Here is a 576,716-nt window from a genome sequence, read left to right as displayed (position 1 = left end):
CTCCTCGACGCGGGCGCCGTAAGCCCTTGGATCTGCTCCCTAATTCCACTGATCGCTGAGAAATCGCCCATTTTGGCAGCTCTGGCTCACCTCTGCCTCCTGCTCTGCTTGGGTTCTGGGCTGTTGGCTGCCGCATCTCTGGGGTGATGGGGTTTGGGGGTGATGAGGCTGGATCAGGCCGCCCTAGGACCCATCTGGGAGGAGCCGCCGTTAGATTGGACGCTCCTTGAGGGCGGGAAAAGCCCATCTTGCCCTTGGTGCCCCCTGTCAGATTGATTGATATTATTATTAATAATAATAATAATAATAATAATAGCATTTATTAAGTGCTTACTATGTGCAAAGAACTGTTCTAAGTGCTGGGGAGGTTAAAAGGTATTCAGGTTGTCCCACGGGGGGCTCACAGTCTTAATCCCCATTTTACAGATGAGGTAACTGAGGCCCAGAGAAGTGAAGTGACTGGCCCAAAGTCACACAGCTGACAATTGGTGGAGCCAGGATTTGAACCCATGACCTCTGACTGCAAAGCACATGCTCTTTCCAATGAGACATGCTGCTTCTTTAATTGATTGATGGGTGCCTGGCAGGGGAGGGACTGACACTATCAATCAATCAATCAATCAATCAATCGTATTTATTGAGCCCTTACTATGTGCAGAGCACTGTACTAAGCGCTTGGGAAGTACAAATTGGCAACACATAGAGACAGTCCCTACCCAACAGTGGGCTCACAGTCTAAAAGGGGGAGACAGAGAACAGAACCAAACATACCAACAAAATTTAAAAAATAGGATAGAAATGTACAAGTAAAATAAATAAATAAATAAATAAATAGAGTAATAAATATGTACAACCATATATGCATATATACAGGTGCTGTGGGGAAGGGAAGGAGGTAAGATGGGGGGATGGAGAGGGGGGCAAGGGGGAGAGGAAGGAAGGGACACTAATAATAATGGCATTTATTAAGCACTTACTATGTGCAAAGCACTGTTCTAAGCACTGAGGAGGTTACGAGGTGATCAGATTGTCCCAAAAGGGGCTCACAGTCTTAATCCCCATTTTAAAGATGAGGTCACTGAGGCACAGAGAAGTGAAGTGACTTGCCCAAAGTCACCCAGCTGACAGTTGGTGGAGCTGGGATTTGAACCCTATCCCTATCCCGACTGGATTACTGCATCAGCCTCCTCTCCAATCTCCCATCCTCCTGTCTGTCCCCACTTCAATGTATACTTCACACCGCTGCCGGGATCGTCTTTATGCAGAAACGCTCTGGGCATGTTACTCCCCTCCTCAAAAATCTCCAGTGGCTACCAATCAACCTACGCATCAGGCAAAAACTCTTCACGGAAGAAAGAGCGAGCCTGGCCCATCTCATCATCAATCGTATTTATTGAGCGCTTACTATGTGCAGAGCACTGTACTAAGCACTTGGGAAGTACAAATTGGCAACATATAGAGACAGTCCCTACCCAACAGTGGGCTCACAGTCTAAAAGGGGGAGACAGAGAACAAAACCAAACATACTAACAAAATAAATAGGATAGATATGTACAAGTAAAATAAATAAATAGAGTAATAAATATGTACAACCATATATACATATATACAGGTGCTGTGGGGAAGGGAAGGAGGTAAGATGGGGGGGATGGAGAGGGGGACGAGGTGGGGGGGGGGAGCTTCAGGTTGTGGTCCCCAGTGGGCTCCCCTCAGCTGTCTGTCTTCTACTCCCCATCTAGCCTTATTTGGTCTCTTCAATCTTCCCAAGCAAATCCCCAAAATACCTCACAATGGACTCACCCACTCCAACCCTCTGCTCCTATCTCTTTCCCTACACTAGTCACCAAACCCCATCTTCCTCCTCCTCCTCCTCTATTTCTTCCCTCCCTGACACTCTACTCATCTCGCCCCCACAACACTGGTCACCAAACCTCATATTCCTCCTCCTCCTTGATTTCATTCATCCCTTCAGTCATTCAATGGTATTTATTGAGCACTTACTGTGTGCAGAGCACTGTACTAAGCGCTTGGGAAGTCCAAGTTGGCAGCATATAGAGACGGCCCCTACCCGACAACGGGCTCACAGTCTAGAAGGGGGAGACAGACAACAAAACCAAACATGTAGACAGGTGTCAAAGGCGTCAGAACAAATCGAATTAAAGCTATATGCACATCATTAACAACATTAATAGAATAGTAAATATGTACAAGTAAAATAAATAGTGTTATAAATCTGTACAAATATATATACAAGTGCTGTGGGGAGGGGAAGGAGATAGGGCAGGGGGATGCGGAGGAGGAGAGGAAAAAGGGGGCTCAGTCTGGGATTTCCTCCTTCTCCTCCTCTACCATTTCCTTGTTTTTTATGGCATTTGTTAAGCACTAGCTGTGGTGCCAGGCTGATACAGTGTAATCAGGTTGGACACAGTCCATGTCCCACATGGGGCTCACAGTTGTAATCCCCATTTTACAGATGAGATAACTGAGGCACAGAGAAGTGGAGTGACTTGCCCACGCTCACACAGACAAGTGACGGAGCTGGGACTAGAACCCAGGTCCTTCTGACTCAATTCAACTGTGTTTATTGAGTGCTTACTATGTGCAAAGCACTGTCCTAAGCGCTTGGTACAGGCGCTCTATTCACTAAGCCATGCTGCTGCTTTTCATTTTTCACTTCTGCCTTGACTTTGACAACCACCTTACACGATGCTTGGCATCCAGAAATTGCTCAGCAAACATCATCATCATCATCATCATCAATCGTATTTATTGAGCGCTTACTATGTGCAGAGCACTGTACTAAGCGCTTGGGAAGTACAAATTGGCAAAGTATAGAGACAGTCCCTACCCAACAGTGGGCTCACAGTCTAAAAGGGGGAGACAGAGAACAAAACCAAACATACTAACAAAATAAAATAAACATTGTTAACTACTGACCAGCTGGGAGATTTGCTGTCCCAGTGGAGACTCCTTTTCAGCCCAAAGGCCCAGCACATGGGGGTAGAATGGGGCTGTAGCCGCTAACCAGAGAGGGTGTGTGAACTTTCAAAGGTGCAGTGAAACTCAGCCGTTGACCTTCGGCAATGTGGCCAGAGCAGCGTGGCCTATTGGAGAGAGCCCAGCCCTGGGAATCAGAAGACCGGGGTTCTAATCCTGACACTGACACTCACCAGCTGTGTGACCTTGAGTAAGCCAACTAATTTCTCTGGGCCTCGGTTTCCTCATCTGTAAGCCCCGTGTGGGACAGGGACTGTGTCCAACCTGATGATAGTATATCTGCTCTAGTACTTCAATCAATCAGTTGTATTTTTGAGTGCTTTCTATGTGCAGAAATATGTTATATGTTGCCAACTTGTACTTCCCAAGCACTTAGTACAGTGCTCTGCACACAGTAAGCGCTCAATAAATATGATTGATGATGATGATGATGCAGAACACTGTTCTCAGTACTTGGAAGGGAACAGTACAACAGAATTAGTAGACACACTCCCTGCCCATAATGAGCTTACAGCCTAGAGGGGGAGACAGACATTAATATGAATAAATAATACGTTTTAACATTATTTTTTTATTACTATTATTATTAGCAGAAAGTCCATTACAGTGCCCTTGACACAGGGAGGCCCAATACATCACTCTGCACACGGTAGGTGTGCAGTCCCACTCTCTGCCCACCATATGCACCCAGCACAGTGCCCTATACTTCTAAATTCCATTGATTAACTGACCAATTGATTGATTGATCGTCCCTTGTTCACGACTCCCCCTCCTCTAAGCCTTTCCCCGACTTTAGATTCCTTCTGCCTCGATGTCACAAAACCACAAAACTTTACAAACCACAAAACCCCACTTCAAAGCCCTCCTAAAACATCCTTTCCTCCCAGAGGCTTTCTCCGACATCTCAGTCTTGCTACTCTTCCCTCTGTCTCTATGTTGTTCATTCTGTTTTGTTTTGTTTTGTCTCTGACTCTTGGCTACGAACCCTAATCTGTTTGCCTGTTGTCTCTCTCGTAAGGCTGTGTGCTCCTTGGAATCAGGGGATCTTCAGTTTGCCCCCACAGTGCTCAGCCAGACTAATCACTCCTCCAGCCCGCATCCTCCACTCCTCTGCTGCTCACCGGACCTCGTTCTCGCCTGTCCCACCGTCGACCCCCGACTCCTGGCCTGGAATGCTCTCCTTCCACATATCCACCAAACTAGCTCTCTTCCTCCCTTCAAAGCCCTACTGAGAACTCACCTCCTCCAGGAGGCCTCCCCAGACTGAGCCCCCCTTTTCCTCTCCTCCTCCTCCCCTCCCCATCTGCCCTACCCCTTTCCCCTCCCCACAGCACTTGGGTATATTTGTACACATTTATTACTCTATTAATGATGTGTACATAGCTATAATTCTATTTATTCTGATGGTATTGACACCTGTCTACTTGTTTTGTTGTCTGTCTCCCCCTTCTAGGCTGTGAGCCCGTTGCTGGGGAGGGACCGTCTCTATATCTTGCTGATTTGTGCTTCCCAAGAGCTTAGTACAGTGCTCTGCAAACAGTAAGTGCTCAATAAAAATGATTGAATGAATGAAATGAGCCCTAGACTGTAAGGTCCTTGTGGGCAGGCAACAATATAACCTGCTCTGTGATACTGTGCTCTCCCAAGTGCTTAGTACAGTGCTCCACATATAACAAGTGCTGAATAAATGTGATTGACTGATTGAGGAATAAAGCATGAAAGTGCTAATTATGAAGATGAGATCAGGGTGGGTGCTGGAAAGAAACTGGGGAAATGTTCCTGAAGGAGGTGGACTTTGAACTGTGGACACAGGGAGACCAGCTTTGCTGCTTTATGACACACCTATGCCACGAGGCCCCAGAAGTTTCCCCAAGACTCTGAGGAGCCTTGATTCCTCCCCAAGTGCCAGAGAAGGTCATGGCTCCTCCCCAAGTGTCTGACGTGCCCCCAAGCAGCAACCTCAGAGCAAGAGATGCCAGCACTCTTGTCTTTATCCTGTGTGTGTTGGAGAAGAGACAGACCGGCAGTGGCGAAGCCTCAAAAACCATCTTCTGCTGCTCATAATCTTCCTTTTCTTTCTTTCTTTCAATCATATTTATTGAGTGCTTACTGTGTGCAGAACATCCCAGTGATAGGGTTGTTACAACGTTTACTCTGTGCTGAGCACTCTGCTAAGCAGTGGGGCGGACTTCGGGTCATCAGGTCAGTCACAGTCCTTGTCCCACACAATTTGTCCCTGTTCCTTGCACTACTGGGGGAGAATGGGTATCGCATCCCCATTTGATAGATGGGGAAAGTGAAGCCCAGAGAGGTAAAGCCACTTGCCCAAGGGCACACAGCAGGCCTGTGGCAGAGCAGAGCCTGGAACTAGGGTCTCCTGACTCCCAGTCCTGTGGTCCCAGGTCCAGTCACAGTTCCTTTATTATTATTTGGAGATTTAATTCCTTCATTCGGTTATATTTATTGAGCACTTACTGTGTGCAAAGCACTGTACTAAGAGCTTGGGAGAGTACTGTGAAGTGTTTACTAAGTGTCAAGCACTGTTCTCAGCACTGGAGTAGATACAAGTTAATTAGGTTGGACATAGTCCCTGTCCCACGTGGGGCTCACAGTCTGAGAGAGAGAACAGAATTGGAATCCCTATTTTATAGTTGAGGAAACTGAAGCACAGAGAAGTTTTGACTTGCTGAGGGTTACACAGCAGGTATGTAGTGGAACCAGCATTAGAACTCAGGTCTTCTGAGTCCCATGCCTGTTCTCTTTCCATTAGGCCACACTGCTTTCTGTGATCAGGAATCATGCCGCATGCTTCCCTAGTCCTTTCCCGGCATTCAGTACACTATGCACCGCACATTGCACAGAGCTCTGGGGTAGATACAAGTTAATTGGGTTGGAAACAATCCCTGACCCACTGGGGCTCACAGTTTTAATCCCCATTTTGCAAATGAAGTAACTGAGGGACAGAGAAGTGAAGCGACTTGCCCAAGGTCACATAGCAGACAAATGGCGGAGCTGGGATTAGAACCCAGGTCTTTCTTACTTCCAGGCCCGTGCTCTATCCATTAGGCCACCATGCTTCTCTCCTCCCTTTTCTCCTCCCATCCCTCACCCAGGCTGGCTGGGCAGTGATCTTCAGGGCACCGTTGTAGGGGCCAAGGCCTCCCCATCTCCCAGGCCTGAACCCCAGACGGAGTTTCCCGAGGCCGTTCCAAGCTCGACCCTCAGGGCGACCTCTTTCAGTGTCCCCAGAGGGGTCGGCTGGACCCCTTCTTGGACGGACAGATGGATGGATAGCCACGGGCATGCTCCCCGGAGGCTCCTGCAGACAGATTCCCAGACGCGCCGTCTGACGAGCCGGGCAGCGGAATGACTGGTAAGGAAATTACTGCGAACGACGCTGAAGCTCGGCTTCTCCTCCCTCGGTTCCACACCCCCTGAAAATGATCAAGGCTGCCTCCATTTTACAAGGCCGCACCGCTGCTGCCCAGAACCCTACTGTGATCCGTCACTTTAAATCTAAAGAACGTTTGACACATTTATTTCCTGCGCAGGAAGCGTCTGCCAGATACATCGTCGGAAAGCTCTGAAACCGGGCTAACTTGAGGGGATCAAAGCAAGGAAGCCTCTCTGTACCCCACCCTTCGGGCCTGCCCCAAGATGCCCCCGACCTGTGCACTTCATTCATTCATTCATTCAATCGTATTTATTGAGCGCTTACCTTGTGCAGAGCACTGTACTAAGCTCTTGGCACTGTACTAAGCGCTGAGACCTCACCCCCTAAGCACTTAGATACCACCCCTTCTGTCCAGATCCTTAAACTCTGTTGCTTCTCCTACCGCCAATTAGTTTAGTGTTGGTCTCCCCTCTAACCGTCAGGTCCTTGAGGGAAGGGATCATGTCCACTATCTCTACTGTACTCTCCCAAGCACTAAGCACAGTGTTCTGCACAGAGTAAGCACTCAATAAATACCTTTGACTGATTGTTTGGCTCCACCTCATGGTCTCTGTCCCAAACCCCAAAGAGAAGCAGCATAGCCTAATGGCTAGAGCCCGGGACTGAGAGTCAGAAGGACCTTGGTTTTAATTCCATCTCAGTCACTTGTATGCTACGTGACCTTGGGCAAGTCATTTCACTTCTCTGGACCTCAGTTCCCTTATCTGTAAAATGAGGATTAAGCCTGTGAGCCTCATGCGGGACAGGGACTGTATTTAACTGGATTACCTTGTATCTACCCTAGCTCTTAGAACAGTTCCTGGCACATAATAAGTAATTAATAAATACCATATATTATTATTATTATTACTTCACTTCTCTGTGCCTCAATTACCTCATCTGTAAAATAGGGATTAAGACTGTGAGCCCCATGTGGGATATGACTGTGTTCAACCTGATTATCTTGTATCTACCCCAGCCGTTAGTACTGTGCTGGGAATCATAGTAAGAGCTTAACAAATATCATTAGAGCAAAACAAAATAAACGACCCATCTCACACCGCTACCCCAAGACCTTTCCCCATGGGCCTGCCCAAAGCCTTCATGTGGTTCTTAATGACTGTCCAGGGCATTGCAGACCAAACAGCCCAGTTTCTCCCAAATAAAGTGGACAAAGCCTTGAGAAGCAGCATGGCTTAGTGGAAAGAACACGGGTTTTGGAGTCAGAGATCGTGGGTTCTAATCCCTACTCCACCACACGTCGCTGTGTGACCTTGGACAAGGTCACTTAACTTCTCTGGGCCTCAGTTACCTCATCTGTAAATTGGGGATGAAGGTTGTGAGCCCCACGTGGGACAACCTTGATCACCTTGTATCCCCCCAGTGCCTAGAACAGTGGTTTGCACATAGTAAGTGCTTAACAAATGCCATTAAAAAAAGTGTTGGCTCTGTGATCCCAGAATTGCTGCCTCCCAAATCCTACACTAACAGGGCAAGAGGCAGGAAATCTGGTGGTCTGGTGAAGGTAAGGGAGCTCTGTGCCAGTCGTGTTGGATGGTCCATGCTGGGTCAGCAGGGAGAGTCAGGGATGGAGAGTGGAGAGTCAGGGTTGTGGGATGGTCCATGCTGGGTCGCTGGGAGAGTCAGGGATGGAGAAAGGAGAGTCAGGATGTTGTATGGTCCGTGATTGGTCCTTGGGGGAGAGTCAGGGATGGAGAGGGGAGAGTTAGGGGTGTGGGATGGACCGTGCTGGGTCACTGAGGGGTGGGGGGTGGGGGGAGTCAGAGGTGTGGGATGATCCAGGCTGGGTCACTGGGGAAAAGTCAGAAATGGAGAAGGAAGAGTCAAGAGTATGGGCTTGTCCAACCCTAACTGAGGGGCAGTGTCCAGCCTGGAAACCATCATCTGGTTCCTCCCAGGGTCTGGTGCTCTGTTGGAGACAGAACCCTGGGCTTGGTGAGCTATGGTCTGGTCTGGGATGGCCTTGCCCAGCAGCCTGTCCATTCACCACATTCAGGGAGCCCCCGTTTGGCTCTGAGTGCCGCAGCAGCTGCATTTTTATTGGCCATCTGCAACTTCAAAGGTTTTCCTGTTTCCTCGTCCAGGCAGGTTCCAGCGGGCTCTGAGGCCTGACCATTGGAGCCTTCTGGATTTCCAATGAGACTTTGCTCTCCAGCTGCTGTCTCTATGTCCCCCAAGAATGGAATGGGCTCACTAAGGCAACTCTCACCCCTGCCCTGCCCTGCAGGGCTTGGGACATGAGGGGAATTTGTCTGTTGTTGTATTTTACTCTCTCAAGCGCACCCAGTAATCTCTCAATAAATACGATTGAATGAACGAATGAATGAATGAATGAATGAGGGCTATGGGTTGGGGGCTGTGGTGGGGGGAGCACCCATCCTCAAATCGTGTTGTATCCTGGAGTTTCTCACCTGGTTTTCTTCTCGGCAGAAATTCCAATCAATCAATCTATCCACCAATCATTTAGGATTATGTACTGAGGGCCTACTGGGTGCAGAACACTGTACTAAGCACTTAGGAATGGATAGTTAGGAGACATGGTCCCTGCCTTCAAGGAACCTGCAGGCTAGCAGAGAAGACAGAAAGACAGGCATTTGTAATGCACTTACTATGTGCCAGGCACTGTACTAACTCCTGGGGTAGCTAAAAGCTACTCAGGTTGGACACAGTCCTTGTCCCATGTGGGGTTCACAGTCTTAATCCCCACTTTACAAATGAGAGAACTGAGGCACAGAGAAGGTAAATGACTTGCCCAAGATCATACAGTAGACAAATGGCAGAGCTGGTGGAGCCAGGTTTATTAGTCATTATTATCTAGTATTATTATAATTATATAATAATTATTTTATGATTATTTCATAATAACTGTGGTACCGCTAAGTGCTTACTATGTGCCAAACACTGTACTAAGCCCTGGAATAGAAATAATAACAATAATAATAATAATAATAATGGCATTTGTTAAGGGCTTACTATGTGCAAAGCACGGTTCTAAGCGCTGGGGAGGTTACAAGATGATCAGGTTGTCCCACGGGGGGCTCACAGTCTTAATCCCCATTTTACAGAAGAGGGAACTGAGGCACAGAGAAGTTAAGTGACTTGCCTAAAGTCACACAGCTGACAGTTGGCGGAGCCGGGATTTGAACCCACGACCTCTGACTCCAAATAATAATAATAACAACAATAATGGTATTTGTTAAGCACTTACTGTGTGCCAAGAACTGTTCTAAGAACTGGGGGTAGATACAAGGTAATCAGGTTATTCATTCATTCAATCATATTTATTGAGCGCTTACTGTGTGCAGAGGTGGGGCTCACAGTCTTAATCCCCATTTTACAGATGAGGTAACTGAGGCACAGAGAAGTCAAGTGACTTGCCCAAAGTCACACAGCTTGGATTAGAACCCACAACATCCGACTCCCAAGCCTGTGCTCTTATAAGATAATTAGGTCGCAATCGGGTCCCACAGTCTAAGTAGGAGGGAGAACAGATATGGAATTCCCATTTTGCAGGTGAAAGAACTGAGACACAAAGAAGATAGGTGACTTGCCCAAGGTCACATAGCAGGTAAGTGACAGAGCAGGAATTAGAACCCAGGTCCTCCGACTCCCAGTCCCCTGCTCTTTCCACTAATAATAATAATATTTTATTATTATACTTGAATCATGGATGGGGAAGGAAGGAATGAGACAGTATAAGCAAATCTGATTTTATCAGGCTTCGCATGTTTAATAAGCCAGAACCAATCAATCAGTGCTATTTACTGAGTGCCTACTGTGTGCAGAGCATTGTATTAACATAATGGTAGTTATTATTATTATTATTATTCTACTAGGCCGCGCTGCTTCTCCCCCATTAGATGCAAGGTCCTCAAGGGCAGAAGTTGTGTCATTTCTTCTATTGTATGTTTTCAAGTGCTCAGTACAGCATTCAGCGCATAGTAAGTGCCCATTCCAGGGCTCAGCACACAATAGGTGCCTAGTCTAGCAATCTGCTTGCAGTAAGCGCCCAGTCCAGTTCTCAGCACAGAATAGATGCCCGGTCCAGTTTCCTACACATAGTAGATGTTCAGCCCACTTCTCTGCACATAGTAAATGCCTGATACAGTGCTCTACACATAATAGTAATAATGATAATAATAATAATAAAGGGACTTGTTAAGATTTACTATGTGCCAAACACTATTCTAAGTGCTGGGGTAGTTATGAGTTAATCAGGTTGGACACAGTCCCTGTCCCACAGGGGGCTCACACTCTTAATCCCCATTTTACAGATGAGGAAACCAAGGTACAGAAAAGTTAAGTGACTTGCCCAAGGTCACATAATAATAATAATAATAATAATAATAGTGGTATTTGTTAAGCACTTACTATGTGCCAAGCACTGGGATAGATACAAGGTTATCAGGTTGTCCCACTTGGGGCTCACAGTCTTAATCCCCATTTACAGATGAGGTCACTGAGGCCCAGAGAAGTGAAGTGACTTGCCCAAAGTCACACAGCTGACAAGTGGCAAAGCCGGCATTAGAACCCACGACCTCTGACTCTCAAGCCCGGGCTGTATCCACTAAGCCACGCTGCTTCTCTGCAGACAAGTGGCAGGGAGAATTGCGGTCTGTCAGATATGAGGGGGAAAAGCAGACCGAAGGGAGGATGTGGGCAAGGGGTCAGAAAAAAATATTTGCCAGGCGCTGTACTAAGCACTGGGGGAAATACGAGCAAATCAGCTTGGACACAGTCCCTGTCCCACATGGGGCTCACAGTCTCAATCCCCATTTTACAGATGAGGGAACTGAGGCACAGAGAAGTGAAGTAAATTGCCCAAGATCACACAGCAGCCAAGTGGCGAAGCCAGGATGAGAACCCGTGACCTTCTGACTTTCAAGCCCGTGCTCTATCCACTAAGACATGTTGCCTCTCAGTCTCCGAGAGACTGTAAGCTGTGATCCTGTCTTTCAATTCTATTCTACTGTACTTTCCCAATCACTTAGACCCATGCTCTGCAAGCAGTAACTGTTCTAATATTGTTTGATACTGAAACGCAGAAGCTTCTGCTTATTTTTTGGGTGAAAGACATAAGCAGTAAATAGTACTGAACATTTATTAGTATATTATCCATCCACTCACTGACCTACCTCCCCCCTGCCCTACCTCCTTCCCCTCCCCACAGCACCTGTGTATATGTCTGTACATATTTATTACTCTCTATTTATTTTATTTTGTTAATATGTTAATATGTTTTGTTTTGTTGTCTGTCTCCCCCCTTCTAGACTGTGAGCCCGCTGTTGGGTAGGGACCATCTATATGTTGCCAACTTGTTCTTCCCAAGCGCTTAGTACAGTGCTCTGCACACAGTAAGCGCTCAATAAATACGATTGAATGGATGAATGAATGAATGAATATGTTGCCAACTTGTTCTTCCCAAGCGCTTACTACAGTGCTCTGCACATAGTAAGCGCTCAATAAATACGATTGAATGAATGAATGAAATGAATGAATGAAAGAGCTGGTTTAGAAACCAGGTCCTTCTGAGTCCCAGGTCTGTGCTCTATCCACTAGGCTATCCACAGCGTGGCTCAGTGGCAAGAGCCCGGGCTTGGGAGTCAGAGGTCACGGGTTCAAATCCCGGCTCCGCCGCTTGTCAGCCATGTGACTTTGGGCAAGTCACTTCACTTCTCTGTGCCTCAGTTACCACATCTGTAAAATAGGGATGAAGACTGTGAGCCCCCCCTGTGGGACAACCTGATCACCTGGCATCCTCCCCAGCGCTTAGAACAGTGCTTTGCCCATAGTAAGCGCTTAACAAATGCCATCATCATCATCATCATCATCCACACACTAAGTGCCTGGCCCAGCATTCAGCACATAGCAGGGGTGAAACGGCTGATAGAATCAGAGAGGAATCCGTGGGTCAACAAGTCAGAGAGGCTCCAGGGTAGCCTACCTAGCGAGCGGGGAAGGCCTTTGAAATCGCAGCCAGCCAATAAAACTGCAGCTGGCCCCCAAGCTGGAAACAGCTCTGGGGTTGAGTCTTTTCCCTGCTGACACCTGGGACAAACCGAACAGATCCTGGAACACTTCCTGGACTTCAGCTTCCCAGCGGAACTTCACCGACCATCTCCCGGCCTGCCGCCCCCTCCCCATCCTGTCCCTTCCTCCTACCATTGCTCCTTCCCACCCCAGTGGGAGAGGGGCGGGTTGAGCAGATGGCTTAATTAATCAATCAATCAATCGTATTTATTGAGCGTTTACTGTGTGCAGAGCACTGTACTAAGCGCTTGGGAAGTACAAGTTGGCAACATATAGAGACAGTCCCTACCCAACAGTGGGCTCACAGTCTAAAAGGGGGAGACAGAGAACAAAACCAAACCTACTAACAAAATAAAATAAATAGAATAGATATGTACAAGTAAAATAAATAAATAAATAGAGTAATAAATATGTACAATTATATACATATATACAGGTGCTGTGGAGAAGGGATTAAAGAGTAATCTCCCACCTCCTCCAGGAAGCCTTCCCCCCATCAATACCCCAAACCCCAAAAGTGTCGACCCAAGTGGCATCAACCTAACGGCATCAACCCAAGAACATCAACCTCACTGCGTCAACCCAATGGTGTCAACCCAGCAATAACAACCCACTAACATCAACCCACACCCACAGTGCCAACCCAGCACAACCAAACAGTCTCCCTCAGGACTTGGTTATAATAATAATAATAATAACGGCATTTATTAAGTGCTTACTATGTGCAAAGCACTGTTCTCAACACTGGCGGGGGGGGGGAGGTTACAAGGTGATCAGGTTGTCCCATGGGGGGCTCACAGTCTTAATCCCCATTTTACAGGTGAGGTAACATGGGCACAGAGAAGTGAAGTGACTTGCCCAAAGTCACACAGCTGACAATTGGTGGAGCTGGGATATGAACCCATGACCTCTGACTCCAAAGTCTGGGCTCTTTCCACTGAGCCCCGCTGCTTACCTACATTCAATCCCCAGCATTTAGGAATATTGGGCTATTCAGTTATTTATGCTGTTAGGTCATTGTAACATACTAGAACAAATCCTGGTACGTATTTGTTCTACCTCTTGTTCCTGTTATTTGCAAGTCACTTATATCAGTCCGTCTCCCCTACTAGACTGGAAGCTCCTTGAGGGAGGGGTCATGCCTTTTACTCTCCCTAACACTGCACTCATCACCACTGTCGCCATCACTATATCATCAATGGAGAAGCAGCAAGGCGTAGTGAATAGACCACAGGCCTGGGAGTCAGAAGGTCATAATAATAATAATAATAATAATCATGGCATTTATTAAGCGCTTACTATGTGCAAAGCACTGTTCTAAGCGCTGGGGAGGTTACAAGGTGATCAGGTTGTCCCCCCCGGGGGCTCACAGTCTTAATCCTCATTTTACAGATGAGGTAACTGAGGCACAGAGAAATTAAGGGACTCTCCCAGTCATGCGTTCTAATCCCGGCCTCGCCACTTGTCTGCTGCGTGACCCTGGGAGAGTCACTTCGCTTCTCTGGGCCTCAGTTACCTCATCTGTAAAAAATGAGGATTAAGAGTGTGAGCTCAATGTGGGACAGGGACTGTGTCCAACCTGATTAATTTGTATCTACCCCAGCCCTTAGAACAGTACATAGTAAGTGCTTAACAAGTACCATAATTATTATTACTACTATTATCAATGGTATTTATTGAACTCTTATTGTGTTCAGAGCACTGTACTAAGTGCTTGGGGGGGGAGACTACGATACAAAAATGTTGGTAAACATGTTCCCTGCCCACAATACTGCTACTTCTACTATGTTAATGAATGATGGTATTTGTTAAGAATTTACTATTCGCCAGGCGCTGTACTAAACGCTGGGGTGGATACAAGCAAATCGAGTTACTCTGTTGTTTTCTCCCTGCTCCCACTAAGCACTCGAGACAGTACGGGATAAAGGTGACACATTCTGTGTTCTCTAGAACCTTCCAATCAAACAACTGTGACAGACATAGCATACCCAGTTGGCTATTTTCCAGCCTGTGATGCTCACAACTCTTCAGTCTGAAGTACGGCCACGCAGCGTTCATTGGATTAAGCGTGTAGAAAAACAAACGAATCCTAAACACATCATAATTTTAAGCATCCGCGAGTGTTTAAAAAGTGTTTGGAGGGCTGAGCACACACATCCACTCGCTAGTTAAACATCGTAATCTGCCTCTTTTCTCCACACGCGGGCCGGGGGACAGAGCCCGCTCAGAACGTGGAACCCACTGACATGTTTACAATGTGTGGCAAGAAGGTGTTTAGCTCCTTAGGCTACTAAGTTAAACACTTGCAAGGGAGAGGGTTTAGCAGCCGATGTTTGCTCAGGGTGAGCACGGCCAAGGGACCCGTGTGTCTCCCACACGGCTGCTAAGATTCTGGGGCTCGGGACTGGGAGAGGGCGAGGTGAAATACATCTTCTTGAAAGAGAACCAGAAAAGGAATCAGCCGGGGATTTATGGATCGTTAAATTCAACGCCTTATCATGGCAGGGAGTTTGTGTACGCTGATAAAGATCAGAGCTATGCCACTGAGAGATATTCTCTCATCAAGGTTACCCATAATGGAAAGGTCTAAAGCTGAAGTGTCAGACAAAGTTGATTCACCCAAGCTGGGCAGCAGTGGCACGGAAAGAGTCTAAGGCGAATGCTCAAGTGATCAAAATGTTGATCAAAGACAATGGCAGAAACTCAAATTTTTTACTGTGCAGAAGGAGGTCAGGCTAAGCCACTTCTGTATTTTCTATCAAGTAAACTCTATTGCTATACATACCAGAATGACTATGGCACACGAGAGGACATTCTGGAGAGGATCTGTCCGTGGAGTCTCTACGAGTTGGAAGCGACTCAACGGCATTTGAAGAAGAAAGTCAGTTCACGTGGAGGATCAGCTCCATTTTGACCATGGCGGGTGGGTCTCTCGGGAGATCGGAGGCTTGTTCAACGTTTGGGCCCTGATGGTGGAGACCCTGGCCTCAGCCCCCTCCCCTCCCCACCGAGGAGTGGAGGATGCCTGGACCGGTAATCTCAAATCCTGAAAAGGATGGGTACTTAGAAAGTTAAGTTCCCCCCTGCATCGTCACCCCAGCTCTGGATTATTATTTACTAATTATTATTATTTATTATTTACTGATATATTATTACCAGGCAAAAACTCCTCACCCTCGGCTTCAAGGCTCTCCATCACCTCGCCCCCTCCTACCTCACCTCCCTTCTCTCCTTCTCCAGCCCAGCCCACACCCTCTGCTCCTCTGCCGCTAACCTCCTCACTGGGCCTCGTTCTCACCTGTCCCGCCGTCGACCTCTGGCCCACGTCATCCCCCGGCCCAGAATGCCCTCCCTCTGCACATTCGCCAAGCTAGCTCTCTTCCTCCCTTCAAAGCCCTACTGAGAGCTCACCTCCTCCAGGAGGCCTTCCCAGACTGAGACCCCTCCTTCTTCTCCCCCTCCTCCCCCTTCCCACCCCCCTCCTTACCTCCTTCCCCTCCCCACAGCACCTGTATATATGTATATATGTTTGTACGTATTTATTACTCTTTATTTATTTTATTTGTACATATTTACTCTATTTTATTTTGTTAATATGTTTTGTTTTGTCGTCTGTCTCCCCCTTCTAGACTGTGAGCCCGCTGTTGGGTAGGGACTGTCTCTATTTGTTGCCAACTTGTACTTCCCAAGCACTTAGTACAGTGCTATGAACTAATACTGCTCCTGCATGCTCCTGAAGAGCAAGGACCAGATCTTCTTCCTCTGTTGTATTCTCCCAAGTGTCTAGTGCTCTGCCCACAGAAGGCACCCAATAAATAGCGTTAATTGATTGACTCCCATCCCTTCGAACCATAGAGACACATCCCAGGACCAGTTTTTTCCACTTCACACCCTCGCAGCATGCCTTACTCTCCATTCATTCATTCATTCAGTCGTATTTATTGAGCACTTATTGCGTGCAGAGCACTGGGAATTACAGCTGGAAATTAACCATGGTTCCTGGACCTAAGAGGGCAAGGGGATTGGTGACAGGCACACAGGGAGTGATGAAACAATAAAATACTAACACAACATAAAAGACATGGATAACTGCACAAAATAAAACCAAAACTCAGGAGGGGACAGTCTCTTAGGTGCAGAGCACTGAACTTGATGCTTGGGAGAATGCAGTGGATGTAGGAGATGCATTGCCTGCCCATAGGGAGAGTACAGTCTTGCAGGCTGGTGGGGTCTGGTGACGGCTTGCTTTGGTGCCTATTGGTCTGTCTTCCACAGAACCCCCAGCTTCTTTAATAGTTTTTAAGTATCCAGGGCTGTTCTCTGCACCCAGTTTTTATGGAAGAGGAAACGACTTGCTCAAGGACTCACCACTCCTCAAATAACTTTCAGTGGTTGCCCATTCCTCTCTGAATAATAATAATAATAATAATAATAAATAATAATAATAATAATAATAATAATAGCATTTGCTAAGCACCTACTATGTGCCAAGCACTGTTCTAAGCGCTGGGGAGGATACAAGGTGATCAGGTTGTCCCACGTGGGGCTCACAATCTTAATCCCCATTTTACAGACAAGGTAACTGAGGCCCAGAGAAGTGAAGTGACTTGCCCAAAGTCACCCAGCTGACAATTGGCGGAGCCGGGATATGAACCCATGACCTCTGACTTCCAAGCCCGGGCTCTTTCCATTGAGCCCTGCTGCTTCTGAATCAGGCAGAGTCTCCTAACCATTGGATTCGAAACACTCAAATCAGTTTTCTGTCTTCTACTTAGCCACTGTCTTTTCCCACTACACTCCAGCTCACACACTTTGTTCCATTCAAGCCAACCTACTCACTGTGCCTTGTCTCTTCCCAACTCCTCTTCTCTGCCAACTTGTACTTCCCAAGCGCTTAGTACAGTGCTCTGAACACAGTAAGTGCTCAATAAATATGATTGATTGATTGATTGTCTCTGTCTCTCCCATCACATCCCCCCTTTCTTGGAACTCCCTCCCACTCCCATTCCTCTCTCTCCTCTTTCACACCCGACAAACCACTGTTGACCCCTTCTTCAAAACCCTTCTGAAATCACATCTTCGCCAGGAAGCTCTTCCTGAGATTTATCTCTCTCTTCCTCTGGCTATAACCCACCCACCTACCACTTCAGTACTTCTGTGTCTCCTAAGCCCTTGTGTACTTTTTTAAAATCATATTTATTGAGCGTTTACTGTGTGCAGAGCACTGTACTAAGTGCTTGGGAAATACAAGTTTGCAACGTATAGAGACAGTCCCTACCCAACAGCGGGCTCACAGTCTAGAATACTTCTAGACTATACTGTCTAGAACTGTCTAGTACTGACAGCCATCCATAATACTTCTGTACATATCTATTTACAGACCCTACTGTTTAAACACTAACCCATAGACTGTGAACTGTAAGCTCACTGAGGGCAGAGAACGTTTTGTTGTTGTTGTTGTTAAATGCTTACTATGTATCAAACACTGTTCTTAGCACTGGGGTATGTATAAGTCAATTAAGTCAGAAACACTCCCTGTCCCACATGGGGCTCACAATATAACGTGGAAGGAGGACAGGTACTGAATCCCCATTTTACAGTTGAAGAAACTGTGGCACAGAGAAGTTAAGTGATTTGCTCAATCAATCAATCAATCATATTTATTGAGCGCTTACTATGTGCAGAGCACTGTACTAAGCGCTTAGCAAGACCACACAGCTAGCAATTGGCAGAGCCGGAATTAGAACCCAGGTCCTCTGATTCCCAGGCTCGTGCTCTTTCCACTAGGCCAGGCTGCTACCAACTCTGTTAAATTGTACTATCGCAAGCACTTAGTGCAATGCTCTACAACAGAGCTCAATAAATATGATTGATTGATTAATTGATTGATTGTGTGTTTATATACTTTTCTTCTTTCTGTAAGTTCTATGGTGGCTAACAGCCATTCCATATTCCATACTTCATATTCCTCTAGACTCCTTGTAAGGAGGGAATGTGTCTACCAACTCTATTATACTCTCCCAAGCACTTAGTACAGTGCTCTGTACCTAGTAAGAGCTCAACAAATACCATTGATTGATTGAGTCTATTGACTAATTGGTGCTATCTGTCTGGCTGCCAGAGATCCATTTTTGAAAAATCCAATAGAAATGGGAATTGAAAAGAGAGAGAACCTCACCGGAAATTTTACAAGGGATAAAGATTGAAGTGCAAAGCCTTTCACCAAAAAGGAGATGGGGAAATAAGCTTGATGATAGTCTTTGTTAAGCGCTTGCTATATGTCATTCATTCATTCAATCGTATTTATTGAGCGCTTACTGTGTGCAGAGCACTGTACTAAGCGCTTGGGAAGTAAAAGTTGGGAACATATAGAGACGGTCCCTACCCAGCAGTGGGCTCACAGCCTAGAAGTCTATGTCAAGCACTGCTCTAAGCACTGGGTTAGATACAAGGTGATTGGGTTGGATACAGTTCCTGTGGGGCTCACAGATGAGGTAACTGAGGTATAGAGAAGTGAAGCACCTTGACCGAGGTCACCCAGCAGACGAGTGGCAGAGCCGGGATTAGAACCCAGGTCCTTCTGATTCCCGGGACCGTGATTTTTCTACTAGGCCATGCTGCTCCTCTGCTTCCAAGCTTCTCGGGTGGCCTTTGGCTGGTCTCCCCGACATGGCGAAACCTGGCCTCCTGTGCCACCCGGGCCCGAGGCAGCTGGGAACGGCTAGAAACATGCCTGTGTCGGGCTGTGGCAGCCGCTCCCTGTCCTGCCGCGTGGAGGAAAATCCCACACTGGCACGTGCGGTAGTAACGGTGCCCTGGGGTGTCATGATGCCCGAGCCTGGTGCCCCCTGGGAAAGGAATCAAGCTTGTGGTGGCCGATTAGTGGGGCGGGATAACGAGGGAAGGCTGGGAGCTTGGCTCACTGAAGCGCAGATGTCCCCAGCCCCCCACCTCCCCACAGCCCGGTTTGCGGGGTAATGAGGTCTGGACGGCCCTAATGGGAAACACACTTGGGCCCCCCTGGAAAAAGCCATGGAGGCCAGCGCCCAGCCACTGACTGAGGCTGGTTGGCCATAATCTCTCCAAAATGCCTTCCAGGTGAGGCCGAGGGAGAAGAGAGGAAACTGTTTCCTGCCCACGTTTGTCCCCCCGCCCCCTGTCTCAGAGGAGAACACCCATCCCTTCCTTCTCCACCCCTGAGTCCCCTTCCGTGACCCAGCACGGACCATCCAACACCCATAACTCTCCCCTCTCCATCCCTGACTCTTCCCCGGTGATTCAGCAAGGACCATCCAACACCCCTGACTCTCCCTCCTCCATCCCTGACCCTCCCCTAATGACCCAGCATGGAGCAGCTGCCAACTGTGTTATTGGATGTTGAGGGCGACATGTAAGAGGAAGCAGGGAGTGAGGTGCTGGCAAGATCAAGGGAAAGGAGGAGGTAGGGGTTGAGTGAAATTGTTACTTGACAGGATGGTTCAGTTTGCGGTCACTTCTCCATCTGTGGGCATGGAGGTAACATGACCCAGTCTCAAGACTGAACAGATATCCTGGTATCCAGTCCATCAGCATGACCCTTGACCTTCTCCGGGGGGGATGAAGGTCACCAGGTTCCTCTGACCCATTTGGCCCAGCCCCAGTCTCTACCTCTGTACAGCACAAAGCTTTCCTACCACTCTCGGACTGAGTCCTGCCTCGTCTCAGGCCCTTGGGGCAGTGCCAGGCGGAAGACCAACTGGCAGGATGTGGGCCTGTGGGAGAGGCTGGGAGCAAAGGCCAGAAGCAAAGATTGCTGAGAAAGACCAGAAGCAGTGACGGCTGGGGAAGGCCGGGAATGAAGGCTACTGGGAGAGGCTGGGAGGAAAGGCTGCTTGGAGAAGCTGGGAGCGAAGGCTCCCTGGAGAAGCTGGGAGCGGAGGCTCCTGGGAGAGGCCCGAGCCAAGGTCTCTGGAGGAAAGCATTCCAGGGAGCTGTCCAGCTCCCCACAAGGAGGCTCCGAGCAGAGCCTGGATAAAGCCAACCACCATGGGCCGGTGTTGCTTAGCCTGGTGTGACAGAGCCTCTCTCTCCCCTCCATCGCCACTGGGGATGTTGGAGCATCCAGTGTGTGCACAGCAGTGTCCTGAGTGCTAGAGAAGCAGCGTGGCTCAGTGGAAAGAGCCCGGGCTTTGGAGTCAGAGGTTGTGGGTTCAAATCCCGGCTCCGCCACTTGTCAGCTGGGTGACTTTGGGCATCACTTCTCTGGGCCTCAGTTCCCTCATCTGGAAAATGGGGATTAAGATTAAGATTGTGAGCCCCACATGGGACAACCTGATCACCTTGTATCCTCCCCGGCGCTTAGAACGGTGCTTTGCACATAGTAAGCGCTTAACAAATGTCATTATTATTAGAGAAGCAGCGTGGCTCAGTGGAAAGAGCCCGGGCTTTGGAGTCAGAGGTCATGGGTTCGAATCCCGGCTCCACCACAAGTCTGCTGTGTAACCTTGGGCAAGTCAGTTAACTTCTCTGAGCCTCAGTTACCTCATCCGTAAAAATGGGGATTAAGACTGTGAGCCCCACATGGGACAACTTGATCACACTGTATCCCCCCCAGCGCTTAGAACAGTGCTTTGCACATAGTAAGCGCTTAACAAATGCCACCATTATTATTATTATTAGAAGGAGCAGGGTGGCCCGGAGGAAAGAGCACAGGCCTGGGAGTACTGAGAAGCAGCGTGGTTCAGTGGGAAGAGCCCGGGCTTTGGAGTCAGAGGTCATGGGTTCCAACCCCGGCTCCGCCAATTGTCAGCTGTGTGACTTTGGGCAAGTCACTTCACTTCTCTGGGCCTCAGTTACCTTGTCTATAAAATGGGGATTAAGACTGTGAGCCCCCCCGAGGGATAACCTGATCACCTTGTAACCTCCCCAGTGCTTAGAACAGTGCTTTGCACATAAGCACTCAGTAAATACGATTGAATGAATAGTAAGCACTTAATAAATGCCATCATTATTATCTTCTAGACTGTGAGACCACTGTTGAGTAGGGACCATCTCTATATGTTGCCAACCTGGACTTCCCAAGCTCTTAGTACAGTGCTCTGCACACAGTAAGCGCTCAATAAATACGATTGAATGAATGAATGAATGGGAGTCAGGGGACCTGGGTTCTAATCCCAGCTTTGACACTTGTCTGTTGCTTGACCCAGGGCAAGGCACTTAATTCCTCTGTGCCTCAGTTTCCTCACTTGTAAAATGGGGAATATATCCTACTACCTCTCACCTAGACTGTGAAACCCCATGTGGGATAGGGACTGGGTCCAACATGCTAACCTTGTACCTACCCCAGTGCTTAGAAGAGTGTTTGGCATGTAATGAGTGCTTAACAAATATAATAATAATAACTGTGGCATTTTTAAAGCATTTACTATGTGCCATCACCAGGCTAGATACAAGCAAATCAGGTTGGACCCAGTCCCTGTCCCACACAGGGCTCATAATCTTAATCCCCATGAGGTAACTGAGGCACAGAGAAGTTAAGTGACTTGCCCAAGGTCACACAGCAAACAAGTGGCAGAGCTGGGACTAGAACCCACGTCCTTTTGACTCCCAAGCCTGTGCTCTATCCATATAGGCACACTTTTTTGCTTTCCTTAGGGGCTTTGATCATTACTTGATTCCTGGTTTCCCTGGTTGTCTGGGATTCCTGAATCACAGCCTAGGGAAAAGGATCTGGGGCTGGGAGTCAAGAGACCTGGGTTCTAATCCTAAATCTGCCACTGGCCTGCTGTGTTACCTTGGACAAGTCACTTCACTTTCCTGTGCTTCACTTTCCTCGGCTGTAAAAGGGGGATTCCATGCCTGTCCTCTCTCTCCCTTAAACTGTGATCCCCATGTGGGACAGGAACTGTGTTCGACCCCATTATCCTGTATCTACCCTAGTGCTTGCTACAGTGGTAAGCACTTAACAAATGGCACCATTATTATTATTACTAACAACAGCAGCAGCAATAATAATAATAATCATTTTGCGAGGTTGTTTGCTTAATGGTATTTGTTAAGAGATTATTATGTATCAAACACTGTTCAAGGTGCTGGGGTAGGTACAGGTTAATGAGGTCGAACACAGTTCCTGTCCCACATGGGGATCACAGTCTAAGGGGGAGAGAGGACAGGCATGGAATCCCCATTTTACAGCTGAGGAAAGTGAAGCACAGGAAAGTGAAGTGACTTGTCCAAGGTCACAAGGCAAGCATTTGGCAGGGCCGGGCTTAGATCCCCGATCCTCAGATTCCGAGGCCCGTACTCTTTCCACTAGGCCACTCTGCTTCTTCCAACGCCCAGCCGCTACTCTGAGAACGATGCCTCAGTGTGCCTGGGCGAGAACCATGTCTAATTACCTACACGAGGCTGGTAGACAGGCTCAAATCGGGTTATTTTCCTTGAACTGAGCTAATCCTCAAAATGCAGTGGCGCCTCGAGCAGGCTTGTTTCAACAGGCCTCGCGGGGAGAGGGATGTCAGTGTCTTGGCCCTGTGCAACACTTCCGACCCAAGCTGTCCGACTTCGTCCCCTGGCCGACCCGAATGGCCCCCCAGAGCATCAAGTGGTGGCTGGGTCTGCTTGGATGGACCCCTGGTTTGGCCCCCTGAGCCCCCAAAGCTCAACCAGCACTCAAACATCCCCCGAAACTTCACACAACAAGAAGGATTGCAAACCGCAACCCCGAACAAACACGTCTTTCTTCCAAATGTCATCTTAGTGTCTCGATCGCTGATCCGTCAGGGACACGAATCTTAACACCTCAATGTGTTGAGACAGGAATTCTGGCAGTCTTCCTTGCAGCTCCCCTGAACTCTTCCTGACACCTTGAGTGACACGTAATGTGTCCGGGCGCGATTCGTGGGAAGTCTTACCTCCTTCACTCGAAGCCTAAAAACGCTCTTCTAATCCCCGCCAGCCGCATCCAGGTTCCGTAGCTCCGGCCTGGTCCAGCTTGCTACCTGAGCCTGAGGGGACCCAGGGGTGCAGGGTCAGGGATCCAAGGGGAGGGAGAAGGGAAGGAGGTGGGAGGAAACTTGCAGCCCAAGTTTGGGCTTTTTATGGTATTTGTTAAGTTTTTACTCTATGCCAGGTACTGTACTAAATTCTGTGAGCCCGTTGTTGGGTAGGGATTGTCTCTATCTGTTCCCAAATTGTATTCTCCAAGTGCTTAGTACAGTGCTCTGCACACAGTAAGCGCTCAATACTTACAATTGAATGAATGAAGAGAGAAGCAGCGTGGCTCAGTGGAAAGAACACGGGCTTGGGAGTCAGAAGTCATGGGTTCAAATTCTGGCTCCACCAATTGTCAGCTGGGGGACCTTGGGCAAGTCACTTAACTTCTCTGTGGCTCAGTTACCTCATCTGTAAAATGGGGATTAAGACTATGAGCCCCCTGTGGGACAACCTGATCACCTTGTATCCTCCTGGGCACTTAGAACAGTGCTTTGCAAATAGTAAGCACTTAACAAATGCCATTATAATAATAATTATTATTATTATTAATGAATGAATAAAAGCTAAGCAGATTGGACAGTGCATGTCCCACAAAGGGCTCACAGTCTTAATCCCCATTTTGCAGGTGAGGGAACTGAGGCACAGAGAACTGAAGTGATTTGACCGAGATCACACAGCAGATGAGTGGCATAAGGGAGATTAGAACTCAGGTCCTTCTAACTCCCAGGCCCAGGCTCTTTCCATTAGGCCACGCCGCTTCTCACCTATTGTGTGGATAGTGCTGTACTGGGCAGAGTGCTGAATTGAGCACTTGCTGTGTGGAGCACTGCTGATTGAGCATCTCGCTCAATAATGGTGTATTAGCCAGGTGAGGGTCCATCCTGGTCTGCTAAGGAGGAAGCTGCCAAGGGATTTGCATTTAGCTTTAATTCTATTTGTTCTGACGACTTGACACCGGTCCACATATTTTGTTTTGTTGTCTGTCTCCCCCTTCTAGACTGTGAGCCCACTGTTGGGTAGGGACCGTCTACCCAAGTACAAGTTGCCAGCTTGTACTTCCCAAGCGCTTAGTACGGTGCTCTGCACAGAGTAAGCGCTCAATAAATATGACTGACTGACTGAATGAATGAATAAACTGTTCCAGAGCCACAGAGCAGAACTCAGCCCTAAATGCTGGCAATATAGCCTGCTTGGTATGGAGCGGGGATTGTTTGGATGGTTCGGTGCCACCGGAAACAACTTGCATCCACCCCAGGGCTTAGTACAGTGCCTGGCACATAGTAAGTGCTTAATAAATACAAGCATCATCATCTGTAAAAGGGGGATTAAGACTGTGAGCCCCGCATTGGACAACCTGCTGACCTCGTATCTACCCCAGCGCTTAAAACAGTGCTTGGCACATAGTAAGTACTTAACAAATACCATCATCATCCCCATCATCATCACCACTACCATCCCATTGCCATCACAATCTTCATATCAGCGCTTAGAATAGTGCTTTGCACATGGTAAGCGCTTAATAAATGCCATTATTATTATTACTATCACCACCATCACCAGGCCCATCATCACATCATCGCCGTCACTATTATCACTAGCACTCCCATCACTAGGACCACCATCACCTCATCGCCATCACCATTATCACCATCATCATTGCCACCGTGACCATCACCATCATCGCCATCATCACCACTATCACCATCACCATCCTTACTGTCCCGGTCTTCGCCCACAGAGGTGGACGGCGTGATTCTTGCCCACGAGGATCTTCCGGACAAATAGGGAAGCCCAGCAGACAACCAAAGCTGCCAGCAAAAGGAAAGGGATGAATCACAGCCGCAAGAAGGTGAGGACCTCGGAGGATGCTATCGGCGGGAGAAGGTGGGATTCCAGGAGGCTCGGAGGCCGGGGAGAGCGGTGGTCTGGCAGACTAGGAATGGGGCAGCTCGGGGCTTTCAGGCTGGGCAACAGTGAGACTGAGGGGTTGGAAGCATGATGGTGGAGAGGGAAGGCCGGATGGAATCTAGGAAGATAGGTTGGCAGACCCGGGAGAGCCAATAATAATAATAATAATAATAATCGTTAAGTGCTTACTATGTGCCAAGCACTGTTCTAAGAGCTGGAGTAGACACAAGGTAATCAGGTTGTCCCACGTGAGGCTCACAGTCTTAATCCCCATTTTACAGAGGAGCCGGCGGGGATTGAAAAGGCACAGGGCCTGGGCCGCCAGCCTGGGAATCAGCTGGTGGCAGCTCTCCGCAGCCTCCAGACCTGTCAGCCCATCCAGCGAGCTGACAGGTGTCAGCTAATCAGGTACACAGGGGATTTAGTGCGGCGGCTGGGGGATTCTGGAATTCCTGTATAATATTCCCTTGTTCCTAACATCTCACAGTCAGGACAAGTCTGTAGTGGCAGGGGGCGGGGGGTGGAGGAGAAGGGGGCTCTTAAACCTCCTTCAGTGAGAGAGAGGCGGAGGGGTTGTGTGTGTGTGTGGGGGGGGGGGGGTTATTGGGAGGGGGAGGAGAAAGTGTGATGGGTGGGGCCCAGAGCCAGCTAAATGATCCTGGAAGAGAAGAGATGGCTGAGTTCAGCCCAGAGCACAACATCAGACATTCTGCAGTTGAGGCGGCCCCAGTACCCAGAAAATGCCAGGGACCCTGCGCCTGGGGGACTCGTGGACCCACCATTCCAAGAGTCTCCAGTCCGGGTTAGAGGCTGACAAAGTCCCTGACCTCAGAAAGCTTCCAGTTTAGTCGGAGGCCAAGACAAACACACACAACCCCCGCCCCACCTGCTCCCAACACACACTGCAGATCTCAAGGTCCCCAGGGAAGGGGAACCCGTGGAGGGAGCTGGTGAGAAGGGGGTAGATGTCAGTGCGTTGGAGTGGGGCAGAGAAAATCAGGAAAGGCTTCTTGGAGGAGGAGGGGGAATAATAATAATGATGGCATTTGTTAAGCGCTTACTATGTGCAAAGCACGGTTCTAAGCGCTGGGGAGGATACAAGGTGATCAGGTTGCCCCACATGGGGCTCACAGTCTTAATCCCCATTTTACAGATGAGGTCACTGAGGCACAGAGAAGTGACTTGCCCAAGGTCACACGGCTGACAGTTGGCAGATCCGGGATTTGAACCCATGACCTCTGACTCCCAAGCCTGGGCTCTTTCCATTGAGCCATGCTGCTTCTCTAAGAGGAGAAGGAAGGAACAGGAGGAGGAGAAAGAGAAGGATGAGGAGGAGAAGAGAGGAGGAGAAAAGGAGCAGGGGGAAAAGAAAGGATGAGGAGGAAGAGAAGGGACAGTTTGGCCTCATGATTAGAGCATGGGCTTGTGAATTAGAAGGACCTAGGTACTAATTCCTGTTCCTTCACTTCCGTGCTGCGTGACCTTGGCCAAATCACTTAACTTCTCTGGGCCTCAGTTACTTCAGCTGTAAAACAGGGATTAAGACTGTGATCCCCATGTGGGACAGAGACTGTGTCCCACCTGACAAGCTTCTATCTACCCCAGTGCTTAGCACAGTGCCTGGCATATAGTAAGTGTTTAATCAATCAATCGTATTTATTGAGCGCTTACTGTGTGCAGAGCACTGTACTAAGCACTTGGGAAGTACAAGTTGGCAACGTATAGAGACAGTCCCTACCCAACATAAAAAAGGAAGAAAAGAAGTTGTTCTAGATGAAAGAAGGGAGGGCTAGGGCAAATGGCAGCAGGGATGTCTTCCTCCCTTCCATCCCTCCCTTTCTCCCTCCCAGCGGCACTCTCAGCCCCCTGAGGGATGGAGGGAAACGAGCTTCTGTGGGCTGGCCTGGCCGGCTCCCTCAGGAGCTGGTGCTTCAGGTCGCTGGCCCGTGGCCGGGAATTACAGCCGAGTCATTATTTAGCGTGATGAACGACCTGTTGGCCTGTTTGGGTGTAATTCAAAAGTCATTTGTCTTGGTGGGAATGAGAGCACTTCTACTTCAGGCAGGGGACGATTTCTCTTTCCTAAAGACACAGCTAATGATGTGCCGCGGCCTTCTAGCGTGCCAGGAGACAGCTGGTTCCAACTTGCGCCGCTGGAGTGTCAGGAGGCTAATATGGAAAGCCCAGGGGAGAGTCAGGAGTGTTGGATGGTCCAGGTTGGATCAGTGTGGGGGAGAGTCAGGGTTGGAGAGGGGAGAATCAAGGGTGTTGGATGGTCAGGCATGGACAGGGGAGGGGTGGAAAGTGCCCCTCGAGGACAGAAAGTTATACTTTTTTTTGTAGTCCCCCTTGATTCCTAGTTTAGAACGTCTAGCTTGTGTTCAGTCAAGTCCCTAGTACAGAGTCCTGCAGGTAGCAACAATTCAATAAACAGTGCTTGGCACATTGTAAGCGCTTAACAAATACCATCATTATTATTATAAATACTGTGGATTAATTACAACATAAAGGGAAAAGAGTAGCAAAAAGTGGCCCATCATCATCATCATCAATCGTATTTATTGAGCGCTTACTATGTGCAGAGCACTGTACTAAGCGCTTGGGAAGTACAAATTGGCAACATATAGAGACAGTCCCTACCCAATCCACAGTATTTATAATAATAATGATGGTATTCGTTAAGCGCTTACTATGTGCCAAGCACTGTTTACTGAACTGTTACTACCTGCAGGACTCTGTACTAGGGACTTGACTGAATACAAGCTAATCAGTCAATCAACCAATGGTGTTTATTGGTTGCTGATTGATTGATGGATGGATTGATTGACTCAAGACTGCCCACCAGCTGTCTCCATCTTCCATATCAACTCTCCTCACCCACCTCACCCCAGCTTTTCCCATTTTCATAGCCCTCTTGGGAGCCACCTCCTCCAGGAAGCCTTCTCTAATTCATTCCCACCCCACAGGTCATGCCCACCCAGGCGACACCTTCAGTGGTTATGTGTATATCTAGATTCAATCGGTTATTTTGGCCATCTCATCCTGATATGTTTGTGCTGAGCTATTAAACCCCCGCTGGGCATCGAGCAGGCTCTCCGTAAATGCCAAGGATGTTGATGATGACAGAAATAGTAATGTTATTTATTGACCACCCACCTGGGGCGATGTACAGTGTGCTAAGCGCTTGGGAAGCACCAAACAAGCAAGCGGCACGTTCCCTGCCCACAGAATGTAGACGCCGGAGAGGACTGTCATGAAAGTATTTACATGATCAGCGGACTCCAATAAGTAAACTGAATAAAAGAAATAAATTGAAGAACCGTAGCTAAATAAGTCCTGAGGCTGAGTAGAAGTAGGTGCAGAAGTGGTAGAGGAAGCTGATGGGTTCATGGGACTTAAAGTGCTGGGAATTAATTGAGAAGCAAATAGGCGGACTGGAGGAGGAATGAGGAAATTATAGTTTCAGGAGAGTTATAACTTGCAGAAGCGAGACCTCGACACTGGGGGAAATCTATTTTAGGGGTAGTCTGCAGCCTCCGATAGATCATTTCTCTGCAGACGTCACTAGGGTCAGGCAAGTTTATTTTTCCTATGGCTGGAGAAATGGCACTCGCCCCCACCCCCACCCCCGATCCTCCCAGGTGTGTATTTAGTTACTGATGGATGGACTGAAGTGGATGTTTCAGAAAACGTGAGGTGTCAGATTAGCATCTGGGAACATGGTGTGGAGATCGGGGCTGGGGGCCCCCTGCTAGGGCTAGGCCTAGACGCTCAGAACCCGGGCCCCTCTAAGGGAACACTGCTCCCCATGTCTGACTTCCACTTACATCCTTGTTCTTCCTCCTGCTTCCTCTAGGTGGGAATCATTTCCTTCCACTGGCTTCCCTGAGAAAATGGGAAACTCCTTGAAGGCAGGGAGTTGGAGTTTGGTGACGCTGTACTGTCCCAAGTGCTTAGTACAGTGCTCTGCACTCACTAAGCACTCAGGAAATACCACTGATTGATTGACTGATTGATGGACTAGGGCCAGTGCACAAAACCCTTTCAGCCTCCATCGCTTCTTGCTCCCTGGATCAACCACAGCCTGTGTCGGCCCTGTTGCTGCTGAGACTGGAATTCTGGAACTTCTCTGCTTTCAGAGACATTTACCCTTAAATAAATGAAAATAGGGATAATAATAATAATAATAATAGTGATGGTATTTGTTAAGTGCTTACTATGTGCCAAGCACTGTTCTAAGAGCTGGGGGAGATACAAGGTCATCAGGTTGTCCCACGTGGGGCTCACAGACTTAATCTCCATTTTAGAGATGAAAAATGAGGAATGAGGAGAGCAGGGGCCACCCCTCAGCCTGGTCCCCAGAAAGACTTCGCGGACCAAACAGGAAAGTCCTCTCCCCTTCAAGCAGACATTCCTGACCATTGACTCTGGAGGACCTCTATCAGCTCTCTCTCTCTCTTACTCCACTCTCTTCTTCCACTACACCCCAACTCTCATCTTCTCAAGCCAACCTTCTCAAAATGCCTCTTTCCCTACTCTCCCACCTCTGGCTCACACCTCCCTTCCTGCCTGAAACTCCCTCCCCTCAAATCCTGCAGGCCACTGCTCTCCCTATCTTCAAAACCCACCTGATATCACACCTCCTCCAGAAGGCCTTAAACCATTTGGTTTCAAATTTCCCCATTTTATACACCCCAACTATCACTTCAGCAAGTCTCTGTGACCTTAAGCACTTGGGAATTCGCATAAGTCCCTGTCACACTGGAGTTTTAATCTTTATATACTCTATTGCTTCCCCCTACTGGTAATTTATTTTATCATGTCTCCCCTGCTAGAGTGTAAGGTCCCTGAGGGCAGGGATCATGTCTACTAACTCTGTTGTTCTCTCTTCAGCTCTTAGCACAGTGCTCAGTCCTTTTTTGTGGTATTTGTTAACTGTTTACTATGTGCCAAACACTGTTCTAAACACTGAGTAAATGCAGCTGAATCAGGCTGGATACGGTTCCTGTCCCACGTGGGACTCACATCGTAGGTAAGAGGGAGAACCAGTATTGAATCCCCATTTTGCAGTTGAGGAAACTGAGGCACAGAGAAGTGAAGTGACTTGCCCAAGGTCACACAGCGGGCAAAGGGCGGAGCCAAGAGTCCTCTGGCTTTCAGGCCCATGCTTTATCCTCTAGGCCACGCTGCTTCCCTTCAGTACCTCAAACAGTGAAATTTATTGAGCACCTACTGTGTGCAGAGCACTGTACCAAGCACTCAGGCAAGTGCACCAAAAGCAAGAGAGTCATTCCTGCCCACCGGGAGCTCCCAGTAGAATAGACTCCAACGGTTCCTGTCAGAAACCATCTCCGAGTTGAGGACTGATGAACCGTCTCCACCACCCTCGGTTCTGATAAATTGCACCTTTGTGCTTTATCCACGGCTGAAAACCTCCCCTCTCGCCAAAGAGTTAAAAGAATCCCTCGGTAAAGTCCCCGCGGGGCAGGCCGGAGCAGTCCTGAAGAAAGGCCTTGTTTGGGTAGTAATCGGATAGGCCCAAGTTTGTCTGCCTGTCTTGTTTTCTTTAAGGCTGGCTGAGGAGTCGGGGCCTCCGCTGCCACGGCCTCTCCCAGTCCACGCTGCAGTGGGGCAGGGAGAAGTGGAGGGACACCAGCCCGGGGAGTTTCAGGAATCGGACTTGGGGGGGAGCAGGGAACGGCTGCTGCAGAGCTCCCCTGGGGCTTAGCAGCCGGACGGACCAGCCAGGCCTGACCACTCTGAACATTAAAGGAAAAGAGAAAAACTTGCACTGGGATCCAGTACAATATAAACGGGAATTTTGGGTAGAGTCCTTCCACCTTCTGTCACCCCCCAACCACACCGTCTGGGGCCTAAAAGGGAAGGGGGTGAAACACCTTTTTCTCTAGGTGGCTGTTATGGAAACAACTGACTTTTTACATTTGTCTGGTGCCATTTCCTCCCTCACCTCATCCTTGGGAGACAGGGAGAGGCAGGGATTTCTACCCATTTCCCAGGTGAGGAATGAGAGGCACACAGAGGCAGCATGGCCTAATGGTAAGAATCAGAGCCTGGGGCCCAGGAGACCAGAGTGACACTGCCCCTGGCCTACTGTGTGATCTTGGGCAAGTCACTGAACTTTTCTGGGCTTCAGGTTCCTCTTCTGTAAAATGGAGATGAGATGCCATGGAAACAGCATGGCCTAATGGAAGGAGCACAGGCTTGGGAGTCAGAGGACCAGAATTCCAAACCTGGTCTGCCGGGTGACCTTGGGTAAATCACTTAACTTCTCTGTGTCTCAGTTTCCTCCTCTATAAATTGGGGATTCAATATCTGTTCTCTCTTTTTTTCCAGCGGTATTTGTTAAGTGCTTACTATATGCCAAGCACGTACTAAACCGTCAGGTAGATACAAGCTAATCAGGTTAGATACATTCCCTGTCCTGCATATCGCTTACGGTCTCAATCCCCATTTTACAGATGAGGTACCTGAGGCACAGAGAAGTTAAGTGACTTGCCCAAGATCACACAGCAGGTAAGAGGCAGAGCTGGGACTAGAACCCAGGTCCTTCTGACTCTCAGGCTGTGCTCTGTCCACCAGGCCATGCTGCTCCTCCTACTTAGACTGTGAATCCCATGTGGGACAGGGACTATGTCCAATACGATTAACTCGTATCTACAATAGTGCTGGACACAAAATAAGTGCTTAATGAATACCATTATTATTATGTCTGCCCTTCCTCAGGTTCAGATTGGGAGCTCTGGGTGGGACAGGGTCTGTGTCCAATCTGATTACCCTGCTTAGCACAGTGCTTGGCACTGAGGAAGTGTTTCATAATTACTACTACTACTCTGATTATATTTATTATCAGAGAGGTTCGAGGATTTGCCAGAAGTCATCCAGGAGGAGGGGAGCCCCAGCCCCTGCAGTTTTCATCACCAAACTCTGTTGTCTCCCAGTGAGTGACACCTGGTATGTGCTGGAGAGGCCAGGAAGAGCCTACAATCCCTCTGGACTGTAAACTTGTTGTGGGCAGGGAATATGTCTACCAACTCTATTATACTATACTCTTCCAAGCGCTTAGTACAGTGCTTTGCACACAATAGGCTCCCAATGAATACCATTGATTGATTAAATGATTGATCAATTGATTGATGATCTTCCAGGGAGGCCAGGAAGATGGGGAGCTCGGGGAATGTGTGGGGCGACCAGGAAGAGCAAGAAAGGCCCGAGGATGGAGAGGGCGGTGAGGATGGAGAGGATGTGGGCAGATGGCTGGGGGGGACTGGTTTGGGGGGAAGAACACTTCTTCCTCCTGCTCCTCCTCCTCAATCAATCAATCAGTGGTATTCATTGAGCACTTACTGTGTGCAGAGCACTATACTAAGCACTTGGGAGAGTGCAATACAACAGAGCTGGCAAGCACGTTCCCTGCCCTCAATGAGCTTACAGTCTAGAGGGAAAGACAGATATTAATATTAAAAAAATTATGGCTATGTATGAAAGTACTGTGGGACTTAGTTTGAGGTACATACAAAATGACCGAAGGGTACAGAACAAAGTGCAAGAGATGATGCAGAAGAGAGAGAGGGAGTCGGGGAAAAGAGGGCTTAATTGGGGAAGGCCTCTTGGAGGAGATGGGACTTTAGGAAGGCCTTGAAGGTGGGGAGAGTAGTGCTCTGGTGTATATGGAGTGGGAGGAAGTTCCAAGCTAGAGGGAAGACGTGGGAAAGGGGTCGGCGGTGAAATCTCCTCCTCTTCCTCCTTCTCTTCCTCCTTCTTTTCCTCCTCCTCCTCCTTTTCCTCTTCCTCTTCTGCCTCCTCCTCCTCTTCCTCCTCTTGCTCCTCCTCCTCCTCTTCCTCCTCCTCTTCCTCCTCCTGCTCCTCCTCTTCCTCATCCTTCTCCTCTTCCTCCTCCTTTACCACCACATTCTGCCACTCTCCCTCCCCCATCTCCCCTTCCTTCTGTCCACCATGTCAGAAGCACCCACTCCACCGGGGCCTGTGGCTTCTGCAGCTCTTCAGCTCCCAGCAGCCCCCCCGGTGGTGGTATTAGCAGCAGGGGCAGGTGCTGGGCGCCTGGCATTAGCACATCCATCATCGACCTGTGTTTTAAGCCCAAATTCATGACATGTTTATGGGACAGAGAAGTGGGAGGGATTTCGGCCACCCTCACCATCCACCTGGGGGAGGCCAAAATCAATTCTGGGGAAAGGAAAACAAACCAGAGCCCAGACAAAGTGGGCCCCGGTGGGGCGGGGAGTGGACCCCCTCAAATAATCAGCGTTTGTTTTCTCACTGAGCGGGGCCCAGCATGCTGCCTGCAGTCGGGTGGAGATGGGATGGGTGTCCACCACCGGGAGAGGGCCGCTCTTCCCGCTGAGAGCCAGAGGGAAAGAGGATGTTGCATGTTTACATTTTCATTTCGATTTCAAATAAACCAAGTGGAGCCCAGCCTCCCTGGCAGGACCTGTCTGAACGGCACGGGGGCTCCTTTCATTGCCTCACTGCCGGCCTGTCACTCTCCTGCAGGAAAATTCCGGAAGGGGATAGGAGGGAAGGGAGTGTGTTTTCAACAAGCTTCCCTTTTCTGTCTCCAACTAGGCCAGTGGCCCTGCCCACAAACATCCTGCAGCAAATGGGAACAGGGACAGAGAAAATCCAGGCTCCATCATTTGCTTGCTGGATGACCTTGGGCAAGTCACTTAACTTCTCTGGACCTCAATTTCCTCATCTATAAAGTGGGGATTCAATACCTGTTTTCCCTCCCCCATAAACTATGAGCTCCTCATGGAATGGGAATTACGTCCAATCAGATTATCTTGTATCTACCCCTATTCAGCACTTAGAACAGTGCTTTGCACATAGTAAGTGCTTAATAAATGCCATCATTATTATTATGTAGAGTGCTTGGTACATAACAAGCTTTTAGCAAGTACCACAATGAGTATGATTATTCATTCTTACTAGAATAGGGCCAGGGCAAGGACAGAAAGATGGGACACAGTGATAGGGAAACCCATAGGGAGAGAGATGACAGCACTTAGAACAGTGCTTTGCACATAGTAAGCGCTTAACAAATACTATTATCATTATTATTATTATTGTAGATGAGCAGCGAGATAAAAAGAGGGAAAGAGAGATACACAGAGGAGGAGTCCAAGGGAGAGACAGGAGAGCCAAGAGACCTATTATTTCTGAATATCTGTAAATATTTTTATGTGTCTTCCCTGTTAGAGTAGAAGCTCCTTGTGGGCAGGCAATACATTTCATGTTTCTGTTGGATTCTTCCGAGTGCTCAATACAGTACACTACACTATTACAGAGAGCTTGTTGCCAGAAGGACCAGTAGTTATTGAGCACTTACTTTATGCAGAGCACTGTAGGGTTCACCTAGTCTCCCCCTCACTGCACCCACTGGTAGTGAGGCACTGCAGAAATGTAGTCCTTATCAGTCTGAGAGATGGGACTCGCGGTCCCGTGAGCAAGTCCCTTAGCCCCTCGAGGCCTCAGTTTTCTCATCTGTAAAATGGGGTTAAGATCCCTGCTCTGTCTCCCACTAAGACTGTCGGCCCCATGTGGGGTGGGGGCACCATGTGGGACCTGATCCCCTCTAGACTGTAAATTTGTTATGGACAGGGAATGTGTCTATGGTATTGTTCTATTGTACTCTCCCAAGTGCTTAGTATAGTGTGTTGCACATAGTAAGCGCTCATTAAATACGGTTGACTGACTGACTGACTGATCATTCTGATCCATTCCAGCACTTATGGTAAGTGCTGAGAAAATACCACACCAAACTCTCCCGCTCATAGCAACGAAATTGGTTTCCAGCATTCAGGCAGTCAGAAACCTATGCTTTTCCTCTTTTTATGGTATTTATTAGGCACGTACTATGTGCCAAGCACTGTACTAAGTGCTGGGGTAGATACAAGCTAATCAGGTTGGACAAAGTCCCTGACCCACATGGGGCTCATACTCTTAATCCCCATTTTACAGACAAAGTGACTGAAGCACAGAGAAGTGAAGTGACGTGACTAAGGTCACACAGCAGACAAGTGGCAGAGGCTGGATTAGAACCCAGGTCCTTCTGACTCTCAGGCCTGGGCTTTAACTGCTGCCACACTGCTAGTTCAGGGCTCTTGTGAGTCTCTCCCCAGAGAGCAGACAACCCCTCACCTGCAGGAAGGATGTCTTTATGGCGGATCAGTTAATCTATCAATGGGTATTTGCTGTGCACTTACTACATGCAGAGCACTGTACTACGCTCTTGGGAGAGTACAATATAACAGAATTAGTGAACATGTTTCCTGCTTATAACAAGCTTACAGCCTAAAGAGGATCTGTGCCAGGACTGTTTCTGACCGGCAGTTTCTGACCAAAGCGGCCAGATCACCAGAGAAACGGCCAGAGAAGCAGCGTGGCTCAGTGGAAAGAGCCCGGGCTTTGGAGTCAGAGGTCATGGGTTCAAACCCCGGCTCTGCCAATTGTCAGCTGTGTGACTTTGGGCAAGTCACTTAACTTCTCTGGGCCTCAGTTACCTCATCTGTAAAATGGGGATTAAGACTGTGAGCCCCCCGTGGGACAACCTGATCACCTTGTAACCTCCCCAGCGCTTAGAACAGTGCTTTGCACATAGTAAGCACTTAATAAATGCCATTATTATAATTATTATTATCACCTGGAGGGCATGACCTAACCGTCTTCCATGAGGATTTCCTTAGCAGATGCTGAAGAGAATGGAGGGTTGGGCATGGGCAGGAAACAGAGTATATAGATGCGGACATGGACGCAGATATGGATATGGACATTACCACTGGGTGTTTAATTCATTCATTCAATCAATCATATTTATTGAGCACTTACTGTGTGCAGAGCACTGTACTAAATGCTTGGAAAGTATAGGGGCATAAGTACATAAGTGCTCAGTGGGTACAGACTTAAGTACATAGATGATGCAGAAGGGAAGTCGATTAATAATAATAATTCTGGTATTTATTAAGAGCTTACTGTGTGCCAGGCACTGTACTAAGCACTGGGATGGGTACAAGGAAATCAGATTGGACACAGTCCCTATCCCGCATTTTACAGATGAGGTAACCGAGGCCCAGAGAAGTGAAGTGACTTGCCCAAGGCCACACAGCAGAAAAGTGGCAGAGTCAGGATTAGAACCCACGACCTTCTGACTCTCAGGCCCAAGCTCTGTCGACTACACCAGGCTGCTTCCCATGGGGTGGAAAGAGGAGAGGTTAATCAGGGAGGAGATTTGATTTTAATAGGGTTTTGAAGATGGAGAGAGAGGTGGTCTGCCTAATCTAGAGAAGCAGAGTGGCCCAGTGGAAAGAGCACGGGCTTTGGAGTCATGGGTTCAAATCCCGGCTCTGCCAATTGTCAGCTGTGTGACTTTGGGCAAGTCACTTAACTTCTCTGGGCCTCAGTTACCTCATCTGTAAAATGGGGATTAAGATTGTGAGCCCCCTATGGGACAACCTGATCACCTTGTAACCTCCCCAGAGCTTGGAACAGTGCTTTGCACATAGTAAGTGCTTAATAAATGCCATTATTATTATTATTATTATTATTAATAATAATAATAATCTGAAGGTGGTGGGTGGGGTGTGTGTGTGTGTGTTGCGGGGGGGGGGGGGTGTCGGGTGTGTCCTTTGCCTCTCTCCTTTTCCACCCAGATTCTGATTTCTTGTGAAAAAGGGACAAAGAGCAGTGGCCACAGCCCAGTAGTGACTTTGGCTAGAGAAAGTTCTTCCGTCCAATCATCCAATCATCCATATTTGAACTCCAAAATCAAGACTGACTTTCAGGCAGCTGTTTACAATATGTAGCTGCCCCCCACCCCCAAACCCCACCTCCGACCCGTGAAAGAAATCTTCTCCCAGAAGTCAGGCCCCAGCCCCAACCCTTGGGTGCTATCAGCTGAACAAATTCTGAGCCCACCTAATGCATTTGAGGTAGCTGGGGTTTATTTTTCTTTCAATAAAATAAATGGTTTTGTAATTAAATTTCTGCTCCGACTGTGCTTAATGGCTCCTCTGACAAGTGCTAATGTGAGGCAAAAGAATGAATTTGAAACGACACATACTGTTTTCCGGTCTGCAAGCAATTTCGGAGCCGAGCAGGCAAAACCTGAGGCTGACGAAACGCTCTCATTAATCTGCTCACTTAACGCTCCCGTCCGCTCTGCGGGGAATGAAACCCCCCCACCCCATCTCCCCCATCACCCCTCCCAACCCCCCACCCCCCAGCCCTCCCTCTCCTCCCCCAAAACCCAAAATCTCATGAAGTGAGCCGTTGTTTAAAACTCTTCTGTGGTCTCTGGCGGAGGAGCCGGTGGAAATTCGCTGACTTAACCCCGTGAAATGTTGCAGCTGTCTCCCAGGGTCGGACTTGACCAATATCTCGGGTCCTGGCAGCAGGTCAAAGCTGTTCTTGCCCCCTCGCCCCCCTCGCTCGCCTTCCCCCTACCATCCCTATAACGTTCTCTTCCCCCTTTGAGGGATATTTTTGCGTAAATTTCCCACAGGGAAGTGCAGAGCAGCTAGAATGGGCTCCTGAAACCACTTCAAATCCTCCTTAGGAGCAACACACCTGGATATCGTTTTTGCCTGGTCTCCCTGCTCAGAAAAGGAAACATTAAGGTTTCCCCCCCACCATTCCCCTTTCCCCTTTCTCCCTCGCCCCCTCCACCAACCCATCCCCAATCCGAGCCTTCGGCCTAAAAATCCAACTACGCTCTCCCTGGAAACACCCTGGTTTTTGTCATCGTGTCACAACAGGAAAATCTGTTCTGGAGCTGATGAGACGCCCGGTGCATTTTACGTTTCTTCGCAGTCAGAGGGAAGAAGGTGAGAGCCAGGATAGAACAGCGAGCTGGCGGGAGGGAACACGTGTCCACTGCATTTTCCCTCCGAAAAAGGATCTTGTGTGAGACTCAGACTGATTAATCCAACACCCTCATCCCAGCGTCCCTACCCCTGTGGCCCTTCCACCAGGCACCCACTTAGCATTATAACAGCATCATAACATGCTGACTCTGTCTGGTGCTTCATTCTCTCATTCTCTCATAGAGCTCTGACAGCCGGAGTTTCCTAAAACAATCTGTCAGTGGCATTTATTCATTCATTCATTCAATCGTATTTATTGAGCACTTATGTGTGCAGAGCACTGTACTAAGCGCTTGGAAAGTACAATTCAGCAATAGAGACAATCCCTGCTCACGCTGGGCCTACAGTCTAGAAGGGGGGAGACAGACATAAAAACAAGTAAACAGGCATCAGTATAAATAAATACAATTACAGATATATGCACATCAAAACAAGCAAACAGGCACTTAACTGTGTGCAGAGCTCTGCACTAGGTGCCTAGGAAAGGACAATACAATGCAGTAGTATAATCGATACAAAAACCACCATTATTATTATTAGAGGGTTTTTTTTTCTTTTATGATATTTGTTAAGTGTTTACTATGTGTCAAGCACTGCTCTAAGCTCTGGGGTAGATATGAGCTAATTAGGTTGGACATCTTCCATATCCCACATGGGGATCATAGCCTTAATCCCCATTTTATAGCAGAAATAAAGTAGGCACACACCTCTCAGGATCGCACCTGGAGAGTTTCCAGTCCTCTACCAGTCTCGACTACGTGAGGGAGAGTGAAGCAGAGGCCTACCCACTCCATTCCTAGTTTGGACCGTGGCTAGCAAGTGGAAGGCAATCTGCTACAAATCAAAACTCACCTGTGCTGGGCAGCAGCAGCCCGGGAGACAGTTGAGGGCAGAAACTCAAGTTTACTTAATGGAGGGAGGCAATGGTAAACCACTTCTGGATTTTTACCAAGAAAACTCTCTGGATCCTCTACCAGAACGATTGCAGATGGAGGTGGGACGTTTCGGGAGAGATGTGTGTGTGGCTTTACTGTGGGTCGGAGACAACTCGACGACATAAGACAAGACAAAGGAGGCACAGATACATTAGGTAAGTTGTCCAATGTCACACAGCAGGTAAGTGGCAGAGCCACAATTAGAACTCATGTCCTTCTGACTCCCAGGGCCATGCTGCTTCTCAGAGTTGGTAGACACGGTCCCCGCCCACGAGGTCTCTTGGGGGAGTACACATCCCATTTTACAGAAGAGGAGACTGAGTCCCAAGGAGGATCAGTGTTTTGCACAAAATTCCATAACAGGCCAGTAGCAGAGCTGGGGCTGGAACCCAGATCTCCTGATCTTTGCCCTGATCTCTGGGTCTTCTGTCTGTGGTTCTGGAAAGGAAATTGCTGCCGGTAGGAGCCTCTGATTGGCTTTCCAACATGCACATGTTTGAGCACATGTGTGGGTAGCCGTGTGAGCATACAAACATGCTCAGATTGGTTTCTCTTTAGTGCTCGACAAGAGGTAGATGTTTTCCTCCTCTTCCTGGTTTCCGGGGAAATTGAGTCCTTGTCGGCCTGGCCATTGCCCCCAGTTGGTCACAGGGTGGGGGCCTAAGAGGACACTTGATAGAAAGGGCAATCCAACATTTTTATCCACCCCCATCCACCCCGACATGATCCTGATTGTCTTGAGGGTCAAAGCGAACCCCAGGAAGACTGGAGAGGCCCAAGGGTGGGCTGAGCCCTGGAGTGAGTGTCCTCTGGGTATTCCCCTTGGAATCCTCTTCCCAAGACCATCCTTCCCCCGGGGCCATGGTCCCCGAGACTCGGGGGTGAGGATTTGCTGACCAGGAGGAGGGGAAGACGGAGTGGGTGAGACCTTCTGAATATCCTCGAAGTAAAACCAGCACTGGCTCTGGTCAGTAGAACCAAGAGCATTGCTCACTGGCTACTTCAGTGTCTTGTGAGGGTTTTAGAGACTTCGTGTCCACAAGGAGCACAGGTTAAAGAGGAACCCATGAGGCATGTTGAAGGAATCGGGAGATGAGGCAGGCTGTGTGATATGAGGGAGGTCATTTACCCTCTCTGTGCTACAATTTCTGTTGTCTATCTGTCGACTAGCCCGCTGTTGGGTAGGGACCGTCTCTATGTGTTGCCAACTTGTACTTCCCAAGCGCTTAGTACAGTGCTCTGCACACAGTAAGGGCTCAATAAATACGATTGAATGAATGAATGAATATCTCACCAGCGACCTCTCACCCACGTCCTGCCTTTGGCCTGGAACTCCCTCCCCCTTCATATCCAAGAGATGATCATTCTCCTCACCTTCAAAAACTTATTGAAAGCCCATTTCCTCCAGGTCTTCCCCAATTAATCTCTCATTTCCTCCTCTCCTACTCCCTCTGTGTCACTTTGCAATTGAATTTGCATTCTTTATTCACCCTTCCCTTCCCTCGGCCCCACGGCATGGGAATGGCTTGGAGCTAATGGAATCGGTGTACCAAAATCCACATCCATGAGGAATGCCATCCTGAAGCTCGTGGAGAAATGGGGGAGGAAGATGACTGGTTCATTGTTCCAGCCAGAATCAGAACTTGCCCTTCAAGGGAAGGGGTCATCAAATCATCATCACCATCATCCCCGTCACCATGAATGAGTATTGTCACCAGAATTACTGCCATCATCATCATCACCACCATCACCATCTCTCACGGGCGGAGAATGGGGACTTGCCATGTGTCCACAGGAAGTTAGTGGCGACTCATCATGTGTATATGGGAGAGAGTGGATACTCATCACACGTACATAGAAAGAGAGTGGAGGCTCATCACATGTACATGGGGAGAGAGTGATGACTCACCACATATATGGAGAGAGAATGGGGACTCACCATGTATTCAGGAGGAGAGAATGTACATGGGGAGAAAATAGTACTCACCACATAAACATGGGAAGCAGAGAGCTGGCAATCCAGCCCTGTCGAAGGGGGCCCACGGATCCCCACTTCCCCCCAAAATGTGCCAGTGCTTCTTCTGGTGCTTCTGGGGAACTGTCGGCCCCATCCAGTGAAAACATCCCCTAAACTCAGGCTCCGAGGGGCCGGGGTTCCGTCCCCAGGGACCAGCCCTGCTCCGCTTAGGCTTGCCAGCACCACGAGCCAAGCTGCTAAAGCTGGAGGGTTTTATTAGTTCTGTTTTTGCTATCCTGGCTGTTCCGGAGACAAATGCCGGAGGTTGGGGGGGAGCGGGCGGAGAGGAGTGGAGGGGAGAATAGAGAGGGGAGTGGGGAAGAAGATCTAGGAGCAGGAGGATGAGAGGAGGGGCAGAGATGGGGAAGGAAGAAGAGTGGGGGAAGGGGAGGGAGAGGAGTGGAAGATGAGGAAGGGAAGGAAGTGGGGAAGGTAGAAAAGAGGCCCAGTTGATAGAGAACAGTCCTGGGAGTCGGAAGGACCTGAGTTCTAATCCTGGCTCCACCACTTATCTGCTGCGTGAGCTTGGGAGCATCATTTCAGTTCTCTGTGCCTTAGTAGCCTCATCTGTAAAATGGGGATGAAGACTTTGAGTCCCATGTAGCACATGGGCGGTGTCCAACCTAATTACCTTGTATCTACTCCAGCGCTTAGTAGAGTGCCTGACATGTAGTAAGCACTTATCAAATGTCATAATAAAAAAGGGAGACGGGGTGGCTCTCTATGGCTCTCTGAAACCTGAGTCTTGGTCCAGGGGCCAAGAGCCTCAGAGCCTCGGCCTCCTGAGCAGTTCCATCAATATTACTGATTGTACTCTCCCAAGCACTTAATACAGTGCTGTACACCCAGTAAGCGCCCAATAAATACGAATGACTGATTGGTTGGCTCCTCCAGACTCAACATCAAATGGCAGGACAGGATTGCCAGCAGTGAAGTCCTGGTACGAAGTCAGAAGCCAAGTACTGAAACTGCTCAGCACAACATAGCCAAGTTGAGTGAGACATATGAGGAGAATGGATAAGAACAGCGTACTCAAACAGCAGCTGTATGGAGAGCGAAACAGTGAGAAAACAGCAAGACCGCTGCAAGAGACCGAGTGGCGTGGCACACTGTGATCCATGGGGGAGCACATTTTCTGAGTAGAAGCTCGAAGAGGATCATAAGACAAATTTGTCGGCACAGCCAGGGGCAGAACGGCTGTGTGTTGGGGCTGTGGGTCTCACATCGACCTTTTCAACCTCTCCCTTGTAGGGATGAATTTCACTATCAGTATCGTCTCTTTTGAAGATGAACAAACGTTTAGGACGGTGCTCTCTGAGCCCAGAAAGGTCTCAGTAAATGCCAGTGAGTGACTATTTGATAGCTCTGTTCCTTCCAGGGATTTGGAACCTCTGTTGTGGTGGAACGCAGAGAAAGAGGAGTGAGAGAGAAGAGGGCTCTTGATTCCTTCACCATTACTTCTCTGTAAAATTTCCACTTCAGAGTGCTCGGAGAAAATCTACCTTGCTTCATTTGTTGCTGGGCGCCTCGAGACCTCAGGACCTGGGACACATGTTGGGAAGCGTGGATGAATGTAATTCATTTAGTTAAATGTAATAATAATAATAATAATTGTATTTGTTGAGCGCTCACTAGGTGCGGGAAAGATAGCAGCGAGCCGGGAGAGGGTGGAGGAAGTAGAAGGTGGCTGAGCTGAAAATTTTCAGGAGCATTGCAGCCTCCTCCAGAGATCACTGGGGCAAGAGAAGGAGCTCCCTCCCAATCACTGTCACCATTACCACCATCACCATCTCCATCATCACTACCACCACCACCACCATCATCAAGCAAAAACTCCTCACTCTCAGCTTCAAGGCTGTCCGTCCCCTCGTCCCCTCCTACCTTACCTCCCTTCTCTCCTTCTACCACCCAGCCTGCACCCTCCGCTTCTCTGCTACCGCTAACCTCCTCACTGGGCCTCGCTCTCTCCTGTCCCTCCATCGACCCCCGGCTCACGTCCTCCCCCTGGCCCGGAATGCCCTCCCTCCGCACATCTGCCAAGCTAGCTCTCTTCCTCCCTTCAAAGCCCCACTGAGAGCTCCCCTCCTCCAGGAGGCTTTCCCAGACTGAGCCCCCTTTTTCCTCTTCTTCTCCCCATCCCCCTGCCCTACCTCCTTCCCCTCCCCACAGCACCTGTATATATGTTTGTACAGATGTATTACTCTATTTTACTTGTTCATATCTACTATTCTATTTATTCTGTTAATGATGTGCATCTAGCTTTATTTCTATTTATTCTGATGAGTTGACACCTGTCCACATGTTTTGTTTTGTTGTCTGTCTCCCCCTTCTAGACTCTGAGCCCATTGTTGGGTAGGGACTGTCTCTATATGTTGCCAACTTGTACTTCCCAAGCGCTTAGTACGGTGCTCTGCACACAGTAAGCGCTCAATAAATACGATTGAATGAATAATAATAATGATGGCATTTATTAAGCGATTACTATGTGCCAAGTACTGTTCTAAGCTCTGGGGGGATACAAGGTACTCAGGTTGTCCCACATGGGGCTCACAGTCTTAATCCCCATTTTACAGATGAGGGAACTGAGGGCACAGAGAAGTTAAGTGACTTGCCCAAGGTCACACAGCTGACAAGTCCCTCTCTCCATCACCATCATCACTTATCCCTCTCACCATCATTATCTCCAGCACATCATTATCATCATCTCCATCACCACCTCCATCTTCACTATTTCATCAATAATAATAGTAGTAATAATCGTGGTATCTGTTAATGGCTTATTGTGTGTCAGGCACTGTACTTAAGCCCTGAGGTGGATACAAGCAAATAAGGTTGGACCCAGTCCCTGTCCCACGTGGGGTTCATAGTCTCAATCCCCATTTTACAGATGAGGTAACTGAGGCACAGAGAAGTGAACTGACAGTGGATAGAGCACAGGCCTGGGAGTCATGGTGATGTCTCCCCATGTCTGCTGTATGACGTTGGGCAAGTCACTTCACTTCTGTGGGCCTCAGTTACCTCATCTGTAAAATGGGGATTAAGAGTGTGAGCCCTAGGTGGGACTGAGATTGTGTCCAACCTCACTCACTCACTCACTCAATCGTATTTATTGAGCACTTACTGTGTGCAGAGCACTGTACTAAGCGCTTGGGAAGTACAAGTTGGCAACATATAGAGACAGTCCCTGCCCAACAGTGGTCTCACAGTCTAGAAGGGGGAGACAGACAACAAAACATATTAGCAAAATAAAATAAATAGAATAAATATATACAAATAAAATAGAGTAAACCTGATTACCTTGTATCTACTCCAGCGCTTAGAACAGTGCTTGACACATAGTAAGCGCTTAACAAATACCAACGTTATTACTATTATTACTTGCTCCTGGGGAGATAGATCCTTTGGGGACGTCCGAGGAACGGAACGGGAAGACCTGTGTACATCAGCGGAGCGCGTTCCGAGGGGAAAGGAGCGGGGAGATTGTCTACACGATAGCCGAGTGTGGATCTAGCGGGGCGGGGGAACCCCCTGTCCTGGGAGACACAGAGAAAAACAAAGACAGGTGCAGACAAACACGGCCCCCGAGAGACGGAGATAACGTAGTAGTAACAGTATTTATTAAGCGCACACTGCATGTAGAGCATTGTGCTCAGCCCTGGCAAAAAACACACAGGTGAGATTTAACCACGGTGTCTGTCCCTCGTGGGGCTTACACGGATAGAGTCCGGGCCTGGGGATCAGAAGGTCATGGGTTCTAATCCTTACTCTTCCACTTCTCTGCTGTGTGTTCACTTCACTTCTCTGTGCCTCAGTTCCCTCATCTGTAAAATGGGGATTGAAACTGAGCCTCCCGTGGGACAACCTGATTACCTTGTAATACTAATGATGGCATTTATTAAGCGCTTACTATGTGCAAAGCACTGTTCTAAGCGCTGGGGAGGTTACAAGGTGATCAGGTTGTCCCACGTGGGGCTCGCAGTCTTCATCCCCATTTTGCGGATGAGGGAACTGAGGCCCAGAGAAGTGAAGTGACTTATCCAAAGTCACACAGCAGACAATTGGCGGAGCGGGGATTTGAACCCATGACCTCTGACTCCAAAGCCCGGGCTCTTTCCACTGAGCCACGCTGCTTCTCTTGTATCTATCCCAGCGCTTAGATCAGTGTTTGGCACATAGTAAAAGCTTAACAAATACCGTTTTTATTATTATTATCTCTGTCCTTTCGCAGTCCCTCTAGTCGGGGGAAGGGACTCCTCTGCCGGGAGGGAGAAACTTGAGGGGTTTAACTGGACCCCAGGGGGGAGGGGGCTTCAGGGCTGAGACGGACTCCGTTTTTACAAATGAAATAAGTGAGGGAAGTGAAATAGTCGGGGGAAGGGACTCCCCTGCTGGGAGGGAGAAACTTGAGGGGTTTAGTTGGATCCCAGGGGGGAGGGGGCTTCAGGGCTGAGACAGATTCCGTTGGGAGGGGGTGGGGGTGGGGGTACGGCTGCCCAGCCTCCCCCAGTGTCTCCTGCCCCTCCTCCTAGCGCTTCCCCACCGACTGTCCCTTGGGGTAAGGGTCCGGCCAGAAGCAGCATGACGTAGTGGATAGAGCCCGGGCCTGGGCGTCAGAAGGTCATGAGTTCTAATTCCGACTCCGCCACTTGCCTACTGAGATAGGACAAGTCACTATACTTCTCTGGGCCTCAGTTACCTCATCTGTAAAGTGGGGATTGAGAATGTGAGCCCCACTTGGGACAGGGACTGTGACCAACCTTATTTGCTTGTATGCACCCAGCACTTAGTTCAGTGCCTCGCGCCTAGTAATCATTATTATTATTATTGTTATTGTTGTTGTTTTCCTGGTCCTGGTCTGCTCCGCCCCTCAAGCACGAGGAGTTGAGGCGGCCTCTGGCCCGGAGTGGAGGCGGGAAATCCGGACCGGGGGCGTCCACACCGCAGTTCAATGTGTCGGGGGTGGGGGTGGGAGGAGTGGTAGAGACCCCACAGAAAGCGGGAGACAAAACGGCCTCAAACTCCGGGCACCGGTACCCTTCTGTCGTTTAATTTAATTTCTCTGTGCCTCAGCTCCCTCATCTCTAAAATGGAAATGAAGGTTGTGAGCCCCACGTGGGACACCCCGATTACCTTGTATGATAATAATATTAATAATGGCATTTATTAAGCGCTTACTATGTGCAAAGCACTGTTCTAAGCGCTGGGGAGGTTACAAGGTGATCAGGTTGTCCCACGGGGGGCTCACAGTCTTAACTCCCATTTTACAGATGAGGGAACTGAGGCCCAGAGAAGCGAAGCGACGTGCCCAAAGCCACACAGCTGACAAGTGGCGGAGCGGGGATTTGAACCCATGACCACTGACTCCAAAGCCCGGGCTCTTTCCACTGAGCCATGCTGCTTGTATCTTCATCGTCATCATCAATCGTATTTATTGAGCGTTTACTGTGTGCAGAGCACTGTACTAAGCGCTTGGGAAGTACAAGTTGGCAACATATAGAGACAGTCCCTACCCAACAGTGGGCTCACAGTCTAAAAGGGGGAGACAGAGAACAAAACCAAACATACTAACAAAATAAAATAAATAGAATAGATACGTACGAGTAAAATAAATAAATAGAGTAATAAATATGTACAAGCATATATACATATATACAGGTATCTCTCCCAGCGCTTAGAACAGTGCTTGCTTGGCACATAGTAAGCGCTTCACAAATACCATGATTATTATTAACCGGTATCCCTGGGCTGAACTTGGTGGACAAGACCCCATTGGTCCCGCAGTTTGGGGTCCACCGGACCATCCGCTGCCCACTCCGGCCAGCCGCTCCGGGTCGGATCGCTACTCTCTCCGGACGATCTGTTTCTGATTCACTGGCATCTGACCCCCGCCCCTCGCCCCCCGCTTCCTGCCGCAGGACTGCCCCTGACGGCCTCTGCTCAGCTGATGAACGTTAGGGAAATCCGAGCCTCTCATCCTGGGGAGGGGGGAGGGGAAGGAGGAAAGAGACGGGGGGAGGAGAGGGAAAAGGAGGAGGAGAGGGGCGACCGAAAGGGAGGAGGTGGGGAGAGGGAGAAGGGAGGGAGAGTGTGGGAGAGAGGAGGGAGAGAAGGGAAGGAGGTGGGGAAAGAGGGAAGGAGAGAAGGGGCGGGGATATTGGAGAGAAAAGGCAAGGATGGGGAGAGAAGGGAGGGAGATTAATAATAATAATAATAATTTGGCATTTATTAAGCGCTTACTATGGGCCGGACACTGAACTAAGCGCTGGGGTAGATGCAAGCAAATCGGATTGGACACAGTCCCTGTCCCATGTGCGGCTCACAGTCTCAATCCCCTTTCCGCAGACGAGAGTCCTGAGGCCCAGAGAAGTAAGTGCCTTGCCCAAGGTCACACAACAGATAAGTGGCGGAACAGGGATTAGAACCCATAACCTTCTGTCTCCCAGGCCCGTGTCCTATCCACTCTGCCGTGCTGCTTCTATTTGGAAAAGAGGTTTTGCACTGTATGAGAGGCTTAGTGGAAAGAGAGCGGGTTTGGGAGTCAGAGATCGTGGGTTCTAATCCCAGCTCCACCACTTGTCTGCTGTGTGACTTTGGGGAAGTCACTTAACTCCTCTGCGCCTCAGTTACCTCATCTGTAAAATGGGGATTAAGATTGTGAGCCCTACATGGGACAATCTGATTACCTTGTATCTACCCCGGCGCTTAGAATAGTGCTTGGCACATAGTAAGCGCTTAACAAATACCATATTAAAAAAAAAAATCCTACTCAGATTGTGAGCCCCATGTGGGTCAGGGACTGTGTCCAACCTAATTAACGCGTACTGCCCCAGCGCTCAGAACAGTGTTTGAGACATAAAAAGCGCTTAAGAAACACCCCAAAAGATAGCTATTGGGCTCTCACCGTGTGTTATCACCTTCCTCGGGATAACGCTCCCTGGCAGTGACACATGGAGGTAACCGGAGGAGCAGATTTTGGGGATCCTTCCCGGCTTCTCCCCGTCTTCCCGGCAGTCCCACGCCAACATCTGGGGCTGATCAACGCGACCCACCCAGACCTTCCTCGCCTCCTCGCCCCCCTCCCCCCAGCCGGCAGAGAAGACAGACCCTGGAGAAGCCCTGGTGTGTGTGGGGGGGGCGGGGGGGGTTATCCTCCTTTGCACTTCGGAGGGGGGTCCGCACAGCCCCCCGCCCCCCGGGCTGCTGGAGATTCACTCCTGTATTGTGTCCTAGCAGGGTATTCAACTTGGAAAAGCAAAGGGGAACTTTGCCCCCAGCCCTTCTCTCGTTCGTTCATTCAGTCAATCCTATTTATTGAGCACTAACTGTGTGCAGAGCACTGTATTAAGCGCTTGGAAAGTACAATTCGGCAACAAATAAGTGGAGAGGGGCGACAGACCCCGGCCCACGTCCTCCGCCTGGCCTGGAATGCCCTCCCTCCGCACATCCGCCAAGCTAGCTCTCCTACTCCCTTCAAAGCCTTACCGAGAGCTCACCTCCTCCAGGAGGCCTTCCCAGACTGAGCCCCCTCTTTCCTCTCCCCCTCCTCCCCCTCTCCATCCCCCCCGCCTTACCTCCTTCCCCTCCCCACAGCACCTGTATATATGGATATATGTTTGTACGTATTTATTACTGTATTTATTTTACTTGTACATATTTATTCTGTTTATTTTATTTTGTTAATATGTTTTCTTCTGTTGTCTCTCTCCCCCTTCTAGCCCGCTGTTGGGTAGGGACCGTCTCTACATGTTGCCAACTTCAACTTCCCAAGCGCTTAGTACAGTGCTCTGCACACAGTAAGCGCTCAATAAATACGATCGAATGAATGAATGAATGAATGAAGTGGCTTAGTGGAAAGAGCCTGGGTTTGGGAGTCAGAGGTCGTGAGTTCTAATCCCGGTTCTGCCACTTGTAAACTGTGTGACTTTGGGCAAGTCACTTAACTTCTCTCTGCCTCAGTTACCTCATCTGTAAAATGGAGATTAAGGCTGTGAGCCCCACCTGGGACAACCTGATTACCTTGTATCTACCCCAGTGCTTAGAACAGTGCTTGGCACATAGTAAGCGTTTAACAAATACCATCATAGAGACAATCGCTGCCCAACAGCGGGCTCACAGTCCAGAAGGAGGGGGGAGACAGACAACAAAACAAAACTAGAGAGGCATCAATAGCAGCAATATAAATAAATAGAATTACAGATATATGCACATCATTAATAAAATAAATAGAATAATAAATATGCACATATATACACAAGTGCTGTGGGGCGGGGAGGGGGTAGAACAGAGGATGGGTGTCGGGGCGATGGGGAGGGGAGGAGGAGCAGAGGAAAAGGGGGGCTCAGAGACCTCCACCCTTTCCCACTGAAGATTCCCCTCCCTTCCCCCTCGAGGATCCTCCGCCCTTCTTCTCCCCTCTCCCCCTCCTGAAGAGCACCACCCACGCCTGCTCCTCGAAGGCCCCAGGTTTGCTCGCGGGGGGCTGGCCGCGCCCTTAGAGGGTGTTCCTTCTAGATTGTGAGCCCACTGTTGGTTAGGGACCGTCTCTATATGTTGCCAACTTGTACTTCCCAAGCTCTTAGTACAGTGCTCTGCACACAGTAAGCGCTCAATAAATACGATTGAATGAATGAATGAATGTTCCCAGGGGACCTGCTGGGTTAAAAGTTGGGGGTCTTGCTCGCATAGGCTGCAGGGCAGAGGCCCCGAGAGCTTCGATAAAAATAATGATGGCATTTGTTAAGCGCTTACTATTCATTCAATCATATTTATTGAGAGCTTACTGTGTGCAGAGCACTGTACTAAGCACTTGGTGGGGGGGATGCAATACAAGGTGATCAGATTGTCCCAAGTGGGGCTCACAGTCTTAATCCTTATTTTACAGATGAGGAAACTGAGGCTCAGAGAAGTGAATTGCCCAAGGTCACACAGCAGACACGTGACGGAGCCGGGATTAGAACCCATGACCTCCGACTCCCAAGACAGGGCTCTTGCCACTGAGCAACGCTTCTATCCCCGAAGTTCCCCGGCACGTTAGCGGGGGCCAGGCCTTAGGGGAGCGGCCGGCCTGAGTACGGGTTTGGCGGGGGAAAATCTCCGCAATTAAAGTGTGGGCTCAGCCAGGATAATAATAATAATAATAATAATAATAATAATAATAATAATAATATTTGTTAAGCGCTTACTCTGTGCCAAGCACTGTCCTAAGCGCTGAGGTAAATACAAGGTGATCAGGTTGTCCCACGTGGGGCTTAGAGTCTTAATACCCGTTTACCATATAAGGTAAACTGAGGCACAGAGAAGTGAAGTGGCTTGCCCAAGGTCACACAGCAAACAAGTGGCCGAGTCGGGATTAGAACCCACGTCCTTTGACTCCAGAAGCAGCATGGCTCAGAGGAAAGAGCACGGGCTTTGGAGTTAGAGGTCATGGGTTCAAATCCCCGCTCTGCCAATTGTCAGCTGTGTGACTTTGGGCAAGTCACTTCACTTCTCTGTGCCTCAGTTACCTCATCTGTAAAATGGGGATTGAGACTGTGAGCCCCCCCGCGGGACAACCTGATCACCTTGTAACCTCCCCAGAGCTTAGAACGGTGCTTTGCACATAGTAAGCGCTATAGATGCCATTATTATTATTATTATTAAGCCCGTGCTCTTGCCACTAAGAATGGGAGGCGGGGAGAAGAGGAAGGGAGGGGAAGAGGAAAATGGAGGGGGCCGGAGGAAAGGGGGTGGGTGGGGAGAGGGTTGGCTAACCTCACAGGCAGAGTCAGGATCATCGTACTCAATCCCATCGATCAGATTGATTGATAGGGATGAGGAGAGAGTTCGTCAGCAGGGCTTTGACACCCTCCTTGGCTTCTGACTGCAGCGGGAGACCCCCACCCCCGCCCCTAGACTTCATCCCCCCGCGGAGGGAGGAAGGGTCGTTCTTAAGGAGTGAAGACCGTGTCCTTGGGGAACGAAGTCTGGGTCCGCCCGAAGCTGAGGCGGTCACCGTGGGGAGTACAGCGCCTGGCACATAGTAAGTGCTTAGCAAATACTACGAAAAATAAAACTAAAAATGAAGAAGTTCCTATTCAGATTGTGAAGGCAGGAGACAGGGGTTTACCCAATCGCAAAGCCCCCACCTGCGAGCCGTCCTTGGCTAAGGAAGATCTCTCCAGACATACTCCTGCTTCGTTCATTCAATCGCATTTATTGAGCGCTTACTGTGTGCAGAGCACTGTACTAAGCGCTTGGAAAGTACAATTCGACAATAGAGACAATCCCTACCCAATGGGCTCAGTCTATCTGGGGATGGGAGGGGGATGATGGCATTTGTTAAGCGTTCACTATGTGCCAAGCACTGTTCTTAGCGCTGGGGTAGATACAGGGTAATCAGGTTGTCCCACATGGGGCTCACAGTCCCAATCCCCAGCCTACAGATGAGATAACGGAGGCACAGAGAAGTTTAGTGGTTTGCCCAAAGTCCACGGCTTCATGGGGCAGTGCTGTCAGCTCCCCTGAGCGTCTTCTAATAATAATAACTCTGCCCATCTGCCTAGCTAGCTCTCTTCCTCCCTTCAAGGCCCTACTGAGAGCTCACCTCCTCCAGGAGGACTTCCCATACTGAGCCCCTTCCTTCCTCTCCCCCTCGTCCCCCTCTCCATCCCCTGCATCTTACCTCCTTCCCTTCCCCACAGCACCTGTATATATATATATATATATACAAATATATACATAAATATATTTGTACATATTTATTACTGTATTTATTTATTTATTTATTTTACTTGTACCTATCTAATCCATTTATTGTATTTTGTTAGTATGTTTGGTTTTGTTCTCTGTCTCCCCCTTCTAGACTGTGAGCCCACTGTTGGGTAGGGACTGTCTCTAGATGTTGCCAGCTTGTACTTCCCAAGCGCTTAGTACAGTGCTCTGCACACAGTAAGCGCTCAATAAATAAGATTGATTGATTGATTGATTGATTTTGGTATTTGTTAAGCGCTTACTGTGTGTCAAGCCTTGTTCTAAGCGCTAGGGTAGAGGCAAGGTAATCAGGTTGCACACAGTCCCTGTCCCGCGTGGCTGTGCTGAGCTGGAGGCTGAAGAGGGGCGGTTGGGAGGGAGAGGGAGCGTCGAAAAACTATCAAGGCACCGCCAGGCCCGCCCTTCTCCCCCAGGACAACTTAGTTCCCTAACTGTCTTGAGGCCACGGGGGTTTCTTTTCCTCCGAGGGCCGTCCCCTTCTCTGCCCCCCGACCTCCCCAGCCTCCGTCCACGGGTGCTAACGTTCCCGGGTGGCTGCAGGGGTGAGAAGGGGAGGTGCTGGTGGCGGGGAAAAGGCGGGGTTGGGAGGACCTCCAGGCTGTGCAGAGCTCATGGCTCTAAAGCAGCGTGGCCTAGTGGATAGCGCACGGACCTGGGAATCAGAAGGACCTGGGTTCAAATCCCGACTCCATCACTTGTCTGCTGTGTGACTTTGGTTGGGCCAGTCACTTCACTTCTCAGTTCCCTCATCGGGAAAATGGGGATTTAGACTGTGAGCCCCAGCGCTTGGAACAGTGATTGATACATAGTAAGCACTGCAGCGTGGCTCAGTGGAAAGAGCACGGGCTCTGGAGTCAGAGGTCGTGGGTTCAAATCCCGGCTCTGCCAATTGTCAGCTGTGTGACTTCGGACAAGTCACTTAACTGCTCTGTGCCTCAGTTAACTCATCTGTAAAATGGGGGTTAAGACTGTGAGCCTGCTGTGGGACAACCTGATCACCTTGCAACCTCCCCAGCGCTTAGAACAGTGCTTTGCACATAGTAAGAGCTTAATAAATGCCATTATTATTATTATTAAAATGGGGATTGAGACTATGAGCCCCACGTGGGACAACCTGATCACCTCGTATCCTCCCTAGCTCTTAGAACAGTGCTTTGCACATACTAAGCGCTTAACAAATGCCATGATTATTATTATTATTATTAACAAATTTTATTATCGTTATTATTAAAGAGCACGTTTGGAGTCTACCCAGGCCCGGTCTGAGAGAAGTCTCGTGTCTGTGCTCACGTCCGAGATTGGAAGCCCAGCCTAGACAGCTCCGCTCTCGCCGCGGGAATCCAATGATGGAGTTAGGGTCTCCGGATTTCTAGTCCTAGAGCACAGTTCCCTGCCCCCTCAGCAACGCCCCCAGCCCTCATCCCCCTCTGCCCCCTCCCTCGAGGTTGAGCTGGCCGCCCTGGTGTCATGAAAGTCTGAGAGAAAGAAGGCAGGAGTCCGTGGCCCTCGAAGGTACGGGCCGAAGCTTGGTCTAGTGGATAGAGCTGGGGCCTGGGAGTGAGAAGGAACCGGGTTCTAATAATAATGATGGTATAATAATAATGATAATGGCATTTGTTAAGCGCTTACTATGTGCGAGGCACTGTTCTAAGCGCTGGGGAGGACACAGGTGATCAGGTTGTCCCACGCTGGGCTCACAGACTTAATCCCCATTTTACAGATGAGGGCACTGAGGCCCAGAGAAGTGAAGTGACTTGTCCAAGGCTCACAGCAGACAAGTGGCGGAGCCGGGATTAGAACCCATGACCTCTGACTCCCAAGCCCGGGCTCTTTCATTCATTCATTCATTCAATCGTATTTACTGAGCGCTTACTGTGTGCAGAGCACTGTACTGCTGCTTCTCGTAAGGTGGAGAGGGTTGGGAGGCGGAGACAGCTATGGGAAGGAGGGACAGCCCGGGCAGGGGGTCTCCCCTTCCAGACCGCCCAGTCCGGGTCACTGCGGTGGTCACTGCGGTGGTCTCAGTGACCACGCACCGAGGGAAGAGACTCAGGCCTCCTCGCCCTCAGGGGTGGGGGGCGAACCTTCCCCAAGCCTGCAGGGGACCGGCCCCCCGCCTCCCACCCCGCTTGCCAGGACCCCCGGCGAGGAGGATGTTTCCGATTAACCGGATCAGAGGCGATGGGCGAAGATTGGGGCTTTATCTGCAGGACGGCCTTCGCGCGGGCCCGCGGAAGAGCAGGCTGAGCGGTTCAATTATCAGACATTAATTAGACGTCGAGATAAAGAGGACGCGAATCCGCGAACCATGTGTGCCGACTCCTTTGAAGTGCCCCGCTTAATGGCTCCGGGATCTGGGCAGCATTTCCTCTCCCGGGCCGGGAGCCGGAACGCCAAACTGGGGAGAAAAAGGGAGAAGCAGGTGGTGCGGGCTAGCCGCCGCCCAACAGGGCCACCTGGCTCCCCTCTGGGGGGCTGAGCGGGGGGTCGAGGCTCGGGGGGACCGAGGCCAAGGAGGGAAACTGCAGGGAGCGGGGAATCCCGGGTTCTAGTCCCGGTTTTGTTCTGACGACTTGACACCTGTCCACATGTTTTATTTTGCTGTCTGTCTCCCCCTTCTAGACTGTGAGCCCGTTGTTGGGTAGGGACCGTCTCTATACGTTGCCAACTTGTAGTTCCCGAGAGCTTAGTACAGTGCTCTGCACACAGTAAGCGCTCAATAAATACGATTGAATGAATGAATGAATGACTCTGCCCCTGACCTGCTGCGTGACCATGGACAAATCGCTGAGCCTCTCTGGGCCTGTTTCGTCCTCCTCGCGGGAAGGTTGCGAGGGTAAAATGAGATCTCTGACGTGACAGCACTTTGGGATAGATTAGAAAGGTGCTCCACTCCGCCCCTTCCCTGCCCTGGGTTCTTGGGCAACTCTGTGCCTCAGTTCCCTCATCTGTAAAATGGGGATTCAATGCCTGTTCTCCCTCCTACTTAGACTGAGATCCCCACGTGGGACCTGATGATCTCGTATCTACCCCAGTGCTTAATACAGTGCTCGGCACATAGTAAGCGCTCTTAACCAGTATCACAAAGACAAGGTGCCATTATTCTGGTCCAGGGAGCGGTGGCACTCTCAGCAGGGCTGGCCAGCAAGAGGAAGGTCAGGGGTCACCGTCAGCGAAGTCCTGGGAAAGCACCCCAGAATTCCACTGAGACACCGCGCTGCTCACCATCATCCCACTCCTACAGGAGGGGGGACCCAGGAGAACAGTGGCAACCATGGGATTCCCAAAAGCTCCTGTACGGAAAACTGAAATTGGGGAACCGAAAACAGAGAGGAAGAGGGACCGCTCTAGGCACGCAGGAACACCGCGACATCAATCAATCTATCAGTCAAATTTATTAAGGGCTTACAGAGTGCAGAACATTATGCTAAGCGCTTGGGAGAGTGCAATATCACAGAATTGGTCGACACATTTCCTGCCAACAAAGAGTTTACAGTCTGCAGGGGGAGACAGACAATAATCGGTAAATCATTCGTATTTACTGAGCGCTTACTGTGTGCGCAGCACTATAATATAATATTTGTTAAGCGCTTACTATGTGCCAAGCACTGTCCTAAGCACTGGAGCTGTTCTAAGCGTTGGCACTGTTCCTAGCACTGGTACTGGTCTAAGCGCTATACTAAGTGCTATATTAAGCTCTATACTAAGTGCAAAATGGGAGAGTGCAAAGTTGGTAGACATGTTCCCTGCCCACAGCGAGCTTCGAGTCCGGAGGGGAAGATAGACAATAGAAATAATCAAATTTTGGAAATGGACTTAAGTGCTGTGGGGCTGCGGCTGGGGTGAATAAAGTGTGCAAATTCCAAGTTCCAGGCATCCGAGCAACGCGTCTTTCTGAGCAGAGGATTCGGTCAGGGTCGTGAGACAAAGAGGTGAAAAGGAAATCGCAGCGTGGCTCACCAGTGGAAAGAGCCCGGGCTTGGGAGCCAGAGGCCATGGGTTCTAATCCCGGCTCCCCCACATGTCTGCTGTGTCACTTAACTTCTCTGATCCTCAGTTACCTCATCTATAAAATGGGGATTAACACTGTGGGCCCCACCTGGGACAACGTGATCACCTTGTATCCCCCCAGCGCTTAGATCAGTGCTTTGCACATAGTAAGCGCTTAACAAATGCCATTATTATTGTTATTATTATTATTATTATTATTAAATCGGGGCCAGGGGCTGCATCCAGCACGCAGAGCACAGCAAAGGACAGTGTGTGTGGTGTGGGGTGTGTGTGTGTGTGTGTGTGAGTGTGTGGGTGCCTTCCACCCTCTCCTCTCCCTCTCCCCTGCGACCCCCCCATCCCTCCCTCCCTCCCCCTCCCCATCTCCTCCCTCGAGGCGCTAATGGAGGGGGAGGCCGCGCTCTGTAAACCAGAGGCGCTGGCCGGGGATCGCCCAAAGCCAAACAGGCGTGATGGATCGCCCCTTCTGACCCCCGGGAGCGCTAGCCGGGCGGGACAGGCTGCCGCCGGGCCTAGGCCGCACCCCTGGGCCGGTCCCTACCCCTCCCTGGCACTCCAGGCCCCCCCCCCTCCCCCGGGACCCCCCAGCAGATGGGCTCGGCTCTGTTTATAAACATCGCTGAAGGATGAGCGCCGGGGTTTATGTTGGGGAGGGGGCAGCGCTCATTTCCGCCCGCCCAACCTGCTTTTAGTGGAGGCACCCCCGCGCCTCTCCTCCCGCATTCTGCGCCCGCCCCCGGGGAGGTCCGGAGGCTTTTAACGCGACTTTGCTCCTCTCCCGGCCGGGGGCCGGACCAGGGACCAGATCGGGAGCCAAGCTGGGGGCGGAGGGGGGCCGTGGTTCTATTTATTTTATTTTGTTAGTATGTTTGGTTTGTTCTTTGCCTCCCCCTTTTAGACTGTGAGCCCATGTTGGGTAGGGACTGTCTCTAGATGTTGCCAACTTGTACTTCCCAAGCGCTTAGTACAGTGCTCTGCACACAGTAAGCGCTCAATAAATACGATTGATTGATTGATTCTACCAGGGGGCCGGGGTGTGGACACTTATTCATGGCCTAGTGACTAGAGCAATCAATCAATCAATCAATCGTATTTATTGAGCGCTTACTGTGTGCAGCGCACTGTACTAAGCGCTTGGGAAGTACAAGTTGGCAACATATAGAGACAGTCCCTACCCAACAGTGGGCTCACAGTCTAAAAGGGCACGGACCTGAGAGTCGGAAGGACCTGGGTTCTAATCCCAACCGCGCTTCTCGTCTGCTGTGTGACCTTAGGCAACTCACTTCTCTGTTACCTCATCTGTAATAATAATAACAATAATGGTATTTGTTAAGTGCGTACTATGTGCCAAGCACTGTTCTAGGCGCTGGGGTAGACAGAAGGTAACGAGGTTGTCCCACGTGGGGATCAGTCTTAATCCCCATTTTACAGGTGAGGTAACTGAGGCACGAAGAAGCTAACTGGCTTGCTCAGAGTCACACAGCAGACAAGTGGCAGAGCCGGGATTAGAACCCATATCCTCTGACTCCCAAGCCCATGCTCTTTCCACTAAACCACGCTACTTCTTGAGCCCTACATGGGACAGGAACTGTGTCCAACTTGATTTACTTGTATCCACCCTAGCGCTTAGTACAGTGCCTGGCACATAGAATGCGCTTAACAGATGCCATCATTAGTTTTATTATTATTTATTGAGGGCTTACTGTGTGCAAAGCACTGTACTAAACGCTTGGGAAAGCACATTACAACGATAAACAGTGACATTTCCTGCCCACAACGAGTTTACAGTGCAGGAGGGCTGGAGGGGGGTCGCGGGGATCTGCTGGGTGGGTGTCCCGATTAAACCCAGGTAGGCAGAGAACCCATCTGTGCTCCGGCACTTCGAGACTAGAAGAGGGCGGGCAAGCAACCGGCGAGGGAAGGCCGGAAGATTTGCACGGTGTGTTCAGTTACGCAGGCCTGCCTGGGCCCCTAGGCCTTGCTGCTTTATCTCTTCTAGCTGTGGTTTCCCTTCTGCCCTCGAATGGCCATAGACACTCTCTGTCTGCCGATCTCCCCGCTAGATTGCAGGCTGTTGGAGGGCAGGCTCTGGGGGATTCCACTTTGTTCTATGTTCACTTCTCCCAGGAACAGCGTTTGCCACACCGCAGCCTCCCTGTACCGTGCTCTGCACACTTCCGGAACGAGATAGTTTGGAGCTTTGCACAAAGGAGGTGCCCAGTACAGCGTCCCGCACACTACAAGAACGCAGTTCAGAGCCCCACACTCTACAGGAACGCAGTACAGCGCAGCACACACTACAAGAACGCAGTAAAGGGCTTCCACCCAGCAGGCGCCCAGTACAGAGCTCTGCACACAGCAGGTACTCAATGATGCTTTGGATAATGACACTAAAGATAAAACATGATCTAGAAAACCATCCATCAGTGGTATTTTTCCCCTGTGCAGTTCAAGTTGCTGCTGGAAGAGTCCAACTGTGCACCGAGTTGGTTTCCTGTTGCTTTTCAAGTAACACATGTGGTTGCTGCTTCATGACTCGGACATTTTGTTCTAGTTTAGGTTAGACAGCTGAGGTGCTAGAATTGCATATGGATGTAACAATTCAGGATGTCTCTTCATTTTTATATATACTCACATATACACAGATCCACACACACACACTCTCTCTACACCCAAAAATCAAAATGGGGTCCTGGACACCAGCTCCCATGGGAGTGATGGGGCCACTGCCCTCTGGTTCCGGCTGTGGGGGTGATTCATTCACTCATTCATTCAATTGTATTTATTGAGCACTTACTGTGTTCCGAGCATAGTAAGCACTTGGGAGTCTAGAATATAACAATAAGTAGACACATTCCCTGCCCACAATGAGCTTACAGTCTAGAGTTTACAGGCTAGGGGCCGATGTTCTGGTCTGCATTTGTGGGGGTTATAGGGCTGGTGTCCCTGGGCTCCAGCTATCAGGGAAAAGGGACAGGCATTCCCAGACTCCAACTGTGGGGGTGATGGGTCCTAGTTTTGGGGGTGAAGCCACTGTTCCCCTAGAGCTCTCTCAGTTAGACTCCAGCCTCTCTCACCCCGATCTCCATCCAGACCAGAGAGCGTCGGAACCCCAAAATGGGCCTTTCTGACTTATTATCTCCATCTGTCCCTCTTTCTCTATCTGCTCCTCCCTACCTTATCCCTCCTGATCCCCCCATTAAAAGCTGCACCTCCTTTCTACCCCAACTCTTTCAGTGTCGGTCCCCACAGAAAGAGTGTCCGGTGTTTCCGAGTGTGTTCTACAGGCCATGTTTGAGTGGAACTAAAGAGGGAACTGATTGGAAAGACCAGAATAGGGGGTTCCCAAGTTCCAACCTGTCCACCGACCTCTTTCTGTCATCTCTCTCCCCTAGCCCCTGGTGTTGGTCCTTGGGAGTCTGAATAGAGTCCCCGCTCTGGCCTAGGAGCAGGCCTGTGTTTCCAGAAATGACACATACTTGAGCGAACGCTGGAGAGAATGTTTGTGTTTCATCCGTGAGACTCACTCCCCGACTCCTGGTCAGCCCTCGTGATCTCACCGTGCCTCAACCTGGAAGGGAGAAACGCCTGTACGTGTCTCTTTCCCTTTCTCTCTCAGCCCCAAGAGAGACAGAAAACTCCACCTTCCTGGAGTGTTGGGTTTCCCATTCAGTGTGCAGCTTTTCTGGAACTGATTGATTTATTTTAATGGTTTTGCTTCACTAGTTACCAAGTGCCAAGCACTATGTTAGACACTGGGGCAAATACAAGATAATCAAACTGGACACTGCTCGTGTCCTACTTATGTCCATAGCCTTATATTCTGCCTTCTCTCCTATTTGTAATTTATTTTAATGTCTGTCTCCCCAGTAGGTAGTAAGATCTTGAGGGCAGGGATCATGTCCACCAACTCCATTGTAGTGTGCTCTCTTTAATAATAATAATAATAATGACGATGATGATGATGGCATTTATTAATTGCTTACTATGTGCAATGCACTGTTCTAAGCGCTGGGGAGGTTACAAGGTGATCAGATTGTCCCACGGGGGACTCACAGTCTTAATCCCCATTTTACAGATGAGGCAACTAAGGCACAGAGAAGTTATGACTTGCTCAAAGTCACACAGCTGACAATTGGCGGAGCCGGGATTCGAACCCGTGACCTCTGACTCCAAAGCCCGTGCTCTTTCCACTGAGCCACGCTGCTTCTTTAGTGCTTTGTACAGTGCTTTGAACAAAGTAAGCACTCAATAAATACCATTGATTGACTGACATGTTCCCAGCCCTCTAGGGGCTTACAGCCTAATGGTGAAGACAAGTGAAACCAATGTTCACATTTTTTCCACAGACGCCTAAATGAGTGGCCACAGGGGACCAAAAGGAAACATTTTCCATTGTGATTCTTTTTTTTTAATTTTTTTTTTGTGAAACATATACTATGTGCCAGTCACCGTAATAAGTAAGCTCTGGGGTAGATACAGCTATTTAGGTTCTGTGGACATGGGGTTCACAGAATTAATTCTCATTTTACAGATGAGGTAACTGAGAGCACAGAGAACTTAAGTGACTTGTCCAAGATCACACAGCAGATAAGTGGCAGAGCCACGATAAAAACCCAGATCCTTCTGACACCCAGGTAGACTGTGAGCCCGCTGTTCGGTAGGGACCATCTCTATATGTGGCCAACTTGTACTTCCCAAGCGCTTAGTACAGTGCTCTGCACACAGTAAGCGCTCAATAAATACAATTGAATGAATGAATGAATGTTCTAACCACTAGTCTATGCTGCTTCTCTTTCCTGGGCAATGGGCTGTTAATTTTTACTGTCACCCTTCAGGGATGTCCCCATGGGACCTGCCAACCTCCACCCTCCCACCTCAGGTCTGGAAAATAGGAATGGATGTTTCGGGACAAGAGAGGAATGTAGCTTTCTATCCAGGAGGCTTGCATAAGGAATGGGATAATAAGCCCATGAGCAGTGCCACTCCCTCGCTTCTAAAGGAGCCTTGAAAATAAGGCTCGCCCACCAGCCCAGAGCCTCCATTAAATCACGGAGACAGGCCTAGTGAAAAACTTAAGAGGTCAGCCTTCTCCTTTCAGTTGCTGTCTATTTCCTGAGATCTAGGGAATCTGGGGTCAGGCAGAGAGGGAACTCAAAGGAGAAGAGGGCTTCAGGGATCACCAGGGATGTCTGAGCCACAGGAATGCGGGGCCTATTGTTGGGGGGGGCAGTGAATGGAATTTTCAAATCAGATTGGAAACTATAGTCAAATCCAGTTGGAGGACATAGGGTCTAGAGCCTGCTGGAAGGGGCAGTCAAGAGGACACCAAACAGAAAAGCCAAAAGACAGAGAGTGTCTGAGCTAGACCTCTCCCGTATGCTGCCTGGCGTGTTGGGAAGGTATTGGGCTCCTAATGGGGAAACAATTGGACTTTTTGGGGGGGGAAATGGTATTTGTTAAGCACTTATTATGTGCCGGGCACTGTACTAAGTGCTGGGTTGGATACAAGGTTGGATACAAGGTTGGACACAGTTCATGTCCCACATAGGGCTGAGGCAATCCCCATTTTACATATGAGGTAAATGAGGCACAGAAAAGTTAAGTGACTTGTTCAAAGTCACACGGCAGAAAGTGGTGGAGCCAGGATTAGTCCTTCTTACTCCCAGGCCGGTGCTCTTTCCACTATTCTTCTTCCCTAACTTTGGCCGGGAGGGTATCCCTGCTGGACCCATGCCTCCTGAACCTGACTCCCCAAAAAAGGGGCGTGCTGGGAGAGAGGAGACTGGGGGGAATGGAGGTAGGGGCTCCCCCAGCCCCATGGAAGCCTCTTGGGGGCTCAGGAAGCGCTCGTCCTAGCTTCCTCACTGCCTTAAAGCCAGGGCAAGGGGCCCCCCCGCCAGGCTCTGAGCTGCCCGCCTGAATCCCGAAACGCCTAATGGAATTACTCTTATCGGGCCTGCGTCTGCGCTTAACCAAGCAGCTAATGAATTCCAGAAGGCAATACCGTGTGGGGGGCCACCACCGGTCCGACTTCCAAATCGGAGCCTGAAATTAGAGATGTTTGGGTAATGGGAAACACTGGGTTGGAGGGGTCCCTGCCCCCACCCCCAAACCCCGCAGCTGGTATCCCCGAACCAGCTCCCTGCGGCAGAGATGTTTCTCTCACAACCGGCCCCACCCCCTCCAAAAAGACAGGCCAATTCACTCTTTCCCTGTCTCTTTGTGCATCTCCCTTTCCCCATCTCTCGGTCTCTCTGTCTAGGTCCTTCTTTCTTTCTCTCTGTGTATCTTGCTTTATTTCTGTTTCTCTGCCTCCCTGTCTCTCCCTCTTTTTCTCTCATGCATCTACCTCTCTTTCTGTTTCTTTATAACCCTCTCTGTCTCTCTGTCTCCCTCTCTCTTTCTGTTGTCTCTCTCCCTCTATGACTCTGTATATTGCTTTTTCTCCCTGCATCTCCCTCTCTGTGTCTGAATCTCTCTCTTCCTCTCTGCATCCCCCTCTCTGTCTCTATATTGCTCTCTTTTTCCCTGTATCTCCCTCTCTGTGTCTGTATCTCTTTCTGTCTGCATCTCCCTCTCTCTGTCTCGGTCTCTGAGTGTGTGTCCCTCTCCATCTCTGCCTCTAAGTGTCTTTTTCCCTGTCTTTCTCTGTCTCTCTGCCTGTGTCTGTCTTTGGCCAAAGACCAAAGAGCCCCATAGGGAAACTGGATTTGGCAGGAGCTTGTAACTTTCCTTCTCAAAGGCGTTGAGATGCCCCAGGTAGAGGATCCAATGGCTGTCCTCATTCCTCATTGCTGCCCCATGCCATGCTCAGTTCCTCCCAGAGGGAAGCCATCATATTCGAGCTCCCCGGCCCCAGACACAGCTTGCGCTGGACAGAGCAGGCTCTCAGCACGGACTAGACCATAAACTTGCCGTGGGCAGGGAATATGTCTGTTATATTATTGTATTGTACTATCCCAAGCACTGGTACAGTATTCTGCATGCAGTAAGTGCCCAGTAAATACGATTAAGTGACATTAGACTCTCAGAACAGCGTCTTACCCTCAGCAGGCACCAGTACAGCTCTTTGGACACAGAAGGCATCCTGTACTGCTGAACCAGGTCCTGGGACCATGGGGGCCTGAAAGAGAGAAAGCATTTTTCTTCCTTTCTCCTGGGTCTCCCTACTTTCCCCCACCCTCCCCGCACACACACACACACACACACACACACACACACACACACACACACACGGTACCTCCATCCCTGGTTGGGGGTGAGGTTGGTCTGCCCAGGGCAGTGGGAGCAGAGGGCTGGCAAGTATGAATGCCTTGACAGGTCCAGGCCCCGTGGGCAGCTCCGCCTCACATTCCCTGTCCAATTTATCCTAAACGTTTCCCTGCCGGAGCTTAACCTCATCTCGGCTGCCGCTCGTGACCCCGGTACCTTGGAGATGAATCGAACCCTGTTCACTGCACGATATCCCTTTACACGTTTCTAGACAGCTATCAGATGGTCGCCCTCAGGCGCTCTCCGTTCCTAGACAGAGCAGGCCTCTCACGCTGGGGGTCCCCAAACACTCCTGTGGAGCCGCTCCCACCGACCCCCTCAGTTGGCTGTTCCAAGCTGGAAAATATGGGGATGGAGGGGTCCCCGCCCCCACCCCCAAACCTCACAGCTGAGGGTCCAGTCCAGTATCAGTGTCAACATCTCCAGGAGGGATTGGGTGCCTACTCTATGTAGAGGGCTGTACTGGATACCTGCAATGTGAGGACCACTGCATTGGGTACCCACCCTGTGCAGAGCACTGTAATAATAATAATAATCATGGCATGTATAAAGCGCTTACTATGTGCAAAGCACTGTTCACTGTACTGGGCACCTTCTGTTTGGAGAGCCCTGATCTCTTTGCAGAGAACTGTACTGGTCATTTGCAGAGGACTGACACGGGGAGGGTGACATGGGAGAAGGAGATATCATGGACTGTACTGCAACTGTACTGGTCACTTGCAGAGAACTGTACTAGGTGCCTTCTGTTTGTCGAGTGTTATATCGGGTGCCTTCTGTTCATACAATGCCAACTCCACATCAGACAGAAACTCTTTACCATCAGCTTAAAAACATTCAATCACTTGCCCCCTCCTACCTCACTTCGCTGCTCTCATACTACAACCCAGCCCATATACTTCACTCCTCTACTGCCAACCTACTCACTGTACCTCCGTCTCATCTATCTTGCAGCTGACCTCTTGCCCATATCCTGCCACTGGCCTAGAACGCCCCTCCTTTTTATAACAATGACTCCCCCCACCTTCAAAGCCTTATTGTAGGCCCATCTCCTCCAAGAGGCCTTCTCTGACCAAGTCCTCATTTCCTCTTTTCCCACGCCCTTCTGCATCATCCTTGCTCTTGGATTTTCCCCCTTTATTCACCCCTCCCTCAGCCCCACAGCACTTATCTACATATCTGTAATTTATATATATATATATTAATGTCTGTCTCCCCATCTAGACTGTAAGCTCGTTGTGGGCAGGGAACGTGTCCACCAACTATGTTGAGTTGCACTCTCCCAAGTGCTTAGTACAGTGCTCTGCACACCCTAAGCACTCAATAAATATGATTGATTGATTAATTGATTGATCAATACAGCACTGGGCTCTTCTGTATGCAGAGCACTTGTACTAGTCACTTGCTATGTACAGTTCTCTGCAAAGAGATCAGGGCTCTACAAACAGAAGGTGTTCAGTACGGTGCTGCACAGGGTTGCATGTGCCTTCTGTTTATAGAGTGCTGTTCTGGATGCCTCCTGTTTGTAGAGCACTGAACCAGACTGTTCTGTTTGCAGAGCACTCTTCTAGACATCTACTGTTTGCAGAGCACTATGCTGGATCTCTGCTATGTGCAGAGGACTGTACTGGGTGCCTTCTATTTGTAGAGCACTGTACTAGTCACTGCTGTTTGCAGGGCACTGTACTGGACCCTACAGTCTGCAGAACACTGTTCTGAGAACCTTTTATATCTATGATATTCCCTTCGCCCCACGTCATCCACCTCCATCCCCTCCAGCGCCACCACACTCCCATCTTTAGGGTGTTCGTGCATTTGGAGGGGATGTTTTGGGCTCCGCGCTTCTCTCCCTTCCTCTGAGGAAGATGAAATTGGACAGCGGCTCATCCTCCTGGCTCCTTGAGTCCCCAGAAATGCTGATAATAACTTTGCACCCTCTCCTTGGTCCACTTCTCCCACTTCTTCCAACTCCTCTCTCACCAACTGGAGCTGACTCCTTTCCCCCGAGCTCCCTGACCCTCCGGGGGTCCACCCCTCTCAAATCTTCTCTTTGCTGGTAGACAGAAGGCCCATCTGTGGACAGTCCTGAAACTTCACCAGACCACAGTTCCCCCCATCTTCCAAACCTACTGAAATCTCACCTCCTTCAGGAAGCCTTCCCTGGCTAATAATAATAATAATAATGATGATGACATGTATTAAGCACTTACTATGTGCAAAGCACTGCTTTACGCGCTGGGGTGATTGCAAGGTGATCAGGTTGTCCCATGTGGGGCTCACAGTCTTAATCCCCATTTTACAGATGAGGGAACTGAGGCTCAGAGAAGTTAAGTGACTTGCCCAGAATCACACAGCTGACAAGTGGCAGAGGTGGGATTTGAACCCATGACTTCTGACTCCAAAGCCTGGGCTCTTTCTGCTTCTCTAACTCACAACACCTCAGCTCCTGTCACCTCAGCAAATCCTAGCACCTAGCACCTAGATCTAGGTTCTAATTCTGACTCTGCAACATGTCTGCTGTGTGTCCTTGGACAAGTCACTTAATTTCGCTCTACCTCAGTTACTGCAATTGTAAAATGGGGATTAAGATTGTGAGCCTCATGTAGAACTGTGTCCATCCCAATTTGCTTGTACCCACCCCCGTCCTTAGTACAGTACCTGGCACATAGTAAGCACTTAACAAATACTATTACTATTATCATTATTAATAATAATAATCACTCAGTCCATTGTCTATCCATAGTCTAGTTACTACCTGCTAAATCTCCATGTGTTCCATCTGCTACCATTCACTTTAAATAATTAGAATTTGTCCGAAACCCTCTTTAGACCGGAAAGCCCCACAAGGGAAGGGATTGTGACCTTTATCACTATTGAAGCTTACCGGGTACTTAGCACAGTGCTCTGAACAATGTCAGCTCCCAATGTCAGACTCATGGACAGAGGGGTTGATTCCAAAGAGATGGGTCTTTGGGGGAAATCAATTCCTTATTCCTAATTTTTTTGGAGGGGGCAGAAGGGGTGGAGGGGTATGCTGGTTTTCTGCGTGTGTCTGACCTGATTATCTTGTCTCCAGCTCAGTGTTTAGTATGGTGGTTGGCACACAATAACTGGTTAACAAATCCCACCATCATTATTAATATTATGCTCCACAGATGGCTCACAGCCCCGAGGAGCTACTGTAGTTGCTGGCGCATGGCTGGTGAGAGTTGGGCTGGAAATTCCAAGCCCACACTGGGCCAGGTGTTAGTGAGAACAGTGAATACCTCTCCCCAGTGAACCCACCCCATGACCCCGCTCCCATGTCCGTGCCCTCGTGCCCCCACGCCTCCGCAGGATATTAAAAATCACAATCAGTGGAGATTAGGCTGCAGCAGAGCAGTTAGAATTTCAGGTCGATGCAGCTGGTTTCATAGCTCAAGGACCCACGGGAGAGAAGCATGAGGACCTGAGAGTCCTATTGGCTGTAAACAGTCCACCGATCAATGTATTTATTGAGCGCTTACTGTGTGCAGATCACTGTATTAAGTGCATGGGAGAATAAAAGATAAAAATAGAATTAGCAGCATGGAAAAGTGGGTAGAACCCCAGCCTGGTAGTCAGATGGTCATGGGTTCTAATAGTGGCTCCATCACTTACCTGTTATATGGCCTTTGAGCAATTCACTTCTCTTCCCTATGCCTCAGTTACCTCATCTGTAAAATGGGGTTTGATATGGTGAGCCCACATGAGACAGGGATTGTGTCCACCCCAGCGCTGAGTACAGTGCCTGGCACATAGTAAGCGCTTAACAAATACCATCATTATTAATTAGCAGACATGTTCCCTGTCCATAAAGAGTTTACTGTCTAGAGAGTACTCTGTTCAGGATGGCAGAGGCCGGGCGCCTTTCTGGGGCCATCTCTGGGGGTGGTCTGGTGTAAGGGCTTGTTTGAGGGGGTGGTGTCATCTGGGGGGTTGAGGGGGTGAGGGAGATTGGGGGGTGAAGGTCCCAGCCTCAGCTTCCCATCCTCTCCCAGCGTCCACCAGGAGCTGATACCCTTCTCAGAAAGTGCCTGGTAGCTGGACCCTCATCTCTATCCCCTCCCAGTGAATGGTGTTGCTGGACTCTGGATACCACACACCTTAGACCCATTTCCCAAAGAAAGAATCAGGGGTCGGTAAATCAGTCATATTTATTGGGCACTTATTGGGTGCAGAGCGCTTGGGGGAGTACAATGCAACAAAGTTGGTAGACAGTTTCCCTGCCCACAGTGAATCACAGACCAGAAGGAGAAACAGACATTAAAATGAATAAGTAAGTTGCAGATATGGACATAAGTGCTGTGGGGGTGAGGGAAGGGTGAATAAGGGGTATAAATCCAGGTGCAAAGGTGACAAAGAAGCAGGGTGGGGGCGGGAGAATAAATGAGGCTTTAGTCGGGTTGTCCTCTAAACTGTAAACTCACTGTGGTCAGGGAATGTCACTGTTAATTGTTGTATCGTACTTTCCCAAGGGCTTAGTACACTGCTCTGCACCCAGTAAGCGCTCAATAAATAAAATTGAATGAATTGAATGAGGTTGTCAAATATCCCTTCACTGACATGCTGTCTTCAGCAGGGATGGACCCGGGAGTGTGGGAATGACGGGGCGGGGGGTGGGGGAGGGGAGGGTGTTTCCAGACCCACCCCCGCCCCCATCCCACCCCTTTTCCCTGATTCCTGGCTTGTTCTTGGGCATCTACACCGAAGTTGGAAGAGTAGAAGGGGCTGCCCATAGCTGCCGATGGCCTAGTGTATGGAGAATGCAACTGAGAGTCTTGCTCTGCTCCTGGCCTGCTGTGTGACCTTGGAAAAATCACCAAACCTCTCTGAGCCTCAGTTCCCTCCTCTATAAAATGGGAACGATATCCCCGCTTCTCCTCCATCCGAGACTGTGAAGCCACATGCGGGACAGGGACTGGGCCCGAAATGGTGGTCTGGTGCCCACCCTAACGTTTAGCACAGTGCTTGGCACAGAGGAATGGCTCGACCTAGGGGAGGCCCAACTGGGGGTGGGGTGGGGGGGCGGAGGGGAGGTTCGAACTTCCCCTGAAGCTCTGGGAAAGGGTTGCCGGCTCCCCTGCCCCTCCCAAGCCAGAGGAGTCTACCCCCGGCTCCCCCCGCTGCAGCTCGCTCAGATCGCGGGCGGTGTCGGGTTTCCGGTGGCCATGGAAACCAGCTAGGAGGGAGTGTCATTAATCATTTAGAGCCCAACGAGTCTAGGTCAGTCTGATTGCGGCGGATACGGTATCATCCCGGGACCCTTGGAACTCAGTTGATTTGAATTAAAAAAGATTAAGCGCCCCCACCCCCCACCCTACTCCCGGCCCGTTCCGTGGGATCTCATGTAACGGCGGTCTCTGGAGCCATATGGATTAAGAAAACCAAGCTACGCATAATTGTCCAAGGTCCTGTGAAACTCTATCTGAGTGCAGGTGTCTGGGAAGGAGGAGGAGGAAGTGGAGGAAGTGGAGGACGAGGACGACGAAGAGAAGGAAAAGGAAGAAGGGGAGAAAAAAGAGGAGAGGTGGGGAAGAGAAGGGGGAAGAGAGAAGGAGAAAGAGGAGGAGAAGAAGGAGAAAGAGGAGGAGAAGGAGGAGAAAGAGGTGGACGACGAGGAGGATGAGGAGGAGGAAGATGAGAAAGAGAAGGAGAGGGGAGGAGGTGAAGAAAAAGGAGGAGAAAGGAGAAGGAGAAGGAGAAAGGAGGAGAAGGATAAATCCTCATTTCCTCTTCTCCCACTTCCTTCTGCATCATCCTGATTTTCCCCCTTTATTCGCCCCACTCTAGCCCCACAGCACTTAACGATTTGTTTATTTATATCAATTTTTGTCTCCATCTCCAGCTGTAAGCTCACTGTGGGCAGGGAATGTGACTACCAACACTGTTTATATTGTTATATTGTACTCTCCCAAGCACTTAGTACAGTGCTCTGCACACAGTAAGTGCTCAATAAATCAACTGATTGATTGAGGAGGAGAGAGGAGGAAGACGAGGAGGAGGAGGAGGAGGAAAAAGAAGAACGGAGGAGGAGAAAAGGAGGAGAGGAAGGAGGAAAAGGAGAAGGAGAAGGGAGAAGAAAAGAAAGGAAGAGGACGAGGTGGAGAAGGAGGAGGAGAAGAAAGGAGGAGGAGGAGAAAAGGAAAAGAAAGGAGAAAGGAGGAGAAGAGGGAGGAGGAGAAACGGAGGTGATGAAGGAGGAAAAGGAGGAGGTGGAGAAGGAGGGGGAGGAGGAGGAGAGGAAGGAGGAGGAGGGAGAGAAGGAGGGAGAGGAGGATAAGGAGGAGGAAGATGAGAAAGAGAAGGAGGGAAAGAAGGAGCAGGAGGAGAAAGGGAAAAGATGAGGAGAAGTAGGATGAGAGGAGGAAGTGCAGGAGGTGGGGGAGAAGGAAGAGAAGGGGAAGAGGAGAGGAAAAGGGGAAAGAGCAGGAGTAGGAGGAGGAGGAGGAGGGAAAGGAGGATGAGGAGGAAGATGAGAAAGAGAAGAAGAGAGAGGAGGAGCAGGAGGAGAAAGGGAAAAGATGAGGAGAAGTAAGATGAGAGGAGGAAGTGCAGGAGGTGGGGGAGAAGGAAGAGAAGGGGAAGAGGAGAGGAAAATGGGAAAGAGCAGGAAAAGGAGAAGGAGGAGGAGGGAGAGGAGGATGAGGAGGAAGATGAGAAAGAGAAGAGAGAGGAGGAGCAGGAGGAGTAGGGGAAAGGACAAGGAGGAGAGGAGGAGAAGTAGGATAGAAAGGAGGAAGTGCAGGAAGGGGGAGTGAGGAGAGGAGAAGGGGGAAGAGGAGGAGAAGGAGACCGATGAGGTAAAGAGGAGGAAAAGGAAGAAGAAGAAGAGGTGGAGGTGAAAAGAGTAGAAGGAGGTGAAGGGAAAGGAGGGAGAGGAGCGCGGGGGTTGCGGGGGTGAGAAGGCGGGACAAAGATCACGGACATTTGGCTCTACTTGTCGCTTTCAGTGGAAACAGTAACTGCCTTTTATTTCTCCAGCGACGGTTCCTGCGCTCCGAAGCCCCGGGCGGGCCTTGGATTCTCCGGTTCCCTGGGCTTTCCGGGGGCGCCCTCCCGCTCCCGGCCGGCCGGATCTTCCGCACGGACGCCGGCCCTACTGGCTGCCACCGGGTGGGGAGAAATACGCCGTGTAGACACTGATGTTACGTGCTTGAGTCGAGATTTATGAGCTCGAGGAAATTGACTTAGAGGCAGCTACAAATCAAGGCGGCTCTGAAATGGTTGTAGGATCCCAAGGAGGGAGACCCCTCCAAAGAACTTGCCTTATTTATGGTCCTTTCTGTGACTTCAAAAAGAGCCGCAGTAACCCAGTCCGGACTGCTTTTTTACCCAATGGGACCGAGACATTTCCTGGGAGGACGGGAGGGTGCTGGGGCCAGGGAGTGGGGAGAAAGCGGAGCCTCGAACGGTAATAATAATAATAACAATAATTATTATTATAATAATTCTGGTATTTGTTAAGCGCTTACTATGTGCCAAGCACTGTTCTAAACGCTGGGGTGGGTACAAGATAATCAGGTTATCCCCATGTGGGGCTCATAGTCTCAATCCCCATTTTACAGATGAGGTAACTGAGAAACAAAAAAATGAAACCACTTGTCCAAGGTCACACAGCAGACAAGTGGCAGAGCCAGGATTAGAACTCACGTCCTCTGACTTCCAAGCTCCTGCTCTTGCCACTAGGCCACGCTGCTTCTCATGGCCATGCTGCTTCTGCTAGGATGGGATCTCTCCTGGGGTGGATGGAAGAAGGGCTCTCGTGGGCATTTGGCTGGATGGAGGGTGGTCCTGGGGGAAGGGGAGCAAGAGGACTCTCGTGTCTGTCGCCCCTGTAGGATTGGAAGTTCCTAGTGGGCAGTGAATGTGTCGCTTGCTTGATTTGTTCACTTTACACCTAGTGAGGCTTTGGTGAATGCTATTACTGTTTGCTGCTGCTACTACTTCTATTATTACTACTGTTACTGCTGGTTCTGTAGAGGGTCTGTTGTAAGTGGTAGGGGTCTCTCTGGGCACTATCTCACTGCCTTACCATCTTACTGCCTCTCCTCCTCACCGTCTCAATGTCCTCACTGCCCTCACTGCCTCACTTGCCTCACTGCCTTCACTGCCTCATTGTCCTCACTGCCTCACCACTTCACTGTCCCCACTGCCTCATCTGTTTCACTGTTTTCACTGCCTGTGCTTCACTGCCTCACCACTTTCCTGCCCTCACTGTTCGCCGTGCCTCATCCCTTTCACTGTCTCACTTTCCTCACTGTGTCACCCTCCCACCGTCCTCACTAATGCCTTACTGACCTCACTACCTCAATGTCCACACCACCTCATCACCTCACTGTTTCAGTGTCCTCACTGCTTCATCCATCTCTCCCACTGTCCTCACTGTCTCAGTATCTTCACTGTCTCATAGCCTCAGTATCCTCAGTGATTCACCCATTTTATCCTCTCACTGTCCTCAATGCTCACTGAAAATGGAAATATTATCCAACCTCGGCTTCATTAGCATTGTTCTTCTCTGGTTATTCTCCTATTTCTTTGGCCACACAATCTCAGTCTCTTTTGCGGGCTCCTCCTTTGCCTCCCACCCCTTAACTGTGGGCATCCCTCAGGGCTCAGTTCTGGGTCTCCTATTTTCCATCTACACCCACTCCCTTACAGTACTCATTTGCTTCTATGGCTTCAATAACCACTTCTTTATGGATGTTTCCCAAATCTACATCTCCAGCCCTGATCTTTCTCCCTCTCTGCAGTCTCGCATTTCCTCCTGCCTTCAAGACATCTCTATATGGATGACCTGCTGTCACCTCAAACTTAACATGTATAAAGCAGAACTCCTTATCTTCCCATCCAAACCCTGTCCTCCCTGTGACTTTCCCATCACTGTCGACAGCACCACCATCCTTCCTGTCTCACAAGCCTGTAACTTTGGTATTATCTTTGATTCCTCTCTCGCAGTCAACCCACATAATCAATCTATTGCTAAATCCTGTCGATTCAACTTCACACCATTGTTAAAATCTGTTCTTTCCTGTCCATCCAAATTGCTAGCATGTCAATCTACGTGCTTACTCTATCCTGCCTTGATTACTGTATCAGCCTCCTTGTTGACTTCCCTGCCTCCTTCCACCCCACTCCAGTCCATATTTTACCCTGTTGTCCAGATCGTTTTTTCTACACAAACGTTCAGGCCATGTTTACCCACCCCTCAAGTACCTCCAGTGGTTGCCTATCCACCTCTGCATCAAACAGAAACTCCTTACTATCGGTTTTAAAGCATCAATCACCTTGATCCCTCCTTCCTCACCTCACTACTCTCCTATTACTACCCAGACGGCACACTTCACACTCCTAATGCCAACCTATTCACTGTACCTCTATCTCTTCTATATCACTGCTGATCTCATACCCACATAGCTTAGTACAGTGCTCTGCACATAGTAAGCACTCAATAAAACATGATGGATGACTGCTTCAGTATCCTCACTGCCTCACTCTCTCACTGTCCTCACTGTTTCATTATCCTCACTGACCCAACATCCTCCCTGCCTCATAGTTGCCCTGTATACTGTCCTACTGTCCTCACTGTCTTTACTGTCACGCTGTTCTTACAGTCTTCAGTTCTGCCTGGGCAGTGACCAATCAAACCATCAGCCAATAGGATTTATTGAGCACCTGTGGTGTATAGAACAGTGTTCTAAGCACCTGGGAGAGTCTCTCTCTCTCTCTCTCTCTCTCTCTCTCTCTCTCTCTCTCTCTCTCTCTCTCTCAGCTTACAATCTCTCAGGGGAGACCATCTCTGAAATAATTTACAGAAAGGAGCAAGAAAGGGAAAGGGCTGTGTTCATGAGTTAGTGCTTGTGTAAGGAACACCCTGACTTACTCCCTGTGTTCTTTCCCCCTCCCAGCCCCACAGCACTTATGTACATATCTGTAATTTATTTATTTGTATTGATGTCTGTTTTCCCACCTCTAGACTGTAAGCTCGTTGTGGGCAGGGAATGTGTCTGTTTATTGTTGTATTGAACTCTCCCAAGCCCTTAGTACAGTGCTCTGCACACAGTAAGCACTCAATAAATATGATTGAATGAATGAATGAAAACACATCAGTGCCTCTGGAGGTTGTGACTATTTAAAATGCCCGGGTGGCCACAGAGGTGACCCCATCTAAAGTGCTTCCCTGTTCTTCCCCCCTCATCCTTTCTCTGTCTCTCAGCTCCCCCCACCACCCCCATCCTCCCCACCTTCCCTATCTTCCTATCTTCCCTTCATCCCTTTTCTGCTCTCTCTGCCCATCCTGGGCCATAGAGGGTTTTTTTTGCCCCTTTGAACTACTCCAGGTTCCCTGCCTACCCAGCTTCCCTAGATGCCAATGGGGCAGGAATGAGGGCTGGAGAGAGAGAAATGGACCTGGGGATGGGGAACAGGGGATGATGCCCAGCTCTGGGTCACTGTTTCTTCCCTGCACACTAGCCCGATTGCCAGGAAGACTGAGTTTGTCAAGGGGCGGGTGGAAGATTGATTCTAAATTTGGTTTCATGTTTACACTGGACTGCTCCCGACTGCCGGTGGATTTGGGTTAGCGATTACAAAGAGCTTTGTTTTAGCCGTAAAACCCTTGATCTGGGGAAACCAGAGAGGCTACAGCATGGCCAGGGCTTCTGGCCGCTCAGTGTCATCGGAGTGGAGGTTAATCACGTGCATTTTGGGCTGTCATTTGGATAAAGTTCATCTGGGCTCAATCCCCCTACTCTCGTACCTTCTCCGGGGAGACCCCATGCTCAAGGCAGTTTCAACACCTAACCCTCCCCACCCCACCATCCTGCATTAGAGTCTTGTTCTTTCATTCTACCCCTGAGTGAAGTTTATTTATTTACTAGGCTTATTCAGCACTTCTTTCATGCTAAGCATTGCACTATGTGCTGGGATGCATACAAGACAAGAAGATCAGACACAGTCCATGCTACACACAAAGCTCATGGTCTGAAAGGAAGGAAGGGAGAGTGAGGATCTTCTCCCCATTTAGAGCTGGGGAAACAGGAGCTCAGAAAGGTTAAGAAATTTGCCTGAGGTTGTCCAATCATCAATCGCATTTACTGAGCACTTTCTGTGCTGAGCACTGTACTAACTGCTTGGGAAAGTACAGTAAAGCAGAGCTGGTATAAATGTTCCCTGCCTAAAATGATTTTACAGTCTAGAGGGAAGCTTACAACAGAGCTTACAGCAAGCCCGGGACAGAACTGAAATTTGAACTCGGGTCTCCTGGAACCAGGTTCCCTACTCTGTCCACTAGGTCCTGATGGGTTTCCCCAGAAACCAGGGTGAGGGAGCCTGGCCAGCACCTCTGGCTTCTGGGGGGGGGGAGGGGCGGAGGGGGTGTCATCTGGGCCCCAAAGTTAGATGGGGCTCTGTCAGGTGGCCCCTTGAAGAGAGGCTGGGGAAAGTCTGACTCTACCTTCTCCTGCCCCAAGGCCCTGGGCAAGTTATGGGCAGTGAGATTTCCAGCAGACCTCTGACTTTGGTCCCGCTGTTCAGCCCTGGCAATCTCTGGGCACCCTCCATGGAGGCTGCACCTGGCAAATGAAGAGGGGCCAAGCCTAAGCACAAAACCAAGACCCAAGCTCTGCCTTCCAGCCCCTGGCTGACCCATGGCATGTGACCCCATGACCTCCATCGCTGGCATAAGACCATGTGACCACCAGGCCCGGGACCCCGCAGGCAGATCGCGATGCTGCAGACCAGAATGACCGGAGTGGGTAATCAGGTCCCTAACCTGTCAGATTTGGGGAGGGATCAAGGGAATTCCAGATGTATGTTTGCCGTATCTCAGAAATTGTATTCAAAAGGAAATGTAACCTAATGCATCAATCCTTATCTATAAAGTAATTTGCCATGAGATTGTAATTGTAGATTACTGCTGTACATATATAATAATAATAATAATAATAATAATGGTATTTGTTAAGCACTTACTATGTGCCAAGCCCTGTTCTAAATGCTGGGGTAGATACAAGGTAATGAGGTTGTCCCACGTGGGGCTCACAGTCTTAATCCCCATTTTACAGATGAGGTAACAGGCACAGAGAAGTTAAGTGGCTTGCCCAAGGTCACACAGCAGATAAGTGGTGGAGCCGGGATTAGAACCCACGTCCTCTGACTTCCAAGCCCGCACTCTTTCCACTAAGCCACGCTGAAAACTTCCCAGTGGGTCAATCAATCGGGGGCAGGGGGGGGGCTCCTGGGATCCCTTGGCTAGCCCCCTGTTTGCACATCTGTTTCACACTTGTATGCACTTCTTACTCTTTATGATTGCTCTTGTCGCTATATTAATATAGGTACACTGATGGTAATTGTAAGTTTCCTGAGGAGCCCTGATTTCTGCAAGTCCTTAATTAAAGTGATGTGCTAAATTAAAAATAATGATGTAATTGTACTCCAGCGCAATCACCCAGCCCACATTCCCTCTCTCAATCCATAGAAAGCGGGTGTCTCACCCAATGCACATGGCCTGGGGTTAATATTTCACAGTTCTGATCCATTTTCATTCAGAAGAGAAAAATGTTGATCCACCTGCAAGTTGTAGGTCTTTCAACAAACATATCATTCTCCTGAGACCGCCAAGCCAAGGATACAGAGAACCGATCAATCATACAACCCCAATCATTGAGATACAATCATTCATTAGCATTGACTGAGCGCCAACTGTGTGCAGAACACTGTTGCAGATGCTTGAATAGGCTCTCAGAATTGGTAGGCACAGTCCTGATCCTCAAGGACTTGCACTTACCTAATAATAATAGTAATGACATTTGTTAAGCGCTTACTATTTGCAAAGCACTGTTCTAAGTGCTGGAGAGGATACAAGGTGATCAGGTTGTCCCACGTGGGGTTCACGGTCTTCATCCCGATTTTACAGATGAGGTAACTGAGGCACAGAGAAGTTAAGTGTCTTGCCCAAGGTCACACAGCTGACAAGTGACAGAGTCGGAATTAGAACCCATGACCTCTGACCTCTGACAACTGCTGTAGAGATAGGAGGAAAAGAAATGGAGTATAAAGACATATGAATGCATGCCACGGGGAAGAGGTGAATATCAAATGTTTAGGTGGTGTGAAGGTGCTGGGGTGATAGTTGAGGGGGTTCAGGGTGGGGATGCAAGAGGTGAATTAGGAAAGATCTCCTGGAGGAGATAGTCCAGGGGCTCCCAACTGCACAAGTATAATGCTTTGAGCCTCACTGGTCTTCCTATCTCTAATCTCTTCTCCTGCTGGTTTAAGTTATAGCGTCTGTACTATCCAGTGGGTAGAGAACTTGTCTTGTGTGCCTCCCCCTAGACTGTAAGCTCTTTGTGGTCAGGGAATGTGCTATTATATTGTTGTGCCGTACTCTCCCATGCGATTAGTACAATGTTCTGCACAATAAGTGCTCAATAAATACGATTGACTGACTGCTGTTCTTTCCCAAGCATTTAGTACAGTGAATTTCACACACCTAACTGACGCTGACCACTGCTGCCCAAATCATCTTTCTAAAACACTGTTCAGCAATCTGTCTCTGCCTCTAAACTTTCCAGGTGTTCCCCATCTCCCTCCACTTCGAGCAGAAACTCCCAGCCAGTGTCCTGAAGGTTCTCCACCAGCTTTTCCCCTACGTCAGGGGCACCTGAGCACTTAAATGGGGGCTGGTTGCCCTCGCAGACGTTCATCCTCATGGTCAGGGCTGGACCATTCCACTCCTCTGACTCTTCCCTCTCGATATCTGACTGCCCCACAGTGACCTAACTGACTCATTCACTCGCATATATTGAGCGCTTACCATGTGCAGAGCATTGTATTAAGCATTTGGGGGAGTACCGCCTCCCAGTGTCCCCGTATGCACCAGCCAACACCCCTGACTCTCTGCTCTCCATCCCTGACTCGAGTTGGTCATCCCTAACCTTCCCCGCCACCACTCTGCATGGCCACAAAGGTCATGACTTGATCACATCCTTCTGACAGCCCAGGTGTTCTCCTCGACTGCTACTACTGTTACCTCTAGGCAACTAGTGGAAAGATCTTGGGCCTGGAAGTCAGAAGAACTGAGTTCTACTCCCATCTTTGCCACTTGTCCATTGTGTGGCCTTGAGCAGGTCGCTTCAGTTATGTCAACTGTTAAACGGGGATTGGGATTGTGAGCTTCATGGGAGACAAAGGATTGTGTCCAAACTGATTAGCTTGTATCTACCTCAGTGCTTAGTAAAGTGCCTGACACACAGTAAGCACTTAACAATTACCTTTAAAATAATCCCAAACCTGGTGTTTATCATATTTTCTAGCTTATGATATCCCCAAAAGTGTAAAACTCAGTTCCTTCGCCTACGAATCCTGCCCCGTTTATCCCACTGCTGGTGTGTAAACGTCAAGGAGGAAACATCTGGAGAAAAGAAACTTTACCTAGATTGCAAGCCTTGCATGGGGCTGGGATCTTGTCTGATTTGTTTATTTTGGATCAATCCCAGTGCTTAGCACAATGCTTGGCATATAATAAGCACTCAAAACCGTCACTAACTACTGGTGATGCAACCTCCAGTTTCCATTCTCAAAGATTCTTCTTAAAATCACCCTGATGAATCCAGGAGTCCACCACCTCTGTGGAGCCCTAAGAGCCTTTCATTTTCATTCAGGTGCCACTTGCTCCTTTTCCACGCAACATGAGATATTGTCAGAGCCACAAAATCTACAGTTCTGGATTGTTATTTGTTGATTCAAGACCACCTTCCTGAGTGTGTGTGTGTGAGAGAGAGAGAGAGAGAGAAAGAGAGAGAGAGAGAGAGAGAGAGAGAGAATGTGTGGGTGGGTGTAAAAGTGTGCATGAGGGTGTACTCATATTTATGCATGTGATTGTGTGTTTATATGTATGTATGAGACTATAAATATGTGCATGGGTGTGAGCCTGCGATTATATGTAAACGATTGTGAGAATGTGCTTATACAAATGTGAATGTGGGTATTCACATATATCAGCTGTATTCATATGTATGTATATGACTGTGCATCTGTGTGTGTGTGTGTGTGTGTGTGTGTGTGTGTGTGTGTGTGTGTTATGGTATTTGTTAGATGTTTACTATGTGCCAGGCACTCTTAAGCGTGCATGTGTGTTTATGTGTGTTTGTGTGCCCAGTCTGAGCCCCATAGAATTTCCCACTTCCTGATCTGGACTCCCTGCCAAGAGAATGGTTGACCCTGGAAGGGGCTGCTGTGTAACTGTTTGTGTAACTCCACGGCAACACGGACTTTAATTCAGCCTCATTCCAAGCCCGTGACACTTCCCCCCAACACCTCGGGGAAATGATCCCATGTTGGCAAGGCAAGGCAGCCCCGGGGCCAGAGGGGCAGAGCCACCGGGCTGTCCCTGTCGGGGGAGGATAGAACCAAAAAAAAAGGAGGGCCAGAGAGACCCTCGGAAGCCCTGTGAGGGCTGGGGGAAAGGGTGAGAGTTGGAATTTGTTTCCAGCGAATGTGTTTGCTTAGCACTGATCTGGCCCAGAAATCTGAGACAGGGACAGGGGCAGGGCAGGGATGTGGTGTGTGTGTGTGTGTGTGTGTGTGTGTGTGTGTGTGTGTGTGTGTGTGTGTGTGAGAGAGAGAGAGAGAGAGAGAGAATGTGTGTGTGCAGTCCAATCCTGGGGGCTCCCAGTGGGCCAGTGAGATTGACCTCGTCCTCGCCAGGGCAAAGCGAAGGGTTTAAGAGTGGTGCTGTGTCCATAGTCTCATTCTGCAGAAGGGGAAGGAGAGGCTGAGAGAACTGTGCCCACTGTCCCAGTTGCCAGTGGGGGGTGGGGGGGGTGGGGAGGGGATTCTGGGAATTGAAAAGGAGTTCAGACAGCCTCTCCCTCCTACTTCCCTATCTCTGAGACCCAGGTGGATTTGGGGATCATCTGACAGAGTTAGGGTGGGGATTTTCACAGCGGAGTAGCAGGGCAGAAAGAATCAATCAGGGAACCCTCCTGGAGAAGGTGGCTTTTTAGGTGGGGAGAGGGTGTGTTGGTGAAGCAACAGCATGGGAGGGTTTCCAGGCTGGCTTGGGACAATGGGTTGGCAACAGGAGCGTCAAGTCACAAGGAATAGTGAGGGCCACAGAGGGCATTGCCTTCCCCTTCTTTCCATTCTTCTCCCCTCTTCCTCTCTGTCCCTCCACTGCTCCCCCACGTTGGGGACAGCCCCATGGCTCACCAAGCCCAGGTCTCTGTCTCAGAAACGGGCACTAGGAGGCTGGGAGGATGATGAGAAATCTCACTCAATTGTATTTACCCTCTTGGACATCTACCCACCAAGGATGGACCTTCCAACACCCTTGACTTTCCCCTCTCCATCCCTGACTCTCCCCCAGTGAACCAGAATGGACTAGCCTACCCCCTGACTCTCCCATCTCCATCCTTTACTCTCCCCTAGTGACCCAATATGAACATCGGTCAATGAGTCTGTCCAATCCCCTCTGGAATCTGCTATTTCCAGCTTCACAGCTTTCTGTGGGGGTGGACTTCCTGGGCTCACCTCTCACCCACACCCACCCTCACCCCCCGCTAGGAAGACACGTTTAATCAATCAATTTGTGAATCAATAGCATTTATTGAATTCCTACTTGGGGCGGAACCCCATACTAAGTCCTTGGGAGAGTATAACAGGAGCAAAAACACATTCCTTGTCTTCAAGGATTTTTTAATCTAAATGGAGGATCAGGCAGACACAGACTATTTACAGATAGTGGGAACATGAGAGAGGTGGGATTTTAACTGGTAAAAGCCAGAGTACATCAGAGTGAAGTAGATAGATTAAGTAGGTAGCATGAGAACATATCCCCAATCTATACATTGAAGCTGGGTGGCCCGGTGGAAAGAGCACAGGATTGAGAGTCAGAAAACCTGAGCTGTAATCCCAGCTCAACCATTTTCTGGTTGTGTGATTTTTGTACAAGTCTCTTAACTTCTCCATGCCTCAGTTTCATCATCTGTAAAATGGGGATTTGATCCCTCTTCTTCTGCCCCTTTAGGCTGTGAACTTCCTGTGGGACAAGGATTGTGTCTGATCTGATTGCATTTTATCTACCCCAGTGATTAGTACAGTGCTTGGAAAATAGTGAACTCTGAAGACATACCACCATTATTATATTGATATTGAGTATATGTAAGAGCTGGGATGGATGTAAATCGACACAGGTTAAGGTAGCTTTGGGATTGGCAGGATTTTAGGATGGGTGTTCGAATAACTGGGGGACTGCAGAGAAGCAGCATGGCCTAGAGGATAGGTCATGGGCCTGAGAGTCCGAAGGACTTGGGTCCTTCTGGGTCCCTTCTCTAGCACTTTCTGCTGCATGACCTTGGGCAAATCACTTTAACTTCTCTTTGCCTCAGTTACCTCATCTGTAAAATGGGGATTAGAACTGTGAGCCCCACGTGGAAGACGGGCTCTATCTAACCTGTTTATTTTGTATCTACCCCGTTTCTATGCCTGGTACATAATAAGCACTAAACAAATAACATTAAAATAATAGAAAACTGTTTCCTTGGGTTAGATTTGACTCTTCAGGCCCAGTAGGGTGGGATTTGAGGAACAGTGCTGTGCTCACCCCTTTCCTGCAGCTGTGAATTCCAACCCTGTCTCCTCCTGACCTGGGACTGTCCAGCCCACAGAGTCCTGGCCCTACAGGTCAGTGGTCGTCCAGAGGCAGTTCCATTCCCGTGAGTGTCCCGGTTTTTGTGGGTGGGTTTTGGTATTTGCTAAATGCTATGTGTCAAACATTGTTCTAAGTGTTGGGGTAGTTACAAGTTAATTAAGTTGGACAAAACCCCTGACCTGCATGGTGCTTACAGTCTAAGTGGGGAGGGCGAACAGTTATCCCCATTTTACAAATGAGGAAACTGAGGCACAGAGAAGTGAAGTGACTTGCCCAAGGTCACACAGCAAGAAATTGGCAGAGCTGAGGTTAGAACCCAGGTCCTTCTGACTCCCAGTCCCTTGTTTTCTCCCCAAGGCCACACTGCTTCTCCTTCTCTGTCCTGTCTCTGGCCAGCCAAGCTGCCAACATTGGTTGTTAATAATAATAATAATAATAATAATAATAATAATAATAATAATAATAATAATAATAGCATTTATTAAGTGCTCACTATGTGCAAAACACTGTTCTAAGCGCTGGGGACATTACAAGGTGATCAGGTTGTCCCACAGGGGGCTCACAGTCCTAATCCCCTTTTTACAGATGAGGTAACTGAGGCACAGAGAAGTGAAGCAACTTGCCCAAAGTCACACAGCTGACAATTGGCAGAGCCGGGATTTGAACCCATGACCTCTGACTCCAAAGCCCGGGCTCTTTCCACTGAGCCCCACTGCTTCTCTTGTTAGGGCTGATTAGGCGAGCTCAGTCGCAATGGAAAAAGACCCAGGCTCGTCTCTCCTCCAAGATAATAATAATAATGGTATTTATTAAATTCCAAGCACTGTTCTAAGCACTGGGGTGGATACAAGTTAATCAGGTTGGACACAGTCCCTGCCCCGCATGGAGCTCACACTCTTAATCTCCATTTCACAGATGAGGTAACTGAGTCACAGAGAAATGAAGTGACTTGCCCAAGGTCACACAGCAGACATGTGGCAGAGCCTCAGGATTAGAACCCAGGTCCTCCTGCCCCCCACACCATGCTCTATCTACTGACCCACGCGACTTCTCTTTTTCAGGCCCGAGATTGGAACAGATTGGAGCTAGAGTCTTATAGCTTCACCTGTCAGACAATAATAATAATAATAATAATAATAATAGCATTTGTTAAACGCTTACTATGTGCCAAGCATTATTCTAAGTGCTGGGGTAGCTACACGGTAATCAGGTTGTCCCACATGGGGCTCACAAGTCTTAATCCCCATTTTACAGATGAGGTAACTGAGGCACAGACAGGTGAAGTGACTTGGCCAAGGTCACACAGCAGGTAAGTGGCAGAGTCAGGATTAGAACCCAAGTCCTCTGACTCCCAAGCCCGTGCTCTTGCCACTAGGCCGTGCAGCCTAGCAGGCTAAGCAGCGTGGCTCAGTAGAGAAGCAGTGTGGCTCAGTGTAAAGAACACCGGCTTGGGAGTCAGAGTTCATGGATTCAAATCCCGGCTCTGCTAATTGTCAGCTGTGTGACTTTGAGCAAGTCATAACTTCTCTGTGCCTCAGTTACCTCATCTGTAAAATGGGGATTAAGACTGTGAGCCCCACTTGGGACAACCTGATCACCTTGTATCCTCCCCGGCGCTTAGAACAGTGCTTTGCACATAGTAAGCGCTTAATAAATGCCATCAAAAAGAATAAGTGCTTAACAAATGCTATTATTATTATTATATTATTATTGTTATTATTCTGCTTCTCTAAGCAGATCTTCCTTCCCAGATGCGCGGGAGCGAGCCGGCCCGTCTTGGGACATCGAGAAGCAGCATGGCTCAGTGGAAAGAGCCCGGGCTTGGGAGTCAGAGGTCATGGGTTCGAATCCCAGCCCCGCCACTTGTCAGCTGTGTGACCTTGGGCAATCCACTTAACTTCTCTGTGCCTCAGTTATGTCATCTGTAAAATGGGGATTAAAACTGTGAGCCCCATGTGGGACAATCTCATCACCTTATACCCCCCAGCGCTTAGAACAGTGTTTTGCACACAGTAAGCGCTTAACAAATACTATTTTATTATTATTGAACCGGGGGGAATGACAGGCCGGAGAATCCTCCAACCTTCAGAGTAGTCCCGACTCCGCTCCGCAATGCCTCGCACCCCTCCCCCATCCCACACGGCCCCGCAATAGCACCGCCAAACTGCTTTGAGGTAGGGGAAGCGAATCCTCCCCTCCAGCGTGACGTCTCGGGGAGAAAGTTCCCCCTTAGGCCCGGTGCTTCCCTGTCTTGGATTTCCAGAAGGGAGAGGGAGGCAACTTCACGCCTTGACTTTGAGGAGCGCTTTAAATTTTTCCATGACGTTTCACATCAATGATGGCACCATATCCTCGAACTATCCCCGTGAGGGAGGGACCATGTCTCCCCATTTTACAGATGAGGATGCTGAGGCCCAGAGTTCAGCTTCGTTGCAGTGCCCAGGCTGCCAGGCTATAAAGTGACACTCAGGCCTGTTTTTCCATTTGAAATGTGGAATTGGCTTCGGTCTTTCTTTCTTCCGTCCTCCGCCTCCCAGTTCCTTCCCCCAGCTTCTCTGCTCCTCCCCACAGCTCTCCTCTTCCCCCAGTCTCATTGCTCCTCCCCCCAGCTCTGCTGTTCCCCCTACCTCACCCTCCCTATTCCCGCTCTCGCTCCCCCTTGCGCCTTTCCCTCTCTGTCTTCTACACTTTTTTCCCACCCCTATTTCCCCTGCCCTCGAGGCTCCGCACCCTCGGAGGAAACTTTTTCTGGCTCTTGCCTTTCTTTCCCGTTCCTACGGAGACACTGCCAACTATAATGGTGGTTGGGGAGAAAGGGATGAAGATAGCAATTTTCACTGGGGTCTCACGCCCAACCTGCCTCACTTGTCCTCTAGACTGTAGGCTCGTTATGGGCAGGGAACGTTTCTATTAATTCTGTTGTATTGTAATCTCCCAAGCACTTAGTACAGTGCTCTGCATGTAGTAAGCGCTCAGTATGATTGATTGATTGATCTTTGACACCATTTCCATCATCATTTCCATATCCATCATCACTGCGATCATCATCTCCAGCATCACCATACCATGATCAAATCCCCCTCATCAACATCCCCACGACTCTCACCTTCATCGTTATAACCTCCATTAACAGTTTTCGTCTACATCATCCCGATTGTTGTGTCACCATCAGCTCCACCGTCATCATTGGCCCCGTTGTCATCATCCCAACAAAATGACAACAATAATGGCAATAATGATGGTCTTTGTTAAGCGCTTACTATGTGCCAAGCACTGTTCTAAGCGCTGGGGTAGGTACGAGGTAATCAGGTTGTCTTAATCCCCGTTTTACAGATGAGGCCACTGAGTCCCAGAGAAGTTAAGTGTCTTGCCTAAAGGCACGCAGCTGATTAGTGGCGGAGCCGGGATTAGAACCCACGACCTCTAACTCCCAAGCCCGTCCTCTTCCCATTAAGCCAAGCTGCTTCTCTAACAGCTTTTCTCTTAATAGTTTGACATGTAGTAAGCGCTTAACATATACCGTTTTAAAAATCCAGGAATAAATTGAAGGGAGAGGAGGGGATATCAGCAGGCCACCACTCTCCCCACCTTCAAAGCCCTACTAAAATCATAACTCCCCCAAGAGGCCTTCCCCAACTAAGGCCCTATTTCCTCTCCTCTTCTGCGTCGCCTATGCACTTAGATCATGTACTTTTTGAGCACCTGTTATTCACCCCACCCCACCTCGGCCTCGCAACACATATCCATAATTTATTTTAATGTCTGTCACCCCCTCTAGATCGTAAGGTTCTGCTGGGACGGGACCGTGTCTATCAACTCTATGGAATTGCTCTCTTTCAAGCGCTTAGCGTAGTGAGCTACACACAGTCAGCTCTCAAAAAATACCACTGATCGAGTAATTGATGTCGATTTGCTGGAGGATTGAGAGAGCTGAGTGATTCGGGAAAGCTTCTTGGAGGAGGTGGCCTTAAAATGAGAGTCGAAGTAGTGTAAGTGAGTAAGCAAGTGTGTGAGTGTGAGTGAGCGTGATCAGACATCGTTTTCCCGGGAAAAGCCCCCGGGTCCAGGAATGTCGCTTCCTGCAGAGCTCGGGCATCACCAGGTTCCTGGAGTTTTGGAAACCGAAAACTTACGAGTCCCTGCGCAACGGAGCCTGGATTTCCCGTCCCTCTGGGCCGAGAGGGACGGGGGTGGGGTCCGAGGATGGATTCGGGGTCACGGCTGCAAGTGACCCCCGCCAGCTAGCACTAGCCCCAGGACCTAGGGAGCGGGGGGCGCGGGACCGAGGATGCGGGGAAAGCAGCAACTCAAACCCAATCAGCCGTGATCGCGTTTGGGACGAGCACGGTTTGGGGTTGCGCTGCGGGCCCGGTTCTCCCCGAGGGCGCCCCTTCTCTTCCTGGGGGTGGGTGGGAAGGGGCTCAGGGTTGCAGCAGGAAGAACCAAGTCCATTCGTGTCTGCTGCAAGGACAGGAAACACACGTTTCTCGCGGAGCGGCACAAATATACACCATTTTGGGGGCGGGGAGGTCAGGGACGGTGCGAGATTAGGGCTGGGAGAGGGGGAATGGGGACCTTGGCGGACCCAGCAGCCGGTGCCCCCGAAGGCAGGGGCAGATTCAGTCTGTCGGTCATTCATTCATTCAATCGTATTTATTGAGCGCTTACTGTGTGCAGAGCACTGTACTAAACGCTTAATCCGCCCCCACCTGCACCCTTGGAGGCTTCCCCAACCTCTTCTTCCATCCTGGATTAGCCCAGGGGCTTTGGCTAAAACAATCTTGCCCTCCAGCGCCCAACCTAGACAGGTACAGCCTAAATATAATAATGATGATGGTATTTGTAAAGTTCTTACTATATGCCAAGCACTGGGGTAGATACAAGGTCAACAGGTTGTGTCACGTGGGGCTCACAGTCTTAATCCCCATTTTACAGGTGAAGTAACTGAGGCATAGAGAAGTGAAGTGACTTGACCAAAGTCACACAGCTGACAAGTGGTGTATCTTGGATTAGAACCCACGACCTCTGACTCCCAAGCCCGCGCTCTTTCCACTGAGCTATGCTGCTTCGCTATATGGACTAATATGGAGTCAGTAGGTGTGACCTGGTGTGAACATGGAAGGAATTGTGCCCGTGTGAGTTTATGTGCGTTTGGGTGTTTCCACGCTGCTGGCCTGCGCTTTCTGGATGTGATTTATTCTCTCCAAACCTTTAAATCCGGTCTCCACGAGCAAAGTACTCGGGTAGGGTAGCTACAGAGGTACACTTTGGAGGTTAATGAACCAATTAATCCCTTCATGTTTCCCTTAAATATACAGACAATTCGGGACAAAATGTCAGGGGAAGGCGGGTTGGAGCAGATTTATCCGAATAATTGTCCGGGTTCACTTTCTATCGGGGCAGTAGCCGGCCTCCAATGCGGGCATTCCCTTGGGTCTTCCCAAAGGAGCTGGAGGGGGGAAGGGGATATAGGGGTGCCCTGGAGATTGCCCGGCGGGGGACGATACTTGGGGGGAGGCGGAGGTCCGGCCATGGTTCGAGGCTGTGGGATTTGAGGTGAGGGAGGGGTCCCGCTACCCCGGAATCTCCCATCCTCATCTCCTGCCCCCACACGGTTTCGGGGTCCGCTGACCTTCCCAAACTCCGCTCCCCGATTCCGATCCCCCGCCCGCCCCCTGACCCCGATAGAGGGAGGGGTGTCCCCTCCCCATCCCCACCCAGCTCTGCCGGGTCGAGCCGTGGGGCAGGGACCCGGCAAAGGGATCGGGGCGAGTTTCTCAGTGGGGATTGTGTTTTCTGATTCCGGTCTAAGATCTCCGGACATTCAGACGGTCCGGGGATCGGGAGAGCTAGAGTCCGTCTTGGGGCGCCACGAAGCCTGGGACTCCCAGATTTCCAGAGGAAGAGCAGGGCGGCGAGGGCGGAGAAGGGGGGAGAGGGGCAGAGAATCTGCACGCGGAACTGGGAGTGAGGGTCTGTGAAAATTGGGGTCGGAGATCGAGGACCCGGGAAGGAAAGGGAATGTCCCGCGGGCCGATTCCGCCGCCTCTCCAGTGTAGACGAGAGCGGGGAAAGAGTTTTGCGGACTTCTCGGTCGGACTGAACTGTGCTCAGCGCTTAGAACAGTGCTCGGCACATAGTAAGCGCTTAACAAATACCATCATAATTATTATTGTGGGGAAGGGGGACGCCTTGAGGGGACCAAGGAGGAGCGGAGCGGAAGAGCCGGCGAATGCGGCCCACGGGTCAGGGAAAGGGAGGGTTCCCTCCTTTCCCCCAGTCTGGATCTTTCCACCCAAGAGTGCCGGAATGCAAGGGCGGTGAGGACCCGAGAGGGTGGGCGCCTCTGGACTTGTCAACGCTACCCTCATTTACTCGACAGGGGATTCCGTGATCGCTCAGATGTTTTCTACAAAAAAATATTTTTTTCCCGCTCTTTTGTATGGAAACAGAAACCTGGGATAAGGAGCCACGTCTCCCCAGGACGACGCCTTAGGCCCGTCTAAACCAGGACTCTGTCGCCGACACGGGGGCGCTAGTATGAATCGTGTGCTGGTCGCCCTCCTGGACTCATTCATTCATTCATTCATTCAATCGTATTTATTGAGCGCTTATTGTGTGCAGAGCACTGTACTAAGCTCTTGGGAAGTACAAGTTTGCAACATATATCCAGCTGCCCCGTCCATCCAGCTGGATGAGCCCTCCAGCTCATCCCTGACTCTTCCCCAGTGACCCATCCCACCCCACGAGTCTCCCCCTCTCTGACCCTGACTCTCTCCAATGACCCGCACGCCCACATCCCTAACTTTCCCCTCTCCATCCCACCCCCCGTTATATTCTCATTTTATAAGCCCCTAGGGACCTTGTCTAAGTCCCACGTCTGTATACTTTCTCTGCTTTCAATATAGTGATAGACGTACAGTTAGAGCTTAATAAAAACTACTACTACTGCTCCTACTACTACTGTTACTATTAATAATACTAATGCTGTTACTACTTCTACTATGCTACTACTTCTACTGCTATTACTACTACTATTCAGCTCTTAGAACAGTGCTCAGAGTTTAGAACAGTGCTTGGCACATAGTAAACGCTTAACAAATACCATAATTATTATTACTATTACAACAGCTACTACAACTATAGGTAGGTACCGTCCTATATGTTGCTGACTTGTACTTCCCAAGCGCTTAGTACAGTGCTCTGCACACAGTAAGCACTCAATAAATACGATTGAATGAATGAATACTATTCCTGACTCTCCCCCAGTGACACAGCCCGGACGGCTCTTTCACCTTGAGAAATGTTCACACATCCGCTCCCACAAATGTCCCGTGGTACAGACCAACGCCAAATTAGCAGAAAGATCCGGTTTTGTTTTTGTTTTTTTCTAATCCGGAACGAAATGGGTCGCCTCCCACCCGGCCCAGGAGCGACGGACTCCATCTGCGATCCCTCTATTTCCAGCTCCGTTGAACCGGCTCCGGAATGAAACGGGGAGGAGGGGGGCGGATTCGCCCCTAATCGACCAGGCCCCTTGCGATCCCCGGATCGTTTTTCCCGAGCTCCTTTCACCTTTCTGTCAGCTGATGGATCTCCTGTCCAGCGCCGTCCGCGCAGCGCCCAAGAGGGACCCTGGAGCTCGGGTCGGGTGGAGGGGGAGACTTTGGGCCTCCGAGATCCATGGCCCTTTAAGAGCCTGCCCCCCTGCCGCCCCCTCCCCCGGCGGGCACCGCCCCCCACGCCGACACCAGGGACCTCGGCCGGGCGGTGGGAATTTGCGGGCCTCGACGGCTCGGGAAGGCGATCAACTGGACCCATTCGACCCATTTGACGCTTCCTCAGAAGGCCCCTCCGCCTCAGAACGGGGCAGGGACGAGACGCCCCCCACTCCCCTGCTCTGGCGGTTCCTTTCCCCTTCCCCTCTCGCTGCGGAAGCTCTGGGTTTGGGAGCCAGAGGTCATGGGTTCTAATCCCAGCTCTGCCACATGTATGCTGTGTGACCTTGGGCAAGTCACTTAACTTCTTTATGCTTCAGTTACCTCATCTGTAAAAGGGGATTGAGACTGTGAGCCCCATGTAGGACAGGGACTGTGTCCAACCCGATTTACTTGTCTCCACCCCAGCGCTTAGTACAGTGTCTGGCACATAGTAAGCGTTTAACAGATACCACAATTAACAATTAAATAGCCTGTGGGTAGAACGGCAGATGGGAATCGGGGAGGGGGCGAGGGGGAGGGTCTTAAAGGACACCGGGGTTCATGGGGGTCTTTGAGTTTCCCCACCTCGCCCCCCGCCCTAGCCCGACATTCCGGCTTTCTCGGAGCTGCCAGAGCTGCGGCCCTTTCCCCTACAGCCCGCCCCCCGGCCTCACCGCCTAGTTCTGCTTCCCGGAGGATCCGCGCGGGGTGGGGAGGGGGTGAGAGCATTCAGCAGAGCCCCCCCTCCAGCTTTACTGCTCGCCCTCAGAGGAGCGGGATGGAGACTCCGAATCCCAAGAGAATTGCAGGGACCCGGGATGCTGTGTTTGAGGAGAGGGAGGAGGATGGGAAAGGGGTGATAACCGCCCCGGGAAAATAATCCCGGGCCAGCCGTCCTGGATAACCTCAACCCCGGCCGAAAATAAAATGAGAGCCAGAGAGGGACACAGACACGGATGGAAACACAGAGAAGAGCAGAGACGTACGACAGACAAACAGAAGGAGAATCGGAGAGATACCTAGGGACAGAAACGCAGAAGGAAGTCAAGCAGAGTTTCAGACAGCAACACAGAGGGAGATACAGAGCGATATATACAGAGACACCCAAAGTCTCAGATGTAGAAGGAACAGGAAAGCCCTGACAGAGTCAGAGAAATCCCGACAGAGACCCTGGAAGAGACGAAGGCAGAGAGATCCCCGAAAGACTCAGCGAGACCTCGGCAGAGGCAGAGACACTATGATAGAGACGCGGGAAGAGACGGTGAAAGCGAGACCCCGGCAGAGAAAGAGCCCGGCTGGCACCCTTGTAAGGAGAAGGGAGAGGTACCAAGGAGTAGGACGGAGGGCCCCTCCCCCGTCCTGCCAACGCCCCAGGCCTCTGGTCAAGACCACTGTTGCCTCCGCCGAGGCCCTGGCCCTCCGGAGAGGGAGAGGAAAGAGAAGAACCCCGTTCCCCGTGCAGCCCCACGCTCCGCCCCCTCCTCAATTCCTCCCTCCCACCTACCTCTGCCCCCTCCAGCCGGGCCTCGGAGCCCGGGCCCGCCCCCTACCCCGCCTCGAAATAGGAAGGGAAAACGCATCTGAATGACGCTGGACTGCCCTCCGCGGCGTGGAGGAGGAGGGGAAGGGGACGGAAGAGGGTAGGACAGAGAGAAGGGAAAGAAACGGGCAGGTTTGGAGGCTGCGACTCCCCTAGTACCCCGGGGTCCTGGAGCAGCTTGGATGGGCCACCCCTTCCCCATCGCCCCCTCCCCTAAACCACGGCAGAAGGACCGGCACCCCTTCTCGGGGACAGGGAACCCCCCCTTCTCCCCGCCCCTTTTCCCCACCTCCTCCCCTCCTCGTCACCCTCTCCGCCTCCCGTTCTCCTCTGCGATCCCTCCCCACTCCCTCCCCTCCCCCCCTGGGGGTCCGGCCCGTCAATCACCGCCTAAGTGCAAGTTTCTCTGGATCTCTGTGTTGTTCTTACGGGTGCCTCTCTCTCTCTCTCTCTCTCTCTCTCCATCCTCCTGTCTGTCCGTCCAGCTGTCCGTCCCACCACGGACCAGGCATCCCGGTGACTGACGGCGGCGGCCACTGAGCTCTCCCCTCGCCCCCTTTCCCACCCTCTTCTGTCTCTCTCTCTCTGTGTCTGTCTCCGTCTCTGTCTGTCTCTGTGTCTCTCTCTCTTCTCCCTCCTCCCTCTCCCGTGCCTGGGCGCGGGGCGGCTCGGCCAGGCCCCGGGTCAGATAACCGGGCCAATCAGCGGCGGGCCCGGCCATCCTATTAGTAAACAAGCCGGGCGGGCGGGCGGGCGAGCGAGCGAGTGGGCGGGCGAGTGGGCGGCCGGGCGCAGGGAGCCTGGAGCCCGGAGCCGGGATGCAGCGGGGCCCGGGGACTCGGGCCGCGCCGAGCCGAGCTGAGGAGGGCGCGTCCAGCGCGGCGCTGGAGACCGGGGGGGACCCTTGAGGACTTACAAAAGTGACTTTCGGATCTCCTTCCTCCTGGAGGTGCGTGTCGTCGTCGTCGCCGCCGCCGTCCCCGCCCTCAGCTCTCGGCGCCTGTGACCCGGACCCCCTTCCCCTCCCCCCCTCCTCCCCTCCCTATCCCGCACCCCCGGGGACCCCCATGCGGGGCGTCGCGCTTTGAGCGGCCCCGGGGGAGGGGGGCGGGGGAGGGGGGCTGGGGGGGGGGCCCGCGCCCAGGGTCCGCCATGTCCCTGCTACCCACGTTCGGCTTCACGCAGGAGCAGGTGGCCTGCGTGTGCGAGGTGCTGCAGCAGGGGGGGAACCTGGAACGCCTGGGTCGCTTCCTCTGGTCCCTGCCCGCTTGCGAGCACCTGCACAAGAACGAGAGCGTCCTCAAAGCCAAGGCCGTGGTGGCCTTCCACCGGGGCAACTTCCGCGAACTCTACAAGATCCTCGAGGGCCACCAGTTCTCGCCGCCCAACCACCCCAAGCTGCAGCAGCTGTGGCTCAAGGCGCACTACATCGAGGCCGAGAAGCTGCGGGGCCGGCCGCTGGGCGCCGTGGGCAAGTACCGCGTGCGCCGCAAATTCCCCCTGCCCCGCTCCATCTGGGACGGCGAGGAGACCAGCTACTGCTTCAAGGAGAAGTCTCGCAGCGTCCTGCGGGAGTGGTACGCCCACAACCCCTACCCGTCCCCGCGTGAGAAGCGGGAGCTGGCCGAGGCCACCGGCCTGACCACCACGCAGGTCAGCAACTGGTTCAAGAACCGCCGGCAGCGCGACCGGGCGGCCGAGGCCAAGGAAAGGTACGCGGACCCAGCCTCTTCTCCGCCTCGTCCCGCCCCCCAGCGCGGGCAGGGCCGGGGGCGACTTGGCTGGCACTCCGTGGGCAACGCGGAATTGGGGTCTGTTTCGAGGGGCCGGGGCTGAGGGAGGGGAAGGGGGGTTTGTGTCAGCCGGGTCGGATGGGTCCATCCCATGAGCCGGATACTCGTCCAAGGCCCGGCGAGGCCTCTCTCGGGTCTACACCGGAAAACGGGAAAGTCGGGGAATGGACATATAAAAATCCAGAGCCTCGACTTTTCCTGCTTTATTCAGGGTCTCATCCCCCGGGGAGTCGAGACAACCGCTGGGATTGACCCCCAGGCCTTCCACTCGCCCCCCGGATTCCCTCCTGCCTTCCCAGCTCTTTCCCAGAAAAAGAGGGCGACTGTCTCAGCCAGAACATTGACCATGGGGCTGGGACTCTGGAGAGGGAGCAGAGAGTCAGGCTGGGAGAATCCCCCGCTCCTTATTCCCCCCCGCCACCCACCCGAACTTGCCGCCGGGTCGCCGCCCTCGCTGAGGCCTGTGGAGGTGAGGGCCGTGTCTTCACGGCTCCAAAGGAATCGAGGAGATTACTCCTAGGGATCCAGCGAGGCACACGCGATCCCAATTCCCGGGATAATCTCCCCTCTTCCTCCACCTCCTGCCCTCCCCGTTGTCCCTGACGGCCGAGCCTAACTGATAGCTCTGCTGCCGCCATTTATGATGATCATAATAATGGTATTTGTTAAGCGCTTACTATGTGCCAAGCACTGTTTCGTGTCCTCTGGCCCCTCTGCCAGGGGCCAGAAAGCGGTTCGGTGGGGTGGGGAGGAGATCTAGGACCCGGCTCAGGCTGGAGATCTAGTCCGGGAAGCGGGAATCAGGCAGGGATCCGAGACTCGGGATAGACAGAGGGAGCGGGACTCCGGATTCGGGCGTCAGCAACAGAGGGGATCCGGGACTCTGGGTGGACAGAGACTTTGGTGGGGGGGAACCGGGAACTGGGGGGCAAGCAGAGAGAACAGGAACCGGGACTCCGGTTGGGCGAAGGGAGCGGGAAGCCGGGAGCAGTGGGGAGAGGGACTTTCTGGAGGTGACAGTGATGTCCAGGAAAGTGATTGGTGCGGGTTACGAAGCCTACGCTGACCCACAGAGCAAGGGGCCGAGCCTTGAGAGAGGGTCTTGGAGGAGAAAAGTTCTCGACAGCCTGGGAGTCCCTTCTTGGGGAGCCCCTAGCTAGAGGAGGGCTGGGCTCAGGCCTCCGCCCCGGGCCCACCTTGGGGGTCAGAGGGGGCTGACCTCCCAGGCCGCGGAGGGTCACAATCTCCACGCCACCCCCGCGGCCCTGCTGTCACTCCCGGGCCATTCCGAGGAAGAGGCCCTGGTCTCGGCTGTCCCGTTCTGGAAAGCCCAGGTTGGGGAACCGAGGTAGGGAGGGAGGAAATCGACACGAAAAATAAACCCGCTTTGGCCGGGAACCCCCTCCCCTCGCCAACCTCCAACCCGAATAGTTTCGCTCCTCTGATCGAGACCCCGGCCCAGGCCTACGCTTCTCCAACGGAGAGTTCTCCCTGGGCTTCGGATCCTCCGCAGGCCCTTAATTTTCTGCAGCCGGAGGTCAGCTCTGTCCCCCGGTTCGGCCCAGCGGGGGATTCCGTTGGCACCTGCCGTGACCCTCAGAGAGAGTAACGGGTTTGAGCCCCGGAGGCTGGGCCCAGCTGCTCCGACCCGGGAGCGTAGGCGGGGGTTTGGGAGTGGAAGGCGGAAAGGGAATTTCCCAGCACTGCCGTGCGGGACCCGGAGACGAAATCGACTCCTCTCCGTGCTCGGTGGAACCGGGATTTCGAGGTTTCGGGGCAGAAGAAGGATCAGACGCGGGGAAAATCGGAGTTACCCGGGCCGGTGAGGAAATGTCTCTCCCCTCCAGGGTTGGGGACAGACTGGGGTCGGGGGAACTAGGTCTGAACCCCACCAGTTTGGGGTCCGGGGTTCTAGGTTTAGAGAGGGTTCCGTGGGAGGTTCCCTGGGCCGGCTGATCTTGCTCTTAGAGTCCCGGCCCGGGAGGGAATCCCTTAGGGAGGACTTCCCGGGATTCGCGCCCTGGCTGCACCGTGGAAAGAAATCGGCTCTGCGAGTCGGGTCGGGCCTGGGCTTGGAGATGGGGTTGCGAGATCTTGGCCATTGTCAAGACCACATTTGGGTTTTCCGGAGCTGTTCTCCTTCTCCCCCTTCCCCGCACCCATTCAACCCTGCCTTCATCGGCGACAGACTTTCTACCCGCTTCCTGCGTCACCCAAGTAGGGCCCGGGGAGACACAGCCCCGGCGCCTGGCTTCAGCGGGCTGCGCCGGGCTGGGGGAGGTGCGGGGGGAAGGATCTGCGGTGCCCAGAAAAAGAGACAGGAGGAAGGCAGGAAGAAGAGAGATGCACAGGGAAAGAAAGAGACCGGGACAGGAAGGAAGAGACGGGAGAGAAGTCGAGAGGAACAAATGAGAAAGAGAAACGGGCCGAGCGAAAGGACAAGGAGCAAAGCAGGGAGCGGAGAAACCTGGACGAGGCCGGAGAGTGGGACAGAGAAGCGGGAGGAGGGAGAGAGAGGGGAAAAGGAGCGGATGAAGCAGAAAGAGAGGACGAGAGCGGGACAGAAAAAAACAGGGAGACCTGGGAGAAATTGGGAGAACTGGAAACGGCAGTCTGCCCGCAGACTACCAGGGGAAAAAAAGCGTTCTGCCACTCCAGCCGAGATCGGGAAATCATGAATCTCCTTTCCTGAGACTTCTTCTCTCTGTCTGATTTTGTTTCTTTCTTCGCCTCTCTTCGCCTTTCTTTGGGTCTCTCCTCCTATGCCTCTCGGGGTCTGTCTCTCCATCTCTTTGTCTCCCCATCACAGTGCAGTGGCTAGAGCACGGGCCTGGGAATCAGAAGGTCATGTGTTCTAATCTCGGCTCCACCACTTGTCTGTTGTGTGTCCTTGAGCAAGTCACCACTTCTCTGGGCCTCAGTTACCTCATCTGTTAAATGGGGGAATTAAGACTGTGAACCCCATGTGGGACGGGGATCGTGAACAACCTGATTGCCTTGTACCTACCCCAGCGCTTAGAACAGTGCTTGGCACATAGTAAGCGCTTAACAAATATTATTATTATTACTATCTCTTCTCCGTCTGTCTCTCTCCATCTCTCTGTCTTCCCAACTCTGTCTTCTCCGCCTTTCTGTCTCGCTCTGTGTCTCTTCTGATGTTCCTATATCTCCCCCCTACCTTCTCTCGGCCCGTGAGTGAGTGTCCCGTGCCCCTGTCTTCCAGGGAAAACACCGAGAACTCAACAAGCCACAATCCGCTCGTCCCGTCCCTGAACGGGAGTAAGACGGTGCTGGGCAGCTCAGAGGACGAGAAGACGCCGTCGGGTACTCCAAACCACCCGTCGCCCAGCCCCGCGCTTCTGCTGGCTTCGCCCCCGGGGCTGCAGCCTCTGCACAGCCTGGGTCATCCGCAAGGCCCCAGTGCCATCCCGGTGCCCAGCGCCGAGCCTCTGCACCACCACAGCCTGCAGGACTCTATCCTCAACCCTATGTCCTCCAACCTGGTGGACTTGGGCTCGTAAGGACGCGAGGGCCCCCGGGCCCCTCTCCCCCGGCCCCCGACCCGCACCCCCTCCCGCCGGTCCCCCCGTCTTTCTCGAAACCCAATCTTTAGCTCAGAAACTTTCCTGAAACTTCGAGGACCGGCGGGGAGGCGGGGCGGGGGCGGGAGTGTCCGGAGCTGGGGCCGGCAGACCGGTGGCTGGAGCTGGACAAGGTACTGATACCGAGGCTGGGGACCGGCCGGGCGGCTGAGTCTTAACGGGGAAGTAGGGTTCAGGGCTCTGTTGTGTCTGATTTTTTTTTTTTTACCAAGTTCGCGCTTTGATTATTTTTTTTTCCTTTTCGAAGCCCGGGTCGGTTCCGCTACCTCGGGAGGGAATAAATTATGGTTCTGATCCTGTATTCTGCGCCTCTGGCCTCCGCTCCCCCGCGCCCCCCCCCCCCAGGACCCCTCGAATCCCCTCCCAACCCCCAGCGCCTTTCCTCTCTCTGCCGCTCTTGATCTCTCAATCCTCTGTCTCTGTCTCCCTGTTTCTGGGTTCCTCGCTCTGTCTCTGTGTCGGTCCCTCTGGCTCGCTCTCTGGCTTTAAAGACGCCAGAAAGTGCCGGCTTATTCAGAACTCGAAATGGGAGATTTCACATAGGAGGAGTTTGGGGGGTTCTTTTAGGGGGATCGTGGGAAGGTGGGGGCGAGGTGGCAGAATGGTCGGATGAGTGAGTCCGAAGGCTTCAATTATCTGGGTTATTTGCTACTGCAAAGTCCTGCGTTTCGTCTCTAGGAATTTCTGGGCCCCTGGCCGGGCCGAGACCCTTTTCTCCCCATTAGGAATAACCCCCGCCCGACTGAGAGCCGGACCGGGAAATTTTGTTGACGCTCCCCTCGGCGGATGGTTATAACTTTTAAAAAGGCAAAAATAGGAGATTTCGGGCCCCGGGGCACAGCGCGCCCCAACCTGAGGCTTTTAATAATAATAATTAAAATGGTATTTGTTAAGCGCTTACTATGTGCCAAGCACTGTTCTCAGTACTGAGGTAGATACAAGGTAATCAGGTTGTCCCACGTGGGGCTCACAGTCTTAATCCCCATTTTACAGATGGAGTAAATAGGCGCAGAGAAGTTAAGTGACTTGCCCAAGGTCACACAGCAGACAAGTGGCGGAGCGGGACTAGAATCTATGTCCTCTGACTCTCAAACCCGTGCTCTTGCCAATAAGCCATGTTGCTTCTCTTAGGCAGCTTCTCGTTTGTGGAGGAGGCTCGAATATAAGGCGGTCTCGCTCCCGTCCTGCGGCCCCCGTATTCCCTCAATCCCCTCCCTGGATCGGGGTTCAGATCCCCCCCTCTCTGCTCGTTCTGGCCGTGGAGCAGCGGCTTGGGGGAGCTCCCAGCTGGGATCCCGTATTATTGCGGAGCCAAACCATCCCCCACCTCCTCCGCCGCTCCCCCTCATAGAGCCCCGGGAGGAGACACTCACCCACTGCTATCCGGGCACACTTCACACACAAATACACACACTGCTATCCGGATACACACCACACACACGCACACCGCCACCCAGATACACATCACATACAGACACACATATGCCATCACCGGAACTCACACCACACACAGATGGGTATTCTGATTCCCAGACACACACCACATACAGATAAACATGCGTTGCCACTCGGACATACAACACACACACAGATACACATATACTGCCACCGGACACACAACACTTACAGATACACATAGACTGTCACCAGCGCTCAGGACAGTGTGTGGCACATAGTAAGTGCTTAGCAAATACCGCACTTATATTCCCTACGGAAGGAGCACCGGCTTGGGAGTCGAAGGTCATGGGTTCTAACCCTGGCTCCGCCACTTGTCAGCTGTGTGACTTTGGGCAAGACATTTAACTTCTCTGTGCCTCAGTTATCTCATCTGTAAAATGGGGATTAAGACTGTGAGCCCCACGTGGGACAACCTGATTACCTTGTAACCTCCCCAGCGCTTAGAGCAGTGCTTTGCACATAGTAAGCGTTTAATAAATGCCATTATTATTATTATTATTGCATACCACCCCCAGAGCTTAGAACAGTGCTTGGCACATAGTAAGCGCTTAACAAACACCATATATACACACTGTCACCGAGACACACACCACACACGGAGATACGCTTACTAACACACAAACACAAACGCACACACACCCTGTCTCAGGAACGCAGGCATACACCGGAACGAAATCAAGACAAACCCACACCCACATTCGTACGAGCACAGACGCAAACACTGTCGCTGTCGCAGGGTCACAGAAGCACACCCCGAAACGAAACCAACAGTCACATACACACACAAACACACACCTTCCCGGGAGGGGGGGGGGGGATGGGGAGAGGGCGAGGGACGGGACAGGGGAGAGGAAGTGGAGAAAGGAAAGGTCCCGGAAAGCCCAGATCTCTCTTCTCTCCAACTTCCTTAAGACTTTCCTACTCAGGATGGGGTCTCTTCGCCTCCTTGAGTTCTTTTTCCAGGGCCGTCCTTTAGGGGAGGGGGTCGAGGGAAGACGGAGGGGTAACGACCCGGCGCCGCCTCCTCCTCTCCCTCCCCCGGCTCCTCCCCCCGCCCCAAACCCGGCGCTCAGAGCAGCCCTGGCCCGGCCTTGTTTGGGCTTTGTTGGGAGCCGACTGCCCCCATCCCCACCCCCACCCCATATCCGAGAGGTCTGCCTGGTGGCGAAGGGCAGAGGCTCTCGGATCCACAGTGTAGATATTTATCAATCAATCAGTGATATTTATTGAGCGCTTACTGTAAGGTCCGGGACTGGAGGATTGAGAAGGGGAAAGCTTGGAGTGAGTTGGAATATGTGTCTGGGTGGATGTGTATCTGTTTTTACCTGGGTCTGCCTGCTTCCCTCTGTGGGCCTAGCTGTACCTAAGGGTGACTGCGCCTCTTTGTATCTGAATGTATCTGGGAACGTGTCTGTTATATTGTTATGCTGTACTCTCCCAAGCGCTTAGTACAGTGCTCTGCACACAGTAAGTGCTCAATAAATTCCACTGATTGATTGATCTGCGTCTTAGTGTATATAGAGGTAGCATGGGCTGGTGGAAAGATCACAGACTTGGGAGTCAGAGGTCAGTGTTCTGCACACAGTAAGAGCTCAGTAAATACGATTGAATGAATGACCTGGGTTCTAATCCCGACACCACCATGTACCTGTCGTATGCTCTCGGGCAAGTCACTTCACTGCTCTGTGCCTCAGGTCCCTCATCTGCAAAATGGGGATTCGAAACCTGTTCTTCCTCCTGCTTAGACTCTGAGCCTCGTGTGGGACCTGATTATAGCGTATCTACCCCAGTGCTTAGAACTGTGTTGGCACATAGTAAGTGCTTAAAAATACAGCAGTATACAACCATTTTGATATAGTGTGGTATGTAGATAAATATACATATGTATGTATATATGCATTTGTGTGTGTTCCTGTGCCGGTGCTCAGAGCCTGGATGTGTCTGCAGTGTGTACATGTGAATCTGTACATGTGAGCCTCTGTGTAAGGGTGTGTGGATGCATCTGTCTATGTGGAGATGGGGGTGCGAAAGAGGAAAAATAATTGGCGATTGGCATATGGAGGGCGTGCGGGATCGGGGTGTTGTGTATGCATGAGAAGCAACATGGTGTAGTGAATACCGCACAAACCTGGCTGTCACATGGCCAATGGCTTCTAATCCCGGCTCCATCATTTATCTGCTGTGTGACCTTGGGCAAGGCACTTCACTTCTCTCTGCCTCAGTTACCTCATCTGTAAAATGGGGATTGAGACTGTGAGCTCCACGTGGGACAGGGACTGTGTCCAACCCGATTTACTTGTATCCACCCTAACGCTTAGAATAGTACCTTGCACTTTCTAAGCACTTAACAAATACCACTATTATTATTATTTTGTTCTGTTTCTGTGCACCTGTGTGTGACCGCGAAGCTGCCCGTTCGTGACAATGTGCGTGGGTGTGAGTCCCTGTGTGTGCCTGATTGAGTTTGGGGGTTTCACGACGGGGGGTTGGAAGGTATGCCTAGGACTTCTAGCTGGGGGGGGGGGGGTCAGGCCAGGGGTCGAGCCAGGAGGAAGGGGGAAGGGGGATGAGAGGCTTTTTCTAGGGGGCAGAACTGCTCGATTGAAAATCGAGAATCAGGCAGCCTGTTGGACACGGCAGCCGGGTGTATGCTGGGAGAGAGTTTGCGTGTGTTTGCTTGAGTGTGTTTGCGCTTTTATGTTTATGGGGGTGTGTAGGTACATGCCTGACTTCCATTGCTTCTGTCGCTCTCTTGCTCTGTCTCGCGGTCTTGTCTTACCCCGGAAGGAGGGAGCAGACAAGGAAACTCCCCAGGGCACGCGTTTTCTCCAGGACCAGGATGGCCATGCCACAGACACACAAGCCACAGACACATTTCCAGAAACAATCACAAAACGCACGCACACACACGCACGCACACACACACACACACACACACACACTTTTTGCAACTAGCTACCCCGATAGCCACCCAAGGTCGCTCTGTCTCACTACAGCAATACACAGTTATATTTACAGGATCACACACACACACACACACACACACACACACACACACACAATAGCCCAAAGGATTACACATAGCCACACACATCAGCAGTCTCACACATTCAGTCACCCACAATCATATACATACAGACATACAAAACATACACATATACATACATCACACCCATCCGGTTACTCATACGCAGTCGCAAGAAAGCAGCCAAACGTACCCTACCCCACAGACGCAGTCACTCAGCAGTCACATGGCCGTCCCTCTCTCTTTCTCTCTCTCTCTGTTACACTTACACACACACACACACACACACACACACACACACACGCACGCACACAAACCACCTGCTGATCTAATTGTGACCAATCTTAGACTCAGGCCCTCATTTGATTTTTCTGTTTCTGCGGTGCTTGGCCCAGTTCGGCCCGGCAAGGCTCTGGATTCGGCCGGGCCGGGGGGGCGAGGAGGGGGAACAGGGGACAGGATCGGGGAGAGAGGGGATTCCCCCTTCCTCCGGGCCGTTGGGAGCGGGAATGAAACCGTGGAGACTGCGCACTCTCCCGGCTACCCCTCCGGGCCAGCTGGTCTGTTACCTCAAATTTAGAAAATCCCCTCGGCTTCCGCACCCAACTTCCTATAGCAAGAATTAATCCCCAGCCCTGCAGCCAGGACTAAGCCCTTGCCCCGCTTCCGCTCCGATCTGCCCTGGGCCCTAACCCCAGCTTTATTCGACCCAGACCGGCAGAGTCCGCTGGAGGTCCCGGGCCAGCAGCTATCTGCAAGCCTTGTAAGCAAAGGGAATCTAGTTTCCAGCCAGGAGAGAGGCGGGTGACGGGCTTGGGCATGTTAAAGTTTCTTGCTCGGAGATTTCCTCGTCCTCCGCATTTCACGAAGCCAGGCCCCTTTCCCCACCCCAGGCCCGACAAGGCGAAATCCCAAGGATGTTCGATTAACCACCGTTTGGAGAGCGCGGCGGCGGGCGGTGGAAGAGGAAGGGAAGCGAAATCTTAGCGTCTGTGGCAGGAGGGGCCTGAACCAGAAGCCAGGGAGCAGGGGAGGGGGGCTCCGGCGCTCGGCCCCCTCCTCCCTCCTGTTTGACGCCGCTGAGGGTGGGCTCCCTAATAATACGCGGCTTGCCCCGAGGTACCTGGGCGGGCGGTGCGAGTGGGACTCTTCTCTCTCCAATGATGGGAGCAACGAGGAAGAATTCCCCGCGAGCGGCCCTTGGGAAGTGAAAGTTCCGCCTGGGGGAGGATCAGAAATTGCGGGGGGATTGGGCGACGGGAAAGGACCATCTGGCTCTCTGCAGCGCCCACCTCTTCCCGGGCAGAGCTGGGTTCGGGAGCCGAGGTCCTAGACCGGTTAGGAGTCAGTGAGACATCCCGGGATTAGAGTACGATGGATCTGAAATCCCCATCCTCGCCCGCAGGAGGGGAGGGTGGGGCTGGAGAAGGGGTAAACTGAGGCAGCGCAGGGAGAGAGGATTCCTTCCAAAAAGGGGGATAGGAAGGACTCCGGACGAAGGAGTCTCTCCCTTCCAGACCAGTCTTCCGAAGTTCCCTTTTCCCGAGTTTCGTCGCCACCCGCCGGGTTGAGCGGAGGATGGAAGAATATTAAGTATGGTACTTGTTAAGCGCTTACTATGTGCCAAGCACCGTTCTAAGCGCTGAGGTAGATACAAGGTAATCAGGTTGTCCCACGTGGGGCTCACAGTCTTAATCCCCATTTTACAAATGAGGTAGCTGAGGCACAGAGAAGTGAAGTGGTTTGCTCAAGGTTACACGGCAGACAAGTGGCGGAATGGGAACAACGTGGGTTAGCTGGGGCTGGCACGAAAAGTAGTTCGAGGATGGAAATGGGGCCGGGGTGGGGTGGGGAGAAAGGTTGCCCCGAGATCCCCCGATCCGACCCTTCTGTAGGCGCAAACCCCGATGGTCCCGAGGGGCGGCCCCGCCTGACCACGCCGCTATTCCGCCGCCTGCTTTCCCCAAGGCTGAAAAAGAAGCCAGGCGGCGGGCTCTCGTACCCGGGTAAGAGGGTAGGGGATCACCCACCGCTGGTGGACGCAGGCGACTGCAATCAAAGCGCTCGGTTTCAGACCCCTCCCCGGGGAGGAGGGTTCCCCGGCCCAGGCCCCTTCCCGGGGAGGAGGAGGCGCCTCCGAGTCGAACCCCTACCCGGGGGATGGGGACCCCTTTTCAGACCCCTTCCAGGGAAGGAAGGTCCCCGACCCCCAGATCGGATCCTTTCCCGAGGAGAAGGGACCACGGTCTAGGAGGAGGAGTGACCTCTCCCCACGACTCAGCTCGGAACCCTTCCTGGGAAGGAGGGGTTGGGAGCCCCATCCCGGGAAGAGGGTCATCCGGCTCGGATCCTTTCCTTGGTCGGGGAAAGGAAGGTCCGAGTCGGGGCCCCAACTGGGGCAAACAGATTTCTCGCTCAGCTGGAAGCAGAGTTGAAATCCCTTGGATAATTCCCTCCTCCCCTTGGAAACGGAGTCACCGCTTGGAGCTCTGAAAGACATCGAATTACACCTCCCCGTGGGTCCGAGCGGATCCCGGCCCGGGTCGAACCGGCTTCCTGCTGGGAAGGAGAGATCCCGGCAAAGCCTACAAGAGCAGGACAACAGTATCTGAATAGCTGAGGCCGGGATTATAGGATATGTAAAAAGACTTCAATAAAATCCAGAAGCCGTAGCGTGTGTTTTGGCGCCCGACAGAGTGAAGCTTAAATCCGAGGAAGCCGCGGAGAACACAGCGTTTTCACAGTCCTGAGACGAGGGACGGAAACTTCCAGCGTCTGGACCTGGAAACACGAGACACACAGAACAGGTTTACTGGGGTCTTTATACCCCAGGCCCAGATCGATCAATCAATCAGTCGATAGCAATTACTAATCGCCTACTGCGTGCAAAGCACTGTACTAAGCGCTTGGGAGAGAGCAATAGCGTTAGAAGACATGCTCCTCCACGTTCCCCCAATTCCACCCTCCACCCCCGGGGTCGGCACCTCGGGAGGATCCCAGATCCGAGGGTGGGGCTTCCCTACTGAATCCTCAGGATCTTTCTCGTAGTACATGCTCTTTGGTCTCGACAATTCGGATGTTTTGGGAAGTCGAAACAGTTGTACTTTTTCAGAAGAAAAAAAAATTCCTGAATTATCCGGATTATTTGCTAGTATAGAGCAAAGTGACCATGAAATCGTTTCTCCAATTACCAGAACAGCGTGTGTGTGTGTGTGTGTGTGTGAGTGTGTGTGTGTGTTGGGGGGGTGGGGGGGGATGTGATGCAGGTAATGTGAGTATGAGCAGATAACCAAGCAGAAAGGCAGGGGCAGACAGACGGGCTGGGCGAGAGGTCAACTACATTGGCCCCGGACACTCCCTCCCCTTCCAGGGCTGGGATCATCCCCCCACCCCGATCTCCCAGCTATTTCCCGGGCAGGGAGCTGAGCAGCGCTCTGCCATGGTCTTCCCCTCGGTCCGCCCCCAACCGCCGGGCTCTTGGAGAGAGGGAATGGGATGAAAGGGAAGTCGTACCCTCACAACACCTCTCCAGGACCCTTCATGTCACTGGGGCCGGGGTTCGTTGAGGGTTTCTCCGAAGGGACCCAGGGGCCCATGCTTCCCAGAGACGGTCCACGCTGTGGGGGTGGGGAACAGATTGGACAAGCCCCACGTCCGCAGCCCGGGAGAATAATAATAATAATAATAATGATAATAATAATAATAATAATGGTATTTGTTAAGCGCTTACTATGTGCCAAGCACTGTTCTAAGCGCTGGGGTAGATACAAGGTAATCAGGTTGTCCTACGTGGGGCTCACAGTCTTAATCCTCATTTTACAGATGAGGTAACTGAGACACAGAGAAGTTAAGAGGCTTACCCACGGTCACACAGCAGATAAGTGTCAGAGCCGGGATTAGAACCCAAGTCCTCTGACTCCAAGCCCGCGTTCTTTCCACTAAGCCACGCTGAGAACTTCCCAGTGGGTCAATCAATCAGTCCATCAATAAATGGTACTTACTGAGCGCTTACTCTGCGCGCAGCGTTGTTGAAGCACTTGGAAGAATATAATGAAGTGAGTAGTACACACGATCCTTCCCCACCCCGCGATCAGTCCCTCCTTAGACAGGCTTGATCCGGATTTCCCCGATCGAAGGTTGGGGCTCCTTCCCACTGGGAGACGGTGCTGATCAATTGCTGATCAGCTGATGATCAATTGCTGACCAGCTGATGATCAGTTCCTCGCTGTGGGGCGCCGGGACTCCCCCCTGCAGCGGGGCTAAATACTGCCAGTGTGCAAGCTCAGGAATTGTCTTCACTTCCATTTAAACGAAAGTTGGAAAAAAATCTCTGCACATTTGGGGTGTCAAAGGCTCCCCCCGACCCCCAGGTCCTACTTCTGACCCTGCAGCAAGCTCGAGGTGGGCGGGCAAAGTTTGAGCTTGGCCTTCAGCATGGCAGAGTGGATTGAGCACGGGCCTGGGAATCAGAAGGTCATGAGTTCTAATCCCCGTTCTGCCACTTGACTGCTCTGGGACTTGGGCAAGTCCCTTCACTTCTCTGGGCCATCTGTAAAATGGGGATTGCGATTGTAAGCCCCATGAGGGACAGGACTGTATCCAACCCAATTTGCTTGTATCCATCCCAGCGCTTAGTACAGTGCCTGGCAAATAGTAAGCGCTTAACAAACACCTCAGTTATTATTATTAATAATAATAAAACCAAACCGGAGTCACATAGGCATGGGCCGAGGAAGTGCGCTTCTCTTTCTCCCTCTCTCTCTCTCTCTCTCTCTCTCTCTCTCTCTCTCTCTCTCTCTCACACACACACACACACACACACACACACACAGACATATCGAAAGTTTAGGGTGGGCAGAGGAGGAGGGAGCTGCAGACCCTCAGGGACGGAGGGCGAAGCTCTCTAGACTGTAAATTCGTTGTGGACAGGGAACGTGTCTGATCATTGTAGTATCATACTCTCCCAAACGCTTAGCAAAGCGCTCTGCACACAGCGCTCAATAAATGCGATTGGATAAATAAATGAATGAATGAACGAATACAGGCGTGCCCCACCCTACCTCCTTCCCCACCGCCAGGACGGTAGCAGAGATGAAACATTAGGTGGGTTGTGAGGAATGTAGCACACAAGGAGCCTGAGTCCGGGCCAGGGGGGCCCAAGTCCCGCCTCTGGGTGCCAGCTCTGGGTGCGAGGGGGGTTGGCGCCAGTGCCCACCCCGTCGGATTCCCAGCAGTGAAAGAGAAAACACTGTTTCCCTGTTCCAGCTGTCTGGCTGGGCTCCAGGCCTCCCTCGTTCATCCTGGGGCTTGGGCCTGATCTCGAAGCATTCGAGTGCGGATAGGTCTCTATATTCTGCCCCCTCCAAGTCCCAGCTCAGCCACTCCAGGTTGGCCCCATAATAATAATAATGATATTTGTTAAGCGCTTACTATGTGCGAAGCACTGCTCTAAGCGCTAGGGAGGATACAAGGTGATCAGGTTGTCCCACGTGGGGCTCACAGTCTTAGTCCCCACTTCACAGATGAGATAACTGAGTCACAGAGAAGTTAAGTGGCTTGCCCAAGGTCACACAGCTGACGAGTGGTGGACTGGGATACTCAAAGTGAAAAATTGGCACCAATCAATTAATGGTATTTATATATTATATGTTGCCAACTTGTACTTCCCAAGCACTTAGTACAGTGCTCTGCACACAGTAAGCGTTCAATAAATACGATTGAATGAATGCTTACAGTTCCAATACTTTAAGCGCTTGGGAGACTACAATACAAAGGAATTGGTAGAGACATTCCCTGCCCACAAGGAGTTTACAGTTCAGAGGGGGGAGACAGACATTAATATAAATAAATAAATTAGTGGGGTGGGACCACCAATAGTTCTGGGTCTGGTCTTAACTCGGGGCTTTTTCTTATCCTCTCTAGGTGTAACCTAATTGATAGGGCCCTGGCCTGGGAATCAGAAGGACTTGGGTTCTAATCTCGACTCCACCATTTGTCTGCTGTGTGACCTTGGGAAAATCATTTAACTTCTTTGTGCTTCAGTTATCTGATCTATAAAGTGGGGATTAACATTGTGAGCCCCCTGTGGGACATGGATTGTGTACAACCTGGTTAGCTTATATCCGTCCCAGTGCTTAGTACAGTGCCTGACACATAGTCAGCGCTTAAAAAAATACCATAAAACAAGTTTATACGGTGGGTAGAATCATCCCCATGGGTCAGTGGGCCTTTATAATAATAATACTAATGACATTTATTAAGTGCTTACTACGTGCAAAGCACTGTTCTAAGCGCTGGGGAGGTTACAAGGTGATCAGGTTGTCCCACGGGGGGCTCACAGTTTTAATCCCCATTTGACAGATGAGGTAACTGAGGCAGAGAGAAGTTAAGTGACTTGCCCAAAGTCACACAGCTGACAGTTGGCGGAGACGGGATTTGAACCCATGACCTCTGACTCCAAAACCCGGACTCTTTCCACTGAGCCACGCTACTTCTCTAACAGCAGCCCAATGATGGGTTGGTTTTTACTTGGCACCATCAGGGTCCCACGCCCCAGACTGTGGAATCCAGATGTCTTAGAGAGCCCCCTCACAGCCCTGCTCTGCTCCCAGGAATGGCAGGGGGGAGAGCCCTAATCTGGGGTCTCCTCCCGGGAAACAGGCTCTCGGCCAAGGTCAGGAGCGGCCAGGGGAGACCAGAAAAGTGGGAAGCAGCGTGGCCTTGTGGAAAGAGCACAGGCCTGCACGTCAGCTGACCTGGGTTCTAGCTGTGGGCATAGCTACAGAGAATCCCAGCTCGGCCACTTCAATCAGTCAGTGCAGAGTAATAATAATAATCATTATGGTATTTGCTAAGCACTTACTATGTGTCAGGCACTGTACTAAAAGCTGAGTTGGATACAAGCAAATCTACTTGGGATTAAGACTGTGAGCCCCACGTGGGACAACCTGAACATCTTGTATCTACGACAGCATGAGACAAGACCTCCAGCACTTGGAACAGTGCTTGGCACATAGTAAGTGCTTAATAATAATAATAATGATGGCATTTATTAAGCGCTTACTATGTGCAAAAGGTTACATGGTGATTACGAGAAGCAGCGTGGCTCAGTGGAAAGAGCCCGGGCTTTGGAGTCAGAGGCCGTGGGTTCAAATCCCAGCTCCGCCACTTGTCAGCTGTGTGACTTTGGGCAAGTCACTTCACTTCTCTGGGCCTCAGTTCCCTCATCTGGAAAATGGGGATTAAGACTGTGAGCCCCACGTGGGACAATCTGATCACCTTGTATCCCTCTCCAGCGCTTAGAACAGTGCTTTGCACATAGTAAGCACTTAATCAATACCAACATTATTATTATTATCAGGTTGTCCCACGGGGGGGCTCACAGTTTTAATCCCATTTTATAGATGAGGTAACTGAGGCCCAGAGAAGTGAAGTGACTTGCCCAGAGTCACACAGCTGACCCATCATCATTATTTTAGAGATGAGGTAATTGGGGAACAGGGAAATGAAGTGACTGCCCAAGGCCACACAGCAGAGACGTGGCAAAGCGGGGATTAGAACACATGACCTTCTAACTCCCAGGCGAGTGCTCTATCCACTACACCATGCTGCTTCCCTATACTGTACTAACAGCTTGGGAGAGTACAATATAACAGAATTGGCAGACACGTTTCTTGCCCACAGCGAGTTTACAGTCACTTCCCCGACTGTATGACTTTTAGTGAGTCACTTAACTTTTCTGACCCTCAGTTTCCTCATCTGCAAAATGGAGATTAAATTATTATCCTCTCTCCTTTTTAGGTGATGAACAATCTAATAAACCTGATTACCCCAACGCTTATCACAGTGTTTGGCACATAGTAAATGATGGACAGAGCACTGTCCTGGGAGCCAGAAGTACCTGGGTTCTAATTCAGGCCGTACCACGTGTCTGCTGTGTGACCCTGGACAAATCACTTAACTTCTCCGTACCTCAATTACCTCATCTGTAAAATGGGGATTAAGATTCTGAGCCCCAAGTGGGACACGGACTGTGTCCAACCTGATTAGCTTGTATCTATCCCACGCTTAATACAGTGACTGGCACATAGTAAGCGCTCAACAAATACCATAAAAAAAATCGGGAGTGGGGGATCTGGGCAGGGGGCTGCGCTGCATAGGAGAGGGGTCTCCTGTCCCTGCCCCAGGTCCCACGGATGATAACTGTGTTATTTGTGAAGTGCTTACTATGTTCATTCCTTCCTTCATTCATTCAATCGTATTTATTGAGCGCTTACTCTTTGCAAAGCACTGTACTAAGCGCTTGGGAGAGTACACTATAACAATAAGCAGTGACATTCCTGCCCACAACGAGCTCATAGACTAGAGGGTCAGGCAGAGTACTAAGCGCTGGGGTGGATTCAAGCAAATCGTGTTGGACACAGTCCCTGTCCCACGTGGGGCTCACAGTCTCAATCCCCATTTTACAGATGAGGTCACTGAGGCCCAGAGAAGTGAAGTGACTTGCCGAAGGTCACACAGCAGACAAGTGGCAGAGTCGGGATTAGAACCCACGACCATCTGATTTCCAGCCCCGTACTGCAATTTCCCTGGAGGATGATCCTCGCAGCTTCTCAGCCCTCCGCGGTGCCCACAACGCGGGGACGTGGTGGGGGCGCGATGCTGCGATGTCGCGCTGTCGCGATGTCAATGTGGCTCAGTGGAAAGAACACGGGCTTTGGAGTCAGAGTCATGGGTTCAAATCCCGGCTCTGCCAATTGTCAGCTGTGTGATTTTGGGCAAGTCACTTCACTTCTCTGTGCCTCAGTTACCTCATCTGTAAAATGGGGATGAAGACTGTGAGCCCCACGTGGGATAACCTGATCACCTTGTATCCTCCCCAGCGCTTAGAACAGTGCTTTGCACATAGTAAGCGCTTAATAAATGCCATCATCATCATCATCATGTCGCGGGGCAGATTCAGACCCCGCGGGCTCCCCGCTGCTGGGGCTCGGAAGATAAAGCCGCGGCGCCATCTGCTGGTGATACAGAGGCACTGCCCTCCGGGCTCCCCAAACCGGCGGGACGCGAGATCTTCTTTTTTTAAATATTCAATCATTCATTCGTATTTACTAAGCGCTTACTGTGTGTAGAGCCCTGTATTAAGCGCTTGTGAAAGTACAATACAACAATAAACAGTGACATTCCCTGTTCACAACGAGCTCACAGTCTAGAGTGGGAGAGATAGACATCCATTCAATCTTATTTACTGAGCGCTTTCTGTGGGCAGAGCACCATTCCAAGCGCTTGGGAAAGTACAATACAACAATAACCAGATGACATTCCCTGCCCACAATGAGCTCACAGTCTAGAGTGGGGGAGACAGACATCCACCCATTCATTCATTCATTCAATAGTATTTACTGAGTGCTTACTGTGTGCAGAGCAATCAATCAATCGTATTTATTGACTAATAATTTAAATAAATTTATTTATTAGTATTTATTGACTAGCACTGTACTAAGCGCTTGGGAAAGTATAATACAACAATAAACAGTGACATTTCCTGCCCACAACAAACTCACAGATTATAGTGGGGAAGACAGACGTCCATTCATTTATTCAATCGTATTTATTGTGTGCTTACTGTGTGCAGAGCACTGTATTAAGCGCTAGGGAGTGTGCATTACAACAATAAACGGACACATTCCCTGCCCACAGCGAGTTTACAGTCTAGAGTAAGTGCTTACTAAGTGCCAGGCACTGTTCTAAGCGCTGGGGTAGATACGAGCAGATCAGGTTGGACATGGGGCGTACAGTATTAATCCCCATTTTACAGACGAGTTAACTGAGGCCCAGGGAGGTTAAATGACTTGCCCAGCGTTACACAAGAGACACGTGGTGGGGTCTAGATTAGAACCCAGATCCCTCTGATTCCCAGGCCCGTGCTGCATCCACTAAGCCACGCTGCTTTTCCCCCTCGCCGGAGAGAAACGCTCCCCATGCCCGGAAAATCCCTCCCCAGGTGAGACAGGAGCCGGGCTTGTCCGAAGTCCAGAGTCCTGAAGCCAAAGAGGAGTCAAAGGGGGTGTCCATCCCATCCCTCTGCCCCCGAGGAAGCACACCCCGTCACGCCCCCTGGCATCTAGAGAAGGGGCACAGATGAGGCGAGGCCTCGAGCGGACCAGAGCAGCCCCCTGCCTAAGGGAGGACCATGGAGAACAGAGGGACGGTCCGTCCCGGCGCCCAGCCCCAGATCCATGCCCAGGACCGGGGGGGAGGGGGTGGTACCCTGGGACTGAGGCTCCAATAGCCCAGGAGGGACCACAAGACTACACATACACACCAGGAACCTGGGGTCCCAGGAGACCGAGGCGCGGGACGGAGCGGGACAGGACCGGCCCAATCCTGAAATCCCAAATCCGGATGGAAGCTAATGGTTTGGAGCGGCCTGAATTGGCGAGAGCGCGCCTGAAAGGTGTGAGTAATGACTGCTAATGGCAGAGACCCTGGGGGAGCTCATTCCGCAGGGACCATTAGCGAGCTATTAGGGGGCCTAATTATTTCCCAGTGATCACAAAGGTGCTAATAAGCCAGTAAAGTTCTCTCACTTTTATAGGGATAATTAGAAAGCCAATTATTTTCCTTATAAAGGAGAGAAAACTTAACCAGCAGCTGCATTTTCAGCCGCCTTCTAGCCGCCCGGAGACCCAGCACCCCCACCCCCCCTTCCCCGTTCATTAGGGTTTAAAGAGATTTAGCCCGGTTGGCTGAAAACGGAAGGCAAACTCCCGATTCAGAAGCTTTCAGGTCTGCAGAGGAGCCAAATAACCCACCCACCCTACAGCAGGAGGGTTGGTGGTTAGACAACGGGGAGGACTGACGGGGCGGGCCGAAACAGTGTCTAAGTCGGGGGTAGGGTAAGGCCGGCCTCGGAGGGTCGTCAGCCCTCCTAAAGGGTCCTGAAATGGCGGCTTGGTGAACAGCTGGGGAGGGCCTGAGAGCCCGTCCTTGCCCAGGTTTGGCTTTTCCCATGATGTTCTCTGCTTGGCCTCATTCCACTACTAGTGACCAGGCCTCGTAGTCAGCAGGCCTGGCGCTTTATCCTGGCTGGGAGAGGCTGTCAGAAGGGCACTGCACTACAAAGTCCCCCAGAGAACCCCATCCTCTACCAGGTGGGTGTGGGTGGAGGGGTCGGGAGGCTGGGTGCCCAGACTGACAGGGCAACGGGTGAGGGAGGGACCTTGGCACTTTCTCACACCACCCTGACGCCACCCGGTGCCCAAACCTGCTTCAGGTTCTGTCTTCCAAGAGAGGCACCTTGGCTTTCCCCTCCCCACTCCAAGAATGTTGGAGCTTGGAGTGGGTTCAATGGGGTGAGGGACAACTGCTCCCTTTTTTTATGGTATGAATGTTAATAATAATAATAACGATGATGGCATTTGTTAAGCGCTTACTTCATTCGTTCAGTCAGTCAGTCATATTTATTGAGCGCTTACTATGTGCAGAGCACTGTACTAAGCGCTTTGGAAGTACAAGTTGGCAACGTATAGAGACGGTCCCTACCCAACAACGGGCTCACAGTCTAGAAGGGGGAGACAGACAACAAAACAAAACATGTGGACGGGTGTCAAGTCGTCAGAACAAATAGAATTAAAGCTAGTTGCACGTCATTAACAAAATAAATAGAATAGTAAATATGTACAAGTAAAATAGAGTAATAAATCTGTACAAACATATATACAGGTGCTGTAGGAAGGGGAAGGACGTAGGGCGGGGGGGATGGGGAGGAGGAGAGGAAAGTGCCAAGCACTGTTCTCCGTCTTATTCCCTCTCCCACCATGCTCCTGTCATGTCCCCGCCGCTTCTCCTCTCAGACAATTATCAGACTGGTCTCCTCTGTCCAGAGGTACCAGCTCCTTGAGGGTGGGCGGATGTGGCCAGTGTCCCTCTGGTTTCCAGCCGAGGGGGCACTGTGGGAGGAGTGCCCGGGGTTGCCAACTGTGGGGGTGATGGAGCCAGCGTCCTGGGGTTCCGACTGAGTCTTGGGCAACAGAGACGGTGTCTTCGGGTTCCAGCCGCGAGGGTGAAGGCATTGTTCTACTACAGTTGTCTGGGCTGGGCTCCAGCCTTATCCAGGGCTCCAACCAGCCTGGAAGTTTCCGAGTGTCTGGACAGCCCCAGAACTGGGTCTCTGTGACCCATTAGCCCATTGTGGTCTGCTGGTCCCTCCCCCATCCCCCAACCAGTACAGCTCCCTCACTCGCCATCCCCCACATTGTGACCCTGGGCCTAGCATTTCCCTCTCCCAACTATCAAGGGTTAAAATTTCCCTTTTATCTCACCCGAGGCAGGGGAGTGAGGGGCTGCAGAGGATTTTGGCCGAGGGGAGAACAGAGGGGGAGGTAAAGAAGTCAAAGACACTGAAGGCTCATCCCCTGAGATGAGTTGGAGCGCTCCGACCTAAGGGTCTTGTCCAAGAAAATGCGTCTCTCCATTTCTGCCTTGGCTAAGGGGCCTGGGTCCAGGGTGTGGCCATCGTGGTTTCCCTGTGTACACACACGCGTGCTTCAAAGCCGTGTGGGTGAACGCGCGTACCCCCGGCAGCGGCCGTGCCGGCGGAGCGGACTGACGGGGCTTTGTCTGAGAACTGGAAAGAACAGGTTTCCCCCAGCAAGGCCGGCAAGGACCCAGCCCGAGCGCCAGGCTCTCCCCTCGGGAGAATTAATCCTTTATTTGCTGTGTGGCCTCCGGCAAGTCAGCCAACCTCTCTGAGCCTGGGAGTCTTCATCCTGAAAAGGAGGATAATCCTCTCCTCCCTCCCCGCAGGGTCGGGGGTGGGTAGGTCAGGAGAGCCAGCTCAGTGGCGCTGGGTTGGGGGAAGGAGGGAGGGTGACTAGGAGGGCACTGGGGAGAGAGATGGCGAGAAGAAGAATCAGACTTTTGACAGCCAAGATTCACACCCAGATTACCAGCCCTGTCCCCCTCGCCCGCCTGGGCCTAGCTCCGAGCCCAGCTCCAAGCCCTGCCTCCAGGTAGGAAACGCTGATATTCCTGCTGGTCCTCTTGCAGACGATCATTGCCTCCTGCTTCCTTGAGCCCCCAAATCCCTTCCCACTGCATTGCAGTGGGAGAGATCTAGACTAGACTCAAGGAAGAATTCCCCTCGGAACAGGTTGAGCTACGGAACCCAGCACATTTTCCTGGTTCCTAGAGAACAAGTCAGAGACCCAGCACTCCAGGCGTGGGGCTGGGGTGGGAATGGGAAATGGGCCGAGGAGCTTGGAGTGGGTTCAATGGGGTGAGGGACAACTGCTCCCTTTTTTTATGGTATTTGTTAAGTGCTTACTATATTCCAGGCACTGTACTAAGTGCTGGGGTAATAATAATAATAATAATAATAATAATAATAATAATAATAATAATGGCATTTGTTAAGCACTTACCATGTGCCAAGCACTGTTTTAAGAGCTGGGGGGAATACAAGCAAATCAGGTTGTCCCACATGGGGCTCACAGTCTTAATTCCCCATTTTACAGATGAGGAACTGAGACATAAAGAAGACTTGTCCAAGGTCACACAGCAGACATATGGCAGAGAAAGGATTAGAACCCAGGTCCTTCTGGCTCTCAGAATGATGCTCTATCCATTAGGCCATGCTGCTTCTTGACTCTGTTCTCCTGAACAGTGTTGGAGAAGGGACAGAGGAGGATATCCTGAATGGTGGTAAGAAATTGTATGTATATTTGTACAGATTTATTACTCTATTTATTTTACTTGTACATATTTACTATTCTACTTATTTTGTTAATGATGTGCATATAGCTTTAATTCTATTTGTTCTGACGACTTTGACACCTGTCTACATGTTTTGTTTTGTTATCTGTCTCCCCCTTCTAGACTGTGAGCCCGTTGTTGGGTCGGGACCGTCTCTATATGTTGCCGACTTGTACTTCCCAAGCGCTTAGTACAGTGCTCTGCACACAGTAAGCGCTCAATAAATACAAATGAATGAATGAATGAATGAATGAAATTTGAGTTTGCAGAGAGCTTATTTTTCCATAGATTTTCCCTCTACCTTACTGCAGCTTCATCACATCCTTGTGAAGAAGAGATCATTATCCCCATTTTACAGATAAGGAAACTGAGGCCCAGCGAGGTTAAATGACTTCTGCGGGATCATGTAGCGGCACAGAAACAGACAATAGAATCCTTGCCGGCAGGAAGCTGTGCAGTTCAAAAAACCACTAGGTTCAGAGTAGTTTGGAGAGATCCACAGTTGAGCATCTGTGCTGGGTCACTGGAGGGAGTCAGGGATGGAGAGGGGAGAGTCAGGGATGTTGGTTTGTCCCAAACCAGGAGGGTGGGTGTCTTAAACGGCAACCAACACGGCAAAGTCCAGGGCTTGGTGAGCTGTAGGGCTGAACTGGTGGAGGGCATTTTTCAGACTCTGTCGGTCTCGTACGAAAGGGAGGAACCGGGAGAAACTTTCAGGACGCGAGTCCCCTGAAGTGATTGATTCAAGGAGTTCCACAGCACCTGTAGATGCTTCCCTCAGTCAATCAATCATATTTATTGAATGCTTACTGTGCACAAAGCACTGTACTAACTGCTTGGGAGAATACAATAGAACAATATAGCAGACATGTTCTCTACCCATACAAGTTTACTGTCTAAAGCGGGAGACAGACAGAAATATAAATAAATAAATAACAGATATGTACGTAAGTGCTGTGGGGCTGGGAGGGGGGATGAATAAAGAAAGCAAGTCAGGGAGCTGCAAAAGGGAGTGAAGGAAAGGAAAAGAGGGCTTGGTCAGGGCAGGTCTCTTGGAGGAGATGAGCTTTCAGTAAGGCTTTGAAGTTGGGGAGAGTAATTGTTTATCAGCTATGAAAAGGGAGGGCGTTCCAGGCCAGAGACAGGACATGGGTAAGAGGTCATTGGCAAGATGGATGAGATCGAGGTACAGTGAAAAGGTTGACATTTGGAGGAGCAAAGTGTACAAGATGGGTTGAAGTAGGAGAATAATGAGGTGAGATAGGAAGTGGCAAGGTGATTGACGGCATTAAAGCCTTTGTTAAGGAGTTTCTGTCTGATACAGAAGGTTCTCGAGGAATTTGGGAAACATGGCCTGAATTTTTCTGTAGAAAAATGATCAGGGCAGCAGAGTGAATTATGGACTGGAGTGGGGAGAGATAGGAGGCAGGGAGGTCAACAAGGAGGCTGATACAATAATCAAGGCAGGATAGGACAAGTTCTTGGATTAACGTGGAAGTAGTTTGGTTGGAGGGGAAAGGATGGACTTTAGTGATGCTGTGGAGATTGAAAGGACAGGATTTCATAATAGATTATGGGCTTGTGAGACAGGAAGGATGGTGATGGCCTAGCCAGGTGTCCTAGTGGGAATTCAGGGAGATGAACCCCCTCATTCTCGGATTGAGGGTTGTTGACCATAATCCTGGACTGTTCTCACCTTCTAGAAATGCTCCTAATCCTAGACAGCTACTAGACATCTGAGCTCAGTCAGCCCTGCCTGCCAAACTAAACCTAGTGTGGGGATCTTGCTGGAAAATTGGCCAGCTGAGTGGGGAAAGAACAGTTTGGTTTGGTCTGGGTAGCTGGTGGAGAGGAAGATGATGGAGATAGTGGGTGTGATGGTGGTGGCAGTGGTTATGGTGATGGCGAAGGAGATGGGGGGGTAGTAATGGTGGTGATGGGAGTCGTGGGGGTAGTGATAGAGAAGGTGGTGGTGGTGATGATTGAGGCGGTCATGGTGATGATGGTGGTAGTGGAAGTGATAATGATGACGGCAGTAGTGATAGAGACGCTGATAGAGATGGGAGTGGTGTTGACGGTGGTGATGAAAATGTTGAAGTAGCGATAGTGACGGTGATAGTGGAGGTGTTGGTAGTGTTGGTGATGGTGGTGATAGTGATGGTGATGATAATGGACAAGGAGAAGCAGCGTGGCTCAGTGGAAAGAGCCCGGGCTTTGGAGTCAGAGGTCATGGGTTCAAATCCCTGCTCCGCCAATTGTCAGCTGTGTTACTTTGGGCAAGTCATTTCACTTCTCTGTGCCTCAGTTCACTCATCTGTAAAATGAGGATTAAGACTGTGAGCCCCCAGTGAGACAACCTGATCACCTTGTAACCTCCCCAGCGCTTAGAACAGTGCTTTGCACATAGTAAGTGCTTAATAAATATCATTATTATTATTATTAAGGAGGTTACTGATGATGAGAGCAATGGTGTAAATGTTGAAGATGTTGATGATATTGATGATGATGAAGGTAAAGATAACCCCACGTAGATTTTGCTTCCTTGACTGTCCTCAGTAGTAGTATCAGTACTTCGTGCAAGGCACTGTATTAAGCAAGTGAGAAAATACAAAACAAGTGACATGATTACTTCCCACAATGAGCTTCCACGCCCAAAGGAGAAACAGACATAAAAATACTTATGAAGAAAGTAGTCGAGATAAAAAAAAATGAGAAAGCATCCATACAGAAGTACCAAAAAATGCTAGAAGTAGCAGATATTTTTGAAGGACTTGGGATGCTGGGAATAAATTGAGAAAGACACATTGGAAGTGTTGGGATTTCAGGAAGACTGAATGCGGGGAGAGCTGGGGTCTTCTGGATTTGGGGTTGGGGGGAGTTCCAGTCTGGGAAACAGTATGAACCTTGGGAGTCAGGACACCTGGATTCTAATTCCAGCCCTTACCCTTGACTGCTTGTAACCTTAGGTGAGTCACTTAACTTCTCTGTGCCTCCATTTCCATTATTATGAATCAATAAATAATCAATCAGTGACATTTATTGAGGGCTTATTGTGCACAGAGCACTAGAGGAAGCACTTGGGAGAGTATAATATGACATTTGATAGACATATTCCATGCCTACAAGGAGCTTAAGTTCTAGAGTGGAAGAAAGACATTAAAATAAATTATGGAAATGTGCAAAAATGCTGTGGAGCTGAGGGTGAGGTGATTATCAAGGCCTTAAAGGGTACAAGGGCTTTTTTTATGGTATTTGTTAAGTGCTTACTGTGTCAGACCCTGTTCTAAACCCTGAGTTAGGTACAAGTTAATTGGGTGGGACAAAATGCATAGGCGACACAGATGGGAGGGGAGTAGAGGAAATTAGGACTAAGTCAGGGAAGGCTTCTTGGAGGAGATGTGATTTTCATAAGATTTTGAAGATGGGAAAGTGGTGGCCTGACATGTATGGAATGGGAGGGAGTGCCAGGCCAGAGGGAGGACAAGGCCAAAGGATAGGTGGCAAGACCAAAGCACTGGTCTAACCAAGCACCATAATAAGCGCTGGGGTGAATACAAGCAAACTGGGTTGAACACAGTCCTGCCCATGTGGGGCTCACAGTCTCAATCCCCATTTTACAGATGCGGGAACTGAGGCTCAGAGAATGAAGTGACTTGCCCAAGGTCACACAGCAGACAAGTGGCGGAGTGGGATTAGAATCCATGACCTTCTGACTCCCAGGCCGGTGCTCTATTGCTTCCCTTTGTGACCCTCACCACGCCTCTGACCTAAGGGACACAAGGCAAGGATGCAAGCAGACATGGCCCCCTACCTCCCCCCACCCCCAGCCACAGGGAAGCAGGATACCGTCGGGACAGAGCCGGCCAAAGCAGCTTCCCCACTTTATTCCCTTCTCTGCCCGCCCACAGAAAATTCTCCCATAATGGCCCCGATTCTCCTGTTGGCTTTGCAGGGAAGGGCTGGCCTCAGCCCGCGGGGCCAGACGTTTCTAGAAAGCAGGTTGCCCCTCCCGTGCTCGGGGGCCCGGCGGTCCGGGGCTGAGCAGAGAGACGACTCAGGAGGAAGCGGGAGAAAGAGCCGTTGAGCACAGACAAGGAGGCGGATTCCAGCCCTGCCCTGCTGTCTCCCAGCAGATAATAAGTCCCGCCCGGAGCTGGGAGCCAGCCCGGGCCCAGACAGCCTGGCACTGCCTCCAGTTGCCCCGGGCGGGGGATGCGGGGTCGGGGAAGCCGGGCTCCGGTGGCCCATGGAGGCAGGGATGGGGGGAGGGAGGGAGGGATGGAGGGAGGACAGAAGGGAGGCAGGTAGTGAGGGAGGAGGGTGAGGTAGATGGTCTGCCCTGGCAATGCCTGTTACCCCGGCTGAGGTTGCCAGGCTCGACATGCTTGGCATTCAGTTGCTCTGGCTGACACTTGGTAGCCCTGGGGGGAGTATTCCCGGGGGTCAAGGGGGGAGGGTCTCAGGGATCTGTTTGGCTCGCTAAGATGTCCCCAGCTCTCGGGATACCCTGGCTTTTCTCGGATAAAGAAGCTGGTTGAGGGAACGGATTGGGGCTGTCCAGATGGCAGAGGCTCGCCTGTCCCCAGACTCTTCCGCGGGATTGGGGTCACATCAGGGGTCAGAAGTCAGGCAGGTGCACAGCCTGAGCAGGGGAACCAGGGGACCCAAGTCCCGAGGGGAGGGGAAAGAGCCGAGGAGGGAAAAGAACCCATGTCCTCTGACTCCCAAGGCCATGCTCTTTCCACTAGTAGTGCCTGTTCCCTCCAAATAATACTAGTATAATAATAATAATAATGGCATTTGCTAAGCGCTTACTATGTGCAAAGCACTGTCCTAAGCGCTGGAGCACTGTTGGATCTGGTATGCCGCGGCAGCCAGGAAGGCAGCCAATACTGGACACTGAGCAATATTGGACCCTGCTCTGTGCTTATACTAACCCTGGGCACCTGGGCCTGCAACACTTGGGCCCGTTATGATCTTTGCATTGCAGGATGGACCGGTCAGAGCAGGAGAGGGGGCAGAGCCAAAAGCAGGGCAACTAGGATCATCAAGGGGGCAGAAGCAGCATCGCTTAGTGGAAAGAGTCCGGTCTTGGGAGTCAGAGGACAAGGGTTCTAATCCCGGCTCCCCCACATGTCTGCTGTGTGACCTTGGGCAAGTCACTTGACTTCTCTGAGCCTCAGTTACCTCATTTGTAAAATGTGGATTAAGACTGTGAGCCCCACGTGGGACAACATGATCACCGTGCTTTGCACATAGTAAGCGCTTAACAAATGCCATCATTATTATTCTCTGGGCATCAGCTGCCTCATCTGTAAAAATGGAGATTAAGACTGTGAGCCCCACCTGGGACAACCTGGTCACCTTGTATCTACCCTAGTGCTTAGAACAGTGCTTGGCACATAGTAAGTGCTTAACAAATGCCACTGTTATTATTATTATTATAACCAAAGCAGGCCAAGAGGGACAGGATGCTGTAGACGAGTTAAAGGCTGAGACCGGGCAGGGGTGGAGTTTGCAGAATCAGAAAGAATGGGGCTGGACAGAGAGAACATGGAATTTCTGTTCCCCAAATCCCACCTGACCAGGGCGACTTTAAGTTCGTCATGGACAGACAACATGTCTACCAACTCTATTATATTGTATTCTCCCAGGCACTTAGTACGTTGCTCTGCACACAATTAACACTCAATAAATAGACTGATTGAAGGGCCGCAGGTTCAGAACGAAGACCAGGAAACACTTTTTCTCCCAGTGCAAGGTGAGCACAAGAAATCCATTCTCCCCATGAGCAGTGCAATTGGAAACATCAGCAGGACTGGGGTGTTTTGATAGGTCCTTGAACAAGTGTCTGTGGTCAAATACTGGTGGGGAGAGTCAGGGATGGAGAGGAGAGAGTTCGAGGTATTTGCTCACTGGATGAAGAGGGGAGAGTTAAGGGTATTGGATGGTCCGTGCTGGGTCAGTAGGGGAGAGGCAAGGATAGAGAAGGGGGAGTTGGAGTTTTGGATGGCCCTTGCTGGGTCACCAGGGGAAGGTCAGGGTCACTGGGGGAGATTCAGGGATGGAGGGGGAGAGTCAGTGGTGTTGGATGGTCCATCCCTGATCATGAGGGCAGGTGACCAGGAGGGAAACCAGCATGTGACCCTGGTAACCCCAGTGGAGACAAGATCCTGGGCCATGAAGCTAAGCTGTGACAGAATTGTGTGGGGGTCTGTCGTTCTTAAACCTTCTCTTCCCCAAGTGCTCGGTTGACTCAGCCCAAGACAGCATCTGCCTCAGCCTGCCCCCACCTCACCCCAGCAATCCCTGACGCCCTCGGTTGGGAGATCAGGGGCCGGGGTTAGAGGCGCCAACCCATCATCTCTCTTCTCCCCTCCTGGAGCCGGGAATTCCTGCCAGGAGTCAGCTGGGACACCCTGGGGCAGCCGTGCCGAACAATGTCTTTCTGTGAGGGGCGCCGTCCCAGCCAGAGCGGCTCCCACAACGGCCTGGTCCCCCCCTCCACCTCCCCCTCCCAGCCGCCGACCACACGCTCCACTTGGGTCCTTTGATGCTCCTTGGTCCGGGGCCAGGCGGGGCCACAGGCAAGCAAGGAGGGGAGTCACGGCTGGAGGGAGCCAAGGGGACAACCGTGTCAGGATTCGGGAGGCCCAACCTTGATCTAGGACTGGTATTTTCTGGGCCCTCAGATCCCAGCCCAACAAAACGTAGGTGTGGGGCTCCTGGCTCCTGGCTGGCTGCAGGGGTGGATTTCTCTGATGTTGGGGTAGGAGGAAACAGCAGCCCCTCCCCAGCCTGGTCGAGGTCAGATGTAATAATTATGGTGCTTGCTAAGCGCTTTCTATGTGCCAAGCACTGTTCTATGCAGTTAATCAGATCGGACGCAGTCCTGGTACCTCATGGGGCTCACTGTTTTAATCCCCATTTTACAGATGAGGTAACTGAGGCCCAGAGATGTGATGTGACTTGCCCAAGGTCACAGAGTAGACACATGGCAGAGCCGGGATTAGAACGCAGGGATTTCTGACTCCCAGGACCGTGCTCTTATGTTAAGCACTTACTATGTACCAGGCACTGTACTAAGTGCTGGAGTAGATGCAAAATACTTGGGTTGGACACAGTCTCTACCCCACAAGGGCCTCACAGTCTTAATCCCCATTTTATAGATGAGGTAACTGAGGCACAGAGAAGTGAAGTGACTTACCCAAGGTCACACAGCAGACATGTGACACAGCCAGGATTAAGACACAGCTCCTCTGATTACCACGCCTGGGCTCTTTCCATAAGGCCAAGCTGCTTCTCTGAAAGATGGCTGTTGAGATGTTCTCCCTCTTCACCTGAGTCAGTCGATGAATCAATGGTATTTACTGAGTGCTTACTGTGTACAAGAGCACTGTACTTAGGAATGTAAATTACAACGTATTTGGTAGACATGTTCCCTGTCCACAAGAAACTTACCCTCTATGGGGTGCAGCTGACCTTCGAGGGAACCAGAATCCCCTGAGTTGCAGGGGGAGGACTAGCTGAGATGCCAGTTGGTCCATCCCCTTGCCTCCAGGAAGGTAACAATTCTTGGGCTCAGCTCTGTCCTCACAAATCCTTAGGGATGGAGGCTCCACTCTGTCCCCTGGAAGGCAGTTTCAAAGTCAGTTGAGAAGTTCTTCTTTATCTCTTGCATATGCTTCAGCTGTTCCTTCTTGTTTGGCCCTTGGTGGGCATGGAGGAAACTGGACTCAGCACCCTGGTCAGAGATACGGAGGTGATTCTCCTCCACCCTTGAACTCTCTCTCCTCCATCCCGGATTCCCCAACCTCTTTGATAAATTCTGGGTCAGTGAGGAGACAAGACTCCTTCCTGGGATGAGGACAGGCTCAGTCTCTAAGCGTCCATTGTGGGTCACTCTGGGGTGGATAGGGCTTGAGGCAATTCTTTGTGGAAACTTCCTGGCAAACTGAATTAGGGCTGTTTCCCACTTCCAACGTCCTCCCTCTGCCCCACTATTTGATGAGGAGGGGAGGGGGCCCTGAGTTGGCAGCATGGCCTAGTGGATACAGCAGGGGAAACTGAAGGGTGGCTGGAGTCAGGGGAGGGAGACAAGTTTGGGAGGGTGAGACCGCCCCACCTTGGGGGTGGGGTGGGTGAGAAGACCACTCAGCCTGAGAAACTGGCATGTGGAAGGTTAGGATCAGAATAACCAAAGGGGATTGGATGTGGCATAGGCATAGCTGGGGAACCCCCTATCTGTAATTTATTTTAATATCTCTCTAGACTGTGAGCTTTTTGTGGGCAGGGAATTTGTCTTCCAACACTTCTGCACTGTACTCACCCAAGCACTTAGTACAGTGTCCTGCACAGAGTAAGCACTCAATAAATACCATTGACTGATTGATTGATATCTGTCTCCCCCTCTAGACTATAAGCTTCTTGTGGGTAGGAATCGCATTTCCAACCCCTTTGTGTTGTCCAAAGCACTTAGTACAGTGCTCTGCACATGGTAAGTGCTCAATAAATACCACTGATTGATTGATTGATTGGTGGGGTCAGGGGGCAGGGGGCAGGTTTGGGGTAAGAGGGGTAGTCTGAGCCCAAGAACCAGACTAGGGAGCAGGAAGCTTAATGCTGTCTGGGACCCCAATTTCCTCACATGCCCGGGAGAGTTTGAGGCTACTGAGAGTGGATGTGCATCATCAGTGCTTCGGGAAAAGTAAGAAGCAGCATTTCCTAGTGGATAGAGCACAGGCCTAGGAGTCAGAAAGACATGGTTTCTTATCCCACCTCCACCTCTTGTCTGCTGTGTGACCTTCTGCAAGTTACTTCACTTCTCTGTGCCTCGGGTCCCTCATTTGTAAAATGGAGATTAAGACTGTGATCCTCATGTGGGACATGGACTGTGTCCAACCGGGTTAATTTGTATCTGTCCCAGCGCTTAGTACAGTGCTTGGCGTATAGTAAGTGCTTAACAAATGCCACTATTAGCTCACCATCTGTCTTTCCCTGTCTGGAAGGCAACTGATGGTGCCGGCGCCCTGGGATCCTTTGGAGAGCATCAGCACCCAAATCTGTGTTTTCAGGGGCAGAGAGGGGCCGGGGAAGGGCTGGATGAGAAGCAGGGTGACTTAATGGAAAGAGCACGGGCTTGGGACTCAGAGGACGTGAGTTCTAATCCCTGCTCCGCCACTTCTCTGCTGTGTGACCTTGGGCAAACACTTAACTTCTCTGTGACGATGATGATGGTATTTGTTAAGCGCTTACTATGTGCAAAGCACTGTTCTAAGCACTGGGGGATACAATAATAATAAGAAGAAGAATTTTGGTATTTGTTAACCGCTGTGCAAAGCACTGTTCTAAGCGCTGGGGAGGATACAAGGTGATCGGGTTGTCCCATGTGGGGCTCACAATCTTCATCCCCATTTTACAGATGAGGTAATGGAGGAACAGAGAAGTTAAGTGACTTGCCCAAAGTCACACAGCTGACAAGTGACGGAGCCAGGATTAGAACCCATAACCTCTGACTCCCAAGCCCGTGCTCTTTCCGATGAGCCATGCTGCTTCTCTGTGCCTCCGTTACCTTCTGTAAAATGGGGATTAAGGCTGTGAGCCCCACGTGGGACAACATGATTACCCTGTATCTATCCCAGATCTTAGAACAGTGCTTGTCACATAGTAAGCGCTTAACAAATACCATAATAGCACGTGGCTCAGTGGAAAGAGCCCGGGCTTTGGAGTCAGAGGTCATGGGTTCAAATCCCAGCTCCGCCACTTGTCAGCTGGGTGACCTTGGGCAAGTCACTTAACTTCTCTGTACCTCAGTTCCCTCATCTGTAAAATCAATGTCAGTCAATCAATCAATCGTATTTATTGAGCGCTTACTGTGTGCAGAGCACTGTACTAAGCGCTTGGGAAGTACAAGTTGGCAACATCTAGAGACAGTCCCTACCCAACAGTGGGCTCACAGTCTAGAAGGGGAAGACAGAGAACAAAACCAAACATACCAACAAAATAAAATGAGTAGAATAGATAGGTACAAGTAAAACAAATAAATAAATAAATAGAGTAATAAATATGTACAAACATATATACATATATACAGGTGCTGTGGGGAAGGGAAGGAGGTAAAATGGAGGGGATGAGGAGGGGGGGATTAAGACGGTGAGCCCCACGAGGGACAACCTGATCGCCTTGTAAACTCCCCAGAGCTTAGAACGGTGCTTTGCCCATAGTAAGCACTTCATCATCATCATCATCAATCGTATTTATTGAGCGCTTACTGCGTGCAGAGCACTGTACTAAGCGCTTGGGAAGTACAAATTGGCAACATATAGAGACAGTCCCTACCCAACAGTGGGCTTAATAAATGCTATTTATTATTATTATTATTAATAATAATAATTAATTAATTATTAATCACTGTACCTCGCTCTCGCCTGTCCCGCCATCGACCCCCGGCCCACGTCATCCCCCGGGCCTGGAATGCCCTCCCTCTGCCCATCCGCCAAGCTAGCTCTCTTCCTCCCTTCAAGGCCCTGCTGAGAGCTCACCTCCTCCAGGAGGCCTTCCCAGACTGAGCCCCTTCTTTCCTCTCCCCCTCGTCCCCCTCTCCATCCCCCCATTTTACCTCCTTCCCTTCCCCACAGCACCTGTATATATGTATATATGGTTGTACATATTTATTACTCTATTTATTTATTTATTTATTTATTTTACTTGTACATTTCTATCCTACTCATTTTATTTTGTTGGTATGTTTGGTTCTGTTCTCTGTCTCCCCCTTTTAGACTGTGAGCCCACTGTTGGGTAGGGACTGTCTCTATGTGATGCCAATTTGTACTTCCCAAGCGCTTAGTACAGTGCTCTGCACATAGTAAGCGCTCAATAAATACGATTGATTGATTGATTGATTGATTGGGGGCGCCGGAGGGGAGGGGGCCAGAGGGAAGCCCAGGAGGGGTGCGCTTCCAGCTGCGCCCGGAAGGTGGCAGCAGAGAGCCGTCGATGGCCCGATACGGTGGTTTTAGGGCCTACCGTTCCCGGGGCCCGGTGGGCGCAAGAGCTGACCGGCTGGGGCACACGGTAGGAGGGGCAAGAACGGACGAGAGAGGAAGCCTCCCCTTCCTCCACCTCCTCCCACACGAGAGAGAAAGGAAGCCTCCCCTTCCTCCACCTCCTCCCACCCTCAACCCTGCGGACCTCTGCTCGGTCGGGTCGGGGCAGCTGCGTCGAAGCTGGTCCAGGCAAGGAAGGGGATCTCTGGGAGTGGGGAGCCGGAAAAAGGGAAGGAACCTCCTAATCGTGACGGTTATTCCATCCTCTCCCTGCTCTTCAGACCCTCCGCCCCCTCTCGGACCCTCATTCCGCCCTCCGGAGGAAAAGTGTGCCTGTCTCCTTGTTTTGTTTTGTTGTCTGTCTTCCCCCTTCTAGACTGTGAGCCCGTTGTTGGGTAGAGATTGTCTCTATTTGTTGCCGAATTATACTTTCCAAGCGCTTAGTACAGTGCTCTGCACACAGTAAGCGCTCAATAAATACGATTGGATGAATGAATGAATGGATGATTGAATGAAATTTCTATGCATCAAATACTGTCCTAAGCACTTCGGTAGATAAAGGATAATTAGGTCTGACACAGTCCCTGTCCCACATGGAGCTCACAGTCTAATCAGGAGGGACAACAGACATTGAATCCCCATTTTACAGATGGGGAAACTGAGGCGCAGAAAAGTTAAGTGCCTTCCCCAAGGTCAAACAGCAGACAAGTGGCAGAGCCAGGATTAGAACCCAGGTCGTGTGACTCTCTGGCCTATGTTTTTCCCTTTACACTTTGCTGCTTCTTATGTGGTGATGATAATGATGATGAAGGTGATGATGATGGTGAGATGGTGAGGGTGGTGATGATGGTGAAGGTGGTGTTGCCTTGACCTGCACTTGAAGGGGGGAAACTATGACCTGTGAAAGAACCCGAGGAACCCTAATTCCTATCATTGAAAACTGAGTTATCCAGGGACAGGAATGATGTCTTCTGTGCGTGGAAGGGTGCTGGTGGGCTGGGGGTGGGGAAGGGGGTCCACGGAGGTATGGTTACGGTGGGAGGGTATCATGGAGTGAGCTGGATTAGGGCAAAATGAGGGATCCAGTCCTGTTTTGGTCCAGAGAGACCAGACAGGGTGTGTGAGGGGTCCAATCTGATCTTGGTGGGAGGTAGCCTCAATGGCCTTTCAGCCCTTGACCCATTTCACACACACACACACATACACACATTCCTCATGCATATTTGCCTTCCCTCACATACAATTACACACCCATACACTCATACATGCACATAGACACTTGCACCCAGGTCTACGCACTCTCATTCCCCACTGGGCCCAACCATCCCTGAGAGCGACTGCCTTGCCCCCAGTCCGGTGGTGCACACACTCACTGATCCACCTGGAGGAGCCCAGGGTCCCAAGGCAATGAGGAGATGAATCCCTCACTGAAACCCCCCCAGCCCAGCCCCCCAGGCTGCTCCCAACCCACCCGACCCCAGGGGGGAGGGTCCATGAGTGAGGTTTTATGTTTGTACACATACACGGTTTGGGGAATGATTGTTGTATATGAATGTGGTACATGGGAGTGTGTGCTAAGGTGTGTTTGTGAGTATAATGATGCGTGTGTGTGTATCTGTGTGTGAGTCCCCCTCCGCACCTCCCTCTGGCCCCCTCTCCCGTAGCAAGTGCTAGCCCCGAGCCCCAGCTGAGGACCTGGAGTCCCAGCTTGGCCAGTGGGCCTAGCCCTACTCTCCGGGCTGTTGTGGGGTGGTACGGGGGTGGTGCTGGACTGCGGCCACAGACAGGTCTCCCCCAGAGTTATGAGAGTGACAATACATTCACATTTCATTGGCAAAGCCTGGCTCGTGGACTGGGCGGACCTAGACACACACAAATACACCTTTAAAACATTACATCCTTACTCTCCAACTTCACTGCTCCCCCCATGCACACAGTATGGACAAACACTACAATGGATATTTACACCTCTCACTATGGATATACACACTCTACAGATACACACAATAGTACCCACAGGTTCCATCACATACCAAATGGGTGTATACAGAGAAAGCATTCCTGGGTGTATGTGTTTGTGTAAATACAAGCATTAGAACATGTGATTGTATTTGAGTAAACACATAACTACTGGTAAGACATTCCCTATGTTTAAGAGTGTTGATATCTGTGGGTGTTCATATGTGTGAGAACTTGGGAGGGGCAGGAACAGGGGACGGGGTGAGAGCAGCAGTAGGGGCAACAATGGATGTTTGTGTTGCTCTTCTTCCTGTTTATAAGCAGGGCCACTCAAGCAGGCACCGGTGTTCCTCCCAGGAACAGAACCAAAATTTTCCTCTTAAAACCCAACCGGAGAAGTCTTCTTCTCCCACTTCACCTAGTATGAGGGGCCTCCAATCTAAGAGCCCGTCTGGGTGTGTGCGGTTTGTGAGTGTGCCCAAATAGGTTGTGCATGGGTGTGTGTGTGGTATACACCTTTGTATTTATGTACCCTTTGGTGTGCCTATGTGTGTTTAGCTGGGAACACGCTTCTCTATCACACACATCTCAATATATTCATCCACACACTGATACACATTCAAACATACACACAAGTGCATACACACACACACATATACATACATATATACCTCAAACCAGCACTTACATACATGACTTTTAGACTGTGAGCCCACTGTTGGGTAGGGACTGTCTCTATATGTTGCCAATTTGTACTTCCCAAGCGCTTAGTACAGTGCTCTGCACATAGTAAGCGCTCAATAAATACGATTGATGATGATGATGTTGATGACCGCAAGAATTGCCCCCACATACACACTCACGCACAGGTCTGTGCTGTCATTCTGACTCGGAGGCTCTCTATAGAGCTTATTCTCCACTCTGCGGTCTTCCTCTCTGAGCAGCTCTGACCAGACCACCAACATCCTCTCTACCTTCCTACTGGCCTCCCTACTAACCCAGACCACCCCCTTCCACCACCGCAGCCCCTGGCTTCTTCTCCCCTCGACTTATTCCTGCTTTCTCTATCCCCTTCCCTCACCCAGATGAATTTGGTACTTTGGTTTGTAAAACGGACGTAATTTAGGTAGGTGTTCTATTGGGAAAGGATGAGATTGTACTGTTTGTGTGTGTGTGTGTGTGTGTGTGAGTGAGAGAGAGAGAGAGAGAGAGAGAGAGAGAGAAAGAGAGAGAGTGAGTCTAGGACAGCTCTAAGTCTGTGTGTGTCTGTCGGGCTGTGGTGCATCGCTGTGCCTCTGTGTGTCTCTGTTCTAGGTGTGGAAAAAAAATGTGTGAAAGCTCTCCTCTGGGTGCTGCGTGGTGAATCATTCCGAATTTTATACATCTATCTATCTGCTTGGGTGTTCATGTCATGTGCCATGAACTTGCCAATTTGTACTTCCCAAACGCTTAGTACAGTGCTCTGCACACAGTAAGCGCTCAATAAATACGATTGATGATGATGATGATGATTATGTGCCCGGGCAGATGCCTGATATGTAGTTTGATTGTCTGGATGCGTGTGTGTGTGTGTGTGTGTGTGTGTGTGTGTGTGTGTGTGTGTGTGTGATGCCAGGGGTTGGCGAGTTGTCTCTGGTCTGTGTGTCCAAAATATGCGTGTCTTTCAGCCTGGGCCACATGCACTGTGTGCACGCCCCAGCGTGCGCGCCCCAATGTGCGCGCCCCTGTTTATGTGTGCGTGTGTCAGTTTGTGTGTCAATCACAGTGTGTCAATCACAGTGCGTGAGTGCGTGTGTGTCTCAGCCGAGGCGTCCAGTTTCTCCATCCTAAGTCCCAAGGTCCCGGGGCTCAGCTTGGTTAGCAGCTGCCTGCGCGCTTCGGAGACAAAACTGTGAGCCGTCACAACTGAAGAAACCCCAGCCCAACACAGGCTCCTGTGTCCCGCGCCTCCCCGAACCAGCGCTCGGCCTTGCCCTCCCCAAATTCTTCACCCCCTCTCCCTCCCTCTCCCCCTTCCACCCGCCCAATTCCCGAACCATTTCCCCCCGGAATCCCCAGGCTGGCAGGATGCATCCTCAGAGCGAAGCTGTAGTCAGCAGGGATGGATGGGGTGGACAGACGGACTCTCAGATGGACGGACAAACTTGGGGGAGGGAGGCGAGGCTGGAGGCGAGACCAGGCTGGCGAGACCAGACCAGCGTGGCTCAGTGGAAAAAGCCTGGGCTTTGGAGTCAGAGGTCACGGGTTCAAATCCCGCCTCTGCCACTTGTCAGCTGTGTGATTTTGGGCAAGTCACTTAACTTCTCTGGACCTCAGTTCCCTCATCTGTTAAATGACTGTGAGCCCCACATGGGACAACCTGATCACCTTGTAACCTCCCCAGCGCTTAGAACAGTGCTTTGCACATTGTAAGTGCTTAATAAATGCCATTATTATTATTATTAGTCAATCGTATTTATTGAGCACTTACTGTGTGCAGAGCACTGTACTAAGCGTTTAGTACAGTGCTAAGACTCCAGCGCTTTGGGGTAAGAACACCCCCAAATTCATATCTCCACCCCAGTCAATCCCCAGATGATATTAGGAAGGGTGATTGGGAGATTTTACACACTCATGCCCACCCAACAGTCAGATCCAGTTGTGGGGGGGCGGTGTATTTATGTGAGTGGGTATGGACACAAAACAAACAGCTATCCAGCCAGATTCCGCACTACCCCTGGGAACCCACACAAACCGAAGCTATAGGGGTGTGTGTGTGTGTGTGTGTGTGTGTGTGTGTGTGCGCGCGTGCATGCACTGAGCTATCCCAAACAATCACCTTCACACATTCACTGGAGCGAGGTCAGTCTCTGGGGTCTCTCCCAACCTCTTGCATACGCATGATCACAACTCCAGGTCTTCGTTGTACACGGACACACACCGTACATGCCTCTACATCGACAGCAATAGTGGCCCCGCGCTGGCACAAAAAGCACTCCCTCTTCCTGGCCAGGGATGGAGAGGAGAAGCCCCAGTGCCGGGTGACCTGCCTTCTGTCTGTCCCTTCCCCGCCCGGGTGTAAGCCAGATGGCAGGACTGGATGCCGAAGAAGGAAACGGAAACGAGGGCAGGGGGTCGTGAAGGTTTTGTCCTGCGGGCCGGGGGCTGGGGAAGGCGGGGAGACAATTCCCCTATCTCCTCTTTGGTCGCTGGAAGCAGGGGCCGAGAATAAATCAGGAGTGTCAAGGTAATGTTGTAGGCTCTAGGGTCGTCTGCCTGCCTCCCTCCCCTTCTCTCTCTCTTTGTCTCTCCCACTACTCGCACCTCCAGGTCAAGTTTCCTGACAAAAACGCTTGCCCCACTCCGAACAGAATAAGGCATGGATACCCATCTCAGCACCTAGTTCTGGAAAAGGATAAAGGAAAAATAATTGTCTCCCTCCCCCCTCTTCTCTTCTCTCCTTTTCTTCCTTCTTTCTTTTCTTCTTTCCTCTCTCTCTCTCCTTTCCTTCCTTCTTCCCCCACCTCCCACTCCCCCTCCCTCCTGGGCTTTTGGAAAAGGCACACACTCAGGAACAGTATATTCCGTGCACTCGAAAAGTGATCACACACTGATATATTGCACACTCATTCAGATATATCATACACACAGCGAGCATGCTACTGATGTATATAAACTGTAGCCCTACCAGTATTGCACACACTAATATTCTACACACCTAGCTATAACATACCAAGCCAGAAACAGTGTACACTAATGTGCATACGAATATACTGCACATACAGATATTCTATGCAACAATAGACCTCACACATAATATGCTGCACTTGTCCAATATTCTGTAAACACACCGGGAATGTTAATGTTAGCACCACTCCCCATACATGTTGAACATTTCTATATATATTCTCACACTATATACCTGCTAATATAAGGTACACACCCAAATATGCCAAACATACATTGAATTTCTCCATGCTTCTGGATATGCTATACCGAAACCCTGTTCACATTACTGTACAGCAGTGTACCATGTGGACACTGTTAACACCCAGGTACAGTGAACACTCAACACAATGAACTCCCTAATATAGTGTACCCACACAGGTACATTCTACATAAACATATTGTATACCATAATATGATTAACAAGCTGTACCCATTAATACGTTACTCTCAATCCAACATATTCTTAACATACTTTATATTATGATGTTATGCCCACCCAAATATTCACTCTTCACATACAGAGAAGCAGTCTGACACAATGGAAAGAGCCCGGAGTTGGGAGCCAGAGGACAAGGGTTTTAATCCTGGCTCTTCCACTTGTCTGCTGTGTGACCTTAAGCAAGGCACTTAAACTTCTCTGTGCCTCAGTTACCTTATCTGCAAAATGAGAATTAAGGCTGTGATCCCGAGTGGGACATGGACTCGGTCCAAACTGTTTATCTTAATAATAATAATAATAATAATAATAATAATAATAATAATAATAATAATAATAATTGTATTTGTTAAGCGCTTACTATGTGCCAAGCACTGTTCTAAGCACTGGGGTAGATACAAGGTAATCAGGTTGTCCCACGTGGAGCTCACCGTCTTAATCCCCATTTTACAGATGAGGTAACTGAGGCACAGAGAAGTTAAGTGACTTGCCCAAAGTCACACAGCTGACAAGTAGCAGAGCTGGGATTAGAACTCACGACCTCTGACTCCCAATTGCAAGCCACTACCAACCCTTAGTACAGTGACTAGCACATAGTAAGCATTTTACAAATACCATGAAAAACAATACAAAATTACATATTAATGTATTGTAAACACACCCGGACATACTGTTCACACGAGCTTCACTTACAACTCCCAATCATACTGAATAGGCAGACACTTTATACAGCAGTCTAGCTCCCAAAAATATCCTGCACCCACACGAATATATTTTACCGGTACTCAGTTATACTCCTCACATATTGTATTCATTAATATACTGTGCACACACACAAATTATTGTGCGTGCACACTGTATACAATAATGTATTCCTCGTTCATCCAAATATTATTATTATTAATAATGATGATGATTATGATAATAATAATATTTGTTAAGTACTTACTATGTGTCGAGCACTGTTCTAAGTGCTCTAAGGTAGTTGCACAATAATCAGATTGGATACAATCTCTGTCCCACATGAGGCTCACAGTCTAAATACGGAGGAGGACAGGTATTGAATCCCCATATGTTCATGTGCACGGCTATACCACACGCTTCCCTCCCATCTCAAACCAGATATTCTGTACATACAGATATATCTTACAAATAACGAGATATTCTCCACTAACAGTTATGTACTCACTAGAAACACAAATTTCTACATAACACCCACTTGCTCTGTTACACATCTTTGTGCTATCCGAGAGTAATTTTTCTACGCACACAAACTACAGCATGTGGCAACAAAGCCAATGCACCCAGGAAGCTGTGTACAAAGAGATATTCCACACACCCTAAAATTCGTCTCCCCAAACACAAGCCGTCCTCGCCCTCCGATAGACGAGTCCGGGCACACTACCGCTCAGCATACACCCAGATCTACGGTCCTGTGCCATTCATATCATATCCCAGGACGTTACCTCGAGGTGTGCCACGCACACAGACACCCTTCCATTACAATACACGCACACACACAAATATGTATATATATGCACACATACACACAAATATGTGTATATAATATGTATACACAAATACGTGTACATATATATATATATGTATACACGCGCTCACACATATACACGCCCACATGCTCAATATGCGTTGTCCAGGAGATCTTGGTCACCCTCTCCTCTGAGGAATCTCGCGTTCCTCCCTGGTTCAGCAGACAAGTGGATGCGGGGAGAAGGGGAAGGGTCTCGGAGGGGAGAGACAAGCTCTCGGAACTGTGTTTCCGAAGGGGCTTGGGGGAAACTGTAGGCCTTAGATCCATAGCCCTTTCCCGTCTCCACTCGCTCTCAAGATTTAACCCGCGGCTCCAGGCTAAAGGCAGCACAAGGGCTGCCGAACCCGGGGGCAGAAAATGGGTGCGGGGGCTTCCGAGGAAGCGGGGTCTGCGGCACCCGCCCCCACACTCCATCCTGGATGGGCCTCGCCTCCTGGCATCTTCGGACTAAGGTCGGACCGACGGTAGGGCGGTCTGGAGAAGTGCGTGCCCCGTATTATTTATAAAAACGCGCTCGCGGGTTGGAGAGATTTGCGGGTTGGAGCCCAACTTCAACGCGCAGATAACTGGGAGGCCCAGGTGGGGCTGGCATGCCAACTCAACCACACCCTAGGCACCCGATGGCACGGACACGTGGATGTGAAACTTCGCGCTCGGGACTCTAAACCGGGTGGGGAGGTGATCTCGGCGGACATCCAAAAAGACAGTAACAGGAGCGTTTGGGCCCGATGAATTAGGTCCGCGACTTAGCTCCATCGGATGGCGTAGTGATTAGAGCGGGGGCCTAGGAGTCAGAAGGTCGTGGATTCTAACCCTGGCTCCGCCTCTTGTCTGCTGTGTGACCTTGGGCAAGTCACTTCACTTCTCTGGCTCAGTTCCCTTATCTGTAAAATGGAGATTGAGACTGCGAGCCCCACATGGACATGTGTCCAACTCGATTTGCTGGTATCTACCCCAGCGCTTAGTGCAGTGCCTGGCACATAGTAAGCACTTAATAAATACCATTTATTATTATTATTATTATTATTACTATTATTATTATTATTACACCCCGCTTCGGTCCGTGCCCAGAGCAAAGTGCGTTCAAGGTCACAGAACAGGCGGGCGCATCGAATCCGCATACAGTGCCCAGACACGCCACACTCGCTGATGCAGAATCACGAGTGTGATACGTCGCTTTCAAAACCCTGCTGCGGGTGGGGCCGCGGTTCCACCTCGTCCCGCACCGTCCGGAGGCGCCGAAAGTGATACATCTCCGTCTCAAACCCGCGAGGAGTGGGACCATCCCAAGTCTTCAAGCTAAGCCGGCGGGGACTCCTGGCCGGTCCTTGGGAATCTGTGTTGGCGCCGCCTTCATCTCCCTCCTTTCCCTCTCGACCCCTCCGTCCTGGCTCGCCCCCTCACTCCCTTGCCCAGTGGGAGCGGGACACGGGTAAATCGGAAGTGGAAATTAGTTTGGAAACGGACGAGAAATTCCAGACACGTTTCTCCCTAATCCTCCTCGGCTTCGGCATTGTATTTTCAAGTGAAAACAAGTTTGGCGTTTATCTCCTGGGCCTTCACCGCTCTCTGCTCCGCCCCGAGACAAGCCCGACTTTCCTTCCCAGGGCGAGGGGGCGGGGGGGGGGGAGGGGAGGAAGGAGGGGGAGGCAGGGGGAGACCGTCTCGCCCTTCCCCAACCCCAGTCAGGCCCCGGGGAAGGAAGCGGGGCCTCATCGAGAACAGGACAATTTCAGGTTATTCATTTAAACTAGAATCACACACCGAAATCGCTCCCTGGAAAAACGGGCTAATCCAAATAGATGGGCCGGATCGGGCCGGACGGGCGCAAGGGCCTGGGTCTGCGTCTGTAAAGAAACACACGAATACTCCTACTGGCACAAACTCGCGCATTTACACAGACACCAGTGCAAACCACAAATGCACATACGCAAACATTCGTACAGAAATCGGAACTCTCCTTACAGACGTAGATCTATTCATCCACCTAAACAAGTGCCCGACACACACACAGACACACACTTAGTCATGCACAGACACGCACACACCCCGTTCGGGAAACCCGGCAGGGTCCCGAGAAGGCCGAAGGTCCGCGGGCCAAGCAGGGGCATCGCTGCCCGGCTCCCGCATCCTTGCTCGGGGCCGGCGGTCGGGGCCGAGGATTCCCTCTTTCTCCCTGCCCCAGCAGCTACTCGCAGGGGCTGGGCGGGGTGGGAGAAGAGAGATGCGCGACCCTGCGCCCCCAAACCCGCAACCAAGGAAACGGCAAGGCCCGCACGCCCGCGGAACGCCCCTGGTGTCCACGTTCACGACGCTTGTTCCTGCACCCCCAAGGCGCGCACAGACACTAGTACACCCGTGCTGTACTCCCAAGGCCCATACACAGTAGACGGGCAAGCTGCCTCAGCCAGTCTTTCCTGCTCGCACCCACGGTACATGAAATAAACCTTGAAATAGCTCCCACCTCGGTTCACTTACGCCCTCAGACACCCCTCCAGGCCCTCTCCTGTGCGTAATTGAAAATAAAAATAACAAATCTCTCTTTCGCGAGCACACACATCGACGTGGGCTTCTTCCACCGGCCCATCTTTTAGAAAGCCCTAAAGCACACTCGGGCGGAAAGCGGGTGGGCAGACAGACAGACAGACAGACCTGATCTTCCCCTTCGTCGAGAACCCGAGACACCGAGGCGGACAAACAGGCGTTCGGAGCGAGTCCGAAAAGGGCAGACTGTATTGGCTTTACAAAGTCCGTACAGAGAGAAACACGCAGATCTCGAGACAGTCCAAGCACCCCGAGGGGGCCGCGGCGGGAGATACCCCAGAAGCAGCTAAGAAATCTTCCAAGTCTCTCATGCATTAGCCCGACCTCGGCCTCACCCCTCGGGTTCGCTCTCGCTGAAGTCCGGATCTGAACCCTGTCCGCCGGGCGGCGACAGCTAGGCCGTAGGGTCGCCGAGTCCAGGAAAATAAAAGAGGAAAGAGAGGGGAACAGGGGAGGGGGGGAAAGGAGACAGAAAAGCAGAGAGAGAGAGAGAAAGGGAGAGCGCAATATCATATACAGGCGATTTCTACACATATATTACAAACTGGGAAATGACCGCATCGTTAAGATATACATAATTCATATAAAATTTTGAAATAAAAATAAAAATCTGTTACAGTCATAATTCTTTTTCCTCATTTATAACCAGTACCCACAGAGGCAGTGACAGAAGTGTAGAAAAAAAGGTGCTTTTACGAAGAAAATGATTGTCTGCTGAACAAAAAACAGAAAATTGCATCTTGGTTGACCCAAAAGTTGGAGAGAGAGAGGGAGAAAATGAGAGAGAGAGAGAGAGAGAGAGAGAGAGAGAGAGAGAAACAAAAAGGTGAGGAACGTTTATTTCCCTCTTTCAGGAGTTTCTTGTGTTTTGTACAAATTCGGATCGGAGATGGTGGTGTCGGTCTGACATTTGCTTGACTTTCGTTGTGGTGATTGCCGTAGTCTGTTGTATATGTCCGATATATTTTTTTAATCGTTTTAAATTAGAGAGAATTATTTTCCCAGATACAAATTAATCGTCATGCAGGTGGGGGTGCCGCGTCCATGGGAAGCGAAAAAGAAGAGTCGTGCTTGTCCTAGAAAGTGTACAATTGTCACCGTGTTTTTGTTGTTTTGTCTTGTTTTCCCGCAACACCAGCATTTAGGAATGTCTGTTGGAGTCCCGATGCTTGGGGGGTGAGGGTTGGGGGGGGGAGTTGGAGGGATTGGGGCGGGTGGGGCTTCCGTTAGGGTGAGAACGTTTTATCTGGATTTTCGTTTGGCTTGGTGGGGGAGAAGGGCAGGGAGGTCGTGTGTCCTGATTTGAGTTGGTTCTGGAGGAGTGGGTGGGGAGGAGAGGGGAGAAGGCGCTGGGGGAGGGAGTAAGGTTGGGAATGGGAGCAAAAGGGGGAAAGGGACGAAGTGGGGGGGTGGGGAGGAGAAGGACGAGAGGAGGACTGGCTGACCGTTATATCATACATCACATTCCGAGTCGCTGGAGGTTACAGAGAGGATGGAGGTGCCGGTGTCGGCTCGCTCCGCCAGGCTGGACACGCTGGTAGTGGGGCTGGCCGCGGTGGACGGCGACTCCGCCGAGCTGTGTGAGGGGCAGCCCGGCTCCGCCAGCGAGCGCATGCCGCTCTGTCCAATGGCCTGGTGCTGCAACCTGTGGGGCGAGCGAGAAGACCCGGGGGGCGGCCCCTGACTCAGCGGCCAGACGGCGGCCCCCTTCCCCACGCCCCGGGCGGCCCGCAACTCAGACACCCCCACTGGCCCCCTACCCCATGAAGCCCCGAACGGCAAAGGAGACCTCGCACCGTGGTTTAGGGAGCCCTGCACACACGTGGGGAGATATGTGCAAACGCGCAGGCATATAAACACAGGCGCCCTTGCCCATCCGCACTCGGGCACACGTGCACTCTTACACATAGATACTCACTTGTACCACTGCACGCGAATATATACCTCTATCCACAAATGCCATGGAGATACAGGCACTTGAATCTGCCCAGAAGCGTCCGCACATCAAGACGTAGGGACAGCTACTAAGGGCGCACTAGCACACACACACACACACACTCAAATACACACTCACGCACACCGCTTCTCTTTTTCTCCGTCCTGCAAAGCCTCCAGTCACTCACCCCCACACCTCGATCCAGCCCGGCCCCCGGTCCTGGTGGACAGGGCCACCTTTGAGCCGGTCCTGGTGCGGTCCTTTCACCGAGGTTCCGTCTTCGGTTCCCTCAGCCCCTGGCGGTCCGGCTCACCCTTATTCCAGTTTCTCTCGACCCCTACTCCTGGACCTCTCTCCTCCCCGCCCTCCGGCTCCTTCTTACGCCCGCTGGGCCCCGTTTCCCTTCGTCCCGGCCCGACTCGGCTGGCCACAGCCCGGGGCTACGAATCGGGAATGAAGGAGCGTGATGGGAGCCAGAGAGGAAGGGAGAAGGGCCCAGGTGACGGGGCCTGAGGTCGGGAGGAAGGGTAGGAAAGAGACAGAATATCTTCTCTTTCCCAACCTCCCTCTCTGGTTACAGCGACCGGGCCCGGCTTCTCTCCTCGAACCGATCCAGGCCTCTCTCGGCGCCTCTCGGAGCTTTCCGGTTCCTTTGAGCCCGAGGGGAGTGTGCATGAGTGTCGTGCTTGTGTGTGTGTGTTTATGCGTGTGTGCGTGTGCCTATGTGTGTATGTATCTCTGGGAGCATGACTGCTGTTAGGTGTGGGTTTCAGTCTCAGTGAGTGTTTGTATTTCGGTGGGTGGGCGTGTGTGGCAGCGCCCGTGGGATGTGAATGCGTATGTTTGCATTTGGATGTGAGTGTGTTCGTGTGCTTATGGAGCGAGCATGTATTTCTGCGGTGGTTTACACAGGCGTGCACCTATGGGAATGTATTTGAAATGAGTTTTTGCGTTTGAGTGTGGATTTCTGTCTGCGTGAGACTGTGTGCGCGGCCGAGGGAAGAAGTTTGGGGTTTCGTTTTGCCTCTAAAACGATCACCTGGAAGGGAAGACAGACGGGGCCTGGCCGGGTGGAACATCTGGCCCTGCAGGTCTCGAGCTGGGGAGGGAGAAGGGGGCTAACCCGGCCACACAGCCACGGCCGGAGAGGGTCGAGGCCTGCCCACCCGCCCTCCCCCTGTCGGGCGAAAAATTCATCGGACGGCGGGGCGATGGGGTGCGGGATTCAGTCCTGACGGCCCGCAGTCCTGCAGGACGGTATTCGAGCCCTTCTCCCGCCAAGGCTCGGTGCGGCCTCGGCTTCCGCTCCCTTCTTCCTTCTGGGGGGATCGACCGGGCAGGGGTGTCCCGTCCCTTCCTCTCCTCTCTTTAAATCTTTTTTTTCCATCTGGTTCCTTGTCCTTCCTTCCTCCTCCTGCTAGGCTCTTTGGGACGGACCGGCGGAGGACAGGCAAGCAGGCCTCCGGAGAATCGAGGCTCAGGCCGCCGGGGGTCCGGAGGTCGGGCCGAACGGATTCCTAAACCCGTCGGGAACTGGCTCCTGGCGCAGCAGGGAAATATGGGGAAATTCCCGAAATGATTTTTGCGCTTCTCCGTCTTCCCTGCCAACGTCGTGAAAGGCCCAGATGGGGACAGGAAAGACTCGGCCAGAGTTCAGGGGTCACTTACACACACACACACACACACACACACACACACACACACACACAGAGAGAGAGAGAGAGAGAGAGAGAGTCTTTCCTGATCTCCCCACCGCGGACTCGCCGGCCGCGATACCGGCATAGAGTCGCCGCTGAAGCGGGCCTCTCCCCGCACTTGGCGGCCATGAACCGTATTCGGCTGCTTATTTATTTATTTATTGCCCCTTTTCCTCCTGCTAGGGATTTCCGTCGTTCTTGTCTTTTTTCTCTTTCATTGTTTTGTTATTATTTCGCAGGGAATCAAGAAAAAAATTTACGCTGCCCGGCTAAAGCCTCTTCGTAGGTTTCAGCTCTGAGCCTGGCGGGCTCTCCCGCCGCCGGGAAGTGGAAGAAGGTTTTTCCGCGTTCTTCCCCGGGGCCCCGGGCTCTGTCGGGCGGAAGGCCCCGGCCTCCGGCTCGGCAAAGTTCCCCAGGAGCAGGACTCCAAGAAGCCCGTTCACTGTGGCTGGCGGTTGCCGGGCTCGGGCCCAGGCCTGGGCTGTCCTTCTCCCTTCCTCCCCCAGCAGAGCTATACATTCACCAAACGCACACGCAAACACAAACGCACATAGAAACACACAAACATCACACCTAGGCGCTCACACCGATAACCCTCCGCGCTCACACGCACACACCTCTTGAGAGGGAAACTCGCAAGTACCGCGGGACCAGAGAAACTGGCTCCCTTTCCGGCGCCAACTTTCCCGGACCCCGGAGGCTGAGGGGGCTGGGAGGGGAGAAAGCCGGCTTCTCCCACTCCCCACCATCCTAGGCCCCCCCGGGGTCCCCCCTCCTCCCCCGTCCCCTAGACTCCCGGTCCTCTCGGCCCCATCCAGGCTCCCTGCGGAAGAGTTAGGTCCCGGGAGCCTCCCGGAAGGGTCCGGGGGTGATGGTGTGTGGATGTGTGTGTGTTTTGGGGGGCGGGTGGTCGTCTCCGGCCCGGGGCACTGACCTGTTCTTGGCCGCCGCTGCCCGGTCCCGCTGTCGTCGGTTCTTGAACCAGTTGCCCACTTGCGTGGGGGTCAGCCCCGTGGCCTGAGCCAGCTCCCTCTTCTTGCTGGGATTGGGGTAGGGGTCCTGGAGGTACCACTCCCGCAGCAAGCTGCGCGTGCGCTCCTTGAAGCAGTGCGTCTTCTGCTCGCCGTCCCAGATGGTGCGGGGCAGCGGGAACTTCTTCCGCACGCGATACTTGTCGACAGGGCCCAGGGGGCGGCCCCGCAGCTTCTCGGCCTCCTGGTAGTGCGCCTCCAGCCACATGGCCTGCAGCTTGCCGTGCGACTCCTTGGTGAACTTGTGGTTCTCCAGGATGTGGTAGAGGTCTCGGAAGTTGCCCGTGTGGAAGGCGACCACGGCCCGGGCCCGCAGGATGGACTCGTGCTTGTTGATGGCCTCGCAGGCCCCCGGGGCCACGGGCAGGGACCACAGAAAGCGGCCCAGGCGTTCGATGTCCCCCGTCTCTTCCAGCGTTTCGCACACGCTGGCCACCTGCTCCGGAGAGAAATTGAGCGTCGGGAGCTGGAACATGGGCGAGTCTTCCCGCGGGGGCCGGGGGCCACCGCCGCCTCCTCCTCCTCCGCCGCCGCCGACTCCGCCAGCACCGCCGCCTCCTTCTCCTCCTCCTCTTCCTCCTCCTCCTCCTCCTCCCGAGCCGCTCCCGCTCCCGCAGCCGCCGCCGCCGCCGCCGCCGCCGCCGCCGCCGCCACTGGCCAGAAGTAGAGAGCGGTGATGAGCGTCGGCGAAGTTTGGCAAGAAGAAGTGGGTGGGATACAACTCTAGTGGGGAGCGGAAGACCATGGGATGACCTAGGGGGAGAGGAGAAAATTCAGGAAGAAGAGACAGAGCGAGGGGAACGGCAGCAGCCGCGGCAGAAGGAGAAGGAAGGAGGTGGAGGAGGAGGAGGAGGAGGGGGAGGAGGAGGGGAAGGGGGAGGGCGAGGAAGAAGAGGAGGAGGAAGAGGACGACGAGGAGGCGGAGGAAAATGAGGAGGAAGAGCAGGAGGGGGAGGGGGAAGAGGGAGAAGGAGGGGAGGGGGAGGAGGGGGGAGAGAAGGAGAGGAAGAGGAGGAGGGAGGAGGAGGAGGAAGAGAAGAGGAGGAGGGAAGAGGACGGAAGGAGCAAGGGGCACCCGTACCCCGCACTCATCCACACCCTCACGCACCCGCGCAGCCACATAGAGAGAGCGAGGGGGAGGGGGGAGCTGCCAGGCGCGGAGACACACACACACACACACACACACACACACACACACAGAGAGAGAGAGAGAGAGAGAGACAGAGACAGAGAGAGAGAGAGAGAGAGAGAGAGAGAGAGGCAGAGGGGCGGTCAACCACAGCCGAGGCAAGATTCAGCGATTCAACAGCGATCGCCCTAATGACAACAGCTTCATAACATCTCCCCTAAATCCACAGTGAGTGCGGCATTGAAACATTTTGTTTCGCTTTTCTATTGGTCTACCGAGTGTCGTTGTGGCGTTGCCACGGCAACACCTGCCAATCACTGTCAGGCCTGCCAATCAATAGTGAGTACGTAAGGAAGGTTTTTACCACTCGGCCTGAAGGCGGGGGGAGCGGGGGGGGGGGAGAGAAGGAGGAGGAGGAAGAGTGGGGGGGAGGGGAAGGGGCGGAGGAAGGGGGTGAGGGGAGAAAGATTTTTTTTAATCTTTGCAACTCTTACTCTCGCCGCTTCCCCTCTCTTTCCCTCTCGCTATCCTCTCCCCCTGCTCCTCCACCCCCCCACACACACACCAAATAAGGGATCAAATGATGCGAACAGCGTGATTTGTTGAATGGGATGAGCAATTAGAGGGTGGAATATTATTGTGATTTTAACGAGTCTCGTTAAGGGTAAAGGAGACACGGGGGAGCGGCTTGAATGGTCCGGGACGGAGGAAGCGTCGGGATAGAGGGCTCCCGGCTGAGGCCATTTATGCATGATTCCCACGCAGCCGCCTTCATTCTGCTTATCTGAGCACTAATAGCGCCGGCGGAGAAAGGAGAGATGAGATCATGAGACCGGTCCTCACGCCGGTGACCCCGTCAGGCAGCCGATCCAGGAAATGTGCCCCCCGTCCCCCCCAAGCTCCCGGCCTCTTGCCTTCGTCCCCAGCTCCGACTTTCCAGAGATGCTTCCACCGTCTTGGCTTCCCTGGTTTTCTCTCTCAGAACGGATAAAGACCCGGTCACTGGCTCTAGTCTCCTCGCCTCTCTTGGCGTTACTTTTCAAAAAGAAAAACAAAAATTGTCTCGGTTCTCTTCTCCCTGACTTTTCCTGTCTGTCTCTGCTTCCTTGTTTCTCCTTCTCTCTCCCCCACTCCCTCCCCCCCACGGCCATTCTCCCTCCCCAATCCCCGGAGTCCTGGGGGAAACAAAAGGGAGGGGAGAAAGCTGTCGGGAGACCCTCAACTCGCTCCCACTTCCCAGCGATGTAAGGTCTCTCACATAAAGCTTCTTCCATCCACAAACTTGGACAGTGCCGAGAGCGTGGGTGTTTTTATTTGGGGGAAAATTGTAAAAATAATTATTGCAATGGTATTAATCATAATAACAATCATAAAATTCGGACCACTCTCTATTCCCTCTTGAACCCGCAGATCGCGAAAGCGAGGGCCGAGCCGGGCTTTCTGCGTATTAAGCTCCCTCCAGCCGCCGCTGTCGCCGTCGCCGGCGGCGGACCCGGCTACCACGCAGCTCTTTATTATCAGGGTTGTTGCTTTGGAGAAGATTCAGTCACAGCCGAGCCGGCCCGCCTTTTGTTGAGGGCTGGGGCGATGGAGGTGTGATTTACGGAGATTTGTTCGGGTCAGAGGCGCCTTCCCCCGCGCCGGGTATATTTAGACAGGACCGAGTTTGGTGTTAAAAGTGTATATTTTGAATGGGTTCACACCCATGAACAAACAATGCCGGCTTTGTCGGCCCCATGTACAACGCGTATTGAAGCGCAGCGTCCAGACTTCAACTAATCTGCCCTCAATAAAGCTGAAATCATTATCCTAAGCCCCTTTCCAGAAGAAGAAAATCATTGAGGAATTCAAAACTTCTCTTTTTTTTAAAAGATCTTTTCTGCATTCCGATGCAGATCTGGGGGTGAGGGTGGAGCCCGTGTCCTATACAGAGACATCAATGGGGTAAGGGGAAGCGAGAGAGTGAAGAGAACAGGGAGACGAGAGAGAGAGGAAAGGGAGACGAGAGAGGGAGGGGAGCGAAAGAAGAAAGAAGAGAGAGAAGAGCGAAAGGAGAGGAGAGATAAAGAGAAGAGATGGAGGAAGAGAAAGGAGGGGGAAAGGGAGAAAGAAAAGAAAGGGAAAAGAGAGGTGGATGAGAGGGAAAAGGCAATGGGAAAAGAAAGAGGAAGAAGAGAGGGAGATAAAAGGGAGAAGAGTGGAGAGAGAGCGGTGACAATTAAAATGGGGACCCATAGCACGATGGAGACGAGCTGGAGACCAGCTCCCTCGAGTTCTGGAGAGGGATGGTACTTGGATGTTGGTCCCGGGGTGGCTCCAGGATGGGGAGGGAGAAAATCAAGTATTCCAATCAGAAGAAGGCTAAAGGATTGAATACCTCGGACCTTGGATCTCCTAAAAAAAAGCTCATACACAAATTCACACATCCGCCACACACACTTTCACAAACATCCGATTTCACACAAATCCGTCCCACCCTCACACACATTATCAGAAACATCCTCACATACGCATATACATATTCTCGCAACTTCACATTCACAAAGTAGCACATATTCTCACGAATACCGTCGCAAATTCGCACACATTCTCACGTACAAAAAAGCATAAATTCACACATGTTCTCGTATTCGCAAATATTCACTAATTCGCATACATGCTCACATATACAAACGCTCACAAATTCGAACACAGCCTCACATACACATGCCCACAAATTCACACACGTTCTCGCTTTCACAAATACTCACAAATGCGCACACCTCGTATACACACTCATGCACCACCAATTCACACAAGTTCTCACATTCACACGCTCACAAATTCGAATCAATCAATCATATTTATTGAGCACTTACGGGGTCCAGAGCACTGTACTAAGTACTTGGAAGAGAGTACAATATAACAAACAGGGTCAGTATTCTCATATACCCAAACACTCATGAATTCGTACACAGATTCACCTACAAAGACCCTCACAAATTCACACATATTCTCACATTCAGAAACACTCTCAAATTCGCCTATATGCTCACATACAAAACACTGACAAATTCGCACACATGTTCACACACACACACACGCACTCACAAATCGGCCCACATGCTCACTTTCTAAAACACTCACGAATGCACAGCCATTCACCAACACACTCACACCCACCCACGCGAGACAACGACGTCTCCCAGCTCTGCAGGGGTTTTCACGCTCTATCCCTTTTCTACTTCTCGGCCCACGAGGCTGCGGCGGGACTCCAGGGCTCTTGGGGGCGGGTCAGGGTCTCTCCCCAGAGAAGACCGGGATTTTCAGTGAAAGAGTAAAGAAAAGAGGCCAACTAGGACCTGTTTCTCTGTAATCCTGTTCCTTGCGGGGGAGGGTCCCGGGATCAGGGGGCGCGGGGAAAGAGGGGTGAGGGGGGCGGAGGAAGCGACGGAGAGGAGTGCGCACGGGTGGGGTTTTTTCCTACGAATTCGAGGGGAGAGCCGCCCTGAACCCGAAGTCGCCACCCCACCAGCCGAGAACCCATTCGCCTTGTTTTCTGGCCGAGCAAGAGCTAAGAAGCCCCCTGTGTCCGTCGGCTCACGTTTTCCCCGGAGGCCCCAAACTCTCTCTCCTTGAAAGGCCTGGACCCGACCCTCCCTTTCCTTTCCCCGGCCCCCCATTCTCCCCTGCCCTGGCCCCGCAATCCAGGGACAGGGGTAGGGGCTGGGGGCGGTCCCTCCCCCGGCTCCCGGACAGAAACGAGCCCGTCGCCGGCTCTGCGCGCGGGGCTGAGGCCTGGAAGGAGATGGCGGCGGCTGAGGAAGGGACAGCAGGCAAGCGGAGTGTCCAGTGCCGGAGGGTCAGGGGCCGGGGTCGCTCTCCACGCTGCGAGGGTTGAAACATGGAAAGAACAGCCACCCCCCTCTCTCGCACGGTCTTCTAGCCCCCACCCACTCTCCGTCCCCAGAAACCCTTCTGGAAATCTGTGAGTGTTTGGGATGAGCACTGCCGGGGGGTGAAGGAGGGGTAGGGATGGGGGGAGTCGGGGTCCAGACTTTATCTTTGCGAACGGCCCGGGCCCTCGGGATCGAGGGGTCTCGGGAAAGGGGGGGGGGCTTATGGGTGACAGGCTGTCGCTTTCAGGGTCAAGTTGAGTCTGGTTCGCGCCCCCAGTCTGGTCACCCTCCCATTCTGGTCCTGGGGTAGAGGGCGACTGTCCAGGTGGGCCCTGCGGGTGGGGTCTAGAGGACTCTGGGCTCCTGGGGCGGGGGGCAAGAGGGGGAGGCGGAGACCGGTCCGGGGGCGGTTCCTTGGCCTGAGAGAAAATATGTGAGCGCCAGGCCCGGGTAGGAAGCCGCTCGGACCCTCGGAGCCTTTTAAGAGGGAGAGAGGCTGAGTCGAGTAAGGCATCAGGCGAAGCGGGTCCGGTCCTTGCTTGGCCAACTGTCCGCCCCGGGGATCCCGGATCTGCGTCCCCGGGTGGGGACGGAGGGAGCGGACCTGCGGGAGGAGAACGCGGCTCGGAGCGGGACCGCACTCCCGCCTCTTCCCCGGACCCTTCCCCTATCAGCCCCCTCCGTGCGCCCTCCATCCCGAATCCAAAATGTGTGCATCTTCCCAGCGGCTCAGGGACACTCGCCTGGCTTTTCTGGATCCCGCACCTCCGAGTTCAAGGGGAAAAGCGACTCCGCGTATCTCAGCCCGAGGTCGCCAGTCCCCCGGCTCCTAGCTGTGCCCCCCACCACCCCCGCAGTCTCTTCAGTCTTTCCAGTCTCCTGGTCCCAGTCTTCTTCAATTCAACATCTCTCAGTCAGCTTCCCCATTCCTCCCCAGCCCCTCCACCCCCAGCCCCCAGCCAGCCTCGCCCAGGGCAGGGCTGGATCTGGGGGCGGGGGGGGAGCATAAGGGGGAGTCTTATCATTCCTTTCCCCACCCCACGCGCTGTCGCGAGGACCGGCTCTGACCAGCTCACAACTCTCCCTCTCTCCAACCACCGCGCCTTCTCCGAGCTGGGGCGAAGCCCGGCCTTGGGTGGGGGTGGGGGGCCTCAAGGGACCCCAGGCTTTTTTTAACCATAGAAAAAGGCGAGGAGCAGGCAGAGAAGCCCCCCCCCCTTCCCCTCCCGCCCCTGAGCTCCCCTCCCGCGGTCATTGTATCGGGACAGTAAACACCGCTCGCTTTTTCCCTCAACCTTGCCCGCAGCATCCAAAGTTCCCGGAGGGCCGGGAAATTTGAATATTTGATCAGCCCCTCATTAGCCGGGCGCCCTGCTAAGGACGCTGCGCTCCCGAAAGCGGCCCGGGCCCCGCATTTAACGCCTTGTTAGCGCCGCTTAATGAAGCGGCCCCGATGGCTGAAAGGAAGGCACCCAATGTCGACTGGCTCCTTCTAATGAGCAGCATCAAAACGCCGTCCTGAATAGGGCTGGGGCTTCCCGGCCCGGGCCCCCTCCTGAGACCCCCCTCCTGGGACCCCCCTCTTGGGACCCCCCTCCTGGGACCCCCCCCCGCCCTCAGCCCCTCCGCTCCGGCCCCTTTCACGCGATTTCAAAGATCAAGTTAGGTTAGCGCTCCCGCCGGCAGAATCTTCGCTCACCCCCCGCCCCAGGCCTGGACGGGGAGGGGTGCTCGGAGGGTCCCGAAGAAGGGGAGGAAGGCGGGGGTGGGGAATGGAAGAGGAAAGCGGAGTCAGCAGAGATGGGCGGCGGGGGCGGGGCTGGAAAGACCCCTCGGAATACCGCCATGGGCATGGAGAGGTAGAGGCCGGAAGGCAGGGACGTGGAGACACAGAGACAGGGGCAGAGACATGGAGAGACAGAAACAGGGAGACACCTGAGACAAGGAGAGACGGAGAATCGGGGAGAGGTAGAGGAAGAGGGTGATAAACTGGTGGGGCTAGTGTATCTTCTCCCCCACCCCCCAAGATCTCTATTTCTAGTCTTCCCTTTCCCCACGGTTATGCTCCCCTCTTCCCTTTTAGCCCCCCAGGTTAGAACGTCAGCCCGGTTGGTTGAAAGGAAAGTCTCCCTCTTTTTACAGAGCCCCACAAGGTGGGCGCGGGGGGTGGGAGGGCGAGAGGATGCGGGAGGGGCTTCGAGGGAAGGCAAAACAACCGGGAGCGGTATCAGGATGGAATAGGAAAAGAAAAAAGAAACAGATACGAAAATTGCGAAAAACCAAAACCAAAAAGAGGTGTGAGTGTCCGGAGTAAGGGTCGGGAGAGGGAAGAGCGGCGAAGAGTTAGCATGCAGGTTCTCACCAGCCCGCCCGCCGGCTCGCCCGCCTCTCGAACATTCCCTGAGCACCTATCTCGCCGCCTGCTCAGGCCCTGAGCGCAGCGGGACTCTGGGGCACTTTGGTCCCCTTGACCCTCCTTCCGCCTGCCCCAGCTGGGACCACCCAGGAACACCCCTCCCCCTGCTCTACCCTCCGGGTAGGGCGGGGGCAGGCGGCGACCCAGAGGTGTTTCCCTATTGCCCACTGCGAACCTGGGCTAACAGGCCTCAGGTAGGAACGGGAAAATGATTCGAAATAAGGAGGCTCCCAAAGGTACTCTAACGGGGGCCTAGCATCCTGTTCTTCTTCCCCTCCTCAGCTGGAGCAAGTCCCCCTTCTTTTGGGGGACTTTTGCAGCCCCAGCGACCCCGCGGTTCGATCTTAACTCGTCGGCCTCTGTCGCAGGACTTTATGGGGCCCAGACCTACCTGGGGAAACCAGCAAACTCCAGGGCTTTTCTGGATTCCCAGGCCGGAGGTCTCCGCGGGACTCTAGGGGTTGCGGAGGTGTGTGCGGGCGAGGGCACGTAGGTGGCACCCACACCCACACGGCCACGCGTGCCCTCGCCCGCACACACCTCCGGGTACGGGGGGCCGTACTAGGCACCCCGAAGGCCGCCCCCTGCGGGACGGGATTCCCGGATCCCTCTTCTTCTGGAAACAGGCCGGGTCAGGGCGGGATTCGAGGTCGCGCTCCTGAATTCGCGCGTGGGCAAGCCAGGCCGGAACCTGCGGCCATCCAGGAGGGATCAGGGCCCCAACGAGAGAACGGCCATCAAAGTCACACACCGAGCAGGGCAGCCTGCCCCTCTCCTCTTCCCCACCTAAACTCCTTATAGACGGGGAACGTGTCTACCAATTCTGTCATATTGTCCTATCCCTAGCGCTTGAGAAGCAGTGTGGCTTAGTGGAAAGAGCACGGGCTTGGGAGTCAGAGGCCGTGGGGTCTAATCCCGGCTCCGCCACTTGTCTTCTGTGGGACCTTGGGCAAGCCACTTAATTTCTCTGGGCCTCAGTGACCTCACCTGTAAAATGAGGATTAAGACTGTGAGCCCCACCTGGGATAATCTCCAGCGTTTAGAACAGTGCTTGACACATAGTAAGCGCTTAACAAATGCCATCATTATTACCCCAGTACTTAGAACAGGGTTTGGCACATAGTAAGTGCTTAACAACTACCATTATTGTTATTATCATCATTATTCTGCACACAGTAAAAGCGCTATTGACTGATTGGTTCCGCCCTCCAGCTCGGCCCCACCCCGTGGGGGATCCCAAAGCGTGGAAAAAGCCAGGGATCTGGGGAGGCGGGTGCCCGAGGGGCGGAGGTCGGAGTCGTGCCGACCCTCGGTCTCCCGACACGTTCGACACCAATCGCAAGGAAAGAGAATCGAAGCAAAGCGAAGGGCGCGGCCGAGAACCGCTTCTCTTCTGGCCAGGAAGAGGGCGGAGGGCAGAGAGAGGGGTCAGAGGAAGAGAAGGTCAAGAAGGGATAGGGGTTCCTGGTTTAGATGGGACAGGGGTATACGGACTGCGCATCGAAAAAGCGCTCAGATTTGGGGCGAGGGTAATGGGTTGAGGGGCTGGGAAAAGCAAAAAGGGGAGGGGAAGAAACGAAGGGCGAGAAAGAGGAGGAGGGGGAGGAGGAGGAAGAGGGGAAGGAGGAAGAGAAGATGGAGTGGCCCGGGAGGCCAGGGGAGTCGAACTGGGCCAGTCCGGACTGGGCCAGGAGGAGAAGGAGGGAGAAGCTGAACTTTGCTGTTTTTATTGTGTCTCTTCTAGTCCCAGTCTAGAAGGTCGCCCGCCTTCCCCTGCTCTGCAAGCCATTTCTACCCCTGTCCACGGGGCACCAGGTAAGGCCTCGAATTTTTAATTTTGAACTCGGCCTCTCCACCCATCACGGGCACGCTGCCCCCCGCCCCCCTTCTCCGCGTATTCAAAACATCCTGGGGTATCCAGAGGAAACCCTCCCCCGGGGGAGAGAATAGGGGGAGGGGGAGGAGGGGAAAAGGGGCGGAGGCGGGAGGGGGAGGGGGCAATCCGTCGGAGAACAGGGTCCAAAGGAGGAAAATGTGGGCGCCTCCTTTCCAATCAGTCGCGTGCAGTCCCCAAATCGCAGCTTCTCGGACAGCCGGAGTTGGGGTGGGACCCCCGCCCCCCGCTCCCGAGCCCCTGGCCTTCTAGATCTAAGCCCTCGGACCCCCAACCTCTCGACCCTCACCTTCCGCTCCTCTGGTCTCGCGTCTCGGGGCCGGGAGGCTCGGCGCTCCCTCCCCCGGCGGCGCACAATAGCCCAACTGGCCGAATGGCATCTCCAGAGATCGGGGCGGGGGGAGGGGGAGAGGGAGAGAAAATGAAAGAAATTCGGGTTGTCGGTGAAAGCCAAGTTAAAAGTCTCGAAATGTCCCTAGAGTGCGCGGTTCCACAACCGCACGTACACACTTTCATTCATTCAGTCGGTCGTATTTATTGAGCGCTTACTGTGTGCAGAGCACTGTACTAAGCTCTTGGAAAGTACAATTCGGCAACAGATGGAGACAATCCCTACCCAACAACGGGCTCACAGTCTAGAAGGGGGAGACAGACAACAAAACAAACCAAGACACACGAACACACCTACCCCCATCCACACATAAATGCACCCTCACGGACATATGCACATGCATTCGGACATACACAAACATACAGGCACGCACATGGACATTCATTCACACACACACACGCACACACACACACACTCAGACCCCCTCCCCCCAAAAAATGCCCAGAGAAATCCAGACCCCCAGAGTGCCGCGCTTGGAAATATGTCTCCTCGAGACCCTCACACTCATACACCTCCCTCGGGTGCACTCGACCCTACAAACACATCCCTGAATCTCCAGGACTCAGGGAGCAGCAGCGTAGATAGAATCCTCCAAGGACCGCGCCCCCTGCCCCACTCCAGAACCCCAGATCCCACGCCCCACCCGGGACAGCGCCAGCCTGGCTGCTGGGCGATCCCGCCCCACCGGACCCGGGGCTCTGGGGGTCCGGGGGTCCCGGGGGGTTGGGGCGGGGCCGGGGGCGGATTTTCAGCCCTGGCCCACGGGGCTGTGTCCCGGGATCCGGCGTGCTTACCTGCTGCTAGGTACGGGAAACCGGGCGCAGGCAAGAGCGGAGGGTAAATATTCATTAGGAGGGAAAAATAGGCTCCTTTAAACCCCCTGTCTCTTCCTCTCTCTCGCCTTTCTCCTCTCTCTTCTCTCTCGCTCTGTCTGCCTCTCGCTCTCTCCTCCCCTCTTCCCCCTTCTCTGCAGAGTGTCAGCCCCCTCCACCTGTTAACGAGACCACGGAGGGGGCTGAGGTTGCCCAGTGATTTCCCCCCCCCCACCCCCTGCCTCAGGGCACCGTCCCCGGGCGATCCCCTTCCTCCTCCTCTTTGCCCCTCCGCCCCTCCCCCCTCCCTGTAAATAAACCGTTAGAAGAGAGGTGGTTTAGCCCTTGGGCTTGAGCCTGCGATGGGGGAGGAGGGGGCAGGCCGGCCCGACTCGGACTGTCCAGTCCTAGTCGGGCAGCCACCCACCCCTCCCGGTGCCCTGCCCCTCCCGCCCCACTCTGTCCTCTCTCTTCCTGTGCCCTGCCCAACCTCCATTCTCCCTGCATTTTCTGCTCCCATCATGCCACGCCCTGCCCCCTCCCTGCAATGTCTCGCCCCCTCCAGGCACCCCTTTCCCTCTCCCACCCCACTCCCTCCCCCATCCCGTCCTTCCCTGACCCTTCCCGCCTCGCCCGGCTCAACCCCTCCTCCCCCATTCTGGTCCCGGGCTCCCGAGGGGGCAGTGATTCTATCCCAAGCCTGGCCTTGAAGGTGGAAAGGTTTCCTCTCTCCTTCTTTAAGCTAGGACCAACGGACGCCCCCATGCCCCCCGGCTCCCCCTCCAATGACTTCCTTCTCAGCCCTTCCTCACCTGGACCGGTCCTGATCGGAAGAAGAAACAGTGTGTGTGTGTGTGTGTGTGTGTGTGTGTGTGTGTGTGTGTGTGTGAGTGTGAGTGTTGGGGGGAGTCGTCTCTGGGTGGCCTAAAAGAGGGAGGAGCCCAGCATTCAATCCTGACCCATGAACCCAGGAGGCAATGACCCAATGCCCCCCACCACAGCCCCCCACCACACACACACACATGCACACACACGCATATACACCAACCACAAGTCCCCAGATTAATGTCGCACCCAGCGAAGTGCCACGCACAGCAGAGTGACACACATGACATTATGTGAAACATAGAGACACGTTATGTCACACACAGAAATATATCACGCCGTCATGTCACCCACTACAACAGGTGACACACGAGAAGGTGATACACATGGCAGCATGTGACACACGGTGATATGACACACGCAGCAATCTGTCACACCAGGAGATGTCATACAGATACATGTCACACACGTGGCAACAGGTGACACACAGTGATGTGTCATGAAACAATATGTCACACCAAGAGATGTGTTACACAGCGAAGCACCCTACACATGCCTTGAATCTACCCCAGTGTTTAACCTAGTGCTTGGCTCACTATAAGTGTTGAATCGATTCCATTAAAAAAACATAGCCAACTATCGCGTATCCAGACACAGCTTACACGCGGACACACTGAGGCACACGTGCCTTCACAGGCGTGCATCGCTCACACGCAAATACTCATGCATTCGCACGCATTCACCTCTCACAACGATTAGCGCAAACACAGGATGCCTCACCCATCCCGGGCCACTGAAACGCGCCCAGGAGCAGCCCCACAGATCTCCAAGACATGACACAGACATCTGCCTAGGGGTCCACACCTGACCGCGGGCGTCTACACGGCGCTCCGCGTAGCCGAGTGGGACGTGGTGGGAGGAGGTGGTTGTTTGGAGGAAGCGTGTTGGAGCTGTTCGGCGATGCCGGGGCCTGGCCAGGCAAGGGGGAGGGCTGAAACTCGGACTCTTCTCATCCCTGCCCCTCTCCGCACCCCCGCCCCAAACAACCCATCGGCCAGTCTCACTTCCCAGAAATTCCAGGCTCCTCTGAGGTACGCCCAGGTGACCCCCAAACCCCCCTCGTCCTTCCTGCTCCGGGTTAGGGGTTGTGGGGCGGCCCTCCTGGTCCTCTCCTGGTTACAATCTCCCTGAAGACCCTGCTCTACTTTCCCCCAAGCCCCTGGCCATTTCCCTGGGGGCAGAGGGCTCTAGAGTCACACCTTAAGGGCTGGGACAGCAGCCATTCTGGCGATCGAACCGCCAGGCCCCTGGGAGGGGACCTCCGCCTGGTTCTGGCCCTAATTCTGGTTCTGGTTCTGGTTCTGGTACTAATCCCAGCTCTGCCCCTTGTCAGCTGCGTGATTTTGAGCAAGTCACTTCACTTCTCTGTGCCTCAGTTCTCTCATCTGTAAAAATGGGGATTAAGACTGTGAACTCCACGTGGGACAACCTGATTTCCTTGTATCTACCCCAGCGCTTAGAACAGTGATTGGCACATAGTAAGCGCTTAACAAATGCCATTATTATTATTGTTATTATTATTATTCTGGCTTCTCTTCCCTCTCCCTCCGGGCTCGGCCCGGCCCGGCCATTTCTGTGGAAGTCCTGTGGGCACAAAGAGGAAGCCACACTGGGAGAATGTCTGTGTATGCACAGGTACCTTCATATATACACACACCCACACCTATGCATGTAAACGTGTACATATGCACACTCTGTATTTCCAAGGTCCCACATATAAACCCGCACACTCCTCTCACATACAAGTACAACAGCACATACACGCACATATATTCACTCATTCTAATACCACATACACTCTCACCTAGCCACATATGCAGCTACGTTTACCACACAAATTCTCCCACCGGGACAGAAACTTCCACGTACATTCACAGAAACTCTTCCACTAATATACCCACTCGCACCCACCGCTCACCCCAGACAAGTCCCCTGTAAGCAGAAGCAGAAGAGAGACAGCCGAGAGTGGCCGGCTAGAACTCGCTCGAGGTCTAAAGAGGGAGGAAGGCGTGATGGGGCCTGCGGGGAAAGGAGAGGGGAGACCAGAGAGCCTGCTGGAGCAGGAAAACCCAACGAAGGCGGACAGACAGACTGAGGACCGAGAAGGCCCCAGCAGTCCTTCGGGTTCCCGTGCCATCGTTTTCGATGGTGGATTTTTTGTTTTGTTTGTTTGTTGGTTTTTGGAAATTGGGGAATGATGAAAATGAATTTCCACCCTCACCTTCTCAAACCCACACAGAGCGCGTACGCACACACACACACACACAAACACACACACACAGTCAACATACAGTCACACCTTCCCCTTCTGAAATACCCACAGGCACCATTTGCGTAAACTCACGTACTTCTCCGAATAAACACATTTGCACTCAATTCCCCGATTATACCCGCTCATATGCAATTACTTTCCCGAATAAACCCACGCCAACATACACACAGTTATCTGAACCCACACAAACCCAATTCCCGGAATAAACGCTCACCGTTTCACACCCACCGATCCCTGGAAATACACACACACACGCACACACGCACACAAGTCCCCAAACAGACATACACAATTCACACATACCCCCACAGACACCCTTCTCCCCGAATACAAACGCACGATTCTCTGGATACACCGACATAAACGCACCTTCACAATTCCTGGAATCCAATCCACTGAACGCACGCAAATACACACACACACACACACACACACACACACCACAAACACACGAGAGCGCGCGCGCACACACACACAAACACACACACACACAAACATACACTCGCACGTCTCCGGCTGAAGCCGGATTTTCGTAGAGAAGAGCCAGGGGCACCAGGAGCCAGGAGCTGGGCGGTGGGCGGTGGGCTTCATGCCTGGGGGCTAACCCGGCCGCCCAACACACTCCTAAACGCGGGGACCGGGGAGGGGAAGAAGGCCAGTCGCTCGTACAAGCCTGCCTGCAGGTGAGAGAGAGAGAGAGAAAGAGAAAGAGAGAGAGAGAGAGAGACCATGGAGACGTGGAAGGAGTGGAGAGGGGAGGAAATCCCCAGAACGGCCCAGCCCTGTCCGAGGGACTAGAAGCCCGAGTGGACTCGTCCGGAGAGAGGCTGGCCAGCTCTTCCATCTCCCCCGGGACTCAATTCCCCTCTCTCGACTCGCCGACCCCAACCTCTGAATGGGTTCATTCAATCGACCCGCTTCTTCCAAAGCTGTATATGCGTGCTCGTGTGTGGGCGCGCAAGCTTGTGTATGCCCAGAAAGGCGCACTCCCAACTCATTCACGCCCCCACGGCGACCCCGGGGAATCTCCCTGTGTCCCCACGGAGAGCTCGGACCGGACTCGGGCCTCAGCCCCAGCCTCGGGCCTGGCGCGACGGCCCCACGGCGGCCCCTCCGAGAGTCTTCCCCAGATCCCGCGCAGGGTTTGGGGAGGGGGGTCTCGAACAGGAAATAACCGAGAACGCATCCTCCGAGAGGAAGGGCCAAGCGCCCCCTTCCCAGCGCCCCCCGACCCGAGCCCTCTTCCCACTCGGCCGAGCTAATTTTCCCGGTTCGGATGAAACTGGAGTCCGGACGGGAGGCCTGACGAGGACCCGGGGATGGCGGGGCAACCCGTGGGGACTCCTGGGTCCTGCTCCCCCCGAGAGGGTCGGAGATCGAGGGCAGGTCCCGGGGCTAAGAGATGGGGCTTACCTCCAGGGCACAAAGAAACCCGTTTCAGGAGATTCGGAGTCGCACAAGCCGGAAAGGGGGGAAGGGAAGGGTGGGGGGAGGGCCTCTTCAACCCCTCCTCCCTTTTCTTTACTGCTAAACTTTCATGCTGACTTTTTCCCAGTCTCCCAGGCTCTCCCGGCTCCTTCTCTCCGATGGGCTGGAAGAACGGATTTTGCTTTTATTGATTTCTTCTTCCTGGTTTGGTTTTAGTGAGTTTTCATTTTCTTATTTATGTGTTTATTTTTGGCGGGGCGAGGGATGTTTGATTAGTCGAGGATTTCTTTTTCAAATAAAACAAGGGGAGAAAATCCCATGTAAACGACGGGTTGTCGGCGGCTCTTCCCTTCTCTGCCGCCAGCTTTGTTTCCTGATTGTCCCTCCTCGGGGTTTGCACAGAGACGCCGTACTCTTCGAAAGGGAGGGAGAGACGGACAGAGGGGGGAGACCCCGGGGGAGAGGGGAAAGGAGAAATGGAGAAGGGGAGAGAAGAGAATTGTTCCTTCTTCTCCTGGAGAATCCCCCCCTCCCCCGCAACCCAAGCACCCCAATCCCTTCCGGCAGCGTAACTTTCCCGCCCGCGCAACCGGGATTCCTACTCCAAGCCGTCGCTGCGGGGGTCTCCCGAACTTGATTTCCTGGACTTTTCCCGGGACGACGGTGGAGAGGGGAAGGGGCCAGGATTCAGGCTCCCACGCACTCCCCACCCTTGGCAAGGGGCCCCTATTGCTCCCGTCCTCGTACTGCGAAGGCGAGGGGCTGGGACTGAGACCTAGCGCTTTGTCTTGGGAGTCCGGAGCGGCCGGACTCCCGCGCCTCTCGTCCCCCGGTGTCGGAGGCGCAGCGGGACTTTCTGCTCGGCTCTGTCGGGGGTCTTTTTTTGTTTCCTAGCAGCCCCCGGAGGCGCCGGGGGTGGAGAGCGGCCTCTCCATGACGAGTGGTCCCTTCCCATCCCCGCTGGCCCCCACTTGAGCCGCATCACCGTTGCTGCCTCCGGTCACTGGAGCGACCTGGGCCGGTCCCGAAATCCAGGCCTGGGACACCTGGATCCGCCGCCTCCTCCAGCCCCCTCAAACCCGTCAGAATCCCCAAATTCTGCGGCACCCCCGCCCTGGAAAAGAGCTCCATTCCAGAAATCAATGGGCGCTCACACACACATACACACACACACACACACACACACACACACATCCAACAGGCAGCCACGAACACTTTCAAACAGAAAAAACACCCACGTACACACCTAAGGGCAAACATAACCACACACCCAAATGCCCCCGCGCGCACACACGCACACATACGCACGCACACTCACTCAAGGGCACGAGGACACATCCAAGAGTGTCTCCACGCAGGCAAGCGTGTACACGGATTCGCAAACCCGTACAAGTAGCTGTCCACAGCCATGCGCCTGCAGGCGGCCTCCAGCATACACTTACACACTTACGCTCACACTGGTACACAACTCCTGCGCGTAAATGTGGGGCGGGGGGGGGGGGGGGCACGGCGCGGCAAAAATCCCACACATTTTTAACTACAATGATTACTAAATTAATAGCAGGCACTAAGACAGATGTCAAAACGTCTTGAAAATGTTTATCTGCGAATAATTGAGAAGGTGGCGGGGCGCATTATCTGATGCGGCAATGAAATATGTATGAAGAGCAGCTGTTTACAATAGGCCCCCTCAGCCGCGCAATGGCCGGGGCCCTTTCTCGTTAAACCGCATTGCAGTCCCCTCGGGCCACCCCGATCCACCCGCCAGTCGCTGTAATTGCTGAATTCTATTTTCCAAGCGCTTAGTACAGTGCTCTGCACAGAGTAAGCGCTCAATGAATACGATTGAATGAATGAAATGAATGTCTCGCTCCCTCCACTCCAAACCCACCCGGCCTCACCCTCCACTAACCCACCCCGGGCGGGAGGGGAATTGCGGGGGCCGACCGCTCTCGCTACGCCCCCGTGCGCGTTACATCGGGGTGGAGAGGGAGCGGGGGAGGGGCGGCTTGGACTCCGAGTGACTCAGGCAGGGTCCGGTTCACCGCGGGGTGATGGAGGCCGAGGCGGGGCCTTTGTTTTTTTGCTCTTTCCCTACAGCGCGCTTCCTGCCTTGGCTGAAGCCCCTTCCCCTCCCTTTCCCTGCCCCCTCTCTGCCCTCCAACTGCCCTCCCTCCATCCCTGCCCCTGCTTCCTCGGGCTGCTCCTGGAGAGACCCTCAGCACCAAGCCCACCTCTCCCGACCCCTGTAAGGTCCCACGTTACAGGTGCAGGCTCAACGGTTGGGAGCAAGTGAGAGGGTGGGAGTCTCGAGATAAGGGTGGGGGAGCGGGGTAAAGGAAGCGGGGGAGCAGGGGAAAGGGAAGAGAAGGGTGTGTGTATTCATTCAATCAATCAATCGTATTTATGGAGGGCTTACTGTGTGCAGAGCACTGTACTAAGCGCTTGGAAAGTGCAATTCGGCAACAGATGGAAACAATTCTATGTGTGTGTCGGGGGGTTAGGGGCTCCGCTCCGGGTCTGTCCCTCCTCGAAACCGTATCTGTCTCCCTCGCCCCTCTCAGCCGGACTCCTCCGCTGCGAGACCTGTTGCGGGAGCCCTCGTAATGCGACCCTGGAAACGTGGTGCTTCGGAGGGACCCCCGGCCCAAAATGGGAAGGGGAACGGGCGGAGAGCGGCGGAGGAGCGGCCCAGTTGTGTCCTGCGAAACCCGAGGGCGGTTTGGCCACGTCGCCCACACCCCGACTTCGCCGGCGTGGGGACGCCCCTCTCCAGACCCGTACCCCCCCCACACACCCCTTCCCCATGCCGGAGGGAGCCCAGCAGCTGCCCAGCTCCGTCCGAAGAGTGTCCGGTCCACCAGCCTTCGAAAACGGCCTCTCCGCTTCCGACCACCCCCGCCGACGCGGCCACCGCTACCGCCAAATTGCTCCCACGCCGAAAGCCAAATGAAACATAATTGCCTTCCTATATCTGTTGCTTTTATACCATTAAAATATTTTTAGTGACATTGCATAAAATAGCATCCGCCGCGATTCGTATTTACCTGCCCCTTTCTGCGAACCCCTTTCCGACTCTCCGGTCCTGAACCATGGACAATTAAGAAAAAAGCCCATCTTAGATATTGTATCTGTCAAGATAGGTTACAATTTCCATTAACCAAAAAAATCACCCCTATTATTCTTGCTGAAGAAGCCATGAAGCATATCTTGAACACTTTATTAATAATCATAGTTGTCAAAAAGAATTAGCGCCGTGGAGATTGCAGCCGCGAAAGGACCGAGCGTAGAGAAACGCTCGCAGCATCCGAGCATAGAAAAGTCGGCGTTTTCTTTTCTAAAGTAAAATTTTACAGAGAGGGGAAAAACTGGGCTAGTAAATTGACTTTAGAGATGGCTTTGTGGATTTAATTATACTGCAGTTGTTTTATAAATATGTTTCCTGAGGAAGCGTTTTTAGATGTAATGCTGTTGACACTAATCGAAAAAGACTTACAAAAGCTAATGCAAACCAAACGCCAAATTTTAGTCATTACTATTCCTATTTATTACAAACTAAAAGAAGCAATTAGCAGACAAGAATTTCTACTTGGCTAGCATTACAATGTCTACCCATTTAAATATAGAGGGGAAAAGTGTATGTGCGTGTATTATGCACACATATACTCGCCCTTCCGCACACCGGTCGTTTTCCTGAATCTATATGTTCTTACATACAGCTCACGTGTGCTAGGAGGAAATCAAAGTTCTTCGTTCCGAATGGACTCGAAGGGAGAGAATATCTAGTTTCTGACATCCGCGCTTAGGGTACTAATTTGGAAGGGAATATAGGGCCCGCGTTTGGGGCGGCGAGTGAGACATGGGCGAGGTGGACCCAGGAAAGCACGCTTTCCCACGGGAGTCATACACTCTTGCCCACGGAGACGTAGAGAGCCGTTATTTTCAATCGGAATATGAAATCTATTTCTCGTTTTCCTATTTCTGGGTGGGGAAGGGAGAGCTCTCGCATCTGTTTTTGGTTGGGTTAGTCATTTTTCTGAAGAGTTTGAGAAGCGGGAGAGCTCGTTTGCCCTAAAGTTTTAGGACAGACGTGGCCGATTCGATACTGGCTTACCGAGAGCTCATTCCGCTTTCCGGTTTAGAACGGAAAGTCTGCACTTTCGCTCTCGCATCAGGAGACACAGTGTGTGTTTTTCTGTGTGTATATTTGTGCAAAATGTTGGTATATACTTATGTATGTTGGCGTGTGTTGTGGGGGACGACTTCTATGTGTGTATGGGTTTTGGTAGGTGCGAATCTCCGTGCTTGGGTGGATTTGTATATGTTTGGGCTTGTGTCTTTCTGTGTTTTGTGAGTCTATGTGGGTGTGCGTGTGTTTATCTATGTGTGTGTCCATCTGCGACAATCATTCCCCGCCATTCTGTCACCCGTAGAGCGCACCACGCGCCCCCTTCTGTTTCAGAAAATTGAATTGGTTTGCTGACCGCCCACGGGTCGGACCGAGCGGTGAGCGGGGGAGGTTCGGGGCCGCGGACCCTGTCGGCCAGCAGCTGCGGGGACCAAGGAAAACTCAAAGGGACCCCTCCGGTTGTCAGGTCGAGAACTTCCCCGCCAGAAGGCAGGGCGAGGGTCTCCCTTAGCTCTGAAAAAAAAAACACTAGCAGAAGGAAGGAGATCCAGTTCTCTCCTTCTTCAAAGTCCTCTTTTCGCTCTCTCCCTTCTCTCTCCTCCTCTCCTCTCCTTCCCCCACCCCTCCCCTCCCCTTTCTTCTCCTCTTCTCTCCTCTCCTCTCCTCTCCCTAGCAGAAGGGAGAAGATTCAGTTCTCCCCCTCTTCAAAGTCCTTTCCTCTCCTCTCCTCTCCTCTCCTCTCCTCTCCTCTCCTCTCCTCTCCTCTCCTCTCTCCTCTCCCCTCTTCTCTCTCCTCTCCCCTCTTCTCTCTCCTCTCCCCTCTTCTCTCTCCTCTCTCTTGTCCTCTCTCCTCTCTCTTGTCATCTCTCCTCTCCTCTCCCCTCTTCTCTCTTCTCTCCACTCCTCTCCCCTTTTCTCTCTTCTCTTTTCTCTCTCCTCTCTCCTCTCCTCTCTCTCTCCAAGCCGCGGTCTCAGCAACTGTGAGCCAGACGTTCCCACGCATTTGCGCTCTGGGGAGATAAAGCTGGGGGAGTGAGTTCTTGCCCAGTCCCTCTCCCCCGAAGCAGGGAATAACGTCGATGACCAGCTGGCCCCGCCTTCGCCCCGTGTGCAGCCTCTGCCCACCCTTAGCACCCCCGCCTGGATTCCAGAGAGCAGGCAAAGCCGGGGCTCCCCATGGGGTGATAGCAACCCTGAAGTCCTGGCGGGACGAACAGACTGGCTAAAACAGATCAACTGAGAAGTTGAAGGGTGGTCAACATAGCGAATACACCGGGTAATTCCGGTTGGGGGCTGGTCAGACCCGACCGGAGAGACCTCCGAACCCCTAGGAGCATTTTCCCTGAATTTCAGTAGTAGGAGGAGGAGGAGGAGGAGGAGGAGGAGAAGCAGCAATAGTAAAGGTGTTTATTGAGCTCCCAATAGATGCACTGTGCTAAACCAAGTTCTTGGGGAAGAACAATAGGAGAAAGAGACATATTCCTTAACAATCAGTCAATCGTATTTACTGAGTGCTTATTTTGCTCAGAGCACTTTACTAAGCGTTTAGGAGAATACAATATAACAGTGTTGGTAGAAACGTTCCGTGGCCACAAGAAGCTTAAAGTCTAGAGAGGGAGGCAGACATTAATATAATAATTTACGTCTATGTACATAAGTGCTGTGGGGCTAAAGGTGAATAAAGGGTGCAAATCCAAGTGCAAGGGCGACGCAGAAGGGAGAGATAGTAGGAGGAATAAACGCTTAGTTCTTTACCTAAACAGAGCTTACATTTTAACGGAGGAGACCCCCGTCCCATCCCTCTCTGACTCCACTAGGCAAATTGATCCCCGATTCATTTTTCCTGGAGTCCGAATGTTTTCTTCCCTACCAGTCAATCGTATTTATTGAGCGCCTACTGTGTGCAGAACACTGTAATAAGAGTTCGGGAGAGAACAGCATAACGGAATTGGTAGACGTTCCCTGCTGACAGTGATCCTACACGAGCAGCAGCATGGCCCAGGGGAAAAAGCACAGACCCGGGAATCAGAGGACTTTGTGTGATCTTGGGCAAGTCACGGTACTTCCCCCTGTCTCAGTTTCCTCATCTGTAAAATGGGGATCAAATACATACTTTCCCTCCTTTCTTGTCTGTGAGCCCCTAAGGGATAGAGACTGTCTCACCTATCTTCTATCAGTGTTTGGCACATAGTAAGTGCTTAGCAAATACTATCATTACCATTATTATCAGTACCATTATTACTTGTACATATCTATTCTATTTATTTTATTTTGTTAATATGTTTGGTTTTGTTCTCTGTCTTCCCCTTCTAGACTGTGAGCCCACTGTTGGGTAGGGACTGTCTCTATATGTTGCCAACTAGTACTTCCCAAGCGCTTAGCACAGTGCTCTGCACACAGTAAGCGCTCAATAAATGCGAATGATTGATTGATTGATTGATTGATTATCATTACTACTATCTCCTGGGTCTAATCCAGGCCGTGGCCTCTTACTGATGTATTAAGCTCTGACCCTTTCCCTCGCGCCTCCCTCTCTCCTCCACCTACTGGCACGAAGCTATTTGGGACTTTAAATCTTCCAAACGCTTTCCCACTCTCTCTTTCGGCAATTAATATCCCCATTTTACAGATGAGAAAACTGAGGTCCAAAGAGGCTCTGTGACTTGCCTGAATGTCATAGCCAGTGCCAACGTGAAGACGGGGCTAGAACCCGGGTCTCCCGACTCCCAGCCTGTGCCCTTTCAATGGGAAAGCAGGCGATTGAAAATTTGGACGAGAGACAGATCAAAGCGAACCGTGAAGTCCGGAGAGTCAGGGGGAAGAGTCCCTGAGAACTACCAAGTGTCAACTATTCTTTATGGCTTCCTGCCAACTTCCACTCTACCTGGACAGGAGAATTCATGGTACCGGACATCTTTCTCTTCAGATTCCCTCTGAGTGGCTATGCCTCGAGTCCCTCTGGGTTCTCGCGACCAAATCGAAATATTTTACCATCCCGTCCTTGTACATTCTCCCTTAACGACTAGTTATCAAATAATATAAAAGTCCCGAAAGGACTGATGTTGCCCCCCGGGCGCCCCCGGGGAGACAGCCGCTCTGCTCCCAGCTCAGTTGCAGCTGCTGAGCTCGAAGAAATGGGTTCAGAGGACCAGCCAGCCCTGTGGCCACAGTTCCTGCCGCTCCTTTGCCAACGGACATCCGTCGGAATGGTCCGTCAGCGGGTGAAACCAGGCGCTCTTTTTTCCCGCCTTTTTAATGGTATTTGTTAAGCGTTTACTATGTGTCAGGTACTGTACTAAGCGCTAGGGTAGATAAGAAGCAGCATGGAGTAGAGGATAGAGCACCAGCCTGGGAGACAGAAGGTCATGGGTTCTAATACCGGCTTCGCCACTTGTCTGCCGGGTGACCTTGGGCAAGTCACTTCACTTCTCTGTGCCTCAGTTAGCTCATCTGTAAATAATGGGGATTAAGAGTGAGAGCCCACTGTGGGGCAGGGACTGTGTCCAACTCGATTTGCTTGTATCCACATCAGCGCTTAGTACAGTGCCTGTCAGATAGTAAGCGCTTAACAAATGCCACCTTTGTTACTGTTATTATTATACGAGCTAATCAGGTTGGACACAGTCCACGTCCCATGTGGGGTTCACAGTCTTAATCCTCATTTTACAGCTGAGGTAACTGAGGCACAGAGAAGTGAAGTGAAATGACTCGCCCAGGGTCACACAGCAGACAAGTGGCAGAGGTGGGATTAGAACCCAGGTCCTTCCGACTCCCAGGTCGGTGCTTTATTCACTAGGCAACGCTGTTTCTTCCTCTTAGCTGAGGATATCCAGGGGCTCGGTCCAGGAGGAGGGCCATCCCTGCTGGACATCGGGGAGAGGGGCGCTGGGAGGATTGCATTAGCCTACATTTGAATCGGAATTCAAATTTCATTCGGAGCTGTGGCCGACCGCACCCGGGTCTGGCGAGCTGATAGAGGCAGCTTTCGATAGTTGCACCAAGGACTTTGTTTTTTAAAAAAGGGTATTTGTTAAGCACTTACTATATAGCAGGCACTGAACTAAACACTAGGCTAGATACAAGGTAATCAGGTTGGACACTGTTCATGTCTCATATGAGACTCACAGCCTTCATTCCCATTTTGCAGATGAGGGAACTGAGGCACAGAGAAGTGAAGTGATTTGCCCAAGGTCATGCAGCAGAGAAGTGGAGAATCTGGGATCCCTTTATACTTGGCTTTACCCGGTGTAACGTGGAGTTCTCCAAGTTTGACAACTCACCAAGGTGGGGCAACCCATCGTGTGTAGCAACCCGCCGGGTGCGACAATCCCCTGGGGGGCGAGACAGTGTTACAATCCACTGATTGTAACAATCCCCGCGGGTTCAGAGGAAGAGGTCCCGGGTCCGGGCTGGCAGGAAGTGGTTTGCACACCTGACGCGTTCTTCTGAGGGAGGCGGGCCTGTTAGTCTGTGGATGACCCCCGCCCGCGGAAAGACCATGGTTTAGCGGAAAGAGCCCGGGCTTGGGGAGTCAGAGGACGTGGGTTCTAATCCCGGCTCCGCCACTTGTCAGCTGCGTGACCTTGGGCAAGCCACTTAACTTCTCCGTACCTCGGCTATGTCATCTATAAAATGGGGATTAAGACTGTGAGCCCCAAGTGGGACAACCTGATTACCTTGTATCTACCCCAGCGCTTAGAACAGTGCTTGGCACATAGTAAGCGATTAACAAACACCATAATTATTATTATCATTATTAACCAGAGTTGAGAGAAATTAAGGAAGGCGACGCCCCCGCCCCGAAGAGCCGCCTGCGCGGAGCCCGGTGCTGGTAGTGGTGGGGGGCTGATAATGTATTTAACCCACCCGGAAACAGGAGCTCCCCCGCCTCCCGTAACCCTAAGGAAATCTTTTCCCCCAATACTCTCCGTCCCGTCTCTCCCGCACCACAAATCCCTGATGGCGGGTCGCCGGTTTTCCCCGCGCGGACGGGGAGGGGGGCAAGGACTTGGGAAGGGTGAGGCAGCCCCACGTGTGTCCGTGTCCATCGGAAGCCCAGGCGGGCGCTTGGAGCTAGGATAGGGATCTCAGCCAATCCGTTCGGCCCCCAAGCACGAAGAAGTTACGCGGAGCGGGGAGTGCTCTGGCCCGAGCCGCGCGGAAATGTCCCCAAGAGAGGATCGCCAGTGGGCGCCGGGTGGCTTGCCTGGCCGAGGCCAGACGCGCCCCGGGCACAGAGGCCAAGGCCGTGCCCCTCTCTGTTTTCTCATTCCCACATTGGACGGTTATCACCTGTAACAGGGCGTCGCGGCCCGCGGGAATCCCGCGTCCCCCGCGGGAGACTCCAGGAACCAGCCTTTCTTGCCATCCCCACCCATGCTTCCTCCGGCCCTCGTCAGGAGTCTGCAGGAAATCCCCCAAACTCGGATTCTGGGGCGCGAACCCCACTCGTGGAGGGGGACACCAAAAATTCATCAGACTGATCCTCCACCTTCTGGGGACCTCACTATCAACCAACCCGATTCATGCGTCCACCCTCAGGCCCCCTGAGCTATTGTTAAACTTTGGACTTCCCTCTCATTCGGGCCTCAGGTCTTTCCCATTAGGCTGAAAGTTCCTTTAGCACCTGTCTTTTCCGTGTGCCCTCCAGGGCCCAGGATGGTGCCCAGGATGTGTGCCCAGGATGGTGACCAGTATGGTTCCTGTGCCAAGTATGGTATCCAGTATGGTGCCCTGTGCCACATATGGTGCCCAGTTCAGTACTCTGTGCCAAGTTTGGTGCCCAGCACGATGTCCTGTGCCACATACGGTGTCCAGTATAGTACTCCATGCCAAATATGATGCCCAGTGTGGTGTTCTGAGACATGTATTTATTTATTTATTTATTTATTTATTTATTCATTTATTTATTTATATTAATGTTGTCTCCCCCGCTAACAAATGCCATCATTATTAGATTGTAAGCTCGTTGTGGAAAGGAAATGTGTCTGTTTACTGTTATACTCTCCCAAGCACTTAGTACAGTAAGTGCTCAATAAATACAATTGAATGAATGAGTGAATGAACACATGGTGTTCAATACAATAATCAATCATTCACATTTATTGAGCACTTACTGGGTACAGAGCACTGTACTAAGCACTTGGGAGAGTACACTACAATGGAATTAGCAGACATTCACTGTCCATGATGAGTTTACAGTCTAGAGGGGGAGACAGACATTAATACAAATAAATAAATAATTTATAATACATAATTCGAACTTACTCTGTGCCAAGTATGGTGTCCTGTATGGTGCTCTGTGTCATATATGGTGCCCAGTACAATTCTCTCTGCCAAGTATGGTGCCCAGTACAGTACTCTGCACCAAGTGTGGTGCCCAGTACCACCAATACAGTATGGTGCCAGTACAGTACGCTGTGCCAAGTATAGTGCCTAGTACAGGACTCTGTGCCCGGTTGGCACAACAGGATGCCACATGACCCAAAAACAGCCAATTCCCAGAAAGAAGAATGGTACCTAGAGTCCACAAACTGTCCAGTGCAGAGTCAGTATTGGAGCACTAGGAGGGACTAGATCCTGGGCAGAGGGCCAGCTCATGGAGGATTGCCCCAGGGAGGCCTTTCCTCTTTAGGCTGGTGGCTATCAGCATTGGACTTTTGCATCTATCCAAAACAACTGAGCCAGCACCTGATGACACTCTGCCTGCTCCCAGAATGGTTAACTGTGATGGAGAAAAATGAACGTTGCTAGCCAAATTGGATAGACTCCTCTCAGGAGGGCCTACATCCAACATGGTAGAAGTGATGCCCTCCCTTGGAAAACAGGCATGTGGGGTTGGCACATGGTCCACTTTGGTTGAGTGAATGTTCCAAGCACCATCTAGTGTTCACAATCCCTGACTTTCACCCTGCCAGATAGAAAGAAACAATCCTGGCAGCCCCCATGACTCCAGTCAATCAGTGGTATTTACTGAGTGCTTACTATGTTGGAACACTGTATGAAGTGCTTGGGAGAATACAGTATGACAGAGTTGATAGACATACTTCTTGCCCACAATGAGCTTACAGTCTAGAGGGGAGCTAGACATGAATATAAATGCATAAATTAAGTTTCTGCACTTAAGAGCTGTGATATCTCATGGACTATATCAGAGTATGGCAGAGAGGCATCTGAGAGTCCGATCCTGGCAGCCTTGCAGGGAGGAGGAGACTGACGGACCTCCAGTACCCCCTTACAGATTCACATTGACTACACAACCATTGTGTCCACAGTGGTCTCTAAACTGCCAAGACAGTTCCTGGAGAACCAAAACACCACATAGGTAAGGAGCACTGCAGGATCATTTCAGTAAATCTGTTGAAACAAGAAGCCACAACCCCAATCTCCAAAACAGACAGCAAATGGTCACTTCTCCACAATACTGCCTACCGACAGCATGAAAACATTGCAGAGAAGTGGCCAGGTAAAGTCACCAAGGCTGGTGGGATGGGAATGACACAGAGATGACAAGGCTTCTCGCAGAAAAACCAGCATGATATCAACCGCATCTTGCAACATCTTGTGATCCAGACAGGAATGAAGCTTGTGGGAATTTGTCAATCAAGTTAAGGAACATGCTTGCCAGCTGTTACAGTGCCAAAGCGAAAGAGATCCAGGGCTATGCAGACTGCCAAGAAACCAAAAACTTCCACAGATAATAATTGCGGTATGTCAAGTGCTTCTTATGTGCCAATCATTGTACTAAGCACTGGGGAAAGGTGTTCTATGGTTCTGTACATGCCATCATGGCCTCTCTGAAAAGTCAGCTGTAACCAAATCAATCAATCGATCAAACAATTAATCAATCATATTTATTGAGCACTTACTGTGTGCAGAGCACTGTATTAAATGCTTGGGAGAGTATAATACAACAGAATTAGCGAACATGTTCCCTGCCCATCATGAGCTTATGATATTTATTGAGCACTTACTATGTGCACAGCACTGTACTAAGTGGTTGGGAGAGTGCACTACAGTAGAATTAGCAGACACTTTTCTTTTTCATCTTTATGGTATTTATTAAACGCTTCCTAGTAAACGCTTCCTATTTGTTCTAAGCCAAGAAGAAATGCCAACGATTTGATCATAGCCATTGAGGTGACGAGATGCCCTATTAGGAGCTTACTGTGTCAAGTACTATACTAAGCACTGGAATAGATATAAGATAATCAGGTTTCTCATGGGGCTCACTGGCTAAGTAGGAGAGAGAACAGGTATGGAACTTCCATTTTCCAGATGAGGGAACTGAGGCACAGAGAATTTAAGTGACTTGCCTAAGGTCACAAAGAAGACAAGTGGAGCCAGAATTAGAACCGAGGTTCTCTGACTCCCAAGTCCATGCTCTTTCCACTAGGCCACACTGCTTGGCACCTAGCTAACCCTTAATTCTTCTTTTCTTCCTCCTTCTCTTCCTCCTTCCATTCTGCGGGGTGGGGCAAAGAGAAACATGAAGAAAGGGATGAGCTAGGTTCTGCTGGGACTTCTAAGAGCAGGGATTCTACGAGTGGGAGTGTTCAACTGGATTCCCCAAGTGTCCACCCACACCCTCTCTGTTCTCCACAAGGAAGTTAAGTAGACATTTCCGCTGCCCTTGGCTTTGGACTCCTTCCTCAGGGGTGCATCAAATCTGGTTTAGTGGAAGAGCACGGGCTTGGGAGTTAGAGGTCGTGGGTTCTAATCCCAACTGCACCACTTGTCTGCTGTGTGACCTCGGGCAAGTCACTTAACGTCTCTGTGCCTCAGTCACCTCATCTGTAAAATGGGGATTAAAAGAGTGAGCTGCACATGGGACAACCTGATTACCCTGTATCTACCCCAGTGCTTAGAACAGTGTTTGGCACATAGCAAGCACTTAACAAATACCATAATAATAATAATAATAACAAATTATTATTATTCCTTCAGAACCCAGTCCAGTATGTGTGTGTGTGTTATCAATCAATCAATAGTATTTATTGAGCACTTACTGTGTACAGTGCACTGTACTAAGTGCTTGGGAGAGTACAGTCCTGGGTTAAGAATAATGCTAATTCTATATATTTTGTTTGTACTCTCCCCAAGTACCTAGTAGGATGCCCTATGCACAGTGGATTCCCAAGACCTCTCCAAGCATACAGCAGACACCCAATCAATACTATGGATCATTGCATTTGGATGGGTAAGAAAGCAACTCTCCCAGAGGTGACAATGTGGGGCACAGGTAAATGCAGAAACTCATCACCATCTCCACCAGCTCATCCCCACCGTGGCACCCAGAAATGCCCGATCTACTGTTCCCCCGGAAATGATTAAAATCAATTTCCAGCCAGCCCCTTTCAGGCCCAGCTAGCCAGTCCAGTGGCACGGTGGCCACTTTCCATGGGTGGGAGCCCAGCACCGAAAGCTGCGAGGGTATTGATGTCTATTAAATATTTACTTTTCTCACCGCTCGTCCCGGAAAGAGTCATTTGGAGCTGGCAGAAACCGGCTGCAATTACATTAGTCAATCCAAAAGCCCAACTTGCTCATGCAAAATGCAAACAAATTAGTTAAAACGGTCTAATTAGTGGCCTGGAGAATACAAGCTGGGACCGGCAGGGAGGAGAAGCTGTGCTGTGAGGGGTGAAAGTGGAATCAATAGCCAGAGCAGAGGGGGTGACTGCAGCAAATCCGGGCCTTCCCCAGGACCAAGGGCAATCAATCGATCAATGAATCGATGGCATTTAGAGAGCACTTGCTTTTCGCAGAGCATTGTGCTTGGTGCTTGAGACAGTGCAATACAGTTGGCGGACACAATCCTTCTTCTAAAGGAGGCACTCCACCACCACTGTGGGCTTTGCAAATTGCCCCTCTCCCAAGGAGAACTCTGGTCATCTTTCCCAGAATATCCCCCTTGGGTCTTGAAATGTGGGTGAGGGTTCCATGGGGGGCAGATGGGAGGGCAACTCCTGAATCAGCGTTGAGATTCCTACTCATTATCACCACCTCCAATAATAATGATAATCATTATTTAAAAACTCATAATCATGATATTTGTTAAGCGCTTACTATGTGCCCAGCACTGTACTAACTTCTGGGGTAGATACAAGATAATCATGTCAGGCACAGCCCCTGCTCTTAATGGAGCTCACGGTCTAAGGGGGATGGAAGGAATCCCCTTTAAATCTGTAAAATAACTTCCCATTTTGCAGTTGAGGGAGCTGAGACTCCCTTCACCCTTTATCTGCCTCTCCATACATCACAAACATGCCACACATCTCCATACACCACACACACACACACATCCTTCTAGACCCCACACATCTCCACACACTACACTCTTACACATACACACAACACATCCCACAGTCACACACAAAAATACACACTCCCTCCCAATCTGGCCGAGTCCCACCTGTGAAGAGTTCCATTTCTACCCACGGCTTGTTTTATCATTTTCCTTAGCTTGTTGACATATAATGGGCCCCTCTGAGTATGACATCCAGTTAATGATTTTCTTTTACATATTGATATTAGCACCTGAAGTGGGAACATCTCATTTCCTGAATACGATTACCATTTGGAAAACCTTTTTACCGGGGGATAAAAAAAATGGACGAGGGAGCTGTTTCTCTAAATGAAAACAAGAACTTGTACACCCAGCCCCATCCACAGAGCAATGCATCTCATTTACTGCGCCGCGAATTCCCGGGAGTTATCAGTGTCAAGCAGACCGGTCTTGTATGTCGCGTTAACTCTCTCCTGAAAAAGCCAGGAGAGTGTTTGTAATAACGCCCTGAGACAGGACACAAGGTGGAGAAAATCAACATGAAAAATTCATCGCTGTTCCATTTCAAGTTGCTTGGATATTGTAATTCCAATAGGGCAGTGCCCGTGTCGGCTAAAGATGGAGCCTATAATTAAACTGATAGGGCGCTCACAATCGCCTGCAACCCGCTGCCGTTGGTAGCGGCTTCTCTCCCCATCTTTAAACTATATGGAAATCAATTATCTCAACACACCAGCTGTAAGCACTGGAGCCAGCCACTTACTCCTCAAGTGAATAAATGATTTGAAATTCATTATTGATGTGAAAAACTCTCCAAGTTTCCCAGCCCCACTGGAGCCTGGACCCGGCCCTGGCCCCTGGCCCACTGTGTGACCTCGGGCAAGTCGCTCAGCCTCTCTGGGCCTCAGTTTCCTCCTCTGTGAAACCGGGGATTAGATCCCGGCTTTGCCTGGGTTGGGAGCCCCACGGGGGCGGGGACTGGGTCTGATCTGATTTTGTGGGGGTCTGCCCCAGTGCTTAGCACAGTGCTCGGCGATCCCGCTTAGTCAGTGCTGTAATTGGTACGGCAATGGTGCTCACTTTCTGGGCTGGGATTCCAGAGAAGTGGGTAACGGACAGCTCCCTCCCTGAGCTCCAGAGGCAGGGAGGACGAGGAATAGGAGAAAACCAGGTGGCCCGCAGGTGGAGGCCCAGCCCGTTCTACCACCAGTGTGACCCCAGAGCTGCACAAATGTCAGGCTCCTATAAGAGGGGAGTGCGGGGAGGGGAGTGAGATTGGGGTGCGGTCTGGGACCACATCTTCTTACCATCAGTTTAAAGCACTCCATCACCTTGCCCCCTTCTACCTCGCCTCACTGCTCTCCTACTACAACCCTGCCCATGCTCGTCACTCCTTTCATGCCAACCTCCTTCCTCTACCTAGATTTAGTCTATCTCGCTGCCGACTTTGTGCTCTCGTCCTGCTTCGGGCCTGGAACGCCCTTCCTCTTCGTATCTGACAGAAGATCACTCTCCCTTCCTTCAAAGCCTTATTGAGGGCACCTCTCCTCCAAGAGCTCTTCCCTATCTGGCTGCTGTGTGACCTTGGGCAAGTCACTTTGCTTCTCTGTGCCTCAGTTACCTCACCTGTAAAATACGGATTAGGACTGTGAACCTCATGTGGGACAGGGACTGTGTCCAATCTGATTAGCTTGTACCTAACCCAGTGCAGAGTCTGGCACATAGTAAGCACTCAACAAATACCATAAAATAAAAACAACACCTCAACAGAACCCCAACTCCTGGGGATCCCCAAGTACTTCCATGGCCCGATGGGACTCTGCTAGCAAATTCACCAGGACCAAGATATTTACAGATGGAGTGGGGAAGGGATAAGGTGGGACAGAAATGGCCGGATTATCAGGGTGGGCCTCAATTATTCGATGAAATACTAATCAATCAATCAATCAATCAATCAATCGTATTTATTGAGCGCTTACTATGTGCAGAGCACTGTACTAAGCGCTTGGGAAGTACAAATTGGCAACACATAGAGACAGTCCCTACCCAACAGTGGGCTCACAGTCTAAAAGGGGGAGACAGAGAACAGAACCAAACATACCAACAAAATAAAATAAATAGGAAAGAAATGTACAAGTAAAATAAATAAATAAATAAATAAATAGAGTAATAAATATGTACAACCATATATACATATATACAGGTGCTGTGGGGAAGGGAAGGAGGTAAGATGGGGGGGATGGAGAGGGGGACGAGGGGGAGAGGAAGGAAGGGGCTCAGTCTGGGAAGGTCTCCTGGAGGAGGTGAGCTCTCAGCAGGGCCTTGAAGGGAGGAAGAGAGCTAGCTTGGCGGAGGGGCAGAGGGAGGGCATTCCAGGCCCGGGGGATGACGTGGGCCGGGGGTAATGTACAATGTACAATGTACTAATGTACTAATGTACAATTAAGTTTTGATCCCGGTCTTCTCCCACCCCCACCTCCCAGGCAGCATGGCATAATATTTAGAGCAGGGGCATGGGTTCTAATCCCGGCTATGCCACTTGTTTGCTGTGTGACCTTGGGCAAGTCACTTCACTTCTCTGTCATATGGATATTGAAACTGTGAGCCCCCCATGGGAAAGAAACCGTCCAACACAATTTGCTTGTATCCACTCCAGCGCTTACTACAGTGCCTGTCACAGAGTAAGCGCTTGACAAATACCACAATTATTATTGTTATTATTATTATTAGCTCCCCCTGGCGGTGGCGGTGGGCCTAGAGGTCAGCGCGGTCCCTCGGTCCACCCCGATCGGGAAATTTCAGCTCTGGGCACCGCCCATCCTCGAGATGGTTGTGAGATTGAACTTCCGCCCCAGGGACCCACTGTGGTTGACGTCCCTCTCCCATGCCCCGTCCTCCCAAGCTTCCTGGTTTCTTCACTTAGATCAAGTACTGAGTGATGACCCCCTGATCAGCTGCGCAGTTCATCTCCCCCCATCCAGAAGTCTGTTTCTGAAAGGGCCATCAGTATCCTTGGGGCCACCGTGTTTTGGTTACCCTCTAAACACCCACCCTTATGGTCAGGGATGGACTATCCACATCCCTGACTCTCCACAATCTATCCCTCTACCTAGGGACTCAGCATGGACCATTCAACACCTCTGATTTTCCCCAATCCATTCCTCCCTCCAGTGTCCCAGAACGGACCATCCAACACCCCCGACTCTCCCCTCTCCATCCCTGACTCTTCCCCCAGTGACTCAGGACAGACCATTAAAACCCTTGATTATCCCCTCTCCATCCTGACTCTCTCTCCCAGTGACCGAGAATGACCATCCAACACAGCTGATTCTCCCCTCTCCATTCCTGACTCTTCCCCCATTGACTGAGCACAGACCACCCAACACCCCTGACTCTCCCCTTGCCCAGCCTGGACCTTCCAACTCCCCAGGAACCCTTCCATAATTAATTCACAGCATCCAAATCATGGCAACCCAACACACATCCTTAGCCCTTATGTATTTTGTTCCGATCCTTAGTACTCATATGCAAATTTAAATTTTATTTATCTCTATATCCATAACGATTATAGATTCAATTTATTTCAGCCTAATGTGTTTGTAATATTTTTTGCCATGTTGTTGTTCTTCCTCGGGTTCCGGCACCTGAATGTGTCTATCAGCTCTGTTATATTGTACTCTCCTAAGTGCTTAGTGGAGTTCTCGGTATACAGTGAGTGCTTAATAAATATGATTGATCAGAACATAGTTTTTGTCTGCTCTTCCTCCATTAGACTGTAAACTCTCATTCATTCATTCAATCGTAGTTATTGAGCGCTTACTGTGTGCAGAGCACTGTACTAAGTTCTTGGGAAGTACAAGTTGGCAACATATAGAGACGGTCCCTACCCAACAACGGGCTCACAGTCTAGAAGGGGGAGACAAACAACAAAACAAAACAAGTAGACAGGTGTCAATTCCATCAGAATAAATAGAATATAGCTATGTACACATCATTAATAAAATAAATAGAATAGTAAATATGTACAATTAAAATAAATAGCCCCATCTCTCCGGCCACCTTAGACTTCCACTGCTCTCGCCCAGGCTCTGGCCAGCTCCACTGGACTCGCCACTGAGGTGTCTTCGCCGACTCGGGGAAGCCTGACCAGGGTCAGGGAAGAGGCTCAAGGCCTCTGCGGCCCTGGCCCCGCTAACCCAAGCCCCCTGACCTGGCCCTGCTCCCCCGGGCCTGGGGGAGGAAGCGGCCGGCGCTGCAGCACTTCCTTGTTTGGGCGACGGAGGAGGGGGAGCCCGGTCTTCGGGCCCCGCAGACTCTCCCCTTCCTCCCGGCCCAGCCCAGGAGGAAGGGCGGCCCCGGGCCAAAGGGTCAGCGGAGGGTCCCGGCAAACACAGGCCGTCCGGCGGGGAGGGGCGGGGGGACAGGGCCGGGCTGAATCGGGCTAGAAGAGCGAGGGTGGCCAGGGAGGAGCGGGGGTCGGGGGCGGCATTGTTCTCCAGAGCAGGATCCCCTTCTTTCGGCGACGACCCCTTCCCTTCCCCTTCCTTCCCAGTTTCAGCTCGGACCCCGCTCCTTCCGCTCGGACATCGGCTGTCCCTTCTCCATCCCTAACTCTCTCCCAGTATCCAACACCCCTGGCTCTTTTCTCTCCAACCCTGACTCACCCCCAGTGACCCAGCACGGACCATCCAACACGCCCGGCTCTCCCCTCGCGATTTCCTGTCTCTCACCAGTGACCCAGCACGGACCATCCAACACCCCTGGCTCTTCCCTCTTCATCCCTGATTCTCCCCCAGTGACCCAGCACGGACCACCCAACGCGCCCGGCTCTCCCCTCGCCATTTCGTGTCTCTCACCAGTGACCCAGCGCGGACCATCCAACACCCTTGACTCTCCCCTCTCCATCCATCCATTCATTCATTCAATCGTATTTATTGAGCGCTTACTGTGTGCAGAACACTGTACTAAGCGCTTGGAAAACACAATTCAGCAGTAGAGACAATCCCTGCCCACACCGGGCTTATGGTCTGGAAGATTATCCCCCAGTGACCCAGCCGGAACGTTCTGCCAATGATCTGTCCAAACCCCCTGGGATAAGGAGGCTCCGGGCAGGAAAGCGTCCAGGCATGGAGGAGAGGCCCGGTTTGAAGGAACAGAGCATCCCATCGAGGCTCCAGCTCAGAGCCAACTTGACCTTCGAACTCACCTGATGGCGTCGGTGGCAGGAATCCTAGTTACTGTGACCCCTATGTGTTCAGGGACTGTGTCTGTGTTTCTGACTGTGTCACTCATGCCCCCTTCAAAGCCCTACTGAAGGCTCACCTCCTCCAAGAGGCCTTCCCAGACTAAGCCCCGCTTTTCCTCAGCGCCCGCTTTCTTCCACATCACCACGACTCGTTCCCTTTGCACTTCCTCCCTCTCCCCGCCCCACAGCACTTAGGTATATACGTATATCTCTATAATTCCATTTATTTTTATTGATGCCTGTTTACTTGTATCGTTGTCTGTCTCCCCATCTCTAGACTGTGGGCCCGTTGTGGGCAGGGATTGTCTCTATTGCTGTGTAGTACTTTCCAAGCGCTTAGTACAGTGCTATGTATACAGTAAGTGCTCAATAAATACGATTGAATGAATGAATGAATGTCCTACCTGATTAATCTACATCTATCCCGTCCCTTAGAGCTGTGCTTGACACATAGTAGGTGCTTAATAAACACCACTAAAAAAAATCCCTGCACCCTCCTCCCTGAGGATGAAGGGTCTTCAAGGGTTAAATCGTGGGAGCCTTTAACCTGGTGAACGACGGAAGCTGTGGGGGTGCACTTGTGTTAATAATAATAATAACAATAATACTAATAATGGTATTTGTTAAGCGCTTAATATGTGCCAAGCATTGTTCTTGTGTTGGGGTCTCTGTCCTCTCTCTCTCTCTCTCTCTCTCTCTCTCTGTCTCTCACTCCCTCCCTCCCTCCCGTCTCTGTATCCCTCACCTCACTCTCTCTCCTCCCTCTCTCTGTCTCTATGTCCCCCTCTCCCGTCTCTGCATCCCGTTGTCTCTCTTTCCCTCGTCCTCTCTTTAAGCGCTTAGTACAGTGTTCTGCACACAGTAAGCGCTCAATAAATGCAATTGAATTGAATGAATCTCCGTCTCCCTGTCCCCCCTCCCGTCTCTGCAACACCGTCTCTCCCTCTCCCTCTCTCTCTCTGTCACTCTGTCCCCCTCACCCGTCTCTGCATCCCGCTGTCTCTCTCTTTCCCTCGTCCTCTGCCTATCTCTGTCTCTCTGCCCCCTTCCCATCTCTGCAACCCCCTGTCTCTCTTTCCCACTCCCTCTCTCTGTCTCTCTGTCCTCCTCCCGTCTCTGCATCCCGCTGTCTCTCTCTTTCCCTCGTCCTCTGCCTATCTCTGTCTCTCTGCCCCCTTCCCATCTCTGCAACCCCCTGTCTCTCTTTCCCACTCCCTCTCTCTGTCTCTCTGTCTTCCTCCCGTCTCTGCATCCCGCTGTCTCTCTTTCCCTCGTCCTCTCTTTACCTTCGTCTCCCTGTTTCCCGTCCCGTCTCTGCAACCCCCGTCTCTCTCTCCCACGCCCTCTCTCTATCTCTGTCTCTCTGTCCCCCTTCCCATCTCTGCAACCCCTGTCTCTCTTTCCCACTCCCTCTCTCTGTTTCTCTGCCCCCGTCCCGTCTCTGCATCCCACTGTCTCTTTTTCCCTCGTTCTCTCTTTATATCCGTCTATCTGTTGCCCGTCTCGTCTCTGCAACCCTCTCCTCCTTCTATCCCTGTCTCTCTGTCCCCTTCCCATCTCTGCAACCTCCTGTCTCTCTCTCCAACTTCTTCTCTCTGTCTCTCTGCCCCCTCCCGTCTCTACATCCCACTGTCTCTCTTCCCCTCGTCCTCTCTGTCTCCCTGTCCCGCCTCCCGTCTCTGCAACCCCGTCTCTCTCTCTCTCCTCCCTCTCTCTATCTCTGTCTCTCTGTGCCCCCCTTCCCATCTCTGCATCTCCCTGCCTGTCTTCCAGAGCCAGAGCTGGTGGACTCCAGCAGGGGGCAAGGCTCAGCTGGGCAGGACAGTCCTCAGTCGGACCTGAGCCCACTGTGAGCCCACTGTTGGGTAGGGACTGCCTCTATATGTTGCCAACTTGTACTTCCCAAGCGCTTAGTACAGTGTTCTGCACACAGTAAGCGCTCAGTAAATACGATTGATTGATTAATTGACCTCGGCCGAGCCGGGGGCCGGGGGCCGGCCTGGGTGGGCCCGGTTCGGCGGTCCGGTGTCCGCACGCCCTGCGGTGACCGTGCCCGGCCCCTAGGTCCACCCCGGCCGGGGACCCCCCTGGGTGGACTCTTTCAGGCTCCCTGTTCCTCCCTCCCTCCCAATTAGCCCTGCCAGTCAGACCCCAGTGAAAGGAAAGGAAAACATTGATTTAACCCCAGAGGGTCTGCGCGGGGGGCGGGGGCGGGGGCGAAGGGAGTTAACCCTTGCCAAAGCGGGGCTGGCCGGAGGGGAGCATCCCTCCCATCACCCCGCCGCCTCGCTGGGCTCTGTCCACGGACCATCGGGATGGACCACGGCCGCTCCGGCATCTGGAAAACTCGGGCCTGGGGGGCGTGGGGTCAGGAGGGAGGGGAAAAAGGGACCTGAGAAACGGGCAGTCCGTTTCTGATCCGGCAGTGCCCTGATGCACGGCCCGACCGCGTCTACACGGCCCGACCGGTCCTTCGCGGCTCTCCGGTCCTTCGGCGGGCCGCGTGGACGTGCTGGGCGCCCCCTGACGGACTGCTGGGGCCCTGGCGCTGGGCGCGGGGGCCGGTTTAGGGAGGAGCTCTCCGGCTTCAGCCCGGCTGGACCCTCCCGGAGCGGGGTGGGAAGGAGAGGGGAGGAGGAGAAGGAGGAGGAGGAAGAGAAATAATAATAATAATCAATCAATCAATCGTATTTATTGAGCGCTTACTGCGTGCAGAGCACTGTACTAAGCGCTTGGGAAGTACAAGTCGGCAACACATAGAGACAGTCCCTAACCAACAGTGGGCTCACAGTCTAGAAGGGGGAGACAGAGAACAAAACCAAACATACTAACAAAATAAAATAAATAGAATAGATATGAATAAATAGAGTAATAAATATGTACAAACGTATATACATATATAGAGGTGCTGTGGAGAAGGGAAGGAGGTAAGATGGGGGGATGGAGAGGGGGACGAGGGGGAGAGGAAGGAAGGGGCTCAGTCTGGGAAGGACTCCTGGAGGATAATGATAATAATGATAATAATATTTCTGGTATTTATTAAGCACTTACTATGTGCCAGGCACTGTACTAGGCGCTGGGGTGGGTACAAGGAGATCAGGTTGGACACAGACCCTATTCCGCATAGAGTTCACAGTCTTAACCCCAATTTTACAGATGAGGGAACTGAGGCCCAGAGAATAATAATAATAAAAAATAATAATAATGTAAAGCACTGTTCTAAGCACTGGGGAGGTTACAGGGTGATCAGGTTGTCCCACATGGGGCTCACACTCTTAATCCCCATTTTACAGATGTGGTAACTGAGGCTCAGAGAAGTGAAGTGATTTGCCCAGGTTCACACAGCAGACAAGTGGCAGAGCCGGGATTAGAACCCATGACCTTCTGACTCCTAGGCCCATGCTCTGTCCACTAGGCCTGGCTGCCACCTAGTAATTATGGTATTTGTTAAGCACTTACTAGGTGCCAGGCACTGTGCTAAGCCTTGGGGTGGATATAAGCAAATCAGGTTGGACACAGTCACTGTCCCAAATGGGGCTCACACTCTTAATCCACATTTTATAGATGAGGTCCCTGAGGCCCAGAGAAGTGAAGTGACTTGCCCAGGGTCACACAGCAGACAAGTGGTGTAGCCACTATTAGAACCCATGACCTTCTGACTCCAAGGACCATGCTCTATTCACTACACCATGCTGCTTCCCCAAAGTTTCCCAGTCAGATGCTTCTGACCCGTTTCCTGGAACATGCTGATCCAAATGGGTCTCCTGAATCTACACGGTCCAGTACTGGAGTTGGGAAGAGAACAACAGCTAGGGGAGGAAGCAAACTCTGACAAATGAGGAAGGAGTCCAGGAGGGAGGAAGGGGAGAGGGAGAACTGGGAAATGGAAAATCTTTTACTGGTCCTGGCTGCTCCCTGTTCTACAGCCTGACCTGACCGTTTCTCTGCATGTCCCTGGGTTTTGGTTTTGGGAGTGAAGGGACCCGTGAAAGGACTGGTGCTCCCGGGTTTTAATAATAATAATAATAATAATAATAATAATAATAATAATAATAATAATAATGGCATCTGTTAAGCACTTACTATATGCCAAGCACGGTTGTAAGTGTTGAATAGATACAAGGTAATCAGGTTGTCCCACGTGGGGCTCATAATCTTAATCCCCATTTTACAGATGAGGTAACTGAGGCACCGAGAAGATAATAATAATAATAATAGCATTTTTAAGTGCTTAGTATGTGCAAATCACTATTCTAAGCTCTGGGGGGATACAAGGTGACCAGGTTGTCCCACGTGGGGCTCACAGTCTTAATCTCCATTTTCCAGGTGAGGTAACTGAGGCTCAGAGAAGTTAAGTGAGTTGCTCAAGGTCACACAGAAGACAAATGGCAGAGATGGGATTAGAACCTATGGCCTCTGACTCCCAAGCCAGGGCACTTTCCACTAAACTATGCTGTTTTGACTGTGGGGGTAAAGGGGTACAGTGTCCCTGAGTTTCCAGCTGTGGAACAATGAAATCAGCTCCCCTCTAGACTGTAAAATCATTATGGGCAGGGAACATGTCTGCTAATTCTGTTATATTCATTCAATCGTATTTATTGAGTGCTTATTGTGTGCAGAGCACTGTACTAAGCGCTTGATATATATACTGTACTCTTCCAAGTGCTCAGTACAGAACTCTGTACATAGTAAGCATTCAATAAATACTATTGATTAATTGATGGATTCCGGCTCTGGGGCAATGGGATGGATCCCTCCAGGTTCCAGCTGTGGAAGCAGTGAAAGTCCTAGTTGTACAGTGTATAGAACTTAGTACAGTGCTTGGCACATAGTAAGTGCTAAGTGCTCAACAAATACCATTATTATTTTGATTTGTGGGGAGGAGGTTATTAGACCGGACTCCAGGCTGATCTCAACCAGAGAACCAGAGAACCAGAGAGTGATGGAGAAGCTATAGAGACCCCAAGTCAGGTGTCTGACTCATTAGTTCTGCAGAGCTTGTCCCCATCCCCATCCCAGTCCTTCACACCCTTCAGTGGCCTCCCACTTTAAGGAGGCTCCCAGGTCCGAATCCCTAATCCTGAAAATGAGCCGTTGTTTCAGTTCTGATATTCTGTATTGTCTTCTTCTATTTAGTGTGGTTACAGTGGTGTGAATAGATCAGTGTGATATAAGTGATATTTAGTAACCGGTAATTACCACGTGGTAGTCATCTGCTGTCCCAAGGGTTTCGCCAAACCCTTTCATAAAAGCAAAATGATACTTTGCAGTGAAATTATATAACATTAATGGAATATTTTATATGTGAAATGCTGTATTTCTTTACTTCTCATTCAGCTGAAAGTGTACACAGTCAGTAACAAGCCATTTCAGCTGCATATTTATCCAAAACATTTCACAGGGAAAAAAATCACGTCAGAAAAATAACAGTTCAGCCACATGGAGGAAAGAAAAACACTTTAAACCTGGGCTCCTCATTAAAACCAGACACAAGGCACCAATTAAGCCACAGCCCCCCGGGGCACTCTGTGATAGACTGGGGGAGGGAGAACCGTGAGTCTTGCCTTGATTTCAGGCTATAGACTATCCAGCATCCAATCCCCAGCCTCCAACTCCCATGCCCAGAGACTCATCAGTACTAACTTATTGAACACGAACTGTGTGAAGAGCACAGTACTGAGTGCCTACTGTGTGCAGAATGCTGTACTGGTCTTCTGTTGCATCCAAAGTGCAGCCCTGGGTACCTATTGCATGCATAGCTCTGTACAGGGCATCTACTAAATGCAGAGTGCTACACTAGAGTCCAGTGCATGTAAATGCTGTCTTAGGTGTCTCTAGGGTGCAGACCACTATACTGGATGCTACTGTGTGCAGAACACTGTCCAGGGCACATAGTGGATGCAAGAGTGTTGTACTGAGTACCTACTGGGGGCAGTGCACTCTAATGAGTGCCTGCTGCATGCAGGGCACTGTATTGGGCTCCTTTTGGGTACAGAATGCTTTCCTGGGAGCCTACTAGGTGCAGAGCACTGTACTGGGTGCTTGGGCACATTCAATTAGGAGTAAAAGTCACTATCCCTGCCCTCATAGGGTTTGCTATCAAATATGATAATAATGCAATTTTAGCAATGTCAAGCATGCTGTCTCTCTGAAATTTGCTCAGGTGCCAGTCTAGACAAAGTTCCTCCTCCCCTTCCATTACTGCAATGTTCTCTCCCTCAGGCTCCTGGCTCCTGGTTGCCTACACTGCGGCTCTCAGAACTCCCAGGGAAGCAAGAGGAAAGCAGGAAATAGTTGGCCATTTCCCTTCTCCGGGCCCATAGGACAGACTGGCCTGGAGGTTCAGAATCAATCAATCAATGGTATTTATTGAGCACTTACTATGTGCCGAGCACTAGACTAAGAGTTTGGAAGAGAAAAATACAGTAGAGTTGATAGTCACAATCCCTGTCCTCAAGGAGCTCACAGACTAGTGTGGGAGAAAGACATTAAAATATGTAATTTTATCTAAAAAATAAATTTAGACATTCTGATGGGGGTAATGTGAGAGTACAAAAATACATACATTAGTGCCATGGGCCTGGGGTGAATTACAAGTGCTCAAGGGATATGGTTCTAAGTACATAGGTGACACAAAAAGGAGGGTGAATATTTGAAATTAGGGACAAGTTAAGGAAGGCCTCTCGGAGGAGGTATAGTTTTAATAAGAATTCGAAGGTGAGGAGAATGGTCACCTGTCAGATATGAAAGAGGAGGGAGTTCCAGGCCAGAGGGAGGACATGGGCATGGGGTTGGCAGCGAGACAGAAGAGCTCAGGATACAGTGAGTAGGTTGGCATTAGGGGAGCCCAGTATGTGGGCTGGGTTGTATAGTAGGAGATCAGTGAGGGAAGTTATGAGGGAAAAAGCTAATTGAGTGCCTTAAAGTGGATGGTAAGGAGTTTCTGTTTGAATTGGAGATGTATAGGCAACCATGGACTGAACATTTCTTTAGAAAAATGATCCAGGCAGTGAAGTGAAGTATCAATCAATCAATGGTATTTATTGAGAGCTTACTGTGTGCAAGGAACTGTAATGAGCATGTGGGAGAGTACAAAACAGGACAGTGGGTAAACACTTTCCCTGCTCACAAGGAGCTCGTGGACTGGAGAGGGGAGTCTTAGCAGGCAGTGAAGTCAACAAGGAGGCTGATGCAGTGGTCAAGGTGAAATATGATAAGAGCTCAGGTCAGTATAATGGCCATTTGGTTGGAGAAGAAAGGGTGGATTGTGAAGGCAGAACCGACTCCCTGTCTCACAAGCCCTCAACCTTGGCATCATCCTCCACTCATCTCTCTCATTCACCCCACATTTGGTGGTGCTTTCTATAGTGATGGGATAGTTGAAGGAAGGACAGGGTTTGGGTGGGAATATGAGAAATTCTTTGTTGTGGTGGTGGTGGTGCAGAGTCTATACTCACAAAGTATCTTGGTTTGAATTTTCCAGGAAGTTCAGCTGGATTTGGGTGGGGTCGCTGAAATACTGGGAAAATTCAAAGTATTTGTTTAGATCTTAGACATTCAATTTCCCATAGGACAGTACTTTTCCCCCAATCAGTCAATCAATCAATCGTATTTATTGAACATTTACTGTGTGCAGAGCACTGTACTAAGCGCTTGGGAAGTACAAGTTGGCAACACATAGAGACGGTCCCTACCCGACAGTGGGTTCACAGTCTAGAAGGGGGAGACAGAGAACAAAACAAAACATATTAACAAAATAAATAGAATAGATATGTACAAGTAGAATAAATAAATAGAGTAATAAATACAAACAAACATATATACATATATACAGGTGCTGTGGGGAAGGGAAGGAGGCCACTCCCACAATACCGTGCATGTCTTTATACTAGATTACTTCCCCTACCTATAATTTATTTTTGTGTCCCTCTCCCCCAGGATATTTTAAGCTCCTTGTGAGCAAGAATCATGTCTACGACTGTAATCTCCCAAGTGCTCAGTATAGTGCTCTGCACATAGTAAGCTCTCAGTAAGTACCATAAATAATTATGATTAACTGACATCAGTCAGGACCACTGCAAGGAGTCCCACCTCTCCCTTTTCTGGTGCCCATATTGTCCTGTCGACACCAGCTCCCCCAACCCTCAAATTCCTCCGCTGGGAGAGTTGACATTTTTTCCCTCGAGGAAAATTCCCAGGAGACATGCCTACTCTATTGAGAGGAGCCTGGTCACTCCCTAGCCTCCCTCTGGACCCTGCAAGCTCTCCTGGACCAGCTCTCTCTGATTTCCTCTCCCTTCATGACTTCCTCCTTGCTCTCTGCCATTGGATGGGTCTCTAAGACCTGTCTCTCCTACAAATAGCACCCCTAGGCAGGCAGAGCAGCAGCGTAGTAGTCCTGTTCAACCAAGCCCCAGCATCATCTTGATTTAGTGGATGACGGGACTGGTGACCTTGGGCTCCAGCTGTGTGAAGATAGTCCCTGGATTCCCAGCTGTCGGGGCAATGGGGTCCAGTGCCCCCTAGTCTCAGACTTTGGACAACTCTATTGTACCCTACTGTTCTATTAATAGTGCTCAGTACAGTACTCTGCACTAAGTGCTCAATAAATGTCATTTATTTATTATTAGTATAGTATAGCATTATTATTATAGTGTAGTATAATAATAGTAACTGTGTTATTTGTTAAGGACTTAATATGTGCCATGCATTGTATTAAGCACTGGGATGGATACAAGCAAATTGGGTTGGACACAGTCCCTGTCCCACATAGGATTCACAGCCTTAAAACTCATTTTACAGATGAGGTAACTGAGGCCCAGAGAAGTTAGGTGACTTGCCCAAAGTCACCCAGCAGATAATGGCAGAGCCGGGATTTGAACCCAGGTCCCCTGACTCCCGGTCCCGTACTCTTTCCACTAGGCCATGTTGCTTCTTGATTGATTGATTGATTGGGGATGACGTCACCATTTCTTCTGAAAAGCTGCCCAGGCTAGACTCCAGCCTCGTTCACCCCAGGGGCTCCAACAGCACGTGAGAGTCTCCAAATGGCTGGAAAGATCCCAGCCTGGCTGTCTGACCTGTGAGCTCCCCACATCTCCAGCCCCTCCGGCCCCCCAGGCTCTCCACCAGTGATCAGGGCACCTTCCTGAGCAAGAGGGAAAAGTCCAACAAAGCAAGAGCCAGAGGACTGTCCTTTAGGTCCCAGCCATGTCCCATGTCCCGGGCGCCCGAGACCCACTTCCCGGTGCTCTGGGCTGGCCCCAAAGTGGAGGGAGGAGGAAAGACAGAGCAATCACCCTGCCCCATTGGGAAAACTGGAGCTGGAGAGTGCAGGCCTGGTATCGGCCTATTCAACCAGACAGCTGTAGCCAAAGGGATTTATTTATAATATTATTATTTGGGAAGAAAGGAACTTACCATGGCTGAATGTAAAAAAGTATTTTCTTGATAAGTTAAAGAGATTAAGAAAAAATCGGGCAGCCGCGGCCAGAGAATGGTGTGTAAATGAGAAGTGTTATCACACCAAATCGGGCAGCCCCATTTTTGTTATGGTGAAAAATATCAGTATTATTTACTAAGAAGATTAGGGTTGAATTGGAAGAGAGGCTGGTTGTTGTGTGGAGATGGAGATAAGATAAGGGATTTTACCTTCTGTGCAGGAGCCTGGTGCAATACTCTCAGGACTTCTATCTCCAGGCCTGGCCAGCAGAGGTGAATTAAGATGTACATGGTAATTATTAGTGGCAGGAGCAGATTTCATAGAGACTAGCTTAAACCCTCATAAAACCCCAGCCTTTAATTAGACGCCTTTGAAATATTTTTCTTAGTTAATTGCGACACCAGGAAGGATAACATTCGCCCTCATATTCTGAGCTGATTTTCTCGTTGTGAAAGCGTTTGTTCCCCCGAACCAATGGCTGAGCCGAAATGCAGCCATTCCATCCTGTTCTGTCCTCCCCCCGAAGCTGCCCCCAGATGCTGGGTGACCTTGGACAAGACGCTTAACCTCTCTGGGCCTCTGTTTCCTCATCTGTAAAATGGGGATTAGATTCCTGCCCGCCCTCCCCTTTAGGCCTTGAGCTCTGAGGGGCAGAGAGACTGGGGGCCGATCTGGTTATCTTGTATCAACCCCAGGGCTTAGCACAGTGTTGGGCACAGAGTAGGTGCTCAGAAAATACCATCCTTATGATTCTCATCTTTTGCAGCCTCCATCCAGGAGGTTTGCTTGGGAGAAAGTCACCCTGATGATGACTCAGTGGCCCCTGACAATGACATTGCTCTTGGCCCCTGCAAAGGAAGGCGTAGGGTGGAGTGCGGGGCGAGGGGACAATTTAGGGGTGCCGGACGGCCAGTATTCGGCTGCAGAAAGTCTCACCAGTAGAGCCTCGCTACCTTATGGCCTCTCTGGCCTGGCCTCTCTGGCCTCTCTGGCAAGGCTGCTCTTGCTGGGAATTTGTGTCACCTGCCTCTGGGAACGCCTCTTTTCTCTGGTATTTGTTAAATGCTTGTTATGTGCCAGGCACTTTTCTGAGTGCTGGGTTGGATACAGTCCATGTCCCAAGTGGGGAATCACAGTCTTAATCCCCATTTTACAGATGAGGTAATTGAGGCACAGAGAAGCGAAGTGATTTTTGCCCAAGGTCACACAGCTGACAAGTGGTGGAGCCAGGATTAAAATCCAGGTCCTTTGTATCCCAGACCCATGTTCTTTCCATTAGGCCACACTGCCTCTGCAACTGTTCAGCTGCTGGGAGCCAACTTGGCACTGGTTCCCAGTCGGCTGGCACAAAGTAGGTCAGCTCGATCCTCTCCCGGCACTGTCCAGGGACATTTGCCCCCTCCCCTCCAATCCATGGCCTGAAATCCCTCAGTCTGGGGGTTGGCACTCTATAGAACTGGAAAGGCATGCAGTGATGACCCAAAAACCTCCTAACCCCCCCGCCAACCAGCCCACCACATCATACTGCCTCCCAGCTCAGCCAGCTCAATCCAGTTCCTGATGCCAACTCAGTGTTGGAGGCCAGGGACGTGGGGGGAGCTCCCCCAGTGTTCACTGAAATGGAACTTCACTAATAGGGTTCGATCTAGCCTTCCCTCCCATCTGGCTGTTTGACTCACAGTGTGGGGGTGGGGGAGAATTGTCAGAAGACAATACTGACCCCAATTCGATCAATCAATCAATCAATCATATTTATTGAGTGCTTACTGTGTGCAGAGCACTATACTAAGCTCTTGGGAGAGCCCAATATAACAGAAGTGGTAGACACGTTTCCTGCCCACAGCAAGCTAATAGTCTAAAGGGAGGAAGACTCCTTTTGAGAGAGATTCCCCCCACCCTAAGAGAGGGATGACTGAGCATGAATGCTGACAATGATTCAAATGGTCTCACAGTGGCCTCTTCTTGCCTCTACCTCTGGCATGGGTTCATGGGGGAAAAACGTCTGCTGATCTGGCCATGTCTGGACATGCTCTGTCTGGAAAGACAGGGATGGCCATGGGGGAATCATGGCTTCACATGGATCATGCAACCTGACTAGCCTATTTAGGATGGATAGCCCGGCACTTTGATGGATGCCTACTGTATGCAGGGCACTGTACTAGGTGCCTACAGTGTGCAGGGCACTGGGATGGATGCATACTACATGCAGGGTGCTGTATTTGGTGCTTCCTGAGTGTAGAGCACTGTGATGGATGCCTACTATGTGCAAGAAACTATCCTGGGCACCTACAGGGTTCAGGGCACACAGTTTCTCCAAGCATCTCGGTGTCACTGGCAGAGGTGAAGTGTGGGCTGACCTGGCTAGGGATGGACTATTCTGGGGGTGGACCAGGATGGAGACTGACAAGGCCAAGGGTAAACTGGGCTAGGAGTACATGGGGCTGGAGACTGGCCAGGCTGCAGCTGACCAGAAATAGCCTTGTTCCTGGTCTGAGGGAGTGGATGATGTGCATTCTCTTCCCTGGACATCTCAAAGACTGAGACACAGACCCCATCAACCGAATGTGGCTGTGGGGCAATCCTGCCTGGAGGCAGGGGGATGAACTATATGACCTTTGGGGAGGGTACCCTTCCAGCCTCTAGATCCTCTTTTTTTTCTTCAATGGCATTTGTTAAGCACTTGCTATAAGCCAGGCACTATATTAAGTGCTGGGGTAGATATAAGCTAATCAGGTTGGACACAGTCCATGACCCCTGTGGGGCTCACAGTCTTAATTCCTATTTTACAGATGAGGTAACTGAGGCACAGAGAAGTGAAGTGACTTGCCCAAGGTCATATGTGACAGAACCATGTGATATGATGTTCATGTGATGAGCATGTGATGTTCTTCACAGACCATCTCTCTTCTCCTCCCTCACAATAATGGGCCACTTTGATAATCCAGTTCTGTCGAGTTCTGTCCCAGAGAAACCAAGATAGACCAACCCAGACCCCTCCTCTCTCCTATTGCCTTTTGAATGGGCAGAGAAGCTTCACTTTGCCAAAAACACCAAAATGAAAGGAATCCTCTCCGGTTTGACCTCCCCAACCCCTGATATACCTGTATATATACCTGTATATATATATATATGTTTGTACATATTTATTACTCTATTTATTTATTTTACTTGTACATATCTATTCTATTTATTTTATTTTGTTAATATGTTTGGTTTTGTTCTCTGTCTCCCCCTTCTAGACTGTGAGCCCACTGTTGGGTAGGGACTGTCTCTATATGTTGCCAACTTGTACTTCCCAAGTGCCTAGTACAGTGCTCTGCACACAGTAAGTGCTCAATAAATACAATTGATTGATTGATTGATTGATTGATTTCCACCTCTCCCTCAAAAGAACCCTTCCACAAATACTTATTTCCCCACAGTAAATCTTGGGGCAGCACTTCTTGGGGAGCATTTTGTTAAAATGCTGAGCCACGTGGATATATTCTCAGATAGATAATCACAACAGTTAAGATCGTCCATGGCTATTTCACTTGCGTATTAGCACTCTATTTTAGCATAATCCCATTTCCCAATTCTTTAGTATCTACCATCTTTGAAAGTACTGATTATATTTTCCAAGTCAAAGTGGGATAAAATGCCTCATTTTATCCTGTTGTTGCTTCCTGGAGTTGTGAGTCTTGTCCATCTGAACAATGGACAGCCATGCCATTTAAGAGATAAGAGCCAGAGTCTTAAAAACACATAAGGTGGGTAGTGGGAGGCTGAGTGCTTGGCAGGATGGGCATTTAACATACATCCCTGTGGTCACACAAAGGGAAATGTGGCATGGGGCACAGGGCCTCCAGGGGAAGAATAAACTGGTTAAAGAGCTGGAAATGGCTGTATTTGCCCGGCCTGCCACTGCTGGACACCAGAGAATCAGCAGACTTGACTCCCCAGCTTGGGGAGGGAGGGTAGTGGGCTGGATGGAGGGGGGGGAGTTGTGACGTAGGAGGGAAAGCCAAGCTTAGCTGATCCTCATTCTTGAGCTCCCTTTCCGGCTGAGCCAATGCAAGGTTTAGTGAACTGTTGGCTCCGTGAGGGCAGGGAACGCTGCCTTCACCCTTTTGCTGGGTGGCAAGCTTCACCCTCAGCAGGCCTGAAGGAAATACAGTGATGGATGGGAGGCCATGAGCAAGGTCATCTGGGGACAGCTCCATGGTTTCCCTCCCCTGGTTCAGGGTGCTTCTTCCGATAGGGGCCCCAGAGATTTCTGTCTGCTCTCCTGGATGCCCATCCTCATGTGAAGGATGGATCTCTAGATTGTAAGCTTGTTGTGGGCAGGGGATGCGTCTATTATATTGTACGCTCCCATGCACTTATTTCAGTGCTCTGCAAACAGTAAGTGCTTAATAAATATGTATGATGGACTGACAAACCATCCAACATGCTGGAGCTCTCCCTCAGCCTGGAAAGCCTCCTGAAGCTCCCCAAGCTTCTATCCTGAGCTAATTATAGTGGTAATAATTGTGGTATTTATTAAGTGCTTACTATGTGCCAAGCACTGCACTGAGCAATGGGATAGATAAGAGAGGATAAGGCCCCACATGGGGCTCACAGTCTAAGTAGGAGAGAGAACAGGGATTGAATCCCCATTTTGCAGATGAGGGAACTGAGGCACAGAGAAGTGAAGTGACTTGCCCAAGATCACACAGCAAATAAGTGGCAAAGCTGGGATTGGAACCCAGATTCTCTTCCCACTAGGCTATGCTGCGGCTCTCCTGAGTTGGCATGAGAAAGATCATTAGAGAAGCAGCGTGGCTCAGTGGAAAAAGCACGGGCTTGGGAGCCAGAGGTCGTGGGTTCTAATCCCGACTCTGCTACTTGTCAGCTTTGTGACTTTGGGCAAGTCACTTAACTTCTCTGTGCCTCAGTTACCTCATCTGTAAAATGGGGATTAAGACTGTGAGCCCCACGTGGGACAACCTGATCACCTTGTATCCCCGCCCCCAGTGCTTAGAACAGTGTTTTGCACATAGTAAGCGCTTAACATGTCTGTTTCCCCCTTCTAGACTGTGAGCCTGTTGTTTGATAGGGACTGGCTCTATATGTTGCTGACTTGTACTTCCCAAGTGCTTAGTACAGTGCTCTTCACCCAGTAAGCGCTCAATAAATATGATTGAATGAATGAATGAACAAATGCCATCATTATTATCATTCTTGGATCAAACAAAGAATACTTAAGAAAAGTCTTTCAGGGATGGTCTGAGGCAGGGGGATGGACCAGATGACTTCACAAGGGCCAGTCCAGGCTAAGGACACCGTGTCAAAGGTCAAATCTCTTCTCTGAACTCCCCAGGGGAAATTCATTTATATGGAAAGTAGGAAACCATCTGAAATAGGGGACTAGGAACTACCCACCAACAAACTCCAGCAGGGTGTGGCATCTCTCCCAATCACACCCCCTGCTGACCACTGCTCTCATGGAACAAGTTGAGGTTAACACAACAACTCCCCAGTTACCGTGAAAGGGGTGGCATTGGTGCAGCTCCCCTGCTTCTGGAAATGGGGGGTGGGGGTTGGTGTTTCCCATTCCGGGAGTGGGAGATGGGACCAGGTGGATGTTCCAACCACTAGTTCCTCTGAAATATGACAGGGTCAATCAGCGCCTTCTCCCTTTGCTACAAATCCACTGAGTTGGAGATTGGACCGTTGGTGATTTGGCATTGCACAAGTTGTTTGACTTGACATTCAGGGCTTTACCAACTGTGCCAGGGCAAAGAAGAACCCAGGAAAAACCCAAGTCCACATCCTGGCCACCTGCTGCAATCCAGGATAATGCCCAGATCTGGGGGCAGGGGAAGCTGTGGAGTAAGGGTTATTGAGTCATTAATCAACAGTTTGATTTGCTTCTGAGATTCCCCAGCACGGAGCAGGGCCGGCTTGGGATGAAAAGCAAGGGAGGGCAGCTGTCTCAATCTCTGCTGACCAAAGGGTGGTGGGAAGGGACTGGAAAATTTGCAACTCTTCAAGGGCCAACAATTTTTCTCTGGCCTCAGGGTGGTCAAATGTCTGAAGCTAATCCTGGCCAGAACACAGAGTTGTCTGCCCTGGGAGCATTTGCTCCCTCCGTGTGGGGACCGTGCAGTCTTCTGGTAGGGAGAATGGATGGGCCTCATTCCTGAGACTGCAAGGTGGACACCCTGTGTGGAGGAGTTGATTCAGGTGCTGGTGGTTTGCGCGGCACTGCTCACCCTCTCTTGGCTCTGCCCGATGGGTTCCCACTGAGGCCCAAGGTGCAACAAGAAAGAAGGCAGGCAGGAGTGAAGTAAAGATGTTTTATGTGCAGGACCCATTGACGGTCAAAGTGACCACAGTGCAATGCCAACCCTGGGCCGAAGCACTGCGACCCGGTAAGCAGTTGCCTTGGTAATCCCTGTGGTCTTTGCCGCCGTCAGCCAGCTGTTACTGAAGATTCCTGCAGGACCTGCCATTTTGCAAAATTCTGTGGGCAGTCTTCTGGTCAGAAACCTTTGCCACTGATGGCATGGTCCCGGGAGGCAGGGACAGGACTTGAACCCGGCTTTTCCAACTCCTGGACCCCCTGCATTCTGTCTCGGGACCCTTGGCAGGGCTAGACCCAGTGAAGAAGCTAAATGGCCAGTATAATTTAATGTTAGAATTGCAATTATGTCACTCCTCTTTCCACCCCTGGGCCCCTCAGAAGGATGGTGGGTGGCAGAGCAGACAATCAACTGCCCAGAGCAGAATCCTGAGTGTCCTGAAGAGCCTGCTCCCTTCAACAACATTGGATTTCAAGTTGGCTCCATTGATAAATCGATCAGTTGATCAGTCCATCAATCCAATATCCAACAGCAAAGCACTGTTCTAAGTGCTTGGGGGAAGTACAGATAGGGAAAAACTGAGTCTAAAGGTATGTGCATAGGAGCTGTGGGGAGAATAGTGAGCACCTAAATGCTTAAGTAAAGCAGCAGTGCTGAAGTGGCAGTAGGGGAAGGGAAGAGGTTGGGGAGATGAGAGATTAATCAGGGAAGGCCTCCTAGAGGAGATGTGATTTCTGATGGGCTTTGAAGATAGGGAGAGTAATAGTCTGCTAGACACGAATGGAGAGGGAATTTCAGGCAGTGAGAGATTGTTAGCAAGATAAGTGAGAATGAGGTATGGTGACTACGTTGGCTTGAGAAGAGCAAAGCATGGGATTTAGAGTGTAGTGGGAGAGGAGCGAAGATAAGTAGTGGAGGGAGAGTTGATTAGCACCTTAAAGTCAATGGTCAAGAGTTTCCAATTGATACATAGAGGAATAGACAACCATTGGAGGATTTTGAGGATCGGGAGATGTGCACAGAACAGTGCTTTAGAAAAATCATCTGGGCAGCAGAAAGGAAGGGGAGAAATGGGAAGCAGAGAGGTCTGAGAAGAGGCTGATGCAGTTGTTGTGGTGGGATATGGCAAGCATTGGGCCAGCATGGTGGCCGTTTGGTTGAAGAGCAAGGGGGCAGATTCTGAAAATGTTGGGGTGATAGAACCAAAAGGAATTGGTGACTGACTGAATATGCTGGTAGAATGAGAGAGATGAATCAAGGATAATGCCAAAATTGTGGGCTACTGAGACAGGGAGAATGGTGGTGTTGTCAACTCTGATGAGAAGTTTTGTGGGGAGGAGAGGATTTGAGAGGGAAGATAAGGAGTTTGACTTTGAGTTTGAGGGGCTGGCAGGATGTCCATGTAGAAAAACCCTGGAAGCAGGAGAAGATGCAGGAGGAAATGCAGGAAAAGGAGGTTGGAATTGGAGACGCTCCCATCTAACTTTGTGGCTGTCTAAGCCTCACACCGGGAGATCTGTTCCCCTGCCTGGGGTTCAGAATCCAGAGCACACAAAATCCCTTGAATTGTCCCAGGGTGGGCCCTTGCCCGGGCTGGCGATTGCAGGAGCCCAGCAGTCCCCAGAATGTCACTTGGGGCAGCTGGGAGATAAAAAACGCAATGGAGGCTCTGCTTACTTTTCTTCCAAATGATAATTGCGTTTATTTATGGTTGTGGTGAATTTGGGAGGGAGAAAAGCAATTTCACCCCCGCGCGGTCCCAGAACTGCTGGCATCGCTTTGCTCTTAGCGTGGCCACGAAAGGTTAACCGAATGTCAGGGAGGCTGGGTTGAAGTGCGCATGATAAGTGACAAGTGTTAACACGGCGAATCGTGGATTTTAAATTACTCTGGGCTTTATCGAATGTTCCCTCTCAAAAATCAACTCCGGCGAGAAAGGTTAACTGGCAAAACAGTATTATTTCATCGCTCCCGGGAAGAGCAGAAGGAGTTTGTAATTCATGAGAGCGATTTACAAGCATTAACCGTGAGCCCCGTTCGGCATCGGGGAACTTAACATTTCAAACTTAATATGCATCTAGAGGAGGCCAAGCCGGCCCGCGCATCTAAGCCTAGATCAATTGAGAATTCTGTTAGCTGGTGGTAATGGGATCTGCAGAATTTGCAGGACACCTTCTGCATGGAGCCCACTGTACTGGACCACCAACTGAGTGCAGAGCACTGCACTATGCATCTATTGTGTGCAGAGCAGTGTGTTGGGCAGTTACTGTATGTGGAGCACTGTACTGGGCACCTACTCATATAAAGCATTGTGTTGGGCACCTGCTGTGTGCAGGGTACTATACTGAACACCTTCTGTGGACAGAGTGCCGTACCTAGCCCTTGGAAGACACCAAGAAGAAATTGATAGTTTCCCTGTTCTCAAAGGGCTTATGATCCAATGGTGTCATGAGAACAGAAATAATTGGGCAATGTTGTTGTAAAAGCACTGTGGCAATCACACTGAAGCGGTACTGTTTGTTGAAGACTGATCACTAATGATGTTTAACATTCGAACAGGATCATTCACCTGCAAACTACTTAGCAGATAAATGAATTAATAATGATTTAAGGGACCTTTTAAATCCCCCAAGTCTCCTGTCCTGGGGTCTCGGAGAAGCAGCACGGCCTAGTGGAAAGAGCCCAGAGCTGGGAGTCAGGAGACTTTGGTTCTGATCCTGGCTCTGCCACTTGCCTGTTGTGTGCCCTTGGGCAAGTCATTTATCTTCTCTGTGACTCAGTTTCAACTGTACAATGGGGAAAAAATTATCCCTCTCCCTTAGACTGTGAGTCCCATGTGGGATAGGGACTGTGCCTGATATGATTATCTGTATCTACCCCAGTGCTCAGCATAGTAAGCACTTAACATTAATAGTAATAATAATAATTGTGGTATTTGTTAAGCGCTTACTATGTGCTAGGCACTGTACTCTATCCCCAGGGTAGATACAAGCAAATAGGGTTGCACATAGCAAATAGGGTTGGACATAGTCCCTGTCCCACATTCATGCATTCATTCATTCAATCATATTTATTGAGTGCTTACCATGTGCAGAGCACTCTACTAAGCACTCGGGAGAGCACAAAACAACAATAAACAGACACATTCCCTGCCCAAAATGAGTTTACAGTCTAGAGGGAGGGAGGAAGACATCAATACAAATAAATAAAATTACAGAAATGTACCTAGGTGCTGTGGGGCTGGGAGGGGTGAAGAGCAAAGGGAGTAAATCAGGGTGATGCAGAAGGGAGTGGGAGCTGAGGAAAGGAGGGGTTTAGCCCCACATGGAGCTCATAGTCTTAATCCCCAATTTACAGATGAGGTAACTGAGGCAAAGAGAAGTAAAGTGATTTGCCCAATCTCACACAGAAAACAAATGGCAGATCCGGGATTAGAACCCAGGACCTACTAATTCCCAGGCCCATGTTCTATCCACTAAGCCATGCTGCTTCTCCTAAGAAATACCATTAGCTGGACCTCCATTAGATCGTAGGCTCTTCACATTTCCCTTTGCCCATTCTCCACCCTGGATCCAGCTCCCACCTGCCCTTCATCTTCCAGCTCACCATAGAGCGGTGGCTTGGGTGTTTTGCCGTTGTTCTCTCTCATCCCATAACCTGCCCAGGGCAACCTGCCCAGGGCAGGGGTGATGTGGCAAGCCCTTGCTGCTGTGCTGGGGACTCCCTGGAGCCCCAGGGGGAAATAGCCAAGGCTCCCAGCCATGTCGAAGGCTGAGCATTGCCATGGCTTTGGTCTGAAGCCTGATGCCACGCTGGCTCCGCATCCTCTTCCTAGCTCCCAGGTGTTTCTGCTGGTCCACGACCTCCCGGTCCGTCCTCATGGAGTTGGAAAATATGCCACCCAGGTAGCAGAATCCAGTGGTAGCATGCAGCTCTGTGTCATCTGTGTGTCTCTGTGTCATACCGAGAGATCTTTACCAGGTTGCCCTGGGACCTCTTCATCCGGGTGTCTCTGGGCAACCTGGGAGATCTTCAAGGTTTCACTCTGCTTTTTGGGGGATCTTCATCATCTAGGTGTTGTGAGGTCACCAAGGGAGTTCTTTGTCCAGTTGTCTCTGGTCATTCCATCAGATCTTCATCCAAGTGTCTTTGCATCATCCAGAGAGCTCTTCATCAGGATGTCTCTGCATCATTCCAGGAGATTTTCATCTGGGTGTCTCTGATCATTCCAGGAGATCTTCATTTAGGTGTCTCTGCCTCATCCTAGAAGCAATTCATCTGTGTGTCCCTGGTTGTCCCAGGAGCTCTTCATTTGGGTGTCTCTGGCATCCTGGCAGATCTTCATTTGGGTGTCTCTGTGTCATCCTGGGAGATCTTTGCCTGAGTGTCTCCGGCCATCCTGGGAGATCTTCATTTGGGTTTCTCTGCATCATTCCAGGGGATCATCGTCCAGGCATCGGGCAGGCAAGGTGTGGGTTGGTATAGGATCTCATGCTTTAGTCAGTGGCATATACTGAGCAGCTCCTGGGGTCAGAGCTCCATCCTAGTGCCCGACTCTGAATCCGGCCATCTTCAGGCTAATTACTAGTCCATCGTGCTTTGCTGATTCTGAAAATTGACTCATAATTACCAGCCCATCTCCCTGGGGGCATGTCTGTGGAGCACAGTCACCAGTGTCTGTCTGCCTGGTACAAGGATTCGATGGTCTTCAGGGGGTGGTGTGCTAGAAGGGGGCTTGGCAGAGGGGGCAGGGTAATAATAATTGTGGTTTTTATTAAGCTCTTACAATGTCCAAGGAACTGTACTAAGTACTGGGGAAGATATAAGATAATCAGGTTCCACAAGAGACTTACAGTCTAAGTAAGAGGGAAAACAGGTATTGAATCCCCATTTTGCAAGCAAGGGAACTGAGGCACAGAGAAGTTAAGTGACTTGTTTGAAGTCACCCAGCAGACAAGTGGTGGAGCAGGGACTAGAACCCATGTGCTTTTTGTTTATAGTATTTGTTAAGCACTTACTATGTGTCAAGCACTTACTATGTGTCAAGCACTGTTCTATGTGCTGGGTAGATATAAAGTAATCAGGTTGGACACAGTCCACATAATAATAATAATAATAATAATAATAATAATGGCATTTGTTAAGCAATTACTATGTGCAAAGCACTGTTCTAAGTGCTGGGGGGGGGATACAAGGTGATCAGGTTGTCCCACGAGGGGCTTAATCCCCATTTTACAGATGAGGTAACTGAGGCCCACAGAAGTTAAGTGACTTGCCCAAAGTCACACAGCTGACAAGTGGCAGAGGTGGGATTAGAACCCATGACCTCTGGCTCCCAAGCCCGTGCTCTTTCCACTGAGGCACACTGCTTCCCATATCCCATATGGGGCTTAAAGTCTTAATCCCCATTTTACAGATGAGGTAACTGAGTCCCACAGAAGTTAAGTGACTTGCCCAAAGTCACACAGCTGACAAGTGGCAGAGGTGGGATTAGAGCCCATGAACTCTGGCTCCCAAGCCCGTGCTCTTTCCACTGAGCCACACTGCTTCCCACATCCCATATGGGGTTTAAAGTCTTAATCCCCATTTTACAGATGAGGGAACTGAGGCACAGAGAAGTTAAATGACTTGCCGAAGGTCACACAGCAGACAGTAGTGGAGATGAGATTAGAACCCAGGTCCTTCTGACACCCCAACCGTTCTATCCATTAGGCCACGCTGAGGCCTATGCTCTTTTCACTGGGCCGCACTTGCTCTGGCATTCTGGCACTGGGGGAGAAGGGGAGGCAGGCTCCTTGAGGCTGACTGCCCTGGGCCCTTCCGATGGTTGATGGCTAAGCAGAGGCTCTTCACCCATCAGGACTACCCATTCCACCTCGGGGTGTTGCAAGGGCCTGGCGGATGGCCAGGGCTCTGACCAGCCCATGCTGGTAACTGGAAGGGCCCAGGTCAGGGCCAACTGCACTGTCCAAGGCTTTTGTGGGGTCTTGGAACACGGAGGTGTTTTGGGGTTATTCCCTGTTCTGCCCAGTGTCAGGGTCAAATCTTCAGGACCTTGTCTGCAGGATCATGTCTGTGGGACTGTATTGTGTCTGCAGGTTATGTCTGCATGCCCTGCTGTAGTCTTCAGCCCCTCAGCCATGCTTGGAACATGGGGGTTCAGGATGTCAGCCAGCTATTGGCTGAGGAGAGGGATTACCAATCTAGGCTCCTGTCTCCTCCCCATGAGCCCCTCTTCTCACTGCAACCCCTTTGCTCTCTGGGACCCTCTTTCTTCCCTTTGGCCTCCCTTCCTCCCCACGACCCCTTCTTCTCCCCTTGATTCCCCCTCCTCCTGCAACCCCCTCTCCTTTCTATAATCCTCTCCTCCCCAAGACCCCCTCTCCATGACCCTCCTTTCCCCTCCGTGATCCCCTGCTCCTCCCCACCCCCCTCCCTTCCTCATGACCCCACGACCCTCCCCCAAACCGTCTCCAGCCTTTGCTCGTCGTCTCCTCCTCTCTGCGGTGGCTCGGAGCCCCGCATTCCAGCCCCCATTGTGCAGCCGAGCGACCCCCCGAGTCAATTTGTCAGTCTCATTTTCAGCTGATGCAACTACTTATCTCACATGAATACGTCCATAGAAAGGTCTCCGGAGAGGAGAGCCGGCCAGCCGGCGGGCAGCGGGGACCACAGGTCAGGTGACTGGACGGCTTCCTGAAAAACAGTCTTCAGGGCTGGAACTTTCCGGAGCCAGGACAAGGCTGGACTGAGAGGGTCTGCTTTGCCCCAGGCCCGGCCCCTCCCTTCTCTTCCCCTCCACCTCCCCTTCCCTTCTCCGACCTGCCTCCATTTTTATGTTGCTGAGGGGTTAATAGCCATGTCATGTGAGGTCAGGGAAGACCTCTGTGTCTCAGATAACATGCTTACGGTGATTACCACACATAATTGACTCACCTTCCCTCATTCTTCCCTTGCTGCAGGCCACACTGATAGGGAGATGCTCTAGAGAGCCGATTTTCCTGGGGCTGATGCTTGAGCAAACTGGGGAGCCTCCCCCACTTCCAGACCAGGCTTCCCCGAGTGGCACTGAGCTTGTCCCACCCCCGGGATGGGATGGAATGTCCCTGGGAGGTACAGCGGAGCCAAGGAAGGGGGCCCCTGAGGCTTCTGCTCATCCTATGGCCTGTTGGCATTGGAGGTGTGATGCCAGAGAAGCAGCATGGCATAGTGGATAGGCCATGGGCCTCAGAGACGAAAAGACATGGGTTCTAATCCCGGCTCTGCTACTTCTCTGCTGTGTGATGTTGGGCAAGTCACTTTGCTTCTCTGTGCCTCAGTTACCTTATCTGTCAAATGGAGATTGAGAGTGTGAGTCCCACATGGGATAGGGACTGTGTCTAACCCTCTCTGTTGCTGGACTGTACTTTCCAAGTGCTTAGTACAGTGTTGTGCACACAGGTGCTGAATAAATATAATTGAATGAATCTTGTGGAGGAGCCAGACCCCCTGAACTGTAAGCTCACTGTGGGCAGGGAATTATCTGTTTATTGTTGTATTGTATTCTCCCCAGCTTAGTACAATGCTCTGCAAACAGTAAGCGCTAAATACGATTGGCTGACAGACCCAAATTATTGACAGAGTTGAAAGCAGGAGTTGCATTCTCCTAATACATTCTCCAAATATATCTCTCTTTCTCTCTCCCTTTCTCTCTCTCTCTCTCTCTCTCTCTCACACACACACACACACACACACACACACACATACACTTAAGGTGTAGAAAATTTACCATCAGAGTCAGGGAGCTACTGGGCTTTTTACCAAGATTTTCCCCTCAGCTTTGCAAAGCTGCTCCCTCCTGCCAGTGTCAAAGACAATGAAGTTATCTCGTCAGTGACACCGGGCCTCAGATGGCAAGGGAAAAGTAGAAAAGATGACTTTTTTCCCCTTTTTCAAATATTCCCAGGAGCGAACTTCAGAGTGGAGCCATCAGATTTTTAACTGCTTAATAGTGTTTTACCCTAACTCCATTCCATCTATCTGGCAATTAATCTATCAACCTGCACATAATAAACTCCCACTGCAGAAAGTATAGCCATCCTGTCCAGCCTTGGTTTTGCAGAAATGGCTCGCAGATTAAACCTCCATTCTCTGAGGTGGGAGGAAAGGACAGAGGAGGGAGGGAAGGGAATGGGAAAGGAAGGTAGAGTAGAGAAGTCAGGGTGGGTGGAGAGAGGGAAGAGGAAGGGAAGGAGAGAGGGAAAGAAAAGAGAAGAAAGGGAAGGGAGGGAGAGGAATGGCAAAGGGGGAAGGGAGGCAATGGGAGGGTAGAAAAGCGGGGAGGGAAGGAGAGGGGGGAAGAGGAGGGGAGGAAACGGGAGGGGAGAAAATAAGGAAGGAGAGAGAGGGTGAGGAAAGGAAAGGAGAGAGAGAAGGAGGAAGAAGGGAAGATGAAGGGAGGGAAAGAGAGGGGAGGACTTGAGAAAGGAAGGGAGGGAGGGAGGGAGAGGAAAGGGAAGGGGGAAGGGAATGGAAGGTAAAGAAGTGGGGAGGGGAGGATAGAAACAGTGTGGCCTAACCACAGTTCCACCACTTGTCTGCTGTGTGACCTTGGGTAAATCACTTCTCTTCTCTGTGCCTCATTTACCTCATCTGTAAAATGGGGATTAAGACTGTGAAACCTATGTGGGACAGGGACTTAGTAAGTGCTTAACAAGTACCACTAAAAAAAGGAGAGAGAAGGGAGGAAGAGGGAGAGGGGATGAAAGGGGAAGAGAGAAGAGCAGGAGGGAAAGGAAGAGGAAGGTATGGGAGGGGAAAGAGAAGGAAGAGAAGAGGGAGAGGAGGGGAAGAGAGGGTAAAGAAGCAGTGAAGGAAGGGGAAAGGGAGGGAAAAAAAGATTGGGGAGGGAAAGGGAAGGGAAAGAGGGAGGAGGAGGAGAGGGGAAGGAGGACGAGGGGAAGGGAGGGGCACGAGGCGGAGGGGCCGGGGTGGGGTGTGACCGAGTAACAGAAAAATTATACATAGTCTAAACATATGGGTGATCTTTAGAAAATCTCAGCATCACTTCATAATTATAGACTACAAGTTTAATTAACTAAAGCTCTGCAAATCATAATGCCTTATTAAAATGCAATTAATCCTTTGATTAAAAAACAAAAAGCACAAGTATTTACAACAAAAACACAAGTAGAATAATTACAAATATCATGTCCCCATTTCTTTTATTTCAGTGTCACTTATGAAGTCTCACGCTCTCTTCATTAATTCAAATACACAACATTATCTCACACGGGCAGCAGACTGAGTGGGTGAGACCACCAAACCCCTAGCACTGTATCCTATTGATTTCGGCAAATCCCGAACAATGCCGTTTGCATGCTTGTTTCTGTAATAATAAAGATACGCCATTCAGAATTAAAGTCCCGGCCAGGCCGGTGACAGCTAATTGTGTTGTGTGTAATGAGTGCAATTTCAATTTGATATAACCCCCAGCTTTTTTTGCCGCACTCGCTAAGTACTTTCAAGTCTTTGTGGGGAAATAATTGATTTTTTTGTGCTATGGGCACAAGAAAATTATTATGATCTTTTGAATAATGCCAAAGAAAGGGCCGTGAATGTTTTAAATTGGTATATGAAGAAGGCTTCGGCGGGATTGCGGTTGATTGACACTCCGCTAATGTAGTGCTGGGATTAGCCGTTTTTAAGGAGGCAGGCTAATGTACATGGCTAACAGAAAACAGTGCTGACGGGTTGGGGGATTGCAGGGGTTGGGGGATGGAGAGTCCGGGGCAAGTCAGACAGACGGACAAGCCTTCCCCCTCCCCCTCGTCCCCACCGGCCTACACCCCCTTCTCCGGCCCCCTTCCCTGGGATCTTGTTGGCCCATGAAGGTGCCGCTATCATTATAACAATAATAATTATTATTATTATGGCATTTGTTCAGCGTTTACTGTATGCCACGCACTGTTCTAAACGTTGGGGTAGATACAAGGTAAACATCCCCAACAGACACGCTCGGACAGACATGAGGAGGAAATGGGACCTCCCGCCCCCGAGCCTCGCCTGCCAGAGCCGGGAAGGGAAGGACAGCGACTCTGTCGGGACCATAAAGGGGTTTCTGGCTTTCTGCTTCCATTCCCCTCTTTTTACATCCGAACAATAATAATTATGGTATTTGGAAATCATGGTGCCCCCTCCCCCCAGCCCTGTTCCCGGCTCCATTCCTTAGCCCCAGGCTCAGGCCCATCCCTATCTCCGATAATCAATCGATCAATCAATCGATGGTATTTTCGAGGGCTTACTTTGTGCAGAGCATGGCGTAGCGGATAGACCACAGGCTTGGGAGTCAAAAGGTCATGGGTTCTAATCCCGGCTCCGCCACTTGTCTGCTACGTGACCCCGGGCAAGTCACTTCACTTCTCTGGGCCTCAGTTCCCTCATCTGTAAAATGGGGATTGAGATTGGGAGCCCCAAGTGGGACGGGGGACTGTGTGCAACCCGATTTGCTTGTATCCACCCCAGCGCTTAGTACAGTGCCTGGCACATAGTAAGCGCTTAACAAGTTCCATGATGGTTATTATTATTGTGTGCGGAGTCCCGTACTGAGCACTTGAAGCCCCAAACCCCACCCCCAGTCCAACTCTCAGCCCCCAGCCCCTCCCCAATCTGGCCCCGCCCCCAGGGTCTCCCTCCCCGTCCCGGGCCCTCCGTCCCTCGACGGGGCAACGGCCCCGCTGGGGGCGGAGCGAAGCCTTCCGAGTCGAATTCCACCTTAAAAGGCCGCTTGCCAAACCCGCTCCTCAGCAGAGGGGGATGTTGTTAATTTAGTTGGTCATAACTAAATAGTTTCTAATCGGGAGCCGGAGTCTGCTGAGAATATTGGACAGTTTAAAGGTTAATCACCATCGCCTGGTTCCACAAGCGAGGCAGAACTAATTCCCCCAAAGGCAAATGGCATTCTGTTTTATCAGCAGCGCAGATTAGGAGTGTTAATATACAGAACTGAGCGGGCGCTCGAGGGCCGGTCCTTCCCTTATCGCCAACTTTGCAACAGAACTCGGCTTCCGCCCGACCCTTGCTCTCTCCATCATCAGGCTCCTCGGCCCTCCTAGAGAACAGAACTATCAGCCGAGTCCATCCCGCCCGCATTTCCTCTTCCCGCACCCCTTCATTCATTCATTCGTTCAACCGTATTTATTGAGCGCTCACTATGTGCAGAGCACTGTCCTAAACCCTTGGGAAAGTACAGTACAGCAATAAAGAGTGACAATCCCTGCCCACAACGGGTTCACAGTCTGGCGGGGGTGGGGGGCAAGGGAGGGTAGAGACAGACATCAATACAAATAGACAGCAATATAAATAAATAAAATGACAGATACATATATAAATATATATATGTAAGAGAGAGAGAAGCAGCGTGGCTTAGCGGAAAGCGTAGGGGTTTGGGAGTCAGAGGACGTGGGTTCTAATACCGGCCATGCCACTTGTCCGCTGTGTGATCTTGGGCAAGTCACTTAACTTCTCTGTGCCTCAGTTCCCCCATCCGTAAAATGGGGATGAAGACTGTGAGCCCCACGTGGGACAACCGGATGACCTTGTATCTACCCCAGCGCCTAGAACAGTGCTTGGCACATAGTAAGCGCTTAACAAACACCATCATTATTATTATCAGTGGACGGGGAGAGGGAGGGAGAGCAGAGGGAGAGAGTCAGGACGACGCGGAAGGGAGTGGGGGATGAGGAAAAGCGGGGTTTAGTCTGGGAAGGCCTCTTGGAAGAGATGAGCTTTCAGTTAAGACTTCCCGTGGCCGCCCCACACCCACCGCAGTCCCCGTTCCCGCAGCCCCCGCCCCGCCGCCCCCCAAATCAGCGCGGTGCAGCAGCCGCTAATTGGAAGATCACTATAATGAAGGAAAAGATAAAATAGTTTGGCGGCTCGCCTAGAACGTGGATCAGCGGCCCAGGGGAAGCTATCTGGCGATGTCATATTCGGGGAGATTTACATAAACAATAGTCCCCCTAGTCTCCCCCTACCCCCGCTCCCTCCCCGCATCCTCCCCCAGCCCCCCACCCCGCTATAGCTTTGTTTACCGCAACTGCCGCGCCCGTTACGCGGCGGGCCGAGGGTCGTTTGCTCGAGGAACTTGGTGAAGGGCCCGACCTTCTTCTCCCCAGCTCCGTCCCCCCTCTCCTTTCCTTCCACGGCCGACAGGCCCAGGCACGGTCTCTGCCTCGACCACTCGGGAAACAATATTTTGGCCACTCGATTTGTGCGAAATATGAGGCTTTTTTCCCAATAACTCCCGGGCCCAAATTTGGAGAAGCGTGCCTTCAGTAGCCCAGCGCCCACTACGGTGCAGTGGAGCTCAATAGACGCTACTACTACTCTCTGCTCGAAGCCTCGGAGGGGCAAAAGAGGGGAGCGGGAAGAAAGGGAGGGGAGGATGGACCTGGGTTCTAATCCCTACTCTGCCACTTGTCAGCTGCGTTCCCTTGCGTGTCACTTGCTTCTCTGTACCTCAGTTTCCGCAACTGTAAGATGAGGATTCAACACTTCTTCTTTCTACTTAGACTATGGGCCCCATGTGGAACAGGGACTTTGTCCAACCAGACTAACTTGTACCTACCCAGCTCTTAGAACAGTGCTTAGCACATAGTAAGCACTTAACGAATACCATAAAAAAGATGAGGGTAGCAGGGAAGGGTTGAGGGGAGGGGAAAAGGAGGAGGAAAGAGTAAGGAGTGGGGAAGAGAGAAGCAGTGTGATCTAGTGGAAAAAGCATGGGCCTGGGAATCAGAGCACCTGGGTTCTAATTCTAATTCCTTGGGCAAATCACTTCACTTCTCTGTGCCTCAGTTTCCTCCACTGTAAAATGGGGATTCGATGCCTGTTCTTCCTCCTACTTAGACTGTGAGCCCCATGTAGGACAGGGACTGTGTCCAATCTGATTGATTGGTATCAAACTCAGTGCTTAGAAAGGTGTTTGACACATAATAAGCGCTTAACAGATACCATAAAAAAGAGAGAGGGGGAGAGATGAGGACTTGTAACTGCTGTCCTGGAAGCATGCTTGTTGGAAGCTACTGTAGGGAGGTGGGTAGGGAGAAGCTGGGAAAGTGGTTAGGAGGCATGAAGCACTGGTCTGGCATGGGCTGCACCTGCAGATGCTGACCCTTGACCCAGATGACTGCTAGGTGGCCTGACTGGTTTCAATTTGACATTTCTGTCTCCTGAGAACCTGCTACTGGTTGAGGGTGTGGGGAGGAGGGAGAGGAGATGGAGAAGACATACTGCCCTCTCCCCTGTGGCCTGGAGAAGGGGCGAGGGGTGGGAGATCCATCCGATGCTATTATCGGGGCCCTAGATGAAGGCATCAAAGTTATGCTGCTTCAGTTTTCAGGGGACATTGGATGGGATGGGGCATTTGAGGATGAAAAATAAACCATCTCAGTGCAGAGATAGTATCCAGAGAGCAGCACAAAGAAGAAGAGTCATAGCGCAGTGGATAGAGCATGGGCATGGGAGCCAAAAGGTCATGGGTTCTAATCCCAGCTCTGCCACTTGTCTGCTCTGTGACCTTGGGCAAGTCACTTCACTTCTCTGTGCCCAGTTATCTCATCTGTAAAATGGGGATTGAGACTGTAAGCTGCATGTGGGACAGGGAACTGCGTCCAACTCGTTTTGCTTGTATCCACTCCAGTGCTTAGTGTAGTGCCTGGCACATAGTAAGTACTTAAATATAACTTGAAAAAAAAAGAGCCAGAGAGCATAGTGAACCACGAGCTCAATTCACATCAGCTTCGTGGTAAAATGTTGCAGAAAGCAACATACAAGCATGGGGAAATCATCTCTCTGTGCCTCTCTCTACTCTGGTCTGACCCTTAGTAGACTTCTGTGCCTGCTTCTGCTTGCCACCCTTCAGTAGTTTGGGGAAAACAGGGGAAGACTGGAGAAAAGTCATTGAATGATGGATGAGAAGGAGAAGCTGTGCTCTGGGGGAGGTGGAAGGATCTGGAACAGCTTGTTTGGAGAAGAGAAGGCTGAGGGGGGCTGAGAACCTTTGAGTCTGTGAGAAGTTTTACTGGGGTCTGCTCCAAACGGTGGGACCTTATAGTCGCACTCCCCCACTCCCCCCATGCAGACTTTCCTCTTCCTCCAGTGGGCTACTCAGCTGGCCAAACAGCACCACGGAGAGAAGCCTGGAACCTCCCAGTCACAGATCTCCTTCCGTGGGGGGCGTTCTGGATGAAATAGGGGGGCAGGGCCAAACTTATTTTGAAAGGAAATCTGGGCACCCCCTTCCCCTCCACCTGCTCATTTCTCAACAAGATCCAAGGGGGGGCCTCCTGTTCATGTTGACAGCAGAGGACTTCCAGTGTGGAGGCAGGGGAATGGACTCCTTGATCCCTGGGGGGTTCATATCCTGCCCCCAACCCCGACGCTTCGGTAGGTTCCTAACTTTTACCCCCCTCCCGCCCCCTTGCCTCGCCCGGCCGCCAGGGGGCCGGGAATCTCAGGACCGAGAATGGAAAACTGCAGATGCCTCTGGGGAGCGAGAAAACACCCAGCCTGCAGGTTGCCAAACGACTTGTTCCTAAATTGTTATTAATGTGACAGAACGAGGGATGGAGAAAACAGGAAGCCTCTCGCCTTGATTGTCTCCTGCCAGAGCGGCTGACAAAGGAACTGCTGACGACGATGGAAAGAGACAGGCACGGGAATTTTAAAGTGTTTTCACATTTGCTAACTTTTTTGATGGGGTGTCAGCTTCCCCCAAAGCCTCCCCTGCATTGCCCTGAGATTGCTGAAGGCAGGATGTCAAGCCCACCGCCTCGCGCCCCCCTCCCCTTCCCTTCCCTGGCAACTCACCCCGATCAGTCAGTCAGTTGGTCCCGGGGGTAGGGGCGGTTCTGGACCAGCCTGATCCCCTCCATCAAAGAGCTCAGGGAGGAGAGAAGCAGCATGGTCTAGTGGATAGCACAAAGGCTTGGGAGTCAGAGGACCTGGGGTCCGATCCCTCCTCCATCACTTTGCTGTATGACTTTGGGCAAGTCACTCCACTTCTCTCTGCTTCAGTTTCCTGATCTGTAAAATGGGAATTAGGATTGTAAACCCTAAGTGGGATAGGTATTTGTTCAACCTGATTAACTTGTATCTACCCCAGTGTTTAGTACAGTGTCTGGCACATAGTAAGTGCTTAACAAATACGATTTTTTAAAAAAGTAAAAAAAAACCTGATTAGTTTATATCTACCTCAGCGCTTAGTACAGTTCCTGGCACATAGTAAGCACTTAACACACGCAATAAAAAAGACACTCGAACACAACCAGTGAATCTCTCTCCTCCCACTCCATCAGCTCACCCTCTTTGCTTCCATCAGGTGTTGCTCGCTGTCCAGTCCCTCACTTCTGACCCTCAGCTCATCCATTTCCTTTGATCTGGATCACCCTCTTCCCTCAAATATGCCAAACCCTAACACTCATCTTCTTCAAAGCCTTCTGGAAGGCCTCCTACTCTGGGATGTCTTCCCTGGTCCATCCCCATCTCCCTTTCTAAAAGACCCAGTTTCCCAAGCCCCATCTGGTACCAGAGCTGGAGCTGCCATGCAGCTGGATGAACCAATGGGAGAACTCTACCCTGCTCTGCCCAGCTCCCCCCTTGCCCTGTCCAGGCCAGCTCTGCCCCGTGCTACCTACCAATAGAAGCCGCTAGGTCAGAACCAAGGCAGCCAGTTGGGCAGCACACCCACAAACCCTATCCTCCATCGGCCTGCCCAGGATCCAACAGCATCAGGATTGGGTCAGAAACCATGGCCAAACCCAACTCCATTCACGGTTGAGTGAGAAAAGTTTGGAGGTAGGGGTGAGGCTGGACAACGGGCAGAGCTGGAGCCAGGACTGGGGCTGGACAAGGGCAGAGTCTTATTCTCTTCTCTCCCACCTCTCACCATTCCTCCTGTCTGAAATTCCCTGTCTCTTCATTTCTGCTGGACCACTGTGCTCCCTATCTTCCAGTGCTTAGAACAGTGCTTTGCACATAGCAAGTGCTTAATCAATGCCATCATTATTATTATTCAATGCCCTTTTGAAATATCTCCTCCTCTGGGAGGTCTTCCCTGATTAATTTGATTGGATTGAGCTGATGTTAATTTATCTATTCCAGCACTTAGTACAATGCTTGCACACCCTAAGGACTCAACAAATCCCACAGTCATTATTACAATTATTATTTATATTAAATTTTCTTCTCCACAAGTCACATCAACCCAGCTATTGTCTCGGCACTTCTGGCTAACTAAGGGGACAATGGGGCTGGTGCCCCCAGGCTCTGGCTGTAGGGGCAATGGGGCCATTGTCTCCAGGTTCTGGCTGTGGGGTTGATGGGGCCAGTGACCCCAGATTCTGGCTGCAGAGGCGATATGCCTGGTGCCCCTGAGTTCCGGATGTAGGGGTGATGGGGCCACTGTCTCCAGTGCTCTGACTGGACCTGAGAGGATCAGAGGGTAGGGAGAGATTTCAAATCAGTTGTCTCTGCTCCATAAGTGCCCCACATTCTCCTCACTCCCCAAGTCCCATCCCTCATGCCCCACACCCACAGGAAAAAGTTGGCATCGATACCCAAGACTTTCAGAGGTCAGAGATAGTTGGTGCCTTACATTTCTGCTCCTCTGGCCAGTTCTTCATGACTGGTTGGGACCTGGGACTCTGACCCCATGGAGTTCTGAAATCCCCCAGGCCGGTGCTGGAAGAAACCAGACAGTGGGTGTTTAGGAGACTGTGTGGATCGGCCGTTCTGTGTATACTAGCAGCCATCACTTTAAGCACAAGCTCTACCCGTGGCATCCCAACCCTCTACCTTCAACCACCTGAAGTCTGACCCCCAACACGTGGCCCCATAGCACCAGACCATGAGCCCTATTCTCCCATACTCAGCTCTGGTCCTGCCGCCTGGCACCTTGGTGGGAGAAGGCTTTAGGGGCAGACTGGAGAGGCTGGCTTGGTTCCCCGGGGAGGACCCAGCATCCCGTGTCCATCCCAGGAGTCTCTCTCCCTCTTCCTGAGCCACCTCTCTGTCTCTCCCCGGGTCTCTACCTCTCTAAGTCTTTCGCTCTCTCTCACTCAGTGTCTCTCTGCCTCTCTTCTCCAACTGGGGCTTTTTTTCTCTCTCTCCCTAACTGTCTGTCCCCTTCTGCCCATCCCTCTGCCTGCCCCCTCAACTCTCTGGCTAGGATCTGTCAGACCCCACAGACTGTTTTTGGCTCCTCCGGACTCCAGCCCTGAAATAAGATCAAGTCTTCCCCCTTTACACAAGCCTTGCCTTGTTTCTATGACAACCACAGGATTCACTGCACTTTAATAGTGTTGGCACATTCCCCCCCACCCTGCCGCCACCGGCCTTGGCCCCAATAACATGCACCCCTCGACTTTGTTGCCAAACTTTCCTGGGGTCACCCAGACCAGGTGTGACGCATCTGGCACCTTGGATCGTGACTACAGTTTTTGCGACCAGGTCATGTATATCACTGCATTCCCTCTCAGCCATAGAGAGCCTCCCTAGTTGGCTGTATCAGCCAGAAATTACTTTAAGTTGAAACTCTGCATTCTAGAAATTCCCCACCCGAGCTGGATCCTAACAGTTCTCTATGGGCAGGGAATGCATCTGTTTATTGTTGTATTGTCCTCTCCCAAGTGCTCAGTACAGTGTTCTGCACATAGAACATATAGTAATTACTATGTTCATTTACTATTTAACATAGTAAATGCTCAATAAGTATAATTGAATGAATGAATGAATGAGGATGAGAGGCAGCTTTCCCATGGAGGTTTCCAGGGACAAGTTTCTCCAAGACTTTGTGCCCTCATCACCACCCATTTCTAGGTTATGCAGGCACTGGGCATATGGGCACAGGGTGCCTTGCTCTAGCCATGGCCAAGGGACCCCATGCAGGGCAGCTTCAGACCTTGGGCGAACCCCTCCTTCCGGGTCTCACAGCTCCTGGGCTCTGCCTGGAGAAGCTATAACCTGGGAGGTTAAACACTGCTGTACCAAGCAGCTGTACTGCTGGTAAATGAGAAGCAGAATAGCCTAGTGGATAGAACACAGACCTGGGAGTCAAATGACCTCGTTTCTAATCCCAGCTCTGCCACTTGTCTGCTGTGTGACTGAGGGCAAGTCACTTCATTTCTCTGTGCCTCAGTTCCCTCAGCTGCAGAATGGGGAGTCAAAGCCTGTTCTCCCTGCTACTTAGACTGTGAGCCCCATGTGGGACCCAACTAACCTGTATCTTCCCCAGCACTTGGAACAGTGTTTGGAACATAGAAAGTGCTTAACAAATACCACAATTATTATTATTATTATTACATTTCCTGCATTGACTGATAGGGCCCACATGTCTCTCAAACTCCACATCCAGTCTACCACTGAACCTTATCAGTTCTCCCTCCACAGCATCTCCTGAATCTGCCCCTACTCCATCCAAAGAATCCCCATGCTGGTCCAAGCACTTGTCAGATCCCAGCTCGAACACTGCATCGGTCTCCTTGCTAACCCTCCAGCCTCACCCCTCTCTAGGCCAAGCTTCACCCTGCTGCCCAGATCATTTTCCTAGAATATAATTTTATGCATTTCTCCTCACTCCTCAAAGACCTCCAGTGGTTGCCACCAGGTTGTGTATACCACATACTCCCTCTTGGCCACAGAGGGCCTCCCTGGATGACGGAATCAGCCTGGAATTACAGTAAGCTGAAACACTCCACATCGAGCAGAAATTCCTGACCATTGACTTAAAGGCTCCCTCCCTGCTACTTATTCTCTCTCCTCTCCCACTCCACACTAGCTCTCACACCTTGCTCCTCTCAAGCCAAGCTACTCACCTTGCCTCATTGTCATGTCTCCCACCTTGATCCCTTGTTTGCACTTTCCGTCCTGCTTGGAACTCCTCCCCCCGTTCCCATCCACCCGGCCACTGCTCTCCCCATCTTTATAGCCCCTCTGAAGTCACATCTTCTCCAGGGGGCCTTCCCTAACTAATCACCTCACCTCCCCACCCTGCTTCTTCCACTACTGTCATGTCAGCCCTGCTGTGTCACTTAAGTATTTGAGTACTCACACATCCGCTGTAGCACTTGTATCTGTTTTCTAAAATTCAGTTGCTTCCCCCTACCCATAATTTATTTTAGTGCTTGCCTTCCCCATCAGATAGTATGCTCCTCAAGGGCCGGGATCTGTCTTCTAACTCTATTGTATTCTCCCAAGTGCTTAGTACCCTGCTCTGACCAGGGCAGGTGATCAGTAAATTATATTGATTGAGGCACACATTAGCCACTTTGTTAATGACACAAAGCCCAAATGTTGTGTCTCTTTGTGTAATCTGACCTACAATTTATTAAACACCAAAGGGCTTTAACAGCTGCAGTACCCCTCATTCTCCTATGCGATATTCAATCAATGGCATTTACTAAGCACTCACTGTGTGCAGAACACTAAACTAAGCCCTTGGGAGAATATACCAGAGTTGGCAGACATGTTCCCTGCTCACAATGAGCTAACAGTCTAGAGGGAGAGACAGAGATTAATATAAATAATTAATTAATGGAAATGCATATAAGTGCTATGGGGCTGAGGGTAGAGTGAATACCATATGCCCAAAGGATATCATTATTGTGGTTTTTGTTATGAGTTTATAAGAACAGTGCTTGGCACATAGTAAGCGCTTAACAAATACCATTATTATTATTATTATTATTATTGTGTCAAGCACTGTTCTAAGCTCTGGGGTTGATAATAGTTAATCAGGTTGGACACAGTCCCTATCCCACAGGAGGTTCATGATCTAAGTAGAAGGGCGAATAGGTATTGAATCTCCATTTTACAAGATGAGGAAACCAAAGCAGAGAGAAGTGAAATGACTTGCCCAAGGTCACACAGCAGACAAGTGGAGGAGCTAGAATTAGAACTCAGGACCTCTGACTCCCAGGCCCATGCTTTTTTCTACTAGACCATGCTGCTCCTCTGGTACTGATTAAATCAGGGTCTTTGGGGTGGATTGGTGAGGATCTGGAGTGGACCTGAGTGGGGGATCGGGAACGGGCCCGTGCAGATCTGGCTAAGTGATTTATCCAAAGTCACCCAGCAGATCAGTGGTAGAGGGAGGACTAGCACTGGGGTCTCCTGACACCTAAGCCTGTGCTCTTCCCACTGAGCCATATTGCCTTGTTGCCACTCAGGGTCGGGAAGCAGCGTGGCTCAATGGAAAGAGCCTGGACTTTGGAGTCAGAGGTCATGGGTTCAAATCCCGACTCTGCCAATTGTTAGCTGTGTGACTTTGGGCAAGTCACTTAACTTCTCTGTGCCTCAGTTACCTCATCTGTAAAATGGGAATTAAGACTGTGAGCCCCCTGTGGGACAACCTGATCACCTTGTTACCTCCCCAGTGCTTAGAACAGTGCTTTGTACTTAGTAAGCGCTTAATAAATGCCATCATCATCATCATTATTATTATTATTGTGCCTGGTTGAGCCTTGGACACCCTGGCAGAATGGGGAGCCCAGATGCCGCCACACATGACAGCAATATTTTTGGAAGCAGAGCAGGCTAATCTCCGTTCCCGGGAATTCCTGACTGTCAGAGAAATCCTGATTAATTCCCAACACTTTTTTTTAAGTGGCATGGCCTAATGGCCAGAGCAAGGGCCTGGGAGTCAGAAGGACCTGGGTTCTAACCCCGGTTCTGCTACTTGCCTGCTGTTTTATCTAGAGCAAGTCACTTCATTTCTCTGGGCCTCAGTTCCCTCATCTGTAAAATGGGGATGAAGACTGTGAGTCCTATGTGGGACTTGGACTGTGTCCAACCTGATTAGGGGGTTAGCTACCCCAGTGCTTAGAACAGTTCCTCGCACATAGTATGCACTTAACAAATACCATTTTAAAACAAAAACAAAACAAAACAAACAAATCTGAGTCACATTCATCCAACCAACAGCCACCAGCTGCATCTTCCCATATATCTGCATCCTTCTTCATCAGCACTTCTGTTGTAAATGCAATCAATGTAATAATAATAATAATAATAATGGCATTTATTAAGTGCTTACTATGTGCGCAGCACTGTTCTAAGCACTGAGGAGGTTACAAGGCGATCAGGTTGTCCCACAGGGGCTCACAGTCTTAATCCCCACTGTACAGATGAGGGAACTGAGGCACAGAGAAGTTAAGTGACTTGCCCAAAGTCACACAGCTGATAAATAGCAGAGCGGGGAATTCAAACACATGACCTCTGACTCCAAAGCCCAGGCTCTTTCCACTGAGCCATGCTGTAATATCCTACCATTTACTCTGATTACTCTATTTGTAAATATTTCTATATCTGTCTCCTTCATTAGAGTGGGAGCTCCTTGTTGGCAGAGAATGTACCCCTTGCTTTGTCATACTTTCTCAAGTGCTTAGATCAGAGTATTGTACCTAGTGGGTGCTCAATAAATACCATCACTACTATTACTACTACTGTTATATTGCTCTATTGTACTCTTCCAAGTGCTTAGTATAGTGCTTTGCACACAGTGAGTGCTCAATAAATACGATTGACTGACTGACTACTGCTGCTGCTGCTGCTACTGCTCCTTCTCCTTCTGTTCCTTCTTTTCCTCTTCTTCCTCCACATCCCCATCCTCATCCTCATCTTTGTCTCCCTCCTCCTACTCCTGCTGCTATCCATGTTCCACTAAACCAAGCACCCTAGCCCCAGAGTTAGAGAGCAGCCCCCTCCCACCAGGACAGGCTCTGCTTTCCAGGATGGGGTTGTGCACTGTTACCCTCACTTTGCCCTGGGGAATGGGGGTACAGCAGGGGAGGAGGAGGCTAGGCCAGGGCCAGGTCAGAAAAGTTACCAGGGATCCCCTTAGGGGGTGGGGGCCTAGTTGGGTAAGACACTACTGTATTGTACTCCCAAGTACTTTGTATAGTGCTCTGCACATAGCAAGTGCTCAATATATCCCTGATTGATTAATTGGTTAAGACCTGGGAGATGTGGGGGAGCTTGGAGGAAGGGCTGGGTGGCCTGAAAGGACGGGTGATAGTGAGGGACCTGGAGGGGAGGGGGGTCGAGGGGAACAGGGGTCCTGGGAACTGGGGAGGGGGCAAAGGACCCAGGGAATGGAAGAGAATGGGGGTTTGGGGCAAGGAGAGGGGCGGGAAAAGTCCAAGAGTCGTTAGGAAATTGCTTGAGTGGGAGTGGCCCCCTATAAACCGATGCTCTCTCCAGAATAGCGCTTCTTCACTCCTAATTAGGAAAGGAACTGGAGAAAGAGGAATGTCAGTTGCAGGCCCTGGCTTTGTGGAGCCCCTCCGTCTCCCCGCAGTGTGAGGTAATTGGAGTTGAACCTTTGAGAAAGCTGTTAATTTTGCCGAGGAAGTGCGAACAAGACCTTTGTGGGCTGTGTTTTCCTTGGTCCTTGTTCAGGGAGTCCCAGGCTGTTAGTCCGGGGGCTGGGGCTGGAGCTGGGACTGGGCCTGAAGGCTAGGGGTGAGCTCTAGGGCTGGAGCCAAGGCTGAGGGTGGCTGGGGCAAAAGTAGTATGGCCTAGCGGATAAAGCACAGGGCTAGGAAACAGAAAGACCTGTGTTCTTATCCCTGCTCTGTCACTTGCCTGCTGGTGACTTTGGGTAAGTCACTTAACGTCTCTGTACCTCAGTCCCCTCATCTGTAAAGAGAGGATGAAGACTGTGAGCCCCATGTGGGGCATGGACTGTGTCCAATCTGATTAACTTGTATCTACTCCAGAGCTTAGTATAGTGCCTGGCACATAGTGTGTGCTGAGAAAATACGGTAATTTTTTTTAAATAAAAAGCAATAGGACTGTTTCCAAACTGATTTTTTTGCACTGACTACCCCAGCACTTTCATTTATTCAATTCACTAAATCGTATTTATTGAGTGCTTACTGTGTGCAGAGCACTGTACTAAGCACTTGGGAAAGTACAATACAGCAACAAAGAATGACAATCCCTGCCCTCAACAAGCTCACAGTCTAGAGGGAGGGAGACAGACATCAATATAAACAAATAAAATGACGGATATAAGTGCTGTGGGGCGGGGAGAAGGAGGAAGAGCAAAGGAAGCAAGTCAGGGCATACAGAAGGGAGCAGGAGCACTTGACACATAGTGAGCATTAACAAATACCACTATTACCATTATCACTATTACCCTTACCACTATTATCATTACCATTATCCTTGAGGTAAGGGATCGGTTCTCTTTACTTTATGGGACTCTCCCAAGTGGTTAGTACAGTGCTCTGCACACAATAAATGCTCAATAAATGCAATTAATGAGTCAATTATTTGGGGGGTGGGAGCGAGTGGGTGGGAGCAAGGGAATGGGATGGGGGTTGGAGCTGGGCTGGAGGCTGGGGCCTGAACTAGGAGTGAGGGCTAGAAGCTAGGATGGACTGGGGGCTGGGGACAGGGGCTAAGGCTGGAATGGGGGCTGGGAGCTAGGATGGGATGGGATAGAGAAGCAGTTGCCTAGTGGATAGAACAAGGGCCTCGGAGTCAGCATCTCCTCCAAGAGGCCTTCCCTGAATAAGCCCTGCTTTCCTCTTCTCCCACTCCCTTTTGCGTTGCCCTAACTTGCTCCCTGTATTCATCCTCTCTCCCAGCCCCATAGCACTTATGTACATATCTAGAATTTTATTTATTTATTTAAATGTCTGTCTTCCCCTCTAGACTGTAAGCTCGTCGTGGGCAGGGAATAATAATAATAATAATAATAATAATAATAATAATAATAATGGCATTTATTAAGCTCTTACTATGTGCAAAGCACTGTTCTAAGTGCCGGGGAGGTTACAAGGTGAACAGGTTGTCCCGAGAGGGGCTCACAGTCTTAATCCCCATTTTACAGATGAGGTAACTGAGGCACAGATAAATTAAGTGACTTGCCCAAAGTCACACAGCTGACAATTGGCAGAGCTGGGATTCGAACCCGTGACCTCTGACTCCAAAGCTCGGGCTGTTTCCATTGAGCCAGGCTGCTTCTCCAAAGCAGGGGATGTGTTTGTTTATTGTTATATCATACTTTCCCAAGCGCTTAGTACAGCCCTTTGCACACAGCAAGTGCTCACTAAATACGATTGAAGGAAGGACCTGGGTTTGAATTCTGACTCCACCACTTGTCTTCTGTGACCCTGGGCAAGTCATTTCACCTCTCTGTGCCTCAGTTACTTTCACCTGTAAAATAGGGATGGAGACTGTGAGCTCCATGTGGGACGGGGACTGTGCCCAACTTGATTCACTTGTACCTACCCTAGGGCTTAGGACAGTGTCTGGCGTGGCTTAGAGGAAAGAGCCCGGGCTTGGGAGTCAGAGGATGTGGGTTCTAATTCCGGCTCCGCCACTCGTCAGCTGCATGACCTTGGGCATGCCACTTAACTTCTCTGTGGCTCAGCTATCTCATCTGTAAAATGGGGTTGAAGACTGTGAGCCCCACGTGGGACGAACTGATTAGCTTGTATCTACCCCAGCGCTTCGAACAGTGCTTGGCACACAGTAAGTGCTTAACGATTACCTTGGTAATAATAATACCATAATAATAAGTGCTTAGCAAATGCCAAAGTATCCCGTGGCTGGAGCTGGGATGGGATTGGATGGGGGCTGGGAGCAAGCGGCGGTCCTAATGAACCACTTCAGCCCATGGCCCCCAAAGGCAGCCCTGTCTTCGGGCCTGAGAACTCCCGTCCAACAAAGCTTGTGTTTCAGCTTTATTATCCAGGACATTCTTGCGGCCGACGGGGCCTTCCCGGCGACGACCCTCTCCAAACAAGTGCAGCGGGTTGGAGCAAATAGAGACACGCAACGCTCCGGGCCCTGAACCCCGCTCCGCCACAAAGCGCCCGCATAATACCGGCGGCAATTAGCCCCGAGCCCAGAAACGCTGCGGTCTCCTTCACAAAAGACAGAAATGAGCGGAATAAGTAACAGTTAAATATCGGCTTCAGAGAACTCGACGAAAAGACCTCTTCCATCATCCGCTAATAGAAAAATAAAATGATTTCCCCTTAGCCCGGGGGCTCGCCCAACCGTGGGCTAGAAATCACCGACCTGATTACTCTTTACTAATTTTAAATTATCCAGTTCGAATGGGTCGGGGAGAAAGGGAGAAAAAATACTGTTGAATACCTTTCCGGCCCTCCACCCTGACAATTTTCCTCCAAATGCCCACAGGAGAGAGGCATAAAAAAATTCACCACCAGAAAGAACCTAATTACTACTTAGTGTGAAAAAAAGCGGCTGGCGTTTTGCAGAACTTCCCAATGCCCCACGTTATATAAACTGCGTCGCGAAAAGAATCGGAAATTGACCTTTGCAGACCCGGGGCTAAAATTAACATCCTCCGGCGAAAAAAAGAAGACGAAGGAGAAGAAGGAGAAGACGGAAAAGAAGAAGGAGAAGAGAGAAAGAAAAGCGAGGACGAGAAATCACACCACGATGGCTTTTAATACCGCTTCTCCCCCCTCGTTTATCTAATAAGCTTGACAAGGTTAGAGTAAACAATGAACAGTGTGTTTTCACATCTCCCACCTTTTGTGTCCTCCGTATGAATTTCTAAAACACTTAAGAGAGCAGATACATAAACCTGTGACCTCCAAATGAGCGTTTGGATACTCTCCACGTTTTGAATAAAAAGGTCAGAAAATGGAGGCACCTTCTCGCGGAGCTCCAGCCCATTCTGTTGGATAAACAAAGCTAAATTTTAAAACAGAGACCTGACATTGTAGCGCTCAAGAAGCTTGCCTGCTCTTTAGAAAGCAAAAAAGAAAAAGGGAAAGGAGAAAAAAAAAAACCCACCCCACCTCGTAAGTACTTTACCCTGGGCTAAATAATGACTAAATCTACAATTCCCAGAAGAAGGGGGCGAACGTATTTGGTGGGCGTCAAAGGGAGCCGTCCGTTCCTTTCCAGGCCGGGCGCACCAGAAATGTCCAATTTTTATGACTTTCCTCCCCGCAAACAATCAGCCGCGTCCCCCCGAGAGGGGCCGGAGCTGCTCTTCTGCAACTAACTCTTACTGACAGCGACAAAGAGGGACTCCAAAAGTTACTGCAATTTCCGCCGCGCTTTTGTGCGCTTGTTGTCCTCCCTGAAAAGCCCAGTTAGGTATTGTTGCCAAAAAGAGGTCCTAGACCCGCATTGATTCCCGGCTAATTCAGACTCCGCATTGTGAGCGCCGGCTATTCAGGCCTTGATTGGACACAACAGCCCTGACAATGACCAAGTGATTAGCGGCTCAGCAAGGGACGGGATTGGGGTCCGGGGCCGGCTGGGGCTGGGTTGGAATGCGCCCGAGCCACCCGCTTCCTCCCGGGGCCGGCCGCTGGGGAACGAAACTTGCGGCCTCCTTTGCTGCAGGTAACGCATTCCTCCGGGCCGGGAAACTGAATCCTCGTAATTAGTCCGCACAGTAGTGGGCGGCCCCCTTCCCTCTCCTCCCTCAGCCCTCCCTTCCCCCTCCTCCCCGGACACGCACACCCACACACACAGGAGAACCCCCGAAGATGCACAGACACAAAAACACCCACACACACAGGCGAACACCCCCGAAGATGCACAGACACATCTGCACAGGCAGTATTATTATTATTATTATTATTACTATTGATGATAGTGATATTACGATTGATGATATTATGGTATTTGTGCTCTGCACATAGTAAGCGCTCAATAAATACGATTGATGATGATGATTTGTTAAGCGCTTACGATGTATCGGACACTGTACCAGGCGCTGGGGGGAATACAGGCAAATTGGGTTGGACACAAGGGGCTTCATCCCCGTTTTACAGATGAGGTCACTGAGGCACAATCAATCGTATTTGTGGAGCGCTTACTGTGTGCAGAGCACTGTACTAAGCGCTTGGGAAGTACAAGTTGGCAACACATAGAGACAGTCCCTACCCAACAGTGGGCTCACAGTCTAAAAGGGGAAGACAGAGAACAAAACCAAACATACTAACAAAATAAAATAAATAGAATAGATATGTACAAGTAAAATAAATAAATAGAGTAATAAATATGTACAAACATATATACATATATACAGGCACAGACAAGTGAAGTCGCTTGTCCAGGGTCACACAGCGGACAAGCGGCAGATCAGGGATTCATTCATTCATTCAGTCGTATTTACTGAGCGCTTACTGTGTGCAGAGCCCTGTACTAAGCGCTTGGGAAGTACCAGTTGGCAACATGTAGAGACGGTCCCTACCCAACAACGGGCTCACAGTCTAGAAGGGGGAGACAGATGACAAAACAAAACATGTGTACAGGTGTCAAGTCGTCAGAACAAATAGAGACAGATGACAAAACAAAACATGTGGACAGGTGTCAAGTCGTCAGAACAAATAGAAATAAAGCTAGATGCACATCATTAACAAAATCAATAGAATAGTAAATATGTACAAGTAAAATAACTAGAGTAATAAATCTGTACAATAAATCTGGGTTCTGGATTAGAACCCAGGACCTTCTGACTCCCAGGCCTGTAATAATAATGATAAAAATAATAATGGTGGTATTTGTTAAGTGCTTACTATGTGCAAAGCACTGTTCTAAGCGCTGGGGGGATACAAGGTGATCAGGTTGTCCCACTTGTGGCTCACAGTCTTAATCCCCATTTTACAGATGAGGTAGCTGAGGCAAAGAGAAGTTAAGTAGCTTGCCCAAGGTCACACAGCTGACAAGTGGCAGAGCCTGTACTCTATCTACTAGGCCATGCTGCTTCTCACATGCACCCACAGGCATAAACACATACACACCTGTAGATGCACAAACAGGCGCACAATAAACCCACACAAGGGCTCCCCTTGGCACATGTAAACCAACACCCTTGCTTACATGACAGAGACCCACAAGCCCATATGCACAAGCTCCCACACATGCAAACGCCAGTTCACACAAGCACCCCCTCCATACACACATGCAAACACATACGCCACCTCTGATACAATCAGAGGCGCACAGACACACACAGAGGTTCATACAGGCAAGCACACAACATGTGCACACCCCCAAGAGGCAAATACAAGTTCCTCACAGAAAACACTGGGCCCTCTTTTGGAGGGATGACCAGTCACAGAAGTGGCTTGCTAAGTGAGAATGACCAAGGGAGAGGGACAGACTGCCACACAGGGACCCAGGGCAAGGCCATGACTAGTGTCCCGACCTATGCCATTCATTCATAATTATTGAGCACTTATTGTGTGCAGAGCACTGTACTAAGTGCTTGGGAAATCACAATACTGCTTTTCCACTAGCCTGATCCTCTTTCCAACCACCCTCTCCATCATTATCATCACCACCATCACCATCATCTCCTGCACCATCACTCCTACCTCCATTGTCACTTTCACCATCATGGCTCAGTGGAAAGAGCCCGGGCTTTGGAGTCAGAGGTCATGGGTTCAAATCCCAGCTCCACCAGTTGTCATCTGTGTGACTTTGGGCAAGTCACTTAACTTCTCTGGTCCTCAGTTACCTCATCTGTAAAATGGGGATTAAGACTGTGAGCTCCCTGTGGGGCAAACCTGATCACCCTGTAACCTTCCCAGTGCTTAGAACAGTGCTTTGCACATAGTAAGCACTTAATAAATGCCATTATTATTATTATTATTCTCTCCAGCACCATCACTATCACCATCACCACCATCCTCACTAACTCTATCACCATCATCACCAGTGACATCACTATTTCACCCATCTCCTCCAACACCATCATCACCCTCACCATCACCACCATCATCTTCATTATCATCTCACCATCAACTCCATCTCCATCAATATCATTATCGCCATCATCTCCATTTCCATCACCCACTCTCATCTTCATCACTGATCACCACCATTGTCACCATCACCATCATTATCACCATTATCATCTTTGTCTCCATCATTACTGTCATTGCTATCCTCATCATCATCACCATCACCACCATTATCATCCCTGTCTCCATCACCATTACGGTCATCCCAATCACTGTCATGATGATGATGATGGCATTTGTTAAGAACTTACTATGTGCCAAGCACTGTTCTAAGTGCTGGTGTACATGTAAGGTAATCAAGTTGTCCCACATGGGGTTTATAGTCTTAATCCCCATTTTACAGATGAGATCACTGAGGCACTGAGAAATGAAGTGACTTGCCCAAAGTCACACAGCTGACAAGTGGCAGAGCTGGGATTAGAACCTCAATTTCTGACTCCCAAGCCTGGGCTCTTTCCACTAAGCCACGCTGCTCATATTCATCATCATTCCATCACCAAGATCACTATCATCCTCACCTTCATCACCACCATTATAATCACTGGCACCATTGTCCTCAGCATCACCATTGTCATGAGCAGCGTGGTTCAGTGGAAAGAGCACGGACTTTGGAGTCAGAGGTCATGGGTTCGAATCCCGGCTCCGCCACTTGTCAGCTGTGCGACTTTGGACAAGTCACTTAACTTCTCTGTGCCTCAGTTACCTCATCTGTAAAATGGGGATTAAGACTGTGAGCCCCCTGTGGGACAGCCTGACCACCTTGTAACCTCCCCAGCACTTAGAACAGTGCTTTGCACATAGTAAGTGCTTAATAAATGCCATTATTGTTATTATTATTATTATTAATGGCATTTTTATCAGTGATATTTACTGAGTGCTTACAATGTACAGAGCACTGTACTAGGAGAGTACAATACACCAACACCACTGTTTTTACCACTGTCACCACCATTGCTACCATCATCCTCTCCATCACCACTATCTTCACCATCATCACTGACAGTCAGCCAGTCAATCATATTTATTTGAGTGCTTCCTGTGCGCAGAACACTGTACTAAGCGCTTGGGAGAGTGCAGTATAACAATGTAACAAGCATTCCCTGCCCACAGTGAGCTCATAGTCTGGAAGGGGAGACAGACATTAATTTAAATAAATCACAGAAATGGATGTAAGTGCTATGGGGCTGGGACAGGGGGATGAGTAAAGGGAGCAAGTCAGGGTGAAACAGAGGGGAGCTGAAGAAAAAGAAAAGAGGTCTTAGGGAAGGCCTCTTGGAGGAGATGTGTTTGTAGGAGATAATAATAATGATGGCATTTGTTAAATGCTTACTATGTGCAAAGCACTGTTCTAAGCACTGGGGGGATGCAAGGTGATCAGGTTGTCCTACCTGGGGCTCACAGTCTTAATCCCCATTTTACAACTGAGAGAACTGAGGCCCAGAGAAGTTAAGTGACCTGCCCAAAGTCACACAGCTGACAAGTGGTAGAGTCGGGATTAGAACCTCTGACCTCGGACTCCCAAGTCCGTGCTCTTTCCACTGAGCCATGCTGCTTCTGTCGGTGGTGACCCTGTCATTATCATTATCATCATCATCAACTCCATCACTGTGGCCACTGTCATTATCACCACTATCACCATCTCCATCACTATCGTCATCACCACTGTCACCATCACCACCATCTTCACCATCATCACCCCCAGAGGGAAAGGGAGAATGAAAGCTAAGCAGAACAATGATGGGTTTGGGTTCAAGTGTGGGAGTGAAGTGAGGGAGAAGTGGGAGGAGTTGTGAGTGGGTGTGGAAGTGGGAGTGAGTGTGAGAGCAGGAGCGGGAGTGGGGGCAGGTGTGAGAGTAGATGTGGAAGTGGAGCAGGTGCAGGGAAAGGCACAAAAGTGGATCCAGGAGGGGAAGCAGGTATGGGAGCAAACAGGTGTGGGAGCAGAGTAGGTGTAGTAGTAGAGCAGGTGTGGGAGCAGACGGGTGTGGGAGCTGTGTGGGTGTAAACAGGGGTGGTAGTGGAGCAGGCACAGGAGTAAAATCAGCCATGGGCTGGTCAAATCTCTCTGCCCAAGCAGTAACCGGCTGCCCCAGGCTGGGTCATTTTCTTGGGTTGATGTCCCATTTGGGCCACTATTTACCCCTGCTCCCCCCGTCCTGTAACCCCGGAACATTTGTCATCATGCGCTTGCTGCCTACCCACTAGACTGATTCTCACTGAAGGCAAGGATCACATCTTTGACGATGTCAATCAGTCAATCGTATTTATTGAGCATTTATTGGATGCAGAGCACTGTACTAAGCACTTGGGAACATACAATATATCAATAAACAGAAACATTCCCTGCCCACAGCGAACTTACTGTCTAGCGGTTCTGTAGTATCCCAGGTCCCTGTCACAGTGCTCTGCACATGAGGCCCCCAGTGCAATGCTTCATATACAGCAGGCACCCAGTAATAATAGTGATGGTATTTGTTAGGCACTTACTATGTGCAAAGCACTGTTCTAAGCGCTGGGGGGATACAAGGTGATCAGGTTGTCTCACGTGGGGCTCACAGTCTTAATCCTCATTTTACAGATGAGGGAAATGAGGCACAGAGAAGTGAAGTGACTTGCCCAAAGTCACACAACTGACAATTGGTAGAGCGAAAGTGCACAGTTCTGTGCCCTGCATAAAGCAGGCAACCAGTGCTGTGCTGCACATACTGTAGGCGTCCAGTACAATCCTCCACATCACCATACTGGCAATACAGGATTTGGACCGTGCGGGGCCGGGCACCCTGCCGATCACCAGCTGGAAGAGGAGGTCCCCGGCCCCTTCTCACCTTCCCGAGGTCCTTGCAGTGGACGGAGATTTATTAAATTTGGAATTCCCGAGAGCTGAGTGCAGGGGGTTTTGTTTGTTCTGCCATGTAACTTGCTTTTCTAAACCTCAGTAATTGGCCAGTGGCTTAAGCAGCAGGTGGCCCCGAGGCCTGGGGCCAGCTCTGACCCGTCCCAAATTCCTCCAGCTTTTTTGTTACCTGGGCTGGAAGAGAGGCCCTGCTTGTTTGGAAAATGTTTCTCCGCCTCCCAGACATCCCCAGCCTTGGGGCCTTTTGTTGCGGATGAATCCGGAGAGGGGGATTACGACGGATATTCGGACACAAAAATCCCTCTGCCGGGTGTCCCGTCCTGTGCAAACGGCATTAGCGGTTGACGCGTTCCCCGATGAAACCTTTCTCCAGGGGACAATGCTACTGACACTGCATTCCGGCCCAGGGCCCAGGCAGCCTGACAACACTGCAAAACCCATCAGAATCTTGGATTTCTACAGGGTGGGATGTGAGGGGTGGTTTTTAATGGTGTTTGTTAAACACTTAATATAATAATGATGGCATTCGTTAAGTGCTTACTATGTGCCAAGCACTGTTCTAAGCACCGAGGTAGAAACAAGTAATCAGGTTATCCCTTGTGGGGCTCACAGTCTTAATCCCCATTTTCCAGTGCTCTAAGTGCTGGGGTAATAATAATATTGCATTAATAATAATGTAAATTAATAATAATATTTTTATGTCTGTTTCCCCCCTTCTAGACTATAAGCCCAGTATGGGCAGGAATTTTCTCTCTGTTTATTGCTGAACTGTACTTTCTAAATATTTAGTACAGTGCTCTGCACATAGTAAGCCCTCCATAAATATGATTGAATGAATGAATGAATAATAATAATTATGGTATTTGTTAAGTGCTTACTATGTCCCAAGCACTGTTCTAAGCACTGGAATAGATACATGGTAGTCAGGTTGTCCCATGTGCGGCTCATAGTCTTAATCTCCATTTTCCAGATGAGGTAACTGAGGCACAGAGAAGTTAAATGATTTGCCCAAGGTCACACAGTGGACAAGTGGCAGAGCCATGGTTACAACCCATGACCTTCTGATTCTCAGGCCTGTGATCTATCCACTACGTGATACAATCTAAGCAGGTTGGACATAGTCCTTGTCCCATGTGGAGCTCCCAGTGTTAATCCCCATTTTACAGATGAAGGAACTGAGGCCCACAGAAGTGAAGTGACTTTCCCAAGGTCACATAGCAGACAAGTTGGTGCTGCAAACTTTGGCCAGTGATGTCAGCTTGCATCCTCAGGAGCCAACCTCCGGGTGGGCTTCCCACTGCCCTGAGTGGTAGGTCTGCAAGGGGTTGAGTCTTGGCACACTCACGTGTGTGAGTACACACACACACACACACACACACACACACACACACACACACACACACACACACAAGCAATAAACCAGAAAGTATTCATGCAGCAAATAAACCCTTGTCCTGTAGCTCACATGCAAGCAACGTACAGGAAGCATGAGAACACTGGCACTGCCCTGTGTGGTCAAGGCTGCCTCAGCACCTGAAAGCCAAGTAGAGTGACCTTCCCACTCCCCTGACCCCCTGGCTCAAGCCCCAGAATCCTTTTTCCTTGTGGAGTTCAAGTCAGGCTTCCCAAGTTCAGAAGTAGTTTGGCACCATCTCAACAAGCACAGAAGGGTGAGAGACCTCAGATCACCACCAATGATTGGGGAGGAAAGAGAAATATCTATTGTGACCCAGGATAGACCATCCAACAGTGCTAACATTCTTCTCTCCATCTCTGACTCTCCCCAGTGACCTAGCATGGACTATGCCACACTCTTAATTCCCTAACTCTCACCTCTTCATCCCTTTTATTTTTATTTTTTTGTGGACCATCCCTGATTCTCCCTTCTCCATCCCTCATTCTCCCTCAGTGAACCAACCCAGATCACCCATCACCCCTAATTTTCCCCTCTCCATCCCTGACTCTCCACCCGTGATCCAGAATGAACTATCCACCCTCCGACTCTCCCCTTTCCATTCCTAATTTTCCCCCAGGGACCAGCATGAACCGTTTACTCCCCTTACTCTCCCCTATCCACCTCTGACTCTCCCTCCAGAGAACCAGAACAGACTACATGTTCGTGGACCTGTCTTATTCTTTCATTCAATCGTATTTATTGAGTGCTTACTTATCCCCTCTGAACTCTGCAACTACTTTTAACCCAGGATGGACTTGAACCTCCAATCTCTTGCCTGGCAGCCAATCAATTGTATTTATTGAGTGCTTACTGTGCACAGAGCACTGGACTAAGAGCATAGGAGAGCACAATATAACAGAGTAGGTAGATGCATTCCCTGCCTTCAATGAGGTTACAGTCTAGAGGGGGAGACAGACATTAATACAAATACATGAAATTGCAGATATGTAGATAAGTGCTGTGGGGCTGAGGGAGGAGTGAATAAAAGGAACAAATCAGGGTAATGCAGAAGGCTGTGGGAGAAGAGGAAATGAAGGCTTAGTCAGGGAAGGCCTCTTGGAAGAGATGTGCCTTGGATAAAGCTTTGAAGGTGGTCTGTTGGTTATGAAGAGATATGAATCAGCCCCTCAGGATGGCCAATTATGCCACGAAGATGGTGGCCAAGTTACTTCCACCTGAACAGGCCCCTCTCCATGCCCTAGCCCCAGTCAAGGCAGAATTACAGGACTCAGCCACTCCCCCCACCTGCCCCCAAGACACTGTTTTTGTCTTTTTCCCACTTTTCTCCCATCTCTCTCCCTCCCCATCCCCTTGGACCACTGCCTGATGTCGCTCTCTGGAGATCTGATCTTGAGCCTGGGAATGCCAGAGGTCAGCCCGCCACTGCCAGGGCATTGGATGACCCACTGGGGAGGCCGGGAAGGGGCACTGCCAGGAGAAGGGGACGCGTGGCCCCGGAATGAGTTTTGGGGGGCCCAGTTACTCTCCCCTGAGTTTCAGGCAACCCTGTGACCTGGATCGGGCACTGGCCAGGAGCTCAGCACGGGGCCACTCGATGCCCACCATAGGGTCCTCTGGGAATGTAGAGCACAGAGGAGGCCTCGGGCTCCTCAACTCCACCCGGGCTGGCCAGACATCACCTTGGCCATGCCTGATGCTCCCCAAGGGCTTTCGCCTCTGCCTTCTCTGCTTAAGCTTTCTAGCTGCCTTGGGAGGGAAGGATGGAGAGTCAGGAACCTTTCTCCCATTTCCCAGATCAGGAATCTGAGGCCCAGAGAGGACGTGAGCCCTTGGCTCAGTGCCCAGAACCCACAGTCACTGTCGGGGGGTGCCACCAATGGCCCATTGCGCAGCAGCTGCCAACTTTGGCAAGCCTTGTCAAAATAAACCTTACTACCTTAGCTCGTAATGGGTAGGGAATGTGTCTGCTAATTCTGTTGTACTGCATTGTCCCAAGTGCTTACTGTGGTGCTCTGCACATAGTAAGCACTCAATAAATGCTACTGATTGATTGATGGGACAGCTGATCAGTTCTCGGTGCCTCAGTTACCTCATCTGTAAAATGGGGATGGAGATTGGGAGCCCCAAGCGGGACAGGGACTGTGTCCAACTCGATTTGCTTGAATCCATTCGAGTGCTTAGTACAGTACTTAGCACACAGTAAATGCTTAACAAATGTTACAATTATTATTATTACTATCCTAGAACCCATTCATATGTACCCCATTACATTTTTCCCTCCCTCCTTCTGCTCTGTGGCATTTCCCCACAACCCATCCCTTTGAGACCTGAAACTAATGCAGCACCCGGCAACACCAACCTGTGAGAAGCAGGATGGGCCTAGCTTGCTAGCAGATCCTCGCCGTTCCTGGGGGTGCTCCTGCTGGTCAGAAATCAGCTCTACCCACAATCCCTGGAGCCCCTTGCTGAGCCTGCTGGAACCCCCCCCCACCGAAGATGGGCAATTTAATTGGGTAATGGTCCCCACCTGAGACAGCCACCTAAATGCTCTCTGAAGGAAAAGGAGCACTAATAAGGGCATTAGGAGCAGGACTCGGCCAAGGAAGCTTTGTAACCAGATGGAGTCGATTGCTGAGGGTAATGGAAAAGGTGGAGCCGGGGCGTTCTCCAAACGGGACCACGGGTGCCCCCGGGTGGGCCGGACTGTGTGTCCACAGAATCCCTACCTCTACAGGCCCCCGATGCCAGGGCCTTCCCCACCCCCACAACTTAGCCCCAGAGGGCAGGCATGTGGCCCAGCAGCCAGGTGGGCTCATGGGGGTGGCAGCAATTTCTCAGGAAGCTATGGGGTCAGAACCCTGACATCCTGAAGATCCGGGGCCCTGGTTGCACCTCAGGCTTCCAGGGGTGTGTGGGGATAGATGGTGGCCACGGATGTGACGTTGAGATTTTCAGGGGAAGAATCACTCGCCCGCATTTATTAGTATAGGGTTTGTCTCTTTTCTTTTTTGGGGCTTTTTTTTTTCTGCCAAATGTAAAAGCCTCTCCTTCTTTCTCCCGTTAGAACTGTAAGAACTTCAACTACTGTCTTGGTTACACACCGAGGGTTTCAGTGAGAGCGCGTTAGAGGGAATCAGAAAGCAGAGAAAAGGTCACAAATAAGCACCTTAGGAACAATGAAAGCTTTTCTCGATGCAGGAGCAGTGGGAGAGTTGCTAGAAAAACTGAAAAGGTATTAATCAGAAGTGGCTATAAATCCTCTGGAGTTTTGCTCTTATAAAAACTCCTCAGAGAAAGTCTCGGAGGAAATGCAGGTCAAAGCCCAAAAAAGCTCTCGGTCCGAGATTGCCAGCGGAAAATCTTCCCAGATGCCGTTTAATAAGCAGCAATCACCCCGGGAGTGGGGAAGCCAAGTACGCTTGAAACATGGTTGCAATTCCTAATGGGTCTTGTCACACTTACAGCCCCGCAAGCACCAGGCCGGGAACAGCTGAAGCTGCCTGGCGGTTCATAAAGCCAACAGTTTAAAGTTTATTATGATGAAAGCACTTAATGACAGCCATCGCTAGGAGCTCAGCATTTAGAAAGCTGTGCTCAGTATTAGACATGTAGCATTGGCCACCAATTTTATGTCACAATTGCTACCATGAAATGACCTTTGGTGATTTTTGCTGCATGTGGTGGACAGCTCTTCTTTCACATTAGTGCTCGGAGGCTTTTCTTTGCAGACTATTATGCTGTCTAAAGCTTATTTGGCACTGCCGTGAGCCTTAACCCTTGTTATTACCCCAAAGGCCTGCTGAAAAAAAAAACCCAAACTGCTCAATCAGGATCCTCCAATCCCGTACCGAGCCATCGGCTGCCTGAGCTCATGGGGATATCTAGATGTAAATCTTCTGGCAAATGGCTAGGGTTGGGGGGCGGGGGGAGAAAGCCCCTGTCCCCTCACCCCCTTCACACACCTCCAGGTCTCTGGGGTGGGCAAGGTGGTCCCCCAGGTATGGGGCCCTGGGACTACAGGTACAAATGGCTTAGCTTTTTAATAATAATGGTATTTGTTAAGCACTTACTATGTGTCAAACACTGCTCTAAGCACTGGGGTAGATACAAACTAATTAGGCTGGACACAGTCCCTGTCCCACATGGGGCTCACAGTCTTAATCCCCATTTTACAGATGAGGTAACTGTGGCACCGAGAAGTGAAGCGATTTGCCCAAGGTCATCCAGCAGACGAGTGGTGGAATCAGGATTAGAACCCAAGTCCTTCTGACTCCCAGGCCTGGGCTCTTTCCACTGGGCAATGCTGCTCCTCTTCTTTTGGCCAGGAAAACGACTTTCCCCCCAAAAGGGCCGGGCTGGGCCCCTCATTCCTGTCCCTGTGTGATGGAGACAGACGAAGAGAAAGAGAGAGGGGCAGACAGAGAGAGGGACTGAGGAGAGGGAGAAGAGACAGGAAGACAGACAGGGAGAGGGAGAGACAATTAGAGACAGGGAGGGAGAGGAAGAGAGAGTGTGAGAGCGTTCCTTCGTTAGAGATTGCAGGCGTGGAAATCCCAACCCGAGCACCCCCTGGCTGAATCCCGAGCTTAATCTGGATCCGGTATCCCAGCCTCCTTAAGGAGGTGGGTGGTGTTTGCCGACAGACCCCCTTGGCTGCCCTGGAGCGGGCCGCTCCAACAGCATGGACCGTCCACGCTCTGCCACTTTTAAATTGTGTATATAATTTTATAAATGATATAAAATCTGCTTCTAGTCCCCGAAAACCACCAACACAGCACACTGCAATTTGGGAAGGATTTAAAATATGTGATTTCGGCTGGTCCCTACTGTATTGGGTTTTATATAAAGCTTTTTTCAATAAGGTAAATTGTTACATGACAAACTCATCTTCCACCATTATCATCCGCTGTTTGTGTTTAACCACAGGAGTCCCTGCGCTAACAAAACTGTTGTAATGGCTGGACAAATTACTCAGTTGAAAGCTTTTCACCAAACAAAACAGTATTAATCAGCAGTTCTTATGAAGGTGCTAATTAAAAACAATTTTCTTCCTCAGTTTGCAATACCAAGCCATCTTCAGTGGCACGGTTTCCAATACACAGCGGCTGTCTAGACCTGCTTCGGAGACTCGGTTAACTGTTGACTCTCCCGCTGCCAACCGGCTTCCATCCCTGCTTGCTGGCGTAAGGACGTTTCCCAGCTCTCAGGTGCCCAGGCCGCCTTCTGGTGCCCAGGCCGCCTTCTGGGAGGGCTGGGTGTGTGTGTGTGTGTGTGTGTGTGTGTGTGTGTGTGTGTGTCTGTGTGTGTGTGTGTGTGTGTGTGTGTGTGTGTTTTCTCCCACCCCCTGGAATGGACCGATCCCCCTGGCCAGCTGCCCTCGGAGGCAACCACGGATTTTGGAAGGAGAAGCAGCCCTACTTTGTGCAGCGAGGTTAACTCGGCTCTTGCCCTGTTCCTAGGGGGTGCTCCCTGACCTGGAAAACACCTGTCAGCCTAGGGACCGACCCCTCTTGCCCTGTGGCTCCGACTCCTGAGATCTGACTCTGGATGAATTCCTGGATTCACCCATCTCCGGAGCCAGGAATGCTTATCTTGGGGGAGACTGGGGCCCGCATCCCCACATCCAAACACCAGTAGCTCTTCCACCTCCATTCCTGTTGCCAGAGGCTGATCCCATCCTCCAAGGACTCCTTGTTCCACTGCCCAATGTGGTGGACAGGGAATTGTTCAACTCTGAGGATGGCCTGGCCCTGCCTGGGAAGTTGGGGGGCTGGGCTGTCTGAGGGACGGAGATTAGAGGGGAAGATCCTTGTGGGCAGGGAACATATAGCTTCGTTATTCTACACTGCTCAAGAGCCTGTGATTCCCTTGAGGGTGAGGGACTTCATCTAATTCCCACCTGTGTATTCCTTCCTAGTGCTTAGGACAGTGCACTGCACTCAGTAACTGTTTAATACCACTACCACTACAATTGAGTCCAGCACAGTGTACCAAGTGAGTGCTCAGTATATATGGCTGCTGCTCCTCCCAGATGGGTTGGGGGTTTCGTGGGCTGAAGGCTGGGTGGGCTGGGGTGAGCTGGCACAAAGGAATCCCAGGTGTGGGGTGGGGGTCAGAGGCCAGAGGCCGGGGGCGCTGTCGGAGGCAGGTAGGTTCCATTCTGCTGCTCGGAAACGACAGCACTCCTGGCTGGCGAGAGATCCAAACACTCCAATCCATCTGCAGCCGTTAACTAGTTCGGGGCAGACATCTGGTCACAGATCCAGGGCTCGGGAGGGGGCTAATCCTTCTATTCACCAGCTCAACTGCTAGATCGTCCAGTCCGATTCAACAAGTCCTCCCTCTGCAGGACCCGGCCCGCCCCCACCCGGCCCTGAGGGGAAGCCAACTCCCCTCCAATGCGCCCATGCAATGGACCTGGAGGGCTTTCACGGCCCGACAATTTTTACCTGAAAACCCATCCTGGAAATTACCCTTCCTTAATGGCCGCTGTGTTTTCACCTCAGTGCAAGAATTAACAAAATACACAATTTCTACAAAATAGCATCACCCTATCAGTTGGTTGTTTTGAACACGTAGGTTCCCGTTTGCTGCCTTCTCCTTGCTGAAAATCGAAGGCATTTGGCATAACCAACTCTGGCGAGCGACTTCTCTGCCGCCGCCCGGGTTCCCCAAGGGTTCCTTGGGGAGGTAGCTCCGCCTCTGGCTTTTTCCTGGAGATTCCGGTTAGGAGGACAAAGGAGGGGTTGGAGACTGCCCTGCTCCTGCCCAGGGCCCAAACTTCATTGGGAGCAGAGGGCCTAGCTGAAACTGGGAGGGGCGGGAGCCTGCATTGCCCCTGCCCAGGGCCCGGCCTTCATCTGGAGCAGCGGACCTGGCTGGCACTTGGAGCCAGTGGGGGCTTCTCTGCACTCCAGCTGTCCTGCCCACTGTTCCCCTGGACTGCGGAGATCTCACGGTTTCAAAGAGCCATCCACGGAGGCTGACCATCCTGGTACTTTCTACCCTGATGCCCAGAAATAATTTCTTCTCATCCCCCAGTGAAGACAGGAAACCAACAACTGCATGTGTAACCCCTGACCTTTCCCTCCACGGCCATGACAAAAGTAGACTGTTCTGTTAGAATGGCACAAGCTTCCCACTCGCCTTCCCAGGGAGCACCCGAAACACCCCCACCCCAATCACCACGGCCCTGCCCTTCCCTGAGCCCAGGTCCTGGGGAGAGCCCGGCCACGGGCCCTTTCACTGTCTGGAATTCCATCAGGATTTTACTTGGCACCCGATACAGATACTTTTGCCGATAAGATTCAACCCACTGGCTAGGGCCGTCCAGGGAGGCCCAGGCTACCCACCTTCCTGGCAGGCTCCTGTGGTCCTGCACCCAGGGTAAAAGACATTGGCCAGATGGCTGCTGGCCCCTCATCTGGAGACCCTGTCTTCCCAGAGAGAGAGAGATGTGCATTTTGTTGGCTGCCAGGCATGCATTCAGACTCAGGTCCTGCCAGCTCCTGGATTTCCCTGTGCAGGGGATGTGGGGATGAGCTCTGGTCTCCCAACCAAACTATTGGATGGAAGTGGGAGAGAAGCCCCTTCCCCACAGGCTTGGTGGCTTTCCTTTGTCTGTGTCAGACTTGCACTGTGACTCAGTGTGGAAATATTGCTTGTGCTCTTTCTCCCTAGGTTTTGGCAGTAAACCTTCCTACTCCACCACCCAATTCTGATTTTTACAGGGGAAAATATTAATTCGGGGCAGAATCCCTAAAACCGGCTCAGAAATAAGCTGCCCTTACTGAACCATTGAGCTAAATGGCCTCTGGTCTTTATCTGAAGCTGAGAGTCGACTGCTGCTTTATCCAAAGAGGAATAAATTACTGTTATTGTGATGTTAGCCCGTCACTTGCCATGGCAATTCAAGTTTTTGTGAGGCGGAAATGTGTGCTCTAACTGCGGCTTGACCTCCACCTTCCAGGAGCCACCTAGGTGTTCTTAGCCCAGCACCAGGACAAGCGCAGGATCACCGGTGAGGGGTTTGCTGGGTGAGGAATAGAAACAGCAGTGGGGAGGGGGAGGTGTCAGTGGGGGTGTTCTCTTGGGCCAAGTTGGTTTAATGGGGCACAGAGTGAAGAAGCAGGGAGAGCGAGATGCTCCTGGCCTCATAGCTGTCTTGGTCACAAAGCCAAGTGCAGCACCATGTCCGGGATCACACTAAATGCATTGAGTATTCCGGGAACGTGGCAAGACCGGGGAGCGGGATGTCATTCTGCCGAAGAATGTGCAGAGAGAAACCTGCTTTGGCCGCCCTTGCCGGCCCTGTCAGGTGCTGGCTTTGCACTCGAGTCGCCGTGAACAACTGGATTCTCTCGATTTCAATGAGATCATCGCACGACCGGGGTTATAAAATCCTTTCTCTGCAATGCGGTGGAGTCCCCGGTTGCTGAGAATTTCTTGGGCTGGGGGCTGGTGGTCACGGGGCTGGAGAGCAGTTGAGGCTCGATTTTAGGCCGGATAAAATCTCTTTTCATTCATAGTCAGGGCCTAAATGTGCTCTTCTCGGACCTAAACAGATAATAAGCACTCAGCACACTCCCTGTTCTTGACACAACATACTGAGACTAATCACACATAATTGGAGAGGTGGAGCTGGGGGCGGGGGGGACGTATTGTGGCCGAGGGACAAATGGTCAGTTTATGAGGCTTTTGTCTGAGGGAGTCATTTCTTTCCCGTCCTCGGAAAGCCCCGCCGCCGCTGCTGGGACGAGGGTCGAGCTCTGCCTCCAGTAGGTTTAATCGGCCACATTTGAAGTGGTTAGGGATAGGCAGACAGACAGACACACTTCTCCAGTGGGGGTGGACAGGGAGGGAGAGGGCTGTCTGATGTTGGCGGCTTTCCAGATCTCAGGAAACAGACAAATGTAAAACGTGAAAATAAAACCAAATCCACCCACCAGCGAAAGCATTTGGGGAACAGAGAACGGAGGCCCCTGAGGAGTTTTTAAATGCAAACAAAGCCAATGGGAGCAGGAAGTGCTGCTTGTCCTAGGAAGGCTGGTGGGAAGACCAGGTTGTGCCTGGGGAGTTTAGGGGAGGGGTCGCAGGGTCTGGCGATGTGGCCAGGGAGGGGGAGAATCGTGACAGTAGAACAATGTCCACAGAGGCGATGACAGTGAGAGGCCCAGGGCTTCCTGCGGTCAGCGCGTCGGTCGGTGGTCAGTGGGCCGGTGGGGACTCTCCTCACCAGGTGCATCTCCTCAGGGGCATACAAACCCCCTCCCGATCCACTCAGCTGTTTTCCTACCTCCTCTCGCTCTTTGGTGTCCCTAATCCGGCTTGGTTAAAAGCAAGAGAAGTGGATAGTGGAGGTTTTCCTCGTAGATGCCCCGGCATCCGGCCTTCAGCTGGAAAAAGAAACAAGAATGGAAAAGTCAGGGGAGGCCGATGGGCCATTTTTGGCGGGCATGGCTTGTGGCAGAGATGAGGCAAAGATTCCCCCCCACCCCCCAACCTGGACGGGGCCTGCTTCTCAGTTCCCAGCCCATCTCTTTCATGGCAGCGGGTCATGGATGCCCGGTGCCCCAGCTGCTGTGGCTTGCACCACTGGAGTCGACTCTGTGCTCCCAACGGCTGCACTCATCAGCTGCCCAGTAAGCCTAATGTGAGCCCCTCGAGTGACACTGCCACGGACCTGGGCCCCTGGGTCCTTCAGTCCCATGCCTATCAGGAGCCCATGACCGTCAGGAGCCCCATGGCTGTGAGGAGCCCCATGGCTGTGAGGAGCCTGTGGCCGTCATGAGCCTAGGGGCCGTCAGGAATGCCAGGCTCAACAGGAGCCCATGGCCATCAGTTGCCCCAAGGCCAAAGAAGCCGCATAGCACAGGTTACAGAGCTTACAGTCTGGAGGGGAAGAGTGAAGCCACCTGTGGGCACACTTGAGGGCAGACAGGGCCCAGTTCTCTAATGGTGTAGTGGATAGAGCACAGGCCTGGGAATCAGAAAGTCATGGGTTCTAATCCCAGCTCCACCATTTGTCTGCTGTGTGGTGTTGGGCAAGTCACTACACTTCCCTGGGGCTCAGTTACCTCATCTGTAAAATGAGGATTAACACTGTGAGCCCCATGCAGGACAGGGACTGTGTTCAACACGATTTGCTTGTATTGACACACAACAAATACCACAATTATTATGATTTTTATTAGGAGCTCTCAGGCCATCAGGAGCCCCACAGTCATCAGGAGCCCCATGGCCGACAGTCAGGATACAGTGTTCTGCACACAGTGAGTGCTCAGTAAATACAATTGAATGAATGATCCCCACAGCCCCTGCTGCTTGGAGGGCTTGGCAGAGCATGGATCTTTGGACAGCTGGAGTGAGTGGCTGCACCCCCAGGGAATGTCCCTCAGAACCGTGGGCCCCTCAGAGGCCAGGCTGCTCTCTCCCAGGAGTTGGGGGGCAGCACCCCCCAGGCGCAGGAAGGCTATGCCAGCCTTCCAGAAATAAAGCCAATACTCTTTTTAAAATGGCATTTGTTAAGCGCTTACTATGTGTCAGACACTGTACTAAGCACTGGGATAGCTCCAAGCTAATCAGGTTGGACACAGTCCATGGCCATATGGGACCCCCTCATTTTACAGATGAGGGAACTGAGGCACAGGGAAGTGAAATGATTTGCCCAAGGTCACACAGCAGACAAGTGGTGGAGCTGGAACTTATACTTCCCAAGAGCTTAGTACAGTGCTCTGCACACAGTAAGCGCTCAATAAATACGATTGAATGAATGAATGAATGAATGAATGAATTAGAACTTTGGTCCTTCTGACATCCAGGCCTGGGATCACTCCATTAAGCAGCACTGTTTTTCAGCCTCAAAACCAGATTGAAAAATCTCAACCTCCCATTTCCTCACCAGCCGGAATGTTGGCACAGCAATGTTCACTTCAGGAGCTGTGTGGCCTGGGGCTCTCTACATCCTACATGTCCATTTTATATACCTATATCTTCATATAATATAGATATTTTAATGGTACATGTTAACTGTTTACTATGTGCCAAGCACTGAACTAAGCACTGGGGTAGATATAATATAATCAGGCCAGATACAGTCACTGTTCCATTTGGGACTTAAAGTCTAAGTAGGAGAGAGTAGGATTGAATCCCCACTTTATAGATGAGGTAACTGAGGCACTGAGAAGTTAATTACTTGCCCAAGGTCACCCAGCAGCGAGTGGTGGAGCTGAGATTAGAACCCAGGTCCTCTGACTCCCAAGTCCAGGCTCTCATTTAAATGCCCTTTATAACTGCAGGGATTCTATACATTCTACACATCAGTTAAAATTGAACGAGGTCCATACAATATAGTTGTATGGGTTCTATACATTCCACATATTCATTAGCTATGTGGGAATCTATATATTCTATACATCCACTATAATTGCATGGGTTTATACATTCTATAAATCTCTGATAATTGCAAGAGCTCTATGCATTCTAAAAATCTGTTATAAACACATGGGCTCTATACATTGTCTATGCCTGTTCTAATTGCATGGGCTCCCTACTTTCTACACACTGGTTATAATTATGAGCGGTTGGGAAAGTGCTTAGTCCTGCAGTGCTGACTTCTTTGGATCCATTATAAAATCGTTCACTTTGGATTTTCAATCATCCATTCCCAGGACCCTCCAAAGGGACCGTCTCTAGATGTTGCCAACTTGTACTTCCCAAGCACTTAGTACAGTGCTGTGCACACAGTAAGCGCTCAATAAATACGATTGAATATTCATATTCAATGTTTGTACATATTTATTACTCTATTTTACTTGTACATATTTACTATTCTATTTTATTTTGTTACTATGTCTTGTTTTGTTGTCTGTCTCCCCCTGCTAGACTGTGAGCCCGCTGTCGGGTAGGGACCGTCTCTAGATGTTGCCAACTTGGACTTCCCAAGTGCTTAGTACAGTGCTCTGCACACAATAAGCGCTCAATAAATATGATTGAATGAATCAATGGCAAGTGGAACACTGGGAACATTAAGTGGTGGGTGTGGAGGGGCCCAGGACATCCCAAAAATGGACCTGAGGGGCTCAGGCTGTTCTGAATATAATAATTATGGTATTTTTTAAGGGCTTACTATGAGTCAAAAACAGTTCTAAGCACTGGGGTAGATACAAGGTAATCAGGTGTTCCCACATGGGGCTGACAGTCTTAATCCCCATTTTACAGATGAGGTAACTGAGGCACAGAGAAGTTAAGTGGCTTGCCCAAGGTCACACAGCAGACAAGTGGCGGAGCTGGAACTAGAACCCACAACCTCTGACACCCAAGCCCGCTCTCGTTCCACTAAACCACGCTGCTTTTTTAGCCACACTGCTTCACCTTCCAGTGCCCTGTTCTTTCCCATGGTGATGATGACCAGGGAGCTGGTGGCTCTAACTGGCTTTAAAAAAAAAATAATGGTATTTGTCCAGCGCTTACTATATTCTAGGCACTGTGCTGAGTGCTGGGGGTAGATACAAGCTAATCACATTGGACACAGTCCATGTTCCACGTGGGGCCCACAGTGTTAATCCCCATTTTACAGATGAGGTAACTGAGGCCCAGAGACATGAAGGTCACATAGTAAACAGGTGGCAGAGCTGAAATTAAAACCCAGGTCCTCAGAGCCTCAGGCCCATGCTTTAGCCTCTAGGCCATTCTGCTTCTTGGGGCCAGGTGTCGTTGGGAGATGGGGAGCCCAGCCTCTGCCAGGGAAGGAGGAGCTCAGGCCTCTGCTGGATAACAGGCCCAGGACAGCTCGGTTCTCCAGCTGCTTCTCCACTCACCCTCTTTCCAGCCACGGGGTGTTTGCTGCACTGTGGTTGACGGGTCTGCCTGTCCACCTTTCAATCACCACCTCCCCAGAGCCAGTTCTGGGTAGTGAGAGCCCTGCAGGGCTCCCAAGACTTCCGGGCCCATTGCAAGGGTGCATACTGACTCCCGCCATCCCTAGAACCTCTGGACTTCCCCTCCCCTCCAGCCCCAGGTGAATCGACCCCCAACCCCCAAGACCTGCTCTGATTATTGGGGGCACCTGGCAGAGGTACCCCACTCACACTGTGCCAGGCGGTGCGGGGTGGGAATGAGTGAAGCCAACAGCAACCATTCATTCATTCATTCATTCATTCATTCATTCAATTGCATTTATTGAACTCTTACTGGGTGCACAGCACTGTACTTAGCACTTGGGAGAGTACAATATAACAATAAATAGACATACTCCCTGCCCACAATGATCTTACAGTCTAGAAACAAACTCACATTCTATACCAGTGTGGTTTAGTGGAAAGAGCACGGGCTTGGGAGTCAGAGGACATGGGTTCTAATCCTGACTCTGCCACTTGTCTGCTGTGTGACCTTGGGCAAGCCACTTAACTTCTCTGTGCCTCAGTTACCTCATCTGTAAAATGGAGATTAAGATGGTGAGCCTCACGTGGAACAACCTGATTATCTTGCATCTACCCCAGTGCTTAGAACAGAGCTTGGCACATAGTAAGCACTTAACAAATACTATTATTATTATTATTATTACTATTACCAGCCAGCCCCAAGGATGGCTACCTCAATCAGCTGTTCTCCAGGGGCTTTCCAACCCCTTACCCGGCCAAGACTGCACCTTGGGGCGGGGGAGAGGAAGCCCCCTGTCCCAGCTTGGCCCCAGCTAAGCTCCTAGCCCCAGACCCAGCCCCCAGCTCAGCCCCTAGCCCCTTCCCCAGCTCCTGCTCACCAGTCCCCCTGCTCAGTTCCAGCTGAACCCCCAGCCCCATCTCCTGTTTAGCTCCAACTCCAGCCTCTGTCCCCACTCCAAAGGCAGCTGTAGAAGACTGACATGGGCTCTAAAACGGAGGGCAAAATTAAAATTCATGAATCTCTTCACAGCCATTTGTGTAACAAGATTAAGACGGGACAGCAGAAAATAGCCGCATTATCAGGCGTCTTACAGTACTCCAGCTGGTTCCGCTGTATTCCCAAACAGTGGGGGTAAGAGGATAACATTGAGCCTGGAGGAAAATGCTGCACCTCCGCTTCCAGGGAAGATGGGCGAGCTTTGGACCGAGGTTCAAGTGGACAAGGGTGAGAAGGGGAGAGAGAAGGGGAGTTACCCACACCCCAGTGCAGACAAGGTGTCCCTTTCCCCATCATGCCATCCCCTCCATCGCCTCATTTGCTCCCTTGCCCTCCACTCTCAAATGCTCCACTCCATTGTTTCACCTGCTCCATTGACCCATCCTCTCAATTTCCCCCTCACCCACTCCATTGCCTCATCTGCTCCACTGCCCTTTGTATTTATTGAGTGCTTATTTGTGTTGAGCACTTTATCTAGCACTTGGGAGAAAACAATACAATAGAGTTGGTAGACAGAATTCCTGCCCACAAGGAGCTTGCAGTCTAGAGAAGGAGACTGCATAAATGTTGTGGAGCTGGGGTGGGGGGTGAATATGAAGAGCATAAGGGGTACAGATCCAAGTGCATAGGCAATGCAGAAGGGAGGAAGAAGAGGGGAAATGAAGGCTTAGTCATGGAAGGCTTCTTGAGGGAGATGTGATTTTAGTAGGGCTTTGAAGGTGGGGAAAGCAGTGGTCTGTTGTATATGAAGGGAGGAGGGGTGGCAGACCAGTGCGGGGACACGGACAAGGGGTCGGCGGTGAGATAGACAAGATGGAGGTGCAGAGAGTCGGTTGGTTTTAGAGGAGCAAACTGTACAGATTGGGTAGTAATAGGAGATCAGGGAGATAAGATAGGAGGCAGGTAGCTGAATGAGCACTTTAAAGCCAATCAGTCAATAAACCAATCAAATTTACTGAGCACTTACTATGTGCAGAGCACCATACTAAGCACTTGGAAAAGCATGGTATAACAGAGTTGGTAAACACGTTCCCTGCCCACAAAGCCAATATTGGGGAGTTTCTGTTTGATGCGGACGTGGATGGAGGTTTTGGGGGAGTGGGGAGACAGAACTAGTTCTTTTTAGAAAAATGATCCAAGTAGCAGAGTGAAGTATGGAATGGAGAAAGAAAAGACAGGCGGCAGGGACGACAGTGTGGAGGTTGATGCAGTAGTCTAGGCAGGGTATGATAAGTGCTTGGATCAGCATAGTGGCTGTTTGGATGGACAGGAAGGGGTAGATTCTGGAAATGTGAAAGTAGAACTGACAGGATTTGGTGACAATATGAGTATGTGGTTTGAACAAGAGAAATGAGTTGAAGATAATGTCTAGTTCATGGGCTTGTGAGACAGGGAGAATGGTGGTGCTGTCTACAGTGATAGGAAAGTCTTGGGGAGGACGGGTTTCGGGTGAGAAGATGTGGAGTTCTGTTTAGGACACTTTGAGAAGTCGCTGTGAAATATGAATACAGATGTCCTGAATGCAGGAGGATATGCAAAACTGCAGAGAAGGAGCGAGGTCAGGGCTGGAGTTGTAGATTTGGGAATCATCCACATAGCGATGGTAGTTGAAGCCGTGAGAGTGAATAGTGAATGAGGTCTCCAAGGGAGTGGATGTACATGCAGAACAGAAGAGGAACCAGAACTGAGCCCTGAGGGACTCCCACAATTAGAGGTGTGGGAGGCAGACAAGGAGCCCGCAAATGAGCCTGAGAATGAGCTGCCACAGAGATAGAAGGAGAACCAGAAGAGAAGAGTGTCACTGAAGCCAAGGTAAGACAGTGTTTCCAGGAGATGGGGGTGTTCCACAGTGTTAAAGGCAGCTGAGAAGTTGAGGAGTACTAGGATGGAATAGAGGCCATTGAATTTGGCATGGAAGAGGGTTTTTTTTTTTTTTGCTTTCTGACATGTTGCTTCTTTATTTTTTTTTTGGGGGGGGGGGGGCTCTTTCAGGCCTTAAGAGGGACCAGTGGTCCAGGAAGTGGGTCCAAGTGAGATGCCATTGGTCCTAAAGAGTTAATGGCACATGCCAAGGGACCAGAGACCCCAGACCAGAGCACTGAAACAGGAGATACCTGACCAGAGACCCCAGATTGGAGGCCCCAGACTAGGGCCTCCAGGTCAGAGCCCGCAGGACCCCTGGAGCAGAGCCCCCAGACCTGTTATTCCAGACCAATGTCCCAGGTCAGAGCCCCCAGACTGGAATTCCCAAATTGGAACCCCCAGACCTTTCCCCAGCTGGAGCCCCCAGACCAGAGATTCCCAGACTGGCACCCCCAGGCCTCCCCTAGACTGGAGCCCCCAAGGCCAGAAATCCTAAACAGAGCCCCTGGACCAGAGAACCCAGCCAGGACTCCCCAGATGGGAGCCCCCAGACTCTGCCCCAGACCAGAGCTCTCAGACCAGCGCTCCCAGACCAGCTATGGGAATAAATTTACCCCAAGAGGCAAGGAGAGAATTTTAATAAACAGGAGGCCCCCACAAAAGTTTTCTGCGAGCCCCCTTCCTCTCAAATCCTGAGGCTCCCCTGCACCTATAAAGCACTGAAAAGACAGCTAGCAGAGGCTTTATGTAAGCAAGCTTAGAAATCTCTCCCAGATAAGTGCTTTTGACCTAAATCTTGTAGTGGCTCGATCTGCCGCCTAACCCCACAACTGTGAAATTCAGGATGAGATTTAGCCGCTTGCAACCCCCGGCTGACCCAGCCACAAAGCAAGGGGAGATAAGGATTTAAGGTTTGATATGATACAATTAGACATTCACCTTCTATTTATTGTGGCGCAGCTAAGCATTTAACCTCCTTACAAGCTCTAGGGTTTTCATTAAAACAGAAACGCGGGCTGACCGCTCACTTCTTCCGGGGCTAGTCTGCCTCTGCTGGGGGGTAACTAGTGTGTTCTTGCTGAACAGAGAGATTAGGCGGGTGAACAGAAAGGACAGGTGGAATGGCCATAGGGACCACTGTGGGTCGGCCAGGGGGAAAGCCAGCTTGGCCACTTGGGCAGTTGGCCAGCCGGAGCCACCAGGACCCCACCCTGGGACCTGACCCTCCAGAGCACTCCCCCGGAAGAGGCCAGATCCTCTTGGAGGGGTGGTTGCTGACCCGGCGGGGACTGACCTCGGCATGGACAGTGGAGATATGCGGGTCGTAGTTCTCATGTCTTTGCAGGATCAGGCCGACCTTCTCGGCCAGGCCACAGAACTGGTCCAGGGTGTCCCCTCGGCGCGGCGCCAGCACGAAGGCTCGTCCCTGCAGAGACAAGATGGGAACGTGCACGTGTGAGCCCGGGGAGGCGACCCCGCATGGCCTGCCTTGGCTGGTGGGGACAGGGTCCCGTGCAGAAGCCCCCGCCACTGCCACCCTGAACCATGTGTCAACCATTGAGAGTGGACCACCAGGCTGTGAGATGGCACATGCTGCCCACTGCCTCACTTTGGTGCGAGCACAATCAAAATAGTGCCATGTGCCCTATGGATGCTCAATAAATAGGTACTGGTCACACACACACACACTCACTCACACACACACTCACACACACACACACACACACACACACACACACACACACACACACCTCCCCCACCCCAGCTCTAAACTGCCAGGCAGTCAGTGGTATTTATTGAGCACTTTCAGTGTGCAGGGCTTGACTAAGTGCTTGGGAGAGGATGATACAACAGAGTGAACAGAAACAATCCCTGCCCTTGGGGTACTTAAAATCAAGTAGAGGAGACAGACATTAAAATAAATGACAGGCAAGGGAAGCAGCCAAATGAAAGGATGGGTCTATCTACTCTATTGTACTCTTCCAAGCACTTAGTACAGTGCTATGTATACAGTAAATGCTCAATAAATGTCATCGATTGATCTTTATATAAGTACAGTGTGGGGAGACCAAGTGTCTTTTGGGGTATGGATTTAGGAGCTAACCATTCCCCTCCAAATTGGAGTATAAGGTTCCATGCAGGGGAAGAATGTCATTTTCTGCCTTGTACTTACCAAGCACTTAGTATGGTACAATGTACCGGCGGATGCTCAATGAATTCCCTTCTGGATTCAAAGCTCTTTTTTTTAAAATGGCATTTGTCTCATATGGGGCTCACAGTTTTAGTCCCCATTTTACAGATGAGGTAACTGAGGCCCGGAGAACTGCAGTGACTTGCTCCAAGGTCACACAGCCAACAAGTTAGGAGTCGAATTAGAACCCAGGTCCTCTGACATCCAGGCCTGTGCCTGTCTACTAGGACACGCTGCTTCTGGGCAGGGAAGCAGCGAGGCCCAGTGGAAAGAGCACTCCTATGGACAGCTCCTTATGGGCAGAGAACATTTCTACCAACTCAGTTACACTGAACTCTCCCAACCATTTAGTACAGTGCTCTGCACACAGTAAGTGCTCAATAAATATGACTGATTGATTGATTGATCGACTACTTCCTAAACTGAATGAGTATCACCTACCAATGTTATTTTACTCTGAAAGTCTTCTGTGTGTGAAATTGGGCCATAAAGCCCTGCTCTAGGATACACTTGTCAATACCTTACAGAGAGATTCAGGAGGGCTCAGACTTCCTCACCATTCTAAGCCCTTTTCTATCACCACTGTCAGATACAAGGCTCCGGGGTCTTGGTTCCCAATTCACTGAGACCGATCGCAATGGTCACCATCATGGCAGAGCTGCTCCTTAGAGCCTCACATGCTTCAATCAATCATAGTTACTGAACGTTTATTGAACATTTATTGTGTACAGAACACTGTACTAAGCACTTGGGAGAGTACAACACAACAATATAACAGACACATTCCCTATACACAACAAGCTTACAGTCTTGACAGTTAAACAGACTTTAACATAAATAAATAAATTGTGGATACATGCATGCTGTGGGGTTGTGGGTGCGGGGTGACTAAAAGGAGTAGATCAGGGCAATGCAGAAAGGAGTGGGAAAAGAGGAAACGAGGGCTTAGTCAGGGAAGTCCTCTTGCAGGAGATGTGCCTTCAAAAAGGCTTTGAAGGTGGGGAAAGTGATCGATCGTACATCGGACATGAAGAGGGGAGGGCATTCCAGGCCAGAGGCAGAATATGGCTGAGAGGTCAGTGGAGAGTTGGAGGAGATCATGGTACAGTGAGTAGGCTGGCATTAAAGGAGCTAAGTATGAGGGTGGGTTTGTATTAGGAGAGCAGTAAGATGAGGTAGGAGGGGGCAAGGTGATTCAATGCTTTATAGATGATGGTAAGGAGTTTCTGTTTAACACAGGGGTGGATGGGCAACCATTAGGGGTTCTTGAGGAGTGGGAAAACATAGACTGAATATTTGTGTGGAAAAATGACCCAGGCAGCAGAGTGAAGTAGGGACTGAATGAGGCCACTAGAATGAGGGCCAACTACTGTGTCCTCAGGCTTATAATAATTAGGGTACTTGTAAAGTGTCAAGTACTATACTAAACACTGGGGAAGATATAAGTTACTCAGTTCAGACACAGTCCCTGTCCCTCTCAGGGCTCATAGTTTAAGTAGGAGGGAGAAAAGGTATTAAATCCCCAATTTACAGATGAAGAAACTGAGGCCCTGGGAAGTGAAGTGACTTGCCCAAAATCACACAGCAGGCAAACGGCTGAGCCCAAAAGAGAATGCAGGTCCTCTGACTCCTGACGTGATCTTCTCATTAGGCCATGCTGCTTCACTGTTTGCCACCAGAGGGATTTTTTTCTTCTTTCGTAAAGAATTAAGTTGGTGTTTGAGGAACAGTCTTGGGGTTGCCATGGTGGGAGGATGGGTATGTGGGGGGTGGTCTTGGCTTCCACCTCCTCTCTCCCAACGTTGCACTGAGTCTCCGAAGTAGTAGCTGTAGCAATGGCATTTATTGAGCACCAACAGAGTGTAGTGCGCTGAACTGAACACTTGGAAGTACAACAGAAGCTCTAGAAATGTAGGATGATTCTACTCTGCTGGGGCAGATAGATGTAGAAATACTGAATAGGCAGATGTTCCAAGTGCTGAGGATTAACATCAATATATCAATACGTGGGTGCAAGAGAGGAGGGGACTAAGGGTTTGTCAGATTTGGGGTACTACAGTTGATCAGGGAAGGAGGTGGTGAATAAGATGGGATTTTACTGTACTCTTCCAAGTGTTTAGTGCAGTGCTCTGCACAAAGTAGGTGCACAATAAATACCATTGATTGATTGATTGATTTGATTGATTTAGGTGAGCAGGCCTGTGCCTCTGGGCACATGCATGTTTGGGTGTGTGTGTGTCTGTGTGTACGTATTTTTGTTTGGGGGAGAGTTAAGGCGTCTACTTGGGTCAGGACACAGATGCTCCTAGATCTGCAGAGCTGGGAAATTTCTGTGCAGATGGTGGACTTGCTCCCTTCATTCACCGTCCCTCCCATCCCCACAGCACATATGTATGTATATATGTTTGTACATATTTATTACTCTATTTATTTTACTTGTACATATTCTACTTATTTTATTTTGTTAATATGTTTTGTTTTGTTGTCTGTCTTCCCCTTCTAGACTGTGAGCCAGCTGTTGGGTAGGGACTGTCTCTATATGTTGCCAACTTGGACTTCCCAAGTGCTTAGTACAGTGCTCTGCACACAGTAAGCGATCAATAAATACAATTGAATGAATGAATGAAATGAATGAATATCTGTAATTTATTTATGTATATTAATGTCTGTCTCCCCCTCTAGACTGTGAGCTCGTTATGGGTAGGGACGGTGTCTGTTTGTTGTATTGTACTCTCCCACATACTTAGTACAGTGCTTTGCACACAGTAAGTGCTCAATAAATGCAACTGAATTTATGAATGCACTAGACTTGAGAATATGGACACTCAGGACTTGCACCTCAAACTGCTCAATCTTCACATACACAAACACACACATACACATACCTGCCCTCCATACGCAAAGGGGACACTCTGGATGGTGACAATCCTATGCCAGAGAAGAGCAGCCTGTAGCCTGGTCAGGTGTGTGTGTGTGTTCAGTTTCTTAGATTTTCCCATTTTCTCTCCCTCCTCGACAAAACAGTTAGGGATGAGGGAGAGAAGAAGACACACACACACACACACACTGTACTTTTACCATGTGTTTACGTGTCCACGCGGTGCACAAGACACATAATTATAGCAGCACCGCCTGTGCCACTCCACTTAGGGTTCTGTCAGGCTTTTCCATTATTAATTGCTGTTTTCAGGAGGTTTTCAAACTTAGCCAGGAAAATTTGCTCTAACGTGAAACAGGATATAATCCATGGTCTCAGCAGGGGAGCGGCGGCTTTGGCTTTTCTGAGATTTCCCAGAGGCTACTGAATCGCTCCACAAGTCGGTCGCCTCCCGGGCATTCTAAGCTGCGATCCGGGTGCATTTTCCAGCACTTGGCAAGGACTGTTTTCCCAAACAGGTCCCCCAGAGAGGAAGTCTCAACCCCTGCTGGGGATGACTCGGAGCCAAAGCCCCCACTCCCTACCCAGGAATGCCCTCCTGCCCCTCCTGCTGGGTGGAGCACCCCCACCCCACTGTGGCCCAGTACTAAGAACTGGGGTAGATACAAGACAACTGAGTTGGACACAGTCCCGGTCCCACACAGGACTTACAGTATTAATCTCCATTTTAAAGTTGAGGTAACGAGGAACAGAAGTTAAGTGACTTGTCCAAGGACACACAGCAGTCAAGTGGTGGTGAAGTCAGGATTAGAACCCAGGTCCTCTGACTCCCAGGCCTGTGCTCTTTTCAGTAGACCACAGTGCTTCTCATCATATCCTCATTCAATCATATTTATTGAGTGCTTACTGTATGCAGAGCAATATACTAAGCACTTATCATTCTCATATTATATCATATCATAATCATCATATTCTGCATTGTATTCCCACCCTCTGCCCAGGGACATGCTGACATGTCCTTTCTACTCCTCAGGTGGCTAATTTCATGGTGAGGGATTTGGGTTGCTGCCTGTTAGAGCCCTCAAGTCTCCCTCCTGCTCCCACTGTTTGTAAATCCTCTCCATGGGTCTGTTGACTCACCCTGTTCTAGGAGGAGCAATCAATCAATCAATCAATCAATCAATCGTATTTATTGAGCGCTTACTATGTGCAGAGCACTGTACTAAGCGCTTGGGAAGTACAAATTGGCATCACATAGAGACAGTCCCTACCCAACAGTGGGCTCACAGTCTAAAAGGGGGAGACAGAGAACAGAACCAAACATACCAACAAAATAAAATAAGTAGGATAGAAATGTACAAGTAAAATAAATAAATAAATAGAGTAATAAATATGTACAACCATATATACATATATACAGGTGCTGTGGGGAAGGGAAGGAGGTAAGACGGGGGGATGGAGAGGGGGACGAGGGGGAGAGGAAAGAAGGGGCTCAGTCTGGGAAGGCCTCCTGGAGGAGGTGAGCTCTCAGCAGGGCCTGGAAGGGAGGAAGAGAGCTAGCTTGGCGGATGGGCAGAGGGAGGGCATTCCAGGCCCGGGGGATGACGTGGGCCAGGGGTCAATGGCGGGACAGGCGAGAGCGAGGTACAGTGAGGAGATTAGTGGTGGAGGAGCGGAGGGTGCGGGCTGGGCTGGAGAAGGACAGAAGGGAGGTGAGGTAGGAGGGGGCGAGGTGATGGAGAGCCTTGAAGCCCAGGGTGAGGAGTTTCTGCCTGATGCGCAGATTGATCGGTAGCCATTGGAGGTTTTTGAGGAGGGGAGTAATATGTCCAGAGCGTTTCTGGACAAAGATAATCCGGGCAGCAGCATGAAGTATGGATTGAAGTGGAGAGAGACACGAGGATGGGAGATCAGAGAAAAGGCTAGTGCAGTAGTCCAGACGGGATAGGATGAGAGCTTGAATTAGCAGGGTAGCGGTTTGGAGCAGTGAGGCTATGCACTGAGTACCCACCAGGTGCAGTGCTCTGCACTGGATGCTTGGGAAAATACAACATAAATCCAGGGCCCATTTCCCCGAGTGTCCCTGAGGCTGTCTGGCACTGCTTGCCCCAGGATGGGGGAAATATAGGCTCCCAACAGGTCTCGTATCAACGACTCAAGACCCAGCAAAGCTCAAATCCTCAACTCCCTTCCCCAGCTATGTCCACCCTGGTTAGCAACCTCTCGGTTCCACCAAGAAGTAGCCCTCGAGTCCTTCCCCAGCTAGTAGCTCCTGACCAAGGCCAGGCCAGATGTGATGAACTGAGGGGAGCGAGAAAAGGGGCAGCAAAGGTGAAGGAGAAAGGGGAGGGGCAGGGAATGATCTCGTACCTTGATCTCGTACCTTCTAAGCTGAATGCCCTCTTACTCAAGTCCTACAGCCCTCCTCTCACCTTCCTCATCCTCTCCTGCCTCTGTCTGCTCCTCCTCCTCCTAATAATAATAATAATGTGTGGTATTTGTTAATTGCTTCCTATGTACCAGGTACTGTATTAAGCACTGGGGTAGCAACAAGCTAATCAGGCTGGACACAGTCCCTGGCCCACATAGGGCTCACAGTCTTAATCCCCATTTTACAAATCAGGTAGTTGAGGTACAAAGAAGCGAAATGACTTGCCTAAAGTCATACAGCATACAACTGGTAGAGCCGGGATTAGAACCCAGGTCCTTCTGACTCTCAGGTCTGTGCTCTCCCCACTAGGTCATGCCACTTGTCCTCCTCCTTCTCCTTCTCTTCCTCAACCGTCATTTTCTTCCCCTGGTCTGGTCTCAGCCTCCCGACTTTACAGCCCTGGGATTACCAGGCTGGAAGGGCTTGGGGAGTGGCCACCACAGTAGAGTCACAAAATTAAAGATATCAAAATAGATCGGGGCAGACAGGTGAGGTGAGAGCAGAGAGACGGGGGTGACTGCTAGGTGTGGGGAGCTCTTGGGAGGAAGCAATCTAGCAGTCTCAGAAACTCCCCATGGTGTGGTAAAGGAAAGAGCTACAGTCTAGCCCCTCTAGACTGTAACTTTGTTGTGGACACAGAACATATCAACCAACTCTGTTATACTGTACTCTCCCAAGCACTTAGTACAGTGCTCTGCACACAGTAAGGGCTTAATAAATATGATTGATTGAAAGGTGAGGGCCTTCCAGCCAACAGGTACAAGCCTCCCGTTTGGCAAGGATCAGGAAGACAGGAGAGGCTAAGCCAGTGTGACAGAGGGGCAGATGATGGACCACAAATTTGTTTGAGGGTAGCGGTGAGTGATTACCATTCTCACTCCACCCACTGCCCGCAGATTTCCGCTGAACTATCCTCAGGCCGGAATAGCGCTGTGGAGCACTGCTGTGGGAGCACTGATGAGGGAGCACTGCTGGTCTATTTTACCTTCTTGTGCCTCACAAGAGCATCCCACCCTCAGAGGACTTGCTTCTCCATTTGAGTCCTGACCGTGTTTTCTTGCTGCCAATATAGGTTAATTAATTCATTCATTTAATTATATATATGTAGTGCTTAAAGCACTGTACTAAGTGCTTGGGAGAGTACACTATAACAATAAATAGACACATTCCCTGCCCACAATGAGCTTACAGCGGGTCCCGGCTCCTCCGGAGAAGAATGCCGGGGTCATGATGGACTGCCGGTTCCTGTTGGCAGAGGCTAAAGTTTGCTGGTCGGGGAAAGGCACTGGAAGCAAGAAGAAAGAATCTTTCTTGTCCAACAAACAAAACACACAAACACCCACGTGTGCCCAAGGTTACCAGTGGAGGGATTACGGAGGACAGAAGCCGGCCTGCAAACGTCCAATAGGGCGTTTTTCCTTTCACATGGAGACATTGTTATCAAAGGAAAATACTCGAGAAAGCTTTGATAGGAATAATCTCCCCTATCTTTGAAGTGGTTTCATTTATTTTACTCCCCCCTGTGTTCCTTATCAGAAGGCCAAGTGGAAGAAGTTTCCGAGTTTCTGATTAGGAAGGAATCTGATAGATTAGAAGTCTCGATTGAAGTTGGACATAATAAGAATTAAAGTATTACATGACATTAATCCTGCCATTCCATTAGTGGCTCCCCGTCCTTCTGCTCACACTAATTATTTGGAAGCCGGCGGTCAGCAGAAGCAAGGAGCACAGCACACTTACCCCAGGCTGCAGTAATCTCCTTATTGCAACAGCAAGGGAAGCCCGACTCTGGTCCCGAAACAGGCTGATGTGGAGAGAGGAGAACAGAATCCAAATTAAAATGGGTTTTTGGCTCAAATGACACTAATGCAGAGAAGCACATGGCTACTTACGCATATCGACGCGGCCTTCTGTGAGGAGGGAGACCGAGGCCCCAATTTTCTGCTTTGATTGGGCTGGGGGTGAATGGTGATGAGTGAGAGTGACGACCCCGACCTCTGGGGTTTGGGGGTGGGCGTGGTCGGGTCACCAAGGGAACTGGAGAGTGGGCACCCCACCAGGCCAGGGTGGACTGGGCTATTGGAGCAATCAGCTAGCCATGGTGCCAGGGGGCAGTGGTCCCATAACCTTTTGGCTGTAGGGCAAGTGGTCTGCCCAGGATCCTGGGCCTCTGACCAAATTTCTCTCAGCTTGCCCTCTCTGGATTCACTCTTCCTGGAGGACAGCATTGGTGGAGAGTTCCCCAGAGCTGTCTCCGGAGAGCTAAGCTGGGATGGACTTCCTCAGCTGGCTTCCAAATGCAGCACTATCTCCTGGTCTATGGTCGCCTACCATGCATATGTGGGAAAATGGGTGTGGGTGTGTGCGTGTGGAGAGGAAGAAGGAAAAAAGGGAATGAGCGAGAGAGGGAGGGAATAAGGGTAGAAGGAAAGGAGACAGGGAGGGAGAGAATGAAGGAGAGAAAAGAGGAGGGAGGGAGACAGGGAAGCAGAGTGGAAAAGAGGTAGAGAGGGCGGGAGGAAGAGACAGTGGGAGGAAGGAGGTGGGTCCCACCACCCACCGTCTGCTGTCCGCCACCCACCACTCCCTTTACCTCTCTCTTTCTCTCCCTTCCACTCCCAGGCCATAGCCCGCCCCTCTCAGAAATGCCCCAGCTGCCAACAAGAAACTACTGAGAAGCAGCATGGCCTAGTGGTTAGAGCACTGGACTGGGAGTCAGAAGGACCAGGGATTTAATCCTGGCTCTGCCACTTGCCTGCTAAGTGACCATGGACAAGTCACTTGCCTTCTCTGGGCCTCAGTTACCTCATCTGTGAAATGGGATTAAGACTGTGAGCCCCATGTAGGTCATGGACTGTGTCCAACCTGATTAGCTTGTATCTTCCCTGGTACTTGGTACAGTGTCTGTGGCATATCATAAGCGCTTAACAAATATCACACACAAATAAATCAGAAAAAAAAAAAAAAACTTTCTGTGCAGGTGACCATCAAACTGCCCCTTTCCAGCTGGGTCTGGGTTTCTGTACTTGCTCTCCCATCCTTCTGAAGCCCGGGCATGGACAGGTGAACCCTGTTATCAGGGAGGAATAATCCCATCTCCAGCCTAGGCCCAGAGAGGCTCCCGTTTCTGTGTTACTTGAGAGAAACAGTCCCCAGAAGGACCCCAGGCCCCATCTGTTCAGGAAGCTGCCAGTCTAGACTGGAACAATGCCCCCAAGAACCTAAAGCCCAGGGATGAGTAGAAATTCCCAATTCCAAGCAATGCCCAGAGTGGAAGGCCCTAAACTGAACAGGCTCTTAGTGTTGGGAGCGGGTCTGCCCCACACAGGCCTAGCTTCACCTGGTGAAAACATGTTAATCTCACATGTGCTCTGAGGCAGGTGATCAGAGACATGCAGTCAGAAACAGACACTCACACACATACTCAGATGTGTACACAGGACTTCGTGATCAGGGAAACACATATCAAGAATGCGGACGAGAACCCAGCTCCCATCCAGCCCCCTCTGCCCCAGTCACCAGCCAGGCCGCTGAGGGGACAGTAATAGCATGGGCATTGGGAAAATGGCAGGTGGGCAGCTCTGATATTTGTGAAAGACATAAATTTAACTCTAAGACTCTGGTGAGGACCTTGCTTCACCCCGTAATCTTGGCAGCAATATCCATATGCGGACCTGGCCTAAGCTTCTCAGAAGGCCTCTGGCCCCCCAGTCCGGCCCACTGGCCCACAGCTCGGACTTTCCTGCTTAATCTGGTCTAATCCAGCCCAGCATTAACTTCATCGGGACAATGAAACCTGCGGCTGCGGTGGGGGCAGCCTGGGATTTAGGAAGGGAGAGAAGCATTTCCTAAATTACTTGCTGAAATCATCTGGTGTTGCTTAGCTCCTTATTGTAATCACCTGATGCACCTTGGAGACACATTCCTGGTGATTAGCAGCAAACCTGGGGCTGTCCTTTGGGGAACAAAGATGTGCTATAGAAGGGCTCCTTGGGGAATCCTGTGGGAATTAGGGGAATCCAATGGGAATCAGGAAAAACAAATGAGGGCAGAGGGCATTGGGATCAGAGTTGTCGGGGGTCCGGGAGAAGGAGGATGGGAGGTGGGAAGGTCACCTCAGACCATTAAGGAATATCTTCCCAAAAAAGGGCTGCCATTTCCACATTTCCCTTCAAAGCCCTACTGAGAGCTCACCTCCTCCAGGAGGCCTTCCCAGACTGAGCCCCCTCCTTCCTCTCCCCCTCCTCCCCCTCTCCATACCCCCTGCCTTACCTCCTTCCCTTCCCCACAGTACCTGTATATATGTATATGTATTTGTATGTATTTATTACTCTATTTTACTTGTACATATTTATTCTATTTATTTTATTCTGTTAGTATGTTTTGTTCTGTCTCCCCCTTCTAGACTGTGAGCCCACTGTTGGGTAGGGACCGTCTCTATGTGTTGCCAACTTGTACTTACCAAGTGCTTAGTACAGTGCTCTGCACACAGTAAGTGCTCAATAAATACAATTGAATGAAAGGAGGAGTGAGAAAGATTTGGGGAAAAACCAAGGGCAGTTTCTGCTGAAGGGAAATGGTTTTCTTTCACCTGGGAAGTCCTTCCTGGGGTCTGCCCTCCTCTGGGGGTCTTCCCCGCCATGGGCAGCCCTGTGGGTTTGGCCTCTCTAGGTGCCAGTCCCCCTGCCCACATCCATTCATTGGTGAGTGCCCACCTCCTACTGCCTAGCTTTCATTCATTCAATCAATCGTATTTATTGAGTGCTTAGTGTGTGCAAAGTACAGTACTAAGCACTTAGGAGAGTACAATATAACAATAAACAGACACATTCCCTGCCCACAGTGAGCTCACAGTCTAGAACTTCCCAGCCGGAAATCAGGAGAGCCTGGAGAATCTCAAAAATAGGCTTTGGGGGTAAACCACAGACCATTCTCTGCTTGCCGGTATTCCCAATCTCTTCGTGCAGTCACACGACAGTTTAGGCGGGCAGGAGGAGAACAGATAAGTTCAGATAAGCCAGAGGATGATTCTTACATTTTCCTCTCCAAAGTGAATTTCTACTAGCGCCCAGTCTCTAGAGTGACCCAGGAGAGAGGCCCAAGAGCAAACTGAAGAAGAGTTGGAATTCAATGGGGATCTTGTCAAGAAATTCGCCTGTTCTGGGCTCTTATTTCATTTTCCTAGGGAGCCAGAGTTTCTTTGGATGTGCACCTGACAATAATGCCCTCCAACCAGTTGGGTGAAAGTGAAATGGCTGAATATCTCCCTCAGAAATCTATCTCTTCCCAAGACGCTTTGGGAGAAAAAAAAATAGCCATTCACCTCCCCCACCTTATATCAATAGTCAGATCTTTCCTAAGAAGTAAGCTAATTGAGCTGTTTGTGTTGATCAACTCCCTTTCTCCAGGCTCTCGTCCTCCCTGGGCCATAATTACTTGCAATTTGCCTAAGTTGTCCATTTACTGATACGTCAAGCATGAAACACAAGCAATTCCAGAAAATGGAAACACTCCGCAGAATCAATCTTTGGGAAATAATGTGCTGGAAGTTACTGCGTGAGAGGAGCCTACCTCCTAACTGTCACGGGGGGGAGATGAATATTAATTTGTTGGGGTTAAGCTGGCTTTGTGCTTCATTTGTTGACTCTGCTTAGCAAGCAGCCAACAGCCCAGCCCAATTACTCGGGTGAAGCGGTTTGGGCGCCCGGGAGTTTGGTGATTTTTATGTACTTACCAGTCAGCACACATAACAATGTCAAAATGTCCTTCCAGTTGAGAGACATCTGTCTCATTATCCCATCGCAAAATGCTGAAGGGAGAAAGATTAAAAAAAATTACTTATATTTTTTCATCTTTGGTTTTTTTTTTCAAGCCATTCCCATTGTTTTTCACGGTGCCTGAAATTCCCACAAAAGTCCGGGATATAGGGACTGTTCCTAAAGAGCACTGAAGCGTGGGCCCACTGTGCCTCCCCCTTCCCCCCGACCCCTTCTCCCAAACCATCGTGGTGTGATTCGGTCCCGAAGAGGATGAGCTCACCCTTCATTTAGGTGTAAAGATTTTGCACCTGGGTGGCCTTTCAGGCCCCCCCCAACATGTGATCTAGTGGAAAGAGCACAGGCCTGGGAGTCAGAGGACCTGCGTTCTAATCCTGACTCTGTCGTGTGCCTGCTGTGTGACCTTGGGCAAGTTACTTAACTTCTCTGTGCCTCGGTTTCCTCAACCGGAAAATGGGGATTCAATACCTGTTCTCCCTCCTAAGTAGATTTGTGAGCCCCTTGTGGGACAGGGACTATGTCCGACCTTATGGAATTATATTTATCCCAGCACTTAGAACAGTGTTGGATGCACAGTAAGTGCTTAGCAACTAGCATAAAAAAATCAATCCATGGTATTTATTGAACACCTTCTGTGAGCAGAGTACTAAGTGCTTGGGAAAGTCCAATACAGTCAGTGGACATGATCCCTGCCCTCTGGGAACTTACAACCTCTCAATCAACCAATAAATGACTGTTATTGAGTGCTGACAATGTGCAGAGCACTGTACTGAGTGCTTGGGAAAGTCCAATAGAGTAAGTAGACACCATCCCTGCCCTTGAACTTGACAATCTTGTCTCCTCCTGCCAAGCTATGGTCACCAGTGGCAGCTGTTCACATTTGGCCAACCTCCCAAAGCTCCGCCCAAGGGCCACAGAGGGGTCCTAACCCCAAAGCCGCCCAACCCTGAGGAGGGGACTCAAGCTGCCTTCTCTCTTGGGCCCTTAGACCACAGCTCCCTGGAGGAAGAGGAGGAGGAAGATATAAGCTTAGAGCCTAGCTCGCATCCTCCCAGCTGCCCCTGCTGCCCCACGGCCCCAGGGTCCCATGGAAGGCTAAGCCAGCCACTCGGGGGTGAGCTGCCTCGGTGCCCGGGAATGACCAGTATCAGCTCGGAATGGAGAACTGAGGATGGGCAAAAGAGTGCTAAGACCAGTTCTGTCTCGGGAGGCTAACGACCCCCAAATCAGCCTTCTCAGTCAGCCACTGCCAATAGTGCGCTGTGCTATAGGAGTTATCGCTGTGGCCCTCGCTGCCCAAGACGAAGGCTGATCAACCCTTCTGCTCCTTCAGCAGCGCTACTCTATTACTCCTTCCAAAGCCTAACGGTGACAGAATAAGTCCGGTGATCTCCCCTCATCCCTCCCAACTCAGCCTCCTTCAACTTCATCGGCAGCACCCCCACCTCGGAGTCTTAGACACCCGCCGCCTCCATTGGGTGAAAAGTCTTCCTACATATGCATCGGCACCTGCAGGCTTCCCTGTACTCATACACTCCTTCACGTGCACACCTCCACAAACATGGACTCTCCTATGGGTGTGCAGCCTCACAATGGACCCTTGCCAGGGTCTTGGGAGAAATGAGAGTCCTCAGTTGGCTTAGCCTCTTGAAGCTGTGATGGACATGCCTGCCCAGGCCCAGAAGGACAAAGTCAGACTCTGTTACTCATTTTCCTCAGAAACTCAGCCCCAACCAAAGACACGTGAAGAGTAGCAATAGCAGCAGCAACAACAGCAAGGGCTAATGGTATTTAATAATTATGGCATTTGTTAAGCACTTTCTATGTGCCAAGCACTGTTCTAAGCACTGGGCTAGATACAAGATGAGCTGGTTGTCCCCATTTTACAGATGAGGTAACTGAGGCACAGAGAAGTCAACTGACTTGCCCAAGATCACACAGCAGACAAGTGGCAGAGGTGGGATCAGAACCCATAACCTCTGACCTCTAACCTCTGGCTATTTCTTGAGTACCCAGTGGGTGCAGTGCACTGTACTAAGCGCTTGGAAAGCACAACACAAGTAAGAGCCCTGCTCCCCACTCAGCACTATGAAATAATGATCATTTGTGTCCTATTTTCCCTATTTGATTAGCCCAGTACAGTGCTCTGCCCACAAAAGGTGCCCAGTACATAGCTCTCCAAACAGCAGGTTCCCAGTACAGTGCTTTGCCCACAGAAGGCACCAAGTTGCCCATCTGGGTCAAGGACCTTTGCCAGGTGCTGGTCCCTTGCTCCGGGGTCAGCAGAGAGCAGGCGCGGTGAGATGGGCATTGGCTTCTCCTTGCCCCAGGTTAATAGTGAGCAGGCATGGTAAGCTGGGTGTGACTCTCCTTGCCACCTGGCACAACTCCAAAACACAGCTCTTTGAAGTTTCCGTGGGGACTCCCAAGTAAGGTCAGATGGTCCCAAGAAGTGTCCGGTTGAGGCCAACTTTTCAAAGGGGCAAGAATCCCCTGCCCAAGAGGCATCTTGGGTGTGGCCCAGCCTGGGGTGGGGGCAAATTTGGGTGCCCCAAATGCCATCTGGCCAAGCCCTCCCAGTATTAGCTGGACTCTGGATTATAGGATGACCTGAAAGTTGTCTGACCCCTGATGCCGAATTGGGGGGCCTGCTCTAGAGTGGGGCTCCCAGCAAGTGGCAATCAGTCTCCCTTAGGGGAAGTGGCCAGCTTCTCAAAGACAGGGAGGTGGAGGCTTAGGCCCTAGGGGCCACTAGCCCCAATTTGCTGCTAACTGCCTTCTTCTTCTAGACTGTGAGCCCACTGTTGGGTAGGGACCGTCTCTATATGTTGCCAACTTGTACTTCCCAAGTGCTTAAGTGCTCTGCACACAGTAAGCAGTCAATAAATACGACAGATTGATTGATTGATTCAAGCAGTATGGCATAGTTAATAGAGCATGGGCCTGGGAGTAAGCAGGTCATGGTTCTAATCCCACTCCGCCACTTATCTGCTGTGTGGCCTTGGGCAAGTCACTTCACTTCTCTGTATTTCAGTTACCTCATCTGTAAACTGGGGATTAAGACTGTGAGCCCCACAGAGGACAAGGATTGTATCCAACCCAATTTGCTTGTATCCACCCCAGCCTTTAGTACAGTGACTGGCACATAGTAAGCTCTTAACAAATACCACTATTAATATTATTCAAGCCCTCGATTGCATCGGGCCACCAGTCAGGGCTGAAAATGGGCAAACAAAACAAAAAACTCCCTGACAGCACCTTCGGATGATTCCCGTCTTCATGTAATTGAATTATTTTATGCAGAGAAGGCAGAGAATGCTATTGCACTCAATAAGTTAAACACTTGACATTTTTATACCTCAAAATGCAACATTCTAGAAGCCTAGATATGTTTATTAATTAGTGATTATTAACACCCAGTAAACAACATTATGTCTTGTAAAAACACAATCTTTCTTCCCAGCATGAAGTGGGAATCTATTATTCACTGATTCCATATGCTGAAACACACTCAAATGATCACCAATGACCATAAGCATTAGATAAATGTAAATGAGGACGACGTGGAAAATGTGCTTTTGATTGATAACTAAAAGACCAGGTTGGAAACCATGACAAAGACTGCTTCATCCTCCACCAAAGAACCCAGTGCTCTGTGGCCCAGAGGGCCCACTGGCCAGTCTCTCTTTGGTTCTTCGGCCTCAAGGAAGGCCCACACTCCAGCCTTCTTCTGCACCCAGGAGGGCTCTTGAAGCTCACCCTCAGCTCAAGGGCCTGGAAGGCCCCACCCTCACAGGGGCCTTTTGGCCACAATCCCAAGACCCCTCTCCAAATCCAGGAAGGGCCAGTGGGACAGCCAGCACCACAGGGACCCATCTCCATGCCAAGATTCCACCCAGCTTGATCGTTTCCTCATGCTTTGCCATGGCCAAAACCCCAAAAGTGCATGACCATTTCCCTGACACCACTGCTCCGCACCCTGAGAGACACACAAGGTGGAAAGGACATCTCTAGGTCTCCTATAGCATGCTCTCTGACAGAGAGCTCCATGAAAGTGTGCTCCCCAAGAGCACCCTGACAGTGTACTCCTGACAGCATTCCCTCTGAGAGTTCCTCACGACTATGTGCTCCCAGTCTGCTCCCCAAAGTGCATGATGAAGGCCTGCATCATTCCGGCAGGGCCGATAGCCTCCAACCCAGAAAAACAGCATTGCCAGTGTCCCTGGCCAGGACCCCAAGTCTGACTGTCTCTCTCCTGTCTCACCATTCCAACCTGGGGCAACCCCCAGGTCTGCCCCCACCCAGGCTGTGGATGCCCTGCCCAGGGGTGTGGGTGCTGATGACATGGGCCCAGCTGAACACTTACCGACTGGAGATGGCACGGGCCTTGACGACTCCCATTCTTTGGTTCCTGGTGATGATGTCAGTCACGTCTGGGAGGCCCGAGTTAAGGATCGCCAGCGGGGTGGAGGTCACAGATGGGTGAGGGGAGAGCTTGCTTTCCTGGCAGCCTGCTGTTCTCAGGCCTCTTCGCCTCAGCTGGTGATGGAGCCCTGCAGGAGATGGAGTCCCTGCCCAATGCCCAGCCCAGCGGGTCTCTGCGGGCCCTCCACTCCTGCCACTCCTGTCCTCTATCTCCAGGGGGCCATGGACCCTGGCCTGTGACTCTCTTCCCTCCCCACCCACCATCAACCTTTTTTGGTTTTGAATGGTACTTATTAAGTGCTTACTGTGTACCAAGCACTGTACTAAATGCTGGGGTAGCCCAAAATAATTAAGTTGCACACAGTCATTGTCCCACATGGGGTTCACAGTCTCAGTAGGATTTAGTCCTCATTGTATAGATGAGGGAACTGAGAACCAGAGAGGAACAGTGACTTGCCCAAGGTCACACAGCAGATAAGTGGCAGAGCTGGGATTAGAATCCGTGTCTTCTGACTCCCAGCCCATGCTCTTTCCACTAGGCCACGCTGCTTCCTTGGGACAGGGAGTCACCTGCTGGAAAGGAGTGTGGGGTAACAGGGGGCAAGGGTTTGGGGAAACAAGATGCAAGGCTATGTGTTCCTGCGGGGGGCTGGGACCCTCATTCTGTCTCCTTGGGAACCACAGTCTGAGCTCTGCAGTGCACCCAGGCAGAGGGGGCATCGCAGCACGAAGCAGCATGGCGTAGTGGATAGAGCATAGGCCCGAAAGTCAGAGGACTTGTTTCTTGATCTCCTTGCCAAATCCATCCTAATCCTCCTCGACCTCTCAGCTGCCTTTGACACTGACAACCCCCTTCTCCTAGAAACATTATCCAACCTCGTGATAGAGCACGGGCCTGGGAGTCTGAAGGTCATGTGTTCCAATCCTGCCTCCACCACTTGTCGGCTGTGTGACCTTGGGAATGTCTCAATTTCTCTGGGCCTCATTTCCCTCATCTGTAAAATGGGGATTAAGACTGAGCCCTGTGTGGGACAGGGACTGTGTCCAACCCGATTATCTTGTATCTACACCAATGCTTAGAACAGTGCCTGGCACACAGTAAGTGCTAAACAAATACCATAATTATTATTATTATCCAGATGACACAGGCCACCCCAACTGCCTGCTAAGCCAATCTGGTGGGGAGAAAGCGATATTTTGTAGGTGGAGGTAATGCTGCTCTCAAAATAGCCACCGTACAGGTAAATTAGCCACACAGAAAAACCATTGATGACTGGCGGCAAACATCTATCTTACCCTTGAACATTTTTATGTGGTGTAGAAACACTGAGCCATGGGCATCTGGCTGAAGCAAGAGACTTGGATGTCCTCATATCCCAGGGGCCTTTTTATTGTTTAAATGGAACACGTCTGGGGGGCACAGAGGGCAGCAGCTTTATTTTAGCAGCAGAGGGAGGGAGGGAGGGAGGAGGAAGAGAGGAGAGAGGAAAGGAGCCAGGAGAAGGGAAGAGGGAGGAGGAAGGAAAGCCTCTGGATTTCAGGGATGCTCCCTGGGCTCACCCTGGAAGCATGCCTTTGGCCTGCTCCATACCAAACCACCCTCCCGGGGGTAAAACTCCCCAGATTTCAGGGAGGATCTGAGTGAGAACTGTTGTGGAACTCTGTTCACACTGGCATCAAATAGAAACTCCTTACCATCTGCTTTAAAGCACTCAATCAGCTCCCCACCTCCTACCTTACCTCACTGATTTCTTGAGAAGGAGATTTCCACTGATTTCCATGCTGAGCAGCAGCATGACCTAGTGGAAAGAGCGTGGGCCTGGGAATCAGAGGACTTGGGTTCTAATCCTGGCTTCACCGCGTACCTGCTGTATGACCTTGGGCAAGTCATTTGGCTCTTGATATTCACCCCATCCTCAGCCCCATGGCACTTAGGTATATATAACTTATTTTAATGTCTGTCTCCCACATTAGACTGCTGAACAGGGAACGTTTTTTGCAATCTCTCAAGAGCTTAGTAAAGTACTCTGAAAACAGTAAGAGCTCTATAAATATGATGGACTGATTGTTCTTCTGATACTCAAACTTTCTGGTCTTTTCTGGCCCTGCTGTGGGTGGAGGCTGAGAACCACAGAGGCTGAATTGGGCCTCTGAAATGGCCCCATGTGCCTGGGTCAGGCCAAGGGTCCCCCAAGTCACTTCTGGGTAAGTGGTCAAGGCTGGGGTCAAAGCTGGTGCTGGGGTCAGTGCCAGGGTTCAGAGGGCTCAGAGAGACTAGGATCCCATATCCAGGTTCTTCTCCCAAACCCAACAGCGATGGATCCCAGTTTCAGGATGCCCCCTGGAGATTCTTGTTGACAATCCAAGCCTGCCCTCCTCATATTCTTATCATGGGAATGGACGTAATTGACACCTGATTTCTACTGGCCTTTGGCAAATGACTTAGTTTAGCACTGAACAGTTGCATTCAAACTCTACTACATATTCATTTGAATTCCCCAAACATGTTTCTTTCATTACATATATTTTTTTCTGAGGGCCATATAAAGTAACTTATGGAGAAAGGAACATCGGGGTTTGGATGGTCTGTGCTGGGTCACTGAAGAAAGTCATTAAAACTAATTAGCAGGCCTGCCTGGCTAGCCATTGCCCAACACCAGGACCTCCAGATTTTCAGAGTTGGGGAGGGACTAAGGTAGGGAAAAGGGGACAACAACAATTTTTACTCTTGAAAAAGGAAAGTTTATGGATACTCAAGCACTCCTGGCACATACTTTAAGCTTCCTTAATTTTTTAAAGAGACGTAAATAGTCATTTTTAAATTTGCATCCACAATGCATAATTCTAGCACTTGCCCCACCCCTTCTTCCCTCCCTGACTTCCATCTTCAACTGTTCACTCTTCAATGACTTCTTCACTGTTTTCAAACATGCCCACATCTCCCCTATCCTAAAAAAACCCTCCCTTGATCTCACCGCTCCCTCTAGTTATTGTTACATCTCCCTCCTAACATTCCTCTCCAAACTCCTTGAGAGCATTGTCAACACATGCTGTCTCAAATTCCTCTCCTCCAATTCTCTCCTTGACCCTCTCCAATCTGGCTTCCATACGGTTCATTTCACAGAAAACACCCTCTTAAAGGTCACCAGTGATCTCCTTCTTGCCAAATCCAACGACCTTTACTCTATCCTATTCCTCCTCGACCTCTCAGTTGCCTTGGACACTGTCAACCATCCCCTTCCCCTGGAACCGTTATCCAACCTTGGCTTCACTGAAACTGTCCTCTCCTGGTTCTCCTCCTAGTTCTCTGGCTGCTCATTCTCAGTCTTTCATGGGCTCCTCCTCTGCCTCCCATCCTCTAACTGTGGGAATACTTCAAGGCTCAGTTCTAGATCCCTTTCTATTCTCCATCTACACCCGCTCCCTCATTCCCTCCCATGACTTCAACTACCATCTCTATGTGGATGATTCCCAAATCTAAAGCTCCAGGACTGATCTCTCTTCCTCTCTGTAGTCTCGCATTTTCTCCTGCCTTCAAGACAACTCTACTTGGATGTCCCATCGACACCTCAAACTTAAGAAACTCCTTATCTTCCCACCCACACCCTGTCCTCCCCTGATTTTCCCATCTCTGTAGACAGTGCCACCATCCTTCCTGTCTCAAGTCCATAACCTTGGCATTATCCTTGACTCATCTCTCTCATTCAACCGACATATCCAGTCTATCGCTAAATCCTGTTGGTTCAACCTTCACCATTTTGCTAAAATCCACCCTTTCCTCTCTATCCAAACTGCTTCTATGTTAATCCAAGCATTTATCCTATCCCGCCTTGATTATTGTATTGGTCTCCTTGCTGACCTTCCTGCCTTCTCTCTCTCCCAACCCCACTTCACTTTGCCACCCAGATCATTTTTCTACAAAAACATTCAGTCCATGTTTCCCCATTCCTCAAGAACCTCCAGTGGTTGCCCAACCACCTCCCCATCAAACAGAAACTCCTTCTATCAGTTTTATAGCACTAAATCACCTCTCCCCCTCCTACTTTGTCTTGCTGCTTTCCTATTAGAACAACCCATTCCTCATCCTTTACTCCTTTAACACCAACCTACTCATTATACCTCGATCTTGTCTATCTTGCTACCAATCTCTCACCCACATCCTGCCTGTGGCCTGGGACACCCTCCCTCTTCTTACAGACAATTACTCTCCCCACCTCATCACCTAGTGGAAAGAGCCCAGGCCTGGGAGTCAGAGGACCTGGTTTCTAATCTCAGCTCTGCCAACTGCTCTGCCAATTGCTAGCTGTGTGACCTTGGGCAAGTCACTTAACTTCTCTGTGCCTCAGTTTCCTCAACTATGAAATGAAGATTCAATACCAGTTCTTTCTCCTACTTAAGACTGTGAGCCCCACGAGGGACAGGGACAGTGTCCAACCTCAGTGGAAAGAGCACGGGCTTTGGAGTCAAAGTTCATGGGTTCAAATCCGGGCTCCACCAATTGTCAGCTGTGTGACTTTGGGAAAGTCACTTAACTACTCTGTGCCTCAGTTACCTCATCTGTAAAATGGGGATTAAGATTGTGAGCCCCCCGTGGGACAACCTGATCACCTTGTAACCTCCCCAGTGCTTACAACAGTGCTTTGCACATAGTAAGTGCTTAATAAATGCCATTATTATCATTATTATTATAATTATTATTACCCCAGTGCTTAGAACAGTATTTGCCACAAAGTGCTTAAAAAGTGTCATGAAACAAACAAAACAAATAAACCTCCAAAACTTTATTGAAGCACATCTCCTCCAAGAGGCCTACCCGGACTAAGCCCTCATTTCCTGTTTTCCCACTTCTTTCTGCATCACTCTGATTTGCTCCCTTTATTCACCCCTTCCTCAGCCCCATGATACTTAGGCACAGACCCATAATTTATTTATTTATATTAATATCTGTCTCCCCCTCTAGATTAGGAGATCACTGCAGGCAGGGGACATGTCTACCAAATCTGTTACACTGTACTCTCCCAAGCGCTTAGTACGTGCTCGCCATAAAGTGCTCAATAAATAAAGATTGATTGACTGATTGAGAGTCAGGGGTATTGGTTGGCCTCAGCTCTTATGGAAAAGCTTGGGGGCTTCAGCCTTAAACCCCTCGAACTTTCAGAGCGACTTTCTCTAGAGTGTTTCCAGTATCCTGAACATATCTACCTCTGGGCTTCCAGGGATGGATGGATGGGAGAAGCCCAGGCTGCCCACAGCCAATTCTTTTAGCAAGCAGAGGACTGAGCCCAAGGCCTCGCCTGACAGATGCCACCATTTTAGAGCAGGTTTTTGGAACCCCTACCTCCCTCCTCCCCACCACAGTCTGACCCATGTTCTGGCTCTGAGAAGACAGCAAACAAAGGAGGTTGGGAGGATAAGAGGGGGCTCCACAGACCTGTGAAAGGGAAGGTGAATCGAAACCTTGACATCTTAAGAGTCAGGAGGGGAGAACCCCTTCCCCCCACCGTGGCCATTGCTGAAGCAGCGCTAACATTAGCGGCCATGTGGGGAACATCCACGGCAGATTTGCACATTCTCAGATGCAACTTGCTTTTACCAGGTCGATTTTCAATTCCATTTCACCGATGAATTCATTTGTTTCCTAATGCTCCCATCTTGCCCATTAAGACTAATTAGCAGGTCTGCCTGGCTACTCCTTGCTCAGTGCCAGGGTCTCCTGATTTTTGGGGGTGGGGGGGAAGGATTTGTAGGGAGGGGAGAGAAGGGACAACAACCATTTTTACTTTTGAAAAAGGCAAATTTCTGGATATTCAAGCACTCCTGGCGTATAATTTAAGCTTCCTCAATTTTTAAAGAGAAGATGTAAATAGTAATTTTTAAATTGCATCCACAATGTATAATTCTAGGCATTGCCGATTGCTTCAGAGGGGGCCCAAGGAAAGGAAACAATATTTCATTCATATTAATTTCATTCCATACCAAACAGTTTGTGACAAATGCCAGCAAATTCTCCTCAGCAAGGGGCCAAGCAGAAACTCGATAACAATCAGAGCCAGAAAGGAGGAAGAAAGAGAAGGAGGAAGAGGAAGAGGAGGAAAAAAAAGGAAGAGGAGGAGGAAGAGGGAGAGAAGGGCAAGTCATTTAGCTTCTCTGTGCCTCGTTTACCTCATCTGTAAAATGGGGAATAAGACTGTCCCCTCATGGGGGACATGGATTGGGTCCAACCTGATAGTGTGTATCTACCCCAGCGCTTAGTACAGTGCCTGGCACATAGGAAGTGCTTAACAAATACCATTACGAAAAAACAATAGGAGGAGGAGGAGCTGGACTTGAGGGTTGTTGCTGTTTCATTTTTGTTATTAAGAGTTAGTCGTTTCTGAGGAAACAAGATAAAATTTAATGCCAATGTAGCAGTGGCCTGAAGGTAGATCACAAAGCTCGATCTACACTCACTCCCTTGGTGACCTCATTTGCTCCCACAGCTTCAACCATCATCTCTACGCTGATGACACCCAAATCTACATCTCTGCCCCTGCTTTCTCTCCCTCTCTCCAGGCTCGCATCTCCTCCTGCCTTCAGGACATCTCCATCTGGATGTCTGCCCGCTACTAAAACTCAATATGTCCAAGACTGAACTCCTTGTCTTCCCTCCCAAACCTTGCCCTCTCCCTGACTTTCCCATCACTGTTGATGGCACTACCATCCTTCCCGTCTCACAAGCCCGCAACCTCGGTGTCATCCTCGACTCCGCTCTATCGTTCACCCCTCACATCCAAGCCATCACCAAAACCTGCCAGTCTCACCTCCACAACATCTGCCCTTTCCTCTCCATCCAAACCGCAACCCTGCTCGTTCAAGCTCTCATCCTATCCCGTCTGGACTACTGTATCAGCTTCCTCTCCGATCTCCCATCCTCCTGTCTCTCCCCTCTTCAATCCATACTTCACGCCGCTGCCCAGATTATCTTTGTCCAGAAATGCTCTGGGCATGTTACTCCCCTCCTCAAAAATCTCCAGGGGCTAACAATCAACCTACGCTTCGGGCAGAAACTCCTCACCCTCGGCTTCAAGGCTGTCCATCACCTCGGCCCCTCCTACCTCACCTCCCTTCTCTCCTTCTACAACCCAGCCCACACCCTCTGCTCCTCTGCCGCTAATCTCCTCACCGTGCCTCGTTCTAGCCTGTCCCGCCGTCGACCCCCGGCCCACGTCATCCTACTGGCCTGGAATGCCCTCCCTCTGCACATCCACCAAGCTAGCTCTCTTCCTCCCTTCAAGGCCCTACTGAGAGCTCACCTCCTCCAGGAGGCCTTCCCAGACTGAGCTCCTCCTCCCTCTCCCCCTCCTCTCCCTCTCCATTCCCCCACCTTAATTCCTTCCCTTCCCCACAGCACCTGTATATATGTATATATGTTTGTACGTATTTATTACTCTATTTTACTTGTACATATTCTACTTATTTTATTTTGTTAATATGTTTTGTTTTGTTCTCTGTCTCCCCCTTCTAGACTGTAGGCCCACTGTTGGGTAGGGACCGTCTCTATATGTTGCCAACTTGTACTTCCCAAGCGCTTAGTACAGTGCTCTGCACACAGTAAGCACTCAATAAATACGATTGAATGAATGAATGAATGAATGAAATAGGGGGCGGGGGCAGCTGAGCATCTTGGAGCAGAAGTCAGTTTCAGGTGACCAGGCCCGATGCCAGGGAAAAACGGAAGGAGTCTTTTTAAAGGACATGTTTCCTCTCTGCAGAGGGAAGTTTCTTCCCTCCCGCACTTGGCCCCCCGCTATATTAAGCGCATTGTCGAGACCTGCACTTTACGGCACTCTGAATGGAGAGCTTCTGAGGACCCGGCGTTCTCCGTCCATTTTCTTGGGAGGGGGGCGTCCCAATCACTGCTTTGAAAGGCCGGCTGAAGGAACTCCAAGTCTCAGGTTCACTTGATGATTTCCAGAACTGGCATGGCATCTTCCAAATGGACCCTCTGACGGGAAGGCTTATTAATGGAGGGGCTGTTCCATCCCACCCCCCTCTTTGGCCGCTTTGTACTTTAACTCACTCACAGAGTGGGGTGGGTTTTTTGAGGTCTTTTCATTGTTTTTTTTTTTTAAGTACATTTGCAGTTATTTCCTGAGTGAGGGTGATTTTAACAGTTTGGGGCGGGGGCCCGAGGAAGTCTGTTAAATGAGTCCCTGCCGATCCAGCTAAGAGCTGCAGCTTCCGACCCCAAGCTGAATGGCCTGGTCACCAAATTGCTCCTTCTGGGGATGCAAAATGTGGGCACAGAAGTGGGGAAAGTGGGGGTGGGGGAAGATGTCTTTGGGATTTTTTTTTAATTCTGCCTTCCTGCAATCTGAGAAAGGAGCAAAGCTGGGGTATATGAGGCCCTGCCGGGGGTGGGGCACAACTTCCCAGTACCTCACATCCGGATGTTTGGGAAAAATGAAAAGGAGGGTCGGTTCCTGGGGAGAACACTGTGATTTGTGGAATCCGAGCACAGGAGCCCCTCTGCCAAGCCTCAGCTACCCCAGAGAAGCCTGGGTTGGCCCGGATTGCTCTTCCTCCCTGCAGATTTCTCTTCCAAATCTGTGGGGCTGCTAGCTCCTGGCCTCCCTGGGATCCTGGGTTCTAATTCCAACTCCACTACTTTTCTGCTGTGTGACTTTGGCCAGGATGTTTAACTTCTCTGAGCCTCAGTTACCTCATCTGTAAATGGGGATTAAGACTACGAGTCCCATGTGGGATAGGGAATGTGTCCAACCTGATTAACTTGTATCTACCCCAGTGCTTAGAACAGTGCTTGATACACAGAAAGTGGTTAACAAATGCCATCATCATCATCATCCTGGCCACTCTCCTCTTCCCTCAGTTCCCAGCTGGCATGACTTAGTACAGTGCTCTGCACACAGTAAGTGCTCAATAAATATGATTGAATGAATGACTTCCCTTCCTACCCTGGCTCACCCTTCTAGCCATATTACTCTCTAGCCAATTACTCTCCTCCCATTAAAAGTCTGTTGAAGGCACATCTCCTCTAAGAGGCCCTCCCTAACTAAGCCCTCCTTTCCTCTTCTCCTACTCCCTTCTGTGTCACCCTGACTTGCTTCCTTAATTCAACACCCCTCCCGTCCCCACAGCACTTATACTCATATCTAATTTATTACTGATATTAATATCTGTCTCCCCCTCTAGGCTGTAAGCTTGTTGTGGACAGGGAATGTGTCTGTTATGTGGTTATACTGTACTGTCCCGAGCGCTTAGTACAGTGCTCTCCACACAGTAAGTACTGAATAAATACGACTGACTGACTGAATGACAAGCCCCCCAGCGCTGTGGCTGAGGCCCCAAAGGCAGAAGCCGCAGTGAGGTGGGCTCAGGGGGTGGGAACCCCTCGCTCTGACCCCAAAAAAGGCGGACAAAGCTGAGGCCGTGTCCCCAGAGTCCTGGGTATCTTTGTGTCCACCTCTCCCCTTTGCTCCTGCTAGCTATTAGCAGTCCCTGGCCAGATCCCTTCTACGCTTGCAAATCATGCTTGCTTTCTTAGTCAAAGTAAAGTTCAATTTTCCTGAACTCTGTGTACATATTAGTAAAGTATAATCTAATAGAACGGGGCATGAAATGGAATCACACATTAGAGAAAAGAGAAAGATAGGTTTTATAATCCGAAATAAAAGGAAATCATGCAGCCCCGATAGCTGCGTCAAGTGGGAGATGGAGATAACTTGGAGGTAATTAGAATACAGCAGTAGCAATATGACAGCATATTATATGGGCCAAAATGTAAAGGTTAATACCTGGAAGAAAGCAGGGAGAGCAATTTTCCCAGTGTCACCCAAAGCAATATAAATATTCAGGGAGCTAATTATTTCTTGCATCAGCAGATTTCCTCGAATAATTCAATTGATGGGATACAAAAAAGAATGATTGAACCTATTTAGCTATTGAGCATTCTGCTTTCCGGGTGCTGGCTGCCCTCTGCTTCTCCCTCCTTCCCTCTCTCTCTTCCTCCTTCCGTCTCCTTCCTCCTCCTGTCTGTCTTTTCCTTCCTCTCCCTCTTCCTCCTCCTGTCTGTCTCTTCCTCCCTCTCTCTCTTCCTCCAGCAGGGCCAGCCCCTACCTCCACCTTCTTAAGGAGGTGTGGCCTGGGGGACTGGTGACAGGGTATGTTGGCAGGAAGGGGGAATCTCACACACACCCCCTTTGCTCTTAAATTGCTTATGGTGGAAGTGGGCCCCCCCTCCCATTCCCCTTTCACATCCCAAGCTGACTTTCTCTGGAGTGACCGTCTCCATTTGGGGGCAAAAGAGATGGCCCATCTGCCCCGTTCTCTCTCTGAACAAGGATACTTTGGATGGCCTTTTCATTCCCATCAGTTAACAGGACTTCTCTGGCATCTGCCGAAATGGCCACCTGGAAAAAAAAACACACAAATGTTCACAAACACAGGCACACACATGCACACTCACACATGCACACAAACACAGACACACACCCTCATAAGCATGCACACACACACACACAAAACTCCCAGCAACAATGAGCAATGACTCGCGCCTGGGTGGCAGTGGAGACGGGAGTGACAACCCTTCAGTATCATGCTTCCTCACCTATTTCTCTGTAACAATCTTCAATCTTTTTTCATTTTATGTCTGCATTATTTTAATCATTCAATCAAATCAGTCAATACTTTTATCATTCCATTTGCGGGAGCCTCTATCTTGCTATCATTCTGTTCGGTAATTGCATTGTGACAGGGGATGATGGTATTTGCGAGGTTTTCATTTGTGGGTTTCTGTTTATCTAGTAGAGCCATCATCTGAGGCTGTCACTCTGCCTTTCAGCCTGCTTCTGTCTAACTGCCTGATGCCCTTCATATAACTTTGCATTGCAGGCAGATGGCTTTGTGAGGGTAATTTTTTTGTGAGCTTTGACATGCTCCCACATGGGGCTGTAACCTCGGCACATTGTATGGGAGCGACAGGTTTGTCAAATGCCAATCAGGGTAACAATATGCTTTTATTTGGAGAGACATAAAAACTTGTCTAATGCACTGTGCCGCTACATAATATCTCCTGAATACATGACTCAGCCCCCAGAGAATGGTGCGTGACGCTCCTGAATGGCCAATCTAATTCAAAAGAATCTAATTATCCCGAGCTCTGGATCATGTTTGTTGGGGTAATAATGCAGGCAAAACATTAGCGGCTATATCATGGTACTCCAACTGTGATTCGCCGGGCTCTGCCTGTATCTTAGCAAATGGGACTATAATCTGGGAAGGATTCGGGAAGGAAGGATGGGAGGGAGGAAGGAAGGGAGGGAGGATGGGATAACGGATGGGAGGGGGGACCGGAGGGAGGGGAGGAGGATGGGAGACTGGATGGGAGGGGGGACTGGAGAGAGGGAGGGAGGATGGGAGAGAGAGAGAGAGGGGAAGGATCAAAGAGAGGGGTTGGGAGAGAGGACTGGAGATAGGAGGGAGAATGGGAGGGAGGACTGAAAAGAAGAGGGAGGACCAGAAGGAGGATGGAAGGGAGGACTGAAAAGAAGAGGGAGGACCAGAAGGAGGATGGGAGGGAGGACTGAAGGGGGGGGGGAGGGAGGACCGCAGGGAGGACGGGAGGGAAGAAAAGGAGGGGTGATTGGAGAGAGGATGACAAGGAAGAGCAGAGGGAGGATTGGCGGGGGAGGGAAACAAGGGCAGCCTACTGGCCAGCCGGGGCCCCGGATGTCCCAACAAGAGCTATTGACTCAGAGGAGGAAAGAGGTGTCAGCTGCTCGTCAAGGCAGCCCCTGGCTCCCCCTGGAATGGATGTAGGCCACAGAAGGTTGCTTCGAGGCTCCCGGCCATTCTGTGACTCGGCAGCGGGGGGCAGGGGCGCATTTTCCCCTTTTGTTCAGCCCGCTGAATGGGCCGAAGCCAGAGCAGAGACCTACCATGAGCCCGGCCAGGCACGTCAGGCCGCCCCCCAGCTCGCACACCGCCAGGCCCCTGCAAGAGAGAAAGGGGCCGCCAGAACCATACAGATGCGATGACGGCGGCCCCGGAGACAGATCTGTTACAAGAACAAATTGCCATCTGTGGGCCCGGCCGGGCGGCCAGGAAGTGCTGGAGACGTGGCCCGGTGACCTCATGGCGTTTGGCGTTTTCAAACCAACGGTGACCCAGAGAAGTCACAAAGCAGCCCAGCAGTGGGGGCTCCTCATTAGCGCGTCCCGCGGCATGGCCACCGCAGAGCCCGAGAGCCCACCGAGGCCCCCACCCCTGCCAACGGCGTCTAGGTCTCTGGCAGCCGTACCGCCAGCTAGGGGAGCCAAAGATCGTTGTCGGAGAAGGTGGAGGGGCCTGCCATTCATGCATGGGCTCATTCGTCGGCACTCATTTGTCCATTTGGAAACAGTCAGGCAAGCAGAGGCCGAAAGAGCCGGTGATCCGCAGGAGAGGAGGTGGGGGAGGGCAGAGGGGAGGGAGAAGATGGAAGTGGAAGAGAGGGGAGGACAGGGGAGAGAAGGGGGGGAGAAGAGGAGAGCAAAAGGAGGGAAGTGAAAGAAGGGAGGGGAGGGGAGCTGAGGGTGTAATTGTATCAAGCCAGGGGCCACACATCACATACACCAATAGATACAACCATTGAGGGGATATGGTAATAGAAGAGAGGGGAAAGGGGAAAGGAGAAAAGGATAGGTGGTTTAGAGTAGAGAAAAGAGAAGGGAGAAAAGGGAGGGCAAGAGAAGGGGGAAGGAAGAGGAAGAGAGGGGAGGGGAGGGAAAGGAAAGAGCAGCAGCATGGCCTAGTGGAAAGAGCATGGGTCTGAGAGTTGGAGGATCTGGGTTTTAATCCTAACTCCGCCTCTCTTCTGCTATGTGACCTTGGGCCAATCTCTGTGCATCAATTCCCTCATCTGTAAAATGGGGATTAAGACTATGAGTCCTATGTGGGACAGGGACTCTGTCCAACCCGGTTAGTTTGTATCTATCTACTCCAGTGCTTAGTACACTGCCTGGCACATAGTAAGTGCTTAACTAATACCATGAGAAAAAAGGAGGAAAGGAGAGGGGGAATAGAGGGAGGGAGAGGAAAGAGGAAGGGAGAACAGGGGAAAGGAGAAGCCAAACACTTTGCCTAGGACAACAAAAAAGAGTTTTGAGCCATATGCATTTCAGCGGCAAGTAGTCCAGGTATGCTTGCGCTCTCTCTCTCTCTCTCTCTCTCTCTCTCTCACACACACACACACACACACACGCACACACGCACGCACACGCACACACACACACACACAGTAAAGCAGAGATCCCAAGCCCCAGGCTCTGGTCCCACACAAACTAGAGTAAATGGATAGGAAGGCTGGGGCTGAGTGGGGATAGGGTTTCCCTTCCAGTACCTGCAGGGATGCAGGGTCCTACCAATTCATTCCCCACCCCTGAACTGATACCTGGCCTGCCAGACCCCATAGACTCATACCCACCACAAGACGAATGACTCAAAAATGACCCTCTCTCCCTTCTTCCATCCATCCCCCACTCCCTTCCAGCCTGGGGAGTTGCTTCCCTTTGGGAACAACAACAGCTTTCATGAATAGTGGAAAAAGGACATCGCTCCTTGGAAAAACACTTAACAGGCATTTCCTTGGTTCAGAGCATTTATGGACTGGTAGGTAAATGCAGGCCAAGAAACCTGAAAGTCGGGGATTATTACCCCAAATTTGCCAGTGGACATCATTCAAGCTCTGGCCGCAGCTCCTTCGGAACGACAATGGGTGGTTCGCGGAAGGCAACTTTCGAGGTCTCCGATGAAATGAGAATGAAAGTGAAAAGGGCTCATGTCTCCCAGTGGCCTGAACATCTCTGGGCTATTGGTCAGATCAGGATGCCCGCTCTCAGCTTAGAACACCCCCTCCGCTCTCAACACTCTGCCCATCAACCTGTAGGCCCCCTGCACAGGGCTGGGCACCCAGGGGGGATGACCGGGGTCGCTCCTGAGGGCACCATTAAGTCGCAGCAGCAGCGAGAGGGCATTATTTATCAAATATTCTTCAGAGGATTTCCTTGAAGAAGTCTAACGGCCGCCTTTCTCCTCCCTGACCTTCACAATCAGCCTCGATCGATCTCACCTTCACTTTTGTTTCCCCCCAAATCAAAGTGGAATGAAACGCCTTGAGTGGAAATCAAAAGCCTTTGACATATTGCAAAAAAGCTTGGCTGTGCAATATTCACCCCGGAAGGCAGTTCCTATTTCTTTGGTGGGAGCAACATGTTTTCACCTTGAAATTTTTCTAATTTCATCTGAAGGCTTTAATCATAGAAATCGTTACCATGCAGGTACAATATAACTAACAGGCTGGAAAGAGTCTCTGAAGTGCGTCTCGGTACCTGAACGTATGACGGTGCTGGAGGCAGTAGTAAGCCAGGACCTCTTCAGAAGGCCAGATGCCTGCAAGACACAAAAATGACATTTGAGTGTGGGTGGGGTGTATGGGTGTGGGTGGATAGGCGACTGTGTGTATGTGTGTGCATGTGTGCTCCTGGACATGAGTGTACATATGTGTGTGTGTGTCAGTCAATCGTATTTATTGAGCACTTACTATGTGCAGAGCACTGCACTAAGTGCTTGGAAGAGTACAATGTAACAATTTAACCTGGATATGAGAGAGAGAGAGAGAGAGAGAGAGTGTGTGTGTGTGTGTGTGTTTGTGTGTGTGTGTGTAGGCACTTTGAGAAGCAGCGTGGGTCAGTGGAAAGAACCTGGGCTTTGGAGTCAGGGGTCACGGGTTCAAATCTCGGCTCCCCCAATTGTCAGCTGTGTGACTTTGGGCAAGTACTTAACTTCTCTGTGCCTCAGTTCCCTCATCTGTAAAAGGGGGGTTAAGACTGTGAGCCCCCCCGTGGGACAACCTGATAACCTTGTTACCTCCCCAGCGCTTATAACAGTGCTTTGCACATAGTAAGCACTTAATAAATGCCATTATTATTATTATAAGTGTATATGTGGACCTGGTTATGAATGTGTATGTGGGTGGTGGGGGGCTGGATATGAATGTGTGTGTGTGTGTGTGTGTGTTTGCCTTGGAATTGGGTGCTATTTTAAAGATGGACGGTCAACTTGAGTGACTTTGGATTGGCTATTTGAAAACATAATGCTAGTTATTAACCTCATATTATTCTCCTGGACCCATCTGACCCCAAGTGGTATTTCCAACTCCCCTCTAGAAGCTATGGAGGGAAGTGACCCAGAAACGACTTGTGGTCCACTGCCTGGGGGGTGGGTGTCTTTGTGCTGCAAACACCTTCCCTTGGGTGGAACCCCAAGTCGGGTGGAGTATAGAGTAGTGAAATTCGTGTGTAGGAGCCAAGCCCCGTGGGCAGGTGGGCAAGCAGATTGGCACAGCCCCCCACCATCTCTCACGCCTCTCTTCCTCAACACTCAGGGGGCAGAAGCCTCATGAGGCAACTGATTCCCACTGACTGGACTCCAGACAGGCCCTGAGCATGGAAGCACAGCAGGGCAGTAGCACATTGAAAGAACGTTCCGGACAGTGGTGACCGGGTCCCCTCTGGCTGGGGATATTCCAGTCAGACAGTCGACTGTATTTATTGAGCACTTACTGTGTGTAGAACACTGTACTAAGAACTTAGGAGAGTCCAATATAACAACAGACAGACATATTCCCTGCCCACAACTAGCTTACAGTCTAGAGAGGAAGACAGACATTAATATAAATAAATAAATTACAGATATAATAAGCTACAAATCCTTCCTTAAGCGGGAGCTCCTCCAGTCCACGAGACTCCACATGTGGCCCTGGCAGCAAAGGCAGAAGCCACTACCCCCAGGGCTCTCACTCCAGGGTATCCCAGGACAGTTATGGGGGGACATCTCCAGGAGAGAGGCCACCCTCTCCACTGCCCCTGTGGGATCAGACTGTCTGCTGGACTCTGGGAACTACTAATAGCTAAAATGTACTATTGATGAAGCACGCTTACTTTGTGCCAAGCACTGTGATGAGCCCTAGGATAGGCAGATGGTAAGCAGATAAGACACAGGGTCTGCCTCACACGGGGCTGATAGTCTAGAAGGGAGAGAGAACAGGGATTTTATTCCCATTTTGCAGAGGAGGAAACTCAGGCCCAGACAGGGTAAGTGACTTGTCCAAGGTCACTCAGCAGGCCAGAGGCAAAGCTAGGGTTAGGACCTAGGTCTCTTGACTCCCAGCCCTGTGCTCTTTCCACCAGACCAAACTGAAATTCAGGTGTCAGCAAAGTTGTGTCAAGGCTGGGCCAGTTTAGCATGGAGAGATTATAAATTCCCTGTCTTCCAACTCTATTGTACTGTCCTCTATCGAGTGCTTAGTATGGTGCTCTGCACAGAGTAAGTGCTCAATAAGTAGTACTAATTGACTGACTGATTGATTGGGAAGGAGCTGAGGTCAGGGCAGGGATGTGAGGTTGAGGTGAGGGAAGGAGAAGTAGCATGATCAGGGTCAGGGCTGGACTAGGTCAAGATCAGAGTCAGGGCCGGACTAGCTCAGAGTCAGGGACAGGGCTTGTTTAGCTTGGGGTCAGGGTCAGGGCTGGACTAGGTCAGGATCAGGGTTGGGTTTAGGGAGTTTAAGTGTCTGCCCAGGATCCCACAAGGAAGCCTTCCCAGCTCCACGTTGCACCCCTCCCCCTTGCTCCACTGGGGCCTCTTGGGCTAGACCACCAATCCTCACAGCTCCTCATTCCCCTTCACCCCAGAACAGGTGCCCAGGGGCTTGATGTTGTTTGAACTGCCCAACCTTGAGGGGGGAGACCTCCTTTTCCTCTTCAGGATTTAATGGCTGTGTGGGTTCCCCATGTCTACAATTCCAGGAAGCAGGGACCAGGTTTCTTTCTGGGTTCCTTTTGTCAATCAGGTCCACCTGGCATTCCTTCTTCCACCATCCATTCCTGGCATTTGAAACCAGGTTGGCGTAGGGTAAGTGATTTGGGCCCACAGCCTGCCTCCGGGGAGTTCAGCACAAGTGGACCAGACACATCGCGATTGTTACATATCCCAGTGTTAGCTTGGGAGACAACGGCACTCATTTAATTGAGTCATCTGAGAACCACACTTCACCACTGCTTGCTGTCCCCACTCTCCCTGCTCATTCCAGACTTCCCTCTCTTCCAGCTGTCCCTGCTCTCCTTGCTTGCATGAAGATGAGCTGAAGGAGGAGGATGGAGAGGAGGAGAAAGAGGGAGGCCATTCTATCCCCTCCCCATTGAGCTCTGGAAGGTAAACTAAGACTCCACATCCTGCCCCCTGGGAGGGAACACTTTACTCAGGGGATGCTGAACCCTGCATCCTCCCTGATTTGAACCCCAAGCTGGCTCCCAGACAACCAAAGGCCAAGTGTCTGTCAAGCTGGCCCCCGCTGGGAACCAGGCAAACCCATGGATGCCTCGTGGCCCCAGTTTTGCCCACCCTTGGCGTTTTAGGTGGACATCCATGGGGACGAAGTCATCAACATGGGGGCCCCCTTCCTCCACATCACCTAGGGCTCTGGGCAGGAGACCCATATCACAGTTGTAATAATAGTAATAATGATAATAATAATTGTGGTATTAATTAAGTGCTTACAATGTGCCAAGTAAATATAAGGTAATCAGGTTGGACATTGTCCCTGTCCCACATGGATCTCATAGTCTTAATCCCCATTTTGCAAATGAGGGAACTGAGGCACAGAGAAGTTAAGCGACTTGCCAGCGTCACAGAGCAGACATGTGGCAGAGTCAGGATTAGAATGCACATCCTCTGACTCCCAAGCCCATGCTCTTTAATCATAACAATAATAATTATGGTATTTGTTAGGTACTTACTAAGTATCAAGCACTGCTCTAAGCACTGGGGTAGATACAAGGTAACTGGGCTGTCCCACGTGGGGCTCACAGTCTTAATCCCCACTTTACAGATGAGATAACTGAGGCACAGAGAAGTTAAGAGGCTTGTCCAAGGTCACACAGCAGACAAGTGGCGGAACCAGGATTGGAATCCAAGTCCTCTGACTCATTCATTCATTCATTCATTCAATCCATTCAATCATATTTATTGAGTGCTTACTGTGTGCAGAGCACTGTACTAAGCGCTTGGGAAGTACAAGTTGACTCCCAAGCCGGTGCTCTTTCCACTAAGCCATACTGCTTCTTTGCTGCTTCTCAAGTACACATTTTGTAAACAATTGGAAGCTCAAAGGTTTCCACCCGCCCAGTCATCCTCCCATCCATCCACTGGTCTTTTGACTATCCACCTTTCAGGCTGATCATCCATCCATCTGTCCATCCGCTCTACTTGTCCACCCATCCGCCCACCTGTCCATCTATCTAAGGGCCCCAACCCCAATGGCCCCCACTGCCCTGGGTGACGTCCTCCCCACCTCCGTTCAGATGAATGGCTCTGACCTCAGTGGCTTTGCTACCTTCCAAAGAGTCATTAAAAATTAAATCAGGTGGGGGGGGGGGGGCAGGAAGCCTTTTGTGTTTCTAACCTCCCCCTTCCAGCAACAAGCCAAATCTATAAATTTATGTAGCATTGCAGATGTAAATTACAAAATTTTATATTCCACGATATTAAAACATCTATTCCAAAAATGATTACCAGTTGTGAAAGGCAGACGGGCTTATCACTTGCTGTCAGTTGTTCCTGTGTAGTTAGCAATAATGCGCTAAAACTGCTCCTTTGTTTTGGGCCAGAATTTTGGCAATAGAAGAAATGAACACTCGTTTAATAAAAACTCAGGCTGCTTTTTGCTTTGATGGAAGAGGCAGCTGCCTGTTTTCATTTGCTGCAGAGCAGCAAAACCCATCAATATAATAAGCAGCTTAGACGCGCCCATCCACCGCGCCTGGAAGGACACTGGGCCAGTCGCTCAAAACCAATCCTTGGTTTAATTTGAACAAAGATGTGTCTGACATATTGGAAAGTGCATTCTAATCGGGTCTGAAACTCCAACCGTTTGTTTCCTTTTTCTCTTTCAGCACTTTCCCCGACCTCAGAGAGGCCTGGGCCTGGGAAGGGGAGGGGTGCACACAGCCTCAAACACGCTGTCCTCCCCCCAGCAACAGCAAGGCAGGGCACCCGGGGCGAAAGCCTCCGGCTCCCTGCAAGATGGGACGGAGCTGGTGACAGACGGGAGCCCTCTGGGGTCTTCCAAGAGGGAGAGACCCCTGGGAGCTCCCCCTCCAGACTGTAAGCTCGTTGTGGGCAGGGAATGTGTCTGTTTCTTGCTATGTCGTAGTCTCCCAAGAGGTTAGTACAGTCCTCTGCACATAGTAAGTGCTCAACAAATAAGACTGAATACATGAATGAACGAGTGCTATCACAACCTAAAAAATTGAAGACTAAAACTCGCCCTTTCCATCCCTGGCGCCTCTTCCCCTGATTCGACTCGCTTCCCTCCATCTGAAGAACCAGAGGCCAGACGGAAGGCTTTGTCATGTTCAAACGCGTCCATCTGTCTGCAAACGTGGCTAGGATGTGGCCCGCCATCCATGCAGACGTCGATGGTGGTCATTTCTGTTTTGGCAACTCCTGATTTCACTGTAACCCCGGACCTTGGGCCCAAATCCCACAGCCTGGCAACGTGCAGCCCAGACGGAACTGAAGTTAAGTGAGGCTCCATGGACTGAGGCTATTAGACATTCGAAAGCTTCATTATTATGATTTTAGTGCCTGGTCACCATCTAAGACCGCTAAGCTGCGCTTTTTAGATGATTTGCACATTAACTGAGAAGTCAGATAATTCTTAATCCTCCTCTTTTTCTGATCCAATAATGGATAAGGGGGCATCTTAGCATGATCAACTAGCAATCTGCACGGCCAGAGCGGTCGTGTACCTGAATTTAGGATTAGTCTCTGGGCTTTCAGAATCTCCAATTGAAATGAAAACTCCTGGGTGGGAATATCAGGAAAGAGCCATTCAAATGACTGCTGTTTCACTTGAGACCTCGGGGCAGAGATGTGTCTTTCCAGTGGCCCAGGGAGCTCTGGGGCAGGAACTCGGGCAATACGCTCTTGGGGCAGGGGGGAGATGGCTCCCAACTACGATCTCCACATCTCTAATACCTCTGGTTCCTCCGATGGACTCTCGAAGCAACCCGGGAGGCCCACCGGACTCCCATTATTATTACTGAAGCATTGTTAAATGCTTCAAAGCCTTATTGAAGGCACACCTCCTCCAAGAGACCTTTCCCGACTAGGCCCTCATTTTCTCTTCTCCCACTCCCTTCTGGGTCACCTTACACCTTGGATTTGCCTTTATTCACCCTTCCCTCAGCATTTATGTCCATATCCATAATTTATTTATGTCTTTTAATGTCTGTTTCCCCTTCTAGACTGTAAACTTGCAGGCAGAGAACGTTTCTATTATATTTTACTCCCCAAGCACTTAGTACAGTGTTCTGCACGCAGAAAGCACTCAATAAATAAGACTGATTGATCGATTGATTGCTTATGTGCCATGCGCTGTTCTAAGAGCTGGGGTAGATACAAAATCATCAGGTTGGACACAGTCCCTATCCTGCTCACAGTCTAGGTAGGAGGGAGTAGGATTTAATCCTTATTTTACAGCTGAGGAAACTGAGGCACAGAGAAGTGAAGTGACTTGCCCAAGGTCACACAGCAGACAAGTGTTGGAACTAGGGTTAGAACCCAGGTCGTCTAACTCTTAGGCCCAGGCTCTCTCCACTAGGCCACGTTGCTTCTCATCAAACAAAAGCACTGACTGAGCAACTACTGTGGGCAGAGGGCTCTACTGAGCTCTTGGGAGAGAACAATAGAGGCAGGAGACCAACCCCTTCCCTCAATCTAACATGTGTTACAATCTAACATGCAGAGACAGACAAAATATCATTGACAAGTGAGACAAAGTGCTTAGAGAGTAGCATTTGTAGACCCATACGTACAAAAGTGCAGCAGGGCTTTGGGTCATGGGTGTCAAAGTGGTTGAGGCAAGAGTTGGAACTAGAGTTGGGATGATGTGACCCAGGGAGAAGAAAAGTGAATCAGGAGGTTTTGAAGATGGAGGATTTCAGGAGGTTTTGAAGATGGGGAGCTGTGATTAATCAGTCAATCGTATCTATTGAGTGCTTACTGTGTGCACAGCACTGTGCTAAGCACTTGGGAGAATACACTTTAACAGAGTACAATATAACAGAATTAGCCGAAATGTTCTCTGCCCAAAATGAAAAGCAGCATGGCCTAGTTGATAGAGCATGGGCCTGGGAATCAGAAGGACTTGGGTTCTAATTCTACTCTGCCACTTGTCTGCTGATTCACCTTGGGCAAGTCACTTCACTTCTTTGTGACTCAGTTACCTCATGTGTAAAGTGGGAATTAAGAATGGGAACCCCATGTCCGACAGGACTGTCCAATCTGATTGGCTTCTTTCTACCCTAGTGTTAAGTACAGTGCCCGGCACATAGTAAGCGTTTATCAAAAACCATTTAACCCTCCCCACCCCGCTCCAAAACTGAGCTTACAAGTTAGAAGGAAGCTTATAGTCTAGAGAGGATCAGCTGGGTTTGAGTGGGGAGGGAGTCCCAGGCTACAGGGAAGGTGTGAGCCGGAGGTCATTCATTCATTCATTCATTCATTCGATCGTATTTATTGAGCGCTTACTGGGTGCAGAGCACTGTACTAAGCTCTTGGGAAGTACAAGTTGGCAACATACAGAGACGGTCCCTACCCAACAATGGGTTCACAGTGGGAGAGGTGGGAAAGATGCCCGATAAGAAGGCTGGCATGAGAGGAGCAAGGAGGGGGAGCTGGGATGTAGTGGGAGGAGAGCATGGCTAATTAGGATGGGGAGAGCTGAGCAAATGCCATCTCTGCTCCACAGCTGGGCTTACCCTACCTTGCTCCATCCTGCCCCCATGACCAGGGTGCCCATTCGCCCAGGTCACCCTGCAGGCATATCTGGATACCAGCTGGTGGTTTGATTTTCAGCACCCTAGCGCTTGATGACAAGGTGGGTAGTTCAGATGGGGTACCGGTGTTTGTGCAGCCCCCCAGGGCTGGAGGGCAGTTCAGGGGTCCCCTCCCACCACCAAACACACCCTTTAGGACCGTGTGAAATTGGCAAATTAGCACAAGACAGCTCCAGCAACATCACGAGTGTTGGACCACCCATGCATTTGGATATTCCTCCCTCCCACCAGAGCACTTCTGTCTGCATCCTTACACTCTGTGTCTTCCTCCCTTCAGTCCATTATTTCAGCGTCTGTCCCTCCACATTGGAAAATTTGGGAAGACGATGAGGGGATGAGGAGCCTAAGCATGTGACCTCAGGCCCCGAGCCAGCTCTCCTCAGTGGGACCTTCCCACCCCTGCTCCTCCCACTCCCCCCTCCTGCTCTACAGTTGGGGCCATTCTGCTGGCCTCTCCCTGTCCCCAGACCAGTTACACCCCTACTTTCATTAAAAAAAAACAGTTACAGTATTTGTTAAGCACTTACTATGTGCCAGGAACTCTACTAAGCCACTGGAATAGATATAAGCTAATCAGGTTGGACACAGTCCATGTCTGAAATAATAATAATAATAATGGTGGTATTTGTTAAGTGCTTACTATGTGCAAAGCACTGTTTTAAGTGCTGGGGGGGCTACAAGGTGATCAGGTTGTCCCACTTGGGGCTCACAGTCTTAATCCCCATTTTTATAGATGAGGTAACTGAGGCACAGAGAAGTTAAGTGGCTTGCCCAAGTTCACACAGCTGACAAGTAGCGGAGCTGGGATTTGAACCCATGACCTCTGACTCCCAAGCCCTCGCTCTTTCCACTGAGCCACGCTGCTTCCCCTGACATGACATGGGGCGTGACATGGGGCTCATGTGACATGGGGCTCACAATCTCAATAAGCATTTTACAGATTTTTTTAATGGTATTTGTTCAGTGTTTATTATGTGCCAGATGCTGTACTAAGCACTGGAATAGATACAAGAGAAGCAGCGTGGCTTGGTGGAAAGAGCACTGGCTTGGAAGTCAGAGGTCATGGGTTCTAATCAGCTGTGTGACTTTGGGCAAGTCACTTCACTTCTCTGTTCCTCAGTTAGCTCATCTTTAAAATGGGGATTAAGACTGTGAGCCCCACCTGGGACAACCTGATCATTTTGTATACCCCCCAGCACTTAGAATAGTGCTTTGCACATAGTAAGTGCTTAACAAATACCATTATTATTATTATTACAAGCTAATCAGATTTGGACACAGTCCACATCTCACATGGGGCTCACAGTCTCAATCCCCATTTTACAGATTTTTTTTTGTAATGGTATTTTTGAAGTTCTTACTATGTGCCAGGCACTGTACAAAGCTCTGGGGCACATACAAGCTAATCAGGTTGGACGCAGTCCCTGTCCCACATGGGACTCACAGTCCTTAGTCCCTACTTTACAGATGAGGTAACTGAGGCCCAGAGAAATGAAGTGACTTGCCAAGGTCACAGAGCAGACAAGTGGCAGGGCCAGGATTAGAACCCAGATCCCCTGACTCCCAGCCCCGTGCTCTACCCACTGGGCCACGCTGCTCATTTCATTTGTGGCAACATTTCCCCAGCACCACAGTTCCTCCACTGAGAGGCACCTGCTCCCTATCCCCCTTCCCCCACTAGCCCGGTGTACCGGGCTCCCAGCCTGGATTCCGCTTCTGCTGGGCAGGATGTCACAAGCGCTTCCCAATCTCTCATGCGCACCTCGGTGCTCCAAAATGCAATTTTCTGCAGATCCTTTCATGAGGATGTTTTCAACGTTCCTGGATTGTCTTTGCACTCAGGAAGGGGATTGAAATCTCCACTCGGGTATTTATCTGGGGCTCTGATAGCTTGCTCGTCTGCCTCCAAACACCAAGATAGGGGAATCTCATCAGCCGCAGACCGGCCGCGTGATGGGCAGTTAATAGATATATCAAACCTGAGGATATATGCTAAGCTGAGGAGATGATTGGTCGGTTGATATACTGATTGATTAGCATAGGGAGAATGGGTTTCTTCTTGACAACCTAAGATTATGCCTCAGCTAAGCTCAAATTGCTTACACCTCTACTATTGGGTTTAAAATTACAGCCCTGTCATCTAAAATCTCTCTTCAATGAAATTTTTACCATATATAAAAATTAAAGGGAAAAAAGAAAGTATGTGCACTGGCTAAGAGGAAATGGAGTAGATACATTTCATATTCCCGTGGTCGGGGCCGCTAGACAAAGTTGATCTGTGAATCCCGGGAAGGAGGCTCAGGCTTCACATGTGATGGCCGAGTCCGGGCCCCCTACGCTGCCCAGGGGGCCTGTAGTGCCCACAGGGCTTACAGCACCTATGTCAGTCCTGGCACTCGCACTCCCCACAGCACTGCCCTCACAGCCTCCAGTGCCTTGAGCTCTCATGCCACCCCAGCCTGCATTGCCCACAGCCCCAGTGCCCTCAGTGTCCATGCCACCCCCAACACCTGCATGGCCTGCAGGACCTGCAGAATGAGGCCTCCCTAGCTGGACACAGTGGTCATGCTCCAGGAGAAGGGCTCTGGTGAACTCATGGGAAGCCCACAAAAAGGGTGGATACAGTTTCTGCCTGAGGAGGCCTTCCATGCCTATGGGTGCAACTCTGGCACCCAAGCCAAGACGGTAAGCTCGTCTCTATCAGTCAGTCAATCAATCAATCATATTTATTGAGTACTTACTATGTGCAGAGCACTGTACTAAGCACTTGGGAGAGTACAATGGAATTAGCAGACATGTTCCCTGCCCACAGTGAGCTGACAGTCAGTCTAGAGGGGGAGACAGACATTAATATGAATAAATAATTTATACTATATCATTTAAAGATAGGTACATAAGTGTTGTGGGGTTGGGGGTGGGGTGAATATCAAATGTCCAAAGGTCACAGATCCAAGTGCATAGGTGACGCAGAAGGGAGAGTGAGCTGGGGGCTTCATCAGGGAAGGCCTCTAGATTGTACGCTCATCTCTAGACTGTCAGCTCATTGTGGGTGGAGAACGTGTCTATCAACTCTGTTATATGGTACTCTCCCAAGCTATTAGTCCAGTGCTCTGCACACAGTAAGCGCTCAATAAATATGATTGATTGATTGCTCTGAAGCCCGGAAAACCCTGGGCCCTTTGGTGACTCGACCAGCCGGGGCTAGCCATTTTCTCGCTTAAAGGAAACATTCTCTCCCCAAGAACTCCTAAGTCTTCGCTCAGCCCAATCAGGCAGGCAGCCCCTCCCCCGGTCTCCACCATGCCCCCCGCCACCACCGACCCCCACCTCCGTTTCACCCCTCACGCCTGAGCAAACACGGATTTGGGCGCTGAAGAACGCTGGCTAAGTGGTTCATTGAGAATGTGAAAATCTGCATTAATAACCAGGCCTGGGCTCCTCCGATTTTCCCCTTGCTATCAGCGCAGAGCGGTGTCGATCAGCTGCGGGGCCCAAATCCCCAGCTGAACAAGCCCCGTCCAGCTCGCTGAGCAGACTTCCAACGAGGCCATTTATTGGGGCCTGTTATGCAAACAAAGCGCCGGCGCCTTAGAAACAGATGTCAACTGAAGCATATGCTTACTGTAAACTGCAATTGGATTCTCTTTATGGTCGCCCGGACTCGGGAGGGCCTACGGAGGCGGCCTGATTCAGTCAGGCCCGAGGCCCTGGGAGAGGTGAGTGGCTGGCCCTCCTGTGTTTGGGCGGGAGCAGAAGGATCAAAGTTAAGGGGGGCCGGGGATGAAAAAATTAAATGGGAAATAAATGATAACGCGCTGGAGCGGTTCCCAGAAGTGATTTGACTGATTCCTCCTGAAAACACGGGGCAGGAGGCTGAGCACTCAGTTCAGGTCTCCCTTGGCCTGTCGAGTTCTCGCTTCCCATCACTTGGGGTCACTTGGCCTCAGGTGTGTGTGTTTGGGGGGGGCGTGTTCTGGTGCTGTTGTCCCCCCCTTTCCATCCTTCCCATCTCTCTCCCTACCCATCCCATCTTTCCCCCCTTCTTTCTCCCTACTCTCTTCGCACATCTTGATGCCTTTTAAATGTCACTTATTTTACATGAGGGCGACTGGTGGAGACATGAGTCAACAGCGATCAGAACGATTATCCCCCACGGCAAACCCGGGCCTTAATGCACTATGACACCTTAGCTGTCTGGGCCGCTGCTGAGCCACCCAGGCTTCTGGGGGAATTAAGTGGCATCATGTGAAAATGGTTGTGCTCGGAACAGCATGGGCAAAGCTGGTATTGAATCTACCTCTAAGTGAATTTTCCTCACATGTGACTAATCACAATGAAAGCCACAGACGCAGGCAGGTCTGACCGGCATGCTGGGGCTGCCCTTGGGAGTCCGGCTATTTTGTTTTATCTCTTTGTACAAGCTGGCAGAAGTTTAAAGTGAAGGGGATAATCCAGTGGTGGTGTCTTTATGAAATAACATCCTTACATGAAGAGGCTTTTAACTGTCTGTCGCTGTCCTCTCAAAAAAAGAGTGTGACAATCCCATTTTCTGGAGCACCCTCCCATGAAAGGGGAAAATAATAGCCGAGACAGCTCTGGCGAGCCCTGACCTTACATGATCCATTAGCCACGAGACACTTTAAAAGTCAGTTTTACATTCACGGCGGCGAAAATGAAGGCGCTATCACGATCATTTTCACTTTAGTGAATTTGTCTTCCGTTAGGAGTCGTTACTCGATCTCCCCGGGCGGGCCGGGCCAACTGCAGCCCGATAGACGCTGTGGCCCATCGGGTCCCAGGGGTCCAGGTTGGGGGTCCGGGGGCCATGCGGCTACTGGTGGGGAACTGAGGCAGAGGGGAATCATCTCGGCCATTGTTTTCTACAAACGTCCTGATCCAAAAGCCCTCCCTGCCTTTTACTGAGTGCTCAGCTCACAGTATGTGCTCAATAAATACCATTGATTGATTGGTTGATCTAGAAATGGTTCCCCTGCCCAAACCAGAAGTGGTCTCCACTCCCACCCCACCCCTCACCTAATCCAGAAACAACTTCCCTTGATCCAGAAGTGGGTCCTCCCACTCGGAGCCCTCTAGCACCCATGATATATTTAACCTTGAGGCCAATGGGTGCCCACTGAGTCACTGAATGAGATCAGTGGGTACCCAAGGGTGTGGCCAAGCAGTGACCAGGCTGCCCAGGTGGGCTGGTGCTCAGTCACAGACAGAGGAGGGGATGGGGGATCAGGACAGGGGGTGAGAGATAGGGAAGCATGCCAAAGTGCTGCCCCTGCCAATCCTGCATACCCAAGGTGGAATCCATGAAATCCACTGACTCTCGGGCACAGGACTACTGCAGGTGCCCCTCACCCACTAGAGAGCTGGGCAGAGGGCATAGCAGGAGCTGGTGTGGAGAAGATGGGCACAGACAAACTCCTGGCATTCATAGGTCCAATCAGCCCGAATAAGGAAAACTAAAATGGAACCAGAGCTTCTAAAGCAACTGGTGGGCAAAATGGGCAAGGCAGGAATGATGGGCAAAGTGGGATGCAATGGATAAGGTAGGTTCAGTGGTGTGGCGGGCAGGGTGGAAGCTCCTTGTGGACAGGGAATGTGTCTACCAATTCTGTTGTATTGTCCCTTGGAAGAGCTCAGTACAGTGCTCTGTATACAGTAAGCGCTCAACAAATACAGTAATTGATTGAAAGGTGTGCACAGAGCAGAGTTTCACATCATTCGCCATGGTGTGCAGTGGTGGGAGGAAGAGAGGAAAAAGGGGAAGAGGAGGAGGAGGAGAAGGTGGATGGGGAGGAGACACCCCACCCCACCCCTTGCAAAGCAGGTAGCTCTAGAATCTGATTGCCCACTTCAGGAATCAGACCGCAGTAATGAATCTAGCCGCAATGTTTGGGTAGGTGGGCATCTCAGGCCAGCCAGAGCCATTAGCCGGATGGCTGGAGTGTGGCCTCAAATGCAGGCATGCAGTTCTTCCAAAGGGCCAATGGTTTCAGGATGGACTGCGAGCTGGTTCGTGGTCAAACCCGCAGGACCGAGTGCTCCAGATTGTATTCTGACACACAGAATGGAGACCGCTGGATTGTCCCTGGACCTGCAGAATGGATCACACGGGGCCGTGGTCAAACCTGCAGGATGGTTCAAAACGGGCTGTGGTCAGGATCGCAGGATGGAGTGTGACAGTTTGTGTCAGACCCACAGGATGGGTCAGGCCGGGCCGCAGTCAGACCCACAGGGTGGAGCGTACTGGATTGTGGTCTACCCCTTAGGATGCATCACGCTAAGTCATGGTCAAACTCGCAGGATGGAACACAGCTGGCTACTGGTTACAGCTCCTCCATGATCCTGGGAGATTCAACAAACGGTCGTACCATGAAGCCTCGTACAAGGCACTGACAACTACCGTTTTCATCTCCATCTTACCCCAGCCTAAGTGGCCACAGCCTGTGTAAGAGCCAAGCGGTGCCAGAGGATCAGAAGCTCCCAGACAACACGGGCCAACCAGAAGCCCCTCTCCAAATCAAGCCTTTGAGGATTTTGTTTAGAAGGAGCAGGTTTTCTAGGCCCCGGAATCACTCTATCATAATGAATACAGGACCTTCAGAAACCAAATATGAAATTTTCCTCCGCTAGGGCAGCTTAACTTAAACCAACGGCTCTAGACAGCTCCCTGGCTGCTGATTGGAAAGTTGAGATTTAATTTACTTGTATGAATTTACTCCATGACCTGTAGGTAATCTTCTTCTTGGGTGTCAGATTAGCTTAAAATTCAAAAATTCTCACTAGTTTTTTTTTTTTTTTACAGAAGTCTAGCACTATCCTTTCACTCACATTTGCTCACATTGGATTCTTGACTTCTTGACCCTTCATGCTTTCTGAATGAAGTGACAATTGAGGCTCTTTTGGCGGCTCCATCAATCCCGAGAGGATTTGCCTGTGGAAGAGTCAATTGGCTGGCATCGCAGCCGGGTTTCCTCTCTAGGCTCACAAAGGAAGGAGCGGGACCTAGTGGAAACAAGGGCCCCATGTCTGCTCTGTTATCTTGGCCAAGTCATTTGACTTCTCTGTGCCTCAGTTCCCTCAACTAAAAGATGAGGATTAAGACTGTGAGCCCCAGGAGGGACATGGACTGTGTCCAAGGTGGTTAGCTAGTATCTACCCCAGCGCTTAGTGCAGGGCCAGGCACACAATAAGCACTTAACAGATACAAAACAAACAATCCATCAAACAAACAAAAAACCAGAATCCTTGCAGCCAATCAAAGCACTCAGGAAGAAGTTGGAAGAGTCGCTTTCTGACCAGTCACCTTCATCAGGAGTTGGAGGACAAAACTGGTTCTTGATAATCAATCCACTGATGTTAGTTACTGAGAGCTTACTAGGTGCACAACACTTTGGTAAGTGCTGAGAGAGTACGAATCAACAGAATTAGCAGACATGTGCCCTGCCCATAATGAGTTTAAAGTCTACAATGGAACAAAACGACTCCGACATATGCGGGCAGGCAATGGACAGCCAAAGGCGTGGAAAAGGCATGTCCCCCAAAATGCAGGCTCCTCTGGCTTGTCCCTGAACAGCAGTTCAGCGGAGCTGTTTGTCCAGACCATCTAGAGCCTTCCTGAAGGGGAACGGGAGAAAGGTTTCCAATAGACAGAACTCCAGGAAAATGACTGGGTTTCATGATTTTTATAGAATCTGGGTGAAAAGAAGCAGTGTGGCCTAGTGGAAAGAGCACAGAATTGGGAGTCAGAGGACTTATTCTAGACTGTAAGCTCATTATGGGCAGGGAACGTGTCTACCAATTCTGTTGTACTGTACTCTTCCAAGTGTTTAGTATAGTGCTCTGCACACAGTAAGTGCTCAATAAATACCATTGATGATGATGACGATGATGATGATGATGGTTGACCTGGGTTCTAATCCCAGCTCCTCCATCTGCCTGCTGAATGATCTTGGGAAAATAACTTAACTTCTCTGTGCCTCAGCTTCCTCACCTGTAAAATGGGAATCCTACTGAGAGCTCACCTCTTCCAGGAGGCCTTCCCAGACTGAGCCCCCTTTTTCCTCTCCTCCTCTCCACCCCCCCGCCCTACTTCCTTCCCCTCCCCACAGCACCTGTATATATGTTTGTACAGATTTATTACTCTATTTATTTTGCTTGTACATATTTACTATTCCATTTATTTTGTTAATGATGTGCATCTAGCTTAATTTCTATTTATTCTGATGACTTGACACCTGTCCACATGTTTTGTTTTGTTGTCTGTCTCCCCCTTCTAGACAGTGAGCCTGTTGCTGGGTAGGGACCGTCTCTATATGTTGCCAACTTGTACTTCCCAAGCACTTAGTACAGTGCTCTGCACACAGTAAGTGCTCAATAAATACGATTGAATGAATGAATGAATGAAAACCCTTTCTCGCTCCTGCTTAGACTCTGAGCCCCAAGTGGAACAGAGAATGTGTACGACCTGATTCACTTGTATCTTCCTCAGCACTTAGAACAGTACTTGACACATAGTAAGCGCTTAACAAATACCATCATCATCATTATCATTTCTAAAAGGGGATTTACATTTGAAAAATGTCAAAAGCTTTGGGTGGTATTTTTGCTTCTATTTTTATGATTAAATGCTTAGTACAATGCTCTGTGCACAGTAAGCACTCAATAAACACCACTGATTAATTGATGGATAGATGATTACTCCCCAAACCCCAAGCAGCTTCAACCAAACAGCCACTTCTGGCAAACGTGAATTCATTCATTCATTCATTCAATCGTATTTATTGAGTGCTTACTGGGTGCAGAGCACTGTACTAAGCACTTGGAAAGTACAATTCGGTAACAAGTAAAGACAATCCCTGCCCACAACGGGCTCACAGTCTAGAAGACATACCTGTACGCAGCACACGCATATCTATGTATAAACAATTGTATATTGAATTATTTATTCTTCTGGTATTCTATTGGTAAACAGTTTAAAGAGGAAGCTTCTTTTGGGTAGAGAATATGTGTCTTGCGCTTCTGTTGCATTTGCCCAAGTTTTCAGTGTAATGCATTGGGCAGCAGCCATGGCCTACTGTATACAGCATGGATCTGAGAATCAGAAGGACCTGGGTTCTAATCCTGGCTCTGCCTCTTGCCTGCTGTGTGGCCTTGGGCAAGTCAATAGACTTCTGTGCCTCAGCTGCCTCATGTGTAAAAATGGGATTAAGACTGTGAGTCCCATGTGGAAAAATGGGCTGTGTCCCATCTGATTAGCTTGTATCTGTCTCAACATTTAGAACAGTGCCTGGCATGCAGTAAGTGCTTAACAAATACCATTAAAAAAAGTACAGTGTATGCTCAAAAAAATTGCATTATTATTATATATCTTTGTGATTCCCACAGGTTTCTTCGGAAGCACTATTCGCCTCTGACATTGGGAAATGGGTCAAAAAGGCGGGGTTGAATTAGTGCATGGGAATTTAGGGGCTCTAGTCCAAGGTATCAGGCTAAGGAGGCCCCCTCCCTTCAAAAAAGAAATCCACAATTATATACAGAAATTATAAAATATATGGTCTATGGTTTGGGGAAGAACTAATGCACTTTATCAGTGTATTTTATAAAGCAACTTCCTGATCACAATTATCATGTGAGTAAACAATTGTAAAGTGAGCATCAGCATGATCTACTGGAAAGAGAACTAGTCTGAAAGTCAGAGGACTTGGGTTCTAATCCTGGTCTGCCACTTCTTTTTTCTAATGGCATTTGTTAAGCACTTACTAGGGACCACACTCTGTACTAGGAGCTGGAGCAGATACAACTTAATCGGGTTAGGCTCAGCCCATAACCCACATGGGGCTCACAGTCTTAATCCCCATTTTCCAGATGAGGAAACTGAGGCACAGAAAAGTTAAGTGACTTGATCAGGGTCAAATAGCAGACAAGTAGTACAGCCAGAGCCAGAGCCGCTCACTTGCCTGCTGGGTGACCTTGGGAAGGTCACTTCACTTCTCTGTGCCTCAGTTTCCTCATCTGGAAAATGGGGATTCAATACCTTTTTCTCTCCTACTTAGATTGTGAGGCCCATGTGGTGCAGGACCTATCTGACCTAATAATCAATCAATCAATCAATCAATCAATCAATCATCTTGTATCTATTCCAGTGCTTAGCACAGTGGTTTGGGACATTGGGACATAGCACTTAACAAATACCAGCCACAGGACAGAGATGGCTCAGTTTGCACAAGTGAGAATTCTCAGTGGTGATTCAGACCAGAGGAACTGGCTTGGGACGGCCAGATTGACTCTTTCTTTCTCCATCTCTTCATATCTGTTTCTTTTTCTCTTCACTCTTTTTTTCTGCATCTCTCTATCTCTCTGTCTCTCCCTCGGGTCCTCTCACTCTCAGTTTCTCTCTCTCTCTTTCTAACAACCTTAGGACTTCCAGGCTACTCAATACTGCGATCGCCATTACCTAAATAACAGTCCTTGTGTGCTAATGAAAAGAAAAAGAAAGAAAATGTGTTGTTATACTGCACCAACTCATTCTGAACCAAGTGCCACTGTGCAAATTAGCTGAATCACCTACCTTTCATTATGGGCCCCTCGCGGCAGGAACTAGAGAAATCAATTTGCTTTACTCCAGATATCGAATGCAATAACGATGATATAACAAGCAACACATACAAATAAAAATAATGGCTTAATAGAACCAGCTTTGCTGCTATAGATTTGGAGGCCAGTAAAGCTGAAAGTCTCCCCACAGCCACCTATCCTTTTTTCAAGGGCCATTCATTTGGGTAATCAATACTATCTCTTGAGTTAAGAAAATCCATCTGCCAAAATTGTTGCACTGACTCCTCGCTTCCCCATTAGCTTTCGGAATCCTGGCCGCGCAGCTCGGAGGAGGGCCTCGGCATCTGGGACCAAGCCCCATTCCCTGGAGCCACCTGGTCCTCCCTCTCCGCCCTGAGCAGATCAGGATCCATTATTCATTCATTCAACTGTATTTACTGAGTGCTTACTATGTGCCATAAAGCACTTGGAAAGTACAATATGGAAATAAAGAGAGACAGTTCCTGCCTAAAGTGGGCCTATAGTCTAGAGGAGGGGAGACAGACATCCAAACAAGAAAACAGGCATCAGCCCGTGGCCTCCCCTAGGCCACACGCAGAGCAAATGCAGGAACTGGTAGTCTCGTGGCCAGGAACCTGTGCTAGTTGAGGGATTGCCCTTTCCAGCAGGGAAGCGGTGTGGGCTAGTGGAAAGAGCAGAAGCACAAGCAGAGAAGTCAAGGGAACCGGGTTCTAGTCCCAGCTCTGTCACTGGCATGCTGGGAGACCTTAGGCAAGTCATTTAACTTTCTACGCCACAGTTTCCTCAACTGTACAATGGGGAGAAGATCCCTGTTCTCCCTCCCTCTTAGACTGTGAGTCCCATGTGGGGCAGGGACTTTATCCATTTGGACTACTGACCCAGTGCTTGGCAAATAGTAAGCATCTCTTATTCGTACTAATGTCTGCCTCCTGAGGGAGGCGTGTATGTATGTAAGTGTGTCCTTATGTAAATGGGTGGATGAGAGAGCATCAGGGTGAATGCATGCAAATGAGGAAGGTGAGTTTGGTCAAGAGGGTATGTTCAAGCATGTGCGTGATTGTGTGTGTAAGCATGTTCATGTTTGAGAGTATGAGTATGAGTGAGTGTGAGCGTGTGGTATGTGTGTGTAACTGTGTGTGGATGGGGGAGTGGAATAGAGAAGGCTCAGTCAGCTGGAAGGAGACTTGGACCTAACTCCTATTTTTCTATGTAACACTGGCACTGGTTACTGAGAGTTCAAATTAAAAACCACTTCTGTGGTTTCCCTTCCACTGAAGCAGTGTGGCCTAGTGGATAGAGGGCTGGTCTAGTAATCAGAAGAACCTGGGTTCTAATCCCAGCTCCTCCACTTGTCTTCTGGGTGACCTATGGGCAAGTCACTTCACTTCTCTGGGCCTCAGTTCCCTCATCTGTAAAATGGGGTTTATGACTGTGAGCCCCATGTGTGACATGGACTATGTATAACCTGATTAACTTGTATCTACCCCAGTGCTTAGTACAGTGCCTGATACATGGTAAGAGTTTAACAAATACCCTAAAAAAACAGGGAAGGGACATTGTACCCTTTAACAAATGTCCAGAAAAAAGAGGGAACAGGAAGAAAGAAGACTGGGGTCTGCACCACAACCCTATTGCCTCCAGCAACTCGGGCTCTTTTCAAACGATGGCGAGTAAACATCTGTCTTCCAAAAGCTGGGGAATTTTTATCCTATTCTATTGCATTTTGAAACTCAGCCTCATAAGAAGAGGATACCTAAACAGTGTTTCCAGGAACAAGTGCTTCTTTCTCATGGTGAAAAATGGAATAGAGTTATTGTTCCTGAAAAAAGGACAAGAAAAATATCAAGTCCCTTTGTTAATTAAAAAAAAATCTTTGTAGTCTTAAAAATGGAGGTCTGGGAAAAAACCCCAAGAAACTCTTTTTTTTCTTAACCTGAGGCTTTAGAAATCTCAATAAATCAATTCCTCTTTGATTTCCTGCCCCCTGAAACAAGAGCAATCCTGTGTGTTGATACCATTCAATGGACACCCAGGCTTTCTCTCTGGTTTTAGTAGTAGTAGTCATGGTATTTATTGAGCATTTGTATTTCGGGCTGGGAAAGAATCAGACAGGATTCCTGACCCTGAAGGGGCTCCTTATAAATCAGTGGTATTTACTGAGTGCTTATTGTGTGCACAGCACTGTACTAAGTGCTTGGTAGAGTACAATACAACAGAGTGGGACATGGATTGGGTCCAGTCTGTCAGGCTTTTCTCCACCCCAGCACTTTGAACAGTGCCTGACACATAGTAAGTGTTTAACAAATACCAGAAAAAAGCAGCACCAGCCTCTAATCCAGCTTGGGCTGGGGCAGCATGCGGGGTTGTCAGACCCAGTTATTTCTCAGACTAATAATGATTACGGTAATAACTGCGGTGTTTTTAAGCACTTCCTATGTGCCAAGCACTGTCCATGCCCTGGAAGGTGCAGAGCCGGAGCACGACGTCAGGCAGTCTGGACTCATGAGAACACCCGGATGGAGGGGTGGCCAGGCTATCTGGATCAATGAGAACACCCAGAGTGCAGCCCGGACCAGTGGGAACACCAGGTTGTGTGGGGGAGGGGGTGTCGGGCCTGCCACATCGATAAGGACACCCGGAGTACACTGGGGGACCCCAGCCACGTTTTCGTCCAAGGCTTCGCTCAACCCAAGAAGTGCTCAATTCTCTCAGCTTTTCCAGGGAAAGCCTCCTTGCTTTACCAGAATTCCAACAAAGGAATTGCTGGAAGGCCAATAGCTCCGGAGCTCCCAGGGAATGAAATCAAAGAACACGAAAGAGGATGGGCCACCGAAGCCCCAACTCCCGAGGCCAGGGACTGTGCGCCAGTAGGTTTTAGCCCCTGGCTAGGCCCCTTGTTTGGGATGGGGCTGTACAATCTCAGACACGAAACAAGACAAAAGCGAACAATGCTTCCAGATTAACATCATTATTTCAGCAGCCAAAATGCCCACTGCAATTCATACTGGGTGCATGTTGTCCACTTAAGAGATTGGAAATGTCACTTTCAGGGTGTAAGGGTAATCCTGCCACTTAGCACAACACTTATGCTCCAACGAAAACATTGTGCATGAATCCGAAGGCTCCCGGGCGGCGTTGAGAGGCCTCCAGACGCTCCCCTTTTCCCCTTTCCCATTCCCCTTCTGCACACGGGAGAAGAGGCAAAATCATAAATTTGGATCAGGCTGTTTTCCTTTGATTTACTCACTTATATTTTAAGGAGTTTTTGCAAAAGACTGTGTTAATTGGTCATGAGGGCGTTGACCTGGAAAGTAGATCTATCGTTAGTCTCCGTGATGGTCTGAGGCAGGATGACAGCCAGATGGACAATAGCAGGGACAGGAGTTGTCATAGGAAGCTGGCCCACCACCCAGACCTGGGTGAAATCCAGAGAGCCCACTGCTCTCTCAGGAGACCATTGGCCTCCAGGTTCTGGTGTGCACATGCCCAGGGAGCTGACTGGCAGGACTGGATGCTGGTTCTTCCTAATAATTAACTGTGGTATTTGATATTATTAATAATAATAACAATAATTGTGGAATTTTTTAAGTGCTTACTTTGTGCCAAGCACTGCACTAGGCCCAGGGGTGGATACAAGCAAATCAGGTGGGATACAGTCCCTCTGTCACATGGGACTCAAAGTCTAAATTCCCATTTTAGAGATGAGGTAACTGAGGCACAGAAAAATGAAATGACTTGCCTAAGGTCATACAGCAGACAAGGGGCAGATCCAGGATTCGAACGCATGACCTTCTGACTCCCAAGTCCGGGCTCTATCCACTACACCATGCTGATTAAGATACAAGGTCATCAGGTCAGACACAGTCCCTTTCCCAAATGGGACTCCCAGTTTTAATCCCCATTTTACAGAAGAGGTAACTGAGGCACAGAAAAGTGAAGTGATTTGCCCAAGGTCACACAGCAGACATGTAGCATGTCTACATGTAGCATGTAACAGTGCTTTGCACATAATAAGCGCTTAACAAATACCATCATTATTATTATTATTATGTATCATATTGTGAGGATGTAGCGTGGCTTAGTGGCAAGAATCTGAGTTTGGGAGTCAGAGGACATGAGTTCTAATCTTAACTCTGCCACTTTTCTGCTGTGTGACCTTGGACAGGCCACTCAACTTCTCTGTGCCTGTTACCTCATCTGTACAATGGGGATTAAAACTGTGAGCCCCCCATGGGACAACCTGATTACCTTGTATCTACCCCACCACTTAGAAAAGTGCTTGGCAAAAATTAAGTGCTTAACAAATTCCATTATTATTATTATTATTATTATTATTATTATTATTATTATTATGTGGCAGAGCCAGAATTAGGACCCAGGCGCGTGCTCTCTCCACTAGGCCAAGCTGTGACTGGGCCCCCCTGGACATGCTTAAGGTAAAGGGGAGCAGCCCCTTTGCAGCTGGTGATCCAAGGAGGTGCAGGGACAGATCAGCCTCCTTTTCTCCAGGAGGCAATTTGGGGAGAAGTGAGTAGGGCAGGGGGTGAGGAGGGGGACATCCTGGGGGGACTGGGCTCCCGCCATGTCCCAAGCCCTTCCCTGCAGCCCAGCACTCCAGGGTGGCTTCCTGGAGAACTCGACTTCTCCTAAGATCCCGAACTGCTGCAGCTCAGGCTGAGACTTAGGGTGAGGGCTGGGGATTATAAAGTTGGCAGGGTGGGGGAGGGTTGGATCTGCTCTGATTGGGACTTTTATTAAAATGCTCCTTGGACTTTTACTGATTCCCTCCTGGATCCAATCGGTCCACGGGCTGGTTTGGTCAGTTTTGGAGTAGTCTGGTTTAGATTTGCATTGCCTCATCCTCACAGTCTGAGGGCAGGCCCAGAAAAGTGAGGTGACTCGCTCAAGGTCACACAGCTGACATGTGGCAGAGCCGCAATTAGAACCTATGTTCTCTGACTCCCAGGACTGGGTTCTTTCCACTAGGCCACACTGTGGCTCTTCTTGCCCTCCACCTCCCTGCCCCTTCTTTCTTTTCCGATCCAACCCAGCCGCACAGCCAAATTGCTTAGTTGTTGCCGGGGGCCCAGGGTGGAGGGGGAGGGGGAGATGGGCTGCGTTTGCTACTTTAGTCAGGTTTAGGAAGGCAAATTAGCCATTCCGGAGCCAGCCGTGGGCTGTGGAGATCACGTCTGCTGCGTGGCATTTCACACCGACAAGCCGGAAGTCGATTCTCTGCCCAAAATACCCTACGGTATAAAGTGCTTGGGGAAGGACGGCTCCCGACGCTACATTTCCCATGCTATTTCTTTCGCCTTAATTCTAAGGCCTAAAATTAAAGCATTACCCATCACGGCTCTAAGGGGGCGATTTACTCAGAGTGACTGACAGGTTCTTGACTAAGAGCTTCCGATTCAGATGCTGCCGCACCTCTAAAATTGGATCTTCTCCGACAATTAGCGCACACCGTCGAAAGCATAATTTTCATCTCGCCGAAAATGCCTCCAGGTACAAACCTGGCCCTTGCTTTGACGCTGAAGGGAAAAGCCTTGAAAAAGCCTAAGTCACAAATGAAAGTCTGAGAGCGAGCATTTCTAGGCTGGTGGTGTGACAACGGGTGGGCACAGGCCTTCCCTAGTTGCTGCGTGGGCGGGCTCGACTGGCACCGCTTGGACGTGCGGTCCAATCCTCACATCCGTCTAATCAGCAGTCAATCAGTCCATTGTATTTGTGGAGCACTTATTCTTTGAGGGGCACTGTACTAAGCGCTAGGGAAATGGAGCTTCTGATAGTAATAATAATAATAATGGCATTTATTAAGCACTTACTACATGCAAAGCACTGTTCTAAGTGCTGGGGAGGTTACAAGGTGATCAGGTTGTCCCACGGGGGGCTCACAGTCTTAATCCCCATTTTACAGATGAGGTAACTGAGGCACAGAGAAGTTAAATGACTTGCCCAAAGTTACACAGCTGACAAGTGGCAGAGCTGGGATTTGAACCCATGACCTCTGACTCCAAAGCCCGTGCTCTTTCCACTGAGCCACGCTGCTTCTCTGCTGCTCCTTTTGGGAAACTCTCTGGAAGAATAAAAAGAAGTGAGGCCTAGTGGATAGAGCCTGGGCCTGGGAGAAAGAAGGACTTGGGTTCTAACCCCAGCTCTGCCACTCGCCTGCTGGGTGACCTTGAGCAAGTCACTTCATTTCTCTTTGCCTCAGTTAACTCATCTGTAAAATGGAGATTAAGATGGTGAGGTACAAATGGTACAACATCATTAGCTTGGCTAATTAGAGAAGCAGCATGGCTCAGTGGAAAGAGCCCGAGCTTAGGAGTCAAAGGTCATGGGTTCTAATCCTGGGTTCACCACTTAGCTGTGTGACTTTGGGCAAGTCACTTCACTTCTCTGTGCCTCAGTTCCCTCATCTGTAAAATGGGGATTAAGACTGTGAGCCCCACATAGGACAACCTGATCACCTTGAATCACCCCAGCGCTTAGAACAGTGCTTTGCACATAGTAAGTGCTTAAAAAATACCATCATTATTATTATTAGCTTGTACCTACCCCAGCGCTTGATACAGTGCCTGGAACCAAGTAAGCGTTTAACAAACGCTATTAAAAAAAATTGGTCTTGGCTTTGAGATACTCAATCAGTTGTCTCCCTCCTGCTTATCTACTCTCCTCTCCCATCCCTCCCCAGCTCACAGCCTTTGTTCCTCTCCAGCTAACCGATTCACTGTGTCTCATTCTCATCCGTCCCAATGCTGACTTCTTGCTCACACTACTCCCTATGGTCTGTGTTCAACCTTATTAGCTTGTATCTACCCCAGCACGTAGTATAGTGCCAAGCCAATAGTAAACAAATACTGTTAAAAATAAAAATACTATTAAAAAAAATTTCCTCCCACTTCACATCCAACAGATCACTGCCTGTCCCATCTTCAAAGCCCTTCTGAGATCACATCTCCTCCAGGAGGGCTTACCCCATTAATCTCTCATCTCCCCACTCTGTTTTCCCTCTTTCTGCCACTTGAGTACTTGGACATCAGCAAAGCACTTGGGTACTTATCTCTGTATCTTTATACTCTATTGCTTCCTCCTAGCTGTAAATGATTTTAGTGTCTGTGTCCATGACTAGATTATAAATTCCTTGAGGGCAGGGATCATGTTCAATCAATCAATCACTGGTATTTACTGAGTTCTTGCCGTGTGCTTCATATTAATGTCTGTCTCCCTCTCTAGACTGTAAACTCTTTATGGGCAGGGAATGTGTCTGCTAATTCTGTTGCATCATACTCTCCCAAGCACTTAGTACAATGCTCTGCACATAGTAAGTACTCATTAAATATGACTGATTGATTGTGCAGAGCCCTCTGCTAAGCATTTGGGATGGTAAAAGAGAGTAATTAGACAAGAACCCTGCTCTCCAGGAACTTACAATCTAGGGGGAGAGGGGCTGGCTCTAAACTAAATTACAGGTATGAAGAAGCAATGGAGTATAAAGTCGTTCACAAGCCCACAGGAAGGTGTGAGTTCCAAAATGCTTAAGTTTTATGGAAGTCCTGAAGCAGCAGTTGAGGGGGGAATCTAGAGGGAGGAGGTGATCCCACCTCCCTGCCTCCTATCTCTTCTCTCACCAGTCTATACTTCACTCTGCTACCCAGATCATTTTTCTGAAAAACCTTTCAGTCCACATCTCCCCAGCGGTTACCCATCCACCTCTACATTAAACAGAAACTCCTTACCATTGGCTTTAAAACACTCAATCAGCTCTCTCCTACCTTAGCTTGCTGATCTCCTACTACAATCCACCCGGGCACACTCTACTCCTCCAGTGCCAACACACTCTCTGTGCCTCGATCCCGTCCACCCCGCCCATCCCGCCGCTGTTCACTTACTCACATTCCTTCATTCATTCAATCATATTTATTGAGCACTTACTGTGTGCAGACACTGTACTAAGCTCTTGGAAAGTACAATTCAGCAACAGAGACAATCTCTACCCAACAACGGGCTCACAGTCTAGAAGCGGGAGACAGACAACAAAACAAGTAGACAAGCATCAACATCCTTCCTCTGACCTGGAACTCCTTCCCCCTCATATCTGACTGACCACCGCTCTCCCCACCTTCAAATCCCTCCCAAAATCACACCTTCTTCAAGGGATCTTCCTTAACTAAGCCTTCATTTCCCCTATAATAATGATGGTATTCGTTCAGCACTTACTGTGTGCCAAGCACTGTTCTGCCCTCCCCTCTGCGTTGACTAAAAAAAATCGCTGTGCACCCTTTAAGTGCTTTGATAACTCACCCCATTCCCAAATAACTTATGAAAATACTCTTATCCGCTATGATTTCTCCTACCTGTAATTAATTTTAATGTCTTTCTCTCCCTGTAGACTGTGAGTTTCTTGTGAGCAGGAATCATGCCTGCCTACACTTTGAATTGTATTCTCCTAAGGGCTTAGTAAAGTGCTCTGTATACAGTAAGTACTCGATAAATATAAATTGATTGATATGATTGATTGAGGAGGTGTTTTTTCCGAAAGGCTTTGGAGATGGGGAGAGCAATGGTCTGCTGGATATGAAAGGCCAGGGGAGTTTCAGGCAGGAGAGAGGGTGTGAGCAAGATCAGTCAATCAATCAATCACATTTATTGAGCACTTACTGTGTGCAGAGCACTGTACTAAGCGCTTGGGAGAGTATGATATAACAATATTATGTTGAGTTTGTAGGCCAAAGGAGAGCGGTACTCAGGGATGGGGGAAACCCAGGAATGAGCGAGAAGGGTTTTGAAGGAAAGAAGTGATGGTTCACAGATCAATCAGGAGCATTTATCAAGTACCTGTGTGCAGGGCACTGTACTAAGTACTTGGCAGAGGACAATAGAAGTCTTACCCTCAAGGGAAGCAGTGTGGCCCAGTGGAAAGATCACGGGCCTGAGAATCAGAGGACCTGGGTTCTTTTCCCTGCTCTGCCAGCTGTTTGATGTGTGGTCTTGGGCAAGGCACTTAACTTCTCTATGCCTCGGTTTCCTCAACTATACAATGGTGATTAAATATCTGTTCTCACTCCTATTTAGACTGTGAGCCTCATGGGGGACAGGGACTATGTCCAAACTGATTAACTCGTATCTACCCAGTGCTTATTAGAGTGCTTGACACATAGTAAACACTTAAAAAATACCACAAAAAAAACAAGAAACCTCATTTCCCCTCCCCACTCTCCCCTCTGTGTCACCTATGCACTTGGATCTATAGCCTTTAAATACTTGATACTCTTCCCTCCCTCAGCCCTACAGCACTTACATCCATATCCTTACACTTTGCCAATTCCCCCATCTGTAATTTATTTTAATGACTGTCTCCCTCTCTAGACTGTAAGCTCCACGTGGCAGTCTACCAACTCTACTGCATTATACTTTTCCGAGTGCTTAGTATAGTGCTCTGCACAAAACAAGCATTCAATCAATACCATTGATTTATTAAAATACTTGCTGCTTGACTGTAAGCTTGTGGAGGTCAGCGACCGTGACATTTACCTCCATTGTACTTGCCCAAGCTCTTAGCACTGTATCCCCTGATCACGTTACCTCAGTCGGTCAACCAGTATTATTTAGTGGGCACCGACTGTGTGAAAGGCCCTGTACTAGGCACTTGGGGGAATACTTGGCCAGCTGAGTGAGCGCCCCTCGTTATTGCCGCCACTCCCATTTGCCAAATCAACCCAGAGCGTCTGCCTCTGGGGCGGTGCCAGGATGCCCTCCTGCAAGAAGAAAGGCCCTGGCAAGCAGGGCCGGCAGGCTGGCAGGCATGCCCCGCCACTACCCTGCTACAACGTTTCCTCCCCATCAGGCGCCACTTGGGACGTTTCTATTTAAAGCACACTCCGCATTCCGCGTTGCCAAAGAAGTCACATTATTGATAGTCATAGCTCGGTTTGATGACACATCAATAGTAAAATGGCTTTTAACTGCTTGCTGCTGTGTTGCTCAACCTGAGCACTTGGGAAGCCTGCCGCCTCCGTCCCCAAAGCAGGGGCCCCACGTAGGCAGAGGGGAACCCCGCCCCCACCCCCAGGGAGAGCCGCAGATCCCAGCTCATAGCACCCCTCACCAAACATAGCAGTGCCTGGTAGAGAACATTGGGTGGTGGTGGAGTTACTCCAGCCCTGGGCAGAGAACCCTGAAGACCTATTCTGGAGCCTTGATACCGTTTGGGCAGAGCTCCACTGGCTGCCTCCCACGTGTGGGCAGAGCTGAGCTCCAGGGATTCAGCACTCCCTAATAATTAACAATAATTGTGGTATCTGTTAAGTACTTATGCAGTGCCATGCGCGGTACTAAGCACTAGGCTTGATATAAGACAGTCAGGTAGGACACAGTCCCTGTCCAACAAGGGGCTCACTGTCTAGAGGGTGGGAGAATTGTTATTGAATCCCCATTGTACAGATGAGAGAACTGAAGCACAGATAAATTAATTGACTGTACTAAGCACTAGGCTTGATATAAGACAGTCAGGTAGGACACAGTCCCTGTCCCACAAGGGGCTCACTGTCTAGGGGGTGGGAGAATTGTTATTGAATCCCCATTGTACGGATGAGAGAACTGAAGCACAGAGACACTAATTGACTGGCCCAAGGTCATAAAGCAAGCAAATGGCAGGGCAGAGATTAGAATTATACTTCCCAAGCACTCAGTACAGTGCTCTGCACACAGTAAGCACTCAATAAATATGATTGAATGAATGAATGAATGAATGTATGAATGAATCCAGGTTTCCTGATTCCAGGGCCTGGGCTGGTTCCTCAAGGCTGCACTGCTTCATCCCTGGTGATGCTACCATGACCCCCAGCAGCCTACCTTCATTCTGACACTGTCCAACCCACAAGATCGATCAACAAATTGATGGTATTTATTCAGTGCTTATTGTGCTGAGCACTCAACTAAGCATTTGGGAGAGTACAATACAACAGAGTTGGTAGACATGTTCCTTGCCCACCAGGAGCTTACAGTCTAGAGGAGGAGACAGGCATGACAGAAATAAATAAATTAAGGAGATAATGAAGCTTCACAGTTGTGGAGGCCTTTCCCCCACCATTCATCTTCCCTAAGACAGAAAGGTCAGAGAGGGCAGCCTCTCTGCTCACTCAATCCAGGGGAGTTTTGGAAGACAGAATCCAAACAGGACATCAATCAATCGATCGATCAGTCAATCAGCAGTATTGACTGAGCACTCACCAGGTGCAGGGAACTGTATGAAGCTTTTGGGAGAACCCAATAGCAGGATGAGGCACAGTCCCTGCCCAAGAGGAGCTTACAGTCGGAAGATCACAGATTTTTAGGATTGCAAGGGCCTTTAGAAAGGGACTGTGCCTGAAGCCAGTGCTGAATGAGGGATTTGCCCCTTGGAGAGGAGTCTTTGGCTGGGTCAGCAATGAGCTTTATAGACCATCACCCAGGGCTACAAAGCCCAAAGTACTCCAGGGACACTCCTTTGGGGAAAGAGCTTAGGAGGCTCCAATCCTGACAGTGGCCTGCTTCTTTCACCCCTTGTGCTGGGGAGGCTTGGGCCACATTTGGAGGGATGCGGGAGTGGCTAAGGAGCCCAAATCCCCTGGGGGTGGGGGAATCGCAGTCCCACTCTCTAATGTGCCCCCCACCCCCACCCCTGTCCTAAGAATGTGACAGGGAGCCCTTGTTTCTGGGGATGATTTGGTCCCATGGCCAAGCCTCACAGACCCCATATGGCTCTGCCACGTGAGCAGGGAGGAGCAGGGCTCAGAGTCAGGATCCTGGGACAACTGCCCTGATCTGCCAGAGCCCGAGGACGGTCTGGAAGGCGGTCCTTTAGAAGACCTACCTGGGCCTAGATCCCCTGATCAACTCCCAACAATGCCTGCAGTTCCTTGCAGCGTGGCTCAATGGAAAGAGTGCGGGCTTGGGAGTCAGAGGTCATGGGTTTGAATCCCGCCTCCCCCACATGTCTGCTGTGTGACCTTGGGTAAGTCACTTAACTTCTCTGTGCCTCAGTTCCCTCATCTGTAAAATGGGGATTAAGACTGTGAGCCCCACATGGGACAACCTCATCTCCTTGTGTTCCTCCCAGCGCTTAGAACAGTGCTTTGCACATAGTAAGCGCTTAACAAATACCAACATTATTATTATTATTATTATATAAGTGAGCATGATGCTGTGCTGGAACTCTGGGTGTCCCTCGGGCTCCAGAAGAGGCTCTGATGGCATTCCAGGACCAGTTGCCATGCCCTGACTCCATCTTTGGGCCCTGTCCTAGCCTCTTCCCTGGTCCAGTGGATCCCGCCTCAAAGAGACCTTGCTGTTTCGGTCCAGGAAACAAGACTGTAAGCTCACTGTTGGCAGGGAATGTGTCTGTTTGCCATCAACTGCCTCTCCTTAGAGACAGGGAGGCCACTGCAGTCACCCTCCCATCAGGAAGCGCTTAGCACATTGTAAATGCTTCCCGAATACCACAACCTATAATTCTATTTATTTATATTGATGCTATTGATGCCTGTTTACTTGTTTTATATCTGTCTCTCCCCCTCTAGACTGTGAGCCTATTGTGGGCAGGGATAGTCTCTCTTTGTTCCTGAACTGTACTTCCCAAGTGCTTAGTGCAGTGCTCTGCACACAGTAAGGCCTTCCCAGAGGCCTTCCCAGATTGAGCCCCCTCCTTCCTCTCCCCCTCTTTCCCCTCTCCATCCCCCCCACCTTACCTCCTTCCCCTCCCCACAGCACCCGTATATATGTTTGTATGTATTTATTACTCCATTTATTTATTTTATTTGTACATATTTATTCTACTTATTTTATTTTGTTAATATGTTTTGTTTCGTTCTCTGTCTCCCCCTTCTAGACTGTGAGCCCACTGTTGGGTAGGGACCGTCTCTATATGTTGCCAACTTGTACTTCCCAAGCGCTTAGTACAGTGCTCTGCACACAGTAAGCGCTCAATAAATATGATTGAATTGAACTGAAGTAAGCACTCAATAAATACGATGGAATGAGTGAATGAATCAAAAAGACGGTTCAAGACCCCTCCCTTCCTTCCCAAGTGGGAGCCACCCATGCCCCAGGGAGACCCCAGCCTGGGCCAGGTCCCAGCAGTGCCTGCAGCTGGGAGACCCCTACCCAGCATGGTCTCCTGGTCTATCCGGAGGGGGCCTCTGGCTCAGAACCTTCTGATTGAGCTGTGCCTGTGCCTAACTGATTGATTCCTGTGCCTGAGGCTGCTCCCAAACAGCCTGAGAGGGAAAGACTCCAGCCATACGAAGCCCAAATTGGGTTTGATGACTCCCTTGGATGGGGGTGGGGAGGCGGTCTGTCAGCCTGCTGGCTGAGAGAAGATGGGTGTTAGGGACCACTGCGTGGGGGGGAGGGAGGGTGTCTGTGCCCCAGGATTGTCATCTTGCCCCCTACCCATTCCACGGCAACACCTCCTCTCTACCAGGGACTACTGACTATCCGGTGCTAACAAGCACCTTGGGAGAGGTCACTCCTTCACCTCCCTGCCCTAGCTAGAGGGGCGCCCCACCATTGCCGCGCTTGGAGTGGCTGGGGCGGGACAGGAAGGAGCCGGCCAGCTCTCCGGCTCCTTAACATCACCAGAAACGCAGGCGGTGATCGATAACGCCCAGAAACAATGTCATCTGACAGGAGGCCAGGGCCGCAGGAGGCAGAGGCAGAGGCAGGAATAACTGCTTGGGGCTGCAGAAACGTCGGGGAGAAGCCCCCAGGAGCCCATGGCTGAACTCTGCAGAAGGCGCCTCCCGATAAATATTTCAAACCTTCGTATGAATATTTTAAGCATGACAACTACACATAAACACACAGCCAAAGTGCTCAAATCCACTCAAGAAAGACTATTAAGTCATCAACCTGCTCCTGACAGGATGTACTGCACACGGCAACAGTGACAATCCGGGAGACAGTTGGAACCATTGCGAGACTGCTAATTTAACTTGTCTTAAAACCAACCGCGGCTCAACGTGTCATCGTCAATGTCATCTCATCGCCGTCTGAAAAGCCTTCGACCTAAAGCAGAAAGGTCCCAAAGTGCCACCCTTCTTGTCTCCCGGTTGAAAATCTAATTGGCTTCTCCTGACAGGCTGGGGAATTGGAGGGAGGCTGGGCCGTTAATCTCCGAGGACCGGCGAGGAGGGGGCTTGGTATCCATCGCAGAGCCCGGCACCCCGGCTGTCGGCAAATGACTCTGATGGGACTGCCAGCGCTCGGGCTTCAGCCGCCTCCTGACTCAGGTTAAGTCAAATTCAATAAAGTTTGTCACTCAATAATCTGGGAGCCGCCCGACAAAACCCCTTTGATCAATAACAGCTAGCCGGCTCGCTCTTGGGAAGGTGACCGATTAAAGATTAAAAACACACCTGCTGCTCGGAGCAGAGAACAGCTTTCTTGCCTTTCCGAGGCAAACGAAGCCATTAAAAGGCAGTCGGACTATTACAAGTGAGTCTAAATATTACATGCGAGAAGCTGGAAGTGAGCCTGGGCAAGGGGGGCTTTCCTTGGGCTCATGCGCCTCGCCGGGCATCGGAAGCCAGCCCTCCCCAAAACTGTGCCAGTCCGCCCCAGTGTCCTGGCTCGGACTGCCCTGGCCTATGTCTGCTCTGCAGCCCAGGGCCGACCCGGCCCGGGGGCTGGACCGCGAGCACCGGAGCTCCAGCCTGTGCCCAGGAGCCAGGACCCCCATGGGCTAGCTCGGGGTGGGATTCTCACCCAGGGGAGAAAGACGCTGGGTGCCCTGAAAAGCTGAGTCTTTAAATATGGCGACATCTGGTCCTGGGCCTAAGAAGCTTTCCTGCCTCCTCACATCCCCTTCGGCTGAGGCTGGGGTCGGGCGGGTCACAGGGGCCAAAGACTGAAGACAATGAGTCCCGATTAGCCTGAACTTGGGGAGGGGGGGGGGAGGCTGGAGAGAAAAGAGAGAGGAAAGAGGAGGACAAGGGAGAGGGGAGGCAGGAGAAGGGAGAGGCGAGATCAATCAATCAATCAATCAATAGCATTTGAGTGCTTACTGGGTGAAGATCACTGGACTTAACTCTTGGGGGAGTGCAGAGTTGGTAGACACATCCCCTGCCCTCAGTAAATTAAGGATATGTACATAAGTGATGTGGGGCTGAGGATGAGGTGACTAAAGGCTGCAAATCCAAGTGCAAGGGCAACACAGAAGGGAGTGCATCCAAAGCCTTATTGAAGGCATCTCCTCCAAGAGGCCTTCCCTGACTAAGCCCTCCTTTCCTCTTCTTCTACTCCCTTCGGCATCACCCTGACTTGTTCCATTTATTCATCCCCCCCTCGGCCACACAAAACTTATATACATAGCTGTAATCTATGTATTTATTAATTAATTTATTTAGTCACATTGTCTGTCTCCCCTTCTAGACTGTAAGCTCACTGTGGGCAGGGAATGTGTCTATTGTTGTATTGTACTCCCCCAAGTGCTTAGTACAGTGCTTTGCACATAGTAGACACTCAATAAATACGAAAATGAATGAAGGAGTGAGAGAAAAGGACATGAAGGCCTAGTCAGGGACGGCTTACTAGAGAGGGAAGAGGGCAGAGGAGGAATGAGGAGGGGGGAGAGAAAAAATGAGGGGAGAGAGGAGAGAGCAAGCAAAAGGAGGACTAAGGAGGGAGCAGAAAAAAGATGGAGAGGAGAGGGGAGGGAGGAGGGTAGAGAACAGATAGGAGCGAAGAGATGGGAGACAGGAGAGAGTTAAAAATCAAGAGAGAGAAGGGAGCGGGAGGGAGAAGAGAGGAGGGAGAAGGGGAGAGGGGAATGGGGAGGAAAAAAGGGAGAGGGGTCCTGAGGTGCCTTGTACTGGGGAACAGGAGACAATTCTTATTTCCAACCTCTATCAGACTGCGCTTATTGAAACTTCCCAGTAAAACCATTTCAAACTAGATCTTTTTGATTCACGTGCCCTGCAAGAACATTTAGGAACAAGGGTATAACTGAATGTCTTTACCTTTATCCTAGGACCGTGGGCCTTTGAGATAACATTAGTAATTGTGGTAGTTGTTAAGTGCTTGCTATGGCCCAAGCACTGTACTAAATGCTAGGGGTGATATGCATGAGGGGAATGGGATTCAGGTTCTGATTTATTTAGAACCAAATAATACTCGTGGAAGTGAGGCAGCTCAGGGAGAAGAGGGCTGTATAGAGAAAGGGAGAAGTACAGCCCCTTCTATAAAGCTACATTTATGGGTCAATCAATTAATCAATCATATTTATTGAGCACTTACTGTGTGCAGAGCAGTGCACTAGGTGTTTGAGGGAGCGCAATATAAGAAAGTTGGTAGACATGTTCCCTGCGCACAACAGGCTTACAGTCAAGGAGGGGAGGCAGACATTAATATGATATGGATATGGACATAAGTGCTGTGGGACTGAGGAAGTGGTGAATAAAAGGAGTAAACACATGTGGAAGGGTGACACAGAAGGGAGTGGGAGAAGAGGAAATGAGGGGTTAAGTCTGGAAAGGCCTCTTGGAGGAGATGTACCTTCAGTAAAGCTTTGAAAGTGGGGAGAGTGATGGGGAGCGTTCCAGGCTAGAAGCAGGATGTGGGCGAGAAGTCAGACGCGAGAGAGACAAGATTGAGGTACAGTGAGAAGGTTGGCATGAGATGAGCAAAGTACGCAGGCTGAGTTGTAGCAGGAAAGCAGTGAGGTAAGGTAGGAGGGGGCAAGGATATTTAGTGCTTTAAAACCAATGGTAAAGTGCTTCTGTTTGATGTGGAGGTTGATGAGGAACCACTGGAGGTTGTTGAGGAGTGGGGAAACATGGAACTAAATGTTTTTAAAGAAAAATGACCTGGGCAGCAGAGTAAAGTATGGCCTGGAGTGGGGAGAGATAGGAGGTAGGAAGGTCAGCCAGGAGGCTGATATGGTAATAAAGGTGGGATAGGATAAGCACTTGGGTCAGCACTAAACCCTGGCAAATCTCAATCCAGTGGCTTAGTGGAAAGAGCACGGGCCTGGGAGTTAGAGGACCTGGGTTCTAAAACTGGATGCACCGTAAATACTTTGATGCCTGACTCTCCTGTTAAGAGCATAAACTCCTTATTTTAAAATGGCATTTGTCAAATGCTTACTATACACTGTACTAAGTGCTGGGATAGACACAAGATAATCAAGTGGGACACGGCCCGTGTCCCACATGGGACTCACAGTCTTAATCCTCATTTTACAGATGAGAACTGAGGCCCAGAGAAGTGAAGTGACTTGCCCAAGGTCACACAGTAGGCAAGTGGCAGAGCCTGAATTAGAACCCAGATCTTCTGATTCCCAGGTCTGTGCTCTATCCATTAGGCTATGCTATTTCCACTGCTCCCTGTGGGCAGGGAATTTGTCAATTTGTTATTCTGTACTTCCCAAGGACCTGATCCAGTGCACTGCACCAAGTGAATGCTCCAAAAAGATTTCTCTTCCTCCTCCTACAGAGGAGGGCAGAGATCAAATCTATTTACTTTACTGCTCTCCCCCAAGTGCTTAGAAGAGTGTTCTGCACTCAGAGAGTGCTTAATAAGTACTGCTGATTGGGGGAATGTGTCACTTCTTTGTTTTATTCTTCCAAAGCACCTAGTACAGTGCTCTCTCCCCACTAGCCGCTCAATACATGCCACTTTTCCTGTTGCTGTTACTGTCAACCAGAGGTCAATATGGGCCAGGGAGCATGAATCCAAGGGGGAACATGCATTCTGTGAGAGTGGAGAAGTTCCCTTGGTACCTGCAGCAGCTTGAACTTGGCTTATCTCCAGAGTTGAAGCTTCCTCTCGGTCTTTTCAAAACTTGAGCAGCATGTCAATAAGCACGTCATCTCTGACCATGGGGGTGATGGATGGTGATCATCGGCATTGTCTGGCAGAGGGGGTATTAGAAATTTCCCAGACATTTCAAACTTTCGATAAGGTTTGTCAACAGTTTCTCTACTCTAGTGGGGAGTTCCCATTCCCAAAATGATTACTCACAAGAGGTCCTTTGCCCTTTCCATTAATTCTATCAGTTTTGAATCCTTGTGCTGCCTCAACAGTTTCTTAGTTTTAGTTTAGTTTAGTTCTTAGTTTTCGATTGTTGGGTCTGAAGTTGAAGCAGATGGTGTGCCTTTTTTAGCTCTAGTTCTGGGTTTGTTAACTCAGGAGTGCATTTTTAAGTCGGAAAATGCCATTTGGACTTGAAAAACTATTTAAAAGGTGGGGAAAACTACTGGTTTTCTCAGGGTGGTGACCAGAGACATCATAAACTACCCCAAGATTACTCTTTCAAATTTAGATCAGTGTCTTCACCAGATTAAAGCAACCCAACAGTTGGGTTATATAGTGTTTGGCACATAGTAAGCACTTAACAAATATCATTAAAAAACACAAAACAAAAGGAACTAAAGAAAAATCCAACAGGCCATGCAGAAACACCAGTTTCCTTTGTGGCCGCCCTACACATCCCTCCAATGTGGTCCTTGCATTGCTAGCACAATCAATCAGTCAGTGGCAATTATTGAGCCCTTACTGTGTGCAGAGCATTGAACTAAGTGCTTGGGAGAGTACGGAACGGAATGAGTAGACACAATCCCTGCCCTCAAAGAGCTTACAGTCTGCTGTTAGCAGAGTGCTACCCTAAACACTTGAAAGAGTATGACAGCAATAGTAGTTACAATCCCTGCCTCAAGATGTTTACAGTCTGCGACATGCAGAATGCTGTACCAAATGCTTGGGAGCATATAATAGAGTTGGTAGGCATGACCCCTGCCCACGAGGAGCTTGCAAGACCTCTCAGTGAGCTCTAGACATTCCAACAAGCTGGGAGGACAGCCAAGACCAATCCAACAGTTACCAAGGGCCCATCCATCATCCCTCTGAACTCCAGAGTGCTCCCATCATGGTTAGCGACAAATGTCTGTCCAACTAGCCGCCCACACCCAAGCCATTGGCGGCCATGGCATTGTTCTGTTCTCCTGCTCGGCCTCCACCAAGGGACTGTAGCTCCTCAAGTCCAGGGACCCGTCTTTCTTGCTCCACTGTAATTTCTCAAATATCTCATGAAAGGCCTGGTACAAAATAGGTGCTCGGTAAATACCGCTAATCAATGGCACAAGTCAAGTAACCCCTTGTCGGGGAAATGCCTCGCAACGTCACGTGCCCAAGCTCTCTGCCCTTTGGCAGGGCAGTGCTCTCCCAGGTGACCAGGTGCCACTTCACACTGTGACTTGGAAGTACCTTGCTAGCAAAATTCCATCTTCCCTCCACAGTCTCATCCACCAGTAGGGAAGCAGGGGAAAAGAGTGGCACATGGGTGAGCGTGGAGTGGGGAGGGGAGAGAAAATAATAATAATAATAGCAATAATAATAATAATAATTGTGGTATTTATTAAGCGCTTACTATATGCCAGGCACTGTACTAAGCACTACAATGAATACAAGCAAACTAGTTTGGAAACAGTCCCTGTCCCACATGGGGCTCACGATCTAATAGACTGGTGCTCAAGAAAGGTGCTGATTTAGCGTAATGGAAAAGGAAGCCTGTCCCGCCGGCAGCCACCTGGGCCGGATCCAGATCCTGTCCCGCCGGAACGAACCGCTTTTCCCGACCCCGCGGGGGGCTCCTCGGATATCAGGCCCAGGGATCACAAAACTGCACTGGGAGGCTGAGCGATCCTGGCGGCTGCCCCACAGTCCCCGTGATTAAAAGCTGATACTGACAAGCGCTGCAGACCACCCATTAGCACCCTGAACTTCAATGAAGCCTCCGTGACATTCGTGTAAGAGAGAAAGTGATTTCCTCTTGGGAGCGTGCTTGTTAAACTAAGTAAGATGGATCGGACCTTCGGGGTGACCCGCGGGGGGGCCACTTGGCATTAGGCGGCAAAGATTAGAGGTGGGAGAGCTGTGTGACTCCTTAAGTTTCAGTTGATTATCAGCTGACAAACTGCTGGTGGCACTGAGAAGCCTTCAAAGTTGCTCCCGTCTTCAACACCCCGAGAGAAGCTTGGGACGACCGACTTGCCGGGCTTGCCGGAGGCTGGCTTCCCCTGGCTCTCCGGGCGAGTTCTTGGGAACGCCTTCTTGGTTTCTTCCTCAGCCGGGATCTAGAACGGGGACTCGCAGTGGGGTCAGCGAGTCTTCTCTTGGAGGATTTTCCCTCGGGACCATTTCACAGCCCAGGTGGGGTGAGAGTGACCACTTCCCTGCAAGGACCTTTGTGGCGTAGGCTGGTGGAGAATGGAGAAGGCCGGAGGAGGCTGGTGGAGCCTAGAGGAGGCTGGCAGAGACGGGTGGCGGAGATTAGAGGAGGCTGGCAGGCATTGGGGAGGTTAGAGGACAGTGGCAGAGGCTACTGAAGGGCAGAGGAGGCTGTTGGAGGGTGGAGGAGATTGGGGAATGCTGGAGGAGGTTAGAGGGCATTTATTGACAGAGGCTGGCAGAGAATAGTGAATGCTGGAGGAGGCTAGAGGACACTGGCAGAAAGTATAGGAGTCTAGAGAACACTGGCAGAGGCTGGAGCAGGCTGGCAGTGGCTGGAAGAGGGTGGAGGAGATGGGAGGACCCCACCCTTCCCCTTCCACAGGTGAGCCAGCCCAAGCTGAGAAGCAGCATGGCTTAGTGGATACAACACTGGCCTGAGAGTCAGAATCTAGATCTAGGTTCTACTCCTGACACCACCACTTGTCATTGTGTGATTCTGGGCAAGTCACATCACTACTCTCTGCCTCAGTTATCTCCTCTATAAAATGGGGATTAAGATTGTGAGCCCCAGGTGGGTCGTGAACTGGGTCCAACCTGATTACCTAGCAATTAGAACAGTGCCTGGCACACAGTAAGCACTTAAGAAATTGCATAAAAAGAAAACCAAACCAAAAAACTTGGGGCTGATTCCTAGGGTCAAATGCCCAATGGCTCCGTTCTCCACAGCAGCCCACGATGGGGCTACAGGCCAACTTTCAGAAGGCCCAAAGAACGCACTGCCAGGGAGATGGCTTAGGACAGCATGATGACCAGTGGCTTCTGAAGAGGGTGAGCCCAGAGCACAGGAAGCTATTCCCATTTTGCTCATCACAACCTCAGTAAACTAGCTTGCTGTCTTGAGCAGGCTTGAGCAGACTGGGGCCTGGGTATAAGGTGCAGACTCTTAATATGTTCTTAGGTCCGGTGGAAGTAATGGTATGCACTGAACACCCCCTGGGTGCAATGTACAGTACTAAGAGCCTGGGAAGCAGAAAGCTGAGAAGTGGCATGTTCCCTGGCCAAAAGGAGTTTCCACTCTAACAGCAGGGAAGGATCCGTCTAGGATCTTAAGAGCACAGCATATAGAGGGGAGAAAAAAGGAAAGGAAGCCTGACTTCCCTTCCACCCAGAACACTTTCCAGGGGCAAACTGCAGCTGCAAAGAAGCAGCGAGGCCTAATGACAACAGCATGGGCTTGGGAGCCAGGGGACTTGGATTCAAATTCTGGTTCTGCCACATGCCTACTGTATGATCTTGGGCAAGTTACTTAACTTCTCTGTGCCTCAGGTTCCTCATCTGTAAAATGGAAAGTCAATATCTGTTTTTCCTCCTATGTACAATATAAGCCATACATGGGTCACAGTCTTGTTAAGTGCTCACTGTGTGTCAAGCACTGCTCTAAGCTCTGGGGAAGCACCTAGCTACACCTAGCTACAACGTGCACTTTCTGTTCCTGGCTTTGGACCATGGATCACAAGTTATACAGGAAGCCCCATGAGGGAAGGGATCATGTCTCCTGCTTATTTTTTTCTCTCCCAAGGGCCTAGTTCAGTGCTCTCTCGGCTCACGGTAAATTATCAATCATATTTATTGAGCATTTATGGTGTGCAGAGCATTCATTCATTCATTCAATCATATTTATTGAGCGCTTACTGTGTGCAGAGCACTGTACTAAGCGCTTGGGAAGTACAAGTTGGCAACATATAGAGATGGTCCCTACCCAACAGTGGGCTCACGGTCTAGAAGGGCACTGTACTAAGCCCTTGGGAGAGTACAACAGAGTTGGTAGACATGATCCCCACCCACAAAGAGCTTACAGTCTGAAGGGGGAGGAAGATGATAAAATCAGTGACAGGGGAAGACAGAAGATACCCAGTCAATATCACCAATTGACTGAGGAACTGACTGACTGATGGATAGGGCTCCAGAAGCAATCGCCAGTGAGATTTACCCAGGTTCTGACACGGGTGAGGAAAAAAAATGAAGAACATCTCCAACTTCAAAGTGAATCAAGTCCTATGGGCGGGCGGGAGGCAGGGAAGGGGGCTTAGAATGAATCTATCACAGGCAGAGAGCGTGTCTGACTTCCTAATCATTTCACCAGCAGCATGGCCAATGAGAAGCAGCGTGGCCTAATGGATAAAGCACAAACCTGGGAGCCAGAGAGACCTGGGTTCTAATCCCAGCTCTGCCACTTGCCTGCTGTGTGACCTTGGGCTAGTCACTTTACTCATCTGTAAAGTGGATATTCAGACTGTGACCCCCCACGTGGGACCAGGACTGCATCCAACCTGATAATCTTGTATGTACCCCAGCACCTAACAAATACCATCATTATTATTACCGTCATTATTAACAAACTCGCAGCCTCCCTCTCCCCACCAGCCCATTTCCTTACCACTGGATCAAACATCCTGGTCCACCACAGCCCCCAGCCCTGATCGTTCACCAAACCCTCCGGTCCACGCCAGCCACACGCAAGAGAGTTTGAGTGGACATTTCAAATCCCAGGGTGACGTCTGGACTACCAAACTGGTTGGAACCTGGGTGCAAGATTCAGGATTCTGAGCCCCTCGCATTGTTTGGTGTGACAGTCCCGATCAAAATCTCTCATTTTCTTTATCTAAAAAAAAATTTACATAGATTGATCTAAAAATTTTCAGAAATGATTCTGACAAATTACTTTTCTTTCCCTGAGAAGATAATGGTCCTATTAAACGAAGTAATAATAGGGCACAGATTAAACGGATTCTAAAAGAATATGATATTGATGTGTCTCCATTTTCCAGCTCATTCATTGAAAGGATTAACTGTAACCAGTGCAGTATCTGTAGACTGTTGAGGTGGATTGGTCTCTAAGCACTGCCAGATGGTTAGAGGAAAATACCTTTCAGGGGTGTTATTGGAGCCCTCCAGACAAGGACAGATACAATCGAGCTCGAAAGCTGGTGGGCTTTATGAAACATTATTTCCCGCTTGTAAACATACGGAGTGATCGGCGGTCTTGTTTCCGAGTGGGGAGCACACCAGTCCCTCCGCTTCTGAGTCACTGGGATGACTCATGCGTCGCTCCCCCTTGATCTTTCGTCCCATTCCCCATCTCAATTTAATCTTTAACGTTCGTTATTTAATCCACCTCGAGCTCCCCTGACAGGCAGGGAGCGGGATAAGACGGCGGGAAAGATATTCGACTCACTTCTCACAGGAGCAGGCCTTTCCAAATTGGGCACGCTGCCTCTGTTTTTCACAGAAATTGGGTGATTACTCATGATCGGTAAATAAGGATGGTATTTATTAAGTTCTTCCTATGTACTGAGCACTGTGCTAAACTCCCCTTATGAGAAAGGGACTGTGTCTGATCTAATTATCTAATGAGAAGTAGTGTGGCCTACTGGAAAGAGAACAGGTCTGGGAGCCAGAGGACCTGGGTTCTAATCCTGGCTCTGCCATTTGCTTGTTGTGTGACCTTGGTCAGAAGTCACTTAACTTCTCTGTGCCTCAGTTTCCTCAACTGTAAATTGGGGGTTGAATACCTGTTCTCTCTCCTACTTAGAAAGGGAGCCCCATGTGCGATAGGGACCATGTCCCACTCGATTAGCTGGTACCTACCCCAGGGCTTAGTACAGTGCTTGACACATAGTAAGAGCTTAACAAGTAGCATAATTTTTATCTACCCCAACACTTAGTATAGTGTTGGACACATTCAATGCTTAACAAATACCACAATTACTATTATTCCTGTTATTCAGTTCAGACAGTCCTTGCCCCATGTGGACCTCTGTCTAAAATGGAGGGTGAACATGTATCCCACCCCATTTTAAAGATGCAAAAACTGAGGCCCAGACATTTGAAATGACTTGCCCAAGGTCACACAACAGGCACGTGGCCTAGAGAAAAAATGTGGCCTATTGGATAGAGCATGGGCCTGGGAGTCAGAAGGATCCAGGTTGTAATCCAAGCTCTGTCACTAGTCTGCTGTGTGACCTTGGGCAAGTCACTTCACTTCTCTGTGCCTCAGGTAACTCCTCTGTGAAATGGGGATTAAGACCGTGGGCCCCATGTGGGACATGGATTACGTCCCTCTAGACTGTGAGCTCATTGTGGGCAGGAATGTGTCTGTTGTTATACTGTACTCTCCCAAACTTTAGTACAGTGCTTTGCACACAGTAAGCACTCAATAAATATGATTATTCATTCATTCATTCATTCATTCCTTCAATCGTATTTATTGAGCGCTTACTGTGTGCAGAGCACTGTACTAAGCGCTTGGGAAGTACAAGTTAGCAACACATAGAGACGGTCCCTACCCAACAGTGGGCTCACAGTCTAGAAGGGGGAAACAGAGAACAAAACAAAACATATTAACAAAATAAAATGAATAGAATAAATATGTACAAATAAAATAGAGTAATAAATATGTACAAACATATATATATATATATATATATATATATATATATATATATATACAGGTGCTGTGGGGAGGGGAAGGAGGTAAGGCAGGGGGGATGGAGAGGGGAAGGAGGGGGAGAGGAAGGGGGGGATTAATAACAATAATGTCCAACCTGATTAACTTGTAATTACCCCACACTTAGTACAGTGTCTGGCACACAGTAAACGACCATAAAAAGACCATAAAAATAAGTGGGAGAGCCTGGACTAAAACCCAGATCTCAGGTCTCCTGACTTCCAGTCCTGTGCTCTTTCTCCTAAGCCTTGCTGTCTCCTGCGATACAGCAGACAATGTCAGCAGCATCCTGGGGATATGGGGCTTGGCACATGCATGGAACATCTGTGCTTTGACTTAGCTCAACTCAAAGTCAGGGCACCGTGGTTTCTGCTTTTAGTCTGCTGGGCACCGTGACGGACAAGGGCGAGCAGACATGAGGTGACCACTCAGGCCGGCATGGGGGATCCAGAACCATCTATGACCTTTGGGATCCTGAGCTTTCAATGTTTTAACAGTTCCAAAGGCTTGGTTTTGTCAGCTGACCCATTTCAGGACCCAGAGCCCTCTTTTTCAATGGGGCTCTGAGAAATTTCTCTCCAAAATGGAGAACAACAAACAGACAGCTCCTCTTTCCTGGAGCCCTGGACTGGCCTGACCCTCCACAGCAGCCTCTGCCCACAGCAGCCTCCACCCATGGTAGCCTCCATCTAACGTGATGGCCTCCATCATGGTGCAGAGGAGTGGAAGATCCAGCTGTGAAACTGACTGCCTCCCTAGGTCCGAGTCAACGGTGATTCTGTCAATGGGCAGACAATTCCAGAACTCCGATGAGCGGCGGCTCCTCTGCCCTCACGTGAGAGGCTTGGGCACCAGAGGACAAGGTATAGTTCAGCCCAGAAGTGGCGGTATTGGCTGCCTCACTTAAAATGCCATTGGTTTGGTTTTTAATGGCACTGGTGAAGCACTTACTATGTGCCAGGCACCGTTCTAAGCAATGGGGTAGATACAAGCTCATCGTCTAAACAGGAGGGAGGATTTAATCCCCATTTCACAGATGAGGTAACTGAGGCCCAGAGATGTGAAATGACTTGCCCAAGGTCATGCAGCAGGCAAGTGGCATAGCCGGGATTAGAACCCAGGTCCTCTGACTTCCAGTCCCGTGCTCCTTCTACTAGGCCATGCTGCTATCCCGTGGATCCCCAGTGACTTTCATCACCGTGGCGAGTCACGGGGGCCAGAAGGAAATGGGTTGCTCGCTGCGGCCGCAGAACCTGGGGAGTCCCAGAAAGAATGAAAATGCAAGAACTGTGGTGGTTTTCTAGCACTCAGAATGGCTTATGAGCAATGGGATGCAGGCCTCCCCTCCCCCTAGCATGCTACTCACACACCCGAGCTCTTCGGCTGGGTCAAATGACCCTTTTTGGGGAGCTGCACCCTCCAGATTTTTCAGAGTGGACAGAACAGACCGGCGGGCAGACAGGCGGATCGGGATGAGACATGATCAACAAATGCCAGAGTAGGCAGAACTGACTGCATAAAAAAGCGCGAGGGCCGGCCGCCCCGGATGACCCACCTGATGCCCAGGCCCAGTGAGGTTGAAGGAGATGGGCAGATGTGGGCCGGGGGCTTTAGTGGGCTAGCCGGCGGAAGGGGAGACACTGCTGCTTGGCCTCTCACTCCTCGGTCTCATGGGCCAGGGTAACCGTGGGCCGGGCAACCGTGGGCTGGGCTATCCTTAGGCTGGAACATCCCTGGGCTGGACCAACTTCCCTCTCAGACTGGGAGCCCCTTGTGGGACAAGTTCCATAAACTCTTTGTGGGTGGGGAATCAGAACTACCAACTCTGTTATACTGTACTCTTCCGAACCCTTAGTTCAGTGCTCTGCACACAGTAAGTACTCAGTAAATACTGCTAATTGACCAAGTCCAATCTGATTACATTAAATCTAACCCAGCACTATAGTACAGCACTTTATGCATGGTAAACACTTAACAAATATGATAATTATGATGATCATTATCATTATTATTATTACCATGGGCCAGACCACCCATTTCTCTGGACACATTCTGCAGTGGTGGGCCCTCCGGGGAGGGTGGGGGTGAAATGGGGGGAAGGCTGCCTGCCGCATCACTCTGATTCCACGAGGGATCGGTCAGGAAGAGGAAGAGAGGCCTCAGCCAGTTAGTCTCCTGTTTTCAGCTTGTCCTACAAAAGTGATAATAATTATTATGGTATTTAATAATGATGGTATTTGTTAAGCACTTACTATGTGCCACGCACTGTACTAAGCGCTGGGGTGGATACAAGCAAATCAGGTTGGACACAGTCCCTGACCCATGTGGGGCTCACAGTCTCGATCCCTGTTCTACAGATGAGGTAACTGAGGCCCAGAGAAGTGAAGTGACTTGCCCAAGGTCACTTGCCCAAGGTCACATAGCAGACAAATGGAGGAGCTGGAACCCATGACCTTCTGATTCCCTGGCCCATGCTCCATCCACTACGCCTTGTTGGCAACCCCAGGCCTCCAGGATGGCCGTCTCCAGGCTGCGGGGACTCCTGTACCCCGGCCACTAGAGAGCAGGATGGCATTCATCTTCTCTAATGGTACTGCGTTCTCTGCCACTGAGTGCTCACGGAGATGACTAATAATCCCACCAGAGTCTAAGGTGCCGCCAGCAGGGCCCCGGGTCGGCCGGCGAGCAGCCGATAATTTTCCCAACAACACTGAATTTCATCTGCCCACAGCCTTTATCTACTGATTATACAATCAATACACCTCAGATGAGAAGAGCTAACAACTGACCAGGGCAGATCAATGCTCACCAATAAGCGCTTCATGACAAAAAAGTTTGATAATTACCATTCTAAAGCCGTGTAAATGTGGTTTCTGTTGTAACGACGTTCAGGATGATACTGCTATATGATTGCACAGTTATTATAGGTTTAATGTTAGGCAATCAGGCGACAGTGCTCTAGATATCAACAAACAGCATCAAAAGAAAACATCAAATTGTCCCTATTCTTTTGACGCCATAGCTGAGGCATTTTTCTATGTTAGTGGCCCTAAATGAACAATAATAAGTGACAATTTAGGGAAAAACACTATTTTCACATCTTGCAAAAGTCATGCGATATAGATTGGCAGAAATGATTTCTAGGGCCACTTGAACCAGAGGATTAAAACGCATTTTCCACACCGTGACCGGGTCCCCTTTGTTTGTTGGGTGCCATTTAGATAATAATAATAATAGTAATAATAATAATAATAGTGGTATTTGTTGAATTCTTACTATGTATGTGTCAAGCACTGTGCTAAGTGCTGGGGTGGACACAAGATAATCAGGTCAGACACAGTCCGTCTCACATGGATCTCGGAGTTTACAGGGGGAAGAACGGGTATTGAGTCCACAATTTGCCAACGAGGGAACCGAGGCCCAGAGAAGTTAAGCGAATTGCCCAAGGTCACACAGACAGCAATCGGCATAGCCAGGATTAGAATGCAGGTCCTCTGTCTCCGAGGCCTGTGCTCTTTCCACTAGGCCACACTACTTTCCTATTGTTTAAAGAGGGTTCATGGGAACTTTCCTCACAGGGGTCGCTTCTCCAGCATGGAGTAGCTGGGTTTGGGTGGAAAAGTTGACCAGAAGAAGCCCTTATGAGTGCCATTCCACTCCGGCCGACTTTTCTCGCTTTTCAAGGGCCTCAATTTTTAAAAGCTGCTCTGCTCCCAGATGCTCTCGAGGATGGAAATCATGCCTACTGACTTTATTGAACTCCCCCCTGCGCTCAGTACAGCGCTCTGCACACACTAGACTGAAAACTCCTCAAGGGGAGGGATCATGTCTTCTAAACTCCACAGAAGTCTTCCAAGTAATCTGCACCTAAAAAATTCTCAATAAATATGAGTGACTGATCGACGGATCACAGGAGAGTGAGTGAGTGAGCAAGATTTTTCAGCCCCCTCTGCCGCTGCTGTCTGGGTTCCTTTTCAGCCTTACGCTTTCTCCCGGCCTGCCTCTTCCTGGCAGTGGAGTCAATAGGAAGTCTGATGGGTAGTCAGCCCTTCTCCTCTCCGGCAGGGCTCATTTCTATGCAGGAACAATTGTGCTGACTGACGGATAAGCATTTGGTGCTGAAATTGGACCTGAACAAGAGCTTTGCATTTCATTTGCTCCATTACACTAGTGCATGAATTACTGGGGCATCCTCTCTGCACTTTCCCATTACTTTCCAACATCTGACATGGAAAAATGACTCATGTGGCATTTCAAGGAACACATTTGTTCCAAAGAGAACAGAACATCAGTCAATCGATGGTATTTATTGAGTGCTTATGTGTGCAGAGCACTGTACTAAGCATTTGGGAAAATGCAGTGCAGTAGAGCTGGTAGACGCGACCCCTGCCCACAAGGAGCTTACAGACTAGTGGGGGAGACAGGCATTATAATAAATTATAGACAGGGGAAATGGCAAGGATATGGACATAAGTGCTGTGGGTTTGAGAGTGGGGTGAATATCAACTGCTTAAGGGAACGGAGTGCAAAGGAGATGCAGAGGAGAGGGCGGGGAGGTGGTGTTACATGGTGGTGCCAACCAGTTGTACATTTGTGATATCACAAGCTTACATCCTAGTTTGACTAGAAATTCCAAGTGAATAAAGAATGGCAGATGGCAGATGGCAGAAAAAAGAAAGATCAGTGAGCGTAGTGGGGATGGAGCAAGGGTAACTTTCCATGGCGAGGCCATCATCTGAGCTGCACTACATTCTGCATTTAACAACCAATTATGGCATTTGTTACATGCCTACTATGTGCTAAGCACTGGGTAAATGCAAGGTCATAAGATTGAACACGTTCTCTGGCCCACACGGGGCTCAGGTCTAATTTATCCTTCTTGATTCTGAACTACCCAGGCACTTAGTTCAGTGCCCTGCACCACTGAGAGCACAATAAATAGTACCATTAATATTTTGGAGCTGAGAGGAAACTGAAGCCCAGTGGCAGAGTAGAGCTAAAACCTACCCTCGTACATACCTGTAATTTATTTTACTTCCTGCCTCCTCCTCTAGACCGTAAGCTCCTTGTGGGCAGAGAAAGTCTCTACCAGCTCTGTTGTATTGTACTTTCCCAAACGCTTAATACAGTGCTCTGCACATGGTAAGCACTCAATAAATATCACTGATTGATTGACGGATTGAAAGTTGCATTACCTTTGATACCACTCTAACCCACCGGGACCTCCTAACTTCCCCAGGGCATGGACCACATGTCAGCATGGCACAGTGGATAGAGCACGGGCTTAGCCTTGGGAAAGTCACTTCACTTCTCTGGGCCTCAGTTACCTCAGCGGTAAAATGAGGATGGAAACTAGGAGCCCCACGTGGGACAGGGACTGTGTCCAATTCAATTTGCTTGTATCCACCCCAGCGCTTAGTACAGTGCCTGTTACATAGTAAGCCCTGAACAAATACCATAATTATTATTATTATATTTCTCAGCCCTCAGGCAGACACGGGTCAGACTCCCTGTGGAGATGAAACTTTCCCTCGGTGGCGTCCGTTCGCGGGGGAAGCAGCCCCGCAGTCTAGAAAAATTTATATCTCTTTATGGAGAACGTCATTCATAACCCATTGTTGGCTTTAAAAACAAGCATGTTACGGTGTTTTTTCAATCAAACCATCACACTCCTCCTTGAAAGGGATGCTGACTTGAAAAGAAAAATAAGTTAGGCCGGCAGGCATCAGACAAGAAATGAGCCCTGAATTGGGATCAAATCTGGAAGAGACGGGAGAGTGCTGGGAATAGGGTTTCTGTAATGCTGCTGGTATTATTAACGATAATAGTAAACAGATTGAGAACTGACACACACAGTGAAGCGGCCTGGCTTTATGCAAATTAATGGATATCTTCATTATGATGCGACGGAGATAATAGTGTTTGCTGAACTCCCTGGATGCAACTGTTGGAAAAAAATATGCTAAATCTACTTGTCTAACGGGCTTAGTGTTGCCATGGGACTTCGCCTGGGTTCAAGTCACCAGTGAATTGCACAGAAACTCCATTCGCCTATCATTTGGCCGTAGCTAGACTAGAGATGACGGCTTCTCAGAATGTCTCCAGCAGGCAAATCGGGCTTTCCTCCCAAAAGGTCATGGGTTTCTAATCCTGGCTCTGCTACTTAATAATAATAATAATAATAATGGCATTTATTAAGTGCTTACTCTGTGCAAAGTACTGTTCTAAGCGCTGGGGAGGTTACAAGGTGATCAGGTTGTCCCACAGGGGGCTCACGGTCTTAATCCTCATTTTACAGATGAGGGAACTGAGGCACAGAGAGGTGAAGTGACTTGCCCAAAGTCACACAGCTGACAATTGGTGGAGCCAGGATTTGAACCCATGACCTCTGACTCCAAAGCTCGTGCTCTTTCCACTGAGCCACACTGCTTCTCTTGTCTGCTGTGTGACCTTGGGCAAGTCACTTCACTTCTCTGGGCCTCATCTACCTCAAATGTAAAATGGGGATTAAAATTGTGAGCTCCATGTCGGATATGGGTGGCATCAAGTTTGATTAGCTTGTATCTCAGTGTTTAATACAGTGCCTGAAACATAGTAAGCACTGAACAAATGCCATAAAAAAACCCAAAAAACAAAAAACAGGACCAAAGCTATTCCATCTGTCGGACTGAAGATTCAGGCAGGGCACAACCACTTGCACCCAAGAGGCACTTCAGAGATTCCAAGGAGAGCAGCCACTGCGGGGGGCTATTGGTGGCAGCGGTGGATGGCACAGCTCTTAACGCTATGTAGATGCTTCTTGCTGGGCTCCATAATAATAATAATAATAATAATAATAATAATAATAATAATAATAATGGCATTAGTTAAGCTCTTACTGTGTGCCAGGTGCTGTACTAAACACTGGGGTGGACACAAGCAAATCGGGTTGGCTACAATCCCTGTCCTGCATGGGGCTCGCAGTCTCGATCCCATTTTACAGATGAGGTAACTGAGAAGTGAAATGATTTGCCCAATGCCACACAGCAGACAAGTGGAGGAACCAGGATTAGATTAGAGTGGGGAAAGACAGGATGCTGGGAGGTCAGCAAGGAGACTGATGTAGTAGTCCAGGCAGGATAGGATGAGTGAGTGTATTAAAGTTGTAGTAGTTTGGATGGAGAGGAAAGGGCGGATTTTAGCAATGTTGTGAAGGTGGGACCGCCAGTGATGGATTGAATATGTGGGTTGAGTGACAGAGAGGAACCAAGGTTATGGGTTTGTGAGACAGGAAGGATGGTAGTGCCACCTACAGTGATGGGAAAGTCAGGGGAAGTGCTTTGTACAGTGCTCTGCACACAGTAAGCATTCAATAAATATGATTGACTGACCGAATGGCACATAGTAAGTGCTTAAAAATACAAAAAAAAGTTCCCCAAGGCTCATTTGGGGGTCCCCTTCACTCAATCATATTTATTGAGTGCTTACTGTGTGCAGAGCACTGTACTAAGTGCTTGGAAAGTACACCTCAGCAGATGACACAGAAGGGAGAGGGAGGGGAAGAGAGGGCTTAATTGGGGAAGGCCTTTTGGAGGAGATATGACTTTCTGTGAATCCACACAAGTAGAGCAAGTAAACCCTTTGCAAGGAAACTCTTTGAACTCCTGGGTGGCGAAGGTTATTCAAGTTAAAAAAGGAAATTTAAATTTTTTTAAAGATACCCCTTCTAGTCTCCATCTACACTCAATCCCTTAGGGAGTTCACTGGCTCTCATGGCTTCAACTGTCCCTTCTTTGTGAAAGAGCCCCAAATCTACCTCTCTCCTCTACAATTCCACATCCCACCTCCAGGACATCTCTCCATGGAAGCTCAACATGTCCCATTTCCTTCTCCTTGCAAGAGACAAGGAAAAAGATGAAAACTGAGCCATGCCCATTCACTGAGTCTGAGGCACAAGCCCGTTTGTCCACCTGCATCCTGCCCGGCAATGAGGCACTTGTTCCACGTGGAAAGAAAGGCCTCCTCGGAAAGCCCAGGGGTGGAAGGATGTAAGAGACACCATGAGCTCTGCTTCCCTGAATCTCTTGGCCAGAGCATACGTGGCAGCTTCTCTGGGTGTCTGGGTGGGTCTCAGACTGCAAGCTCGTTGTGGGCAGGAAAAGTATTTACCAACTTGGTTGCACTGTATTCATTCATTCATTCATTCAATCAATCGTATTTATTGAGCGCTTACTGTGTGCAGAGGACTGTACTAAGCACATGGGAAGTACAAGTTGGTAACATACAGAGACGGTCATTACCCAACAATGGGCTCATAATCTAGAAGAGGGAGACAGACAACAAAACAAAACATGTGGACAGGTGTCAAGTCATCAGAATAAATAGAGATAAAGCTAGATGCTCATCATTAACAAAATAGAATAGTAAATATGTACAAGTAAAATAAATAGAGTATTAAATCTGTACAAACATATACAGGTGCTGTGGGGAGGGGAAGGAGGTAGGGCGGGGGGATGGGGAGGAGGAGAGGAAAAAGGGGGCTCAGTCTGGGAAGGCTTCCTGGAGGAGTTGAGCTCTGTACTCTTCCATGTGCTTAGTACAGTACTCTGCACACAGTAAGCGCTCAATAAATACCACTGATGATGCTGACTCCTTCCCCCAGCTGTATGCACCTTGAGCCAGGGACCGTGTCTACAAACTTTGTTATATTGGTTAGTACAGTGCTCTGCGCTCAGTAAGCACTCATTACATACTATCAATTGACCATCCAGATGTTCGCCAGTAGGGACAAGCACCCTCCTTCCTCTGGCTTCCCGAAACGCACAGCAGGGATGATGGTAACGGGCTCGGGGCCTGCCTCAGAGGGGACCGCTGGACCCACCCGCCAGCCGCCGGGCGTCCCAGAGTGGCCAAATGACTCTCAGGCTCTTGAGACGGGCCCAGCGCGTTTGGGACAATAGCACTGCTAGGGCCCAGCGGCCGGCCTGAAAAGAAATGCCAAATTCTTCCCCAAAGGGGACTAATTGAATTTAGCAATTTGTTCTTTTTCAGAAAAAAATACTTTGTGGTACCTTTTTGTGATACAACAATAAGCTACCATGTGGATTGCTGCAGAATTCTGGAACAAAGCCAAGGCAACAATAGACCTTTTTTCTTTAGGAATAAGACCCATATGTCAAAATTTATCTAGAAACTCAATTTGGCTTATGGCTTCATCATGCCAGGAGAATAACTACAAAATTATATTACTGTTCATTATGTCCAAGGGGATCCCATTTTATTCTGTTTTACGCCAGTGTGGTGCGGGAGTCTCGGCAGAGGCTACTGTGGGGTGGAGGCTTGCCAGCCAGCTAATGGTAATGAGGGATCATACTCTCCTGCCTTTTTGCAAATGGTTAATTGTCATGAAATCTTCTACAGCTGCTGGAGAGATGGGGATGACACATTTCTTTGAAACCCCTTTGAGATTAGAGTCCAGATGCGCACGCACACATACATACACACACACAAACCTTGTCTCAGCCCATCACAGAGCAAATGAAAACCTTCTGCCTGACCTGCATCTCTGGGGCAAGGAACTGTGACTTCCCCCATGAGCAGAATCATGGATCTGCCACTGCCACCCCGCACCCTGCTCTACCTCTGTGTCCCAGCCCAAAGGATGCCTGGTCTGCCTGTTGGGCCCACAAGCAGGTCTCTTGACTTCTCTTTACTCTTATGGCCCCAATTCCTGTTCAATGAAGAATGTGTGCTCCCTTGAACATACTGCACTGGGGGCAGGCCCATTCATGGGGAGAAAGCTGTGAATGGTGCTGTCAGATTCACTGCCTGATGCCCAGATTGACAAAGAATGGCAACCAGGAAAAGAAAGCCAGCATGACCTGTGGGAGACTGACAGTGTGCCAACCACTCGGTCAGGCAGAAGGGCTATTGAGCAGAATGGGTGACCTAAAGGGAGAGACCCCCAAATCCCACATGGATTTCTCGACCAGTTTCACCTCGTGTCTTAGCCACCATCAGACGGCCAGATGGGATCACACCACGACCCGCTGAAAACAGTCAATCCAGCGGCACGGACAAACTCTGGGCCGGGCATGTGAGGAGAGTGGTCCACAGCTGGCCACTCAAAGAGGTGGCTGATGCCTTATATATGAGCACACTGGAAAAGGGTCAGTATTTTAGAGCAGAACCTCCAGGAAGAATGTGATGCCAAGAAGCAAAAGTGGAAAACAGTGCCTGGCACCTCGGGCTATGAACACTGCAGCTCGAGCAAAGGCCGCTTGCCCCCTCCGCAGCCCCAGCCCCAGCAGGAAGGGCTGCCAGAAGCCCGTTGTGCATGGTGGCCAGAGAGCAACGCCCCAGCTGTACCCTCACCTCTGGATCGCAACAGCTGCTTCCTTTCTCCTGGGAGAATTCCCTGTTAGGAGCCAGCCAGTTCTCCTCACATCACATCACATCAAACACATGCTACTCTGGTACTCACCATGTCCAGCACCAACGTGCCACCTCAACTTTTGGCCCCGGGCACACTCACCATGTCCAGCACCCACGTGCCACCTCGACTTTTGGCCCCGGGCACACTGGGCCCATGTAGGTTGGCACCATGGTAGAATACTCCCTCATTCCTGACCACACCATCTCCAGGAGGCAGAGAGAAACCCCAGCTGGGCAGAACCGAGTGAGTGCCAGACAGGTTGGGCAGCTGCTAAAGGTCCCCGGGAACCATGATGCCCAGTCCGCGGAGGAGGCAGGAAATGGCAGCTCTGGGACCCAGGTGTGTCTATCTGACTGGACTTTCTCTCAAGGGTGAAACGTTACTTATACTAAAGAGATTTTCCATCTCTCGGGACTTTCACCACAGAGCACCAAACTGAATTTTGACACAGTACATTTCACCAGCTGGGGTGCCAGTATCCCAGAATGAAGTACTCGCTGAACTCTATGTGCCAAGCACTGGGCTAAGCACCGGGGAATCCGATCGGACGCCATCCCTGTCTCACATGCTCTGGGACCATGCTAGCTAGCCCAGAATGGCCAGCAATCCGCCTTTGGCATGAAGGCTTTTTTGGGGATCACGGAACCCGAACCAATGCTAGGCACAGGCGAGGATCCGGAATTAGGCGACGCAGTCAAGGCCTATGTTGGGGCGTCGGGAACGCCTTCCCAAGTGGCTGGCACCACTCAACTGACTGTGATTGACCAGTACAATAGCCTGTGTCTGACAATTGGCTGACCGGGTGACCCCGGAGGCCACGAGAGCAGCCGCATAGAAACCTCCTCCATTTTAGACTTCTTTTCTGCCGCGGGAATGAATGGCTGCCAAGTGCGGCTAACAAGCTCTCACTGACTCCTGAAAACACAGGTTGAAATGTAACCCCGGGACAGGCTTCCATTGTCCACAGCGTTACCCAGTAACTTGAAGACGGAGCTTCCTTTTGTCCCGAGGATTACATGATTGGATTTTTATTTTTTGAAAGTTTCCAATCGACTCTCAAGGGTGCATTTTCTCCTTCCTGGCTCCCCTGAGAGACGAAGAGCAATAAACTCGGCAATTTCAACCTTCCCCGTGCACAGGGCTAATATACCCCGTAGGCTCTCAATAAGTATTTCTTATTGACACAACAAAACCATCCCCGGTAGATGAGAATTTACCTTATTTTGACAGAGAAGGAGATGCTACTTTCCAATGCTGTAAGTGATATTGTTATTCTTAGTGATCGGGGAGGGCATCTTAAGGAAACGGTGTCATGATGACCGTTTTCCAAGTAAAAGTAGGCATTCATGAAGTTATATGATGGGTGAGTATGTGTGAACATTTAACTATATATATATAGTTTATATATATAAACATTTAACTTTATCTATTTAACTATATTATTATAATATAATATATATTTAGCATACATATACATCAGCGCTTAGAACAGTGCTTGGCACACAGTATAAGCGTTTAACAAATACCATCATTATTATTATTTAACTATATGGTTGTCCTTGCTTGCTGAAGATGCCTCAGGTGTGGAAGTTCACTATTACGGGGAGATATGGGCCAGAAAACCCGCACGCACGTATACAGCCACAGTAACGAGATACTAAAATGAAAGTCATTTGTGGATGAATGCAGAAGGGCCTATAATGGTGCCGGATGCAATTAGAGGCTCTTCGGGCCCCACTCCCATCTCCTAACATCCCACTCCCTCAGTCCCTTTTTCCTAATATATGCCTGGGGGTGGGGGGCGGCAGACCAGAAGGACAGGTTTCAGTCAACCTAACCAGGCCTGGCCCAAAGCCCCCATGATATCCCAGTACCTCAGGCTCCTGGGGACTGCCCCCAGTAAAGGCTAGGTGAGAAGCAGTGTGGCTTAGAGGAAAGAACCCATGCCTGGGAGTCTGCTTGGGTGTCCAGAGATATAGGTTCTAAGCCCTCATTTCCTCTTCTCCCTTTCCCTTCTGCATCACCCTGACACATGGATTTGTACCCTTAATTCACCCCTCCCTCAGCCCCACAGCACTTATGTACATATCTGTAATTTATTTATTAATATTTATGTCCATCTCCCCCCTCTAAACGCTAAGCTCCTTGTGGGCAGGGAATGTATCTACCAACTCTGTTATCTTGTATTCTCCCAAGCACTCAGTAGAGTGTTCTGTACTAATTATTGCTGAATTGTACATTCCAAGCTCTTAGTCCAGTGCCCTGCACAGAGTAAGCGCTCAATAAATATGACCGAATGAATGAATGAATGCTCTGCTCATAGTAAGCACTCAATAAATACCATTGATTGACTGAGTTTAATCCCGGCTCCATACTTGCCTACTGTTTGACTTTGGACAAATCACTTAATTCCTCTGTGCCTCACTTTCCTCATGCATAAAATGGAGAGCTTGTCCTCCCTCCCCGTTAAACTGTGGGCTGAATGGAGGAACTGTGGACCGGATGGAGGACAGGGACCATATCTTATCTGCTCACATTGTATCTACTCCAGAGCTTAGTACAGAGCTTGGCACATAGCGCTTCACAAATACCACAATTACTATTATTATTGGCAGATGATGATGATGATGATGAGGATGATGATGATGAGGAGGAGGAGGAGGATGACAACGATGAGGGGCCCCATCCCCACTGCTCCCCATCCAGAGCCATGGAAGAGAGAGCAGAGAAAAAGGACCCATCCACTTTATTGGATAATCAATAGCCACAGTAGGGTCTTTTACAAAGTGGGATCAGTCAATCAGTAGTATTCACTGTGGGCTTACTGTGGGCTTACTGTGTGCAGAGCACTGTATTAAGCACCTGGGAGAGTATAAAAGAAATGTTGATCCTCTCTAAGCCCGCACTAAGGACAATGGGCAGTGTTTTACACATATCTTTACTGACACAACGCACAGATGCACACTGTTGCCACCTGCCAGCACCTCAGGTTCAACATGTCCTAAGCTCATTTTCCCTCCCAAATCCTCTCCGCCTCCTGACTTTCCCATCACTGTTGACAACACCACCATTTTCCCCGTTGCTCCTGTCCACAACCTTGGTATTATCCTCGACTCCTCTCTCTCCTTCAACCCCTATATTCAGTCTGTGTGCAAAATTCTGTCAGTTCTTACTTCACAACATCTCCAGAATCCACCCCTTTCTTTCCAACCAAATGGTCTCCCCGATGGTCAGGCATCTGTCCTATCCAAATTCAACTACTGCACCAACCTTCTCACAGACCTCCCTGCCTCCAGCCTCTCCTCTCTCTGGTCCATTCTTCATTCTGCTGCCTGGGTCATTTTTCTAAAGAATTATTTTGTGCATGTTTCTCCAGTCCTCAAATACCTCCAATAGTTGCCTATTCCCCTCTGCATCAGGCAGAAACTCCCAAACTTTAGCTTTAAGACACTCTATTAGCTTTTTCCATCCTACTTAGCCATTCTCTTCTCCCACTACAGGCCAGCTCACACTGTTCACTCCTCTTAAGCCAAATTGTTCTTCTCACTGCCAATCCCTTGCTCATGTCTTCACTTCTACCTCGAACTCCTTCCCACTCCACATCCAACAGACCACTATTCTCCCCATCTTTAAAGCCCTTCTGAAATCACATCTCCTTTAGGATGCCTTCCCTGACTAATTTCGCAGGTCTCCTCCCAATATCACCCCCAACTGTTACTTCAGCACAGCAGGGCTTGGAGGTAGCTCACCCTCACCTGATTCATCCATTCATTCACTTGTATTTATTAAGTGTTTACTGAGTGCAGAGCACTGTACTAAGTGCTTGGGAGAGTACCATTCCTTGCCCACAACAAGCTTATAGTTTAGAAGGGGAAACAGGCATTAAAATAAATATAAATAAATTATGCATATGTACATAAGTGCTGTGTGGCTATGACCTGGGATGAATAGAGGGAGTAAGTCAGGGTGATGCAGAAGGGAGTGGGAGAAGAGGAAAGGAAGGCTTAGTCAGGGAAGGCCTCTTGGAGGAGATGGGCCTTCAATAAGACTTTGAATGGGGGGAGAGTCATTGTTTGATACGAGGAGGGAGGCATTACAGGCCAGAGGGAGGACGTGGGCGAGAGGTCGAAGGCGAGATAGATGAGATAGAGTGAGAAGGTTAGCATTACAGGAGCAAAGTGTGCAGGCTGGGTTGTAATAAGAAAGAAGCGAGTTGAGGTAGGAAGGGGCAAGTTCCTCATCTATTGAGTGGAGGGGGATGGGGGTAGCTCACCTCATCCCTATAGTGACCTTCACCCACTCTGAGTGTAACGGAATGGGGGTAGCTTGACCCACCCCAGCGGTGACCTTTCCCACTCTAGTGAGCTGGAAGGGACAAGTTCAGCTCACCCCAGAACCCCAGGGACTTCCCAGTCCCGTTGAGCTAAAGGCGATAGGGTTCAGCTTGCCCCTTCCTTCACTCTCCCTGACTCTCTTCTGGCCCCAAGCAGCGTGGCTCAGTGGAAAGAGCACGGGCTTTGGATTCAGAGGTCATGGGTTCAAATCCCGGCTCCACCACTTGTCAGCTGTGTGACTTTGGGCAAGTCACTTAACTTCCCTGTGCCTCAGTTACCTCATCTGTAAAATGGGGATTAAGACTGTGAGCCCCATGTGGGACAACTTGATCACCTTGCAAACTCCCCAGCGCTTAGAACAGTGCTTTGCACATAGTAAGTGCTTAATAAATGCCATCATTATTATTATTAAGTCCCAAGGCCCCGGAGCATCGAGATCATACTTCCAGCCTCCATTAGGAGGAAAAGCAACCAAGGACGTGGCCTCACCATCGCCGCTGCTGAGGGAGGTGGGAGAGCTCCAGCCCAAGCTGGAACCGAGGTCTGTTGCACGGCCAACCTCTCTCCACCCGGCACTGTATCAACATCGGGGAAAATTAAGTGAGGAAAACATTTACAACAGCCCAGGGACCCTTCCACCTAAATTTTGTGATTACGTTTTAAGTGCTCTCTGTCACAGATATCATAAACTGATTAAATCATTTCATGCCTGACCCCTACTGACTATGCTAAGTGAAGAGAGAGGGCTATTAATAACTCCCCATTTCTGACGGCCGCCCGGGGGCAACGTGGCCTTTTGCGGCAATAAAACGACTCCCCGGCTCACTTACTGAATGCTGAATATTGATTCAGATTATGAGTGTTGTCAAACACAGAGTGCAGTTCTGAAATCCTTCGTGGCGGGTCATCAGGAAGAGCATTAGCAAATGTCAGGTCAGGAATCAAAGGCCTGCTGGACTCTTTAGGGAGGAGGTTTATCGATTCCATAAAACGGGAAACAGATCAAGTCCTCGCGATGATGGAAATGGTCCTGGCAGAATGAGGCTGAGCTCGGCCGGGCCCCACCCCGGGGAGGCAGAGACATCAGCCGGACAGATTCGTGGCCAGAAGGGCATTTGGGAGGCTGGGGCCATGCAGGATAGGCAAAGCTGCAGCTTCGGCCCGACCCCAGTGCCTCCAGGTCTCTATGTCCACCTCAGGGTGGCTGTCCAGACCTTAGCTGGACCTCCAAAACCCTCCAGGGTGGCGGGGGGGGGGGGGGGGGGGGGGGGGAAATTGGCTGAGATCAATGGAAACCATGGCTGAGTTCTGATCGGAAGCCAGCAGAAAGTCAAAACCCCAAAAATGCCCATTGAGGACACCGACTTGATTTAGGGCCTCATGGGGGCCTCCCCCTCTGGACACTCAAGTGGCATCTGGTTTCCCAATGCCTGTGAAGTTTTGGGGTGGGACTGTGGGCCACCTGCCTCCCTCGCTTTTTGGGCCTGACTAGGATCGCCTCCCCTTGGTTTCTGGGCTTGCTGGGGACTGGGTCCTGGCTCCTGGAGCTCGTGCTGGAGGGGATGTTGTGAAGAGGTCACTTCTCTGACATCTAAAAAGAGCTGGCGGTAACGTCTGTGTCATATTCCCGACTCTGGAGGATCTGTGAGCGCCATGACCGTGAACCGGTGCCTTTCAGTGACCCCCTACAGTGGTTTGTGCAGTGCCTGCTAATTGAATTCCCACTAGTGAATGAAGTAGAGGAGTTCATGGACTGATATATCCATAAAGGCTAAGGTTGACTGTATGTGCCAGACATGTCAAAGTAGGGGTTGGGATGACACCACCCGGGACAGTAGAATTCAAATGGGACTTCCCAGAGGAGGTGGGCTTTCAGGAAGGCTTTGAAACTGGGAAACAGTGTGACCTAGTGGAAAGAGCCTGGGCCTGGGGGGGTCAGAGGACCTGGATTCTAATCCCAGCTCTGCTACTTGTCCTGTTGTGACACCTTAGGCAAGTCATTTAACTTTTCTGTGCCCAAGTTTCCTCATCTGTAAAATGGGGATTCAATACCTGTTCTCCCTCCCCATTAGACTGTGAGCCCAGTGTGGAACAGGGACCTTTCTAACCTGATTATGATGTACCTACCCAGTGCTTAGTACAGTGCTTGGCACACTTTACAAATACCATTCAAAAGAAATTGTGGGCTAACAGTTTTCAAGGGGGAGTGAGTTCCAGGCAGGAGGAAGGGTGGGAATGAGGTATAGCGAGAAGGTGAGCTTGGGCAGAATGGAGAGTGTGAGCTGGGACATAATAGCAAAAGTGGGTGGATAGATAAGGGAGACTGAGCTGATGGAAGTCTGCCAGGTCACCATCAGCTTAACATGGAGAGAGACAGGCAACACTGGAGCTTTCTGGGGAGTGGGAAGATGTAAGCAGAACAACGTTTTAGAGAAATGTTTCAGACAGCAGAAGTATGAACTGGTAATGCTTCCAAGAGGTCGGCAAGGAGGCTGAGGCAATTGAGTTGGTGATGATGACAGCTAGAACCAGAGGGGAGTGGACATCTGGGTGGAGAGGAAAAGATGGATCTGGGGAAAGCACCGGGAGGATTAAGCGAAAGATTGAATTTGAAGGGTTGAGAGATTGAGGAGTCAAGGATAAATCCAAGATTGGGAGCATCAGGGGCAGGGAGGATGGTAATAATTGAGAAGCAGCGTGGCTAGAGAAGCTGCGTGGCTCAGTGGAAAGAGCACGGGCTTGGGGGCCAGAGGTCATGGGTTCTAATCCCAGCTCCGCCACATGTCTGCTGTGTGACCTTGGGCAAGTCACTTAACCTCTCTGAGCCTCAGTTACCTCATCTGTAAAATAGGGATTAAGACTGGGAGCCCCACGTGGGACAACCTGATCACCTTGTATCCCCCCCATGCTTAGAACAGTGCTTTGCACGTAGTAAGTGCTTAACAAATGCCATCATTATTATCATTATTAATTGAGTGCTTACTGTGTGTAGAGTACAACAGAGTTGGTAGACGCATTCCCTGCCCACAATGAGGTTACAGTCTAACGGGGGAGACAGACACAAAAATAAATTATGGATAGCTACAAAAGTGCTATAGGGCTGAGGGCAAGATGAATATCAGGCGCTTGAAAGGTACAGATCCAAATGCAAGGGTGATGCAGAAGGGAGAACCCATAGGGGAAATGAGGGCTTGTCAGGGAAGGCCTCTTGGAGAAGATGTGATTTTAATAAGGCTGTGACGGTGAGGAGGGTGGTGGTTTGTCATCTAAGAAGGAGGAGAGAATTTCAGTCTAGAAGGAAGATGTAGGCAAAGGGTAGGTGGCAAGATAGATGAGGTTGAAATATAGTGAATAGATTGGCATTGGTGGAGCAAGTGAGCAGGCTGGGTTGAACTAGGAAATTAGCAAGGTAAGATAGGAGGTAAGCTGATTGAGTGCTTCAAAGTGGATGGCAAGGAGTTTCTGTTTGACGCGGAGGTGGATGGGCAACCACTGAAGCTTTTTGAGGAGTGCAGAGATGTGAACTGAATGTGTTTTCAGAAAAATGATCCGGGCAGCAGAGTGAAGTACCATTAGAGTGGGGAGAGACAGGAGGCAGGGAGGTCAGCGAGAAGGTAGATGTAGTAGTCAAGGCAGGATAGGATAAGGGCTTGGGTCAGCAGAGTAGCAATTTGGATGGAGAGGAAAGAGCGGATTTTAGCGCTGTTGTGAAGGAAAAAGTGACAGGATTTGGAGACAGAACGAAAATGTGGGTTGAATGAAAGAGATGAGTTGAGGAAGGAGGAGTGGAGGGAGGTGAGAGATTCCATAGATAGCCATACAAGAAGAACTGCCCTTAAGAAAAGGAACAGGTGATCTCAATCCGGGAACAGAGGGAAAGGCCGGGGTGGGGAGCAGGAAAAGAATGAAGAGCAACACAGTGGATGAGCAGAGGTGAATAGTAGCCCTCGCCCAGATGGACAGTACAGTTTCCTCATCTGTAAAGTAGGGATTAAATCCTACTCTCTCCTACTTAGAAGGTGAGCCCCATACGGGACAGGGACTGTGTCCAATCTGAACATCTTGTATCTTCCCAGTGCTTAGTACAGTGCTCGACACCCAGTAAGCACCACTTGTCTATTGTGTGACCTTGGGCAAGGCACTTAACTTCTTTGGCCCCTGGAAAGTGGGGGTTAAGATTATTAGCCCCGTAATAATAATAATAATAATAATAATAATGGCATTTATTAAGCACTTACTATCTGCAATGCACTGTTCTAAGCGCTGGGGAGGTTACAAGGTGATCAGATGGTCCCAAGGGTGGCTCACAGTCTTAATCCCTATTTCACAGATGAGGTCACTGAGGCACAGAGAAGTTAAGTGACTTGCCCAAAGTCACACAGCCGACAATTGGTGGAGCCAGGATTTGAACCCATGACCTCTGACTCCAAAGCCTGTGCTCTTTCCACTGAGCCACGCTGTTTCTCCAATGTGGGACAGGTACTATGTCCAACCTGATTAGCTTGTACCTACCCCAGGGCTTAGTAGAGTGGTTAGCACATAGTATGCCCTTAACAAATGCCATAAAAAAGTGCAGCACAAATTCCATAATTAAGTGTGTTGCAGGACAGCATCCCCAGGTGTTAAAGAGTCTAATTATTCGCTTGATTATTGAGCAACTTGAAGGCATCGAGCCTAATTGACTGGGGAACTTTAAAGATTCGGTGTTACACAGACTGTCTAGACGTGCTGATCACCGAACCACAGTTGCCTATTGGAAGCTAGACCTGGGCAACTTGCCTTTAACAGCTTCTCTAAGAATTATATTCATCTTAAAGGATTTAAGTGACTTTGAAGGACGGTGTTTGATAATAAAAGCTTTCTTCTTCATTGTTCGCGTTAAGTGATTTCCCCTGGAATTTCAAGAAATGGTGAGGGTAGATGTCAACTGAAACTAAAGGGAAAGAGGAAACAGGGAGGGGATCACGGAGAAATTTCTCCGTAAAATCTTTCCTTTTCTTTTTTTTAATGAAATGCCTTCCCCATCCCATACATGGCTGAATGAACTGACAGAGTCCCCTCCTCCTCCATTGCTGAGTAACTTATTACTGATCCCCTTGAGCATGTGAATTGCTCCACTTTGGAGACCTGCATAGATCTCAGAGGAGGTGGGCCTCTGGAATCGGTGGTCTCCTATTCTCCCTGTTGGTTGCCTACCTGGGCTCCCCTTTCTCGGCTCTTCGGCTAGTCATAGTGGGAGAGCTTTGTGATTGGCCGCACCGCCCCGCCTCGCCAACCTACCTGTCATCCTTTGCTTCTCATTCCCTCAAACGGTCCAGATGTCTAACCCACTCTATCCCCGGCTGGTCTCTGGAGAAATGTCAGTTTGTGCCAGTTGTCACTGCTCCTCATTGGTCCCATTCCTAGTGAGACCCTGGTGCCCCAGGCCCACTGGACTGGCCATTGACTGCTGCTCCTGGGATGGTGCTGTGACTTGGGCCATAACATGGCGTGGCTGGTGAAAAACGATTGTGGCTAGAGGTCAGCTACTGGGGAACCGCAGCAGTAGTCCTGGGGCATGGGACCATTATTCTGCCACTATTGGCCTTTTGAGCCACACATGCAACCAACAGTAAGCTTCATTCATTCATTCACTCATTCAATTCAATCATATTTATTGAGCACTTACTGTGTGCAGAGCACTGTACTAAGCACTTGGGAGAGTACAATATTCATTCATTCATTCATTCAATCATATTTATTGAGCTCTTACTGTGTGCAGAGCACCGTACTAAGCACTTGGGAAGTACAAATCGGCAACACATAGAGACAGTCCCTACCCAACAATGGGCTCACAGTCTAGAAGGGGGAGACAGACAACAAAACAAAACAAGTAGACAGGTGTCAATACCATCAGAATAAATGGAATTATAGCTATATTCATATCATTAATAAAATAAAAAGAATAAGGGGAGGGGAAGGGAGTAGGGCAGAGGGAGGGAGGGGAGTGATGGGGAGGGGAGGAGGAGAGGAAAAGGGGGGGACTCAGTCTGGGAAGGCCTCCTGGAGGAGGTGAGCTCTCAGTAGGGCTTTGAAGGGAGGAAGAGAGCTAGTTTGGCGGATGTGTAGAGGGAAGGCATTCCAGGACAGAGGTAGGATGTGGGCCAGGGGTCAATGGCGGGACAGGCAAGAACGAGGCACAGTGAGGAGGTTAGTGGCAGAGGAGCAGAGTGTGTGGGCTGGGCTGTAGAAGGAGAGAAGGGAGGTGAGGTGTGGGGTGGGGGGCGAAGTGAAAGAGAGCTCTGAAGCCAAGAACGAAGAATTTCTGCTTGATTCGAAGGTTGACAGGCAACCCCTGGAGATTTTTGAGGAGGCAAGTGATATGCCCAGAGTGTTTCTGTACAGAGATAATCCGGGCAGCAGAGTGAAGTATAGACTGAAGCGGGGGAGAGACAGGTGGATGGGAGATCAGAATGGAGGCTGATGCAGTAATCTAGTCGGAATTGGATGAGAGATTGAACCAGCAAGGTAGCGGTTTGGATGGAGAGGAAAGGGCGGATCTTGGAGATGTTGTGGAGGTGAGACTGGCCCGTGTTGGTGATGGATTGGATGTCTGGAGTGAATGAGAGAGTGGAGTCAAGGATGACACCAAGGTTGCGGGCCTGTGAGACGGGAAGGATGGTAGTGCCATCTACAGTGATGGGAAAGTCAGGGAGAGGACAGGGTTTGGGAGGGAAGATAAGGAGCTCAGTCTTGGACATGTTGAGTTTTAGATGGCGGGCAGACAACCAGATGGAGATGTCCTGAAGGCAGGAGGAGATACGAGCCTAGAGGGAGGGAGAGAGAACAGGTGTAGAGACGTAGATTTGGATAACATCAGCACAGAGATGAAAGTTGAAGCCATGGGAGCAAATGAGTTCACCAAGGGAGTGAGTATAGATGGAGAACAGAAGGGGACCAAAAACTGACCCTTGAGAAGCACCTACAGTAAGGGGATGGGAGGGGGAGGAAAAGCCCATGAAGGAGACTGAGAATGAACAGCCAGAGGGATAAGAGGAAAACCAGGATAGGACAGAGTCTGTGAAGCCAAGGTTGGATAGCGTTTTGAGAAGAAGGGGATGGTCCACAGTGTCGAAGGCAGCTGAGAGATCGAGGAGGATTAGGATAGAGTAGGATAACCATAAACAGACACATTCCCTGCCCACAGAGAGCTCACTGGCAGGCTCTTATCCTCAGAATGGACAGTAGCTTTTCTGTAGCTCCATGTTTACTGACTTGTGCAAACGTGGCCAAGGATGGAGGCGCAAGTTGTACAATAACTTACACACACACACACACACACACACTCTCTCTCTCTCTCTCTCTCTCTCTCTCTCTCTCTCTCTCTCTCTCTCTCTCTCTCTTCCCCCTTTGTTGCACCCTTCAGGAGAAACCATGGTCTGGTAACTCCCGGTGCTATCCAGAGAATGGACTGGCCCGTGGACCACTAAGCCCAACTTGTTCCCTCTCAATAGAGGATAATCAGATTGGACACAGTCCCTGTCCCACCCAGGGCTTACTGTCTAAGAGGGAGGGAGGAATCTTAGCCCCATTTTACAGATGGGAAAAGGGAGGCTCAGAAAGGTTAGGTGATTTGCCCATGGCCTTGCTGCAGGCCAGAGGCAGAGCTGGGACTCAAACCCAGACCTGCTTATTCCCAGCCCTGTGCTCTGTCCATGAGGCCACCCAAACCCTTTATATTTAATGAATAACCATTCATATCAAATTCATCATTTATGTTTTCCAGACAGAATGCCTCCCGTTTCACCTCTACTGGCAGTTAAACAATGCTCTTTACCAATACTTTGAGAGCTAAAATGAACATTTAAAAATTCTTGCCAAACACAAAGAAGCCATTAGCATGCCTAACCCACATATGTGTCAACAATTTAATGAACTATTTCCCAGTTGTCTCCAAGTCATATGCTGATGGATTTTTGTTTTCCTGGCATCACATCTGTTATTGATACACTATACAACAGATAATACATTCGGAATTTTTCTTTGTTTATTAACAAGCCCTGGTAATTAACTTGCTTTTAAATCATAAGTATGATACTATTTTAATTTCCCTCCCATTCTCTACCCTATCATTTGAAAGCACATTAAGCCGCGCTGGAGAAGGCCACCTGGTGTAATACTGTGACATTGAAGTGCGGGTTCTGGTAAGCAGGGAACGTTGACAGTCTTCTGTGCTAGAATCCATTTCTCCCTCTGATGACAGAACTGGGGGAAATTAATTTTTGCTATTCATAAATACCTGACAGGTTTAATGTCAATGTTTTGAAAAAGCCCTCGGTATAGGCTGCATATACATTACCAATGCAGCGGTGCCCTGGAACACCGAATCTGACACTGATTCCACTGTGGGCCCCTAAAAATTGCTCAAAATCTCACCCATGACTCCCAGAGGGCAATCTTCTCCATGGCCCCACAGACAGCCCCACCCCGTTCTTGGGGCATCAGTCGTTGGGGCTGAGCCCCTCTTTTTTTTTTTTGGTACTGGTTAAGCACTTACTATGTCTCACGCACTGTACTAAGCACTGGGGTACATACAAGATAATCAGGTTGGACACAACCGGTCCTGTCCCACATAAGGCTCACAATCTTAATACCCATTTTCCAGATGAGGTAACTGAGGTCCAGAGAAGTGAAGTGACTTGTTCAAAGTCACAGATGGCAGATCCGTGACAAATGGCAGAGCCAGGATTAGAATCCAGGTCCTTCTGACTCCCAGGCCACACTGCTTTTCAATGAGATTATGATATTATTATCATCATTATGGCATTCATTAAGAGCCTACTAGGTATCAAACACTGTTCATTCATTCAATCATTTATTGAACGCTTACTGTGCGCAGAGCTGGGGTAGATACAAGTTAATCAAAGCAGATCTCCTCCAGCCCCAAGACTCCTCTTCCTCTGCAGTGCTGATGGATAACCTCAGCTCCAAAGGAAGGGGCAGGGGCCGGGGGGCTTCAGCAAGAGGCCACAGCACAATGGAGACTTTGGAAGGCTAAGAAGTGGGAAAGCTTCCCAGGATGAAGGGGATGTTTCACAAGTGAAGCTGGGGAGAAAATCTGGACTGGATGCCCTGAGGGAGGCGGAGAAACCCACTGTCTTGGTCTTTGACCATCGGCTGGGACCCAAGACCACAGGGCTGGCCAGAGAGGCCAATATCAGCTTTGTTTCCAGGGCCTGCGGATCGAACACCAGGCACTGTGGCCAGGTGGCGAGCCAGCCCGGGGGTGGTTGAAGAGCCTATCCGGAGTGGCCGCTTCACACGGACATGGCTAATCTTCCGGCACCATTTCCGTTCCCACTTAGCGTGTGGGGAACGCACTTGTGCTTCTGTGTCTCGAGGAGAAAATTCCTGGCTTTCCCGCCAGGCCAACTTAAGTCGTGCTTTCAGAGAGGGGGACGGGAGGAGAGAGCCAGCTGGGTGTGTGATGAGCATTTCGTGAGAGCCTCAAATGGTCGTGAGCCATCAGGCGGCCGAGGCAGAGCAGTCTGGGGGATAATCATCTGGGTAAGTGGCTCAGAGAGTTTTGTGTCACCCGGGCTTATACTCTCTGAGCCACTCTAGGGTCGCCTAAAGCCACTTGGGCAATAAAAATGCACCCTGAGTAAGGGCCCGGACGGGCCAACAAGGAGCCGCCATTCATGAATATTGAACAAGACTGACACAAAGGGCTGCCTAATGCACGAAGGGGGTGAGTTCCACTGCTCTCCTTGGGGGTGGGGGAGGTCTCAGACTCCTCGAGGGAAAATTAATCCCAAGAGGTGCGACAAGAAGCTCGAGGGGCGGAAACACTCGAGGAATGGCTCCAGGTCCTGGACTCCAGGTTCCCGAGGGGGGTCAAGTTGAGGGTAAAGCTTAAGTCCTGCCCCCTCCCATCCCCAGCCCAACACTCGGGACTAACATGTTGCTGTGTCGGGTCGGGCCCTCTCTCTTTAGCATTCAGTGTTTACCCAGAAGGCTCGAGGGGGCCTGGGTCTGACCTTCCTTTCTGGACTTAAACTACAGCTCCTAGCCACTCAACTGCAACTCACTGAAATGAGCCCAGACCCTTCCCTTCCCCAGGGGAGAAGGAGGTTGGCCTAGTGAACACAGCCTGGGCATGGCAGTCAGAAGGACCTGGGTTCTGTTCCCAGCTCTGCCCTTGTCTACTGTGTGACCTTGGGCAAGTGTCTTCACTTCTCTGGGCCTCAGTTACCTCATCTGTAAAATTAAGATTCTGAACTCCACGTGGGACAGGGACTGTGTCCAACCTGATTAGCTTGTATCTACCCCAGCACTTAGTACAGTGCTTCCCATATAGTAAGAGCTTAACAAATATCATAAAATGTCCTACTGAGAGCTCACCTCCTCCAGGAGGCCTTCCCCCTACTGAGAGCTCACCTCCTCCAGGAGGCCTTCCCAGACTGAGCCCCCTCCTTCCTCTCCACCTCCCCTTCCCTGACGCCCTACCTCCTTCCCCTCCCCACAGCACCTGTATATATGTTTGTAAAGATTTATTACTCTGTTTACTTTACTTGTACATATTTACTATTCTATTTATTTTATTTTGTTAATATGTTTTGCTTTGTTGTCTGTCTCCCGCTTGTAGACTGTGAGCCCGTTGTTGGGTAGGAACCGCCTCCATATGTTGCTAACTTGTACTTCCCAAGCGCTTAGTATGGTGCTGTGCACACAGTAAGCACTCAATAAATATGACAATGAATGAATGAATGAATGAATAAAAACAAAAACAAACAAAACAGGGGACAAGGAACCTAGATGTTGAAGCTCCTGAGCCACAACTATTCTCAGTGTGACCAATCCATTGGTTTCAGTGTGATCAATCCATTAGTCAGCCAGTCAATCATATTTATTGAGTGCTTACTGTGTGCACAGCACTGTAATAAGAGCTTGGGAGAGTACACTAGAACAATAAACAAACATATTCCCTGCACAAAACACACTTACAGTCTTGAGTGCTTACTGTGGGCAAAGAGTACTGTGCTAAGCACTTGGGAGAGTACACTAGAGGAAACAGACCTGATTTCTGTTCTCAGGGAGCTTAGAGTCTAGCGGGGGAAGCAGACCTTAAAATAAATTATACACAGGGCAAGCAGCCACATAAAAGGATATGTTTGATTCTGGACTGGGGCAGGGACAAAATTATCTCAGCGGTCCTGTGTTTTTGGTGGATCCCTTAGTCTGGGTCCCACGTGCGAGTTGGGGAACCAGAGAGAGTAGGAAGAGAGAAAGATCAGGGGAGGCTGTGGGTAAAATGTCCCCTGTCCATCACTGCTCTCAACCCAGGCCACTCACCAAAGCTAATGGTTGGATTCCTGGGCCCTTGGGTTCAGTTTTTTACCTGGCTGGGGAAGCGACCACTGGAGGGAATGCCAGAGTCTCTAATCTATGAACATTACCCATTTTTTTAAAAAAATGGCATCTGTTAAGTGCTTACTATATGTCAAGCACTGTTCTAAACACTGGAACAGATACAAGTTTATTAGTTTGGACACAATATTTGTCCCTCATGGTTGCTCACAGTCTAAATTGAAGGGATGAGGAATTAATCCCCATTTTACAGATGAGGGAACTGAAGCACAGAAAAGTTAAGTGACGTGCCCAAGGTCACACAGGAAGCAACTGGCAGAGCCGGAACTGGAACCCAGGTCTTCTGATGGTTTGTCTACTAGGCCAATCAATCCCTCCTCGTGATGTTACTTCTCCCTCTAGAAAATAGCTGTCTGTCACTGTTTTAACTCTTTTCCTTTCCGTTATTTTCCCGATGTGTTCTTGTAGCCCGGCAGCTAGGCTGGGTTATGGAGTTCTAGTTGCTGTCCAGCACTGCTGAGTTCAATCCCTCCCAGCACCCTGGGACAGGACATGGGGGGAGGCAATAGGAAATAGCTGTGATGACGACAATGATGATATGTAGCTATATCATTTTGACACTATCTAACGGGGGAAGATCAAATTTAGTGCAGGCACTCAACCCCTACAGCTGCAGCTGTCTCATAGCAGTGCAGGTCATGATGGAAAAGAAAGGAACATGACGATGGACCCAAACTTTGACAAGCAAGATAGGCTAAGGGCTGTAGGCTCCCGCGTCCCTCCACCTGCAACTAATCAGCCTTCAGAAAATGTGGAAAGATTAGTAGGTAAAGTTACCCAGCTCTCCAGGGGGAGAGAGAGAGAGAAAGACAGACAGGTGGAGAGGCAGACCAACAGCCCTGGCCTGTACAACCTACAGGGAAACCCAACCTAGAGGTTGTCCAAGAGGGCAGCCAGAGGCCCAAGGGGGAATATGAGTTCTTAGGCTGGAAACTTCCAAGTTTCCCCACTCTTCCAACTTCTCTCCTCAAACCCCACTACCCTTCCCTCTCCACCTCAACTAGGAGGATCCCTGACAGCCCCCTTCCAAGGCCTCATGTCCCCATTTCTCTTACACTGCGAAGGTCATCTTCTTGATGAACCTCATGTTACCATACTCGTGCCTTAATCAATTAATCAATTTATTGAATGATTACTGTGTGCACAACACTGTACTAAGCCCTTGGGTGAGTACAGTATAACAGAGTTGGTCGACACCTTCCCTACTCACAACGAGCTTTCAGTCCAGAGGGGGAGACAGACATTAATAGAAATAAATAAATTATGGATAGGGACGTAAGTGCTTGTGGGGCTTTGGGTGGGGGTGAATAAGGGAGCAAATCAGGGTGACGCAGAAGGGAGAGGGAGAAGAGGGCTTAGACAAGGCTTCTTGGAGACACGCGAGAAGACAGATTGTGGGCATGGTGGTTCTCAGGTCAGAGTGGATCTGAGAAACCAAATCAAATGGCAGAGGGTCAGCATGGAGCTGGTGGGGCCCAAGGAGCCTGGAGGCCAGAGCTGCCGACTGCACCTCCCACGTCCCCTGTAACTGAGGCAAAGCACCATTTCTGGGTCTCAGAATTCAACCCCAAGTACACTGGGGCTACTACTGCTGCTCCCTGCTAGAGGGGTGTGGTTGGGGGAGAGCGGGGAGAGACTGAGGGTTGGGGCAGGGGTCGGCTAACAGACAGGAGGCTTTGTTTGCCCTGTGGGTGGACTTCCTTCTTCTCCAAGGCTTTAATAATAATAAAAATGATGGTATTTGTTATGTGCTTAGTATGCATCAAGCACTGTTCTAAGTGCTGGGGTAGATGCAAGCTAATCAGGTTGGACCCAATACCTGTCCCGCATGGGGCTCACAGTCTTAATCTACATTTTATAGATGTGGTAACTGAGGCCCAGAGAAGTGAAGTGACTTACCCAAGGTCACACAGCAGACAAGTGGACCCAGGTCCATCTGACTCCCAGGCCCATGCTCTAATAATAATAATAATAATAATAATAACGATGATGGCATTTGTTAAACACTTATTATGTGCGAAGCACTGTTCTAAGCGCTGGGAGGGGATACAAGGTGATCAGATTGTCCCACGTGGGGCTCACAGTCTTAATCCCCATTTTACAGATGAGGGAACTGAGGCCCAGAGAAGTTAAGTGACTTGCCCAAAGTCACACAGCTGACAAGTGGCGGAGCCAGGATTAGAACCCATGACCTCTGGCTCCCAAGCCCGGGCTCTTACCACTGAGCCATGCTGCTTCTCTATCCACTAGGCTATGCTACTTCCCTAGTCTATCTTCCCCACTCAGCAGTGGGCATACCCCCACCCCTCACCCAGCCCCGTGGGGCATCCTCTCAGCCAGGACAAGCTCTAAGCCCTCTTGCCCACTCACCTTCATCCCCGGCCCATCCACTCCCACTAGAGACACTTCCCCAAGACCTTTTGGGCTCCATGCCATCCCTCTAAGCCCTGTACCCTGATCAGACAGCACAGGACAACTGGACACTGGTCACCCTGTACCCCCGCCAGTGCCCTGCCTGGCTGCGGACCCAGGAGGCGAGAGAAGCAGCCTCCCTCAGCTCCCAGGACCCGGTGAGTCAGTCAGTCAGCTGTATTTATTGATCGCCTACAATGTGCACAGCGAGCTTACAGTCTAGAGGGGCAAACAGATTTTAATACAAATAAATAAATTACAAATATGGACATAAGTGCTGTGGGGCTTGGGGTAGAGGATGAAGAAAGGGAGCAAGTCGGGGTGATGCAGAAGGGAGAGCAGATGGAGCTTTGGAAGCAGGGAAGCAGGGGGAGTGAGGGAACAGGGGAATGGGGAGGGGAAGGCATGGGGGCGTTCATTAAAAGCCCTGGGACCAATGGGGTGTCTGGGTGAAGGCCCAGATCTCTATCCTTCCCAAGGTCTCTGCTAGCAGCTCCATGGAAAATGTTTTTTATTTGTGTTGGGCATTTTTTTTTCTAATAGTATTTTTGTCTTCAAAATCACCTCGGTGAAAAGTGGTCTTAAAACCCAGGGGCAGGTCGTACTTGGCTATTACTACGAGATGGCTCTTGCAGCTGCTTCTGAGAAATGACCTTTACCAAGCACTTTCTGCTTGATTTTCAGTGCTATCAAATAGCACCTCTGAACTGTCCCGTTAATATGCAACATTTCCTGGAGGCCCAGGGAGAAAATGGACCCGAGCAATCGCCACCGGTAGGGAGTCATCCAGGGAGGAGGGGGGAGCAGGACAGAGTGGGTCAAGGGCCTGTCCATGGTGGGAGGAAGTGGGAAGGGGTGGGAATATTTTCAAGGTGGTGGGCTGGGGGTTCCTGAAGACCGTCAGAGACTCTGAAACCTGAGAGAGGAGAAACAATGAGGACTAATGGAAAGAGCAAAGGCCTGGGAGTTGGAAGACCTGGGTTCTAATCCTGCCTCCTCCACATGTCTGCTGTGTGACCTTGGGCAAATCACTTCACTTCTGTGCCTGAGTTGCCTCATGTGTGAAATGGGAATTAAGACAGTGAGCCCCACATGCAATATGGGCTGTGTCCAACCGGATTAGCTTGTATCTACCCCAGTGCTTAATATAGTGGCTGGCACATAGTATGTGCTTAACAAATACCATTAAAAAACAAACAAAAAAACAGTATCAAGGTATCACTAGAAAATATGCAAGATTTCCTCACTGTTTTCAATCAATCCATGGTATTTATTAATAACAATAATAATGATGGTATTTGTTAAGCACTTACTATGTGCCAAGCACTGTTTTAAGCACTAGGAGAGATATGAGGTTATCAGGTTGTCCCAGGTGGGGCTCACAGTCTTAATCACCATTTTACAGATGATTATCACGGTAGCACTAGAAAATATGCAAGATTTTCTCACTGTTTTCAATCAATCCATGTTATTTATTAATAATAATAATTATGATGGTATTTGTTAAGCACTTACTATGTGCCAAGCACTGTTTTAAATGCTAGGGGACATATGAGGTTATCAGGTTGTCCCAAGTGGGGCTCACAGTCTTAATCACCATTTTACAGATGAGTTAACTGAGGCATAGAGAAGTTGAGTGACTTGCCCAAAGTCACACAGCTGACAAGTGGTGGAGTGAGGATTAGAACCCACAACCTCAGACTCTCAAGCCCAGGCTCTTTCCTTTAAGCCATGCTGCTTCTCTTATTAAGCACTTACCGTATGCAGAGCACTGTATTAAGTGGTTGGGAGAGTATCAAACAATATTATGGGTAGAAATGATCCCTGCCCTCTAGGAGTTTACAGTCTAGAATGGGGAGACAGATGTTAAAATAAATTACAGTTATGAGAAACGGCAGAGTATACAGATATGGACGTAATGAAGTGTAATGAATTCCCTAAATTCGGGAGGAAAAATGTATTAAGAATCCAGAGAGATGGCATGAAAATTGGAACAAACCCTCTCTCATTTTAGAAACAAATGAATTCTGAGCTGCTCTGGGCCCAAGAAGCTGCTCGTTAGTGTGGTGCAGGAAATTTCTGAGGGGCAGTAGGAGGCCCAGAGAGAGTTTGAGTGGCAGGCCGATGCCCAGTGCTCCTGCCACTCTCAGATCTCCAACAGTAGCCCGGGGCCGCCATAAAGGAAGTGTTCACGGCTGCGGAAAATCATTCTCTTAGGGTTACCCATCTGGCCCGTAACTTAGGATGCTGCCGCTTTCTACTTTTTCCCCATTATGTTTCTCAATACTTTCTGATTACCTGGAAATTGCAAAGAGACTGGCCAGCACTTACTCCAGGCTCGGTGCTAAGAGAGAGCAGAGTGCCCCGTTGTGCCCGCAGCCACGCGGATTAACTAGCTCGGGGGGCAGAGGGAAGAGGCTCATCTCTTTGCTGAAGCAATGGCGCACCCCAAAGTGGGATCTCTGGCACACAGCCATCTGCTGGGAAAGGTCTCCTGAATCCCCCTCCGCAGCAGAAATGCGACTGGCTAAACTCCTCTTGGGCTTCCCTGCCCAGAAGCAGAACCACCTCCACATCCGGGCACCTGGCTCCTTTCATCCTTGACCGATAATGGCCAAAGGCTACTGAGTAACCTTGGCAACCCCTCTTGCCTATGCAATCACTGCTTTTAACACTTAATGACTACTAGAGACACTTAGAATCAGTTAGACATTTTCTAACCCTGTCTCGGCTCTCTCAAAGACACCTATACAGCCTTCCAAAAATACGGTGAATATGGCACCTTTCCTTTAGAAGATTTCAAGGATTTCCCAAGCACTGCCATCTCCTGCCCTGCTATGGTGTTTCTCGCTGCTGGTTTTTGCACAAGGACAGTAGACAGCCCCAGGAATGTAGTCTTCTTAGCCTCAAATGGGCTAAGAAATGCCAATACTGGACCCAGAGACTGGTCCACCCAATCATACGGCAATCTGCCAGTGGCCAAAGAAGCTTGGTGATTACCTTCTTGAACACCCATCCTCTCTCTTGGCTAGAGTTGGATCACTCAACGTCCCTAACTTCCTCCGCTAGCAACTGATCCTGGGATCTTCTCTAGACTGTAAGTTCCTTGTGGACAGGGAACTTGTCTACCAACTCCTTTACACTGTACTCTCCCAAGTGCTTAGTACAGCGCTCTGCACACAGAAAGCACTCAGTGAATTCCACTGATTGATTGGTCATCCATGAATTGATCTTGGGATCAGCAAACACTTGGAGACAGATGGGGATAATGAGTGCTCATTTTAATCCTGAATGGCACGTGCCCTGTAAGCAACAAGCTGTGGAGAGCTCCTTTTATCAGAATGGGGACCTTTAGTGCAGAGGGGAGGGAGGCTTGGCTATTCCCTTGGGCTAGGAATAGAGCTCAGCCCCCGCCACACCAATCTCCAGCCCCCGGATTCCACGGTCGGTCTGACTCTCCACGAATAGAAACTCTTTGTGGGCAGAAAAAGTATCTGCAAAATCCAAGCACTTAGTACAGTGCTCTGCACATAGTAAGCACTAAGTAAATACCATTGATTGATTGATTGATTGATCAGAAGGAAGCAACTGGTGGGAGACTCACAAGGAGCACTAAAAGTAACACAATAACATGACCACTCAGGGTGGAATTTACTTAAGTGTTTCTAAAAAAACTCCCAGTGTGAAATGAGCTTCATTTATTTACAGCATGATTCTAACTGGGATGGTGAACAAAATTAGAAGGAAATCTGGTTGGTTCTACAGCACTGTTCCTGGGACGTCCTGGGTTTTATAACTACCCCGATAAGGACAACGCCATTAGTAATGAGGGATCTGTTGTGTTCAGTTTGGTTTGAAACATTCATTTCCCTGTGGGGCCTCGGGGACAATGAGGAGGTCTCACCAGAAGGATAATGGTAATAATAATAATAACAATGGCATTTATTAAGCTCTTACTATGTGCAAAGCACTGTTCTAAGCGCTTCGAGGTTACAAGGTGATTAGGTTGTCCCACGGGGGGCTCACAGTTTTAATCCCCATTTTCCAGATGAGGTAACTGAGGCACAGAGAAGTTCAGTGACTTGCCCAAAGTCATACAGCTGACAATTGGCAGAGTTGGGATTTGAACCCATGACCTCTGACTCCAAAGCCCAGGCTCTTTCCACTGAGCCACGCTGCATGAAAAGGATACCAAAATGGAAACCACTGATCCAACGTTCTTTGGCAAATGGTTCACCAAAGGAGGAGGGGGAGGAGAAGGAGAAGGAGGGAATTTCCCAGGGGGAACAACAGAAGAGGCTGAGTCCAATCACAAAGATCCCGAAATGGAGACCCAGGGTGAAGGACTTATAGCCCTTATGTATATATCCATAATTTAATTTACTTGTTTATATTAATGTCCATCTCCCCCTCTAGATTGTAAGCTTGCTGTGGGCAGGGAACATCTACCAACTCTCCCCTGCGCTTAGTACAGTGCTCTGCACACAGTAAGCACTCAATAAATGACTGATTGATCGTTAGATGGATGGATGGATAGGAATTGACTATGGCAGTAGTGGTTATCCCAGTGCCACTCAGACATTCTCTCGTCTCTTCCCGACCCCAACACCTCTCCCGGGTCAGCGGGTGCAGCGAGCAGGTGCATTTCATAGTAGTGACGGGCACTGGCACTTTTTTCACTTAGCGCTTACAGCACCTTATCAAACAGCTGGGTAGGATGTTTTATAATTATACCATTTTAGGGTATGTTTGCCGCTCTGTCACAATCATTTTTATAAACACTTCAAATCTGAAGATTTTTTTCATTAGCATAAATTTGCAAGATAAAAATACCTCAAAAAGAACCTATATTTTCCTTGATTATTTCAAATATTATTAGCTCCTGGTGCATTTGGAAATGGAACAAAAAGCAAGAATTACTAAAATGCCGTTCGCTCTTTAGCGAGCAACACCCAATTAGACAAGAAAACGATGAGATTGAAGGTGTTGCAAAAAGTCACCTGATGAACAGGTTTCCCCCAGATCCACTGCTGTGCCAGAACAGATCAAGATTCCTAACGAGCTGATGTCAACTTGAGGATTCCAGTATGGGATGGCGGAGTTGTGCTCTATTCCTTTAGTATTTTAAAGAATAGAAGCAGCGTGCTGAGAAGCAGCATGGTTCAGTGGAACGAGCACGGGCTTTGGAGTCAGAGGTCATGGGTTCAAATCCCAACTCTGCCAATTGTCAGCTGTGTGACTTTGGGCAAGTCACTTAACTTCTCTGTGCCTCAGTTACCTCATCTGGAAAATGGGGGTTAAAACTGTGAGCCCCCCGTGGGACAACCTGATCACCTTGTAACCTCCCCAGTGCTTAGAACAGTGCTTTGCACATAGTAAGTGCTTAACAAATACCATCATTATTATTATTATTATTATTATTATTATTATTATTATAGACAAAATTCGGGAAGCGTGAGAAATGGCGAATTTCACAGGTAAGTGATCAAAGTTCACGGATCTCAAAGGGGGCAGTCATCTCCACCATTGCCATCAGCACCATCCCAGGACAAACAGGGCGTGTACAGAGTGCTGTATTGGGTGCCTACTGGATGCAAAGTGCTATGCTGAGCACTTATTGGGTGCGGGGAGCTCTGTACTCTCCACTGCTGTGTGCAGAGCACTGTACCAGGTGCCTGCACTTGCATAACACTGTACTGGGCCCTTACCGGGTGCAGAGCGTCATCCTGAGTCCCTCCTGGTGGCAGAGCACTGTTCTGAGCATCTACTGGGTGCAGAGCACTGTATCAGTTGCCTGGTAATACATCATGGAAGTAAAAGACACACGTCCTGCACTTAAGGATCTTACCAACAGGCAGACACAAACACAAAATGAGTAACAGAATAGGAACGTCGTTAGAAATGATGAAACCTACATACATAAAAAACCTCAATCAATCAATCAAAGGTATTTATTGAGGACTTACTGTGTGCAGAACAGTGTACTAAGCGCTTGGGAGAGTACAATACAACAGACTTGGAAGACACATTCCCTGTCTGCAGGGAGCTTACAGTCTGCAGTCGATACAAAAGCAATCCTCAGAGGACCCCAGACGAACCTGCGGCACACCCTAGGTGGTTCTTTGGTCAGAAATCTTTCCCCCTGATGGCACAGAACAGGGATTAAAACTCCCATCTCCTGATTCCCAGGACCATGCCCTGTCCCCAGCCCCCAACAGCAGGTTTGACCGTTACTCCCATAGAACGTACATGATGGACACCCCAGTGAATGACCCAGAGTAGACACCCTATAATATTCAGAACCATTTCAATTGAAAAGTCCAAATTGAGCCTTATTGAAGGCACATCTCTTCCAAGAGGCTTTCCCTGACTAAGCCCTGATGATGACGATGGTATTTGTTAAGCGCTTACTAGGTGTCAAGCACTGTTGTAAACAATGGGGTAATTGCAAGCTAATCAGGTTGGACAAAGTCCATGTCCCACAGGAGGCTCACAGCATGAATCATGCCCCACAGGAGGCTCACAGAATTAGAGAAGCAGTGTGGCTCAATGGAAAGAGCACGGGCTTGGGAGTCAGAGGTCATGGGTTCAAATCCTGGCTCCACCAATTGTCAGCTGTGTGACCTTGGGCAAGTCACTTCACTTCTCTGGGCCTCAGTTACCGCATCTGTAAAGTGGAGATTAAGACTGTAAACCCCACGTGGGACAACCTGATCACCTTGTATCCTCCCCAGCACTTAGAACAGTGCTTTGCACATAGTAAGTGCTTAACAAATGCCATAATTATTATTATTATTATTATTATTATTATGAATCCCCATTTTACAGATGAGGTAACAGAGGCCCACAAAAGTTAAGTTACTTGCCCAAGGTCAGACAGCCGACAAGTGGTGGAGCTGGGATTAGAACCCAGGTCCTCCTGATTCCCAGGCCGATGCTCTACCACTGCTTCAAGCCCAGGATCAGTGGCCATAAGTCCGAATTCGGAGCCTTGAAAGCCCAGCAGGGCATGACCTCAGGGCGGGATTGGACACGGGGAGCCTTCCTCTCAAAAACATGACTGGGATTAAGTGGCAGAGCCTCCAGCTCGGACACTCTCCATCACCCTGCTGAGGTGTCCCCGTACCGACCCCAACTTGAGGATTTCAGAGTAGGTTCTACAGTAAAATCCCACCAGCATTCAAGGGGGTAGAGTCCCCAAAAGGATTTGGTTCTTTCCAACCATACAAAAGAAAGCAATCTCATGGGGGAATATTGGTCAATAATTAAGGAGATATCAGTTGCCTTAGCAACAGATTCCTTCTCAAATACGCACTGTTTTCATGACAGCAGCCCTCAGCCAAAAGAGGAATTAAATCAGTGAAATCAACAATTCCTTTGTTTAGCAAACAGAACGGCCTTCCAGGTCTCAAGGAACAGATCCCTCACAGTCGGACCGCTGGTCCTCCAGTTAGCCGGGGTTTAGATGAACCCACTGGCCCCTTGAAAAGCAAGATGGATGGTCAAATCCAGGGCTGACTGAATTGCTCCCTTTTGTCTTGAGAAAACCGGTGGACGGCCAACAAAACAAATTACACCAGTGAACACATGGAGAGGTAGGCAGGTTGGGTACATTTCAGAGACTGTAATGGCCAGACTGCATGAGTCCATATCCTTTGCTCTCCCACTCTCTCCCCTCATCTTTCCGCCTCTCTCCCTCTTTGTCTCTCTCAGTCTCTATCTTTGCTTTCGTGTGTGTGTGTGTGTGTGTCCCTTTGGGGGTTGGCTGGAAATGTCTACCTTGAGATACCAGAGGCTGATGATGTCAGACAACTAAACTTAAACCCCACCGCTTTATAAAGGTCAGAGCAGGGACCTATCAAAGGGAAAACATAATCAAGTAGAGTGCAGAGACCGGAGCCCTGACTGCCCGTGGAGGTGGCAGGGAAATGCCAACTTCTTCCCAGGGACCAGCGGAGGACGACAGTTCAGTCCAGGTACCGCTCTTGGCAGAAAAGCAGACACAAACTCCCCAGGTGTTGAGGGCCAAAGAACAAAGAGGACAGGGCAGCATCCAGGTGCCAAACTGCCCCCCCAGTGTCCACAGTCCAAGCTGTCCCTCCCTTCCCAGAATGGCCCCGAGTCCTGAACAGTTCCAGCTTCCTCACACGGGGCTCTGGAACATCCATCTTCAGCTCAGTCTCGCCAACTCCCTCCTTTCCGGGCATCTTCCTGGATCGCACGGCCCAATCTCTCGGACAGCTGAAGCCGAGGAACTGCAGCTCCCCGCTGGCTGCCACAAAGGAGCCACGGCTGTCAGATGATCAGTATTTGGCATTTTGATGCTTTTTTAGCATTTACTCTGTGCCATGCACTGTGTTAAGTGCTGGGGTAAATGTGCGATAGTCAGATCAGAAGCAGTCCCAGTGCCCGGCAGGGCTCGGTCTGAGAGACAGCACCATTCCCAGAGGAATAAAAACTCAGAGGCCTTCCCTGACTAAGCCTTCCTTCCCTCTTCTCCCTCTCCCTTCTGCACTGCCCTGACTTGCTCCCTTTATTCATCTCCACCTCACAACCCTGAACCACTTATGTACATATCTATCATTTACTTATTTATATTAATGTCTGTCTTCCTCTCTAGACGTAAACTTGTAGTGGGCAGGGAATGTGTGTTTACTGTTGTACTCTCCCAAGCGATTAGTGCAGTTTTCTGCACACAGTAAGTGCTCAATAAATACGAATGAATGAATGGATGGATGGATGGATGGATGGATGGATGGATGGATGGATGAACAAAGATTGCACTGGGAACATGGGTAGAGTGGTCCTGAGGAGGAGATATGAGATGAACCAGCCCCTATCCCTGGGGAGGGCCTGAGCGAAAAAAGTTTTCCCACGCTATATCGGGATGGAGGGACAGCACTGAGAAGAGAGGGGCTACTGGGACCCCGGCAACTAATGCACAAATGCTGGGAGACCCAAGGCCTTGCTCTGATGCCCAAGCCCAAAGACATCCTGAACCACTCTACACAGACTGCATCTCCATCGGGGGCAGCCGGAGGTTGCCCACTCCCTGAGCATGTGTTCCCAAACCCAACTAAGGCAGCAATGCCAGGCTTCCAGCCTGGCAGAACCAATTTACTGGAGGGATAAAGGTCACAGCAGCTGAATCAGGGCATGATGCTCCCTGCTGAACTTGCTTCTTTCTCATCTTCAAGAAATCAAACCTAAAGGTTGATCGTTGTCTCTTCCCTGGCTTCTCCATCCTCATAGATGTTGAGGTTCATTCATTCATTCAATTGTATTTATTGAGCGCTTACTGTGTGCAGAGCACTGTACTAAGCGCTTGGGAAGTACAAGTTGGCAACATATAGAGACAGTCCCTACCCAACAGCGGGATCACAGTCTAGAAGATTCAAATCCTTAAAGGCTCAAATCTTTAAGAAGAACAAGGGATCTGCTTCTGACTTAGTGCCAAGTGGTAATTATGAATCAATCATAACTGTGCTATTTGGGGGGCACTTACTTTGACAAGCATTGCACTAAAGCTCTAGGGGGGACACTCCAGGATAATCAACTCAGACACAGTCCCTGTCCTGGATAAGGCTCACCATTTAAGAGGGAGACAGAGCAAAGAACTGAGTTCCAGAGAGGTTAGGTGACTCGCCCAAGATCTAAACTTGTGGGGAGTTTGAAGGTACTATGGGACTCTCCAATCCAGTCCATCTCTCCTCACTCCAGTCCACACTTCACTGTGATGCCCCAATCATTTTTCTAGAAAAATGTTCAGTCCACGTCTCCTCACTCCTCAAGAACCACCAGTGGTTGCCCATCCACCTCCACATCAAAGAGAAACTCCTTAACATCAGCTTCAAAGTACTCCATCAGCTCGCCCCTTCACCTTACAGATCTACTACAGCCCAACTCACACATTTTGCTCCTCTAGCACTGGCTTGCTCATCTTGTCTACCTCGCTGCTGACTCCTTTTCCATGTTTCCCTACTGGCCTGGAACCCCCTCCCCCTCCAAACATGCCAAACTCTCCCCATTTTCAAAGCCACTTTCAAAGATGGAGGTCATATCTCCTCCAAAAGGTCTTCCCTAATTAAGCCCTCTTTTCCCAGGCTCCCTCTCCCTTCTGCATTGTCTGTGCACTTGGATCTATGCCCTTTGGGCACTTGGTATTCACCCTGCCCTCAGACCCACAGCACTTATGTTTCTATTTACACATTATTTATTTATATTAATGTCTGTCTCACCCTCTAGAGTGTAAGCTCATTGTGGGCAGGGAGCATGTCTGCCAACTCTGTTACAATGTACCATCTCAAACGCTTCATACAGTGCTCTGCCCACAGTAAGCATTCAATAAATACCACTGATGATGATGTTGATGATAAATGCCATTGATTGATGGATTAACAATGATTGACTTGTTGATGGTTTGACTGGCTCCTCAGAGCCAATGGCTCTTGGCAGAACAATTTGGTGAGCGAGTCACTGGCTTTGGCTGCTTCTACCATCCGGGCTCTGCCAGCTGGCCAGCCTGCCCATGGGAAGACATTACTGCAGCAGGGCAGTCCCACAGTATGGTCACCCTGTTAGTAGGACAATCTCACAGCAGGACTGCCTTCAGTGGGCCCATCCCACAGTAGAACTGTCCTAAAGCACAGCAAAGGAGTCCCACAGTGGGGCTGTCTCCCAGCATGGCAATCCCACAGCAGGGCCATTCCACAGTAGAGTCACCCCTGCAGTGGGACAATCCTGAAACAGGGCAGTCCTAAATTGGAACAGTAGAACCCCACCTTTGAAGGAGAGGGGTGAGGTCAGCAGCTTGCAGGTGCACACTGCATGAGAGAAAAGCTAAAGCATCCAGTACAGGTTGGCTGTTCCCACTGAGTCACAGTGAGGAGATGTCTCCCACTCAGCCGGCTGGGGACTCCCAGGAGACCCGACCCTGAAGTCACCGGCCAGCTCCTCTCCCCACGGCCGCCATCCTCCTGGCCCTCGGCTACCATCCTCACAGCCACCATCCTCCCGACCCTAAAGGTGTGGGGCCCGGCCCCTCCTGCTCCCGAAGACTGAGATCTGAGAGGAAACCCTGGGGGAGCTGTTCGGAGTGAGGGTTTCTGTGTGGCGCTCTGAATGGGAATACAAAGTGACAGAAAAATAACTCAAAATTGCTATAAAATGAATGGTATTTCCAATGCGCAAGCAAACAACATGCACTTTAATGTAACACATTTCTTCTTATTTGGCAGTAAGTTAAAACATATGTTGTTTGAAGTTTATATAAAATGGATGAAAAGGTGTTATTTGGGTTAAAAATGAAACCAAATTACCAAGCGGTTTAAAATCTATGGCTTTTATTACACCCCAATGTAGCCAGTTAAAAGTAATGTCACTGGAAGTGTAAAAATAAATTAGGGGGAACATTGACTGGTTTGCTTGTGTTTTTTGATGGAAGCAATAAACAAGGTAAAAGCCTTCGGGAAAAAGCGTGCACTCAGTCATCCTAATTTCACGATTTTCTTTATCAGAATTCCAAAAAGCACAAACAACAAAAAAATTTAGTTACCCCTCAAAATCAAGAATGAACGACTTTTTTTCTTGGAGCTTTCTTCTTCCTTGAATCACTCCAGAAAAGGCCCTGGAAAGCTCGGCATGAGCCTTGAAAGAGGGAGAGCCTGCAGTGGTGGCAGCGGGGCCTACCCGGCTCGTCTCCGGAAGACAGGCCTTGGATGATCGCCACGGCGATTCCTGCCTTTGTAGCGGGCAATCGCTCAATCGCTCAATCGGTGCCAGAGTGAAACAAGAAAATACAGGAGGGAGAGAGAGACTTGGGAAGCCACTGGGCAAATGGGCTCAGAGGAGGTGACCGGGGGGAGAAGGAATCCGATCCGAAAAGAAAGCTAACAGTGGTGACTGGGTGACAGATGAGTGTACTGTACTTTCCCAGCCTGTGATCAATAGAATCTTCTAGACTCTACAGTGAGTCTGTTGATTCTAAAACTGGGATCCATTTTGGATAAACATTCTCATTCATTCATTCATTCATTTGTATTTATTGAGCGCTTACTGTGTGCAGAGCACTGTACTAAGCGCTTGGGAAGTACAAGTTGGCAACGTATAGAGACGGTCTCTACCAACAGGCTCACAGTCTAGAAGGGGGAGACAAACAACAAAACAAAGCAAGTAGACAGGTGTCAGTACCATCAGAATAAATAGAATTATAGCTTTATACACATCATTAATAAATAGAATAGTAAATATGCACAAGTAAAATAAATAGATCAATAACTCTGTACAAACACATATACAGGTGCTGTGGGGAGGAAGGAGGTACGGCGGGGGGGGTGGGGAGGGTCCAAACCTTATCAGGGTGGTGGATGGCTCAAGAAAGGCAAGAGGGAGTCTTTTCTTTTGAGACCAACCAGAAAGTCTAAATTCCACCGAAGTTTCTTTGAGGACAAAATGCTGCCAGCAGCTCTGTTGGAACACAGGTTTTCACTCTGCGTTTTTGCTGGAATGCAGAGCTGGGATTAGGAAGCATTCTCCCCAGGACACCGTCTTTCTGGATCCGGCACAGTGTGGCATTGGAAGAAACGGTCATGGGCCAGCCCACAGCGTCAAGTGCAGACTGTGCTGGGAGCATGTCAACCCCCTGTGTCCAAGGAGAAGCGGGTTTTGGGCAGACCCTTGTCCAATGTTGGTGCTTATCCCAAACACTTCAAATTGTGGCAATTAACTCAATTGGATTCTGACTGGAATAGGAAGAGGCAGAAATTCTGAATGACGGTTTAAGTACAGAATTGAACTATGCCACCTACTACATCCAGGGAGAAATAGGTTCTGGGCAAACCCTTGTCCAGTACAGGTGCTTACAGTAAAAATCCCAACTCGTGGCATTAACTGAATTGGATTCCAGCTGGAAGAGGAAGAAGCAGAAACTCCAAATGACAGATTCTGTACTGAACTACGTCCTGCTGAGATTGGGCCCCTGAATGGAATTTGAAGACCGTTATTCTGTATAAAACTCAAACAATTTTCCAGATCGGAAGGTTTGAGTTCCTTGGACAAGTTTTGGGACAGCTTGGGAAATGGGGGGGCGTGGTGGTGGAGGAGAGAGAAAGAGAGAGAGAGAGAGAGAGAGAGAGAGAGAGAGAGAGAGAGAGTGTGTGTGTGTGTGTGTGTGTGTATCGGTGGGCAGGAATGTGTCTGTTTGTTGTTATACTGTACTCTCCCAAGTGATTAGAACAGTGCTTTGCACACAGTAAGTGCTCAATAAATATGAATGAATGAATGAAGGGGTGAAGAAGGAGAAAACCTACTTGGTAGTTCGGCGCAGTGCTGGATGACATGTGGAGGAGTCTGGGACTTGGAAGGAAACCCACTGCTGGTGGAGATAACTGGCCAATATCCAAGTCCTCTCTCCCCACCGTTCTAATAATAAAAATAATAATAATAATAGTATTTGTTAAGCACTTACTAGGGGCTAGGCACTGTACTAAGGCCTATCCACTAAGCCACACTGTTTCAGAATCCCTGATCCCCCAGTCAGAGGAGCAGCCATCGCTGCCTTGTGCCGGAAGAGCAAGAGGTTATCTTGCTCTTATCTCATCCCCATTTTACAGATAAGGAAACTAAAGCACAGAGAAGTGACTTACCCAAGGTCACACAGCAGACTACTGGTGCAGCCGACATTAGAACCTGGGCCCTCTGACTCCCAGGTGCGTGGTCTTTGCCTCCAATGCTTCTAATGTCTCCTGCACCCGATATAAGGAGATCCCACCACCTCTTGGCACCAGAGCCCCTTTAAGGGAGCCCCCAGGCCCTTGCCCTTAGGTGTGTGCCCCAAACCGGGCCATGATGCCCTCTGCCTGCCATTCTGCTTTCAGTATATTTGCTGCTGCTCCCCCCTCCAGGTGGCAGGAAGGCAGCAATAAACACTTCCCTCCCACAGAGAACTGACCTAGTGGAAAGAGCCTTGGCCCGGGAGTCAGAGGTCCTGGGTTCCAATCCCAGATCTGCCACTCTTCTGTTTTGTGACCTTGAGCAAGGCACTTGGCTTCTCTGAGTCTCAGGGTACCTCATCTGTAAAATGAGAATTACGACTAAGCTCCATGTGGGACAGGGACTGGGTCCAACCTGATTATCTTAGCAGCATGACATAGTGGATAGAGCATGGGCCTTGGAGTCAGTAGGTCATGGGTTGAAACCTGGCTCCGTCACTTGTCTGCTGTGTGACCTTGGGCAAATCACTTCACTTCTCTGTGCCTCAGTGTCCTCATCTGTAAAATAGGGATTGAGACTGTGAGGCCCACATGGGACAGAGCCTACGTTCAACCCGATTTGCTTGTATCCACCCCAGCGCTTCGTATAGTGCCTGGCACACAGTAAGCGCTTAACAAATACCAGAATTATTATTATTATCATTGTATCTATCTCAGTGCTTAGGACAGTGACCGGCACATAGTAAGCACTTAACAAGTACCATTAAAAAAAACCTGGACTGAATGGATTGCTGGAAATACATCTGGGCAGCTGAGTGAAGTATGGACCAGTGTGGGGAGAGCCAGGGAGGTCAGTGAGGAGCCGATACAGTAATCAAGGTGGGATAAGATAAATTCAAGAATCAGCATGGCAGTGGTTTGGATGAAGAGGAAGGGATGAATTCAATGGATTCTAGAGATGTTGTGAAGGTAGAACCCACAGGAATTGGTGAGAGACTGATTATGTACTTTGAATGAGAGATGAGTCAAGGATAATGCCAAGGTTTTGGGTATGTGAAACAGGGAGAATGATGGTGTTGTTAACAGTGATCAGGATTTTAGTCCTGGCTCTGCTATTTGCCTGTTGTGCGAACTTGGGCAAATCACTCAACTTCTCACTCAACTTCCTCATCTATAAAATGCAGTTAAATACCTGTACTCCCTCCCTCTTAGTCTACAAGCCCTATGTAGGATAGGGATTGTGTGTGATCTGCAAATGCTGTATCTACCTCAGTGATTAGTACAGTGCTTGGCACATAGTAAACCCTGAACAAATATCATTATCATTGTTACTATTATTATTATTATTATTATTATTATTATTATATGCTTCTGCCCATTGCTTCCAATTGCTGCTTTGACTGTGAGGTGTGCTTTTACATTCCTATGTGGAATCTAATTTACTTATATTTTTGAAAATGACTGCTTTAGTATGTTTGTAGCTCATTTTGATTATTGAAATCAATAGGACGGATGGTTTGAGAATTTGCCAGCTTTCAATCTCAGCCAGCTGAGCTGCAGTGCTGACCAATACCAGATTGTCAGCAGAATTAAAAATAGAACCCAACACTGGGATGATCCAGATGGGAACTAGGAAAAATTTTAAAAAAATTAAAAAAGCAGAATCTAAAAATCACTCACAGGGACCCTCATTCTGTGACATGTTCCACTTCTCTGAACAGAACAGACCAAAATTAAGAACATAGATAAGTATATCCTATTTCACTGACATATGCTGGTACTCAGCAAAATTCTGAAAAAAAAGTTAAACCGAACGCCTGCTACAATGATTGTAGAATCAATATTGTGTTGTGGGATGTCAATTACCTTGGAGTACTTGGGGTTAAGGTTTTCATCATTTCAATTATTATTATTCTTTAAGGTAACATTGTGAACCCACAGTGTACCAGATGCTCAGTGTTACTCCTTGGAAACGAGGTCCCTGGTCTCAAGAGGTTTCAAGTCTTTATTACAGCAGAGCTCAGGCAGATTTGGTCACACAAAGAAAAAAATGATGGTGGAGATCAGTTATTCAATCAATCAGTCAATCAATCAATGGCATTTACTGAGCACTTACTATGTGCACAGCACAATACTAGGCACTAAGGAGAATACAAATTTTTTTTAATGGTATTTGTTAAGAGCTTATTATGTGCCAGGCACTGTACTAAGCACTGAGGTAGATACAAGTCAATCAGGCTGGACACAGTCCACATGCCACATTGTGCCAGGATCTACAGCTTGGATCTTGTCTAAACACCAAAGAGACTGGTTTCTGTTTGGCCTAATTCCCTCCTGAATGCCACCTATGCCTTGTCCTTCTTCTGCCTGTTTCTACAATTATCACAGGCCTCCTCTCTCCCCCATCACAGTCTCCAAAGTCATCGTCGTCTGCAAGTAGGGAGGAGAGCTGAGTGGCGTCACCTCTCCGGCAGGAAGCATCCCTCCCGGTCCAGGTTATCATGTGGAACTTCTGAGGGCTGGGGAGGCCATCAGGTCCTCGCCCTACGTTCTGACAGCCTGGATCATCAGGTCATCCTTAGGCCAGCCGGATGCTGTGTGACACTAAGCCTCTTAACAGATTGTTATTAATATTAATAATGATAATGCTATTTGTAAGCGCCAAGCACTGTACTAAGTGCTGGGTATGTGAAGATAATCAGGTTGGATCCCGTCCCTGTCCCACATTCTTGGTAGGAGGGAAGATCAGGTATTGGATCCCTGTTTTGCAGATGAGGAAATCAAGGCATGGAGAAGTTAAGTGACTTGTGGAGGAACCGGGATTAGAACCCAGGTCCTCTGACTCCTAGGCCCGAACTCTTTCCATTAGGTCACGCTGCTTCTACAGAGTGAGGAGTGGCTGATGTCATTTGGTTAGCTGCCCTTGAATTCTGCCTGCTCAACTGCCACTGCAGATGTAAACTTTTCCAAACCTCAGTCAATCAGTAGTATTTAGTGAGCAGCGTAATTGAGACCTGTGCTCTTTCCACTAGCCCACACTCTCCTCATAAATCTGCTCGGGGAGCTTGCTGTCATCCAGTCTCCTCACACATATGGCTATCCTCATCTCATCCATTCTCTTCACCCATCTGTTTGAGAGTCCCGCTCCCACCCATTCTCCTCACAACTCCCAGTATCCTGCTCCCATCCACACTCCTCACACGTCTGTTTGTGTGGCTTGCTATCATTCATTCTCCTCACTCATCCTGCCCAGGGAAGCTAGGCCACAGCAAGCCGAGGACATGAGACCTACTGTCTCTTAATGCTGAGAATGGCTCTCGGATGATGCCGAGGACCCTGCTCAGGGAGCTGGATACACATAAGTTACAGACATAAACATATCCCTCACGTCTAAATTCTGCGGTGAAAGTCCAACTCCTGACACACATCTTGGAAAGACGGACACCGAACTGCTGGATCAGGGTTGGATTTGCCAATCCAGAATTGCTTTCGGTCTAGGGAAGGAGACCACTCCAGCATCGGATGTGTATGTCTTTCTTTCTTAGATTTGCGGACTGTAGAGGCATAACCCATATTTCTAGGCTGTGTGAAGCCCGAGACCCGCTCCGTTCTGGAGAGCCCGAATGCGGTCACATGGTCGGCCGCCACAGTCACAAACCATCACTCTGCAACTTGACTTTGGCCAGCCTCGGGCTACAGTCGGGGACAGCAGTGAAACTGGAACAACGACTTTGTTGTCAAAGTCCCCGGGAAGTAAGCACCCGGGGTTAAGAGGACATTAACGAATCTGTAAAAGGCCAAGCCTTGCAGGCATTTCAAGAGTCACTTTTCCGAGAACCGGACCCAGCCTGGTAGCCATTTTGGCTACATGAGAGAGGAGGCTTCAAGCCAGACTCTTATCGCTGCCTGCAAGACAACCGGCGAAAGAAAGAAATTAATTTGCATGTCTCCACTCTACTTAATTGAAGTCAAAGTCGCTGGCTGTCATTAGATTAAACAATTAGCACTTGGAGTACAGTAGGGACATCTGTTCTGATCAGTTCCGTGTCAAAAAGTCCTAAAAAAGGCGGCCACGGTCAAATTGACAGGGACAAAGTACAAATGCTAAAAGGACAAAAATTCTAGCCCTGCTTGTTCTGTTTCTTTGCTTATCAGAAGCTAATCTGGTTTGCATTTTTGACTTTGGGTGGCAGAGAAAATGCCAGCCATTTCAAGAATTTGATTGGCATGCTGAGTCCGGGGACTCTTCAACAAAACCCTCTCGATGGAGAACGCTGGGTCAGTCCCAGTGGCCCACTTAGTGACCTCCCAAACTGGCTACTTAGGACTCTCAGAGTGTGGGGGCCCTCCACCTGGGGTGGAGAGGGGAGTCGTTCGGAGGTGGGGGCTCCCTCAGGGGTAGAGAGTGGAGGTATGCTGCTGGGAGGGACCCTTCTGCTGGCGTGGAGAGTGGGTGGTATCTAGATTCAACAACACCCATCTATCTGATAGACTGTGGGCAGCGACTCAGGGGAGAAAATCCCCAATTCCCTTGAAAGGAGGTTGGGCTTCCTGCTGCCGCAGGGGCCTGAGAGCAGGGAGCTGGGTGGGAGGGTGGGGTAGGGGGGCACGCGGAGGATCCACCATGCCATCATAACAGCACGGGGGACTTGTGGAGTTGGCCGAAGAGGGAGAAGGGAAATTCTCCACTCAACTAATAGGGATGATCCAGTGCTCGGAGATTGGACAGGAGGAGAACAGGTCAAAGAGAGAAATAAAGTTACATAGATGAGGTTTTGGGGGGTTTTGTTAATGGCAATTTTTAAGCATTTATTCTGTGCCCAACACTCTTCTAAGCACTGGGGTAGATATAATTGAATTAAGTTGGACACAGTCCCTTGTCCCACATGGGGCTCACAGTCGAAGTAGGAAAACTGAAACATGGAAAAGTTAAGTGACTTGTCCAAGGTCACATAGCAAAGCACTTGGCAGAGTTAGGATTAGACTCCCAGGTCTGTGCTCTTTCCATTAAGCCATGCTGCTTCTCTGACATTGCCAGAGGGGCTGAGGATAGAGCCCGGACACCAGGCCTGTGTACAGAGGTATCTTGAGATTGTCAGAAAAAAGGTGTTAGATATATTTGAGGGATTCACAGCCTTCCCAGGTTCAGAACACCTTTCGACTCCGAGCTCGAAAACTCCCATCACGGTGTGTGAGGGACCGATCTTCTCTCCCGCCTAGCGTCGCTTAACGGTCTCTTTGAATGTCGTTCAAGTGAGCTTTCGGGGAAGTCCCAGTGCAAACATCGCTTTCTGCTCCCAGCTGTCTCGGCGTTAGTCCTGGCTTTACTGACTGAAGCGTGGCCAAGGCACAGGTCAGGCTGCAGGGGTCGGCCCCATTTTGCATGGACAGGAAACCACGTCGTGGTCTCTGGACGCTTAGATGTAGGCTTGAGCCTGAGACTGCCGCCGGTTTTCTATGTCAACAAAGTGGGGGGGGAAATGGAAAAGAAAAAACTGCGCAGAACACTTTGTTCCTCAGCTTTACAATGTCTCTGAAACTGGTTTGAATGTGGCACTGATTCCTTTACAATAAAATGATCAAAATACTATTTTGGGAGAAATCACCTTGAGACCCTAGAAGCTTTTCTGGTGTTATTGCTCCTGGTTCCTGACAATTCGGGTGGACAGGTTTTGTCCCAGGAAAATTGATTTCAGAATTCAACTCGGATGGACTTCGTCGGGTTGAATATTTAAAAGCTGCAGAGTTCCAACACCAGCAGGTGCCTGATCTGGCATTTCTCAAAATCGGGGGTTTCTCAGAATTCCCTCAAATTTCTGTCGATGAGGAATGCTTAATAATAGGTGGGCTGTTCAGCCCACAGCTAACCATGAAACGGCAGTGAGGAATACATGAAACACAGCCTGCCTCTGTTCAGCTGACGCGCAGCATCTGCGTGCATTTTCCTCCTGGTTCGGCCCATCAGTCCGCATCCTAACGAAGACCGCATTTCCACAAATGCCCTTGGGGGAGTCCTGCTCCGATAGGAACTCTGAAGGAATCGATACCCACGATGAGATCCCAATTGCCCCAAGAGTCTGTCTCCATGGAAAACCACACAGGTGGGATTTCAGACAGTTTTCCATTGTTCCTTGACTGCCCGAGGGGGCCCAGGAACCTGGGGGAAGAAAACTGGGGAATGGCAAGATATTTTCGAAGCCGCCATAATCCTTTCCCATTCTTTGCTTTTGATTAACAATTTTATTCAAGCTGACAGATAGGCACAACCATCTCATTAAATGTGAATATCTTTGCATGTGTTTCCAAGTTAGCATTTTTTTTAAACTACTCTGCACAATATGACACCTGGATCAAGGAGACCGAGTTTCTAGGAAGGGTGGGGAGACTACACAAAGATTCCCTGATTTTCCCTCCTACAAACATTTCCTTTTTTTCATTCAACAATCAGATGCTCGATCAGGTGAACTCACCCAATTTTAGGAATTTATATAGACTATGGGTGGGTTTGTAATCTATGCTTACCCACACATATGCCTATTATACATATATATGCACCTACATATCAATCATATGGGAAACAGAAGGAGATTGTCTATCCTGAGAGGTTTTTTATGTAATATGTTCCAATTAGAAGCCTTCTCCCATAACGATAATTTTTAAATAATTTTTTTTAAGTTGTTCTTTTGGAGTTGGCTAAAAAAAAAGAATTCAAAATGAAAATGTAAATCTCCGTCAAAAATTCATTTTCAATGCCTTGATACTCAAGCTTGATATGAACACGATTCTTCCCAATCACAGTCTCAAAGGAATCCTCCCGCTTCACCATCCACAAAAGGGTGAAAAGAAAATGATTCAACGATTCCCTACATTTTCAGAACTGACTGAGCTCACCCATGCTCCCTGCCCATTCGCAGCAGGTGACCCAAGTACTAGGAATCTCCTCCACCACGAAAATCCTAGCAGGTTTCCTGGGCCGGGGAATTGAGCTGCCTAAAATACCTCCCGACACAACGAGAAACCTGATAATTTATCGTTCAGAGAATTTTGCCGGGCATCGAGTCTAAATATTCCAGGCATGACAATATAGATTACCGGCTGCGTAACCTGATAGCGCCCATTCTCATTAGAACGGCAAACGTGCGTTCACATTGTTAAGGCCAAAAGATGAAGGATCTAAAAGCAAATCAGGACCAATTTGCCCGTTCGGTGATTGCCCATTGCTTCGACAACTAGTGGTTGTTAAGCGGTGGATAAGGCACACGGAGAAGCTGAAATGACCACAGATCTATGGGAGTTTCTATCCTCCACCTCCACTCCTCTCCCCTTCTTGCTCCAGGCCCTTTCCAACCCATCCCTCCTTTACTGTGGCAGGTGCAAATTTTATCACGCTTGGTAAATCGGCCCTCACCAAACTGACCAAACACACTGACACAATTAAGTGCCTGCAGAAGAAAGGGGCAGGAGCGGGCGTGCGTTCAAGCTTGTGTTCCTGCCTGTGCCACGGACCAGGCCCGGTGGGAAAGGGCAAGGCCAGGATACAGTATTTTCTCCTCTCTGCAAGCTTCACTTGCAACATCAGAGAACAACAATGCATTTGTCAGTTGAAGGTAAATTGGCTCCAAAACTTAAGGGCAAGGGCACTTGTGGCATTTTTCCCTTGATGCCCCTCTCGGGGCTGGGGGTTACTTTATGATACAGTGGGCAGAAAGATGGCCCGGTATTATTTTCTCTAGAGACGGGAGGTGCCTCACAGCTCTCCCCTGAATTTCCCCTCATTCTGATGGGCAGAAGTCCTAAGGCATTGGTTTCCACGGGAAAATCAAGAGGAAAAAGCCAGCACATCAGTGTCGCCGAACCTCCTGACACAACGCTTCTGCCAAAGAGCCGTGACGCTTAGCTCCAGTTGAGTCTGCACGGAATATTCCATTGATTTCATTAGAAGTTTTCGATTCTGGGCTTTCGCCTTTCTATGAGGGGAGAGGAAGGGAAAAAATTACCCACTTTGAACGAGCCGCGCGGGCCGTTTCCCTCCTAGGAACTTCTCCGGGCTTTTGCGCTTATGCGAGGGCAGGGTTGGGAGGCCGCAGGCCCTGGCCACACAACGTCCCCTCTCCCTGGATTCGGAATTTGGACTGGTGTGGGGAGGCGGCGGAGAGCTGTGCTGAGCGGGAGCTGTGGCTTTATTCAAAACGTCTTTTTATTAAATACGGGCGCAAACCACCCTTTTATTCTACGCTACAATCTGGGTTCAAAAACCTCCCGGAAACTGAATGGCCATGTTCAAACCATTAACCACTCACCCTCCTGAACGCGAGGAAAATCACGCTCGTAGAGTTAACTGGGGGTGTTCCTTCCAGATTGCGGCCGGCGGTCGAAATTAACAATGGATTAGTCTTGTAATTGGAAGAAGGAAAAAAAAAAAGTTTCAATCGCGCCCTTCCCTCAGATTACCCCGAGATGTACACTGCCTGGTGTGACACCAGAAAATTAGGGCCCTTTTAACACTTGTTTGGGGACGCGGTTTAAAATATAAAATGGAACTTAAAAGAAAGATAAGCTACTTAAGTCTTAAAAGGGAAACTAAAAACTGATGGTAATTTTCTCCCGTATCGTGTTTCAAAGAAGAGCCCTTACAGTAGAAAGATCCCATCAGGGCCTGACAGCTTTATTCAGCCCCCCCTTCCCCATCAGCGGGGCCGGGCCATTGTTCGGGGCGGAATCGGCGGGAGCGGCTGCCACCTAGAGGCCGTTGGAGGGCGGTGCCTCGCTGAATGTAAAAGCGCTTTTCTTAATAATAATAATAATAATAATGATGGTATTTGTTAAGCGCTTACTATGTGCAAAGCACTGTTCTAAGCGCTGGGGAGGTCACAAGGCGATCGGGTTGCCCCGGGGGGGCTCACAGTTTTAACCCCCATTTTACAGATGAGGTAACTGAGGCAGAGAAGCTAAGTGACTTGCCCAGCAGGTGTCCCCACTTTGGCTCCCCATTTCCCCCCCGAGGCATTAGTTTAAAAGCTTTTCCGTGTTTTGTAAAATAAACTCCAACTTCCCCTTGCGGCCGAAGTAGCCGGGCGGTTGGGTGGGGGGGAATATCAGCCCTTGAACTCGGCTGATTCGGTTCAACGAGTGCAATTTCAAGGAAGGGCCCCCGATTTCCTGCCATCTAGGCCCGGCTCCATCTGCCAGGCCTCGGGAACGGGACGCTTTTCCACTGGGAATTTCTGCCCGGGGGAGGTGGTGGTGGCGGCCTGATAATAATAATAATGTTGGTATTTGTTACGTGCCAAGCACTGTTCTAAGCGCTGGTGCAGTTACAAGGTAATGAGGTTATAATAATAATAATGTTGGTATTTGTTACTCTATTTATTACTCTACTTATTTATTTATTTTACTTGTACATATCTATTCTATTTATTTTATTTTGTTAATATGTTTGGTTTTGTTCTCTGTCTCCCCCTTCTAATAATGATGGCATTTGTTAAGAGCTTAATCAATCAATCAATCAATCAATCGTATTTATTGAGCGCTTACTATGTGCAGAGCACTGTACTAAGCGCTTGGGAAGTACAAATTGGCATCACATAGAGACAGTCCCTACCCAACAGTGGGCTCACAGTCTAAAAGGGGGAGACAGAGAACAGAACCAAACATACCAACAAAATAAAATAAGTAGGATAGAAATGTACAAGTAAAATAAACAAATAAATAAATAGAGTAATAAATATGTACAACCATATATACATATATACAGGTGCTGTGGGGAAGGGAAGGAGGTAAGACGGGGGGATGGAGAGGGGGACGAGGGGGAGAGGAAAGAAGGGGCTCAGTCTGGGAAGGCCTCCTGAAGGAGGTGAGCTCTCAGCAGGGCCTTGAAGGGAGGAAGAGAGCTTACTATGTGCACAGCACTGTTCTAAGCGCTGGGGGGGGGATACAAGGTGATCAAGTTGTCCCACGTGGGGCTCACAGTCTTAATCCCCATTTTACGGATGAGGTAACTGAGGCTCAGAGAAGTTAAGTGACTTGCCCAAGGTCACACAGCAGACACGTGGCAGTCACGATTCGAACCCATGACCTCTGACTCCAAAGCCCGGGCTCTTTCCACGGAGCCACGCTCCTTCTAGACTGTGAGCCCACTGTTGGGTAGGGACTGTCTCTATATGTTGCCAACTTGCACTTCCCAAGTCCTCAGTACAGTGCTCTGCACACAGAAAGCGCTCAATAAATACAATTGATTGATTGATTGTTAAGCGCTTACTATGTGCCAAGCACTGTTCTAAGCGCTGGGGTAGTTACAAGGTAATCAGGTTATAATAATAGTAATGTTGGTATTTGTTTATTTATTTATTTATTACTCTATTTATTTATTACTCTATTTATTTTACTTGTACATATCTATTCTATTTATTTTATTTTGTTAATATGTTTGGTTTTGTTCTCTGTCTCCCCCTTCTAGACTGTGAGCCCACTGTTGGGTAGGGACTGTCTCTATATGTTGCCAACTTGTACTTCCCAAGTGCCTAGTACAGTGCTCTGCACACAGTAAGCGCTCAATAAATACGATTGATTGATTAAGCGCTATGTGCCAAGCACTGTTCTAAGCGCTGGGGTAGTTACAAGGTAATCAGGTCATAATAATAATAATGTTGGTATTTGTTAAGCGCTTACTATGTGCCAAGCACTGTTCTAAGCGCTGGGGTAGTTACAAGGTAATCAGGTTATAATAATAATAATGTTGGTATTTGATAAGCGCTTACTATGTGCCAAGCACTGTTCTAAGTGCTGGGGTAGTTACAAGGTAATCAGGTTATAACAATAATAATAATAATAATGTTGGTATTTGTTAAGCGCTTACTATGTGCCAAGCACTGTTCTAAGCGCTGGGGTAGTTACAAGGTAATCAAGTTACAATAATAATAATGTTGGTATTTGTTAAGCACTTACTATGTGCCAACTACTGTTCTAAGCACTGGGGTAGTTACAAGGTAATCAGGTTATAATAATAATAACATTGGTATTTGTTAAGCGCTTACTGTGTGCCAAGCACTGTTCTAAGCACTGGGGTAATTACAAGGTAATCAGGTTATAATAGAGAAGCAGTGTGTCTCAGTGGAAAGAGCACAGGCTTTGGAGTCAGAGGTCATGGGTTCGAATCCCAGCTCCACCACGTCTGCTGTGTGACCTTGGGCAAGTCACTTAACTTCTCTAAGCCTCAGTTACCTCATCTGTAAAATGGGGATTAAGACTGTGAGCCCCACATGGGACAACCTGATCATTTGTATCCCCCCCAGCGCTCAGAACAGTGCTTGGCACATAGTAAGCGCTTAACAAATACCAACATTATAATAATAATAATAATAATAATAATGTTGGCATTTGTTAAGCGCTTACTGTATGCCAAGCACTGTTCTAAGCGCTGGGGTAGTTACAAGGTAATCAATCAATCAGTCAATCGTATTTATTGAGCGCTTACTGTGTGCAGAGCACTGTACTAAGCGCTAGGGAAGTACAAGTTGGCAACATATAGAGACAGTCCCTACCCAACAGTGGGCTCACAGTCTAGAATCAGGTTATAATCAGGTTATAATAATAATGTTGGTATTTGTTAAGCACTTACTATGTGCCAAGCACCATTCTAAGCGCTGAGGTTGATACAAGGTAATCAGGTTGTCCCACGTGGGGCTCACAGTCTTCATCCCCATTTGACAGATGAGGGAACTGAGGCCCAGAGAAGTTAAGTGACTTGCCCAAGGTCACACAGCTGACAAGCGGCGGAGTCGGGATTAGAACCCACGACCTCTGGCTCCCCAGCCCGGGCTCTTTCCACTGAGCCAAGCTGCTTCTCTTAAGGTTCAAGAGGTTCAAGCATGCGCCTGGGAGTCAAAGGACCTGAGTTCTAATCCCGGTTCTGCCACTTTCATTCAACCGTATTTATTGAGCGCATACTGTGGACAGAGCACTGTACTAAGCGCTTGGGAAGTACAAGTTGGCAACATATAGAGATGGTCCCTACCCAACAAGGGGTTCACTTGTCTGCTGTATCACCCTGGGCAAGTCACTTAACTTCTCTGTGCCTCAGTTACCTCATCTGTAAAATGGAGATTAAGATTGTGAGCCCCATGTGGGACATGGGCTTTGTCCAACCTGATCAGCTTGTATCTACCCCAGTACTTATAACAGCACCTAGCACATAGTAAGCGCTTAACAAATAATAATAATGATGGCATTTATTAAGTGCTTACTATATGCAAAGCACTGTTCTAAGCACTGGGGAGGTTACAAGGTGATCAGTTTGTCCCACGGGGGGCTCACAATCTTAATCCCCATTTTCCAGATGAGGTAACTGAGGCACGGAGAAGTTAAGTGACTTGCCCAAAGCCACACAGCTGACAATTGGCGGAGCCGGGATTCGAACCCATGACCTCTGGCTCCAAAGCCCGTGCTCTTTCCACTGAGCCACTCTGCTTCCCCATAAAGACCATAAAAAATACATCATTTAAACAAAACAAAGGAGGTGGTGGGGAGCACACAGGCCAAGAGGATGGAAGGGGAGGAGGGAGGGAGGGAAATGCTGGGCTTCCTGTCAGCCAGGTGACCTGGGAGTCCAGAGGCTCAGGCCCAATCTCTCAATCAATTGTATTTATTGAGCGCTTACTGTGTGCACAGCACTGTACTAAGCGCTTGGGAAGTACAAGTTGGCAACATATAGAGACAGTCCCTACCCAACAGTGGGCTCACAGTCTAAGTCTAAATCTCTCCCCAGTGACCTTGCAACCGGATTCACTTTTACTCCTCCAGCCTTAAGCCACATGACCTGAAATGTGAGGAAGACAGCCAACTTTGCACAGAGGACGATTCCAGAAACTCGGATGTCTGAAGCAGGGGCCAAGGATGAGGCAGAAAGGGAGGCACCCCCAACCGACCTGCCAACCCGCCTAAAAGGAGCGGCCTCCGCAAAGCCCTCCGTAACTCCTCAACGAAGACAGCCCCGGCTTCCAAGTCTGCTTGTCACCAGCCTCCTGTCTTCCCCCCTCTTCCCGCTGCGGCAAACCTCCCATCCCCCTGCAACCGGGTGCGATAGCTGAGGGCAGGTGTAAAGGAGTTGAATGCTGGGAGAAGCCAAGGTAAAGCAGGCTTAGGGAGCGACGAGAATCTCCTCACAGAAGGCTATTCAGGGAGAGTCAAGTAGCACTCATACTATAAAAATAAATAAATGCGGTCCACGGCCCTGCGGCGCTAGTGCTGTCAACTGGAAGATTTGAATTCAACAGCAGGCTATTTCCAACACCGTGCCCCAAACCTACGCCTGTAATTACAGCAAACAGCAAGAAGGGAACGCAGACGCGGGGACGGAACCGGAAAGAAAACAATGCTAAATCAAGTGGCACGCAGAAATCTCAGGAGATTGGCGTGCCCGGAGCTTTGCCTGCTACTCCCAAACGCAACGTCGCTCCCTTCGGAGGAGAAAGATGGGGGAGGCCAAGGTGGCCGAGGATGGGCTGGAAACATGCTGCTTCTCTCCAGAAAAAACAGTAAAACAGAAGACTGAGGTTTGCCACCACTGGTGTGAACTCCCAAGTTGGTGCGTCTCCCCCTGGCACTGCCTGGCCTCCAGTTAGCAAGACCAGAAGGTTGTGGAAAGTGTACAATTCCTGCCGTGTGCGTGCTCGCGTGTGTGTGTGTGTTTGCCTGGGCCACATGTGTTGAGGACACGGCACCTTTGTTTCCCATCAGAGTCTTCCCTTACGCTTGCTCTGCCTTTGTTTGCCTCTAAATGGCTGCTCTAGGATGTGGCCCGAAGCTCTGGATCATTTCCCTTCCCTGCCTACTCGGGGGCAGCAGGGTGGAGTGGAGAGGTCGCCTGCTCATCCCAGGCCCACCAGGACCTGGTGGAGGGGGTGGGCCTTCTCTTGTCGGTCAGTCAGTCAGTCAGCCAATCAATTGTATTTATTTAATAAATACGATTGAATGAATGAATGAATTTATTGAGTGCTAAGTGCAAAGCACTGTACTAAATGCTTGGGAGAGTACAATACAACAATATAATAGACACATCCCCTGCCCATGAGCTTACATTCTTGTAGCTCTTCTCCCCAAATTGTCCATCGACCATTGGTATTTGTTGAGCACTTACTGGGTGCTTGGAACAATACGTCTAGTGGGTTGTCTAGTCATTTTCCAGGTTTTCTTTTTCCAGGCTGCCTGTTTCCCTGCTGGCTGAACTGATGAGTACATTGCCCATGTGGCCTCTCCCCGGGAGATTGGTTCTAATTTTGCACAATTCAGTCACTTTCATTCATTCATTCATTCAATTGTATTTATTGAGCGGTTACTGTGTGCAGAGCACTGTACTAAGCGCTTGGGAAGTACAGTACAAGTACAAGTACAATTGCAACTAGGCAAGATGTTTTCAGTGCTCTCCACACAGTAAGTGTGGCCATCCCAGACTGAGCCCTGCCTTTTCCTCTCCTCCTCCTCCTCCCCACCCCCCGCAGCACTTGTGTATATTTGTACATATTTATTACTCTATTTTATTAATGATTTGTATATAGCTATAATTAATAATAATAATGATGGCATTTACTAAGCGCTTAGTATGTGCAAAGATAATTCTATTTATTCTGATGGTATTGACACCTGTCTACTTGTTTTGTTTTGTTGTCTGTCTCCCCCTTAAAGTCTGTGAGCCCATTGTTGGGTGGTAAGGACCGTCTCCATATGTTGCCCATTTGTACTTCCCAAGCGCTTAGTCAGTGCTCTGCACATAGTAAGTGCTCAATAAATACGATTGAATGAATAAATGACTGAAGTGCTCAGTGAATGCCACTGACGGATTGACTGACTCCAAAGCCTGAATACAACAAAAACATCCGATATTGTTTTCAATCAGTTATATTTTTTGAGCCTTTTTCTGTACAGAGCAAAGTACTAAGCTCTTGAGAGAGTACCCTAGAGTTGGTAGACCCATTGCCTGGCCCTCTAGGAGTTTACAGCTTAGCAACTATCCCTTCAATTTGCTTTTGGCATTCAGGCCCAATCCAAAGGATGCTAAAAGCCAGCAAGAGATGCGGGCTCGTGCCAGTTAGAAATGGCCAGCTAACTCTCCAGTGTCATTCTGGAAGCCTTCTGCAGGAGTGTCCACAGGGACATTACCGGAGGAGCAGCAGGGCCTTTGAGGAGCAGTGTGGCCTGGGAGTCAGAGGAGCTGGGTTCTAATCTCAGCTCTGCCACTTACCTGCTGGGTGACCTTGGACAAGTCACTTTGCTTCTCTGGGCCTCAGTTACCTCATCTGTAAAATGGGGATTCGATCCTTATTCTCCCTCCTACTTAGAGTGTGAGACTTGTGAGGGAGACAGACGCCATCTGACCAGATTATCTTGCACCTTCTCCAATGCACAGAGCAGTGCTTAACACAAAGTGCTTAATAAATACAATTATTTATTGCAGCGTGGCTCAGTGGAAAGAGCACGGGCTTTGGAGTCAGAGGTCATGGGTTCAAATTCTGGCTCCGCCAACTGTCAGCTGTGACTGTGGGCAAGTCACTTAACTTCTCTGTGCCTCAGTTACCTCATCTGAAAAATGGGGATTAAAAACTGTGAGCCCCCCGTGGGACAACCTGATCACCCTGTAACCTCCCCAGCGCTTAGAACAGTGCTTTGCACATAGTAAGCGTTTAGCAAATACCATCATTATTATTATTATCATTATGACAGGGCTCATTTGCATTCACCAGATTCTTGACCTTGAAAAACTGAAGAATCTCCCACTCCATTTTGGTAGTGTCTTCATTCTCAAAGCATTTGGCATAAACAGTTTAAAAACAGTCATTTTCGTTGTAGGTGTGGGCTCGAATTACAGCGTCTACTTCAGGGCCACAGAACTGCAGTGCTACCCTGAGGGGAGGGCCCATTTCACAGCTTCTAAATATATCATGAAGAAGCCTTTTCTCTAGGGCATCGAACACTGAAAACTTGAAAAACGATTTAATCCTATTTTGAGCAGGAGTCACCGGCAATAAATGCTGGAACTCTCCCTCCTCGGCGGCCCACATTCCTGACAAAGAAAACAACCCGCGGGGTTTGGAAGTGTGCTTGTCAAGCCGCCTTATCCCAGGAGAGGCTGCTGTATTTGGCTGTGTTGCCGGGGCATTCCTGGATGGGCTCTTCCTTCCCTGGAGCGAGGCCCCCAGGGCCTTTCAGCCCCTTGTTCGGTAGGTCCCAGCTTCTTCTCCCTGCAGGGTGGGAGGCTGATGGCTTTGGGAGGTGTCCTGGCTGAGTTCTCAGCTATTTCAGGGAGAGGTGCAGCTGCCAGAAAACCAAACTGCCACTCTGAACACCTGAGGGGCTTCCTGGATCCCTAGTGTAGATGAAGCCCCTCTAAATTATAAACTCGTCCTGGGAGGGGAATATGTCTGTTATACAGTTATATTGGTCTCTCCCAAGCGCTTAGTACCGTGTTCTGCACATAGTAAGCTCTCAGTAAATAAGACTGCCTGATCGAGGGGCAGAATCTAGGGCAGGGAAGTGGCAAATAATAATAACAGTATTTGTTAAGCGTTTACTATGTGCGAGGCACCGTTCTAAGCGCTGGGGTAGATACAAGCTAATTAAGTTGGACTGAATTTCATGCCCGACTCCACGGCTTTTGGTGTTTTCTATCTACCACTAGGGAAGTGCCCAAGCAGTCACTTCATCTAGGTCTGAGATACGTAAAACCTGGAGTCCAGTGTCCTGGCACCTGGACAGCCCATGCAGGACACCACGTGCTCTCTTCCCCTATGTCCTGCATGGGCTGTCCAGTGCCAGGACACTGGACTGCAGTGGCAGCAGCCCACCCAGCACTGAAAAAAACAGGAGCAGAGATGGCATGCAATGATTTGGAGAACACGTAATAGAGCAACAGAATTAATTAATCTATAATCACATTGGCAGAAACTAGCTAATCAGGCTTTTATGAAAACATGTAACAACAAAAAGATAAGGCAATCACCAAATACCGTCCGCTCAATGCCATGTGAATGAAATGAAAATGTGTCTATTGACAGACGTAGAGACTGAGATACAAAACAGAAGAAATACATTTTGCTCTACCCGGACATTAGTGGAAGCCCAGCCACGAGCTTCCCAGTTTAGGAAAAGCTTCCCAGCTGGAGATCCCTGTTTCTTTCAAGGCTAATCCCTTCTCCTGGGCCCAGTGAGTTCATATATGTGAGCCCCCCATGGGACAACCTGATCACCTTATAACCTCCCCAGCACTTAGAACAGTGCTTTGCTCATAGTAAGTGCTTAATAAATGCCATCATTATTATTATTATTATGAGGAGGGTCTCTTCACTTCACTTCTGCAGGAGTGAAGGGGAGGGCCAGAGCCTCTATTATTCAATTGCTCAATCATAGTTATTGAGCACTTACTGTGTACACAACACTGTCCTAAGCATTGGGAGAAGACAACATAACAGACTTGGTAGATGCGTTCACTGCCCAAAAAAAGCTTACAGTTCAGAGAAGGAGACTGTACTACATGCCGGGGAAGAACACAATAAAAGATAAATTAGACCCAATTGGGAAGGTTGTAACAGGAAGTGCCAAGGAGGCAAAGATCGACCCTCCCCTCTGAGTGGTATCTGGTTTACATATTTTAATCTTCTCCCCTTTGATGGTGCCCGTCCCTCCCATTTTTAGAGTGGAAGCTCCCTGTGAGCCAGGCACCCCATCTGAATCAGTGTACACATCTTCTCCCGGGATAATGTCTCACTCTTTGCTCCTAGAAGGGCACAGGCCCTCAAGGCCCACAAAGAAGTAAATGATCTGATACCTGCCCTCAAGGAGCTGACTCTTTAATGAGGGCAGAAGCGAAACTGGGCAAATCTGTAGTTCTGTAAATGCTGCATTTACCTCCAAAAGGATTTACAGATTTTTATTTTTTTAAGTAGAGTCCTCTTCTCCCTGAAGTTAAGGTCCTTCAATCATCACCCCCAACCTCCTCCATCCCTTCACTTCCCCTATCTCCTCCCCCATCACTTCACCCTCACCCCACCTCTATTCTCCCTCCACTTTCCCTCCCACATCCCTCCACTCCTCCCCATTCCCCCCAAAAATGTTCCTGGATTTCTCAAAGTCCTGCTTCATGCGGAGGGGAGATGGAGACATCTGTTTTGGGAAAATGCCATTTTGGTGGCTTTGTTAGGTTCTGGAACAGCTTGCAGAAACCCTGGGATCAAGGATGAATTTGGTGGGTGTCCTCTGGGATTAGCGAACAAAAGCCAAATGTGCTCTAAAAACTCATCTTTGCCCACGAAGCCTTCAAAAACTGAACTGTGCAGAGGGAATGCCACGGTGCAGGAATCGAGTGACCTAATGGACAGAGCATAGACCTGGGAATCAGAAGGACCTGGGTTCTAATTTTGGCTCTGCCACTTAGCTGTGTATAACCTTGGGCAAGTCACTTCACTTCTTGGTGCCTCAGTTACCTCATCTGGAAAAGGGAATTAAGGCTTTGAGCCCCATGTGGGACATGGACTGTGTCCAAGTGCTCTGCACACAGTAAACGCCCAATAAATACGATTGATTTGTATCTACCCCAGTGCTTAGTACAGCACTTGGCACATAGTAAGCACTTAACAAATACCATTAAAGCAGAAGCAGCGTGTCTCAGTGGAAAGAGCGTAGGCTTGGGAGTCAGAGGTCATGGGTTCAAATCCTGGCTCAGCCACTTGTCAGCTGTGTGACGTTGGGCAAGCCACTTAACTTCTCTGTGCCTCAGTTACCTCATCTGTAAAATGGGGATTAAGACTGTGAGCCCCACGTGGGACAACCTGATTGCCTTGTATCCCCCCCAGCGCTTGTAACAGGGCTTCGCACATAGTAAGCACTTAAATATCATCATCATTATTATTATTTTTTAAAAAAACCTTGGGCCAGTTCTGGGGCCCCTGCTGTGGCTTCTTATTGTTCTGCAGGGTCAACTCTCACAAGGGCAGAGGAAGGCAAGAGAAGAAGGCTGGCAGGGCCCCAGCTCTGGAGAAGAACCATTCAGAAGGTTTTCAGGGGACAACTCCTTGGGCTGAGCAATTTTCAAGTTCTCTAAAGAGGAAAGCAGAGATGGGGAAAGACTCCAGAGGGGAAGCTTTCTCCCATTTGGTTATGTTTCCAAATCATTTCAAAATTATGGTAGCCTGGACCCATGGAAATAAATTGGCTGGTATGTATAAAGAACTGGAATCAGAATGTTTAGGGATCAGATTCTGTATAATCTAATATGTGCAGCCCACGTAGTCCTCCCAGCTCCAACAACAAATCTGTAGACTGTGAGCTCACTGAGGGCAGGGAATGTGTCCGTTTGTTGTTATATTGTACCCTCCCAAGTCCTTAGTACAGTTCTTTGCACACAGTAAGCGCTCAGTAAATATGATTGAACGAATGAATGAATGGATGAAAGGTTTCTTTTCCTCTTTTTTTTTAAAAAAAATGATATTTGCTAAGGGCTTACTACGTGCCAGGCACTGTTCTAAGCGCTGGGGCAGATATAAAGTAATCAGGTAGGACACAGTCCATGTCACTCATTCATTCATTTAATCGTATTTATTGAGCACTTACTGTCTGCAAAGCACTGTACTAAGCACTCGGGAGAGTACACTATAATAATAAAGATCCATTCCCACCACTGATTGATGGATTGGCTGATTAAGCCAGGTGGGTTTCACGCATTCTAAATCAAAGCCCGTTAACCACCATTGCCAGCCACGGGTCCGTCTGCGCCTATGTGCCTGCCAGCCTCCATGCCCGCCGCACATACTGTATCAGTTTGACCTAGCTTCCAGGGCTTAATGGTCTTCCAAGCTAAAGCGAAAGTTGATCCATCACACTTGCATTAGCATAGAATAGCACTCGATGTTTATTGATGTGCACACGGTGTAACTACCTCCCCCAGCCGCACACCCCCACCTCTTTCCACCTCCCCCTCCACCCCGCCAGCCCCAGCTCAGCCCATTATTTTCATTTTATCTCAAGTCATTTGTGTGGCTGTCTGCCCCAGTTAAAGCTATGGCAAGACTGGTACTTAAATGAATTTGTGAGAAAGAAGACCCGTTGCCCCCTGAACTTGAGCACTCTGCCACCGCGGCTCGCTAACATAAAATATAGCAGGCCTCTTCGGTCCACTTAGCAGGCAACAGCAAGAATAGCCTTTAGCGGGGGGAAAAAAAAATCACTTAGTACCCTATTAGGCAACAAGAAGTGTGATGATTAAATGATTTTTTTAGTGTGATTTAAAGTACTGTTCTGATTTCTGCTGAAAGCTATTGATAAAAATAAATTTCATAACAGCAATGTCTCTGCTGTTTAAATACCTGGCTTTTTAAAAATACAGAACACACACAAAAATAAATGCTCCCAATAATAATACATTTCATCACCTGGGGAAATGTTATATTTGACGATAACAAGAAAAACAACAATCTATATAACAAGCAGGCATTTAACGTGCACAAAACCCCATAATAAGAAGGGATTTAATGTGTGCACAAGCCCCATAATGGGTTTGTATATAATCAGGCCCTTGATGTATATATAAAATCACTTTAATTGTACATCTTTAGAATGGAAATAAAGTGCTTCTGCACTGCTTGGAATACCCAGCCGTCGCTGACATTCCAGAGTGGGATCGGCAAAAAACGCTTGCCTGGGCCTCAGGAAATGGCTTACGGTGATGTTGCCTGGGAGCTCTGGAGAGGGACTTGCCCTGAGGTCACCCCACTTAGGCCCAGGTTCACTGGGCCCACTGGGGCTGCTGCCCTGGACCCTCTGGTCTCAACAGTCTCAGGGGCCTTCACCAGCCAACCGGACACCCTCCTCCTCTTTCCTCTCCCTCACCACTGGAGGGGCGGGCAACAGCTCCGGTGAGGATGGGGAGGGGGCACCATGCCCATAGTCCGGGACTTGAAGGGGAAGAGAGAGGGTCTGTATACTCCCTACCCAGTTCATGCTTCCCTTCATTCAATCAATCAATTGTATTTATTGAGGGCTTACTTTGTACAGAGCACTGGACTAAGTGATTGGGAGAGCACAATACGACAGAGTTGGTAGACTCTGGCCACAACAAGCTTACATTAACAATGGGGAGACAGACATTAATATAAATTAGTGGCATTAGTGGCATTTTCTTTTACCTCCCCCCTCTAGACTGTGTGCTCACTATGGGCAGGGATTGTCACCGTTCATTGTTGTTTTGTACTTTGCCAAGAGCTTAGTACAGTGCTCTGCACTCAGTAAGAGCTTAATAAATACCATTGAATGGATGAATGAATCATCATCATCAATCGTATTTATTGAGCGCTTACTGTGTGCAGAGCACTGTACTAAGTGCTTGGGAAGTACAAGTTGGCAACATATAGAGACAGTCGCTACCCAACAGTGGGCTCACAGTCTAAAAGGGGGAGACAGAGAATGAAGGAACAATTGAATAAATTATGGATGAGGCCATAAGTGCTGTGGGGCTAAGGGAGGGGTGAAAAAAAGGGAGCAAATCCAAGTGTAAGGGCGACGCAGAAGAGAGTGGGAGAACAGGAAATGGGGGCTTAGTCAAAGCTTGGGGTCTATTCATTCAATCATATTGAGCGCTTACTGTGTGCAGAGCACTGTACTTAGCGCTTTAGAAGCTCCTTGCCTCTGCTAATTTTTTTACATATCTCTCTATATATAGATATGTTGTAATAATATTTAACAAATATATTATTTGTTAAGCGCTTGCTATATGTCAGGGACTGTTCTAAGAGCTGGAGTAGAAACGAGCTAATCAGGTTGGACATAGTCCATGTCCCACTTGGGGCTCACAATTTTAACCCCCATTTTACAGATGAGGTAACTGGTACAGAGAAGGTAAGTGACTTACCCAAGGTATCACAGCAGACAAGTGGCAGAGCTGGAATTAGAATCCAGGTCCTTGGAATCCCAGGCCCATGGTTTATCCATTAGGCCATGCTGCTTCCCTGCAGGTGCTCAATAAATTCTATAGACTGATTGGGAAGCTGACTCAGTCCCTCAGCATGCTGTGGGAGGAAGTGCAAGGGCTGAATGAATTTTCTATTAGGCAGCTGTAGACCAGTCCCACCTACCCAGAAAGGACAGCCAATGAGGTTCTTCTAGCCTTCTTAAGGGGCTCATTCCAGAGCAAAAAATCCAGTGGTGACCTGTGCCTTCTGTCAGCAACTCTTCCTGCTGCCTGACATCCAATATTTCACTCTGATCAGCCCACTATGATCAGTCAAGAGATGAAGACGGAGGATTGTGAGAACCCAAATGGTCAAATGTGGACCCCCGTTAGCATCTTGTAATTTCTATGAAGGAAATTAATTTTTATGGGATTTGTTAAGTGCTTTACTATGTGCCAGGCACTTTACCAATACAAGCTAATACAGTCCATGTCCCATATGAGGCTCACAGTCTTAATCCCCATTTTACAGATGAAGCAGCTGAGGCCCAAAGAAGTTAGGTGATTTGCCCAAATTCCCACAGCAGACAAGCGGCGGACCGGGGATTAGAACCCACGATCTCTGACTCCCAAGCCCAGGCTCCTTCCACAAAGCCACGCTGCTTCCCAGTAAGTGCGTAACACATACCAAGATTACTATTCCTGGATGCATGTACTCAGAGCTCTAAACTAGATCCTTAGAGGACATGTGCAAAAATAGAAGATATAATCCCTGCTCTTGAGTTTAATATCTGCTAGAGGAAAACCTAGGCCTAAAGTGATTAATATAGGCAGAGTTAAAGAATAAGTAAATGAACATGAATTGAAACAAAATAAAGAACAGGTAAAAAAGGATATAAACATCTGAGAAATACTGGAACAAAGTACATAAGTACATATGGAGAAGCAGCGTGGCTCAGTGGAAAGAGCACGGGCTTTGAAGTCAAAGGTCATGGGTTCAAATCCCAGCTCTGCCAACTGTCAGCTGTGTGACTTTAGGCAAGTCACTAAACTTCTCTGTGCCCCAGTTACCTCATCTGTAAAATGGGAATTAAAACAGTGAGCCCCCCATGGGACAACCTGATCACCTTCTAACCTCCCCAGTGCTTAGAACAGTGCTTTGCACATAGTAAGCACTTAAGAAATACCATTATTATTATTATTATTATTATTATCATAAGTAAAGCTCTTCTGGGTCAGCCTTATGGCTGTCACCACCAGTGTCACCAGAACGCTTGGAGGCACCATATGTTGGTTGCCCTCCTGAACACACACACACACACACACACACACACACACACACACACACACACACACACACACACACACACACACACCCCACCCCCCATGGTTAAAGATGGACCATTCAACATCCCTGACTCTCCCCAAGTGACCCAACATAGACCGTCAAACACCCTGACCCTTCCCTATAATGCACTCATGACTCTCCCTTCAGTAGCCCAGTATAACTACCCAACAACCCTAACTCTCCCCTCTCAATTCATGACTCTACCCTCAGTGGCCCAGCACAGACTATTCAACACCCTAACCCTTCCCTCTCCATTCATGACTCCTCTCAGTGACATAGCACGGACAGCCCAACACCTCTGACTCCCCACTACATCCCCACCATTCTCCCAGTGACCCAGCAAGGACCCGACTTTCCCACCAGTCACCCAGCATGGACCATCCAACACTACTAACTAATCCCCCTACACCCTCCATGGACCTATCAATTGTGAATCCACAAAATCCCTCCTTGAGCTTTATGATTCCCCAACTTTTCCCTCCAATGTCCCATCACAACCAGAATAGAAGAAATGCTGAACTGAAAGGAACACCATCCCAGTGTCACCCTCTCTCTACGACAGGCTTTCTCTCCAGCGGCTTTGACGAAAGGGAATGTGGAGCTGGATTCAGGCCCTGGGCCCTGGAACTACAGTCTTGCTTCAGTGGGCCATCCACTAGGGCCTCTGAAATGGGGAGTTGAAGCTGTCATGCTATTGCAACTCAACCGCTTCTGAACTGGGATGGTCAAACTGATTTTTTTCTTTTTTAATGCTTGCTCTTCGGAGACCGTGGTACAAATTTCTTTAAACCAAGCTGAAATCCCCTCTCTATACTAAAGATGACAAAAATTATCCCACTAGCTGCATCTCATTCCCAAGCTGTCAACTTGGATTTCTTCTGTTTAAAAATAGCTGTTCATTACAGTCAGTAATGGGCTGTCACCGCACTCCAGCACTGAGCCGATATCATACCCAGACACAAGTGGGCAATGAGCATTATTAGGTTTAGATTACCAGCATTCTTTACAAAGCCCCTGGGCTAATTTTAAATGAGATGGTTCACTTGAACTAAATCCAAGCCAATTTTACTTAACTTTAAAGCGAGGGTGTATCGTCCACTGGGCCTCGGTGGATGGTGAGGCTTTTGGCCAGGCCGACCGACTGCCCGACCACAGTCTGGGGGGGCAGCGCTTGCCAAAGGCGACGCTGCTGCTTTGTGAGGGGGTGATCGGGTCACAGCATAGGACGCCACAGGTGCTGGGAGGGTGAGACGGCACCTCTGTCCCAGGAAGGCACAAGAGCTTGTTAGCCGGAACGCTCACGCCCCGAGCAGAAATGGGCTAATGTCTCAGCGTGGGGAATCAATTGGACATCTTTTTAACTAGCAAATGGATAATCTGTCTTAATAGCTCACCATCTAATTCGGTCTGGGATAGTGTGCCCAACTACAAAAGGCCCCGAGAGCCTGCAGCTGGAACAGGGTCCCCCAAGGGGAAGCCGGGAAGCCTTACAGGACATCAGAGCAGCCACCGCAGGATTCCTGGCTCTCCGGTTTCACCACATTCCCTTGATTTCCTCTGGCCAGAGGAGGTTCTGAGATGATCTCACCTGGTCACCAGAGAGAGGTGGGGTCTAAGAGAAGCAGCAATGTGGCTTAGTGGGTAGACCACGGGTCTGAGAGTCAGAAGGACCTGGGTTCTAATCCCGGCTCTGCTACATGTCTGCTGTTTGACCTTGGGCAAGTCACTTCACTTCTCTGTGTCTCAGTTACCTCATCTGTAAAATGGGGATGAGTGTGAGCCCTATGTGGGACAGGGATTGTGTCCCAACCTGATTAACCTGCAACTACCCCAAGTGCTTAGAATAGTGCCTGGCACATAGTAAGCACTTAACAAGTACCATAATTATTAAAGCAGGTAAGAAAAGGTCGACTGGGAGGGTTCTGAGCTCCCAGGGTTGTCTTGGACTCCCAGGCTCAGGATGGAGCCTCAGCACCCTAAGGGAGGCCGAGGAGATGAGAAGATGAACCAGGATAATCATTCCGTAGCGAGACACATTACCATACTGTGTTCAGGCACAATTAGAGAAGCAGCGTGGCTTAGTGGAAAGAACATGGGCTTGGAAGTCAGAGGTCTTGGGTTCTAATCCCAGATCCTCCACTTGTCAGCTGTGTGACCTTGGGCAAGTCACTTAACTTCTCTGTGTCTCAGTTCCCTCATCTGTAAAATGGGGATTAAGACTGTGAGCCCCACGTGGGACAACTTGATAACCTTGTATCTACCCTAGAGCTAAGAACAGTGCTTGGCACATAGTAAGTGCTTAACAAATACCATTATTATTATTATTGTGGCACCTGAGTTTACACAAAGATGACGAAAGATTCCTCTTGGGCAGAAAATGGCAGCTCTCCAGCACCACTGAAAGGAGACATCTTGGGGCTGGATGAATACTACTTGATCCTGCTGTCCAGACTCAGGGCACCTTTGTCAGTTGTGCTCTCCCCCTCTGGCAAATCTCTGCTTGTTCCCACCTGCCTTAGTGGGCACTGGTCCCACCTCACCCACTTCCCTGACCACTATCTCACCCTACACACTGAGTGCATTGTTCGTGAATCTAAGTCCCTGTCACAGCACTGGTTTTTGTTTTCATGGATGGCAAAGAGCTGTCCTGTCTTCCCCAAGGACTCAAGTACCTCGAGTGCAGAGACTTTGACTTGATTTCCCTTTTGCTTCTCCCAGTACCATGCTTGTCAACCAACAGGCACCCAATACAGTCCACAGAACAAAGGAATGAATGAATGAATGAATGAATGAATGAATGAATGAACGAATGGGTTTGAGGCGGTTCTTTTCTGTATTGCTTCCATCCCTAGAGAATGCTCATGTAATCTCAAGGTTTCGGCTAACTCATTACACAATGGAATCTCAAAATCCTCAAACAGTGGCTCTCCTCTCACTACCCCTCTAGCCTGGAGGAAGGTGCAGGCATGAGTTAAGCACCCCAAATCTGTTTCTCTCACAATAAATTAGATAAATCTGTCTCCACCAGTCAATTTGTCTGCCAGGGGAGGCCAGATCAGGCAGAATCAAGGCCTGGCATCCATGAAGTGTACTATTTTCCTTTGGCAAAGACTTCAGTAGGGAGGAGGAACTCTCCTGAGCCCCAGGCTCCTCTCTTTTCCTTCCTTCCCTCCGGGCTGGTGGACTGGCCCTCCCCCACCCCTCAGTAGCCCCATGAATGTTAGAAACCAGAAATGCTCCAGAAGCTTGGGTGAGGAGGGCTGAGTTAGGTGGGCTGAGGAGGATTAGGCTAGGTGGGCTGAGAAGGGCTGGGTTGGACAGGTTGAGGAGCTGAGGAGAAGCAGGAAAGAGGAGCAGTGCCAGGAAAAGACAAAGGGAAAGAGAGGGGGTTGGCTGTTTGGTCAACACCGAGAGCATGCTGGGGTGGTGGCTGACATTCTGGTTCACCCTCTGAGGAATGGGCTTGTCGTGCCCCAGGCTCAAGCTCCCTCTCAGTTCTGCCCGGAAAGAAGCAGCAGCTTCCGCTTTTTTCGCGAGCAGGCAAAAAGAAGGCGGGTATCTCTGGGGGACTGCCAAGGGAGCCAAACTGATGGCACTGTGGGGTCGCAGCTGACGGCTCAAAACAGGAGGGACGAGGCCTGCAAGAACTGTAGCGGGACTGATGCGGAAGGGTGGATGAGAAAGGGATCTTATGCTCTGGAAACTGCATCTTTCAAACAGAGCCATTCTCCAAATTTTCCTTCCACTTATCATCCATCTAAATCCCTGCTGCCCATCTCTTCTCTTTTCCACTTGAGGTTCAAATCCATTATTCATTTGTCCAAGTCCTGCAGGGTGCGTGACCAGGTAGAGGACAACAGGACAGAACGAGCCAAATGAACTTGAGAAGCAGCGTGGCCTAGTGGATAGAACACAGTCCTGGGAGTCAGAGGGGCTTGGGTTCTAATTCTGGTTCCACCACATGTTCCACCAATCAATCAATCAATCAATCAATCAATCAATCGTATTTACTGAGTGCTTACTGTGTGCAGAGCACTGTACTAAGCACTTGGGAAGTACAAGTTGGCAACATATAGAGACAGTCCCTACCCAACAGTGGGCTCACAGTCTAAAAGGGGGAGACAGAGAACAAAACCAAACATACTAACAAAATAAAATAAATAGAATAGATATGTCCAAGTAAAATAAATAAATAAATAGAGTAATAATAATGTACAAACATATATACATATATATATGTGGAACCTCGGGCAAGTCACTTCACTTCCCTGGGCCTCAGCTGCCTCATCTGAAAAATGGGGATTAAGATTGTGAGCCTTTTGTGGGACACGGACTGTGTCCAACCTGATTAACTCATATCTACTCCAGTGTTTAGTACAGTGCTTGGCACAAAGTTGAGCACTTAACAAGTACTACAATATTATCATTCAATCAATCAATTGATCATTATTATCATTACACTATATTTCAAATAAGTGAAACATTTTCTCAATTTTGATTGCGAGTCATTCCTCAGAAATATTCACCTATCTTGGTTCTAGAAATGAATACACAATCGAATTAGAAAATTTGAATAAAACAGACATTTCTAACTTTTAGGACCCCACAGTTTGAAAACCAGGGTCTGGTATCAATTCTCATTTTTAAATGAAATAATGTTTCACTAGAAAAACCTCAAATAAAGTAAAGCCCAGAGGAAAATTTTTTTTTTTACCAGATGTGGTACAAAGGAAGCTACGTATTGCTTCTAGAGGGTGTCAGCCAATTCCATTTCTGATCAGAATATTGCTTCTTTTTCATATGCACAAGGAGAGCCATTAATTCTTAGCGGATCCGGACTCAGATGATGCAACGTTTATGTGGGGTGTGGGCTTGGTGTTGGAGCAGGGTAGCATGTTGCCAAAAGCAGGGGTGCTCCCAAGTACTCAGTACAGTGCTTTTCACACAGTAAGTGCTCCGTGCATACCTCTGATTGACTGGTTGATTGACTGGGGGAACCCAGGGCTCCCAGTGGAATCGCCAAGTTCTCCAACAAAGAGCAGGCCCAGGGAGCCTCAAAGAAGTAAACAGGTCTTCTCTGTGAGGTTACCGCTGTCTTCTGGCTGGGTACTACTCAGATTGGACTCCCTCTCTTTTACTATTGTTGTCTTCCCCTCGAGGGAAATATTGTTATCAACCAAACCCAGAAGAAGAAGAAGACCTTCAACCTGCCTGTTCCTTGCATTCTCCCAACTGGAAACCAGAAAAGAAGTTTCCACATTGCTTCCACCCCTTTCACAGGGCAGAGCCAACAAAACTTCCAAGTGCAGAGAGCAAGGACGGGGGTTAAACCATAAGCAAAGCCCCACTGCAAACCCTCTAAGAGACTGGTTTTCTTTTTTCACCTCACCATGACTGCAGACACCAAGACCACCCCTGCCAGAAGGAGGGCTAGTTAGCAAGCTGAGGATGACCGGCTAATACAACTAGACTGCGACTTCCAGATTTTTTAACTGCCCCTCTCAGAACAAGCCAACGACTCGACAAACCAAGACTCTCCAAGGGACCAGGGAGTCCCTCCTGAAAACGCTGTCATGGCGTACCCTTCTGCATCCTCTAAAATTCAAATAATCTCATTCATTCTTTCCTTCATTCACTCATTCATTCATCCAATCGTATTTATTGAGCACTTACTGTGGGCAGAGCACTGTACTAAGAGCTTGGGAGAGTACAATACAACAATAAACAGACACACTCCCTGCCTACAGTGAGCTTACAGTCTACTCAGGAAAGCAAAAATGACCCGACCACTCCTGAAGTCTTTTATTATTATTCTTGTTAGTATTATTATTATTATTTTTTTGTTAAATACTTACTATGGCCATACAATGTTCTAAGCAATGGGACAGATACACGATTATCAGGTTGTACATAGTCCCTGTCCCCCAAGGGGCTAACAGCCTAGGTGAGAATGAATTTCAAAATGCTGGAAGGAGAACCTACCTAAGAAGGTGAAAAGAAACAAGGGGAGCAACAAACACTGCACCGAAACAACTTTTTTTCTCCCTCCTCTCCTAAGTCCTCACCCCCACCCCCACCTCTGGACTTTTCTGGTTTGTTGACGAACCAACAGTGTTTGGCATAATTAAAGCTAAGATCTTCAAAACCCAATGACTGAAAATAATTGCTTCTCTCTTTTCTTTCCTGAGCACTCTGAAGCCCAACCTAAAGATTTCGAGCTGACTGGCCAAACATAAAGGATGTCAAAAACAGTGGCCGCTGACATGCCATTCTGGGCCCCTGGAAGACAGTTCAGGCTTGAATGCCTCCGAAGCCCTCATTGGTAAGATCAGCTATCAGTGCGACGCAGTGGAAGTCAGCACTCTGCACTGAGCCTGCTATGACCTTAAAATCATTGCTCCCGGGCCATGTTCATCCACCAATTAGTTTGGCTGCTCACTGGAAGGAAATCCACTGCTCAGTAAATGCACCGGGCCCTCATTCCACGGTGCTGATGAAGTGTGTGTGATAGCTTTCTCTGCACAACTTGACCCCTAAAGCCGACCCACCTGGAGCGGGAGAGCATTCCCGCCGGCGAGCGAGCCAACTCGGCCAGCACGGAGTCGGATGCTCTGCTGAGGGGCCGGCGGAGCATGGCTCCACCACCGGGATGTTGCAGGGGAGGGAGATTTTGCATTTCTCTGCGGGAAAGATTCGGCTGAGAGCGTGACCACGAGACGTCACCATTAAAAATGCCCAAATTACTAATAATATGTTATTAGTATTACTGTGGTATTTAAATGCTTGCTGTGTGCAAGGCACTGATCTAAGCACTGGGGTAGATACAAGCCAATTGGTTTGGACACAACTGGGCTCATGGTTTTAATCCCCATTTTGCAGATGAAGGAACTGAGGCACAGAGAAGTGAAGTGACTAGCCCAAGGACACCCAGCAGACAAGCGGTGGAGCCAGGATTAGAACTCAGGCCCTTCTGACTTCCAGACTTTGGCTCTGTCCACTAAGCCACGCTGACAGGGCAGCCGCTGGCGAAAGCGACTCGATCCAACACCTGCTATTTTTTCTTTTTTAAAAATGGCATTTGTTAAGGACTTACTTTGTGCCAGGCACTGTACTAAGTGCTGGGGTAGATACAATCTAATCGGGTTGGACGCAGACCATGGCCTACATGGGACTCACAGTCTTAATCCCCATTTTACAGGTGAGGTAACTGAGGCACAGGGAAGTGAAGTGACTTGCCCAGTGTCACACAGCAGACAAATGGTGGAGCCAGGATCAGAACCCAGGTCTTCTGACTCCCCAGCACGGGCTCCGTCCGCTAGGCCTTGCCACATTTAGGGTGGGCTGGGTTGCCTTCTGCCTTGAGAGTGACAGAAGACTAGAGAATAAACAGGCAGCCAGCCATCCTGGAGGCCACCATCCCTCTGGGGGCTACTTTCAGAGTTGTTTGTGCTCATCCTTTAAATTATGCACCTATATTTGCATAATATATTATAAATTATTTATTTATATTAATGTCTGCCGCCCTTTCTAGACTTAAAGCTCACTGTGGGCAGGGAATGTGTCTACCGACCCTATTGTGGTGTACTCTCCCAAGCACTTAGTACAGTACTCTGCATGTAGTAAGCACTCAATAAATACCACTGATTGATGTATTGATGATTGACTGATTGATCACCCGTCCTGCCAACTCGTCCTCCTTTGGCGTGCTTGGGGGAAACTGGTTGTCCTGTCGCCATCCCCCTCCTCCTGCCGTCTTCTGCTGCACTTGGCTCTTCTACCATGGGTTGGACAGATTCCAGAGAAGCGACTCTGTCCCGATCATTCGCCTCCTAATTCCCTTCTGTGTTGAAGTTGCGATGATAATAATTATAATTATGGCATTTGTTAAGTGCTTACTATGGGCAGGGAATGTGCCTGCTAATTCTGTTGTATTGTACTCTCCCGAGCGCTTAGTATGGTGCTCTGCACATAGTACGCGCTCAGTAAATCTCTCTGATTGATAAGCCCTGTCCTAATGAACCTGAGATGACAAACTCAATCAATCAGAGGTACTTATTGAGCACTAGCACTGTACTGAGTGCTCAGAATTGGACAATACAATCGAGTTGGTAGGTACGATCCCTGCCCACGAGGAGCTTACTGTCACCTGGGGGAATGGCAAAGAAAGCAAAGCCAGAACGGGGAGGGCTGAGGCAGTGACCCGCTCTCAGGATATGCTTTGTTATTAGGTAAATTCAATCAGTCAGTCACTCGTATTTATTAAGCACGTACTGGGTGCGGAGCACTGTATTAGAGCTTGGGAGAGGACAATAGAACAATAAGCAGACATATTCCCTGCCCACAACAAGTTTACAGTCTCGTTCCCTCCTTTATCTGGAGCAGGGCAAGTCTGAGATTACTGGAAGCAGCTTTTTAGTCTGTCATAGTCACCAGAATTGACAGAGGGCCAACTGTGGGCAGAGCCCTGTTCTGGACACCCAACTATTTCCCCTACCTTTAATTTCTTTTATTAATAATAATAATAATGATGGTATTTGTTAAGCGCTTACTATGTGCCAAGCACTGTTCTATTCTACTGTTTTATTGCCTGTCTCCCTACCCCACCCATACACTGTAAACTCCTGGAGGGCAAGGAACATGTCTACCAACTTTATTGTACTGGACTACCCCAAACAGTACAGGCTTCTGAACACAAGTGCTCAATAATTTTTTTTATGGTATTTATTAAGTGCTTACTTTGTACCAGGCACTATGCTAAGCACTGAGGTAGATACGTGAAAATCAGGTTGGACGCAGTCTCACAGTCTTAATCCCCATTTTACAGATGAGGTAACTGAAGCACACAGAAGTGAAGTGACTTGACAATGTCACACAACAGGCATGTGGCAGAGGCGGGATTAGAATCCAGGTCCTTCTGATTCCCAGGCCCGGGCTCCATCCACTAGGCAACACTGCTTCTCTAAATACCACTGAATGATTGATTCTGTGAGTCGGCCACAATCTTCGACCCTTGTAGAGCAGACGGCAGAAATATAATAACAATAATAATAATAATAATGGCATTTATTAAGCACTTACTATGTGCAAAGCACTGTTCTAAACGCTGGGGAGGTTACAAGGTGATCAGGTTGTCCCACGGGGGACTCACAGTCATAATCCCCATTTTACAGATGAGGTAACTGAGGCACAGAGAAGTTAAGTAACTTGCCCAAAGTCACACAGCTGACAAGTGGTGGAGGTGGAATTTGAACCCATGACCTCTGACTCCAAAGCTCGTGCTCTTTCCACTGAGCCACGCTGCTTCTCTAAGGGGTCACATCTTCTCTAAATATAAGATGTGACCCCTGCCCTTAGGTGCTCACATTCTCCTGGGGAAGACAAGCAGACTGTATAGGTGACTATATACTAGTTAAAAGAGTGGGACAGTAAGTAAAAATACTAAATGCATAGGAATAACAATACTTTGACATCAAATAACCAGATAAGTACTTACATTATTAAAGCAATGAACATTAAATACTGCATAAGAAGAGGCTGGACACATCAACCCATGAAATATGCTTCAAACGTGTCAGAGATAGGAAAGCATCCTACAGGAAACTGAAGCTCTGCCTTCTGAGTGGGTGGGGCGGATGTCACGATGCACAGTCACAAAACAGCTAAGTCAGTAACAAACGCACAGAAAATGGTAGTGAAGGTGCTTACCCTGCCTGGTCAGAAATGGCATGGCTCAGTGGACTCGGGCCTAGGAGCCAGAGGATCTGGGTTCTAATCCCAGCTCCACCACTTGTCTTCTGCATGACTTTGAGCAAATCATTTAACTTCTCTGGGCCTCAATTACATCATCTGAAAAATGGAGGTTAAGACTGTGAGCCCCACGTGGGACAGGGACTGTGTCCAACCTGATTACCTTGTATCTACCCCAGCGCAGAGAAGAGTGCTTGGAACACAGTAAGAGCTTAACAGATGCCATAATTATTATTATTATTATTATCGCCACCCCCACTGGAGTTCCAGCCCCTAGGAAGCCTTAGCGCCATGTTTTCAAGTCGGCAGGGGAATGAGTGGGAACTGCCAGGGGAAGCTGGGCAACTCTCAAATACCCACTGGGCCGTTGGTGTCCTCTGGTCTGCCCGATTCGATGCCAACTTTCTGAAGGCAGGGATTGTATCTCAGTGCTGTTTGGTGCTCCACACCCAATAGGCTCCCGTTTGTGCTATGCATTTGGCAGACATACGGTAGACTGCTCGGTACGCAGTGTGTGCAAATGAATCAATGGTATTTACTGAGCACCTGTTGTGTGCAAGGCACTGCACTAAACACTTGGGAGAATTAGTAGGCATGACCCCTGCCCATAAGAGCAGAGGGAGACCGACACTAAAATAAATTACGAACAAATGGAAGAAGTAAAAGGGGCTCTGTATGTGGGTGGGCTGCCACTTATCTAGCCGCCCCCACTCCGGGCTGCTCCTCCAAATATCTCCTTCCAGGAGGGCCGGTCTCGATCCAAGGACACTAGGGTGCTTGGGCCATTGGCCCAGGCTCAGGAGTAGTCACTGTGTGGCATCTGGGGCCTGACTCTGGCCCGCCCAGGCCACTCCCCAACCCGCACTCAGTGATAACGGCCACTGCCAGTTCTCAGGGTTCGGCACCCCCCATCTAGGCTACTAGCCTCTACCCAGCCTGTGCTCCCCAGGGGTCTTCAGAGGATCAACAGTGCACATTGCACATGGAGTGGGAACCCCTGTTCTGGAGAGACACAACATGACATTGGCTTCTTCCAATTCAATATCGCTGCAACGAGATAAGCACACCCATAAGCTAATTTAGCAGCCCCGAAGAAGTCAAGCTCCATTGTTCCCACCTTGGCCGGCCAGTCTGAGCCATCAACCTTTATTCTTTTCTGGTTTCATTAGGAGGAGGAGGATGCCTTTCAAGTGTGGTGACTAAACCTGTTCAACTACAAAGCACGAAATTTAGAGAACCTTTTCCGAGAGTACTGCTGAACAGCTTAAATGCAAAACCTGCAATTAAATTCCCAAACTATGCACTTCCCCAAGAAAATGCTAAATAGTTCCTCTTCCATGTTTTTGATCCGCATACCCAGAGGATGACAGTCCTTACACACACACATATTCTCACACACACATACATACACACACGCACACACACTCATGTACTGAAATGATTTTCCCTTGTGGGCAAAGAACATGTCTACCAACTCTGTTGTACTGCACTCTTCCAAGCGGTTAGTACTGCGCTCTGCACACACAGTGAGTGCTCAATGAATACCAATGATGGATTGATTGATTGAGAGATGCAACCTGCGATGGTAACGAACTATTCAGGCTCTGGACACGACCTGCCATAGTAACAAGTTCCATGTGATTGCCGCCCGCCTCCTGCCTAAGTCGAGCGGGCATTTGGAGGGACCGGAGCAGAGACGGCGCAGTGAGGGAGCCCAGTGGGTGGATGAAGGTTGCCCCGGTGAGGCCCTGCCTAGAGAGAACACAGGGGGAAGTTTTGTGAGTTCAGAATCAATCGATCCATCGATGCTATTTATTGAGTGCTTAATATGTGCAGAGCACTGTATTAAGCACTTGGGAGAAGACAATACAACAGAATTAGCAGACATATTTCCTGCCCATAATGAGTTGACAGTCTAGAGGGGGAGAAAGATATTAATATAAATAAATAGGTAATTTATCATATATAATAATTTAAAGATATGTACATAATTGCTGCGGTGCTGGGGGTGGGACGAATATCAAATGTCCAAAAGTCACAGATCCAAGTGCACAGACGCTTCTGATTGGGATTCGCCCTTAGGGACTCCCGTCCCCTTTCAATGTGGCTCTCGGTCTGTCTGGGAACTGGGTGGGAATTAACAGAAGCACAGATCCTCTTCACCTACCCCTGGGCCGAAGGACAGCAGGCAGGCGAGGTCAAACAAGTCCCTAGGAGGCTGGCCACAGACCCACTCCCCGCACTAAAGGCCGGACACTGCGGGACCCCCACCTACAGGGTTCCTGGGTCGCTTATCAACGGGGATGGGTGGACAAGCTTTAAAAAGTTAAAGTAAGGCTACAGGGGAGCCCAGCTAAAGAATCAACAAGCACCCTCTCCAGCCTCTTAGAATAGAGGTTTGCACCTTTTTTCAAGCCAGACACTCTTGCAGTGCTAGGAGGTGGCCTGAGCATTCCAGCAGAGAGGATACACCCTCAATCTGGGGTGATGTTGGTTTACCAGGCTTCGGTCCCAAACCTCCAACACCTACACTCAATGTCACAATCGTGCCGGGAATAATATTCATCAGCTCTAGTCTTGGTTTTAAAACAATGGTCATTAAAAGCCTCTTGCGTAAAGAGCCCCCACTAAATTAAAATGCCAGACCCCCGAGAATCCACTGGGAAGAGATTAACGAGAAGGAATAGTAATCCGGCCAAAAACTAGAAACCATGGTAACTAAGCCTTCCTGAAATTTCAAATTTCAGTTTTTAAGACCGCACAAGCCCGTATTGTTCCAAGGCAATCACAACCCGCTAATGTTCATCCAGCTACAATCAACCAATCCCGGATGGCTTAAATCTCCCCCCACGCCCTCCCTCTCTCCCTGGATAGTTCCAGCATTGATCAGGGCCCCCAAACCATGGCTGTACAGCAGGTTTGCTCATGGTTTCCCCAGCAGATCTCATAGGCCACCACCCGTTCCAACATCAGATTCCCTCTTCTCCACATCTCCATGGCACCGTCCCCTTACTTGGGTGAGGCAACCATCTCCTTGGCAGTCCCATCTCCCTCAGACCACCTTTCTGTGATTCTGGGAATGGATACCTCATCGGACAAACCCCTCCCTTCTCCCATCTTGTCCAGACCTCTATTCCTGTCCTGTGGCGTTATTTATAATAATTAATAACATGATTATCATGGTATTTGTTAAGTGATTGGTATGAGCCAGACACTGTTCTAAGCACTGGAGTAGATATGAGTCAATCAGGTTGAACACAGTCCCTGTCTCACATGGGGCTCACACTCTTAATTCCCACTTTTACAGATGATTTAACTGAGGCCCAGAGAAGTTGAGTGACTCACCCAAAGTCACACAGAAGACATGGTATTTGGTACTTGGCTCAAAGTCCCAATCTCCATTTTACAGGTGAGGTAACTGAGACACAAGGAAATGAAGTGAATTGGCCAAGGTCACACAGTAGCAAGTGGAGGAGCCGGGATAATAATAATAATAATAATGGCATTTGTTAAGCGCTTACTATGTGCAAAGCACTGTTCTAAGCGCTGGGGGGGATACAAGGCGATCATGTTTTCCCACATGGGGCTCACAGTCTTAATCCCCATTTTCCAGATGAGGTAACTGAGGCTCAGAGAAGTTAAGTGACTTGCCCAAGGTCACACAGCAGACATGTGGGGGAGCTGGGATTAGAACCCAGGTCCTTCTGACCCCCAGGCCCATGCTCTATCCACTAAGTCACACTGCTTCTCTAGCCACTGGACTCTCTGGGCTACCACGGGATGACAGTTGGTGCATCCAGGGAACTGCCAGCCCCCACGGCAGTTGGGTTGAGGGTTGACCTGGGGGCCAAGTACCAACGCACCCCAGCCCAAACCTTCAGAGGTGGTGCCAACTGAAGAGAGCAGCATGGCCTAGTGGAAAGAGCAAGGGAGTTGGAGGACCTGGGTTCTCGTCCCAGAGCCTGCCACTCATCAGCTCTGTCACCCTGGGCAAATCACTTCACTTTTCTGGGCCTCAGTTACCTCATCTGTAACATGGGGCTGGATTAAGCCTGTGAGCCCTTTGTGGCTTAGGGACTGTGTCCAACCTGATTTATCTTGCAATAACCCCAGCACTGAGTACTGTGTCTGGCACATAGTACTGCTTAACTAACACCATCCAAAAAAAAGTCCCAAAAGACAGCCTCATCACCTGATTTGCAAATGCTTCCCCTTCCCCTCTCCCCAGGGGTGGTCCTCAGTGGGCTGCCAGTAGAGTCGGCTCTCCCATAACACGGTACAATAGTTGGGCTGCCAAAGAACCTCGCATTATGGAAAAAATCCCATGTCGGCACTCACGCCTTAATTGGCCTCCAACTGTTTCTCCCAATCAATCAATCTATGGTACTTTTGAGTGCTTACTGGGTGCTGAGCATTGTACTACTACTACTAAGAATAATAATAATGGCATTTATTAAGCACTTACTATATGCAAAGCCCTGTTCTAAGCGCTGGGGAGGTTACAAGGTGATAAGGTTGTACCACAGGGGGCTCACAGTCTTAATCCCCATTTTACAGATGAGGTAACTGAGGCACAGAGAGGTTAAGTGACTTTCCCGAAGTTACACAGCTGACAATTGCCAGAGTCGGAATTTGAACCCATGACCTCTGACTCCAAAGACTGTGCTTTTTCCACTGAGCCACGCTGCTTCTCTAGGCACTTGAAAAACAGCATGGCCTAGAGGAAAGAGCATGGGCCTGAGAGTCAGAGGACCTGAGTTCTAATTCTGGCTCCGCCACTTGGTTGCTGTGTGACTCCAGGCAAGTTACTTTCATTCATTCATTCATTCATTCAATCCTATTTATTGAGCTCTTACTGTGTGCAAAGTGCTGTACTAAGCGCTTGGAAAGTACAATTAGGAGTCAGAGGTCGTGGGTTTGAATCCCGGCTCTGCCACATGTCTGCTGTGTGACCTTGGGCAAGTCACTTAACTTCTCCGAGCCTCAGTTACCTCAGCTGTAAAATGGGGATTAAGACTGTGAGCCCCACGTGGGACAACCTGATCACTTTATATCCCCCCCACGCTTAGAACAGTGCTTTGCACATAGTAAGCACTTAACAAATGCAATCATCATTATTATTATTACAATTCGGCAACAGAGACAATCCCTACCCAACAACGGGCTCACAGTCGAGAAGTGGGGGAGACGGACAACAAAGTAGACAGGCATCAATAGCATCAATATAAATAAATAGAATTATAGATATATGATAATGGCATTTATTAAGCGCTTACTATGTGCAAAGCACTGTTCTAAGCGCTGGGGGGGATATAAGGTGATCAGGTTGTCCCACGTGGGGCTCACAGTCTTAGTCCCCATTTTCCAGATGAGGTAACAGGCCCAGAGAAGTTAAGTGACTTGCCCAAAGTCACACAGCTGACAAGTGGCAGAGGCGGGAATTGAACCCACGACCTCTGATTCCAAAGTCCGCGCTCTTTCCACTGAGCCACGCTGCTTCTCTAAATAAATAAAATAAAATAAATAGAATAATAAATGTGCTATATATACCCAAATGCTTCTCTATGCCTGTTACCTCAGCTGTAAAATATGGATTAAGACTGTGCGCCCCATGTGGGATAGGGACTGTGTCCCACTCGATTTGCTTGTTTCCACCCCAGTGCTTAGTACAGAGCCTGGCACATATACTTAATACCATAATTATTATTATTATTATTATTAAGTGGTGGGGAAAACATTTCTTCATTCTTCTAAAGGGTTTTATCCAAATCAAGTTCCAAAAACACCTGCTACAGCAGAAGGGACTAAGGGACTGTATTACACGCTACACCTCCTGCTTGTTGCCTGATTAAATACCACCTGAGCAGTGAGCGTCCCTCAAAGACCTTTGAGTGTGTAAAGAGATAGTGGGCTGGAGAGGAAGGAGGAAGGAAGTTAGAGAAGCAGCGTGGCTCAGTGGGAAGAGCCCAGGCTTTGGAGTCAGAGGTCGTGGGTTCAAATCCCGGCTCCGCCACAAGTCTGCTGTGTGACCTTGGGCAAGTCACTTAACTTCTCTGAGCTGCAGTTACCTCATCTGTAAAAATGGGGATTAAGACTATGAGCCCTATGTGGGACAACTTGATCACATTGTATCCCCCCCAGCGCTTAGAACAGTGCTTTGCACATAGTAAGCGCTTACCAAATGCCATCAAAAAAAAAAAGGGGGCAGACGGGCATCAGAATCGATACCTCCAGGATTGCCCTTTTTTTGTTGTTAAGCGCCTAATGTACCAGACACTGAACTAACACTGGGGTAGATACAAGCTAGTCAGGTTGGACATAGTCCACGGCCCACATGGGGCTCAACTGCTTAATCTCCATTTTACAGATGAGTTAATTTAAATACAGAGAAGTGAAGTGACTTGCCCAAGGTCATTCAGCAGACAAGTGGTGGAGCTGGGATTAGAACGCAGGTCCTTCTGACTCATGGGGCCTGTGTGCCATCCACCACACCACACAACGTGGCTCAATGGAAAGAGCACGGGCTTGGGAGTCAGAGGTCATGAGTTCAAATCCCAGCTCTGCCAATTGTCAGCTGTGTGACTTTGGGCAAGTCATTTAACTTCTCTGGGTCTCAGTTCCCTCATCTGTAAAATTGGGATTAAGACTGTGAGCCTCACATGGGACAACCTGATCACCTTGTATCCTCCCCAGCGCTTAGAACAGTGCTTTGTACATTGTAAGTGCTTAACAAATGACATCATCATCATCATCATCATTATTATTATTATTACACTGCTTCTCAAGAATGATCCAGGCTTTTGGGCAGCAGGCAGAGGAAGTAAAAGACACGATTTCTGCCTTCAAGGAGCTTTCGGTCTAAGAGGGAGAGAGTAATTCATTCAATCGTATTTATTGAGCACTTACTGTGTGCAGAGCACTGTACTAAGTGCTTAGCCCTGTACTAAGCACTTATACATCAAAGAATGTACAACAGTGAGGGGACTGAGAGGCGATACGAACAGTGAACACAAGTGGCTACACTAACGGCCTAGAGATAAATGGATCAGAGCTGTCAAGGTGGCCTGGAAGGATGGCATGTCTGGGCTGATCAGGGAATCGTGGATGTGCAGGCGTGTTTCTTAAAGTGAATATGACAAGTCACCAGAAAAGATCACCAGAGAGGTGGTGGAATGTCTTTACCTTTTCTCAGAAAGATCAAGATGGGTACCAGCTACATCTCTGACTCTCTGGGATCCCTTAAAATCTGCCCGGAGGTGAGGGAATGGTCTCTGATTAACCTGGGGTCCTACAGGAGCTGAGCAGAAACCAGGGAACCTGAACCAGGAGGGAGAAAGAATTGAGCGAGGAGCGGAAAAGCAATCCAGAGCCTGCAACCAACCACACCGGGGAGGAGGACGCTCCCCGCACTGAGGTAAATGAGATTGGGGCTGGGCAAAAGAGGGCTCTGGCGGAAACCAGGCCCACCCACAAGGCTGTGGTCTGCTCTGGTGGGTCCTGGAAAATGCCTATTGCAAGACCCATCCCAGCTTCCCGTCACCCACCCCGGGGTTGGAGCCCTTAAAGTTCCCGAGATTGACAAACCTTTGACTGGGGAGAACAAAGGTCGAATGGGTTTCGTGACTGAGACTCGTCAACTGGGGAGTCCCACTGTTCATGGGGTACTCCTCACCCAACCAGCTCCCTGGGATGTACACTCCCTCTCCGTACCGAGGGGTCCCATAATTCGTCTCCCAGAGGACTTCTCACCTAATTAGCGCCCCAAACTCCCTCTATGGGCAGGACTCCACTTTCACTTGCAAGAGAACCACTTTCTTTGCTTTCCTCACAGATTTTGGCTTTGGCTTAGAGGCCTTACGTCAGTACAGTGAAGCCAGGAGAAAAATGTGGAACTCCCTGACACTGGATCTTAGTGACACAGGCCCAAAGTCCGAGAGTGCTGAGGGATGAGGAGACGGAGCATGGGGTGACTAGAAATGGCAGAAGGGAAGAATGCTGGTGGGATTTCACTGCAGAACCTGCTCCGAAATCCTCAGGTGGGGGTCAGCGGGGTGACACTCAGCAGGGTGACGGAGAATGTCCGTGCCAGAGGCTCTGCCACTTAATCCCAGTCAAATTCTCAAGTGGAAAGCCCTCCCCCGCCACTGTCTGATCCTGCCCTGAGGCCACACTCTGCTGGGCTTTCAAGGCTCCAAATATGTATTTGAGGCCACTGATCTTCTGGGGCTTGCAGCATGGCCTAGCGGTAGAGCACAGACTTCGGAATCAGAAGGACCTGGGTTCTAATCCTAGCTCTGTCACTTGTCTGCTGTGTGACCTTAGGCAACTCACTTCACTTCTCTGTGCCTGAGTTACCTCATCTGTAAAATGGGGATAAAGACCGTAAGCCCCATGTGGGACAGGGACTGTGTCCAACCTGATTAGCTTGTATCTACCCCAGTGCTTAGTGCAGTGCCCGGCACATTGTAAGAGCTGAATACCATTATTATTATTACTGTTAGGATTATTATCATTTTCATTATTATGAGGATGGTGTTGATGCTGTTGGAGATCCTGAAAGGTAAAAGGGGTTGAAGCTGGGACTCTCTGTAGGGTAATGATGCTAGAGAATCATCAGGGGTAGTAGTATTCAGAAGCATAGATAAAAATCAATCCTGAACTCCCCTTAACCCGGCCACTGGACAGCCTTCAGAGAGCACCTGGACCACAAGCCCCAGAGCTCCAAAGATCCAGAATCTACTCAAGAGGGCCCTCTCGGAGGCACCTCCGGGGCTCAGGCACACGTGAGGGAGCCCGGATGTAGCTCGGTTCCTGGGGAACACCATTATTCCTTTCCGCGTTTTACAACATCAAAGGGAAACAGAGCATAATTTCTAGCCTCAAATCTCCATCAAACTGAGCTGCAATTAGGGATAAGAATGTTGTTAAGTTTTAGGTAATGCCGGCAATTACAAGTAAGCAGTGCCTTGCCATTCTTCAGGAAAATGTCATTTAGGAGGTTTCAACGGTTCCACTAAGCTCAGACTGTAAGTGCCGTGCTTGAATCTTTTTTTGGATGCCTGCCCAACAATAAATGATCCACAATGATCTGAGGACAGCACTCTCATCCAGGAACTTAATCAGATTAATGATGTATTTGTTTTATAAAAATGAAGTACATTAAGCCTGAGAATGCCTAATTTACATACTAAATGGTTGCTAGGGACCCAAAAATACCAGTGTTTTTTTATAAAACTGAGATTACAAAATTGCCTATTGTCTTGAAAATCTGTTAGTAAATAGCAATGAAATGCAAAATAATAAACAAGTGTTCATTAGCAGTATTTATTTATGGAAGTTCATTAGCCGATGTTTAGCTGTTCCACAGAATTGAAGGATGCCCCTCTTCCAAAGGAACCCTCTCCTCCTCCTCATCCTTCGCCCTAGCCCAGGCCCCCATGAAGGCTGTGACATAAAGGGCAGGGAACGAAGGCTGACTTCGATCCCGTGTTGCCTAATTGCTTTGACCTCTGAGTCAGGTCTCCCCCCTACGATTCTGGTCCGTTATTTTCAGGCCCGTTGAACCGCGACAAGGCGGCAAGTCGGGACCACACGGCTGGGCCATTTGGTTAAAAAGCTTTTAACAACTGTTTCTGCCAGGGAAGGCCCCTGAGCACCCGCAGAATTTCTCTAAATACTTAAGGCAGGGCGGGGGGTGCGGCAAAACCTCATCCACCCTGTGGTCCCCGCTGGCCGGCGATGGGTCCCGCTGCTCGGATCACTCAATGTGGAATTAACGGTCAGCCTCTCCAGAGACAATGGGGAGGGAGGAATCGGCTGAGCGTTGGCAGGGTCTAGATGGCATCAGGGGCAGCCGGTTCAAATCGGCAATGCCAGCAGTTGGCTCTGCCTCAAGACATGCTCAGCTCTCCCTTAAGCTCCCAGAAGGAAAATTGACTCTCCCGTTCTTTTCCCATGACTTCTACCTCTGCTCCCCTTCGCCTGAGAAGATCACAGGCCTGGGAGACAGAAGGACCTGGATTCTAATCTTGGCTCTGCCACCTGGCTGCTGTGGGACCTTGGGCAAGTCACTTCTCTGTGACTCAGTTTCCTCATTTGTAAAATGGTGACTCAGACTGTGAGCCCCATGTGGGACAGGGACTGTGTCCAACCTGATCATCTTGTATCTGCCCTAGTGCTTAGTACAAATACCATAAAAAAGAGAACTTGTCTGGATCTCCCGTTTCACTCCTGCTGGGATCCTGAGCCCAGAAGCCCACTGGGCCACTGGGGCCCACCGGGAGGGGAAAGAGATGCGAGACCGTAGGGACGGAAGGGGTAGACTCAATAACTGTGGAGGCAACAGAAACTCCTAAGCTTTGTGGTCCAGGGAAACCCACCAAGGCCATATGAAGGCATGAGGTTTTGACAGGGAGGGGTTCAAGAAGACTGGTTCTCTGGGAAGAAATCAAATCCTACCAGGCTTTGCAAAATAGGTCGATAATCATTCAATCGTATTTATTGAGCGCTTACTGTGTGCAGAGCACTGTACTAAGCACTTGGGAAGTACAAGTTGGCAACATCTATAGACGGTCCCTACCCAACAATGGGCTCACAGTCTAGAAGGGGGAGACAGACAACAAAACAACACATATTAACAAAATAAAATAAATAGAATATGTACAAATAAAATAAATAATCAAAGCCACAAGCTTGAGAGGGTGGGAAGCAAGAGGGTTTGCCGGAGCTGGGGGAGCCCCCAGCCCAGTGGTGGGCCGCCCTCCCTCCCTCGCAGCACAGGGGAGGGTTGGTGAAACTCGACACAACTCAGCAAGGCCTTCCCTGACTGAGCCCTTACTTCCCTTAGCCCAACCCTCCCTCTTGCATCATCCATGCACTAAGATTTGTACCCCTTAACAACAATAACAATAACAATAATGATAACAATTGTGGCATTTGTTAAATGCTTATTATATGCCAGGCACTGTACTAAGTGCTGGGGTAGAAAAAAGCAAATTGGGTTGGACACAGTCCCTGTCCAGTGTGGGTGGGGCTCACAATCTCAATCCCCATTTTACAGATGATGTAACTGAGGCACAGAGAAGTGAAGAGACTTGCTCAAGGTCACACAGCAGACAAGTGGTGGAGCCAGGATTAGCTATTCACCCCAACTCCGGCCCCACAGAACTGCTATATGTATCCTTATACTCTACCATTTCCCCTATCTGTAATTTATTTTAATGTTGGTCTCCCGCTCTGGTTTTTGAGCTCTCTGTGGGAAGGGATCACGTCTACCAACTCTATTGCATTGTACCTCTCTCAACCAGTGTTCTGCACACAGTAAGCGCTGATTAAATACCATTGACTGGTTGATTGAAGGAAGAAATTACCCAACCCTGAGCCAGGAAGAAGCTGGAAGAAGCTGAGCATATGGCTCCTTACATCCCACACACATGACAAAGATGACACAGCAAGAGAGACAGCCAGGCTTCTACTCCAACAAGAGTGAACCTGGAAATAAGTTCAGTTGAAACAGAGGGCACAACGATTCGGAACAATGTGATGAGAGTCTTTTGTGGCTGTAAGGCCCAAAATGCATCTCCCAGTCAGGCAGAGGAGCTTGCTAACTCAACAGCTCCCCGACTTCCTGTCCCAGGAACCCTGCGTTCCCACCCTACCCCATCCGCCATTCATTTGGTTTGGAAATCAAAGGAGATGACAACGAATCTACTTTTAAAAGAAGAATGAAACGGTTCACAATAAAGACCCCCCATGTTGGCAAGAGAGATTTGATTTCAGAAGGTTTCCCTCGACTAAGAAAAATGATACTTAGGGATTCTTAAGGATGAAATGATTCCTCAAAAAACTCTGAAAAATTCTCTCTGCACAGACAATTGGACTTCTGTAGTGGGTAATTTTCAGGATTTGCTTTTGGCCTTTCAAAAATAAGGATATTTGCATGAAAAAATATGCTTATTTTCAAAAGTTCACCTGTTCTTACTGCTTAACTCACACCTAGGGCAATCCAGGTCTAACTGGTTGCTGCCATTTTTTTAAGGTATCTGTTGTGCGCTTTACTATGTGCCGGGTATCGTACTAAATGCTGGGGTAAATACAAGATAGTCGGGTTGGACACGGTCCATGTCCTTCATGGGGCTCACAGTCTTAATCCCCATTTTACAGCTGAGGTAACTGAGGCACCGAGAAGCTAAATGACTTTCCCGAGGACACACAGCAGACAAGTGGTGGAGCCCGAATTAGAACCCAGATGTATTTGCCTTGTTGGAAATAATTTTGGGTCAGCAAGTCTGCGTTAGGATTTTTGATGAAGCAGAAGCAGCAGAGACAGGACCTACTGCATTAAAGCCAGAGCCCTCTTTTTCCAGATGTTCCCTCTTTCATTCAGGAAGGTCACACAAAGAGGAAGACGGCCTGGTATCTGGGGTCCCGAGGGGCTTACCCCTGTAAACCGATGGGCTGATTGGTCATCAGGGGCTGGGGAATCAACATAGAGGTATTAGTCAACCTCTGGGGTCAGAGAACTGGGCCGTCTGCCCTCAAGTGTGTCCACGTGCGGCTTACACTCTCCCCCTCGAGATGGTAAGCTTCTTGTGGTCAAGGAGAAGTCTACCAACTCTGTTACACTCCCAAGCCCTTGACAGAGTGTTCGGGACATGACAAGGTTTCAATAAATACGGCTGATTAAGTGATTGATTAATCAGGACAAACCCCTCCAACACCATGCTGAGGAGATGCAATGAAGGGAAGGGACAGATCGTAGCCCCTCAAGGGCAGGGAGCATATCTTCTAACTCCGCCGGACTCTTCCAAGCGTTCAGTACAGTGCCCCACATGCAACAGGTACTCAGTAAATGCTATCAATGGATTGGAATGGTGAGTCAGGAATCGCATTAGCCGAGTAGGTATAAAGCTCCAAAGAGCAGCTGAGCTTGGAAGTGATGTTTACCAAATGCAAATCTCTCCTGCCAGCTAATCCTGCAGCAAGAGGTGGGATAGAAGGGGAAGAGGGAAAGGGACCAGACCAGGCAGATTCGGGGCGGCCCCTTCAGCGCACGACCCCTCAGGGAATGTATCCGTTTAATGTTCTATTGTACTCTCCCACGCGCTTAGTACAGCGCTCTGCACATAGTAAGCCCTCCGTAAATACGACTGATTGACTGACTGATTTCTGCTAGCTATTGTAGCTGCAGCATGGGTGAATACAGGACTGCTGGGAAGCAAGGCGGTGTGGTAGGAATTCATCAGGAAAGCAGCAGGGCGTGCTGAGCCAATGATGCAACGATAGACAAGGAAATAGAAGATCTAATCAAAATGACCTGTCCGTTCTTCGGAAGTCTGTCGGATGGAGTGTGGCGGGTGGGAGATAACTGCGACAGACAGGCAAGCAAAGCACACTGCAATAGAGAAAAGGGCAGGTCTATTCGAGCAGAAGTTTCTAAAAATCTGTTTATACAAGGAAGCAAAACTGAAAACGGTGTTAGGGGCCGCAAACGACAACAAATACAACTGACACAACTCTGTGGGTCCCGCATTGGCTTTTTCAGTTACGAATGCACCCAAAGGTGAACCTTACCCTCAGTATCCAAGTCTGTGAATATACAGGGCAAATATATGTGTGTGTGTGTGTGTGTATATACGCACACACGTTACATATATATTATATGTATAAGATAGATAGATAGATATCTTATATACAGCTATCTAAAATCTGACCCGTAACCCAAAGAGCTGATTGGTCATTAGGGGCCAGACAGTCAACACAAATTAATAATAACCGTGATATTTGTTAAGTGTTTACTATGTGCCAGGCACTGTACTAAGTGCTGGGGTGCATGCAAGCAAATTGGTTTGGACACAGTCCTCGTCCCACATGGGGCTCACAGTCTCAATCCCCATTTCACAGATGAGGTAACTGAGGCCCAGAGAAGTGAAGTGACTTGCCCAAGGCCACACAGCAGACAAGTGGTGGAGCTGGGATTAGAACCCATGACCTTCTATCCACTATGCCATTAGAGAACGGGGCCCTGTCTGCCCTCAAGTGTGCCCACAGGTGGCTTACACTCTTCCCCTCCAGACTGTAAGTTCTTTGTTGAAACAGATATAGTCTCACCCACACCCACTCCAGATTTCTTAGGACACAGACCTTGCCCCCTTGCAGAACCCTGCCTGAAGAAAAACTCGTGTTGTTGTAACACCTGTTCCAACATGGCCAACGTGTGTGCATCCAGACCATTTCTTCCCACACCATGGCACACGGTATCCAAATGGGCTCGTACTGTCAACGAAGACGTTCCCGGATTCTCTGACAGTATTCCAGCCCAGGTAAAGAGTAGAAGTATGAGGCAAGGCAGCACTAATTGTAGTATGGTGTACTTTGGTAACACTCAGACCATTGTAATAATGGCAATTTGCCCAGATACAGCAACGTTGTAACCCCGGAGACTAACAGAGCCGGAGACCAACAGAGGGAGTGCCACGAATGCCTGGGGAATGGAAATGTGCCAAGGCAGAAGGGGAATCAGAAGACCTGGGTTCTAATCCTACCTCTGCTGTGTGACCTTGGGCAAGTCACTTCACTTCTCTGTGCCTCAGTTACTTCATCTGGAAAATGGGAATTAAGACTGTGAGTCCCATGTGGGACATGGACTGAGTCCAACCTGATGAGCTTGTATCTACTCCAGTGCTTAATACAGTGCCTGGCACATAGGAAGTGCTTTGCAAATACCGTAAAAAAAAAAAGTAGAGGGGTCTTGATGTGACCCTGCGGGTATTTTAGGCTGGGATGGACCCTGGAGGTTGGAGTTCAACCTACTCAGATGTCTACACCACAGGAGGAGGTAGTAAGGCCACTGCATTAGGTGTCAGTCAGTCAATTGTATTTACTGAGCACTTACTGTGTGCAGAGCACTGTACTAAGTGCTTGAGAGAGTACTGTGTGTGCATGTGTCCATATTTGTGTGCGTGTATATGTTTGGGTTCCTTCTCCCTAAAGCCCCTAGGCCAGCTCGGCTCACCTCCTCCAGGAGGCCTTCCCAAACTGAGCCCCCCTTATCCTCTCCTCCTCCTCCCCTCATTGCCCCCACTCCCTCCCTCTACCCTACCCCTTCCCCTCCCCACAGCACTTGTGTATATTTGTACATATTTATTACTCTATTTTATTAATGATGTGTATATATCTATAATTCTATTTATTCTGATAGTATTGACACCTGTCTACTTGTTCTGTTTTGCTGTCTGTTGGGTAGGGACTGTCTCTATATGTTGCCAAACTGTACTTTCCAAGCGCTTAGTACAGTGCTCTGCACACAATAAGCGCTCAGTAAATATGATTGAATGAATTGAATGAATGAATGAACCTTTCACCTGAGCGGAACTTCCACTCACGCTCACCAGAGAAGAAAGGCTTGCAGTCAGGCAGGAGAGGAGGTGAGGAGAGTTGTACAAATGAGGCATCCATGACGTGCTGGTGGGAGCTCCCCCAACGACTGGAAGGGTGTCCCAGTATGTCCCAGTATGTCCCAGCCTGGACATACTGTGCTCAAAAGAACCCCAAAGTGAACCCAGGCCCCAGCTTCTCCAGCCCCCTATCCTCTCTAGTAAGGTGAGTCCATGAGGTCAAGGAAAGGGGAGGAGGCTTCATGGCACACAAGTAGGTGATAAGGCAAGATTCGTACACCTGCCCCCCTTTGAACCAGAGGAGGAGGCAAAGGCATGCCCAAGGCCACTTCTGAGCGGGCAGCTGCTCCGGGAGATTAGATCGCTCTGGCCTGGGATGCAGGCCGGCTGGCGACCCGCCTGCTCCGCCCTAAAGAGCCGGGCACCTCCTAGGCCAGAAGACAGCATGGCGGGCCACTGTCACCTGTGGAGGCAAACACTGGAAAACGTTCCCCATGATCGCGGGACGGCCGGCTCCCGAGAGCCCTTTGGAGATCACCGTGCCCAGCCAGGGGGGCAGCAATCCATCTCTCCTCCCTCTCCTGAGAGCCAGGGGGCCTCTTTCTGTAGCCCCCGACCGTCCGAGTGTGTGCGTGCACGAGTTAAGTGGGTAGAGGGCTCCTGTAATCAGGGCTCCTGGAACATGCAGGGGTTGAGAGCCTCCAATCAAACCCGGGGATGCAAGAGAGTCACAGCCGGGGCAGAAGCAACAGGCTGATTGTCGGTAGTGCACAGAAGGGGAAAATTACATAGGCAGGTCGGATTTCGGCTTTATCCAAAAGAGAACGTAAAACCAGCCTCCTCTTTAATGTGCTGGTTATTTCCTTAGAATGCAGCAGAGCCTTCCTTTGGTCCTATTTCTATGTCCATTTGGGCACATTTTTCTCTCTAAAAATCTCCATGAGGCTGCAGGGGAGGGTTTCACGGGGTCAGGTCGGGGTCCAACTCTTAAGGGTCGGGGAGATGCCACTGGGGATGGTGGTCACCCATGGATGGATATGAATGAGTGAGGAAGGGAGGGAGAGTGAGAGAGAGAGAGAGAGAGAGAGAGAGAATATATATATACACTATTATATATATAATATATATTATAAATTTATATATATATTATATATATAAAAGGTCAAGGCAATACCTGCATTCCTGGCTGCACCAGGAGCAATTGCTGACCAGCCCCGGTCAAACTGTTGGGTGGTCATTGGAAGCGCCTGGAGCTGTTTTCATGTTTGCCTCTGCAAGGTCTGGCTCCCACAGCACACCCCTCCTTCCACAGTGGCAACACTCCAGGTTAGTCCAGAGTGCCAGGCTAACTGCACTGAGGTTCTTATCATCTGTGGCTCATGCTGACTTGCCCTATGGAGCAACTTGGGCCCCAGGCTCTCCCCATTCTCCCCCTGGCCCGCCACCATACACAGAACTCCACACCAGAGAAATAGCAATCTACAAAGAAACTCTCCTCCAAAAGGGAAGAAGAGAGAAGAAAGGAGAGCCCTTGAGAACCAACTCGGGACTCAGGATGTGCAAATGGACTGGGCTTCCTCCTTCAGCGGCTTAGCGTGCCTCAGTGAAAAGAGCACGGGCTTGGGAGTCAGAGGTCATGGGTTCTAATCCCAGCTCCGCCAATTGTCAGCTGCGTGACTTTGGGCAAGTCACTTAACTTCTCTGTGTCTCAGTTCCCTCATCTGTAAAATGGGGATTAAGACTGAGAGCCCCACATGGGACAACCTTGATTACCTTGTATCTCCCCCCTGCCCACAGTGCTTAGAACAGTGCTTGGCACATAGTAAGAGCTTAACAAATACCAACATTATTATTATTATTGTCTTCCATTGGATGACCGCAGTGACTATTAGTTTCCACTTCCAAAGGATGGGGTCCCCTCCTCTCCTAATCACTCTCTTGGCTTTGGTGGAAAGTGGCTGCTAATGTTGCCAACTTGTACTTCCCAAGCGCTTAGTACAGTGCTCTGTATGCAGTAAGCACTCAATAAATATGGCTAAATGAATGCTAAGAGGGGGACGGGACTGACCTTCCCTGATAACACCTGGTGATCAACTTTAAATCGGGTTCATCTATTGCACACTGCAGAGGGAGGGAAGCCTGGGGAGAAAATGCTACAGGAACCTGCCCCTAGGGGATCTCATTGCTAGGGGACCTCTCCACTAAGGGACTCTGCTGCTAGGGGATCCCATGCTAAGGGACCTCATTGCTATGGGACCCAACTATTAGAGAACCTCACTGCTAGGAGTCCCCACTGCTAGGGGACCTCACTGCAAGAGGACCCCATTGCTATGGGATCCAACTGTAAGGGGACCACACTGCTAAGAGTCCCCACTGCAAGAGGACCACACTGCTAGAGGACCCTACTGCAAGGTTACCTCATTGTTCCTCACTGCTAGGGTACCCCAATGCTAGGGGACCCTACTGTAGGAAGACCCCACTACGCAGCCCAGAGATTTAACTACCGCATGAATACCTGGGCCTTTTGCAGTTTTCATTCTTTCCCACCAAAAAAGAAAGGAGCCTGCCTCCATGACATGGCAAGATCCTGAAAGCCAGTCGCAAGTTGGGGAAATGTCACATGGCTGCAGGATCTTCCTCATCTGACATTTTTTTTTTTAATGGCAAAGCCAGTAGAAAGAGAAAGGCAGCCACTCTACTAAAAACCTGACTCCTGGAGGGTCAGAGGGGGAAGCCTCTTTTAGGTAGATTGGAGCTGGGTGGAGGTTGGGGTGAGAGAAGGAGAGGGGGAAGAGACACAGAGAGAGAGATAGGCAGGAACACAGTATAATCGCAGGCGGCTTAATCTCTCCTAAATTTCTCAGGCTTGAGACCATTTTTGTCCTCTCAAAATAATGTACGAACCTGGAGGAAAAGGAAGGGAAAGAAGTATCATTTGTCAAAAGAATGTTCCGCTGAAAATCCTCTTGTGTGGAAAAATTGCACCTAAGGAGATCAGGACAAACGGCAGGCTAATTACGCTGACCTGGTTTGTCCCGCGGTATCATTCATGGTTGGAGAACGAGCATTTGTCCCTTAACAATGCCACTTGCATATTTATGAGGTAAAAGATTTCTCGGCATGATTAAACTGGGGCGGGGAAGGTGGGGGGGGAGGTGTCGACAAATGATTTCCCAGCTGGTATTTAAGAAAGTAACTTTTAAAAGACATAGTGCTGCAACAATGATAATCTTCCTAATTAAAGCATTATTGAGGAGTGTCAATAGCTCCTACAATGCCCGTTGCAAACCCTTCCTAATTTAACGTTAAACTTCATTCCTCTTCCTAATCTCATGTAATTTACCCTACTTAATTCCTCGCTTCTGGATATGCTACATTTGCCACCCAATGCGTTTATTTCACTGGTCATTTACTCTTCACAGTAAAACCAAACTATTTGAGGGGAATAATCTCCCGACAAATCCAACATGGGAAAAAAGGCCCTTATTTATCCAGCATTCTCGGCCGTGAATGGCAGCATTATTGCAAAGAGTAAGCAATAAACAAAAACACCTCAGGGGCCGGGGAGGAGCAATGTAACCAATTACATTTAATTAAATCAAAGGATGGGAGCCCCAGGGCGGAATGAGCTGAAGAACAAATTTGCATTAACACCTAGCAGCCAAACAAGTAGTTCTTGGTTTAGTCTGGAAGTACAATTGTTGCCATCTATTCTCTGCACTGAAGGGGGGCCATTAGCTAAATTCTTAGACATTGTTTGTCCACTGATGAGAGGCCGCCTTCTCAACATTTCACTTCATCACACATGAAAATTGCCTACTAAAATAAACAGCTTCCTCTGAAAGCTAAGAAACAAACATCATTACCTGACTCCCTCCCGGCCTGCCTTTCGGCTACCAGCCCTGGGAGCAGAGGAGGGGCAGGACTCCAACGCCCCAGGCCCTACATCCAGCCTTGGTGGGGGGAAATTAAATAAGGAAGAGATTTTGGGGTGTTTACTGGAAAGGAAGGGTCAGGGACTGGAAGGGCACAGAGGTTTATGGATCGCTTCGGGCCCTCCCTTCTTTAATAATAATAATAATAACGATGGCATTTATTAAGCGCTTACTATGTGCAAAGCACTGTTCTAAGCGCTGGGGAGGTTACAAGGTGATCAGGTTGTCCCTCGTGGGGCTCGCAGTCTTCATCCCCATTTTCCAGATGAGGTAACTGAGGCACAGAGAAGTGAAGTGACTCGCCCAAAGTCACACAGCTGACAATTGGCAGAGCCGGAATTTGAACCCATGACCTCTGACTCCAAAGCCCGGGCCCTTTCCATGAGCCATGCTGCTTCTCCGATAACTATGTGCCAGGCGCTGGGGTGGATTCAAGCAAACTGGGTTGGACACAGTCCCTGCTGGGCCAGCTGAGTCAGTGAGTCAATCGTATTTATTGAGTGCTTACTGTGTACAAAGCACTGTACTAAGCGCTTGGGAGAGTACAATAGAACAAAAAACAGGCACATTCCCTGCCCCTGGAGATGGCCCCAGCCAGTTACAGAGGTGGGGGAGGGAGCACGGCCTAGGGCCAGGGGCTTCTCCTTCCCCAAGGCACCCCGCTCTAGCCCTTTGGGGTAGGAACCATTAAGGTCCCCTTGCAGCTGTGCTGCCCACAACCACAATTGTTTAATGAAGGCAGAAGAGGGCAGCCGATCAATGATAAATGGTGGATGGGGGTGGGAGGGCTCTGAACAGGAAATAAAGGATGGACAGTTGGATGAAGACCCTGCTGGGAAGAACTGGGCTATGGGAGGCAAGGGAAATGGGAAAAGGCCTCTCGGCCCAGGGGATTTCCCCGGTCCACAGCAATGGAGAGAGGCTTCGAAAGAAATCTGTCGGCAGCATAAACAAGTCAGGGTGAGGGAGGATGGCTGGCTGGCGGAGCACAGGCTACTCCACTAGAACACCCATTTTCACTGCCTGGCATGGAGAGAACACAATGGAAGAATGTTCTTCCCACAGCACAAGCCTGTTCTGGTTCAACACAACTCTTGAGCTTGGGAGGTTGTGGATATTCCTAGTACAGGTCTGATAGGCTCGACCACACTGTGTGTGTGTGTGCATACAACACATAAACACACACACACACACACCCCATCATTCCCCCACATCCCTGGGATTCTGATGCTTTTTGCTGTCTGTTGTGCCTGGCCTGTGAAAAGGCCTTGCTTTCCCACAAAGTGCATGTTCAGGGAGCGACAGCAGTGCTCTTTCAATCAATCATATTTATTGAAGACTTACTGTGTGCAGAGCACTGTATTAAGAGTTTGGGACAGTACAACAGAGTTGGCAGACACATTCCTTGCCCACAAGAAGTTTACGATCTACAGGAAACATAGTCTCTGAAAACATGGAATCATTCAGGAAGTAATATCTCGCCCCAACCAAACCAGACTCATGAATGGTACTTTAAGCCACACTACCAACTTCTGATCATTTCTCTATCAATCAGTCAATCAATCAATCAATCGTATTTACTGAGCACTTACTATGTGCAGAACACCTTACTAAGCATTTGGGAAAGTACAATACAACAGAATTAGCAGATACATTCCTGCCCATAACGAGCTTACACTCTGGAGAATCAACCGGATATGATATGCTAAGCACTGTAGTGGATAAAAGATGATCAGATGGGACACAGTACCTGACGCACAGGGGCACCTAAGTTTTCCCCCATTGTTCTCCCGGTCCAAGAATATTGCGTGTCTCTAAATCCTGTTGGTTTTACCTCCACGATATTTCTTGAATCTACCTCTTCTTTTTCACCCTTATGGTCACCACCCTGGCTCTCACCCTCCTTGCTCAATTATGGCCTCAATTTTTTAGTGGTCTTCCTGCTTCCAGCCTCTTCTCTTTCCAATCTATTTGACATACAGCTGCCCAGATCATCTTCCTAAAACGCCTTCTAGAACTCCTCTCCTCAGGAACTTCCAAAGCCTCCCCATTTCTCTCCACATAACACTGGCTCTTCGGCCACTATCTCCTCATTACCTATCAGCCCTCTCCTCCCTCTACCCCCACCACCTGCACTCTCGGCTCTTCCCGCTCTAACTTCCTACCTGCACCTTGCCCATGACTCTGCCCACTTCAACCTGTCATTCATACCCTTCCCCTGCATGAAATGCCCTCTCTCCTCAAACTCACCAAATCACGCCCCTCCCTCCCTCAAAATCCTCCACTGCCTCCTGGATGGGGCTGTGACTAATCTCGAGATACCTGGTCATTTCACCAGGTCAGACACCGCGCATTCATCTCTGTCTATTTCATATATTTACTTAATTTATTTGTCTCTATCATTTGAAGCTATGCTCATAGTTTTTTTAAAATAATAATTATATTTGTTAAGCACTTACTAGGTGCCAAACACTATACGAAGCACTGCGGTAGATCCAAGATAATCAGGTTGGACACCATCCCTGTCCCACATGGGGCTCATGGTCCTTGAAGGAAGTACAGGTATTGAATCCCCATTTTACAGATGAGGAAACTGAGGCACAGAGGAGTGAAGTGACCTACCCAAGGTCACCCAGCAGGCAACTGGCAGAGTCTGGATTACAACCCAGGTCCTCTGACTCTCGGGCTTGTGCTCTTTCCACTAAGCCACATTGCTTCTTCCATTGTATCTTGGCAGTAAGGGACTGTTAGTCTCATTTCTACAAACACACCCTTACTATGGCGTTCTACTCATCAAGGGCTTAGTACATTACTCTGCACACAGTAAGCATGTAATAAATACCACGATGATGGTGGTAGTAGTACAAGTAGTAGTCCCTCCTCCAGGAGGCCTTCCAGACTGAGCCCCCTCCTTCCTCTCACCCTCCTTCCCCTCTCCACCCCCCCGCCTTACCTCCTTCCCTTCCCCACAACACCTGTATATATATATATATATGTTTGTACGTATTTATTACTCTATTTATTTATTTATTTTACTTGTACATATTAATTCTACTTATTTTATTTTGTTAATATGTTTTGTTTTGTTCTCTGTCTCCCCCTTCTAGACTGTGAGCCCACTGTTGGGTAGGGACCGTCTCTATATGTTGCCAACTTGTACTTCCCAAGCGCTTAGTACAGTGCTCTGCACACAGTAAGCACTCAATAAATACAATTGAATGAATGAATGAATAGTAGTACGATAGTTGTAGCAGCAGTAGTAATAATAATAATAATAATGGCATTTGTTAAGCACTTACTATGTGCAAAGCACTGTTCTAAGCGCTGGGGAGGTTACAAGGTGATCAGGTTGTCCCACGGGGGTGGGGGGCTCACAGTCTTAATCCCCATTTTCCAGATGAGGTAACTGAGGCACAGAGAAGTTAAGTGACTTGCCCAAAGTTGCACAGCTGGCAATTGGCGGAGGTGGAATTTGAACCCAAGACCTCTGACTCCAAAGCCCGGGCTCTTTCCACTGAGCCACGCTGCTTCTCTAGTAGTAGCCATTTGCTGTGGTGCTCTGTACTAGGTGCTTAGGAAGGTTAGAATGTTAAAGTGACACATTCCAAGCCGACTACCAGGAAAGACTGACAGAAATATTTAAAAAATTGTCAAAATACATAAATTGAAGACACATAAACGTGAAGGAGGGTTACCCATGATCATAACAATCTGTAAAACAACATTACTTGTACCTTTAAAATATAATCATTGCAATGCTTCTCGAAGTTTCTTACAGTATTGTGTGATTCTGAAATAAAGAGGCTCAAAGAAAAAGAACTTCACTTAAGACCATTGTAAAGAAACACAATCTAAATGAACATTTGTGAACACAGTTTGATGGCAAACCATAAGCTATGGTTTCTTTCACCCATCTCTAATGTCCTTGATGGATGCTTTAAATGTTCCTTCATCCTGTATTGTAATTGTTAATAACAAAGTTGTCTTTTCATTATTCCACCGCAACATATTGCTGAGGAATCTTGACTACGCGGTATTTATTGATGATAAAAGCATTTATACATCCCTGAAAAAGAATTTTTGTTGACAAAATCATCCCCATTTTGGTATTTCTCATTTTTACATCTTTCTCCCTCTTTTCTCACAAAGAACAGAGCTCCTGGTTGCACCTCGGGAATGATATCTTCTTTTCACAATGAAAAATTTTTTCAAAGTTTGCAGTAAGAAGAAAATCCGGTCTTCTTATGAGGAAGTTGCGGTGCCCGCCTTAGCGAGGCCCGGATTGGGGTACCCCCTTCTGTTCCGGGAATCACTGGAGCCCCTCAGGAGGAGCCTGGCCCAGGGGAGAGAGAGAGAGAACAATGAGAAAAGTGGATGTTCGGGGGAGGCGAACAACACCCGCTGGAATTCCCGTGAGAATGGATGGACTCCACACAGGGTATGGATGGATGACGTTTGTGGTCTCCTGCTTCAGGCACTCGGAGAAGAGGCTGGTGGGGGCTCCTGGGTGAATAGAATGTAGCACTTGTTGACAATATAACAACTGAAAGGAAGCTTCTGATGGGTGTCTCCCCCAGCGGGAGGCTCCAGAGCCTCCGGTAGTTGGGCGTGTGGTCTCGGGGTGCCTGCTGCTGGGAGGAAAAGTGGTGGACAGATGGCTGGTTGTACTGCTGCTCCATGCAGCAGGTATGCTGGGGACTGACCCATCCTGAGCTTCCCAAGGCCTGCCAAAATGAGGGTTTTCTCAATCACCAATTGCCCGGCCAATTGTTACCTTACCTTGACCAAATATTGACATGGCCAAGAAGCCAGCTGCCTGGCCTGTCTGGCCCAGGGGAGGGCCTCACCACGGTATCCACTGCCGGAGGGTGCCGGACACTAATGGCACTCAATGGGGCCAATCTGCTTCTAGCAAAATACAACTAAATGGAATTAAATCTGATCCTGTCCCTGAGCCCTTTTTCTTTTCTTTTTTTTAACTATTAACTTAGGACTTACTGCATTCCCAGCACTGTACTAGACCCTGGGGTAGATACCAGATAATCAGACTAGACATAATCCCTGTCCGACTTGGGGCTCATAAGAGAGGCAGAGCAGACAGAAAACTGAGGCCATGAGGGGTTAAGAGACTTGGCCCAGGTCACACAGCAGGCCAGGTGCAGAGATGGGTCTAGAATCAGGTCTCCTGACTCTCAGTCCCATGCTCTTTCCACTAGGCCACACTGTCTTTCCTGAATGGAATCTTCTAATTTCAGATCTCTGCTTGGAAATTCCAGATTCCGACTCTGCCAAACACAATGAGGGAGGAGAGTGGAGCAAGAATGGGATGTGGCAGAGAGACTCAGAAGCCCTCTTGTTGGTACACTAGGTGAGCTGGGAGAGCAACTGATGAGTGTATCACTGCGGCCGGAAGTAGGCCAGGGATGAAGAGAGAGTAATAGCTTGAAGAAAATGTAACTGAAGGGATTGGGGTGAAGAAGGAGAAGGGGAAAGGAACTGTTCTAAGCACTGGGGTAGACAGTTGGACACAGTGAGGCCATTGTTGGATAGCGACCATCTTCATATGTTGCCGATTTGTACTTCCCAAGCGCTTAGTACGGTGCTCTGTACACAGTAAGCACTCAATAAATACAACTGAATGAATGAATATGGGACTCACAGTCTTAATCCCCATTTTACAGATGAGGGAACTGAGGTACAGAGAAGTTAAGTAATTTGCCCAAGGTCACACAGCAGACAACTGGCAGAGCCAAGACTAGAACCCAGGACCTTCTGATTCCCAAGCCCATGCTCTATCCACTAGGCCACACTGCTTGAGACTATATGACCCATGTGGGGTTTTTCAGCACCCACTGGCAAACTTCAAAATCAGTAGCATCATCATCATATACTGAGAGCCACTCTAGGTGCAGATTTTTCAATACTCAGGCCTGCCCACAAGGAGCTTACAGTCCACTGGCGGAAGGCAGGACAAGCTCAACCACTGCACGGGCTTCTCTTGACACTACTCTGAAATAAAGGAACACTTTCTGACCAGAGAAAAAAACATTTCACTTAAGACCAATTGAAGAGAAATATTTACTCTAAATGAACATTTAATAAGCACAGTTTGATTTTAAACTATGAGACTTGTTCTTACCCATTTCTAATGTCCTTGATGTGTTTCACATGTTTTCTTTATTCTGTATTGTCATTATTCATAACATCTTTTCATTTTCCTACCGCCATATATTGCTAAGAAATCTTGAAGATGTGCTAGTTATTAAAAGACAATAGCATTTCTATGTTTCTGAAAAGGTATTATTTGAGAAGGCATTTCAATCTCAGTACTTAATATTTTTACATTCTTTTGGTTCTTTTCTTTGAATGAATATAGCTGAACATCAAGAATAAGCCATTTTTTCATTATAAAAAAACCAAAGTTTTCATTAGGGTAATAGTTCAGTTTGTCACTGAGGTATTTTCAGGGAATCCCTTACAAAGACAGCACTGTACGGTAGGTAATCTTGAGTACAATATGAAGTGAAAATTTGGTGCTATTCACGTGGTCTCTCCCTTGGTGACTTTACACGTTACACTTCTTATTTATTTAGGGCAGAGTCTGCCTTTGACATTGAAGTTTTTAAGCCTTTAAAAAGGGTGAGGATGAATTTTGATCATAGCGGGCCAGTTTTCTCTGTGAATAACAACCTCGGACTGTCTTTCTAACCTCGTTGATCACTCAGATGGAGAATAGCAGCTAGCCCGAAAGCCATTAAGAGAGGGAAGAAATGAGGTAACAATAGCCTATGGACAGCTTTGGGGAACCATTCAAGGAGAACAGATAAAAAGGAAAGCTCAGACTAACAGAATTCAGATAGTGAAACATCACGTCTTCCTTGTCTGATTCAGGAGAAAGGGTCCAGATGGCACCTAGATACTCTCTCAATCAGTCCTTCGCAATGTGGATTAGGCGCAGTCTGGGTACCAATCAATCAACCAATCAATCAATCACTCAACTGCATTCATTGAGCACTTACTGTGTGCACAGCATTGTAGTAAGAACCTGGGAGAGTACAATAGAACAGAGTTGGTAGACATGTTCCCTGCTCAGAAGGCACTTAAAGTTTGGGGGCGGAGGGGAGACAGACTTTTTTTTTCAAATGGTATTTGTTAAATGTTTACTATATGATAGGCACTGTTCTAAGCACTGGGGTAGACACGAGGTAATCAGGATGGACCCCAGCCCATGTCTCACATGGGGCTCACAGTCTTAATCCCCATTTTACTGATGAGGTCCCTGAGGCACGGAGAAGTTCAGGGACTCGCCCAAGGTCGCAGAGCAGACAAGTGGTGAATCCAGGATCAGAACCCAGGTCCTTTTCACTAACAGGCCACGCTGCTTCTCCTAAATATATTACAAATATGTCCATAAATGCTGTGGGGCTCAGGGTGGGTTGAATAAAGGGTACAAATCCAAGGGCAAGGGTGGAACAGAAAAGGAGAGGGAGCAGAGGAAATGAGGGTTTATTCGGGGAAGATACCTTGGAGGAGATGTGACTTTAATAAGGCTTTGGGGTGGGAGAGTGATGGTCTGTCAGATATGAAGGGGGAGGGAGTTCCAGGCCAGAGGAAGAATGTTCATGAGGGATTGGTGGAGAAACAAGATTGAGGTACAGTGAGGAGGTTGGTGTTAGAGGAGGAAAGTTAGAATGCTGGGTACAAATTCAGTGAGGTAAAATAAGAGGCAGAGAGCTTTAAAACCAGTAACAGAAAAGAGTTTCTGTTTGATCTAGACTGTGAGCCCGTTGGTGGGTAGGGAGCTCAATAAATACAACTGAATGAATGTGGAACTGGATGGGCAGCTACTGGAGGTTCTTGAGGAGTGGGGAGGGAGGCACTGAACTTTTTTTTTGAAAAATGTTCAGCCACGGTTCCCCACTTCTCAACAATTTCCAGTGGTTGCTCATCCACCTCTGCGTCAGAGAGAAACTCCTTACCATTGGCTTTAAAGCCCTCAATCATCTTGACTCCTCTTACCTTACCTAGATGCTCTCCTACTACAGACCAGCCCACATTTTTTACTCACCTAATGCCAACCTACTCACTATATCTCAATCTCGTCTACCCCAAGGCTGACCCCTCGCCCACATCCTGCCTCTGGCCTGGAACGCCCTCTTCACATCCGACAATTACTCTCCCCACCTTCAAGGCCTTATTGAAGGCACATCTCCTCCTTCCCTGACCAAGCCCTCATTTCCTCTTTATCCACTCGCTTCTGCATCGCCTTGACTTGCTCCCTTTATTCACTCTCCCACCCACAGCTCTTATGTCTCTATCTGTAATTTATTCATTTATATTAATGTCTGCTCCCTCTCTAGACTGAAAGCTCGTTGTGGGAAGGAAATGTGTCTGTTACATTGTTGTGTTATACTCTCCTAAGCGCTTAGTACAGTGCTCTGCACACAGTAAGCGCTCAACACGATTGAATGAATGTTCTGCACACAGTAAGCACTCAATAAATACATGATTGATTGACAGAACTAGATTTTCCAAAGGCTTTTGACCAAGTTTCCCATCAAAGGCTCTTTAAAATACTGGGTCATCTTGGAAGTGAATTGCAGGAAAGGATTTGAACTGAATAGAAAAACTGGCTAATAGGTAGGAGTTGAAGGGCAGAGATAAATGGAGCCTTGGGGGTTCTCACTGAAGTTTAAAGGTGGCAGGTGCCAAACAAACCAAAGTACCACTCTTCACCCATCGGGCGGTTAATCGGACAGGGATTTGTGCAAGCTGAAAATATCCAGAATTTGGCTAAATTCATGGATGACAGGTTCATAGTTGGTCTCTAAGGGGAAGCTTTAAGGATGCTTGATTCATGGGACTGGCTGGGTGGAGACCTAGGTTCTAGTCCCAGCTATGCCATGAGCCCACAGTGTGACCCTGAGAAAATCATTTTAACCTTTCCGTGCCTCAGTTTCCACATCTGAAAAATAAGGATAAGATCCCTGCTTTCCCTCCCCATTAGGCTGTGAGCCATACATTGGGATTGGGTCACATCTGATTATTTTGTTTCTACCCCAATTCTTGGCCAAGAGTAAGCCTTTATTACATACCATTTTGCCTTACTGAAAACCAAAATATTTTCATCTTTCCTGAAGAAAAAGAAACTCAGATTCCTCGGGAGGGATGACCCCAGGCCCGGAAGTCATTCATTCATTCATTCAATCGTATTTATTGAGCACTTACTGTGCGCAGAGCACTGTACTGGGCACTTGGGAAGTACAAATCAGCAACATATTGAGACAGTCCCTACCCAACAACGGGCTCACGGTCTAAAAGGCGGAGAACAGTCTAGAAGGGGGAGAACAGACTAGAAGGGGGACAAGGAGGAAGTCCTCTTCCTCCTCATGTTTCCAATTCTTCACACCAGTTTCATGGCTCGTCATTTGGAACAGTGTAACCTCTTGGTTTTGCTTTCTCTGATTCTCTTGACAAACCTTGGCCTGGGTCAGGCCGGGTCCCAATAACGGCTCAAGGGTCACGTCTGCTGAGCTGTTTTGTCAGAAGCCCCTGGCAAGGTTGGAAGGGTCACAGCCATATATCCCCAAAACCCGCTGCCCCAAAGAATTAGATGAAGTCATTGGAGTGCCATTTGAGAGTAGCCGACCCTGTTTCACTGAGATCAACAACAGATTCCTCCAGAGGGATGAGAGGAAAACAAGCACTTCCCTTCCTTCAAAGTGAAGAGAGGACCTTAATTAATGCTCTGAGGTCCCTTTGGAGATTAAAACGAGGCCAGGCATTTTCCAGATTCACCCCCAGAGAGGAGTCCAGTGAGCTATCAGGCCCCATTAGTACAGGATAAATGGTCTGAGTACTTGAAGGGCCCTTCAAGTTCAAATCCTTTTTCAAATTGGATTTACTCTATTGTTAATATTAATGTTATTGGAATTTGTTAAGTGCTTACTATATGCCGGGCACTGTACTAAGTGCTGGGATAGATCCAAGTTAATCAGGTTGGACACAGTCCCTGTCCCACATAGGGCACACGGTCTTAATCCACATTTTACAGACGAGGTAACTGAGGCCCAATGAAGTGAAGTGCCCAAGGTCATACAGCAGACAAGTGGCAGAGCTGGGATTAGAATCCAGGCCCTTCTGACTCCCAGGCTCGAGCTCCACCCCACTAGGCCACACTGCTTCTCAATTGCATTTTCCTAAGTCCTCAGTACCATACACACGGTACTAAGCACAAAGTAAGCACTCAATAAATACCAACGATGAGGACAGTGAGCACTCCATAAATACCACCGACTGACTGACCCATGTTCCCGGTCTGTGGCATCAGATGGACCCTCACACGACATAACTGTCAGGTGATCTGAAGAGGTGGGGGCACTGGGGGAGACAGGTCTGCTATGCCTAACCTCAGTCTTATTTCTCCAGACCTGTTCAAGGCCCACTCAGGCACCCGTTGAGGGTTAGAGGTCACAGCGCAAAGCCATTGGATTCTCCAGTCAAGGCCCCTTACTGCTCTTTCTCTTTCCCAGCCTAGTGCTTGCTCTACCACCGCACTTCAGCCTCGTGGCTCTTCACAGCTCGGACCGAGTAGCCGGAGAGCACGGTACACGGGAAGTGAGGAACGACTGGTGCCTACCCTCCTGCCACTGGGACACCCGTTATTTTCTCTGGTCACCATTATCTTTGAGCCATAAACCAGAGTGCCCGGCTGCACTCCCCTCCCTGCGAACGCCTGCCAGGCATGAAGTGGGCTGGAAGCGCATAGTCGATTTTCACTGCGCGGACCTATTTACTGCTAATACCTCCAGATTGCCATTTAGGGTTCGACACTGGCTCGCAATAGCCGGAGGAAGCAACAGATCTGAAAATTGCCCATCTGTGCTGCAACTAACAGCCACTCTTCAAGCCCACCCCAACGTGTATTTAAAAGCACACATCGCGGAAAAGAGGGGTGGCCAGGAGACAGGATGTCGAACTTCCAGATATGTCGGTCACTGCTTGGGTGTTTGTCAGACACGGACCCGCTTCCCCAGACCTGCAGATCCCATCTGTGATTTATTTAAATATCTGTCTCCCCCTCTAAGCTGTATGCTCCTTGTGGGCAGGGAACATCTATACCTACTTCTTTGTATTGTACTTTGCCCTGCAAATCTGCTCATTATTCTGATTTCAAATATTCAATCCAGTGATCAATGGTATTTATTGAGCACTTATTGAGTGCAGAGCACTGTACTAAGCACTAGGGAGAGTTCACTACAATAGGTTTGGGGGAAAGTATTCAAGGAACTCCTCATCGTCAGCTTTAAAGCATTTGATCAGCTCTCTCCTTCTACCTCACCCCACTGATTTCTTACCACTACCCAGCCTGCACATTCCACCTTCCTAACATCAACCTGCTCTCTGTACCTCCATCTCATTTATCCCACTACCAACCCCTTGCCCACGTTTTCCCGCAAGGCCTGGAACTCTCTCCCCCTTCATATACGACAGTCCACCACTCTTCCCGACTTCAAACCATCCTAAAATCACATCTCATCCAAAAGGTCTTCCCAAACTAAGCCCTTTATTTCCTCTATACGCCCTCCCACCTGCGTTGACCAGGAGTTTGGCTCCGTACATCTTGAACCCTTTGATACTCCCCCCAGCCCCACACTTCTTATATAAACATCCTTATACTCTGCTATTTCTCCTCTCCCTAATCTAATCTGTCTGTCTGCCCCGTAGACCGTAAGCTCCTTGTGAGCAAGGATCACGTCTTCCAACCCCACTGTACTATACTTTCCCAAGCGCTTAGAACAGTGCTCAGAACACAATAAGTGCTCAACAAATCACACGGATTGACTGATGGATTGAAGGAGAGGAAGAACACTGGTCCGGGAGGCAAGCTGCTGAGACAAAATCTCTAAATAACAATAACAATTATTAAACACTTACTATGTGCTAGGCACTGTATTAAGCGCTGGGGTGGATATGAGCAAATCGGGTTGGACCCAGTCCCTGCCCCAAGTGGGGTTCACAATCTCAATCCCCATTCTGCAGATAATAATAATAATGATGATAGCATTTATTAAGCGCTATGTGCAAAGCACTGTTCTATGCACTGGAGAAGTGCATAGGGGTTGTCCCATAGGGGGCTCACAGTCTTAATCCCCATTTTACAGATTCCGTAACTGAGGCCTACAGAAGTTAAGTGACTTGCCCAAAGTCACACCTGACAATTGGTGGAGTCAGGATTTGAACCCATGACCTCTGACTCCCTTGCTCTTTTCCACTGGGCCACACTGCTTCTCTATGAGGTAACAGGCACAGAGAAGTGAAGTAACTTGCCCAAGGTCGCACAGAAGACAAGTGGTGGAGCTAGGATTAGAACCCATGTCCTTCTGACTCCCGAGCCCAGGTTCTCTTCACTATGCCACGCTGCTTCTGGCCAGAGCCCTACCCAAAGGGGACAGGGGCTGGGCAATGATGACTCTACCACGGGATTTGCTCCTCAAGACTCAGAAAACTAGCCAGGAAGATCAATACAGAATCATGCCAGTAACTTCTTTCCTCTAAATCGCTTCTCCGGGAAGGTCTCAGCACACCGCCTCGGCTTGAGCCCTCTCCCCCAGATTAATGTGATTTGGCTTAACGGTCGGTTCATGGAAGCAACGATTTAATATCCTGAAAAGGTTTTCCTTTTTTTTTGTACTTCACATTTAGATCAAAATGAGGCAAATCAAGCTTACAACCATCTGCTGAACTATTGTATGTGGCTCAGCCGACATTAGTAGCAATTTCCCTTTAAAAACAATATTTGAATTTAAAACATAACATAGCATTATGAATCACAGCATGATTCAGTGTGTAGGGGTTAGAAATGAACTGCTGAATATATGTATAAGGGGATGCAAAACACTCTGAAAAGGAATACTATGATTTCTAGCATACTTCCCACCATGGCATTTCCATATTCATTCTGGGGCGGCCACTTGAAGAAATGTAGAATCATTGTTTTCAGAAAATCAAAGTCTTTAAACGTATAATTCCTCCTCCAGCCTCTGTGATTTCAGTAGCGATCTCACATACAACGTATGCGTGCCGGTGTGTGCACATGCAAACGCTCGGTGCGCAGGTCAACGTTTCCAAAATGCACTCAAAGAAGGACGAGGCCAATTGGAGCATCCAAGAAAACAGGGCCCTCCAGCAAATAATAATAATAATGGTATTTGTTAAGCGCTTACTATGTGCCAAGCACTGTTCTAAGCAAATCTGACCATGAACGTCTCGTTTTGGTGACCATGTCTTGCCACAATGACCGCCTGGTAGTCCAAGATTCTGACTCGACCCAGACAGCCCCAGGTGACTCGGTTTAGTTTAGGGTCTTTGTTAAGCGCTTACTGTTTGCCAAGCAACTAAGTGCTGGGGTAGATACAAGATCATCAGGTTGGACACAGTCCCTGTCCCACATCGGGCTCACAAGTGTAACAAGTTGCGAGAACAGGTAGCAAATCCTCATTTTACAGATGAGGAAACTGAGGCCCAGAGAAGCAAAGCACCCCACTCAAAGTCACATAGCAGGGAAGTGGTGGAGCTGGGACTAGAGCCCAGATCCCCTGGCTTCCAGGCCTGTGCTCACTTTACAGACCACTCTGAATCACAGTTCTTTTAACGTCCTCCAGTGCTTAGCAATAATATTAATAATGATGGTATCTGTTAAGCATTGACTATGCATCAAGTACTGTTCTAAGCACTGGGGTAGACACAAGCTAATCAAGTTGGACACATTCCCTGTCCCATATGGGGCTCCCAGTCTTAATCCCCATTTTACAGATGAGGTAACTGAGGCACAGAGAAATTTAGTGACTTGTCCGAGATCAGACCGCTGACAAGTGGTAGAGCCAGGATTAGAACTCAGGTCCTTCTGACTCCCAAGCCCAAGCTCTATTCCCTAGGCCATGCTGCTTCCCAATAAAGAGACGTCAGAAGTGGGATCCTCTGGACTGTGAGCTCGTTGTGGACAGGGAATGTGTCTGATTATTGGGAGAAGAGGCGTAGCTTAGTGGGTAGAGCACAGGCCTCGGAGTCAGAAGGTCCTGGGTTCTAATGCCGGCCCCTCCACATCTGCTAAGTCACTTCACTTCTCTGGGCCTCAGGTGCCTCATCTGCAAAATGGGGATTAGGAGTGTGAGCACTGTGTGGGACAGGGACTGTGTCCAACTTGACTACCTTGTATCTACCCCAGCTGTTATAACAGTGCTTTGCACACAGTAATATCCATAATTATTATTATTACCATTATTGTTGTTGTACTGTACTCCCCCAAGTCTCAGTCCAATGCTCTCCACACAGTCAGTGCTCAGTAAATACAACTGAACGAATGAATAAGCCCATGCCTCCAGAGTAGACTGCAACCTGAACACAACACCTTTGATCGTTCAGCCATCAGCTATAAACGGTCCCTGCATAGGTTCAGCCCACGGACATGACGCTCCGAAGGCGGTTGCCCACGGGCACCCAATCGGTTGGCCAGCCAGTAGCCACTGAAGATGACGGATGACGTATCTGGATGCACTGGAGAAACCTCGGTACGATTGCTGACTGCAGCTCTCCGGCCATGCAACCTGGGATAATTACTCTCTCCAGGAACTAGATTAGCCCCCAGAGAATAAACAAGGCTTTAAGTCCCTATTAACAGCTAAAATGGGTGGCTGCTTAACACTTTTCTTTACATTCAGAAGCCTGGCAAACAGCCCCGGCTACATGTCTGAATCTTTTTGCATCTCTTACTGAGGACAAAAAAAGCCCAGCCCAGTGCGAATTGCTTCATGTCAAAAATACAAAGCATCCTCAGATGTTTTTCTCATAAATTTGGGACTGTCTATCAGTTTCTCAATTGAGTAAGCCAAGGAGCCCACAGAGTCGCCCTGCTGACATGGCAATAATAACAATAATTATTATGGCATTGTTTAAGTGCTTGCTATGTTGAACACTCTTCTAAGTGCTGGGCTAGATACAAGTTAATCAGGTTGGACACAGTCCATGGGGCTCACAGTCCTAATCCCCATTTTACAATGAGGTAACTGAGGCCCAGAGAAGCGAAGTGACTTGCCCGAGGTCACACAGCAGACAAGTGGCAGAGCTGGGATTAGAACACAGGTCTTTCTGAATCCCAGACCCGTGCTCTATCCACTAGATCACACTGCTTCTCAGCGCATTAAGGCTCTGTCACGGGCCTGAGTGCCGGTTCCCTGTGTCGTTGCCAATCTTGGGCCGGGGAGGGAGGATGCAGGACGGTGGAGCCAGGAGCCAGGCAGACCAGGTTTGGCTGCAGTAGTCACAGCTCCCACTGCCAGCTTCTGCCCAACCACTGTCCCAAATCCTCCAGCCACCCAAGAGGAGGCAGGGAAAGGAGGAGACAGATGGAGGGAAGCGATCAATCAGTCGATCAATCATTTTTATTGAGAACTTACTCTGTGCAGAACGTTGTCCTAAGTGCTTGGGAGATGGGAGAGAGAGGGGGAAGGAAAGGGCAGGGCAGGGTGAGGGAAGAAAGAAAAGCCTAGTATGGTAGCACAAAATGCAACAATCCTACCTTATACCTACATTAAACATATATATATATATATATATATATATATATATATACAACCTATTATACATATATTGAGAAGCATCTTGGCCTAGTGAAGAGAGCACAGGCCCGGGAATCAGAAGGTCCTGGTTTCTAATCCCAGCTTCACCAGTTGTCTGCTGGGTAACCTTGGGCAAGTCACTTCACTTCTCCATGACACAGTTCCCTCATCTGTAAAATGGGGCTGACGACCTTGTCCAACCTGCTTATCTTATATCTACCCCACGGCTTAGTCCTGTGCCCTGCACACAGTAAGCGCTCTATAAATATGATTGAATTGACTCTTCTACATCTACCCCAGAACTTAGTACAGTGCTTGGCACAAAGTAAGTGCTTAACAAATACCACAATCGTTATTATTAGAAAGTTAGAGAGTAGAAGACCAGTATACTACAGACCCTGAGGAATTAATTCAATGCTTGCTCCACGCAGGGATCATATGGTTAGAATTCCAAAGAAAAACCCCATTTAAACCTCTGATCAATCAATCAATTGTATTTACTGAGCATTTACTGTTTGCAGAGCACTATACTAAGCACTTGGGAGAGTACAATATAATAGAGTTGGTAGGCAAGCTCCATGCCCACAACGCGCTTACACTCTAGAGGATTCAAACACCCTATTCATCAGATTGGCCTCCCCATCTCCCTCCCACCTCCATTCAGTCCAAATCAGCGAACAACCCTAACAGAATGTCTTTCATAACTGAATATGCACCTTAAAGACCCGAAAATTAAAGGCCTCGTTCGTTTTTGCAAATGAAATAAAAAAAGGTATCATGACTATAAAATTGAACATTTACAAACATCTACAGCATTAACTCTCTAAGGAGTTGGCCAACCAGGGCTATAATAGCTAGAAAACAAAAATGAGCTCCAACACATGCATTTGTGCTGGTTGCTGGGAGAGAAAAAGAGGTAGCATTGTCTTGCCCGTAAAATGTAAATCAAGTAGTACAGAGAGTCAAGAGTCAAGACTAAAAACAGGTCCATTTCAGGTACTGAAAACCATATGGAAGCATTTGTAGTCCTAAAACCAAGTCACTTTAGCAGAATTATGACTAAATTCACCACATTCACACCCCAGTCAAAATGCAGAGATTGACTTACATGAGTGTTTATTTCTACTACTCCGGTTCTCTGGAAGGGCTTGTCCAATTTAATCTGCTTGGGTAACAACACAGGAAGGTGGAAAATCCAGTCTAAACTTTAAAGTCAAGGGGCTCAAATACAATCTGAATCATACTAGCAATGAGGACGATCTTGCGGGTGGGCTTTTTTTAAAATTGTATTTGTTAAGTGCTTACTATGTCCCAGGCACTATATTAAGTACAATAATAATAATAATAACTATGGTACTTAAATGCTTAATATGTGCCAAGCACTGTTCTTGGCACTTGGGAGAGTACAATACAAATTAATCAGGTTGGACACGGTCCCTGTCCCACATGGGGCTCACAGTCTTAATCCCCATTCTACAAATGAGGGAACTGAGGCACAGAGAAGTTAAGTGACTTACGCAAGGTCACAAAGTGGAGGCAGGATTAGCATAGGGCAGCACCGCCACCAGGGCAGAGGGAAAAGAGGTGTTGCTGGTGGAAATGCATTGTGGTTCTGAGAAATACACTGTGCCTCAGTTACCTCATCTGTAAAATGGGGCTTAAGACTGTGAGCCCCACGTGGGACAACCTGATCACCCTGTATTCATTCATTCAATCGTATTTATTGAGCACTTACTGTGTGCAGAGCACTGTACTAAGCGCTTAGGAAGTACAAGTCGGCAACGGATAGGGACGGTCCCTACCCAACAAGGGGCTTACAGTCTAGAAGGGGGAGACAGACGACAAAACAAAACACGTTTGCACAGGTTTTATTCAGCTATACTGTCGATCTTGAACAAAATCTTCCCATCGATATTATCATATTTAAAAGCAAAGGGAAACTGCAAGTCCTTTGGTTCCATTATAACTCCTGCTTAGGTAAACCATTTTTATTCCTTTTTCCAGCAGTGGTCCACAGAGAAAATATTTTAGTGTTAGAAATAAGATGGAAAGAATAGGAAAAAAAAAAAAGAATAGAGTGGAGAAAAATGGGATAGAAAGTTCAGGTCCCATTTAGAAATGCCACGGCCAATTTTCCTCTTCCTCCTACTCCAGTGCTTAGAACAATGTACTTCCCAAGCGCTTAGTACAATGCTCTGCACACAGTAAGCTCACAATAAATACAACTGAATGAATCAATGCTAGGCACATAGCAAGTGCTTAACAATTGCCATTATTATTATCCAGTGCTTGGCACATAGCACAGGCTTAACAAATACCATCATCCTCAAATACAGTGGGAAACGAGCTGGCCAGCTGAAGAAAAGTGCTCCTCTTTCTAACGTTGGAGAGGCAGTGTGGCTTAGTGATTAGAGCACAGGCCTGGGCGTCAGAGGGACCTGGGTTATCCCACAGGACAAATTTCAGGGCTGGGCCCTAGATTTTAATCGTGGCAAATGTGTCCCGTTCCAGTGGTATTTGCTATATTTGTCAAGCGCTTTCTATGTGCCAGGCACTTCACTAAGTGCTGGAGGAGATACAAGCGGATTGGGTTGGGATGCAGTCCCTGTCCCACATGGGGCTCACAATCTTAATCCCCATTTTACAGATGAGGTCACTGAGGCACAGAGAAGTTGGATGAGTCGGAGGGGAAAGTTGGGAGGACATGCAAACGTTCCTTTTGAATTTCAAATTTTTCTGATGGATTTCCTTCTTTACGGGAACCTCTTAAGTGAGCCTGGAAATGTTCACTTTGGTAAATGCGCCGGTTCTCATCTGGGTATTGTCGCTTTTCTACCCCGCCAGTTCTAAATTCCCACTCAGAGGTAGCCCCCCCTCCCCGGCTCTCCCCCCACCCAGCCTTTTCTTAGCCCCAGGATGGTCTCCACTGATTTGGGGTGGGCCCTGGGGTAATCCCTCACAGGGAATAGCTGCTGTTCCCCATCCCAGCCCCCTGGGCCAGAGAGGAGGGAGTGAAGCCATGGGGAAGCCCTGGCAGCAGGCATGGGGCCTTGTAGCTCCTTCCCCTGGGGGGAGAAGGGGTCCTCAGCACCCACTCAGGCTGCCCCCACCTTGGAGAGGGCAGCAGGGAGCTGGCGGTGACAACCTTCTCCCCTGCTCCAGCCGCTGCACTGCTTACTGCCCACCCAGTTGCAGAGGTTCCTTACTGAAGGCCCATCTCCTCCAAGAGGCCTTCCCTGTCTGTTTGAGCACTCCCTTCTTCTTTCTCTCACCCTTCTGTGTCACCCCAACCAGCTCATTTTATTCATCCCCTCTCTCAGCCCCATACCACTTCTGTCCATATCTGTAATTTATTCATTTATATTAATGTCTGTCTCCCCCTCTAGACTATAAGCTCATTGTGGGCAGGGAATGTGTCTATTAAACTGTTGCATTTTAATAATAATAATAATAATAATAACGGCACTTAGTAAACGCTTACTATGTGCAAAGCACTGTTCTAAGCTCTGGAGAGGTTACAAGGAGATCAGGTTGTCCCACGGGGGGCTCACAGTCTTAATCCCCATTTTACAGATAAGGGAACTGAGGCCCAGATAAGTTAAGTGACTTGCCCAAAGTCACACAACTAAGTGGCGGAGCCGGTTTTTGAACCCATGACCTCTGACTCCAAAGCCCATGCTCTTTCCAGTGAGCCACGCTGCTTCCCACTCTCCCAAGTGCTTAGTACAGTGCTCTGCCCACAGTAAGCGCTCAATAAATACCACTGAATGAGTTCCCATCCCAGTGGGGACCCTGGCCCGACCCGCCTGAGGTTCAACAGGACCGGCCACCGCTGACGAGGTGGTCCCCCTCTGTCCCCCCCATCCCCTGGGGAGGGAGAGAGGGTCTGTCAGCTAAACCCACTCTCTGGACGATCGTAGTACTTATTTTCATGAAATGAAATCAACCGATCTCTCTCCTACTTAGACTGTGAGCCCCATGTGGGACAGGGACTGTGTCCAACCTAATTGGCTTGTATCTACCCCAGGGCTTAGAACTGTTAGACACATATTAAGTGTTTAATAAATACCATAAAAAAATGGCTATGAAGTTGAAAGACTCACTCCTTAGAGATCCACCAGAAGGAACTAGTTCTTGCTATTGACAATCATTCGACAAAGGTAAAAACAAAAACAAAAAACAACCTCTGCTACAGAGACAGGACCATAGCAACAGTCACATGGTCTCTGGAGCGCATTTTCACTTGATGGAAACCCCATTAAGTTCAGATGCCCTCCCCACAACACACACCCATTGGGCCAGACTATAAACTACAATAAACTGTGAGAAGCAAGCAAAGAGTCCTCAAAGCCCAGGCAACTTCAGAGCCGACACAACATCCCAGAATGTCCCGATTGCATCCGGCCCGGGCGGCTGGGCCGAAACCTCGGGTGGTTAATGTAACTGACCGCCTGCGAAACCTCGTCAACTGAATTTAGTTCCTTGCCCGCTCAACCCGGATGTGCACAAACAGAGTGTGGTTTTCGCCCTTTCCCAGTGGACTTACAGAATCCAGGGTGCCCGTCGGCATGGTTTTACCCCCGCAGAGCATTCTGGTGCCTGGCAGTTCAAATCTATCAGAGCGGCACGGAGGTTTGTGACCATGCGGGGCCTGGATTTGTGAGAGCATTTGCTCCTAATCCTGTGTGCTGAACACGAGATTAGGTAGGGCACGGGAGGAGGGCGGACAAAGGCAGGGGACCCGAGCAGCTGCGGCAAACAAGGAGGACGGAAGAAACGATTTAAAGACACAATGAGGCAAAACCTTGGAGGATAAAGGGGTCGAACAAATTCTCGTCATCGCTGTGATCGTCATTGTTGCGGGAGTCGTTCGGGGGTAATTTCACTCGCATCAGGACCTGCGGAAAAATCACCTTGAGCCCCTGGCAACCCTGGGGGCCAGCTGCGGGGAGGGGAAAGGAGAACTAATAGGTCAGAAAATCTTTGCTTATTTCCCCGACTCCTGACACTTTGGCACTTCGGTGTCACCTAAATCCTTGGGTGCTCAGTCCTCCTGCCCTCAACTCCCGCCATAGCCCTTATGTACACATCTTTATACTCTACTGGAGTCAGAGGTCATGGGTTCAAAACCCGGCTCCGCCACTTGTCAGCTGTGTGACTTTGGGCAAGTCACTTAACTTCTCTGGGCCTCACTTACCTCATCTGGAAAATGGGGATTAAGACTGTGAGCCCCCCACCCCGGGACAACCTGATCACCTTGTAACCTCCCCAGTGCTTAGAACAGTGCTCTGCACAAAGTAAGCACTTAATAAATGCTATCATCATTATTATTATTATTATTACTGCTTCCTCCTGCCTGTAATTCATTCTAGTGTCTGTCTCCCGGCCAGACTGTAAATCCGTTCTGGACAGGGATCATGTTACTAACTTTACTGTACACTCCTAAGTGCTTAGTAAGGTTTTGGCACAGAGTGATGTTAAGTAAATACTATCGATGGAGTGACTCCCACTCTGGACTGTAAGTTCTTTGTGGGCAGGGAATGTGTCCACCAACTCTGTTTGTAGAAGAAGCATGGCCTAGTGGAGAAAGCATGAAACTGGGAGTAAGAAGGACCTGGGTTCTAATTCTGGCCCTGCCACTTGTCTTCTGTATGACCTTGGGCAAGTCATTTCATTTCTCTGGGCCTCAGTTACCTCATTGGTAAAATGGGGATTAAGACTGTGATCCCCATTTAGGATACGGATTGTGTCCAACCTGATTACCTTGTATCTACTCTAGGGCTTTGAACAGTGCTGGGCACTGAGTAAGTGCTTAACAAGTACCACCATAAAAAAACCTCTGTTAGTGTGTACTCTCCCAAGTGCTTAGTTCAGTGCTCTGCACACAGTAAATGTTCAATAAATCTAACTGATTGAACATCGTAAGAGCTCAATAAATTCACTTGATTGACCGAATGATTAAAGGAGAGGGTGGAGGGTGGAAAAGACAGGGCCAACAGGTTGGGAGCTAAACTTGGCCTGAACCTCTAGAAGTCTTTTGGAAGGGGGCAGGCAGTGGGGTAGGGATCCTGGGGCCATGGGTCTGACCCAGTAAGGGCCTTGCCCTTGGCCTGGTATTGCCCTCTGCTCAAAAACGGAGCTGCCAGGGGCTGAGGCTGAGCCAGACACCAGGGGATTTCCCTGTTTGGGGGTGGGGAGGGAGGGAACGGGAGGAGTAGAGGGACTGAAATCTCCTAGGAAGGTTTTCCCTGAGCCCTCTCCCACTGGAGCACATTAAGGCTTTGTCTTGGGCATTAGTGCTGGTTCCCTGTGGCCATGCCAACCTTGGGCTAGGAGGAAAGGCCCGGGGAGAAGGGAAGAGGCAAGGAAGGGGAATTTTATGCTGGCTTGGCTGCAGTCGTCAATCAATCAATCAATTAATCAATATTTACCGATTGCTTATTGTGTACAGAGCACTGAATTAAGCGCTTGGGAGAGTACAATATGACAGAATAGGTAGATATGTTTCCTACCCATGATGAGCTAGAGGGGGAGATGGACGTTAATATAAATCAATAAATTAGGGATATGGACCTGAGTGCTATGGGACTGAAGTGTGGGGGCGGGGGGGGGTGGGGAATAAAGGAGGGAATACCGAGTGCCTTCCTCTTTCCAGCTTTCGCCCAACCACTGACCGCAATCCCCCAGCTGCCTAAGAGGAGGCAGGCAGAACCTGGGACACCCTTATGGTGGGCGTCTTTTGCCTAAACTCAGAGCCCCAGGTGGTTCAGCCAGGTTATCTCTGCCTAAGTACCCCTACACTATCACTGCCTCACTCCACATCCCAGGGGAAGATGCTTACCAACTGGCAACAGGCTCCCCTGGAGCTGCCTCCTGACTCTTTATCTCATAGGGGTTCTCCTGAGGGCTAATACAATAATGTCGGTAACATGCTGAGAGCTGCTGAAGGGGATAGGCCATATGAATGCACGGTGCCCTTATTTTCCTCGACTAGTGAAATGGATTGGTGCTTTGTTCCACAGTCATGTCCTGAGTAGATGGAAGAGATTTTATAGATTTCAGAGGAAATTGCGAACGCGCCGTTTATGGCTGAGAATTAACAGGACATTTTGAAATCAGGCAACGGAAACAGGCGATTTGCTCTTTTAAAAGGGTCTCGGGATCGCAAGACAGGTGTGAGAGTGGGGCCAGTGGGGAGAGCCGAAGGGAGAGAATGAGGTTGTTCTGATGGCTCCATCTGTGGAGGTCTCGAAGAAAGAATTAATCAATCAATCATTTATTGAGCACTAACTGTGCAGAGCACTGGACTAAGCGCTTGGGACAGTACACTACAACAGAGTTGGTAGACACATTTCCTGCCCTCAACGAGCTTACAGTATAGCGGGGGAGGCAGGCGTTAATATAAATAAATATATTATGGATATAAGTGCTGTGGGGCTGAGGGAGGGGTGAATAAAAGGGGGCAGATCCAAGTGCAAGAGAGGAGCAGAAGGGAGTAGGAGAAGAGGAAATGAGGGCTTCTTGGAGGAGATGTGATTTTAATGAGGCTTTGATGGTGGGGAGTGATCGTTTGTCAGATATGAAGAGGGAGGGTGTTTCAGCCAGAAGCAGGAAGTGGGTGAGGGTTTGGGTGGCGAGATAGGTGAGATCAAGGTCCAGTGAGTAGGTTGGCATTAGAGGAGCAGAGTATATGGGCTAGAGAAGGCCCCCGTTTGCCCTGTATTGTCTAGTCATTCACTTGCTTGAAGGTGGGGGGCTGGACTGATTGACCGCTACTGAGGTCCCTTCGTATCAATTATCAGTGGCATTCACTGAGCTCTTACTGGGTTCACAGAGCACTCTACTTGACACCTGGTCACCGTACTATAGAAGCACCAAATTTTGGCCCCTGGCCTCAGAGACCTTACAATTGAATGTCTTCTAGTTCTAGGAGTCAGGATTCTCTTTCAAGAAGCGAGGTGGTCTATTGGAAAGAGCACAGACCTAGGGGTCAGAGGACCTGCATTCTAATCCCAGCTCCACCACTTGTCTGTTGTGTGACCTTGGGCAAGTCACCTAAGTTCTCTGTCCCTCTGATACATCACCTGTAAAGTTAAAGTTGTGAGCCCTTATGTGGTACATGGACTGTGTCCAACCTGATAATCTTGTATCTACCTCAGAAGCTAGTACAGTACCTGGCACATAGTAAGTATTTAACAAATACTAAAAAATAAGAATAACAACAATAATAACAGTATTGGTACTTGTTAAGCGCTTCCTACATGCCAAGCACTGTTCTAAAAACTGGGGTAGATAGAAGTTAATCAGGTTGGGGGCACACACACAAAAAAAGCAATCAAGCCCGCCTGGTACTGGACCCTGCATCATTTGGGGGCAAAGTGAGGAGGTCTCGGCTTCTGTTTCCTCATGCTCCAGCTACTTCATTTAGCTTTCTTCTCTTCCTGTTTGATTAGATACTCAAATCAGTCTGCAGACACATCACTTAGACTATCCAATGAGTCAGAGTTGATGAGCTCTGCTGATGAGCTAAGAAGTTCAAAGGTCAAGGTCCCTTGGCCGTCACAACTCTGCTAGTTCCACAGCTACCATGCCAAGCGACAGGTAGCAGAAAGAGATCAGACCACGTGTGTCCTAGAAGCCATACAGAGAGGATGAATTCTGCTCTGCTGGACTGCACAGGGCAAGGAGCTTGTACATACATGTGCCTCGGGGACCCCTGGCCTCCACCTTTCCTGACTCTTTTCCTATGGTATTAAGCTGTGAGCCCACTGTTGGGTAGGGACCGTGCTTCCCCACAGCACCTGTATATATGTATATATGTTTGTACATATTTATTACTCTATTTATTTATTTATTTTACTTGTACATATCTGTTCTATTTATTTTATTAGTATGTTTGGTTTGGTTCTCTGTCTCCCCCTTTTAGACTGTGAGCCCACTGTTGGGTAGGGACTGTCTCTATATGTTGCCAACTTGTACTTCCCAAGCGCTTAGTACAGTGCTCTGCACACAGTAAGTGCTCGATAAATACGATTGATTGATTGATTGATTAAGCACTAACCCTGCGTTAGGCACTGTACTAAGCACGGGGTAGATACAAGATAATCAGGTAGGACACAGTCCCTGCCCCACTTGGGGCTCACGCTCTTAATCCCCATTTTACAGATGAGGAAACTAAGGCACCGAGCAGTGAAGTGACTCACCCAAGGTTACCTAGCCGGAATTAGAACCCAGGTCCTGCAACTCCGAGACCCATGCTCTTTTTCACTAGGCCACACTGATTCGGAAATATCCGGAGGAGAGGTGGTGGGTTAAAGGAGAGTGGGGAAGGGCCCTATCGGCTAGGAATTCAAATTCCCTATCGGGCCATTGCAAAGATTCAACTGACAGTTCACAGATAGTAACATATCTGCTTTCTGCTGACCCAGAGTTCTCAAGCTATGACGCTGGACATTTGTGTCACCTTACAGGAGCAACGTGGGTCAGTGGAAAGAGCACGGGCTTTGGAGTCAGAGGTCATGGGTTCAAATCCCAGCTGTGCCAATTGTCAGCTGTGTGACTTTGGGCAAAGTCGCTTAACTTCTCTGTGCCTCAGTTACCTCATCTGCAAAATGGGGATTAAGACTGTGAGCCCCACGTGGGACAACCTGATCACCTTGTAACCTCCCCAGCGCTTAGAACAGTGCTTTAATAATAATAATAATGGTGGTATTTGTTAAGCGCTTACTATGTGCCAAGCACTGTTCTAAGCGCTGGGGGGGAATACAAGGTGATCAAGGTTCTCCCACGGGAGACTCACAGTCTTAGTCCCCATTTTACAGATGAGGGAATTGAGGCCCAGAGAAGTTAAGTGACTTGCCGAAGGCCACACAGCTTTGCGCATAGTAAGCGCTTAATAAATGCCATCATTATTATTATTATTATTACTAGAGGACAGAATTATCATTTCTCCAGACTTGAGATCTCTCATAGCCCAGCAGCACAGAAACCTCAAAGACTGAAACCCCATATACTGATAAACCAACGTGCCCAAACTCCTACATGCCCGAAAACGGCCCCATCAACAGTGATGCCCAAATTCAGATAAATAACTGTGGCATTAGATCCTTATGGGAAGGGAACAAGTCTACCAAATCTGTTGCATTGGACTCTCCCAAGCACTTAGTACAGTGCTCTGCTCACAGTAAGAGTTCAACTGATATCACTGATTGATATGTTAAGCACTTACTACTTGCTAGGTGCTGGTCTAGATAAAATACAGAGAAGGAGGGAATAGTCTCTGTCCCAAATGGGGCTCACAGTCTGAGAGGGAGGAAGAAGAGGTATCTTATCTCCATTTTTATAGAGGAGAAAACTGAGGCCCAGGGAAGTGACTTGCCCAAGGTCACATAACAGTCAAGTAAGTGGAAGTGCTGGGGTTAGAGTCCATTTTCACTTTGGGGGGCAGAGCAGGATGAAAAGACCGGGATATTGACATTTGAGAAGCAGCATGGCCTTGTGGATAGAGCCGGAGCCTGGGAGTCAGAAGGACCTGGGTTCTAATCTCAGCTCCGCTACTTGTCTGTAATGTGACCACGGGCAAGTCACTTCACTTCTCGGGGCCTCAGTTACCTCCCCTGTAAAATGGAGATTAAGACTGTGAGCCCCATGTGGGAAAAGCACTGTCTTCAACCTGATTAACTTGTATCTATCTACCCCAGGGCTTAGAACAGTGCTTGACACACTGTAAGCGCTTCACAGATATCATCATTATTATTATTACTGTTATTACTATTATCATTCTAATGATGACGCTGGCCTTGAGGAGCAGACCGTTTAAAAAGACGGCAGGGTAGAAACGCTGGTGAAGACCACTGGGGGAATGAAACCACTTGCCTTCTGCTGCCAAAACAATCCAGGGGATTTGGGGACAGAAAGGAAGAGGCAGGAGAGGGGTCTGTGGGAATGAGAGGCTGCAAGGCCCTAAGGGAGTGAGAAGCGGGATGCACTCGGCAACAGCAGACGGAAAAGATGGCCAAGGTGACCACGGCTCAGAGTGAGTGACGGGTCCGTGTGCTGCCGGAGCAGCTGTTCCTCTCCTGCTGGGAAGGGCCCTGATCCTCCCCTCCTCCTGGCCAGGGGTGCCCAGCATAGCCACCCCCAACCCCGGAACACCTCCAGCCCCCCGAGCCACCCAATGGAGGTCAGGAGGAGATCGGACACCTAAAGGTCCTCCTCAACCTGCACCCCCGAAACTCCACCATCCATCCCTTTAGTTGACGGCAAGCGAGAATATTTTTTTTTTTACCCCCACCAAGATAATTTGCTTTCTCCACAATGGGTTATTAAAAAACAAAAAACAAACAGAACTGGAAACCATCAGTTATTCAGAATTCTGCTAAGGGGAATTTATTTTTTTAATTATTGCCCATTAAAAGAAACTATTTTCTCCCTTTTATATTTGAGGGTTCACACAGAGAAAGGATCGTTTCCCAAATGAATGCAGGAATATCGTAAATAAGCGGGGGCACAGAACAGGAGAGCTCTATAGAAGAAGCTCATTATGGCCCAGACAAACAGGAGGGAGAGAATCATTGAGACTTCATTTATTTTCCAAAACTGAAAAATTCCCTTCCCTAACAAAAACAATGATTGTGGCAAATGATCACACACTGACATTTATGAATTCCTACTTTCCTCAGCACCGTGAAATAAAAATCAATATTTAAAGGAGGCCTCATTTGATATGTATTTGCAATTATGTGTATTTCTCTTAATATAAATCCATTTTAAATTGAGCTCAGTAACGCCAGGCACCGGAGCTTTCTGGAAAGCAGTCTACCTCTCCGATAGAGCCCTCAGGATCCACGGCTCCTCGTTTTTACACATTCTTTGAATTGTGAGTATTTTTTCTGGTTAGGAAATGCCACTGGTCCCGAGAGAACCCTTGGGGAGGACAGGTGAACTGGGCTGCGGTTTCCCCATCGCCCTGGACCCCCTTCTCCCTCCGCCCCTCTCCCTCGGGTCTGTGAGGGGCAGGCCCGCGTCTCCCCCTTTTAGACTGTGAGCCCACTGTTGGGTAGGGACTGTTTCTAGATGTTGCCAACTTGTACTTCCCAAGCGCTTAGTACAGTGCTCTGCACACAGTAAGCGCTCAATAAATATGATTGATTGATTGACTGATTGTGAGGCCCCTTGCCTTGCTCTGCCACAAAATCCCACCCTTCCATGCCATCTGGTCTGAGCCTCTCGCCCTCGCCCCACAAACCGAGCCCCACCGGGCCGCCGGACCCCACATTCCCAACACCCCTCGGCTCGCTGCAGAACTTAGAAACCCCAGTTTCAGGGAGGATCTTCCTCCGCCGCACCATTTAGCCACAAGGACCGTCCAACCTCTCGCTGCCCCGCTCCTAGTCTCGCTAACAATTCCCAAGCCGGCTCACTGGGATGGAGCCTCATCTTGCTTTCCGGCGGGTTCTGGGATGGGCAGCGGGCATTCCTGCTGGCTAGGGGTGGTGAAAGGGGCCTGGGTTTGAAGAGGCCCCAGTCTTGGGAGGAGAAGGAGGGAAGGAGAGGGAGGGAAGGGGAGGAGAGGGAGGGAAGGAGAGGGAGGGAAGGGGAGGAGAGGGCAAAGTTTCCATGTTCCCCAGCTCAGGGTGCAGCTCTGCCCTGAGCCTGGGTGATGGGCCTGGAGCTGTAGCGCCCTCTGCTGCTCTTCCCGGGGATATAACCCACCTCTTAAGCCCCCCCAACAAGGAAACCGCTGAGGGCTGGGGGAGCCAGTCAAGCCAAAAATAATAATAATAATAATGTTGGTATTTGTTAAGCGCTTACTATGTGCCAAGCACTGTTCTAAGCGCTGGGGTAGATACCAGGTAATCAGGTTGTCCCACGTGGGGCTCACAGTCTTCATCCCCATTTTACAGAGGAGGGAACTGAGGCACAGAGAAGTGAAGTGACTTGCCCAAAGTCACACAGCGGACACGTGGCGGGGCCGGGATTTGAACCCACGACCTCTGACTCCAAAGCCCGTGCTCTTTTCCACTGAGCCACGCTGCTTCTCAGCGTGAATGAAAATCAATGAAAAATACTCGACGTTGGAAGCTGTTTTGATTCAAATCCCCTGACCCTCCACATGCTGCTCTCACACCCAGCTGACAGATAGGAAAATGGTCTCATTTTCTATGGCACAACCACTCCAGCACAATCTTTGCTTTTTTTATTTTTTATGGTATAATAATAATAATAATGATAATGGCATTTATTAAGCGCTTATTATGTGCAAAGCACTGTTCTAAGAGCTGGGGAGTTTACAAGGTGATCAGGTTGTCCCACGGGGGGCTCACAGTCTGCCACACTGCTTCTCTATTATAACCTGATTACCTTGTAACTACCCCAGTGCTTAGAACAGTGCTTGGCACATAGTAAGCGCTTAACAAATACCAACACTATTATTATTATTATTATAACCGGATTACCTTGTAACTACCCCAGCGCTTAGAACAGTGCTTGGCACATAGTAAGCGCTTAACAAATACCAACATTATTATTATTATTATAACCTGATTACCTTGTAACTACCCCAGCGCTTAGAACAGTGCTTGGCACATAGTAAGCGCTTAACAAATACCAACATTATTATTATTATTATAACCTGATTACCTTGTAACTACCCCAGCGCTTAGAACAGTGCTTGGCACATAGTAAGTGCTTAACAAATACCAACATTATTATTATTATTATTATAACCTGATTACCTTGTAACTACCCCAGCGCTTAGAACAGTGCTTGGCACATAGTAAGCGCTTAACAAATACCAACATTATTATTATTATTATAACCTGATTACCTTGTAACTACCCCAGCGCTTAGAACAGTGCTTGGCACATAGTAAGTGCTTAACAAATACCAACATTATTACTATTATTATTATAACCTGATTACCTTGTAATTACTCCAGTGCTTAGAACAGTGCTTGGCACATAGTAAGCGCTTAACAAATACCAACATTATTATTATTATTATAACCTGATTACCTTGTAACTACCCCAGCGCTTAGAACAGTGCTTGGCACATAGTAAGCGCTTAACAGATACCAACATTATTATTATTATTATTAATCCCCATTTTACAGATGAGGGAACTGAGGCTCAGAGAAGTGAAGTGACACGCCCAAAGTCACACAGCTGACAAGTGGCGGAGCCGGGATTTGAACCGATGACCTCTGACTCCAAAGCCCGGGCTCTTTCCACTGAGCCATGCTGCTTCCCCAGCAAGTGTAAGCGGTTACTCTGTGCCAGGGACTGTACTAAGCGCTGGGATAGAAACAAGATAATCAGGTTGGACACAGTACCTGTCCCACAGCGGGCTCACAGTCTTAATCCCCATTTTCCATATGAGGTAACGGGCTCAGAGAAGTGAAGTGACTTGTCCAAAGTCACACAGCAAACAAGTGGTGGAGCTAGGATTAGAAGCCAGATCCTTTTGACTCCCAGTCTAAATAGGAGGGATGATGTCATCCCCATGTTATAGATGAGATACCTGGGGCACAGGGAAGTGAGGTGACTTACCCAAGGTCACGCAGCAGACACATGGTGGGCCGGCATTAGAACCCAGGTATTTGTAGCCTGTGCTCTACGTACTAGGCCACGCTGCTTCTTGTCTTCTCACCTTCACCTCAAAACATCTCTGCCGGTTTTGCCTTTAAAAGGTGACTTCGAAACCTCTGCCCCCAAAATTCTCGGCAGCCACCCCATTCTGTTGGGTTTTGGGGGTCCCCGGATTGTGGTCACAGTCGCAATCAATCAAATGTATTGAGCACTTGCTTTGCGCAACCACCGGATGGGCCTTCTCTCTCAAGTCGATGAGCTGCTCTCAAGATAGACTGGGCCGGGAGGCGGGCCAAGAGTCTCTGACAGGTCAGAGTCACGCACTGGCCTCATCTTTACTCTGTCTCATGAACTCAATCAAAACAGGACAACTGAAATGAGTGGGTCACCTGACCTGTCCTTCTTTAAAGATGTCCTTCTTTAAATATTGATTTTTATTTCCTAGTGCTGGGGCTCAATAAACACAATTGATTGACTGAAAGAAGAAATTCATAAACGTCATTGTGAGCACTTGCAACAATCATTGCTTTTTGTTAGGGAAGAGAAGAATTCTATTTCAGTTTTGGAAAATCAATGAAGTCTCAGTGTTTCTCTCTTTCTCTCCTACTTGTTTTTGCCATAAAGAGCATCTTCAGGGGTGCTCCCCTGTTTTGTCCCCATTTTTCTTATTTATGACATTCATCAGAACCCACTCTCTGCAGAAGGGGCTTGGGGCAGTGATGTAAAGAAGCCTCATCGGCAGCCATTCGCTGCAACTTCTGTATGGAAGGAGTCATTATATAAGACGACGATCGGGAAATTAGACTTCATCATCATCTATGCTATTTATTCAGCACTTACTGTGTGCACAGCACTGTTCTAAGCCTTGAGAGAGAACAATAAATACAACACATTCCCTGCCCACAGTGAGCTTACAGTCTAGAGGGGGAGACTGACATTAATAGAAATGAATAATTATAACATATAATTTATAGATATGTACATAAGTGCCGTCGAGCTGAGGGAGGAGCGAACAACAAACTCTCAAAGGTCACGGATCCAAGTGCACAGACGATGCAGAAGGGAGAGGGAGCTGGGGAAAAGGAGGCTTAATCGGGGAAGGCCTCTTGGAGGTGGTTTGATTTTAGGATGGCTTTGAAGGTGGGGAGAGCAGTGGAGGGCGGGGGGAGTTCCAGGCCAGAGGCAGGAGGTGGGAAAGTCGCTATATGTTGCCGACTTGTGCTTCCCAAGCGCTTAGTACAGTGCTCTGCACACAGTCAGTGGCTCAATAAATATGATTGAATGAATGAATGAAAGGGGTCGGTGGTGAGACTTCTGTGAGAGACTGTTTTCCTGTGATGATAAGAGGAACAGAGGTCCTGAAAGCAGTGTTGACATCTTTTATAGGATGCTGCCAGCTAGTGGCCTTGATGTAGACTGAAGTGCTCAGGTGTGCCGTGGGGAACATTTCCTCTCACTCCACCCATGCACCCCTCCACCCCTTTCTGCGTCCCAGGCCCCCAAGCCGGACAGTCACTGGCCCACCCCACCCTACTCCCTCCTTCTTCGGTTGTCAGCCCCTCAGAGGCCAGGAACCCGGTCTACTTCACCCCTGTGCATCTTTTTCCCAATGCTTTGCAAACAGTAAGCGTGTCATAAATACTACTGGGCAAAAACAAAACCATAAAGTGACCCGGTATTGGATAGAGCGGTGGATAGAGGATGGGGTTGGGAATCAGAAGGACCTGGATTCTAATCCCAGTTCCATCACTTGTCCGCTGTGTGACCTTGGCAAGTCACCACTTCTATGTGCCTCAGTTACCTCATACGGAGAACAGGGATTAAGACTGCGAGCCCTACGTGGGACAGGGGCCATGTCCAGCCCAACTACCTTGTACCTACCCAGCACGTCATACAATGCCTGGAACACAGTAAGTGCTTAACAAATTCCACAATTGTTATTGTTGCCCAGGTAATCAGTCAAGGCATGTGGACTACCACACAGCATTTCTGAAACCTAAGTTCACAAGGAACTTACTGGAAGAGGACTGAGTTTACTGCCGCGTCAACCACCCCATTCTGTGTCTAACCCCTAATGGGAAACGAAGGAAAATAGAGGAGGGAGAGTCGGGAAAATTGCGTGCCAATCTAATGGGAAAAGGTGTTGATGGCGGTTCCAATTCAAAAACTAACATAGCAGGTGGAGCTTTATCTCTTCCTAAAGGAGGTTAGAGAGTAACATAATGATTGTCCCTCCGGAGGGAGAGCCATTGCCACAATCATCCTGGGCCACCCTGCCAGGAGAAGTGACCATCTGGCTGCCCACGTGCTATTAGGACATCTACCAACCAAGGGATAAAATGGATGACCGGGAATGTGTAGGATCACGGCCCTTCTCAATCAATCAATCAATCTATGGAATTGACTGAGGGCTTACTGTGTGCAGAGCACTATACTAAGCGCTTGGGAGAATACAGTAACAACAGAGTTGGTAGACTCATTCCCCACCACCAGGAGTGTACAGTTTAGAGGGGGAAACAGACATTAATATAAATTCTAGTTGAGTATATAAGTGTTGGGGGCTGAGGGTAATGTTCAGCCCGGCCCTATTGGTCAGGGCAGGAAGGTGTGTATATATAGCTATAATTCTATTTATCTATTCTGATGGTATTGACACCTGTCTATTTGTTTTGTTGTCTGTCTCCCCCTTCTAGATGCAAGCCCATCGTTGGGGAGGAACCGTCTCTATATGTTGCCGATTTGTACTTTCCAAGCCCTTAGAACGGTGCCCTGCACACAGTGGGCGCTCAGTAAATAAGAATGAATGAATGAAAAGTGAGGTTCTAAATTCACCTGCTGCTGCTCCTCCAACAATCACCAAGAGATTCAGAAAGAGGAAACATTTAGAAAGAGAAAGCAACTTGACTCCCACATCCTATCTCAGGCTGCCGGAATGGTGTCTTCCAGGCAGGACATCCTACGGGGTTGTTCTGCACGCAGGGCCAGGTCTGCCCAGAGCAATCCTAATCAATCAATCAATTAATCGTATTTATTGAGCGCTTACTGTGTGCAGAGCACTGTACTAAGCACTGTACTAATGCCAGAAGAAACCACACCAGAGTCTAACAGTGCAATGGAGAAGTACTTCTGCCACCTTTTTGAAACAATCAATCAATCAATCGTATTTATTGAGCTCTTACTGTGTGCAGAGCACTGTACTAAGCGCTTGGGAAGTACAAGCTGGCAACATATAGAGACAGTCCCGCGTCATCCAGTCATCTTTCAACAGGGTTGAAAGATGAGGGGTTGCAGGCGAGGCAGTTTGGGCTGTCCCGGATGAACCTGCCCCCTCCCTCCCAATTGGTTCTGTTGCTTGCCGCCACGCAGGGATGGTGCCGGTGACCCCGCTCTCCCGGCCATGATCTCACCTACACTCGGGGCTCCCGAGCGCTTAGAACAGTGTCCTGCACACAGTAGGTGCTCAGAAAATACGACTGGTGGGTGGCTGGATTGATAGGCTGCCAAGGAAGGCACGCAGGGCAAAAGGCCAAGGAAGGGGGTGCCAGAAGCCTGATACTCTGACATGTGGGCAGAATTTTGAGGACTCCCCTCAAATTTAGCACAGCCTTCCCTCACCCCCAGCCAATGCTGGCTTAGCAGCGAGGCCTGGTGGAAAGCGGACAGGCCTAGGAGTCAGAGAACTTTGGGTCTAATCCTGGCTCTGCCACAGGCCTGCTGTGTGACTTTAGGCAAGCCACTTCACTTCTCTGGGCCTCAGCTACCTCATCTGTAAAATGGTGATTAAGACTGGGAGCCCCATGTGTCTGACCTGATTACTTTATATCTACTCCCGTGCTTAGAACAGTGCTTAGCACATAGTAAGCGCTTAGCGCATACCACAATTATTATTATTATTATTAGTGCTTAAAGGTGACCTTTTGTCCGCTGAAAAATCCTCCGCAAAACCACACTCGCTCCGAACAGCCAACGCCCGAGACTCTTCCCACCCGAACCGCCAATATAAGCCACCTAAGCTACCCCCCAAGACCCAAGTGAAGAAATCCAGGGGCACCAGCGCCCTCAACAAGCAGCCCCGGGGCTCAGACCCCAGAACCAGACATGGAAAGCGACACCCTCGCCTATCTCCTCTCAGCTGGGAAGCAACATTTCCTCCTCAACCACTAGGACTCTTGATGAATTGAGTGGGTCTATGGGAAGGAGAAAGAAAATTCGAAAACAACTAAAGACCATTTACCGCATCTTAGTTGGACTGCTTGCTGTTTGGTAAGAACATATCGGCTCTGCATGGCTTTTCTAGAAGAGTTCACCTGTTTTTCCACTGAGGCTCCCCAGAAGGTAACACACAATTGTAACTTCACACGTTATACAGCAATGTTCCCTCTTGACCAAATCTTTCAAGAGTAATACACATGGGGTGGGGTGTGACTTACAGACATTTCCTGTGTTGTCAAAGCTGGTCAGGATATCTTGGACGTTTAAGGATCCCTGGTTGTGTCTGGAAAGTCAAAGAATGCATTCTTTCAGAATTTGGGCACATTAACATCATTTCAACAAAGAAGTCACCAGGATTCTTCAAGTCTTTATGTTACTGCCAGGTTCTTCATGCCTTTCTACTCTTAAGGTATTTTTAGGTGCTTACTATGGGCCAGGCACTGGACTAGGCACTGAGGTAGGCACAAGATAATCAGATTGGACACTTAGTACTCCCAGTCTTAATCCCATTTTATAGATGAGGTAACTGAGGCCCAGAGAAGTGAAGTGAGTTGCCCAAGGGCTCACAGCAGGCAAATAGCAGAGCTGGGATTATAACCCAGGTCCTCTGACTCCCAGCCCATGCTTTTTCTACTAAGCTACATTGCTTCTCTAAACAGAACAGTTCAAGGCCCGGGGTTCAACTACTACAGGGAAAGGGAAAATCCAGAATGCAGAGCTCTCTCAAAATGTGCTTGCTATGGCAGCCACATATTCTGAAATTTGAACGACACAGAGAAGATTTGCGTGGCCCCTGTGCAAAGATGACACACAAATTCGTGAAGCGTTCCATATTTTTAAAGACTTTTAAAAGCACATCTCCTCCAAGAGATCTTCTCCAAGCCCTCCTTTCCCCTTCTCCCATCCGCTTCTGCAATGCCCTTGCACTTGGATTTACACCCTTTATTCACCCCATGCTCAGCCCCACTGCATTTATGTCCATATCCATAATTTATTTCTTTCATTAATGTCTGCCTCCCCCTCTAGACTGTAAGCTCATCTAGAGCAGGGAAAGTGCCTACCAACTCTGTTATATTGTACTCGTCCAATCATTTAGTATGGTGCTCAGCAGGCGGTAAGCGCTCAATAAATATGACTGATTGATATTCATTCATTCATTCAATCGTATTAATTGAGCGCTTACTGTGTGCAGAGCACTGTACTAAGCGCTTGGGAAGTACAAGTTGGCAACATATAAATAATCCATTTCTTGAAGCCTTTCCGTCACTAAAACATGCTGGAAAAATGCACTCGGGGGTTTTCTGCTTCGTTCAATGTACATTTTGAGAAGCACTGCCAGTTCAGGGGACAGATACTTTTGCCCAGATTCATCAGCCTGACTATTATCATAAACCCTCACATCATACCTGTGCAACTGGGGAGACAGCACATTTGAAGCTTATAAGGCTTAACATTCTGGGCTGGAGCCCAGAAGATAAGCTGCCCAGACCCTAGACCACCACATCATCCCCTGCTCCTGCCCAGGAAGGGAAAGGATTCAGCCACAGCAAAAGGCCATCTCAATCAATCAGTAAGGTAATCAATGGTATTCACTGAGCACTTACTATGTGCAGAGCACTCTACTAAGTGCTTGGAAGAGTAAAATACAGCAAAGTTAGCAGACACTTTCCCTGCCCATAATGAGCTCCCAGTCTATGAAGGGAACTGATGATCTTGTAGCTACCCCAGCACTTGGTGGAGTGCTTGACACAGCGTAAGCACTTAACAAATACCACAATTGTTATTATCATTACCAACTCTGTTATATTGTATTCTCCCAAGTGCTTAGTCCAGTGCTCATCACCGTCGAGAGACCCTCCAGAGACCCTCTTTAGTGTCCACACCACTGCCATTTTTCTCCCTCTTCCTGTGAAGTGAGGGTCATTTGGGTTTGTTAGCTTGGTGAAGTCGCGCGCTCAGAAGCAGAGGGTAAAGGCTTGGCACTGCATCCCCTTCCCAGGCACGGGGCTATAACCAAACAGACCTCTCGTTCTCCTGAGGTTTTAACTGTGTGAGAGTTTCAGGGAAACGTGAGACTCGTTCTCCCCTCTTGCTGTTCCTATCAATCAGTCAATTGTATTTATTGGGTTCTTACTGTGTGCAGAGCACTGTACTAAATGCTTGGGAGAGTACAATATAACAGAGTTGGTAGACAAGTTCCCTGCCCACAATAAGCTTACGGTCTAGAGGGGGAGATGGATATTAATATAAATAAGTTATGGATATGTACATAAGTACTGTAGGGCTGAGGAAAGGGTGAACAAAGGGTGAAAATCCAACTGCAAGGGTGATGCAGAAGGGAGTGGAAGAAGAACACATGAGGGCTTAGTCAGGGAAGGTCTCTTGGAGGAGAAGTGCCTTCAATAAGGCTTCGAAGGCAGGGATAGAGATGACCTGTCGGACGTGAAGAGGGAGGATGTACCAAGCCAGAGGCAGGATGAGGGCAAGAGGTTGGCAGCGTGACAGATGAGATCAAGGAACAATGAGTAGGCTGGCATTAGAGGAACGAAGTGTGCTGACGGTTAGAGTAGGAGAACAGCGAAGTAAGGTAAAAAGGGGCAAGGTGACTGAGTGCTTTAAAGCCAATGGTAAGGACTTTCTGTTTGATGAGGAGGTTGATGGGCAACGACTGAATGTTGCTGAGGAGTGGGGAAACAAACTGAATGTTTTTGTACAAAAATGAACTGGGTAGCAGAGCAAAGTACGGACTGGAGTGGGGAGAGACAGGAGGCAGGGAGGTTTGCAAGGAGGCTTATGCAGTAATCAAGGTGGAATAGAATGAGTAATTCAATTAACGTTAGCAGTTCGGATAGAGAGGAGAGGGTGGATTTTAGTTATGTTGTGAAAGTAGAACTGACAGGATTCGGTGGCAGACTAAATATGTGGGTTGAATGAGACAGAGCTGAGTCGAAGACAATGCTCCTAAGGAAGTGTTCACAGCTGGGTGGAGTTTGCGGTCAAGTCTTTGCCACTCAATGCCCCACTTAGGGAAGTAGCGTGGCTCAGTGGAAAGAGCCCGGGTTTTGGAGTCCGAGGTCATGGGTTCAAATTCTGCCTCCACCAATTGTCAGCTGTGTGACTTTGGGAAAGTCACTTAACTTCTCTGAGCCTCAGTTACCTCATCTGTAAAATGGGGATTATGACGTGGGACAACCTGTTCACCTTGTAACCTCCCCAGCACTGAGAACAGTTATTTGCACACAGTAAGTGCTTAATAAATGCCATTATTATTATTATTATTATTGTTCTAATGAGGTGGCACCAGTAAAACAATCACCCCCACGGACCTGGCCACGCAGAGACTTGCGTAGGCCCAAATCTGGGGGTGGAAACTTTGTCTCTCGCTTATCATCCTTTAGCAGTATTTCTGGAGTGACCAGTGGGCGCAAGCCTGGTTTAGGCTGATCTCTAATTTCTAATTTCTCTCCCCACCAGGCTCTTGTGGCATTTCCCTTGCAACAGGCTTGGTGTACTAGAAAGATGCACCATAGCCAAAGACAAAGTCATTCTTGACTTCTTGTCCATCCTACACTCTCCAGACAAGCAGCAAGTCAAGAGTGCCAGCCTACTCATTCAGCAGTCTCCATGGCAACGGGAGTCCGCTACAAAGGATGGGGCCTGTTCAGGCTTCCCGGCTCTTTCTGTGCCTAAGCCGTGTATACGTTTATGAATGAACGACATCAGCTTTGCAAAGGTCCCAGAATACTTCTGGAATCTTAGAGCTGCCATAGCAAGAAAACTCTTCCAAGGCCAACCTTTCAGAAGGAAACCGATTCTGGTCTTCAGCCAGGTGGGTCATCCCCGTGGCCCCTATCGAGATGGAATTGCAGCTTGTGGAGAGGAGGGAGGAACATTTAGAAGAGATTTTTCCCATGAACACTCCCAGCCACGGTACAGAGTAAGGTAGCTTCATACACTTGAGCTCTCTTTCTGGCCATGCAGAGGAGTCAAGGCCCACTTGGGTGAAGTGCCAAGAGGCAGGCAAGGCAAGACATGACAAAATCTGTTTGCAATCAATCAATCAATCAATCAATCGTATTTTTGAGCACTCACTGTGTGCAGAACCTTGCCCAATGAAACCCACTTTCCTCGACTCCTCCTCCCTTCTGGGTTGACTATTCACTTAGATCTGTATCTTTGGGGCACTTGGCATTCACCCTACACTCAGCCCCACAGCACTCATGTACATACCCGCAATCTATTTATTTCTTTGTATTAATGCCTGTCTCCCCCTCTATGCTGTAAGCTTGTTGTGGGCAGGGGATGTGTCTACCGAATCTGTTATATTGTTCTCTCCCGAGTGCTTAATACAGTGCTCTATTCACAGTAAATGCTCAGTAAATGCCACTGATTGATTGTCAAGCAGCTGGGAGAGTACAATTTAAGAGAGTTGATAGACACATTCCCTGCCCACAAGGGGCTCACAGTCTAGAGGGGGAGATGGACACTTAAGTAAACTATAGATAAGTCCAGAGGTGCTGCGGAGCTGGTGGTTGAGTAAATAAAGGGTACAAATCCAAGTGTCACATTGACACATAAGGAAGAGGGAGTAGGGGAAATGAGATTTTAACTGAGGAAGGTCTCTTAGAGAAGATGTAATTTTCAATAAGGCTTTGAAGGTGGGGAGAGAAATGGCCCATTGGATATGAAGAAGGAGGGAGATCCAGGCCTGAGGGAGGATGTGGGTGAGGGGTCGGCAATGAGACAGATGAGATTAAGGTACGGTGAGTAGGTTGGTGTTAGAGGAGTGAAGTGTGCGGGCTGGGTTGTAGTAGGGAAGCAGTGAGGTAAAATAGGGGGGAACAATGGGAATGAGTGTTTTAAAGCCAACGGTAAGGAGTTTCTGTTTGCCAGAGAAAAACGTCTCGAGTAACACATGCCAGCACGCAGTACTGTGCCCTGCTCACTCCAGCGCTCAACGAAGAGGCAGAATGGTCCGATGGATAGAGCAAGGAACTGGGAGTCAGAAGGATCTGGGTTCTAACTCTGACTCTGCTACATAACTTTGGGCAAGTCACTTCATTTCTCTGCGCCTCAGTTCCCTCATCTGTAAAATAGGGATGAAGATGGTGAATCCCAGGTGGGACAGGGACCCAACGCTTAGAATAGTGCTTGGCATAGAGCGCTTAACAAGTACCATAATAACAAAAATAATAATAATTACTATTATTAAGGAGCTGAGGTTGGGATGGCCCTAAGATGACTACATTTCTGATGACCCTGCAAGCATAGGTGGTCCCAGCAGGTTTTGCCGGCAAGTGCTCTCTGGATACCCCTGGGCGAGTAAACAAGGCATTGGGGAGGGCCTGGTCCTCAGGGGACAGACCAGAGCCCTCAAGAAGATCTTGACTCTCTCCAGACTGTTACCTCAGAACGACACTGTATTCAGGCTGAAAGACACTCGTGTATCGAAGCCAGACCCCAGCCTCCTCCTCTGCTTTGCTTTTCTCGGCTTCAGTCACTGAGAACAGGTTAAACGACTCAAATCTTCTGATGGACACGTGTCGCAGGTGATCGTCCAGGCGTTTCTGCTTCAGAACCTTGGAAAACAAAACCAAAAGAAATGGTCAATCTGGGGGCCCCGGCTAGAAGCAGAAACCCAATTAAAAGATGGGCGACAGGAAAAGACGAGGGAGGAACCAAGCTCGGGAGCGGAGTGTCTGTGTAGAGAAGCAGTGTGGCCTTGAGGACAGAGCACAAGCCTGGGAGTCAGAAAGACCTGGGTTCTAATCCTGGCTCCATCACTTGTCTGTTGTGTGACCTTGGGCAAGTCATTTCAATTCTCTGCGCCTCTGTTACCTCATCTGTACAATGGGGATTAAGACTGTGGGCCCCATATGGGAAAGGGACTGTGTCCAACCTGATTATCTTGGTATCTACCCCAGTGTTTAGCACAGCGCCTGGCATATATTAAATGCTTAACAAATTCCATAAAAAAGAAATAAAAAGCGTCAGCAGCCGCGGTCCTTGGACGATGACTTGAATGGTGGCAGATCACCATCATCATCATCAATCGTATTTATTGAGCGCTTACTATGTGCAGAGCACTGTACTAAGCACTTGGGAAGTACAAATTGGCAACATATAGAGACAGTCCCTACCCAACAGTGGGCTCACAGTCTAAAAGGGGGAGACAGAGAACAAAACCAAACATACTAACAAAATAAAATAAATAGAATAGATGTGTACAAATAAAATAAATAAATAAATAAATAGAGTAATAAATATGTACAAACATATATACATACATACAGGTGCTGTGGGGAAGGGAAGGAGGTAAGATGTGGGGGATGGAGACGGGGACGAGGGGGAGAGGAAGGAAGGGGCTCAGTCTGGGAAGGCCTCCTGGAGGAGGTGAGCTCTCAGCAGGGCCTTGAAGGGAGGAAGAGAGCTAGCTTGGCGGATGGGCAGAGGGAGGGCATTCCGGGCCCAGGGGATGACGTGGGCCGGGGGTCGATGGCGGGACAGGCGAGAGCAAGGTACGGTGAGGAGATTAGCGGATCTTTTTTTGGTGGCGGGAAATCCCACATTCCTGACCCAGGAAGACCACCAGGACCACCACGGCCCTTGAAGCCACAGCTGGCTGAAGCCTAGCCCGTAAGCCAGCCCAGGGTGGCTGGGCCAGAAGGAACCAGTGTCTTGAATAGTCCCTTCCCAGCAGCAGCCAGGAGCTGTGCCGGCCCCGGCCCAGTCCGAAGAGGTTAGCGAGGCACGGGGGTGGAGATTGGGCCACGTCCTACGAGGCCTTGCTCCAAAGCCTTGGTTTTCTCCAAAACGACCATTTTACTCCTCAAAATCTTGGAAAAGTACGCCATAGAGAAGCAGAACAGCCTAGTGGGAAAAGCACAGGCCTGGAAGTCAGATGACAGGGGTTCTAATCTCAGCTCCATCACGTGTCTGCTGTGTGACCTTGGGCAAGTCACTCCACTTCTCTGTGCCTCAGTTACCTCACCTGTCCCCTGAGAGGACCAGAGAAGCAGCGTGGCTCAGTGGAAAGAGCATGGGCTTTGGAGTCAGAGGTCATGGGTTCGAATCCCGACTCCACCACATGTCTGCTGTGTGACCTTGGGCAAGTCACTTAACTTCTCTGAGCCTAAGTTACCTCATCTGTAAAATGGGGATGAAGACTGTGAGCCTCACGTGGGACAACCTGATCACCTTGTAACCTCCCCAGCGCTTAGAACAGTGCTTTGCACATAGTAAGCGCTTAATAAATGCCATTATTATTATTTTATTATTATCTGTAAAATGGGGATTAAGACTGTGACCCTCTCATTTGGAACAGGGACTGTGTCTGCCCTGATTAGCTTGTGTCTACCCAGCACTTAGAACAGTGCTTGGTGCATAGTAAGTGCTTAACAAATACCACAATTATTACTATAGCCACATCATACCACACCATTCAAGGCAGTGTGCCCTGGGAGTCAGGAAACCCAGGTTCAAGTCCCAGGTCTGCCACTGGCCTGCTACATGACTTTAGGTGAGTCACCTAACCTCTCTGAGCTTCAGCTTCCTCATCTGTAAAAATGGAGATAAGATCCTGCTTTCCCTCCCTCTATACTGTCACCTCATTATGGGCAGGGAACAGGTCCACTATTTCTGTTGTATTGTACTCCAACAAGCACTTAGTACTGTGCTCTGCATATAAGTGTTCAATAAATATGACTGATTGATCAATTGTCCCCATATGGGATAGGGACAGTGTCAAATCTGCTTATACTCTATGCCGCTAAGATTATCTACTCTATAATCTTATGGTGATTATGATTATCAACAATAATAACCAAAGCCTATAAGATAAACTACTTACAAGAGCTGAGATCTGTTCTCTGGTCTCCAGTGCACTGTGAAGCCTGTCTTCTGGAGAACCTAAGATTATTAGGCTCTGACATATCTTCATCGTCAGATAATACGCATGTACCTGCCAGTCTGAAAGCATGCCGGGCACCATCTCAAATGTTCGGCAGACCTGGTCGACGCTCTCTAAAACAGGCATTCATTCATTCAATCGTATTTATTGAGCGTTTACTGTGTGCAGAGCACTGTACTAAGTGCTTGGGAAGTACAAGTTGGCAACATATAGAGACGGTCCCTACCCAACAGTGGGCTCACAGTCTAGAAGTCACATAGCTGACATAGGCATCCGGGCATCGGGGCCAAAAGGTGGCCTGCCAGGCTGCTGTGCCCCTATATATGGTACAGTACTGGGCAGTGCTGTGCAACTTGGTGCTGGCTGGCTGTCTCCCCACCCACCCCTCACCCTCTTCATCAGTACCACCCTGGAGCATCAGCCCCCATCTCTGCTCCGGGGTCAGTGAAGATGCCGCTGAGCCCTGGCACGGCAACGAGGGGAGAGAGAGCAACCCCCAGTTCTCATCCGCTGGTTCACTGCCAACCAGGCTGCTCCCTACAGGGAGATGTGTTGAATCCAAGTGGATCAAACGTTTCCCTAGACACAATTCCAGTTCCCCAGAGGAGCACTGACCAACTTAAATGGATGAAGGCTATCGGAGAGGTTGCCAGATGTTTGCGCTGTTTTCCAAGGGTAGAGAAGGCACTCTGCATTTCACGGTTCGACAATAAAAAGCTTCCGCAGTCAATGGTATTTATTGAGTGCTTGCTGTGTACAGAGCATTGTACTAAGCACTTGGGAGAGTAAAATTCAACAGAGTTGGCAGACATGACCCCTGCCCACAAGGAGTTTACATTCTCCTACAGTCTCTAGACTGTAAGCTCATTACGGACAGGGAACATGTCTGCTAATTCTGTTGTATTGTACTCTCTCAAGTGCTCATTACAGTGCTCTGCACATAGTAAGCACTCAATAAATACCATTGATTGATTGATTGATAGCTTACATTCTGCATTCAACTTCCAAGTCAGGTGTAAGGGGGAAAAAAAAAATCACCCATGCATCATTTTCAAATGACTTGCTTTCCCCAAAAGCTTCTGTCGGAGCAGGTTTTGTTACAGCCAATGTAGGCAAGTAAACCGACTTGCATTTTCCTGGCCATGAAAAATCCCCCATGGGAAGTCGAGGGGGCTGTTTTCAAAAGGGAAAAGCAGAGAGGCAGTCGTCTCTGTTTTTCTGATGTTCTCCTGGTAAACTTCAAGCCTCAGTAGCTGGCCATACGTCACCAGGCTAAGTGACTGAACCCCAGGGACCCCCAGTCCACCATAAGGCTCAAGAGATCTGATGGGAAATGGTCACCAAGTAAAACAGCAAGAGGAGGGAATGGAAAAAAAAAATCAAGAGTCGATCCAGAGCTCTAGTTGAAACAACAAGATTGCTCCTCTGTACAGATTGAATAAGCAATGCTTATAAGCAATGAGCAGTGTGGCTCAGTGGAAAAGACCACGGGCTTTGGAGTTACAGGTCATGGGTTCAAATCCCGGCTCTGCCAATTGTCAGCTATGTGACCTTGGGCAAGTCACTTCACTTCTCTGTGACTCAGTTACCGCATCTATAAAATGGGGATTAAGACTGTGAGCCCCACGTGGGACAACCTGATCACCTTGTAACCTCCCCAGAGCTTAGAACAGTGCTTTGCACACAGTAAGCGCTTAATACCATTATTATTATTATTATTATTATTATTATTATTATCCTCTGGCTTCAAAATGTTTCCACAATATGGTTGATATTTAACACAGCTTCTTAATTGAGCTTGGTTTTGGTTAGATGAGCTCCCAGAAACATTTGTGAAATTTGCCACGTTAGAATTGAGCAATCAGCGCTTTGTTGCTTGGCAATCACTATTTTGGCTTGTTTGGTTGGGAGGCTTCAAACTCCCACAAAGCTCACTTGGGCTGCAGCAGACTATTTCATCTCTCTCTCCTATCTCTACTTCACTCTCCATCTTTCTCTCCTCTCCACCATCTCTCTCTCCTCCTCTTTACCTCTTTCCTCTCTCTCCACCTCCTATCCCTCCATCTCTCCTTCTCTCTCTCTCTCTTCCTCTATCTCTACCTCTCCTGTCTCTCTCTTCCCCTATCTCTACCTCTTCTATCTCTCTCTACCTCTCTCTCCTCTAATAAGAATAATAATGATGGTATTTGTTAAGTACTTACGAGTACTGTTCTAAACACTGGGATAGATACAAACTAATCACATTGGACAAAGTCCATGTCCCACATGTGGCTAAGTCTTAATCCCCATTTTACAGATGAGGTTACTGAGGCACAAATAAGCAGAATGACTTGCCCAAGGTCATATGGCAGGTAAGTGGCAGAGCCGAGATGAGAACCCAGGTCCTTCTTACTCCCAAGCCTGTGCACTAGTCACTGGGCCCCGCTGCTTCTCTATGTCTATCTCTACCACTCCCTCTTATCTCTACCTTTCCCTACCTCTTTCTCTACTCTCTCCTATCTCTCAACTCTTTCCTCTCTTTTCCTCATCCATCAGTGATAATTACTGAGTGCTTACTGTGTGCAATGCACTGTACTAGGCGCTTGGGAGGGGACAATACAATACAGTTGGTAGACAGGACCCCTGCTCACAAGGAGATCACAGTCTAGAGGGGGAAACAGACTTTAAAATAAATGACTGGGGGAGGGATGGAAATCAAAGCAGTTAAGGGGAAGAGACACCAATGCATAAGTGAAGCAAAAGGGAGTCCTAAAACAGGAAGGACCTCTTGGAGGAGATGGGATTTTATGTTTATTTCTCTCCCCCCCCCACCCACCCCCGGCCACCAATCTTTCTAAAATGAGCTTTCTTCACTATTCCCCCACTCAGCACAGATTGCTCCTGGCCATGGGACTGACTATTCCCAAGACTTGGCTCCATAAATAAGCCTTGGGAGGAATTCCCAAAGGCTTCCCAAGCCTGGGCCAGTGGAAACCCTCTCCCTCCCCCTATCTCCACTTTACAAAGAAGGAAATTGGGACAAACTGAGACAGGCTACGGTGTGGATCTGTACGGTCTGTACTTCCCAAGCGCTTAGTACAGTGCTCTGCACATAGTAAGCGCTCAATAAATACGATTGATTGATTGATTGATTGGATCCAGAAAGATTCCAAACAGCTGATGGTGAAACTACAGACAGGTTCCTGAAAAGCCTCCACAACTTGGCACACTTATAATAATAATAATTGTGGTATCTGTTACGTACTTACTGTTTCAAGCACTGTACTAAGTGCAGGGATAGATACAAAACAATCAGATCCCACAAGAGGCTTACAGTTTAAGTAGGAGGGAGAACAGGTATTGAATCCCCATTTTGCAAAGGAGGGAACTGAGGCATAGAGAAATGAAGTGACTTGCCCAAGGTCATACAGCAGACAAGTGGTGGAGCCAGGATTAGAACCCAGGCCCTTCTGAGTCCCAGGCCCATGCTCTTGCTACTAGGCCACACCGCTTCTGAAAGGGAAGCCACTGAACAGATGGGGTCACTGGGATGGAGAGGATCGTGCACCCCTCCAGTCCACTCAGGACGGGAAGACTTCCTGGAAGAGACTGGATTTTGGGGAGACAGTTCAGAGAGACCCTGGGCCATCATCTCTTTGAAACAACCGGGAAGGAAATGAAGGTCCTCGGCAACCTCAGAGAAGCAACATGGACTCGTGGGAAGTTCATGGGTTTGGGAATCAGAGGACCAAGGTTCTAATTCGTCCCCCTCTCCATTCCCCCCATCTTACCTCCTTCCATTCCCCACAGCACCTGTATATATGTATATATGTTTGTGCATATTTATTACTCTATTTATTTATTTATTTTACTTGTACATATCTATTATATTTATTATATTTTGTTAATATGTTTGGTTTTGTCCTCTGTCTCCCCTTTTTAGACCGTGAGCCCACTGTTGGGTAGGGACAGTCTCTATATGTTGCCAACTTGTACTTCCCAAGTGCTTAGTACAGTGCTCTGCACACAGTAAGCGCTCAATAAATACGATTGACTGACTCTAACTCTCTATGCCTCAGTTGCCTCATCTGCAAAATGGGGATTCAATCCTTGTTCTCCCTCCTACTTAAACTGTGAGCCCCATATAGGATCTGATGATCTTGTATCTACCCCAGCACTTAGTACAATGCTATAATAATAATAATAATGATGGCATTTATTAAGCGCTTACTATGTGCAAAGCACTGTTCTAAGCGCTGGGGTGATACAAGGTGATCGGGTTGTCCCACGGGGGGCTCACAGTCAACCCCCATTTTACAGATGAGGTAACTGAGGCCCAGAGAAGTTAAGTGACTTGCCCAAGGTCACACAGCTGACAATTGGCGGAGCCGGGATTTGAACCCACGACCACTGACTCCAAAACCCGTGCTCTTTCCACTGAGCCATGCTGCTTCTCAAACATAGTAAGTACTTTACAAATACCACAATCATTATCATTATTATTATTACTACTATTATCATTGAATAAGCAAAGTTCTGGAGGCTTTTCAGCCATGCTGCTTCTCAAACATAGTAAGTACTTTACAAATACCACAGTCATTATCATTATTATTATTACTGCTATTATCATTAAATAAGCCAAGTTCTGGAGGCTTTTCAGGAACTCATCCGTAAAATGGGGATTAAGACTTTGAGCCCCATGTGAGACAGAGTCCAAATCCAACCTGATTACCTGCTACCCTAGTACAGTCGCAAGCACACAGTAAGCGCTTAATACCATTTAAGAAAACAACAACCCAGCATCGAACTACTCTTCTTAGTTGTTTGTCATTCTGCCATTTTGTGACTGTACAATGGAGAAAGGACAAGCAGTTCCCATCAACGCTGTACAATTCCAGGCACAAGAGCAACCCCTGCCAGGGTACCAAGGGAGAGAACCGTCCATCCGCTTACACTTTGGCTGAGGACGGAAACGATTTCAGCTGCCGCGAAGTCGAGGCTAGCGGGGACTTGTGCCGTATGGAAAGCCTATGTCCCATAACATAACAACAAGGTCATCAGCCGTGGCAACTGACAGCCACAAGACGGCAAGGCAAATTAGCTGGGACTTCGATGCGATTTTGGAGGCCTGGGAATTTCCCTGCCATTAACAGCTTCTGCTGCTTTGCAGGCTGAGAGGGCAATCAAGTCTCATGTGGAAGGTCTAACCCGATCTGCCGCAGGAGCTCAGAAGCCCTTCTTGCCGGCCCAGGGCCGGAGAAGATTACGGCTAACACCCACGTCCTGCCTCTAGCCTGGAATGCCCTCCCTCTTCAGATCCAACAGACAATTACTCTCCCTCCTTTCAAAGCCTTATTGAAGGTACATTTCCTCCAGGAGGCCTTCCCAACTAAGCCCTCCTTTCCTCTTCTCCCACCTCCTTCTGCGTGGCCCTGACTTTCCCCCTTTATTCATCCCCCCTCCCAGCCCCACAGCGCTTATGTCTATATCTGTAATTTATTTATTCCTATTAATGTCTGTCTCCACCCCCTCCCAGACTGTAAGCTCGTTGTGGGCAGAGAATGTGTCTGTTCATTGCTAAATTCATTCATTCAATCGCATTTATTGAGTGCTTACTGTGTGCAGAGCACTGTACTAAGCACTTGGGAAGTACAAGTCGGAAACATATAGAGACGGTCCCTACCCAACAACGGGCTCACAGTCTAGTCTCCCAAGCGGTTAGTACAGTGCTCTGCAAACAGTAAGCACTCAATAAATGCAACTAACTGACCGACTGACAGGACGCCCCGAAAACCACCCCTCTGCAGACATGGGCAACGCTAGCTCCGGAAATGCAGGACTGTGGCAGAACTTGGTCCCCTCGGATCCCCTGAGGCTCCAAGCTCAGCGTGGCTCAGTGGAAAGAGCCTGGGGTTTGGAGTCAGAGGTCATGGGTTCAAATCCCAGCTCCACCATCATCAATCATATTTATTGAGCGCTTACTGTGTGCAGAGCACTGTACTAAGCGCTTGGGAAGTACAAGTTGGCAACATATAGAGACAGTCCCTACTCAACAGTGGGCTCACAGTCTAAAAGGGGGAGACAGAGAACAAAACCAAACATACTAACAAGATAAAATAAACAGAATAGATATGTACAAGTAAAATAAATAGAGTAATAAATATGTACAAACATATATACATATATACAGGTGCTGTGGGGAAGGGAAGGAGGTAAGATGGGGGGATGGAGAGGGGGACAAGGGGGAGAGGGTGGGTGACTTTGGGCAAGTCACTTCACTGGGCCTCACTTCCCTCATCTGTAAAATGGGGATGAAGACTGTGAACCCCCCATGAGACAGCCTGATCACCTTGTAACCTCCCCAGCGCTTAGAACAGTGCCTTGCACATAGTAAGCGCTTAATAAATGTCATTATTATTATTATTAAAATGTCTGCCAGCCCTTCCAGGCCTTCCTGGGTCAGGCCCGCCTGCCCGGTCAGTTGGCCGGGCACTTGGGCTCAAGCTGAGGCAGGGAAGAGGACACTCCTGGCAGGATGGGTGGAGAGCAACCATGATGGGCACCCGCCCTGCACCCTTTGCTGGGTCCCCCACCCTCCGACAGCCGGCAGAGCAGTACGTCTGGCAGAGACACCGAGAGACCGAGAGCCCGAACCTGGGAGGACTGGCGGGAAGGCCTGGAGAGAGGAAGCTGGAGATGCCGTCAGGGGCAACACCTTAGGAAAAGAAAAAAGACCCTCGGGAATCAATCAATCAATCGTATTTATTGAGCGCTTACTGTGCTCAATAAATACAGCCTGAAACTAGGCCGAGCCCAAGTTCAATCAATCAATCAATCAATCGTATTTATTGAGCGCTTACTATGTGCAGAGCACTGTACTAAGCGCTTGGGAAGTACAAATTGGCATCACATAGAGACAGTCCCTACCCGATAGTGGGCTCACAGTCTAAAAGGGGGAGACAGAGAACAGAACCAAACATACCAACAAAATAAAATAAGTAGGATAGAAATGTACAAGTAAAATAAATAAATAAATAAATAAACAGAGTAATAAATATGTACAACCATATATACATATATACAGGTGCTGTGGGGAGGGGAAGGCGGTAAGGCGGGGGGATGGAGAGGGGGACGAGGGGGAGAGGAAAGAAGGGGCTCAATCTGGGAAGTTCAACCTGCAGCGAGGTGAGTTCGGTCCTCCAGTTGCCAAGGTGGAGGCGGCCAGAGCCAAAGACGGTGGCAGTGACCTGGGCCAATCAATCAATCAATTGTATTTAGTGCGCGCTTACTGTGTGCAGAGCACTGTACTAAGCGCTTGGGAAGTACAAGTTGGCAACATAGAGAGACAGTCCCTACCCACCAGTGGGCTCACAGTCTAAAAGCAAATGAAACCAGCCCAGAAAACTACTCCTCTGCCCAGGGGCAGGGGCAAGAGAAGAAGGTAGGTCTCCAGGCCCACCTTACCCTAATAACAATAATTGTGGTATTTGTTGAGCATTTACTATGTGCCATTCACTCATTCATTCAATCGTATTTATTGAGCGCTTACTATGTGCAGAGCACTGTACTAAGCGCTTGGGAAGAACAAGTCAGCAACAGATAGAGCCCAACAGAGGGCTCACAGTCTAGAAGGGGGGAGACAGACAACAAAACAAAACATGTAGACAGGTGTCAAAACCGTCAGAATAAACAGAATTATAGCTATATGCACATAATTAACAAAATAAATAGAATAGTCAATATGTACAAGTAAAATAAATACAATAATAAATCCATACAAATATATACAAGTGCTGTGGGGGTGGGGAAGGAGGTAGGGTGGGGGGGATGGGGAGGAGGAGAGGAAAAAGGGGGCTCAGTTTGGGAAGACCTCCTGGAGGAGGTGAGCTCTCAGTAGGGCTTTGAAGGGAGGAAGAGAGCTAGTTTGGCAGATGTGTGGAGGTTGGAAACACCAAGCAATTAGCCAGGATTAGAACGCAGGTTCTCCCGGACCCAGGCTCTGTCCACTAGACCACACTGCTTCTCTGCTTTCCCTGTCACTTTAGTGTCTCTTCCACTAGATTTTATTTTGTTAATATGTTTTGTTGTCTGTCTCCCCCTTTCAATCGTACTTATGGAGCGCTTACTGTGTGCAGAGCACTGGACTAAGTGCTTGGGAAGTCCATGTTGGCAACAGAGCTCAATCAATCAATCAATCAATCAATCGTATTTATTGAGCGCTTACTGTGTGCAGAGCACTGGACTAAGCGCTTGGGAAGTCCAAGTTGGCAACATCTAGAGACGGTCCCTACCCGACGGCGGGCTCACAGTCTAGAAGGGGGAGACAGACAAAAACACAAAACATATTAACAAAATAAAATAAATACGTACAAATAAAATAGAGTAATAAATACGTACAAACATATATACATATACACAGACTGTGAGCCCGCTGTTGGGCAGGGACCGTCTCTAGGTGTTGTCAACTTGTACTTCCCAAGCGCTTAGTCCAGTGCTCTGCACACAGTAAGCGCTCAATCAATCAATCAATCGTATTTACTGAGCGCTTACTGTGTGCAGAGCACTGGACTAAGCGCTTGGGAAGTCCAAGTTGGCAACATACAGAGACAGTCCCTACCCAACAGTGGGCTCACAGTCTAAAAGGGGGGGGAAACAACAAGTTGTTGCCAACTTGGACTTCCCAAGCGCTTAGTCCAGTGCTCTGCACACAGTAAGCGCTCAATAAATACGACTGATTGATTGATTGAATGAGAAAATAAATACGATTGAATGAATGAGCCCTGGCCGCTTACCTGCCGGAGCAGCTTCCACCTGGCGAGTCCCGGAGGGTCCCGGGCCTGCGGCTCCATCCCGCGGGAGGAGGCCCGCCTTCCCCTGCCAGGACCTGCCCCCCTTTCCCCTGCCAGGACCCGCGGCAGCCGCCGGGCCGCCACGCTTCCGGGTCCACGCGTCACCTCGGTAACCAGGCGGCCGCTCCGGCGGCGCCGCCCCTCGGCATTCTACTTGATGCCCTGGAGGCCATCTTGACTAAGGGCAGAGAGAAGCCGGTTGGCGGGTTCAAGAGGGCGGGAGAACCGGTCTAAGCGCACCTACGCGCCTCTAAGCCCTCGTAAGAAAAGATAAAAGCCAGATCTGAGCGCTAACGGGCTCTGAAGAGCCCTCACGGGCCATGCCCTTACTAAATATGGCGGCTGCGGCGGCTTCGATATTCGACGCTCCTTTAAGCAGCCTGCGGCGGCGGCGGCAGTGATTAACCCTTGCTCGTGGCGGCAGGTCGCGCTTCTGAACTGTGACCCAACTCCTTGCGGCCCATCGTCCTTCCTGATACCTCTCTGGGCCCGATTCGGGTCCCTACACTGTCCCGGATTGTCCGGCTCAGCAAGGATTCAGGTAATCAATCAATCAATCAATCAATCGTATTTATGGAGCGCTTACTGTGTGCAGAGCACTGGACTAAGCGCTTGGGAAGTCCAAGTTGGCAACATCTAGAGACGGCCCCTACCCAACAGTGGGCTCACAGTCTAAAAGGGGGTGACGGAGAACGAAACCAAACATACTAACAAAATAAAATAAATAGAATAGAGATGTACAAGTAAAATAAATAAATAAATAGAGTAATAAATATGTACAAACATATATACAGGTGCTGCGGGTAATCGGTTTAACCCAGGGCCACAGTCAGTCAGTGGTATTTATCTTGCGCTTACTGTGTGCAGGGCTCTGTAATAATAATAATAATAATACTAGTGGTACTCGTTAAGCGCTTACTATAATAATAATAATGGCATTTATTAAGCGCTTACTATGTGCAAAGCACTGTTCTAAGCCCAGGGGAAGTTACAAAGTGATCAGGTTGTAACTTCTCTGGGCTTCAGTTACGTTATCTGTAAAATAGGGATTAAGACCGTGAGCCCCACGTGGGACAACCTGCTTACCTTCTATCTACCCCAGTGCTTGGCACGCAGTAAGCACTTAACAAATGCCATAATTATTGTTATTACTATCTCCGTGCCTCAGTTTCTTCACTTGTAAAACGAGGTTAAAATACCTTGTTCTACCTCCCCACCCTTACACTGGAAACCCTGTGTGGAACAGGGGCTGCGTTTTATATGATCGATTATATTTTGTCTACCGCAGGGCTCGACACCTAATAAGTGATTAATAAATACCATAATTATTATCAGTGGGTTCAAGAAGGGTTCGGGTTGATTAGTGGACAAAAAGACCTACGGTAGGCTATTAGAGGGGGAAAACTGGGTTATTAAAGGGAGAATCAGGGGGTCTTGGGTGATTCATCCCTAACCATGAGTGGAGGTGTCCTGGAGGACAACCAGCACAAGGTTCCTCCAGGGTCTTTGTGCTTCTGTTAGACTCCTGGGCTGAGGTTCATGGGGGTAGGGGGCTCACACAACTGGGTGCTGGTCCCTGTTCAATCATTTCTTTTTCCTGAGCTTCCCCCGGCTTTCTGTAAGCTCACTGTAGGCAGGGAATGTGTTCGCTCATTCCGTAATATTGTACTGTCCCAAGCACTTAGTACAGTGCTCTACACATAGTAAGCACTCAGTAAATAGCTCCCCCTCGTCCCCCTCTCCATCCCCCGCATCTTACCTCCTTCCCTTCCCCACAGCACCTGTATATATGTTTGTACAGGTTTATTACTCTATTTATTTTCCTTGTACATATCTATTCTGTTTATTTTATTTTGTTAGTATGTTTGGTCTTGTTCTCTGTCTCCCCCTTTTAGACTGTGAGCCCACTGTTGGGTAGGGACTGTCTCTATATGTTGCCAACTTGGACTTCCCAAGCACTCGTCCCCCTCTTCATCCCCCACATCTTGCCTCCTTCCCTTCCCCACAGCACCTGTATATATGTATATATGTTTGTACATACTTATTACTCTATTTATTTATTTATTTTACTTGTACATATCTATTCTATTTATTTTATTTTGTTAGTATGTTTGGTTTTGTTCTCTGTCTCCCCCTTTTAGACTGTGAGCCCACTGCTGGGTAGGGACTGTCTCTATATGTTGCCAACTTGTACTTCCCAAGTGCTTAGTACAGTGCTCTGCACACAGTAAGCGCTCTATAAATACGATTGATGATGATGATGACTGTCTCTATATGTTGCCAACTTGTATTTCCCAAGCGCTTAGTACAGTGCTCTGCACACAGTAAGCGCTCAATAAATAAGATTGATTGATTGATTAAATACCATTGATTGATTTCTGGGAGGCACTTCACGGGGCATGAAGGATTGCAGTGTACATCCAACATCCTGCTCTCCTTCCCTCTCTTGTACAGTTTATTTTCATGTGAAGCAGTGCAGCCTAGGGGAAAGAGCCCGGGCCTGGGAATCAGAGGATCTGGGTTCTAATCCCAGCTCAGCCACTTGTCTGCTGTGCGACTTGGGGCAAGTCGCTTCATTTCTCTGTGCCTCTGTTACCTCATTTGTCAAGTGGGGCTTAAGACTGTGAGCCCCAAGTGGGATATGAACTGTATCCAATCTGATGATAATAATAATAATGGCATTTATTAAGCGCTTACTATGTGCAAAGCACTGTTCTAAGCACTGGGGAGGTTACAAGGTGATCAGGTTGTCCCACATGGGGCTTACAGTCTTAATTCCCATTTTACAGATGAGGTAACTGAGGCACAGAGAAGTTAACTGACTTGCCCAAAGTCACACAGTTGACAATTGGTGGAGCCGGAACTGATTAGCTTTTATCTACCCCAGCACTTAGTACAATGCCTGGCACAGAGGAAGCCCTTAACAAAGACCATTGAAATAGAAAAGAGAAACCTTATATTGGTTCACTTTTTTTTCCCCCTAAAGCATTTTCACCCCAGTTATTTTATGCTTGCAACGTCCCTGAGGTAAGGAGAGCACATCCAGTCATAGTGCAGGTGTTAATTATGGGGTTCAGCTAGAAGGCGATGACAGAATTAGGAGCATTCTTCTGGCAGCATGCATCCGTCTGGGTGCAGAACAGCTGCGTCAAAATAGTTGCGCTCAGGCATGCCAGGTTGGTCCCGGAATGAGAACTAATGAGTTAATGAGCAAAAGAGTTTTCCCTAGCCTGGGGCCCTGCAAGAGTGGAACTGTGCATTCTAGGGGAGCTATCCCTGTGTTACAGATGAGGAAACGGGAGGCACTGCAAGGTTGAGCGGCTTGCCGTCAAGCTGGTGTCAGAGCTGGGATTTGGATCCGATTCCCCCGACCCTAAGCCCATGCCCTTCCCAGAAGCCCATACTGCCACCTGTTAACCGGTGTCAGCTCTCTGAAATGCCATTTGGGGGAATTTGACCTAAAAGATGAATTGTGTAATTCTGGAACCCCCATTTTTTTTTTCCTCCAAAGCAGGTCTTTTCCCCTCAGTAATCCAGTTAATCAACGCAATCCTCCACTTTCCTTTTTCTGGGGAGGCAGCACCTCAGTAGGGACCTGTTTTAGGGAATGAATGTTGTCATTTTACTGTCATTTGTTGAGCACCTTCTGTGTGCAGAACCTCTACTCAAATCAATCAAGCAATCAATCGTATTTATTGAGCGCTTTCTGTGTGCAGAGCACTGTACTAAGCGCTTGGGAAGTACAAGCTGGCAACATATAGAGACAGTCCCTACCCAACAGTGGGCTTACAGTCTAAAAGCAAATCTTGGTATCATTCAGTCCCTATAGAAGACTTTAGCCTGGGGGTCATTAGGTCCTGGGTTCAAATCCTGGCTCTGTTGCTTGTCTGCTGTATGCCTTGGGCAAGTCACTTCACTTCTCTGTGCCTCAGTTACCTCATCTGTAAAATGGGATTAAGACTGTGAGCCAACTTGATTACCTTGTATGCATTCATAGCCCTTAGATCTTGGCACATAGTGCTTATACTATTAGTAAATCCAAGGGATCAGGTCACCATTTCTCCTGGCCGGTCTCTACACTTGGCCCAGCTTGCCCAGGCATACAGCAGCTCCTGACATGGCCAGGTAGTTTCAGCCTCCCCAGGTGGCTGGGACGGTCCATTAAGTAGCTGCAAGAAATACTCAGGCATGCAGCTAGCTCTCTTCCTCCCTTCAAGGCCCTACAGAGAGCTCACCTCCTCCGGGAGGCCTTCCCAGACTGAGTCCCTTCCTTCCTCTCCCCCTCGTCCCCCCTCCATCCCCCCCATCTTATCTCCTTCCCTTCCCCACAGCACCTGTATATATGTATATATGTTTGTACATATTTATTACTCTATTTATTTATTTATTTTACTTGTACATATCTATTCTATTTATTTTATTTTGTTAGTATGTTTGGTTTTGTTCTCCGTCTCCCCCTTTTAGACTGTGAGCTCACTGTTGGGTAGGGACTGTCTCTATATGTTGCCAATTCGTACTTCCCAAGCGCTTAGTACAGTGCTCTGCACACAGTAAGCACTGAATAAATACGATTGATGATGATGATGATCTTAGGTTGGAGTCAGGCGATTGTCTGTAACATATCATTTTGGTTTGGCAGGTTTCACCGGGGCATCCCAGGGATCTCTGGGATACCGAGCCACCAAGGAGCTGTCCCCCCTTGCCCGAGATGGAAAGTTGGACTCTAGCATTTCCTTTTCCACCAGTGAGCCAGTCCGCTCAAGGCCGTTCCCCGAACAGTCACTGAATATCTCCCCTGATGCCCCCAGGAAGACAGTTGGTTCATGGTCTCTGAGGAACGGAGAAATTGGGCCTGGCATTTTGGAATCCCGGAGTGGAGATAGAAGACGGTAGAGCGGCCAGTAGCCATGCACCAGAGAGCCAGGCTCATCCTCCGGGCGCTGCGAGTGAACTCCTGGCAGTTTGGGAAGGGCCTCCAGGGGCAAGAACTGTGGCACCCCGGCCGGCTGCCGGCAGCCGGCAGCCAGGCGGCATGGGGGCCGAGAGTGGGAGGAACTCCCGGGGCCTGGGGTCAGCCCCACAGATGCCCAAGGCCACCACCGGCAAGAAGTGCCCCGAGCCGAAGCTTCTCCTCCTTTGAGGTGAGAGTTGTTTGAGTGATGGTCAGTTGTCGGGAAGCTCAGTGGGGGAGAAGTGTCTGCACCCGGCAGGCCCTCAGTAAATACTACTAATTATTAGTAATACTAAAGGCAAGAGTCTTGGGCTTCCTCTCCTGCAAGTGTGGACCACGGGACCATATGGTACGCCTAAATGTTGTCCCTGGGAATGAAAGGAACTGCAGCCCTCTGGCCGGAAGGGTCTCCTCTAGGTTCTCAGTTTGCCTTTTCACACACAAGACTTTTGCCGCCGTAGGGTGAACTGGGGGGTGGGGGTTCCAAAAGGGCTGTCAGTGTCGCTGCCGCCACCACCCCTGAACATTGGCTTGGGGCCTCAGGCCTGAGCTCTCGGCAGCAAGGGGTTTGGGCTCGTGCCCAACAATGGGGCGAATCGGTGCCGCCGACTGTCGCCCCAGGATCACCTGCAGACCGAGCGACGGAACGTGGAGTCCCTGTCGCTGGGGAACGTGGAGGTGCTGCAGGCTTTCAGGAGAAAAATCGAAGAGACGCACGACAAGTTCTCCTGCAGTCTGGATGGCCCAGAGGTCAGTGGGAAAGACCCAGCTTCACACTCCTCCTCTCAGCAGAGCATTCTGCCCTATAGGCCCCGTGGAAAAACAATAATAATAATCAAAATAATGGTGTTCATTAAGCAGGTACTATGGGCCAAGCACTGATACAAGCTAATCAGGTTGGACACATTCCCTGTCCCTGGGAGGCTCACAGTTTTCATCCCCATTTTCCAGAAGAGGTAACTGAGGCCCAGAGAAGTGAAGTGACTTGTCCAAGGTCACAGCAAAGTGGCGGAGCTGGGATTAGAACCCAGGTCCTTCTGACTCCCAGGCTTGTGCTCCATCCACTAGGCCACGTTGCTTCCTATTGCGTTGTTAGGCTCCTGTGGGTGCTGCTAGCTGCCCGCCCCCACCAGCCAGCCCAGGAGGAGTCCTGCAGCAGGGGAAGATGAGATGAGTCCAGAGAGGAGGGGCCTCCAGACCAGCACCAAAACTCCTCTGCTGAAGCTTCTCCGGGTCGGTGTCGACTGTCGGCACGCCACCCTGGCTCGTGCGGGGGTGTTCGAGCTGTTCGGGATCATTTGCGGCCCCTCGCTTGGCATCGGTGTTGCCGTCGAGTCGTTTGCCTGACTCCCGGGCCCCAGCCTCGAGTGAGCAACATCGGCAAGCCCTCCTGGCCCAGTGGGGTCGGGAGAAACCCTGCTGCTTTCCCCAACTTGCTCGGGGTGTCGGTGCCAAGGGCTTAGAGAGCAGAGTGAGGGGCAGCCACCTTGTTGGGCTCTGAGGCACCCTCTCTATCCATTTCCCACCACCGCCATCTCCGGCACAGGCGAAGGGTTTGGTGATTTTAGGGGAAGCGGGGAGTTCAGTCAATCAGTACTGCCTACTGAGCGCTTACTGTGAGCCGAGCACTGTACGAAGCACTTGGGAAAGCACAAGATAATAGAGCGGTAGACACAATCTCTGCAGAGTCACAGTCTACACAGGAGGCAGACATTAAATTAGAGATAGGGGAAATAGATGCGTCTCCTGGGTTTCGGGAGCCTTCACCTCCCTCTGGCACCCAGGATGGGTGGATAGCATGTCCCGGGCAGCCCAGGACCTTCTGGGTGTGGCCGAGACTGGCCTGTTCTCTCCCTTGCAGTCGCACCCTCTAGCTCTGGCTTTGTAAGACATTTAAGGGCTCTCCCTGTCCCGTTTTCTGCTCTCAGATTAGATTTGGCGATTTTGTGTACTACGAAGAAGATGGCTGCGTACTGCGCTTCAAGCCCGGAGATGGTAAGCTCTCTTTAGCCCCTCTTTCACATCCTGTTGCTCGGTTTCTGGTTTCGTCTGCATCCCGGGGTGCAAGATGTGCTTGAGTAGCCACTCTTTGCCGGGCCGGGGTTCACTGCAGCCTAAGCTGGCCCCGACGAAGGAAGTCCTGAATGCCCCACTGCAAAAGCTCTTTGAACATCGAGGCTCTGCTCCCTGGGTGGGCCCAAGTTCTACTAGTGCGTGTGGCGTTGCCATGAGCCGTTTGGTGATGCCGTATGGCGCAGGCCCGCTTCCTCCAACCCGACCCAGCTGCCACACATCGCCCCGGGGCCAACCCTTTCCTAGCCCCAGGACCCGACCGTGCAGATCCCACAGCCCAGGGTGGGGACTAGTCTCGCTTCCTCTGAGACACAGAGCGTTCATTGCTCTTTTAAACAACTCTAAAGTCGCCTCCTTTTGGAGGGAGGCTCTGGGGCCGAGCAGAGCCCATTAGGAATCGGTGACGCTAGCGTTCCGTTTCCCCATTTCTCCGCCTCGTGTGTCTCTTGGTGGCCTAGCGGATGGAGATGTGGAAGTTTTGCTGCACCCTGAAGATCTGTCCCCTCGGCCCGCCTTGGTTCAGCGCATCAGGATTTCCCAACAGGGGAGCTACCTCGCCGCCAGTCTGAAGATCTTGGACTCAGAAGAGTCTGCGTGCGTCATCGTGAGGCTCGGCCAGCACCCGGCAGTGGAGGACTTGATCCCCGGGGTGTCCAGCTTTGGTGAGCAGTCCACAGCTTCCCCCCGTGCCCCTCTTCCAGAGTGGGGGCCACTGACACTGCCCCATTTGTTCAGTTGTATTTACTGAGCACTTACTGTGTGCAAAACATTGAACTAAGCGCTTGAGACATATTCCTTGCAAGGGCGAGGGCCTAGGTGTCCTTCTGGGGGCCGGTGGCCTGAGGCAATCAGTCCATCTTCTCTGTTTCAGTCTTCATCTCCTAAACACTTAGGTACCCATTCTACCACCACCTCCCACCCCCCACCCCCAGCACTCATGCCCCTGTCTTGAAACTCTGGCTCGTCACTACCTGTAATTTATTTTAGTGTCTGTCTCCCCTGTTAAATTTTAAGCTCCTTGATGACAGGAATCATGTTTACTAATTCTATTGTACTTTACCACTCAGCCAATTAATGGTATTAAGTGCTTCCTGTGTGCAGAGCAGTGTACTAAGTGTTTGGGAGCATACAGTATATCAGGGTTGGTAGAGATGTTCCAAGGAGCTCGCAGTCTAGTCGGCCAAGTGTCTGGGCACAGTGCTCTGCACAGAGGAAGTGCTCAGTAGCTACTGCTGATTGATCTCCGGCCTCTCCAGTCGGTGCACGGTGGGCTGGCTGGAAAATGCCGTTCTGTGATTTTAACGAACAACTCCATAATGGGTCTGAGCAGGCAGGCGCCAGCATACGTGCAGGAGAATGCTGGCCACCCATCAGTCAGTGGAATTGATTGAGCGCCAGCTGTGTGCCGAGCACTGTGTGAAGCGCTTCGGAGAGTGCAGTAGAATTGGTAGACGTGATCCCTGCCTTTGGGGAACATAGACTCAAGCGGGGTGATCAAACTGAAGTAAATGACAGAGGGGAGGAAGGAGAGAATGGCAAGATGATTGAGGGCTTGCTTTGATAGGACAGAGTAAGTCGATGTGTAGAGAAGGCTGGAAACCCTAACGCAAGTCCTGAGTTCACACATCTTCCTTGGGCAACTATTTGCCGTCTGGTCTTCCTCCAGAGTGGGCGTCAGATGATGTCTTGTTCCACACCCATCAGAGGGGCCTGCGGTGCCATGATGTGTTCCGTAGCAGCTTTGGAAGCCGGAAGCGTTCCGAGCCCGTTTTCAGGGAGCAGGACCCCAGGTACCATGTGAAGCTGAGGAGCGGGAAAATGGGGAGGGTTTTCCCTGCACTCCGGGAGCGCCTGTGAACTCATACACAGTTGGCGTGGAGTTTTCCTCCAGCCCTCGTGTAGTGCTGGGCTCCGGCGAGGAAGGCTGGTTTCAGGGGTAGCGAAAATCCCCTTTTCTTTCTCTGTGTGGGTCCCGGGTTTCTTTGGTTCATGCCCAGAGGCCTCCTGGTAGCAAGCTGGACCCAACATACAGCCTCCTGCGCTTTGCCAGGGAGATGTGGATTTGAGTGGAAACCTGTAATGGGCCGCACTGTTGGCTTTACCAGCCGCTTTTTTGAGGCAGCCTGGCATACATCCGTGACAGGGAGCAGGCTGCTGATTTCCGCTCTCTCTTGGCCGAGGTCAAGTCGTCCCTCAGCAGGGAGCATCAGTTTCCGTGCAGTGTGGACACGTGGGTTTCACTTTTTCACCTACATTGTTGTCTTTGATGTTGGGGCCATTCCCTCTGCGGGAGGTGATCGAGCCCAATGCTCAGGGCTTCCCCAGAGAAGCCAGGCTCTAGCAGGCGAGATTCTCAGCTCGAACTGAACACCGAGCCGGCGATGTGGCCACCTGGCTCCCGGTCCTTGATCCCCTCTTCTCCAGTCCTCCCCACTGACTGGTTTGGCTTCAGACACTGTAGACCCGGCCCGAGCCCGTGCAAAATGATGGAGTGAGCACGTGGTGGGTCAGGGACTCATCCCAGGCAATCTGGCGGGGGCTTAAGACTCAAGACCATCCAGGAGGCCGGTATTCATCCCCTCCCATCTCTCCCCCTTCATCTCCTTCCCAGCCCTGTGGCCAGACCGGGAAAGAGGGCATAGCGGGGGCGGGGCGGTGTTCTCTGCGGCATCACTAGCATCTCTGCCGCCGTCGTGGGCCAGAGTTTGGGGATGCCAGCTGAGGGTTGTGCGTGTGGAGAAATCAAGACTTTCCCTCTCCCATCTACTGTTCCCAGATTCTTTGTGGACTTGTACCGCACCAAAGACCGGCGCTTCATCACTGTGAACAGTAACAGCAAGACCGCATCTGAAGTGTGGTTTGTAGACTGTCGCCAGCCCTGGGGCCCGCCCGTCCTTGTCCAGAAGCGACTTCCAGGAGTCCTCTACCATGTTGAGCACAGTAGCGATGAGTTGTACATTGTCACAACGTACGGCGAGCCTGCAGAGTACAAGGTATTCCGTGATCGATCGAGCAAGAGTTTGGCCGTGAAGGATAAGAACAAGGCACAGGGAAGAGGTCGGGTTAAGGGAGTGAAGGACACAAGGTGAAATGTGGCAGGGATGGGGGTGAGGAGAAGTGACAGGGAGAGAACTGATCGAATGCCTTAAAGCCTGTAGTTAGGAGTTTCTGTCTGAAACTCCTTGTGGGCAGTGAGTGCTCAGTAAATATCATTGATTGATTAATGTGGAGAAGAATGGGAAACCACTGGAAATTTTCAAGGCGTAAGGAGGCGTGCGACAAGCAATATTTTAGAAAAATGATCTGGGCAACAGAGTGAAGTCAGGGTAGGAGAGGGGAGAAACTGGAAGCAAGGAGGTATGTGAGGAGGCTGATACAGCAATCGAGTCGGGAAATGACAGTGGGATAGTATGTTGGGTAGAAAGAGAAAGGCAGGCCCTGGAAATGTAGAGGAGAAAGAGCTAACAGATTTGGTGACAGACTGAATATGGGGGCTGAAAGAGGAGGGAGGAACAATGCCAAAATCGGGGGCTTTAGAGACGGGGAAGATGGTGGAGTTGTTACCAGTGATGGGAAAGTTAAGAGGTGTAAAGGCTGTGGGAGGGATGATCGGGAGTTCAGTTTTGGACCGGTTTAGATGGTAGTGGGATATCATACAGATGTGCTGGAGGAGATGTGAGATGGAGGAGACGGAGAAAGGTCGGGGCTAGCGAGGTGGATTTGGGAAATGTACATGAAGGCGTGATGGTTGGACCCACAAGAACGGATGAGCTCCCCAAGGGAGTGAGTGTTTGTTGAGAAGAGACAGGCTTCTGGAACTGAACTCTGAACCTGAACCTTGACGGTCAGGAACAGCTGGAGAAAAGGCTGAGAAGGAGTAGCCAGAGGGGTAGGAGGAGAATCAGGAGAGGATTAGAGAAGCAGCATGGCCTAGTGGACAGAGCACGGGCCAGAGAGTCAGAAGGCCCTGGATTGTAATCCCAGCTCCGTGACTTGTCTGCTGTGTAATCTCGGGCCGTCACTTCACTTCTCTGGGCCTCAGTTACCTCATCTGGGGAATGGGGATTAAGAGTGTGAGCCCCATGTGGGACAGAGACTGTCCAACCTGATTAACTTATATCCACCCTAGTGCTTAGAACGGTGCTTGGTACATAGTAAGCGCTTAACAAGAACCATAATAATTATTATTAATATTGTCTCATGCTTCTATTGCAATCTCCCATGTGCCCAGTTAACACAGTACATTGCATTCAGTGGGGCCTTAGTAAATTCATTCATTTATTCATTCATTCAGCCGTATTTATTGAGCGCTTACTGCGTGCAGAGCACTGTACTAAGTGCTTGGGAAGTACAGGTTGGCAACATATAGAGACGGTCCCGACCCAACAGTAGGTTCACAGTCTTCATCTCGATTTTGAGTTCATGCAAACCCTCCCCTCTAGGGCCAGAGTTCACCTGCTCACCTATATTGTTTCCAACAGGAGTCCCGGACGCCCTCCTCAATGGGAAGAGAGGGCAGGGGGTGCCACACCGTGCTTGACCAGTGCCATTTTTAATCAGTTTCTCAGAATCCATTTCCTCTGAGTGTCTGTCATCACCCCGCCCGAGGCCACGAGCCGCTGCAGGACTCCGGGGGCCGAGGGCATCCCTTCTCGACCCTTTCCTCTTCACAGCTAATGAAGACACCCGTGGCTTTTTGTGGCGTGGAGAACTGGCAGCTTGTTCACACCACGAAAGGGAAGACCAAGCTAGTTGACCTGGAGATGTTCGAGGATCACTGCATCCTGTTCCTGAAGCACCGCAGTCAGTTCTTCCTCAACGTGGTCTCCCTCAGGGAACGGTCGGTGCGGTCGGTTACGGTATGAACCCGCCTTTGTTCTAGGGACGCCACTTACTTGAGCCCCACGTCGTCTGTCTCTCCCTCTTCCCCTCCCCTCCCCCATTTGAACTGAGGAAGCAGGAAAACGTTTGACTTTCAGAGCTGTTGGACACGGTGCTTGGCATTTGCCTGGCTCCTCCCCCGGGAGTCGACAGCAGTGGGATCTAAGGCTAATAAGTCTAAACTGTTCTCTGGGATCTCAGCCGCTGACGCACTGTGGGATCACGATTGGGGGCAGCTGGGCAGGGCCGTCCTCAGAAACATCCAAGTACTCGTCCTCACGGTGCTCACGCACCGCTGCCCGTTCCCATCGCCGCTTCCGGGGCTCTGCTCAATCAATCAATCAATCAATCGTATTTATTGAGCGCTTACTATGTGCAGAGCACTGTACTAAGCGCTTGGGAAGTACAAATTGGCAACACATAGAGACAGTCCCTACCCAACAGTGGGCTCACAGTCTAAAAGGGGGAGACAGAGAACAGAACCAAACATACCAACAAAATAAAATAAATAAATAAATAAATAAATAAAATAGGATAGAAATGTACAAGTAAAATAAATAAATAAATAAATAAATAAATAGAGTAATAAATATGTACAACCATATATACATATATATGCTCTCTGAGGTAGACACGGAATCTGCAAGCGCAGTGACTGGGCTTCCTCCGCCAATTCCTCCGGGGGTGGTCGGCTGCATCCTCGAACCCGCCACGGTGTGCCAAGCTAGAAATCGACCCTTGTTTGGAACCAGGAACCTCAGGCGGAGGAACCCCCCTGCCCAGGACTCGATCCGCCGTGGGCCGATGTTGGGGGGCGGCAGGTGGCCAATCGGGGGCAGCTTCTCTTCCCTGTCCAAGTTCCAGGAGCCTCTCCATTAGCCGGTCGCTGGTATTTCCTGAACACCTACTGAGCGCTGCTCTGTGGCTTCCTCCCATCAATGTCAGTTTCCCCCGCTAGACTGACACTGAGGCACAGAAGTGAAGTGACTTGCTTCACTTCAGATTGTTGAGGGCAGGGATCACGTCCACCTGCCTTTACACTCCCAAGTACTGAGTACAGTGCACACAGTGAGCGCTCCGTATGGCACTACTTCAAGGAGTACGCTCTCAATAAATACCATTTATAAAGCACCTTGAGGGCAGGGATTGTGTCTGCCAACTCCTTTGTATGGTACTGTCCCAAGCACTTAGTACAGTGCTCTGCACGCAATAAGTACTCAAGAAATCCCATTGACTGATTGATACAGACTGGGAGTAACGGGAAGAACAAGGAAACTGCAGGAAGCTGAGGATGAAATAGCTTCTAGACTTCTTCTAGACTGTGAGCCCGTTGTGAGGTAGGGACTGTCCCTGTATGTTGCCGAATTGTACTTTCCAAGCACTTAGTACAGTGCTCTGTACACAGTAAGTACGATTCAATAGGTACGATTGAGTGAATGATGAAATAGGTGGATGTATTAAGCAATGGGAACCAACAGGCAGGAGGAAAAGGGGAATAAAATGTGTTTGGGGGTATTGAGGTTGACTGTTCTTGTTTTGAGGCATCAGGACCGTTAAGGAAGTGGCTAGAGCATGTGCCTAGGAGTCAGAAGGACCTGGGTTCTAATCCCAGTTCCACCACATGTCTATTGTGTGACCGTGGGCAAGTCACTTCACTTCTGTGCCTCCGTAACCTACTCTGTAAAATGGGGATAATAGTACTTCTGTTATTTTTAAGCACTTACTATGTGCCAAGCACTGTTCTAAGCATTAGGGTAGATACAGGGTAATCAGGTTGTCCCACGTAGGGCTCACTTTTAATCTCCATTTTACAGATGAGGTAACTGAGGAACAGAGAAATTAACTAGCTTGCCCAAGGTCACACAGCAGACAAGTGGCGGGGCTGGGATTAGAACCTACATCCTCTAATCCGCTGCTTCTAGAGAAGCAGTGTGGCTCAGTGGAAAGAGCACGGGCTTTGGAGTCAGAGGTCAGGGGTTCAAATCCCAGCTCTGCCAGTTGTCAGCTGTGTGACTTTGGGCAAGGCACTTGACTTCTCTGGGCCTCAGTTACCTCATCTGTAAAATGGGGATTAAGACTGTGAGCCCCCCCGTGGGACAGCCTGATCACCTTGTAACCTCCCCAGCGCTTAGAACAGTGCTTTGCACATAGTAAGCGCTTAATAAATGCCATCATTGTCATCCTCTGACTTCCCAAGCCCGTGCTCTTTCCACTAAGCCACGCTGCTTCTCTAAGATCGTGAATCCCTTGAGGGACATGGACCAACTCTAACCTGATTAGCTCGTATCTATTCCAGCATTTAGTACAGTGCCCGGTACATAGTAAGCACTTCACAAATACCATTTAAGAAGAAAATGATGAAAGGCCGTCGGCACGGAGGGGTGGGAGGGAGGGAGCAGGGCCGCCAGCTCAAGGTCCGTGTGCCTCTCCACAGCTCCCGGCCTGGGCCTGCGCCTGCCACCTGGACCCTCAGCCAGAGCCCGGTGGCCACGTCTGTGCCTTCCAGCTGTCTTCTCCAGTGCAGCCCCCTCGGCGCTTTCTCTACGGGCTGCTCGAAGGCCGCCTCTGGGAGCAAGGGGCACCTGGGGAGCCAGGCGCCGGCCGCTGCTGCATGGGGCGATTTGAGGCAAAGAGCAAGGTAAAGTTTCCCCCTGCCCCAACCTCCGCCTCCTTCATTCTTCCTCCCCAGAGGGGAAATGGGCACAGGCTTGCGGCTCTACGGCACTTCCTCTAGAGGTTCACCCCATCTTCCCCTCGTCCCGCCCTCCATCCCCCCCATCTTACCTCCTTCCCTTCCCCACAGCACCTGTATATATGTATATATGTTTGTACATATTTATTACTCTATTTATTTTACTTGTACATATTTATTTTATTTTGTTAGTATGTTTGGTTTTGTTCTCTGTCTCCCCCTTTTAGACTGTGAGCCCACTGTTGGGTAGGGACTGTCTCTATATGTTGCCAACTTGTACTTCCCAAGCGCTCAGTACAGTGCTCTGCACACAGCATGCGCTCAATAAATACAATTGATGATGATGATGATGATCTGCCACCTTGGCGGACACCAGCTCTTTGCGACCTGGCACGTGGGGCATGGGAAGGGAGCCTGGGGCTGTTGCTCCGAGGAATTTGGAGTGGTTCTTGGCTGACACCCCCCCAGGCTGTAAGCTCGCTGTGGGCAGAGAATGTCTCTGCTTTATTGTTATATTGTACTCTCCCAAGCGCTTAATACAGTGCTCTGCACATAGTAAGTGCTCAATAAATACGATTGACTGACCAATCCCAGGAAAGGAACTGAGAAGCCAAATTTGCGTTCACTCTACTTCTGTTGAGTACTAAAATTGTGTGAGCCATCCTGAGGGTCCAGAAGCAGAATGTTCACCAGCTGTGGTTTATCCAAGACGTTCAGTGCTACTCGAGGGCTGCTGTGTGATTACGGGCACTTCTCTGGGGCTAAGTTCCCACAACTGCAAAATGAGGATTCAATACTTGTTCTCCCTCCTACTTAGACTGAGAGCCCCACGTGGGACCTGGTGATCTCATATCTACCTCAGCGCTTAATACAGTGCTTGGCTCATAAGTAAGCGCTTAAATACCACAATCACGATTATCGTGGCTGGTTTGGTGACAGCACGGGGCAGAGGCCCAGTGGACGAGGGTTGGGTGGGCTCGGCTGCAGGGGGCTGTGAAAATCTGGCAGTCGAGGGTTGTGAGGGTCTGGGTGCCACCCGGGAATTTTGAATCACCCGCTGTAATTAAACCGGCCTTCACTTCCAGGACGGAACGCTGGTGCCGGTGACCGTTCTTCATAAAGCAGACGCCGAGGACCTGCGGAGGATGCCTCTTCTCATCCATGTGTATGGAGCTTACGGAACAGACTTGGACATGAGCTTTAAGGCCGAAAAGCTGATGTTAGTGGAGGATGGGTGGATATTAGCATATTGCCACGTTAGGTAAGTCATGGGGGGGACGGAGGGAAGGGGCGGAGCTCGAGAGTGAGGGAAACCAAGCAGAAACTAGGGGACTCCCCTCTGTCAAAAGAGTCTTTGAGTCCCCCGAGCTTCCCTGAGACGGCCTCAAGTTCCAGAAGTGAATTCCGAGCTGGAACTGTTGGACTCTGAGCCACGAGGAGCCTGAAACTCTGCTCCTCTTACCCAGAGTCCCATCTCTCAAGCTGCCCAGGTCCTCGTCCGTGCCATTTTTGTCATTCGTGTGTTTTTGTTATGTCATCCTTCCTCCTTTGTCTATTGCCCATCCCCTCTCCTATCCCTTATCCTTGGCTCGCGAGCCTTGGAGGGGTCAAGGACTGGATCGATTTCTCACGTGGGTATTTTTCCCCAGTGCTTAGTACAGTGTTCTGCATAAAGTAAGCCCTTAGTAAATACCGTGGTGACTTCTGCTCTGATCAGCATGAGGACGGACCAGCACCAACCAGGTTCCGGCCCCCTGCAAGGGCCATCCGTGATCTCGAGTGAGAGAAATGCCGCGTTGTGTTGCCTTAGATGCCCACTTCTCCCTGTGGGTTCCTTGAGCCTTGGGCTGGCAGAGGTGGAGGGTGGTGACACACTGCTCTACTTGGGCTCACCCCTCTGGCTGCAGGGGCGGCGGGGAGCTGGGACTCGGCTGGCACCGAGATGGCCGCCTACAGAACAAGCTCAACGGCCTGGCCGACCTGGAGGCTTGCATCGCGCTGCTGCATGAGCGAGGAATGGCGGAGCCACGGAGAACCGCGCTCGCGGCCTCCAGCGCCGGCGGCCTGCTGGCCGGAGCTCTGTGCAACACCAGTCCCCAGCTGCTCCGGGCCGTGGCTCTGCACGTGAGTCGCCGCGGAGGGGCTGGGCTGCGGGCCGGTCCCCTCGGGGGGTTCTGGGAGAAGGGGCCGGGTCCCGTGCCAAGAGCTCGGCAGTAGCGGCGAGGCCGGCTCACCCCCGGCCCCCGCCCGCTGAGTCAGTCTGCTGTCAGGGTGGAACCTGAGGCAGATTGCTTGGGTCAGGCAGGGCCAGCTGACCGTTCCCAGGGTAACCTCTGGCTGGCAGTGGGCCCAGAGGCCCCGGGTGTGAAGGTGTGACCCTTGAGAGGGCTAAGCACCCTCTGAGACCTCGGGACTCCTCCCTCATTGGGACAGGATCCAGGGAGCACCCTTCGCTCTTGTAGGCACCGTTCCTGGACCTCGTGAACACCATGCTGGACCCGCGGCTCCCACTCACGGTCGAGGAGCGGGAGGAGTGGGGAGATCCCTTGGCCGGGGGAAACTGCCTGGACTACCTGAAGAGCTACTGCCCCTACCACAACATTAAGCCCCAGGTACGCGGGGTGGTCATGTGACCCGCCTTCGCTGCCACGCGAGTGGTGTAGCCCAGGGGACTGACCGGCGTCCATCACACGCACCGCGGGTTTCACCCTCCCCTTCTCGGGCCGGGGCAAGCTGCCTGATGCCGCTCTCCACCGGTGTTGCGTGGGGTGCAAGGGCATGACCCCTTCCATTGGCGAATCGCTCCCCTCTCCTGGCCGCCTTTGCTCCCCCAGCGTTACCCATCGGTCAGAATCACGGCCTATGAGAACGACCAGCGGATCCCCCTGGAGGGGTTGCTCAGATACACTCAGAGCCTCAGAGCAGCCATCCGGGCTCACGGCCGAGACAGCGCCTTGGGAGGTACGTGTTCGCTCACTCGTGGCCCCAGGTGGGTCACGGGGCTGGGTTAATCTGTCTCCCTGACCCACCCTGGGCCCAGCCACCCTGTCATCTCTCGGGCTAGAATTCATAACGGGCCTCTCGGGGCATGCCACGGGAGCTCCCACCAGGGACGGCTCACCTGCTTGACCACTTGTTACTCGCCCCATATCGGGGGCGGTCCTGCAGCCGGGGGCCCGCTCCCCATGCCCCGGGCACATCTGGGTCCCTCTAAGCCGGCATTCCCACCCCAGCAGGCAATCCGGAGCCTACCGTGATCCTGGCTGTGCGGGCACAGGGGAGCCACTGCAGCAGTGCCTGGGATGACACACTGAACGAGGTAAGGGGAAAGGGGAAGAGCCCGCCTCCCACCCCCAGGGCCAGAGGGAAGGCACCTCTTTCCCCACCTGTTGGAATAGGAGTGGAGCAGGTGCCCAGAGCAGTGTCCGCACCCTCCGATATCAAATGTTCTCTCTCAGGTTGCAGCCCAGCTGGGTTTTCTGTACCAGGAGCTGGGCCTGCGGCCACCTCCGCCCACTCCGTGCTGACGAGGCAAAAGGAAGCACCGTGGGCTCAGAAAGGCCGGGGTGGAGCCCACCCCTGGGAGTCTCGTCGACCCAGTGGGAGATGCAGAACCAGGCGAGGAAGCCTTTAAAAAGCCCAGTGGCCTCTCCCCCATCTCCCACATTCACATCCCTCCCGGCCCGTGGCAGGTCCGCTGGGGTTGGAGAGATGGGACCGGGCTGGAGCAGCCTCTCGTCCTCTCCTCCGGGCAGAAGCAGTGCCTGTGACTAGGGAGAGTAGGAGCAGCCGTGCGCAGAGCCCAAAACATCTGGGCCATGCTGCAGGGCCCAGGCTGGCTTGCATTTTTATTTAAAACAAGTGTCACCTTGTTTTATACCAATCACAACTTCCAGCATGGATCCAACCCGGAAAGGCCTAGCCCCGCTAATGAATTCATCCTAGCCAAGCCTGAGTTCTGCCAGGCCTGTGCGCAGGAGGCTGCCACGAGCCTGGAGCGCGGTACCCGCCTCTGGCTTAACAGAAGTTGTACAGGAGATCGAAGGCGCTGGAGTAGCACGCTTTGTCAGAAATGAAGCAGCGATCTTTGAAGGCCACCTCTTTGTGAAGAGGAACCTTCATTTTGTACTCGAGGATCAATCCTTCACCTGTTTCCACGTCGATGACAGCCGTGTCCACCTCCTGGCGCCCACGACCGAGGTTCGTGCCCAGCCGGATGCTGGCCTTGGCGGGGACCCCCGAAATGTGGCTCCGCAGATCCAACCGGGCTGGCCCTCCCACATTGAGCACCATGGTGAGCACTCTGTCCAGGCCGTCCAGCTCGCGACTGTAGACCACCAGGTTCTGGTCACTCCAGATGGAACACAGCCAACCTCGGCTCAGCCGCAGCTCGCCGGCCCGTAGGGCGCCTAGTTCCCGGTACAGCTTCAGCGTCGAGCCGGGCTGCTTCGACTGCACCTGAAAAACACGAGGCACAGTGGGATTGGGGCCAGAACCCTTCCGCCCTCTGAAACCAGCAGGCTTTCGCCGGTAGCCCCAAGCTGCGCTTTCCGAGGCAGCCGAAGGCCCTGGGCCGGAGCTGGGGACAGGGCAAGACTCTCCCACCTCCTCTGCCCCTCGCGGATGGTGGAGCGGGGCGATAAGCCACCAACCTGGGCTCCGCCTCCCACCAGGGCAGCAGCTACCCACGAGCCCTTCTGCAGCCCAAGGACCGGCTGCGTCTTCACCCCGACCTGCCAGAAACATCTCCACCCCCTGACCTGCCAGAAACATCTCCGCCAAGACGGCAACAATGCACACAAGCCCTCTGTGGCGTTGGGGCGGGATAGCGGCCCTAAGAGAGCCCCGCCTAGGATCTCGCCCCTCCAGCCTTACCTCCACGTTGACGGTCTCATAGTTGTCGCTCACGGGTGTCCAGGGCCACGAGCTTTCCGTAAAACCAGCGTGGTCCTCAGAGTTCCACTGCATGGGGGCCTTGGAGCCGATGGTCTCCTAGGGCACGGAATACCCCCGGGGGTCAGGGCTCCGGACGGCAAGCGGGAAGCAGAGCAACACTTGCGCTGTTGGGACTAGGTTATTGAGAGGGCCAAGAACGGCAGCCGGACTGAGCTAGTCACCTCCCCAATACTTGTACTGATTAATGTGTTTGACAAGTAGATTTACAACCGCTCTCTCTCTCCCTCTCCGTTCATAAGCACTGAACCAGCCCTGTCATTTTTGCCCTGAACGTGGTTGGGTGGGGATAAGACAAGGAGGGAGGTGGTTCAAAAATAATCCCAGGATGGATATTTTTGCTTCCAATTCCTAAGACTCCTGTCTAAGAGTTCAAGCCATAAGGAGAAGTTCCCAACGCCGGTGTCCCCTGGGCAGAGCTGCTGGCAGACCCCTGGGTGAGCAAGACCTAGGCAACATGACAGGTCTGCTTCCTAGCAATAGAGTCATCTGCCAACACCGCCATTCCGGGCCATTGTCACCAGTGGGATGGAGCTGTGGGGCCTCCCTCTCTGGCCTGGAAAGGGTGAGCGGATGGCAGCAGTTAGCCACAGCAGGCTTGTGAGCCACTCACCGGATTGTACGTGTCCTTCAGAGAGCCCACCGGCGCATTACGCATGCCGATTTCTTCCCCATAGTAAGTGATGGGGGTCCCGGGAAGCGTCAACATGAGCATGTTTAAGACGTTGGTGTAGTTCTCCCCCCAGCGAGAGGACACCCGGGTGAAGTCAGGGCCTCCGGTCTGCAACGAACGAGAACAGTCATTAGGCCGTGACTCAAAGGGCATGTTGGGAGCCCAACCCAGAAGACACACTGCGGGGTACGTCCTCTCACTCTCACCATCCAGTTGGGCCATTTCCCTTTGGGCATGTTGTCCATCCAGGCAAGTACAGTGTCCAACACATTTCTCCCAGAAGAATTTGAAAAGGGGGAGAGGAAAGGGTTGATGGGGAAGTCCGCTTCCTGGATGAAGGGTTGACCGTAGTACATCATGGTGCTATCAATTGTCTCCCCATTGGCTTCAACACCCATGAACCTGTGCAGTATCCCCGGGGAAAGACAAAACGGTCAGCATGAGCAGAGCCCTAATCCCGAGACCCGTGGCGGTCATCTCCCCCATCGAGAGTCGACGTCAACTTCGGCAGCCAGAGTCCAGCCATCGGCCGAGGAGGGAAAGGTTGGAAAGTGTGGTCAGGGACAGCAAATCCCACGTCCTGTATGACCCCCAGCCACTGCCTGAGCCCTTGTAGGGGACTAGCTGGGCTCCCTACACTGCATGGCATATAGTAAGTGCTTAACAAATAACACACCCACACACCACAGCTTGGTTTGAGCAGCCCCAGGGAGAGAGGGAATTAGGCTCCACTTTCAATGTCACATTCAGGCACAGATTGGAGAATATAGGCTGCAGCTGTGGGCTCAGGAAACACTGGCTTCCTCCCGTGAGGCGGGATCTTGTGATCCCCCACACCCACAAGGGTTACCTGTATTGCCCAGGCTCCCTGCTGAACTGGTTCATCGTTTCACGGAAGGCCCGGATAAGGTCGTGCATCCCCTCTTGGTTGGCGGTGTAGTCATGATACAAGTCTGCGTAGTTAGTGACGGTGGCCTATTAGGGAGGGATACCAGGGCACCGATTTTCTCTCACACTCCCAACTCCCTTGCTGCCTCAGAGTGACCCGACAGGCGGCCCAGGCCCATCGTCTCCCCCAGCGGCTCAATTCTCAGCACCAGAGGTAGTTGTCTGAACGTTGGTGGGCATCAGGGGGACGATGGGGCCGGGGAAGCCGGGCCATAGAGGTGGCTGAGGAGGAGTTGGGAGCTGAGAAGAGGGTGCCAGAAATGCCCACTGGTTCCCATCCCCCCTTCAGGGCAGGAATGAAGGGTACTCTCTGTCCCTTGTTGTTGACTGGATCCAGAGCACATTGGCTTCTGTCCCTACGCCAGGAGCCCGTGGAACGCTGCTTCATGCCCCCAGTCTTTGGGGGCCAGGAGCCAGCACTCACCACCTTCTTGGACATCCCTTCCCTCCTCTGGCAACCAGTCCTGCCCTCCACCCACCCCCGGGGCCGCCTACCACGGGTGGGCCAGGCCACAGGCGCAATTCCATCTGCAGGTACCAGGCTGGGGAGCCCTGGGCCAGCACAGCACCGTGCCAACTAAGGCTTGGGCAGCCGAGGCCACCACTCCCTGGCCAAAGGCCCAGTGTGAGGTTGGCCCGATCCCCCATTGCCCCACCCTCCACGCCCCTTCTCCACGGCAGTGGCAGCCAATGGGCAGGCAGGCGCTTACCGAGGGCTGGCTCCCATCGACTTGAGGCTCGTTTCTCAGGTGGGTCGCTTCCAGCAGGAACCTGGCAGCGTCAAAATGGAATCCGTCAACTCCTTTTCCGAGCCAAAAGCGAATGATCTCCTAAACCCGGGAAGAAAGGCAGAGGTGAATGAGTGCACCCCAGGCAACACATCCCCATCTGTCACTGGAGATGGGATAAAGATTCCAGTCACCCACCACCTCCATCCCCGCTTAGATCTCAGATGTGGGGCCGTGTAGGAGGGGCCACTTCCCGATGGCCTCAGGCCACACTTCTGGATCCGAGGGGACAACCCTCCTTCCCTTCCCCTCCCATCCCGGGCTGGTGCCATTGGCTGGTATCCTACTGCGAGTTTGGTCAAAATCAGGGTGCCAGCCAGAAGGGCGAAACAGCTGTTTCTGTCCATCCCACGGCCCTCTGTGGCCCAACTGGGCCTTCTGCCCCGTCAATAGCAGCAGGATTTGAGTACACCGGATTTAACCACACTGAACACACCCTCGGTTCCGACTCAGCCGCACAGCCCCTTCACTGTCCTCTGTACACTTTTGCATTGTGCCGCACCCCTTGCTTGCTCGTTGCGGGCAGGGAATGTGCCTGTTAAGTTGCCGAATCATCCCATCCCAAGAGCTCAGTACAGTGCTCTGCAGCCAGTAAGCGCTCAATAAAAATGACTGACTGACTCAAAGGCGAGGATCACATCGGCCCCGTCCCCACATGGGTTCACTGTACCCTCTGAGGTGTGTAGCACATGAGATTGATATGTCCAGGTGCAGAGCATGGTGCTTGGGGAGAAACGGAGCCAAAAGCCCGGTCCCTTCCCTTGGAGGCCAAAACAGGGAGGTAAGCAGACCCAAATGACCAAGCGTAGACCTGACGAAAGAGCAGAAGCAGCCCGACCAAGGACAACGAAAGTCGAGATTGAAATCAACGAGGCGGCAGACCTGAGAGGTGAGGCATAACCAGAGAGGTGGGGTTATTCTTTTAGACTGTGAGGCCACTCTTTTAGACTGTGAGCCCACTGTTGGGTAGGGACTGTCTCTATATGTTGCCAACTTGTACTTCCCAAGCGCTTAGTACAGTGCTGTGCACACAGTAAGCGCTCAATACAATTGATTGATTCAGGGAAGACTTCCTGGAGGAGGGGGATTGTTTACAGGAAGCCACTGAAGGAGGGTGGGCGTTCCAGAGAGCCTGAGGTGAAGGAGTTGGAAAGTTTGCTTAGAAGGAAAAGCAGCATATACGCCTAGTGGAAAAAGCAGGGGCCTGAGAGTCAGAGAACCTGGGTTCTAATCCTGGCTCCGCCACTTGTCTGCTGTGTGACCTTGGGCAAATCATTTGACTTCTCTGTGCCTCAGTTACCTCATCTGTAAAATGGGGGTTAAGCGTGGGAGCCCATAGCGGGGCAGGGACCGTGTCCAACCTGATTACCTTTTATAATGATGGCATTTATTAAGCACTTACTATGTGTAAAGCACTGTTCTAAGTGCTGGGGAGGTCACAAGGTGATCAGGTTGTCCCTCATGGGGCTCACAGCCTTAATCCCCATTTTACAGATGAGGTAACTGAGGCCCAGAGAAGTGAAGTGACTTGCCCAAAGTCACACGGCTGACAATTGGCAGAGCCGGGATTTGAACCCATGAGCTCTGACTCCAAAGCCCGGGCTCTTTCCACTGAGCCACGCTGCTTCTCTACCCCGGCACTTAAGTACAGTACCTGGCACACAGTAAGCACTTAACAAATACCATAAAACAGAAAAGAGCGTGACGGGGGCTGAGGTGGGAGAAGAAGCGGCCAGTTGGTGGACAGCCTGAAAGCCAGTGGCCAGATGGCTGTCAGAGGAAGGGGGCGTGGCCAGGGACTGGAGGTCACGGGTTCATCAGTAATCTATTTATTTATTAAAACCAATGTCTGTCTCCCCCTCTAGACTGTGACACTGTCAGCAGGGCATAGTGGCTACAGCCCGGGCATGGGAGTCAGGTCATGGATTCTAATCCTGGCTCTGCCACTTGTGTGCTGTGTGGCCTTGGACAAGTCACTTCACTTCTCCAGGCTTCCAGTTACCTCATCTGTACAATGGGGATTAAGACTGTGAGCCAGGGTTGTGTCCAACCCAATTGGCTTGTATCCATCCCAGCACTTAGTACAGTGCCTGGCACAGTAAGCACTTAACAAATACCATAGTTATTAAGCAAAGCAGCTTGGCACAGTGGAAAGAGCCCAGGCCTGGGAGTAAGACGGTCATGAGATCTAATCCCAGCTCCTCCACTTCTCTGCTGTGTGACCTTGGGCAAATCACTTCACTTCTCTGGGACTCAGTTCCCTCCTCTGTGTGATGGGGATGAGACTGTGAGTCCCATGTGGGCCAGGGACTGTGTCCAACCCAATTTGCTCATATCCACCCCAGTGCTTAGAACAGTGCTTGGCACATGGTAAGCGCTAAACAAATACCGTAATTATTATTATTATTGTGGGTGGGATACTCTGCTGTCTTGTACTCTCCCAAGCACTCAGTACAGTGTTCTGCACACAGTAAGCGCTCACTGAACGCGATGGATCAGTTGACTGATCGATTGGAGAGGCAGGGCCCCTCCCTTAGCCTACTCCCCAGGGGGTCACAGGGAAGGCAGGGCCCCTGGGCCCAATCCAGGCCAAGTGCCCAGGACTTAATGGAGATAAAGTCCTAGCTTAAGTGCAGAGGCGTCCACTCCTTTCTCTCAAGTAGTCATTCCCTGCCCAGCGGCCGGCCGGGGGCCTGGGTTAATCATTCCCTGTCCCTCCATGGAGTTGCCAAACCCCACGCCTCCGCTGGACAGCGGACTCCCTCCCTCCAGCCCAAGTGTTAATCTTGGGTCAGTGATTCCGTTTAATACGGAGACGGCTCCCCGGCTTCCCCGCACCCAGGAAGGCTGCGGCTCCCTGCTCCCTGCCCCCGAGCCGAGGGGTGGGCGCAGCCAGGACCGGGGCCATGGACTGCGCGGGAACCGTGGCCAGGCCAGGGACCAGCCGGGGCCTCCGCTTGGGCATTTTCCAGGACAAGAGATTAGTGATCTTTGCTGAGATTACCCTCTGGGAGGTGGAGGGTTGACCGTGGGAAGGCCAAGGCCGTTTCCGTGGTCTGGACTTTCACACCGGTCAGTCCAAAGTTTAATCTCGTCAAAGCATTTGCTGGATAAGCGTTTCCACCGGACTTAATCCCCCCGGGCACCCCGGCTCCGTGAGAAAGGGCAGTTTGGGGGCTCAGAAGGCTGGCGGGTATCGGCCCAGGTTTGGATGGCATGTGCCCTCACTCCTCTCTGGAGTCGCACTGTCGTCAGCCCCTCCTCGCCAAGACCCGGAGCCGTCCCAGGGCTGGTGCCAGCGGTCAGTCAATCAATCAATCCATTTTATGTATTGAGTGCTTACTGTGTGCAGAGCACCGTACTAAGCGCTTGGGAGAGTACAATACAGCAGAGTTGATAGACGTGTTCCCTGCCCAAAATGAGGTCAAAATCTGGAGGGGGAGACAGGCATTAATTTAAATAAATAAATAAATTATGGATGAACCTGACCTCCAGGACCTGGCCCCACCCTCTTCCTCTGACAGAGCCACGCGGCCACTGGCTTTCAGGCTCTCAACTGCTCCTTGGCCGCCCACCCCCATATCTGCCTGGCCTCCTCGCCCCCTCACTGTGTTCCATATATGACAGGAGTCTGAAGTGAAATGGCAGGCCGGGGGGGTGGGGGTCAGGACATCAAAATCCCGGGGAGAGTGAGCCAAGGGGGCGTTTTGTTTTGTTCTCTGTCTCCCCCTTCTAGACTGTGAGCCCACCGTTGGGTAGGGACCATCTCTATATGTTGCCAACTTGTAATAATAATAATAATTGGCATTTGTTAAGCGCTTACTATGTGCAAAGCACTGTTCTAAGCGCTGGGGAGGATACAGGGTGATCAGGTTGTCCCATGTAGGGCTCACAGTCTTAATCCCCATTATACAGGTGAGGTAACTGAAGCCCAGAGAAGTTAAGTGACTTGCCCAAGATCACACAGCAGACATGTGGCGGAGTCGGGATTCAAACCCATGACCTCTGACTCCAAAGCCCGTGCTCTTTCGACTGAGCCACGCTCGCTTAGTACGGTGCTCTGCACACAGTAAGCACTCAATAAATACGATTGAATGAATGAATGAATGAATCGAGGCCCCGACTTAGGTACATATGTAATTTAGCACTTACGTACATATCTGTAATTCATTTATATTAGTGTCTGTCTCTCCCTCTGGACTGTAAGTTCATTGTGGGGAGGGAATGTGGCTATTGTTCTACTGTACTCTCCCAAGCACTTAGTAAGGTGCTCTGCACAAAGTAAGCGCTCAATAAAGATGATTGACTGAGTGGCTGACCTCGACCTTTCTCCCCAAGCCACACATGTATGGGGGAGGGATGAGGGGTAAGGAGGTATGGCGAGAGGTCAGCCCAGGCTGAGCTCTTCCGCTGATAAAGGGGGGACTTTGTCTCTCCTAAATGACCGTAATGAGCAATAGAATCATTTCTGGGCCCCCCTCCCATAGCCAAGGACCCGGGGCCACCCCAACATCAGTGTCCTTCCTGCTGGGGAGTCGGTACAAGGTGTGGTGCCAAGCGCCAGCCCCACGGGCAATAATAATAATTAACAATTATGGTATTTGTTAAGTGCTTACTATGTGCCAGGCACTGTACCAGGAGCCGGGGTGGATACAAGCAACTTGGGTAGGATGCAGTCCCTGTCCTGCATAGGGCTCGCAGTCTTAATCTCTATTTTACAGATGAGGTAACTGAGGCACAGAGAAGTAAAGTCGCTTGCCCGAGGCCACACAGCAGACAACCACATGTCTGCTGTGTGACCTTGGGCAAGTTACTTAACTTCTCTGAGCCTCAGTTACCTCATCTGTAAAATGGGGATTAAGACTGTGAGCCCCACATGGGACAAACTGATCACTTTGTATCCCCCCCAGCGATTAGAACAGTGCTTTGCACATAGTAAGCGCTTAACAAATGCCAAAAAAAAAAATGGAGGAGGCAGGATTAGAACCCCTGACCTTCTGACTCCCAAGCCAGTGCTCTATCCACTATGCCAGGTGGCTTCCAGCTCCCTCCCTTCTGGGACCTCAGGTCTGCACTGTGTCTCACCACCAGGACACACCACAGGCTTGTGTCCTAAACAGCAAGGGCCCTGCTCCTAAAAATAATAACAGTGACAATAATAACTATGGTACTTGTTAATAACGATGGCATTTATTCAGTGCTTACTCTGTGTCGAGCACTGTTCCAAGTGCTGCTTAAGCGTTTACTATGTGCCAAGCACTTTTCTAAGCACTGGGGTAGATACAGGCTCATCAGGTTGGACACAGTCTCTGTCTCCCATGGGTCTCACCGTCTCAATCTCCGCTTTACAGATGAGGAAACTAAGGCTCAGAGAAGTTAAGCGACTTGCCCAAAATCACACAGCAGGCAAATGGCAGATTGGGGATATGAACCCAGGTCCTTCTGACTCCCAGATCGATCTGTGCTCTAGCTTCCCAAGCTCACCTGCCTCAGAGACTCCCCAGCACATAGTAAGCGATTAAAAAATACCACTATTATTCGTAGTAGGCACCCAATATACTGCCTTGCCCACGGTAAAGAAGCAGCATAGCATAGTGGAATGAATACGGGCCTAGGCGTCAGAAGGACCTGGGTTCGAATATCGGCTCTGCCACTTGTTTGCTCTGTGACCTTGGGCAAGTCACTTCACTTTTCTGTGCCTCAGTCACCTCATCTGTCAAATGGGGGTTAAACCCTACTCTCTCCTCCTAAGACTGCGAGCTCCACGTTGGACAGGGACTGTGTCCAACCTGATTATCTTATATCTGTCCCAGTGCTTAGAATGGTTCTTGACACATAATAATAATAATAATTATTATTATTATTATTATGGTATTTGTTAAGCACTTATGATGTGTCCAGGTTGGACAGGGACTGTGTCCAACCTGATTATCTTATATCTGTCCCAGTGCTTAGAATGGTTCTTGACACATTATAATAATAATAATTATTATTATTATGGTATTTGTTAAGCACTTACAATGTGTCAAGCACTGTTCTAAGCACTGGGATAGATACAAGATAATCAGGTTGGGTTCAGTCCCTGTCCCACGTGGGTCTCACAGTCTCAATCCCCATTCTACAGATGAGGTAACTGAGGTCCAGGGAAGTTAAGTGACTTACCCAAAGTCACACAGCAGACAAGCGGTGGAGCCAGAATTAGAACCCATGACCTTCCGACTCTCAGGCCGGAGTTTTACCCATTACGCCATGCTGCTTCTCACATAGTGAGCACTTAACAAATACCATAATTATTCGGCACCTAGGAGCGGGTCCTGCATTGATAAGATTGATTGATTGATTGGTTGGCTGACCAGCAGGCCCCCCAGGACAGCGCTGTGGGCTGGCGTTCAATCCACGCTGCTGGCTGCTGCTGGGAGGTGGCGGTTGTAGATGTCGACTGCTGCAGCCCCCACCCAACTCTATAATAATAATAATAATGATGGCATTTGTTAAGCACTTACTATGTGCAAATCACTGTTCTAAGCGCTGGGGGGGATACAAGGTGATCAGGTTGTCCCACATGGGGCTCACAGTCTTAATCCCCATTTTACAGATGAGGGAACTGAGACCCAGAGAAGTTAAGTGACTTGCCCAAGGTCACACAGCAGACGTGGGGGAGCCGGGATCAGAACCCACGACCTCTGACTCCCAAGCCCGTGCCCTTTCCACCGAGCCACGCTGCTTCTCCAGCCCCCTCACCTTGATCTCCTCCTGGACGGCGGGGTGGCGGACGTTCAGGTCGGGCTGCTCCTTGCGGAATTGGTGGAAGTAGCACTGGTCGCGCTCCCTGTCCAGCTCCCAGCTGGAATTCCCGAACACGCTCAGCTGGCCCGGGAAGGAAGCAAATCATCAGGAACATGCTACCATGGTCGCAGGGATGTCCAGGGGTCTCCAGAGGCCGCCAAGTTTTGCCAAGTTTTGCCAAGAATTGCTAGGGGCCTCCAGGGCTCGCAAGGGGTCTCCAGGGGTCACCAGAAGTCGCCAAGAATTGCTAGAGAGTTGCCACGGGTTCTCCAGTGTTCCCCAAGGGTCACCAAGCTTTGCCAGGGGTAAGTAGGGGTCACCAGGGGTCTCCAGGAATTGCTAAGGGTTACCTAGAAGCAGCATGGCTCAGTGGAAAGAGCCTGGGCTTTGGAGTCAGAGGTCATGGGTTCAAATCCCAGCTTCGCCACTTGTCAGCTGTGTGATTTTGGCAAGTCACTTCACTTCACTTGGGCAAGTACCCCGCTCTAGACTCTAGACAGTTGGGTAGGGACTGTCTCTATATGTTGCCAACTTGTACTTCCCAAGCGCTTAGTACAGTGCTCTGCACACAGTAAGTGCTCAATAAATACGAATGAATGAATGAATGAACTTCTCTGGGCCTCAGTGACCTCATCTATAAAATGGGGATTATTCATTCATTCAATCGTATTTATTGAGCGCTTACTGTGTGCAGAGCACTGGACTAAGCGCTTGGGAAGTACAAGATGGCAACATATAGAGACGGTCCCTACCCAACAGCAGGCTCACAGTTGAAGGGGGAGACATACAACAAAACAAAACATATTAACAAAATAAAATAGAGTAATAAATACATACAGACATATATACATATATACAGGTGCTGTGGGGAGGGGAAGGAGGTAAGGGATGGGGGGGAGGGGGAGATGAAGGAGGGGGCTCAGTGTGGGAAGGCCTCCTGGAGGAGGTGAGCTCTCAGTAGGGCTTTGAAGGGAGGAAGAGAGTTAGCTTGGCGGATGTGCGGAGGGAGGGCATTCCAGGCCAGGGGGAGGACGGGGGCCGGGGGTCGACGGCGGGACAGGCGAGAACGAGGCCTAACGGTGAGGAGATTAGCGGCGGAGGAGCGGAGGGTACGGGGTGGGTCTGTCAAGCCACTGGGAGCCCGTTGTTGGGTAGGGACTGTCTCTATATGTTGCCAACTTGTACTTCCCAAGCGCTTAGTCCAGTGCTCTGCACACAGTAAGCGCTCAATAAATACGACTGAATGAATGAATGAATTTCTCTGGGCCTCAGTGACCTCATCTGTAAAATGGGGATTAAGACTGAGCCCCCGTGGGACAACCTGATCACCGTGTAACCTCCCCAGCGCTTAGAACAGTGCTTTGCACATAGTAAGCGCTTAATAAATATTATTATTATTATTGTTATTATTATTATTATTATTATTACCAGGGCTGGCCAAGAAACTCAAGGGGCCACCAGAGGTCGCCAGGGGATGCTCGCCAAGGGCCACCGGGGGTCGTTAGGGGTGGCCGGTTGGCCGGTAGCCCCCCCCCCCGCCTGCCCTTCCGTCCCACCGTCCGGTGGCCGTCGCAGGGCCCGGGCCACCGGGGAGGGAAAGGCCGAGCCTGGGATTTGGGGAGCAGCAATTCCCGGTTGGCCCTGCCCACCCCCTTCCTGCGGCTGTGGGTAGGGACTGTCTCTATCTGTTGCCGAATTGTATTTTCCAAGCGCTTAGTACAGTGCTCGGCACACAGTAAGTGCTCAATAAATACAATTGAATGAATGAATGAATGAACTCCAACCTTACCCCCGTCTTGCCCTGCATCTGCCCCCTAATAATAATAATGATGGCATTATTACTCTGTGCAAAGTACTGTTCTAAGCGCTGGGGAGGTTACAAGGTGATCAGGTTCATTCATTCAATCGTATTTATTGAGCGCTTACTGTGTGCAGAGCACTGGACTAAGCGCTTGGGAAGTACAAGTTGGCAACATGCAGAAACGGTCCCTACCCAACAGTGGGCTCACAGTCTGGAAGGGGGAGACAGACAACAAGACAAAACATATTAACAAAATAAAATTAATAGAATAAATATGTACAAATAAAATAAAGAGTCATGAATACGTACAAACACATATACATATATACAGGTGGTGCGGGGAGAGGAAGGAGGTAAGGTGGGGGCGATGGGGAGGGGGAGAAGGGGGAGGTTGTCCCACGGGGGGCTCACAGTCTTAATTCCCATTTTCCAGATGAGGTAACTGAGGCCTAGAGAAGTGAAGTGACTTGCCCAAAGTCACACAGCTGATAATTGGCAGCGCTGGGATTTGAACCCATGACCTCTGACTCCAAAGCCCGAGCTCTTTTCCACTGAGCCACGCTGCTTCTCGTTCCCTACCCTACGCTCCCCAGCCCAGCTCAAGCCCAGAGACCCATCACTTGACGCCCTCCCTGCTGGGCCCCCGGCCGAGGAAGGGGTGCGGAGACCCTCAATTCCGACTGGGGGTGGAATGGGCGCAGGGGCAAAATAGAGGTGGGGGATGAGGTGGGGTGGAGGGCGGCATAGGGGGTACCCTTGACCTGGTCGGGCTGGTTCTGAGTCCCACCCCAAGCTCAGTGGCCAGGTTTGTGCCCGCCGAGCACCGGAGAAAAGCTGGGGACCTCACCCAGTTGTTGGGCGGGTCGGTGGTGCCGTCGTCCAACAGGGTGCAATTGTGCCAAATGTAGTAGTCCGCGTACTTCCCCGTCCGGTTCCGGCTGAGCTGGAACCAGGGGTGCCGGTCACTCGTGTGGTTCGGGATGAAGTCCATAATGACCTTCAAACCTTTCCGGGCAAAAGTGGGAACATGGCACCAAGAGCATTCCTTCACCCAAGAAGGCTCATACTTCTCCCAATCCCACAACCTCCCCAACTTTTAAAACCCACCTCCTTGGTCAGACCCGGGGAATGCACTGTCAATCACAAGGCCTGGGCGATGGACGCACTCCTTTTCTTGATTCCCACCCTGTTTTGGGGGTGGGAGTGGGGGTGGTGGTATTTGTTATACGCTTACCATAGTAAGCCAGCTTTTGTTCTTTTTTAAATGGTATTTGTTAAACCCTTACTATAAGCCTTCCTCCTTCCTCTCCCCCTCGTCCCCCTCTCCATCCCCCCATTTTACCTCCTTCCCTTCCCCGCAGCACCTCTACATATGTATATATGTTTGTGCATATTTATTACTCTATTTATTTATTTATTTATTTTACCTGTACATATCTATTCTATTTATTTTATTTGTTAGTATGTTTGGTTTTGTTCTCTGTCTCCCCCTTTTCGACTGTGAGCCCACTGTTGAGTAGGGACTGTCTCTATATGTTGCCAACTTGTACTTCCCAAGCGCTTAGTACAGTGTTCTGCACACGGTAAGTGCTCAATAAATACGATTGATTGATTGATTGATTGAAGCCAGGCACTGTACTATGCACTGAGGTAAATGTAAGCTAATCAGTTTGGACACAGTCCCTGCCTCACACAGGGCTCCCAGCTTCACCCCCATTTTACAGATGAGGGAACTGAGGTCCAGAGAAGTGGTTTGCCCAAGGTCACACAGCAGAAAAGTGATGGAGCTAGGATTAGAACCGAGTTACCTCATCTGTAAATTGGGGATTGAAACTGTGAGCCCCATGTGGGACAGAGACTGTGTCCAACCCAATTTGCTTGTATCCACCCCAGCACTTAGTACGGTGCCTGGTACATAGTAAGCGCTTAACAGATACCATAATTATCATTATTATTCCATCCTGTTCTGATCCTATGTCCCCCCCCATCCCCACCCCCACTGTACAAATACAATCTCCGTCTGACTGCCACCGCCGCCCCCCTCGAAGGAAGGGACCGCTTTTACTACATCGTCTCATTCCCAAGCATTCAGTACAGCGCTCTGCACCCACTGGACACACAGCAGGCACACAATACAGTACCCTGCACCCAGCAGACACATAGCAGGCACCTCGTACTGTGCCCTTCCCAATAGGCACACAGGAAATGCCCAGTACAGTGCTCTGCACCCAACAAGAGCCCAATACCGATGATTTAAAGAACAAATAAATTTCCAGCGCTTAGAACAGTGCTTTGCACGTAGCAAGCACTTTAAATGCCATCATTATTATTATTATTATTAAATAAATTGATCAAAAGCGGGGAGAGAGGAATGCAGATGCTTTTCACACCCTCACTCCCTGCCTGGTATGAAACTTGCCTTTGTCGTGAATAGCTGCCACCAGGCTCTCAAAGTCCTTCATCGTCCCAAAGACGGGGTCCACTTCCCGGAAATCCTCGACGCCGTATCGGAAATCTCTCAGCGATGACTTGTAGAAAGAATTGAGCCAGACGGTCCTCACGTTCAGACTCGCAATGTGGTCGAGCTTGTCCTGAATGCCTGCACACCGACCATCCCCGCGATTGTCCCCAAATGCCTCTGAAGACCTATTCTCCTTAAGGGCCGCCTTTCATCCTCACAACGCCCCGGGAGGCCTCCCCGTGTTACCAAGGAGGAAACTGGGGTCCACAGGCTTACCCGAGGTCACACTGCAGGGCAGAGCTGGGACTCGAACCTACGACTCAAGCGTTTAGTACAGTGCTCTGCACACAGTAAGTGCTCAATAAATACAATAATGATAATAATAATAATAATAATAATAATAATGGTGGTATTTGTTAAGCGCTTATTATGTGCCAAGCACTGTTCTAAGCGCTGGGGGGATACAAGGTGATCAAGGTTGTCCCACTTGGGGCTCACAGTCTTCATTCCCATTTTACAGATGAGGGAACTGAGGCCCAGAGAAGTGAAGTGACTTGCCCAAGGTCACGGGACAAAAATCACAGTGTGGCTGGGGGATGTACACAACTGTGTCCGACTGCTCCTTTGAACTGCCCCCCTACCCCAAATCCCTAGACTCCCTCCCTTCCCCCTCCCCCCTCCACAGACCCAATTCCACGCACCCAAGGGAATCAGGAGGGGAGAGCAGGGATGGAGAAATGCCCACAGGCACCCACCTCTGAAATCCCCATTCCCGTCCTTGTCGCTGTCTCGGAAGGAGCGGGGGTAGACCTGGTACATGGGGCCGGCCTGCCACCAGTCCAGACACTTGGGGGAAAGGGCGATGATGGCCACGGTGGCCGCCACCAGCACGAGCACAGCCACCACGATCAGCCAGAAGAGCACGTTGCGGGGGACGCGGTAGCAAGCCTGGCTCGAATACTGCAGCAAGACCTCCTTGGGCATCCCCGCGTATGGCCTCATCCCCTTCCAGGCTGGGACCGGTGCCGGGGCTGGGGCCCACAGCTCCCCCAGCTCCGTCCCAGCCTCGTTCGAGACGAATCCGTTGTTGGTCTCACCCCACGGCCCCGGGCTCAGCTTGACGGAGCCCCTTGGGACGTCCGGCCCCTCCGTTGCTTCGCGCGGGCTGACTGGGCTACCTGTGCGAGGCAGAGAAGACATTCTCCCAGCTCCCTGACCAGAGCTTGCTGGAGCCCCAAGGGCAGAAGCTGGAGGGCACAGACCGGAGAGCACTGGAGCGCAGAAGGCGGGAGTATAGGATCCAGAGAGCACCGTAACCTGAAACACGGGAGTCAGAGAGCCCTGGAGACAAGTCGGCGAACACTGGAGCTCGGGGTACAGGAGTCCAGGAGTGCGGGAACCAGAGAGCACTGGAGCCAGGAGTGCAGGAGCTCAGGAGTGTTGGAGCCAGAGAGCCCTGGAGTCCAGGAGTGCAAGAGCCGGAGTCCAAGAGTGCAGGGGCCCGGGGAGCTGAGCTCCACATCCGCCTGGTCAAAGTTCAGTCCAGGGACAGAGGGTGAAGAAGCAGGAATTAGCAAATGGCCTTGCCTTCTTCCTCAGGAGACTCGGCAGGAGTCGGGCCCCACAGAGGGCGATCTGAGGGACGAGGAACACGCTCGCTGAAAATGACACCGTCGTCAACCTCAAATTTGAATGGCACAAAAAGTGTGCGTGTGTTGGGGGGAGCCAGCATGAGGAAGGGGCTGTTTTCCCCATTTCACATGGTTTCAACTCCCTTCTCTATGTGGATGATTCCCAAATCTATCTCGCCAGCCCTAATCTCTCTCATTCCCTGCAGTCTCGTAATTTTCTCCTGCCTTTGGGACATCTCTAATCGCATGTTCCGTCAACACCTCGAACTTAACACGTCCAAAAAAAAAGTCCCTATCTTCTCACTCAAACACTAACAGACAATTACACTTCCCCCTTCAAAGCCTTATTGAAGTCACATTTCCTCCGAGGCCTTCCCTGACTAAGCCCTCCTTTCCTCTTCTCCCACTCCCTTCTGCATCTCCCTGATTTGCTCCCTTTATTCATCCCCCCTCCCAGCCCCAAAGCACTTATGTCCATATCTGTGATTTATGTATATTAATGTCTGCCTCCCCCCGCTAGACTGTAAGCTCGTTGTGGGCAGCAGGGAATGTGTCTGTTTATTGATGAATTGTACTTTCATTCGTTCATTCATTCGTATTTATTGAGCAGTTACTGTGTGCAGAGCACTGTACTAAGCGCTTGGGAAGTACCAGTCAGCAATATATAGTCTTCCAAGTGCTTAGTACGGTGCTCCACACACAGTAAGCACTCAATAAAGATGAATGAATGACCTTCTCATCACTGTAGACAGCACCACCCTCCTCCCTGTCTCATAAACCAGTAACCTTGGCATTAGTCTGGAATCACGGCTCTCATTCAACCCATATACTCAATCTGTCACCAAATCCTGTTGGTTCTACCTTCACAGCATCAATGAAATCCACCTTCTCTTCCTCCAAACTGCTACCACGTTAATCCAAGCACTCATCCTAACCCACCTTGATTATTGCATGATCCTCCTTGCTGACCTCCCTGCCTCCTGTCTCTCCTCACTCCAGTCCATACTTCACTCTGCTGCCCGGATCATTTTCTACAAAAATGCTCAGCCCGGGTTTCCCCACTCCACAAGAACCTGCAGTGGTTGCCCGTCCACCTCCACGTCAAACAGAGACTCCTTTCCATTAAAGCACTCAATCACCTTGCCCCCTCCTCCCTCACCCCGCTACTTTTCTCCTACAATGCACCCCCACACTTGGCTCCTTTAAAGCCAAGCTACTCACTGTACCTCGACCTCATCTATCTCCCCGCCAATCCCTCTCCCGTGTCCTGCCTCTGGTGCGGAACTCCAAGCCCCCTTCATATCTGACAATCCCTCTCCCCACCTTCAAAGCCTTATTAAAATCACATCTCCTCCAAGAAGCCTTCCCTAAGTCTTCATTTCCTCTGCTCCCACTTCCTTCTGTGTCTCCTATGCACTTGAAATTGCAACCATTAAGAACTTGATATTCACCCCATTCAGTCCCCCAGCAGTTGCGTACAGATCTGTAATTTATTTTAATGTCTGTCTCCCCCTCTAACAATAATAATAATAATAATGATGGCATTTGTTAAGCGCTTACTATGTGCAAAGTACTATTCTAAGCGCTTGGGTAGATACAAGGTAATCAGGTTGTCCCACATGGGGCTCACAGACTTCATCCTCATTTTACAGATTAAGGTAACTGAGGCACAGAGAAGTTAAGTGACTTGCCTAAGGTCACACAGCTGACACTTGGAGGAGCCGGGATTTGATCCCATGACCTCTGACTCCCAAGCCCATGCTCTTTCCATTGAGCCACGCTGCTTCTCTAGACTGTAAGCTCCTCCACTCATTCATCCAATCATATTTATTGAGCACTTACTGTGTGCAGAGCACTGTACTAAGCGCTCCTCGTGGGCAGGAGACATGTCATCATCATCATCATCATCAATCGTATTTATTGAGCGCTTACTATGTGCAGAGCACTGTACTAAGCGCTTGGGAAGTACAAATTGGCAACATATAGAGACAGTCCCTACGCAACAGTGGGCTCACAGTCTGAAAGGGGGAGACAGAGAACAAAACCAAACATACTAACAAAATAAAATAAATAGAATAGATATGTCCATCAACACTGTTGCATTGTACTGTCCCAAGTGTTTAGTATAGTGTTCTGCACACAGTAAGTGTTCAGTAAATGCCATTAATTGATTGATTGAGGAGAGTGAGGCTCAGAGAAGTTACCTGTAACACCCAGGATGGAGGCAGGGGGGAGATGAGAAAAGGGGCCTGGTGAGTGCCTGCTGCCCTCCACCAATTCTGTCCCCCATTCCACTTTTGTCACCGCCATTGTCACCTTCACCACTTCTGCTACCTGTAACCACCACTGATACCACCTTTGTCACCGCCATCTTCACCATCCCCGATGCTGCCCCTGCCCCAAATCAAAGGAAGACTCGGGGGGCTTTTAAATGCACACTTGTAATAATAATACTAATAATGATGGCATTTATTAAGAGCTTACTATGTGCAAAGCACTGTTCTAAGTGCTGGGGAGGTTACAAGGTGATCAGGTTGTCCCACTGGGGGCTCACGGTCTTAATCCCCATTTTACAGATGAGGTAAGTGAGGCACAGAGAAGTGAAGCGACTTGCCCAAAGTCACACAGCTGACAAGTGGCGGAGCCAGGATTTGAACTCAAGACCTCTGACTCCAAAGCCGGGGCTCTTTCCACTGAGCCACGCTACTTCTCTACTTGTAGACTTGTGGAGAGAGATGGAACCCCACACACCCACAAACAGAAACAGAACACTTAGTCACATACACACAAACACACCCACTCACCACAGAATCAGCCACAGACACCTACAACGGACAGAATCGCACGCACACCACACATCCCCAGACACCTCCACACACACTGAATCTCACGCACACACAACCACAGACACATGAACTCACAGCCAGAATCTCTCATTATCATCAGTGGTATTTACTGAGCGCTTTACTGTGGGCAGAGCACTGTACTAAGTGCTTGAGAGTGTGCAATACTACTGAGTTGGTAAGTATGTCTCATCATCATCAATCGTATTTATTGAGCGCTTACTGTGTGCAGAGCACTGTATCTGGCCCACGATGAGCGTACGGTCTAGGGCGGAAGATGGACGTGGGAGACGGACATCAATATAAATAAATCATTTCCATATGTAATTTATAAACACACACACACACGCATGCAGGCTCTCACGCGCACATCCACAGCTACCAACACATAGGATGCATGCAACTGCATGTACACACAAACCCACACCCATAGACATGGAATCGAACAAACAGAAAGACCTCGGCAGGATTAGCGGGGGATCCCAGAAGCAGTTCTCGTGGTTCCAGATGTACCCAGACCCAAGGGCTTCCTTCGGTCCATGGGGAAGGAGCCCAGGCGGCCGCGAGTACCACTCCCCTGCCCAGCTAGTGCCCCTTGTGCCCTCCTCCCCCCAAAGGACCTGGGAAAGACCTCCAGGAAAAGAGTGGGGCAGCGGCTGGTGGGAGGGGAAGAGGATGAGGATGCCGGTGGCGGGGAGGGCCAGGCCGGGGCTGTGAACCGGGAGTGGGTCACCCAGGGCAGCGTGGGCACAGAGGGTTGGCAGGCAGGCGGCCCCCGAACTGTCTCCCGAGAACTAATGGTTAATCGGCTTTGACAGCTGCTGGCCAAAGTCTGCCCCTCAGCCGCGCCCTCCACGAGAGGCCACTGCCCAGGCCGGCTGCAGACACGTGTGCACCCACCCCGGGCCGGACGACGCCGTAATAATAATAACAATAATGATGGCATTTGTTACACGCTTACTGCGTGCCAGGCACTGTTCTAAGCGCTGGGAGGGATACAAGGTAATCAGGGGGTCCCATGTGGAGCTCCCGGTCTTAATCCTTATTTTACAGATGAGGTAACAGGCACGGAGAAGTGAAGTGACTGGCCCAAAGTCACACAGTTGACAAATGGCGGGGACGGGATTAGAACCCATGATCTGTGACTCCCAAGACCGGGCTCTTTCCACTGAGCCACGCTGCTTCTCTTATTCCCCGGCGCCTTGTGCGCTTGTCGCGGAACGTGACGCTGCCCCACGGAAACTCACCCGAAAAACCCCGAGTGTCTACTGACCCCGGCGGGACCCCGCCCCCCGCCCCAAGGCCACACCGAGGGGCACCCATTCCTGCTTAGGCGGGAGGGTGGGAGTAGGTCCTGGGCCCCGCTACCTCCTCTGTGGCCGCTCCCCGGGACTGGGAATGGCCACCCGGAATGGGCCGGGGGTCCCGCTCGTCCGGTCCGGATGCACACACACACGCCCCTCCGGCCAATGCCCACCCGTGCCAGCCCAGCTGGCTGCCAGACAATCCCAGACAACCAGGGTGGCAGAGTGGCCGGATGCCCAGGGGGCCACGCTGGTGGCCCTGCCCATGCCAAGCCATTCACAGCCCTTCCCCTACTTCAGATGTTACAGTATACTCGCCCAAGCGCTTAGTACAGTGCTTTGCATGCACCCACATACGACAATGAATGAATGAACTGCCAGCCCATGCGGGGCAGGGGCTGGGGCCAAGCTGTTGATCGCCTATCTACCATAACACTTACTATATTAGTAGTAGTAATAATAGTAAAAACGATAATGGCATTTGTTAAGCGCTTACTATGGGCTGTGCACTGTACTAAGCGCTGGGGTAGATACTAGCAAATCAGGTTGGACACAGTCCCTTGTCCCATGTGGGGCGCACAGTCTCAATCCCCATTTTCTAGCTAAAGTAACTGAGGCACAGAGAAGTGAAGTGACTTGCACAAGGTCACACAGCAGACAGGTGGCAGAGCCGGGATTAGAACCCATAGCCTTCGGACTCCCAAACCAGTGCACTACCCACTATGCCAGGGCTTGGCACCTACCAGCGCTTAGCACATAGTAAGCGTTTAACAAATACCATCATTATTATTAGTGCTAAATGCGAGAAGTGAGGTAGAGCGGCCTTTTGGGAAGAACGTGGGCTTGGCAGTCAGAGGAGCTGGGTTAATAATAATAATAATAATAACAATAATAATAGCATTTGTTAAGCATTTACTATGCGCAAGGCACTGTTCTAAGCGCTGGGGAGGATACAAGGTGATCAGGTTGTCCCACATGGGGCTCACAGTCTTAATCCCCATTTTACAGAAGAGGTAACTGAGGCCCAGAGAAGTGAAGTGACTTGCCCAAAGTCACACAGCTGACAATTGGCGGAGCTGGGATTTGAACCCATGACCTCTGACTCCCAAGCCCGTGCTCTTTCCGCTGAGCCACGCTGCTTCCACAGTGCCGCCTCTGCCAAATTCTCGCTGGGCAGCCTTGGGCATGTCACTTCACTTCTCTGTGCCTCAGGTCTCCTGTCCTCCCTCCCACTTAGACTGTGAGCCCCAGGCTGGGCAGGGATTGGGTCCAACCTAATAGCTCCCTTTAATCAATCAATCAATCAATCGTATTTATTGAGCGCTTACTGTGTGCAGAGCACTGTACTAAGCGCTTGGGAAGTACAAGTTGGCAACATATAGAGACAGTCCCTACCCAACAGTGGGCTCACAGTCTTTAATCATCGCCCCTCCTAGCCCCATGGCACTTATGTACATATCTGCCATTTATTTATTCATTTATATTGTCTGACTCCCCCTCTAGACTGTCAACTCGTTGTGGACAGGGAATGTGTTTGTTGTTATATTGCTTGTATCCACCCCAGAGCTTAGTACAATGCCTAGTACATAGTAAGTGCTTAACAACTATTATTATTATATTGTAATAATAATAATGCTGGTATTTGTTAAGCGCTTACTATGTGCAAAGCACTGTTCTAAGCGCTGGGGAGGTTACACGGTGATCAGGTTGTCCCACGGGGGGCTCCCAGTTTTAATCCCCATTTTACAGATGAGGTAACTGAGGCACAGAGAAGTTAAGTGGCTTGCCCAAGGTCACACAGCTGACAAGTGGCAGAGCAGGGATTCGAACCCATGACCTCTGACTCCCAAGCCCATGCTCTTTCCACTGAGCCACGCTGCCACTCTCTCCCAAGCGCCTAGTACAGAGCTCTGCAGCGACAGCTCAATAAATACAAATGACTAATAAACTTGTACCTACCTCAGCACTTAGAACAATGTTAGTAAGCACTTAACAGCATTAAAAATCCACAATTAATTTTGTCTGGCCAATTCCCCAGACACCATCTCTGGGTTTGGGGGGGTGCTGGACAAAAGGGTCCTCATGAAGGAGGCTGAGTCTAGGGGAAAAAACCCAGGCCTGGGAGACGGGAGACACGGGTTCTAGTTCCAGCTCCGTCGCTGACCCGCCGTGTGACCTCAGGCAAGTCCCTTAACCTCTTGAGCCCCGTCTCCTCTTTGGAAAGATGGACTGCCCTTCCAGGGGAGGCTGGGTATGCTCTGATCATCCCAGCTCTACCGCAACACTGAGCATATCACTCGGCTCCAAGTCCAACCTCTATTACGACGAGGACGTCAGCAGCGGCTCTTTGCCAATTGCGGCTGTCCTCCTCCCCCGGCCCCCAGCTCTACGGGCCCCGGAAAAGGGGCAGGAACCCAAGCTGAGGGCTCCTGGGTTCCCCGCTTCTCCCTGCTGAGTTTGTTGTGGGCAGGGAATGCATCTGTTAAATAATAATAATAATGATAGTAATTGTTAAGCACTTACTATATGGCAGGCACGGTATTAAGCGCTGGGGTGGATACAAGCAAATCGGGTTAGACACAGTCCCTGCCCCACAGTCTCAATCCCCGTTCTGAGTCCCACAGAAGCCAAGTGACTGGTCCAAGGTCACACAACAGGCAGGTAGCAGAGCCGGCATTAGAACTCACGACCTTCTGAGTCCCAGGCCCACACTCTGTCCACTACGCCATCCTGCTTCTTGTTAGGCTGTACTCTCCCAAGCGCTCAGTACAGTCCTCTGCATGTAATAAGCGTGCAATAAATACGATTAGCTGACTGGGCAGTGAAAACAGTAATGACCTCGGGCTCTGGGGTTCCGGCTTATTGATCATCATCATCACCGGCATCCTCGTTGTAAAGCACTTTCTGTATGATAAGTACTCTACTAAGCACTGGGGGAGATACAAGCTAAGCAGGCCAAACATAGGCCCCATTCCTCCTGTGCCCTTCCGCCCCTTCCCACAACTGCAGGGTTAGGATGTGGGGAGGGGACAGGTGCCTTTGAGGATGGATAGGAGGTTTGGGGGGACGAGGTCAGGCCTCCGTCCCCCGCCCTCTGTCCTTCCCGCGGCCATGGAGTTTCAACTGTTTATTCACCTCTGGCCCTCTGGCTTTCCTCCTGCTTCCGGTCCCACCCTCGTCTTTCCTCCTCCGCCCTGTTGGGAAATAATCTGCCTTCTTACAGCGGAAGCTGCCGCGGGGCGACATTTCAAATCCCGCAGCCTGAGTCTCCCACCCAGAGCCCAGCTCCGGCCCCGCCCGCACCTGGGCATGAGATGACGGCAGTGCCCATAGTGCTCTGACCTGTGTCCGTTGGTACCCACAAAATGGACATCGGTGGGTGCCCCCGCCCCCCGGGGCTCCATTGCCACTGGAGTGAGGGTGGGGGAGACAGCAAGGGAGAAAGACCTGAGGCATCCTCTGAGCCCACCTGAGTGTCCAGCTGCTGGACCGGAGTCCGCATCCAGGCCAGCCCTGCTCCCTTCCCATCCTATGGTCTGAGGGGTGTCCCATGCCAATGGGATGCGGGGACGGGTGACCCCCCCACGGGCATTAATCCCTTGAGACAGGAGCTGGGGGGATCATGGAGAGAAGCAGCTGAGGAGTGGTGGAAATCCTGAGGAACTGTCACAGACAAAGAGCACCTGGTTCTAATCCCAGCCCTGAAACTTGCTTGCAGTGTGACCTTGGGCGAATTACTTCTCTGTGCTTCAATTTCCTCATCTGCAAAATGTTTTCCCTCCCTAGACTGTGAGCCCCATGTGGAACTGATTATCTTCTATTTACTCCAGCACTCAGTACAATGCCTGGCCCACAGTAAGCACGTAACAAAAACTGCTATTTTTATTAGGACTGGAAACTCATTGAAGACAGGGATCACTTAGCTGTTGAGCTCTCCCAATCAAAATATTTATTGCTGAGTGCACATCACTGTACTAAACACTTGGGAAAGTACAATACAGCCACCATCCTTGCCCTCATGAAACCTTGCCAAGTGTTTTTAATAAATGCATCTGAATATACCTAAAGCTTATTTCAGCTCTTCATCCAGATTTTCATTACTGGATCTCTGTAAATGGGGAGTTCCTTTTCATGCTGTCGAACTACCTCAGAATAGCCTGCCAATAGCCTGAGAAGTGGTGTGCCTAGTGGACTCCGGGCCCAGGAGTCAGAAGGACCTGGGTTCTAATTCTGCTCCACCACTTGTCAGCTATGTGACCTTGGGCAAGTCACTTCACTTCTCTGAGCCCATTACCTCATCTGTAAAATGGGGATTAATACTGTGCGCAACACGTGGGATGTGGACTGTTTCCAACCTAATTAGCTTGCATCTGGTCCAGTACAGTGCCTGGCATGCAGTAAGCACTTAAAAAACACCATAAAAATTACACAAGTCACAAGATCCTTAAAGACCACAAAAAACTTTTACCCAAGATTCCTAACTCCAGTGCTTCTTGCTTTTTTCAGTGTGATTTCAGCTTGCACAGTTCGCTTCGAGATGCCCTACTAATATCCCCATAGCACTTTCTATTAATAATAATAATTATGGTACTTGTTAAACACTATGTGCCAAGCACTGTCCTAAGTGCTGGGATAGATACAAGGTAATCAGGTTGTCCCACGTGGGGCTCACAGTCTTCACCCCGATTTTACAGATGAGGTAACAGGCACAGAGAAGTAAAGTGGCTTGCCCAAGGTCACAGCAGACAAGTGGCAGAGCTGGGATTAGAATCCACGACCTCTGCCTCCCAAGCCTGTGCTCTTTCCACTAAGCCACACTTCTTCTCTAGACCCCTTGCTCTTCGTGGATTTCGAGGGAATAAAAAAAAATCAAACCTGTAAAACCGCTAATTTCTTTTTTTTAACAAATTAGCGGTCATTAATTCTGGCAGGTGGTTTTGCTGACACTTATTCCTCTTGGCGCCGTCTGTGCTGGCAGGAGGCTGCCCGTCCCGCTCAGGATTCAGAAAGCCAAGAGGCTGGGGGGCCGCCGGACGGGCTGCACCGCTCTTCAGAGCCGTGATGCGCCCGCCTTGCCCGGGCTGCCTTTCTGAAAGTGAAGGTAGGCAGTATGGGGAGATGGGGGCAGTTAGAAGGCCTGGGAAGAAGCAGCGGCAAGAGGAATGGAAATCCAATCTGGAATCCCAAATGGACAGGATGGGGGCAAGGTTGGCTGTATTCAGACCAAGCATCCGTCCCTCCTCTACCCCTCCCCACCCACCCCAGGGGACCACGCAACCGGCCAAGTCCTGGCCAAGCCCGACAGGATGAGACGGGTGGCTGGAGGCCCAGGCCGGGAGAGGGACCTCTCGCCAGGTCCCAGGATCCCCTGCCACTCCTCTCCCAAGGGTGGAAACCCCGTCCCGTTCAGAGAAAATAACCTCGGCCTCCCGGTTTCTCCAAGCGTTCACCGGGAGGGGCAGCCCACGGATGGACGGACACCTTCTGGATGACGCTGCCCTCAGCCAGCAGACGGAGGGAGACGCGCTCGGGTTTCCCCACCCGCGTGATCACCGGGAAGAATCTCTGCAGCCAAACCCTCTGAAAAGGCGAGGTGGGGGCGAGGCTGGTTAAGTCGCGTGAAAAATCACCACCTCTCATGAGGCTGGCGTGGCGCCGGGCCCCATCACGAGGCCCCCCTCTGCCGGGGACCCCCCAGCCAGGCTCCGGGAAGGGCTCCTCCGCCCCGCACAAACGAGAGCGACATCCCGAGGGGGTTTTTGGCAATCCTTTATTGAAGATAACAAGTTGGTTATGTTCACTGCATCGTATGAAACATCACAACACCCTACTGGGAAGGTGCGATCGGGACAGGGTTGGACAGAGCGGACCGACAGCCTGAACAATGAACCATTTTGCACTCTTCGTTCCCGATCTTTGAAGGAGCCCCCCCTCCCCCTCCCCGCCTCCCCCCCCGCCCCTCCCCCAGAGCCCAGTTAAGGGACCAATACCTGTTAACATCATGTAGAACACTTTAACTTACGAGGCTAAAATCTAATGAATAAATAAAATAGATCGTGGCAATAATCCTCTCTAGACCAAAAACCAGGTACACCGTGGACCGGGTGGCCGGCAGGGCCGGCCGTCGGTGGGTGGGCGGGAGGTTTTAAGGATGCGGCGAGGGGGATGGGGAAGCTACAGAAAATACCGTGGAGAAACCGGGGGAGGACTCGGGAGCTCGGTCAGACCTACAACACGCCCGGGCCCGCACAGGCCTGCCCCTCCACGCCCAGGACGTGCCAGGAACCAACGGGAATAGCGTTTGGAAGGCAGCCGGCCGCGGGCCGGGCGGGAGTCCCGGCCGGATGGGGCCCGTCGGAGCCCCCGACCGGCTCCTCTGGGAGAAAACACTTGGCTCTGCTCCGTCTTCGGCATTCACCGGACTCCATACATGCACAACTCAAAACAAGTCAGAAAAACCAAGGTTATTGCAAAAATAGAATTAAACTAAGAATCTTCAAGTACCTTAGGTGACCGCCACTCTGTACCACGCCCACTCCTTATAAAATGAGAGGTCACTGAACCCAGGAAAATAGCTCTGTCATATTTTCTTAGATCTAAAATAGAGAATTTAACTGTATTTATAGACATCTCAAAGTGATAATCTGAGCTCTGAAAATAATGCAGACAATTAAGAGTGATACCCATGTTACACAGAACTTCTGTCAATTAAACTGAGGAAGACAAAAAAAAGTCAAGAACCTACAGAAAACCACATGTAAAACAAGTCACCATTTACATCATAAAGGCAAACCTTCCGCCCTTTTCTTGAAAAACCTGCAGCAGTGAGATGTGAGAGCAAATGACAACTAACCATAAATTAATTAGTTCGGTTTAAAGACCTCCTAGCTCGAGTTTAAGGGTGTGTCGGATACGGCCGTGAAATTCGCATGGGTTTCGGGTCTAAAAATCATCTCTTCTCCTTGCTCGATGTGCTTATCTTGAAGCAAGGCAACATCACAGTTTGGACACTGTGGGAGACTCCAGCCTGGGAATACAGGTAGAAGTGGAAAATAAAGAAATCCAAAACAAACAAACAAAAAAACACCCACCATCAGAAATACCAACAGCATTAATGTCCAACTGAAACCCTAAGCCAGAGAGCGAGCTTCACGGAGCTTTGCGCTTGGCAGTGTGAACTAAGTAACATCTCATACAATATCTGGACTCTTACATGCTTATATGGTGTGAGTTTTGTTTAGGAAAAAAAAAAAAAAGACAAACAACCCCCAGATGGTATCTTCAGAGCATCCCCGGACTCCCATGCACCTCAGGCCCGCCCGTGGCGGCTCCGCCGTGTCCTCGGTCCCTACGTCTAGCGTTTGACACGGATGGACTCGGGGTGCCCGAAGTCGACCAAAAAAGAAAAAAAAAAAGAAATACTGAAGTACGGGCGACGCGCTAAGAGTGGCAATGTCGGAAAACACAGAGGAACCGAGGATGGAAAGTTATAATGGTTTTTCTCCGCTCATTTCACAAAACCGTTGGCAATCCACCAGAATTTTTCCCTTGTATCGAAGAAAACTGTGATTTAAAGTTTCTCCCCCACGTTTCACAATCAAAACCATTTGAGTAGGTTTGTAAGGCTACCACGGCTCCTCCAGGTCTCCAGCGCCCTACGGAAAGAAGAGAGGAAGAGAGAGTTAATATCTCTGCCGTGCCCAGTCAGATCGGGCAGGTCGACCCCGCTCCGAGCCAGGTCATCAGAGGCTGAATGCCCAGGGAGGAAAATCAAGTCAGAGGGGCCCCCAGCCACCAATCGTCCTCTCAGAAAAGCTCCACCCCCCGACCCCGATAAAATTCTCTATTTTAGATCTAAGAAAATATGACAGAGCTATTTTCCTGGGTTCAGTGACCTCTCATTTTATAGACCGTGAGGCCGCTTGTTGGGTAGGGACTGTCTCTATGTGTTGTCGACTGGTACTTCCCAAGCGCTTAGTCCAGTGCTCTGCACACAGTAAGCGCTCAATAAATACGATTGATTGATTGATTGATTGACCCCTCTCGCTTCTCGGCCAGCCTAGGAGGTTGTCGTTTGAAAGGTATCGACTTCCGAAACTACGGCAACGAGTTTCTGTGGAAATTGCTGTGGAAACTTCAGCAATGAGCCCTTCTCCAAATGGCTGCCGACTTCTCAGGTCTCATCAACTAAACACCCTTCGGGAGTCTACGGGGCAGATTTCAGCTCGCAGAGCAGCCCTTTGCTTGTCTTGCCATGTCTGGGAGACCGGTTTCTTTTTATTTTTAATGTATCTGATAAGCACTTACTATGTGCCAGGCACTGTACTGGATTAGATACAAGCTAATCGTGCTGGACACGGTCCATGTTCAACACGGGGCTCACAGTCTTGATCCCCATTTTACAGCTGCAGCACAGACAAGTGAAGTGACAGGCCCAAGGTCGCGCAGCAGACCAGTGGTGGAGTCAGGATTAGAACCCAGGTCCTTATGACTCTCATGCCCTTGCTCTATCCACTAGGCCATACTGCTGCTTCTGAGTTGGAAGGAAAATAAATCCCTTTCAAGCCCAGAGTTCGGGGTGATCGAAAGGGATGCCCCCAACATAAGACAAGACAGCAGACCATTCTGGGTGCTGAAAGCAGCAGGCACGTTATTACATCATTTCCCACCCTACCGGACAGTTGCACTTGGGTGTCCATTTCATTACTGTTTTATTTTTAAGATATCCACTGTGATCACTCGTTGGCATCTGTGGGCACTCATCCATGTGGCGCTCAACTGACATCAAAGCTGAATGCTCTGTCGTGAAAATAAAGGCAATCCCCAAAAGGATAAGGGGACTCCAGATATTGCAGAAGGGCTGAAAAGCCAGAAGTCCTTTCCACCTAGGTCTAAGTCTAAGTTTTCCAAGGGACAGAAAAATCGCCACAGCTTTTGCGGCAGTTAGAGCGTTTTGTTGAGTTGGGCCCGACTGGCATCCATTTCCAACCTGGAACAGCTTCCAAAATGCCCCAAACCTCGTGAAATTTGATTCTGCTCTTTAAAAGGGGGTTTAAAAAAAAAAAAGTACACTATACGTAAATTATTCCACATCACACGCTTTATTTAGTCTTAAACACAAGCTTTGAACGTTTCACTCTAAGCACTAGTGTTATAAACATTTGAGGTTACCAATAAACTGCAAACCACAGAAGTATTATACATTTTGCAAAAACCTCTTAAAAATTCAGAGAACACAGGGAAAATCTAAAGAAAAAAAAAACACAAAACCACAGATCCAGGAAGGAAGGAATGGTCAAACAAGTTCTAAAAATAAAACTATGGTCACTGAAAATCTATATACTCCATCGAGCAACCGCATGCAACATGGGCCCAACGGCCTGCTGGGTGGAGACCAGAGCCTGCTCCCGGTAGCCAGGACCGCCGAGGGTCCTCAGAGGGTCAAGGGGAGAACGTGCCCCCCCACCCCAGCACTGGGTGCCTGACTGCGTGCGGCGAGGGAGGGGCTCATCCGACCAGAGGAAGAGGAACCGCGGCCCGATGACGCATCGGCCCGCCCACGCCGGGAGAGAAGCGTCCGCTCCTGGGAAAATCTCAGCTGGCCAAGGGGACCGTCTCCGGCTCTCGGGGATGAAGGGGAAGGACTCCCCTGGAGCCTCCTCCCACCCCCCAGTGTACTGATACCCTCATCGGCCGCTCTCCAAGCCCCGCCCGTCAGAGCCGAGCACCCCAAGACCCCGGGGAGAGGCGAGGAGGTGGGGGGCGGTGACGAGCGGGGGCGCATCACGGGCTGCCTTCATCCTCCCTGGAGCCCGAATCCTGGCCAGGGGTCTCGGGCCCAGGGTGGGCGCCCCCATCAGCGGGGGTAGGGGCCACCGCAGCTGCTGGCGGGGCCGGGCTTTCGGCGCCCTGACCTCTGGCCAGCCGGAAGCTCGCCAGCATCTCCTCCAGGAGCTGGCGGTAGTTGCCCCGGTGGGTAATTCTCATCTGCCTCAGCGCTTCCACCATTTTCCCCTGGGCTCCACCTCGTGCCGCTTCTTCGGGACCCTTCGGTAGGATTCAAGACCGTGGGTCAGTAAGCAGGCGAGCACAGCCCACGGCCCCAACAGCTGGCCCCTGTGGACGACCCACTGGGGACGAGGGTGTCTAGTCTACTCTCGGCCCTACCGTGTCCAGCGGAGAGGAACTCTCCCTCTCTCAGCAGCGGCCCCTCTCACCCTAGGAAGCCCCATCCCCTCTTCTCCCCAGTTGCTGCGGGACTCTCACCACCACAGTAATGCTCTCCGGCAGAGCGGCCAGAACCCCCGACCACCATCGATTTGACCCAGGGTAGACCAGAGCCTTGCAGGCTGCATGGTCATCACTGCAGCGAGGAGTGGGGAGGACTCTGGATCACATGGTGCATAAGTACGCCATTCTGGGCCCCATTACCAGCAGGAAGACCAAATAGGTGATTGGTCAACCAGCTAATGGCAAGGCTGACTGGTGGGAGAGGAAAGGAGTGAGCCTAAAGACCGGCTCCCAGGTCCGGACGGGACCCAACTGTGAGTGGCGACTGGCCGGGTCTGATTGTGGGGGAGAAGGAGGGAGGAAGAAGGGAGCAGTACCCTCTGGAGGGGTGATGAATGACCAACTCCAGGAGCTGGGCAGGCCACGCCTGTACTGGCCACATCAGGGCTACTGCACAATGAGGGGTGGCTGCCTGGCTTCTTTCTTGCCCTTAAGTGCTTGATGGGGAAAAACCAAAGGGTTTCAGGACTCCCTTTGGTGTGCCTGTATGCCATACAGCCAGGCCTGCCTGGGGACTGGAGCCCGCCTGCCAGCTAGGGGGGTGCCCTGTTGCAATGGGGAGGGGGAGTAGAGGAGAGGGTGACGAGAAGGTGGGGGGGAGGGAGGGAGAGCAAGGGAGGGAGAGAGAGAGGGGGAGAGGGGGAGAGAGAGGGAGAGGGGAAGAGAGAGAGAGGAAGAGAGAGAGAGAGAGAGAGAGAGGGGGGGAGAGGGAGAAGGAGGGGGGGAGAGGGGGAGAGGGGGATAGGGAGAGAGGGAGAGAGAGAGAGAGAGAGAGAGAGAGAGAGAGAGAGAGAGAGAGAGAGAGGAGAGAGAGAGGGAGAGAGAGAGGGAGAGGGAGAGGGGGAGGGGGAGGGGGAAAGAGAGAGAGAGAGAGAGAGAGACACACACACACACACACACACACACACACACACACACACACACACACACACACACACACACACACACACACACAGTCTGTCTCTCTCCTCCCCTCAGCCCCTTTTAGCTGCTGCTGGTAACACTTTGGCCAAGCCTCAGCTCAGCCCAAGGAACCAAGTCCCGTGATCCCACCACCGCCGCCGCCGCCCAGCCTGAACTGGCTGGGGGTAGGGGGAGAATAGGGCAAGTTGGGGCCCAACCCCAAACCACCAATGTCTCCCCGTTCCGGCAGGGAGGAGAGGTGGGTGTCAGAGTCAGAGGTGGGATTTTTGTCCAGGGAGCTAGTGGGGAGGCCAGTTCTCCAGTGCCTCTGGTCAACCTGGGGGACCAGCAGCCGTGCGGGCCCCAGGTGGACAAAGACAGTGCTCCGTCAGGCCCGGGGCCCACAGACTAGATCACTACTTCCTGGAGCTGCTCCACGCAGTTTGGGAAGCACTCAAAGGCAGCAGCTTGGCCAACAATTTGGAAGACCATTACTGGAAACCCACTTAATCCCACAGTGAGCGCGACACAGACCAGTGCTGCACTCCCCAACCCAGTGACAGAGATACACACGCACACGGATGAAGACAGAATCAGAACAAAAGAGCCTCCCTCCTTAGTCATTTTTGTAAGCATTTTTTTTTTTTAACGCTCCAGAGCCGTTCGCTGAAACCTGGATTCTAATAACAGCACCGCCAATTCCCTGCTGCTTTGTGATCTTGGGCCAAGTCGTTTCACTTCTCTGGGCCTCAGCTCATCTGTAAAATTGGAATACCTAGCCTCCTTCCTTCTTAGACTGTGAACCCCTTGTGGGATGGTTAATGGGTCTGATCTCATCACCTTGTATCCAGCCCACTGCTTAGCATGGTGCTTGGCACACAGTAAATGCTTAATAATAATAATAATTATGGCATTTGTTAAGCGCTTACTATGTGCCAAGCACTCTTCTAAGTACTGGGGTAGATACAAGGTAATCAGGTTGTCCCATGTGGGGCTCAGTCTTAATCCCCATTTTACAGATGAGGTAACTGAGGCACAGAGAAGTGGCTTGCCTAAGGTCACAGCTGACAAGTGGCAGAGCCGTGATTAGAACCCATGACATTCTCTCAGGCCCGTGCTCTATCCACTACGCCACAGTGCTTCTCTAAATATCACTGTAACTATCCTTAATCTCCCTCCCAAATTTAGCCAAAGATAACATTTGCTGACCTACGAAATACTGAAGATAATTTTTAGGCTTCTGAGAACAACGAAGGCCAAAGAGCCACGGCTGTGGCCCCTGGAAGCTCAGGCCGAGGTCTACACAGAGAGGAAGCTTTTTCCCCCTTCCTTTCTGAAGTAGTATTTGTTAAATGCTTACTATGTGCCAAGTGCTGGGGTAGATACAAGCTAATCTGATTGGACAGCCCCCGGGGGCTCAGTCTAAGGGGAAGGGAGAGCACACTGAACCCCCATTTTGCAGATGAGGAAACAGGCAGAGATGAAGTAAAGTGACTTGCCCAAGGTCACAGATCAGGCGAATGGCAGAGCTGGGCCTAGGGTAGGCCGAGAAGCCGTTCCAAACCGTGTGGAAGTGGATGAATTTTAACATGAGATCAAGGAGCATCCCCCGCAGCGGCGAATGCACTTGGGAGGAGTGGGAAAGGGGGCTTGAGCTTGGCCAGGAGTTCCCGGCTCCCAGCTTGCTAATCCTCGCCAGACTCCACCTCCTGCACCGTTGCCCTGATCACACCACTCCCAAGGGAGCCAAGGTGGGGATGATGGCAGTGTGCCTAGACACTGCCCCCACCTGAGGATCGATTTTTCCAGAAGTAGCTGCCCCCTATGAAAAGTAAAGACAACCCATGCTCAGCAAGTGCTCAAACAAGAGCCCCCATTCCCCTGCTGCCCCCCAGCTTCAGGAAAACCCGGGTCCTACTACATGCCGGGCTCACCCAGACAGAGGGTGTAATCCCTGCCACCTCAACGGCTGTGATCTGTGTCAAAGACCTCCCACAGATCTCATCTCCCCCAGTCAAAAAGCTGGGGGTCGGGGGATGAACCGGGAGGGCGATAATGATGACTGGCGGGGTGGAGGATTTTCCTCGTCACTCCGGGCCACCGCTATGCTGAGATCACCAGTCTCCGCCGTCTCCGCTCAGGGCTCCGGAAGCCAGCCCAGGGGACGCCCATGGGGAGCTGCTGCCTCTGTCTCTCTGATTCCCCTTCTCACCCCTGGCGCCGGCCTCCATTTACTTCCCTTGCTGTTTCGCAGGCAAATACCTTTATGGGGGCTCTTGGGACAAGCAGAAAACCTTTCAGCTTAGCTGAGGAGGCTGCAGCCCCAGCAAAAGCCCCGCAAGAGGATGCCGGCTGGGCCCCCGTCCATCCAACCGCACCAGCTTCCGCGGGAGCCAGCGACAATGCGAGGTTGGGGAAGGGGGGCCGACCACCTGGGCTTCCCGAGTGTACCCGTGTGCCATGGCTGGGAGCACTCCACTAAGGCACACACGTGGGCTTGGGCTCTTGCACATATGCACACCGCCCCCGACCAACCTGCAGCAGCTTATGCAATGAGCTCAGTGGCCCAAGGGCAGAGGGGCTTATCAGCTGGGTGAGTGGAGGGGGTTTGGAGGGGGCCAGAATGTCACCCCACTGCAGAGGATTGCACTGTAGCTCCTCTGATGGCACTGTCATCGACATCACAGGCTGGCACTGAATATGGAACCCTTGCCATCTCCTTCCCTCCCTCCACCTGCCGAGCGGACCTGCCCCCCAACTCCCAAGCTCTAGAGGGCTGCTCCCCCGCTTCCTCAGTTTCCAGCTCCCCAGGCCTCTGCCACGCCCCCCCCCCCCCCCGCCACGCTGGATCCTGGTTTGAGCCGATTTCTCGGGTTCACCTCCACAGTGGGTTCTCGGCGTCTGGCGCATTTAAATGGGAGAAGTTCAATCATCCGCTGCCACCCTCGCCCCTCTCCGGGCTAATAATTTCAGAGGCATAAAGGGATCTGCCGCTCCGTTAATGATTAAATCAATCGTAGTTACAAGCACTTAATGTGTGCAGAGCACTGTACTAGGTGCTTGGGAGAGTCTAAATAACAGAGTTGGAAGACACGTTCCATGCCCACAATGAGCTTGTGCTTTAAGCTCCGGACCCAGCCATTCTAAATCTACAGCAAGACATGGGTGTCCTTTCCCTGGCAGACTTTGGCCCAAATCTGGGCCGTCGGATTCGGGAAAGACGGCGGGAGTCCTCAGCGCTTGGATGTGGAATTTGTTTCAGAGGGGTTCTGACGGACTGAAATCAAGCTGAAAACAGAAGGCCGACCCAGTGGTGATTTCCCAGGGCTGAACTCTGGGGAACTGAGACTTACTAAGATTCATGGGGCTGGAAACCAGACTGGTTACCTATCCCGTCACATCCTCTGGAGAGCCACCCGGCCCGTAGCCACTCCAAAAAAAGCTATGAGAAATGCTCTTGGAGCGACTGGGGGAGCTAATATAACATATGACCGGGCGCGTGAGGTGCGGTTTCTGTCTGAGACGTGGGTGACATCCGATCCGAGCCGTGAGGGGTGGGTGGCCGTTCAGGGCCACTCGCTCATTCCCAAGAAGGCCACCACATCTCACAGGCCAAAGGCAGTGACGCCTCCCGGGAACCTTGCGCTCTGGGAAGCGGAATTAGAAGCAGACAGGGCAGGGATCACAAAGGGGGAGTCCAGCTATCGATAAGAAGCTCTGCTTTAAACCAGGCTCATTTCCTCTAACTCCAAACCGGACTGTCGGTTGCACAGACCGCGACTGAAAACAGCAGTAGCCGTGGAAGTTCAAGCTGACCAAACATTCTGGCAAAAATGCAAACAGATAGAAAGTTTGGAGGCTGTCTTTCGCGGGCAGACCTCATGCCGTCAGAGCAGGTGAGCGAGTGAGAGCATGTGAGCGCAGATCACGCCGTCGGATTACAGAACATGTTAAAAGGACTTCTTGGTTTAAAATTTTTTCAACATAGACGTAGAGAGGTGTTCCGACTCATGCCCACAGTCCAAAGAGAAGCCAAGGGTCAGTCTCAAACTCCACATGGTTTCAGGTCTGCGGAATTATTGTATTCTGCCCTAGGGGACACAGGCCCTCTGTGGGTTTCTTTTTTTTACATTGATTCGTTAGGCATTCACTCTGGGCCAGGCACTGTACTAAGCTCAGGGGTAGAAACAAGATAATCATGTTGGACACAGACCCTGCCCTACACAGAGCTGAGAGTCCTAATCCCCATTTTACTGATGAGATAACTGAGGCACGGAGAAATTAAATGACTTGTCCAGGGTCACGCAGCAGACAAGTGGCACAGCCGGGATTAGAAATCAGGTCCTATAACTCCCAGGCCTGTGCTCTATCCACTAGGCCATATTGCTTCACCGTTTTCTCCAAAAGAATCATCAGTTGAGATTTCTTTGCAAGACATGCCATTCATCAAGTACTCCAAATCTTAAATTCTCCATTTAAAAAAGTTGTATAAGCAACTGGTGTATTTTATCAGGCCAGTTTAATTCTGGCATACCAGATCTTTGTACAAAAGACATTGGCAACTAAAGGCACAGTAAACGCGACATTTGCCGGGAAGAGCTTTTTGAATTTCGTGGCTTAGCATACACTTAGTAAACATCTGGAGAATTGTTTCTAGGGTTTCTCACATAGCTCAACTCTCAATGCCTTTGCCAGAGAGCACCTCAGACTGACGGCTCTTAAAAGGAGCACGCGGCCACAGGGGAAATTCGGGGCCATATTCAAAGATCCCCCACTGGGAGTTGCCCAGGATGGGAAATAGGGTGTTTTTGGAACTAAATCCGGCTGCTGTTCTACGTTACTCCACGAGCAGTGAAGACTCATTGTGGGCAGGGAACGCATCTACCAACTCAGTTCTATTGTCCTCTCCTAAGTGCTTAGTACAGTGCTCTGCACACAGTAAACATTCCATAAATAGCACTGATTGGAGACAAGTTCTTCATCAGGAGACCTGAGTTCTGGCCCCGGCCCTGCCAGCGACCTGCCGGGTGACCTGAGCGGAATGACCCAGCCTCCTAATACATTGAGAAACGTGAGGACAAAATCATAGGAAAAACTGCTGAAGCGCTAGGGTGGGGGGGAGAAATAAAAATTTTAGGCATTCTTCTGATACTGAAGAATTTTCTTCTCCCTCTAGAATGTAAACTCATTATGAGCAGGGAACATGTCTACCAACTCTGTTCTGTTGTCCTCTCCCAAGCACGTAGTATAGTGTTCTGCACACAAAAAGCAATCACTAAATACCATTGATGGATCAAACATAGACTTATATGTTGACAGAATTTGTATGCCCCACTGTTCTTCTGCCAAGTGGATAAAACTGACTCAGAGCCAGTTAGGAGAAGTGGAAAGCAGGCATGCCTTCAAGATGGCACCACTGGTCTTAGGGACATGAAAACCAGGCCAGCCATCGACCCAATCTACGTGAGCCAGTGGCCACGCAGGGAGGCTCCACTTGCCATCCTCCAACCCACCCGCCCGCTCCTTTGTTGGAGGCATCTTGTGAGCTCTGTCCCCAGAGCATTAAAGCACATGCAGATTCTGCTCGACCGGGGGCTTGGGGCAAAAGCCCCATGAGTTCTGGTGAACCCTAGTGGCACCGCAACCTGCGCCGCTTCACGCTTCAAACTGTAGGCTTTCACTTCTTCTACCAGACACCCAGTGATGCCCGAGAGAGCCTGGCACCACTTCCTCTGCTAAATGCTGCATTGCTACTTTCATACATGTAGAAAAACACACTAGAATGCCGGCCGCCCAAACTTCTTGAAAGTGAAGGTAATGCATCGGTTTGGATCTTCTTAATTCATACCTTCCTTCATTGCATTTTCATGACACCCCATATTCAAAGTTTTACATCGCCTGTGTGTTTTTACATCGCCTGTGTGTTTGCCCCAGTTAACTGGCCATGGGGGTTAGCTAGCCAACTGGGCCAGATTAATACCGCCACATAAGGATTGATCTTCTGTGCCATTTGAGGAAAAAGCAACTTTTTGTCCCAGTCAAGCACATAACATATACCACTACAGGTGGTGAATTTTGCGGTGACTCCGATTTAAATGACTCCCTCAATGTCACGGTATTATGATGATTTGGGGGTAAAAAGAGATAGGTTGGCTAAATTCTTCAGTCACGGAGGAGGAAACTATTTCTCTGACAGCTTTGAGCTCTGAAACATCTGGACGTTCATTTGTCATCATAGATCCCTGAATCCTCCCGAAAATATCCCCCTCTGGTTTTCGTGGGCTCGCAATCCCCTCATCAACGGCCACTAGAGCTTCGAATGAAAAGTGAAACTCACCCCGTCATTCTCTCTGTGCGGATTCAGTCGATTATAAACAGCTTCAATAACATTGCGCCTAAAAAGAAAGAGAGTCTTGCTGTAACAGGAGGTTTTAGAAATGAGGGGCAACATGTCAGTCAACCCATCAACGGCAGTTTTGGGTGTCTGCTGAGGGCTTGGAGCTCGGGAGAGAGCACCAACCGCCAACAGGGAAGCTGATTTGCAGGTTAAGAACATTCCCTCACACCCTCCAGCTCGGGGCAGCCTGACAAAGTAAGCACTTAAATGCCACTGAAACTGTATCTACCTAGCCTGATACTTTGCCATTTCCCCTCTTAAATTTAACTGTCGCCCCGTCAGACTGAATGTTACTCGAGGGCAGGAATCATGTCTACCAATTCTATTGTACTGTACTCTCTCAAGTGCTTAGTACAGTTCTCTACACTCAGTAAATGCTCAATAAATACCACTGACAGATTGTGCAGTTGAGTGCCGGTGAGCCTCGCGCCCCCGCAAGTTTTCACGGCAGAATTCTGGCCATTTCCTGTGACTCACGTAAATCAGTACAGGCCATCACGCGAAATGGCGTCTATGGCTCCAGTGCTCTCAGACCAGGTCGGGTTTCCTGGTTCCGAGCTGCTCAAGTGGCTGGGGAAACATTACCTCCCGTGAAAAGGAACTCACAAATCATGTTCTCGGGAAAAACAAACCTCACTCTCTTGACATAACCCAGCACTCTGTAAAGATGAGGGCCTGTCACCTGGTCCTGTCTGCTCCCTGCTTCCCCTGCCTAGTCCTGCCGAGGTGGCTGCCGTGCTCGGCAAGGAGAAAGGGTCCCCATTGTTAGCGACCCTCTCATTCCACTGGTTGCCCATGGTGGCTCCGATCACGTCGGCACCCAGTGAAAAAGAACGAGTGGGTCTGTGCCCACACTCCAACGCTGGCACGGACCGGCCAGGAGGTGCCTGCCGACTCCGCTCAGGGGAATGTGGAGGGATGGCGTGAGGGGCCCGGGGCAGCTGCCCGGAGAATGAGGGGAGGCTGGGGCGGATGGCGAGCTGCTCCGGTTAGGTTAGGACTGGGCTGTGGACCGAGCTTCTGGCTAGACAAAGGGGAGGAGCTCGACTTAGTGTGCTTCCCCTAGGGGCCTGGCTGCAGGAAGCAAAACTTCAGGGACACATTTGCAATAATGGCCAGCACGTCCAGAGACAAAAATCAGTGGAATTGCTAAACACATTACTGCACCTCCATCTTGGCTGCAGCCAGGTCCGTTCAACCACCTACAGGCCTTGCCAGGGCGATGGGGAAGTTCTGGCTTCTGGAGCCCAGCCCCCTTGATGTTACCGTGCTCACTTTCCCAATCAGAACTGCATTTAGGAACCGGGATGTGTTCCTAGCTGGGCCTTCAGCTGGGTCGCTGCCCACTGAAGGGATCCCCTGAATCCGCTTGTTTTCGGCCCAGTTTGGGCAGGCACAGGCCCAGCCGGCCCCGGCAGGCCCATGCTCCCCTCTCCTCCAAACTGGCGCGCCACCCAGGAAGACAGGAGATCAAGGGTGGGGGCATTGGGGGAACGGGCCCTGCCCCCCCCCCCCCATTCCCAGGAGTGGGTTTGCCCAATACCCACAGCGAGCACACGCACCCTGGTAAGGGCAGAGCACAGCTCCGTGTCCAGGCTGGAAGGACGGTGCCTCTTCACGAGCCATAAATGCGTGTCGAAGCCAGGCCCAGTCAGTTAGTCAGTCAATCGTATTTATTGAGCGCTTACTGTGTGCAAAGCACTGTACTAAGCGCTTGGGAAGTCCAAGTTGGCAACATATAGAGACGGTCCCTACCCAACAGTGGGCTCACAGTCTAAAAGGGGGGGGGGGGGGGGGAGAGAAGGCCCAGGTACTTACTTGCCAGGAAGACCGCCCCCTGGTGGTAAATTGGGGATATTTTCGGCAGACAAGATGCGCATCACATGAGCGAGATCAGGCATTCCTTCCTCCCCGGACTTCTCCATAATTTCTGTAGGTTTTCACAGAGATCTTGAATTATTAACACGACCAAATGAGTGCGGAAGCAGAATCGTAAATGCGTAACCATTTATCTTTGTTAGCTGAGTAGAAGGAATGCAGGGGCGGGGGGGGGGGGGTAGTCAAAGCAAATATTGGAAAAAACTGACTGAAAGGGCTTGTTACTCAAAAGTTCTTGTGAACATCTTTCAGGAAGGGGCCAGGGTCCTCAAACAGGGCCTTTTGGCCATTTTAAGTAGCCCTAGTATAGGCATATGCTTCCTCACATGCAGCGCCGCTCTTAAAAAGCCCAACACGGCAGAGAAAATATTCCAACATCTCAAAAGATTTAAGTAGAAAAATGCAAAATCCCTGTTCTTAAAACTCAAGCACCTGACTAGCCAAAGTGCAGAGGGCTGGGAGGCAGGAGACCTGGGTTTATTCCCAGCTCCGCCACTTGATGCAGTGTGACCCTGGGCAAATCACTTCACTGGGCCTCAGTTACCTCATCTGTAAAACAGAGATTCAGTACCTGATCCCCCCTCCCTCTTAGACTCTTGAGTCCCACGTGGGAAAGGGACTGTGTCTGATCTGCTTACATCATATCTATCCCAGCACTTACTACAATGCTGGGAAGGTGGTTTTATGCTAAAAGAAATAACACAATATAAGTATTAGACCCTGGGTCCTTCTGGCTCAGGACTAGGTCTCCCAGAGTGGCTACAGGGGACCCTCTGATGAAGTTTGAGGGGAGCCCTTCTGGACTTCCAAGCCCCTGGTAGGGACGGACAATCTCTCAGCACTCCCCATCCCAACCCTGATCCAGGGGCCCTCTATGTTAAGGTATTTGCTTCCAGCGCTTAGAACAGTGCTCTGCACACAGTAAGCGCTTAACAAATGCCATTATTATTATTTGCTACCAGGCAAGGCAACCAGGAGGACCCCCCGGCGGGCCTCTAGACCTCCGGGAGAAGACGTGAGAAACTACGCAAGAGGCAGAGAAATAGATGGGGAAGAAATAGGTTTTCAAACTGGACCTCAAGGCTACGCTCAACCATCATCATTGTTCCCCACCTGCCTAATTCTGAAAGGAGCACCGTTTCTCATGGGGTGGGATGATTAGGGCCCCTAGGACCTCACTTGGGAAGCTGCTTCTCTTCCTTCCCCAGGACCCTTTGAGGGCCCTGGCGGCCTGAGGTCACCAGCCCCCTCCTCTGCCCAACGTGCCCCTGAAGAGAGGTCTTCCCAATCCTCACCGCACCTCCTTTCTAGGGCAGGGGACTGAATCGCCGCCAACTCCTGCCCCACTCCCTCCTGGGCATCCAGTGAATCTTGCGAATTGCTGCTTTCTCGGCCACTTCCCTGGCCCAGTTCTCGCCTCTGTTCCCTGCGGGCCCTGGCCACTTCCCAACGGGCCCAGTGCCTCCTGCTTTTCTCTAGCTTCTCCCCCCAACCCCAAAATGACCACATTGCTGCGCAACTGCTGGAACCCAGGGGGTTCGGCTGCCTTCATAACCCGGCAACGGACCCCCACCCCTCCTCTCTACCAGCAGGCCACCGTCCACCAGGTCACCTTCTTTCCTCCACCCACCCGCCGGGGAGATTCTGTTCCTCTTGCAAAGGTCTAGAAGGTCGGTTCCTTCACGTGCCCTAGAAGGGGACCAGTGGAAAGGCTCTGCTGGGTTTCGCCCAGCCCAGACCGACGCTGGTCGAAGAGACGGGACCCGCTCTCTTACCTTCAACCCGTAATTCCAAATGCTTATCCAACTCCACATCTTTTTTCACTGCCTCCTCCGAGACCTTAGGGGCATTGGAAAAACAAACTAGTACAATGCTCATGTTATCCCGACTTCCCTGTGAAGTGAAGAAGAGGGAGGGAGGAGAGAGTGAGAGATGTGTCATTCCCCACTCGACTTTCTCACTGCCTGGGCAATGGCCGTCCACTTGGGTCCCCCGGCAGCCCTCCCGACCCCCAATCTTCCATTTTCCTCAGAGGGGGCTCACGGTTGGCCGACCGGACGGTGAACCTGCTTTCTCATTTGCGGTTTAGACTTCGCATGGCCCAGATCCAAGTGACCCTGGAGGACACGGCCCCAGGCTGGAGTCCGGATCCGGTGGTGGTGAGGCCCACAGAGCCGGGGTTAGAAAACTCCAGAAGCTCAAAAACAAATCTCAAAGCAGATGCCATCCCTCGGTCAATCCCTTGCTCTTCCCAGGCTCACGGGCCTTTCGCGGGCCAGAAGAATATTATCCTAGGCTCAGGCGTTTGGATTTTCGCCCTGGATTTAGAACTCCGCAGGACAGGTCCCCGTCCCCCCACCAAGGCCTATCAAGGGGCCCAGCTCGAGGTCCATAGACCAGATTATCGTAAACACAATCACTCAGTGTTCCTCGACAGCATCGTGAGGCGGGCGGCAGTGGCGGCTTGACTGTCTCCGCGGTGACTATTCAGAGAAGAATCAGCAGGAGCCTGACACCTGGCTGGTCGGTGGGATAAGCTAGCATGACGCAGTCTTGGGGTAATTCTCGGATAACACTGCTTGTGGCTTTCTGGGAAGATAATGGGTCTTAGCTGGGGTACCATCTCACAACTTTCCAATTGCCACATTTTCTGGTGGTTTTCGAGGACTGATACAAGAAATCCCCAAAGAGCTTTGGGTTTTCCCCAGCTGAAGTTCTTTTCAGCAGTGTCACCTAAGTTGCCCGTCAGCTTCCTTGGGCACACGCCCAGGTTAGCTCGGGAGCCAGACCAAAGAAACTCACGCCTTGGTCCGGAGGTCAGAGTAGGGGTCCCGGGTTGAGGGGGGGAAGGAGGAGGGGCCCGCCTTCCTTTTATCCACGGATTCCACAAAAGCTGGATAAAAGTGTGGCCTAGTCTGCTGCGTGACCTTGGGCAAATCACTTCACTTCTCTGCCCCTCAATAACCTCGTCTGCAAGATGGGGATTAAGACCACGAGCCCCATGTGGGACATGGACCGTGCCCAACGTGAGTATCTTGTATCTACCCCAGTACTTAGTACAGTGCCTGGCACACAATATGTGCTTAACAAATACCATTATTTAAAAAAAAAAAAAAAGCCAGCAGGCTCCTCAGAGAGACGCCGGGAGAGAGGAGGGAGTGGTTGCAGGAGCATGAAACCTGGGAAGGGCCAGGGAACTAGAAGCACAGAGTGCCAAATGAATACCTCCCCCCGACCCACCCACCCCTCCAGACCAGTAGCAATAATCAATAGTATTTACTGAGTCCGGCTGCTAATCGATTCCCAATCAATCAGTGGTATTCCTTCAGCACTTACTGTGTGCAGAGTGCTATACTAAGCTCTTGAGAGAGGACAACTGAGTTGGTAGACACAATCCCTGCCCTCACGGAGCACACGGTGACAGAGTATCAGGATCTGTAACTAGGCGCTGTGTGGGTGGGGAGGACTGGGTCCATTGGGTCTGAATTGTTAGCTTTCCACTCAGGGTGTGGGTGCAGCGGGGAGCCCCGGGACTTTGGCATCCCAAACCTGTGGGGTATGTGTACGTACGTATGTGCACACAGACACACACCTCTCTCTCTGTGATCAGCCTGGGTGGGAGGATAAGAGCAGGACTCCCAGCCTTGGTCCTTGGTGGGGAATTGGTGGGAGGGAGAAAAGAGAAATGCTACGAGGGGAAGAAAAGCAGTGTGGCCTAGTGGATAGAACGTGGGAATCAGAAGGACCTGGTTTTAATCCTAGCTTGACACTTGTCTACTATATGACCTTGGGCAAGTCACTTCACTTCTCTGTGCCCACTTACCTCATCTGTCAAATTAGGATTAAGACAATTCCAAGTGGGACACAGACTGGGTCCCACTTGATCAGCCTGTATCTACTCCAGTGCTTGGGACAGAGCCCGACACAGAGTAAGCGCTTAAAAAGATGCCATAATAAGAAAAAGAAGATAGGGGAGACACCCCTCTAGACCGTAAAATCTTCCTGTGCAAGGAATGTGTTTACAAAAATCTGCTGTACTATACTCTCCAAAGTGCTTAGGAAGCACTCAATAAATACCACTGACTGAGTGAGGGGGAGGAAAGGCAGGAGGTGGTGATGGGAAAACCAGGGCCAAGATGTACATACGTACATGTGCACAAAGCTTGAATTCTATTTGTTCTGATGACTCTGACACTTGTCTACATATTTTGTTTTGTTGTCTGTCTCCCCCTTCTAGACTGTGAGCCCATTGTTGGGTAGGGACTGTCTCTATATGTTGCCAACTTGTACTTCCCAAGCGCTTAGTACAGTGCTCTGCACAGTAAGTGCTCAATAAAAACGGCTGAATGAATGAATATCTGCTTTGCCTGGTATTTCAGTGCAGATCCAATGGGTTAAGCCAACCCCAGGGGCACCTGGCTCCAGCCAGGACCAGCAGGTTTGCGTGGTGGTTGGTCCAGCCTTGCTCCACTGGCCGGGGGAGGGGGGAGAGTGACAGAATGGGACACAGTCTGCCTCATCTGTTGCTCAGACCGAGTCACTGCTGGACTGAGGGAGGGCACGGGGAACAGATGCCTGCCCCACTGCCCACAACAGCCAACCCCTTTGGGGACCTCAGGTTAGTCCACCCAACTCGTGCTTTTCAGCCAGACGGAGGGCAGCCGGGTACATGCAGAAAGGCCAACGGTTGTGTGGGCGCAGAACTGAGCAGCACAGAGAAAATCCAGGGGGTTTTGCGGGGTGGGGGAGGGAGGACAGAACTCCTGTGGGTGCGCCTATGGGCGTGTGGGCACCGGAGAGCTCTAGCCCTCCTCTGGCCAGGTGTCCCGGGGCGGCCTTTTCCTGGCACAGTGCCCCGTCGCTCAAATGTCCCTTTGAAGTGGGATGGTGGGTGGCAGCGGCACGCCATGTCCAAGCCAGCAGTCACGCTAGGCCACAGGTGGCGTCAGGGCCCTCCCTGCCAGGCACTGCTGCCGCTCAGTTCCAGGCCTGCTCGCAGAATGAGCAACGGGGCGCGCTGGTGGCCCTCTCGTCCGTCCGTCCGGTCCCCCCCTGCCCTCTTCCTCTAACAGGCTCTCAGAGCGGCTGGGGGGGAAGAGGGAGGGAGGGGACAGAAGGGGAGAGTTTCATGGGGTCCTGGTGTCCTGTTGACATGGGGGGAAGGGAGAGAGGCAGCAGAGAGGGAGAGAAGGGGACTGCCTCTTGGGTCCCTTGGGTCCTGTCGAGGTATCCTGGGGGCAGGGGGGAAGAGTGGGGAAGGAAGAAAGGGAAGGGGAAACCCCAGGGTCTAAAGGCCTGGCCATGGTCAAGTTTTCCATGATTGAGAGCTGAGCAAACTCGGAGCCTTATGGGATATGTTGTGGAACCATGGCCCCAGGGTGTTTTTTTCCTGGAGAAATTTGAGGACTCTTCTACACTGTGTTGACTGCCTTTTCCATACATATTCTCCCGTCACCATTCTTCTCTCACTGCTTCAGTCCAGACTGTTGAATTTTTTTTTTATGGTATTTGTTAAGCGTTTATTATGTGCCAGGCTAGGTTCTAAGCACTGGGGTATATAAACAAGCTAATCATGTTGGACCCAGTCCCTTGCCCACATGAGGCTCAGCCTGAATCCCCATTTTACAGATAAGGTAACAGGCATAGAGAAGTGATTTACCCAAGGTCACGCAGCAGACAAGTGGCGGAGCAGGGATTAGAGCTCCCTTTCCCTCCCCGTGACACCCAGATGAAGGCTGCTGTCCTACACTGCTGAGTTCTTGCCCATCTGACCATCCTTCTTCCCCTCTTGAAGACGTTCTGAATTCCACGGCTGTTGCTTCAGTCAAAACCACCGAGAGTGGGGCAGGGTAAGAAGACTGTGGAGAGGAAAATTCCAAAGCAAAACTCCTGGCTCGCAGGTGTCTTTGCTCACCCCTGTCAACAGCGAGGGTTGGCGGGGGGCTAGCAGAGAGTTCGGCAGAGGATGGAGGAGGACAGGGAAACCAAAGGGAGATTTGGATTTTCTGTCCAGGGCAAGGCCGGAGATCGGGGTGGGGGGGATGAAAATACTACTACTACTACTAATAATAATACTTGTTAATGTTTACTCTGTGCCAAGCACTGTTTTAAGTGCTGGGGTAGATACAAGTTAATCGGGTTGGACACAGTCTCTGTCCCTAAAGGGGCTCACACTCATAATCCCCATTTTACAGATAAGGTAACTAAGGCACAGAGGAGTTAAGTGACTTGCCCAAGGTCACCCAGCAGACACTTGGCAGAGCTGGGTTTAAAACCCATGACCTTCCGACTCCCAGGACCGTGCTCTATCCACTAAGCCATGGGGAGTTGGCTTACGTCTAATTTGGGCAAGGGGGGGACGGGAGGCGGACAGTTCAGCTCCGCCGCAGCAGGTGCATGGCTCTTCCCTCGAGCCGCCCCTCGTCCACCTTCGACGGCTCCAGGGCCGGGGCACGACACGGAGGCGAGGCCAACCCCAGCCCAAGTGCCCCACTAGAACTACCGGAGTTCAAGCCGGCCCCGGTGACCGGGCAGCTAGCCCACCTGAGATAAGGACCTTCCCAGAGCTAGCTCGCCAGGTGGCTTGGCATCCCGCCCAGCTGGCCACCTCCCGCTCTCCGCCATTCCCAGACCCACCAGCCGCCACCTCTGAACGGCCCCCCCCTAACTGTAACCAAGACAACACAAGCGTTTCTCCTAGCAGAGGCGGCGGCGACTGATTTAGAAATTCTCAGTGACCTGTTTGCTTCACTGCTTCGGATCCCAGGGAACACAGACAGATGGGCAGACTGATCGATCATCCGGTCTGGGCCCACAGGAGAAGCCCACTCGATCTCTGCTGACCGGCCAGAATCCCTGTGGCCTCTGCCTAAGATATGCCCACCCAAGGGGAGGCTTTTTCCCTCGTCACCAGGCAACTTCAGGCGACTCACGCAGGGTTTCCAGTTTTAATCCCCATTTTACAAATGAGGAACTCGGGGCACAGATAAGCCAAGTGACCTGTCCAAGGTCACACAGCAGACAAGTGGCGGAGTCGGAATTAGAACCCAGGTCCTTCTCACTCCCAAGCCCGGGCTCTAGCCGCTACGCCACTGCTCATGCTTAGAGAAGCAGAGTGGCTCAGTGGAAAGAGCACGGGCTTTGGAGTCAGAGATCGTGGGTTTAAATCCCGGCTCCGCCGCTTGTCAGCTTTGTGACTTCGGGCAAGTCACTTAACTTCTCTGTGCCTCAGTTACCTCATCTGTAAAATGGGGATTAAGACTGTGAGTCCCACGTGGGACAACCTGATCACCTTGGAACCTCCCCAGTGCTTAGAACAGTGCTTTGCACAGAGTAAGCGCTTAATAAATGCCATTATTATTATGCTGCCTCTTTGTAGGCAAGGATCGTATTTACCTTCCCTCTCCAACCCAGACCTGAGGTGCCCAATAGCTGTGGCAGCAGCAGCAGCAGGAGGAGGAGGAGGGTGAGAACAAGCCAGGAGGCCAATGAGAAAGGCCCAGCCTCTCTCCACAGACACAAGGCCTCACCAAGCTTTAATGTGGCGTCGGAATCTGCGCTGGCTTCCAGGAGGCAGGGACCGAGTAACCCAAGTTTTATTGCAACCAGTCTCCACCAACCAACTCGGTAAACCCGCTTCCGTGACACCAGTCGACAAAATCCAAGTTTCCGCTTCGGCCGATCGATTCGCATCTCTCCCTCCAACCTTGCCACACTGACCACCCTCTTTAACCCAAATCACATGGCCGGCTCCTCGCATGTCAACCTACCCTCTGTACCTCCATCTCATCCGAATCTCGCCACTGGCCCCTCGCCCTCCCTCAGGCCTGGAACTCCCTCCCCTTTATAGCCGAAAGACCAGCCTTCAAAACCCTTCTAAAATCATATCTCCCTGAAAAGGCTACGCCCGCACCTCCCCTGTCCCGCCTTTGCTCCAAGCCACCTATGCCCTTGACTGTGTACCTCGAAAGCACTCGACCTGCCTGCCTAACGGGGAGAGGGGAAGCACCAAAGGCCTGTGCTGGATCAGCACCTCTGGCCACCAGAGCCCCGGAGGGCATGTAGTGGCATTAGAGAGTGGAGCGGCCCTCTACTTGAAGCCCGCCTCGGTTCTCCTCGAAAGGACTGCTCGGTGCCTGGGGATTTCGATGTCCAGGGCCCAAACGAAAACAACAGATTTCTCAAGGGTCTTGACCGCAGGGGAAAAAAAAACCAAAGCCAAACCAAGACCCCCACCCCAATCCCCGAGGGAGAAGTGAAGAAAGAAGAGGAGGAAGAGGAGGAGGCAGAGCAACCCACCTTATGTAAACAAGTGTCCACCACCCAGTCGCACACCTTCTCCAGGTCGTCCGTCACTTGGAGCCGAGACCTGACAAACTCGCAGAGCTCCTCGTTGCTCATGACGTCCCAGATGCCGTCGCAGGCCAGGACGACGAACTCGTCCTCCTCGGCCCGCGGGACCTCGCACACCTCGGGCTCGGGGGACACCAGCTGCTCCGTGGGGCCCTTGCCATCCACACACTTGTAGTCGTAGTCCCCCAGGGCCCGCGACACGGCCAGCGAGCCGTTCACGCGCTGGATCATGACGCTCCCCCCCCGCGTTCTGGATCCGCTCCTTCTCCCGCGGGTTGCAGGGCTTGTGGTCCTGGGTGGAGAAGCAGACCCGCCCGCTCCGCACCAGGACGGCCCGCGAGTCGCCACAGTTGATGAAGTAGACATGCTCGGGGGAGATGAGGACGGCCACGGCCGTGGAGCCGCTCCGGTCCATCCCGTTCCGCAGGTCGGCAAAGTTGCGCATGTACTCGTCGATCTTCAAAAAGCCAGTCCGGATGCCGCTCTTGACATTCTCCACGGACGGCTCCAGGGCCGAGCCCGGCTTCTCGGCCGCCCGGAAGTCCGCATTGTCCGTGATGTGCTCCAGCAGGTGGGCCGAGCAGTAGTTGGCCACCCGGGAGCCGGCGTGGCCGTCATAGACGGCGAAGAACGACCAGTGGTCCAAGCCGTGGGGGATGCCCACCACGGCCGTGTGAGCGTCCTCCATCTCCACCCGCCAGCCCTGCATGCTGCTCAGCCCATAGCGCAGGCCGTTGCCGGCGCCGTGGGCATTGTGCTTCTCCGTCTTGGGCTTGTCCAAGAATGCACCCATGGTGGCTCTGGAATCTGGAAGACAAGACACACAGAGATGACCTTGCAGCTCAGCGGTGCCAACCTCCCACCGAGAGCCCGCCGCTCTGGCAGCTCCTGGAAACGGCACGGTTTGGGGACCCGCATGTCCGGCCCTGCCCCCGTCTCCCCGAGGGCTCTCCTCCAGGCCCCTTCCGACTCTCGCTTGCGAGCCGGAAACCGGGAAGGCGGTTCCCGGCACAACAGCATGACATCAGCCCTGAGTTGCGGTCACCGGCCAAAAGCGGGCCTCTGGCAGCCCGCCGCCTGCTGAGCCTCGGAGGGAACCGGACTCCGGGGACGAGGGCATCCATGCAGCTACATGAGCTCCCGGCTGCAGATGTTCCTGAGCGCGGAGTCTTCGGGAACGGGATTCTGGGTACGAGAGTACCCGTGCCGCGCCGCCCAAGACCCAGCAGCACAGGCCAGACCCAAGCACAGGGTCCTCGGGCCCAGAGTGGGACAGGCCCGGACCGGCAGCATTGACAATGGAACACTTGGGAGCGAGGGTAATAATTATGGCATTTGTTAGGCACTTACTATGTGCCAGGCACTGTACTAAGCAGTGGGGTGGACAGAAGAAAATCAAGTTGAACACAGTCCCTGTCCCACATGGGACTCAAGGTCTCAATCCCCACTTGACAGATGAGGTCACTGAGGTCCAGAGGAGCGAAGTGACTTGTCCAAGTTCACACAGCGGCAGAGCCAGAATTAAAACCCATGACCTCTGTGCTCTTGCCCCACCCAGCCTCTGGCCTGAAACGCCCTTCCTCTTCATAACCGGCAGACGACTGCTCTTCCCCGCTTCAAAGTCTTGTTGTAGACAGGTCTCCTCCAAGAGGCCTTCCCTGACTAAGCCCTCTTTTCCTTTTCTTCCACTCCTTTCCATGTCACCCTGACTTGGTCCCTTTATTCAACTTCCCCTCCAGGCCCCACAGCACTTATGTCCATATCTATAATTTTATTCATTTATAGTAATGTCTGTCTCCCCTTCTAGATGGTAAGGCTGTTGTGGGAAGGGAGTGTGTTGGTTATATTGTACTCTCCCAAGCACTTACTACAGTGCTCTGCACATGGTAAGTGCTCAATACACACAACAGATTGGGGAAGGAGGAATCAAAGAGGAATTCAAGGGAGCGTCTGGTTCCCCCTTTCCTGGTTTCCTCCAAAGTCAACATTCCCACGGGACGCCAATGGGAAAGAAGAGGGAACGGTGGGGGTTGATTGAGGGAGATAAGAGGAGCAAGAGCACGGGCTTTGGAGTCAGAGGTCATGGGTTTGAATCCTGGCTCCGCCACATATCTGCTGTGTGACCTTGGGCAAATCACTTAACTTCTCGGAGCCTCAGTTACCTCATCTGTAAAATGGGGATGATGACTGTGAGCCCCACGCAGGACAACCTGATCACCTTGTATCCCCCCAGCGCTTAGAACAGTGCTTTGCACATAGTAAGCGCTTAACAAATGCCATTATTAATTAATTAATTAATGAGATGGAGTGGAGCTGGGGGAAGTGAGAGACAGGGGTGACTTAGAAACACTAAAACGGCCAGGTAATCTGAAAAGCTCTGGGGACTTATCTGGTGGCTGGGCCCAGCGGGGGGAGGGCCACCTAATGCCCAGAAAAGCATCCCATCTCCCGGACCTCCAGAGAGTTGAGAGGCGAACATGGGGAGCAGGGCCTTTACCAGGCTGTTTCACAAGATGGGTCAAAAGCCCGGATTGGGTATTGGGTCCAACAGGACCTCTGGAGACCTTACATCCTGTGGCCCAGGGCTCTCACCGGGCCTTAAACTCTGGGCACAACCAACACACCATTCTAATTAACAGACTGTTTTGCGATGCCACTCAAAGGTTTCCTCTGCCCGCCTGACAGCCCAGTTCGGCACCCAAAAGAGCTGGTCATCCCACAGGAAACGACTCTTCATCTCTCCCTAGTCTCTTTGCCTGGAGCGGGGGGCTTATTAGGCTTTCCCACTTTTGGCAAGTCACGTCATCCCACAGGAAAGGACTCTTCATCTCTCCCTAGTCTCTTTGCCTGGAGCAGGGGGCTTATTAGGCTTTCCCACTTTTGGCCAGTTCAGATTTCCCTAGAATTCTATCACTCTGTTCCTTGAAAGGTTTTCTCTACCCTAATTCCCTTGTGGAGCCTGACTCACGTTTAATAACCCCCGACTGGAGGGTGGTAAATTAACCCTCTTCAGGAGACAGTACGGGTTTAAGGGATTATATGGAGGAGACCTAACTCAAAATTAGGTTCCAAGAACAGCCCTGCTGAGACTGAGAATCTACAGCCGGTTCTTCCGCCATGGTAAGGGGAGCAGGGGGAGGGGAAGGAGAGGAATACTGCAACCTCACATCCCAGACAACTCAAGTTAGAGTCCAGATGGCACCCACCGCACCCCCGCCTCTTTTTTCTTTAAAGGGTATTTGTTAAGCGCTTACTATGTGCCAGGCACTATAGAACTGTAGACAAAAGACACAGTCCGTGTCCCACATGGGGCTCACAGTCTTAACCCTTCAGATGAGGGAACTGAGACCCAGAGAGGGGACTTCACCAGGGTCATCTGGCAGACAAGGGGAGGAGCCAAGATTAGAACCCAGGTCCACAGGCTCCCAGGTCTGCACTCTTTCCACTAGGCCACGATGCTTCTCTACGGCAATCCAGCCCGACAGGCCCTTGTTTTCCGGGCGGACATCCCTGAACGGCATTTTTCCTTCCTTCATTCGTTCATTCAATCGCATTTATTGAGCACTTACTGGGTGCAAGGCACTAAACTAAGTGCTTGGAAGAGGACAATATAACAACAGACATGTTCCCTGCCCACAGTGGTCTAGAGGGGGAGACAGACATTACTATAAATTAGATATGAATATAAATCTTGTCAGACTGTGAGCCTCCCGCAAGGACAGGGCCCGGGTCTAATTCCTACCAATGTATTCTTTCCCAATGCCTAGCTCAGTGCTCTGCACACAGGAAGCACTTTAATAAATACACAAACTCCTCCATCTCCTCCAAACATGTACCAGGAACACGGACCACAGCAGAGCTGAGTGTGCTGAAAGAAGTTTCCATTACCCAGTGCACACTGTATTTTGAGTTGGGATGATCCCCGCGCGACCGGGATGGTAACATTTACAAGACCCCAGAGACCGGACCAGGTCACTAGGTTAACACTTGGATGCCCCCTTTCTGGGAAGTGCCCGCTGAGTCACCTATTTTGCCACCATTCACGGACACAATGAAAACCACCGTGAGATGAGCTAGGAGACTTTATGACAAACTTGGTTTCTATGAATACGGGGAACCAGAAGTTAGTCATTCTTAAGTCACTGTGGAGAAGACCCGGCAATGTGTGTGTGAGTTGGGGGGGCTGCCATTATAGGGTACACGAGTTCCTGCTATAAAAACAGTATGATGATACAGGAGCCAAAACCCTTCCCTAGGAAAATGAGGGAGATTTGGGCGGAAAGAACTACCAGGTAATCAGCTTAGTTCCAAATGCCTCGGCCCAGGACATTTATAAAGAGAGGTTTGGGAAACATGCAGTAGTCATGGAAAAACTTCCCACTTCCAAGGGATCCAAAGGCCTCTCTCCGGGATGGCAGTTCCCTAGAGCTCACCACAAGGCTACAGTAATAGCAGTGATGCAATAATAACAACCCTTCACACGGCTCTCTGAGTTTCAAATGGGGCAGTGAAGGCCTGCCACGGGCCAACCGAAACCACACACCCCGGCGAATGGTACGTGCCCCGAGACCTAGGGCTTTCATCAGCCGGGAGGTCAACAGGTCAGCCGGCCGCTGTGGGATAAGAACCACTTGGTTTCCGTCAAAACTGCTGTCTGTGCGGCTGGGGGCGGGTGGCTGGTTCTGAAGCCAACCATCGGCAGGCCGGGCCAGGGGCGTCCCAAAAAGCGAAGGGACCCACTGACCTGACCCTGTCTCCGGCTCCGTCGCTCTGATACGGCCGAGGGGAAGTCGACCTCAGAGAGCTGGCGCTCCAGCCCGGCCCGATCTCCACCGGACGCCCTGGTTCTCGGCCCCAGCAGGAGCGGAAAGCCTAACTGGGCTCTGGTCACCCAGAAGGGCTGGCGTGGTCCGGGTCGCTCCCAAACCAAGTTCCCGGTTATCCGTCGGATCCAGGGAGCCCCAGTTCTTGAAAAACTTGGTGCTCGAGGAAGCCAGCCATTTGATGGAAGTTAGTGGGTTGGGCGGAAGGGTCAAAGTTACCACCGCCACTCACTTTTCCACTAAATGCCCAAGCTGAGAAGCTGCATGGCCTAGTGGGACGAGCAAGGGCCTGGGAGTCAGGGGATGTGGGTTCTAATTCTGACCCAGCCAGTTAACAATTGTGGTATTTGGTAAGCGCTTACTATGTGCTAGGCACTGGAGTGGATACAAGCAAATTGGGTTGGACACAGACCCCGCCCCGCTTAGGGCTCACAGTCTTAATCCCCATTTTACAGATGAGGTAACTGAGGCCCAGAGAAGTGAAGTGACTTCCCCAAGGCCACACAGCAGACAAGTGGAGAAGCCGGGATTGCTCGCTGTGTGACCGTGGGCAAGTCACCTAACTTCCCTGGGCCTCAGTTACCTCATCTGTAAAATGGGGGTTAAACCCTCCTCTCTCAAACTTAAGATTTTGAGCCCCATGTGGGACAGGAACTGTGTCCTACCTGACAGACAAGTATCTAGTCCAGCTCCTAGAACAGTGCTGGACACATGGTGTTTAAATAACATCCCAAAAGACCCAAAATTCTCATATCTGCCAGTAGGAAAATGCTTCACCCCTTTGTGACTTTTTTTCTCTTTACTGTATTAGAGTTGCAAAAACACAAAGAACACACCAAGTACTGTGCTGTGAGGCTGAAGCAGAAGTTGGGAGGAGTACACGATGCGCATCATCTTTTTCTCCCCCCTCATACCAACTCTGCTGATTCCGACGTGTTCTACTAGAACAGACTACTGTTGTGGGATAGAAGTCCCCTAATTCGCCTGTCGAGTCATTCATTCATTCACTCAATTGTATTTACTGAGCGCTTACTGTGTGCAGAGCACCTAAGTGCCTGGGAAGTACAAATCGGCAACATATAGAGATGGTCCCTACCCAACAACAGGCTCACAGTCTAGAAAGGGGAGACATCCATCTTGGGCCACTGGAAAATAGCCCGAGCCTGGGAGTCAGAGGACCTGGAATCTAATCCCGGCTCCGCCACTGGCCTGCCGTATGACCTTGGTTGAGTCACTTCAGTGGGCCTGTTTCCTCCGCTGTGAAATGGGGATTCAGTACCTGTTTTCCCTCCTACTGGAACTACGAGCCCCATGAGGGACAGGGACCGTGTCCACACTGCATATACCATATCTACTCCAGCTCTTAGAACAGTGCAAGACATAGAGAATAGTAATTATGGTATTTGTTAAGTGCGTTCTCTCTGCCAGGCACTGTGCTAAGCACTGGGGTAGATACAAGCAAATTGGGTTGGACACCGTCTCTGTCCCACGTGGGGCTCACAGTGTCAATCCCCATTTTCCAGATGAGGTAACCGAGGTCCAGAGAAGTGAAGTAACTTGCCCAAGGTCACAAAGCAGACCACCAACAGAGCCGGCACTAGAACCCATCACCCAGGATCTAGCCACTAGGCCACGCACTCAACTACCTTAATTATTATCACCCCCATCACCATCACCACCCAGGTCGGGTAAGAAAAGCACGTGCCAGAGCGATCCTGGGGGCACTGCCTTCTCTCTCTCCAAACCTGGTGTGCCTCGCTTCGTTTTGACTCTCTCGGGCTAATCCGACTGCGGCCAAGCTTGAATTTCACAATAGTCTCAAAAGCTCACTGGCCAGCAAATTAGACATGTAGAAAAATGTTCTATTTATATTCTGTACTGCGCATTACGGGGCTGGGACTCATCCAAGCTGAAAAGTTTTCCCACTTGGTGGCTGGCCAGGAGTGGACTGAAAATAAAAAAAGGAAGCGGATAAAAACGAACTAGATAACTATTCAGAAGGCTTCGTAACCCGTTTTTAACAGAGAGTTCCAAGGTTTTTCCAAAGGCATCATTTGGGGCTTTTCTCAGATTTTCACCCAAAGTGGCATTATTCAAACAGAACAGAGCTTTCTGGCTTCAAAAGGGCTGCTCTGGGCCTAACGGCAACTGGGAATCCTAAATGTTTCAAGTGACCCCTGCACACAACCCCTCGTTCCTCTCCAGCCATCCTCCTTCACCCTGGGCCTCCATCTCGTCTCTCCCTCCGTCGACTTCGTGATCCCACCTTACCCTCTGCCTGAAGCTCCGCCTAGCCCGGTCCCCCCCCCCCCCCCCGCCGTCCCCCCCCCGCGGTCCCCCAACTCCCCCAAGCCCCTGCTGCATACTCACCACCTCCCACAGGCTTTGCACTCCTATCTTACGTACACTGTTTTCCCCTCTCACTTCCTTCCTCCTCTGTTTACACTGGGCTCAGCGTTTGTCTCTCCTGCTTCACTGTAAGCTTCTTGGGGTCAGAGCTTTGTCCCTGCAAATACTACTGAACTCTCCCAAGAGCTGAGTAAAAGGCTCCGTATACAGCAGGCCCTCGGTAAACGCCACTGATGAGGGTGGGTTCAGGAGGGTTGCCAAATGCGTCTGTCTCTCTCTTCCCCTGCCCACCCATCAGCTCCGCGCTCCGAACCCAAAGGCAAGGAGATTTTAGCCCAACTCCCGGGCTCAAGACCATGGGAAGGGTGGAGGGGATGAGCCAGAGGAGACACTGGGGTCCTATTCCAGGACCGACCCACCTGGATTACAGTTCTTCCCCGCCTCGTCCCCCCCCGAACTTTTTTTAAAGGAATTTGTTAAGCCCTATGTGCCAGACACTGTACTGAAAGCTGGTGTAGATATAAGCTAATTGGGTTGGACACGGTTCACATCCCACACGAGATTCACGGTCTTAATCCCCATTTTACAGATAAGGTAAGTGAGGCACAGGGAAGGGAACTGACTTGCCCACGGTCACACAACAGGCAGGCGTCAGAGCCGGAATCAGAACTCAGGTCCTCTGACCCCCAGGCCTGAGCTCTTTTCACTAGGCCATGCTGCTTCCCGTGTACCCTTTCTAGAACAAACTAACCCCAGTGAATAAAAATATTCCCCCACAAAAAAAATTTTGAGTTGTGTGAGGTGAGTTTTCTGCAACCCAAGCAGCTCTGTTGAAAATTCAGACCCCAAGTAGTACGTTTCCCATAGAATCAACCACCCAGCAGGGAAAGAGGAAAGCAATTCCAAATCAACTGGAAATCGGAACAGCACCATGAAAGCCTCCCCAGCTCGTCTTTTCACCGGCCACAGACTAAATAAAGGCTTCTGAGGTCTCACGTCACCAGCTAATGCAGGTTCAGTAGTTGGTGCTGAAGTAATTCCCTAAATATAGAAAAAAAAAAGATTCTGACACACTGGCAATGGTACAAATGCAAAAAGCCTCTGTCCAGGCCAAAGTTATTTATGGAAATTTCATTTGCTCTACTATAAAGAGCACGATGATATTTCAGCCAATTATGCTTTAACCCAGGTCGCAACCTAGTTAATAGTCTCGGAGAAATTCTGGTCAGAAAACAACCGAGTCGACAATCCACCTGAATCGTGACACTTGATTTCACTTTCGGGGGAGTCCTGGACTTGTGGAAGTTCTGCCCCCGCTAGCGTTAAGATCCTTTCACCGGTTATCCCGGCAGGTTGTGTTCAACACTTAGAAGAGTTGAGATCATCAGAGCAGGCTGGACTACACTGCAGAGACTAATCAATCCCTTACCATACTCCAAACAGCCTGGGCAATTTCCCTTTTTGAAGTGGAATAATAGCGAGCAATTATCTTTGAGGTGAAGGAATGTCTCTGTACGTTTCCCAAGAAACCGGCAGCCATAGATTTCACGAGGCATAATAGGACAATTGGAAACCCCCTCAGGTAGACACAAAATCTTGATTTTCTCTACTTTGTTTCTTAAAAAAAAAAAAGAAGCCTGCACGCTTCAGAGGACCAAAGTCCGTTTTTACATAAAGAGAGTATGGCTCCGGTGCCCGTTTTCCCCTTGGGCTTGGCCAAGAATCATAAATGGCTGTGGAAAGCCACGTGACCCCAACGCTTCACACACCATAAACCACACGCTACCCAACCCTGTGGAAGGACGAGGAAAGTTCTATTCTTTGCCCAGAGACGTCCCCCTGGGGAGCTCAGACCTCCCAGGCCCCTCCGTGTTTCATAAATCATCCCCCCTGCTCCCATCCTGATCCACTTCCTCTCTGACTTGACCAATCGCCCCAATGGCTCCTTCTCGCCCATGTTTAAGTACTCGCCAGGCCTGCCCAACTCTAGCTCGTGATTTCGTTGGGGATGAGGGCAAAGGAAGAGCCGGCAAGAAAGGAAGAGGAGCAGCTGCCAGGGAGGTGGGAGGGGAACCAAGAGAGGGCACTGTCAGAGAAACTGAGGTTGGATAGCGTTTCGAGGAGAAGGAGGTGGCGCACGGTGTGGCGGAGTAGAAAGCAGTGTGGCCTGATGGAAAGATTCCAGCCTGGGAGTCACAGGACCTAGGTTCTAATCCCGGGGCCACCATGTGCCTGCTGTGTGACCTTGGACAAGTCACTTCACTTCTCTGATCCTCAGGTACCTCATCTGTACAATGGGGATCAAACCCTACTCCTCCCCCCACTTACACCGTGAGCCCCATGTGGGACAAGGACTGGGTCCAACCCGATTATTTTGAGCTTGGTTCCTAGTTAGTGCTTAACCAATTAAAAAAAAAAAAAACAAAGACACAAAGGATTAGGGCAAAGTAGGGTGTGTTAGTCTTGGCAAGGAAGAGGAGGTCATCGCTGATCTTGGAAAGCACGCTCAAGGCCAAGGAGCTGGAGGTGAAAGGAAGTGGAGTCCAGGGTCCTGGGTAGCAATGGTGATGGCAGGAACATGGGGCAACAGCTGGGGGGTGGGGGGTGTTGGGGAGAATGGGGACAAGGTTTTTAGGAGTGGGGAACCCTGGACAGGGTGGAAAGCAGAGGGGAAGTAGCCACGGAGAGCAAGTGGCTGAAGACAGAGGTCAGGGAGGGGAGAAGAGCGGACGCGAGGGCCTACCTAAGGTGCGGAGGGATAGGGTCAGGGGTGCAGGGAGGGATGGGGAGGTTTCGAGAGCAGGTGGGAGCTCTCCTCTTGAGGCGGCCGGGAAGGACGTGAGTGACAGAGGGGTAGAGATTGATGGTTTTGATTCTGTCAACAAAATACCAGCCGGGGAAAAGCATGTCAAAAAAGTATGACTATTGTCAATGAGTGGTATTTATCGAGCGCTGTGGGCAGGGCACCCTACTAAGCACTTGGGAGGGTACAATTCAAAAGAGTTGTACTAGTCCACTACACAGTAGAAGGAAGAGACCCAGCTACAGGTGGCCCGTGTTCCCCAGAACAAAGCTGTGAGGCTGCCACGACTCCAGGAACAAAGACACTCAGCAGTCTCTGCTAGCCACCCGGGCAGGGGGGTCCCTCGAGTCCTGTGCTCTCCCGAGTGCTTAGGCAGTGCTCTGAACACAATCAGTGCTCGATAAATACCACTGATTGATTGTCTGAGGGGCCTGGCTGGGTTGGTCCGGGCCCCAGCTCAAAATAAAAAGGCCACGGACCACCAATTTCCTGGTGATTTTACCCCTTGGAGCACGAATCATTTTTTTAAAAAAACATTCTGCATCGTGCAAGCTTTGGTTAATACGCAATACAATAGTTCCTTGTCTTTAGCTTGGTTAAGTGAAAAGAGTGTTTGGAGATTAAACATGCATCACTGGATTGAGCCCAGGATTTTGATGAAGAAAACAGTTCCAGGTTTCCCCATTTGTTCATGTGACCTTGCGCAGGTCACAAGTCTGAGTCTCGGCCTGTCCACCTACAAGAACGATTCTATTTGCCACCAGAGAGTGTTAATCGATAACTTTCAAGGTCACCCGACCCACGGCAGCCACTATATCCGTCAACCAGGCTTCAAAATAGGAGATGGTTAGTCTGGTTGATTTGGAATTAAAATTGGTGGCTTGGAGGACTTCTCCCACACAACGGCCCCACCCGCCTCCTGACAGACCACCGACGTCCGGCTCCCCGGGGTCCGGGAGTGCGAGCGAGCCACAACAGTGCGCAGAGAGCGCCGGTGGCACCGGCAACCGACTCGAAGGCGCGAGCTGGAATCTGAATCAAGACAGTTCTCAACAAGAAGAAGAACAAGAACTTTTTCCCACTCAACCAACTGGCGCTGCTTAGTTCTTAATTAAATACAGCTAATGTTAACTGCTGACCAAGAAGGGTAACAATGTTGGAAATAGCTAGGCTTTTGTGGATAAACTCTAAAAGACATTTGCTTCAGAGTTTTCATTTTTCCGCTTTCCAATAAGGAGTTCATTGTTAAAGTTTTAGCCTCACGCTAGCAGGGTTACATAACCAGGCTATGTGAAATCTTGAAGAGTTACATAATGCCCCAGCCCAGATCCACCTAGAAAAACTCTGGCAACACACTGCAGAGAGGAAAGATGCTTTGGGCTCTTTTGATTCCAGTCTTCTCTGGGACCAGAAGACAGGTCCAGGGGGAACAGGCCCCACCAATGTGTCTCTAACAGGGATTACCCATTTCTCTGGCTCGCCGGGCCTTATTGTTCAGAGAGCCAAAACTGGAACAAAAATGGAAAGAAAGCCACAGACCTAATTTGGTCCCGTGACTAGCTTCAACAAACAGGGAAAATTCGAGGCCCTGCCCCATCCCTGGGCTGCCCCATCATTCACGGCAATGGGGAGGAGTAAGCCACTGGGGCCGGCGGGGGTGTCGGGGTGCCAGCAAATGTGTTTAGGAGTCAGTACAAAGTGGGAATTCTTTTGGCAACAAATTGTGTTGCCAATTTGTACTTCCCAAGCGCTTAGTACAGTGCTCTGCACATAGTATGCGCTCAATAAATGCGATTGATTGATTGATTGATTGATTGGGAAGGGCCCACTCCCGCAAGGCACTGGGCATGGGTCCTTTGGCACAGGCTGGCTTCGGCACCGGTCCCTCTCCAGGTAGCACGGGTATGGTGGGTGGATGGGAGGGAGGGGAAGACCCGAGTTCTGGCCCCAGGCTCTCCCGCTTCCCAGTTGGGCAACTTTTGGCAGAGTCCCCAAACCACCCTGGGCCTCCGTTTCCTGGTCTGTAAAATGGGCATTAATAAGTCCTGCTTTTCTCTACTTAAAGAGGAAACTGTGAGGGCAAAAACAAAAACAAAAAAAAAAAAGAAAGAAAGGATAAGTAATTCGTGAGTGCTTTGGGGAATTAAAGAAAATTAAGGTAATAACAATGATGGAGGGATCTGTCAAGTGCTTAGCTGCTTGCTGCCAAGCGCTGTATTAAGAACTGAGATAGGTACAAGATCATAATAGGGGTAATAATTGACACTAAGTGTCAAGCACTGTTTTAAGCAGTGGGGGTGGATACAAGATAATCAGGCTGGACACAGACCCTGCTCCATGTGGGGCTCAGAGTCTAAGTAGGAGGGAATAGGATTTAATCCCCATTTTACAGATGACCTATCAGGCACAGAAGTGAAGCAACTTGCCTACAGTCACACGGAAGACCTCTGGCGGAGCCAGGTAGAGAACCTGGGCCCTCTGATTCCCGGGTCTGTGCTCTGTCCACTGGGCCCCACTGCTTCTGCCCATCAGGTCAGATACAGTAGCATGTAGTCTGGAAGAGAGTTCGTGCAGGGACCCACAGTTTAGGCTTCCAGCAGGGTGCAACAGAGGGTAAGTGGAAAAGTGGTTTCTCCGTCTGGCCGCCATTAGACGGACGGCAGAACCCTGGCACCAAACGAGGCTCCAGTCAACGAACGCGGAGAGACTCAGCTCAGATGACACTGTCTCCAGAGGGCGGGAGGGGCCCTGGAATCATCCTCCGGTCATGACTTCATTCTTTCCAACTTCCAGAACTCAAAATATATTCAAACCACCCCATGAAGGAACCAGCTACCTTTTTCTACCAAAAAAAAAAAAAAAAAAAAGGAATGGTAGGAGAGTCATGGTGCTATTCGTAGAGTAATTTAGTGCTAGTTTAAGTGCAGTGAGGAACCAGTGGAATATTCCCAACTGGAATACCAGAATGAAATATGGCCAAGAAACCGGAGGAGGAGGAAGAATCAAATTGTATTTACTGAGTGCTTACTGTGTGCAAAGCACTGTACTAGGCACTTGGGAACGTACATAGAACAGAGATGGTGGACATGTTCCCTGCCCACAAGAAGTTTACAGTCTAGAGGGGAAGGAGGGGAAGCACTGGGTATCGTGGAACCCACAATTAGGAAGTGGCGGGGGGGGGGGGGGGGGGGAGAAAGAAAGAGAGGAAGAAAGAAAGAGGGGGGGCGGTGGGGAAGAGAGCAGTTGACAGCCATTTATCTCTGGAGATTTATTATACCTTGCTGAACTGCCAGTGACTCCCTCAGAAGACACATTTCAAAGGAGACCTGCAATCTGGTATCGCAAAGTGAAGCCCTCTCATTCACCACGCGTTCTAGCCGCAATGCTCTTGGGGAATAATTCAGGGACAGTCATCTCACCACACCAGCCAGTTTAGCTACGACACCCCATGGGGTCGGAAGAGTTCGCTCGGGTGGCGGAATAGGGGAGAGCTAGCAAACAGAGCAAGTTTTGCTCAAGAAGAGGGGGATTCTGGGAGAAAGCCAACCCTCCCCACCTGCCAACACACCCCACTTCGTGTCCTGGGAGAGCTGGGGTACGACCCAACTCAAACTTGGACTCTTCCACCATTGACCAATTTTCCACAATTCTATCAGACACATCCAAACTTCATCAGGTTTTCTTTATTTGTATGGGAGCTCTCACTGCACTGACTTTTGCGCTCCGGAATGCCCCATTTCCTCTGTTGGTGCTGAGGTGGAATTTACTGCAATATTCCATGTGCTCCCTGCCCTGAGTCCAATTTAGGGAGGTGGGCAATGTTATGTAAACACATGTGCAGGACAGAAACTATTTTGCCAAAATAAACACCACTGCTGTTTCAACAGATACTTAACACTTCTCTTTCTCAAGGAAACACGCACCAGCTGAGAGTTACGGAAAACTGACAGATTCCTTGAAGAGCCCAAAACAGGGCAGGGATAATGTATATTCATTTTCCACTATATGCTCCCAAGCACTCAGTACAGCACTCCACCCACAATACAATCGTTTGTTAAACTCGGTCTGTCCTCCAGGAGTTTACACATATGAAATGAGGTTTGTTTTTTTAAAATGGTATTTGTTAAGCACTTACTCTATGCCAGGCACTGTAGTAAGTGTTGGAGCAGATATGAGATAACCAGGTTGGGCACAGTCCTCTCACAGGGGGTCCCGTAGTCTTAAATCCTCATTTCGCAGATAACTGAGGCACAGAGAAATGACTTGTCCAAGCTGGTGGAACTGGGATTAGAACCCAGGTCCTCAGACGCCCAGACCTGGGCTCTTTCCACTAGGCCACGTTGCTTTTTGGTGTTTATAAAACATAACTTCTGCAAGCAACAAATAAACAGACCACCTCTCCCTCCTGTCCCCCAGCATCCACTAACATGGTTTCACCTTCCACCCGGTTTGGCCCTGGGGGTGACTGGTCAACTCCACTTTTCTCCTGACCTGTCCTTTCACCAGCTTGACAATCACCTGTTTCCTCCTCCTCTACCAGTTGGGGAAACTCAATATGGCAAAAACAGAATCCTCACCTCTCCTAAACAGACTGTTTTGTGTAGTGAATAGAGCACAGGCCTGAGAGTCACAAGGTCATGGATTCTAATCCTGGCTCTGCCACTTCTCTGCTGTGTAGCCTTGGGCAAGTCACCTCATCTGTAAAATGGGGATTAAGACTGTTAGCCCCATGCGGGACAAGGAATGTGTCCAACCGGATTTAACTGTACCCACCCCTATGCTTCGTACAGTGCTTAGTACATAGTAAGTGCATAACAAATACCACGATTATTATTACTAAGCAATCATCCCTCTCTCCTCTCCCCATGGATACCTGTCGGCCTTGGTTCTGATTAATCTCTCTTTTCCCTCCCTTGCTTTGAGTGTCTCCAAATCCTGCTGCCCTTTCCTCTATCACATCTATCGGCCCCCATGTTTCCTCACCGGTCTCATCATGGCGTGATGAGAAGCAGCGCATGGCTCAGTAGAAAGAGCCCGGGCTTTGGAGTCAGAGGTTACGGGTTCAAATCCCAGCTCCGCCAACTGTCATCTGTGTGACTGGGCAATTTACCTAACTTCTCTGTGCCTGTTACCTCATCTGTAAAATGGGGATTAAGACTGTGAGCACCCCCGTGGGACAACCTGATCACCTTGTAACTTCCCCAGCACTTAGAACAGTGCTTTGCACACAGTAAGCGCTTAACAGATGCCATCATTATCATTATTACCACCTTGGGCTGAGTCACTGTGATCGATAAGCCCCTTACTGCTCTCCCTGCCCTGTAGTCATTCATTCAATCATATTTGAGCGCTTACTGTGTGCAGAGCACACAGAGCACATATGTTGGCAACATATAGAGACATATATAGTCACAGATACAAATGCATACAACATAGATAGTCCTGCCCCTCTTCAGTCTTTCCCATTCAGGTGTGCAGGTCACCTTCTTAAACTCCCCTACCCACCAACACACTCCCCCCACTCCTTTCCCATAGCAGAAATTCCTAGCAGACGGCCTTCAGGCTCTCTTCCCTATCCACTCCTTTCCCACTACGCTCCAGCTCGAACTCTTCTCTTAGTCAGCAGTGTTGTGTTGACGGAGCAGTTGGATGGAGAGGGTACACTAGCAATGAAAGACGGGATCCCTGCCCTCGAGGAGCAACACCACATTTTTTTTCATCTTAAAAGAAAGTGAGAACCAAAAGGTAGGTGGGGGAACTAAGGTGGGCTTAAAGGGAGGAATCAGCTCAGAGTGCCAGAGGGCCAAGGTGGTGGTTGGGAGGAGAATGGCCGCAGCCGCCCTGTGCCCTGTTCTCCTGACTCCGACCCTGTTACAGCTCACTCTTCACCCCCTGAATGGAAGGTTCTCTCCCCACTTCCACATCCATGGAGGAGCAGCGGGATCTAGTGAAGACAGCCCAGGCCTGAGAGTCTGAAGGGCCTGGGTTCTGATCCCGGCTCTGCCACTTGGCTGCTGGGTGACCTTGAGCAAGTCACTTCGCTTCTCTGGGCCTCAGTTACCTCATCAGTGAAATGGGGACGAAGAGCGTGAGTCCCATGTGGGACTAGGACTGTGTCCACCCTGATCAGCATATACCTACCCCAGTGCTTAAAATAGTGCTTGGCACATAAGAAGTACTTAAATACCACAATAATAATAATTATTATTATCCATCCCATAGAACCACCTTCTCCAGGGGGCCTTCCCCAAACTAGCTCTCCACCTCCTGGGTCACACAACCCCATCCACCACCTCAGCCCTGCCAGGGAAGGGTCTGGTCTGCTTCTGTCCCTGTGTATGGGACTTGGACCCTCAGCATGTTTGCCCAAGTGTCTCCTTATGTCTCCTTCGGAGTTTAAGTTCAAGTCTGCTGTGTGACCTTGGGGCAAGTCACTTCAGTTCTCTGTGCCTCACGTCCCTCATCTGTAAAATGGGGATTACGACAGTCAGCCAACCTGATTACCTTATAATAATAATAATTTTAGTATTTGTTAAGGGCTTACTATGTGCCAAGCACTGTTCTAAGCACTGGGGGAGATACAAGGTAATCAGGTTGTCCCACATAGGACTCACAGTCTTCATCCCCATTTTACAGATGAGGTAACTACTAGTCCAGAGAAGTTAAGTGACTTGCCCAAAATCACACAGCTGATAAGTGGTGGAGCCGGGATTAGAACCCATGACCTCTGACTCCCAAGCCCGTGCTCTTTTCACTGAGCCACGCTGCTTCTCCATCTATATCTACCCTAGTGCTCAGAACAGTGCTTGGCACATAGTAAGTGCTTAACAAATACTATTATTATTATTATTATTATCAGGGCAGGGGGTTGTGACCTTACTCCTCGGGTGCCTCCAGGCCGTGGTCTGCACACAGTAAGTGGCTGTTCAATTCATGCTACTGCTGTATGGTACGGTATGCCAAAAGAGTCAATCAATTGTATTTACTGGGCACTTACTGTGTGCAGAGAACCATATTTAAGCGCTTAGGAGAGTACAATAAAACAAGACACATTCCCTACCCACAACGAGCTGGCAGTCTAGAGATTTGCTCACTTCCAACCCCCTTGATGAACTGCCCTCCACTGACATAGTTACAGTATGCTGTTCAAATCATCCCTGTAATTATTATTATTATCATTATTGGGTATCTGCCCACAACAACATTTCTATACATCTTGTTCTTTTCCTCTGAGAAGCAAGGTGGCCTAGCGGAGAGAGAGTGGGGCCTAGGAGTCAAGAGGACCCAGGTTCTAATCCTAGCTCTGCCAATTTCATGCTGTGTGACCTTGGACAAAGCACTTAGGTTTTCTGTGCCCCAGTTTCTTCAACTGCTTTCATTCAATCGTATTTATTGAGCGCTTACTGTGTGCAAAGCACTGTAAAATGGGGATATCTTGTTTTCCCTCCTAGACCAACTGCCCCGTTTGCTACAGGGACTGTGTCCAACCTAAAAACTGGTACTTATCCCAGCACTTACAACAGTGTTTGATACATAGTAAGTACTTAAATACCATTAAAAAACAACAACTGCGGTACTCATTAAGCACGTACTATGTGTCGGGCACTGTTTTAAGCGCTGGGGTAGATACAAGATCGTTAGGTCCCCCGTGGAGCTCACAGTCCAAGTAGGAGAGACAACAGGTATTGAATCTCCATTCTGCAGATGAGAGAACTGAGGCACAGAGAAGTTAAATGATTTGCCCAAAGTCACAAAGCTGGCAAGTGGTAGAGCCGGGATCAGGACCCAGATCCGGGCTCTTTCACTAGGCCATGCTGCTTCTCTAATCTGGGATTCTTCATTTCAGGGAGCTAAAAGGGACTTCAGTCACCGAATACATTTGGGGAACTAGGCAAAAGAACAAGGCTTTTTTTACTCACTTGAGAAAACTGGGCTAAGATTGGTGAAAAGGGAAAAAAGGGAGGGAAGTCTACTTCACAGCAAATGAGAAAGTCAAGGCCTTCGCTACAAGCAAGGGGCTCTTAGTAACTGTCCAGAGTGGAGCATGGGAAATCAACTGCCCAGCTTCCAAACCTCTTCAACTTGCTGTTGCTGGACCTTAGGTTGTGTGTACATTTTCAGGCCCTTATGGCAGGTAGAATTCTCCCAAAAACAACCAAAGTAGAAAGTCTATTGCCAATTACCCTTCCTTGGAACTACGCTTCCCAAAAGCCTTCGGGACATGGAAGCTTCTGGAAGGCAGTGAGCCTGGCCAACAGAGCCCGGGAAGGGCTCCGCCAATCCGGTTAGGAACATTTAACGTCAACTGTAAAACTGGAGCACTTCGGGTCGCAGGAATCGAGTCTTTCCAAGTGACTGGAAAAACACTGCTCCCCTCTACAGTTCTGCTCCTACCAGTCCACATAACTGGTGGGACTTCTAGAAGAATAAGCTTTACCTCTGGAGCCTGATACTCCTGAGGGGGGTTTTGGAAGGCACAGAAGACACAGCAAGGGCGACAGAGAAGTCCAATGTGACATTCCACGAAACCACGATAAAACACCAGGGGCATCCGCGCACACACAAGCTTGTAAACGGGCTCCACGCCCTTTCCAGGGAGCATAATCATGGGCTTAACCTAAGCACAGCACAAGAGCTTCCAATAATGGAATGCGACATAAGGCCGTCTTAGCAAGTTTCCCCCCAGAAAATAAATCTACAAATAAATCTACTTGCCTACAACCCAATTCATCGGTCCTCCTGCCTCCCACCTTCTACCTCTTCCTCTCCCACGGCCTCCCACCTATTTTGAATACTGCCTCCTTAAAGGGCCCACCTTCAATCTGAGGATAGATGAACAGGGCTAGGTCAAACAACAATACTCCTTTATACAATCCTCCGGCTCTTCCTGCAAAACCACTTTCAAAACTCAGAATATCTGGTGAATGGAGCTGTATTTTCCGGATGCCTCTGGTCCCCAACCCCCCAGCACCAACCCATTTCCCTAGAGGGGAAAATGGGGAGCTCACCCTCCAGGAAGGAAGCTCACTGGGGTTAGAGCTTGAACTGGCCAGCTGCCCACCGAGGACAGGATGGCACAAACAGCCATTAGGTAGTAGAGGCTTCCTTGTGCTGGACGCAGGACTATCCCCACCCAAAACACTCTCTCTCTCTCCTAAGCAAGCGACAGCTTCTCCCCCATTTCTCCAGCCCCAAGAGAAAAAGGGGGAGACAAAAAAAGAAATGGGGGGCTTGACTTCTACCCTAAGGACCAGGGCTCTGGAGGACAAAAAGGGAGTTCCTTAGCTCATTATGGGCAGGGAAGGTGTCTGCCAGTTCTGTTGTACTCTCCCAAGGGCATTCCCTAGTGGGCAGAGCCCAGGGCTGGGAGTCAGGAAGACCTGGGCTAAAATCCCGGCTCCAACACTGGTCTGCTGGGTGACCCTGGGCCAGTCAATTCACTTCTCTGGGCCTCAGTTACCTCATCTGTAAAATGGGGATTAAGTCTGTGAGCCTCCTGTGGGACATGGACTGTGTCCAACCTATTTAGCTTATAATTACCCCAGCGCTTAGTGCAGTGCCGGGCAAATAGTAAGTGCTCAGCATATACCATAAAAAACAAAGCGTTTAATACTGTGCTCTGCACACAGTCATCTCTCAATAAATACCACTGATTGCTTGTGGCAGCAACTCCCAGAAAGGTTCAGAGCCCACTGAGGGGGCCAACCATTCTGCAAAACAAGGGAAACTCAGCAACCAGGGGGGCGGGGGAGCAGTAGTCGAAAACCTGGGAACCAAAGAGGTTCAGTCTTTAAGAGAGACCACCAAACTCAAGCAATAGTATTTGAGTGCCTACTCTGTACTAAGCCCTTGGGCAAATACAATATAGTTAACAGGATCCCCACTGAGTTCAAGGAGCTTGCAATCAAGCAGCAGAGAAACACACTAACAGAAATTGCAAGTAGGAGGCCTCAACTGGGAACAATACCTGTTCTCCCTCCTACTTTGTGAGCCCCATGTGGGACTGTGTCCAAGCCTAATATCCCAAGGATAAGAACAGTGCTCAACACAGAGTAAGCGCTTAACAAATAGCACTTAAAAAAACAACAACTAAAATCAGAGAATACAGAGCTAGCCATTAACTGCTGGAAGGGAGGGAGAGGGGCGGGAAGAGAGTTTCCAAGTGCTGGGGTAGCTCTGAAGTGCTAAAATGGCAGCTGGGGGATTTAAGGTGGGAGATGACTCTCTCAAGTGCCAAGTACAATGCTCTGCGTACAGTAAGTGTTAAAAAATAGCACGGATTGATAATTAGACATCAATTTGGGAAGGACTCCAGGAGAGCAATGAAAAGAGGTAGAACAGTGGTCTATCAGTTACAAGAACATAAGCAAGAGAATCCCTGTTGACTGCTATCAATGGCTTTTATCAAGAGGGTGCCTTTGTGCAAAGCCAATAAACAAACTATAGTATTTACTGAGCTCTTACTGTGTGCAGAGCACTGTACTGAACGTTTGGGAGAGTACAGGGCAACTGAGTTATTAGATATTGCTCACAAAAAGTCTTCAGAGGGAGACAGATACACACATACACACACACACACACACACTCTCTCTCTCTCTCTCTCTCTCTCTCTCTAAGCTTGTCGTGGGTAGGGAGTGTGTCTATCATATTGTACTCTCCCAAATGCTTAGTACAGTGCTCTGCACACAGTAAGCGCTCAACAATAATAATAATAATAATAATGGCATTTATTAAGCACTTACTATGTGCAAAGCACTGTTCTAAGCGCTGGGGAGGTTACAAGGTGATCAGGTTGTCCCACAGGGGGCTCACAGTCTTAATTCCCATTTTACAGATGAGGTAACTGAGGCACAGAGAAGTTAAGTGACTTGCCCAAAGTCACACAGCTGACAATTGGCAGAGCTGGAATTTGAACCCACGACCTCTGACTTCAAAACCCGTGCTCTTTCCACTGAGCCACGCTGCTTCTTCAAATACAATTGAAAGAAGTTACAGTTATGTAAATAAGTGCCACGGGGCTGAAGGTGGGGTGAATATCGAGAGCTTAAAAGGTACCATTCCAAGTACACAGGTGACACGGAAGGGAGAGGGGGTAAGGGGAAATGGGGCTTAGTTGGGGAAGGCCTCTTGGAGGAGATGCTATTTTAAGTCTTTGAAGGGGGGAGAGCGGTGGTCTCTTGTACATGGAGGGGACTGCAGTGTGCCCGCTGGGCTGAAGTAGGAAATCAGCAAGATAATTTAGGAGGGGGAGAGCTGAATGAATGCTTTAAAAACGGATGATAACAAGGTTGATGTGGAGGCGGATGGATGGCGGCAGCCTGCATTGCCCTGACTCTGGAGAGCCTGGCCACTGGAGCAGAGCTGACAGAATCAACCAGCGTCCAGTCGGTCCCATAATCCCTTCCTCGCTCTCTCCTGGCCCTAGCCAAGTGGGCGGCCTGCCTGTACCTGCCGCTCAGAGAATATGCCACGCTGCTGGGTTCTGGGCTAAAGTCAACGCCAAAGGAGCTAAGAGAAATTTCCTCAAGGGTGCAGGTCAAGAGAACACATCAGTTTCCTTGGTTTTACGCTCGGCAGTAAAAGAGAAGTAAATTTCACACAGTGAATGCCTCCCACCCGGCCCCGTTGACTGATGCTCCAGTGTGACACTACAGAACTGAGCCCTGCCAAGCTGACCCATTTCCTGGCCGGGAGGCCTCCCCCACAGGGAGGAAGTGACGGTTCAGAATGAAGCTTCCGCCGATGGCGGGTCGACGGTCCTGACCGAGCAGAGCAGAGCAGAGCACCAGCAGCTGGGTGAGGGCCCCAAAATGTGGACAAGAACTGGCCACAGCTGGAGGCTTGGGGTCGGCCTTGGCGGGAGCCAACAGGGCCTCGGGGCCGTCAGGTGGTCAGAGTTCTGCCAGATGCCTAAACTGGGGAAAAAAACAACTTTAAAACTACAGTTGCGAGAAGGCGCAGAGTCGGAGGGAGCGCCACACTTGGAAGACGGGTCATCAACCGCCATGACCGTTTCCTAGGAGGGCAGGTCAAAGGCAAGTTTCGATTTAAGCGCTTAGTACAGTGCTCTGCACACAGTAAGCACTCAATAAATATGATTGAATGAATGAATTTAAGTGCCTGATCGCTGCCCATTTCACCAGCAGGAAATACCAAGTTTTCAGAAATGAGGGGTGGCCGGAGCCATGGGGGAAAGAGGCCTTACATAGGGAAAGCGGACACGGACTAAACTTCCGAGAAAAACACTGGGCCGCTAAAGCCACTGAAAAACGGAAGAAAACGATGACGACTTCACAATATCTGGGGCAGCACAAGGAGATGAGAAGAAAGCGAGTTTGACAGAGAGGAGCCGGTATTTCACTAAGAGCACGGGGGTGAGAGGAAATGGGGGCGCACCCTGGAATAAGTCCTGTGAGGGGACAAGGCTGAGAGTTCACGGGCTAGAAAGCCCCCATTTTCTCTTTCCTCACCTCCAGCTTGGGGGCTCCCTGGCCCGTCGGGCAGAATCACACCCTCACTCTTGCTCATCACCTGTCGAGGCGTCTGTCCACAACGCTTCCTTTCTGACTCAGTTCAAGCCAAGCTGGCACCTGTCCGACTAGCTTTGACCCACAAGACAATCCACTCTAGGCCACTGGGCCTCCGGTCTGGTCAGTGCAGTGTTCTGCACATTGTAAGAACGCAATAAACGCCGCTGACTTTCGAAAGGGTCATTACAGGTACAACCTGGCCAGTTTGTACTAGGGTGGTTCACCGGAGAAGCAGTGTGAACTGGTGGAAAGAGCCCCTGGCTGGGAGTCAGAGGTCCTGGGTTCTAACTCTGACTCCACCTCATTCCTGTAATATGACCTTGGGCAAGTCATATTCGTTTCTCTGGGTCCTGGTTCCCTCATCAGACAAAATGGGGATCCAATACCTATTCTCCCTCTGACTTAGATTGTGAGCCCCAAGTAGGCCTGGATTACCCTTTATCTACTCCAGTGCTTGGCACAGTATTTGGCTATAGTAAGTGCTTAACAGATAACACAATCATTAGTTCAATAAGCATTTAGAAGGGTGCTCTGTACATAGTAAGCACTCAAATACTATTGGTTGACTGCTTGATGTATGGAGACAGGTAACTGATGACCCAAAAAGTGATGGAGTAACTGGAGGAGGATCAGGAATGACCAGCCTGTCTCCATGCTGTGAATGAGAGAGTAAAGCTAAGTGTTTCCATTGAATGATAATAACAATTGTATTTGTTGAGTGCTTACTATGTTCCAGGCACTGTATTAAGTGCTGGGGTAGAGACAAGATAATTGGGTTGGGCACAGTCCCTGTCCCACATAGGGTTCCCAGGCTTAATCTCCATTTTACAGGTGTGGTAACTGAGGTCCAGAGAAGTGAAGTGAGTTGCCCAAGGTCACTCGGTAGATAAGAGGCAAAGCCGGGATTAGAACCCAGGTCCTTCTGACTCCCAGGATCGTACTCTACCCACTAGGCCAAGCTGCTTCTCATGGTAAAGGTATCACCGACCTACAAACGATCCTCAATGTCTCCAAGTCCACAAGACAGGTCAAGACCTGGGCTCCTCTTCTCTCGGCTCAACAACCCCAGCTCCTTCAGCTCTCCTCTAGACCTAAGCTAACTGCGGGCAGGAAAACTGTCTACCAACTCTGCTCTACTGGACTCTGCCAAGTGCTTAGTACAGTGCTCTGCATGCAGTAAATGCTCAATAAGTACCATTGATCTATCTCATCAAACACCATCTGAAACCATTCTCTGGACCCTCTCTACCATCTTAACACTCTTCTCAATGAGCGTGAACCCTCTGATTGTCTTCTGTAGACTGTCAGATCCTTGAGGGCAGAGATCTGGGTGACCAACTCCAATAATAATAATAATAATAATAATAACAGTAATGGTAATGATGATGATGATGGCATTTGTTAAGCACTTACTATGTGCAAAGCACTATTCTAAGCACTTGGGTAGATACAAGGTAATCAGGTTGTCCCACATGGGGCTCACAGTCTCAATCCCCATTTTTCACGAGGGTACTAAGGCACAGAGAAGTTAAGTGACTTGCCCAAAGTCACACAGCTGTTAAGTGGCAGAGCCGGAATTAGAACCCATGACCTCTGAATCCCAAGCCCGTGCTCTTTCCACTAAGCCACACTGCTTCTCTAATAATAATGATAATGCTGGGTGACCTTGGGCAAGTCACTTCACTTTCGCGCCCTAGTTATCACAGCTGTAAAATGGAGGTAAAAAACCTGTTCTCCCTCTCTCAGACTGAGATCCCGTGTGGGACAGGTACAGAGCCCCCATTGGCTTATACGGTACCTATCCAGAGCTTAGTACAATGCTCAGCACGTGGTAAATGTTTAACAAACACCACAATGATTACTACTGTTAGACTCTGCTTTTGAGAACCACAGCACTGGGACTGTTAGAGAAAAACCTTCCATGGTGACATTTTCATTACCGATCCCAGAAGGCAGAAGCAGCACGGCCTTGTGGACAGAGCCCAGGCCTTGGAGTCAGAGGGACCTGGGTTCTAATCCGGGCTCCGCCACGTGTTAGCTGTGGGATCTTGGGCAAATCACTTCACTTCCCTGGGCCTCAGTTCCCTCAACTGTAAAATGGGGATTAAGACTGTACGTCCCACGTGGGACAGGGACTCTGCCCAACCTTATAAGCTTGTATCTACCCAGTGTTTAGTGCCTGACACATAATAAATGCTGAACAAATACAATTAAAAAAGGGCACAGGGGCAGGATGAGCAAGTTAGCCCTATAGTTTTGCTTGGGGAGGGTTGGGGGTGGGGAGAGAAGACAGTGAGGGACCCCTCAACACTGAACAGCTTGGCTGTAGTTCTAATTTTAAAAAAAAGACAAGGTACCCGTTGAACTTTTCTCATTACAAAAGTCCACTCATCTCACAGCATCAAAGGGTGGTCAGCGACAGAGCGAGTGACTCGTGCGCCTAGCTAACATAAGCTAATTCCAAAGATGAGGGCCACCACAGTTACCTGCGATCACATAAGCAACAGCTCCCCGTGGTCACACGCACAACCACAGAAAAGGTTATTCTGTTCCTAACTGCACCCTCCAGGGCCAGCTGCACCGGGGCTGCAGCTGCTGACAAACTTGAATGGAAAGAGCTGAGCCATCAGAAAGGTCAGAAAGCAGAAGGACGTTAACCACGAAACCATCAACCCATCATTTTTTCCCCCAAAGTGAAATAAACACACTCTTCAAAAACAGCCTCCACTCTGGGTTTTCTGGGTTCTCACGAAGGATTTTCATGCTTTCCTTTTTGAATGTTCTTGCTGCTTTGGGGTTCACTGGCTGGGGTTTGAAGGTAAAAAACGTGACCACCCGCATACTTATTCGATTCAAAGGTCAAGCGGCCTAAAGCAGGAGAAGGCACTTACTAAATGGGAACGAGCCTCCCCAGAAGGTTGAGCGCCTCCGGATTTGGACGACGAACCCCAGAAAGCGTCCACACGCCCTTCAGGGGGACAAGTTTGGTGGTGCACCTTTTGAAGTCCCCTCGCTCGTGGCACGCTGAGAGTGGCTCGGAGCCGATGACAAACTGGGGGCATCTCCGTGGCTTTATGGCCTCTAAGTGAAGTTGCGGGCTGGCGAACGATGCTACCTTGAGGGCTCTGGCCTCTGGACTTTATAGAGTGAGCCCATCCTGCTGCCGAAGTAGCCCACCCCCAGGGAGCGAGGGACGGGGGCGACTGTAGCCGATGGCTCCCGCTGACCCAAGGGCCCCAGCCTCACTCCCCGCCAAAAGTGAGGGTTTTCCTCGGCCTGGCTCCCAACTCCCTCTCTCCCACCTCTGTCCCCTGCAGCCCATGACGGGAGGCAAACAGCTGACCCACAGACCCCCAAGGTGGGTTGCACACCCCACCACCCCACTGGGCTCTGAGCAGCCGGGGATGGGCTAAAAAACACCCAGAACCAGCCTCCTACTGTGACCCCAAAGATGCAATGGGCAAGCCGACAACCACTTCCCCTGAATCGCAGGTGACCTCTGGAGCTGGCCCGGGAGGTGCGGGGGTGGGGGGACCCAGGCCCACCAAGCCAGAGGAGGCTGTGGGGGACTTCAGGGCCTGATCCTACTTTGGGGAACTTTGGCCAGTCTTCAGGGTGCATGGGACTAGACTCCCAGCCACTGGGATAGGGCTGCCTGGGAAAAAGAGAAGCAGTGTGGCCTAGTAGATAGAGCCTGGGTGTCAGAAGGACCTGGGTTCTAATCCCGGCTCCGCCACCTGTCTGCTGTGTGACCTTTGGCAAGGCATTTCACTTCTCTGGGCCTCAGTTTCCTCATCTGTAAAATGGGGAGTACAACTAAGCCTCACAAGTTCAACTTGATAAGCCTGTGTCTACCCCAGTGCTTTGTACAGTGCCTGGCACATAGTAAACACTTAAGTACCATAAAGAAAAAGTACGAGAAGGCTTGTAGGCATTCAAACAGCAGCTCTGGGGAGTTCACAGGACAAGCGACAAACAGAGGATTCTCCCCATCCCCGTCGCCACCCTGTATCCCTCATTCAAAATTCTCCCCATCCCCGTCGCCACCCTGTATCCCTCATTCAAAATGCAGTCCATTCATCCACCAAGGGCCCTCCTCGGGCCCAGGGGGTCTCCATCCTCTCCCCGAGAGACAGTTTAGGGCTCAGCTCACAGGTGAACGATGCATTTGATCAATTCTCCTTGAAACCTAGAGCGGATGTGCTACTAGACCATAAGCACAAGCCAGTTTCCCCTCCGAACTCAAACTGAATTTGCAGCACTGTCAGGCAGCAGATTAGCCTGAAAAATCAGGCGAAGGCCTCAACTGCCGTGCTTCTTCCATTTTACCATTCATTTCCTATTTTAAAATGCTGAAAATAACGGAAGGGTATCTGAAAAAGATTCCAAAAGCATTAGCCTAAAGCTGCAGGTTTGGGCATCCAGGAAGTTAGGTCTCCAATTTGATCTGGGAAGTGTGGCTGGTAGCTACGAAAGATTTCTCTTCTCAGCAGGAAGGCCAGACCAATCAGGCTTTAATCTAGCCAAGAGCTCCGGCCCAAGACCTACCAGGGATGAGGAAGACTCAAAAAGGGCTTGGCCTATCAAGATCTTAAGAGTTGGGTGGAGCACAAGAGTTGGTCCTCTTTACCTTGAGAGCCCATGCAGGTAACGTTGAATTGCAACAATAACACTAATAACAATGATATCCATTAAGTGCTTACAATATGCCAGACCCTGTATTAAGCACCAGGGTAGACAAGATAATCAGAACGGACAAAAGTCGCAGTCCCACAAGGGGCTCCCACTGAGTATGGAATCCCCATTTCCTGGATGAGGAAATTGAGACACAGAGGAGTTAAGTAACATGCTCAAGGTCACACAGAAGACAAGAGGTGGAGTTGGAACTAGAACCAGGAGCTCTGACTCCCAGGCTTTTCCCATTAGGCAATGCTGTATGAAGAAAATCAATCAAGAGCCGATGGATTTCCCATCACACATGGCTAAGAGAGGCCACGGGCACCGGTGGAGACAGGGTGCTCACTGCCCCAGGGCGATGGCCAGCCCAGCTTCTGGAGCCGCTCACCTAGACTGATGGCCTACACATCCCAGCCTGCACACTTTGCTCCCCTAAGCGCCAGCTCACTCACCACCCCGATCTCATCTATCTCACTTCCGACCCCTTTCCCAAATCCTCCTTTCTGGCCTAAGCACATACAGTGCTCTGTATGCAATAAACGCTCAATAAATACAACTGAATGAATGGCCTGGAACTCCTACCCCCTCCATACGAGCCAGACCACCAATCTCCCCCCTTCAAAGTCTTATTAAGTCTTCACAGTCCTTCTAGACTGTGAGCCCACTGTTGGGTAGGGACCGTCTCTATATGTTGCCAACTTGTACTTCCCAAGCGCTTAGTACAGTGCTCTGCACACAGTAAGCGCTCAATAAATACGACTGATTGATTAAGGTCACATCTCCTCCAAGAGGCCTTTCCCGACTAAGAAGAAAGTAGGCCTTTCTTCTCCTTGGCTCCCTCTCCCTTCTGTGCCTTCTATGCGTTTAGATCTGTGGCCTTTGGGCATCTGACGTTGACCTTTGGGCATTTGACATTCGCTCCGCCCTCAGCCCCACGGCACTCATTTCCATATCTATAGGTTTTACATTATAAATTATGTATTTATATCAACATCTGTCTCCCCCTCTAGACTGTAAGTTCATTGTAGGCAGGGAGCGTGCCTATCAACACTGCTGTATTCGACTCTCCCAAGTGTTAAGCACTCGATGGAGACCACTGACGGTGATGCCCGATGATAGCCTTACTCATTCCAGGACTCTGACGAGGCCTGAGAATTTCCCATCAGGGCTGATGAGACCCAAAATGGTGGCTTTCTGGACTAAAGGTGCTTTGCAGCCCGTTCCCATCCGTCTCATCTTCATCTCCACCAGCCCATCGTGACCCCCTACCACAATGCTCGAGCTGAAAAGTTACCTCCCAGCTGGCTGAGGACCAATATGGCCTAATGGAAAGGGCATGGGCTTGAGAGTCAGAGGACCTGGGTCCTAATCCTGGCTCCACCACTTGCTGCTATGTGACCTTGGGCAAGTAATTTCCCATCTCTGTGCCTCAGTTGCCTCCTCTGTAAAATGGCGATTTAATACTTGTTCTCCCTCCCTCCCTAGACTGTGAGCCCCATGGCTCAGTGGAAAGAGCACGGACTTGGGAGTCAGAGGTCGTGGGTTCTAATCCCGACTCCCCACTTGTCACTTGTATGACTTTGGGCAAGTCACTTCACTTCTCAGTGCCTCAGGTACCTCATCTGTAAAATGGGGATTAAGACTGTGAGCCCCACATGGGACAATCTGATAACCTTGTATCTATCCCAGCGCTTAGAACAACGCTTGGCACATAGTAAGCGCTTAACAAATATTATTACTATTATTATTATGGGACAGGGGACTATGTCCAGCCTGATTAGCTTGTATCTACCCCAGCACTTAGAACAGTGCTTGACACATAATACGCACTTAAACAACAACAATCCCGGTTCACCTACAGAATAGAGAAGGGAAGGAGCATAAACATTTCCTGCTTTGTACAGTTGTACAAGCCCAATGACGCTTTTAAGGAGACAAGTACACCACAGGCGCATGCTCGAGACCAGCTCCCCTTCCACAGTCACTGCAGGCCAATAGCTTGGGCAAGGTCAGGGCCAACATGACTTCTCTAAGCCGTGTCATCCATTCTTCTTGACAGGGCATGAGGCAGCGTCCTCGGGTGTCGTTAACCACGGAGGTTGGCCTCTGGTGGAAGACCCTTCGCTGCCCTGGAAGGGCCTGACCCTTGGGTTTCCCTCTCAAGAGAACAGCTGTTTCATTTTCATCGTACCACTCTCTGACCCAGCTCTTCATCAGATCCGGGTTACTTCAGGCTACATTTTAGACCAGTATCTCATCTGTCTGAGGGGCTTTTGTTGTTTTGTTTTTTTTAAAAAAAAAGAGGTCTCAGTGGATTAGTGGAATAAGCACTCACTGATTCCAACGTACTAAGAGAACTGAAAATGTGTCCCCGGCATTCTGCAGTGACCTGAATTTAGTTAGCCCAAATGAAAGAGCAGCTACTGGATACTTAGAAGGTAGTTTTTGCTTTTAAGCGATACTAAAGAAGGAAATTTGTAAAAATAAAGTACAGCTATAATAAAACTGGGGGGCGGGGGAGGAAGGGAAGAGGCAGGGATATTGAGACATGAAGAAAGAAAAAAACTCAACAGATTTCAAAGTATAACTCTAGGCTGGTTTTGTATCAAAATGGCAGTTGGAGAAACAGTGATGGGGATGATTTAAATAATGAAAGCAACAGGGTTAAAAAAAGACAACAAAGCAATAAAGGGAGCCTTTGAGAAAGGAAAGCTTGCTAAAAACAAGGAACTACTTCAAAGACACCTACCCTCTCTACTTGTTGAAAGCTGGAAATGGTATTCCATATCCACACCAAATATTATTATACATTCGTTCAACTGTATTTATTGGGCGCTTACTGTGTGCAAAGCTCTTGGGAGAGTACAGTACAACAGTCCCTGCCCAAAACGAGCTCTCAGTATAGAGGGAGAGACAGACATTAATGTGTGTGTGTGTGTGTGTGTGTGTGTGTGTGTGTGTAATTATTATTACTAATTGTAACAGTAGTAGTAATGGTACTCATTAAGCACTTATTATTATGGGCCAGACACTGTCCTCAGCACTGGGGTAGGTAGAAAATAATCTGGTTGGACATAGTTCTTGTCCCCGACATGGCAGACATTCTAAATAGGAGGGAGAAGGATTTAGTCCCCATTTCATAGATGAGGAAACAGACAGAGAAGCTTCGGGACTTGCCCAAGATCACACAGCAGACCAGTGGGGTAAGATAAGAATCAAGTCCTCTGACTCCAAGGCCTGGGCTTCTTCCCACTGGACCACACTGCTTCCCTCTCGATACCTTTCTTTTCTAAAAAAAAAGTCATTTACTGCCCATCTAGTACGTCTAAAATATGTTTTCTAGAATTGCGAAACCTTTTAAGTTCCAAAACTCTTCTTACCATAAGAGGCCTTGGGTGAAACTGAAAAACACCAAGGTAAAAAATAATCCCCGGCCTCACTGTTTATCTGCCAATATTCTTATTATTATTATTAATAATAATAATAATAGCATTTATTAAGCACTTACTATGTACAAAACACTGTTCTAAGTACTGGGAAGGTTACAAGGTGATCAGGTTGTCCCACGGGGCGGGGCTCACAGTCTTAATCCCCATTTTACAGATGAGGTAGCAGGCACAGAGAAGTGAAGTGACTTGCCTAAAGTCACACAGCTGGCATTTGGTGGAGTAGGGATTTGAACCCATGACCTCTGACTCCAAAGCCTGTGCTCTTTCCACTGAGCCATTATGCTTCTTAAAAAGTGGGGAGGAAACTTCGGGAATGTGGCAATTGCCCAACAGAACGAGTAAAGGGAGTGACGATGTCTACAGACACCTCCTGTGCCACTTTGTGAATGACTCTTGTGAACGGGCAACGTGCCTGCCAACTCTATTGTATTGCACTCTTCCGACACTTAGTAGGGTGCTCTGCACAGAGTAGGCGCTCAATAAATATCGTTGTTCGACTGCCCCTTACTCTTCCACCTGTGCTGCGGCACCCGGAGCTGAGTTTCTGAAACCCTCTGACCTCTTCTGGGTCCGGCTGCGCGGGGATGGAAACATCGGTCAAGGCAGGCCTCCCCGAGGACTCCGCGGACCCCTAGTACCCGCTTGCCAGCCCACCCACCTCCTCGCCTTCGATGGCTGAAGTGGCGCAGGAGGGGGGAGGCCGACAGCCACTCCACCACACCCCCAACGTATCAACCGGGGGTTTCCCTCCAAGGAACTCTGGACTCTTACCCTGGGGGCGGTCGGTTTGGGGGAGTCTATTGAGAAACCCCCCGGGGCCCGCGGCAGCAAGGAGAGCCAGGGTGGGTGGCCCGGAGGAGGAGGGAAGGCAAGGGAGAACCGGGAGAGTGGTCTGGGGGAGCAAGGAGAGCCCGGGGGGGGGCAAGGAAAGCAGGCAGAGCCTGGGTGGGCGGTCCAGAGCCCGGGGGAACAGGGATGGAGGGCAGAGAGAGGGCGGGGAAGGGGGCCAGGGAGGGCACACTGCACTCCCCTGCCGCTCACCTCCTCCGTGGGCCTCGTTTTTGCCAGTCCCGCCGTCAACCCCTGGCCCAAGTCCTCCTCTGGCCTCGAATGCCCTCCCTCCTCACATCCAAACTAGCTCTCTTCCTTCCCTCAAAGCCCTACTGAGAAGCAGCGTGGCTCAGTGAAAAGAGCCCGGGCTTGGGAGTCAGAGGTCAGGGGTTCTAATCCCGGCTCCCCCACGCTTGCTGTGTGACCTTGGGCAAGTCACTTCACTTCTCTGAGCCTCAGTTCCCTCATCTGTAAAATGGGGATTAAGACTGTGAGCCCCACGTGGGACAACGTGATCATCTTGTATCCTCCCCCAACGCTTAGAATAGTGCTTCGCACAGAGTAAGCGCTTGATAAATGCCACCATTATTATTAGTACTAAGAGCTCACCTCCTCCAGGAGGCCTTCCCAGACGGAGCCTCCCCCTTTTCCTCCCCTCCTCATCACCCCCCTTCCTCCCTCTCTACCTTACCCCCTTCCTCCCTCCCTACCTAACTCCCTTCCTCTCTCCACCGCACTCGTATATATTTGTACATATTTATTACTCTGTTTTATTAATGGCGTTTATACTGTTGTAATCCTTCCAGACTGTGAGCCAGTTGTTGGGTAGGGACCATCTCTATATGTTGCCAACTTGTACTTCCCAAGCACTTAGGACAGTGCTCTGCACATAGTAAGCATTCAATAAATATGACTGAATGAGTGAATGAATGAATCCTATTTATTCTGAGAGTACTGACACCTACTTGTTTTGTTTTGTTGTCCATCTCCCCCTTCTAGGCTGTGAGCCCACTGTTGGGTAGGGAACCAGCGTAGCTCAGTGGAAAGAGCCCAGGCGCTTAGTCCAGGGCTCTGCACACAGTCAGCGTTTTTGACACCTGTCGCCAATGTTTTGTTTTTTGTCCGTCTCGCCCTTCTAGACTGTGAGCCCGTTGTTGGGTCGGGACTGTCTCTGTTGCCGACTTGGACTTCCCAAGCGCTTAGTCCAGTGCTCTGCACACAGTCAGCGCTTTTGCCACTTGTCTCCAGGTTCTGTTTCGTTGTCCATGTCCCCCTTCTAGACTGGGAGCCCATTGCTGGGTCGGGACCATCATTCATTCATTCATTCAATCGTATTTATTGAGCGCTTACTGTGTGCAGAGCACTGGACTAAGCGCTTGGAAAGTGCAGTTTGGCAAGACATAGAGATGGTCCCTACCTAACAACGGGCTCACAGTCTAGAAGGGGGAGACAGACAACAAAACAAAACCTATTAACAAAATAAAATAAATAGGATAAATATGTACAAAATGTTGCCGACCTGGACTTCCCAAGCACTTAGTCCAGTGCTCTGCACACAGTCAGCGCTTTTGACACCTGTCTCCAGGTTTTGTTCTGTTGTTGTTGTTTTGTTTTGGGGGAAGCAGCGTGGCTCAGTGGAAAGAGCCCGGGCTTTGGAGTCAGAGGTCATCGGTTCAAATCCCGGCTCCACCACTTGTTGGCTGTGTGACTTTGGGCAAGTCACTTAACTTCTCTGTGCCTCAGTTCCCTCATCTGTAAAATGGGGATTAAGACTGTGAGCCCCATGTGGGACAACCTGATCACCTTGTAAACTCCCCAGCACTTAGAACAGTCCTTTGTACATAGTAAGCGCTTAATAAATGCCATCATCATCCTGCCTGTATATACTTATATATCCTGTATATATGTACATATGTTTGTACATATTTATTACTCTATTTATTTATTTTACTTGTACATATCTATTCAATTTATTTTATTCTGTTAATATGTTTGGTTTTGTTCTCTGTCTGCCCCTTCTAGACTGTGAGCCCACTGTTGGGTAGGGACCGTCTCTATATGTTGCCAACTTGTACTTCCCAAGCGCTTAGTACCGTGCTCTGCACACAGTAAGCGCTCAATAAATACGATTGACTGATTGACTGATCATCATCATTGTCCGTCTCCCCCTTCTAGACCATGAGCCCGTTGTTGGGTGGGGGCCGTCTCCGTTGCCGACTTGACTTCCCAAGCGCTTAGTCCCCTCTCCATCCCCCCCATCTTACCGCCTTCCCTTCCCCACAGCACCTGTATATATGTATATATGTTTGTACATATTTATTACTCTATTTATTTATTTTACTTGTACATATCCATTCTATTTATTTTATTTTGTTAGTATGTTTGGTTTTGTTCTCTGTCTCCCCCTTTTAGACTGTGAGCCCACTGTTGGGTAGGGACTGTCTCTATATGTTGCCAACCTGTACTTCCCAAGCGCTTAGTCCCCTCTCCATCCCCCCCATCTTACCGCCTTCCCTTCCCCACAGCACCTGTATATATGTATATATGCTTGTACATATTTATTACTCTATTTATTATTTATTTATTTTACTTGTCCCTATCTATTCATTTTATTTTGTTAGTATGTTTGGTTTTGTTCTCTGTCTCCCCCTTTTAGACTGTGAGCCCACTGTTGGGTAGGGGCTGTCTCTATATGTTGCCAACCTGTACTTCCCAAGCGCTTGGTCCAGTGCTCTGCACACAGTAAGTACTCAATACGATTACTACTAATAATAATGATGGCATTTGTTCAGCGGTTACTATGTGTAAAGCACTGTTCTAAGCGCTGGGGAGGTTACAAGGTGATCAGGTTATCCCACGGGGGGCTCACAGTTTACGACTGATTGATTGATTGATCATATATATCAATATATATGATATATATATATATATGATTGATTGATTGATCATATATATGTTGCCAACTTGTACTTCCCAAGCGCTTAGTACAGTGCTCTGCACACAGTAAGCGCTCAATAAATACGATTGATTGATTGATCGTCATCATTGTCCGTCTCCCCCTTCTAGACCGTGAGCCCATTGTTGGTTCGGGGCCGTCGCCAACTTGGACTTCCCAAGCGCTTAGTCCAGTGCTTGGCATCATCATCATCAATCGTATTTATTGAGCGCTTACTGGGTGCAGAGCACTGGACTAAGCGCTTGGGAAGTCCAAGTTGGCAACATCTAGAGACGGCCCCTACCCAACAGTGGGCTCACAGTCTAAAAGGGGGAGACGGAGAACAAAACCAAACATACTAACAAAATAAAATAAATAGAATAGATAGGTACAAGTAAAATAGAGTAATAAATATGTACAAACATATATACATATATACAGGTGCTGTGGGGAAGGGAAGGAGGTAAGATGGGGGGGATGGAGAGGGGGACGAGGGAGAGAGGAAGGAAGGGGCTCAGTCTGGGAAGGCCTCCTGGAGGAGGTGAGCTCTCAGTAGGGCCTTGAAGGGAGGAAGAGAGCGAGCTTGGCGGATGGGCAGTGCTCGGCATCATCATCATCAATCGTATTTATTGAGCGCTTACTGGGTGCAGAGTACTGGACTAAGCGCTTGGGAAGTCCAAGTTGGCAACATCTAGGGACGGTCCCTACCCAAGAGTGGGCTCACAGTCTAAAAGGGGGAGACGGAGAACAAAACCAAACATACTAACAAAATAAAATAGAATAGAATAGAGATGGACAAGTAAAATAGAGTAACAAATATGTACAAACATATGTATATATGTATACATATATAGGAGGAGCAGCGTGGCTCAGTGGAAAGAGCCCGGGCTTTGGAGTCAGAGGTCATGGGTTCGAATCCCGACTTCCCCACATGTCTGCTGTGTGACCTTGGGCAAGTCACTTAACTTCTCTGAGCCTCAGTTACCTCATCTATAAAACGGGGATTAAGACTGTGAGCCCCATGTGGGACAACCTGATCACCTTGTAACCCCCCTCCAGCGCTTAGAACAATGCTCTGCACAGAGTAGGCGCCTAACAAATGCCATTATTATTATTATGTACACAGTCACACAGTCAGCGTTCAATACATACGACGGATCCTCCCCACATCACCTGTATATATGTTTGTACATATTTATTACTCTATTTATTTATTTTACTTGTACATATCTATTCTATTTTATTTTGTCAGTATGTTTGGATTTGTTCTCCGTCTCCCCCTTTTAGACTGTGAGCCCACTGTTGGGTAGGGACTGTCTCTCTATGTTGCCAATTTGTACTTCCCAAGCGCTTAGTCCAGTGCTCTGCACATAGTAAGCGCTCAATAAATACGATTGATGATGATGATATCTATTCTATTTATTTTATTTCGTCAGTACGTTTGGTTCTCCGCCTCCCCCTTTTAGACTGTGAGCCCACTGTTGGGTAGGGACTGTCTCTAGATGTTGCCAATTTGTACTTCCCAAGCGCTTAGTCCAGTGCTCTGCACACAGTAAGGGCTCAATAAATACGATTGATGATGATGATATCTATTCTATTTATTTTATTTCGTTAGTACGTTTGGTTTCGTTCTCCGCCTCCCCCTTTTAGACTGTGAGCCCACCGTTGGGTAGGGACTGTCTCTCTACGTTGCCAACTTGGACTTCCCAAGCGCTTAGTCCAGGGCTCTGCACACAGTAAGTGCTCAATAAATACGATTGATGATGATGATGATATCTATTCTATTTATTTTATTTCGTTAGTACGTTTGGTTTCGTTCTCCGCCTCCCCCTTTTAGACTGTGAGCCCACCGTTGGGTAGGGACTGTCTCTCTAAGTTGCCAACTTGGACTTCCCAAACGCTTAGTCCAGTGCTCTGCACACAGTAAGCGCTCAATCAATACGATTGATGATGATGATATCTATTCTATTTATTTTATTTCGTTAGTACGTTTGGTTTCGTTCTCCGCCTCCCCCTTTTAGACTGTGAGCCCACCGTTGGGTAGGGACTGTCTCTCTAAGTTGCCAACTTGGACTTCCCAAACGCTTAGTCCAGTGCTCTGCACATAGTAAGCGCTCAATAAATACGATTGATGATGATGATATCTATTCTATTTATTTTATTTCGTTAGTACGTTTGGTTTCGTTCTCCGCCTCCCCCTTTTAGACTGTGAGCCCACCGTTGGGTAGGGACTGTCTCTCTACGTTGCCAACTTGGACTTCCCAAACGCTTAGTCCAGTGCTCTGCACATAGTAAGCGCTCAATCAATACGATTGATGATGATGATATCTATTCTATTTATTTTATTTCGTTAGTACGTTTGGTTTCGTTCTCCGCCTCCCCCTTTTAGACTGTGAGCCCACCGTTGGGTAGGGACCGTCTCTAGATGTTGCCAACTTGGACTTCCCAAACGCTTAGTCCAGTGCTCTGCACACAGTAAGCGCTCAATCAATACGATTGATGATGATGATATCTATTCTATTTATTTCGTTAGTACGTTTGGTTTCGTTCTCCGCCTCCCCCTTTTAGACTGTGAGCCCACCGTTGGGTAGGGACTGTCTCTCTACGTTGCCAACTTGTACCTCCCAAGCGCTTAGTCCAGGGCTCTGCACATAGTAAGCGCTCAATCAATACGATTGATGATACGACGGAGTGAATGAATGACTGTGAGGGAGGGAGGGAGGGAGGGAGCGTGGAAGCGGGCGGGGCGCGGGCCGCGGGCGCCGGGCGAGTCGGGGCGCGTTGGCCTCCGCCCGCCCGCCCGGCCGCCCGCCCGCCTCACCTGAAAGCGGAAGGGTCGCGCGCGGGGAAGGGTCCGGCCCTCACCCGCAGCCGCCTACACCGCCGGTTCCCTCAGGCCGCCGCCGCCGCCACCACCGCCGCCGCCGCTCTCCCGCCACCGGAGGGCCCCGGCCCCGGCCTCGTCCCTCTGAGGCATCTTCCAACCGCCGCCGCCGCCGGCAAACCGCCCGGTCACGGCCCGGCCGGACCCTCCGCCATCGACCGGCCGCCGCTCCTCCTCCTCGTCGTCGTCGTCGTCGTCGTCGTCGTCGTCGTCGTCTTCTTCTCCTCAGCCTCCGCCGCCGCCCTCCACCTTCCGCGCTCGCGCCTCCCATTGGCCCGCCGCGAGCCCGCCCCCGCGCCCCATTCGCCGGCAGCCCCGTCCGTCAAACCCCGTCCGGCCCTCCGATTGGGGGCCGGCCGCGCTCCCCAGCCCCGCCCCCTCCGCCCTCGCGCAGCGACCGGTTGGCGGGGCCGCCTGTCAATCAAACACCGCCCCCGCCCCCCCGCCTTATTCGTTCATTCATTCGATCGTAGTTATTGAGCGCTTACTGAGTGCAGAGCACTGGACTAAGCGCTTGGGAAGTACAAATTGGCAACATAGAGAGACGGTCCCTACCCAGCAGTGGGCTCACAGTCTAAAAGCCTCATTCGTTCATTCATTCATTCATTCGATGCAGAGCACTGTGCTAAGCGCTTGGGAAGTACAGGTCGGCAACATGTAGAGACGGTACCTACCCAGTCAATCGTATTTACTGAGCGCTTACTGTGTGCAGAACACTGGACTAGGCGCTTGGGAAGTACAAGTTGGCAACATATAGAGATGGTCCCTACCCAATCAATTAATCGTATTTATTGAGCGCTTACTGTGTGCAGAGCACTGGACTAAGCGCTTGGGAAGTACAAGTCGGCAACATATAGAGACGGTCCCTACCCAACAGCGGGCTCACAGTCTAGAAGGGGGAGACATTCAATGTACTGAGCACTTACTGTGTGCAGAGCACTGTACTGAGCGCTTGGGAAGTACAAGTTGGCAACATAAAGAGACGGTCCCTAACAGTCTAGAAGAGGGAGACATTCATTCACTCATTCATTCATTCAATCGTATTTATTGAGCGCTTACGGTGTGCAGAGCACTGTACTAAGTGCCTGGGAAGTACGGGTTGGCAACATGTAGGGACGGTCCCTACCCAACAGCGGGCTCACAGTCTAGAAGGGGGAGACATTCATTCATTCAATCGCATTTATTGAGCGCTTACTGTGTGCAGAGCATTGTACTAAACGCTTGGGAAGTACAGTTGGCAACATATAGAGCCCAACAGCGGGCTCACAGTCTAGAAGGGGGAGACAGACAACAAAGCAAAATAAAATAAATATGTACAAGTAAGATAGATAGAGTAATAAATACGTACAAACATATATACAGGTGCTGCTGGGTGGGGAAGGAAGTAAGGCCGGGGGGAGGAGGCTCAAGGTGGGAAGGCCTCGTCTCTGCTCCTTTTTCACCGGCCCCGGGAGGGACCGAGCCGCTTCGCTACACGTCACGGGGGCTGTCAATCAAATGCCGCCCACCGCCCCCCTTGCTTTGAAAAAGCCAGACCCTCACGGTTCCCTGCTTCTATTGGCCCAAGGGGTAAACTCGCACCTTACCGTCATTGGGCTCTTTCAACTGTCCATCAAAGAGCCAATTTCCAAGTCCGTCACACCGGCTTTTTTTTTAATAGGAGCGAGAGAGGGGAACCTCACACGGTGATTGGCCTATCCCCCTGCCAGTCAATCCCGCTTTGCGGGGAGGCAGCGCTCTGATTGGTGGAAGAGGGCCGATGCTTCCTCCTCATTGGCGGAGAGACCCTTCTTTCGAGGGTGAAGGGGAGGTGGACGGTTATGTCGCCGTGCGCATGCGCGGCGGGGGCTCGTGGGCGGGTGGGGCGGGGGAGAGAGCCACGATGGGCTCGTGAGCGGTGAAATCATCGTTGTCCAATCAGATGTTCGCTAGGAGGGGGGCGGGAAGAAAGGAGGAGGGGGAGGGGCAAAGGAGACCGTTGGAGGGGAGGAAGGGGATGATGATGATGGCATTTGTTAATCAATCAATCAATCGTATTTATTGAGCGCTTACTGTGTGCAGAGCACTGTGCTAAGCGCTTGGGAAGTCCAAGTTGGCAACCTACAGAGACAGTCATCATCATCATCAATCGTATTTATTGAGCGCTTACTATGTGCAGAGCACTGTACTAAGCGCTTGGGAAGTCCAAGTTGGCAACCTATAGAGACAGTCCCTACCCAACAGTGGGCTCACAGTCTAGAAGGGGGAGACAGAGAACAAAACCAAACATACTAACAAAATAAAATAAATAGAATCGATATGTACAAGTAAAATAAATAAATAAATAGAGTAATAAATATGCACAAACATATATACATATATACAGGTGCTGTGGGGAAGGGAAGGAGGTAAGATGGGGGATGGAGAGGGGTACAAGGGAGAGGGGAAGGAAGGGGCCCAGTCTGGGAAGGCCTCCTGGAGGAGGTGAGCTCTCAGTAGGGCCTTGAAGGGAGGAAGAGAGCTAGCTTGGCGGATGGGCAGACGGAGGGCATTCCAGGCCCGGGGGATGACGTGGGGTGGGGGTCCACGGCGGGACAGGCACGAGGCAAGGTGAGGAGATTAGTGGCAGAGGAGCGGAGGGTGCGGGGTGGGCTGTAGAAGGAGAGAAGAGAGGTGAGGTAGGAGGGGGCGAGGGGATGGAGAGCCTTGAAGCCGAGGGTGAGGAGTTTATGCTTGATGTGCAGATTGATTGGAAGCCACTGGAGATTTTTGAGGAGGGGAGTAACATGCCCAGAGCGTTTCATCAGCCGAACCTCTGACAAATGTTCCTCCCCGGCCCCAGTTGGCCACTTAACTCCTCGCAAGTAGAAAGTCCCCTGAGATGCCCACTCCTCCATGAGAAGCGTTCGGCCCAGCCACGCGGGCATGGGGCCCGGGCCTTGGCACCCCAACCCTCCCTGCCCGGAACCCGCTCAAAGGCGCTGCCCGTGCTGGAAGGATGTGGGTCCACGCGGTTCTCAAATGGAGCTTTTCTCCTCCCTCCGCCCTCGGCTCTGTCATCTCAGCCCTGAGGCATTTGAGCGTCTGTCAGAGATGGGAGGTTTTCCATCCCGAGGACAGGAGCTGGTCTGTTTCGCTAGGACACCCCACCAACTCCAAACCAGGATGAGTGGGGGCCCACTGGTAGTTTAAGGAGAAAGTCCTTCATCTAATCAGTCACAATCAATCTTAGCTATTCATTCATTCATTCAATAGTATTTATGGAGCACTTGCTGTGTGCAGAGCTCTGTACTAAGCTCTTGAGAGAGTACAGCAGCATGCCATGGTGGATAGAGCACAGGCTTGGGAGTCAGAAAGTTGGGGGTTCTAATCCTGGCTCCACCACCTGTCCGCTGTGTGACCTTGAGCAAGTCACTCCACTTCTCTGTGTCTCAGTTACCTCACCTGTAAAATGGGGAGTAAGACTGTGAGCCCCACGTGGGACAGGGAATACGTCCAACCTGATTTGCTTTTTATCCATCCCAGTGCTTAATATAGTGCCTGGCACATAGAAAGTGCTTAACAAATACCACAATTATTATTATTATTGTTGTTAATAATAATAATAATATAAGAGAGTTGGTAATTATACCCTAGGCAGGTCCCCAGATTGCAAACTCCCTGAGGGCAGGAATAGTCTACCAATTCTATTGTATCCTACTCTCCCAGGCACTTGTACAGAGCTTGGCATATAGTAAGTGCTTAATAAATGCCATAATAAAGAAATAGTGTTTCTCAATCAATCAATCGTATCTATTGAGTGCTTACCTTGTGCAGAGCACTGTAGTAAGCATTTGGGAGAGTACTTAGTACGACAAACCTCCATGGATCCTCTACCGGAACGATTGCAGGTGGAGGTGGGGCGTTTAGGGAGAGATGTGTCCACGGCGTCACTATAAAACAGGACAAGACTACACTACTTGTTTGCAAACTACCATGAAGGCCGTGATCATGTCTACTAATTCTAAGGGACTCTTCCAAGTGCTTAGTACAATGCTCTGCGTACTCTACACGCTCAATAAATACTATGATTGATTGATGAAGGATCTTACCTAGGTTCATTCATTCATTCATTCAATCTTATTTATTAAGCACTTAGCTTACTACGTGCAGAGCACTATACTAAGCTGTTGGAAGAGAGACAATTCCTGCCCACACCAGACTTACAGTCTAGAAGTCTATATTCTTCTCCATTTCTCTGAACAGTTTCTCAATCAAAGCATCTGTGACAAAACACTGTACTACATGATCAGAAGAGTCTTGTCTTGGTCTTATGCTGTCGAGTAGTCTCCGACCCACGGACACATCTCTTCCAGAATGCCCCACCTCCATCAGCCATCGTTCCGATAGTGGATCCCTACAGTTTTCTTGGTAAAAATTTGGAAATGGTTTACCATTGCCTCCTTCTGCACGGTCAACTTGAGTCTCCGCCCTCGATTCTCTCCCCTGCCACTGCAGCCCAACCCAGGTGAGTTTTGGCTTGTAGCAGGTTGCCTTCCACTCGCTAGCCACTGGCCAAGCTAGGAATCGAATGGGTATACCTCCGCTTGACTCTCTCTCCCGTAGTCGAGACTGGTAGAGGACTGGAAACTCTGCAGGCATGACCCTGAGAGGGTTTCAGGAGAGTACAGTGACAATAAAACATAGGTTTCCTGCCTTCAGGCAGCTCATAGTCTAGTAGGGGAGGCAGACAGAAACAAGTGATGTACAAGTAGTAGGAACTGGGAAAAGAGCAAGGAAATTACACAACTATATATTCATTCATTCATTCATTCAATCATATTTATTGAGCGCTTACTGTGTGCAGAGCACTGTACTAAGTGCTTGGGAAGTACAAGTTGGCAACATATAAAGACGGTCCGTACCCAACAGCGGGCTCACAGTCTAGAAGCGGGAGACAGACAACAAAACAAAACATATGAATAAAATAAATAGAATAGTAAATATGTATAAGTAAAAGAGAGTAATAAATCTGTACAAACATATATACAGGTGTTGTGGGGAGGAGAAGGAGGTAGGGTGGGGGGGATGGGGAGGGGGAGAGGAAAAAGGGGGCTCAGTCTGGGAAGGCCTCCTGGAGGAGGTGAGCCCTCAGTAGGGTTTTGAAGGGAAGAAGAGAGCTAGCTTGGCGGATGTGTGGAGGGAGGGCATTCCAGGCCCGGGGGATGACGTGGGCCGGGGGTCGACGGTGGGACAGGTGAGAACGAGGCACAGTGAGGAGGTTAGCCACAGAGGAGCGGAGGGTGCGATCCCAGCTTCATCACTTGCCTGCTGTATGACCTTGGGCAAGTCACTTACCTTCCCTGGGCCTCGAGGTCCTCATCTATAAAGTGGAGATTCAGTAACTGCTCTTCCTCCCTCTTAGATGGTGAGCTCCATATGGGAAATGGACTGTGTCCAACCTAATTAACTTACATCTATCTCGGTGCTTAGTACAGTGTCTAGCACATAGTAAGCCCTTAACAAATACCTTAAAAAAGTGTTATATTGTACTCTCCCAAGTGCTTAGTATAGTGCTGTGCACACGGTAAACGCTCAATAAATATGATTGAATGAATGGATGAATGAAAGTGTGTGATCAGAAACCCGAGACAGAGGTGTTTAATATGTGAAAGTAGAATCACAAATAAAAGGCGAGAGGAACTCAAAAGTTTCCCCATGGATGTTTGTGCTTTTGCACTTTTCCCAAGCCGGAAAGAATTTCAGTGAGTTCGTATCAGACACTACTAAACCCCTGTTTTCCAGCACAATATAAATAGCCTGGGCCCCTCTTCTGTTGGATACCGTCTGGGTAACTGGGAAAATAGGCACATTTGTTCTAACTGGGTTGGAAAATAGAAGAGTTTAGGCACAGGAACAAAGAAATGTTTGATGCAGTCGCACTTTGAGGCAAAGTCTCTCTCATTTATCTCTCCGGCTTTGACCGGGAGATGGGAAACTTGGGGTGAATATGATGCATTTTGTTCTCTGGAATTCTCCATGGGTTAACTTTCCCAGAAGCAGCGGCTCACCTGCCATGAGCGGCGACACTGACCGGGACATCGGAACGTGTTCCCGGACTCTATACATAGGTCTTTTCCCACAGAAAAGCACAGGGAGAAGTTTCCGCTTCTGCAAACGGGGCTAGTGCAGGCAGAACGGGGTGGAGCTTGGCTAATGCGCAGGATCCCAAAGAAATCTGACTGGCATACCGTGATGGAGCTAACCTGGTTCCCCCACTTCTTTGGGAAAAGCAGCGTGGCATAAAGGATAGAGAACAGGCCTGGGAACCAGAAGGTCGTGAATTCTAATCCCCACTCCACCACTTGTCTGCTGTGTGACCTTAGGCAAGTCACTTCATTCCTCTGTGCCTGTTACCTCATCTGTAAAATGAGGATTGAGACTGTGAGCCCCATGTGGGACAGGGACTCCCCAATTTGCTTGTATTCACCCCAGCGTTTAATACAGTGCCTGACGCACAGTAAGTGCTTAATAAATACCACAATTATTATTATTATTCTGCTTCCGTAGAAAGTAGCGTGGCCTAGCGGGAAGAGCACGGGCCTAAGAGTCAGACGACCTGGGTTCTAATCCCGCCTCTGCCACTGGTCTGCTGTGTGACCTTGAGCAAGTCACTTCACTTCTCCATGCCTCAGTTCCCTCATCTGCTAAATGAGGATTCAATACCTGTTCTCCCACCTACTTAGACTGTAAGCCCCAATGAGTATCTTGTATTTGCCCCAGGGCTTAGCACAGTGCTTGGCATGTAATAAGAACTTAACGAATACCGCAGTGATTAGTATTATTATTATTCAGAGTTTGGCTCTAAATATTTGTTTCTTCCCTTAACCTCCCCTCCCCACAGCACCTGTATATACGTATATATGTTTGTATGTATTTATTACTCTATTTATTTTATTTGTACATATTTATTCTATTTATTTTATTTTGTTAATATGTTTTGTTTGGTTCTCTGTCTCCCTCTTCTAGACTGTGAGCCCACTGTTGGGTAGGGACCATCTCTATATGTTGCCGACTTGTACTTCCCAAGTGCTTAGTACAGTGCTCTGCACACAGTAAGCGCTCAATAAATATGATTGAATGAATGAATGAACTTATTATTCACGCAGGCTGGCATAGCAGTCATGTTCCTGAGGCAGGGCTTCTGTTCAACCTACTCACATTCGGTCTTGAAACAAAATTAGGTTTTGTTTTATTAGGCAGCTGAGACAAACTCCAAAAAACGAAAGCAAAAGAGAGCTGTGAGGGGATCTTTGGATGGGACAGAAGGATCTTGGAAGCCCAGAAGGTCCTGGATCAGGCACTTCCTTCTAATAACGATAATTGTGGCATTTGTTAAGCATCGGAGTAGGTGTAACAATAATAATAATAATGATGGCATTTATTAAGTGCTTACTATGTGCAAAGCACTGTTCTAAGTGCTGGAGACGCTACAAGGTGATCAGGTTGTCCCACGGGGGGCTCACAATCTTAATCCCCATTTTACAGATGAGGTAACTGAGGCACAGAAAAGTGAAGTGACTTGCCCAAAGTCACAGAACTGACAATTGGCGGAGCTGGGATTTGAACCCATGACCTCTGACTCCAAAGCCTGTGCTCTTTCCTGCTGAGCCATGCTGCTTCCCTCATGATCCAATCAGATCAGACACAGTCTTGGTCCCACATGGGGCTCCCAGTCTAAGGGGGAGGGAGACCAGGTATTTAATGCCCATTTCACAGATGTGGAAACTGAGGCCCAGAGAAGAGAAGTGACTTGCCCAAGGTCACACAGCAGGGAAGTGAAGCAGCATGGCCTAGTGGATAAAGCATGGGCCTGAGAGTTAGAAGAACCTGGCTTGTAATCCCAACTCTGCCACTTGCCTGCCGTGTGAGCTTGAGCAAGTCACTTTACTTCTCTGAGCCTCAGTTACCTCATCTGTAAAATGGGCATTAAATACCTAGTCTCCCTCCCCCTTGGACTGTACTCTACTGGATGCCTATTACATGTAGAGTGCTGTACTGTGCACCTAGTGGGTGCAGAGTTCCTTGCTAAATGATGTGTAATGCACAGTGGACATATGTCCCAGTTCCTGCCCCCAAGGAGTTTACACCTTAATGGAGGAGACAAGTATAATCTATCAGTCAATCATATTTAAAGAGCATTTACTGTGTGCGGAGCACTTGGGAAAGTACAGTATAGCAGAGTGGACAGATACATTACCTGCCCACAATTAGCTTACATTCTAGAGGGGGCGACAGACATTAACAGAAATAAATCAATAATGGATGCGTAAATAAGTGCTATGAGACTGAGGGAGGGGTGATAAAAGGGTGCAAATCCAAATGCAAGAGTGACACAGAAAGGAGTGGGAGACGAGGAAATGAGAGTCTAGTTGGGGAAGGCCTCTTGGAGGAGATGTGCTTTCAGTAAGGCTTTGAAGGTGGGGAGAGTCATCGTCTGACGGATACGAAGAGGGAGGGCGTCCCAGGCCAGAGGCAGGATGTGGGTGAGGGGTCAGCGGCGAGATAGAAGAGATCGAGGTACAGTGAGTAGGTTGGCATTAGAGGACTGAAGTGTGCTCACTAGGTTGTAGTAGAAGAGTAGTGAGGTGAGGTAGAAGGGGGCAAGGTGATCGAGTGCTTTAAACCCAATGGTGAGGAGCTTCTGTTTGATGCAGAGCTGGATGGGCAACTACTGGAGGCTTTTGAGGAGTGGAGAAACAGGGACTGACCATTTTTGTAGAAAAATGATCTGGGAAGCAGAGTGAAGTATGCACCGGAGTGGGGAGAGACAGGAAGCAGGGAGGTCACCAAGAAGGCTGCTGCAGTAATCAAGGTGGGCTAGGATGAGTGCTTGGATTAACATGGTAGCAGTTTGGAGGAAGAGGAAAGGAAGGATTTTAGCAATGTCATGAAGGTTGAGCCGACAGGATTAGGGACGGATCAAATATGTGAGATGAATGAGAGACGAATCGAGGATAACGCCAAAGTTATGGGCTTGCGAGACAGGGAAGATGATGATGTGTCTACGGTGACAGGAAAGTCCGGGAGGACAGAGTTTGGGTGGGAAGATGAGGAGTTCTGATTTGGACGTGTTAAGTTTTAAGTGTCGGCGGGACCTCCAATTAGAGAGGAAATGTGAAACTGCAGAAAAGGAGAGATGCAGAAGATGTAGATTTGGGGATCATCTGCGTAGAGATGATGGTTGAAGCCACAAAGGCAAATGAGTTCTCCAATGGAGTGAGTATAGATGAAGAATAGAAGGAGACTCAGAACTGAGACTGGAGGGACCCCCACAGTTATGGGGTGGGAAACAGAGGAGAAACCAGCAAAAGAGACTGAGAATGAACGACCAGAGAGTCAGGAGGAAAGCCAGGATAGGAAAGCAACAGTGAAGCCGAGGTTGGATAATGCTTCCTGGAGAAGGGGGTGGTTGACAATGTCAACACAGTATACCCAGAGTGCTTTATGCATAATAGAGTAATAGAGTAAGAGACAAGATACAGATGATAGAAATCAAAGCTAAGCAGTGGACTGATAATAATAATTACGGGGTTACCGTGTGCCAAGCGCTGGGAAAAATACGGGAGGACCAGATCAGATATGGTCCCTGTCCCACGCTCTCAATCTAAGTGTGGGGTGATCATGTATTTGATCCTCATTTCGCCAGCGAAAAAACTGAGGCCCAGAGAGATTTATGTGACTTGCTTTCGTACTTACTTGCTTACTCAAAAAGCAGGTGAGTGGCAGAGCTGGGAGTAGAATCTGACGCTTCTCCCCCATAGACAGTTCTCCCCCTATAGAGGTTTCTCGCCCTGTAGATGGTTCTCCCGCTGTGGCTGGTTCTTGCCCTGTGGACTATTCTCCTCGGCTAGAAGATTCTTCCACTGTTGACTGTTCTCCCTCTGTAGATGGTAAGCTCCTATGGACAGCGGTCGCATCAACCAATTCCATTGTACCGTACTCTCCCAGTCACCCCTCAATAAATACCACCGTTGGATTGATTCTGACTCTCAGTCCCCTGCTTATTCCCCTAGACCACACGGCCTCCTTGGTGGTTGTTGGGATGACATCGCCCAGAAGGCTGGGATGAATCATGGAGGACTCCCAGAGGAGGTGGCTTCTGAGGAGGCTTTCCAATACGGCAGCTCGGAGATAGGGAGGTCGCTCGCTGAAGGGTGTGAGCAAGGGGGTTGGAGGGAGTGGGGAAGAGCAAGCTTCAAGGTGGACGATCCTGAAGCCGATGGTCAGCGAAGCTTTGTTTTCTGCAAATTGTGCACCTGTTGCCAGGGTAGGGGCTCCTCCCCTGCCCACCTTGACCGCTGTGGAAGCCCGGATGGCAGAGATCTGTTGCCAACATGTACTTCCCAAGTGCTTAGTACAGTGCTCTGCACACAGTAAGCACTCAATAAATACGATTGATTGATTGATCAGGCTGTAAGCTCCTCCAAGGCAGGGATCGGGTTGACTAACTCCTCTGTACTCTCCCAGCGGGTCAGTTCAGTGCCCTGCACGAAATACACCCTTAAGCTCCTCAAGGACAGGGACCGTATATACTCACTACTACTAACTCCACTGTACTCTCCCAAGCTCTCAGTGTAGCGCCCTGAACGTAGTAGACTGTAAGCTCCTCAAGGGCAGGGATGGTGTTTACCAAATCCATTGTCCTCTCCCAAATGCTCAGTACAGTGCCCTGTACACAGTAGGCTGTAAGATTCTCTGCCCCCAGGAAAAGACAGGTCATGGCCCCTGGCCCCTGGCTTCTGGGGAAGGTCAGCCCTCAGTCCCCAGCCCCTGGGAGAGGAGAGCCCATGGCCCTTGGCTCCTAGGAGAGACCAGACCATGGTCCCTGATTCCTGGGAGAGGACAGCCCCCAGCCCTGGGCACCCAAGAGAACAGCCCCGGGCCCCTAGGAGAGAACAGCCCCAACCCCCAGCCCCTGGGAGAGGACAGGCCATTTCCCCTGACCCCAGAGGACACGCTAATGATTGTTGAGTTGCCCTTTGGTGCAGGTTTGGGTTTGGCTTGAGGAAGTAAAAGTTGAGCCTCTTGGCTAGGCAATGTTGAGGTCCTCCTTGATTAAACCCTCCTTTCTCCAGATTCCTCTCCCTTCTTTATCATCTGTGCACTTGGATCTGTGATCTTTGGACAGTTGGTATTCACCCCACCCTCAGCCCCAGAGCACTTATGTACATATCTTTAAATTATATGTTATAAATTACTTATTTGTTTATGTTAATGTCGGTCTCCCCTTTACACTGTAAGTTCGTTATGGGCAGGGAATGTGCATGCTAACTCTGTTGTATTGTACACTCCCAAGAGCTTAATGCGGTGCTCTGCACGTAGTAAGCACTCAGTAAATTCCACTGATAAACACAGCTAGCTAAAACCCCACCGACAAGGCCAGCAGAGACTTCAGTCAGCGGGACAGAATGGGCACTTGGCCTGGCTTTTTGGCATCTCCGGGTTTGTGGCAAGGGTGTCTGTCAGTCAAGTCTTATTTAGCCAATCAATCAGTCAATCAGTGGTATTTGTTGAGCACTTTCTAGTAATAATAATAATGATGGCATTTATTAAGCACTTACTATGTGCAAAGCACTGTTCTAAGCGCTGGGGAAGTTACAAGGTGATCAGGTTGTCCCACGGGGGGCTCACAATCTTAACCCCCATTTTACAGATGAGGGAACTGAGGCCCAGAGAAGTTAAGTGACCTGCCCAAAATCACACAGCTGAAAATTGGTGGAGCTGGGATTTGAATCTGTGACCTCTGACGCCAAAGCCTGGGCTCTTTCCACTGAGCCATGCTGCTTCTCCTAGTACTACTAATGATAATTGTGGTATTTGTTAAGCATTAACTATTCATTCATTCAATCGTATTTATTGAGCGCTTACTGTGTGCAGAGCTCTGTACTAAGCGCTTGGGAAGTACAAGTTGGCAACGTATAGAGACGGTCCCTACCCAACAGTGGGCTCACAGTCTAGAAGGGAGAGACAGAGAACAAAACAAAACATATTAACAGAATAAAATAAATAGAATAAATATGTACAAGTAAAATAAATAAATAGAGTAATAAATATGTACAAACATATATACATATATACAGGTGCTGTGGAAGCATTGTACTAAGAGCTGGGGCAGAAACAAATTGATCAGGTAAGATACGTATGGGACTCACTGTTGAAAGAGGAGAGAGAACAGGTAATTTGCCTCCGTTTTACAGATGAGGAAACTGAGACACTGAAAAGTGAATTTACTTGCCTAAAGTTACACAGCAAGCAGGTGGAGGAGCTGGATTACAGCCCAGAACCTCTGACTCCGAGGCCCAAGCTCTTTCCGTTAGGTCATAATGGAGAAGCAGTGTGGCAGAGCGAATAGAGCACAGGCTTGGGAGTCAGAAGGACCTGGGTTCTGATCCCACTCCACCACTTGTTGGCTGTGTGACTTTGGACCAGTCACTTCACTTCTCTGTGACTCGGTTACCTTAGCTGTAAAATGGGGATTAAGACTGTGAGCCCTATGTGGGACAGGGACTGTGTCCAACCCAATTATCTTGCATTAATCCCAGCACTTAGTAAAGAGCCTGGCACATAGTACACGCTTAACAAATACCATTATTATTATTGCAGTGCAGAGAATGGTACTAAGTACATGAGAGAGAGTACAGTAGAATAAGTAGACATGATGCCTGTTCTCAAGAGGTTTCAATCCAGCCAATCAAAAAATCTTATCTAAATCTAAAGCCAAGTTTCTCCCTGGTACATGCTCCTGTCAGAGTCCTACTTAACTATGACGATGATGATGATGATGATGATGATGGTTTTTGTTAAGTGCTTACTATGTGCCAAGCACCGTTCTAAGTGCTGGAGTAGATAAAAGGTAATCAGGTTGTCCCACATGGGGCTGCAGTCTTAACCCCATTTTACAGATGAGGTAACTGAGGCACAGAGAAGTTAAGCGAGTTGCCCAAAGTCACACAGCCGGCAAGTGGCGGAGCAGGGATTAGAACCCACGACCTCTGACTCACAAGCTCTTTCCTCTAAGCCATGCTGCTTCAATCCGTG

General features: G+C 49.9%; 6 protein-coding genes and 2 non-coding genes across 10 annotated transcripts; 4 read left to right on the top strand and 4 right to left on the bottom strand.

Annotated features, from left to right (window-relative positions):
• The first annotated feature begins 38,966 nt into the window (after positions 1-38,966).
• LOC119932609 lies at positions 38,967-39,104 on the top strand. Its single transcript, XR_005452356.1, has one exon. It is a non-coding gene; the product is annotated as a small nucleolar RNA SNORA7 (small nucleolar RNA).
• Positions 39,105-91,279: 52,175 nt separating this feature from the next.
• Positions 91,280-95,471, top strand: SIX2 (SIX homeobox 2). The gene is made up of 2 exons (XM_038751755.1): positions 91,280-91,869; positions 95,174-95,471. Exons 1-2 carry the CDS (start codon positions 91,310-91,312, stop codon positions 95,469-95,471), a joined length of 858 nt encoding a protein of 285 aa, XP_038607683.1. The 5' UTR covers positions 91,280-91,309.
• Positions 95,472-136,446: 40,975 nt separating this feature from the next.
• SIX3 (SIX homeobox 3) lies at positions 136,447-149,356 on the bottom strand. Its single transcript, XM_038751731.1, has 3 exons — positions 149,305-149,356; positions 139,602-140,451; positions 136,447-136,679 (listed from the first exon to the last, which is right to left on the bottom strand). The coding sequence occupies exons 2-3, from the start codon at positions 140,441-140,443 to the stop codon at positions 136,487-136,489; spliced, it is 1,035 nt and encodes a 344-aa protein (XP_038607659.1). The 5' UTR covers positions 140,444-140,451; positions 149,305-149,356; the 3' UTR covers positions 136,447-136,486.
• Positions 149,357-227,580: 78,224 nt separating this feature from the next.
• CAMKMT (calmodulin-lysine N-methyltransferase) lies at positions 227,581-459,790 on the bottom strand. 2 transcript variants are annotated; one of them, XM_038751551.1, is made up of 12 exons: positions 459,715-459,790; positions 448,441-448,613; positions 443,253-443,317; positions 271,107-271,167; positions 268,677-268,731; positions 267,086-267,149; positions 256,682-256,748; positions 252,273-252,347; positions 248,279-248,342; positions 240,333-240,464; positions 232,593-232,692; positions 227,581-227,727 (listed from the first exon to the last, which is right to left on the bottom strand). In XM_038751551.1, the coding sequence occupies exons 1-11, from the start codon at positions 459,769-459,771 to the stop codon at positions 232,615-232,617; spliced, it is 891 nt and encodes a 296-aa protein (XP_038607479.1). In that variant the 5' UTR covers positions 459,772-459,790; the 3' UTR covers positions 227,581-227,727; positions 232,593-232,614. The 2 variants fall into 2 exon arrangements, with proteins under 2 accessions (XP_038607479.1, XP_038607478.1); XM_038751550.1 differs by lacking the exon at positions 227,581-227,727 and adding an exon at positions 230,551-231,853.
• On the top strand, positions 443,765-443,872 carry LOC119932669. Its single transcript, XR_005452411.1, has one exon. It is a non-coding gene; the product is annotated as a U6 spliceosomal RNA (small nuclear RNA).
• A 460-nt stretch (positions 459,791-460,250) lies between the features above and the next one.
• On the top strand, positions 460,251-478,186 carry PREPL (prolyl endopeptidase like). 2 transcript variants are annotated; one of them, XM_038751472.1, is made up of 15 exons: positions 460,251-460,312; positions 464,411-464,912; positions 465,344-465,472; positions 466,651-466,717; positions 467,254-467,457; positions 468,462-468,585; positions 469,572-469,788; positions 471,469-471,654; positions 474,111-474,314; positions 475,454-475,629; positions 476,276-476,492; positions 476,831-476,980; positions 477,203-477,329; positions 477,605-477,687; positions 477,827-478,186. In XM_038751472.1, exons 2-15 carry the CDS (start codon positions 464,679-464,681, stop codon positions 477,893-477,895), a joined length of 2,187 nt encoding a protein of 728 aa, XP_038607400.1. In that variant the 5' UTR covers positions 460,251-460,312; positions 464,411-464,678; the 3' UTR covers positions 477,896-478,186. The 2 variants fall into 2 exon arrangements, with proteins under 2 accessions (XP_038607400.1, XP_038607399.1); XM_038751471.1 differs by having other exon boundaries at positions 477,602-477,687.
• On the bottom strand, positions 478,161-494,226 carry SLC3A1 (solute carrier family 3 member 1). Its single transcript, XM_038751473.1, has 10 exons — positions 493,534-494,226; positions 492,737-492,916; positions 491,165-491,322; positions 488,472-488,597; positions 481,653-481,772; positions 480,845-480,969; positions 480,201-480,396; positions 479,935-480,102; positions 479,244-479,360; positions 478,161-478,826 (listed from the first exon to the last, which is right to left on the bottom strand). Exons 1-10 carry the CDS (start codon positions 493,976-493,978, stop codon positions 478,386-478,388), a joined length of 2,076 nt encoding a protein of 691 aa, XP_038607401.1. The 5' UTR covers positions 493,979-494,226; the 3' UTR covers positions 478,161-478,385.
• A 13,395-nt stretch (positions 494,227-507,621) lies between these two features.
• PPM1B (protein phosphatase, Mg2+/Mn2+ dependent 1B) lies at positions 507,622-563,828 on the bottom strand. Its single transcript, XM_038751111.1, is given in 7 exon segments — positions 507,622-508,603; positions 516,087-516,144; positions 517,965-518,076; positions 519,800-519,917; positions 526,323-526,619; positions 526,621-527,183; positions 563,595-563,828. Coding segments are annotated over 6 exon segments (1,398 nt in total). The 5' UTR covers positions 527,170-527,183; positions 563,595-563,828; the 3' UTR covers positions 507,622-508,339.
• Positions 563,829-576,716: the final 12,888 nt, after the last annotated feature.

The sequence above is a fragment of the Tachyglossus aculeatus genome, chromosome 9 (genome assembly GCF_015852505.1).
Source record: "Tachyglossus aculeatus isolate mTacAcu1 chromosome 9, mTacAcu1.pri, whole genome shotgun sequence".
NCBI lineage: Eukaryota > Metazoa > Chordata > Mammalia > Monotremata > Tachyglossidae > Tachyglossus > Tachyglossus aculeatus.
The sequence above is the reverse complement of the archived record's forward strand: the minus strand, read 5'-3'. Positions and strand labels throughout refer to the sequence as shown.

Coding starts and splice junctions, on each gene's coding strand:
- SIX2 (XM_038751755.1), top strand. CDS start 91,310: ATGTCCCTGCTACCCACGTTCGGCTTCACGCAGGAGCAGGTGGCCTGC. Junction 91,870..95,173: donor GCGGCCGAGGCCAAGGAAAG/GTACGCGGACCC, acceptor CCTGTCTTCCAG/GGAAAACACCGAGAACTCAA.
- SIX3 (XM_038751731.1), bottom strand. CDS start 140,443: ATGGTCTTCCGCTCCCCACTAGAGTTGTATCCCACCCACTTCTTCTTG. Junction 136,680..139,601: donor GCAGCGGCGGCCAAGAACAG/GTCAGTGCCCCG, acceptor CTCGCCCCACAG/GTTGCAGCACCAGGCCATTG.
- CAMKMT (XM_038751551.1), bottom strand. CDS start 459,771: ATGGAGCCGCAGGCCCGGGACCCTCCGGGACTCGCCAGGTGGAAGCTG. Junction 268,732..271,106: donor CAGCACCGTCATACGTTCAG/GTACCGAGACGC, acceptor TCTCTCTTGCAG/GGGCCTGGCGGTGTGCGAGC. Junction 252,348..256,681: donor GCCCGTGCCATCTCCAGTCG/GTAAGTGTTCAG, acceptor TTCTCCCTTCAG/CATTTTGCGATGGGATAATG.
- PREPL (XM_038751471.1), top strand. CDS start 464,679: ATGCACCAGAGAGCCAGGCTCATCCTCCGGGCGCTGCGAGTGAACTCC. Junction 466,718..467,253: donor GCGCTTCAAGCCCGGAGATG/GTAAGCTCTCTT, acceptor TTGGTGGCCTAG/CGGATGGAGATGTGGAAGTT. Junction 477,330..477,601: donor CCGAGACAGCGCCTTGGGAG/GTACGTGTTCGC, acceptor TTCCCACCCCAG/CAGGCAATCCGGAGCCTACC.
- SLC3A1 (XM_038751473.1), bottom strand. CDS start 493,978: ATGTCTTCTCTGCCTCGCACAGGTAGCCCAGTCAGCCCGCGCGAAGCA. Junction 479,361..479,934: donor TGAAGGACACGTACAATCCG/GTGAGTGGCTCA, acceptor TCCGTGCCCTAG/GAGACCATCGGCTCCAAGGC. Junction 478,827..479,243: donor ATGAGACCGTCAACGTGGAG/GTAAGGCTGGAG, acceptor CGTGTTTTTCAG/GTGCAGTCGAAGCAGCCCGG.